This window comes from Drosophila nasuta, chromosome 3, assembly GCF_023558535.2.
Source record: "Drosophila nasuta strain 15112-1781.00 chromosome 3, ASM2355853v1, whole genome shotgun sequence".
NCBI classification, from domain to species: Eukaryota; Metazoa; Arthropoda; class Insecta; order Diptera; family Drosophilidae; genus Drosophila; species Drosophila nasuta.
The window spans coordinates 14,402,464-14,963,385 of record NC_083457.1 but is presented as its reverse complement, the minus strand read 5'-3'; the positions used below and the strand labels follow the sequence as shown (position 1 = coordinate 14,963,385).

Below are 560,922 nucleotides of genomic sequence, written 5' to 3'. Positions count from 1 at the left end.
CAGTAATCTGGCTCAAGGTGCGCACACACATTCGATGATGATGATGATGATAACAAAAGCGCAGTCACAATGAAAGCACTTGCATTCAAACTTACACTCACTTCTAATCGTGCTTCTTTTGTTATGTAAGCGAATATCAGACACATAAATTAACAAATTCTGGCAAATGTTTGCACTTTAATAAACGCGTTATACGCGCTTGGCAAACATCCATAACCAAATAACAACAGGTGAGAGCAGCATGCTAATTAAGAGGCTTTGGCTGAAAAATACCCTGCATTATATAGAATTTGTGTAGCGAGCTAACAACAACCACTTAATGTACTATTAGATATCGCACTTTAAAGCTATTTTTATTTTTAAATTTTGTTGAAGTTTACAGAGCATGAACTACTATAAATAATAGTAAATATGGCAGTTCTTTTAACAGTTCTAATATCAAGGCTTAACATTCAATAAGGAGAGGAATAAATCGGCTATAAATTGATCAGTAAATAAAGCTAAATTATGATACTAAAAATAAACGAATATGCCCATAATAGTAATCTTTTATCAACCCGCTTTTCGTGTATCTAGTATCTAAACAGTATTGTTAATTATAAAAAGATTAGAAGCTAAATACTAAATATCTTACTAATTAATCAGTAGCTGATCAGAATCTAATAAATTTGAACATAGTATCAAAGAAATTATTCAAAAGATTTTAGACTAACCTAACTACTAATGGCTTTATAATAATAATAATAGATTTCCCTTTGTGATTCCCTGCAAATTATTAAAAAGATTTTACACTAACCTATAACTAACGGCTTTATAATAATAATAATAGATTCGCCTTTCAAAATTAGTTACTTTGTGATTCCCTGTTGAAGTTTTAATTTAAAGTTTGATTTATGGGTATTTCCAACTTAACCGGATCTCTCCATTTTCTTTCCAATTATAACGATCTATCTAGTTAGATTTGCATGTAAAAGTGCACTTTCATCATTTGCCAGCAAGTTGTATAATTGTTTGCAATAAATGCATTTATTTATGGAAATACCAGCATTGCCTTTCAACTTTTGAATTGTTTTGCATTAAAAGTATTTATTTAGTTGCCATGCGTAACTGCTGATATTTGCTAAACTGTTTTCTTCCCATGCCTTCCGAGTAATTAAGCCAACTGAAATATTTGCCTTGTGTCTGACATTTTTGGAAGAAGAGAAGTGTCTTCTCCTTCCATCACTGTCAGACGTGAATACACACACGAATAATGCCAACTGCCACAGCTACAAATTCAGTTAGTTGAATAAGATGTTGAATGAGTGAGTAAGAAGCTACAACGAGAAGCTGACACAGTTAATGTCTTTGGGATGACGTCGGGAATCCCAGTTTAACTTTATGTGAAACAGATACATTTTGCATCTTCCAGATGCAATCGTAATTCACACAACTTGAAGGGTTTGGCTACTGCAAACACAGAGAGAGATCAGGTCTCAATCAACCCCTTGTGTGAAGCTGTCGATCGTTGCACGTAAATCTTGCAAAACATATTCTGGTAATCAGATAAATTGTTGTTGTGTGTTGTTACGTGAGTTGTTTGTGTTGTTTACTTTTGTTTACCTGCTGCGCACACCCTGTATACAGGTCAAGCAAGTCTGCCCGGCCATAACAATTGTCAAATCCCAAGAAGACAGAGAGAGAGAGAGAGAGATAGAGACAGAGAGGAACTTTTCTGTTTCGTGGACAGGGGCATTGTTGTAGCTGCTAATGAGCCACAAATTGTGCTCTTGGCCACGCTGAGTAACTAGTTTCCATATGTGAAAAGCAACGCGACGCGACGTGTGTGTTGACTTTTGAGTGAATTACGTCTTAACTTGGTCGGAGACATTTAATTTGCCTGGCGCTGGCCAACAACAACAACAACGACAACAAATGCTAATGTGTATACAAGCGAGAATGTGCTTTACTACTATTTCTATTAGTGTGTGTGTTTATGTGTTCATTTGTATGTGCGTCAGACGATCACATCATCATTTAGGCAGCCAAAAAGCCAATCTAAGATTTGTTTTGGTTGACTTGCAGTTGGAAAAGTGCAGTCAGCGAGGAGTTGAGCAGTTGACAGCTAGCGCTCATTACGTATACGTAGCGTGGAACCCGTTATTACTGTCAAATGCATTAAATATGAGCAATCGCCAAGTAAATGCCAGCACAACAACAACCTCTCTCTTTCTCTCCGCCTCTTGATAAGTCTGGAATGTAACAGACATACATAGTTTTTGGCTTTGCTCAGTGACAACTTTGACTGGCCATCAAGGCGAAGGAGAAGCAAGCGTTGTTATTGCTGTGCTTCTTTTTCTTGCTCTTGTTGTTGCTTTAGTTATCTTTATATCCGCTAAGCGTTGGGTAGAAGGGTATTATAACTGCAGGAAACAGCCGAGCTATAGCTAAGTATGTCTGCCTGTCTGAAAGTCTGTCTGTCTGTCTGTCTGCCTACTGCAATTGGATCTAAGCTTCTTTGGCCGACAATCTGGTATATTTTGTACTCTATGGTATATTTTGAATGTAGTACTTTGTCCTCTAGTGCATATATTCATTGTATATATACTGTATATACCAAATAGAGCCTTTAATATATTTTAGTATTTTTGCGGTATACAAATTTGGTACTCTACAGCATACCAAATATAGCCTTCAGTATATTTATGTTTTTTTGCGGTACACAAATTTGGTACTCCAAATATTCCCTTCGGTATATTTGAGTGTTTTTGGCGGTATATAAATTTGGTACTCTTTGGTATATTTTAAATGTAGTACTTTATCAATATACCAAATATAGCCGTCGGTATATGTTAGTATTTTTGCGGTATACAAATTTGGTACTCTACAGTATATTTTGAATGAAGTACATATTACCTTCGGTATTTGTGAATGTCTTGGCGGTATAAAAATTTGGATCTCTTTGGTATATTTTGAATTTCGTATTTTATCTATATACCAAATATAGCCAACGGTATATTTTAGTATTCTACAGAACATAAATTTGGCATTCTGTGGTATATTTTGAGCGCAGTATTATATCAATATGCCAAGTATCGCACATCTGTTTTTTAATATTTAAATACTATATCAATATATCAAATATAGCCTTCGGTTTCTTAAAAGTACTTTTCCGGTACTCAAATTTGCACGTAGTACTACATCAATATGCCAAATATAGCCATCTATCTATCTATATTTTAGTATTTTCGTATAGCCATATTTAGTATTTTTGTACTATACAGATTTGCTTTTCTACAAAATGCGCAGCGGGTATCTCCCAGTCGAGCACACTCGAGTAGCTTTTTTAGTTGTTCTGATTGTTATTGCAGTAGTTGCTTCTATTGTTGCTGATGTTGACATGCTACAGTCAATTATAAGTAAGTACGAGCAGCATTTACTCGCACTGCATGCCATGTTTTTAGCTGTGCTTTGTTCTCCTTCAGCTGCTCAACGGAGTTTTATCGACTTGTGTGCATATGGTAATTGCTATTTGTCTAATTGATTAGTAAATTAGCTTCAAAGTAGTTCAACTATGTAAACAAAGCCGTAAATAATACGCTGCTCATAAACTAAGCTCGCTTGCAAAGTGAGCAAAGTATCTGCTGCGTCGATCAGACTCGTTTTTTGAGTGCTTGGAGTTCAGCCAACTTTGATGCGGGTTGTCGCATTTTGGCTGAGCTTTGTTTACGCTACACGCTCAATCCGCCAAACTGTTGCATAATCAATGCGAAACATTTTCGCCCACATGCCACGACTCGAGCCAAGGGCTGCCAAGGACTCCACGATGTCGTGTGCCACATACTCGTACATCGAATCGCATCGCATGTATGGCTCCGAGGTACAAAACATACATACAAACATATCTCATATAGAAGTGTACCTTTAATATGCCTCGAACTGCGCTTGGCACGATTCACGGCTAAAAGCATGGGCATTACGTATACGTACCCGAGACTGGAGTATATTCGCATTAGTTGGCATTGTCCTTAGCTTTTTGATCTCGGCCCTCGGCCCAAAAAACAACAAACAAGCGAAAAAACATAACGAAAACCAAAAACAACAGACGACGAAGAATATGAAGGAAAAGAAACACGTAAGAACATTTTTGTGGCAAATGACAATGGCAAGTTTCAGTACCAGTCAGAGCAAAAGTTCGATTTGTTTTCCAAGAGAATATATAGTATATATCTTTAGAGTATTCGACGCTTAACGCCAACCGTCAGCCATATAATTTCTTTGTTGTTTTTTGTGTTTTTTGTTGTTTTATTATTGTTACTGCCGTTCTGTTTATATTTATTTTGAATGCGTCATTCGTCGCGCTTTGTGGGCTCGGTTCGCTGCGCCGTTGGCTCTTCACATTGCCAGATTCAAGCTCGAAAACAATCTGTGAATTACGTATACTGGCTTATTACACGTCTCTCTCTATCTCTCTCTATCTGTCGATGAACTGGCCCAAAAGCCAGACCCATCATCGTCGCAACGTTGTGGGCAACGGGGACATTTTAAATTGCTGCAATTTGTGAGCATTTAAATAAGGTCTAATCGGTTGCCTGTTAAACAAATTGCAGTCATATCTAGTCCACATTTATATACTGAAGTTTGTGTAAAATGCGTATACTTAATATACTGCACATAGTTGCGACTTTGCAATGCAATTATTCGCTAATTGAATCATACTTTAAATTAAAACCATTTCAGTTTTGCCAAAGCCAACCAATAATTGGTCATGACACATATAAATAATTGAATAGCTGACCGCAATTAAATTGAGCTTTTTCAAAGGATTTCTTTCAAAAATTAATTTAAATATTGCGCGACAGCAAACGAAGTGTCAATTGTCAGAAATTCAATTAACTTGTTGAAAATACAAATAAATAATTTATTCAGTTTAAATCGCTTACGATATTAAAAGCATATCAAATTAGTGTGCACTTTTTGCATTATGATTCATTGCATTTCGCTTTATTTTATGTAAGCTAACTGCAAAAACAAGCGTTTGTAAATATTGTGAATTTCAGAAATGTTTTTAAATATTGCTAAATGAAAAATAAAGGTATTTAAATTCTTGGAACTATTGATAGTTTTAGTATAGCTATAGCTATTAAATCTTAGCTCATCATTTGCTTGATTTTTAATATTTACTAAAAAAACGTTTACAGAATATTTTGTTTATTTTGTTCATGACAAAGACTCTGACTAATTTACATATTAATTAAAAACTGCAGTTTGCCCTATTCGGAATAGTAGTCATTAGAAAAATAAACATTTACAGAATAGTATTTATATTTGTCTTATGAAAAGTTGCACGTTGCACTTCTCAAAATTACTACCAAAAGGAATTTAAAGATTACTTTATATATTCGACCTCTAAACAAAAACTAATCTTTTCGTCTTTACAAAATAAATAAAGAAAACTGCAGTTGCAATTTTCTATAAAAGAAATAAACACATTAAGATAATATTTTGTATATTTTGCTTGTGAATTTAAACATTTATCATACAAATAAATTTCAAAACTATCTTTAGCCTTTATCCAAATAAAACTGTCTACATAAAATGTGAATATAAAATTATATATTTATGTGTAATTAACTAATGAATTTAAGCTCATCACTTGAATTATGAAATGAATTAAAAACTGACCTTTTTCAAACAAAATTTAGTAAGTGAAGACAACTCCAAATTGATTGCAAACAATTCATAGACGATGTAAGATATTCAAATATATGAATATAATTTGCATTTAGCGATAATTGATGGAAAATGGGACCGCCATGCATTCCATATTAACGAAAACATTATGATAATAAATTTTATTGGGCGTGCACAGTGGACACCTTGGACATAGGAAATACATATGAATGTATGTATTTATGTATATACGATAACAATTAAACGATAATCAAGGAAATGCCTAGCCCACCCTTTTGGGTTCCACTGTGCCGAATAAAACAAATAAACAAATGGACTTTTGCTAATGGAGTTATTAACGTGTGTATCTATCTATCAGCACAGAGCACAGCGAATGCTGGACGCAAGGAATATCCTGTAAAAAGGTGGCTACTAGCAATTACTGGAGATCTGCCAGTTAAAAGCAGATTAAAAGCATTGAATCAAGTGGTTCATATAGTAGTTTATATAGAAGTGCCTCGATACACACACTTGGTAATAATGGGTATACAATGCACGTATGTGTGTGTGTGTGCACAGTGCACAGGGCACAGTGTAATGGGGACAGTGGCGGAGGAGGTGGGGGCAAAGGTGAAGCTTGTCTCATGCTGACAGTTAATCAGTCCCTTGCTGGGAGTTGTCTGTGTCTGTGTGTGTGTGTGTTTGTGGGTGTTGTGCACTTTGCAGTTTGCCCTGAACACAAGCACCTGGGCATTTACAAATTGAATACGATATGACGAAGGCATGTATTCTAAGCACATACCTATGTACATACATACATATGTATGTTTGTATGTATGTTTGTTATGTACTTTGTACATACTTGTATTTTGCAGCTTGCAGTTGCTTTTGGCTTTTGACTTTTGACTTATGCACAGCACAGCACATTGTTTTAGCTCAACTAACAAACGTCAAAAGTTGACTTTAATACTATAGCAACAACTTGCAATTATTTATTGATGTGTGCACACCAACAACTCTCATATTCAGACTCATACATATGCAGACATTCACATACTCGTTTTCATTTGAATTTCTAATGCATTTTGGTGCTGCTGCTGCTGCTGCAGCTGCGATACGCATACAAGCAAACAAGGCATAGCATAGCATAGCATACAAGAAATAAACCCCCCTCCCCACACTTTGGGCACCCACAACCTCATTTCGCATACTCAATACATTGCTCACACTCAATTATTACGTTTTCAAATGGCTTCCACTTACAGTTAGTTTGTGTTGTTTTTGCTACTTTTTCTGTTGTTGCCCTCTCTCTCTGACTATTTGATGCTGCTGATTTGTATATTTCTGCTGCTGCTGCTGCTGTTGCTGTTGCGGTTGCAGAGTTTCGACAGCAAAACGTTGCACAAGCTTTGAAGGTTACTTTTTGATACGTTACCAACACAGATATGTATGTGTATGTGTGTGTGTGTGTGAGTTTGAGTCTCTCAGTACTTTAAATGTATGTTTGCGTGTGAGCGGGCGTGTGTGTGTGTTACTCTCACAGCTTAAGTTAAGAACGCTTTGGCTATTTGCCTATTGAGCCAAACACACCAAATTGGTATTGTATAACTGGAATTAAAGCACAGCTGGCTGATATAAATGTTTGCTATATAGTTCTATAGCAGTGGGTTGGCAGTTGGCTAGTTATATTTTCTTTTTTTTTTTATCTAATATTACATTTATCAACTTGGCTAGAATTTCGAAACTTCACGCACGACGACAACGACAACGACTTTGGCGACTTTTATTTTTGTGTTCTCCTTCAAAATGAAAACACACCAAACGAAAGCCCAGCACCATCAAAAATTCACGCACACACCTACACACTCACTCACACACCCACAAAAACATACATATACGCGTACAAACGTAAGTGGTGTGGAGTGGTGAAGGGGGGGTGGGTTGTCGACTGGAGTAAAAAGAAAATGCGGTAGTCGGTGATAGGCGCGTTGTGTGTCAGGTAACTCTACTAACGTGTGTCAGTATGTATGTATATGTGTATGCGAGTATACGTGTGTATGTGTGTGTGTGTGGAAATGAAAACTTGAATGCTTTTTGGCTTTTTTACGCACTTTTCTCAATGAATCCAATTTGAATTTTAATTTACGCACTCACAAGCACTTAATGCCTATTCGCTTAATTATTTGCTCGTTGTGTCACACTTTATAATTACCGTTTTTTTTTCACTCTTAATCACTTTAACTTTGCTTTGTGCACTTTGCTGAATTTTGTGTTGATGTGTGTTTGTGTTTTTATGTGTGTGTGTGTTGCAAGTTAACTGGCTCTGCAAGCTCGTCGCTACTGCCCACCGCTCGTCACGAATCCACGTTCGACACTAAACGAAAGCTCGCTGCTTCAGAGCTTAAGCTAGAGCTGAAAACGATTTGTCTTCAAATCGATTTAAATCGATTCTTTTATTTTGGAAAATAAATCGATACTTTTCATTGCAGATTAATCTTTATACTTTCCATTGAAAATTGAGGCAAGCTTAATTAAAGTAATTCGTTAAAGTCAGTTTGGTATAAAAAACCGAATGGACAATTTCAAACGGTGAACGGTCACCTTGGAATATCAATTTATAAAATATACCTATGCTGGTATATTTTCAAGATGCAACTCCAGTTTTCAGTGTAAATATTTTCTAAATAATTGTTCCACCTAAAAAAATATTATTCAAAAAAATTGGAAATCAACAGCTCGAATCGCATATAAGCTCTAAAAAAAATAACCACTGTGTGGAGTGTGGCGTTTTTTCCAATTAAGCGAATGCGGCAGCCTAATTTGTCGACGTGCTGCGTGACAAAAGCTAAGTGCTCTAAGCGGCGCGTAAAAGCTTTCGTTAAATGAAAACATGGCGCCAAGTTTGAAATTTGAAAATACAAATAAATGTTTAAGGAAATAATGTGGCATTTCTTTTTTACTCATTACTTGCCAAATAATTAAACACGGTAGTAACTTGTCAATGAAGATATTTCCTTAACGCAATTTATACCAAAGCCTTCGATTCGAACGTGATTTAAGCACACCTGTTGCACATTGCCAAAAATATCTATGAACAAGCATCGTGTTTATAGCCAGTTTAAGCCGCAACAGCTTAATCAAAATGCATAAATCATAAATCATGCTAGCGGCAACAGAAGATTTGTCATATTTTATATTTACCCGCACTTATCAACACACACACACACACACAGTCAGCAACAGCCGGGTTCAACCTGAAGTCCATACACTTATGACACGGACATTAGCCATCGTCTCTCCAAAGGCAATATTATACAATATAAATGCGAGATAAAGGAAAACTTTGCGAATTAAATGCTGAGAGTGAAACCACAGGCGAAAGTTGACCAGCTAGTATCCAGTCTACCACAGATTGAATGAAGAAGATGCAGCCACAGATGCAGCTGCAACACCAAAAACAGTTGATCATAGAGTTGTCCAGCAGTTAAAAGTTGTTTGTTGTTGCTGTTGTTGCTGGTTGTCGACTCTGTCATAATCAGCAGATGTTTGCCCGAATGAAACAGAAAAATACCAATCGAAAAAAGAAGAAAAAAACAACAAAATTCGAAAGGAGGAAACACAAGCGTCAATGGCCAAGCGAAGGAGATTGTAAAAATTCGTAAAGTTGACCCCATGCGATGTTGTCCAGCAAAAGCCATCGAATTCATATCGATAAGGAAAGAAAAAGTCATTGTATTAATATTTGTGTTTTTTTGTATTTTTCGTTGGTTTTATACTTTTTAGGTATTTTTTGTTTGTTTTTATTGAAATTCCTTAGATCGCAAGAAGCGCACAGAAGTAATATGTATATGGTAAATTGTTGTTGTAGATACACATAATAATTAAGATTAATATTTATATAATGTAATAAGTATGTATATGTATGGTGTGTGTGTGTGGTGTAGTGTGTCATTGTGTATGTGTGTGTGTGTAGTTTCTTTGTGTATGCTGTGTGTGTGTGTGTGTTTTAATTGGATATACGTCGTACATACACATATAAGTAGTATTGTATATTTAGGCATAATTATAATATTATATACAAATCTCAATAGATTGTTGATTGATTTGATTTGATTTTTCTTCTTACTTTTTTTTGTTTGATTTCTTTATATTATGTATATATATATATATATGTAACTCTGTATCTGTATGGTTTTTGTTGTATAAATTTAAAATTACATGCTATGTTTTTGCAAAAAATGTCCACGCTTACAGACTATTCGCTCTATTTATCAGCTTCAATCATTCTCATCATTTTACCTATATAACTAGTAATATATATCCGATGTGCATATGTCTGCATATACATACATTATTTTTGTTGTGTTTCTCTTTTCTTTTTTGTAGTGTGTTCTATCAAAAAATATCAAGCAGCCAGTTGTGAGCAAAGTTTCAGAAGAATTACATCTTGGTTTGGAATACATCGAGGATATACATACACATACATACATATGTATATACACACATATACACAAAGCATTATAAACATTATTATGTCACAAATTTAAACTAAAGTTAATACAATACAAAAATTCAAACACAATTGCAGTTGCTTCCGAGTTGTTACAACTAAATTGAAAAGTACACAAAAGTAAAACGCCCAGAGTCGAGCTTACAGTACAGTAGACTGTTAACTACAGTTAATGTTACATTTACATTTACATTTACAGTTATAGTTACAGTTACAGTTACAGTTTACAGAGTTAACAGGAAACATAGATAATTTGTTGGTTGGACTTGCAGTTTGTCTTTCATTGATTAAACATACGTACATTTACAATTATCGAAAAATTTTGTTGTTTGTTTGTTGTTTTTTTGATTTTTTTTTTCGTTTTTCTTTTAAATATGATGTTCCGGAACTCTCCATCAATTCTTTGTTGTTTTTTTTGTTGGATTATAAATATATTTGTAGATAGATAGATAGTTAGATAGTTCGATAGATAGATAGATGTATATATGTATATATATATAATATGCGTTATATGTATATCAGTTGAATCATTCATAAATTATCACCCAGCAGTTTAAACAAACAAACGAACAATCAATCCCAAACTCCAGTCACTCACATTACATCACATCACATCAATCAATCAATCAATCATCATCATGTTGCTGCTGCTGTTAAACTTCACTAGATATAGTACAATATGTATTATTTTAGATATATCATTTCTTTTTTTGTTTTTGTTTTGTTTATCAACTACAGTTTACAGTTTTACACATTTAATTAGAAAACACTGAAAATTTGTTTATCAAACTTTATCCCCATTTTTTTTCTTCCTTCTCTCGGCAACTCTATAAAAATGTTTCAAGTAAAAAATTATACATATATATTTCTTTATGTTTTCTTGTTATTATCGTTTTGTTTTTGTTTTTATAGAGATTTTGATTTGTAAGTTTTGAATCTCGTTTTCCCGAATTTTCCATTGAGCAAAACGTCTTACGCTGAGATACATTTTGTGTTTAGAGAAAAGAAAAAAACAAAAAACTGCACTGTGAATTGCCGAATCTAATGATTGTACAGTTAGTTCTATAGAGTCCTTAAGAGTTCTTAAATCATATACAATATATATAAATACAGTTTTTTTCATCTTCATTGTTGTGGTTTCAACTCTCTCTCTCTCTTTTACTTTTACTTTTGTCAATTTCGACAGCTAAAATTTGACTAATGATATTATTGATTTATTTATTTACATTACGCATATGTCATAATTTCTGCACTTCTATCATCATCATCATCATCATCCGTATCATCATCATGATCATGCTTTTCTTTTTTTGTAGAAGTATTTTTTACGTTTTTTCTTCGTTAAATATATGTATTTTTTTTTGCTTTTTAGTATATTGGTATTTTTTTGTTTGTTATATATGTACGTAGATAGTTTGATTGGAATTTCTAGGCGACGGTTCAGAGGCCGCTTCACGCGCTTAAAGCAATACGAACAAATTCAGAGAGAAATTCTATAATTAAATATATGTTTTTTTGTGTTTTCTTTTCTTTTTTTCTTTTTTTGGAGGGATGCTAGGAGGTGTGTGTGTGTGTTGGATGAGCTGAAATTCGAGCAACAACAAATGAGAATAATGCAAGATTTGTTTTTTTTTCGTGTGTGCTTTTTTGCGCCGCAATTTTTTACGTTTTTTTCTTTTTTTTTATTACAAAATGAATAGTTGAGAGAATGTGTACGGGGAAGAGAGAAGAGGGGGGGAATGAAGGAGGTGTAGAATTAGAAATGAAGAAATTCAATGATAATCGTAATAAGGTTTTTCAGTAGTATACAAATTTCGAGTGTTTCTTTTTTTTCAATACAAGGAAATTTTTTTGAGCGGCGCAAAAATTGGAAAAATATTGGAAAATTAATTGTGAATGGCTTTTGTTGTTGTTATAAATTGTTGTAGAAATCTTGTTGAGATGGCTGCAAGTGCTTCCTGTTATGGTTGCTGCTGTTGTTGTGGCTGCTGGGCTTTGCTTTCCGTCTTCACTCTCTTCGCCCATCGATGTTGTTGTTGCCTCGTCTTTGTTGCTCTTCTTCTTCTTCTTCTAACAGCGGTCAGTTTATCATCAAAGTTGAACAACATCATCATCATCATCAGAAGGAACAACAGAGTTGAGTGTGAAGCTGTGTAAAGTTTTAAAGATTCGTGACATGCAAATACGAGTCCTTGCCAAGCAGCAACAAACTGGGCGACGAGCCATCGTGAGGATAAAAATATGCAAACTGTCCACTGTACGTGCCCAGCAGCTCCTGTTGTTGTTGTTGTTGCTGTTGTTGTTCTAGCTTGCTGTGATTGTGATGTTGCTGCTGCTGTAGTTGTTGCTGTTGCTGTTGTTTCAGACTGTAAACGGGCAAATTGCTAATCTGCTGCTGTGTCAACACCAAGCTGCCTGTGGCTGCCACATCGAGTGCTTCTCTATTGCTGTTGCTGCTGTTATTAATGTTGCTATTGCTGTTGCTCTTACTGTTGCTGTTGCTGTTGTTGCTATGGTTGTTGGTGGTCTCTTGTTGCTGTTGCTGTTGCTCTGGCTCTGGCTGTTGTTGTTGTTGCTGCTCCAATCACGTGCTCAACCAGGTGGAGTTGCACGTGCAAATGGTGCTGGGAATCACAGGTGCATAGTAGACGCCATTGGCATAGATGAGACCCGGCGGCCCCGCCTGTATCTGTATGGTCTGTGTTTGCGACGTCTCAGCAGCGGCTGCTACTGCTGCTACTGTTGCTGTTGTTGTGCCTGCCACTGTTGCTGCCGCTGCGGTTGCTGCTGCTGTTGGTGGCGCTGTGCTGCAACAGATGGTTGCACTGGCTGGCGCCGTCTGTTGCACATAGATCGTTTGCGTTTGCGGCGTTTGTGTTGGCGACGATGCGACCAATGCGAGCACCGGCGTCTGCCCCGCCTCCAGTTGCTGCTGCTGCTGTTGTTGCTGCTGCTGCTGTTGAAGGTATTGCTGTTGCTGGTGTTGTTGCTGCTGCTGCTGTTGATGATGATGTTGCTGTTGATGCTGTTGATGCTGCTGATGCTGTTGTTGCTGATGGTGATGCTGATGATGCTGTTGATGATGCTGCTGCTGTTGATGTTGCTGCTGCTGTTGTTGCTGATACTGATGCTCCTGGGCCTGCTTCACCTGGTTGGCCAGCGAATGGATGAGCAACAGGGTCTGGCGACGTTCGTGGCCCATCAGACAGACGGTGGACATCTCGACGACATTGTATAAATGCATCAGGTACTCGTATTGCAGCGGCTCCTCCTCGACGCCCCAGAAATGATTACGCAAATAGGCCTCGAGCTTTGTCGTCTGCGTATTGATGTCCGGAAAATCGATAAAGAACCGCGAGCACATGTAACGCTCCAGTGTCTTGATCAGCTGCGAATCGACAGCGGTGTAATTGCGCACCAGCAGATTGCAGTATTTGAGCAAACCGCCGCCGCGTATCTCCTCCGGCTGTCGTGTTGAGATCAATTTCTTTTGCAAATGATACAGTGCCTCCTGAAAGTCGCCGTACACCGATTCACCCACCACCGTCGGGTAGAAATTCTCCGATATGGGAAGTGCGGCACAATCGTAGAACAACAGCAACGAGTCCAAAACGATTTGGAATGAGTCCACCGAGAACTCGAATTGTCGTCGCATTGTGTCCACGAATTTGAGTTCGACATTCTTGTGACCCGGTGAATTGCCCAGCGAGATGAGGGACCAGCGATCGCCGTCGTTGTTGTTGTTCACCTTCACCATCTTGCCGACGTAGGCCTCCTTGAGGGAGCACGTGTAGATGCGACGCTTACAGACGCCCTCGGGCATCAGGTCGAGCAGTGTGTTCAGCACGGCGGTCTTGACGCGATCAAAGACACGCGGCGAGCTCAGCTCAATGGCAAATATCAGATCCAGATCATTGTACGGCTGATCCTCGTTGGCCAGCACATGACTAGCGGCGCCGCCATTCAAGCGTATATCCTTGACGAGCACCCCGGCACCGCCACTGTTCACATCCGCCTCCAGCTTGCGACGCACCAGATTCACCAGATCCTTCAGCGTCACCTCCAGCGTTGGGAAATTCCCACGTCCATGGATGGCCACCTTCTCGTCCATCACATTGTGCAGCTTGCGCACCTGTTCGAATGACAGCACAGCCAAGCGTTGTGTGCCTCCAGTGTCAACGCTCTCCAACGATCCATGGTCCGAGGTCGAGGCAATCGAGGAGCCCGAGCTAGGCGATGGCGGAGGGGGTTTCGGTGCCGCCATCCGAGTGGAAACCATCGTCGATCTGGTAGACGTCCATTCTGTTGTTGCGTTGCTGATGAAATAACGGTTCGGCGGCTCCGTCTAGTGTCCCGCACTGCAAGCAGACAGTGACCGAGAGACCGAGAGAGAGAGAGAGAGGGAGAGAAATGGAGAACAGAAATTGGACGTTAGTTTTCTTTAGTGGCAAAACGATTGTGCTGCAATTTTATTTATCACACATTTTTCGAACGAGTCGAAAAAAAAAGCAAAGCAAAGCAAAGCAGAGATGAGGTTGAGGCTGAGCTGAACAACAGCTTGCTTGGTGTATGTGTGTGTGTGAGTGTTGGGAAAATATAAAGTATGTGACAGTAAAATGACAAATAATGTGACCAAAAATTATAATATTAAACAGCATAAAGCTTGGTTAAAGCTATCAGCTAATTTTGAAAGTTTCTTCACTTCATAGATGAACTTTATTTGTAAGACTGAAGAGAAATATTAAACAGCTTAAAGCTTGGTTAAAGCTTTCAGCTACTTTGGAAGAAGAGGAGTATAAAGCAGCTTAAAGCTTTACTTTACTAATAAAGCTGTTTAAAGCTTCACTTTATTAATTAATCATGGAAGGACTAAAGACACTTTTAGCAGCTTTTGAAGTTTTCAACTACGATTAAGAGTAATTAATATACAGCTATAAAATAGATGAAATGGAATTACAAAGAATTGAACTACGTAAAGTGTGAGCTTGCTTTAAGATAAAAACTTTCTGCTATATTTGAGTTAAGTTAAGTTAAGTTCTTACAAAACTTTCAGCTGCTTTCAAAGTTACTAATTGTGATTAAGAATATATAGAATAGTGCATTTGACATAAAAATAATAAGAAATATGAGATCAAATATCAAAGACTTTGACAGCGTAAAGTTTAAACTTTCTTCAAGATCAAAGCTTTATGATAAACTCTTACGAAGTTTATCTTTCGAAGTTACGTATTGTGACTAAGAATATATAGAGCTGCGCATTTGACATAAAAATAATAAGAAATATGAGATCCCATTTTAAAAAGACTTTCAAAATCAAAGCTTTATGATAAGCCTTTACAAAACTTTCAGCTGCTTTCAAAGTTACTAATTGTGATTAATAATACATAGAACAGCGCATTTGATATTAAAATAACATGGAATATGATGAAATCAAATTTCAAAGAATTTAACCGCATAAAGCTTTATCCCATTGTAAGCTCTTATGAAACTTTCAGCTGCTTTCGAAGCTACTAATTATGATGTATGAGAAGAATGTTCAACAAATAATGTTTTCTTTAACTGAAGTGTAACCTAATCTTGGTGGCAACTTTCAGCTGCTTTAAAAAGCAACTTTTTACTATTTCACATCGTGTGGTAATAGAAAATGTCTGCAAATAGATTTTCTCAGCTGCAGGTAAGAACTTTTTATATTAATTCAAGCTTTTATAGTTTTGCGGCTTTCGAAAATCATTACTCGAGTAATATAAGTCACTTTTGATGCATCGTTACGCTCGAAGTGACAATAAAAGTCACATTTCTAATGGAAATATAGTAACAGCTGCTTCATTAAACTGTTTGTGCGACTGGCGAAGAGGAGAGCACATCATTATATTATATTATTTTGTTGCCGAGTGTAGTATTCTCTCATTTATTCATTTTATTTAGTTTTCGGCATTTTATTGCCACCAATGCCAACAAATTGCCGCCCGGGGTCTGCTGTTGGCTGTTGCTTTAATTAATTAATTTGCTTTAAATTTGCTCAATTTCGCATGAGGAAGAATCTCACTCTCCACTCTCCTCTCTCTTCCCACTCTCTCAATCTATCTTCCTCCCTCTTGCACTCATCATTCGCTCTATTCGGTTGTCGCACCGCCTACATATGCGTCTATATAATATGTTCTATAATTTTGTGGCGTTGTTTTTTTTTTTGTGTTCCCACATTTAATATGTTGTTGTTTATTTCCCTTCCTCTTTTTTCTCGTTGTTAATTTATTTGTTTATTATTAACGTTTAGAGCTCACCGTTCCACGTTTTTGTCTTTTGGGTCTTTGAGGAAGTTCTTTTCGTTTTCGGTTGCTCAAAACACACAAAATTAAATTTTTCAGTTCAGTTTGTCAAAAGCGACCAAAAACAGAAATTCTTGTTCAAAATATCCGCGTTGTTATCGAATGTCTCGATGTGTCGTCTCTCTTTCTCTTTCCACTCTCTGTCCTTTTCTTTTTTCAGATTGCTTCGCTACTGTTTTAGGGGTCTAGAGTGAGTCTATCAGCTTTGGCATCGACAACGACTTCAACAACATGTGGGTCTGGGTCTTGGCTATGCTTAGTTCTTTCTTCTTATCTCCTTTAGCGTTCTTAGGCTCGGCTCTATCTCACTTTAAGCATACCCTGTAGAGTGCAGAGTGCAGGTATTTTGATTCTTTGTTTGCTTGAGGCGAGTGTATTTTCTAGTGTCTCGAAGTTTTAGAGTTTTCTTAGCCGACTTTTATCTCAAAAGCTAGGTGATGAAAATGTTTGTGAAATATCATTTTACTATTATATTTTCTATTTAAAAAATAAATATTTGTATATTAAATTGATCTACTCTCATCTCGTTTCTATTTATTTTCTTTAAGAATTCTTCTTTCTTTATATGTGTTTATTTTATTGGTTGTTTTATTAAAAAATTCTTCTTTCTTTATAATTGTATTTTAAGAAATTAGCTTTCGTTATATATTTTATTTATTTATTTTAAGAATTCTTCCTTCATTTTTTCTTTTTTTTAATTAATCTATTATATTCCATCAACTCAATATGTTTTTGTACACATTGTTTTTATTTTTTTTAAAGAATTCTTCATTTTCATATTTGTTTATTTCATTTAATTTAGTTTTTTTTAAGAATACTTCTTTCTTTATATTTGTTTAATTTATTTTTATTTTCTTTTTCAAATTCTTGCTTTATATTTGCTTATTTTAATATAATTATATATTTTTTTTTAATTCTTCATTCTCTATTTTTGTTTATTTTCTTTATTTCTTAGAATTTTTTTTCTTTTCATTTGTATATTTTGTTTTATATCTAGATATAGTTTCTCTCTATGGTTTCTCAACCTAGGGTATTTTCGCGTTGCATTCATTTATTTTCTGTTTCTGCCACTGCGTGGCGTCTCTTGCATCGGTGTATGTGTGTGACTGTGTTTGTGTGTCGCCTACTTTATCATTTTGTTTGTGCGTTTCACAAACAAAAAAAAAACAATTGAATTTTTTCTGGCACAGAGGCGGCAAGCGAAATGTCTCGAGATATGTATGAACATACATAAATCTGTATCTGTATCTGTATATATATATTATATAGTATATAGCGTAGCTCGATGAGCATAGCGACTGAATGCGTGCAAATATTCCGAGAGCTATAAGCTAATTCAAATAGATTCTTGCGTGCCTCTAGCGATGCGAATGATTCACAGTCTGCGAGCTAACCTAAGTAGCGTCGTTTACACGATCCGCACTATTCACGATAACTATTTGTGTGTACGTATGTGTGTGTTGGGTAGTTATCTAGCTGTGTGTTTACACGCTATTCATTATGAGTTAGCTTTGCCTCGTTATCACACTGAGCGACAACAATCTACAATTAACCTGACAACAACAATAACAATAACAACCACAACAACAGCAATCACAAAACTAATTACTTTCTTTTTTTGCTCTAATACTGGCCTAATAAACATTGTGATAAATGCAAAAAGCGAAAGGATAAACACCAAAACGCAACGCAATAAAACTTGTGACTCATTGGCGAAAAAGTTAATTCACAAAAAACAGTGACAAAAGATAAAAACTAGATAAATCGCGAATAAATACGATTCCACAGAATTCCATAATAAATAAAACACTTTGTTCTCTGTGTTTAAGCCACGTGTAAACTCGAGCATAATTTACAACAAACGAGCCTGCAACAATTTTTCGTTGTGTGCTTAAATGATTTGTTGTTTTATTTATTATTTATTAATTGCCTTTGACGTGCTGTGTAATTGCAATTGTTTAGTGTTATAGTATTGCATTTTCATGAAGCAACACACATTTTCTTTTTTTTCTTTCCATTTTTCAACTACAATAATTGAGCGCACATTTCATCAATTTGCTGGCCAATATCTTTCGTAACTTTTCGTCACTCTGTCTATATATACGCTATGTACATCTGAATGTACGATAAATGTGTATTTGTGTCAGAGAGCTGGCAACAAATTGAAATTTGAAATTTGACTTTCTCCTGTCATAGCACAACAACAACAACAGCAACAACAAAAAAAACCCAAAATTATAACAATTTTAATTAAATTTACGCAGGCTTTCGATTGTAGTGTTGATAAGGCGAGTGTGTGCGAGAGAGAGGCAAGAAAGGGAGGAAGGGAGAGAGTGCCAAAGCGTGTTTGCACTTTCTTGTACCCTGTACTCGAGTTGAACAAGCTGTTTTTTAGTGTGAATAGTGTGAACCTTGAACAAAATGTGGCAAAGCATAAAGAATTTGAAGTCACAAGTTCACAAAGTACATCCATATACCCTGTAAAACTAAAGATAAAGGGTAAGTGCTAGTCAGGCATTTAGTTCGTTTGTTTTCTCATTAATTGGCTAGCGTTGTGATAAAATACTTTTTTTTTGCCATTTGCCATTTTTGCTACATTTATTTCAGTTTTTTCTTGTCGAATTTCACAATGTATTCGTTGAACCTCTACTCCCAGGTGTGTGCGTGTGTGTATGTGTGTGTGTGTTTGTGTGTTATTCGTGTGTACTTTTTCCACAAATAAAATAAATTAACGCTGCAATTTTCACCAATTTCATCTGAGCATTTATTTTGTTGCTCATACACAATGAGTAAACATCATTATGTATTCTCATGATGCTGTTGCTGATCATGATGATTATGTTGCAGTTGTTGCATAGCAACTCGCACACACACACACACATACAGAGGCGATACCAAGACACGCAAACAGGTGTATGGCGTGCTGGCCTAGACAGCAGACTGGTCTCAAATAAAAGTGAAAATCGTTGTTTTTTCTCCTTCTTCTTTGCTGCTGCTGCAGCAAAAATACAACAAAAAAAAAAGAGAAAAACGCAACAGCCACAACAACAACAACAAACGGTGGCAGAAAGTCTTTGCAAAGCAAAGCTCAAACAAGTGTAACTTAGCAGCTGTGTCTGTGCGATGTCCAAAACGCAAAAACAAATATGGATTCCGTATGAAGGTATGTAAGTATGTATGTAAGTGGCTTAGGGGGAGGGGCAGTATTACCGTTAAACTGGCGAAGACGACGCACCCGCGACTGCGACTGCGAATGTTGCTTTTGCTTTTTTATTTTTTATTTCTTATTTATTTGGCTCTTGGGCTCTTCGTTTTTTTTTTGTATTTTGTATTTTCTTCACTTTTTTTTTTTTTTTAGCACACTGCGTGTATCAATCGAGCAATTGAATTTCGTTTTAAAATTATATGCCGCGAGTATCTTATTATAATTTCACACAATTGGCCACACAGAAACAACAACGACGAACTAGATGCAGCCACACAACTCACGAAAAAACACAGACACACACACTTGATTATTATGCTTTTGAAATTTTGTTGTTTGAAAAGCTAATGGCGCCGCGCGTTCGTTCCGTTTGCTAGCGTCGTGTGTTGCGTTGCGTTGCGCGTTTGAAAACCAAATGAAATTGAAATGCTTATTAGAATATTCGCGAGTGAGCGCAGCGCAGCGCGGCGCTGCGCCGGCTCGCTGCCAGCAGAGCAGCACCGAAAGCTTTAGTCAGCTGACGTCACAACGCGCTGCCGTACACCGAAATGAGTGAGAGAGAGCGAGTGAGTGAGAGCGACGCGCAGTGGACTGAGTGAGTGAATGTGTCTTTTTTGAGTGAGTGAGCGTCGGAGAGTGACTTGAGCACAATTTTGAGCATGTTTGGCTGCCCCTATATACGCGTCTGTATGTGTGTGTTTTTTTAGAAGGGCAAGCATAAGCATAGTTGCAGGTAATTCTGACGGTCGCTCGGTTAGTCGGTCGCACAGTTCGTCGTCGTACATTCAGTTCGTCGATCTGTCCGTTTGTCGGTCGACTGCTGCAATGCGGGCGCTGCTTGCTCGCTCGCTCGCTCAGCTGATAAAGCGATCATGCACATTTCTGTTGATGTATGCAAGTGTGTGCGTGTGTGCATGTGTGCATGTGTGCGTGTCTCATGTCTGTGTGTTTTTTAGCTGAGCCGATTTTATGCCTTATTCGTAATGCATTTTTGCTGCTTGGCCAGTTTTCGATTTCATTATTTCTTGTAGTCGTTTTAGTTTTTTCATTTATTAAATTTCGTTTTTTTTTGTTTCTTCTATCTTGCTATTTAGCTATTCTCATTGTTGTTGTTGGTTGTTGTGGTGGTGTTGCCGCAACGCAAATTACTTAAATACTTTACTTTTTTTTTTTTTTTTTGGTATTTTTGTTGTTGTTGTGTGCTAAGTTTGCTTTGCTACGTACGCTTTGCGGTGTCCAATCTATTTTTAGACTGCTTGCTTTGTTTTTTTTTTCTTTTACTAATTATCCGTCGCGTTGCCCCCACCCCACCCATCACTTAGTGGACAGTGCTGATAAGAGTGAAGAGCAAAGCGCGCTTAGTATAGGAAATAGCTCAAAAGCTCATTTGTCGCTGTTTCTGCACTTAATGAACCAAGGCGACAGAAGCAGCAAATGAGTTTCGTAGCAAAGAGCTGCTGTGTTTGTTTGCTGCACCTAATGAACCGAGGCAAAAGGAGCAGCAAATGAGTTTCGTAGCAAAGAGCTGCTGTGTTTGTTTGCTGCACCTAATGAAATGAGTTTCGTAGCAAACAGCTTCTGTGTTTGTTGATCTCGTTTTGGAGTCAATTATGTAATGATAAATGCCCCATTTGAAGCTTGAGCTTTTACGCAAAATGCGTCTAAAAATAGCACTCATAATTATATATTCAAGATAATTGCCATATTATTCATTTATTTTATTTGTGTCTGCGCCTGTGTCTGTGTATAGCGCATAATTTTGTTTGGCCTTTCAATGTGTGTTTTTTATATTTTTATTCGCAAATAGGCATAATCATAAACCAGAGAGCTTTATATATTTTACTTGCGGGCCAGCCACAGATACAGATACAGATACAGATACAATTATAGCGGCTACACAGCATTGTGCCGTTACTTTGGCATTTTGCATGGCACAGAACTCGCGATGCGATGATCGGGCATTTATTATTACCGCTGGCTTTCTGGCTGGCTGTGGCCTGTGGTTCAATGTTAATCAGCAGCTTAAATCGAAATACCAAAAAAAAACACGCACACAAACACACACACACCCATTATGTGTGTTGTACTCGAATGCAAGTAACGCAATTCGAGTGGCCAAAAAGATTAATGTTGTTTTTTAGCCTTTATGATGGTTGCCCCACCGTACAGCTAACGAACACAATAGCAACAACTACAGCTCAACTTCAGTTTCAACTTCAGTGCGCTAATGTATCTTGCAGATACACATGCACTGCAGCGAAAAAAAGGCCGCGACTTTTGCTGGTTTCTGACAGCTGTTCCCCTCCCACACTCATCTCCCCCCCTCCCTCATACACCAACACACCCCCTTTGCCTCCTTCTTTGTTGTTGTTGTTGTTATGAATGCCATGTATTGTAGCTGTATCTGTTACCATATAAATGTATCTGTATCTATAGCCACTTGTAGCTACGACTGATGATGATGATGATGCTGATGCTGGTGCTGTGTTGCCTTTGCGCTCTTTGGCAAGACTCGCGCTCAGTCGGTGCGACCCTGACCTAATAAGTATGCGCAAGCGCAAATTGTCTGTTTTGTTTTGTGGTGTTTTGTATCTTGTATCTTGTATCTTTCACGACTCTGCGTTCTGCACGTCATCTACATTTCGTATATAGTTTTAGGTGTGACCTTAATCAATATATATATTTTCGGTTTGCTGTTTGGAAAATGTCAAACGAAAGTGCGACACAAAGTTCCAATTCCAATTCCAAATCCAAAACCAAATCGAAATCCATTTTCGTTTCCAATTCCAATATGAATACCAAAATCAAATCAAATCGAATCGAATACCAAATTCTAGCGCGCCTTCAATGCAAATGAAGCTTAATTATTATGCCGGGCCGAGCACAGAGCGCCAAGTGCCAAATTGAAACCGGTTCGACCGACATTTCAAATACGTGTATAGCGGGCTATGCGACTACAATTCAATTATACAACAACTACGGAGACACAGAGAGACGGACGGACGGACGGACAGAAAGACGGTTAGACAGGCAGTCGAACCTTGCTTAGCCAGGCCAAAACACACACACAAACGAGATTCACTTGCGGTTTTTGGCATAGTTTCACATACCCCAAACTGAGGTCGCCAACTGAGGGAGAGAGAGGGAGACAGAGAAAGGGAACGAGACCGAAAATGAAAGTGCAGCGAGAATTTCCAGAGTCAGCTTTGATGATGATGACGGAAATGGTTTCCATTTGATAGCCGCAACAACAACAAAAGCATTTCTTTGGGCTTTCGGAACTGCAAGCAAAAGGGACTGAAGAGAAGTGGAGAGGGGGAAGAGGGGGGTAGTGTATACATAGTATGTCTGTATATTGATTGGCTTTCGTTTGACGTTAGCTTCGCCTCGCCTCACTTTGCTTTGCTTTGCTTTGGTTTTTGTTTATTTCATTTTCGGTTTCGGTTTCAGTTTTAGTTTCAGTTAATCTTGACCCGACGGTACAAAACGTGACCGAGCGAGACGGCAAGCACACTTGCCATCTCACTCTAACCAACAGCAGCAACGGCAATAAATCGAAAACCAAACTGACACGAGTCTCGACTCGAGGCCCATTGACGTTGAACGTTAAAAGGAAGCACGACACGAAAAATTTGAATAATTAAATTACTTTTCTTTCCCGTTGTCTTTCATTAGGCTTGCATTGTCTGCGTTGCTCTGTTCCCCTCCCCCTTCCCCTCTCTCTTTTCGAAAACCTATTTTTAACTTGCACAAAACAGTTATGTAACAATGAACAGACCAACAAAAAAGATATCAGCTAATTGGTCCACACTCAGCTATAGAATGATTTAGAATAATTATTTAGCACTGCGCTAAAAATTCATTTACCCAATTTAATTGCAGCCTCATTAAAACAGCGCACAGCAACAACAAAAACTAAATATAAAAACCCAAACAAAATTAGAAAGTTTGTGCTAAATAACAAATTGTCAACTATGATATTATCACATCATCATCATCATCATATGTTGGGTTCTGCTGCCCTAGAAGTATCTCATAGATACGCGACAGTAGACGCTCTCAATTGTGATCGCATTTGTGTAAATATTATTAAACATTAATATTTGAATGTGCCCATAAACTCAATGTGCAAGTGCCACATCTATGTTAGTTCTCTATTTGTCGAGGCAATTCAAATTCGAGTACATTACCAACAAACAGCTGCAGTCGTGGCACAACAAAAAGTATCTCGTGATTACAAGCGTTTATTTACCTACAACGAAAACGAATCGAAATGTGTTTATTAGTTAAATGTCAATTCGGTAATAAAAAACAAATAAATAATAGTTTTTATGCTATATATTAATATTTAGTGAAAAATACTATTTATACATAAAATATACTATATGTATAAATGGTATATTTTATGAATATCTAAAAATACAATTTATACATAAAATATACTATATTTATAAATGGTATACCATTCTATTATAAATAGTATTTTTTCATTTTTATTCAAGAATTTATATCTTTTATATTATTAATAAAAAAATACCATTTACCCATAAAATATACTATATGCATAAATGGTATATTTTATGTATAAATAGTACTTTTTAATTTTTATTAAAGAATTTATATCTTAAAAGTATATTATTAATAAGAAATACTATTTACAATACATATAGTATATTTTATGTATAAATAGTATTTTTTACTTTTTATCAAAGAATTTATATCTTAAAATTATATTATTAATGAAAATATTATTTATTCATAAAATATACTATATACGTACAAATATATTATATTCATATATTATATTATATGTGTAAATAGTATTTTATATAAATAATATACTATTTGTATATACATAAGTACTTTGATAAAAATTAACTTTCTCCATTTTTAAATTTTGAAATGAACGTTTCTATGCCATAAAAAACTATATTTATGGAATTAGAATAACAATTTATCACACATAGCTAACAAATATGAACTTGAAAATTAATAACAGACAATAAACTGTTAACAATAAGTATTTTCGTTCATTTAGCTAATCATTATCCATTTAGAATAGTTTTAGCAAAAATAATTTGACTTTTAATTCAAGGTAAAATAAATCGACTTTTTAGAAAAAATCAAACTAAACTTAACAAGCAAATAATCAAATATATGAATTCAAATAAGTTTAAATCTTTCGAAACTTAACCAGCAACTAAATAAATATATAAATTCATATAAGTTCATACCGAAGCAATAAACAAATCTGCATTGATGTTGTCAAAGCAAATAAATAAACTCGCCGCTCTCTTTGGCCTTTTATTGCAAACAAAAAAAAGCTATTAATATCAAATATAATTTATATAACTTGAAGTGTTGCTCTTATTCCAAATGGGATTTGCTTTTCAATGAGTTCTAATCGTTGCAGCAGATAAAATTAGAAATCACTTTTGCTTTCAATGCAAATGTCAAAACCTGAACTGAAACCCAAATTCAAATTCAAATTCAAATCAAGTCGGGCGTCTGCTTAACTGTTTATATAACAGAGTGATCACAATTTCGAGTTTTTAAAGTATTTAACAAAATAAATTGAACAATAGCGAACATGATTATCTACTGTGTAAACTTGACGTCTTGAGTCTAATCAAATCTGTCCACATTGCGAATGTTGAAACAGCTGTCTCAGTTATTATTTCGATTATTTGCCTATTTGCTGCCTCCTCCATCATAATTAGCATTTGCGAATTTTGAGCAAAAGAACAGCTGTTTGTGGGTTTCACTTTACGAAAAGAAAGAGAATATGGCGCAAACAATCTGGTTAATGGCGAAAAATAATTGTGTATGCGAGGAGTACATTACGTTGATTAGTTTGCCTGACGACGACGTCGACGACGACGACGACGTGCAGTCAACAAACAACTTGCGCTTATCACGATCAGCAGTTATCATGATACCATTTTATTAGGCTTTTTCACGAACTGAACAAGCGAACGTAACTCAAAGTCTACTATGGGAGATATTGCTTTGGTTACAATGTATCAAAACAGAATGAGAGACAGAGAGAGAGAGAGAATATACTCTAGTAAAGCTAAACACAACCAACACACACACAACGAACACTTGCGGATCATGTGTATTACCTGTCAAACTGCGACATTCTATTTGGTTGCGCCAAAGCAGATGTGTTCTCAGGAAGCAATTGATAGCGCCGCACAACATTTGTGGCACGAAATCATTTGTCAATTTTAATTACAATTCCCATGACAGCAACAACAACAACAACTCACAACTCGCGTTCTCAAGGGGCATATGTGACCAAAAAAAAAAGATATAAACATAGAAAGAACTAAAAATATACACGACTTTAAGTTACTCTATAAAAGATCAATATTTCATAACTTGTTTTTATACTACAATCTGATATAATTTGTTCTCTATATAGGTATATTTCAGTATTTTTGCGGTATATTTGATAACAACATACCAAGAACTAAACATGAAACGATTTCAAGTTATCAAAATCAACGATATAAAATTGGTACATTGTGGTATATTTTGTACCAATACCAATATACTAAATATAGCTTTCGGTATATATTAGTATTTTTGTGGTATATTAATTAAATATAAACATATCAAGAACTATAAATAAATATATACTATATTAATGGGTAATAGGTTTTGTTTTTTACTTCAAGCTGGTATATTTTGTAAATATACTAAATACTTAGGCATATTTCAGTATTTTTGCGGTATATTTATTAGATATACCATAACCAAAACAACAACAAAAGTATAAAATATTAAAATTAATGTATTTATTTTATTTAACAGTTATTGCCAGCAATTTAGCGATGTCGAGGCCAGCAGGGCGTATACTTAATATGTGCTAAATAATAATAAAATAGGCTAAACAACTATTAAATTGTATCATGAACATATTTGTTATATGCTACTTTGAAGTTTTCAAACATTCGGAGGTCAACTGGGCGTATACTTAATATGCCACTGGGCGTATACTTAATATGAAAATGATATTACAATTAACCAATTTTCATAGGCAATTGATTTTCAATGCCATTTTCGGTATACAAATTCTGTAAAATGTTATTAAAAATATAACGTATACGTAATATGACGTATACGTAATGTAAGCCACAATCAATAGAATTGCAACAAAACAAAGGGTATTTCGCAAGCACACTTCAACATACCCTTTATTGATCACTTAATGTATTTAGTAAACATAACGACTGATTTTTATTTTTTGTTTTTTTGCCTTTCCAAATACGAACTGAGCTCAGCTGAGCTGAGCTGAGCGAGATCCCAAGGTCTGTTGCTGTTGCTGTTGCCGTAATCAAAACGCATAATATAAACGCTTTTAATTGATTTCAATAGCAGAATTATTATTAAGCTCCACAATAAAGCACAATCTGCAGATACAAATGTATCTTAAAGCTGATCATTGTTATACAGCTACAGATACAGATACTTATAGCTGTAATTACAAGTTGTATTGCATGATTTTACGTCAAGTCACGCTAAAATGAAAAAAATAAAACAATGAAAAACACACACAACGTGGCATCCATTTCAACACAACGCAGAACAGAATAGAATAGCGCAGAACGGAACTGAACCGCACATCAAAATAATATCAATACCAACACACAATTAAAGTTTGCACATACGACGACAAAAAAAATAGACTAAAGCAACACAGCACAGCAAATAAAGCGAACAAAATAAATAAATAAATAGTAAAAAGTTTTCGCAATATAATCACTTAATTGTATTTAGTTGATACGCAAATGGATTAACTTGAATTCGCAATAAAAAATAAAGTAGCTAGAGCCAAGCACGTGTCGCCAGACAGACAGAATCTATTTATAAAGATACTTAAAAAAGTGGACGCAAAACAGATATAAAGATACTCGAGTAGAGAACCTTTTGATGTGGCGCCTTTTTTTGTTGGTTTGACAACGCAACAGGTAGACAAAGACTATCGAAAAGGAATACCAAGCGAACGCTAGATCCTATATATAAATATATTTTAAAAATATATAAGAAAAACCTTTTTTACTTTTGAGTTTTGCAGTGCGATGAAAGAAAAACAACTTGCGTCTCAGCTATTTTTAGTTGCCAAAGAAAAACCTTTTGATGTGGCGCCTTTTTGCTCAACAGTTTTGTGGTTTCGCCAAGAAAAACAGGATACAAGCCAGATGTTTTTTGATAGCTATTTATTGGCTTAAATATTTAACTAAATATTTGTAGTTTTTCATCAAAAGAGACCAAATTTATTTAAAAAAGATATAGATTAAGAAATATTCTGAACTTGACCAAATTAAAGAAAAACAAGTGCAAAAGATATCAATCAAAGTTATTCGTAACTCTAAAATATGAATTTAAAACAAATGTAAAAAGCATTGATAAAAGATATTCTTAAATCAACAACTTAAGTCATTTATACTTGGAAAGTCTGTTAAATCGATCAACATTTTTAATTTTGTTGTAAAGATATAAATAAATGTTCGATTTCATACTATTGATAGCTTTCGCATTGCGTTCCGAATAAAATGGAATGCTAGTTCAGCTTTACACAAAGAAAAAACTGTCAGCTGTATTGGTAAACATCGAAAAAAAGAACGCAGTTGTGTCAACAAATTCGGAACGAGCATGTTCTAGATTCTAGATTCTGTTGCGGATTATAATCACATTAAATAATGGTTGTATTATACATTTATATATCATATACTTTATCATGTAGTCAGGTGTTTTGCGCTGCTAACGAAGATCAAAGCTTAGAGAGATGGAAAATGCAGATAATTGTAAATAAAATATATTTAAGTTCGCTATTTTTATGCAGATGAAATATGTATTGGACACGAATTAAAGAATTCATTTTAGAGAAAGAATTTAAAGTTTAAATTTTTATTCATATAAGCAGTTGCAATATGAATTCAACTCAAATTTGAAGACTTAATTTTAAAGAAAGAATTTAAAGTCACTTTCATTCTATATTTCTAAAATTTAGAAATGTTTTCTAATAACTTGTTCAAGCTACTTCAAAGTCTAAATTCCAATTCACTTTCATTCTATATTTCTAAAATTTAGAAATGTTTTCTAATAACTTCTTCAAGCTGCTTCAAAGGCTGTCTCTCAGCTGTCATCTGCCTTGCCTAGATCTTTTGCTTCATGTGCTGAATAATTTTGCACTTTGAGGTGTTGGAATTCCGTCTCGATGTGTCAGCCACATACGATCCGAAAATGACACTGACGTTTGCAATTTCATTTCCTACACTCAGAGCTGCGATCTATAATTGAGTTGCCCACGCGATCCGATTCGATCCGATGCGATGTGCGATGCTTGGGATGTGTTCTTTGGTATGTGGCTGAGATCTATCTATAAATATATATTTGCAGAATGCGAGTGTGTTTTTCTTAGCTATTAATAAGCAAACACAAGTCGAAGCGAAGCGACAGGTGACTAATGCCACAAAATCTGGGGATTGCCGCTTGCCACACATCGCATCTGTAATTGTATCTGTATCTGTATCTGTAAAAGTATCTTTGCGTGTGCATCTCTGTGTGATTTATGTCTGCTAAGTGCCTCTGAAATTGTGTTAAGTGGTTTGTCAGAGATCTGTTTAGGAGGTCTTTTACTTTTTTTTGTTACTTTGCAATTGTGCCATCATCTCTGTGCGAATTATTTATTGTAAAGCGTTGCGCGATTTTAAATAAATTGTTGAAATTTCATTTTTTATTATTTAATTTTTGCCTTTGCTCTCTGCTTCTTCTTCGTCTTTCTTTCTTTCTTTCTTTTGACTTGTCAGCGCGAATGTCAAGACGCGACGCGAGTTTAATGCACTCAAAGAGCGTGAATGAAAGAGGGAGATGCAGCTAGACAGCAACAGCTTTCAAATATTGTATATACATATTTTGTGGACGAAGAGACGAAGGCAAAGTGCTGGCGCAAACAATTTTCATAATACAAATTTAGCTGCTATATAGAGTTTATAATGTATGCTACTATATAGTATAGCGATGATTCTGAAATCTGTCGAGCTTATCGTCATCAATCACCCCGGCGAACAGAGCTTCAACGCTTGAATCTTGCGTCGCACGTGCAAAGTTTTGAGCGACACGTTCAACGGCCCCCAATCTACAATTTATATTAATAGTGTGTACTCTATGCACCCTACAAACTACATGCTATATATACTAAGTATTTTATATATATATAGTCCACTCGACAGACAGACACTTTTCATTCACATTTCTAATCAGTCGCCGCGGCGGGTCAAAATGCCAGGCCAGACCTTTGGTATTGAGAAAGACGTGCTTGAATTTCGTGATTGTACAACTTGAATGAACTGCATTATAATTCGATTTCGATACCCACTGACCATTGGCTAGAAGGGTATAATAGCTTAATATCGAGCGTATTACATGAAATATAAATTTGTTTATCGAGTTTATAAAAATTTCAAAGATTGTAAGATATAAATCTATCAAAATTGGTTTCGATTCCTAAACAATTTGATAACGATTTCTCTATCAACTCTGAAGCAGTATGTATTTTATTACTTGTCTTTATACCCATAAAGTAGAAAAGGAGGAAATGTACCTATTTACCCCATAAAGTACAAACATCTATGGTATATTTTGTACTCAATGGTATATATTCCGGTATATTCCACATACTATGGTATAATTTCTGGTATATTTTGTACCTTATGGTATATTTTGAATGTAATAATATACCAAAAATAGTCCTCGGTATATTTTTTGTATTTTTGCAATGTATTAATTCGGTATATTTTAAGAATAATACGGCACTGTATGAAAGAGTCAGAAGATAGGATGCATCTCCTACCCCATAAAGTTTATATATGATATATTTTGTACTAGAAGGTATATTTTCTGGTATATTTTTTTACTCTTTTTTTAACTGAGCTATATTTTAAATGTAATACTATATCAATATACCCGCCATATAATTCGGTATACTTTAGTATTTTTGGTATATTTAAAAAACTGATTTTAATCAAAATGCTGGTATCTCGCAGTCGTGCACACTAGACTACAGCTTTCTTACTTGTTTTTTTTTATTTAATTTATTATCATAATTGCGACAGTGTTTCGTACACTCTCTGGGATTTATATTTGTAACTATGCCACAACAGCGCTATGAATTTTGTAATTTCACTTTCTTCGACGTGCCAGCGTTTGGCTACGTGCCATTAAAAAAAAATTGGCTATGGCCATCAACTTGTAACGTTCGTTCATTACGCAATCGCCGGCGACGACAATAAGTGCATCTAATTATATTACCAACTTCATGGATTTCCATTTACAATCGTCTATTTTTAATGCCAACAACTTACAAGTGGTGACACAACTGCACAGCAAGAATAACTTAATAAGTTATATCTTGGCTTATTAATTACAGATTTAAAAAAAATAATGATTCAAAATAATCCATTAATTCTATTTCAAAACAAGTAAGAAAGGTAAAGAGTCGAGTGTTACCATATTCTGAAAATACATATATACCAAATGAATATACCGAAAACTACTAATATATACCAAAGTCTATATTCAATATAACTATATACTACTATAAAAATATACGATCAATGACAAAATATGCCAGAAAATATACCACAGGGTAAAAAATATACCATATATATGGGGTCGGAAATGCCTCCTTCTGCCTGTTACATACATTTGCATTTGAATATTGTATGAAAGACTATTAAAAATATACCATAGAGTACAAAATATACCATATATTTATATAAAGCAACTAAAACCCCATTACAGTAGCCAATTTACTATACAATTCAGTTAGTTTAGCAAATCCCACAACTGGAACTCTGCTATAAATTACGTTCGGGTAGAAATGTCAACTATTGTTCCACATCGATGTGCTTGATTAAATGATAGTTGCAGATTAAATTCGCTTGGCAACACTGGCGAAGATAAACGACCGCGAAGTTTGCTCTATTTGCTGGATCTGATCATAACTAAAAATATATATAGAAATAGTTAAGTAGGAATTCGCTTTGGGCTATCGCTCAAATCTTGACCATAATGTCAACTACTAATGGATTGTGCAAAAAAAAAAAGATGAGCAAAAACTAAAACCAATTAACATAAATCACATTTGAAATGTACTCTAGAATGGCTGAAGATGCTTCCGTTTGAAGAAGTTTGTGTTTATAATTAGAAGACAAAAAACCAGCAGCCAAGCGAACATCGCATAAAAGGTAGAATCGAATCGAAAATGAAATCGAAATTGAAACACATTTAAAGAAGAGAAGCGCAAAATAAAATAAACAAAAGCACAAACATATAATACAAAAAAAAAAACAAGAGACAGACAAAAGAAGCGGAGCAAATAAACAACAAAACTGAGATTTCAATAGCACTCGAGACAAGAGCGAGCGATTACGTAATGCTCAACGCAAAAAAAAACAAAAAATAAACAAAAAATAAAACAAAAATCAAATCAAAATCAAATACAGCGAAGAAGCCACAAAATTTGCGCATTCTGAAGTGTAACAAAGTGATGAAGCTGCTGCTGCGAGAGTTTAATTCGAGTTCGTGTTCGAGTTGAGACTGTTTCCCTAAGTTTTCGATAGATTGCTGTCCACTTAAAGATTCGCCAAAAAAATCGCTGGCCATTAACTTAACTGAATTGATGAGTATTGAATATTGAGTGGGCTGCTGTTGATGCTGTTGTTGCCATCTAATCTGCTTAACTTGTGATTATAAATAGAAACACAATTTCAATTATAGTTCTGCGAGTTGAGTGCGACTTTTCAAGTGCTTCCAGAGTGTCTGTGTGGGCGAAGAGTGTGCACAACAAGCGTATACGCAACCATATTACGCATACGCCAGGTACGACAAACACTTCCTTTTTGCCCAATTGCATAAGAATGTCTAACCCAGCTTGCCACAAGCTAAACTTTATTCCTGCCCCATTTTGCCACGTTGCCACGTTCTGCTTTGCTTCGCTACGCTTGCCAACAACAAAAGCTGAGAAGCGAGTTCATTCAACGCAACGCTTCTTCGACTTTTCGTCGTCGTCATCGGCTTTGCTCGGCTTTTGGCTTCGTTATCGTTTTCGGTTTCGTTGCGCTTTACTTGGTCTGTGTGTCAGTGGCACACAGATTGCTTGTGTATGTGTGTGTGTCAATGTGGCAAACATTCTACACACACAAATGCAACAGGCAGCAGCAGCAACTGCGCTTCGTTTGCGCTTGCCACAAAGTGAAAGGAGTTTTTGTCTCAAACGTTTCGATTTGTGTTTTATTCAATACATTTTTTTCATTATTTCTTGATTTTTTTATTATTATTATTGGGGGGATTATTTATTGCTTTATGCCGAATAATTGGCATTAAATGCAAGGCAAGTTGAATAAGTTTTTTTTAAGCGCGCGCAACTTCCTTGACGACGATGTCGAAAACGTGCCTTGGCCAATTTGAGGGCGAGTTTTTTATTATTGGGTGAAAGGCAACAAAAAGAAATATATAAAATCACAAAATTATAGAGAAATAACGAAATAAATTTAATGAGCACTCCCCCCCACACACACAAAAAAACAACACTCATTAATTCAGACAAACGAAAAGATCGATATTACAGTGCAGAAAAAAAAAAATGAGAATGATACCGAAGGGGAAAGAGAGAGGGAGAGCTGATATAGGGAGTTAGGCGATGGCAATGGCGTGTCGTATCAGAGGAGCTATTAACGTTGCTGCTGCTGATGATGATGATGATGATGCACATGCAAAAAGCATGTTGAACCTTTGCGATAACGGCAGCTGGTGAAAATTACTGTCCACAGCGAAAACAAAAAAAAAAAAGAAAAAACAACGATGCGAGTTACAGCAATAAATGAACAGCGCTTTTCACTTAGCAAACAAACAAACAACAACAACAACAACAACAACAACAACAACAACAACAATAATGCAAGCAATGCCCAACCCAAAAGCAACTTTAAAACTCAGCCACAAAAGTCGCTGCAGCAGTTGCAGTTAAAGTTGTTGTTGCTGTTGTTGTGGCAATTGAATGCCTCTTGACAAGCAAAGCAAAAAAAAAAACAAAAACTATGAGCATGCCTCATATGTGTGTGTGTGTGTGTGTGTGTGTTACAATGCCCCCAAGTCATGCACATGCACATGCCAAACCATTGCGCCACAATCAAAAGCAAAACCAAAAGCAAAAGCAACTTGCAGCAGCCGCTGCTGCCACAGCAACCACAACAGCAACAAGCACCTGAACAGCGGCGCTGCAATTGCCACAGCAAAGGCAATTGCAACAATAGCTCGTGAGATTCCAGAGACTTTGTGGCATTTATTATAGGCCAGAAACAACAACAACAACAGCAGAAAAAAAAAAACACGAGAAGCACTTGTGCGATCAAAGTCGATATCAGCATGAAATGCGATATTCAGATTCATTACGCAGTAATGCGATGCGAGCACACTTGGCCAGAATCGTTTGCAAATTATAATCGAGCAATCTGCTCTGAAAGTCTAGACGCTAGACAATTGTTTTCAACAAAAAGTGCAACAGACTTTTGCTTTGTTGCTGTTTCCAATTAAAAACAAGTGAGAAACCTACAGTCGAGTGTGCGTAGAGAGCAAAAAAAGTAGTGTATTTAATATACCAAATTAATAGACCGTAAAAATACTGAAATATACCGAAATGTATATGAAGTATATTGATATAATAAATAACTTCTGCTTCGCTTGTAATTCCAAGTAAGAAAGCTGCATACAAGTGTGCAGTATTTAAATATACCAAATTCAAATACCGAAAAAATACTGAAATTTAACGAAATGTAAAAAAGTAAAAAAGCTACAGTAGAGAGTGTACAAAGTGAGTAAAACAGAGCGGTATTTAAATATACCAAATTAATATACCGAACTTTATATTTATATAACAAATGTTGTCAATCAAAAACATAGCTCTATTTTTTCATAAAGAGGGGATGGATGCCTATCTCTGCCGTTTCTTGTCGTCGGGTAAGTAGCGTTTTTAATTGAAATTTATTTAAAATTATTATTCAAAACCTCAACATTTTAATTAAAAACAATTTCATATTTCATTTCCAAAACAATTGCATATTAAAAACAACGCTGTCACCAAACTTTGGTAACTCTAGCTTTAACAATCGCTGAGATCGCAGCGCTTTTTCCATCAGACAGACAGAAAGACGGACAGATGGACAGACGAAGCAATCGTAAAATGCATCCCTGGTTCATGTGCGACGACAAGTATGCGGATGACACTGAACGATCTTGTGTCGGCATTTGCATTAGCGTCTCTTTGTTGTTTTACGGCGTGAAAGTGAAATCTTTGGAAACGCGCTTTTCCTTGCCACCGCCGCTGCCGCCGCTGCTGCTGCCAAACATTTTACAGCAGCCACAAAATGAAAAGAGATACAGCCATAAACAGACAGACGGACGGACAGACAGACAGACCGAGAGAGTGACCAAGAGATGAAGACGGAGACACAAACTGTTTGCGGTCATCAAAGCAGCAAGTTTTGTTTTGCTTTTTTTTTTTTATGTGTGTTTTTTTTCGCCAAACGAAAACAATATTTACAAATGCTAAAGAGTTGTTTACTCGATTTTGTTTACTTACAAGTGCAATTGAATAACAGTCGAATGATTCAAGTGTTTCAAATGATTCAACAGCGAATTGGCTTACCTGCAAATAGAAAACAAGTGGAGAGGGAAAAGAATCAATAAACAGTTGCATATAAATCAAAATTGCGTTAAAAGTCAACAAGATTTGAATTTAAAGAGAAAAGCAACCTATAAATAAATTTAATTTAAAACAAATTTGGAATGCATAAAAGTATATTTATTATAAAGTATAAATATTATGATTCTTGAAAGATTCAAAATCTCTCGAAGAAAACTGAAAAGAATCATTAAAACATTATAATGTTAAAAGTCAAAAATAGTTGAATTTCAAATTAAGGAATAGATCTCCAAATAGCCTTTAAATAAATGTAATTTAAATTGAAATTAAGTAGTGTAAAATTAGTTTGCATAAAAGAATCTTTATTCTAAAGCATAAATATGACAAGATGATGAATCTGGCGGAAGATTGATGAGCTCATTTCAATCTAAATATACCCTGTAAGCCCCATTAAAAACGTGGCGTCACAAGCTGCCATAAATCGTGATCGTCACTCATGTAAAAGTCAAATTAGCAAAAGAATCAACAACCAAGAAAACGAAAAAAGCAAAACAAGTGTGGAAAATTAAAATAAATTTATTCACGCGGCAACTTGAATGTGAAATGCTATTTAAAAATATACACAACAACAACAACTTGAGCAACAACAATAATAATAATAATAATAATAATAAGATCAATAAGAGCAGCAACAATACGTTCGTTGGGGGGATTAAAATAAAAATCTTGAGCGCTTGACAACAGTTCGAATTGAAGTGGACAGCGTGAATTCTGAATTTCTGGCAAAAGCGGGGAAAGATGTAAGAAAACAACAACAACAATAAAAACAACAACAACAAGAGCAACAAATTTAATATAAATTCGCAAATTTTTTTGATGCTCAAGGCGAGCGAGCAGCAACAACAAATAAAAAGTTGTTTTAAATTAATTTTGATTTTGTTTTCATACGTCAAAAAAAAAGAGACGACGAAGAAATAAAAGATATTTGTCGCATTTTATATGGTCTTTATTTTGTTATTTTTATTGTGTTTATTTTCGTTTTATTTATTTTAGATTCTTGTTTTGGGCATCAATTCAGTTGACTTTTGGGACACAACAAAAAACTTGTGCTCTACTCTAGTTAATTGAACAATTGTGCATACTCTGTCTTCGCCTCTGTCACTTCTAGTTTTCTTTTTTTTAGTAAATTTTAAGTAATGCGTTTTATTTACACAGTTGTCGCAGCTGTTTCCGTGGCTCATTTGCGAGTTACCGAGTTCATCGCAACTATAAATGGAGCACAGCTCGAATGCACTAAAAAAAACAGTTGCTAGTTTTGTCTGTTAATATCTGCTATTGTATTTTTAACATATTGTTTGTTGACACAATATTTTTGTGGCATATTCTATTTGCTCAGCATTTCCCAAAAATAACAGAGATACCCAAAAAAAAAACAAAGAAAGAAAGAAAGAATGAAACTGTCGCTAAGTAAACATTAACCCTGCCCTTTGCCTGCAGGCGAGGCAGAAGATACAAATGTATCTGCTGGTTACTTCTATTTTCAACTTCTCTATATCTGTCTCTTGCTTTATACCCGCTACCCATAGGGTAGAAGAGTATGATAAGGTTGTGCTTGTGGGAAAAGTATGTAGCAGGCTGAAGAAGGTTGCGATCGGATGAAAATTGTAAGAAATAATTTTGAATGGCAAAAGTTTTTTTTTCTGGTAATGTGGTATATTGGGTACTGTGTGGTATGAATTGAATGTAGTCAATATATCAAATATAATATATATAAAAACTATTATTTTATACGGCAATAGTTTCTTTGGATGATAATTTGGTATTTTGGTATATTTGAAAATTACTTTTATACTGAAAATGTTTCCTTGGATGATAATCTGGTATATTGGGTATATTTTGAATATATTATCATATCAATATATCAAATATAGCCAACACTTTGGTATATTTCAGTATTTTGTAGCATATTAATTTAGTATATTCGACGAATAATACATTACTGTTTTGCTATTGTTGAAAATGGGGAGCAGGGATATTTTCCTCTGAATAGTATTTTTGGAATATAGTCTCATATTAATATACCAAAAATACCCTCTGATATATTTTAGTATTTTAGTATATCACTTTTGTATATTTTACGAACATTACAGTACTATTTTGCTATTATTAAAAATGGGTAGCATGGATATTTTATTCTCAATAGTATTTTTAGATTGTAAAAATAGTATATTTGGTATATGTTAGTATTTTAGTATATTAATTTGGTATATTTTAGGAATAGTACCGCACTGTTTTGGTATTATTGAAAATGGGTAGCGCCTATTTCAAAGTTGAGCACACTCTACTAAAGCTTTCTTGCTTGTTTCTCTTGTCCAAGTATCTCAACTTAGCCTTGTGCTGTGAACCGTCTTCTTCTGTCTTTTATTGTTGCTTCTCTTTTTCTGACCATTTTTTCTGTGTGTGCGTCTCTTCTGACTTGTTTGCGCGCTTGTCTTAATTAAATTAGCATTTGCTTTTCATTGTGCTCTTGTCCTTAACTGCCGCATTGGCTTCTGCATACAAACACAGACTATACACTACACAAAAACTGCGCCCATTTTTAATTAGAACGCAACAATGCAAATTTGCTGACTCGTCGTCGACTGCTGCTGCTCGGCTATAATGTAATCAAAGTCAAATCGCGCTACATATGTTAATGCCACAGCCCAATGCATTCAGCTGACAACACACACACACTCACACGCACACATAGATGTGTGTGTATCTACGAGTTTAGCTCACAGCTATTTAGCTATTTAGTTTGTGCATGAAAAATACCCGACGGACAACGCACTTGGCGACCTTCGCCGTGTACGCCGCGGCACATACGTAGCTCAAGGTTTACAATCAATAACAACAACAACAAGACTAGCAACAACACTGACAACAACAACAATAAAAGCGACGTCAACAACAGTAGCTAACAACAATAAGATAAAAGCGCATTAACTAGAGCAAAAGCTGCATTGATATGCGGCTTAGAAAAACAAAACCAAACGAAGCAACTCAAAATATGTCCAAGTCCCCAAGTGGGCGGCTAGCTTGTGGGCGTGTCAAATCCGCTTAAAAATGAAACACTCAAAGAGAAGCTCAAACTGTCGCTTTTCAGCATTATTAACTCAAATTGAACTCCAATTAAGTTTATTAACATTTCACAAATCTATTTCCTTCTTCTTTGTCTCAGCAGGTTGCCTAACCCAAAAAAAACAAAAACTTAAAACTTTGCCACAACACTTGCAACTTGCAACCGCATTGTTTGTCTTGGTGTTGGTATGAGTATGGCCAAAAAAAAAAAAAAAAAAAAACGAAGAAAATAAGAAAAACTTAATTGCATATTGCCCCAACCAGCAAAGCAGTCTGCGTGCGGTGTGATTTTGTACTCGTAATTTTCATTTTAGGCTTCGTGACTTGTAAATCGCACAGCCAGAGAAACAACTAGTAAGAAAGCCACACTAGAGTGTGCTCGACTGTGGAATACCTAGAATATACCAAATAAATATAATGTGAAAACGTATGTACATAGTGTACTACATCAAAATATACCAAATAAATATAACGCGAAATTACTAAAATATACATCAATAAGTCACTACATTTAAATTATACCACAGACACCATACTTTATAAGAGACACCTCTTTCATTTTGTATTTAACATTCAGTGCAGCATTATTTTTAAAATATACCAAATTAATACACTACAAAATTCTAAGATATACCGAGTCTTACATTTGGTATATTTATATGTATTTAAAATATATCATAAAGATTAACACCCCAGATCGGGTCGGTATGATTCTTTAAATATACCAAATTATTAAGCAGAAAAAATATTAAAATATACCTAATGTTTTGTTCGGTATATTTATATAGTATATAGATATATAACTACATTGAAAATATACCATAGAGTATAAAATATACCAGATCGGGTTGGTATGATTCTTTAAATATACCAAATTAGTATGCTGAAAAATATTAAAATATACCTAATGTTAAATTTGGTATATTTATATAGTATATTTTGAAAATATACCAGATTATCAGACAAAGCATCTTAAATACCTTCTGAAATTTCAATCTGATCGTCCTTCTGCCTCTTAGATGCATTTCCAGCAAGCACAAAGTTATCATACTCTTCTACCCTATGGATGGCAAATATAAAAACCTCTCTTAGCAAAGTCCCCAAAAAAAAAGCAAACAAAGTCGGCACTTTAATGGCTCACCAGTCAGTTATGCAGTTATGTAGCTTTGTGTCTTGCTGCGTGTTAATAGTTCTGCTCAGCGATCTCAACTGACAGACAGCTTCAGCTCAGTGTCTGTCGCTGTCCAGCTGCTAAAAACTCCTTTGCCGCACATTATGCAAGAGATCTATTATCTCTGAGCAGTTTCATATTATTATTATGATTACGAGCTATATACGAATGTGTGTACACCTCGTAAATTGCTTTCATTTACATACGAAAAATTTCGTGTATTTATCAACGCGTTCCACATTCTGTTTTCCTTCTTCCCCCCACTGCGAATAAATTTACATATATTTCGAAGCGTGGGAGGGGGGAGGAAAATGTATATTGAATGAGTTTACCCATTTGCACATTTGCCAGTTTTCAACTTATCAGCTAATTTGGCACAATTACTTATCTCAACCAAATGCAAATTCAATTTTCTGTTACAAATTTCCACACACAATAGTGAAAGAGTGCGATAATTTTATGGAAATATTTATAACAGACGCGCAAGAAAATCGTAAAATATATATATTTTGTTAATCAGCTTTAACAGTTGAGCGAGCTTTATGATCTGTTTGTTTGTCTGCATAAATTATGCGAGACCACAAAACTCTAGAACAATATTTCATGTTCTAGGTATTTACGAATTTTGTCACGTATATTATGGCATAAAACTTAATCTATATCCTGATCTACAGCACGCTTTGCTAACACCCACGGCTTTAGCTTTGTTCTACCTGCTGCTTATTTAGCTTTAACTTCATGCTGAATGATAAAACAATGAGTAGGCCATTTACCTATCGCGCATCCACATAACATAGATGTAAGTCCAACTAGCCCCGGGGGGCAAGCGAGTCAAGATTATTTATTTGCCATGTGCCACAAGCTTAAAGACTTTTGTATATAACTCTTGAATGGGGTCAGAAGCCAACAAACATCGTAACGGAGCGTGTGGCAGAGTCAAACAGACAGACAGACATCGAGTCAGAAATACACATTCATCAAAGTTTTTTTTTTTTTTTATATACTTCAGGTAGAAGCTGCTGTTGTCGATTGGCTAATTTTGAATGCGGGTTATTAACCTTTTGCCAAGAAGCCAAACGAATCAACAACAGCAACAACGACGACGTCAGCAAAGACAATAGCCAGATCATATATTAATCGAGCAATCCATAAGATACAGAGAGTTGAATTTGCATTACAACTGCACTTCACAACATCTGTTACTATAATAGTTTGTCGTTTCATAAGATCTCCAATATGTATTTTCTATATTGTGCATTCTTTATATTTACAGTTTGCATGTTTGCAAGACGTTTGCTCCAAATAAACTTGTTCGAGACTCGTCGTTTGTTTTCCGTTTTGTAATTCGTAACTTGTGGCAACGAGACAATAAATAAACACTAGACAAATAATAGTCCCCCCCGACACAATCGATATTATCAATTGATAAAAAAAAATGCTGAACAACGACAACAACAGCAATAAAAGAACATAACTAGACAATAAAGCACGAGTACTCGAAAGCAAACTATGAGTATAAATTGTTTACATCATCTGTGCCTCGTTTCTATGATAATGCAAGCGTGTGATCAAACAACAACCATGTATGATCTAATTGACTTGGAAATTAGTTGGGAAATCTGCTCATTTAGTGCTATAATTGTGTAGCACGATCACTTGAAAAATCTATGAAATTATTCAAAACGTTATCTCATAAAATATCTGAGCTATGCAGATCATGCTCTCATTTAATTTCAGTGCTAAGCAAACTTTACTATTTCTATAAATAAAATAGTGAAAAAGAAATTATTTATGTTATTCTAATCACAAAACTCATTTGATTCACTCAATTTCTAAGCAATATTTATTATTCCTATAAATAAAATAGTGAAAAAAAATGCTTTTATGTTATTTTAATCACAAAAGTCATATGATTCATAATGGAATTTAAAAGTCAGTATATAAATATACTGAAAGAATCGGACAAGAAAGCTACCCTTTTTTAATGAAGGCAAAATGGTGCGGTATTGATTTTAAAATACACCGAATTAATATACCACAAAAATACTAAAATGATATATATGGTATATTAGTACATACTGAATAAATAACCAAAGATTAAGGTATTTTTAAAATATTACCTAAAAAGGTTTCTTATTATTATATTTATAAATAAAAAAGATCTAAGAGAATCAGAAAAGTCGATACTCAAACTGTTATCAGTATATATTTATACTGAATAAATGCAAAAAGATTAAGGTGTTGTTAATGTGTAACTTAAAAAGGTTTCAATAAAATTTCAGTCTTCTAACATCTTTTTAAAAGCATAGTTTGCATATCAAGCGATATCTCAAATGCACCTTAGATGCCATATCAGTGGGGTTATAAATAAAAAACTACTTAAAACTGTATCTCAAATGCGTGTTTTGTGGCTCAAACATTTTGAAGATGAACATATTTGCATAAGCTGCTTAAAGATGTATCGCAAATGTAGTTCAGATACAATATCTATAGATATGCAGAGATGCACTTGTGTGAATTCAAATATATTTTATGCATCTATAGTCGTGTTATATATGCATGTTATATCGTAGTATATCGTAGTGGGCCCCATTTGATAGTCCAATTGAGCTGCGCGTTTGGCAACGTGCGTTGACTGCACAACGAGGCAAACACACAAAAATAATAACAAACACACTGAGCAGCGACGCGACATCGACCACAAAATAGGTGCAACTATTGTGCCAAGTGTTATGCACACACACACACATATACAGTTATAGATATATATAGACATATATATCGACTTGGACAACGTACAACGTACGGTACAGAGAGCAATGTAATGTAATGTAATGTAATTAGTGAGGGTTTGCAGCAGCGTCAAAATGTAATTTGCGCTTGTGAAATGTGACGGACCTGGGTCTGGGCCTCACACGTGACCCCCTCCCAAATGCCTATGCCTCCCCTCTCCTCACCCCTCCAAACACCTGCTGCTGCCGCCTCTCGATGTCTTTCAGCTGTCTGCCGTTTTGTTTGCCCAAAAGCCAAAACGTCGAAATGCAAAAACTGACCAAGTCATTAGGTTTCACTGCGCCCCTCGCTAATGAACCCGGATATGCTCTACGTACATATCTGTCTGCGGATATACTATATATGTACATATATACATTTTGGTATATTTGTGCGTATATAAGCATGCACAGAAGTGTATATAAATTAAACATGTACATATATTTGTGACACGCATTTCGTATCGCAGCCAAATGGAATTTCAATTTCATACACTGAACCAAAAATTATCAGTTTATTTCAGAAAGATTTGCAAAACAATCAAAAAATACTCTTTTCAGTATTTTTCTGTTTATGTTTTATTAGCACTGCAATTCTTAGATTTTTTATTATAAATGAGTTATAGTACCTAAAGAAAATGTTAAAGAATTTTCATTTATTTTAATTCAATTTAGAAAAGTACTAAAAAAATCTTCAATCTTTGAAACAGTATTAAAAATAACGTGTTTGGTATTTTTCTGTAATATATGTATACCTAAAATAATTCCAATCAAGTCAAAATATTTTTATTTGACTGAAAAAAAAATTGTAAATCTTTTTTTAAACATTTCTATTATTAATGTAAGACCAAATTGAGAATTGTAATTTTGATACAAAAAATTGTAATTTTACATATAAAATAACTATTTTGTATTATTAATATTCTAAGAAAAAAACAATTCTCACATCAAATTTTTTCGCCTTTTATCATATTGCAATTTTTTGCACAGTGTACTCTTATTTATTGAATTGAAATAGAAATTGAAATTGGAATTCAATTCAATTGTCTTGCCCACTATCAGTTGTCATTGTAGTTGTAGTTTTTGCTGTTTTGTAACTACGTTTTTTTCCTTTTTAATAGTTAGATGAGAGAATTCTTCTCACTTAATGAGCCACAACCAACAGCAGCAAAAGAGAAGAAATACCATAAACGCACTTCAAGCCACATAAAAGAATAAATAATTGTGAAACGCAAGAAGCAAAAAAAAAATGCGATGCCGTAAAAACAGCAAAAACATTTTTAACGAGCGACTTTTCAGCGCCATATGCTACAATGGCAAATGGGTTGCGTGTGTGTGTCTATGTGTGTGTGTGTGTATTGTGCGAGAGTAAGAGTGTAAGTATGTGTGGGTGTGGCTGCCACTGTTTTTGGGGGGGTAGATGGGCCGTATCGTGGGCGTGACATTTACCTTAGCATTGTACCCTGTTGCCGTTGCTGTCGAAGCTGTTGCTTTTGCAGATGTTGTTGGTGTTGGTGATGATGATGTTGCTGCTACTGTTGCGGCTGCTGCTGCTGCTGAGGATGATGATGATGTTGATGCTGATGACGATTCAAGCCAATTTTCCGGTTTCATATGAATGCTGTTGTGGGCGGCAGGATCCGCACAAAATGTTGCACTGCAGAAGTTTTTAGAAGAGATTGCGCGAGAGTGCACTTCAATGTTAAGGCTGCGCTGCGGCAGAGTTACGGGGGCGGGGGCGGCGGGCAAGCAGCTGTGACAACTTTTCAATTGCACTTCTTGCACTCACGAAAGCTTCAGCTTCCTCTCGACGTTGTCTACTTGAATTATATGTATGTATGTATATTGTTGTTATTCTTATTTTCTCATTTGTTTTGTCACTCAATTGTTTTCGCACTGCACTAGACCACACAAAATACGGTATCACACGAAATGACGAAAAAGACACGAAAATGCAAAATACTTCTTCTTCTTTTTATACTTCTCAATTACTTTTACTTCTTTTGGCACACACACGCACACAAGCAGCTGCACTTCAGTACGACGTAAAAGCAAAAGGAGGAGGAGGAGAGCGGCCTCTGGCGGCTTAACATATGTTAGGAAGCTTCAGGTTGAAGTTGTTGTTGTCGTCGCAAAATTGCTGAATGCTGCAAACATATGTTTGAATGCCCTGGCACGTACGCAACTCTTCAAAGTGCGAAGGGTGGGTGGCTGTCGTCGTCGTCGTCCGTCTAGCGTCGTGACGAAAGCTGGCGAACACGCAAAATAAAACAGGTGCCAGGAGGTGCTTGAGAGTGAGTAAGTAGGAGAGAGAGCGAGCGCAGGAGTGATTTTGCAAAGCTGACTGCTATATGTACAGAATGTTCTCGACTTTTTTGGTTTTTGAGCGTTGATTGTTGCTTTTGACTGCCTTTGATTGCTGCTTTGCGCTGCTGTGGCCTCTTTTTCATATGCGTCGTCTATGATTACTTTATTTTTTTGCACACAAATTTCGCTTTTATTTTTGGTTTTCGATATGGTGCATATCGTTTGCTCTATTGCGTGTCTCTCTTTCTCTCTATAACAAGTACATATGTTTGAATGCTAGTATATGCTGTACATATATTTCTCACTCTGTGTTGTGTTCGTTCGTTCGGGTGTATTTAATAATTATTATTTATTTGGTATTTTGTTTTATTTTTTTGTTGTTTAAATTTTGTTTGTGCGGCTCCGCTGTGGGCTTGTTGGGGCTTTCGTGCGCGGTCACTCTCGTTGAACGACTGAATTCAACGGCAATCGTTGGTGGCATGAAACTTGACTACGCGGCCGCAAGCAAACAGCAATTGAGTGAAAACAAAGCAGCAGCAGCAGCAACAGCACCAACGGCTGCCGCAGCAACAGCAAAGCTCTCAAAAAAAGCACAAGCGACTCCAAATTGAGTGAAAAGCACTACGAAAACTAAAATACAAAAAAGCAACAGAAAGAAAAACAGAAACAAAAAAGAAAAAAAAAACTTGTCAAGCATTACAGTTGCTGCTGCTGTTGCTGTTGCTGATCCCATTCGAAAGTTTAATTATATTTGCGCCACCGACACTAGTTGCTATGCTGATGTTGTTGTTGTTGCTGTTGTTGTTGTTGTTGCTTTCGGATTTTCGAAACCGGCAGAAGCTAGCAGCAACAGCGACGCTGACAGAGCTCGCAACGGCAGCAGCAGCTGCGAAGCGTCGATGATCAGCAAAAGAAGCACAGGCGACTGCGACTGCGACTGCGACGGCAGCAGAATTACGTCAGAAATGCTCGCACTCGCAGCACACAGACACAAACAAACACATACAAAGTCACACATAGGCGACAAAGCTTTTGCACTAAAAGTTTTCTTATACGAATTTCGTGCGCCGTTCTTTTTTTTCAATTCATGCGCGACCCAAACACACATACACACAAATATACAACAAGCGTCGCGGCAGCCCCCACACACCAACACAAACACACACACACATGGCAAAAAGCTGCACCGGCGACATAAAAAAAATATACAAAAAGAAACGAGCGAAAACAAAAATTAAATTAATTAGAAATAAATATTGTGCACAATCACACATACACACTCACACACACAATGCTTCATAGGCATGTGTGCGTAATTAATGCAATTCACTTTTGAAGCGTATTTAAATGACATCCACATAAACAAGCAACAACAAACTGAACGAAAAAGCTTAGCGCCCCATACAAAAAGCAACTGTAAAAAATTGCCAATTGAAAACATTTGATGAGTTTTTATTTCGCTTTATTTTCATTTCGGCTTGTTTATTTTACTCACTTTTGTCGCCTGCACACATTTATTGTAGATTGAAAATTGTTGTTGCTGTTATTTCTGGCATCGATTGCATTAAGTTAACTATTTTTATTTGTTTTCAGAGATGCGAAAATGTTTTCATTTATATTTTTACGAAAAATCTCTTCAATTATTTATTGTAAACATCTAGCTCTTGCACAGTGGTTCAAACCTCATTTGATCTACAGCAAATATCACTAGCTAAAGAAATGATTTCACATTTCAAAGTGTTTTAAGTTTGCTGCACTTATAATAATCTAATCAAGTACTTTTCGCAATTTGTTTATTTATTTCAACAGCAGACAACTCTAAATTCCAGAAAAACTGTCAGCATTACTTGCGAGTATTTGTGTGAGTGATATACCAAATAATTCACTATAATTAAATACAAATTATTACAATGACTACAATCAACAATGAAAAATCAAAGTCAATGCCACCAGAACAACAACAAATATTTTCAACAAATACCGAAGACACCAATTTTGCAATTACCGTGTGCGTTCAGCAGTTAAAATTGATTGTTAATGATTGATTGCACCGACTAACTGCGAATCTTTTCAAAATTCGAAATGAATCTACAATTATTTAATAGGATTATTTACTATTCTATTGCAAATGTTTAAGTTAAGTATTATGTTCAAATAATGATTAATAGAAAAAAGTGATTAAGTAGAGGATTAAACAAAAATCTTGTTGATCAATCATAAATAATTCAATACATATTTATAATCACATTTTATTTTATAGAAATCAATGTTCTATGAAATTTGATTGATATACCCCACAAGCGATTAGATTTAAGCAGCTTCTATAGCATTCAACTTATGATGTAAGTTGAGAAGGAAGATAAAAGTGCACTGAACCCAATTACAATCTATTACGAGCATACATATATGTATGTATGTATGTATGTACGTTCAGGTATTATATTTCAATTGCAGATGTTATTCGTTGCTGTTGCAGTAGCTGCTTTTGTGCTTTGATTTTTGCTCTTATCAGCAGCACACAATAAAATGGAATAGAAAAGAAAGAAGAAAAGAATAACAACGAAAACGAAAAAGAAAAGAAAACAAGCAAACAGGATGCATTTTCAGTTATATTTATGAGGTGGGGGAGCTGCCCCAGCTCCGGCTCTGCTTATCGAAGTTTGTTGAACGTCGCCCTTGACAACCAATGTGAGAATTGTTGTTGTTATTCTTTTTGTTGTTATTGTTGTCCACTGTTGTTGGACGACTACTTGGGGGGCGCTCAGCTAATTGCAATTAGGCCACCTGATGACGTCGACGACATTGCATTGCATTGACACGACACGTGCCTAAGCGATAAAGCCGAAGATACTCGCATAGAGCGCAAGAAAACAAGAGAAACGAAAATAGAAACAGAAGTGCAGCAATGCAAACAAACAAAACTTGCAGATAGATGAATGTGTGAGGGTGACAGAGAATACAGCTATACTGAATACTGTAAAAACCTTAAATTGACGGCCTAGTGAAAAGTAAAATTTAAAAAATTTTAATCAAATTTCATATATAATAACAAATTTAACAGGAATATTAAGAAAAAGATTTATTAGGATAATAAATAACAATTTTAAAACATAACAGATCAATTTTTAGTATATTATTATACTAAAAATCACTTTAATGTTCAATACTAAAAGAAAAAAACTAGAATTAATAAGAAATTTAAAAGAAATAATTTATATTCTTTTTATTAAAGTATATACAACAAATTTAAAAGAATAATAAATTCAAACAATATATTAACAAATTAATATTTACTTTGTTATTATATTAATAATCACTTTTATTTTTAATAATAAGAACTATAACAAGAATTACAAATAATCAGAAATTTAAAAGAAATATTTTATGTTCTTTTTATTAAAGTATATACAACAAATTTAAAAGAATAATCGATTCAAACAATGTATTTATAGATTAATTTTTAGTATATTATTCTACTAAAAATTACTTTAATTCTCAATATTAAGAGAAAAAAAACTATAAAAACGACAGCATTAAATATTATATTAATTATAAATTTACATAAAATAGTTGCAAGTTATTGAAGTGTGAAATAACAAATTTAGAAAGAATATTAAAAAAGAAGCAATTATTTCATACGTTGTATTTTGAGATTCGTTTTCAGTATATTGTTATACTAAAAAAATCCTTTGATTTTTAATACCAAGTAACACTTTTACAATTAAGTATTCATAATACATTTAAAAGAAATACTTGCAAGTTATTGAAGTGTTAAATATATATGGAATGTCAAACTTCGAAATAGTATTAAATAATAAGTTAAAAACAATGTAGATTAATTTTTGGTATATTATTATACTTAAAGTTATTTTGCTTTTTAATAACAAGAAAATCTAGAAAAACTACATAAATTTCTAAGAAATACTTGCAAGTTATTGAAGTGTGAAATACATATACAGTTTTTCCAATAAATTATATGCTTAACTGCAATTCGAATACATAAATTGAGTTGCTACTGTATTCGCACTTGTTGTTTGTCTTTCGTAAAAATAGTTGTATCTAATTTGTTTTTATTTTCGTAGCTTTTAAAGCCAAACAAACGCTATAGATTCCTTGGGTTCGTGTGTTTGACGCATGTGACTGGGGCGTTAACTAAATATTTTTATAAATTACGTTCTAAACTAAAAGTGGAGCTTAAAGAACAGCAACAGCAACAAAGAAACTGGCCACAGAATTTGTCTGTCTGCGTTGTTGTTGTTATAGCTGTTGTTGCTCTTTGTTGTTGTTCTTGCGCTTGTCTGCGTGTTTGCGCAGAAAAAAGACCTTGCTTTCGATTTTCAAAAACGCACATACACACACAGTCACACTCAGGCGCACACACACCGACACACACACAGTCACATTCGCATAGCAAGAAACGTTTAAATTGCTATTTTATGCACTGAAATCTGACGATGGAATACCAACAACCAAACAACCAGCAACCAGCAACCAAAATCATAGCAGCAATAGCAACAACGAAAAAAATGTTATTTAAAAAATATAATAAAAAATTAAATACAGCAGCAGCGGCAGCAGCAGAACGACATCCAACCATATGCAGCGACTTTGACTTCGACGCTGAGCGCTGAGCACTTTTTGATAGATACAAAGCAAAGTCATTTATAAATTGTATCAATGGTTTTTATATTTCTGTTTTTTTTTTCTTTTCATTTCTTGCCCCGTTATACCATCCATCTGTCACAGTTCCCCTCCCCCCTTGCAATCACTCTTCGAACATATTCATCTCCTGTCCGCTCTCTCTCATGCCATAAAACAATCAACGTCACGCCTCAGCCTCCCCCATCCTTTGGGCACTCCTCACTCGCTCTCTTTCTCTTTGGCTCCCTCCTTCAAGAGTGCTCTCTTCTACCTACCTCCCTCTCTCATTCTCTTTCTGCTATAGTCCAAGCCCAAGTCAAACCAAAAAGCACAACAACAACAACAGCAGTGGCAGCAGCGACGTCAGCGTCGACAGCGGCGTCTCTCGATAGCAGCACGCCTGAATGCGTTGACGGCGCTGTCGGCAGAAAACGTCAGCATCGACAGCAATCATCGACGTCGTCGTCGCCGTTGTCGATGCTGTTGTTGTTGTTGTTGTCGTTATTGCTTGTAGAACTCGTTGGCCAAAATGTTTCAGCTCTTTCGTTCGTTCAATTATACCCTGCAAAATCTGGAGTCCTGTGAGCATTCATGATTTAGTTATGCAGATGGTATCTTTTTAGAAGACTGCCGATATTATATATTATCGATATACATTAGCTGAACAATTCGTTATATTAAGCAAAGTCATTTTCGATTAAATTATAAATACATTGCTTCAAATTATTATTATATTTCTATTTTCAATCAATCTATGAAATAAATTCTTATTAAATACCACAATTTATTATTAAATAGCACAAGTTATTATTAAATATCACAACTTATTATTAAATACCACAAATGAATTTCACAGAAAACAAAATTACAAACTTTTGAAAACATATGTTACTGGATATCCTTATATTTAGCAATCTTTTTTGATATTTATTTGATTATTTTAAATTAATTTCTGATCAGCACAATTTAGTAAATATTGCTAAAATTTTAAATATAAAATATTGATAATTTAAATATTATAAAATTCTAAACAGATTTTAAAAAAGATGTAAGTATATTTTTATTAATCTTCCTAACCAAAATATTAGAAAATTTGGCTGTTTAATTCATATTTAAACAATATTTGATTAAAATGTTTGGTTTAAATATTAATATTGCTGTTTAATTAATATTTCCACAATATTTGATTAATATTTTTTGTTTAAATATTAATATTACTGTTTAATTAATATTTAAACAACATTTCTAATATTTTGGTAGTGACTTGGGATATTTTTTATAGAACTTCTTTCATTGAAATTCGAAAAATGTACAAGAATATGTTTAAGCTAATCATTAACAAAAATTATGATATTTAGCTACACCATATGGACTTGAAATAAAGTCCTTGCAGGGTATCTACTAGTTGCGTGTTGTAATCTTAATGCTGTTCTGTATTTGTTTATTTTAAATTGTCGACTTGGCTGCGTTTTTGTTGTGCTTTGCTTTGACTTGACTTGACTTGGCTTGGAACTGAAGCTGCTGTTGCTCGGCTGCCCTGCTCAGCCTATGCCAGGTTAAAAAAAAGACACCTTTCAAGACTGGTTTAGTTACAGACTCACACACACAGAGAGTCGTTATTGTTGTTGTTGTCAGTCTTTGACTGGCTTCTTGTTACAGCTCATTTGATAGCGACGACTTCTAAAAGCCAACAACTAATTCTCAAATATGTTACGTAGCGAGTGTTTCGAGTCTTTAGTTGGGTGTTGGCTGTGCTGCCAGCTGTTCTTGTTGTCTTAGTTGATGTTGTTGTTGTTGTTGTTGCTACAGTTTGTAATTGGCAACAACTTAGAAGAATGTTGTTTACTGTTGACCGAATGCAAAGTGAATTGCCAGCAGGGAGTGTAACTAGGCTGCTGCAGGGTGTGGTCTAGAAGTCTTGAGTCTCCAATCGAAGCTCATCTCACAAGAACCCACAAAAAACAAAAAGGTTTCCTTGCAGCTGTTTCAAATGTTTGTCTGTCTCATTGTTCAAAGCATTGAATTATGTAAGACATGTTAATTACATTGGCTTTATGCAAGAATTTCAATTGCAAAAAGTGAAAGTCAACACACCAAGACACACACATGTGCCTCATATACATATATTAAGTATACGCCACGTTGCTGTTGCTTCGGCTTCGGCTGCTGCTGCTGCTGAGCTGAGTCGTGAACTGCTCGCTGCTGTGTTTCGATGTTGCTGTGTTGGCTTCTTGGCTTCTACTTTGACTGTAGCGATAAGGCGCATCCTAAATTCCAGGCACGTTGCCACAAATTTACGACCCAAGAACGAAAGGCCACAAACGTGAACGCCAGAAACAGCAACGGCATCAGCAAAAGCAGCAACAGAAACGACCTTAATTCTGTACCAGCAACAACAACAACAACAACAACAACAGATAGAGTGCAACATCGTCATGAAACAACTCCAAGGGCAGCGACAATGTGCCATGCACTCGACTTATAAGCTACATATCTTAAATGTACCTACTGCTCTTGTCTCTCTACATACATATATACATACTTACTGATATGTAACTAAGCTACACTTGAAGAACAAGCAGCATCATTGTCTCACAATTTACCATAAACACATCTCTAGTTATTCTTTACTAACATTTTCAAGTATCTAACTCAAAATTGATTTCAAATTTCCAGCAACGTAACATTGATTGCGAATATTGCATCAGTTTCCTAGGAAAACCCTATCCATACATATATCAAAGACATCAACAATGTGCCAAATTGTTGCAGAAATAGCAACTCAGATTGACTTCCCAGAAGTTCAGATACAATCTAGATCAAACTACAAAATGTAACTCAAAGATGACAAGCAGAAGAATCTAAGAGAAAAATAGTCTTTAGAGCGTAGTCTTTTGAGAAATCTCAAGCAAACTAACAAGGTTATAACTCAATGTATCTCAAAGATAGAAGCACAATTATTTATTTTATAAGATTCAAACTTTGCAGCCCAAAATTTAAATAAAACTTGCTAAAATATAGCTTAAGGCACCTGAAATATAGTACTTCAATTATCATTTTCTTATAAAAGAAACTTAACTTAAAAGCTTATTAAGATGAACATTATTAAATGCATTTCAAAATAATATAGTATACTAAATTTACTATATATTTATACTAAAAATATTGATGAATTTAATTAAATCTATTACAAAGATACAAAACTAATATGTATTTTATATGAAAGAAACTTTGGAGCACAAATTGAAATCAAATCAACTTCAATAGAAATAGAATTACCTATTTTTTATAAAAGCAACTTCACTGAAAATTGAATATTACTATAATTGTATCTCAATGACAGAAATAAAATTATATAAAAAACTTTTTATACAGAGCAGACAATTGAAATCACCTGAATGAAGCTCAATGTAACGCAAACATCTGTAAATGTATATACTAAATATTAACTATATACTAAATATACCATATTTTTATACTAAGAATTGTATCCCAATATTTCCCAATTTCGTTGAGTATATGTAACTCAAAAATGTATAAATGTAAATACGAAATATTCTCTATATACTATTATATACTAAATATACTATATTTTTATACTAAAAATTGCATTCTAATACTTTTCAATTTTGTTGAGTATATGTAACTCATACATTTATAATAGTAAATATCAAATATATACTAAATATACTGTATATATATGTACTATAAATGTTATCCTAGTACTTAGTACTCAAATATATACTAATATATAATAAATATACTGTATATATATATATACTATAAATGTTATCCTAGTACTTCCCAATTTTGTTGAGTAAATGTAACTCAAACATCTATAAATGTAAATCCTAAAGATTTACTAATATGTACTAAATATACTATATGTTTATACTAAAAATGTTATCTTAAAACTTCCCAATTTGGTTGAGTGTATCTCTCTTGTATGTGCTGACAGTTTAGTGCACAGCAAACGCTCACTTTGCAGGCGCATTAGAATGGAACTGGTTGCAGCTGCCACAGTGCCACTGTCGCTGCTGCTGCTGTTGCTGCTGCTGCTGCTCATGTTGTTGCTGCTGCTGCTGCATTTGCCGTCTGAATTGTGTCCTAACACTTGGCGCAACGCCTCCGTGGCATGCAGCCTCCGTTAGGCGGCGTTAACGAGCTCGTGCTGTTGCTGTTGCTGTTGCCACAACGCACCAGCATTGCCATGAACCAATTTGATAATACACACACACACACACAAACACACGCACAACAATTATTTTGCAGCACGAGCTGCAAAATTGAAAGTTGCCTTCAACGTTATTTTTTTTTCTTTGTGGCACATTTGAAAATCTTGGTTGGCCAACGTAAAATATTATATAGTATATATGTATTGTTAGGGAGAAGAGAATGAAACGCGACGCCGCTAAATGCTGCCAAATATCCTACAATTTCCACAAAACGCCCACGCCTACTTCCCCTCTAACCAATCCCCCCCTCTGTTCCATCGTGCAACCAAATGACCGTGAAATTGATGTCCTGTCGTGTGCCTGACGCCAACGTAAAGACAGACCCCAAAAGAAAATTGTGGCGAGGCCAAAAAGTGGAACAAAGACAACAATTAGATATGCTGTAAAATTTAGAGGAAAATACTGAACTATTGAGCATATTACATCTGCGGTATTTTGCGGTATTTTAAAAATAAAATACTACTTTTACACTACGGGGAGATAATTAGAATATTACATTTGCAGTATTTTTAAGAAATATATACTAAATTTATAGTATGGGGAGCTCATTAGAATATAAAACTTGCAGTATTTTGTGGTATCCTCAAGAAATATAATAATATATACTAATAAATAAATAAATAATAATACATATAATAATGTATACTATAGTATATACTATAATATATACTAAAGTATAGAGAAATAATTAGAATATTAAATTTGCAATATGTTGTGGTATTCTAAATAAATATACACTAAATTTGTAGAATGGGGAGAATTATACGACTATTTTAAATAAAACTTTGAACACTTCAAAAAATCAATACTTTTTTAAAAGTGAGAGTAATAGAATATGAAATATATGTATTTGAAAGCATTCCACAAATAGTCGACTAAATTTATACTTTAGGTATAATTAAGTGAGTATTCAGTATTTAAATTGAATTCGAATAGTTATTGGAGAAGGTGTTTGAAAACAGTCTACCAAATTATAGCTATATTTTGTAGTCGTCATACATCACACAAAACAGCTTAGTGATTTGTTTTGAGCTACTAGCTCTGCATACCCCAAAACCTAATACCACTTACAGAGTAAAAGTGTTGTAAAAAATACCAACTCGTGAGCTGAAAATCACGGCAACAATTTCCTGTCTGCATTTGTGTGGGCCGCTTGCAAATTGTTGATAAGCATTTAATGTTTATCAGCATGAAACACAAAGTACGCGCACACAGCAAACACCATATAGACATTTATATATAATATATAGTATATACTATATATTGTATATGGTATACTAGTAGACACACGTAGACTGTCAGCACGCACACACACTTGACTTCACTTGATTGAGAGGGTGCTCCTTATTGCCAGTCTATTTACAAATTGCCAGCTAAAAATAGAATCCCGTCTAAACTTGCCGCATGCATTTTCGCCAGCTTCTATTATTTTTTTTTTCTGTTACTGTTGGTTGTATTTTTGGCGTGGGCAGCGCGAATATGGCCAAAAGGGAAATGCGCCAAAATGTGCGCGATAAGAGTAAAAGAGCGAGAGAGAGAGAGAGAGAGAGAGAGAAATGGCAAACAAGAAAATGGAAAGTCAAGCGTGTTGCCAAGCAAACTAAAATGACCAAAGAATATTGAATGCTCTATCGAATATAATATGGAATATATGGAATAATATAAAAAGTCATTATTACTCTCTTTTATTTTTCGTAATTAGAACGCGAAATTTCAAATACTGCTTCATTAGTGAAATACAAAAAAAGGTAGATAAGCAAGTTACGAGCAATTTGATTGTGTAATTAATGCAAATATAGCAAACAGCTTTTCCAGCTAATCACACGATTTCCATTCAACTCGCTAATATTATAATGGCCCAACACGTTAGGCCGAAATGCATTAGCCATAAATCACAATTTACATATTCAGTTTACATTTCGTTGTTGTTCAAGTTGATATTTGCATATTGCATTAAACAACAAACCAAAGAAAAAACCCCCGAAATATCAGTAAACTAAATAGTTAAGTAAACCTGATTTTCATTATACACCGATTTCATAATCCAAACACCACACACAACACAACAAAAGGTCACATTTTTCTTGCACCTTGGAAAAAGTGTGGAAACCAAAGTCAATGGAAAGGGTATTCAACATAGTTTTGTTTCGAGTCGAGAGATGAGATATAGCCGACAGCTTCTTAAGCCTGATGACGCCAGCTCAACAGCTTGACAGGACTTCAATGATGCTTGCCCTAATGAAAAATCGATGAGCTGACAACAAACGTTGCCACTACACTCAACTGCCATCTGCCATTTCTCCGGCTCCATTTCCCCAGCTCCAGCTTGGACTTTTGGCTCAATGGCTTGAGTGCGATTATGGGACACAGCTGCTGCTGTTGTTGCTGCTGTTGCCACCGCAAAATGGCAAAATGGCAAACTGGCAACTGGCAATGGACAATCAACGGGGACAGCCAAGCGGCGCCCAAGGCTCAAGCCCGCACCCAACAAGTAAGAATGTAACAAGTGTGTGTGCTCGACTTATGGGATACCATCCACGCAAAACTTATTTAACAATCATTTGGGGGCTATAATTGTTTTTAACAAAAATTGATGTTTATGTTATACACTTCCAGTAAAATTTGTTTAATATTTATTATTTCAATGATAATAATAATAATACTTTAAATATTATCTTTTTCATTTTGTTTTCTTGTTCATTAGACGCACTTAAGCTTTTAAATTTTTTTATAAAAATAAGGTAATTTTTTTTAAATTAAAATTTTTAATTGTTGTGAATATTTGCTTGATTAGATTTGCCACTAAAAATTAACATCACAAAAAATGGTGTTTATATGTCGTATAATCTTTGAGATATAGATGTTTAAACATGCGGACAGACGGACAGACAGATTACTTGGCTATTATTATTATTATTATTCAATTTTACTGTAATCTAAATTCAAACGGATTTGCGTACAGCTCAAAGAAATAATATTGTACAAATTGGTGTTTATACTTCCTATAGTATATATATAGTATTTGAGATCTATGTGTTTTAACTTGTGGACAAACAGACAGACAGATTACTTGGCTCTATTCTAACGGTACATAGCGAACACCTAAGTATAAACTGATATGTGTACAACTCAGGAGAACAATATACCAATAATTGGTATTGATAGTTCTTATAGTCTTCGATATATAGGTGTTTAAAGATATGGACAGACAGGCAGACAGATAACATAGGTCTATTCTATCGATACATAGCGCAACCCTAAAACCAAAGTGATCAGCGTGCATCATTGTGGAATAATATCACCAAAATTGGTGTATTTAAGCATGCCGACAAACAGATGACAAAGCTTAATTCTTTGGCTTGTTTAACTACATTTCAGTTAGTTAGAAATACCCGCTGACCATTTCCGTTAGTGGTATAAAAAAGCGCTGTTGTGGTAAGGATATTGAACGCACACGGGAGTGAGATGCACATGTGGCATATGCGTCGCCGACTGCAGACTGTCGACTGGCGCCTCTCAATGGGCGTGGCATGTAGTGTATGTGGCGCCCATGGCGTCGTGGGCGTGCGCATGACCGCCACCGGAAACATAGCGTTCAATTAAGCGCAATTTAAGTTCAACTACGCCAAGCATGTTACGTAAGGACAACACGCTGAGCTCACAAGGGAAGTAAGGAGAAGGGAAGTGAAGAGAAGTGGAGAAGTGGAAGCCGGCAATTGACACCAACATTTTACCGTTGCCAGGCGATTGATTCATAGCATGTGAAGGCAATCTTATCTATCAATATTTGTATTTTTCTCATTCATTTTTATTTTGCCAGATAAATCGAGTAATATAATCCAAAAGGATTTGCAATCAACGTACATATGCCGCTTACGCTATGCAATGCGGTTGTGATGCCCACGCCCACGCAAACACACACACACACGCACACACAGACTTACAGAAACACACCGAGTTCACAAATTACGCATGCTGACGTCATTGTGAATGACTCGCGAAGCTTCCACAAGCCGCAAACCTGCGTCATTCATTCATTGGCGCTGTCGCCCAAAATCCACAACAAGAGCGAAAAGCAAAAAAAAAGAAGAAGAAAAAAGCAAACACGCACACAATTGTCGTAGGTTTGCATTGAGGGTGGAACGAAAGCGCCCTCTGTGTGTGCTGTGCTCTATACGCTTGCATGCATTTCATTCATAAAAATATGGTCAGAGCGAGACAGCATGCTCAGAAGAGCAACCAGCCAGAGAGAGCAAGAGTGGGAGTGAGAGTGAGAGCTTGAGAGTGAGGCGTGCGCGCAAAAGCTTTCTGTAGTCCTTTATTGACCTTTGTCAATGCGCAAGCCTCGAGTGTATTTTGCCGGTGGCGCGCATTGAGTGAAAGCTTTCTGCTCGAATTGCGCAGTACACGCAAGCCAAAGGGAACGAGAGAATGCGAGAACTAAAAGGAAGTGAGTGAGTGAGAGTTTGAGATGAGGGAGTTAATGAGAGTGAGTGTTTTAGGGTGCGAGTGAGTGAGTGGGAGCGAGTGGAGTGCTCATTCAGGTAGGTTGGCGTTGCAATGTCAAAGCCAAAATGTAGAAATGACCTTTAACCAAGCTCTGAAATTATACAAATAAATAGCACTTGAAGTCTTAAGACTTTGCTGTGATTTGGCCAGAGGGCGCCAGCAATGAAATTCAATTAAGCCATATTGTTGCATCGGTAATCAGCTCATCAAGTGCTCAATTTATGAACTGGCTAAGACGACGGCTTAACAAGACAAGCAGCAGCAGCATCAGCAACAGCAGCTCGCATTTGATTTCAAGGTTGAGTCGAAATGTCAAAATTGCAGATGCGCCGCCAAATGCGAATCAAGTTTGCACCTTGGTTCGAAAACGAGACGAAACGAAACGAGTTCCCAAAGAGCGTTAGAACAAACAGACAGAGACGGACAAATAAACGATCACATATAGAATACACATATGTATCTGTATGTATGTATGTCGGGTATTATATCGAGTATATGCATGATAATATTAATGACAATAATGATGATGCGCAGGCATCGTGGGGCATTCCAGCAAACCTTTCGATACAGTGACTTGACTGACAAACCCGTATTATAATTTATTGTGTAATGACTGCAATGACTACCACAACAACAAACATGAGCGACAAAATGAAGCAAGAATGCTGAATATGAGACAATAGAAATGAAAGCACCGACTTGCAAATACCCACAAATACATTTTTTGAGTTAAAATCAAATATTCTATAAAATATAGATATAAATAAATATTAGTATGAAAGAGATTTAAGAGTAGGCATTTTTAAAATACACTTAAAAAAGGAAAACTTTTTCAAATATTTTCAAATTAATCACATTCCTATTTTAAATTGAATTTCTCGACACACTAAAAGTTAATCAAAATATCCATCAAATAAGACATTTCCATTTCTTTCACTGTCTGTTACACACAAGCTCATACATACGTCGCGCATACCCCTCGCCTGTTTAAGCTGTTTGTACCGTATAACGATGGTTGCGGTTCAATGCAATAAGCAAAGCATGCAAAAACAAATACAAATACAAATGCAAACGCAAATGAAATCGACAACGACAACAAATAAGAAGAAAAAGAATAACACCAACAACAATGATATGTACATAAATGCAAATACAATGTACCGTTGCTTTTCAAAAAGAACAACAAAAACAAGAGAAGCAGCAACAAGCAGGCGCAGCAGCCGCTGGCGAATATTACTTTCGAATAAAACAAAAACAAATTTTGAAGCAGTCGAAATACAAAAGCAGCAACAACAACAACAACAACAACAACAACAACAACCACAACAACTGCGCCTGCAATAGCACTTGAAAGCATCGCGCACATTTAAGAGCTTAGAGATTGGAAGCTTTTGTGCTTAAGCTTCAAGCTGCTGTGGCGGCTGTCTGCACTTTCCCAACTGTTTGAGCATGAATATGTGCATGTTTGTGTGTGTGTGTGTCTGTGCATTGCTGACAATACTAGGGCTAGATCCCCATGTGTTTGTGTGTGTTGGTTTTTTCGGGCCCAGGGCTGGTCCAGTTTTATCTTATGCAAATTTTGTGAGTGTGTGTGTGTGTTGACTGCACACAAGTCACAACCTGTTGTCGTAGTCTGAGAAGAGTGAGGTGGTGATGGTGATGGTGGTGCATGGGAGGGGGGAAAGAGGCCGATTAGTTGCCCATGCGCTGCTCTCGTGGTCCACAAAGCATTCGAACGGCATTAAATGCAGCTCAGTATGCCAGTCAGTCAGTCAGTCAAAGAGTGAGTGAGTGAGCGTGTGTGTGTGTGTGTGAGTGAGTGAGTTGAGCTAGTCGTCAGTCAGCATTCGAGTTGTGCATTCGTATTGGTGGTTCTATGCACTCTACACGTCGTCGTCGTCGTCGTATCTCGAAAAGTGAATGTCCACAGAAAGTCCTTGAAACCTGAAACCGATCTTTCCAGTTTACGAGCTGAGTGCAGTCAGTTGCCATCGCTGCTGCTGCTGCTGTTGCTGCTGCTGTTGCTGCTGCTGCAACTTGCCAAACAACGAACTCAAAACTTGGACTTGCTGCTGCGCAGCCAAGAAGCTGATGCTATTGCTTTTGCTTCTGCGTCTGCTTCTGCTTCTGCTTCGGCTGCCCAGACCATTCCAATCCAATCCAATTCAATTCAATCCAATCGAATTTAATCGAATTCTATTCGTATAGCACATACGACTTTACTATAATCCTTCTGCAGCGAGCACCTGAACAAATTTCAAGTGTTACACAGCGAGCAAAAAAAATGAGAATATATTTTTCAAAATGAAAATTCAATGAAAAGAATTCTCGATATAGAAAAAGTTTAACTTAATATATTATTAATCTTTAATGGCTGATTTTTGATCCATAATGGATTGTTATATTAAAAATTTTACATCCTTATTAGACATTCATTTGAAAATTTTGATTTAAATATACCAAATTTAAAATGAGTGTTCAACGAAAAGCATTCTTGATATAAAACAAGTTTATTTTGATATGTGATTGATATTTAATGAATGATTTGCTTTAAAGGATTGTTATATTACAAATTTTACATCCCTACAAATTTCATTTTAAATATACCGAAAAAATACTAAAATGTACCATACGTTAGAGATGGTATATTGATATACATTTAAAATATACCATAAAGTACAAAATGTCAATGGTATATTCATATACTCCTACATTTAAAATATACCAAAGAGTACAAAACATACCAGATTATCAACAACAGATTAAACAAAATTGATATACCAAAAAAAGTTGGAACTTTAAAGATCTTCTTACAAACACCCTTACTTTTCTTGCAGTGCAACAACTTGTCAAGAATTTGGGTTACTTTTGGGTGCGGTTCGCGTACGCGAATAAAAAGCAGAATGAATGTACAAAACAATATAAGAAGTACCCGAACAATATATAAAGATTACAGTGTTGACATGACATACATACATCCTTGCCAAAAGAACCGGATCTTCCCACCCAGAAAAAAATCAGAAATAAAACCCAAAAAAAAGCAAAAATGGTTGAAAACGAAAAAAACCCTAATTATAGATCGATTTACACGCACTGCAAACGGGGGAGCATTGGAGGCGCCAGAGGGGAAGGGGAGGCGGCAGATACAAACGGCGTCACACGTAGAACCTGACCACAAAAAACGAGTTGCAAATGCCCCCAAGCAAAGGCAAGAGAGCAAAAATCAAATATCAAAATCAACGTAATGCGATTACAAAACAGCCAAAAGCAAAGCGAAACAATTAACCGAACGAGTCTGCAGAGTTTTATTATTTTGCCTTTATTTTGTTGTTGTTGCTTTTTTTGTGTATATTGTATCTATAGAAAATGTTGTATCTGTATCTGAAACTGTAGCTTTAGCTGTTTCTGTGTATCTGTGTGTGTGTTCGTTTAACGAGCGTTACAGATAAATCAAAGCGCCAACGTTTTATTTTGTATTTGGTTTTTTTTTTCTTTTTGTATCTCTCTTTATTTTTGACCAAAAACCGAAAGCTGGGGCGCAGTCCGCAGCTCACCAGCCACCTGCATTGGATTGACATTGAAGTTGTTTGTTTATTGGACTTTATTGTTGTTGTTGTCGTTGTTGTTGTTGTTGTTGCTATGGCTCTTGTTTTCCTTTTTTTATACATTTTTTTTTTTCTTCAATTTTATATATTTTATAAGACCAAACCTACAAGTGTCTTGACTGCCTTTCATTTCTTGCAATTGCCGTTTCAATTTACGCTCGCTTGACGTCAAGTCAACTCAACTGCATGCATAGCTCAATATGCAGGCAAATTTAATCAGCTTATTTCATAAGTAAATGCGCAGAGTTCAATTAATTTAATACACCACTTCAGATAGCTGAAATCTCAAATCTGGAAATCTCAAAACTGAAAACTGAAATCTATTAAACACTCAAGCGTAATGCAATTGTAGATCAAGGGAAACGAATTCAGATTATTAAAATTAGTTAGCTGCCTTATATTAAGTAATTATGAATGTAAGTATATTAAGTTGTTAGATTTGTTTTTGCTGCTTGAACTCATTTAAGTAGTTCATATATCATATTTATGGCCCAACAAAAGTTCAGCTTAGCTTTACTCTCACTTTCAGAGCTATAATTTAAATCTATGAGAGGGTATTGTACTTTTCAGTTTTTATCGAGAAAGTGTTATCTAGATCACGAAGGTACTTCCAATTATAATTTCAGTCTTTATAATTCCAGAAAATTTTGTGGCGATCAGATAAACATTGTGGAAGCTATTCAAGAAATAATTGTATATGGCTTTATTGCTTTGGTTAATAATTTGGTATATTTTGTACTTTATGGTATATTTTAAATGTAGAAGCTATTCAAAAAAAATCATTTTATATGGTTTAATTGCTTTGATTGTACAATCTGGTATATTTTATAATCTATGGTATATTTTATACCTTACGATACATTTTAAATGTAGAAGCTATGCAATAAATAATTTTATATGATTTTATTACTTTGGTTGTACAATCTGGTATATTTTGTAATCTTTGGCACATTTGTAATGATAGAGTATACCATTTAGTATTTTATTCGGTATATTAATTCGGTATATTTTATAAATTGCAGTATTATTCTTATTGGCTTTATTGACAATGTGTAGCGGGTATCTCACATTTGAGCATACTCTACTATAGCTTTCTTACTTGCTTAAGTCAAAAGCAAAGCTGTTGAAAGTCAAGGGAAGTGACAGTCAAACTTATCTTCATCGTTCTCCGTACTGATTAAACAAATTAAAGTCAAATTCTTAACTGAAAGTCGCGCTTATCTTTAATTGAAACCAAAGCTACACTCTCACTCTTTAGATATTTCGATTAATTCCATGATTAACGACAGGATCATTCGATTTTACTTTCAATACACATAAAGTAGAGCTTTTATTTGCATTGAGGTCGTCCACTAAAGAGCTGTTATAATTTGGGGTAAAGAGTTGGTTCTCATGGTTTAGGTATTTACCTTTCGAAAAGAAATAACGTTATAAAAACCAATTAGAAGCCTGAAATGCCAACTTGCAAGGCACTTTACTCGTAAATACCCGTAATAAAGTAAACCTTAATTACTTGACGCTGCTTTGGCAAACAAAACAAAACAAAAAGCATAGAAAGAAGAAAAAATAAACACACTTAAAAGCAGGCGAACGGTTAACGTTGCTAGCAAGGAAAATACTCTTTTTGGTTTAAGATTGGGAATACTTGAAATATACCAAATGTGAGTTATGGTATAACAACTGCAAAGGTTTATCTAAAAATCTGTATTTTGTTTACATTTCGTCCGAGTTCAGCAACTACGAGAATATTTATATCAAAATTAAAATTTACGACTTGATTTGTTCTCATGATTAAAACTTAATGTTCGTAATTATAAAACTCAATTAAGTCAACTAAACAAAAATCTTGTTATTATTGGGAAAAACCCAATATTCATCTTTTAATTACACAGATAATCTCGTTATTTGTTAATGAAATCTTCCAGATATTGAAACCCATCTTTCCCAGCTTCATAGTTTACAGGGTATTGAAGATTGGTATGAGGTCTCCTAAAGGCGCATACCAAAGCAGCAAAGCGAACCACTTGAGCTGCCGTGTTGTTGTCGTTGTTGTTGTCTTTGTTGTTGTTGTGTGGTGTGTTGTAACCCTTCAAAATAACTCTATAAAACTTTGTGTGTAAATATGGCGTGTTTGGTGTTTTTGCGCATTAAGCCGAAAGAAAAAGCCGCCAAATGCCGCAAGGCAACGCAAAAATAAATAGATATAAACAATAAATTAATAATAACGCACACACACTTGCACACACACATACTATAGATATATATTACTAAAAAAGAGTGTATAAAATTACGAGGGAATTGTTGATCAGACGCTGTCAAGTGCCAACAACAAATACTTGCGATACTCGACAGTTATTGCAGTATAAGTGTAATTATAAGTATCTCTCTGTGTGTATGCCAAGTGTGTGTGTGTGTGTGTGTGTGCGGGGTATGTAGAACGACCTTGCCAAAGGCAGTCTTCCGAACTCTTTCAGCGCTTCCAAGCGCGCTTCCAATGGCAACAGCAACAGCAAACAGCAAAAGCAGTCGCAATAAAAGAATTAGCGGCGCTTAATGCGCAAGCGTAACAGAAAAATCGCCAACAAATTAAAAACAACAAGTAGGAAAGCTATTATCGAGTGTGCTTGACTTTGAGATACCCGCTACCCATTTTCAATAAAACCATATTCGAAAAATACACCAACTTAATATACCAAAAATATAAAAATATACCAATATAGTTATACATTCAATATATACCAAATTCATATTACGAAAAAATACTGAAATAAACCGGAAGCTAGATTTGATATATCTATAGAGCACTACCCTCAAAATATTCAAGTGCAAAATATACCAGATTGTCAAAGCAGCTACAATCGATTGTGCTCAACTGTAACATATCCGCTACGCATTTTAAATAAAACCATATTTTAAAAATATACCGAATTAATATATCACAAAAATACTAAAGTATACCGAATGCTATTTTTGGTATATCTACAGAGTTCTACATTATAATTGTATTATATAGTACAAACTAGAGTGCAAAATATACCAGAAAATATACCATATAGCATAAAATATACCATGTTGTCAGCCAAACAAACTTAGACCCAATTGCAGTGATCGCTTTTTGTTAGACAGCAGATGAGGCTGATTAAGAGAAATGAATCCTTCTGCCTGCAGCCTCAAAATTATAATACCCTTCTACCCGGGTATAAAAACATAAATCGACTAAAAAATACATTATTGTTGGTGTTTTTTTTTTTGTTTTTTCAATCATCACACACACTTGTAGTATATGTATATGTGTGGTTTTTCAATGGGAGACAACAATAGCGGAACAAGCTAAATGATTTGAAGTAAATGCGCCATTCATAAGTGGATGCCACACATGAATACGAGATACGAGCAAACTCCGAGATACTATATACTATACACTCTCGTACACATGCACACACGAGACACAGATACACTATCTCATAGTACTCGTTTCTCTATGTATTGTATTCACATTCGATGATCAAAACAATGTATTCAACATCCGCATTCTACGTGGCGCTCTAAATAGTTAAACAAAACACAAAAACCAGCAAGCAAAAGCCAACAAAAAACTAAAAAGACGAACGAAAAAAAATACAAAAATAATAATAAACTAAGCAAAAGATTTCTGATTAATAGTTTTGTTGGGCCAACTTGAAGTTTTATTTCAATGTTAATTGAAGACTCGTTCGCTGGTCGCAGTCGCAGTCGCAGCACGTGATTTCCCTTCCCTCCAGCGATGACTCAGTTATTATTTAGTTCGAATCGTTTAGTTCTAAATACTGGCTTCTAAAAGCGCCAACAACAATTAAAAAACCGCAATGTAATTATAATAAAAAGTCGACATGAAATTCTATTTCAATTGAAAATTGAAAATTGCTTCAGCTGACAGCCTGAAGTTGTATAGTTTGTTTTTGTATCTGTCAGATTGCAAATGTTGTTACGGATCTCTCGAACATCATCACACAGATGTCGCCAACTCATTCAAGTTTGAGTTGAGAATTGAGAATCTCGAGTTAAGTGATAAGTTGTATGTGTTTGTAAACTTCCCCTCACACAAAATCTAGTTTCTGTAGTTTAAGCTTTTAATCTGCGTAATGTGCTTTGCATTTTTAAGGATTATTATGATAATGAGAATATATTTTTTTACAAAAGTGTTAAGCTTAAGCTTAAAATCGACTTTCAGTATAAATTCTATTAACAATCTGAAGCTTTCTATCATAAAAGCTTTCTTCGTGGTTAAGCAGAAGGATAATCCTTTAAGCAGCTTTCCCAAGCTCATTTCCAGTAAGTTTTAATGAACTTTTGCTTGCAAAGCTTCACATGCGTAAATCAAATCGCATCATGTGTTTGTTTTTTTGCGAATGTGCGACACTTGCGTAAATAAAAGCTTTCAATTGACATTGAATATTGAGTGTCTGTTATCTCCGTCACAGAAAGTGAAACTTTCCACGTTAAATGTCAAGATATCACTGCAAATATGATAACAATCATCATCGCTGAATACCAGTTTAATTAAGAAATACACAAATTATGAATATTAATATGAAAATGCAAATTTCATTTGACATTATAATTGTACAACTCTTAAAGTGCAACAGTTAGAATCTCAGCTTCTTCTTCTCCTGCATACTTATTAAATCTTCAATCTGATATACAACTGAACTCTAGACCCTCTAAGTACAACAAACAGATTTTGCGATGAATAATAATGATATAATTTTGTCACATTTGCCATGTCATAATTGTTTTCAAATTGGCTTCAATTATATTTAAATATAGTGTTTACGAATTTCGCTCACATCGGGTTATTTTTTTTGCCGTTTCTGCAAGTCAGACTATCTAAAAATAAACAATAAGCTGGACACAGCTATTATTATTACTATTATTATTATTATATTGTTGTCGAAATATTCGATTTAACCTTTTGTTTAATTTGTTATTGTCGTCAGTAGGAAGAGACGCATAACAACGAAAAACTGACAAATTTGATAATTAGCGGAAGTAACTTGTTTTTTAATTTTTGCCGACAGATATAAACACAGCGAGAGAGAGAGGCCATGAAAGAGAGACGACAAATATGCGACATTTTTTTTGGTTGACAATTGATAAAGCGTAGAACTTTATCAGGTTTGTGTCGTCGTGTCGACTATTAGAAGCAATTTGGCAACACTTTTCGCTTTTCGCATCTATTTCCAAGCAGAGAACACGTTTCTTGGAAATTCGGTTAACAAATTACAGCTAAAACATTCCGAGTGCGCTAATTATGATATCAATTGGAACTTCTTTTAAAACTGCTATTTTGTTGTTTCTTTTTTTGTTGGACAGCAACAGCAACAGCAAGAAGCAGCAGACCAACTGCTGTCTCTGAAGCCCCAGTAGGCCTGATAAGAGCCATTGATAAGTCGCACAGCCAGAAAAACCACACAAACAATGCCACAAAGATAAAAAATAAAAATAAAAGTTAGAAGCAAACTAAATTGAAAACTATCAGCGTAGTGCAACTGTGAGAAAGGAAACGCCCTTGAAATACAAATTGATAAGTTGCCACCAATTTCGAATCTTCAAACGTGACCCGGACTTTGGCTTGAAGGTGCGACCCCAGACAACGTGTCAGCTGGCAATGATACTAGTTTCTAGACGGATACGAGCGACAGTTCAGCTTATGCTTAGGCCTCTTAATTCAGCTTTTTGCTGATTTATTAAATCTTTTATATGTATGACAATATGCGTGCACTTCAAACAAAGCTTTAAACGATTAATGCGCTTCACGAATTCTGCACTTTGCGGAAAGCTCTTTTATTATAGTACCTGCTATTGAAAACAATTTATGCTCAGCTATACTTATTAGAGCTGCTATATGTATGAAAATATGGAAGCTAAGCTATTAATGCGCTTCACAAGTTTTCCACTCTGTAAGTTTCTTCATAAAAGTAAGATTGTTAGATTAGTTAGATTAATTACAATTGAATTTATTCAGTTTTGTACCGTTGGGCTCAGTCTTAGGCTTCTTAATTGAGAGTTTAGCTGATTTATGCCTAACTATTCTAGTTTATAAAGCTTTGACGACTTTAAATTTAGATTTAAGCAATTAATGCTCTTCACAAGCGCGGCCCATCTTGAAAGCTCTCTTATTATAGAGGCTTCTTTATTGTGCCTAAAGCTGATTTATGCTCAGCAATAATTATTAAAAAGAGCTTTTATCTAATATGCTAATATGCATGCACTTCAAGCAAAGCTTTAAGCCATTAATGCGCTTCACAAGTTCTTCACTTGTTGAAAGCTCCATTATGCTAGTGCGTGTTATTGTGCTTCCAATTGAACAAGTTTCTTTATAAAACTCTTAGATAATTGCAATTGAATTTCTTCAGTTTCGTACTTCACCATTTTGGTTAAGCTTTCAAGCACGTCTATTCAGCACTAATGTGCTTGAACCACAACTTCAAGTGCCAAGTAGTATTCACTTGAGTCTCGCTTGCAACTCAAGTTCACCGAGCTCTTATCTCAATGGTATTAAGCTAGCTGCGAAGCAGAGAGTTAAAGCTCTAAAGCGAGTGCCAATAAAGCTCACTAATTCACATGTCTCGCCTGCATTAATCGCAATAATCTAATCCGTTTTTAGTGTCACTTAAAGAGCCAGTGTCATTGAGAGCCAGAGAGATAGATACGAGTGATGCTCGGGGCACTTGTTGTTTGGCTTAAATGTCAGCCTAGCCGGCAGCCGTGGATAAATGTTAAATGTCTTTTAAATACCAATCGAGGCGGCTCTTTTGCGGCTCGTGTTCGAGTATAAGAAGCGCCAGCCAGACAGACACTTCAATTTTGAAAGTTTGTGCATAATTATTAATCGTTTTATAGCCGTTAAGTAAGTATTATATGAAAAACAAGCTACAAAAAGAAACAAAAAACCAAAAACAAAAACTAAAAGCAAAACACACTTTAAACAATTTACCAATTTGCTTTTCAAAAAGACGCAAGCAAAAAAAAAAAAGGTAAAAATAATAAAATAAACGCGGCCTTCTCGCCTCTGCTTTGTGGCAACTTGCAACAGCGGCAACAACTACTTGCAACAACAACTGCAACAACAGCAACAAGACGATTGCAAGTCGAGCTCAGATTAGGCGAAAAAATTTGAAAGGTGCACACACGAATGCATTGCAAGCATTTTAAACAAAGAACTACAACAACGTCCGTCTGTCTGTCCGTCTGTCCGTCTGTCTTTTGGCTTGTACACAAACATAGACAAACAACAACAGCAACAACATGGCTGGCAACAACATTGTATACGGCATACCTTGCATACATTTGTAGCTATGCGATTAAATTGATTGTTCAAGTTAGTATTTACATCCTTATAGCGGACAAAACAAACCCATCGACAGCTTTATGGGAGAACTGAAAAGTCTTAATAGAAAAGTTTTCTTTATCTCCTTTCAGTTATCGAACATTCGCCCACACAGCAAGGAATTTATTGAGTTTTTATTCTTTGGTATTGGCTTTTTGCATTTTTTATATCTCTGCATTGACATTAAAATTGTATTATTTTCTATATTTTCAAGTTCCATTTCAATGGTAATCATAACTAAACTGCACACTTTACGGAGATACACAACAGCAGACAGTCGTCCACTCGAATTATATCACCTTTGAGAGGAAATAAGAGCACACACGAGATGCAATCAGCGTGGTTTGAATAAACAACAGAGATAAAGTCAAGTGTTTGTGAAGCATTCAAGCGCATTATATGCTATTGATAAACCACTTCAAAGAACTCAACTAAAAGAGAACCTCAATCAGCAGCTTATAGAAAAGTCTGTTGCAGGGATAGCTTATCAAAATGGTATAAAATGGTATTTATTTATTTATATAAAATATTGTATATATATGAAATACCTTAGCATTCACTCTTATCTAAGCGAATGTGAGCGTGTGTTACACCGCAAACATTTCAAGTGCTATCAGAAAGATTTTTGTCGTTGCATTTCTACATTTCTATTTGCTTATTATGATTTGATTATTTTATTTACCTAATATACAAATATTTATGTGTACTTATTTACTTGTCTTATCAGCGCACAAAAATGACTTAATTCGTGGCAACAACAATGTTGCCAACTCATGTCAACTCGGGTCAAACTGACTCAGACTTGTGTCTCTCGTCTTTGTCTTTTTCTTTGTCACATTGGTCTGGGGGGCTAATGGCGCTAATTGTGCTCTCATTGTTAGGACCGCACAATGCAAGTCTCTCAAATTACCGAAAGCTTCTAATTAGTTTTTGCTTCAATTTGGTCAAAGGTCAAACTCTGTTGCTATCTTCCATGTCAATACTCTACTCCCTCCACTACTCGTGTTGTCAAGACGCCAAGCGGTGTCGTAGCAGCGAGCTTTAAAGCAAAGCTTTCGCTTTTGTTACTTAACGCAATTACGTTGCATAGTTTTAGGCTTGGGATTTCATTAGGCTTACAATTAGCTGTAGATTATTTTGTAGCATACTTTTGTGCGTTTCGTCTTAAGTCCGCTTTAAATAAATCAGCGTAATAAATCGATGTTTGTCTATTATTAGTAAGAGGTTTGGTTGCCAAGTGGCACATTAATTGCGCTTAAAGATTTATCGTTCTTAATTAAAAGTTGAAAAATAAAATTCGAGAGTATCTGACATTCGCATCAAACTCGACAAACAACTTCTTGGTACATTGTTTAATTAAAGCTGTGCGTTTGCACCTTTTTTAAGACAACACACTGCCAACACTTTTTTTGCGACCGTTTGAATAACAAGTGATTGTACATATTTTTGTTTAAACAATAACAAAGACATTTTAACAGCTGCCCTGAAGAGTGTTTGTGTGTGTGTATGTGTGTGTGGCACTTTCTATGTGTTTCGTCTCTGAATGTTACACAGTCATTTTTGGCCAATTTAAAAATAAGCAAATATTTTTCAGTTTTGATTAAATATTTATTATATTTTGCACGGTTTTCATTCTTGATAAGCGATACGCAAGCATTCCGTCCGAGCTCAAAACACGTGATAACAAATCATCATTATCATTATCATTAGCATTATCAGAGTCTCCTCTTCAGTTGCTCTGTGCTGAATTCTAAAATTATCTGAATTCAACCCACACGACTGCATTATGGACATTACTTTTCGTCGATAAGTTATTGGGCCATGTTAGCATACAATTTTTACGACGCAAATTATACAAGAGAAGTGAGCAAAATTTACGACCGTCAAATAATCATACATCCCTTTTATTTATATATATTTGTGCAGGGTATACTCTGTTTAATTTGGCCCGAAAGTAATTAACGGAGCGGAAAAAGCTGGTAACAAAAACAAAACATGGCTGAATAAAATAATAAAGTCACACATCTGCGAGATCGGCACAAAATCATGAAAAGCAATCAACGCTGATGTCATGAACTCGACTTATAAAATACCGGAACATGAAACATTTTATAAACCACTAATATAATATAATAAATTTATGCACATATTTATATTTAAAGTCCGTCTGAGAAATACAACAACAAGTAGCTCAATTGTAGGATATACAAAAATATTGCATTTGTAATGATTTTTGACGGCTGTTTACATATGATAACAAATTATGTATTACAGATAGAAAAAACAAGTAAGAAAGCTGTAATTGAGTGTGCTCGACTGCTGATCATTTTCAGTAAAACCAAATTCTAAAAATATACCCAAAATATACCGCAAAATACTAAAATATACTGAAGGCTATATATATGGTATATCAGTATTGTACTGCTATCAAAATATACATTAGACTATAAAACATACCAGATTGTCAGCCAAGACAACTAAGACCTAAGATTGCAATTTTTATCTGATCGCAACCAAATTTTTGGGATTTATCAATGCTAGAGTTATTTACAGGGGCGGAAGTGGATGTGTCAAAAATTTGACAGAATAACAAGAAAGAAAGTGTGCCCGACTGTGATATACCTGCTACTCATTTTGAAAAAAAATCAAAACAGTGCGATATTCATTTTACAATATACCGAATTAATATACCAAAAATACTACAAATATACCAACAACAATTATATAAATAATATATATTGATACAGTACTACATTCAAAATATACCATGAAAATCAAAACAGTGCGATATTCATTTTAAAATATACCGAATTAATATACCAAAATTCTAAAAAATACCAAAAAAATATATTTGCTAAAATGATATGGTACTGCATTCAAAATATACCATAGCCAAAACAACTAAGTGTGGGCGTAGCAAAAATTCAAAATCTATAAAATCTCAGTGATTTAATCATATAGTATATTTCGTCAAACTTTTCTTTAAGTTACCTATTCAATCTCTATGAGAAAGAGAATTGCAATAAATAAATGGACAAGTGTTGTGACGCTCCATTTAAGACAGCTGGGAGGAGGCTTATTAAAGATTTGGAATTGTTTGTAATATGTTATGGTAATTTTGAAAGTCAAAGTAATTAGCTGAGTGTATGCAAATACTTGTATGTATAATGCAGTAAATACGTTTATAATATCGATTGGAGTCGCTTGCTTGACGCAAGCGCTTCGTTTTTACAATACAAATACAAATGTTTACAGTGCCTACCAGCGTCAGTCGGACAGACGAGCAGAAACAATTGTATTTAGCAATTTGTTTAATTTTGTATATTTATACTTTCCTCATTGTTTCGATGCGACGCTTTATGACGTGACGGATCGCAAGATAACGAGGCAGAGTAATAATAAGTGAAAGATTTCTATTCATAAGATCGTGGTAAAATCCCCGTCGATCGTTGAATACAAGAATAGCGCACACTTTAAGAGTTAATGCCAAGTATGATTTGGTATTTTGTATTATTTTTCATTATTTTGTATTTTTGGTTTTATGATGACAAGTGCCGTGCCTATCTTATCTACATGTCAGCGATTTCCGTTGCCCAGCAGCAACAGCAGCAACAGCAACAGCAATAGCTTGTTTTTTTGCCACGTGTTCTGACTACCTCGACCCACTGTGCCCCCCTTGCAGTGTTGTAAAATGAGATGAAGTGATTCACAAAGAATAAGAATAATAATATTAATAAGTGAATATGAATAACTGGTGTAGTTAGCCATTGAAAATGTGTGCTAAGATTGTTTGTAAAGCGCCTTTTTGAAGGTCAAGACTCTGATGTTTTTCTCTCCCTCTCTCAGCAAAGTCTTTTCTTCAGCCTAATAGTCTAGCAGTTGTTCAAACGTTCGGCCCCAAGTTTTTATCATATTGACATCTGTTTATCAGCCGCATTTGTGTAAAGCTGTCATTAAAATTTCGCTTTCTAAAACGAGCCCAAACCACAGACAACAGCACGCAATCAATTTGCATTCGATTCGTTTCGGATTCTATTTTGTTTTTATTTTGATTTCTTGGGTGATTTTTTTGTGTGTTGTTGTTTTGTGTTTCTAACGCGGCATTTATCAAAATATGTAGCCATGTCACCAATCAATACCAGTTTCCCTTTTCGCATACATTTAGAACTAGTTTCGTTGGTCTTAGTCTTAGTTATTGGCCATTTGAGATAGCCAGCCAGCCAGCACTGATGAACTGACGCACATGCTAATCGAAGCAATTTTGAATAAGGTTGATATACTCAATGGCCAATCAAGGGCATTATTATAATGAATTGGAAAACTATTGTATATATATTTCACTTGATATAGAAGACAGCTAAGAATATAGCTGTCAATTTTATAAAAACGAACTTTTTACTATTTCAATTTAATCAGCACAATCAAAATTCCCCCATAATGTAATGAACATCTCTGATCTACATTCAAATGAATATAATAGTAGTAATTAGTGTAGAGGGGAAATCCCATTTATATTGTGCATTTCAGATTCGCATCGTATGTTGTAGTCGAGCATACTCGACTGCTGATTTCTTGCTCTTGGGCAGACACAATTTTTCCACAACGATGTCTGCTTAAAATAACATCCATATGATTTGCATAAATAAAATATACTAGATTTTCTATTGCCTATTATGAGGTTCGTTTTCGATTTCGTTGTAGTCTTGGATTTTATTTAGATTTTATTTAATGTTAGTCTTCTTTTTTGTTTTGAACAACAGGCAAGCAGGCAGACAGGCAAAAAGCAATTCCAAGGTTTTTCACATTTCCGTAAAATCGATGTATAATAGAAAACAGGCTGACACACGCATATGTGTGTGTTCATACATATGTCGATCAATCTATCAAAATCAAATGAAATCGAATTTGAAACCCGAAACATGTTCAACAAGTCGTATACTTAATGCATGGCAAGCAAACATGTGAAGAAGCGAAGCGAAGGTGTCAACGGGGTAAGCTTAGAGTGCAAACAACAACATGCAAAGTGCAGCGATAACACAATGCCCAACTGCTAACTGATCAAATAAACATGCTTCTACGCTCGTAATACAATGGAAAGAGAACTAATTACACAGCAAGGGGAATACGGGGAATTTCCCGTTTCAACGGTGATAAACCCCACACTGTGTAACTTTCTCAAGTGTGATTGCGTTGCGACTACGCTTTACAGTCGCAACAATAAAATAAAATACGTAAGGTATTTCATTCTGTGATGCAATGTGCATCTCAAAATATATTCGATGACTAATGTCAAATATAACACCACAACAAAAACAACTCTATTTCTGCACAAATTTCATTCCCTAGTTTTCTGGTTTCCTCCCCCTATTTGTCACTCTCTCTTGCTCTCACTTTTACAGTGCCTTATCATATAACTGCTTTTTGCGCCATTAATTAGAACCGCTTCCTTAGGTGGCGTTGAGTGTGCTGATTAGAAAGAACTTCTCGAATCTTTATTGATATGAGTGTGTGTGTGTGTGTGTGTGTGAATGAATGTGTGCCACAGAAACTAACTAAGACAAATGGAAAGTTTCGAAAGATTACCCAGAAATTGCGATAGAATAATAGTTGCGAGAAGTGTTGTCTCTATTGGAAACGCGACTTATTATTATTGCAACATCTTGGAAAACAATCAAATTGTTGCATTTCAACTGAGTCATGAAGTGAACTAAAAATGTATTGCAAACTTATCTTGAACTTGTGCTCGTTGATTGCATAGAATATTGTATACACAAAATACTCACAACTTTGCACGCTTTTCGGGGAATTTTAGTTGGAGTTAAATATCCCAGATTAGACAATACAGAAAATACTCAACTTCGCTCGCTTTTCGGGCAATTCTAGTTGGAGTTAAATATCCCAGTTCAAAATATCCCAGATCAGAAAATACAGAAAATACTCACAACTTCGCACGCTTTTCGGGCAATTTTAGTTGGAGTCAAATATCCCAGATTCAAAATATCCCAGCTCAGACAATTAATCAGATAGGGGAAATACTTGCATGAGCAAATGTGTCATCAATTGTTTTAGGCAATTCTACTTAGCATGATCAATCTTTATATCCACTAGCTTAACTTATTATCAGTGTTGTAGCATTGGCGAAACTCACCTGCATTATGGGATAGGCGACACGTCCTTTGCCGAAACGTTCTATAATGGTCAGCTTGCTGGCACTGGCGATAACACCCGCAATGTTCGATGAGGAGAGCACGGGTTTCAGCGGCTGTACGATGGGCACAAAATCACGATTACGTTCAGCAAATGTGCGATCGAACGAATTGCGACGATCGCTCTGCGAACGTCTATAAGGCACATGATTGCTGCCGTTGCCACTGTTGTTGCTGTTGTTGTTGCTGTTGTTGCTGTTGCCAGCTGTCGATTTGTTTGCATACTGTGAAGCACCCATGTAGGATTTGGATTTGCGGTATTGTTTGCCCGTGTACACAACGGACGTATCCAGCTGCAATTGATCGCTGCCAATGCTGCTATAGCTGCTGCTGCTCATATCCGAACTGGCGCTGCTCGGCAGGGCCGATGAGGGCAACAGAGACGACAACATGGCTGGCTTCGAGCACTTGGCGCAGGGCACAGCTAAAGCGGCGGTCAACAAATCGGCGGGATTTACTTTAGTAACGGCATTCTCAGTATTGTTTGTGTTTGTGTTTGTAGTTGAGGTTGCTGTTGTTGTTGTTGCTATTACTGTTGCTGCCGTTTTATTGGAGCTTTTGCTGTTGGAGCTTTTGTTGCCAGCATCTTGTGTGGATGTTTGACGTTGCAGCGAATGTTGATTGCTGTTGTTGTTGTTGTTGTTGTTGCTATTACTGCGTGTTAATGGCTGTATGAAGAGCTGCTGTCTTTGGGGTCGGGCCTTTTTGCTGGCACGTTGATGTTGCTGTTGTTGTTGTTGCTGCTGCTGTGTTTGCTGTTGCTGTGATTTATTCTTTGGACGCGCTGCGTTATTATTATTTTTGTTGCCTGCATTTTTGGTCTTTTCTGTAGTTTTCATTTGATTGTTGTTGCTCTTGTTAGTTTGCAGCACCTGTTGCTGCTGCTGTGGTTGTTGTTGTGGTTGTTGTTGTTGTTGTTGCTGTGTCTGCGTCGCCGGTTTGTCCTTGTCCGCCTTCGCTTGCTTGCCATTGGATTTGTTTACCATTTTCACAACGGTAACGTCGTCGTTGTCTTCGTTGCTGTTAATTCACTTACTGCGTTCTTTCGATTGGCCCGATTATGTTTTTGTTAATTTGTTTTAAACCGTTTTTGTATTTTGTTTTTTTTTTTGTTTTGTCTTGTTTATTTAGTAATTTAAGTTTAGAGTCTTTTTATGCTCTTTATTTCGAACTTCTCTGCGCTTGAAAAAAGTGCTTCTGTGCTTGTTCTATGCGCAATTGGCTTTGTGGCCTCTGCTTCGCTTAACTACGCTGCTTATTTTGCTGCTGCCTATCGGCGTGCACACACACACACATATACGCACACGAAACGAACACACGAAACTCTCTCGTTCGAGCACTCAACGATACACACGGCACAATAGATTGGAGAGAGGTGTGAGCGAGTGAGAGCGCAACTTTGCCTGGCGCTTTAATATTTTTCGTTACGTTTCTTGCTCGCGTTTTGTTGTTGTTGCTGCACTTGTAGTTGTTGCCAAAGCTTTCTGTTTAGTTATTGCCACGTTTGTTGTTGTGCGTTATTTTGTTATATTTCTTTTTGTTTTGGGGTTTTGCCGTTGATTTTTTTTTATTTTTTGGTTTGTTTTATTAAATGAGCTTTTGTTGTACTACCTTTGAAATATTTATAATCACAAATTCATTTCTTTATGTTGTTTTCGTTTTCGTTGTTTTTATTTTTTAATTTTTTTTTTGTTTTTGCGGTTTGTTGCCTGTTTTCCGTTGGCTCACTGTCGTTTTATTTTGTGCAAATGCTCTTTCGCTTGTCTTCTCTTCTGAAAGTTTGCCCTGTAGTTTTTAGAAAAGAGAAAGAGAGAGTGAGAAAAATAATATAGTTGTTTGTATACATTAGCAAAACAGTTGTTGTTGCCTAAGCACATTTTTCTAGCTAAGCTCTGTTTGTTTATAAATTAATAAATTGTTTTTATAAATATTTGCTACACAATGCGCTCTCGCAGTCGCAGTCGCCATAACCCTTTCAAGCATTCGTCATTTATTTCTATACTTATTACCTTATGGCAAAAGAGTATTATATTTACGTGCCAATAAACGAACGTGGCATCTCCTGCCGGTTAATTTCATGGTCTAGTATATTCATCTTAATCTTAAGTACAATAAATGCAATTTAGTGACAAACTGCTTTAACAACAAACAATTGGTAGGAAGTATTTCAAAGTCGAATAAACTTGACTTTGTTTTGCACTTGTCTTTATGTTGTTTGCTTAGTGTCACTAAAAAGGAGCAAAACCTAACGGCAAAATAAGACATACTCTAGTTGTTTTTGTCGCTGTGCTGCTCACACCATCGCAAATTCAATTCCAACGCGCAATTTCTATTACTTTCGCGTCCACCAACACAAACAGCAATAACAACAACTACCGAAACATCGCTTGCCATTTTTGGCATTCTCCCATTCTCCGTTCTCTCTCTCTCTTGGTCACAATTGTGCTCTGGCGCTCTCTCTTGAACCCACGATAAGATGATGTAAGTTTTTTTAAATGCAAACTGTACGAAAATACGCACATACATACAGCCGTACATGTGTGTATGTAGGTGTATATAAGCGAACTTCTGTTTGTCTATATGTATTTTTGCATGTGTATATTTTTTGTGCGATGCAATCTTTTTCATTGCCCAACGAATATGTTTGTTTGTTAGTCACAATTGATTTTGTTATGGGTTATGGCAAAGCGCTTAATTAGTATGCCATTAAGAATTGAAATTTTGTATGCCATAAACTGCAATATTGTTTCACATTTACATACTTGCATTTAACCAACGTCTGTATTTGAAATTAACCCTCTATGTGCAAATGTGATCATGACATATAGTTACCGATTCTGAGAAATTGATAACTTTTGAATTTGTTTATGTAGAATTATTGGAAATACAAGCAAATCAACTAGATCCATTAAATCATTATGGATGGGTAATTCTACCTTGATAAATGACAAAGGAACATGAGGAGATATACAAGATTTATAACAACTTCAATTACTCATAGCATACAAAAATACATATGACAAAATTAGCAGCATGATTCACAAACTTGCCGTTAATTGTATAATCAATCTATATCAATTATCAAATTACGTCTGTTTCAAATTCAAATTCTACTGGAATTTGTAAAGCATATTTTCCGAATCATTTTTAAATTAAATAACATCAAAAGAAAGTCAATTACTATAATTATGCACATCTCTAAAAAGTATGCTACATCCTATTCTAGGGGAGTTTATGCTAATGTGAAATTCGGAACCTAACCTAAGATAAAGCTCAAAAACTCCAAATATACTTTAATAAGCAATAAAAAGTTGCAATAATTCGGGTTTAACATAAGAAAGAGAGAAATAGCCATTTATCAGGTTCAGCTCAGTAAAAACTAAATGATGTTCCTTACATTTTCAGAGTAATAATATACATAAGTAATCTTATTGTGAACTTAACGATTTATATACAATGAAATAAATAAGCCCCGATTCTAGTGTCAAACAGAATTTAAAAAAAAAAAAAAAGAAACGCATTTGAATTTTCTTCATGGCCGAAATTCTCAAGAAATGCCTGAAGGCGATATTATATGAAGCCGGAAATGCCACGAACACCGCGTGTAACACACAAACATATTGTAGTCGTACGTACTATATAAATTGATAGAGAAAGAGAGTGCATTTTGTGTTTTGTGCGACTTCTGGTGCGATTTTCTTCTTTGCAACCCGAAACCCGGCAATTTAGATTGCTGTTTGGTCACGTAGTCACAAAAACTGCAAGATCAATATTTTGATAGTCTTTTGTCATATTTACCTGAAACAATTGAGCGATAACTCGTGCTTAAACGGCCATAATCCAAAGTCACAGTTTACAAGAGCTCGCAATGCTAGCGAGATTCAACGTTTTGCTTTCTTTACCACACGTACAGACTGTGATGCACGACGAAAAGAGAGTGGCGACGAGAGCGAAAGATGGGGGAGAGTATTTGCTATTTGCTTGTACCACGGCCACGGCGAGGACAACAACGACGACGCCAAAATGTCAGAAGCGACGATAGGTCCGAAAGGGAAGTCAGCAAGTAAGATGGCGACAGCGAAAGCACGTAACAAAAACTGTCCGTTAAACCGTTTGTGTAAGTGCGTGCGAATAAGATGCACTGTCACTCAAAGAGGTGCTGATAGGTGGAAATAGGTGAGAGGTGAGAGACGCGGTAAACCAGTGCGACGCGACGCGTTACACGTTATTTGTTTCTCTGACGTTATTGGTTACGCTTACACGATTACAAAGTTTTGACAAGCCGACAATGTGTAAGTTATGTATATATTTATTGAGTGCACAAACACACAGACACGATCAATATGTTTGTATTAAAATAAATCAGCAAGAAGAATCGGCAAATTGATAGCGAGTGAAAAGAGAGCGCGGAAACAGTCCAAGCATTAATGGAAACCGTTTCAGGTGCAGTGTGCTCAATTGTAGGCTCTAGGACTTGAAATGTATCGATATTTATGTTGATCGTCAAACCGCCACAAAGCGCAAGATGGTAAATGCTTAATTTGTTTCGCTACAATTATATTACGTGAATGACCGAACGCACAGCAGGCTTTTTAATTTTTGTATTTTTTTTTTAATTATTTTTATTTTTTGTTTTCTTTTACACTATTGACGTGACATATAAAACCCTAATGGCTGGGTGTTTATTAATTATTTGATTTGATTTTGCTTTCCTTTTCAACACACGCATACGCAGACGCACACACACACGCGTGGACAAAAAGCACGTTGCTCAATATCCGCTGACAAAAGTTTCGAGAATGTTGTGGGGGCGACGACAAACGGAACGCGCGCGCGTTGGCAACTAATTAAATTGCCTTAAAAAACGTTCAAAACTCGTCAATACTTCGCACTTCCACTTCCAACGGTTTTAACAGCGTTTCAGATATGTCGTTTTCTTATTGGAATTCGCAGTGCTGTTGTTGTAGTTATTAGTTTAATGATAATGGTGGGTGGTGGATGGTAGATGGTCACAGAAAAGATCGTTTGTTCAATTTTCTGCAAGAATTTGAAATTTGAATTTTCTTGAGGTGTCTTCTCTCTACTTGAGTGTCGAACATGTGACGAGCAACTGATGGTCGTTGCTTAAGCAAAGGCGTATGTTTGTATAAATCGCGGCAGCTACGCGTCGCGGACGTCGACAACGCACTATGGTCTGAACGCGAATTCCATCGGGTAAAATTTATACGGTTATGTGGTGCAAAACTTATCGTTCGCTTTGCATTGAAATTTCGCAGCTTAATAAATATTGAAATTCATGTCGAAAAAGATTTTCTATTCTCTCTAATTATTACACTCGGACACTTTGTGACGTTGACGTGTGCTGACTAAATATGTATCGATAACGAATGTAACGATTGTTACATTGACTGTCAGCGGGAGTGTGCATCCCACAGTGCGACGGCGACAACAATTCTAGAGAGCAAAATTGAAAAACAAAAACAAAAAAGCTGAAATAAAAAGTGAGCAAAGAAAAGTTCACAAATAACTAAGTCGCCGGCGGCATACATTTGTATGTAACCATGTAGGTATGTATGTATGTAGGTTTGTGTGTTTGTACATGGCAACAAATACGACACATTTACATAAGCATATGTGGATACATATGTATGTGTTTATTGTATATGTACAATTTAAACATTTCCACATACTCATTTAATCGCTGCGAAATGAGCCAACAACAATTAGTAGATGATCTGAGCGTTGAACTAGAGAGAGAGCGCTTTTTTGACGTGTTCCATTCTCTCTATCTCTCTCATCACAGACAAACTTGCCATCTCATTTCTCACAGCAGTGGGTCAGGCGTCGATTGACTGGCTGACTGACCATTGTTTTGGCATCGTTTTCACTTTTAAGCCCAGTTTCTGCTAAAGCACCATGTGGCTGCCGCCTATTGCTCATTTTTGCTGGCAACTCCATAGAAACGTGCCCACAATATGTGAACACAGATAAACAGGCAGTGATTACCAGAGGGAGAAGGCATAGGCAAGGCAGAGGCGATAAAGAGAACGCAACGCAACGTAACGAAGAAGCTTTTTGTTAGCTTTTAAGTTTGAAGATTAGCCGTTGATTTGATTGTAATGTGAAATTGTTGTTGTTACAAGTCATAATGAAATACCGGCCGGCGTCGACATTGAAAGAGAGAGACAGAGAGAGCGAGCGAGAGAGGTGAATGAGCGAGCGATGTGGTTAGAGCGCGCAAGGCGAGAGAAAGCGCCGACCTTGCCTGCAATATTTGACTTTATGGCACTCATATGGCGTTTCATACCAAGGTGCAGTGGTGCCATTTGAATGCCAGTGCTGCCATTTTGTTTAGCTGCCAGAGCCAATAAGTGAGGTTAATCATAACATTTTCTCTTAGTTTTTAGTTTGGATATTCGCGCAATAAACATCCGATGGCACACGTGACAAAATACATACACACAAATGTTTGTATGTATGTAAAGAATTTTTTTAATTGTACATTAGAGCGGCATATTTCTGGCTGCGCACAATGCCGTAAATAAATAGAAATAAATAAAATTATAAATATATGTACATACATACATATGTATGTGTATGCTTGTGTGTATGTGAATACAACAGTTTAGATTGCCAAAATACGATGCGTAGTATTTAACAACACGCTAAAGAGTTATTTTAAATATGTATGTATGTATGTACGTGCGGGTGTCTGTAAGTTTCATCACATTTACATTTTAGTGTGTGGGTGTGTATGTTTGATTATGTGTGTGTTTCTTTGCCTAGAACTGTCAAAAGTGCGAGAGTTATCGATGTGTGGCTGCTAATCGTTATCGGCCGTTACAAATTCAAACAGCATGACATTGAATATATGTATTCATAAAAATTGTATTGAAAACAAATGAAAAATTAAAAAACTTATGCTAAGAAATATTGACAAAGGTTGTGGAAAATGTATGTTTATTTTTAACGAAAACGTCGCGCATAGATGGCGCCAGCAACGAGACAGCTGGCCAGCAGACTAAAGCTCAACGTCTTGTGCAGCAATCTGTCCTGCCATTGGCGATTGGCAATGCACTGACTGTACGGCATGCTGGAGAACGAGACGCTGTTGTAGAGCGGCACCCACTGACGAGGGAAGAGGCGGAACAACGTTGTGTCCAGCCACTTGCGACAGCGGAAGGACAAACGCTTGGTCAGGTCACGCATCTGCAGAAGAATAAAGATTACACAAAAGCTATAATAGGAAATGCTACAGTCGAGTGTATCCTAGTGTGAGATGATAGAAGCTACCCGAGCTTACGCTTTGATTAGGCTAATAATCAATTTTGTATATTAACTACTCATAGGGTAGGCGGGTATTACAACTGAGTGCCTGCATATTTCATTCTTTTTTCGATATATTAATTTGGTATAATTTTCGAATATGGTTTTATTTACGAGCCCACTCGTCGGTAGCTTTCTTAATTGCTCTAGAGCAATTGCGCCTCTTTTAGGAGTCATTAGACGGTCACAAAAGACTTTTCTCTACAATGAAAAATAGACATCCCTCTCTTTAATATCTTCGTGAATAACTTTTCAATTCTTTATCAATATCTTCGTGAATAACTTTCGACTTCTCTATCAGTTACTACAGTAATCAGCCTAGAAGGTACGCTCTTTCAAACATTTTGAATAGAATTTCTCCCAAAATAAAACTTGAATTTCATTTAGCATTAAGTAGCACTGATCCCAAATCTGGTAATTCTAACTCTTGTAGTCTCTAAAATAGGACTGCTTCAAGTAACGGACAGACAGACAGACAGACATATATTTTGAATATATCGACGCACCTCCACATAGTTGTACATGGCCAGATCACAAATGGCGAAGGCATCCTGCCAGCGTGACTCTGTGAACTTGGCCAGCGCCTCGTCCAGCGGCAGCTGCTCGTTAAGTATGGACGTGAGCAGAGTTACGTCCTCCATTCCTGCATTCATGCCCTGACCATAGTAGGGAACCATGGCATGTGCTGCATCTCCCAGAATAAGCGCCTTGTCCGCAAAATGATATGGCTTGCACTTGACGGACAGCAAATGCTGTGGACGTGTCTTGAAAAAGTCCTTGATCAACTGCTCCTCCCCAATCAGAGGCAGTGCATCCACATAGTGCTGGCGAAAGAAATCCAAAAGCTGTTGATGTGTCTTCAGTTGGGCAAACACCTCAAAGGGCATTGAAAGCGTGACCGTGAAAGATTTGTCCTGATTGGGCAGGGCGATCATCATGAAGGAGTCGCGTGGCCAAATGTGCAAATAATTGGGCGGCATCTGAAATTCACCATTCTTGGCGGGTATGCACAACTCCAGATACCCGGTAGCAATGTATTCCTGCGAGTAATTAAAGCCCGGAGTGCGCACCAACTGTTGACGCAACGAGCTAAAGGCGCCATCACAACCCACAACCAGATCAGCGCTGGCCGAGATTAGCTGCTCTTCGTGCGCAACCTTGAACTGCATTTGACCCTCTCTGATGTTGGCCGTGGTCAGTTTATGCTCGAAGTGGCAGCTGATGTTAGGGAATGCATCGCAGGCATTCAATAGCACCTCGTTGAGTTGCTTGCGTCCCACGGAGTAGAGACATTGCTTTGTGCAGGGATCGTAAAGTACAATGCTGGTCCGGCCACGCACATTGTGCAACATCCTGCCACGCATGGGTATCGCAGTGGCCAGCACCTGTTCCTCAAGTCCCATTGCAGCGAGCGCCTTGCGGCCACGTTGCGACAGCGCCAAGTTAATGCTGCGTCCTTGCACCAACTCTGCGGTGCGAATGTCCTCGCGATACTCATACAGATGCACATCGTTGCCCATGCGCGCAAAGTTCAGAGCTGCCAAGGATCCTACCTATAAAAGGAGATAAAGAACATCAATTTAATCAAACTTCTAAAAACTGAGTAATTGAGAACAAGAAAAATACTATCGAGTATGTGCTCGACTGGGAGATACAAAATATACCGAATTAATGTAAAAATTCTATAATATACAGAAAGTTATATAGGATGGGCCGAGCACGCTTCCATCACTTGTACATATGCATGTATATATAAATAGCCCTTAAACATTATATTAGGAAATCCTTTGAAAATAATTTTCCTTGCCAAAAGCCAAAGCAGCCAGTGCTGGTAAATCTACTCTAGGTTATAACTTAATGTATAATGTATGCATTATAATGAATAAATATATCTATATATATGTGTGGTATATAAATAAAGCACTACATTCAAATTATACCAAAGCTAATTCTTCAAACTTACGCGCTTATGGCGAGTATAAAAATATACAAAATTTGTATTAGACGTAAGGAAGGGTTGTCCGAAAATTTCCTTAGTTTAGATAGTATCGCACATGTATATGAACTTATATGTAGTCCATACATAAATAATACTAAAAACACATAATTTTTGGTCTTGTTTTTCTGTGCGGCGCCTGTTTGTTTATACCCAATAGGTACTACGCATTCAGAATGCGACAAGTATTTCAGCTGCCGCATACGAACGGGAAACGAATAAAAAAAAAAACACAAAAACACATTGTTGATGAGGTGCTCAAACGCTCGTGAATGAAAATGATATTGTATTTATGCGGTGCAGTAGTAGTTGCGGTGAACTGTTGCAGATCTCTGATATGTACATTAATGTTTGAAATTGATGCCATTGAGGGGAACCAAAGTTGTGTAGTTGAACCATCTAATTACATTTGAATTAGATTCTGAAGTAGTATTTTATAGGTAATTCTTTGGCGAAAAATGTCGCTTGCGACATTGTCTAAGTAATAATTAATATTGTATCTCTTGATTAGCACTTTAATTAGAGCTAAGAATCATTTTGGAATTATGTTTCTCTTTTAAGATATACTAAAATATTTTCCATTTTTAATAAAGATGAATCTTATAGCTCTTGAATAGTACTCAAATTGAAGCTAAGAATGATTTTGGATTTATGTTTCTGTTTCAAGATATTTGTAAAAAATCAATAAATTCGTACAAAAACCAAAAAAATTAATTTTTATATTTCCTAAATCAATGTAATCTGTAAATATAGTGCTAATCCAAAGCTATAAGAATAACCTTTACTTATTTGAAAATGGTTTCAGATTGTGTTTTTTTTTTCACTGTAAACAGTAGCACATGCAACAAATTCCGTCAGAGAATTATTCATAAAATGCATTCAATCTTGGTTTGAAGAAATACACCTGATCAAATTTAATTAAGAAAAAACCATTTCAGTTAACGATTTTTCACTTTTTTTACAGTAATGTATGGTTGTTTGAATAATTTATGATTTTTTTTAGGAATAGACATGATTGCACAAAATATATCTAGTTGCTATACCATAAACTAAGTACATAGTTAGGGTAATTTATTTTCCGCAAGCACAATATCACTGATCCCAAACGAATAACATTCTTTGCAAGGAATGTCTGAGCATCCAAATTCAAGCTCTTCAAGGGCCGTGTGCACACGCTTCGTGGTTTATTTAACACCAATCTTTCTTTTGGGATAATCCCAAAATATGCGCAGCATTCGTTGATTAGATAAAGAACACTTACCAGACCCGCTCCAATGATTGCCACCCTCCGTCGCTGCCCCTCGGCGGCTCCATTGACATCAGTCTGGATGTACTTGATGCTGCGTGACATTACTTTGAGTTAATGCTGTGTCCGTTCGCTTGGTGCGTTGCACGCGTAATGAGATTCAGTTTGAAGCAAACGTGCTTCATGCTGTCTACCAAGACAGTAAATGCCAACTATCTTCCCAAATGGTGGGGATAGTTCCGCGTGCACACACAGAGAAACAACTAAAGCGACACCGACTAAGGGAAACCCTTCAAATGCTGCAGCCGCAATTCCCGGTAGTAGGGCAACCGCCAAAGGTGTTTTCACTTTCGTACGGAATGACTATCAAAGGGCAATCCAATTTAAATCGTCAGTCTAAGACAGAGACTGTAGTCAGGTTTAATTGGCATTTTAATGAATTATTAATAAATGCGCAACCCATTATTATCTGATAATTTAATAAGCTAAAGCCTATATTAGAATACCAAGGCTACAATAACCAATTGCGAATGTATAAAAATGTAGACACTTTAAAATATTCCAGGAAAAGACATAACCCAATAAATCAAGTAAATGTAAATATTGTTTATTTTATTGGGTCACGCATAAACTAAGTTTTGAAAAAAAAGTGAGAGTAGAGTAGTGTCTCAACCAGTCCAATTTCAATTTTACGAATATGTAATTGAAAAATAGGAATTCCCATTGAATAAGTTTACCGATCTATTTTCTCCAACTTTTGCTTTCCACTTTATAGATTTGCATACTAAATATATGTATTTAGACGGTTGACAAACCCTTGACAAACCATATCAATTGCAAAAGCAGATGGACAACGACTTGTGAGGCCTAAAAAACAAAGAGAAATATTTCCACTGCATAAAAACGATTTAAGATATCTGATAACATACAATCATTTATTTAGTTAGCATTAAAAGGCAGACGACCTCACTATACCTCAAAACCTCAAAACTATAAAAATTCAGCTCAACGTAATTATCTTTTTTACTTTATTAATTAATATACACATTAAGTAATACATTAACTAAAACATAAAACTATTAATATAAGCTTACAATAAAACAAATTACGTTTTAAATGCTGAAACAATTTACAATTTACATATAACCATTGACATTCTGGTAGTACATCATAAAGCATAAAAGTACAACTATTCGGCGTGCGCAGGTCTTCCAGCTTCAAAAAGCCCGCCGCATAATGTGAAAAGCGAAAAGAACTTGCTGCTCGGTCACACTGTCAGCACGAACAGCTGTTCAGTCTGTGCGCGCAACCAGTGAATGGTCAGACGCCATTGTGTACAATAAGTGTGTCGCTGTCGCCAAAAAAAGTTTTATAAATTGCCAAAAAAAGGTCGTTGTCGTTGGTGTTTTATACATTTTTAGCTCCCAAGGAAATCGACCACAAAAGGCAAAACACAAAATGGTAATAAAACGCAAGAGTGTATATAAAATCAACGTAAATATTGAAAAAGCGCTGTGCGAAAATACGCAATTTTTTTATAGGTTTCTTCCAATTTTATTATTAACCTTATGTGAGAATCATTTTATATGATTGCTATTTTAAAAACACCTTTTCATAGTGATTTCACATTACATTTTCGTTTTTTCTGTATGTATTTGCAGGGAAATGAAACGTCTCTGCCTATGGAAATGTGCTCCAATTGTAAGTAAAAGAAAAAAAATTTACATACATTTGGTACACTTTGCATGCTACATATCTACAGTCAATGTCATTTGAATGGAATTCTCGACCAGCTGTTTTATATGAATATTCATATTGGAACACGTAGCCCATTATGTGAACACATATTGTCATTTACGAGCATTTTTACATGGCCTGCTATCTAAATTGTTTGTCCAGCAGCTCGACACGAGCTGCTTTGCAATTTATTTGCAATTGGAATATGTGAATTATGCGAGCATGACACTTGCTTGCTTGTGCTGCCAACGGCTATATGTTAGAGGGAGATAACAGTTGTGGGCTTAAAGCGTATTTGCTAGTTTACGGAACTAGTTCATCAGTAGTGAACCAGTTGCAGTTTACAATGTTTATTGTTAAAACAAGTGTCATTGCCAAATTAGCCAAAAACCAATTTCGTTGTCATCTCTGTGGGAGGCTAAAAATAAAAACACACATAAGCGAAGCACGTGCATCGAAATAATTAGCTTATGAAATCAGTTTGTTTGTGTATCCGATTGCACACTGTAACCAACGGTATTTGTTTGATTATTTTTGTATGCAGTCGACGCAGATGAGATACGTCGTCTGGGCAAACGTTTCCGCAAGCTGGATCTGGACAATTCGGGGGCGCTGAGTGTGGATGAGTTCATGTCATTGCCGGAGCTGCAACAGAATCCTTTGGTACAGCGTGTCATTGATATTTTCGATGCTGATGGCAATGGCGAGGTCGATTTCAAGGAATTCATTCAAGGCGTCTCGCAATTCAGTGTCAAGGGCGATAAATTGTCAAAGCTGCGCTTTGCATTTCGCATCTATGACATGGACAACGATGGCTACATTTCCAATGGCGAACTGTTCCAGGTGCGTATACGCAATATTTAAATTTTCATGCAATGCATATTAATTGAACTCTTTATAGGTATTGAAAATGATGGTGGGCAATAATTTGAAAGACACACAACTGCAGCAAATTGTGGACAAGACAATCGGTTTCGCGGACAAGGACGAGGATGGCAAAATCTCCTTCGATGAGTTCTGTTCGGTTGTGGGCAACACGGACATTCATAAGAAGATGGTGGTCGATGTTTAAAATGGAGATATTGTAGAACACTCACACACACTGCTGCATAGGTTTACGAGTAACGTGTACTTTTTTTTATATGCAATTAGCGCAAAAATATTTTTCACTAGTTACTATTTATTTTTTTATACACATATATATTATATATTGTTTGTTTTTTATCTCTCTTTACATTAATTTAATTATTTTGTTTAAATGAATGAATTGTTTTCGTCTTTGTTATCAAGCTGTGAGTCAAACGAAACGAAACGATGAAAAAAAAAGAAGAAAAATCTTAATATTTACACAGCCGTTAGTGAGCTACAAACATTTTTGAATCACTCGCTTTAAAACGCTCCTACGAATAATATATCACATTTTCTAAAAGAAAAACAACCACAATTTTTTAAAAAGTTGTATCTCTAAGTCGTAAAGTAATTGAAGAGCGAGAGAGAGAGAAAGAGTAATAATTGGAAACGCAATACTAGAAGAACAGATTCAGAGAGAGAAAGAGAGAATATAGTGAATATTGAAAATGTGCGCCTCCTACTTACATACTTCTTAACAATATATAGTCATAATTTATTATACAACAAATATACACGTAATGAAATGAAGCAAACAAATAACAACAACAAAATGCATCAAAAGCAAACTACGAATAATTCAAGTGAAAAAGCAAAAAAATAAAGCAACAAGTTGAGCGTTTTTCAACAACCAAAAAAAAAAAACACAAAACAAATATAAAAATAAAATCAAAACCAATTTAATACCGTTTCAAATTATAATTCAAATCAAAACTTAAACTTAAATTACAAACAAAAATGTTAAAGCACAATGAAAAATTGTGGAAATTTGCGTGTTCATAAGCTTTAAACTAACTCATACTTTTGTGTGAATGTGTGCGTGTGTGAGTGATTGTGTGTGTGTGTGAGTTTTATTTACACTTTCTCTTGACTAAACGAAAAAAGAAAAACAGAATATCTTAGCTTTTGTTAATTACTTCTAATTCTCCTGTGATTTGGCCAAAAACAAAATCTATACCACAAGTGTGCATGTCGATGAGAACTCCGTTAATCTATTTATACTTATATACTGATATATATACTTATATATACACACATATATATATATACTCTTAATGAAACTCTAATTTATAGAGCTTTTAACACACACACAAAAAGCGAAAGAAGCAAACAACAACAACAAAACAAACTGTGCTATGTTCTTAACTCTTTTTTACTAATATTTAATGCCAACTCAGCATAATTGTTTATGGGAAACAAATAAGATATATATTGATATATAATATATACATATATATATATATATGAATAACATTTTTCAATTATGTATATGAATATTGCATACATACTTACAACTAATTCTAATCAAGTTAACTTAGTAATTATTAAATGAAATGCAAATCAATACACAACAAAAACAACAACAAGAAATCGAATAATTATACATTAACGATGGTTGATTAACATAACAAAACTTTTATACTTAACTTAAAAAAAAAAACAAAGAAAAAGAATATTATTATTGAATAACAAAAAAAAGAAAACAAAAACGAAACTAGTTAAAGGAATTAACGAAATGCATGTTACAAATTTTTACAATTAGCAAATTTTTTGCACAATCGCCATTCAATTTGTTAGCTAATCCTAATCAATTTTTTCATAATGTTTATATACTTACTTATATTAACGAACGCAATTTGTAAAAGTCAGCCAAAGATACCGATGACAAGCATCAAGCATAAAAAAAGAAAAGAAAAGAAAAACGAATCACTCGAATGCTCTTTCCTCAGCTGCACCGCAACAACCAAGAAAAAAAAACAACAACGTAAGAAACAGAAAACAAAGGGAACTCAGTTAGGCGGCTCGATGAAGCAATAAATAAATAAATATATATATACTACTATATGCAAGTTTTATTTTTATTGATCGTTTAATAAATAGTAATAGAAATTTGTGGTTTAACGACGACAAACACAGACGGCCTTGTCACTGCAATATCCTCCTTTATAACGACGAGAGATGCAGTGCACCGCACAGGCGGAATGATTCACATTGAAGGCGCTCAGCAGATCGCAGGTGGCACGTTTCTGACGAAGATTCAATTCGCTGGCAGCATCCACTAATGTATCCGGAGTATCCACATCTGCAAGCTGCACCTCTTTGGTCTCATCGAGCACAGGCTGCGATTGTGCAAGAGCCAGGAAAAGGACAACGAAGCCAAGGCACACAATGGTCTTCATGATGATGATTTGCTTCTGAGAGTCTGTCAAACTGTTGATGATACTTTCCCATCAAGCTTGCAGCTTTTATAGGTTGACTGGCTGTGCTATTGATAAGCAGGCGGGACTCCCAGTAGGTGAATTTAATTAGGCTTCTTGGTATGCTTGATCGCAGCAGAGATCACGTACAAGGGGATTTTCTGGGCGACATCTGCTGCGGTTGATTAGTGTCTGGTAATTCCCTAAATTTTTCAATGGGTGGTCATTTGATGTAATGCTTCATTAAGCAGTTAAATTTTAATAAAAATGTACTATATTTTGCAAATTACAAATTAAACACAACTTTTCATTCTGATTTGCTTACTTACGAAATTTTCAGCTCTTTAATCTAGGTTTCAAAGTGGTTGCAACTGTTTACAACTAACTGATAATTTCATAAGTTATTGCAGATGCAATTAAATGATATGCAAGCAATTATTGAACTATATTAATTATAATCTATATATATTAATTAACAATATATTAAATCATAGTCTGTGTGAATTACTAAATTCAAAATCGCTTTAAATTGCATTTTAAACCATTTTGCACTTCCTTTAGCAATATTTGAAAATGGCGCCTTATTTTCGCATTTTGCAACCATATGGCAAGTAGTCGTAACGAGTCACAGCTGAATTTCACAATGCGCGGTAAATACGTTGCCAGCCCTGGTAATTATCAGCCTCAGAAGTAAACAAAATTGCTCTGCAGTCAATTCAAAGCTAAAGCATCGATTTAAAGTTAATTTTAAGCAATTTATGTGACTAAACAATAATTCAAAATGTCGACCATCGAGGGCATTTACTCGCTGCGTCTCGTCATTGCGGACTTTTACATGGAGAAGCCAATATTTGGACTGGATCCATGTTACTCCGAGTTGCGCGGCAAAGAAATCAAACGAGTAAGTAATTATGAATTGTATTATTTAAAAGAGAATACATTACAATTCATTATTAGGTGCCCATTGTTCGCATCTTTGGCGCTAATGCCAATGGTCAGAAGAGCTGCATGCATGTCCATGGCGTATTTCCATACTTTTATATACCCTACGATAAGCGAGACTTCGAGACGCTGGAACGCGGCATTCTCCAGATAGCGATGCATCTGGACAAAGCGTTGAATATATCACTGGGTCAGGGTAGCTCCGATGCGCAGCATGTGTTCAAAATACAGCTGGTAAAGGGAATGTGAGTATAATAAATAGACATATCAATATAATATAGTAAGGACTTCAACCAGTACTTATCAAGCAAGTTCTGGCTATTACTGAATTAGTTTAATTCTATATATTTTGTAGTCCCTTCTATGGCTATCATCGTGTGGAGCATCAGTTCTTGAAGATCTACATGTTCAATCCACGCTTTGTGCGTCGTGCTGCGAATCTGCTGCAAAGCGGCGCCATACTCAACAAGAACTTCAATCCCCACGAATCACATGTACCTTATATATTGCAATTTATGATCGACTTCAATCTGTATGGCATGAGTTATTTGCATGTGCCTCTCGAGGTGGTCAAGTTCCGGCGCAGCAATGAGGATGAGGGTAAGCAACAGCTTTAGCACTCAAAGATTAATCTTTATACGGTTTCTACCTTTCATCTAGTGTTGCCCTATGCAAATGTAAAGCCGCAGCAGCTGCTGGACTTGAGCAGTGCGAGAAAAGTGAGCTGCAGTACCTTGGAACTGGACATTAGCTCGAATTTCATACTCAACCGTTTTCAGTTGGTGGCCAAATCCAATGCCACGCACACGAATCCCGGCATTGAAGCCATCTGGCACGATGAACAAGTGCGTCGCCAGAAGTTAGCACAAAGTTTTGGCGCTGATGAACAAAAAGTCAATGCGGTATTAGATTTATTTTTATAAATTAGCTGACATATGAACTACAACTTTAATCTTGCTTTAAGATACCCATTTTGGAGGTGCCGCCCACACAAGAGCGTCCTAACATTGAGCTAGCGGAAAGCGATGTTTTCTATCGCACCGCCTTGGAGAGCAAGTTGTCGTCCTTGGAGCAAACATTAAGCGTGGATCAAACCCTCATGGAGCAGAGCCAAGTGAGCGCCGCTCATGTGACGCTGCAGACAAGCGTCAAGGAGCAACGTCGCACCTTCAATCTGCAAAAGTTGCTGGTCAATTTGGTGTATCCTGAGGAATGTTCACAAGAGGCCCAGCAGCAATTGGTGAATGCTTCATTTATACAGAATCATTTGTCGGGAAGCGGAAGTGGTCAGAGTTTTGTGCAGCTGGCGGAGCAAAGAGAAGACTCTGACTATTTGAATGATACGCTGGTGGATGAGCAGCTCCAGTTGCTCCAGTCGCAGGGACCAATGGCGCATGATGCCACCTGTAAAGTAAATGCTTTTGAAATTGAAATCAGCATTACTAATGCTTCGCTTTCACAGTACGCGATGAGGACTTGGAGTTGCTGGATGTGCTGCAGCAGCTGGAGGAGCTAAATGAAAATGAATCGCACATCGATTTGGACAGTTCGCTGGCGCCGCTTTCGCAACAGCACAAAAACTGTAAGAGAAAGCAGCAAATAATTTCAGAATGTTCTTAATTGATTTATGTTTCCTAAGTTGAGCTCACTCCTGAGCTGCTGGACAAGCAAACGGCAGCCGAAGCCGCCAAGCAACCGTTGTCAGAGCATGAAGACGACAGCTCAGATGAGGAGACGGCTGCTGGAAATATGCATGACTTTTCGGTGGCTTTAGATGACATCGATGAGTTGCTGCTCAAGCTAACGCAGAGTCAACCCAAATCTGACGCCGATAAGTCTGTTAAAATGCCACAAGTCGATGGCGCCGATGATCAACTGCCGCGTACGCCCAAGAAGACCAACGACAAAGGCAAAACACAGCGCAGTCCGCCACGCACGCCCACAACGCCCAAGAGTCGCATCAGCAGGCAACAACCGCGCACTCCCAAGTCCAGTGCGGCCAAGAAGTATGCTCCCTTGCCTCTGACCATAGTCAGCAAATCGGCGCAAAGTAAGTAAAGTTGGAGATTGGATTTGTTATACCCGATACCCATCGGTATATACATATAACAGTATAAAGTATCAACATCCGAGAAGATATAGCCTAGTCTGTCTGTCCGTCCTTATGAACACCTATTTATATCTCAGAAATTATAAGAGATAGAGATGTAATTTTTCTCGACAGCATTTGTTATTTTTGCACGCAAATCAAATTTGTTACGAATCCTCGTCGACTTCCGCCCTGCAAACCGGAAAACATTAAATACAAATTTTGAAGTAGAACTAGATTTTTGGTACATAAAGTTTTTATGATTCCTGAATTGCAGAAATTATTTAAGAAATTCTTTTGTATGACAAAAAACGCTGACTTAAATTGGGTTATAGTTGCTATGGCTGACAATCTCGTATATTTTCTACTTTATAATTTCAATATCAATATACCAAAATGTAGCTTTCAGTATATTTTAGTATTTGTGCAGTATAATAATTTGATATATTTTTATAATATGTTTTATTTAAATGGATCGCCGGTATCTCACAGTCGAGCACACTTTGTTGTAGCTTTCCTACTTATTTTTATAATTTTAGTGATCGTTTTATACCAAGAACTAATAAAATTTAATATTAACTACAATCTTATAAATTTAGAGAGCTCGACGGAATCACCTGGCGTGCCAATTCAGCTCAGCCAGCAGTTGGATACAGTTAAAAGGTGAGTGCAACTAAAACGCTTTGCATATTTGAATAATTCAGAAATTATCTTTAGTAATCCAGCGCTGACGTTGCGCAAGAAGCTGGCCATGACGGAACTGCGTCGCAAAACTATCTCGGCGCCGCCAGAGGCTCTGAAGGAGTCGACACGAGCAGTAGCAACAAAGCAACAGTAAGTTTAACCCCATTTATAATTTATTTATTCAAGGAATGCTTTCTTTTAGAACACCACTTCGTCGCAGTTTGCGAAATCGAGCTCAGGACTTAGATAAAACACACATCGTTTGCTCGCTAACGCCGCGTCAAAAGAATCCTAAAATGTCTGAAATTTTTATGGAGACAAAAGAAACCTCAGCGAGTTCAGAAGAAGAAAAAAAGCCACGCAGAAGTGCTCGCAACTGCAGCAAACAGGAAGCAAAGGAAGTTCCATCCGGAAGCAAAAAGACTATGAAATCAAAAGCTAAAGCACAAGTTGAGTCGGTTGAATTGATTAAAGGAAAAGAGACTGGAGATGCAGCAAGCGATCACAACTCTTTGCTGAGAGTGGTAACTTCAGATTCTCCTGATACTCAAAGAGTTGAAGCTGAGTTGGAAAAGCGATCTGCAGACACAGAGATATCAACAAAAGGTCAAAAGTCTGTAAGAGAAATTGAACCACCAACCACGCCAAGAATAGAAGAAGTTGATTTAGAAACTCGGCCAAATTTGGATATAAGAAAACCATCGGTTGAATCGCCAGCTGTTGCCAGCGAGGAAGATGAAACAATTGTATCCGATACAGAAAGCGATCGTTCACTGCCGAAGCTTAGAAAAACGCCGAATTTGCGACGTTTGCGAAGAAGTTTTCGGGACACATTGTTGGCGAAGAATGCGACGCCGACAAGTACTCGGTTAGCGAGTCCAATGGCAAAGCAGAAAGCACTTGAGATTAGTGACAATCCTTCAAGGAAAACTGCAGAGAATCAAACCACAGAAAGAGATACTTTATTCAGTAAAACACCAGTTAGTAGAACTCCTTTAAATAGGACTTCTTTTAGAAAGGTGCTGCCGGGTGACAGTCCAACCCCATTCGAAACTCAGTCATCAGCGTTGAAAGTTTCTGCTCGAACACCAATCCCTTCTCCAACGACCACACCAACTGTTGAACCCATGGAAGTTCTGACCACACCGCACTGCAGTCCGCATAGCCAAGAGGACAACACTCCCGAGTTGATGCGTAGTTTCTACGAACACTCGTTCATGATCAATAGTCCCTCTGTTGTCAGCGAGGACTTGAGCAGTCCACAAACCAATGCACAGCAGAAAACAGTTGCTCAGCCAAGCAACAACTCCACCAAATCCTCGTTTGTCATCACACCACTCGAGCTGCCGCCCAGCTACGACGAAGTGCTTCGTGGCTGTCGCAAACTCGATTATCCCGATTACACCTTTCAGCAGCCCTTCTACAGCAATCCCGCGGATGTGAGCAAAATGACCGAGGTGGGATTTCTGGTGCTGCGCATACCCGGCAACAAGCTCAACGATCTGGAGCCATTCGAGAGCTGTGTGCTGCCCAGCAATCGTGGCTTAGCTGCCTGGCGGCGAAAGCAACTGCTGCAGATTGGCGGACCTGCAATATTGCAACGATATAAGACTGCGGGCCAGATTCGCGAATACTTTAGCACCGAGAAGCGAATTGTGATTGAGCCAGCGTTTAGTGCGCCGAGCAGACAGGATGCCAAACTCTGGCTAAAGATACGCGAGCTGCACCAGCAGCGAAAGGGACATGGCGAAAGAGAGGAGGAGCGAAACGATGTGGATAGTCCCATCAAGATCAAGAGACAGAAGATTACCATGATGCTGAATGAGGGCGATGGTGCTGGGGCAGATGAGGATGGCGAACTTGATTGCAGTGGTATCAGTCTAACGCCCATGTCAGTGTCCTTGACACCAGCTTCAAGTCAGCGGCACGCTGTGAGCAACAAAGTGCGCTCTCGACGTGGCACAAAACTGCAGTTCCAGGCATCGTCTCAGGATGAACCCCAACCAAGCAGCAGTCAATCGAGTGAGCAGAGCGTGGCGAGCAGCGCTGCCTTGGATGCCTTGGAGCGCAGTTCGTTTGTGCGACAACTGGACAGCATGAGCGGGGGTCGCAACAGCCACGAGCTAAGTTTTGGACTCAATCAGGCGTCGCTGGACAACACGTTTGGCTTCAAGGTTAATCTAGAGAATCTGCAGCAAGCCAAGGCAGACATTGAGGTGAGTTGATGAATCGCAAACATGGGGTTAAACTCTTTTTATACTATAGGAAATGTATGTAAGAGTCAAAGGGAGGGAACTACGACCCTATAAAGTATATATATTCTTGATCATGGTCAGTAGCTGTGTCAGTCTGTCTGCCATTCTGTTCGTCTGCATGAACACCTAGATATTAGAGACTATAAGAGATAGAGATATTATTTTTTTCGACAGCACTTCTTATTTTTGCACGCAAATCAATTTTGAAATTGTGACCACGCCCACTTCCGCCCGCAAATCGATAAATATCAAATAAAGGAAAATTTGGAGCGAGATTCTCAATTGTTCGTACATACAATAATAATAACTACAGTTTTTATAGTTCCAGAAAATTTAGTTGCGAACTGATAAAAAGTATAGAGGTTATTAAAATAATACTTTTGTATGGACAATCTGATATATTTATATTTTGAATACCTAATGCATCATTTGGTGTATTTTAGTATTTTTGTGGTACATTAATTTGGTCTAATTTGAAATTAATACTGCACTATTTTGCTTTTATTCGAGCACACTCGACTGTAGTTTTCTTACTTTTTTATTTATTTATTTATGTACGTGTTTAAATATTATACAAAAATAATATAGTAACTAAAAGAAGGGAGTGTTAGCTATTAAGGCCATCGACTCATCTTACTTTTTTGTTGGTTGCAGTGCAACTATTTGACCATAATGACGTTAGAAGTATTTGTGGCGACGCGCGAGGACTTGCAACCTGATCCGATGCACGACGAGATTCGCTGTTTGTTCTATGCCATCGAGCACAGTTTGCCGCCCGCGACAGTCGGCGAAACGCTGCCCAGTAAAGCCTGTGGCTACATTATCGTCAGCGATGCCTCCGATCTGCTAAACGAAGGACGTCATCATGGCCTCGATGCGGATATTGAGCTGCAAGTGGTGCAGAGCGAAGCGCAAGCTTTTGAGGCATTGTTGGCGCTCTGCACACGCTGGGATGCGGACATCTATGCGGGCTACGAGATCGAGATGAGCTCCTGGGGCTATGTCATCGAGCGTGCCAAGCATTTGTGCTTCAACATTGCGCCGCTGTTGTCGCGTGTGCCCTCCCAGAAAGTGCGCGACTTTGTCGACGAGGATCGCGAACAGTTCACAGATCTCGATGTGGAGATGAAACTCTGCGGTCGTATCTTGCTGGATGTGTGGCGTCTGATGCGCTCCGAGATTGCGCTCACATCGTACACCTTTGAGAATGTCATGTATCACATCCTGCACAAGCGTTGTCCCTGTCACAGTCCCCGCATGCTCAGCGATTGGTTTGCCTCGCCATGCACTCGATGGATTGTCCTGGAGTATTACCTCGAACGTGTTCGCGGCACTCTGGCGCTGCTTGGGCAACTGGATCTCTTGGGACGCACCAGTGAAATGGCCAAGCTCATTGGCATACAATTCTACGAGGTGCTGTCGCGAGGATCTCAGTTTCGCGTGGAGAGCATGATGTTGCGGTAAGTAAGAAATATCTGAGTTTGTATAAAAGTAGAGTATATAATAGATTTACTAGAAATATATATAAGATCCATTATAACTATATCACACTAACTTATAACTAACTACCAAAGCTGTAAGGAAAGAAGTCTTGACACCTTTGCACAGAGTCCGTCTGTCCGCATGAACCCCTAGATCTCAGATATAATTTTTGACAGCACTTGTCTTGTATATTTTGTACTTTATGGTATATTTTGAATCTAACACTATATCAATATACTACTTATAGGCCTTGGTATAATTTTGTATTTTTGTAATGGTTTGGCTTTTATTCAAAAAGGGTAGCGGATATCTCCCACTCGAGCATTCTCAACTGTAGCTTTCTTTCTTGTTCTGTATGTTTCGCTTTTTGTATCACATCATTTCTTAACTGGAATACAAATAATTCAATAATTTATTTATATTTGATATCCTTAAAGTAATATCTTCCTTTGATTAATATTTCCTCCAAAACTTAAATATTATTTTACGTTAGTATATTATCTAGTATTTCAAAAAAAGCTAAAGAATCTCGCACAGTCGAAAGATGGGAGAGAGTTGTTTAATATTGTATTATCCTCTTATTTTGAAATTCTGTTTTGCAAATCATAATTTGAGTCTTTAATCTATTAATTATATTATCTTACCATAATCCATTTACTTTAGGTATTCATTATGCCAAAAAACATAATACATTGTCTACTACTACCTGGAAAGCTATATTAATCTTGAAATTGTTCCTCCCTTCAGCATTGCCAAGCCAAAGAACCTGGTGCCGTTGTCGCCGAGCGTGCAACAACGGGCCCACATGCGAGCACCCGAATATCTGGCGCTGATCATGGAACCCGAGTCGCGCTTCTATGCCGATCCGCTGATTGTGCTCGACTTTCAGAGTCTGTACCCCAGCATGATCATCGGCTACAACTACTGCTTCTCCACGTGCCTGGGACGCGTCGAGCATCTGGGCAGCAGCACGACCTTTGAGTTCGGGGCCTCACAGCTGCGTGTGTCACGTCAGCTGTTGCAGCAGCTGCTGGAGCGCAATCTGGTGACGGTTTCGCCCTGTGGCGTGGTCTTTGTGAAGCGAGAAGTACGCGAGGGAATTTTGCCACGCATGCTCAGCGAAATTCTGGACACCAGACAGATGGTCAAGCAGTCGATGAAGTTGCATAAGGATAGCTCCGCGTTACAGCGAGTGCTCCACTCTCGACAGTTGGGCCTGAAGCTGATGGCCAACGTCACCTATGGTTACACGGCAGCCAATTTCAGTGGACGCATGCCCGCCGTGGAAGTGGGTGACTCGGTGGTCTCCAAGGGACGGGAGACACTCGAACGTGCCATCAAGCTGGTGGAGATGAATGAGAAGTGGAAGGTGCGTGTCGTCTATGGCGATACGGATTCGATGTTCGTGCTGGTGCCAGGACGCAATCGAGCCGAGGCATTTCGCATTGGCGAAGAGATTGCCCAGGCGGTGACCGAGATGAATCCACATCCCGTTAAGCTCAAGCTCGAGAAGGTTTATCAGCCATGTCTGCTGCAGACCAAGAAGCGCTACGTCGGCTACATGTACGAGACGCCCGATCAAGAGCAACCCGTCTATGAGGCGAAGGGCATTGAGACGGTGCGTCGCGATGGCTGCCCGGCGGTGGCCAAAATGCTAGAGAAAGTGCTGCGACTGCTGTTCGAGACGGCTGATGTCAGCCAAATCAAGCAGTATGTGTGCCGGCAGTTTACGAAACTGCTGTCGGGACGGGCTAATTTGCAGGATCTCATATTCGCCAAGGAGTTTCGCGGACTCAACGGTTATAAGCCAACGGCTTGTGTACCAGCGCTGGAGTTGACTCGGTAAGCAGCTAGTTTTTATAGGGATTACACTATCACTAAAGTGTTTCTGATTCCTGAAAATTTGATTGCTATCAGATAAAAATTGGAGAAGTTATTTTAAAAATGCAAAAAACGCCTGCTGAAATCGGGCCCTTTGGTATATTTTGGAATTCGTAAGGAATTTAGTAATTTAGAGAACTTTTGTTATATCCCCTACTCATACTATTCTCCCCTTAAAGTATATATTCTTGATCAGCGTCAACAGCCAAGACGAAATAGCCATCTCCACTTTTCTGTCTGTCCGTCCATTCATATGATCTTAGAGAAAGAATTATAAATTTGTTCGACACCACTTTCGCCCCTGCAAATCGAATAAGCATAATTTTGAGCTACAGTCACTAATTTTGGTACATACAATAGAAACTTTAGTTTTTGTGTTTGCTACAAAATTAGTTAGGATCAGATAAAAATTTTAAAAATTATTTAAGAAATATTATTGTTTGGGACTAAAAACCTTCTGCAATGGGTTCTTAGTTCTTAGCTAACAATATAGTATAATTTGTAGTCTATGGTATATTTTGAATTATATAGAACTATAAATATATCAAATATATATATATTTTTATTAAAAGTGGGTATCACACAGTTGAGCACATTCGATGGTAGCTTTCTTTCTTGCTTAATTTAAAATTGATCAAAGCTCTTAACATAGTATATTGTGAACTGAAACCAATCTAACGATCTTCACGAAACAGTTTCGAAAATGGAGAATGGGACATCTCAAAATACAATTTGTATACGAATACTATAATACTCCCAGTTTTTCTTTAACTAGTTTCAAATATTAACAAACCAATAGACTACATTCTTAACTGCTTTCTATATGAAACCCTCTCCCTTTTTTAATTTCCCCAGAAAATGGATGCAAAAGGATCCACGACGTGTGCCGCGCCGTGGAGAGCGTGTGCCCTTCTGCATTATCAACGGACCGCCTGGCATGCAGCTGATACGCCTTGTGCGTCATCCGCACGAGGTGCTGGCCAACGAGGGATACAAGATCAATGCCATCTACTACATCACCAAGGCCATTATACCGCCGCTGAATCGCTGCCTGTTGCTCATTGGCGCCGATGTGAATGAATGGTAAGCAAAGGGAAAAATGCTACTACAAAGCAATCCATTAAATTCCTCTTTTCTTGTAGGTTCAGCAATCTGCCACGCAAACTGCTGATGACGCCAGCGATGTCCACAGCCGGAGAGTTGATGAATCGCGGCAGCGCCAAGTCCACCATATCGCAGTATTTCTCGACAACCAACTGCATCATCGATTGTGGCCGCCAGACGAAGGCGGGCATCTGTTCGGATTGTGCACGAAATCCAAGTAAATGTGTGGTCACATTGCATGCTCGGCTGGCACAGCTGGAGCGTGGCTATCGACTGTCGCAGCAGATCTGTCAGGCGTGTTGTGGACGACTTGGTGACTTGCAATGTGGTTCGTTGGATTGTCCTGTGCTCTATGTGCTGGAGGTGAAGCGGAGGGAGCTGCAACAAATGCCACATATTCGGCAACAGATCGAGCAACGATTTTGATGTTTCTGTATATATAGGGTGTATATATATTTTGTAACTTTTTATTCGACTAAAAAAGTTAAAATGCCACAAGTTCATTGTCTGCAGCACAGTTCATGTATATGTATATCGCTTATACGCTACGTATGCCGATGTGGTGTGGTGTTAATGTTAAATGTATGTTTTTGTGTGTTATCTTGATGTATATGCTTTGTTAACTATTGATATTTTTGTTTTATTGAGAGCTGTGTTTTACATTAATTTATATATATTTTATGTGGGTGTGTGTGTGTATATGTATGTGTATATTAATCGCATGAGGATGTGCACTTTACAAATAATCTAAAAGTTACTTATGTACGTTGCTTTTAACAATTTCCAATGAGTTTTAACCAAATTAAATAACAATCATCAATTAATAATATATTTTATATATGTATGTATATATAACCATGTACATAAGATTTTATGTGTTCCTGCTCTGTTCTTTTGTTTTCATTCAATTTTTGATCTTTTGATTCTTTTTTTTTTGTGGTTTTTGCCCTGATTGCACCTAAACAATTTGCAATTGTATATGGTTATTTTTAAATTGAGCGAGTGTCTTAACATTTATTCAAAAAAAGAGAAAAAACAATATGAAACTCTCAAAAAAGCCATTAGTACAATAAAAAGTGGTTTCAAAAAATTGAAAACATGCCTCCAAAACTTTCATTTTTGTTACTTTGTAGTTGAGTTCTTACATCTCATCATCATCATCGTCTTCATCCATTTCAAACATCATTGCGTTCTTAGCGTCTGCCTCGTTTCGTTTGTTCTCCTCTTCGTTGTAATTCTTGTTGCACTTAGTTGAGGAAACTCCACCAGTCAAGTCGAGGCCGCTGTCATGGAAGGCATGCTTCTTGTTATCCTTGCCATGACGATGATTCTGCTGCTTGAAATACTGTGCGTTGCCAGCAGTCTATAAAAAAATGTAAATAACAAATTAGATATGTCAATAAAGTATTAATTACACCAACTTTTTAAAAAAGCGTGCCCCTCAAAGATGCTAATATTGTTTCTGTCAAAGCTAAACAAATACTTTTTTTCAATTTCCAATAAACAGTCTGAGAATTTTGATTGATTTTTAAAGCGTTTATTGAGTAAATAAACAATTCAAGCGACGTCGCAAATAAATGACCACAATATAAATGACAAATACAACAAACGGAGTGACAATTCCGTTACTAAGTACACTTTTTATGCAATGAACTCCATGATCTACAAAGAAATAATAATACCTATGCATATAGGTTAAAATTAATTCAGCAATCACAAGATTGTCAACAATGTTAAATTGAATACACAAGATAGCTATTTATGACATTTAAGTAAATACCAAAATATAACTGAAATGCAACAAAAAGAACTGAAATGTTATTAATTGAAATTGTAAATTGTCAAAAAAAAAAAAAAAACAATTTTGCTATTTTAAGGCATACTTTTATAATGGATTGGCTTTAAATAGACAACCAATTTATGATATCTTGTAGATCAGCAATAGAAATTATTAGATAATGCGAAGTCTAACAAGTTATTAAATTTATTTCATATTTATATGAATAAGAAATAATAAGAAGGCAAGCTTGGAACTTTCGCTCGTACAAAATTAAATCAATTAACAATATTAATTCAAATTGTGAATTATAAAAAAAAAATGGTTTTATTTTTTTAATAAATACTTCAATAATCCATTGGCTTTGCTTTAAATATATAACCAATCAATGATTACTAAGTCTTAGCAGAAAACCCTAACAAGTTGTAAAATTAATTTCAAATATGAAAAAAGAAAGTTGGAAACTTCTGTTCGTATTTGTGCATTTGAAATATTACAACATTGTCATGCTTTAACAACTTGAACTGCGCACTCAGAAACTAAAGCGCAGCGATTATCTCATCTGACTTGATATCATATGACCTTCAATTGATCGTTGAGAGTGCTAGCTAAGGGGGGGAGGGTCAGAACTTATTCTTTGTTAGTTTTTGCTACACATTTGTAATTGACACGCGGCAAGCCGGAACGAAGTGGTTCACGGTTTGCTTAAGGTGCACAATTGTTGATGCTATTTCGGGCACAATTCGCACAATTACTAAATGGAGAACAAACAATCATCTAATCAACACCCTCGCACAAGCACACGTCTAGCATTGACAATGGAGAATCTAACACTATGACTAGATAATCAATATTTGCGTCTGCCCAATTACTGTTATGGCATTTCGCATTTCGCCAGCTTGCACTAATTTAATTATGATAAATGCCAGGCAAACACAGAAGCACAGAAGCTTACCTTGTGAACGGATTGCTGCTGCTGGCCAGTGACGACGCTGTCTTCGTAATCCGCTGAATCGCCTTCGCTGAGGCGACGCTGCTGTGCCCGCAATTTGCAATCGCGACGCTTTTGATTCTTCTTCCGTTGCCCCAAAATGCTCGAATCGAGTCTACAAAAAGGAAAAAGATTGAGTTCAATTTAGGTGAATTGGTTTAAAGTGCGATGACTATTTTGAGACTCACCTAAACACTTGCTTCATGATGTGATCATTAAATCTAACAGTCTTCTTGCAGCTCTCCGAGAGACCTGCGTCATCTCCCCCGACACGTTCCTCGGGTATGCCGCCAAATGATTGAGAGAAACCAGCGCCAGCTGCATCTACCGAGCACGAATACGATGAGGAGTAGTCATCAATGGACGAGCAGCTGTCCGACATGGAGGGGCGTGGTCCATAGCGGCTGAAACGCTTGAGGATGCCGCGATGATGCACACTGCTGCCTCCGCTGCTGTCGTTGCACTCGGAGAAGCTGCGTTGCTTACGCTGCGGCAGCTTCAACGTTGCCATCGGCTGCGTCGCCACTTGCTCTGGAGTCGAGTGCTTCATTTGCTGCCGCTCCGGTTGCTGCTTCTGCTGGGCGTGGTGTTGCTCCTCAGCCTTGAGATCCTCGCAAGCAGACTCGGATAGCGAACGCTTGTTGCGCTTGCGCTGCTTCTTGTTAGGCTTCTTGTGCTGATGCAGCTGCTCGTGCTCCTCTTCCACCTCCGCTTGGGGATGTGGCTCACCACCAGCACCCTTATCCTTGACATCAATGCTGTCGGGCGGTGCTATTGTCACCTCCACAGCCTGCTCCAGCTCATTGTGATCCATGCTCACCTGCAGCGACGGTTTGCATTCCAACTCTTCGTCATCGCTGTCCTTGTGATGGCCCAACGCATACTCTTTGAGATCATTGCTATCGGATCCAGCCAGATAGCTTGGCATAGTCTCGCAACTAGCGCTCATATACAGCCTCAACACCACATTCTCATCAGAGGCATCGGCCTCGACATGATCGATGAGCAGTTGGGAATCAACCTCCTCGCTGAGCTGCATGAACAGAGCGTAGTGTGTGGGATAGTAGCCGCTGCCCATGGATGCAAACTGCAGATGCAGACTGCGTGGCAGCTGCAGCGTCTGTATGGAATCTGGTTGCACGTTCGGCACGTGCAGCACAAAGGCCATCACATTGTCCAGCACATTGCAATCGAACTTGGCGGGCAGCTGGTAATGCAGATGGTGTTTTAGGAACGAGCGGGGCGACACATCGGCAGTGGGTGGGACTAAAAGATGGAAGGGGGGAGAAATGTGTTAGAAGAAATTGTGGAAATTCACGATAAATAATACATTAGGAGAACTGATGGAAATTTGTCAACATTCAGTGGAAATTGCAACCATCTGTTACGACAAATGGCAATTAACTGTAAGAGGTTTAATTTGCATATGCAAAGTTTCATAAGAACGTATTAATGGTAATGTCAAGTGAGAAAACCTTCGCTAGAAAAGTTTAGACAACTAATTTAAAAACTAATTTAAAGGTTTTCTTTGTAATTTGGATATGCGCAATACTCTGTAAAAAATATCGCGAGCGACTCTATCTAAAGTAAAACAAGTAAGAAAGCTACAGTCGAGTGTACTCGACTGTGAGATACCCGCTACCCATTTTGAATAAAAGCAATATATTTTGGGGTATTATTCTCAAAATATACCGAATATACTGCAAAAATACTAAAAATATACCAAATGGTATATGTGGTATATCGATATAGTACCGCATTCAAAATATACCATAGACGGCACAATATACCAGATTGTCAGCCAAAGCAACTCAGACCCTAGTAAGTAGGCGTTTTTGACCATACAAAAGAATTTCTTTAATTACTTCCACAATTTTTTTCTGATCGCAACCAAATTTTCAAGGATCATACCTACTATAGTTATTACTGTATATACCAAAATTCGTAACTCTAGCTTTAAAATTACGCTTGTTATTCGATTTTTTTGATTTGCAGGGGCGGATGTGGGCGTGGCAAAAATTTGAAACAAACTTGATCTGCGTGCAAACATAACAAATGCTGTCGAAAAAAAATTATTGCTCTATCTCTTATAGTCTCTGAGATCTAGGTGTTCATACGGACAGACGGACGGACGGACAGACGGACATGGCTATATCGTCTCGGCTGTTGACGCTGATCAAGAATATATATACTTTATAGGGTCGGAGATGCCTCCTTCTACCTGTTACATACATTTCCTGTCGGCACAAAGTTATAATACCCTTCTACCCTATGGGTAGCGGGTAATTGCGATCAGATAAAAATTGTGGAAGTTATTAAAGAAATACTTTTGTATGGGCAAAAACGCCTACTTACTAGGGCTTATAGTTGTTTTGGGCGACAATCTGGTACATTGTGCCGTCTGTGGTATATTTTGAATGGTGTCCTGTATCGATATACCAAACATATCATTTGGTATATTTTTAGTATTTTTTAGTATTTTCGGTATATTTTGAAAATAATTCCGCAATATTTGGCCCTTATTAAAAATGGGTAGCGGGTATCTCACAGTCGAGCACACTCGACTGTAACTTTCTTACTTGTTTTCACTGTAAATAGTTTCTCACGCTAGAAATTCTTTCAACACTAGCAAATCAAATCAAATAAATGAAATATTACAAATTTCACCAAAATGAAAAATAAAAATGTTTGACAAATTTGTTAAACTAAATAATTTAAATGTGTAAAATAGCATGCAAGTATGGTACTTTACTATTATTGGAATTATACTATTTTCAACAAAAATTAGTTATAATAATATTCATCTGAAAACCTAGAGTTATAGTTGTTCTTTCTGTCCTGTAGCTTAAGTTTTCAAAGTAAAGCATACATAATGGAAAATATTCAAGTATTTTTTGAAGACACCTAAACATTAAAGTTCTATATTCATTGTCTTCTACTTACATGCATCGGTAGCTGGGGATTGTTCCACGATGGCATCGCTGGTCTCAGCTGCGCCTTCGCCTTCGACTTCTGTCTCCTCCTCCTCGGCGGGCGACTCGCTGTGCTCGCTGTGGGAACTCAGCTCCACGCCACTGTCCTCACGACTCAGCAGACGCACAGAGTCATGCATTTGGCGCTGTTGCCGAGCGGTGCAACGCACCACAGGCAACGTGATGCACAGACGCCGCAGCTCGGTGTCGAAGCGTGCATTGCCAGCCTTGTCATCCACCTTGTAGGGCAGATCCAGCTTTAGGCGATACTTGGCACCATGACGCTCGCTCAGCAAGTAGACAGACTTCTCTGTCACATCCAGCTGGCAGTCTGCCGTGGAGCTGAGCAGCGGCAGTTCGATCTCGACAACTAGGGAACTGGGCACAGTGGCCTGCAGCTTGGCGTCCAGTTCGTCCGTGTACTCGGAGAGATCCACAGCGTGGCTTTGCTTGATGCTGTACTTGGGCACCGTGAATTTGGGTGCTGCGGTGATCTTGGTCTTCATGGGCAGCACTTTGGGCAATGGATTCTCAGTGTCTGGCTTCTTGGGGTACATATGCTCCAGGGGATGCGGTTCGCGATCCTCTTCGCTGGCATTCTTGGCCAGCTTGCGTATCACAGTGGGGCGTGCAATGCCCTTGTAGTCGAGCTTGGGGAACTTGAGATTCGCCCGATCCAGTTTCACATTATACTCACGCTCCACGCCATCCAGGGCGGTGTCCAACAGGCATTGGCGAAACTGTGCATTGCGTTTGCCCAGATGCAGTGCATCCGGATGAAATACCACATCGTAGACTTTGCACAACTTCTGCTTGGCATCCACATCGTCATGCGGCGGCCCTTGTGCCATGGGAATGGACCAGCTGAGACCACGTTCCCCGGTGTCCGGGTTAACCATCCTCTCGTTGTTGGGTCTGGCCACCTCCACTGAGGAGGCAATGTTGATGAAACACTTGATTTCGCCATCGATGGTCGTTTTAACGACAAAGCCCGGCTTTGGGTGTATGAACGTGATGTCAACGCCACGCTCCTTCTCTAGCTGTGCAATCTCCTGTTCGTAGAGCTTGCGATTCTCTGGATCTTGTATTTCGTCGACGTAATCGAAGAACAATTTACGGAACTCTTCGTTGTCGAGAGCTTTGCGAATGCGCTCGAACTCGTCCTTGTCTATGTCGAGCTTCGTATTGCCATGCTTGGAGTGTTTATTACGTGTGGAAGCGGACATAGCTTATCACAAATCACTCACGCACTCGTCTCTTTTTCACTCACGTACTCTATCGATCTCTCTCTATGTTTTGCACTTTACTATAATTTTAAATTCACTTGTTGCACTATAAGATTTATTATTAGTTATTAGTTAAGGAACACGTAGCCGTAGAAATGCGATTAAACGTTGTGTTGTTGTTCTTGATTTCTTCTAGTTGGTTCTGCAATATAGAAAGAGATAAAAACAATTAGTGAAGGTAAAACAGTAAAGCATTGATAGCTGATGCAGTGTTGACAACTTGGCTATTTAGCTATTTTCTGTATAATATTGCTAAATTTTAGATTTTTTCTTCACATTGCTTTTTAAGATAGAAATGATCTAATTTTCATTTTACTTTACTTTTCTTTTATTGTCATATTTCTAGATATCAAAACTCATTTCGTCATTTCGCGATTTTCACATTTTTGTATTAACCGTATTCAACTACACAGTAAATTCTTGCTTTTTTTATAGACTCAGCTGCAATAACACAAATAATTACATGCAAAAGTTGGATATCAGTATCAATTACTTAGCTGCAAATAGAATGTTGAATAATGAAATTGAATGCACTGGTTATTTTTTTAATATAAAAACAAAACAACAGAACTCTTCAGCAAAGTTGCGGAAAATTTAGCTTTTTTTATTTGGCTATTTAATTTCAAACAGAAGGTTTTAGAACTGACAACACTGGCCAGCTGATGCAATATTTGAAACTGATTTGATTTTTAGCAAAAGTCGTAGTCTGACGTAGACAATTATCGTAGGTTTCAATCGATGACTTATCATCAAGTATAGAAAGAAGCATTTATATGACTATTTTAGCAAAATTCATAATCAATGACGACTCTTCTCCCTGTCTCTCTCTCTCCATCTGTACATATTTTAATAGCTCTCTCAGTTGTGCGATCTTTGTTCTCTCTCTTTTGTTAGCGGAATTTGCCGGTCATTTTATTTTGGCAATTAAAGCGATATTTATAATTACAATGTCTTATGTAAGGTGTATATATTATATTATATGTGGGACCATGCGGTATTTGTTATTGAAACGCAAAGGAAAAACAAAAACATACTGCGTAGTTTTGCTGTTTTGTTTTGGCCGCTGTTTCGTCTCTGAATATGATTGCATGTGTGCGTGTGCCGATGTTTGCGCTGCGAGCGAACTTTTACGAATGAATTTGTAGAAACACCGGCAAAATGCTTTCGGCAAATGAGCAGCCAACGACAACTGGGAGAGGGAGCGGGCGAGGATGGAGGCCGGTTGATAAGCAAAAACAACAACTAACCAACCAACCACTTGCCCTCAATTGTTTGCCTCTGCCTTCTATTATTGTTGTTTATTAGCGACGTTCTATATCAGCAGCACACATTCACAAACATATGTAAGCAATGCGTATGCGTGTGTTGCGCAGCCCAGACGAGATGGGATGTGAAAAGTCAGTGTATACACACTACGTACATACTTTATGTGTGTACCCACAAACCTCAGAGGACAATAATCTAGATAACACAGAAAAAGGGACAACGCTGAGATATCGATAAAGAGAAGACATAACTAGCAACCAAACACATGTTTAGCGCCCTCGTTTGTGTGTGTGTATTTGTGTTTGTTTTGCGTACACGCGCAAAAGAAAATGTTGGGAAAATTGTTCAAGTTACGTGACTAAAGGGAGCACATGTCTCGGTTTGATCAATATCGATGGCTTATTGATTTCCTATAGGCATAAAGCGTCGCTAACAAGGAGAAAACTGGTTGGAGTAAACTTTAGGCTTCTCCTCTTCTTAGTTGACGCCCTCTTCTGGAAAATTGCAACAGTAGAGCTGACAATTTAATGGCTTCTTAGCTTACATATATAATGAAGAAAGTCAATCGTCGGATAATCTGGTTTTGCAGCTATCACGAATAGAATAACAACAGTGAAACACAACGGGTTGCCTAAAAAAAAATAAACTGATTTTCTAGTAGTCTAAGACCAACACACACAACACACACGAACATGCACATGCAGAGGTCAAACTTACCTCAAAAAATATGTAAGCACGTTGTTATTTTTCTTTAACTTATTTAGTAAATGCACGTATTATTTTCAATAAATTGATTTTTTAGTTATTACTTTTGCAAATTGTCTTTGACGTTTTATTTAGATTTTCTAGAAACGTTTTTTTCAGCTGATCAATTTTTTCCAGGCGAAGCTGAGGACCGGCTCAGTGTGACCTAAACGAATTGTGGACGACTGCCTTAAATAGCGTAACTCCAAACTGCGGTGATACTTTGGTATTTTTGTTATATGGTCAACCTAACATATAATATGTGCTGACCAACCACGTTCTCGTTATATCAACAAGCGATTGTTCATATCAAACTGTACAGTTTAAGAGCCCATTTTAAATATCGGATGCAATTTAAAAAACAAAACTAAAATTTCTTTTGAACACAAAGCAAAAAAAAATAAATTATTTGATCTATTTAAATTCAGAAGCTGGCCCAATAAGCAAGCAATTTTCCTAACCACTTGACTTTGCATTTAAATTTGGTTCACGATTCCAAATTTTTAAGAACTTTTTTATATGGGGGATTTGCTTTATTATCATTGTAGTAAGGACATACTAAGGGACTTACATATATTTACCATTCATCATTTAAGACGTTAAATGTTTTCTAGGTGGCTCCACATTTAATTCGGCCACATTCGGCAAAATTTTAAAGACAATTTCTAATGCTTGTAGTCCTTTATTTTCTTAATCTTTAATAATTATTTGATATTTAATTTCAACTCGCGGACAGTTATTTGTGAGGGAATAATATCGATGTTTTGCCAAAAGAAATCGATGTTTTAAAACGTTTTGAAAACATCGTTACACCGATAGTGCCATCAATGTTTCTCCACCTCTAATTGATACAACTCTACAATCAATGGAGTCCAATTTATTTTTAGTTTTTCTGTTGTCATTTTTTTCTGTATAAAAATGCAAAAAGGTGCGTTACCGTGTATTTACAAGTGCAACACAATATCCATCAATCATTAGAATGCATTTTGGCAAAAGCATGACCAGTTTCCAGTGCGGCAAATTAGGCTGAAAAAGATGCTAATGCCTCTTACTGTGTTTGTTTGTGTGCGTTTGGGGCCCACAATTTGTTTTCATATGCTACTGTTCTGAGCAATTGCGCCGCGTACGATGTGAAAATTGTGACAAAACTGCTTATTAGGCAATTAACAATTGTGAAAACAGCGAGTTAACTCGCATATTCTGATTATATAAACACATTACCAATGCCTATGTGAGCGACCGAAGCATAAAGAAGTGCATCTTATAATCAGTATACTCACACACACATGTGCTTTATTTGTGTATACACAAAAAAGGTTATTGTGTATGTGCTGTGTGTGCTGCGCGTTGAGTGTATTTCTGTCAGTTTTAAATGTGTGACTGCTACTTACTTCCTTTTTTTGCTGCTGCTGTTTGCTCTTTTAGCTGAAATCAGTGGACTGTTACATGATGATCAACAGGAAGTAGACATGGAATTGCCACCAAATATAAATGGAAAAGCGATGCCAGCAATACCGCAAAACTCTGTGCTAACACATCCCAGGTAATTAATTGTTAACTAATTATATGCATTTTATTGAAGATCTTATCGATCACGAGCATTAGCATTGAAATATGAATAGTGATTATTTTCCTATTGCGTTTAATCGCTGCAATATCGATGCAATGTGTTTACATAAAGTTGTTACATGAGTGCATGTGTGTTTATCGATAAGTAATAGAATCGATATTGCAGCGAACACTTATCGCTACCACCCCCCTTAAACCCGCTAACTGTTTACTACTACTTGCTCCCTCCCACACTTCACACGCTGCACTTGCACTTAGGAGGCATGTTAAGAGTAAGCGACGCATGAAGAGAAGGTAACACTGACAGTCATATCTCCATTAACTCTACAATGTAGTGTAGAGTCTAGACCATTACAATACTTATTATTTATTTATAGATATTTATTTTATGAATCATACATACACATATTAAATATTATCTTGTTGTATGCACAGATTAAAGTGTTATGCCTGTGAGCCGCCTTGTCTCGATCGCAATGAACACGCCCACACATGCCAGAATGCCATACAGGTAAGTGATAAATTCTCCACTATTCCAATGAATATTCTAATTCCTTGTATTCCCCCATTTTTGCACCCAGTGTTGGAAATCACGCACACGTGACGCCGTTGGCAAGGAGCAAGTGTCACGAGGTTGCACCACGTCGCCGGATCAAGTGCAGTTGATTTGCAATCAAAATGCGCTCAACACTGAGAAATTCATCAATGTCGCCTGCTGTGCCAGCGATTATTGCAACGGTGGCGATTTTCCCAAACTGCCGCCGTTCGTCAGCGAAAGTGGCGACGTGACCGTGATTACCGCTGATAGCAGCAACATTAGCAAAATGACAGCAGCGATTTTGGGGCCATTTTTGGTGATAACGCTTGTCGGCTTTGTAGCCGTCTTTTTTATGCGTCGCAGCCATCGCAAGCGGCTGGCGGCAACTCGCACCAAACAAGATCCCGAATCCTATGTGGTCAACGATGGCCTATTGCGTGCCACTAGCGCAGGAGATAGCACACTCCGCGAATATTTGCAGCATTCAGTTACTTCGGGTTCGGGCAGCGGTTTGCCGCTTTTGGTACAACGCACATTGGCCAAACAGGTGACGCTTATCGAGTGCATTGGGCGCGGCAAATACGGCGAGGTGTGGCGTGGTCACTGGCATGGCGAGAGCATTGCCGTCAAGATATTCTTCAGTCGCGATGAAGAGTCGTGGAAACGTGAAACCGAGATATACAGGTAACACTTTTATTTGACCTTCTATAATCTTTGTTTAATCAATTTTTGTATGTTTTTAGTACTGTTCTGCTGCGGCATGAGAATATTCTTGGCTTTATTGGCTCCGACATGACGTCGCGCAACTCTTGCACACAGCTTTGGCTTATGACACACTACTATCCCCTCGGCTCGTTGTTTGATCACTTAAATCGTAATGCTCTCAGTCACAATGACATGATCTGGATTTGTTTGTCGATTGCTAATGGCTTGGTACATCTGCACACGGAAATCTTTGGCACCGAGGGCAAGCCTGCAATGGCGCATCGCGACTTGAAGTCGAAGAACATATTGGTTACATCAAATGGTACTTGTGTTATTGCTGATTTTGGTTTGGCCGTTACACACTCGCATGTTACTGGACGCCTCGACATGGGCAACAATCCGAAAGTGGGCACCAAACGCTACATGGCACCGGAAGTCTTGGATGAGAGGTAAATGGGTAGAGAATAGAATTAATTTTGAGAAGCAGTTACCATAATCTGAAATGTATTTATTGCAGTATTGATCTGGATTGTTTTGAGGCCTTGCGCCGCACGGATATCTATGCATTTGGACTGGTGCTATGGGAGGTGTGTCGTCGCACCATTTCTTGTGGCATTGCTGAGGAATACAAGGTGCCATTTTACGATGTGGTGCCCATGGATCCCAGCTTTGAGGATATGCGCAAAGTTGTCTGCATTGACAACTATCGTCCATCGATACCCAATCGCTGGAGCTCAGACTCGGTGAGTTTTAATTCATAGATCGTTCAAATTGAGAGAGACTTACGTTTTGCTTTCTCTTCATTCGTTAGCTACTCGCTGGCATGTCCAAGCTGATGAAGGAGTGCTGGCATCAAAACCCCAATGTGCGTCTGCCGGCGTTGCGTATTAAAAAGACTATACATAAATTAGCTTCCGCTGATGAGAAAATACGTTTAGACTTCGATGAGGTATGCGTTTAGTAGCTTTTAGTTGTAGTTTACAGCCTAAGTTAATATTAATTAGATTTAAGTGACATTAGTTGAGGTTCATTTTGTTAGCATTTAAGTTTCCATCAATTCAACTTATTATTAATTCTTTGTTCTTTTCATTAGTCTGTAATTTCATTACATACACACACCACACACAACCAGAGACAGAGAAGTGAATTTAGTTTTGTGCCTTTGAAATTGCCTTAAACGTAATTCGAACTTGACTATTGAAGTATCAACTTTCACATATTTCATTATCATTTATTATTTTTGAAGTGCCATTACAATTACGAATTGTAAAACATTATTACACACTAAATTTAAGCTCACTTTTTACACAAAACACCCCAAAACAATTCGGATCTATCATTATCATCCACAGAGCTATTGAGCTGCTATATAAAAAACATACAATTCATATAGATTTCCTTTTCCTTATCAAGCTATGATAGTTATAGAGAATGTAAGCAATTTGGCGACTCACATTTATTTAAGAGCATATTGTATGTACATGAATAGTTCCCAACTTTATATATATATAAATATATATATATATATGCATATATATTGATATGCCTAGAAATATACAATACTTACCCGAGTATTCTTTGTATATTGTACAAATGCGCGATAATTAAGTTGTAAATGACTAAGATTACCGACAAGAAATAAAATACACTTTGTAATTGTTAAGCATAAACGATAAACGAATTTTTAATGATGTATGTGAATGAAACTTGTAACATTTAAAAGACGTATGCGATGTGTTCTGTGATGGTTAAGTCAATTATTTATTGTCCATCTGCGGTCAGCAGACGGAAGCTCTCGCTGTTCTGTTCGTCAAGGAAGAGCAGCTTAAAGATGTCGTTAAAGAACTCTGGGTAATAGTCACAAGCACGTTTGCAATCCGGTGTCCAGTTAATCTCCAACAACTTTGGCTGCATGCTCTTCTGCTTCTCCTCGCCCGTCCAGTCCAGCATAATGTCTGCGGCGTAAAGTGCACGAGATTGGGCACAAGGTGCCAGGCCACAAGGAGGCGCCGCCTTGCTGGCACACTGCAACACCTCGTACAGCATGCTGCAGATTTGTTGCTCGACAGCAGACCAATTGTGTTTGGGATACTGCTGTTGCCATAGCTCTAGGAAATCATCGCACTTGATGTGATGTAGTTGCGCCTGCTCCTGATAATTCATCACCGTGTAATGCTTCTCATAGTCATCAAAGTGATCCAGCGAATATGGACGATTGGCGAAGCGCAAGAAGAATTTGCGATGCACATACGCCTGGAGTGGCTTCACACTCTTCAAGAGGATCACATAGCGTACATCGAACTTCACCTGAGCCTTAAGTTCATCGCGATGAAACAACACCGGATGTTCGATGTACTTTTGGGCAATCTTCGGTCCCGTTGCGGGCAAGCGAACAATTTGCTTGATATTGTCTGTGATGTGTGTGTCTAGACCGCGTGCCAAGTTCCAGGGTTTGATGATCCAATGATTGTCCAATCCCTTGGCGGCACGCTGTTGATAGTAGGCGACAAATTGACGCAGCTCCGTCGACAGATTGTAAGTGGTGGGCAACCAAGCCGGATACGTTTCCAACGTTGCGGCATTGTGATGTTCGGGCGCTGCACGACGACCCACAATGCTCAGCAGATCTTTTATGGTGATGACATATTCGAAGGGGAACTGATTGATGTATTTGTGTGGCGTCTCAACAGCGAGTTCCGCAAAGTTCTTGTAGTGTGTGGTGAGCCACAGCACATCCGCCTCCTCTTTGTTGTCCACGAGCACAAATTCGGGTGCTGATAGATGTGCACACACGACATCGTACTCGGCATACACCTTGAGGGGATCACATCGAACAGGGGTCTCCTCGACTGTTGGTTGATCTGCCGTTGGATACGTTTCGGGAATGTGACCGCTGGCAAAGTAATCAGCACTAGGTTCCACTTGCAAAAAGCTCTCCGTGCTCAGATCAGTCTCGCTCCAGGGCAGCAAGAGCGCCGAACGCTGTGGCGCATCCTTGGACACATATTCCACAAAGTCGCGTGTCACTCCACTGCCTTGCTCGCAATCCCGTATGGGAAACAGCAAGCTGTACGTGGTCTGTGTGCTCAGATGCAGCAGTGGTACTAAGCGGAAACTTGGTGTATCCGAATGATTGACCGCGGAACCAACTTCATCCATCACATACCAGATGGGCATACGCTCCTCATCAGAAAGGCCATCACTGGACAGCGAGTAGGCATGACAGTACTTCCACAGACGCCGCAGTATCTTGTCAATGCGCTGCTCATGCTCGAGATCCACGCCTGTGATGGCGGACAAACGATCCGCCAGCTGCGGATATTGCTCCAGCTGCTGTCGTGCACTATTCAGGCGAAATGTCCAGGCATGATCTATTAAATAAATAGCCTGTGGATCACTTGCCTTGATGCCTTGCTCCCGTGCCACTTCCAGGGCAAAAACAGGCCGCGCACTGCTGTCATCATCGGGATCAGTTTCCATCTCTTCGTCGTCATCGTCGTAATCGATTAACAGCAGTTGCAGCGCCTCCCCGGCATCAAAGCAATCCGTGCTCAATTTGCGATAAAGCGCTGGCCAGAGATGCACTGGAACCGCCGATGATTCCAGTTGTGGCTTGTGCAGAGCCACAAATTCATTGTACTTGTTAATGCCATCCATGTCGCGTGCCAAAAAGAACGATTGAGAAGGAGGGAGGTGCAGGTCCAATGTTCCCCGGCAAGTTCACATGGTTGGTATTTTTAGGATGGCCGCAATTCAAATATACTAAACACAATGCAGGTATTCGGTGTGCGCACAGTATGATATTCTATAAGCAGCAAAAAATTAAAAATATTCAACTATGTAAAAAACAATAAATTTTATTTTTAATTTAATTCACATTTGAATTCAAATTTCTTGCGCTTTCAGCCAGTATCTCAATTTGGTATATTTAAAAAGGTGTGTCTGCCTTTTGTTTGTTTACAGAAATTTGTTTACAATAATACCAAAAACTCAAACATATGACAGTAGTGATGCTAGGTCAGCCTTTTCAAGTCGACTTGACTTTAAAAAGTCAAAGATCAAAAACTTTTCTTCATTAAATATTAATATAAATAATGTGAGGAATTTAAAATGCAACTAATGACTCACTTAATTTATGAATAATAGTAAGCATAATGTATTTTTGTACTCTGCCTTTTATTGTTTTGGCTTTTTTTTAAAAGCAAACTAGCTTTTTTATTCCACAAATGGTTGGCAACACTCCATGGCAGGGCTGCGAGAGGGTCAAACAGCTGTTGCTCTATGCTGCCAGCCACTGCTTATAAATATAATGACAACAATACACTATTTCACCATTAGAAACGATAACACACAATAGACAGACGGCACTCAAACTATTGCTGCTGCTTCGGTTGTCCAGTCTTATAACAAAAAGCTCATAGTCATCACAACTCGACACGAATCGAAAGGGGTATTCAAGCTTATGCGAGTCTGACGAAATTCGCGCAAATGGTGCAAACGTTCTAGCAATTCTCTACGAAATATCACTCACTCTCTTGGCAAGCAACCAAAAAAAAAAAACCAAAAAAATAATAAATCGAAGAAAAACATTAACTAAATGAGCGGCACATTGACATTGCCAAACGCTGATGGCGTTGTAAACGCTGCTGCTACTGTCGAGCCACAGAGCATGGACATTGTTGAGGTAAGCATTTCGAGGATGATTCCTTAACCCTTTTCTTTTTTTACGCAAAATAGTATACAAAAGTTGTTGTTGTTCTTGTGCTCTGCGACATAATGATGATTTTGCTATTGCGCAGTTTCGCTAGATCGCTTTTCATTAGATAATCTCCGCCCAGCCTGGAGACACTTCCGGGGTTTGTTTGTTACACTTGAGTACAACAAAAATATTTGTAAACAAAATAGATCAATTACTTGCTTGGTTTACAAGAGGTGCAAAGGGCGTTTTTTCACAATGATCGCCTATTATCGCTTATCGATATCGAAAGAGTTGGCGCTCGTTTCAAATAGAAGTCCCAGAAAATATGTGGCAAACAATAATATGTAGTTTTTAACAATGTGTTTATATGTCATGGCCCTTTTTTTAAATATTAGTTTTAAATCAATTTGCAGCTTCCGAAAAATAACGGTTTCTGGCAATGCCTTTTTAACTGGACATCCTCATCACCAACAATGCTGCGCGCCGTCGAAAAAAAGATACTTTCGTATCTGAAGCTGCCGTATCGCGGCTACTTCGTGGACATCGGCCCGGCCGTGGGCGATACCGATAAAATCTGGACGGTGAGCATGAACACAGACTCTAAGGAGGTGCCGCTGGTGTTGCTGCACGGCCTTGGCGCCGGCGTGGCACTGTGGGTGATGAATCTGGATAGCTTTGCCAAAGATCGTCCCGTCCATGCCATGGATGTGCTCGGCTTTGGTCGCAGCTCGCGACCTGCCTTTGGCAAGGATGCACTGGTGTGCGAGAAACAGTTTGTCAAATCTGTGGAAGAATGGCGACGCGAGATGAACATCAACGATATGATACTGTTGGGCCATTCCATGGGCGGTTTCATTGCCTCCAGCTATGCGCTCAGCTATCCAGAACGTGTGCGCCATCTGATACTCGCCGATCCCTGGGGCTTCCCCGAGAAGCCACCCGACTCACAGACCACCAAACAGATTCCCCTGTGGCTGCGTGCCATTGCACGTGTTCTAACCCCGCTGAATCCGCTGTGGGCACTGCGTGCAGCTGGTCCATTTGGTCAGTGGGTGGTGCAAAAGACACGGCCGGACATAATGCGTAAATTCCAGAGCACCATTGAGGAGGATATCAATCTGCTGCCACAGTATATTCATCAGTGCAATGCCCAGCAGCCGTCGGGTGAATCCGCGTTCCACAGCATGATGCAATCGTTTGGCTGGGCCAAGCATCCGATGATCCATCGCATCAAGGATGTGCGCAGCGATATACCCATCACATTCATCTATGGATCACGCAGCTGGATTGATTCGTCGTCGGGCGAGAAGATCAAATCGCAGCGTGACACAAATATGGTCGATATCAAAATTGTAACCGGTGCCGGTCATCATGTGTATGCCGATAAGCCGGACGTATTTAATCGCTACGTGAACGAGACCTGTGATATCTACAAACTCAGTGGCGGCCATCTGCCATCGCCCAAGCCAGCGAGATCATCATCACCATCGGTGCACATTATAAGGGAAGCCACCGAATCGGATGATGAGCACGAGTTGCCCAATTTGAATACAGCGGAATCGGTGGAGATTAAAGCCGAAGCACCCGAAAGTGCGACGACCACGACAACAGTGCATCGCAGCGAAGAGGAGACGCCAGTGACTCCAACGGTTCAGCTGGCGGATGGCAAACGAAAATGATTTGCAAAGTCCCCAATTTTAAACGGCCCTCTAAATTATCTATATATTTATAGCACCATATTTAGAGCACACTGCTAACTAATATTGTTTTTGCCTAGTATTAAATGTTGTCTTTATCTATAATTATGTCTAGTTGATATTCTTTGCGCTTGTTAGCACTCAATTAAGAATGTTCTGTGGCTGCGTGATTCACAGTCAACCAAAGGGGTCCAAAGTGCGTCTTGATAAATTCAATTGTGCAACGTCATATGGTGAATGGAGAATGACGCCTAAAAGATCGCTATGTGTGTACATTTTCACCCTGATCGAATTGGATCATCATCAGAGAGGCGAGTGCTGACGTCTATCGACCACACGCGGAAGTTATTGACCTTACCCAGTGGCCTATTATATGTTTTGCTCCTAGTTTTTAGCTTAGCTAATCGCAATTAATCATAAATAGCAAAAATACGAAACGAGCAAAGAATTGTTCGGTTGTTCATGGCAACGCTGTCAGTATCAATTATACAAATATAGTATTCCTAATCTAATCCCTTATGTGTACTAAACATTCATTTGCAACTTTTTAGTAAAATCTGTTAGAAAAAGCTCAGTTCTTTGTAGTCTGGTGTATAAAATAATAATATATTTTTAAAAGCTGTCTTTTTGCTATCAACAAAGCTTATTTTACCATATACAGTGCAAACTCGAGAATGTAAGATAATACAAAACTGGAATGTTGGTGTCTTGACCTAATTTATATGTACTATATATGTAAGAAGAATTGTATCAGTGTCGAAACTATGGTTATTTTTATACAAATATAATTTGTTTAAAGTACATGCTTGCTTATATACCATTATTTTAAAAAAGTAGAAAAAAACTAAAAGAAAATTATATCACACACAATTTTTGTATTTATTTTAATTAAGTAAAGAAGTAAAAAGTTCGTTTAAAATACTATATTTCATGTTTCTTCGTATTTTGTTCCATATCAATAACAGCACTTTATTTGCCATGGAATACCATTATTTTTGAAGCGTTCACACAATCGAATGTTCACTGTACTTGTTTTGTTTATCAATTTTCAGATTGCCGGACACGCCAATGCGAGTTGGAACTGAGTTTGGCCTCTGTGTTGAGCTGATTATTGGTAAACAAAGAAAGCAGCGACCTTATCGGAGTTGAAAAAGTAAAAGCAAAATAAAAAGCTGTCCGCCTGATAAGCAAATTGTTCGTGACTAACAATAACAAAGCATAATATATGTAGTCTACAATAATTATTGCTTTTATTTAATTCTCAATTTGCAAGTGGAGAAAAAAAAGTCTGTCGAATTGCAAAAATTGTTCACATTGTATATAATATAATATTAGCGGTCTAATTGTTTTTGGTTAATACGCCTTTACTTAGCATTAGCGAATCCAACACGATCGTTGCCCATGTCGAACTCAGTGTAGTACTTTCCAATGAAGACATCGCCCAAAATCCAAAGTGGACCATTTGGTGCCGGAATGTCCATGCCCATGAAGCCCGAGAGGCAAATTGTTTTGCCCATTTGAGCGACGCGCAGAATGTAATCCTTGCCCTCCAGCTCAAAGGTCTTGCCGGCAAACACAAATTTGATCACTGGCAAATTGGGAATGAGATCACATGACACCACATACTGCAAAAACAAAAGAACAATGGAAGTGATTACTATGCGAAAATTGTTGTATATTTCAATAAATATTATTTACCTGACCGCCCACAATGGGTGTGCCACCAATGGCCTGATTGATGCTCGTGGCCTCCTCGACTGGCGCGGCAATTAGCGAAGTTCCAGTGTCGGCAATCACCTGGCAGCCACCTTGACAGAAGGCCTTATCATTCAACTGGGCCGAGTCCATTTTGATTTGCCAATAGGTTTTGCGAGTGACCGGCAAATATGTGAAATCCCCGGTATAATGATTGGGATCAGAGCCACCAAAGATGATCTCACCACCCTCCGGTGCCGCGGGATCGCGATTCAAGTAGAATGAGAAGACGGGCTGAGAGATCAATCCCTGCTCGTACATGGCATAGAACGGTGGCTTGACACCATCAACCGAAATGGAGCTGTACGCCAGACCCAAGATGCCATCGAATTTAGCGGCCACAAAGACAAGACCTGGTTCGCTCAATGCCTCGGCAAATGTTTGCTGCTTAATATCGAGACCGGCAATGTTCACAGTATCGGTGGATAAGTAACCGGACAAGCTGCCCGATCCGTAGTGAATGGCGAATTCAGTGCCATTCTTGGTGTACGTCGACGACTTGGTGGCATCGTATTTGTTGTGCATGAGGCAAGCAATGTTGGTCAGATGGCATTTCTTCGAGGGCACCCACAAATTTGAGGAGCCTGTGTCAAAGACCACCTTGAAATTCTGAGGTGGCGAACCAATGGAAATCGGGCCGTAGTATTGGGCATCGAGATAGTTGGATAACGGTTCCGGTGACACGCCATCGACGACGCCATATTTGATGCGCAATTGCTGCAGCTCGGTGCCGACATCAGCGAAATGCCGGCGAGCCGATTGGAACTTACTTAGCGGAACTCGCAGCAATTGTTGCTGGGGATGCGATGATGCAGCCCAGGCCAAGGCCAGGCAGATGGCCACCAAGAGCAGTGACTTTTGCATAATCACTTCACTGTCAGAACTTATTAACTGCTGAAAATTAACTTAACTGTTTGCTGGGCTGAGTCGGTTTGAGGCAATTGAAAATTGCAGCGCTACGAAAATGATTCAGCAAACAAGATAATGTGCTAAAATTTGCCATAATCAGTGTTGTCAATTTAGCTATTTGCAGCTCAGATCTGGCTATATTAAAAAATATTTTTGTAATGCAACGTGAAGCTTTTGCACTTATTGCAAATTTTAACATTATAATAATTACATACAGATATAGGATATGGATTAAGAAAAGGGAATATATTTTTTGTTTGTAAGCATGAAAGCTTTTTTTCATAGCAAGTTTCATTTAGCAACAACCGAAGCCTACAAGTTGGCAGCACTAGTAGTAAGTGCTTTTCTAGGGCTGTCGCGAATCAAAGGCGCTTTCACCTATTAAAGCTCGTATAATGAACTAGTTCTTTTTAGATGCGTTGTGTTCAATATAGATAGGAAAACATCGTATGCAGATAAATTTCTTTTTGTTATGATCCTCACCACATTCATGTTACGATCATTGAGTGTAGTTTATTTAATAGTACATTAATTTATATTATGCGGCTAATTGCCTTTAAAAAATGTAAAACCATTTAATAAAATAGTTGTAAATTTGAAAAAAGAATTAGCTGTATAAGCTCACAATTGGTACAATTTGATTTAAAAGGCTTGGGTATTTGTATATTTCGCAAATCATTAAAATTAGGATTTTATAATTAAAATTATCGGAAAATAAGAACCATAGCATTTGATCTAACATTACTATTTTGAAAGTGTGTGCATAGTAATTGATTTACAACAAATGTTTATGTTATTACAACAAGTAAGCAACCATCATTGCATCGTTTCCAACATTAATAATTTCGCTTTATGATGAAGAATGTGTGTACCATTTTTAAAAATGCATTTCAATTGCTTAAAGTACTCAGTAGTTCAGATTACAATTATGTTATGTTTGTTTTGTTCTTTCCTCAATCTCAGTACTTATAACGATAAATAGCAACACCAGCAACACCAATTAAAATGGAACCCATCAGGAAACCCAGAAGTTTTAGCTGCAATAAAAGAGATATTACAATTAATTTTTGTAAATTTGGATTACTTAAGTGTTTGCATTACCTTGGAATTGTCCACCAACGGAGTTTTTTGCCTAACAGCAGTTGTTTGCTCCATTTTCTTGGCCTGTCCCAACATTTTTTGATACATCTCCTTTTCGTTGTGCTCCTCGCGACGTGCCTTAATAAAAAGACGAGCCAAATCCGATTGAACTGCACGATTATCGGGCTCCAAAGTGGCCACCTTCTGCAACAGCTTGATGGCGCCCTGTGTGTCAGCCTTGCCCTCTAGCACCTAAAAGCGATAACAAAAGTAATTAACCATTGAAATATTATTTGTTTGTGTGCGATACTCACCCTGCCCTTGCGGTACAATGCCTTGGGATTGTTGGGCTGACACCGCAGCACATGTTCTACGGACTGCAGCGCAGCATCGAATGCACCAATTTTGATTTGAGCCATCGCCAGATTATTATACACAATCAATCGATCCTCCAACAGACTCTGCGAATCACTGTTCGACAGCTGTAATTTATAATTAGTAAGAATCATCATCAAGTGCTATGATATATTTCTTCAGTTACCTCCAAGTCTTCTTTGCCAAACTCTGCATCCGGGTCACCATCGCGATTGTCCAAGTAATCCAAAGCACGTCTGTACAGATGGATAGCATTATTGTATTCCACCCGCTTGTAAAAGTAATTTGCACGCTCCTTTTTTCTAGCACTGTAAATACAATTTAAGCCATATTAGTTTGTCAACAGGATTGATAAGATTCACATGGAACTCACCCATATTTGCGCAGCACTTCAAATGTCTTCAGATCCGCAAAGTCTTCGTACTTCGCATCTATGAGCTCTACTTCATAGATAAGCTGAAATAGGGAATGAGCTGAGTATAAGATAGATTAATCAAATAATTATTTTGAGTTACATGCGCATTTGGTGCCACAATCACTTCCGTTGAATTCTCCTTCTTAAGGCCCAGAGTACCATAGCCGAAACGTGGATCAACTGTAATCTCGGCCTGTTCGCCCACATGCATCATGGGCAGAACCATGTCCAGACCCTGCACCACCTCGTAGTCGCCTACATGGCACTGGAAGCGTTCCTCCTTCTCCACAACGGTGCCATCTTCCAGTTTGCCAGTAAATGTTATAGTGACCAAATCACCGCGATTCGGACGCTTTTCACTCGATGGTGCCTTCTTGATGATGCGCTTCAACAGCTGCTTATTTCCCAAAATATCACACACGTCCTCTTCGTTGTCTCCCCCCTCCCCATCACCAGCACTCTCTTCATCATTGGCTGTTTGCGTCTTTGCATTGTCATCGTTATCGTTGTCAACTTGAGCTGCCAATGTTTCGGCTACACTTGCAGCGACCTGCGCTGCTCGAATGTCCTTTGTGTCCTCGGCATTGGTAAGGTCTTCGAAAGAGCTGCTACTTGATTTTTCCACGTCCATTATTTTTTTAATTCCACCTGCATGTGTGTGGCAAGCAAACATTGAAACATGGAACAAAGGGCATCAAAAATGAGGCGATACTTTTTGAGTTGCAGTCGCGAGGCGAATGTTTTAATTGTATTTCTTGACTTACGTTTTATTCACAAAGTGCTTGAATGGTTACACGTTTGAAGGTTTAAGACGGCTCAAACACCGTTTCAATTTAATAATTTTTTGTTTTCTATTTTTGGGAAACAAACAACTTATTTGAACAAATAAAGTTAAATTAAGAGTAAAAAATGAATACTTTCACAAGTACATTTGACATTTCACGGACAGGGTTGTCGAGCAGCTTGACCGCAAGTTGAATTTTTAAAATATACTATTTTAGGTCAGCACATATACTAAACATCGGCACTATCACATTAATTATATGTAATTCATTTAATTGTCTTTGCGGTTAGTTTCTAATAATGCGAGTAAATGCTGAAATAGTAACTTTCTAGAAAATATTGCAGAAATTATATGTTCATTTTTTTTTTTTAATCTGATTAAAATTACAGTATTTTTCCCGGCATCTCGGTATTTTAAGAGACGACGTTGCAAAAATATTAGTATCATAACAAAAATAGATTTTATAGTAAATATTAATTACAATTTTATAATTCCCTTAAATAATTGAATTTTCAAAATAATAAATTTCATAAAAGTAAAAATAATTGCATTGTTAGTGCTAAGTTTCTGCTGGGTGGCAACGCCAAACAGCTGTTGAATTGTTTGCAAATGAACAGTGTTGTTGTTTCTGTTATTTCTTGCGGTTCGTGCTAAAATTGATAGACGAAGTAATGGGAAAAAGAAAAAATAGATTCAAAAAGAGAGAAATAAAACGTAAACTTCGACAGCAGAATAAAAAGCGCATCATTTCGCCGCGCAAATTGAGCAAACCACATACTCTTGCTACAGCTGCAAACACGTGTCAGTCCACTGGGTTCGCAAAGCCTGCTGCGACTTCAACGCAAGTTTCCGGTGTCATTTGTTTGGCGCCCAACATCAATAACGTAAGTACAAAGTTAATTGCATATGTGTGTTGTCCTTAAATATGTTGTCCGTTTATGTTTGATGGGTTGGGGGATGGTGCGGGGTTGGTTGCAACTGCGCAGACGCCAAATTTCCCCCCAAACCTAAAACGAAAAAAGTTGTGAAAATTTGTGGCGAGCTTCCAGACAGACACAAATTTCCAGCCAATCGAGTCATCGCGAATTTCTAGTTGCCAAACAAGAAAAGTGTAGTTAACTAAGCCCACCAAAAACCAAAGTGTGTTAAATAAAATATATAGAAATGGAGCAAATCTGGCGAAATGTGTGCGCTCACTATGAAGTGCCCGAGGATGTGACCAATGCTTGGTACGCACGCATCGAGCAGCATCTGAGCGTCGACAGTCCGACGCGCGCTTATCACAACTGGCAGGAGATGATGCAGCGTAAGCATTCGCATCTCTCGGACTGTTCGCCTAGCATTGCGTTGGCTGCCTTCTTCCAGTACTATCACTTTGATGGCAATCGCAGCTGCGTCGAGGAGAACTGCGAGGTTTTCGAGGAGTTTTGTCGTGATGCCAACATCGAGGATGTGAGTAGAGCAGCAAACTATGCGCATATTGTCGTGGTTATAATAAGACTATCTTAGGATCATGCAAAGTCGCTGGTTTGCAATTTATTGGGACGCAAGTCGCCCGACAATGAGCTCACCTGGTCCAATGATGACGAGGCCAATTTGCTGCAGGACGTCGATCTGGTTGTCCTTGCGTATGTTAAATTACATAAACCTCACATATAGAAATGCTTATTCATATAAATAAATGTTTAGAGCACCGCCAGAGGAGTACAAGCATTACACAGAGCTGTTGAGGCATGAATATGCCAATCTGGATGATGACACCTATAAGATGATGCGCATCAAGGTGTTGGAGACTCTATTGATTATACCATGCATATTCTCCACTTCGGAATATCATGAGAAGTACGAGGAATTGGCACGCACCAATATACGCAATGAGATTCGAGAGCTTAAAAAGTAAATGATGATGATAATGGACCCAATTCCAATTGCAGTAATTTGACTAGTGCTCCGACTACTGAACTCATAAATGGCTATAATTAATTATCCAAACATTTTATATAAACATTGTAAGAAACAAAACGATTTATATATGTATATGATAATGATCTTATGATAATCCTGTTTTTTTGTTGTTTTGGTTTATAAGTGATTTCCATCACATACATAATATAATATTCGTTTTGATTCAACTCCAGATCGATGGACAGCTAAATGAGTGATATACTACATAGAGATGACTTTAGCTAGCCAAAAAAAAAAAGTAAAAAAATCAAAAAAACAATCAAATTGCCATCGATCGAGATTTAGTTAATTGCCGTTTCTTAATTCAATTAAATGTCTAGCCATAGTGGAAATTTAGGTATAACCAAATGTAATCGAAAATTGCAAAACAGCTTTTATATAAGATATATACTAACATATATACATAACATTAATATACGTAAGCGAAATGAGCCTGTCAACACTGCAAATCAATATTAATAAAATCGATGTGTATATATAAATAAACTAGAACACATTTGTTTTACTCTAAAGAACTATAAAAGCATCCATAAACGACAAATCTATAAAAACACAGTAAGTACAAAGGAGAAATGACAAATAATCAGTTGCAAATAATACATTTTTCTTTATTTTTTTTCTAATTAGCCTATAATAAATACACAGAAGGATTCAACGATGGCGCCGCATCAACATCAGTTCAAGAAATTCAAGGATAACGTTGTTATCGTAAGTTTCTTTATGATGTATGTGTTTTCACTAGTTAATTTATGTATTTTAGAAACCAGTAAAGCGCCTAAATAATAATAAAAAGAAAGGTGACACCAGTTACTCACAGAAGTTGGTAAACTCTTTGAAACGCCGCGCATTAAATTCAAAGAATAATCCACAACGGAATGGAATTAAACGTAAGTTGGATTTTAAGAATTCAACCGAGCTGTCGAAGCGGCAGTTGCCGAAGCCAAAGTTTTACGTCACCAAAAAGGTAAGATGTTTTTCAATTGGTTTCTCCGCACAATAATTTCATTGTTCACTCAATTGCAGCAGGCTCGAGGTTCCAAGGCGCGTTTGAACAAAACTATTGAAGAAGGGGAAATTATTGAAGAGATTGAGAGTAGCGATGACGATGACTGCATTCTAATCACTCCAGTTGTGGATAAAGTCATTATTGAGTGTGATGAATCTGCCGAATCACAACACGTATCAAATGCGGACATTCCCAGCTGCAGTTTTGTTGTCGACAAAACCGGCGACTACCAAAAGCCGTTGCCTTCTAATAATGGTTTTATGTATCCCACCAATTCAATGGATGCTTCGCTTATCGCAATAGATGATAGCCTCGATTCGGTGAGCAGCGAAGAAAGCGAAGAAGAAATTACCGATCGCAAAACAAACCTAGTCAAGACTGAGCCAAATACATCGGTCAATGATAGTGTAATATTTGTTAAAGAAACGATGGCGACTGAGGATTTTATACCGTTACCAGCTGATGAGAAATCTAGTCCAAGACGTGGCAAGAAACGTAAAATTAACACAGTTAATGGTACGCCTAAGGTGATTAAGCGTATGAATGAAAGTTTATTTACCACGACGGAGCGCAAGAAATTGGCCGATTACAATAGCAACACCTATAATCCGGGCACCACAGTCAGCACAGCGGATTCCAAAAAGCGGCCCATTATTATTGATGGCAGCAATGTGGCATTTGCGTAATTATTTTCCATATATACAAATCATATTTAACGCATATTGTAATTGAATTTCCAATTCCACAGACATGGTTGCTCTAATGTATTTTCTGCGGAGGGCGTAAAATATTGTATAGAGTATTTCCTGAAAATGGGACATGATGTAAAGGCCGTCATTCCACAGTTTCGCCGCAATCAGCACAAATCCTCAAATCCCGCGTTGCTCGATCAACTCCATAAGGATAACAAAATTGTGTTTACACCTTGCAAAAATTTACCCAATCAACAGAGCATTAGCTACGACGATCGGTAGGTTATTCAGAATAATTTATAATATTTTGAAATTATAGTTATAATTTGTATTATTTGCAGTTTCATTTTGCAGTTGGCTTACGAAAAGAACGCAGCGATTGTTTCAAATGATAACTATCGTGATCTGATACATGAGAATGCGGCATTTAAAAAGATAATTGAGAATCGCGTCATTGGCTATTCGTGGTGCGATGATATTTTAATATTACCAAAAGATCCGTATGGAAGATTTGGACCTCCTTTGGATGAAATCTTACGTTGTTAAGATTATGAATGGAACTCGAACTCGAAGAGTTACAAAATTGGTTACTGTTTAAGTTAATAGTTTATTTGTTTAAAGTTTAATTTAGTAAAACAACTTGAATGTCATTTCTTTAGATTTGGGGCATCGCAGCTGGACCGCTGACCACAACCGTTGGCGTTGTTGTTGTCGTTGTAGTGGCACATGCCGCAGGCTCAACATAATCGGGAGGCGGCTCATTAAAAGCTGCCAGATTTGCGTTGCTGCACCCCAGATCGGTGGTTATAGTTAACGTGGAAGCTCCAAGGCTACCCGTTTGCTTCACGTTCGTGCTGTATGTTAATTCATCGTAGCTGGGAGGTAAATCCATTCCCTTGGGCAAGATGGACACGTCGTTTTCAGTCTCAATGGAAACGCTACCATTGCCACCGCCAGTATTTGTATTATTGTTGGTGATACTAATCTCCATTTGTCGACGAGCTGTTGGGCAAGAGAAAAGAAGTCATAAAATATTCTGTCCAGTTTATAGCATTTTGAGTGCAACGTTCGAAATGAATTACAAATTGAACATCAGTGAAATTGATTCTCAACTATAAAAAACTTTTGAATATTGGATTTTTAGCATTTAAGAAATGTTTATATAAAATCATTTAAGGAACTGAAAACTTTAAAATATTATATTATATATGCAAAAATTAGTGCATAAGAAATACTAAGTTATAAAATGTAAATAATTGCAAATAAAATATATAACAAGGAAAGCATTTTTATTCAAGAAATTCACCAATTATTCCAGATTTTGGAAGAAATAACCATTTTTTTTATTAATGCTGCAAATAATTGAACAATTTCGCAACCGATAGAATAAACGTGATAACAGATCCCAATAAATGACAAATTTTTGTTTATTTTAGCAACAACTATCTCTTATCAGACATTTATCTAATAATGATTTTTGCATACATTTTTTCGCTGATAACGAGGCGAATACAAATTTAGCACTGCCATGGTTTTCAATTTGTCATTTGAACTAAGCCTGGTGTAACGGAAATATCAAATCGATTAAATTGCCAGCACCGCTATCGATAACTCTTATCGCTGCCGGGCAGTGCGCAACACACGAGCAGCGTACGTGCCGCGAACAGCTGACTACATTCATTCAGTAGCGCGCGACTGGCCGTCGGCCACAGGTTTAAAGTTGTATTTATTAATTTAGTGTAAGTGTAAGTGTAAGTGTAAACGGTAGCTATTAACAAAGCATGTGCATATGTTAGTCTAGGCTTACGCACGCACACAATCGTGGTATAAGTGAAACTGTTTGCACAAGAACCATTAAGAGCCAAGAGATGAATGGACATCAAGGTTTTTTATGTAATGAAACCACCGTGCTGACGTAGTTGGGTCAATGGATGGTGAAAGTGATGTTACAAATGTAAACTAAGCAAATGCAACAGGTTTTTGTGTCATTGGTCAATGTATTGGAATGAACAACGTGCACAGTTCAATAAATTAGTTACTTTGTCTGCATGTTGGAATTTTGCCTTGCAAACACTAAAGTTTTTATTTTTTTGGCAAATCCGCTGAGTAAGTGAAAGTTAGTTGCGAAAAGGGCCAAAGTGCTAAATTCCAACAGCAAGCTCATTATGAGTAGGTACACATACAGTACATAAATTAATTGTTATCGGTTTTCCTATAAAATAAAACCCGCTTCTAATGCAAATGGGGTTAAAGGTTAAGTGACACTAAAGCTGTGTGACAACCTGTTGACTTAACGGTTCACTGCCTCTTTTAACATTTGCTGTGCTAGCAAAACTAATTTAGTTCTACTTTCTCACCCGTGCAGTGCACAATATAGATGCTGAGACGCGTGCTTGCATTTGGAGCCCTTGGAGCAGGCGTCGTCAGCACTGCGCTGAGTCTCCACACCAACGACTATGACCTCAACTCGTTGGGCATTGTGCGCTTGTCGCGTTCCGCTTGCGCGGTCGTCGATGTGGCGTTGACCTACAAGCAAGAGCTCTACTACAGGGAATGGGATAAGACGACGCCCGAATACAAGGCGGAGAAGAGTCGAGTGCACAAGATTGCAGCGGATAAGTTGCTGCAATTGATATGCATCAACAAGGGTGTGTATATCAAGGTGGGTCAACACATTGGTGCCTTGGAGTATCTGCTGCCCAAGGAGTTTGTGCAGACGATGAAGGTGCTGCATTCGGATGCACCACAGAACCCCATCGAGGATCTGTATAAAGTGATACGACAGGATTTGAAGCGTGAACCAACGGAATTGTTTGAGAGCTTTGAACCCGAACCGCTGGGCACTGCATCATTGGCTCAGGTGCACAAAGCGCGTCTGAAGACGGGCGAAGTTGTAGCCGTTAAAGTGCAGCATCCATATGTCAAGGGCAATTCGCGGGTGGACATGAAGACCATGGAGATGGCAGTACGGATACTGGGGCGCATATTTCCCGACTTTAAGATACAATGGCTGGTCGAGGAGTCCAAGAAGGTGAGCTAGCTGAATTTCATATTAGAGAATTACAAATTGTGAGCCCATATTCCCCCCTCTTTGCTCCACAGAATTTGCCTGTTGAACTGGACTTTTTGAACGAGGGCAAGAATGCGGAGAAGGTTGCTGGCCAGTTCAAGAAATACAGTTGGTTGCGTGTGCCCAAAATCTACTGGGAGCTAAGCACGCCACGTGTGCTGGTCATGGAATATCTGGAGGGTGGCCATGTCACTGATTTGGATTACATTAAACGCAACAAAATCGACGCTTTTGAGGTGGCCAACAAAATTGGCAGACTCTACTCGGAAATGATCTTTTCCACGGGCTTTGTGCACAGCGATCCGCATCCAGGGAACATTCTCGTTCGTCAGACGCCCAAAAATGATTTGGAAATTGTACTGCTCGATCATGGACTGTATGCCAATTTGACCGACAAGTTCCGCTATGAATATTCCAAGCTCTGGCTGAGCATCATGAAGATTGATCGCAAGGCAATGCGCAAGCACAGCGAACAGTTGGGCATTACACGGGATCTGTATGGTTTGTTTGCGTGCATGGTGACAGGTCGACCCTGGGAGACACTGATGCAGGGCATCACCAAAGTCAAATATTCCAAAGAAGAGGTGAGGACACAATAGCTACAATACATAGATATTTTTAAATGGCAATCTCTTCCTTTTGGATTTGCAGAAGAATACGCTGCAGAGCAACACGTCGCAGGTGTTGCCGCACATCTCGGATGTGCTGGAGCAGGTGGATCGTCAGATGCTGCTCATATTGAAGACGAACGATCTGATACGCAGCATTGAGTCAACGTTGCGTACACAGAATCGCATGACTGCCTTCTGGGCCATGACCAAGTGCTGTGTGCAATCCACATACGCAGAGCAGCGGGCACAAGAGACAACGAAGTCGAAGCGTTGGCGCTTGGAGCTGAGCGAACGATGGGAGTTGTTCAAACTGAATGTCTACTACCTCTTTTTGGGGCTGAAGGCTGCACTCAAGCAGGTGCTCTAGTCAGGATGACGAATGTGGATGATGAAGATTGATTAAAGTACAAATTTGTGGGAAATTTACCTCGTTGCCTCTGTTCAATTAGACGGCGTGCCTGCTCCTGGCGTTTGCGTTGTAAAGCGCTCTTTTTTAAATAGATTAATCAAACATTAGTTGCATGCAAATGATTGAATAATCGGGTAGCAAACATATTACCATTATTATCGCAAATGGAAGTAAAATGATGAAGAACACCACGAGCACAATGTAGAACGCATAACCGGAATAGAAGTACACATCCGGGTCGGGTTGCACCCAATTGGGATTATCGTAATCGGAGTAAAATGGCGTTGTACTAGCTGTTGTATAGTAACTATAAGTTATCGTCGATGTTGAGTTGGTGCTCTGCAAAATGCTGCTTGTCGTGATGGCCGTTGTGGCCGTGGTGGCATTTACTTCTATAGCGGGAGCCATATTCGTTTGATGCAAGGAGCAAGTAGCAAAAAGCAAGGAGCTGCCGATAATATTACGAAATTGGTTAACGCGTCTCGATTCGTTCAAAGTATTCGCTCAAACTGAATTGAAAGCCAGAAATTGATGAGGACTGCGTCCACTCATCCATGCACACGGGTCACAAACACTCACTCAAGGCACAGTTCGCATATTTGCTTTGTAATCATTAGCTGATAAAACTGACAAAAACCACAGCACAGCCTAGGCTTAAGTTCCGTATCTACTTGGTGCCTCCCCCACATATCGGGGCAAGGTGTGCCTATCCAATTGCCATCGCCGTCTTTATCTAATGTGTTTCTCTGATAAATTTGTGCAAAATGTCGCACAAACTACGTACACATGTCCATGTATTTTTGATAGTGATTTATGGCGAGTTTTCTATTCCGAATACAAAATTTCTACCTTATCGTTCATGGCTTATAGAGATGGTCTTCCGTTTTTTTTTATTTTAAGCCAGCTCGATACAGAAAATGCAATTAGCAAAATTGTATTTGCAAATGCATTTTAGCAAATATTTGCAGTCGATAAACATAAATGTAAATGGCTAAAACTGATTTTTTTTAAACTTATTAAAATAGTAAGAAATGCTTTACGTTTTCTTAGACGATTTTTAACATTTTGGGAAATATTTTTTTATTTGTTTTCTTTCCATAATTTCCATAATTTTTTTGAAAATATTCGTTAAAACAAAATTGTGCATCTCTAATGTTGTTTTAATATGGTTTGAATTACCCATGTTTAAAAACTCAGCTTTGTGTTGAAATCTTTTTATTATTGCTAATGAATGACTCAGGCTAATCGAGATCTTCAAGTAAGTTAAAGTTACAATAGGATTTATGTGGGCAGTATAATTCTGTATTTGAGCCGAGTAATCTGTTGCTTAATTTAAATTTAAAAAACTCCAATAAAGCTTTTAATATGTTTAAAATTAAGACATATAATATATTTGTTGTCAATGAGCTAATCTTATCGCTGTACTGACCTTTTAATGCATTGCATTATTGCAAAAAAAAAGATGATAAAGAGTTGAGTAGTTTATGTTATAATGTAATGATTATCTCTGCTATGAAAGCTTTTATTGGTCTGCTTTCTGATATAAAAAGATACATTTAAGAGTTTGGAGTGTACTCGACTGTGAGTTGCCTGATATTCATTTTTAATAAAACCATATTCTAAAAATACACTAAATGTATAGACCGAAAAAAAACTAAAATAATCAGAAGGCTTTATTTGGTATATCGATAAGTTGCTACATTGAAAATATACTATAGACTACAAAATATACCAAATAAGCTAAAGAAAGATGCAGTTGAAGTTTTTGTCATAAAAAAGTATTTTTTCAGAAATTCTATAATTTTTATTTGATCGCAGCCAAATTTTGAGGAGTTTTTGTATTTATGTATGTTATATTTGGGTAATTCCAAAACGGAATTTGTCCCGTGCGAGACTCCTTACATTGAAAATAATATAAACTGAAACAATTTTAAAAATAAGAAAAGTTTATTTTTATAGCTCTAGATAAGCACTTTAATTAGAGCTAAGAATGGTTTTGGAATTTTCTTTCTGTTTTGTTTTCTGTTGTCATAATTGCAAAAATTAACCAATTCGTACGCAAAACTAAAAAATTAACGAAATTATATATTTTATCGGAAAACAAATCAAGCTCCTAAAATCAATCTTAGCTCTAAATATAGTGCTTATCTAGAGCTTTAAGAATAACATTCACTTATTTTTGAAATTGTTTCAGTTTATGTTATTTTCACTGCAGTGCACTGTAAAAAGTCTCGCACGGGACAAATTCCGTCATGGAATTACCCATATATACTTTATTTCCTGCACTCTCAAAGTTAAAATAATCTTCCACCTTAGCGGGTATAAAAACACGGTTAAACAGTCCATCTCTAGTTGAGTTGGTCAAGTACTAAAGAAACTAGTGTAAATATTTGCGTTTATGTTTGCTCACCTTGTTCGATGTGAGCCGCCTCCTTGAGTTGTCTAAGCATAAAGAAGCGATAGGCAATCATAAGTGTCTGCAATTGAATGTCAAAGTATTAGCAACATATGTATATTTGTTGTACAAACATTCGAACGCAACATAAATAACAAAATACAATACTCACACGCAGAATGAAGAGGCAAAAGCATATTATGGCCAAGGCAATTAGCAGAGGGCCCGAATCCATTTTAAGCTCGTTTTGTTTATGTTTGTTTTTACAATTATAGTAAAATGCAAACTTAGTTTCTTTATGTTGTATCTATGTAAACGTATTTTGTACTTTTTGTTGCGTTGCGATGATTCACTTTAAGCCTTCGCGCATGTTCCGCGATAAGATATGAATGGATATTTTCGTAAATGTGAATGTTTATAATATTCACCCAAAATGGCATTGATTACATTTTAATCAGTTAACAAATTACGCGTTCAACCATTTCACCATTTCTTTGTAAAGCAAACTCTTTTTGTTTAAACTTTTTTGAAGTCCGAGCTAAGTCGCCGACAGAATGCGAATGGACCTCAATATCTCTGCTTATTATTATAGGCTCTACCCAACCTAGAGTGTTGCATATATGGGTATCATAACTCTTAGAAAAGGTATGTAACAGGCTTACTGTTGTTAAGATCTTTATCTTTATTTACTTTATATTATGATGTTTTAAGAAATAAAAAGAATATTTTTTATTCAACTTTTATTCATTATTCATTAGTACTTGTTTTACTCAAATTTATTCAATTAGAACCTAAATTAAAACCTAAAAAGTAAAAGTCGCTGAGCTTTAATTTCATTAGTTTACAAGACTTTATTTTGTAATAAATTATAGGTAGAAGTAAATTATATTTAGAAAAGAATAAAAATATTTAAATAACTCAGTTACATTTCGTTAAAAGTGTGCAACGTTTTGTGCCTTAAATTTACTTCTTTAAAATGTAATGTACACAGTAAAAAAAAACTTCTAAAGTGAAGATTTTGGTCTCAGTACTAAGAATTTTAGTTCGAAAATGGCGTCAAGATCATGAAAATCTTAATGTTAGAAAACTCATCTTGATTTCAAGAATATTTAATATAAGACCCAAGTTCGTATTAAGAAAAAAGTCTTATTATAAGATCGAAAGATTATAATTGTTATATATTTTACATTGCATTTTTTTACTATGTATTTATGTGATTATTATTTTACCATTTTATTTATTATTTTCATTTCGCATTCAGTTATTTGTTCGGAGCAGCATTTGAAACCAGGATTTAGACTTTAATAGTCCTCGACAGCTCAACTAACTGAGTTATGAACGAAAACACTTAAGGACAGATAAAAACTTTATAGGAATTTGAATGGATTACCAAATTTTGTATTTAGTATTTTTGATCTAATTTTGAGAATTTGATATTCTTAGTTATAAGAATGTGTTTTTGAAGTGGTCTCATTTTAAGAACACAATGTGAAAGACAAATATTATTGATTTTAGAAATGGGTAAATTTCTTGCTGTGTAGACAAAGAAAACTTGACGCTCACTTTTGTAATTAAAAACGAAGTCAACGCTTATCGGAACTACTAAATTTTCTCGACATGTCTCTGGCATTTCTTACTATTTCAATAGCGTGCTGTGAAGAGCGTTTTTCAGTCGTTAGGAGTCTCTGGTGTTCAGCTATTTCGTTATCGCTGCTGCTTCGGCTCTCCACTTCAATTCAGCCAGATTGCATTTTAGTCGCTTGTTTATGACTGCGGTTATCACTGTGCAAACCCGCCAACAAGCGAGACGTTCTGTCTTGTTTGCCTCTGCTTTCCGCTAATAGGTCGCCCACAGAGGCGACGCCGCTTCCACCTCCAGCAGAGGGCCCGAAGCAGTCGTTAACCGTTAATTAAAGTGAATGGCCGCTTGGCTTTTTCTGTGAGTGTCAGTGTCAGCGTGTTGAATCTGCGCAATTCTTGCGTGTGCATCTTGACCCCATCCAAACTTTACAAATACATACATATATGCTCACACATATACATCACTCACACACACACACACACTTTTGTTCATTTGCATAAAGTGTGGTCCCAGCATGAAATATGAAATATGTTGAGCGAGATGGAATATGACGTGTAAATCCCTTTGTTGTCTTTACACACACATGAAATAGTCGCGGTGTGGCTGATTGTCCATATGTGTGCTATTTCACTGCTTTGTGGTTTCTTTGTGTGTCAAACAGAATGACATAATTAAAAGCTGAAGCTGACAGTCTAACACACGGCGTGCTGCTCTCTTTCTCTCGCTATTACTCTCATTGTCTAAATTTCATTTGTTAATATATAAATTAGGTTTAATCAATTGTTTCCTGAAATAGTTTACATACGTCATTATACCCGCCATAGGCAGGAAGGGTATTTTATTCTGTCTGTCTGTCCGTTCATCCGTTTGAACACCTAGTTTGTTAACTTCAAGTTAAAAATCCATATCTTAATTTTAACCAAGATTAAGCTATTAAACTATTCGCTAAAGATTTTTAAATTTGTTTTGTGGCAATTTGATGTTACTAATTTACAAGTGTTATACTGTGCGTATACTTAATATTAAAATATGTTGACGTTATTACTTCATTTTTTCGTAGATATGGAGAGGAGTCTTTTTTGATTATTATATTCGGATATCAGCAATAATGAAACACTGTTTATATAGATATCAATTTAAATATTGAGCTGTTATTGGTTTCTTTAACCTGATTTCATTTCATATTATTTTCGAGAAGCTTCCTCATCTTAAATTAAAGAACTAAGGTTGATTGATCTTTTTAATTTGTTTAATTAAAAGATATTTCCCAAATTTTCGTTGTTGATTTTCAAACCTACCAATTTTATACTGTGCGTATACTTAATATTGCACCAAGATTTGTATGAGGATGTCATATCTTCAGATATCACACAATAATGAAAAACTGTTTATATTGTTTTCAATTTCAATAAAGAGTTTTAATATAGATTTCTTTAAACAGATTTTATTTGTGGGCGAAATATTTTGATAAATGTTTCCTCATCATAATTTTTAAAGCTCAGCGATTGAGTTTGCTCACGAATTTCGATAATTAAAGGATATTTTCTAACCAATAATAAAACAAATTCACATTGTTGGATATCAAACTTACAAAAGTGCGTATACTTAATATTGCAATAACGTATGCGGATGTTATATCACACAATAATGAAAGAATGTTTGTATAGATTTCAATTTCATTTTCAATATTGAGTTAGAAATGTTGTACCGTGCGTATACTTAATATTGTAATAACGTATGCAATTGGTATATTTTCCTATTTTTTGCACTCCTTCCGTTTGAAGTTTTATTGAATTCTTTAACAAGATTTTATTTTGTGGGAGAAATATATTCCACCATTAATGAGAGAACTCAGCAATTGAGTTTGCTTGATTAATTTCATAAATTAAAGAGTATTTCCCAGCCAAAAATAAAACACACTTGGTTGTTGGTTTTCAAACATATATTTTTGATTTGAAATCAATTGAAATGAATCAAAAGCACCAGACACGAAATAAATTCTTAATTCCAATAAGTACAACAAATGGAAATGCTCACAATAAAAGGTATTACTAACATCGAAATTGTTAATTGTTAATTACCATACATTTTGTTTATATGTAAGTATATATTTTTTATGATATTACACACTAAATGGTTGCTACACAGCTTTGTAACGTTTTAAACATTTCTCTAAGTTTTATAATTTGGCACAGGCTTTGGTTTTTAGTTTTGTGAAAAATAGTTAAAAATAAATTTTAATTTCAATAGGGAACGTATACTTTTTACTACGAACACGCTTCATATTTGTTTGATTGAATTGCGATTTCTTTTTAATTAATATAGGATTTTTTTGAGTAATGTTTCAAGTTGTCCTTTTTGTGGATGTTACAAGAGGAATGAAAACTTTGTATTATTTAAAGTTCTTTCAGTTTATTATAATTATATTTGATGTAGCAGAATGTTTTGAATATTGAATGATTATTCTTCAAATTTAGTATTATTTTCAGATGGGAGAAGAAATAAGAACTCGGTAAGGAAGCGAATTAAAATCTTCGGTATACCAAAGCATATGAAATTTTTGGTTGTATGTTGTTTTCATTTCCGCGTACATTTATCTATATGTTTATAAAGCTGCTTCATTCACTGACAGTTGCCTTTGGCCGTGTTGCAATTTAATTGAAATCGAAATGAAAAGTTGTCTATAGAATAAATAGTGTATGCGTTTACTGTTTGCACGCACTGTTTGTGTGTGGGTGTCACATACAATTAACATGCTTTATTCAATTTAAATTTAATTAGCTGCTGCGTTTTGTTGACGTGTTGTTTACCTTTGCATTATTCAGTTGATTTTCCTCATCATTATCATCGTCGTCATCATTATCATCAACTGCGAATGGAAAATAGTGATAAGGTTTTTGTTATTATCTATAAAAATCGTATTTACTACTGTGTATAATAAAATTGTGCATATTTATTTACTTCTTACACTGTCATAATCGTTTATTTAAATTTAAAAAATTTCAATAGCTTTTTTGCTGAAACATTGTCATACACATACTACAGAACACAGAAGAGGCATCGCTGTCGGTTTTGGGCTCATAAAAAATTCATATGCCTTAAATCATGGCTGCCTGACTGCGTCTAGGCTAAAGAGCTTTTGGCGAAACATTTATTTTATTTTTAGTTTCCAGCACTTGCATAATTTACGTTCTACGCAAGATAGACACATATGCCACACATTTGAGCACATAATATTTCTCATCCATTTCCATATTTAAATTATACTTAAATGCTTAAAGCTCCTTTCCCAAGCACTTTTAAAAATAAGTGAATATTCTACACTTTAAGTAATTGTGGAGATGCCAAATAATTAAAGAATATGATTAGGAGAGACAAATATATACTAATTAAATTAATAAATTTTTTTTAAATTTGTCTTCTAAATTTATTTTGAATTCTTTTCAAGAAGAAAGAAATCTCTTAATTAGTAATCATATTTAGAAAATGGATGAAGAATAAAAGTAATACTTTTTTGACAATTTCAAAAGTTTTCAACTTCTTTTAAATTTATATTATATGTATTCATTTCTAAACAAATCAATTTATTAGTATTAATATTTAGAAAATGGATAATAAATATTTATTAACATTTTCAACACTTTTTTTTAATAAAGACCACACTGTTTATGATTTCAAAAGTCCTCAACTTCTTTTAAATTTATAATTCATTCTCTTCTAAATAAATATCTTTTTTTAGTATTCATATTTATAAAATAAATAATAAATATTTATTATTAATGTTGAACAATTCTTATTTTATGAAAGGCCACACTTTATTTGATGACTCCAAAAGTCCTCAACTGAGTGAGGAAATAAATATACCCAAGGAACAGAAAAGAGTAACGGAGTAACGAAACGCAAATAAGCATAACAAAATTGTTGGTTTATAGTTTTGCCAAACAATCCAAGAACCACAATAATAAGAATAATAAAAACAGTTATTTCGAAAATTTGCAAAGAGAGAGTGAGAGAGAGCGATAGAGAGAGAGTAAGACAGCCAGAGAAGAGAAAGGCAAAAAAGATATTCAGAAGCAAGAATTGTTTTTTGGTTGGCAAAAGATAAAGCCAAGTGACATTTTAATTAATTTAAATGAATATTTCTTGTTAATAGTTGCGTGTTGATTTTCCAGTTTACAATGTAAACTAAAATGTCAAACATATAAGACCTTTGTCAAATGCGCAGGCACACACACACACACAAAAGTACACACACACGCACAGGGAGAGTAAGATTTGTAAGGTAAACTGCATGAATTGAAAGAGAAACACGAGACACAAATCAATTTGCATAAGGAAAGAAAACTTTGTAACTTGCCGCAACGAAACTTTGTTTTTCTTCTTCTTCTTGTTTTCAGTGCGTGCGAGTGTGTGTGTGTGAGTTTCAGGGTGTCTGCTCTGTGCTTGTGTGTGTGTGTTGGGATTTGTGGGGACTATTATTCAAGGTCTTCAGCAATGTGTGTGAGTATTAAATTTGAAATTCAAATTTATGAAACTGCAGTAGTCGTAGTTCGCAGATTTTAGCCAGATATGAGCACTCCCTGACACACACACACACACACTGCATACATATATAGAGAGTAGCTAGTAGGTTTTTATACGCACAAATTTGTGGCATTCGCTTGATGCCTTAACAATTATATAGCATACTTTTTGGGGACCGCTCTCATAAGCACACAAACACACACACTCGCAGAGAGGCACACACATGTGCGTGCAACGTGTTAAGCAGACGTAATAAAAACCTTTTTTGGGTCCCGCTTTTATGTGGTGCAAATTTTTGGCCTGACTCGGAGACTTTGCGGCCAATCGCTCGTTGAAAGTCGTTCAGCTGGAATCAAGTTGTTAGCACAATTAGTGTGGGCGTGTCCCCTGCCCCTGCCTCTGCTGTCCGCCTCCTCATTCAACAGCAGCAGCAGAGGCAGCATCAGCAGTGTGTCAGTTGTGGCATTGGCAGTGTCTGGGCGTTGCTATTACGGCTGCGGCTTTCATTATCGGCTACGTGCCTCATTTTGTCCATGAATGTTAAGTAAAATTAATTGCGTAGCCGCTGGCGCAAAAGTGTGCGAATTGTTGCCGCTTTGTTTGCTTATTTTGATAACAGCAACAGAAACAGCAACAGAAACAACAACAACACAAATAACATAACGACAACAGCAGCATCAGAAAAGTTTTTTGAATAATTTCATTAATATATCTGAGAAATTCGTTGGAGTGTAAGAAATGCAAGTAATTTTCACACACACACACACACCTATACACACACATTGCGGCTGCTTATTAGAATTTATAATTAGCTTAAAAATGATTACAACAAAATCACATTGTTTGTTCTTTGCCACTGTTTACAAGTCATTCTGTGTGTACAGTCATCACCCGCAAAGATGAAAGGCACATTTTATTTGCCAAAGGTTATTTTGAGTCCCAGAAAATTATAATTGTTATTTTACACTGAAGTGATTTCGTGATTCGAAAGAGATTTATTTTAAGAAAGGTAAAGAAAAAGTTATATTTTTTAATTGGGATTAAAATTTGATTGTATTTTATTAAAATGTTAAGAAATGTTTAAACATTTGATGCATTTTAGTTGTGTATTGTTATTTCATATTAAAATTGTTTTTTAATTATAAGAGACCCAGTAAATTTAATTAATTCAAATAAATAATTGTAGCTTTGAATATAAACATAAATTAAGTGAATACTGCGTTACTAATTTAATAAATTATTATAATGTACTAAATTAAATAAAGAATCAAATCAAATTCCAAGACACTTCCCATATCTTTAAATGTTAATTTTTTGCTTAATTTGCAGGACATTTCTTATTAAAATCAAACATTAAAATAATCAAAAGCATTGCTTTTTAAGGGTAGGGCCATGCTCGCTTTAAATTATGCTGTTTAACAGAGTGGAGAGGAAAATTTTTAATTATACTTTTAGGATATTGATAAAAATAAAAAGTTTTCACTGGCGGTTTTTTTGTGTGTTGTTTATGTGTTGAGGGCATGGGGAGGACGAAACGTTCCAGTTGTGGCTAAAGCCCTAAAGCAGGTCAACGAAAATGGTGTACAATAAACTTTAATGAATTACAATTTGCCGTGGACAGACAGGCGGACACATGGACAACGTAAGAGGGATAGATATAGATGGAGAGAGAGAGAGAGACAGAAAGAGTCTAGAGGCTGGTAAATCGTTGGGCAAACAGGAACGGGGCAAAAAGGAAAGGAAACGAATGTAAAAGGAAATGAAAATATGTCGACGGAAATGAGGATTGACGCCGTTCTCTGTTGCTGGTCACTGCGAATTGAGAATTGCGGATTGGGGCATTCAAGATTGGAGAGCATTGGCTGTGGGACTTGCTTCTGGTCGGGACTGGTCTGGTCAATGGCTGCTTGGCGTTGATTTTTCCTTCGATTGGGAGTGGCTGGAACATTAATTTGCCGTTTCATCATTGTCAACAGTCGCAGTCAGAAACAATAAATATTGTAAACAATTTGTTGTATTCCTTATGCTTGTGTGTTTGCGAATGCTGCGAAGCAATACTAGAAATGCCAGTGCAAATATTTGAACATGCTCCGTCGAGGAAAATAAGTCTCCAGCGCGAAATCCGCAAACCCTTCGGCCCATAAATTATCATCATCAGCAACAGTAAATGGTTGCGGCTCTTAACGCTACCGCGTTTACAATTTCCAATTGTCGCATTCCCAAACCTTTCGTTTCGCGTCGTATCGTTTCGCTTCGTTTTGCCATCGCCCTAAACCAATCACCAATCCCAAGTGGCGTCCACGTGGCCAATGTGGCATTAATTAAATCAAGCATCATTAAGCGAATGTGGCAATGGCATCAGCTTTCAACGTGGACACTGCGTGGGCGTGCTCCGCACTGCATTATCTGTATTTGCAGTCAAGTGCACACTGTGCTCACGGCTATCGTTCACTTGAATCAGTTCCATTCGTTTTTTTTCTGCATGCTTCGATGGACTTGATCGTTAATCGATAACTTTCATTCTTAAATACTTATCTATTTCGCTTTTGGTAAATTTTCTAAATAGCTGGTATAATTTTATATCGATAATCGATAACTCCCAAGTGCAAGTACTTATGTATGTAGCTTTTGGTACATTTGTGAAGTGGTTGGTATAATTTTGATCGATAATCGATAACTCCCAAGTGCAAGTACTTATATGTGTCGCTTTTGGTACATTTATGAAATGGCTGGTATAATTTGGTACATTTTTTACAAAACAAACGAAATGCTTTTTATTAATATGAAGTTGTTGTGCTTATTTTATTATTGGTATATTGGTTTATTTTTGCATGTAAAAATGGTGCACTCATTAAAAATAAACATGTGTAGCTGCATAATATTCATTTCATGGACTCTCCCACAAAAGCACAAATTACTTATATGTATGTATATAGTTACATTGTTTTTATGTTTTCATTTGTTGAAATTATTTGCTGCATTTATGCACACAAATATGAAAAATATGCACAAATTACATTTCTTATTGTGTAAATTGATTTTGTAATGCGCATTCTATTGTGTTTTTGTAAACTTGCTGCGTATTCAAGGCTGTTGTGGTCTCGTTCACACGACGCGTCATTTAATCTCATGTTGCGCTTATTTTGTTGGTCTCCCTTTTGTGCTCGATATCGATGTTCGTTTTAAATTATGTGATTTTGTTGTTGTTCTTGTTTTATACATAACAAAGCTCCTAATGAGAGTAATCCGCAAAAAGCAAAGCAAGAATAATTCGCGCAAAGCTTAAATGCGAAATTTCAGACAGCGATATGTACACAAAAATTATGTTTATTCTTAATTTAAATTATCACATTGAAGCTTTAATTTGGAGCATGAAAATATATTGTTGGCTACAATCTGACAAGGTATAAACATAAATCAAATAATATTTCAATAAAAATAACGAACAATCGATAAGAAAAACATAAAGTTACAACTTTTTCAACTGGAAACACACATATTGTATATCTTTGATTTGCATTATCATTATTATACATTTTTAAGTCAATATTTACAAACAGAATCGAGAAAAAACGAGAAAACTGTTTTTTTGCACCACAGTGCCATCGAGTAATTGAAATCCCCCCAATTGCTGGGCGTTAAATTTCATTTGGTGAAGTGTAATTTTATCGCATTGCCTTTTGGTTTTACTTGAATTCGTTTCTAACGGTTACTTAAAGTGCGTGTTAAGTGCTCAATTGGTGTTAAAAAAAAGCAAGCGGACGCCAACGCCATCGTTATTCATTCTGTCTTAAACATCTGTTGAAAGATCTCGTGTTTTTATTTTAATTTAATTTATGCAATCGAGAGAAATGAGCTGTTACAATGTTGTCAGTTTAAATATCTAAATATGTACGTAACTTGTAACTTTCTTTCTGACCTTTTAACTTGATAAAACCGAGTAAAAGAACGACTTCCGGAAGGCGTACATTTGAGAGGCGGGGAGAATAAAAATTATAGTATAAGAAAAGAATTTGATTACATTCTTGCATTATGTGTTTTATACGCAAGTGCATTTTTCTTCTTTTTGTATGTTTCGTTCTCTTCCTTTTTTTTTGGCAATTGCTTTGTCTTTCTGCTTGCCTGGCAGCAGGCCAAGTCCAGAAAAGACAAAAGTCGACCCCAGCGGAAGCAAGGACGAACCAGGGTCCTTGCAGCAAGTGAAATGGAAGAGATGCGCCAGATGTGCTTGTTGGTTTAAACAACAGTAAATGCACTTCGACGAGGTCCACACACACACACACACACACACATACATACACACATACTTGGTAACAGGCAGGGACTCACACATATTGTGCATTGAGTCGCCTCCCCTATAGAATTTCTTGGGCTTAAATGGGCTTTACGAACACAGCGTCTATTTATTGCCTCGCTTGTAGAGGCCATTTTTCACTAGCGAGGATTTTGCGCGAACGCTTGAAATTTCATTTGCTAAATGTAATTCGATTTAAGTTTAAGGCATTCGCCATTTGCTTTCTGTTACTTGCTATTTGCCATTGCCATTTGCCATTTCCCATTGTGATGGCTATGAATTTTCCATTGCTGCCCTGGGGATTATAACTTAGGCGGGGTATATTAAATATATGCATATGAAAAATACGTAAAAATAAAATAAAATCTTATCTGTGCAGCATATTTCATAGTCGGTGGCCGCCTTTTTTCGAGTTTACTTTCGTTTGCTTCCCTTACTTTTATTCATTTCACAGAGCACTTAGCTCCTTGGGAAAAGCGTTGGGCCAAAAAAGCATAAATTTAAAATGCATTCTCTTCTGCCTCTTTCATTTCAATTTACAAATGCTCCACGAATTGTTTCCATTTTTCGGGTGCATTCGTTTATTTGTCCGTCTGTATGTGTGTAAGTGCGAATCGCATGCATTATGCAAGCAGTTTAATAAAATAATTAAAAATTCCATTCAGAGATGCAAGTACATGGCAACTTTTCAACAAGATTAAATGCAAATTTGTGGACAATAACGCTTTATGTTGCATTAAAGCATCAGGCGGATGTTTGTATTTTGTTTTTATATAATACTCTTTTGATAGCTGATTGTCAGCAAGTGATTGCGTGGACTTGTCTAATAAATATCGCTTATCATTTGGACAGCACATTGCAGCTTAAAGTGGGATTTAGTTTAATTTGTCAGCAGTTCAATTTAAGGCATAATAATTTCAAATTGGTTGTAATGTTATTTAATAAAATGCTTTGTTGCTTCTGAAGAATATAAAATGTAAAATGAATGCGTTTATTCGGGCAAATTCAATTTAAATGAAATAAATATTATTTATAATACAATAAAATAGTATTTAAAAATGACTCGCTACCCAAAGTGTGGAAGGGTGTTATAACCTTGTGACTCCAGGAATTTTATCTAATAGACAGAAGGAGTCAACTCTGATCCAATAAGGTATATAAATTCTTGATCAGTGTGAATTGTTAAGAAATTATTTTCTAGGAAAAAAACCCCTACGTAATCTTAGTTGACTTGGCTGACAATCTGGTATATTTTGGACTTTATGGTATATTTTAGATGTATTACTTTATCAATATGCCAAAAACATAGTCTTTGGTATATTTCGACATTGGTATCTCGACTGTAGCTTTCTTACTTGCTGGTATATACAATAATAATTAAAATTGTTGATGAGGTGAAAATTGTAGAAGTTATTAAAGAAATAATTTTGTATGGAAAAACGCCTACTGCAAGCAGGTCTAGTATATTTTGAATTCTATGGTATATTTTGCATGCAGTACAATATTGATATACCAAATATAGCAATTGGTATACATTTTAATATTTTACGGTATATTAATTCGGTATTCGGTGTAACGGGCAGTCGACCACACTCAACAGTAGCTTTCTTACTTATTTTAAACTTTGCTTAAATAAAATATTTACTATTTAATTACATAACAAATTTGTTTGGCAAATAATTACAAAACATTCGCAAATTAAATCTTTGAATTGCCATTGTTCAAACGTTGTTTAAATAAATAAAACAATATTCTTGCACCTTGAATGAATCTAATCTATATTTTGTTAACGCCAGCAGAATAAATTTCCAGATTGTTTCAATATTCGAATGAGTTTCTACATGCTGTAATTCATTCATTGAATTGGAGATTCAGCTTGTCTATGCCCGGTGAGACTCTGATTTGGTTGCTCTCAATTAAATTGAAAATTTGAAAATGCTTTTTGGTAAAGTGCACAACAGAACAGAACCGAACTGAACAGAACAGAACAGAAAACACAGCACAACTCGACACTTGTGGCCCTTGCACCACGAATACAAATACACCAAATTGTTTTGCATATTGCTTTGTGGCCCACTCACAAATATGGAAATTGCAGTTGTTGTTGTTGCCATTTTCTAGCTGCAAATGTTACTCTGTAAAATCAAATTTGTTGGTCTCGTTACGAACCAAAAATGTTGCGCCAGCGCATTCGTATTCGCATTCGTATACAACAATTGGCGTAGAACAACAACAACAATAACAATAATAACAACAACGCTGAACAGAAAGAGCGCAAAGCAACAGCACTTGGCCAAAAGCAATAAACTGGCCAAGTTGGGCAAGTGGTTGAACATTGGCACTGTTGTGGCGGTGCCACAAACCGCTGCCACACGCCACCTTCCCCTGTCTCTCTCTCTATGTAGCCAACGCCACAATGAGACGAACGCAGGAGTAAAGTGAAGTGAGGGACAGAGAAGGGAAGATGAGCTTTGCCAACTCAGCAGGCATTTAGTTTTGTGTAAAATGCAATTTGCTGCTTTTGCATAAAAATCCAATTGTTGTTGAATGGCCCTCGAGATACTCTGCAAAGTGTTTTAAGGGCATATGCATTTCGGAGCAACTCAAGTGCACTGTGCCATAAATGCTCAGCACATTAACATTGTCGAAAGTCCTTTTACTGATTTACAAAAAATATGCAAGAGATGTGCAAGAGCTTTTCAAGGGAAATTAAGCGAGAGTAATACTCTTAATTGCTTTGTATTTATTTCAGCAACTGCTCCAAAAGTGCGCTTTGAACTTTTAGTTTAAATGTTACAAAAGACAAAATGAAAAAGCAGCGTTTGTTTTATTAAAACTGTTTTACAATTTTCTAATTGATGACCAATTGTTTCATTATTTCGTTTGTCAAATTGTGTTACTATTTACTTAAACTTTTACTACAACTTACTTTTTAAGATAATTTAATGCAATAACAATTGTTTATGGTAAAGTACAATTTTCAATAGCAGTATTGACGTAGGAAAATATTTAAACGATTCTAGATTTGCATTTCTGACTAATATTTCAAAAATAATTGAAAATGTGCCTGACACGAATAATTCAATTTTTTCGTTATTGGTTCGGTAAAGAAATTAATACGAACAAATTCAATTCAATTTCTAAAAATATGACGTGACTTGTGCGGTAATTGAATATGGGAGAAAAATGTCCCATGCGATATTATTTTGAATGAAAAAAGAAATTAAGCTGAAGAATGTTTAAAAAATAAATAAAGGGTATTCTAATAGATCTTGATTAGCACTATATTTAAAGCTAAGATTGATTTTATACTCTGTTTAGACTGGGCTGTATAGAAATATGATCGTTGCAGAGCGAGTTACTTATTATGATGTAAAAGGGAAATAAATTGATTAAATTGGCGAATAATAAATAGAATTTATTTAAAGTTATACATTTAATGCCCTCTTTAAATTGCTATTTTTTTGTTTTATTTGTTTCTATTGCTTTTAATATTCTTCTGCCTGCTTGAGTTTGTACACCCCTAAACAGCTGTTTGTGTGATGCGGTTATGGTGTTAACTTTTGCATCATAGCACTGCAATATTGAAGCAGATGAACTTGATCAAAATAAAGAACTAGGAACTTTTTCTCTTTTATGATAAAATATATGTAATATTTTGTTACTAACAAAGGTGATATCTATCGGTATCATTAGTGGTCGGAAGTAGAGCAGCAGTCGTGAGAAGATTATCGGTGGTCAAAGTTAAACAGTATCAGCAGCAGTAGTTAGTTGCAACGAAGTCAGTCCACAGCAGAAAGCAGTATTATTTAAGTTTAATCAAACTGTATTATTACATATATTATTAAATATCCCACACATTAACTAATAAAAGTTTATCCTAAAACCAATTCTATGGCGAAATTTGGTGTGCGAGACTTTTTTACAGTGCATTGAAAATAACATAATTTGAAACAATTTTAAAAATAAGTGAATATTATTCTTAAAGCTCTAGATAAGCACTATATTTAGAGCTAAGATTGATTTTAGGAACTTGTTCTGTTTTACGATAAAATATATAATTTCATTAATTTTTTAGTTTTGCGTACGAATTGGTTAATTTTTGCAATTATGACAACATAAAACAAAACAGAAAGAAAATTCCAAAACCATTCTTAGCTCTAATTAAAGTGCTTATCTAGAGCTATAAAAATAAACTTTTCTTATTTTTAAAATTGTTTCAGTTTATATTATTTTCAATGTAAAGAGTCTCGCACGGGACAAATTCCGTCATGGAATTATCCATATACATATAATTTCTTTAATTGTTTTCGTTCTTACGAATTCGTCTATTTTTTGCAATTACCTTAAAACAATTCCAAAATCATTCTTAGCTCTAATGAATGTGCTTTAAGCTTTAAGATTTGTCTTTATTCAAAGTAAAAAAGTCTTTTGAACATGTATTTTTCACTTTATATAGTGTCGCCTTAGAATTTCCCATATATGTTATATATTTTATAAAAAAAATATATCGACTGTTTGGCGAATATTAATAAAATCGATTGGAAATTGTGAAAACCAATTAATAAAATTACATTTCACTACTATTCCAGTTCATTTTGAGTTATGACTTCGACCTCGCCATAGGAAATAGAGTATAAATCGTGGAATAAATTGAATCCAACTAAAATGTAGAACTACATAAGTATAGCTTATGGTATCATAAATCATTAAATTACGCCCATTTCTATGCAATTTAATAGGAGTTGCACCTACCTTTTGATTTACGTAAATGGTTCCACTTGTCGCTCGAGCAAACTTAAATCGTTGAATGTTGCGCAATTTTGCAGGACTTGACTGCTGGTTGCATTAATTAAATCAAAATCAATGGCCAGACGATGCTCAGACTTGGTTGCAGTGTTCGGCCCGCTCTCCGCCTCCACCTCCACCTCCGTCTCCCTCTCTTTCTCGTAGTCGTAGTCGGAGTCCGTTTGAAAAGTGCCTTCGTTGGTTTGGCCATCGTCACTTCTGATGCAATTCTGTTGGCAATCAACTGCATAACAAAGGTTCAGCTCTGCCGCCTGCAGCTGCTGCTGCTGTGGCTGTTGCTGATGGTGGAGTTGATGCTGGTCTGGTTGTGTCATGGCTGGTTGATTAGGGCCAGCATGATGAGCACTTGTCAACAATGACAACGCCTGCTGTTCGTGTTCCTGTTCCTGTTCATAGCCGTAGCCATGGTAGTCGTATTCATCATACTCGTCCATCAGTGATTGCTCCGAATAGCTTTCATCATCATCGTCGGCACAATCAAAGTAGCCACTCTGTGGATGAATTTTTGTGTGGCATCTGTTAGATTCTCTCTCTCTCTCTATCTCGATAGCAAATACGCACCTGACAATCCAAGCAACGGCAGTTATCACAGAGACTGCAGCTAAGTCCCAAAATGTCCGCGGCTTCTTGATATAACTCATAGCTGGATTTTGCAGTTTGTTTATTCATTTCCAGCTGCTGCTGCTGTTTGTAGTTGGTCAGCTTGTTGTTGCTGTCATTATGCATGCTCCAATTGTTCAATTTATTTTGCTGTTGCTCCGCTCCAGCTAGCTCCTCCCCAGTACTGTTGTTGTTATTTTGCTTGATGCCTGAGTGAGCCGCCAATGATGATGTGGCCGCCATGGCCGATGTTGTTCTGGACGCTGCGTAGGGCTCCGCCTCATTGCTGTTGTGTTTGGGCGGAGAGAAATGAAAAGTTGACTCTTATTTAGCTTTTGGTTGACTAAACTAAACGTTCAACGCTCAACGCCCCAGTGAACAGAGTGAACAGGGAAAAGGGCGCTCTGCTATGCAAATTGAAATAAAGTGTAGCATACTTTTCAGCATCAACTTTAATATGACAGTCCCCATGAAATGTAGTATGACAATTAATCGCATGGCACGCGCTAAATTCAACTCTCTATCTCTCTCTTTCTCTCTCTCACCATTTAGATGATATCAAAGAGAATTCAGGCCATTTAAAAAAAAGGCGCGTTGTATACCGTTTGCTCGTCAAGCCGCTTATCAGTTACGCAACGCAATGCAACTAGAGGAAAGCAAGGGAGGGAAGCAAGGGAGGGAAGCAGGAAAGTGAAGCTTGGCAAAAAATGCAAATAGTTGCAAAGTGCGCGACAAACTTTTTGCAAAAAATATTTCGCAAGTTATTTTGTCACACTTGAAGCGCCTTGATGGACTCGTCCTTTGCTGCCAACTTTAATTCCCCAGCAAAAAAAGGAAAAAAACTTGCTGAATGCGCACTGAAATTGCTCTTGTAATCAACTCAAAATAAAGAGAAAAAATTGCCAACTGCATTTCCCCTGGTTGACGGCTGAAGGTTTTCCTACTAATTAAAGTCGCTAATAAATCAAAGGGAACTGCGTCCGCCCAGTTGCAATTAATGAAATATTTAGCATTGCGCACTTTGACAGCATTATTTTGTAACAGAAAGCTTGATTTACACAAAGGGAGCAGAGAGAAAGGTAGAGGGGAAAGGAAGTAGCGTACTTCAACAAAGTTAACGAGAAAATGTTTTTGGGCCTTTTGTGTGATGGGCGCAGTTCTTCAGGATGGCGTGTGAATGTGCCAGCAAAATGCAACTTTGGCAACGTTTCCATCCATGTTTTTATACCCGCTACCCATATGGTAGAAGGGTATTATAACTTTATGACTGCAGGAAATGAATGTAACAGGCATAAGGACCTGTTAAGTATATATATTATTTAAAGTATATATTTTCTTGATCAGCGTCAACCGCCGAGACGATATTGCCATGTCTGTCTGTCCGTCTGTCTGTCCGTCCGTTCATATAAACTCCTAGCTCTCAGAAACTATAAGAGCTACAGATATAATTTTTTTCGACTGCACTTTTATGTTTGCAAGCAGATGTTGTGAGTTTTAAATTATTGCCACTCCCACTTACGCCTCCGCAAATCGATAAAAATCTAAAAACAAGCGTAATTTTGAAGCTAGTTTCGGAAATAATTACTAAAATTTGTATGATTCCTGAAAATTTTGTTGCAATGTTATTTAAAAAAAATTTTTTAGCAAAACACTTCTGAAGCAATTGGGTATATTTTGCACTATATCAAAATACCAACTGTTGCCTTTGGTATATTTGTAGTATTTCTGCGGCATATTAATTCGGTATATTTTAAAATGAATACCGCACAGTTTTTCTTTTATTCACAATGGGTAGCGGGTATCTCCAAGTCGAGCACACTTGACTGTAATTTTCTTCTTTGTTTTTTTTTGAATCGTAGTGGGAGTTGTGAAACACACACACACACACACACACACACACACACACACACACACACACACACACACACACACACACACACACACTTGAAAACTCGTGCAGTCACGCACACCAGCACGTTGAAGTCGTTAGCTATTGAAATATGATTATTGCACTTCAATATGTGTGGCAGCAACGGCGCTGTTGCCGCTTGTGGCATGCATTTTAATCAACTTTATGGCAACGCAAGAGGCAACAGTAACCAACACTTTCCGTTCACCCTTCCGCTCCCCTCTCTCTCTCTCTCTCTTTACAAGTTTACTGCCTGGGATGGGCCTTTTGGAGCTTTGAGCGCTTCACTGAATTCCTGTTAGCGCGTTAATTTTTCAATTTCGCAAATGGCTGCGCCAACAAAACGACTAACCGTAGTAGACATTGGCACAAAAGTTTGTCCGTGCTAAGCGCTCGGTGATCAAAACTTATGACTTCATGAACAATGCAAGAAACTTGCACAGCTCAACACAGAGAGAGAGAGAGAGGGAGGAAGAGAGTGAGATAGAGTACATTCAATGTCCTGGACAGCTAATTGAATGCGCTTAACAACCATTGGGCAGATAGGTTGGACAGACTTCTCCCGCTCTCGATTACCGCAAAACAAGTTCACGCCAACTTGAGCTCATTTTGTAGCTGTAGCTGTTTCTCATAAAGATGCGCCCAAAGCACGAAGACGTGTTGACCAGCTTCAAAGTAATAACTACGAGTTGAGCCACGTTAAGCGCTGTTCATAAATTGCTGGGCCAGCTATTAATATTTAAAGCCAATTTTGTGCTATCACCAGCATTGCTATTAACATCGAAAAGTGCTTTGAGTATTGTCAATAACACGAGCTTAAATCGCCAACCAAATAAGTTCAATTAGTTTTGATGTTTTCCGTGCTGATTATCGGATAATAGCATTAGCTAGAGGCAAACACTGATAATTACGATTTGATTTGAAATATGAAATATTCCAATATTTCGGCATAAATACCTATTTAATTTTCTTTTTCAATTTGGAAAAGCAATAAAGAGAATTGATGAAAATGCTAAATACATTTTCAAATGTGTACTAAAAATATAGAAACAATAATGAGAAATAATTTAACATTATTTATCATACCACTTGTGCTAATAAATGATTATGATAATTAGTTCAATTCATTTTAAAATGATTCAACTATTAAAATCAATATTAAATTATGTTCATTGTATCTCAGTCTAGCAACGACATTTCTATGTTAAATACTTATTCCATTTTGTATTAAAAATTCGAAAAAAAATAATGAGAAATAATGATTATTTACCATAACAATTTTGCTAATTAAATTTAAAAATTAAATTATTTTAAAATTTGCAATTGATGTATGCGACTTTTTTTTGGAAAAAATATTAAATTAAATAAATTTAATGGCAGTATCAGTAAGTAACTTCTATGCTGAATACCTTAATATTATTATAATATATACAAGAAATAATATTTCTGTTAACTTGGCAGTATACAAAAGACATTTCTATGTGACAACCTATATTTCAATGGCTAAAATAATATTAAATTATGATAATTTAACGTTAGTGTAACAAAGACATTTCTAGGCTAAATACCTCTTCAATTTTATGTTTATTTAATGTCAGTATACAAAAGACATTTCTACGCAAATACTAAATATCGATTGCCGATTAATACCTGATAAATACTAAACTATCGCTGCGAAAACTTTGGTGCTGCACGTTCTCGATATTAAACTATAGTATGCCGAAGATGACTCGTTTCATAGCCGTGTGGCAAACTTAATGACAAAGTTGTTGTCATGCCAGCGCATCCGCTGGGGCAACGTCAGCAAACATGGAGAAGAGCAGAAGAGGTGGAGAAGGGGGAATGAGAGGGAGAACGGAACTCACAAAATTCCGTTGTCCCAATAAACTTGTGGGCCATAAAAAGTTGCCCACAATTTTAGCACCGCAATATGCCTTATAACATTTATGTGAATTTATAAGTTTTTGCCTCCGCCAATAGTGTGGAGCCAAGAAGGGGAGGAGGAGAAGGGGGACGGGGGAAGGGAGTCACCTACCTGCTGGGCAAAAAGGCAAGTGGAGCACCACAGGCTTCCGCATCTTGTGCAGCCAGTTGGGCGATGTTGTTGCTGCTGCGCCATTTCTCTTCTTCGAGAAATTTCAAAAACTTTGTCTTCTTGGCAATAAGCGTTGATTTGACATTGGTGCATTTCTTCTTGTTGGCCATACTTGGCAGTGCACCTGCTCCAACTCCAACTCCAACTCCAACTCCCGCTGAGCCCTCGTGCGGATCACAGATGCTTCGGTGCGACGACGATGTCGCTGACAGGCAGCTATTGTTATGGCTCCCAGCTGGGCAATTGTTGTTGCTGCCGTTGCCGTTGTGGTTGCCCTGATGCTGCTGCTGTTGCTGCTGTTGTTGCTGCTGATGATGATTTCTGTGGCTGACATTTTGGCAGACGTTGCCACCGCCTCCGCCGCCGACGACGACATTGCAATTGAACAATTTCTGCAGCGCCGCCGTTGCCGGTGAACACATTGCTGCGGTTGACATTGATGTAGCGACCGGATTTACGTAGTTTGCTGTTATTGTTGTTGTGGTTGTTGCTGTTGGAGTTGCTGCTGTTGATGCTGTTGGTGTTGCTGTTGCTGCGATTATTGTGGTTGCCATTGTTGCTGCTGTTGTTGCTATTGCAGTTGCCGTTGCCGTTGCCGTTGCTGTTGCTGCACTTGATGGCATTGCTGACGAGTTGCCATTGCTGGCGGCTGCTGCTGCTGCCGTTGCTGCTGCTGTGCCAAAACTTTTGAATTTATGCTGCAAACTGCAGGCGGCACTCGAGCAACTTGCGCCAATTGAATTCCTTGTCCTTGTTGTCCTGCTGCCATTCATTTCACGCCCAGTTGCTGTCATCTGCGTGTGCATCGCATGTGTGCCAAAGTCCTGCACAAATGCCATCTACTTGAACAAACTTCCCAACTGCAGTAAAGATTGCACAAAACTTACCCCATACGATGGATTGTAACCGGCATTAAGCACGTAAATTGAGTTCTGATTGCTGCACTGATAAACCATGTCATCCATTTTTTGCCCTATTGAAGACGAAAGTTAATCACATTTAAAACAGGCATCTTTAACAGCATCGTAAATAGATAGTGGAGCAGGAGAACGAATAAATAACATTAAATTAAAATTAAAGAAGAATTTTCTTCATTAAACACAAATATCCAATCTTTTATTTTAATTTGAAGTACTAAACTCTCAATGACATCTTTAGTAACTTTAAAAAGAAACTGCTAGTAATTCTCATAACAAAATATAGAAGAAAATATCTTGAATCTCTTGTATTAAAAATATTGTTGCCTACTTTTAGGTTGCGGTCGCTTAATAAGCTTATTGCAAAGCAAGAGAATGAAAATGAATAAATTAGAATGACAGAGTATGCATTTCATTTTTAAGCAAATGGATTTTAAATTATTTTTGAATTAATAATCTTTTATCTTTAGTTCTATATCAGTTTTATATTATTTGTACTGAGCAATTCTTTGATGTTTTACATTTCCTGCGCGATACATTTTTAAACTCTTACTCAATTCATAATTTCTATATTAACTGTAAATAAAAAAAACTGCTATAATTTATTTCAACATAATATAGAGGAAAGCAAATCTTGAGGCAAAATTTTTTGGCTGTGGCCAATTTTGCTTTAATCTTTTGAATTATTAAAAATGGTGTTGCCTACTTTTAGGCTGCTGCTTAAGAAGCATACAAATAAAAAAAGCATACAAAGTTTGAATGGCAGAGAATTCTCCTGACATAAACCGCCTTTATATCATATAATTTTTTTAAAACTCTTTAACATATTCTATTATGGAAAGTAATTAATATTAAAATTATATAAATTTCTAATAAATCAACTGTAAATAGTATTTTAAGTAATTAGTAAATTTAAGGCATATTTTTATTTGATGGTGGCGACCTTTGCTTTAATATTTTTGCGCACATTTTTTAACATATTAAACTAATTCATTTTAAATTTAAAAAGTATCTGCTGGAACATTTTCAGAAAAAAACATATCAAAAATGTTCAGCCATATTTTGCTTAAATATCTTAAATTATTCAAAATACTGCTGCCTACTTTCAGGCTGCTGCCGTTTAATATGCGTACAAAATAATAAAAGTATGCAAATTCTCAAACATTGATTTTGATCTTGATTCTTGAAAATTATCGCTTTGCTGTTTTTAGTCTCATTTCAAGTTTTGTTGTGTGCCCAAGAAAACAGAAAAAAATAAAGAAAATTAATTTAAATTCTGATTGATGGAAATTCGCTGAACCGTCTGCTGTGATTTTTGTGTGTTGCGATTCGTATTCGAATTCGTATTTGTATATTGTGTGTGTGAGTGTGTGTGTGTGTTTGGTTGGCATTACCCGCTGAACTTTCAATGAATTTCGTTTCGTAAATCTGCGTTGAATTTCTCAAAAATCGGTGCTCTTCTTCCCCTCCGCTTGTCGTCTTTGTCAGCTTCAGCTTCAGCTGTTCGACGGAAAGTGTTGATTGAGCTTGAGCTGTTGATGCTGTTGCGCTGTGTAGTTTGTGTTCTCCTTGTTGCTGTTGCTGCTGGTTTTGGTAATAGCCGGATGGTGGCTCGTGTTGCTGGTAATCAAAGCTGCAATTACCGCTGTACACGTCCAATTGAAGCGGAAATTTATGCGGCTGTTGTAGCGTGTAAACGCCAGCATCGACAGCGTTCGCAATGTGGCGGCTCCTGTTGCTATTCCTGTTGCTGTTGCTGTAGCCCTTGTTGTTGTTGTAGCCAAACCAGCTCGTTAGCCACAAGGATTGTAAGTCTATAAAATGAAAGTAGAGAGACCAAAAAAAGAATGAGTGAGACAGCAACACAGAGAGAGAGAGAGAGAGAGAGAGAGAGAGTGAGTGAGAGAGTGGGAGTGGAAAAGTAAGCATATTGAGCAAAATAAGCAAGTTTTGCGGTTAACATGAAATGTAGCCCCAGATTTGTTTAATGCACAGGATGAGCATTTGTTCCATGTTCTCTAGATGTTGTTGTTTTGCTCGACACGCAGCAAGACTTTTTTGTTATTCATGTTGCTTTGCTAGGCATTCGACTGGGTTTTGCGAAGAGAACAACTTTTGCATACCCTGTGTCGAGTTGTCTTAGTAATATGCAAAAAGTTTTGCCAATTACTCCATAGGAATAAACTGCAAAACTATCATGAAACAGTTTGAAGTCTTTAATAATAATAAAACAAACAATTTGAATTAAAATACATTAAAAACTAAAAAACTATAAAGGTTTTGAATGGCTTCACGATTTTTATGAGCACTTAAACGCAAACTGTTTTATTTTTATAATAAGTTCATTAATTGTCTTTATTTAAATTATAAATATATCAGCGATTGAAAGCCAGAGAGACTGAAAGAGAGTGAGAGAGAGAAACCTTAAAAAACTTCGTGTTTTTATGTGGCCTTTTTTTTACAGTGAAGCTTATTATTCAATTGATCTTTCGATAAAGTTTTTGATATTGTTGGTTAACATAAAATAAAGAATTATTTTGTTATATTACAGACACTAACAATGTTACTCTACATTACACTTTAAAACCTTGATTTATTTTTGAAATTATAAAATAATGTTAGAAATTTAATTTACTTTATTTGTGTATTCAGTTCTTAAAATTCCAAAACGTTTCACTTGGAAATCAAATGCCAATTGAAACCCTCTTTTTTACATTTCAATTAATAATCAAGTAAAATCTTGGTTTGCACTAATCAAATGTCAATTGAAACCTTTTTTTTTACATTTCAATTAATATTTAATATCTTGGTTTGCACTATCATTAGAAATAATCCACCCATTCAAAGAGCAACCCGGCCTATAAAAGCCAAACAAGCTGAGCGGTCTCGTCTGTCTGGGCCATGATAAAATTACGCTTGAAAGGCAGTTCATTGAAATGAACAGCAGCAGCGGCGACGCTTCGTCGACGCTCATTCCCTGCTCCATTAAAATCCGCACTTAAGTACGACTCTTCGAGTATACTATATATATCTCTTCTAATTTTTTTTGTGCTCTCTATTTTTGGGGACTGACAATGCGTTTGCCAGTTTCAATGTTATCTCCACAATGGCCACAGCAACGAATTTGTTTTCAGGCACGCAAAATAATCAAAAATAATCCTTTTCCCTTTATTTTGTTGTTGTTGTTTTGTTCTCAACTTGCTTGTTATTTTTTTTATGTGTGCGTTTGTGTTGTTGTTATTTTTTGGGGTTAGAGCGGAGCTTAGTTATGGATGCCATTGTTGGTCAGCTCGAGCATTCGTCCAGTTTAGGCTAAGCTCGTTGATTGTTTTCATTCCAGTGACAAGCTAGAAAGCCACATTGCGTATACGCAATTTCTGTGTATATGTGTGCTTGGCTGACTTTATCGCAGTCAAATGAATACACTTCAATTGTTCGGCTGGGCAATTTGTATGCATTATAATTTATTATGCAAAATCATGTGTCAAAATTGCTGTGAGGCGGCGTCACACACGAATACAGTGAAGAGTGGAGAGAGTACACACACACACACACACTCACACACACATGTGTAGTATAGTAACTCATTTGGTTACTAAATCCGCAATGCGATGTAAGCCAGTGGCTCAGGATTCGCTCACGAATGATTCCATTCATCAAAATGTCACAACAGTTGCCCTCCAGGGTAAATCCGATAAAGCCAGCCAGCGAAATCTTTGTGATGTGCTGCCATTAATCGCAGCTAACCCTCCTCCAACATACGTGCATATGTGGATATGTATGTGGACAATTTGGAGGGGTCAGATGCTGGCAAAACTAATACGTGTTAAAGCCAAAAATAGGAAAAACCCACTGAGCGAAAGCTGACTGACGGTAGCAAAATGTAAATGTATTCGAATTGCCAAAGGAATCCATTTGCAGTCATGATCAATCTGTAGTTCGATAGTTCTCATCTATCAGGATGTGTGAATAACTTGATCTTCGAGACCAACAAAGCTTCGAAACAAATATGTTAAGTATACGACCTTTGGCCTTACTTTCAGTGTGCTTTCATTTTTCGAATTCCAATTCAGGTATTCAGAGATAAATTCAACTAAACAAGTTAGAGACTAAAAAAGGCAATTTCGCACAAAACATTTTATTATTTAGTAAAGTACTTGTAAGGCTTTTATGTTGCTAAGGATATAGCACTTCTAAAATTAAAAAGAAAAGTATTTAATATATACAGTTTAATGTCTACCAAACTTGTACTCAAAAGGTTACGTTAATAACAATGTCTTCTCAAATTAAAAATTAAATTTATGTTTTTTTTTTTTATGTTAATTTATGTCAGAAAACTTTTTAGATGTGCATTTAAAATCCGTAATAATTATCGACAATTACAATATTATAAAGCTGTGTTCTTTGAAAAAGCCGTGTTTTCTATCTACGCATTTAAAATTTAAAAAAATTTTATTATGCAACTTCGAGACAAAATTTAGTCATAACAGCTTAATGCTTTTATTTTTAAATCAATATTTCAGCAAATATGAATAATATAAAGAAATGCTGCTTTAAAATAGCAGTGGTAAAATCCAAATATAATAAAACTCAAAATAGCTTATAAATAATGACTTGATTACGTCCTAATATGTTATTGTATAGCCTTTATAGTAAACCTAGTTCAAAAAGTAATATAGTTTTTAATCTGTAATATTGTTTTTCATCTGTGGCACTGCTATTTTAAAGTACACAGCAGTGTATTATTAAATTTCTGGAATTTTACAATCTATGTTCATTTTAAGCCATTTTTATTATTACCAATTTTTTTAGTATTAAATTATATCTCAGTTGATTGGAAAAACAAAAAGGCTGGAAGGCTTATTTAATTGTATTAATTGTGGTTTGCATAATTATTATTGTACTTAGAATTCTGCGAAATACGACAGCTTTTATCTACAATATATAATATTAAACAATTCTTAGAACAAGTTATTAATGATGATTATATTACATTCTGTAAAGTCTAACGAAATGAAGTATTGTAAATATTTGTTTTTAATTATGGTAAATTTGTTTGAATGCCATTTTAAAAAGTAAAGTAAGTACTATAAAATACGATAAGATTTAGCCATATCTTTCAATGTCAACAGCATTATGTGGAACTAAATAATGATTATTTTTCATTATGAAAGGTCTAACGTAATGCACATTGTTTAAAACTTGTTTTATATTTAACTTTATAAACAACATTTTAACATCCTTTTCAGTAGAATGTGTTATTTTTATGGCTCGCATTTTCATAAAAAAGAATCGTAAGAATTGCTTAAAGAGTGAATATAGTTTGTCAATCAATAGGAAATCTTTTGTCAATCAATCTCTCAGTACTTCTATTCCCTAATACGCTTAAAGTGCCAACATTTTCTCGCAGTGTATTCGTAGTATTACACACATCAACGACAGAGCTATTAATGGAAGGTGTCATTGTTGCCAACTGCTGTTGTTGTTATTCTTGTTGTTGTTGTTGTGTCTGCATGTGTGTTGTTAGCTTCTCTTGTTCTTGTTGTTTTCCATTTTTTTTTTGCTTTCCTTTTTTTCCCAGCTATCCCAGCTGAAGGCGCTCGCTGTGAGCATTTCTAATGAGCGGCAATAAAGCAAATGTGGCAGGTGACATACATCAAACAATTTGCACATTATAATTGTTGACACGCTGTGCGACGTCCTTGTCGTCGACGTCCCAGACAATCCCTAAGCATGGTGCTCGGTTCTCGGTTCTCGACCTGGAGGAGTGTCATTAGTAGCCCCAAAAATGGGGGAACCTCCATCTCCACCTCCACTTCCACCTCCGTCTCTGTTCGTCCGTCCGTCTCTGGTTTCGGTTTTCTAACACAAAATGCCTGGCATTGGTTTATTTTATTTTATTTGTTTGGGGCGCGTCGTGTCCTGTGCATGCTAATAATAAAACTTGTATTTATTTTAGGATTTGCGTAAAATGCCCGACTTCGTCTCCATGTCTCGTCCTTAGCCCTGGTCATGGCCGTGGCCATAGGAAGTCAGCCACTGGCCACTGAGCGGCGAAAAGGCAAACAAGTCAAGCGAATCACAATAAGCGCTTTTCTGGGTCGACTTTCGGGTCGAATTGGGGCTCCCAAAATGCACACTCCTCCCCCCCATCCTCCTCCTCCTCTATTTACAACCATTCTGGCACGCCGCGGGGGAAGCATATCGCAGCCACTGAAGCGTGGCATATTTGTCATAATCAGCGCTTAGGCATACGACCATAGATTGGCACACACACACCCACACACACCCATACACACACTCCCCATAGACCCTGTCACTCCTCTTGCCCCTCTTCTCCTCCCGCTCTGTCATGCAGCTGCCAGTTCCACATTCGAGTGTGTGAATCCCTGACTATGACTGTGATTTGTGACTCAAACTGTTCACTTCAAGCTAACTGACGACCAGTCACAATGATATTTCTTTTCACTTGAGCTTAAAACTTTCTGCTTAAATAATTTAAGAACTCCATTCAAGAATGGTTTTACACTTTTTGTTGAGTAACTATGGAATAAAGTTGGGTTGTTCAATAATGATTTTCGAATTGTGCAAATTCAAAACTTGTTATAATATTTTACTGTGATGCAAAGTTTCAAAAACTTAAATGCTTTTGATTTATTCATTCAAAGCTTATTATAATTATTGATTTAATATAGAAGAATTCTTTAGTCTTCAATAACTTCAAATTTTAATTATCATTTAAAGAAAAGCATTATGAATATTATTGTTACAAAAATTAAAGACCAATTATGTAAACGATTAACTCTTTTTAGAGCTGCTTATCAAATTTTGTGGCTTTAACTGTTGTAGTAAGTATATTAATTAAACATTCAAGTCGTTATGTCTAATCTAAAATTGTTCTAGAATGTTTAATGTTGTTTTAAGATTTTGCTGTCTTGCTTAAAATTTGGGATTTTTCCGTTCTTTAAACAAGATTATAAACTTGAATTTTAAGAAGGGGCAAACTAGAATTTTTGTAGAATTTTAATCTTAAATTTAGATTTTACCTTCATCAATTTTGAATTTTTAAATCATATATTTAAATCATATATTTATTCCCGATTTAAGCACCTTTTGTTCTGTACAGATATTAAGACAAACAAGGTGGAAAAGTTGCTTAGAGAGAATAACATAATTATTTATAAATGTTCGGAGATGATTTGTTTTAAATGAATATACCAATCTTCACTTGATTTGCCGGGTATAATAACAGGCGCACAGGTTTGCCGCATCCTATATGACAATCTACAAATTCATTAACAGCGCCCAGTATTTTTTTTCATACTTTGCAATTTATGTGACAGCAAAGTATTATACGTAATTGGTAATGTGTGTAACAAGCAGCAGACGAAAAACGAAATTTGAGTGAGCAGCCAAAAGGAACAAGTTTAGTCTTAGACAAGTAAGAAAGTTACAATACTCATTTTTTAATGAAATTATTCCAAATTATTATTCCATTATTTCAAATTAATATACCGGAAACATTTTGAAAATACCAAAGGCTCTATTTGGTATATTGATATAGTACTACATTCAAAGTATACCATAGAGTACTAAAATATACCAGTTTTTCAGCTCTTTATCCTATGGATAGTGGGTATAAATATGTGGAGATAAAAAGATGCAGTTTGTTCTTGTGTATTGAGTTTTTAATTGGCAATATCTTACACAAGAACAACAATCTGTGTGGCAAGTGTTTTGCAGTCGAGCACGCTGCTCTGTAGCATTCGCATTTTGGTATATTTCTTGTTGGGTGTGAGACTTGAGCAAACGTTGGGGAAAACGCGTTATCGCCAGTTCCGGGAGGCAAATATTTGTCAGACAAATTTCGAGTGCTGTAGGCAAAATCCGATATCGAATTTAGACGCGGGAGTTAGAAGCCGAGCAGGCACAACCACAGTCAGACATGTCCATACCCAGACACATGTGAGAGAGAGAGAAGGAGGGAGTGAGAGAGAGAGAGAGATAGAAGAGGGAGCGATGAAAGAGATGGAGGGAGGCTTGCGACTGGTCATAAATTTGATGCGGGCATAAAAAATGTTTTCGATTTGCTTCGATGCTCACATAAATTGAAAGGTCACGTATTCGCAGGTGTCTTTCTCCAGCCAGATGAGAAGGAGAGATGAGATGAGTTGGGGAATACAGAAACAAATCAATATAAAACTTCGCTTTCAATGCTAAATGTTATTTTAATGCAGATGCGATGGTTTTTCATTTATTTATGGGCAAACTACAAAACAATATGTGGTCGCTCATGTTGTGTGCTATGCAATGCGAATTCGTTTGTTTGCTTTCGGCTTTTGTTTTGCTGAGTCCCATCATAAATCTAAAGCTGGAAATGCATATAAACCAATTTAATCCATATTTTTCGGCATGAGACAGACACATGCATCACAACAATATAATAACATAACATACAATAGATCCTGGCATTTGAAACTGACATAAAGGCAATAAATTAACATTTTATGCAAACAAATTCTCTGTGTGTTTGTATTTTGTATGCGTCGGGGATTTCCCCATTATGCACTTCTGTAAGCCTTTTATGGAGCGATTATCGAAATACATTTATACATATATATTTTGGCATTCCAATAAGCAGTTATTCAAAGCGGATTTCGATTGCTTGTTGCCATGGCCATTTGCCATAATGCCATTTGGTCAGTTGCTTTCGCTCTTGTTCGCGTTGTGTTTCGCTTGTTATTTCTGTTTTATTGCGTATACGTAATGCGCTGAAGCCGATAAGCGACGTTTGCATTTGCAATGTTAATCAACAAAAACAACGTGGTGAAGGAACTCTTCGCAGTTGGCACGTGTCTACAGGATATCAGGCAATAAGTTGTCCAACTTATGGCCGAAACTAGGTCTATAACTTTGAGGTTATGTTACCCAAAAAAATAAGGGAAAAAAAAACAAAATAAAATACCCGAAATATTTCACTTTGAAAGATCTGAAGGCTGGCAAAGTCACACACAGAGATTTTTACACACTTGTAATGAGAATCTAGCAAATAAATTCTCCAAGGGTCGCTTTAAATGCTGAGGCAATCAAAGAGGGTAACAAGGACAGTGGGGAGGGGGAAGAGAGGGAGCACTTGAAATGTGAGGCATTTATGTTTAAGGCCAGCTGGCACTCGAAAGGAGATAAACATTATTTAAGAAATATGCCAAGTGCGTGTTTATACAGCATCAAACACACACACACACACATACCGTCGACCACAAGCACACACACACACACCCGCACACTCATACTTACACACTTATTTTGCCAGTGGCAAAATTTACATGAAGCTAAGCAAATGTTTGCGCTGTCACATGTTTAATGTTGTTGTTGTTGTTGTTGATGCTGTGGCTCGTCGTGTCCTGTTTCATGTTATTGAAGAGCAGATATTAGTCGTAATTAATTAAAGCAAAACATTTGCGACTAATTGGAAGAAATGCCATAACATTTGCCTTCATACGACAAATATTTGATTTGCTTTTGTCCAGATCAAAAGTGAACAGCAGCAGCAGTAACAGCAGCATCAGGCCAGAGCGAGAGAAACAGCTAAAAACGCATATCAGCATTGCGCCAAATGCGAATTGAGAAGCAGAAGTCGTCGCCACCCACACGACAAGGACAACGGCAAACGACAACGGCAAACGACACGGGACTCAGAAGGACCTTGGAGACGTGGGGATGGTTCACTTTCAAGTCTTGCGGCACTTCAATTCTAATGGAAATGGCACATAAAACAGAAAACAGAAAACCAGAGAAAAAAACCACATAAAACAAAAAAAAAAAAAACAAGTAAGAGAGACAGCTACAGTGTGCTCGACTGTGAGATACCTAAACATATCAAACTGTGTGAAATTTGTTTTAAAATATACCAAATTAATATACTGCAAATATACCAAAATACCTAATGTTATATTAAGTATATTGATGTAGTACTACATTCAGAATATACCAGGATGAATTTGGTATATTGATATAGTGCAACATTCAAAATATACCATAGAGTGTAAAATATACCAGATTGTAAGCCAAATCAACAATGTTTCATAATAAGAAGCCTTTTTTTTGCCATACAAAAGTATTTCTAAAATAACTTCTATAATATCTGATCGCAACTAAATTTTTAGAAATCATAAATACTGTCGTTATTATTTTATGTACCAAAAAATGCGACTCTAGCTTAACAATTACGCTTGTTATTCGATTTTTATCGATTCGCGAGGGCGGAAGTGGGCGTGGCCAACATTTTAAATAAACTTGATCTGTTGTCGAAAAAAATTATAGTTCTTTCTCTTATAGTCTCTGAGATGTAGGTGTTCATAGGGACGGACAGACAGACGGACAGACGGACATGAATATATCGTCTCGGCTGTTAACGCTGTTCAAGAATAAATATACTTTATGGGATCGGAGGTTCTTCCTTTGCATGTTACAAAGTTATAATACCCTTCTATCCTATGGTTAGCAGGTATAAAAAAGCGAAGAAAAAACGACGTTGAGAGTTGTGAACTGAGAAGCGAAAACATCAGGACAAACGAGAGCAGCCAATTCAAACTGCCTGACCCCAGGACAACAGGAGGCAAGGGCAGCAGTAGGAGTAGTAGGAGTTGGGAGTGTGCGTTGTCGGCAGCTGGCAGGACATGAAGACAGCACGACTTTTGGACGACAGGACAGCAGGACACGGCGATGAAGTGTACAAAGAAAAAAAGAAGACAAGAAAAAACTTGAAGTACGTGGTAAAAATATTCGCTTTTTTTTTTTGTGTGTGTTTTTGCGAATTTCTTTGTTGGTTTGCTGCCAATGTAAACACATTAGATATCTTCTCAGTTCTATCTGGCAGTATCTATGCAGACGCATCTCCATTCTGGTTTGCGTTTTCCCTAGAACTTTCGCCGCTTGGTTTTGGCTCGTTTTGTTTCATTTCATTTTATTCGTAGTGTCACGACGCTCGACAAAATATTTGCTTAACAATAAAAGGCATCTGGCGAATGCCTTGAACACGCAACACACAATCACTCATTGCCGGTGTGTTGAGCACACTTACTTTGCATTTATTCGCTTTTCACTTTGCCGATTGAGATAAGCACAACAACTCAGCAGCAATTGAAGAGAGAGAGATGGAGAGAGCGAGAGAGTGAGAAGATATCTCAGACTGAGGCAATGAGATAGACAGTTTGTCTTCAAGCTGAAATCCAAATGTCATTTGCATTTTTTCAGATACTCGTACATTTGATTTTCTGCGCTTTCATCTTTTTTTTCAGTTCTCCCCCTAAAAGTCGACTGCAATAATTTCTCATTTCTCCAGCACTTTCAACCGCTTGGCGCGTGCCCAAATACCACTCACACACACACCCACACACACACAGAGAGAGGCGGAGACTGTCTCACTAAATATTCACTAAATGCAACCAAATTTTGTCATTTGTTTCAGACGTGCTTTGATTACACAAAGACTCTTTCAGTGTCCACATTTTGCTTTTGGCTTTGGCTAGAATTAGCACGAAAGTGAAACGAGCAGAAAACACTAAAGTTTCCAAGTCGAAAAAAAAACATTTTTAATATGCAGAGAGCTTTGCTTGCTGCGAATCTTAAGTTTAGATTTCAAGACTGAAGTTTGGACTACTCATTGAACTGCCCTCGTTTGCTGAAGTGTGAGCATCAGTTTCAGGCTAAAGCAAGTGACAGAACTTTCATTTTGATTTCAGTTTGGTAGTTCGTAGAGTTTGCTTTCACTTCCGAATTGATGGGACACGTGGTGCACCTGCTTTGCACTTCACTTTTTGCTAGAAGTAAATACGTGTGTGAGTGTATGTGTGTGTGAGTTTTCATTATGGTTTTTGTGCTGTTTTGCCAAGTCTCCTCTATTATAAATAGTTGAGTCACTTAAGGGGATTAATGCTGAAATTAGTTTATGCCGCAGTCGCAGTCGCAGTCACAGTTGGCGTTGGCGTTGAGGACAAATCAGTTGGGACTAGCAACAGAAACACATGCTGAATATTAGATTTGAAACACACACACACACACACACACATTTGCTCATTAATTTGAATTAATATGTATGCATAGAAGAAGTCTATCCGCATGTCAATTTTACTTTGACATCGAATTTAATCAATGCAAATGAATAGCATAACTGTAACTCGACCGAGATAACTCTCATTTCATTCTCATTCTCGTTGAAAATGAATTAACAAACACAATACATAAATGGATAAAATTGTGGGAGACATTCAAATGGCTTCCATTGACAATGACAAATGTTCATAATATTTGGAATGTTTATCAGAGATGCACACAAAGATGTTTTCATTCTGTGGTATTTTTGGCAACCAGCATTATTATTTGAAGAATATTTCTTTGTCCATTTGATTTTTAATTTTTGTCATTTGTTGTAAGTTGAAATAAACGTAACTTTTCTTTACTTCTAACAAACCATTTCTGGCTTGTTTACTTCTCTCTATAGTTCAATAAATTATTGCAAAGTTCTCTTTGTCAAATTCAAAATAAAGAATCATTTTGTATTTTTGTAAACTGTAATAGTTCATATGTTATTTATTGAAAGTGCTTAGTATATTTGTTTGTGGTTAAGACTTGTACAATTTAGCTTTGCAGACATTTTATGAAGTAACTATTTCGTTTGAATTTGAAATAGTTTTTACCATCTATTGATTTCAAATGTAGACTCAGGCAATTCACTGCAAATGGCTAAAGATCTTTCCACCACAATCAAGCAGTTGCACTGCTTGCACGTTATGCGCTATACCTGCAAGCAGATTAAAGCGCAGATTCCATACAAGCAGTGCTTTCATACTACGCCTCTTTTTACTACAGCTTATATTTAAACTGCAGTTGTGTGATACGAAGAAACATTTGCTAATGTAATTATTATTTTTAGTCAGCTTTTATGATTTTGTGAAGTACATTTATTATCGATACGTGTACGAATTAGGGATGCGACCTTTGCATTGATAATATATTATGGTAAATACTCCACTTATTTTTCTATTTTTATCGTATTAACTATTATGTATTGTGCCATGTACCCAACTATGATGAAATGCAACTGACCAAGAGAGCGAGTGAGAGATAATGTTTCAAAATAGAGTTGATCGCCCACATTGACATTGGTAATCCTTTCCTTATCTAACTTACAGAGAGCTTTTTATGTAGTTTTAGGCAGTGATCTCATTTTATAAATTGCGTTTCGTTTAACATCATGTATTTTATTAATTGTTTCAGTAAATAAATGTTTTTTTCTTACATGCGCTCGCTACTTTGCATGTCAAACATTTGTTTTCGTGCTCTCTTTTAATATAGTATATCACGTGCTCGCTCTCTCTATTTTAACCAAGGCAAGCATAACAGCAGCTGGCGCTCTCGCGCTCTCTGGCTCCCACTCAACGACGCTCTCTCGCTCATTGTATAAATACAATTGTGTGTAGAGTGCATATATATTTGGGGAGAGTAATCAGCTGGTTTTTCAGTGGCATTTTACCGGTCGGTGAAGTAAGACGATAAAGAGCAGTGACTTTATCGTGTGTTGTGTCGATTCTATTGTGTGTATTTCACCCCGCTCGCCACCGTCACCCCTCTTTTGACGACCATGGCGCTCGTGGAATTGTTTTTGCTGCTCGCGATTATTGGCGTGTTGCTGTACAAATGGACGGTTTCGAGTTTCGGCTTCTTTAGAGGTCGGGGCGTGGCACATTTGCCGCCTAAGCCGCTGCTTGGAAATACACCGCTGTCAGTGCTAATGGGAAATGGTTCCTATCTGAAGCATAGCCTGGAATTGCATCAGCAGCTGAAGCAGAACAAAATCTACGGTGTCTACAATCTAAGCGAGCCGCTTTACTATCTCGCTGATCCAGAACTGATACGACAGGTGGGCATCAAGCATTTCGATAACTTTACAAATCACCGCAAAGGCATTACGGATGAGAATGCCACCGGCAACGATTCGGTTATATCGAAATCTTTGCTCTCCCTGAGAGATCGTCGCTGGAAGCATATGCGTCAGACATTGACGCCCGCATTCACTGGCGTCAAGATTCGCCTTATGTTTGAATTGATCAATGCCTGCAATGTGGAAGCTGTGAACTATGTGGAGCGCCAACTGAAGCAGGAGAACAACGAGGGCGTGGAACTGGAGATGAAGGAGTTCTTCACGCGCTACACCAACGATGTGATTGCCACAGCCGCCTTTGGCATCAAGGTCAATAGTTTTGTGGATCAGCAGAACGAGTTCTTTACCCTGGGACAACGCGTCTTGCAGTTCAGCTTTTGGGGTGGTCTCAAGGTCATGCTCTACATTCTGCTCCCACGTTTGATGAAGGTAAGTGAATATATCTTGAGATATTCAGTATAGTGTAAGCATCGATAAATTTACTGAGCATATTGGTGCGTTCTGATCAAAATTGAGTAAATTAGGCCTGCTTAATGTTCCTTTGATTTTGTTCCATGTGTTTTTCTTGGTGTTGTTTATCGTTCAGATTTATTAGATATTCGTTTGATTAATGTTTTAACGAAAATCAAGAATCTATTATATTTATACAATTTCACTAACTCAAATGGTATTACATTGTTTAGTTTTTTTTTTCGTTTTTACATGTGTTACATGTATAACATGTATTGCACACTTTTTCAATAATATGAAGTTGAACTTATTCAGTTTTTCTGATTATGTTACAATAACTAAACTACCCGTCTGTCTTACTGACTATCCAGAAAATTGCTACGATCTCTGAGACTATTAGAACTACAGCTATAAAATTTGTGAATAATACTTCTCAATATTTTACGCAGAGAAACCTTTTTTTTTTTTAGAATTTGGCCACGTATTTCCAACGTAATACGTAAAAATAAATTGAAATAGTTTGTGTAGCTCTTATACTTCTATAAATATCTTTCTCATCGAGTTTTTTTATTCTTTTTAGGCGCTGCGAGTACAAGTTATGGACATGAACAATGTGGCTTACTTTAAGAGTCTGGTATTTGGCGCCATGAAGGAACGCAAAGAGCGGAATATTGTGCGTCCGGATATGATACAACAGCTAATGGAGGCACAGCGTTTGTTCAAGGAACAGGAGGCGAGGCCAGAGGGAATACAAGCCGATGCAGCTGAGTTCAATGATGAGGATGTGTTGGCACAGTGCCTGTTATTCTTTTCGGCTGGCTTCGAGACTGTCTCCACCTGCTTGTGCTTCACCACCTACGAGCTTTTGATGAATCCCGAAGTGCAGCAGAAGCTGTACGAGGAGATCGAGGAAGTGCAGCAGAAGCTGGGTGGCAAACCTCTTGACTATGACAGTCTGATGGGCATGAAGTATTTGGACTGTGTGATCTCAGAGTCGCTGCGCAAGTGGCCACCAGCCATCGTTGTTGATCGCATGTGTGGTGCGGACTTTGAACTGCGTGACGAGCAGGACGAGCTGATGGTGAAGCTGCGTAAGGACGAACTGGTGCACATACCCATTGTGGCACTGCATCACGATCCGGATAACTTTGAAGAGCCCGAAGAGTTTCGCCCAGAGCGATTCGATGATGAGCACAAGCATGAGATTCGCCCATTTACGTATCTGCCCTTTGGCATTGGTCAACGCAGTTGCATTGGCAATCGCATGGCTCTAATGGAAGTGAAATCGCTCATTTACCAGCTGGTGCTCAGGTTTCAGCTGCTTCCAGGAGAACGCACAACGCAGGACATGTTGAGCAGCATTGTTGGCTTTCGATTAGAGCCTCGTGAGCTGTTCTGGTGTCGCTTTGAGCCAAGGAAAGCTGCTGACAGCCAAACTAAGTAAATTAATTAGCCATAGTTTCTCGGCTGCCTATGAACTCAATGCTAATGACACAAGCTTAGAGTGTGGCAAGCTATCAGCTTACTATATGTATAATAGTTACTTTATAATACAATTAATTGCGCTTATTCCTGATTGTTTCTTAATTGTTTAATAAAAATAAAATTATAAAATGAATATGCATTCTTTTTATTATATATTCTCTACGATTCAATCTTATTAGAAATCTTAAATTGCTTTTGAAGCTAATGAAGCCTAAATAGCCTCATATTAAACTTTAATCAGTTCGTATCAAAAGTATGCAAAATATATAAATGATGAAAGAGAATATTATGAAAAAATGATTTACGCTTTTGGGCATTCCATTTTTGAGCTGTTTTCAAAAAGGTGTTTGAAGCCTTAATGTGCTGGCAAAAGCTAGTGTCATTCAACTGTAATCAGCTCGTATAAAATTATGCAAAATAATGGCGAGCGAATGAAAAAATGAAACGTGAAAAAACAAAAGGCGAAAAAAATCGTGCAATTTATATTGTTGTTGGTCCGCATTCGCGATGCGATGCGATGCGATGAAAAGCTGACAAATTTGCCATGGCAATTTCTCTACTTTGTTGTAGGTGGCAGCCACGTCATAACACTGTCACAACATGATGGCCACAGCAACGCCAACAACAGCAACACCAACAACAGCAAACGAATATATTTATGACTGGGCGAATGTGGTTACAGCGACAACAACAGCAAAGCAGCCACAACAGACGTGTTAAACGAAATCACACACGAGCCAACAACATACGACGACTACAATATAGTATAATATACACCATATATATACAAACACACACACACACACACAGTGCATAGATACACCTACATATGTGCGGTCGAAGGAGTCGGAGTGTGCTCTGTGTGTGGTGGCAGGACATGGCGCACAAAGGCACATTAAGGATTATTTATTGGACCTTATTTTTCAGGCGGCATTAAAATTTTTGTACATTATGAATTACATTTCACTTGTGTCATAAACCGCGTAAAAAATGTTTCTTCGCGAGCTGTAGAAAGGCGCAAAGAGAGAGAACACAAAATTTGGGCAAAAATAACGAAATTGTGCCAAGAATTTAGTTGAAATAATTTAAACAGTTATCGAAAAGACAAAAACTATAAGTGATAGGGAAATAAGCTGAACTTTTGTGATTTGCTTTACGACATTGTTAAAACTTTAAAATTAGATTCAGATTGGTGTTTTTATACCCGATAACCATAGGGAAGAAGGGTATAACAACTTTATGCCTGTTCGTCTGCCTGCACGAGCTATGTATCGATATACTAAATGTAGGCTTCGGTATATTTTTAGTATTAGTCGCTATTATTTTTAAATATGGGTTTTATATACCAACATATACTCTTTCGTATATTTAAGTATTTTTAGGTATATTAAGTTGGTGTATTTATTTTGAATTTAATTTATATCAAATATACTTCTAAGACATTCTTCAGTATTTTCTTCGGTATAATAAGTTGGTATATTTTTAGAATACGGGTTTTTATATCAAAGTCTTCAGCATATTTTGGTATTTATGGAGTTTATTAATTTAGTATAATTTTAGAATATGGTTTTATATATATTATATATTTTAGTATTTTTTCGAATATATTTTTATGTTTTATTTAAAATGAGTAGCGGGTATTTCACAATCGAGCACACTCGACAGTAGTTTTCTTCTCTTCTTTTAATTGTGCATCACTAAATTTCCGCAACACGCATGAAACATGGAACAGCGCAAAAAGTGTTGTGTCTGCTTTTAATAGTTTTTCACACATTTTCCCAACGGGGAACGAAATACTCCCAAATCAGAATTCATAAAGCTCGGCATTGACTTGGGATTCGATGGAATAAAGTGCTGGTGCGTATGGCCATTAAAGAGTTGTTCAGCGCGATAAAAAATGCAATTAACCCTGGCAGATAGACTAAGCGAAAGCGAGAGCGAGTGAGATGGCAAGTTATGGAATGAAAGAGATGGCAGCACATACTTCCTATTATTCACACACAAAGTTACAGGCGTAATTAGCCGCAATATTTAACTTTGGCCTGTGGTTCATAAAACTTTCAACGTGGGTCAAATTAGTGGCAGGTTTTTTATTGGCTACATTTTCAAGTTGTTTGTTGTTTAATAGCCAACAGCGGTCTCAACAAGAACAATAAAAACAACAGTCATAACAACAACAAAAACATGTGCATGTTAATGTCCTTTGGGGTCAAGTATACGAGCTGTGGCCTCCACTCCTCTGCGGGGGGAATCGGATGAGCTAGGGTCAGTCAACACATGTGGAACTTGCAACGCAAAGACAAAATGTTGCATGCAGCCAATGGAAGGATGAAACCAAAGTGGTTTCCCACTTTGCTTTTTATGTGCAAAGTTAATGCCTGATTTTTGCAGCTTTAGTCGAACGTGGCGTATGCGTAATCTCTTAAAATGTAAGCGTAAACAACATAAAATTCAGCACAGACACAGAGAGGAGAGAGAAGACAACAAACCGCAAAACGAGTGCCATCGTCTCTCGACTCCCGACTCTGTTTTCCAGTGTTCACGAAAAGCTTATCAATCAATTCTGGCTGCCAGCAATTGGGTCTGGAAGGGAGCTTCGACTATCTGACAGAGGTCATAAAGAAAACTTTGGCGCCGCGACCGCTAGACGCCAATGACGACGCCAGCAAAACGCCCTCAACTCGTCCTCCTTCGCCCGCATGCTGCTGGTTGCTGGTTGTTGGTTGCTGGCTGCAGCATGGCCAAAAAAACAAGAACTCGGGTTTAGCTACAACAATAAAAATTGCCACAGTCAGCCAAAGAGAAGTCGAAGTGAGGGATGAGGAGACGTGGAGAGTGTGCAGGAGTCGAGGCAAGGACGATACAATGATAATGCCAAGCATAATAACAGCAAAACGGCGTCATCACAATAACAACAACGATGGCAAGAGCGAGAAGGAAGAAGGACGAAGGACTGCGAAGACGCAGCGAAGGAGGCAAAAGCCAAAGCGAAAAAAGCTAAGAGAAGCGCTCAGCACTCAGCACTCGACACTAACAATTTTGGCACAATGGAAAACTGTCGCAGATTCCTTTGGCTCCTTCGTCCTTCTTCCTTCGTCTTCGTTTTCGTGCTGGCGCGATGCGTTCGCGATAAACACGAAGTGATAACATTTACCATACATATGTGTGTCGATTTGTTTATGAGTGTGTGTGTTTCTGTGTGTGTTTTTGTCATGCTTGTGTATTGGGTCGTGCTGAAGTAAGGAGATGCGAGCATGTTCCTTAGCTCAAGTTGTGAATTGTGCGTGCCTAAAAATAGGCGACTAATCAAAATAGATTCCAATTTCCAAATATTGCCGAGCACACATATGAATATGTATTAAGCTTTGTTTGAAATGAAAAATCATCAGAATTGCTTCCTTTTGCTATTGTATTAAAGCAATGCTTGAAGCGATTTAAGAGAAGCAAGCAAATTTGATTTCTCATTGTTGCATTTTGCTTGCCAATCAATTTGAGAATGGAAATTCTCGATTGTACATTTTTTTTGCTTAGCATTTTTTATGGCAGCAGTAAAAAACTTTATTCCAAAAGTGCAGCTCAAGTATTAGCTTCAATTGTAGTTGTGTAAGAGATGTACAACAAAACTATTTGGGAAACATTAAGTATTTCAATTGCGCAGGAGACTTTGCTGGAACTTTCTTTATTATTTGGCAGATTAAATTTGTAATAAAAATAACGATTCAATAATAATAATGCATCACGATTATGATGCAATGCATAAAACTACTTGATGTTGCGTTCGCTGAACTTTAAACAAGCTCAAACAAGAGTTGTAAGCATGTTGCTGCTCTGCCCTGAAAAGTATGCTACATTTTTGTGGCTTTCATTTGGCAGTGAAGCGAGAGTTCAGTTTCAGTTTACGATTAATGCTGCCATCTCTCGTGTACCAACAGCTGTCTCACTTTTACATGTTTACAATGTTTTTCATTTTCATTTTATTTTTATGTTGTATGTTGTATGCGTTGCTTTAAGCAATTTCTTCTTTATTCTTGTTTTTTTTCTGAGCTTAAAGAAAACTTGTCTCGCGTCGCTGTTGGTTTTGCTGGCTGCTTGAATAAATTGTTTGTGTGTGTGTGTGTGTGTGTGTGTGTTTCTTTCTTTGGGGCGCATTTCTCTTGAAATTCAAGATTCAATAAGTACGCGAACTACACAAGTATAGAAATAAACTTATATGAAACGAGAAGGAGCCCAACAAGGAGCATAATTTCAAGTATGCTTCAAGTACAAGTTTCCTCACAAGTTTCGTGTTTACCTCCTGCCTTTGCCGTAGCAACCAAATAAACATAATTTTATTCTTCAATGCGGCTCTTATTATTATTCTCTTCATCTTTTTTTCTTTATACACATTCTTTTTTTTTAATATACTCGTATAATATTGAAAATGTTGCCAAGCTTGCAAAGAGATTGTGGTGTTGTGGGATTTTGGTTCAACTTTAGAGCAAAAGCTGACAAACTTCTTTTGGTTTAGGTTTTTTTATTTTGTGCATAATTCCCATTGAGTACTTTGTGCTTTATGTCGGCTATAACTATTATTGTCTAATGCACACTAAGAGAAAGAGAGAGAGCTGGCCAAGCGGAAATTCGTGTGTGTTTGTGTGTTGTCATTGTCAGAGCTGAAAGAGCGATGCATCTCACCAACACACACACACACATGAATCCATTTGAGGCAACCAGCATGATGAGGGCTTGAATTGTGATACTTTTTAGTTGAGCCAGGTGGATGAGGTGGGAAGCGTTGTGTGCGGCGTGAATGTGCCACATATTTGTGTGACATTTTTTGCTTTTGGTTGTATGGTCACAGTCACGGTACGCGGAGCATGTGGCATGTGGCAGCCAGCAGCCAGCAGCGAACAGTGAACAGCCAACAGCCAACGGCAGCAACTTTTAATATTTTCCATTTTAGCAGCCCTAAGCTGCCTTAATGCCACCTGCAGCAGCTGTGTTGTGCCCGCACATTTATGCATCAACTACTGCTGCTGCTGCTGCTGCTGCTTGGCCAACTGTGTGTGGCATGTGGTATGCGACATGTCGTTGAAAGGGGAGAAGGGATGAGGAGTGAGAGCGGGCGAATGCCGTGTGATTTGTGTGAGCCCGCGGCAATTTGTCAGCCAAAGCGGCGCAAACAGGCAAACTGCATTTGGTTGGCTTCGCTTTCGCTAACGGCGCAGCCGCAAAATATGCTACAAAACGCCAGCGAATGTATTTTAATCTACGTGCAACCACGCGGCGCATGAGTAACGGCCAAAACGACAGTCCAAATAGAACACAATATTATTCATAAAGCATTCAATTCTCTGGATTTGCAGGCAAACAAAGAACGTTTGTTGAAGCGTTTGGCATTAAATTGGCATTAAATTTTTTTATGCATTTATATTCAGCACAAATTTAACACATAATTTGAATGGTTGAAAGCACAAATCAATTGCAAAAGAGTAAAAAGAATGGTATAAAAGGAAGCAAATTTAAGTAAGCAAGTTTCGAAAAGTAAAATAATAAATAATATAAATGCAAGTCTTTAGCTATAGTCGAATAATATTTAAAGTCCTGCTGAACAATTTTCTATTAGTTTTTATTGCCGCATAATTATTAATTTTATAATATAATTCCAGTATGAACATGAAGATGTAAACCTAAAGCTAAATAAATACATCGCCATATATATTTATTCACATCTCATAAAAACACTGGACAACTTAGATAATATTTTAAAAATGTAGCCCACGCTGTGACGTGTTAATTTCAAATACCCAAAAATATATTCCACGCAAACTGCGTTGTGACAAGATAATTTTAACTACTTGAGAATGCAATTGAGGATGTGAATTGTTCATGTGTTGTATCACATAAATAGAAGTAAAAAAAAGACTTAATAAAAGTCCTTGGATTTTAAGAATTAAATGTCTGTTCTTAAAAGAATTCACCCGAGTGTTCACTACTCTTAAAACTTTATATTGTGCATACATTATTTTTCATGTATTCAAACTTAAGTAAAACAATCTGCAATTTTTTCTCTTTATCAATTTTTGATAATCCAATTATCTAAAAAATACAGGTACCAAAGTAAATTAAATGTATGACCTTTACTAAATAGTCATTTTAGTAAATTTCTGGTTATTTTTGCAAAAGTATTATAAATATGAGTGTGAGATTCAATTGTTTGTTTAATCGACATTAGGTTATTTTTCTAAGTGGGAGATTCAATTGTTTTTTACAACGATTTTAAGTTAGTTTTGCAAATTTTTTCAAAGCATGATTTTTATATTATTAAAGTTATTTCAAACAATTTCAATTTAGTTTTTAAAGAACAAAGTATATCTAAGTTTTGCAAAATTCAAGACGATTTTATCATAATTTCAATAATTGAATAATATATTTTGTTATTTTAATCAATTATAGACTATAATTTATTCAAAAGGAAAAAATGGGCATAAAATTTTCCTGTTATTGTAACCAATTTAAATTTTGTTTTTATTTTCGCTTATCAAAATATGCAAAGAAATTCGTATTATTTCGCGAATTTTATCGCAATTCTAATTATTCACTACCATGGAAAAACACCGTCTTGAATCGATAGAAAAGTAGTTTTGTGGCTTAAGTTCATTTTCTAGCTGCTTACGAACTCTTCGCATAATATAAGATAAATTAATTTTGTGTTTTTGCTTATAGAAGGGAAGGGGAAAGCGTTCGCTACATACTTTGCTTAACGTACAGCAAATTGCAATAATGTCTGGCATTTAAGGGAATTCGGAATTGGAATGAGAATGAGAGCGAGAGCGAGTGAATGGGCTGAGTGAACAGCGAAATTTCAGGAATTTACTGAGCTCGAACTCAACGCTCAACACTTGGCACATCCGGCACAACGGTCAACGTCAACTCGCTTGCCGGAAGTCACCTAGTTGACTTCTTTCTTCTTGTTTTTGTTGGTGTTGTTGTTGCTGTTGCCGCCAGCTGGCGTCGGTTTTTAACATCATCCAACAACAGGCCGCGCATTGGGCGGCGTTAATGAACAGCAGCCTGTGGCAGGTGAAAGAAGAAGGTGGAAACAAAAAAACAACGAAACTTGGCAAGAGGAAATCACCTGGCCAAGAGCCAGAAGTGGATGAGGGAGGAGATGGGAGAGGGGAGAGGGGGCAGGGGGGAGTCGAGTGCTCAACTTACTTTTTAGCAAATCCGCCAGTGTCGTAAAGTCGTTTATTTCAACTGTGGCGAGACGTAAATGAAGTTAATGTCGACGTCGTTTTACGGTTGTCCTTGCTACTGCCACAGCATCAACATCAGCTACAGCGACAGCTTCTTGTCCTGCTACCGATTGTCCTCGGGGCCAGCGTCACTGCTTGAGGTGATGTCCTTCAGTTGGCTGTCTTGTGTCCTTATCGTTTCTCACTTTGCATTGCGCCAGTCGAGTTGTTGTTTTTTGTGAATGTTCTTTTCTCTTCGTTTTTCTTTTGCTTTAGCTTTGACAATTGCTTTCTCTTCTCTCTGTGTGTGTGTGTGTGTGTGCGTGCGTCTGTGTGAGGCACGACAGGTGTGATAATAAGTATAATGACTCTGCGGCAGCTGAGTTCTGTTCGCATTTCGGTTTAACTACGCAAATTCTATGGCACTTTGCATTCGCTTTTTATGCTCTTAATACGCCTTTGTCAACCCCCAAAAGTAATTGGATTAAAGCTCAAACTGATGCTGAAACTGAAACTGAAGCTAAAGGATAATGCTTTAATGAGCTTTTTCAAAAATGAAGCTTCGCGAATGATATTCACATTTGCTTGGGCACAATTAATATTGTCTCGTGAGTGACATTTTCGGCTGGCTTTTAGGGTCCAAAAGTCGCGTCGAGTCAGTCAGATAATTATGGGGCTAAAACACAGAGCGAGAGAGAGAGAGAGAGAGAGTGGCTAACTGCTATCGCCTCACTATCCCAACGCAGCTTTATTAAATCTAATGGCCGCTCTGCTACAGCCAACGAAAGTGGTTGAAAGTGGCATGTGGGGCAAGCCAGGAGGTGTTATGGCTGCCGATGCTGCCTTCGCTGCCTTCGCTGCTGTTGCTTTTGCTTTTGCTGCTGTGGCATTACAATAAATAACAAACAGAGCCAAGGAACATGCAGCCCACTTAATAGTTGCTTTGCGCACCATTATATAAACATGACTCCGGCTTCGGGATCTGACTCTGACTCTGACTCCGACTCTAACTGGCGGCGTCTCCCAGTGCCCGATTTGAGTTTAGTTGTTGGTTCCACAGCGCAAATTTTTTCCTTTCTTTTTTTTTTGGCACAGATAATCAGGCAGTCAGCCAGCCAACTGAATGTTTATACATGTGTCTGTCTGTCTAACTGCGTGTGTGTGCATGTGTGTGTGTGTGTGTATACACACATTGTATCAGTTTGGCCACATTGTCAATATATACACACGCTTTTGCTGGCACTGAAGCTAAGCTCAACAACAACAGCAACAGCAACAGCAACAACATCAAAGCCGCCCGCCAGTCGCCAAGGACTTCATGATGGGCCCAAAGGAAGGAGATAGGGATGAGAGAGACAGAGAGAGAGAGAGAGAGAGAGAGAGAGAGAGCAAGAGGCACAAGCAGAGATTTGCGAGAAGGGCGCACGAATGCGTATAAACGTTGAATATTTAATAAATGGAAAAAGGGATAATATAAAAAACGTGAAATGCGCCCAGTGAAATCAAAACAAAACTAACTTAAACGAAAGCTGAGATACCCTGTAACTAGAGATATGAATATGGATGCAATCAAAACATAGTAAAAACCAATGACAATACTTTATCTTATAAAAGAAACCCTTAGAAATTGAATATTTTCTAAGTAAAATTAAATTTAAATTATGTAGACGCAACCAAGACAATTGATAATGCAAAATTATATAAAAAGCAAATTCTAAATGAAATAGATTTTCATATTCACATAATATATAATAATCATTGTTGAAAATCGTACATATATAAATTTAAAAAAATGTATTGATCTAAATATGCACTTATGTTTGCAATCAAAGAAAGTTAATTGATTAAACTAAATTATATGCAACCAGGAGCTGAATTGAATAACCTTTATACAAAAGATTTAAAATTTCATTAAAAATCAAACACTAATTTAATTCATGAATACTATTTAGAAAATACAAAATAACTATAAATACATATGATATATTCAACAAAAGACATAAATATGCATTAAATCAAAAAAAAAGCCAATAATAATAAATTATATAAATAAATAGCCTAATTCATATAATTTTTCATATTGTATTATATTATTAATATAACGATTAATAACATGACATATTATTAATAACTCAGTTCTTACTTAAAAGGAACAAATAATATTTCAAATCAAACACAATTTTAATTCAGAAAAAATGTCATAAAAAATAACAATTATTAATTAACTAAATTAAATTTATAATAAATAAATTCCTAAAATATCAACGGACCACAATGTTTTTATTTAGGAATCACATTAAGTTATAAATCATATTTGTGTTAAAACAAGCTAATTAAAATTTTTTTTAAATGCCATCAAATTTGAGAAACAATAGTTTGTTAATCTCTTGAAATAGTTGCATTAAAATAATTTCTTTTAAAGCAACGCATATTTCCAAATTCGAATGCAATTGCAAAATAAATTGAAGAAACTTGATAAACTTGTTTCGATTGTTGAATGCGCTCGTTAAAAGCACAGTTCAATTTGAAGCTGCTATAAGTGATTTTTAATTGGTTTTAAGATCTGCATAGCAATGTGGTAATAAATTCAAATGCAGTGCACACGTTTCACGTTTCCCCCAAAAGATAAGAGAAAGATGAAGAGCGAGAAAGAATTTGTTTTCTTTTGCTAAATTTCTTTGTTTTTCTTGCATTTTTATCGTGATGATAAAAACGTGGCAACGTTAAGGAGACATCATGGCCATAGCGAGAGCGTTTTAGTTGCAGACTTTTTGGCCAAAATGCTTTTGATATTTTATTCATGGACTGCGGCGCCCGATGCTGCTGCTGATGATGCTCTGTTTTGTATGTCGATGGTGTTTTTGGTGCTGCTGTCAATTGGCATTAAGCCATTATAATTTATTGATAAACAACAAGCGAAGTAACTAAGCGGCTTTGCATATTACAAAATCAGACGAAAATTTAACAAGTCCAATTATTTGATGGACACCAAGAGAAGCGAGAGGGGGAAGCAGCAGCAAAGGCAGAGGAAGGTGTAAGGTAAATACTAAAGGCGCGCAATTAACGTGGCCTAAAGCTAACCACGCTCACTTTGAGGCTAATGCGTTTACCCCACACAGAGTCAAACACACACACACACACAAACACACTCACAAAGCACACAAAATTATATTCGCGTATCGAGAGGACGTAAGAACGTAAACTATTTGTACCGTTAACCGTGATGAAGCGTTAAGCGTGACGTAAGCATAACGTGCGCTGCCTTTGGCGTGCTGCCTTCAACTGATTGCCGAGAATTATGAATCTGGATGCTGGCACACACCATGAACTGCCTCAATTTTCATTTTCGGACTAACACACAAACTTTTCCTCCTTTTTGTTGTTGTTGTTTTTGTTTCGGAGTCACGTCTCGTTTCGTTGCATGCAACTCGTGGCACTGGGGCACTGGCACAACTGCCTCCTGCGCATGCCTCGTGAGAGTGTTACTCATAATATCTGATTCTGAATTAGAAGTCGAGGCTGGAGAAGTAGGTTGCCTTACACTTATATATCCATTGATATAGTAGTATTATAATATAATGCAAATTGCTTGTAAATATTTGCCTGACTGCGTCTATTAAACTAAAACAGCTTCACTTATGAATGCCCTCTAAGTGATCCTTTTTTTTGAGCAGCTTTTTTTGCTATGTTGCCCACTGTGCGTTGCTTGTATGCAAGCTGTGCCCATTTCGGAGTAAACAACAACCAGGGCTGCCTTATTTACCCACACACTCATCCCACACACACTCGACACACACACACACTAACACTGCGACTCACTTGGAAATCGTCATAAAACTGTCGTTGAATTTTGCGCTCAGTTTGAATTGTGTTTGGTTTAAAAACGCATCAAATGTGACATTTAGAATGCCAATTGCTCGCCCAACAATGTGAACTACTCGTTGTCGCAAAGCTAGTCATCAATTTCAATGGCAAAGAGTTGCTCAAATACTGCTCCTAAAGCCAACGCTCTTAAAAAACAAATACCAAAGTTATAGCTTAGTATATTCAATTGCTTTGAAATCGCTGCACTATAAAATGCCGAATTTTATATTCACGCATTTCTTTGCTATAATTGAAATTTTCTTAAGGCACTGAAGATAAATGAATTCCCTTTGAATTGAGTGTGTATAATGCTGACAATTAGAATAGATATACTATTCAGAATTGGTCTATAAAGTAAAGAAAGAGCCATTTAATAATAATAATAATAATAATAATAATATTCTTAAATTCTTCTATAAACATAAGAGTGACAGTCTTTGCAATGCATTGGAATAATAAACTTCAAGCTATGCCTCTTCGTAAACTTGAATTTGCATTCCATTGTCTCGCTGCGTTTCTTGCGAACAGAAAAGATAATTTCATGGAGATCAACTCAGATATTTTATCTATGTGGTATTCTACTTTTTGGCTATAATTTTGAAAACGAATTTATGGCCTCTTCAAGTTGACGTCCAAAAAGAAGTAAAGCAGCAGAGCTTTATGCTATGTGATATCCATCGTAATCGCAATAATTGCGAAACTGACATCAGGCATTAATAATTGGCGTTCTTTATACTGTCATCGAAAATTTATTTATGCGCATTCCCCAGTCGCGACAAGCTCGTAAATCTCACCAGATGTCCTGGCTTGCTTGGTTGGTATATTGGTGTCCTTCCTTCCTTCCTTACGTCCTCGTCCTGCCAACGTTTCTTCATTGGCCACTTTCTGTAGCAGCGTATTTACGACTATTGGCCCCACAGTATTAAAAAGTTTATTATTATTATTAATATTGCCTTTCATTTGCGCACAATTGACTGAACTCAAACAGTGAATAGCATTTGTTTACAGTCGATTTCTGTATTCAATTAAATTGCATATGCTCGTAGTTAAATATTTGTTGATGCGACAAAGGCAAATATGTTTCTGTGTGTGTTTGTGTGTGTGTGTATGCTGACGATAGCTTTTCTGTGAAATAATCCTTTACGTAAGGAGCTGTGCACAATTAATGCTGAAGAGCAGAAAGGATCAAAGGAAAGAGAAAGCAATTATTGAAAAACACAATTCTGATATATTCAACTTGGTATCTGGGGATAAACAATTTTGTGCTTATTTCCGACATTAAAGCTTCGCAGTTTCTTGACCTAAAACCCACTCTGTCATTTTATCAAGCAGATCATTATTCCAACGTTTGTGCTTTCGCGTTGTTTTCGGAGCAGTTGTAGTTGTTGTTCCATCCAGATCTGCATCTTCTAGATTGTGATCTTTGATGAGAGCACAGTCACCATATCGTTCAGTTTTGACACATAAGTTCTTGAACTTCTTATCCGCACCACATTGACATTTATCGCCAGGCACTTTACCCAAAGCATAAGTCATTTGATTGTCCTGCTGGTGGCAGCCATATAAACAAATCATCAACTGAATGCGCCACGAACCTTCGGGATATTTGAGAATTGCGCAGCCCACGCGATCATTCAAGCCAGTCACCAGTTGTTTGAAGTGGCCAATCTCCTGGCTAATACAAATTATAGTTAAAAATATGTATTATTAAAAAAAAATAAGAAAGGTACAGTCGAGTGTGCAAAAGATACAAATTTAGTGCACTAAAAAATACTAAAATGTATAAAAATCGATATTTCGTATATGAATATACTACTTCATTCAAAACATACCATTCGAATACCATTTAAAATAAAATACTCACCCAGCTGCTGATTTATTAGTGCGAAGTCCCTGGACGTTAACATATTTGTTCTGATTGAACCAAGACTTTATCTGTGAGCTTGCGATCTTCAATTCATCCTGAGGAAGGCTCTCGGGATATTTATTATAGGCTGCATTGTAGCCTGGCTTTGAGGCATTCGTTGTTGGATAGATCAGATCATTGGGTATGCTTAGATTGCACTTTCTTATCGCCTGACTGGCCACATAAGCCAGATTCTCATCCCATTTGATTTTGAGCATTCGTGCCGCAATTGGAATCAGCGTAAAGGTACCCTTTGCCACCATGTTGCGGTACGTATTGTGTTGTCTTATTATATTCCATTTCATCCGATCCGTTATGTCCGAAAGCTCAGCAGTCGATTTACCACACTTGATGTCACCTTGCTGCAATTCGTAATTATAATAGAAGTAAATGTATATGCATTATTGCATCACTTACTTTGGGATTGCAGGCCACGTGTTTTTCACCCCACTGTTCACAATAATTGGGTGCGGATTCTTCAACAATCTTCTGACAGACATTTGACTGACTTTGCACACCGAGGAGGCCAATAATGACAATCGATGCAGCAAACAGTTTGCGGCTACAACTTTTCATTGCTAGTGTTTCTATTCAACTAAAGTTAATGTACCATCATTCGTTTAATTTTCAATCCTAAGTTCAATTGATACGCAACGAATTCATTCGATAGGGTCTAAATGAAATAATAATATAATATAACCACGTAAGTAATAGTCTGTATTTATTAAAACCAAGATTTATTGCTTCAGAATAGTTTACGAGGTAGAAACTAATATCATAGCTTAAATAGCTGTTTCATAGAGACTTTGTTACTAATGACCCAAATTAAATAGCTAAACAGTAGCATATTGAAAATTCGTTTGCGTTCATATTTAATAATGATTAATTATATACAAACTATGCCAACACAGTTAGCTTATGGTAACAAATTCATGAATTATGTATGAGCTTCTGATAACTTTAGCTGCTGTACTAATCATATTGATCTGCTTACTGAGTATTTTTATTTGGTAAAAAAAATCGACTGCACCTGTGCACTGATTTCCTTGGATGAAAATCTGGTATATTTTAATATATCTATGATTGGTTTTAAAGGTAATATTATATCAATATACAAAGTATTCCAAGTACTCAGTATTTTATTGGTATTAATTCATTTGGTTGACAATATGGTATATTTTGGTATTTCTATGGTAAACTTAGAATATAATAGTATATCGTTATACGAAATATACCGTAAGCTACATTCAGTATTTAATTGATATTCAGTATATTATTGCTCTAAGCTGTTTTAGTTGCAAATCTAGTATATTTTGGTAGATCCAGGAAAATTTTTAATATACCGAAAGCTATATTCAGTATTTAATTGGTATATTTGAGAAATAATTCCTCTCTGTTTTCCTTTTATTGATTGATTATAGCTTTCAATACACTAGCTTTCTTACTTGCTTTGTTATGCGAAAGAAATATAACTTTAACCAAATTTGTCATTTGCAATCGGATATTAAAGGCAACCTCTTATATATTTTGATAAATAAAAGTAAATTTTTCCTGCATTTAAATTCGATGAGCAAATTCAATTCAATTTCGCAAATAATGCCAACAATAATGCAATTGCAAATGGTATTATGAATAAAGCTTCTAAGTATTATTGTTTGGACTGAATGTTGATAGCAAATGAGGAGAAACAACGTTATATATAGTATTTAGCTAATGAGCTTTCATACCATTTTCTTTTATGACTAACTGGCATAAACACTAAACTGATTAAGCATGGAGCTTAGCAATTTCACTGTTTACAATTTGAACTGAATATCTAGAAGAGCTAGTCTATAAAAATGAATTCGCCGCGTAGTCATCGCAGGTGAAGAGATAAGCAAGTGGCATAGATAAGCCACAATTTCCAATAGTGTTTTTCGATAGAATAGTCAGTTTGATTTATAAAATGTATTTAAGTTATATAGTCTACAAAACTAACACAGACTTAGGTAATATAAGTTAAAGAGCTTAATGTACGTTCTCCTGGCGATTGGGTTCGATGGTGACTCGGGCATAAGGACTGCCTGCTCCAACCTTGCGTCGCATTGTGACACCTCGATGTGGTCGCAGTCCCATGACAATCAGATAGACGCCAGCGGCACAAAGGGCAATCAGTCCGAGTATGATAATGCCATAGATCCAACGTGGCCACTTTTCACAGCTGAACTCGTCACGGCGCACCGAGGAGATGAGCATGCCACGGACTCTGGCTGGAAGCAGACAACGTCCGTTGGTCTGGATGTCCAGATTCTTGAGCCACTCTAGCTTGCAGTCGCAATGAAGCGGCACACCGTTGAGGTCCAGTTCGGTGAGTTTGCTAAGAACCGGCGACAAACTGGCATTAAAACTGCGCACCAAAGTGCCGCGAAATATGATCGATTTCAAAGGCGGCAGGGTTTGATTTCCACTCTCCGAAACGAAGGCATCGCCATCGATATAGTTGAGACTGCGTGTGTTCTGGAAACTCATTGATTCCACCGCATGAAGCGAGGCCAGCGAATGGGCATCGATGCTGCGTAGCTGTGGCATGTCCTCCACGAAGAGTTGACGAATCTGGGACAGATGACGCGTATCCTCCGGCTGCAAATGCTGCAGACGATTCTCACTGATGTCAAGACTGTGCAGCGATGCGGGCAGCTGGCTGGGCACACGCTCGAATTGATTGCGACGCAGCGAGAGCTCGATCAATGGCGCCGTTCTGGGGAGTTGAAGTTCCTGCAGATTGCACGCATCCAGCTGGAGTTTCTGCAACTTCTGATTGATGCCAAAGGTGGTGTAGACATCCTGGCCAATGCTTTGATTCAGCTGGCGATTCCACGACAACTCCAGCGTGGCCAGCACGAGTAGCGGGGAAAAGATTTGCGATGGTAGTGTGTGCAGATTGTTGTGCTCCAGACTGAGCACCGTCAGATGGGGCAAACTCTGAAACGCTTGTGCGTCCAGCTGTTGAATGCTGTTCCAGCTCAAGTATAACTCACGCAGACTCGTCAAGCTGCCAAAGTTGTTGGCCGCAATCGAGCTGATGTTGTTGTGCATCAAGTTGAGCAGACGCAGACTATCGCTGGTAAACACTGGAGCACGATCCAAAGCATTCCACGACAGATCCAAGGTATCAATGTAGAGTGGCAGCAGACCTGTTAAATCCTCCGCTTTGAAGTCCTTGTAGCTGCAATCGATGTGTAACGCACGCATGCCCCATGGTGCGGCACTCACATTGCTGCACTCACAGGAGAGTCGTGTGTTCTTGTACTTGGCGGGATAACAGAAGCGATCCACTTCCTCATCATTAGCATCGATTTGCTCCGTTTGTGTGCCATCCAACAGCAGCAGCAGCAGCAGCAACAGCAATCCACTTATGAATTTTGGTGCAAAGTTCAGTCTTTTTGTGGTGGCGGCTCTCGTCATCGTCATGGAGTTTGGGAGTTCTTTCTGGGAACGTGTTGACTACCACACTGCACAGTTAGCTGACAAATCGCTGTTGAATTTCTTTGCTGCGACACTTCCACAGATATCAAGTACAATATCTTATCGCAAGCACACAGAAAAGCTCGTGGCTTGTGCTCCACTTAGAGAGGGGCGCGTGAGTGAAACTATCGAAAGGTTGCAGAGAATGATTGATGGGAAAATACAAGTTATATTATCGAATTAGTATATCATAGAAAATATATAAAGTTCTTGCTTTTTATTTTGAAAAATAACTCAAATTCTTTATTCTTTATATCAGTTGTAAAGTTTGATAAATCGAAATTGAAATTAATATATACCTTTGGTTTGCAGAATTAAAAAAATGGATAAATTAAATATCTAATAATCATTTTTTTATTTTATGCCGTTGATTAATCAAACTTAAATTATTTTAAATATATTAAATTATCAAATAACAAATTGTTGTTATTTAAGCTATTCTTAATTATATTAAATGCATATATTGACTGATCACAAAACAAAAAGATTCTAAATGTCATCAAATTAAAAATAAATTTTAATCTATAAATATCCATTTGAGATGAATACTTACAAAACAATACCGAATACTTACTTTCTATACCAACATTAATTCAGTTCCGTCCTTTCTTATGCCTCTTCTTCTTGCACTTCCTGTTAATTCCAAGTTCCATCTGCTCAATTCCTAAATTGTTCAACATATGCTCACAATAAAATTCACTTCCTCTCATCGCCCCCATTAATGTGGTTAGTCATGAGTGCTGTTTTAGGAAAGGTGTGCATTCAAATGTTATGATAAGATAAGAGCAAAGCTTTTTTCTCGATGTCCAATTCAGTATTTCTCCCTCTCTCTCTCTTATTGTGTATTGCTGTCTCAGTCACAGTCCCATATTATTTATCTAGTTCATTAATCATGGTTAGTTTTGGGACTAAGCTCTGCCGTAAACAAAACAAAAGACAATTTTGTTGCTGTCGTTGAAAAGAAGTGAGATTCGCTTTATTTCTATAATATAATACAACAGTTTTAGTTTCCATTGCATTCGTTGGCTTACATAGAATATTGATGAAAATTGGCCGCTGTTCTGTTGAGCCTTACCAGCCAAAAAAAACTCGATACTTTTCTTTCATTCTGTTTTTTAATACCACTCAAAAGTTACGCTTAATCCCAGACAGCGTTTTACACGCTGACTTGCCACAGCGCCTTATCCAAGGGGATTTGTGAGGCTTTCCACAGCACCAAAATGAACACAAAATCAACTTAATTTCTAATTACAGACACTGCTGGTAGAGATTTGGGACGAAAGCCAACTTTCAAGTTGCAAACGAGTATTTTTTGATGATGCTTAGGCAGAAATGTAGACGAAGCAAATACCTCTTAAAATTAACTAGGATTAATAAGAGATGTGAATTCAAAATTTAAAAAAATTCACTTATTTGGAATTGTGAGTCTTGTTTCCCTTTTTCTGCAGTCTATTTTAACTAAATTTTGTTTTAGACAGATTAGTTTCTGTGATCTATCTTCTTCAATTATTATTACTATACAATAAAATGTTTTTTTTGATATTTACAATTTAAAAATTAAATTCATTTTAATTATCAGTTTTGCTTACATTTTACTATAAAATTTTCCAGTTATTATTGCTTTTACTTTTTAATTTAATCGATTGTTAACTCTGGTTTTTTGCTCTCGAATTTTCCTATCAATTTTGTTGAATGCGGTTTGATTGGTTTCCATTTGGCATGGTCTGTTTGCCACAAGAAAGAAACTCTAGTTTATAGCCTCTATAGTGAGGTTTTTTTTTTGTAGATTTTTCCCATTATTTGGTGAAAATTTGAGCTGATTTTCATTTGGTTGGTTTGTGTCGGAAATGTACTTAAATACGAGTTCGTGTACGAAATTTTCTTTGTGTCAATGGAAAATTGATGAGGCTCGCAGGCATAAGTACTCACACACATATACACATACACTTACACTCACACACACGTACACACAATGAATCATATGGCATAACACCCACACACATACACATACACATACACTCACGCAAAATTTGCATAAATTAAAGACTTTCATGGAAAACTGTTTGCCGCTCTTGACTTTTGAGCGGAGACAGAGCATCAAATTACATGTGAAGAGCTAAAGGCATCAAGAGGAGGGAGGTGAAGAGGAGTCAAGTTGAGAGGCAGAAAGAGGAGATCTCATGTAAAGCATTTAATGAGCTCTGTTGCCAGCTGTCATGTGTGTGTGTGTGTGAGTGAGCGTATGCATGTGTGTGAATATGTTGTTGTGTACTGAAATTTTTGAAAATGCCAGGCACATGCTTCAGCCCCTCTTCCCTTTCCAGGCTCTACCATCGTCATGTCATTATTACAGGAAAATTTATTTTCAACTAAAAACTCATTAATTACATTGAAAGCTGATTACGTGAGTGTGTGTGTGTGTGCGCGTACTTAACAATAATTATGCACAATTTAATTAAAACTCAATTTGACGACCAATTCGATGTGCGCTCTAATGAAATTGTTAATTAATATGCCAAATTAGAGTACACACACACAGTTCTCTCTCTCTTTCACACACGCGAACTTCTCAATTTCCGGTAGTTTTGTGGTAAGCACAAGCGCAAAACAGAAAAAAATCCAATTGAAAAATAACATGTAAGACAGCTACACCCAAGTGTGCTCGACTTTAAGTTACCTGCTGCCCAATTTGAATAAGCGGAAAAGAATGCGGAATTAATTTTAAAATATACCAAACCAATATACTGTAAAATAATAAAAATATACCAAGACTATTATTTAGTATATTTATATAGTAAAGCATTCAGAACACGCCATATAAATATACCGCAAAAATACTAAAAAAATATATCGAAAACTGTATTTGGTATATTGATGTACATATCAAATATACTATATTAATATTCTTCAAAATTATAATTATATTATCTAAGTCTATATTTGGTATATTGATATAGTACTACACTTCAAATATACCACAGAGTATTAAAGATTATATGGTATAATCAGCCAAAGAAGTTAAGATCCCTTCAATTTTCTTCGATTTACTTGGAGATACCAGCGACCCTTTTTGAATAAGGGTAATATAGTACGATATTATTCTTAAAATATACCAAATTAAAATACTGCAATATACTAATATATACCGAGGGCTATATTTGGTATATTGATATAGTACTACATTGAGTACTAAACATACCAAATTATCAGCAACAATTTTTATCTGATCGCAACCAAATTTTCTTACAATATTTTTGTTAGTTATTGGTGGACTAAAAATCGCTACTCTAGCTTCAAAATGACGGTAGTTATTCGAATTTATGTTACATACATTTCCTGCAAGCACAAAGTTATGACACCCTCTTACCCTATGAGTAGCGGGTATAAATATGCGCGCTAAACGTGCAGCGATGGAAACACACACTCAAACACACACACACTCGCACACGCACACACTTGCAAACACAGTCAAGCTGTGCGCCGAAACGTGCTGAATATTTATGAAAATTTTAATATTAAATTGTGCTACTAGTTGCGAGACTGAAGAGAAAAGTGGGTCAGACAGACAGGCGGTCAGTCGGATAAGGCTTAAATGCGTCAGCGAAATGATCACATGCAGCATCAGTGGCTGTTGCATGCCACAAATAGTTGCAGCAGCAGCAGCTGGAATGGGGGCAAAATGCAAATGCAAATCGAAAACACAATGGAAAATCATTAAAAGCGCGTTCGTTATCCTGCAATTGACTTTAATGACGTCTGATTGCCTGCCAGTGTTGTGTAACGCCCACACACACACACACACATACTAAGAGACACTCTCACACCCAAACACTCAGTCAGCGCACGCATCAGTTGACATCAATTGTTGTGCGACTTGAGCTAATTGAATCACTTGTCATGCATTTTGTCTAATAATAGCGCATTAAATTGCAATTTACGCTAATGCATTTGCCTGTTGGCTGCAACAGCAGCCGGAAGCGGTGAGCGGAGAGCGGAGAATGAGTGAGAAGGCTGCTTTGCTGCGAAATGCAACCACATCCGTTAGCCGGAAGTGGCTTTAGTCAGCCAGCCAACCAGACTCGGTCTCTTTGCATTATGACGACACACAAGTACAAGTCCTTCAGTGCATACGTAGCGTATGCGTAATATTTTTCTAAATGCTCAAAAGTATGCAACACAAAACAGATAAAACACAGACAACGAGAGCGTATTTAATTGACTTTGAAATTGTGGCTGGGCAGAGAACAACGCACAAACATTTGAAAGTCTGTGTGAGTGTGTGTCGGTTAGTTGAGCACGGGAACAGCTTAAAAGGAATGCCAAATGAGCTCAGCGAACAATCAAAAAGGGCAAAGCGCACACACTACTATGTGGGTAGCAATCTTTTAGTACGCACTGTACTAAGAATTAAACTTAAATTGCGTTTGCAATATTTGAAAGGGTATTAAATGTTCGGCCAGCTGCCGTTGGCTGTTCTGTTTATTTACTGCGCTCAATTAAATATCAAATTTAAAGAAAATGATTTCGTCTAATGGCAAAACGTGCCACAAAACGACCTCGTTTCCTACTTCAATGTGCCTCGTAATGCCTTAACTAAACAATAGAGAAAACAACTCGAATACATGTGCGTTTCTATTTGTTTATGCGTGTGTCTGTGTGTGTGTGTGTGTGTGTGTGTGTGTGGCAGACAAGACGAACAATTTAATACATTCATTTGATTGAAATGATAAAAGCCAAAGAGAAAGTTAACTCTCACACACACACAAAGAGGTTGAGTCTAATGAATGAGCATTGATAACGCATCTTTAACTCATATCAAACACACACGCGTGGAATTTACTGCCTTGTGATGAATATTCATACTTAATTGATATAATTGGTTAAGAAATCATATACTATTTGTGTGCCTGATTGCTTCAGGCGTGTCTAACGCAGTTAAAGCCAATAATGTAATTTGTTAGTGCTTTGTTGTTGCAAGTCAGTGAATTAATTCCAAAAGTTATGTTTGTTGCAAGTCACAAAAGTAATTCAAAAGTTGAAGCAACATAAAGACTGAGAGTTTTAAGCATTAGTTACGAACAATTGCTCAATATTTAAAATTGAAGTGATATCTAAAACAATCAAATATTAAACAAGTAAGAAAGTAGAGTGTAAAATTGATTGCCAGATTGTCAGCCAAAGGAACTAAGAATCATAGTAAGTGGGCGTTTTTGTCCGTACAAAAGTATTTCTTACTTAATTTCTATCTAATCGCAACCAAATTCAGGAATCATAAAAAACTTTAGTTATTATTGTATGTACCAAAATGACTCTGGCTTCAAAATTACGCTTGTTATTCGATTTTTGTTAATTTGCGAGGGCCGAAGTGGGCGTGGTAAAAAAAAACAAACTGAAACAAACTTCATCTTCGTACCAACATAACAAAAGCTGTCGAAAACGAATTATATCCACCTCTCTTACATTTTATGAGATATAGGTATTCATATGGATGGACGGACAGACAGACAAGTGGACAGACGGATACACAAAGGACAGACGAATATGACTCGGTGTTCTCGGTTGTTGACGCTGATGAAGTATATGTATACTTTATAGGGTCGGATATGAATGCTTTTGCCTGTTACATACATTTCCTGCAGGCACAAAAATATTCAAAAATAGTTATTGTTTATTAATATTTTTAGTTTTCAAAAAAATAGATCTTAAACTGCGACGGAGTAGAAAATGTTATGGATGATGTTTAATTTATTTTCAACTACAATATTTCGCAATATTTATTCATATTTTAATTTGTTTTTTAGCAAGCTTGAATACACTCTAATATAAGCACATTATAATAAAGCATGATGCGTAAAATGACTCTCCTTAGGTCAAAGTACTCAAATAATAATCACATTAAATACATTTTTTATGCAGACGCGTCAGCTTGTTGAACACATTTTATTTAATAGACGCTTTATGCTCTTCCAGAGTACAGCAAGCATAAAATTTTTAATAATGCATAGGGCCATTCACCAGTTGATTTCATTTGCTGCTACACTTTGATGGCGAAATGTGATAAAATTGTCAAAGCGAAGTTGTGAAAATTCAGTCAAAATGCCATTTAGATGAAGTCTGCAACTTTTATAATTTTCGAAAACACATTTAAATTGAAAGATGAAATATAAAGTGCAATTGCAAGAACAAGTCAAATAAAATATTTATACTATATATCTCACATGCGATATAATAAAAGTTAAAAGAGCAAACAAAGACATGTTGTGTTAGAAAAACGGACATTAAATGTATCTTGCTAACGTTTTACCTCAGTTGTTTGCATATCAACATATATAAAAGATAGTTGAAATACTTCTGTGTATATATGCGACTTTGTTCATTTGCGAAACATCTGGCGCTGCATTTTAAGTGCATTGCTGCTCTTGAAGCGGAATGAAATTTAGAAACCTTTGACGGCTTTTGTGGTATAAGTGAAATGTAAATACTGGTAATACACACACGCACACTCACACACGCACACGCAGTCACACACACATAAGACTAAATTGTGAAAGATTTACCAACGATATAAATCTCACAAGCAGCTTGACTGTGTGTGTGTGTCTATGTGAAGGCCAAATATGTATTTAGAGCTACCTCTAAAATGTGCTGACGCTTAAATAACTGAGTGTGCCCCACGGCGTATGAGCAACCATATTACGTATACGCATTTAATTAAACAGTTTTCTTTAACTTTCAAATCGCAGTGTCGGTGCTTTTAACTAATCGTTTTGCCGATGACTTGTTGCAACTTGCAAACGAACTTTAACTAATTGAATTTGCACTCAAAGTGCTTCGAATACTCTAAAGTTACAATACGCACTGAAGTTTGCTTTAATTGCAAAGCAGTGCATATAATTAATTCCAGGATATTGCTGCGTCAGTCTACAGATGATTCGCACTCACTTCTTATTGCAATTTTTCACATGAAAGGCAATTTGCTTGCGACAACATCAACCACTTTTTTTTGCCCCTCATTCAACGATTGCATTTCAGTTCTGTTGTGTTCGGTTGTTTTGTGTTGTGTTGTGGCCATTGACGCCTTCACATTGGGCAAAATGAGAATGAGAATGAGAATTCAGTTTCATTTGCAAATGTTGTTCGACTGTCTGCTGGTTGGGTTTGCCAGTCAGCTTTTCACTTGTTTTTCTTTTCCGAAAAACTCTCACTTCCTGCTGCTGTTGCTGTTGGACAGGCCAAAAGTTGAGAGTGCCTTTCATTTGCAATCGTTGTTGTTTGTCGTTGTTCTTCTCGTTGTTGTTGCAGCTTCAGTTCGCAGTATAATTTGATTTGTTTTGGTCCATTCTACTGTTTGCTCTGGCAATTGTTGCACCACTTTTTCTGACCTTTCACTCGACTGTTGCACGAAATGTCGAACTGAGTTTTTCTCAGTTGCTGTTGCACTAATTAATTTTGCTGCTTCTCGGTACTTTTGTGGTGGCTCTGCTCCTGCTGTTGCATGCTGCATTGATTGAGACTCAATTTGTTGAGGCAACTAGCCATAAATGTGGAGGAGGGGAACTAAAATCGGGCACACTGCGCATGTCCTTCGCAGCCAAGAAGATTTATTGCCTTTGGCCTGCTAAGCTCGAAATTAATGTACTTCACAGTTGAGTTTAGCAGCTGCCAAAAACGAACCTTAAGATTAGCGTAGGCCCAACAATAAGCTCTCTGTATGTCTGTGTGTGTGTGTGTGTGTGAGTGTGCTTGTGTGTGTATGTATGTGTGTGTGGGACAGACTGTTTGTGCTTGGACCCTAATGAAGTTGTTTTGGGGGCGTGCGGATCGTCGTGCTTATTGGAGAAGACGAAGTACCGAAGTACTCGCTTGCACTTATGCTTACACCCAAAATACACACGAAAATCTAATAAGACGCTTATGTCTCTGTTTTCACTAAGTGCGTGTGCGTGTGCCAGAGTGTGTTGGATGTTTCGTGGGTGTTTGCTGCTCGCCCATGGATTTCACACCCTTTCAAGTGGCCTGTCAGCCTGTGGCGCCACCACACTCGAAACGGGAAAGAGAATGGGAATGGGAATGGGAACGGGAATGGCAATGACGCTGACCATTAGCCGGTGACAGGCAGCAGGATACAGCACACGGCACATAGAGGATACGGTGTGCAGGAGATACACAACAACAGCGACCAAAGTAATTCATTGAGTCCAAAGGGGAAGTGGCAGTCATCTGCTTCAGTTCATCTGCTTTATGTTCTGCTTGTTCCTCGCCTTTCTCTAAATTTTATTGCGCTGTTTTTCTGTTTCAATAACCGGATTGAAATGGCAATGATGATAGACGGAAAAGGATATGCTCTATTAAATAAATTAAATAAAATAGAAGAACCGATTATAGCAGTCCAATAAATAGAGTATGGGTAATTCGCTTGAAATAAAAAACCACTTACCAAAACATATTTTTATTTTAAATAAAGATTTATCTTATAACTCTTGATAAGCACTTAAATTAAAGCTAAGTGTTATTTGGGAATTATTTGTCCGTTTTAAAATAATCGGAAAATTTATCAAGTTGAAATTAAATAGAAACGAAAACGTTAATAAACGAAACGAAAAACAAAATATGAAAGAATTTATATATTTTATCTCATAACAGAAAAAGTTCCTAAAATCAATCTTAGCTCTGAATTTACTTATTTTTAGTAAAGAGAAAAAAAGTTCCTAAAGCACATCTTAACTCTAACCTAAGAGAAAAAGTTCTAAGCTAAGATTAATTTTAGGAACATTTTCTTTTTTAGTATAAAATATCTTTAATTTTTTGTTTTTCATTTCTTTGCTTTTCCTATAAGAATAAACTTTATTTATTTTTAAAATTGTTTTAGTTTATGGTAAATAGTAAATATGTATGTCAATAATATCGCATTGATTTGAGAGTAAACAATTTTTATGAAAATTTACTTTCTCATCAATAGTTTCAACCTGATGATGATGAAACTATTGATTATTGTTATTATTATTAAAATTCGCAATTGCAATGTCATAGCTTAGCATATTCCACTCGCTTATCAATTCAAAAACCTCTAAGAGCAATTACATTTTCCAAAAAAATATATTTATTTCTTTAAAGGAATAATCATATCGAATATGAAAATCAATGGAACAATTCTTCTGCCATCAGAATTTCATATGAAACGATCTGAGATCAAAATGGCAATGTAATAATAAAAAGTTAAATAGTATATAAAACTTATTTGTGATGACAATTTATAACTTTACATTCAATTAAATAATTATATTTAATATCTGTACAATGGGTATTTGCAAGTCGGTCAACGTCAAACGCTGCTTTCTCATAAGCTTTATTTTTTTTGCGTTTATGCGTTGGCCGAAATGTCCATTTGTAGTTTGGGACTTAAGAGTTTTGGTTTGCGCTTTCCCGTGGGCTGTGACTCCATTTTTCGCTGGGACAGCGTTTATTTTTATGTCCACGCTTGATTGGATCGTAAAAGTTCTGTGTGTGCAGTTGCTGGTGCTTAACTCGGCACTAGCTTGAAGTAGCTAATCATGCACACACACGTCCGCATGAATAACTCTAACTTGTGACTAAGAAGAGCATCGTGAGTAGAGCTTAATTCCCCATGATTTATTGCATCTGCATCTTTAAACTGAGACTGCCATCAGCTTACTTTTCATCTATTTATTGTTTGCTGTTGCATTAATTGAAATGCTTGAATAATATCATTTGAGACAGAGAGGCAGAGAGAGAGAGCAAAGATTAAAAGCACATTTCTCTTGTAGTTATCATATTTCTGCACAATTATCAGAAGACTTGTTGTTGCCTGGCAATTAAATGCCAAGCCCGAGGCATGCATCAGTTGCATTTATCCTGTTGGAATTAAATTACCGCTAACGAGCGCAAGAGGAGGCACAATTGGAAGGTGGAGAAGAGAACAAGAACGTTGGGGGGGAAGGTGACAGAGTTTAAGCCAGGCCAACTTGAAATTGGCTTAAATGACATCATTGCATTTTGTATTTTGCATACCATTGAGTAGGAGGCAAGTGAGGCGAGTGAGGCAAGTGACAAGCGGCAATCGGAAAGCGGAAAGCGGAAAGAGGAAAACGGAAAACGGAACGAGGCAAGCGGATGCTGCAAATGAATTAATTTTTCATTTATTTATGCTGAAGCAAGGTTGCCACACCGACGACCGTTGCCGCGTTGAGAGCGGGCGCTTAATTAGGTAAGTGAAAGTGGCGCCAATGCCAAACAATTGAAGCTGTCAGACGCCAGGCGAAGTGGGTCAATTGCCATGGGCAAACGATACTCGACTAGGTCTGCTCTGGTCTGTTCCTCTTCGCTTGCTCGCTGGGCGTGCTCGAGCATATTTTAAAAGAGAAACAATGCGGCAAGTGCCACCACCATGGAGAGCAATGCATTTGACATCCACATCCACATCCAAGTCGCCAACGAAGACAAAGAGCGGACAGAGAGGCAGAGAGGAAGAGAGCAAGCTAGAGCTCTGATAAGTGCAGTCTAATTTAATTATGTGCTCAAATTCTGACAGCCGCCCATCAAAGTGTAATAACAAAAGATGCAGCTGCCTCTGGGAATCACTTCAGCTCCAGGCACTCACTCGGTTCACTCAAGTCTCTTCCTCTCGGTCTGAGCTTCCAGCTTCAGCTTCGATGCGAGGACTCGACAGAGGTTTAAGAGGCGGATGTGTGTAATTGACAACGCTAAGCTCACTTCACAACAGAGCCATACACAAGCACACACACACACACACGTGCTATACTCTGACATGTTAGATACACACACGCACTCACACACACACGAAGTGATGCCTAGAAGTAGGCTTCACTTTTTCTCTGTGCGAACAAAATTGTGAATTTTCATTAACTGCAATAAAACAAGCTGAAGCAGCAGATTTGGAAAAATAAATCAAATCAATCAAATCATAAAATATTGTAATTTAAATAATGCTTAAGAATGCTGGATAATTTAATTACCAGTTGTTACTTCTGAATTGCACTTTTCAATAACTGTTTAATTGATTGTAATAGATTGTAAAGTTGTTGTAATCTATAGTATCATTATAAATTTAAATAATCATATTCTACAGTACCGTAAAAAATAAACGATGACAAGTTTTGTCTTTAAAAATAAACATCTTTATCACAATTCATTCATTACATTTTCAAGTTTTTTGAATTCCTAATCATTGAGGCAGATAAACTTTTATATTTCATTAACGAGTACGACTTTTCACTTTTGAACTTAGCATTTCAATCTCAATTTAATTGATTGTCTAACTTATTTATTAATCTTACAGTAAGTTATTTTGATAGCTGAAAGAAAAATATAGATAAGTATATAATAATCCATTTTATTTTTCTATGCTAGATAGTAAAAACGATTGCTAAAGCACACTTTTTAATCACAATTGAGTATAAGTTAATATAAATCCTAATTTTAAGTTATTAATCTTAGAATGATTAATTTTTTTTATATTTTTCTCTCACCACTTTTACAAAAAATCATAATCCTTTTTTTTTTTTTTGCTACTATCCATTTTTGCTAAAATATTGAGTTACCCACAATTAACACATTGTTGAATTATTTAAAAATAAATACATTAAGCTGTTATAACTAATTTTTTCTCAAAACTATTATTTTTCAATTTAAAACGCGTAAGTCGTAAGCACTGCTATTTCAAGGTTCACATCTATATATATAGTATATATTTTACTTTTTTATAATCGAAAAGAGATTACAAGTTTTTCATTTAAAATTGCACTTCTTAAATCGCAATTATGTAAATGCCTAAATTGACTGCTGGTTAAATAGATTTCGAAATACGAGTCTATGAAATAATAAAGAAATAAATTTACAAAATTTTTCTTCACTGAATTGAAATTATATTTAAATTTAAAGCAGTTGACGTTTAAGAATTACCAAATAAAAAAATATAGGTTTTAAAAAAGTACGAATTTATTAAAATGTTCTTCAGATATAAAATATTTAATGATTTATGTATAATGATATACATAATCATTTAATCATTTTATGCTGCTGTCATTGCAGCTCGCAGATTGCAGATGAAGCATAAAGCGAGTACGTGCAACGTTTTTGCAAATTAAATTTAAATGTCAGCGCTGCAGGATGCACTTGAATCTTAATTGTATTTATGACATTTCACTCAGCTTTTCTCCCTCCCTCCCTCTCTGTCTGTCTGCCTGTCTGCTGCCTCGCTTGATCGCATTGTGTGTTTTTGCAATTTGGCATAATTGAAATTTTATGGTCGCTCCAGGAGCTGCACTTAATTTGGGCACAACAAATCTTATCAATGGGCCATAGAAATGAGAAACAGAACTCAACTTTGACTTTGAGCTGGCTCACTGGCTAGAAAAGAATGGCTAAGAAAGTAGGAGCACCTTGTCATTTGATCTAGATGTAGTCGTAAAGCCCCGAAACTGTCAATAAAAGTAACATGAGCCAGTCGACTTACTCGTAATTTATGTATCAGAATTTCGTTGGGTTTCTTTATTTGGAGCACAGAGAAGAAAGAGAGAGAGAGATGAGATTTGGCGTCTGTCTGGGAGCATATAATGTATTATGTATAATGTATAATGCACACACACATGACTATTTGAAGTGCTCCGAGGGGTGGCGCGTTTACAAGTTCAAGGACCAAGGACATGACTGCGCTACGTCTGCCAAAACATCGCCGACGTGAACGAAACACATTAGCCAACTTTTGTGGGCGCCAAATGCGATGAGATGCGTCTTGTAAACATCGTATGTATTCATAGAAACAGGTGAGTCTAGGCCAGAGGCAGGTGGGGCAGGTGAGAGGCAGTCAGAGAGGTGGCTAGATTTATGCACTTGGTTTATTGAAAGTCGCTTGCCTGTTTAGGCACTCATAAATATTTTTACGCGTTTTTATACTAGCACCATGTTTGAAGTGATGGGGTATGATAGACAGCAGTTGAACTCAGTGGAGGGTTAAATAAAAGTATTTTTTATTTCCTTACACTTTACACTCTTGAAGAAATAATTCTCTTTAATTACAAGTTTTTAAATCGTATTTTTGTTTTTAAATTTAACTTTAAAAATAAATATAACACGCAATCTATTTTTTGTTTTCCCTTAAACAATCTACAATTAAGATTGTTTGAACTTGATTTAGGATTTTGTCTTCTTAGTTAAATTTTGCGATTTCTATCTTCATTTAAGAATAAACGTTTTTGGTTCAATTTTGACGTTATAAAATCTTCATTCAAGATTTTCTTCTTGATTTTAGCACGTTTTTTGTGTGCATTCTTTGCTCATTGTTTTTATTTTAAGAATTTTTTCAAAATGATCTTTAAGTTCAATTATTTTAATAGTGCAAAGGGCTTTGTCATTAGGGAATCAATTTGATAAAGAATAACTTCAACAGTTGTTTTAATTTGAATAATAAAGTGATTTGATTTATTTCATTTATCCGTTTTTAGAATTTATTTATTGTACTTTTGCAGAAGTCTTTGTCTTAAGAAAATGAATTTGAAAAGAAAAATTTGTTGATCTGTTCTTTTAATTTCTACTCATATCCATTCTTATAATTTAATATAGTATAATCAAGTCGAGCAACCAATTCTTCAGCGATCTTCAGCTTGTGCTTTGTAGCATTTTTATTGTCGCCGACAGTTCTGGATAAATCTCCCGCTGTTTAAGCGTCAAATGTATTTTGTGATTTGCTAGTTTCGTTATTTTTGTCTTGCACCTGACAGCTTCAAGTGCTCAAGTCGCTATCGTTGTCATAAGATAGAGAACAACATATACACAGTCATAAATATGTGCGAGCAAAGTGCTCAGCAAGAGGACATGAGCAAGAGAGGGAGGAGGATGAGGAGAAGGAGGAGGAGTTTGTGCATAAATCGTGGCATATGCTCGTACATCATAAATGTAGGCGATGCCTAAAACAAGTTTTCAAATTGCACATGGAAAAAGTTTTTTATGATGCATTTAAAACTTCTTGATTACGCGATGCGCAGCTATCTAAAGCTATGCAGATATTACATACACATACAAATATATATTCGTATGTGTGTGTGTGTGTGTGTGTGTGTGTGTGTGTGTTTGACTGACAAACCACTTGAATGCTACAAGCATGTAACTTATTTCATTTCCCTGCAAGCAGAGTTAATTTAAAGTTGCGCATACATGCCAACAAAAAAAAAAAGAAGTGAGAAAGAAACAATCAAGTATGCTCGACTGTGAGGTACCTGTTACCCATTTTCGGAAAATATACAAAATTGGTATACCGAAAAATACCGAAATATACCTCAGGCTTTATTCGGTATGTAAATATAATACTACAATTTAAATATACCATAAAATATACCAGATTGCCATATAAAGCAACCAAGACCCGATTAAAGTAGACATTTTTTGCCATACAAAAATATTTCTTCAATAACTTCTACAATTTGTATCTGATCGCAACCAAACTTTCATTAATCATCAAGACTATATTATTGTGAGTCGAAAGCCCCAACAGCCAGTATTCTCTTTTCTAATAAATGTAGTATTAAATACTAGATTTAGTATAATAAATAAATAAAAAAAATATTATTGTATGTACCAAAAACTTGTTATTCGATTTTTATCGATTTTCGGGGGCGGAAGTGAGCGTGTCAAAAATCGAAAACAATCTTGAATTGCGTGCAAAAATTATAAACGCTGTTGAAAAAGAATTTTATGTCTATCTCGTATAGTTTCTGAGATCCAGTGTTTCATACGGACAGACGGACAGACAGACGGGCATGGTTATATCGTATCGACTGTTGACGTTGATCCAGAATATATATATTTTATTTTGTCTGTTACATACTCGTATAGTTCCTGAAGGCACAAAGTTATAATACCCTTCTGCCCTATGGGTACCGGATATAAATAGAAGACAAGTATCTAAAGCATAAGTTGTGAATTCCTGTAGCACGACGTAATGATATCCTTTGCTTTTGGCGTTGCAAGTAGCCAAAGTTAGGCAGCAGTAGCAGTCAAGGCTTTCGGCACTCGTAAATTTGACAGTCACTTGCCACTCGTGCCTCTGGCAGCAACCGCTGTGCAAGCATCTTGTATCTACAGCTAAATGTAGTTGTATCTGTATCTGCAGATGTAGTTGTAGTTATAGTTGTACTTGTAGTGGCAGTTGTAGGCGCAGTTGTAGCTGAAGTCGCTGCTGTAGTTGTACTCGCATCTGCAGCTGTATTTGTATCTCTATCTGTATCTGAATCTGTCGTCTAATTGGCCTTTTTATGCACACGAGCACACACTCGACATCATTTCTATTTCCAGGGCCATTTCCGTGCCAAAGCAGTTTATCACTAACTATGCACATTCAGTCTCGTCCTCATCCTCATCCGCGTCCTTTGCTCGTTTGCCAGCAATTGAATATTACGTATACGTAGCGTGCGCCGCTTTAGCCCGCAGCAGCTGCTGCTGCAACTGCCTGCCACTGCATGGGGCCGTGCCACAGCCGCTGGCTAACGACGCTGCTTGACAAAACGTGCCGCACAGTCACAAAGCACAAGTCCAGCCTACAAACAGCAGCTGGAGAAGCAGCAGCGGCAACGGCACCCGCATCCGACAGAGCTTTTGACTCTGGTGTGGCATGGGAGTGACATCAAGTGGAGTCCGTCTCTCCCGAACCGGGTTTCCTGATGCTAATGGGCAACGCACAGCACAGCACAACGCGAAGCGCGGAGAGACGCGGCATCCTTGCCGCATCCTGCCAATCCTGCCATATGCGACGCGCTTAACTTGTCGGCTTTAAGTGTCAGCGTTGAGCGTCGTTCAGCTTTTCAGTGCGAGAAAGCTGATTGCAGAGTTCCCTCCTCCCTCACTACCCCCTCCCTCACTCTCCCCAGTCTCTTACTCTTTTTTGATCTCCCTCTTTTTATGCTGCAGTACTCTGTGGTGCGTAAAGCGAATGGCGTTTCATTAGTTCCATCAGCTCAGGCTTCAGACATTTGACGGCTCTCTTCTTATGAGATGTTCCACAACTTTTTTGCATTCAATGCAAATTGGCTTAATTGGTAGTTCTAGCTGGCTTAATGTCCCAAAGAAGTGACAACTTGCCAAAGTATTCATTTCATTTAATAAGAGTGAATAAAGCGAATAATAGATGATATAATGAAATTGATTTCGACAATTGGTAAAAGTAGTTTTTAAGTAGGAAGGCATTTAATAACAAATTTAACATACTTGTTATGCTTTATTGAAATGCATAAACATAATTTAATATTCTATATATATTGTCATTCATATAATATATTCATTTAATTTAATAATACGTTATTTCTTAGAGTGAGTAATAAGAAATATTATATAAGGGAATGACTATTTATTTGGTTATTTGGCTTCTTTGTGTAATGAAATTTTCTATTCAATATTCAACTTAATTGTAGGCAGCTTTGTATTAATTATAATGGCATACTAAACTCAATTTAATGTTTCATTTAAAGTATTATTTTAATATAATAATATGAAATTTCTTTAAATGAATGAATGAATAAACACAATCACATACAATAGCTTTTTATGTATTTAAAAAGTAAAGCAAATATACTTAATTTGATGAGATTTTGTATTCCAAATTGCACAGAACTGTGTGCAATATTTAATTACACCGTCAACATAATTTAATATCTCATTTGAAGTGTGCATTTAATTTAATAATGTGTAACTGCTTAGAGTAAATAAAGGGAATCACAGACAATAAAATATGGTAAATGTGGTTAATTCATAAAACAAAACTATTTTGTGTAATGAGATTTTCAATTCTTAATTCAACCTAATTATATGCTATATTTCATTGCATAGTCAGCATAATTTAATATCTCATTGAAATTTAATATAAATAACTACAATAAAATATAATTGTATTCTATAAATTTAATTGCATATTCAACACAATTATATATTGCATTGAAATTTCATATATTTAATTACAGTAAGCAAAGTATTAAAAGGGGGGAGTAAAAAGGCAGATATAAATAATATTTATAAATTAGTATAGTTGAGCTTTAGTTTCATATAGCTTTGTAATTAAATAATTTATCTATATTTGTGTAATTTAATATTGACCCTAATTCTTGTCTAATTCATCTCTCTACCCTTTAATGAAATACCTTTTGCAAACAATATTCAAATTGATTGTCAATTAAAAAAGAGAACAATACAAAATGTCATAATATTTACAGACAACAAAAATACAGCTTAACAATTAAGTATGAAACATTCATAATTGACAGACATGTGATTGCAATTGTGCATTATGAACTATTTCTGTGATGGCATTCATAACAATAATAATAAACAAGAAGAAAAAAAGCAATGATTGCTCTTCTTTTATAAACAGGAAATGACAGCTTCGTTAAAGAAATAAGTTTTCTATCTCTACGTTATATCAAGCTTGATGTATTGTCTTGAAACGAGCCTACAACTTAATGATGTGTCAAGAAAAACAAGTAAGAATGCTAGAGTCGAGTGTGCTCGACTGTGAGATACCCATTTCGTATAAAAGCAAAACTGTAAAAGCAAAAACAAGTATTATACTTGAAAAATATACGGAACGTCATATTTGGTATATCACTGAAGTATTGCATTCGAAATATACCATAGAGGTATAAAATATATCAGATTTTCAGCCAAAGTAACTAAGACCGATGACAGTAGGCGTAATTTTCCATTCAGAAGTATTTCTTTTCTACCAAATAAAATACCGCATAAATATGAAAACATACTGAAGGCCATTTTTGGTATATCGGTGAAGTACTACATTCGAAATATACCATAGAGGTAAAAATAAACCATCTTTTCCTGATGACAGTCATACAAAAGTATTTCTTTCTTGTAGGCACAAAGTTATAATATCCTTTTAACCTATGGATGGCGGGTATAAGATGAAAGAAGCTGCTGCTGCTTCAGGTGCCATTTATAAATGAAAAAATCGATAGCAGAATTGTGTGTGATAAATTGCAAGTGACAGTTTCACTGAGGGAAATGACTTTGGCTTTAATGTGTGTGGGAGACAGAAAAGTGCAATTGTCTTTGTCCCATCATTAAATATGCAATTGGCTTGAGGCTAAATACCAACTCATGTTATTTCACTATTTGCCCAAATAAACTTGGAAGCTGTGTTAGTGCTGAATATTAGAAATTCTTCAGGCTGCCCAAGCACAATTGAACACAATAAGGCGACAGCCTCATTAAATGCTGTTGTCGATGACAACAACAACAACAGCAGCAATAACAACAACAACAATAACATAAACAAGAGCAAAGCAAGAAGAAAGGCCAAAAACTTGAGCGCCTGCTCATGTTCATTGTTCGACAATAAAAAGGCTGTTGTTCATTTTTTATGGAGTAACGCCTTCTTGTGGTGCTCAGGATGCCAAGCGATGTCACAAGCATGCTGCTAGACAGAGGAGAGGGGAAAGCGCTGTTCAAGACGCCATTGTTGGCCATACACCGAAAAACAATGGCAACAACGAGCAAGCGAGAGAGAGAGCAACAACAATAAGCACTTGTTGTCGTTTAGCTCAGCCGCAAACACACACAGTCAGAGAGTCAGAGAGTCAAAGTCGGAGCTTGAGGCAAAGCCACAGCAACGCACACAGCTTCAGTTTGTGGAAGGAGGAAGGGGAGGCGGAGGCGGAGGCAGAGTTGAGTGTGTGACGCACATAATGAGTGGCAGTCCTGCTGCCTTGCCTCGCACTTCGTCTGCTCTCAAGCTGAGAGCATAAAAAGTTTATGAATATGATGGAATAATTAAAACTTGGCGCCAATTTGAAGGGGCACGCGCCCATTTTGGCGTCGCGTCGCTGCGTAGGTGGCACAATGTCAACTTCAAGCCAAGCGGCAGCAACAACAGCAGCAACAACAACAAGAAACAACTACTTTAACATCGCGACACGTGCCACGCCTACACCTGCTTTGTTCGCCTCTTTGCGTTTGGGCACTTTTGTGGCCTTTGGTTTTGGCCTTTGGCTTTGAGAGCCCCTATTTTTCGGGGCCTTTGGGCCTTTTTATTTTGGGACTCCTATGAGCACCTACAAATTTTTCTTTCGTATAAGCTCGCTTCTTATTTTTCTGTTTTTGTTTTTGTTTATTTCTTCAACTTGTTTTGTTTTTGTTGTTGTTTTCCTTTTTTTTATGTAGATGCTTAGCAAAGTTTTTGTTTTACTTTGCTTTCGCTTTGCTTTATTCGTACCCTTTACTTATTTTTTGTTTGTTGTAGTTGTTGTGTTGTAGTTGCTTGTCTGGTTTTTAATTATGCAACATTAATTAAGACATGGATCGGCCCTTAAGGCAGCTTCTGCTGCTTCTGCTGCTGCTGCTTTAAGGCTCTGCAAACACAACTGAATAAGACGTCGTCGCGTGTGTTTGCTCAAGCGCATTTGCCATCCTCTTCTATCTCTCTATTCAGGTGAGTAGTGTCTCCAGCTTACACACACACACAAACACATATGCTCTTTGGCTGAGCGCATTCAAAGGATAATTATGTGCACATTTATCATGGCCCCAGACTGGGCCAAGTCTCTGGGTGGCCACTCAAAGTGCATTGGCGCAGCGTCATGTCAACAGCAACGGCAACGGCAACAGAAGCACCAACAACAACTAACAACAACAGCGACAACAACAACAACAACAAGATGAGGGTGAAAGTTTATTTGCTGCTAAGCAGCCTCAGAGTCAAACGCAAACACGGAAATGCGCTCAGCATTTGGTTCAATGAACCTCAATGGGCCACAGAAAGCCAAAAGAGATGTGCAAGCTGAGACGCACAGTGGAGAGCAAACTGCTCCGCACAGTGGGGTGCGCAAACCAAAAAAAAAAACAAATATAATAGAAAATGGAAAAATGGAAAAAGTTTTTGTCAGTTATAAAACATTTATGGCTAAGGATAAACAGCAGAAAAAACAAATAGTTAAGCAAAGTTAAACCAAACTAATGCCAGACTTGGGAATGCAGCAGAGACTGCAAAAAACAATTTGCAAAGCGCCAACCAAATAATTAAATAAAATAATGTCGAATATTAGAAAAAGCAGAGCTTAGAGAAGTAAAATTGAATAATTTAAGACTTTATTTAATTTAATAAGCAAATACTGACATTGCTGGATTTGAAGAATGAAATAAAATGCAATTCAAGCAAACAACAATTCAATTACCAAAAATAAGTACTTACATATGTATTATAAATAATATATTTTGATACTCATAATGAATTTTTAAGAATAACAAAGACCGTTTTATTATAATCGCAATTAGTCTTATAATCATAGTAAAATTTTTCTGGGTAAATACTTTTCATTTAATGAATCATAATGAATTTTTAAGAATAACAAAGACCGTTTTATTATAATCGCAATTAGTCTTATAATCATAGTACAATTTTTCTGGGTAAATACTTTTCATTTAATGAATCATAAATTGCGATGTCAATTAAATAAAAATTAAATTTTCAATTCAAAATATTTAGTAATGAAACTAATTACGGAAAAATTCTCAGAAAATAATTATCAATGAATTTAAGTGAAATTGAGATACAGAAATTGAAAACATGTACGATTAAGCTTTCTTAATTCTCCACTGTAAGATACTTGCTATTCATTTTTAATGAAAACAAAACAGTTCTTATTCTTAAAATACATTAAATCAATATATCGCAAAAATACTAAAATACAGATATATCAATATATTTGGTATATTGCAAAAGTGTCATATTCAAAATATACTTAAATGTTCCAGACGAACGTACTAAAATATACCAGATTGTCAGGCAAAGCATACAAAAGTATTTCTTAAAAAACTTATACATTTTTTATCTGATCGAAAACAAACTTTCAGGAATTATAAAGATTATAGTTATTATATTCTATGTACCAAAAAGGCTATCATGAGTTAAAACTCATAAAATTCAGGTTGAAAAAGATAGTTATAAAAACAAATAATCATTATACATACATATTATATTATATTATATTAATATTAAAAAATGTAATATAAGAAAAAAGGAATTTTAAATTATTCTTTCAACTAAAGAAACTGAAATTCAGATGCCAACTAAACAAAAATACAGTTTGAAAAATAGTAAAAAAAAATGTTTAAAGTAGATAAAAACTTTAACATAAATATCAACCATAAATCGCTCGGCACTTTATTCAGCCATAAAATGCAATCGTTGGAAAAGCAATAATTTTGATGCATTGCACTTTGGATGGCATTTGCTTGATTTCGCTCAGTGTACGCTTTTCTTAGCTTAGCTGAGTTGCAATCTGAGGCTTCCAATTTGCCAGTTGGCAGTCTGAAGACCGAAGACGAAGAAGTCTGAAGCGCTTTAAGTTTCAGCATCATGTTTTAACTGTCTGTTGCTCTTTGTAGCCGTAAAAAAAAAAAGGACGACAAGCAGATGCCGTCAAGAGTTACGACAACGACCTGGCCTGCTGCCGTGGCTGTCTTGACTGTCTTGACTTGGCCAAAGGATAGCATACGGGAGCAAAAGAATGCGAGATGCGAATGCGAGTGCGAGTATAATATATTTCTCAGGGCATACGGCAGCATATGGCAAGTAGTTTATTTAAGGTGAGCCCCAAGCTCACACACACAAACACCGCCACCACCTTCGTCTCCGCCATCATCTTCGCCTCCATCTCCGCCCTCGCCTTGAACGAACCACATGGACTTATAAATTTGGGAAACTTGAAACTCGAATTTGTTTTATTTGTTGCGTGAGCTACGCAACTGAAAAGTTTACAACATAATCCAAAGTCCACAAAAGAGTAAAAATAATAAAAAAAGAAAGAAGCTGGCCAAAAACTTGTGTGTAGCCACTCATCACCTCTCGCTCCGTCCTCGATCTAGCTGCTGTCTAGAGTGCGTCTCGTGTGTAGGTGTAGCAATAAGTTTTATGTTGCAAGTCCTTTTTTTTTTATACTTTTCGCATGTGTGGGAGAAGGCATGACGAATGGGCAAATGGACAAGTTTCTGCCTCTTGACATTGCCACAGCCTGGAGCACACAAAAGTGTGGCGCACAAAGTTAGAATTGCAGCCAGCAAATGCTTGGCTCACTTGCTTGGCAAAGTCAAAGTGGCGCCGACATCAAAACATGTCAATTTTCAGACGAATGCATCGACAATCGTTTGTGTGTTTGTGTGTGTGTGGAGTCTTGTCCTTTGACAGCGCGCTGAAAAGCCAAAGATTTTCATCCAATTTGCAAAAGTGGCGCGTCGCGTTACCCATACGCCACGTTGCCCTTGCCATCCATTCTATTGCCTCCCTCTCTCGCGCTGACTTGACTCGCTGCGACATGTGAACACACCGAACCTGGGCGGGAGTTGGAGATTCGTTTGGAAACTGGCGATGGCTCACGTGCCCGTTGGCAAGTCAAACATTACAACATTACGCGCTTTCCAATTCACCTGTGAAAATCATTTTCTTTTTTTTATTCTTGTTCTTCTTGTTTCTTGCTGCTGTTGTTGTGCTGGCAATGTGTGGATTTTCTTTTTTATTGTGTTCAATACCCTTTGTCTAAGCTCTTAAATTGGGTTGTATTTGATTATTGTTTGCAGGTGATGTTCACTATTAAAGCTGCTATATTTTGTAATTGGTAATTTAATGTTATTTTTGAATTCTAGACTTTAACCAAATTTGTATGTAATAAACACCTTTTTGGATCTCAATTGAGTACAGGGTATCTTGTAGTTGTTAGCTGAATACACCTCTGCAACCGCTGTTGTATGCGTTTGTCGCGCTCTCTTTTGTTTTTATACTCTTACGTGAAGTTTTATTGACTGGACATATCATGTTTAAGACACTGAAGTAAGACATCGAAATAAATGCTTCAGAAAACATATTTGTTGATTTCTAATTAGGAAGCTTACCATTGTTGATGATTATCAAATTATGTTATACATATATATATCTTAATTTTTGGCTTATTCTACGGGCAAGTTTTAAATTTTTATTTTTTTAATGTGATATTTAATGGAAGTGAGAGTAATTTGTCTAACATTTAGCTAGCCAAAAATGATAATAAACATTTTAATCAATAAATAAACATACAAAATTCTACACACAGATATAAATTCTAAATCGAAAAGGGGATTACAAATCAGAAATTTAATTCGGGCTTAATTCTATTTAGTTTCTAATTACCCATTTTTGTTAAAATGCCCTAAATAAACCATTAAGCGAATATTTATACCAGTTACCCATAGAGCAGAAGGGTATTATATGTTATAATACTTTTGTCCCTCCAGGAAATGCATATAATAGGTAGAAGGACACTATAAAGTAAAGATATATATTCTTGATCAGCGTCAACAGCTATGTTCGTCTGACCTAAAACTCAGAGACTATAAGAGAAAGAGATATCATCCTTTTTCGAATAACAAATAAAGCTAGAGTGGCAATTTTTGTTACTCACAATAATAACTGTTGTATTTAAGATCCCTGAGATTTTGGTTGCGATTATGTACAAATTGTATATTTAGGAAGTACCTTTGTATAGCAAATAAAGCCCACTGCAATCGGGTTTCAAGAAGAATCTCAATTTTAGCTGCTTTGAATGACAATCTGGTATATTTTGAATTCTTTGGTGTATTTAAAATGTAATACATAATCGACATACTAAATATAGCCTTAGGAATATTTAAGTATTTTTGCGGAGTATTATTGGTATATTTGTAGAATCTTGTTTTATTGAAAATGGGTAGCGGGAATCTCGAGTACATTCGACTGTAGCCTTCTTACTTTTTTAATTGCTTTGATGCTTTTAAAATATGCGTGTTCTTATGTTAAGAATATTTATTTGATATTTTACGATTGACGGATCAAAACACATTAGTTTATATCACTTAATAGAAAACTAACTAATTAACTTTATACTTATTATATATGTACGTGTTCTTAACAATATTCTTAAGTGCTTAAGAATATTTATTTTGTATTTTACGATTAATATATATTTAAATGAAAACACATCAGTTTTATATTTATATCACTAACTAATGTGTTTTCTTGTATACTACTGTGGGCAAAAAGTAAGGTGAATTTGTTTGTAAAATTAAAAATCTTTATTTATTCTTCTAAATCAATATCATTCCCTTCAAAGTGATCCCCTCCCGATAAAATACACTTATGCACACTTTTTTTCCTATCCTCGAAATATGCCAAATAGTCCCTTTTCGGTATAGCCATCAGTGCCTTCTTCGATTTAGCTTTTATCTCCTCAATCGACTCGAAACGCATTCCCCGAAGTGGTCTCTTCAGTTTTGGGAATAGTCAGAAGTCACACGGAGCCAAATCAGGCGAATACAGTGGTCTTGGAACGATATGCGTCGAATTTTTTGCGAAATGGTCAAGAAAAACGTGTACAGAAATTGGTCGTTTTGGTACCAAACGAGATTTGACTTTTCGTAGGCCCAAATGGTCTTTCAAAATGGTTTTCACAGATCTTTCTGATATTCCGATCATATCAGTAAGGTCTCTAATAGTCAACCGACGATTTTTGCCTCCACTTTGTTGACGTGTTGGTCATGTGTTGACGTCGATTGTCGTCCGGAGCGCTCCAAGTCATCAACACGTTCTCGACCCTCTTTGATGGCTTTGTACCACTTAAAAACATTTTTTTTGTGACATGGTAGAATCACCAAAGGTCTTCCGCAACATACTCGGCGTTTCCGCAGCCGAAATTTCATTCAGCAAACAAAATTTGATGGCACTTCTCATTCAGACATTGTAAAAAATCGAAAAATGCACTCTTGGTCGTTTGGAAAACACAAGCGTAAATATATTTCTGATAATGACATTCAAATGAAATTTGGCCCAGATGTCATTAACAGTCTTGCCAACTTAAGAAAAAAAGAATTAGGCCGAATTGTTAGGCCCGCGAAGTTTAAATTGAAAATTCACCTTACTTTTTGCCCACAGTAGTATATCCACACTTTATATAATAATATTATATTTATATTAAAGGACATTCAGTCTTCGCCTGGTACAAGAAGATGGCAATTCGTTTTTGTTCTTTCTTTTTCGGTATGTTGAATTTGCCTTGTCAAACGTTGAAGCAAACGTGACAAGCATTAGCTACAGAAGCTGCCTACAGAAATGCCAGCATGTCCTTATACTTATATACGCACATATAAAACTGTGAAGGGGGGGAGATCTGGGAACTGAGAACTGGTAACGCGTAACTCGTAACTGGGAACTGGGAACCGTGTGGAACCATCAACGTGCGTAGTTTGGCATATCAGTTGGTTGCCAATTTGAAAATCGTTGATACAAACTCAGGATGAGACATCGACGGAGTCACGTTGAAGGGGTGACATGTTAAGCTCACCCAAATACAAATACAAATACGAATTTATATATATATATATATAGTATATGGATCGTAATCCAATGTAATATGGCGAAATATACGCGAACAATAAGATATACAAGGAAACTGTTTATGTACAGTTTGTAAAGAGTTTTAGCACAAAACTTTCGAGCATGCATCAAAAGTGGCAAATGGGGAAAACAAAGGCGAACCGAAACGAAACGAATTTTGCCATTTTGCATTAGAATTCATATGGCAAAAAGTCACATAACATATTGTGCAAATAGTTGATGCCTAGAGCATAATATGCAAATGCGAAAAGGGAAATGGGAAAATGGAAAGATGGGAAACTGGCAAAATGGGAAATCGCAATCGAAATTAAATGGCATTTGCTTATTGTGCAATCAAGAATTACTACAAGTAAACTAGTTGTAACAATTGTGTCGCATTTAAATTTCATTGAATAAATTGCATCAAATGCTCTCGACAAGAGTCTCTCTCTCTCTCTCTTACTCGAATATAACTACGAGTGCGAGTTGCGTCCTGAGTGAGTGAGTGAATGTGAGTGTGTGTTTGTGAGTACTTGAATACTGTAAATAAATGCCATAACATTTGCCCCCTTTTGCGCTTGAGAAAGCTTTTGCCATTTTCTAAAAGTTGTTGACTGTAGAAATCACATAAAAATTCACCCACACACACACACACACACAGACACAGCATATGGTGTGTGTGTGTTGCAGACAATGCGAAACAAAAACGTCGCATTTTCGATTTTACTTACTTAAATTGTTTTTCCTTTTCATTCCAACGAGCTCAATTTCCAAATTTGCCCAGCAAATGAGTTCGAGTTGTTCTCATTGTTGTTGTTGTTGTTGCAACTGAAAATTTGTTGTGGCAATTGAGCCAACTTATTATTAGCATTATCACCTTTCCGATGCCAACCTGTGCCAGCCTCTCTCTCTCTCTCTCTGTCTCTCTCTGTCCATGGGATGAGCTGTAAAAATTGCCAACGTCTCGTGTAAGGACAATAAAAGCAAATAAAAAATGCAAATTACTCTCGACGCATTCAAGCGAAAATGGCGATGAAATTGAAAACCGAAATGGCTGCGACTAGCGTGTGGCGCTATGAATACAGATAGCTACATATATATGCACTACATACATACAGTACACAAACACACACGCACACTCACACACACACTCACACAAAGCACTATGAGCACTATTATATGTGCGTATGCACAAGTAAACTACACTATAATGGACAAAAATGTGTTTGCTAGCAGTGGAAAAGAGATTCAATAGCATAAATGCAAACTGTTATACGCACAAGGCATCAAAGTGAGTGTACTACTAGCATGTTATATAGTTTAATGGACTATCAACACAGCTGAACGAGCTGTTATACTTGACTGCAAATTTTACTATAAAATCAAACGATGAATTTTATGACATTGAATTGTTGATATGCAAGTTTAATTGACTTAAGGAATGTATTTGTATATTATGATATATAGTATATCATGATAACTATTAAAATTTAGAATATGTATACGTTATACAATAAATGTGTTTGCTAGCAGTGGCGAAAAGAGCCAATAATATAAATGTTGAAGCGAGAGTACTAACATGTTATACAGTGTACTTAAATCGCAGATGAACCTACTGTTATACTTGATTGAAAATTTGACTATAAAATCTAACGAATTGTTATTATGCAAGTTTAATTTGCATGCTATAATTTAAAAAATATATTTGTGATATATGTACATATATTATGATAACTATTACAATTTGAACTGTGTATCCGTTATACAATAAATCTATTTAAATGTGTTTGCTAGCAATGGGAGTTAAGGGAGTTAATAGCATAAATGCAAACTGTGTATGAAGACTATTATAAATTCGACTGCGTTTCAGTTATTCAACAAAACTATTTCAATTTCGCATTCAAAATATGACAGGCATTGAGTGAGTGTACTACTAGCATGTTATACAGTTTAACGCAAATAATCAAGTTCAAGCTCTAAAAATACATAAGATTAGTATTATACTAGTTAAAATTAAATTAACATACTAAAATTTAAGGAATATATGAGTATATGATTATTATTATAGCCTTGAATGCGTATCAGTTACACGATAAAACTATTTAAATTCCTGCCCACTAGATAATATAATTTGCAATTTTCATACTATTCGTATAGTTGAAATCTTCCTTATTTTACTGCAAATTTAAGGGTAAAATATTAACGCTGAAATTTGCTGAAAAATATAACGAATCTTAAACAGTTTATACTGTATTAAATTCTTATTACGTTAGTTTAATTAGAGATTATTAGAGTACAGACTTTGAATCAGATATACATTAAAACCATATCAGTTTCTGCAGCTCACTTGAAAGTGTCACATCGAAATTCTGTAAGTACAGCTGTGAACTTTGAAATAGCAGTGCAACGGAAACAAAACTACACAACGGTTTTTTTGCATATTCCTTTTTGTCATTATAAAATGGAACATAAATACTAAATTAATTACTTACCAGAACTATATCACAACCTTTTTTCCTAAATATAAGTTTTACAGAAGTAATCCGTAATGTAAATCTTTTAAACCACAAAATTGAATCAATAACGCAGCACACATTTTGAGTTTGTCAACAAGAATTCGCACTGTAGCAGTATATCTCTATAGAGTCACAGGTAAGTGTATTATTGTGCAAATGCCAAAAAAGTGGCAACAAAAATCAAGTGTTCATATCCAGGTCGAGTGCAAACTTTCACAAGAGCAGATCCTTTTGGTTACACGATTTTGAGTGGTTCATTCAGTTTGGGCTTTTTAAAATTGCAACACCCGTAACTTTCGGCAAGTCATAAAATATGTATCCAAGCAGGTGGATGGTTAACGGTAAAGCTACGCCCATTTAGCCAAAATCCGAAGGCAAAAAAAAAAAGGTAGCGTAAATTACTGAAATATGCATGCGATTCACAAAGACGACAGCCAAAGGGAAATGGAAAATAGGAAATGGGCAACGGGCAACGGGCAATGGTCATTGCCATTCCATTATCAAGGCGTGGCATGTGTCCAGGAGTGAGAGAGAGAGAGCTGCTTCTATACGGTACGGCAAACTACGTGTTTGGCATGCGAAAGTTAACCAAAAGCAGTTCACATTGCTCTGCAGACAGTGCGTGAGCCAATGGGCAATGGGCAATGGACATTTGGGTCTCTGTTCGGTTTCTGGGTTTTGTGGTTTTTGAAATTGCACGCATTTGATTGCGTTATTGAAATTGACTGTGGCTTCATTACTATAATGCCTTGCTTTTTGGGCGGGAAATCCGGGCAGTCAGGCAGGCATTCAGACTGGCAGGCCGTCAGTCAGTCAGTCAGTCAGTCAGGCGATTGTGCGTACTCGTATTAAGGAATTCAATTATAAATGCCCCCAAACTGCTTACATACTAAGGCATAAGGCACAAGGCATCGAGAATATTCTGAGGTCCGCACAGCTGTGGGCTGAGACTGAGACCGAGTCTGAGCTTATGAATATAAATCTGCTACCTGTGTGCGGTTTCACTGGGTCTACACAATTTAGTTTAATTGCCACGTGGGGGTTTGAGATCAACGGTCCTAGTTGAGTGGCATCAAATGGCTGCCTGCACACACTTGGCTAGTGGGTCTGGGATTTGAGATTAGTGCCGTCTGGTTGATAAATGTTGACTTTCGGCCTACGGGGCGTATGCGCTATGTGCCAGGCCTGCTCGCCCGCCTGCTGTGCTTTTAATTAACTGCCGAGGCTTAAGTGCCGTCTAATGCATTTTACGTTCAACTTAAGTATATGCAAAATAGCATTAACGACTTATGAAAATCAATATTATTCATGTAAGTTGATAATTTTCGTAAATTTCTGTTAATTTATTTTCTCTTCCAAAGCGATAGCTCATATCGATATAACACATACAATCGATATATTGCTTGCGATCTGCAATAACCGGTTCGTGAGGGCAACAGCTGTTTTTGATAAAGCGGCAATCGATAATCACAACACTTTGTGCCGAGCAGCTGAAGAGTAAAGTGCATTTATTGGATAGAATTAATTAACGAGAAAAATGGCTTTACGACGCTGTCACTTGAACCCGAAGAAAACACTTTTCCTGCTGTGCGACATACAGGAAAAGTTCCGTCCCGGAATGCCGCTCTTCGATAAAATGGTCAAGAATGCGGACAAATTGGCAAGTGAACTTTGAAAGCTGCTTATCGAAGATTGAGATTAAGACAGATTAAGCATGTTCGATTTGCAGACGAGGGCGGGCAAAGCGTTGGATGTGCCCTTGATAGTCACCGAACATTATCCCGAGAAACTGGGCAAAACAGTTGCTGATCTCGATGTGTCGCATGCCAAGATCGTGCTGGGTAAAACCTATTTCAGCATGATGACGCCACAGGTAAAGAGTGTGATCAAGGACATCTTCGGCGAGAAGCCGCAGGATGTGGTACTCTACGGCCTGGAGGTAAGTAACCCTTATGTAACACCTTTAACCCCTCTATTAATACTCATCTCTTACTGCACAGTCTCACATCTGTGTGGAGCAGACTGCAATTGATTTGCGGGAACAGGACATTAATGTCTACATCGTGGCCGATTGTTGCTGCTCGCGTCTCAACCAGGATAGGGATTTGGCCCTGGAACGTTTACGCCAGGCTGGCTGTGTGATTACCACCAGCGAGAGCGTCATCTTTGATCTGGTGCGTGACAAGAACAATCCCAAATTCGATGCCATTCGTCGACTGGTGAATACCACCTCAGTGGACATGGAGCTGACACGCAATCCCGCAAAGTTGTAAGACATCATTTGTGTATTTGTGTCTCGATTCCAAAACAGAATTGTGTAATAGAATTAATATGAAGTTTTACATGGAAGTCGATTCAATTGGGACAAAAGCAACGTAAGAATGGCTTCTGCGTTAAAGATGCTTTTGGAATCACATTAAGTTGTCGCTTCCGTAACATGCTGAAATGGCTCCCATTTCAGGGATGTACAATGGACTCGTCGCATTTGAATTTAACATTTACAATGGCCTCTCAATGGCCATCATCCCATCCGGCTGCCTTTCCCTTTCCTCCCTCCATCCTGCTTAATATGACAATGCGTATTTTATGGACTTGCTTTGCTACACACACACACACAGAAGGGTTAGGGTTAGAGTTAGGGTTTCTCACTCTCCCAAGCAGTCGCTTTGCATTGAAATTTGTGTGGAAATCTTGCGTCGTAAAGTTTTATTTTTATGTTCAACTGATGGAGACGCATCCAATTGCAATTGAATGTGCGAGAAATGGGGAAATGGCTGCAAATGGAGCTGAAGCTGAAGCTAGCCAGCCACCTAATGCCTGCCATGTCCATGTGGAAGCTGTGGCAGTGGCTCCTTACGTGGATGCGCCTCAATGTAGGCCAACGCCTTCAGAATGGCCTCAGGTGTGGGCGGGGGTGTGGGCAACGAGTCGCCATGTGGATGATAACCGTTCTCGTCGGCCGTGTAGGACACCTCAATGGGCAGACCCTCCTTCGACACGAAATGGAACTGGCCATGCACATTGTTGTGTTCATCGCCCTCCTCCTCAGCACCGATGCCGTTGGTGATGTCGAACTTATAAGCGAAGTTGCCGTGGCCATCCTCCTTTTTGGACTCGTGCGCCTGAGCATGTGCATCATCGTCGTGGGCACAGCTCACTGCGATCAGCAGCATCACAACGAAGACCTACAACAACACCGAGGGGGCGTGGCAATTAAGTAGGCAACGGCTGCTTGAAGGCAACTTACGTGTTTGTACATGATGAGTTGGGTAAGGCAACTGTTGGTGGGTCAGTGTCAGGCTCAAGGTATTTATACCGATCCCAACTGAACCAGTTGTATGTATTAGCACGTCAATATTAATAATTTTACCTGTATTTTACAGGCATATTAATATGCCGATCGGTACTTAATTGAAGGCTTGCAACCTCATAATTTAGAGCCTCCCGAAAAATAAATTGTGGCGCATTTAGTTGTTGTTATTGCTGCTGTTGCTGTTCAATTTCAGTATTTTATTGTTTATAAACAAGATTGTTAATTACAATTACGCTTCGTGCACATCGGCATGGAAACCCGAGGCATCAGCTCTGTAGGTGACACGTACGGGAGGCTCGCCATCTCGGCCAGGCAATAAGTATTCACCCTTGATGCCATTCACATCACCCTCGGAACTCTGACTGATGCCATTGGTCACTTCCACCTGGCTCTTGAAGAGTCCCGCTCCATTCAGATTCTGCTCGTTGACCTCCTTGATCAGCGTGGCTTCCGGTTCCTCGACAGCATTCACGTTGGCCAGGAGCACCGCAAGCAGCAGGCCAGAGATGCAGACGAAGAGTTTCTGTTCGAGTATAGAAATGTATTAAATTCAATTTGCAGAGAGGTCTGAGTACGCTTCAACACTCACATGATTCAACATTTTTTTCTTTTTGTTCTACGAATTTCAACAAATATCAGAGGGGCATCCGCTTTTTATACCCCAGAGCTGCAAAAGTCGCTGCTCCGGTTCACAAAACGAGTTTTAATTAATCGTTGCTAATGATTTGCTTAACCAATTGATATATCAATTTGCATAGTTTAATCCAAGTTGCTCTTAGCCATGGCTTAATGCCGACCACTCTTCACACTCCGTCTCGCCGCTGTCTGGCGCTGAAGGGCTCGACAATTTATTACCAAAAATAGATTTTACGTATATTTGTTTTAAATTTTATTTTTTTAGCGTAAACAAGTTCAGTTTAATTTCGGTAATTTATAGTCCGTCGCAATTGATTTTAAGCGAGTGTTAAATTTTTGTTTAAATGGTTTCAGGTGACTTTTTAATAAGCTTCTTTTCGACAAGGCTCTTTTAGCTGTTTGTAAGCAAGAATACTGTGTAATTGTTTGCCTACCATTTCCACTTTCGTAATGCTTTCTTTAGCAACATCCAAGTCATGCAAAAATTCATTTGGACATCTCTGTTGGATATGAATTCGCGCAGTCAGTGCTGCATTTGAAATTAGACTAATAAACAAACGTCACACTCACATGATTCATCAAATTTGTGTAACAAATACAAACTTGTTTTAATTAATCAGTTCGCTAATCAATTTGAATATGTATGCAGGACTCAATTTACACAAACAAGAACTAAACTCAAAATATGCACAACATCTATTATAGTGTCTTGGGATGCTCAGCTGTCAGGGGTTTTTTGGACTCCTGTGACTTGACCTTCCCCATTAGCTCCCGGTTGGTCAGAAGCTTGGCAATGCCGCTAAGAAACTTGGCTTCCTTATGAACGGCTGGCTCAAGTGATTCTTTCTTTTCATCCTTTTCGGTTTGTTGATTGCTTGCACTGGGAATAACTGAAGGATATAACTGAGCCACTTGTCTGTCAATATCGGCACTTTCTTCAACCTGCTGACCATTCGATACTTGTTGACTGCGTTTATTGTAAAACTGTTCATAGAACTTGGATGCTTCGTTGCGCACTGATGTCTTCAGTTTATCCATGTCCCAACCAACGCCCAGTTTGGATTTGATTTTATCCGAGATGCCTGCAATGTCGCTTGAGGCGAAGAGTGAGCGAAACATTTCACCAAGATCGTTGCCATTTTCGTTAGTTCCCGACATTCTTTTAGCCTTCTTGCCCAGGTCCTCGCGGAACATATCAAAATCTATTTGTGGAGCTTTCAGGTATCCGCGATTCCTAAGATACACAATGGGTGAATTCCAATTTGTTATCAAGTCCTTGACAATCTCTTTCACAGAGCTTTGGTATTTGAGCGTTTTAATGTTTCTATTAGACTTCTCTACGTGATTCCCACTGGGCAACGAGGCACATGCGCCCAGCAGTGCAATAAATAGCAACACAGTAAACATACAAGAGTTCATTTTTCTACAAAGAATTTGCAATTACATTTATAAAAATGGTTATATATTTTCTATTTTTTGAATCTTGCGCTGACATTTACAGCTATCGATAGCAAATGAAAGTATCGAATAAGCGAGCTATCATAGTTGTCAATCGCGATGGCGTCAAACGGTTATGACAATCGATAGCTCGATAGCACGATAGGGAAACAGCTGTTGTATAGCTGGAAACGAGATTTTTTTGTCTCGTAAAACCTAACAATTTGCGTATTTGTTTCAAATTTAAGCCTTGAAGCTACGGGCGGCACAACTGCAACGCAATGGTCATCACAAGCAACACAACGCTGCCCGAGGAATCGGAGCTGAACGTGCAGGAGCTAAACTTATCATCGGCCGCACTCCGAGCTGGCTCTTTCCACTTAGGCAAGCAATGCGAGAATGCCAATAATGTTAGTATACCGCTTAATATAAATAGAAAATAACTTAACTCTAGTTCAGCCAAGGACAGTGGTACATCACAAGTGTGTTTAATTCATTTATGAACAAAGTTTGCGGCTAAAATTCAGCTAGAGTCAGTTATATAACCTAACCTCAAAACCGATGTTCAATTTGTTTTGTTTACGTTTTACTTTGGTGCACTTTGTGTGTGTGTGTGTTGCAGGAGTTTATGCTATGTCGCCAGGAGTTGGACGATCCACGTGCCTGCCTGGGTGAGGGACGCGCTGTCACCAGCTGTGCCCTAGACTTCTTCCGCAAAGTCAAGAAATCCTGTCACGAGGAATTCATGCAATACGCCACTTGTCTGGACAAGAGCAGCGGCACAATGGCCTTCAGCCAGTAAGTAGCATCGATTCTTAATCTAAGTGGTTACCATGCTCATGCTTAACTTGGTTTCAGTTGCCGCAAGACTCAGGGTGTCTTCGACAAGTGCATGAAGGATAACTTTGACTGGGATCGTCCCTCCTACGGTTACTTTGCACGCGCCAAGGTGAGTCTAAAGAAAACTATTTGAAATCGTCAAATACTATATGGAATTTATGCTTCACAGGTCCACAAAACGGCCCGCGAGGAACCAAAGAAGGAGGAAATCGCGGTATATCCCGATGCCACACCCGGACTGCCAGCCGATTATCCAACGCCACCAGCCAAGTATGGTTCACGCTTCTTCTGGCTGGAATAGATGCGATGCGTTACGATGCGGTCTGCTTAGAGTAATTGGAGTGGCTGATTGCCCGACTTGTAATTTACAACATGCATAAAATCTTGTTTCCATTAGTAATTCAATGCATTTTATTCACATAGTTCTCAATAACTTTTTAGCATTGCTCACCCCCGTAAAAATACAACTGCTGTTGTAAAATTTTTTATATCTTTAATTAGTAATCTACAATAACAGAGGAAGGAAGCCTAATCCTTGTACCACTTGGTGCGCTTGGGTTTCTTCACTTTGCCGCTGCTGCCCGTGATACCGCCACCGCCTTCGTTGCCACTAATCATATCCTTGTAACGGTTTATCAGTGGTCGCAACTCGTCCTTCTCCTTCTTGCGTCCCTGTTTGGGTCGATTGTTTGCCTTGCGCTCGGCCAGATGTGTTTCCCGGATCTTCTTGTTCTTCTGTTTGCGTTTCTCTGTCTTCACACGCTTCATGTGCTCCTGCGCCTGCTCCATGATCTTCTTCTTAGATCTCATGCGCAACGATGTGCCTGGCTTAGCAGCTGTGCCCACATAATCCCCCTCGACGTCGCTGCGCTGTTTCTCCTGCTTTTGCAGCTTGCCTTCTGCCTTGGCTGCTCGCGCCGTCTCCAGCTTCTTGATGTGCTTCTGCAGCTTAACCTTGTTATCGTCTTGCGGCGTTATGGTCGTTGATGTAGGCTTTTGTCCCTTACGTTTCTCTTCACGTCGCTGCTTACGTTGCTCCAGCTTCGTTTTGTAAGTGGGATTGTTTTGCTTCGAGCGTTCGTTGCGTTTCTCTTTTATTCTGTGCACAGCTCGATCCTCAATACTGAAGGCCACAATTGGTCGCTGTTGGAGGAAATTGAAATGTCAAATTTTAAACTTTACTGCGAGAATTCATAACTTACGTGTTGAGCTCCAAATATAGAGGGATTATTGTTGAGCTTACGCAGCGCTGTCAATGCACGTTGATGCGTATCGAAAGATAGGAAACCAAAGCCCTTGGATTTGCCTTGTGGATGCTCCGGTGTCACTTTTTGCTCGCGCATCACGCGACACTCATGTGGCCGAAATCCCGTGTAGGTCAATGCCATATGCTTCAGCTTCTCGTTGTCATAGTTCATTGGCAGATTGTGGATAGAAAGTCGATTGCGCGAAACGAAGCTGTAAGTTAAATAAACGATTCAATTAAATATTATTGACATTATTGAATGCAATGCTCACCGATTCAGATTCTTTAGCACTTGAGTTTTCACCTGCTCCAGCTCGTGACGCCTGGCCATGTCCGAGGCCGAAACACCATCGGCAGCCTTTGAGTTGGCCATGATGAGACCTTCTCTGGCGAGATATAGATTACGCGAATCCTTGCCTTCATCCTTGGACTTCTCCGAATGCTTTGATTTGATTTCATCGCGACTAAGCGCAGGATGCGGATCCAACACCTCGTCGTTCAACTTGAACTCAGTACCCGCTTGTAAACAGAGATCAGCCGATTCTTTAGCCTTGAACTTGACAAATGCCGTGCCTTTGGAGTGTCCAGATACCGATTCACGATTAATGATGGCATAATGCACCAGTCCAAACTTGCGGCACACTTTGCGCAGATCGTTATCCTCCGCATCGAAGGGGACATTCTTGATGAAGACTGTACAGCCTTGTTGCACATCATTTGAAATGTGTTTCTCGCGCTTTACGTTCTCGATATCCGATTTGATATCTTTCTTGTCCTCATCCTCGTCCTCATCTTCATCTCCGTCCTCTACATCGTCATCGTCATCATCATGCCCTTCGTTATCCTCTGCTTCCGCATCTCCTTCTGATTCCTCATCACCCACATCATTTTCGTTCTCACTTTCGACGCCTTCATCTTCGTTGTCACTCTCCTTTTTGACCTCTACCTTGGGCTTCTTCTCCGCAGGCTCTTCCTTCGGATGCTTGGCCGAATATTCATCCTTGCCGATGGCCCAATCCACAAACACTTTGCGTCCCAGCAGCTCTTTGCCGTTTGCCATCATTATGGCCTTCGTAGCCTGGTTGATAGTCTCATATTGCACGAATGCGCAGCCTACAAGCTTGCCGTCGCCTCGCTTCAAAATGTGCACATCCTCCAACGTGCCCCATTGCCCAAAGTGTTCCCGCAACGCATCGTCTGTTGATTTGTAGCTAATGTTGCGAACGATTAGACGAGCGCGTTTCTTTTGTCGCCGCTCCTTCTCTTCCTTTAAGCGTTGTGTGTTGAAAGGGTTGCGTCGCTTGGGCGGCTTAATCTCCTCCACATTCTCCTCTTTTTCCGGCTCCGTGTCTAACAGTGGTTTCATTTTTTTTAAGCTCCATTCCTGTCGCATTTGTTTGTTTGCAACGCACGTGTTGTAGTCGGCAACAGTGTGACCAACAATTACGTATTTAAAATATACCGAAAACTAGTATACCGGCAGCCAAAAGGACGTAAAGTGGGGCACACTAACGATGTATTCAAATAGTGCATCAAAAACTAACTTAATATTTTTTAAAACAATAAACACACCAGTAATTAATAAATCAACTTTATACATATACAAACAAATAAGTTATTCTTCATTCTCCTCGAATAGCTTTTGAAATTCAGCAGGATTCTTAAAGTAGTCAACCAAAAGTAACGACGATCGCTGGCCTAGTTTGAACATAACATGACTCCAAGGATTCAGCACATTCTTGTACTCCGCAATCTCTCCGCGGCTGAAGTAGTTTTTTAATAGTCCCGAACGGCAATTGTGAACCATATACCGCAACATATCTGCAAGAGAACAATTTATTATTGGAATTGCCGGGATTAGTTGAATCTGCTTTTACTTGTCGGAACTTTTGTAGATTCTTAAAGGATACATAGCAACAAATGCACGTATTGCCAAGTTGATGAGCACAAATCCCACAGTAAAATAATACAAGTCACTCTCATTCGACATCAGAATTGAAATATCAATCTGTCTGGTCATGTCCAACATGTTGGAGGTTGTGGCGAACTGATAACCGGCCAAGAGACCAATTATGCTCACAGTGGCAGTGGATACATTCTTGGACCATGCTACATAGTTCTCCATAGGCGCTCGATAAATCAACTGATAATGATTGGGCAGATTATCATCGTTTAGTAATTTGCGTTCCACATCAACGGAAGCCGACTTGCGCCAATTACAACATAATGCACTTGCGCTGAAATAAATATTAAATAATTCATCTTTTCTTTTGTAATTGTCACTTAAAAGTATTCACCAGATGTTTCTGCTTGTAAGCGCCGATGGGTTTATTCTCAAATTTATGCATTTAATGCTGTTTCGTAAAAGTGCCGCACACATTTTATTATTGTTATGTTCTTGCTGACGAACAGTATGCTGGTCGCAAACAAAAGCTATTAGTAAATGAAATAAAAATATTTATAATATTTATTATTTAGTACTAAACTAATTATATTTATAATATCCATTTGATTAGCATTAGTAATTTTAGTAAAATTTTTGTTTTTATGCACGTTATATATTGCCATCAAACACAAATATTATTAACAGCATACCTGGCCTAGAACATATGTCATTTTGTATGAGTGTGTTGGTGTTGTCTCAGTGAACAGCTGTGTGTTTAGGCGTTGCCACACAGTCAGCAACATAACACAGTAACAATTTTCGTTATCAAGCTGATATTTTGTTTGAAATCGTGTTTTCAAAGCAATTATTTTGAAATTGCATAAAATCTTCAATTGTCTTTCATTCATTGGAATAGCATGAATATGGATATTAAACGCGCATCACATAAAACGGGCTTGGGAGATGGTCCGGAAGCAAAGCGCGCCATGGAAGAGCAACAACAACAAGAAGATCAGGAGCAGGATAAGGAAACAAATTATATGCAGCTACACGCAGACTGTGATAGCCTCCACGCTGATCGGGGCAGCGTCACCCTGTCGCCCAGCAACCATGTAGCGCCTTTCACCGGCAATGGCTGTGAGCCTTCACTGGAATCTTTTATGTTTCACCAGACGCCTGCAGGCAGTCAGCTGTGCTCATGGATGTCGAACGCCGACTCAAGAACTTTGGGCAACGATTCTGTACCACCATCAGAAGTTGATAAAGATAGTAAAACAGTGGAAAAGTGTAAGAGACCATAATTTCCAATATAAAGCAAGTACAATGTATTTTAAATATTTCTATTTAGCTGCCAAACTTAATCGCAAGGAACAATCAGAGATGCGTCGTCAGAATGCGCTGCGTGCATTGGCCTTAGAGCGTGAGCTGTCCACGAAAGTACCACAGACACCAACATTGATCATACGCTTTCCGGATCCCAAGATAAATGTCGCCATAGTCAGTGAATTCTCACAATCTATACGGGATGTAGTCTTCCCGACGAATGTGGCAGAACGCTATTGTCTGGTGCATCTAAAACCAGGCGCGAACATCGAACAGGCAATAAAGGAGATAAATCGTATACGTTTTGGCAATGGACATTTGCATGCTGAGGTTAAGACTTTTACCGATGCGGAGCAGGCCGACTGCATTGATCCTTGCTCGCTATATGTGAGCAATATACCCTTCAATATGAATGCCGCTGATATTAAAGCATTTGTGAATTCAACGCGCGTGGACATTGGCGTCATGAAACGCCAAAAACGCGCACGCTTCGCATTTGTACGCTATTCCAGCGCTGAGACGGCAATGGAGGCATTCAAGGATCTAGTGCGCCGCACTGTCAACAATCGTGTCCTCACCGTGCGCTATAGACGCCAACGCAAGCGCCTGCCACAAGTAGCGCCTTCTTCGCTGTGCGGCGCCTCCAATTTGACCATCAACACAATTCCTTCAGATGATGAGACAGCTGAATGCCGCGTTATATCACCGCCACCTGTGGAATCGATTACCATTATTGACAGCGATGACAATGGCTCCGATTCGAGCCAAAGTAGGAGTCCGCAGGCTAAGAAAAAGCGTGAAACCAAATTAAGCGCCAGTGATAAAGAGATTGAAAAGCTGAAAATGAAAATGGCTCAACACGAAGCGATCATAAAGAGTTTACAGATGAGACAGAACAGCGTAGGTGAGTATTGCTAAATTGATATTACTTCAACAAATAACGGATCAAATTTTCAGTCAATACCGCGATTAAAGTGGAACCACAATCGGAACGAACCACAGACTTGTCCTCATTGATGCAACACTCCCTTTCCCCCTGTTCCAGCTACGATATCAAAATGGAAAATGAATATTTAGGCATTGCTCAGAGCACGCCAGATCCGGAACACGAATCAATGCCCGAGGCCGACAATCAATTGTCTCCACCCTATAGGCCAACTACTTGCGCAATTGACGGCAGCGAGGATCCAATCAAGTGTAAAAATCAATAATTTTTCATTATTCATTTTAGTGTTTATTATTACCACTATCTTACTTAGCATCCAATTGTTTTGGCTGGTTGATTACAGGTCTCGGACGCCGCAAAAGTACAAAATCTGTAACGCACTCGATAAATATAAATTCAGGAAATCAGGGTCCAAAGGACGCCAATTTGGAAGGGCTTTATGCGCAGCTTGAGAAAGATTTGGATACATAAGAATAGGACATAGGACATTTGTATAAGCAAAGTGTTGTTCCTCAAAATTGTGCGTATGAAGCTACAAAGGTGTAAATTTCTTTTTTACATTTAGTATTTATTTTTATTTAATGTTTTTCGATCACTTTTAGAGTACAATTTTATAAAATTGTTACAATAATAATACGTAAATTAAATACAATAATAATAATATTTCGGTTTTAAATATTAAACCCGAACAAATATCGCTTTAAGAACTTACAATCTTACATACACTTAGACTTATATAATAATCAAATGTATTTTAATGATCAATTTTTTTGTAGTCTTAATATTCTAAATTTTTTAAAAAACATCTATAGTTCGTATTGTAAGTGGCACTAACTAAACAGTTTCCAATTCGCTCTTTTAGTCAGTGTAAGAACTCGAACTAAACTAAATTACATTTTAATTGCTTAATCGTTTTTTTTCCGTTTTACATATTGTTTTTATGGCTCGTAATAGTTAATATCGCAAATTGTCATATTTAACATGTTCTGTTTTTTAATTTCATAACATACTTGAAGTTTCGGTTATGATATGATTCCTGATTTCTGATATCATGTTCATGTTCAGTATTGTTGTTTTTTTTGTATTATTTTTTTCTCAGTTTCTTTTATGGAATGTTAAAAACTATTTTAAGTTTAACTATACTTAATGCTGAGTTTTTGTTTGTATTTACACAACAACGAATTTAAGGCACCTGTTTCACATGATATTTGTAAGGACTTCATTCTTTTCATTATCGTTAAAATTATTTATCATTATTCGAATACACAAATCCAATATGTTGGTAGCCCACAAATTAAGCAACGTGCGGTAAAATTTTACAAACTTTACTTGGGTTGTTTTTATTGCCCTGTGAGTTTTGAGTTCTCAATGCGCGCAACATTAAAAGTATTTTAGCTAATTATGAATTTGGAAATGCAACACAGCAGGAATGTGCTGATCAGTACGCTGGCTGCTGAGTTGCTGGTCAGCTGGGATATAGACATCGCACCAGATCCAGTACGTTCCGCAACCTCGGGCTCAGCGGGTTCATCATTAGTTTGGTGATCGCCGACAGCTATTTTTTTTTAAATAGAAATAAGTTTTAAAATTCATTAGATAAAAGTCGCACAAAATATTTTTAAATTCTTAAATCAACAACTATGTAAATACATATTTAAGTGCATAACTATTAAGAGATTTTCATTATAAAAAAAATATATAAAAAAAATTTCATTTAATTTGACTGCCAAAAATGTAAAACTAAACTAAATTGGAAACAAAAAAATCATAAAAATATATGTATAAAAATAATTATTGCAACATACTGTTCCACTTTTTGAGTACAAATGGCGATTCTTGGTTTGTTTTCTGGGCGTTTGTTCAATGGCGATTCGGCAGCAGCGTAGGCTTATTGGGCGTGGCATTATTGTGACATTATTTTCAGACAGAGATCACTCAAGCAGGCATATGTATGTAGTATATATATGCATATGTTTTCATATGTATGTGTAAAGACAAATTACAAATTAGGGCGCGCGATTTAAATCGAATACGAATACAAAAATTAATACAGTTGACATGTTGCTGGTGGACAGAACACACACGAAGGAACTGGTTGCTCTCTAAAAGTATCTGTTCGTTAGACTCCACATCCAGCCGGGCAGAAGACCCGTGCCCGTGCCCGTACTTGGAACCAGATTCGTATTGACAACTGGAGTTTGCGGTACTGTTTGATCAATATTCGTGATCACACACCCAAAATAAATGAAATGAAAGATATGTAATAAAGAAAATTGGGGGGAAAAAATCATAATCGCATAAATAACAATTCAGCAAAGACGATAATTTGAAGCGGTTTCATCACTACGTAGTGCATCATCTACTGTGGGGGTGTGTGCGTGTTGTAACGTAACTACATGATTGAATTTGCAATACGATAGCAAGCGATAACATAAACGATAGCTACTAATCGGTACAATCAACTACATACACATACACATAAGTACAAAGAGCCAAGCACACGCACACACCGACTTGGGGGTGGCTTTTTGTGTCATAGCGGTAGACAGAGCGTGAGCGAGAGAGTAAGAAAGGGGCGAAAGTAAGTGGGAGGAAGAATAAAAAGAAGCAGAAGCAGCAGAAGTTCATTGCCAGCAGCGGGTGTGGTAAAGCTTTCGATTTGCTTATTGCGATATGCGCGCGTTACTTTGTTTTTGGTTTTTCGTTTTTGTGTGTTCGTTGTTATTGCTTTTCTTTTCGTTTTATTATGTTTTGAGTGTGGCGGGTTGTTGTTGTTAATTGTTCTGTTTCGTTTCATTTTATCCGCGTCTCTTATTAAAGCCTGCAAGAAATACATACAACGTACATACAGATACAGATATACAAATTGAAGTTCAGCTCAGTTTATGTAAATTGAACGGGCGGGTGTTATGAGGGAACAACAAGCACGTGCATGCAGTGTTAAGTATTCAAATTGGCCGACCGACCGTTGAGTCGTGCAATCTGGGTCATAACATAACGGGTGTGGACCACCACAGTCACACATACATTCTACATACATACAAACATAAGGTGGATAACTTATGTGTGTGCGCGCGTGTGTCGAGTGTGTGATTGTGTATGTGTGCTAAAATGGCAGAAAGGAAAAAAAGGGTACAAGGTGGGAGAAAAGGGAGCATGCAAATTGTGAATTTTAGTATTATTGATAAAACATGCAATTAAAAATACTGTTTACATGTGTAAGTGCTGCACACACGTACACAGAATGTGTATATGTAGATTAGAGATTCTTCAAAGAAAGCGCAACCCAAGAAAGCCTTTTGCCACATTTGAATTTGGTGCCACAGGTGCCAAGAGGGAAACAGTTTTTGTTTTTTAAATTTCAATTCGAATTTCGAACGCATAAAGTGTTGGGAAATGCCATAATAATAACTACAGTTTATACATAGGTTTTTAGTCTTTGAGGGGTGGAGTGGGGATTCACATAATATTAATAATACCATAGAACTACATTAAATAAATATACATACTTAGTTGGGGTGCTTATACTTAGGATTGCAAATACTACATTTAAACCAAGATATTAAGATATTGTTTTGAGGGTGGTATAGTACTACAAAGTTAAGGGGTGGAACTTGCTGGATCACTTGTGGTGTTTAACAAATAGTGTTGTAAAAGTGTTGTTGCATAGATAGTAGTGTTGTAGTGTTGTTTTTAAGCATAGTGTAGCATAAAGTAATTATCAGTAGTTTTTTTTTATACATAGTTAGATATTTTTAGTAACTTCTTGTACCAAACTCTATAGTTATATTAAATAGTTATCTACTTAGTTAGGTGATAATGCATGCCGAGTATCTAGTGCATGTTGTGGGGACCTTAATACTAATTTGATGGTTATGGTTTATTGCCTGGAACCGCCCCAAGTGGGAAGCGGGAGGTAAGTTAGTGAGACCGACTGACCAGTAGTTTGTTTTTTGTTTTTCTTTTGATTTTTACACTGTAAGCAAGATATTATATAAATATTATATTATCATTAATTGCTGGCCCTATATTTCAATTTAAAATGTTCCTTACATTTTGTAAATTTGTTTTTGTTTTTTTTGTACATGGTATGCTAAATTGAGTTTGTTAGTGAGAAAAGAAGTTAGAATAGATCCAAAACCAAAATAAGCCAAAACCCTTTGTTAATTATACAAAGAGTTTAAAGTTATTAACTTAAATAAAAATATTGAAAAACATTGTTAGATAAAAAACTGAAAAATAATCCATATCCTAAATAAATAAAAACGTCTGTTAGTAATAATAAATAATAAATTATTATTCGCATAATAAATAGTGAAATCATGGTAGAAATTGAAGATAAAATAAAGTTAGATTTTAGAAACTAATAGGTTAAAAAGTGTATTGGAAAGTGTTGAGTGGAAAGTGTAGCCTGAAGACGGTTCAGTTTGAGAACACTGAAACAAACTAAAGTAAAACACCACAAAATAGATAAATATATAAATCATAATATGTAAATAAATGCTACAGAAATTACAAATAATATACAAGAACTAAGAGGAAGAAATTCGACATACACATTTCGAGAATTAGTTTTCAATAAAAATAATAATGTATTTAATCATTTCTTTCTTTCATTGTTGTTTTTTTTTCAGACGGGTATTCGTTAGGGTAATAGAACAAAACAGACATTGAGTTCAGTAATAGAATTGACTACAGTACGAATACGAGTACGATACATACATATAATAATGATAAACTTAATTAAACATACCATATATAATATTTGTATAAATTCATTCTTTCTCTAACTCAATCTAAGATGGAGTAAGAGTTCTTAAGGATTTCTGTTGTAAACATTTCTTTAAGTTTGTATGTTAAGTAACAACTCATACACGTTTTATGAGATCTTTTTGACTTTGATTGATTCGATATATTTCGCTATAACTGTCGATTATCCAATGGATTCAAACAAAACTACCGCCGAGTCGATCCCACTCACCTGCGTCCAGGTCAAGATCACCATTACCATCCGTATCGGTATGAAGCTGCGAATGCTGCTCCGATTCGACCTGCTCGTCTTCGACAATATTACCTGTAGACGATGGCGTATTCTTGCAGCCGAACCACCAATGTGCCGTTGGTCTTGGGAATGCCGGTGTGGCCGTATCCACCTGCATAGAGATAATCGATAATCGATAACATTAGTTTCCAGTTGTGATCGCTTATCGCACTCGCGCAAACTTACCGCAAATCGTGCATCGTGGAAGCGATAGTATTTATCGCCCTTGAAGAAGTATGTGTAACCGTTGGTGTAACGCAGTGCTGCATCCAAATTGTTTGGCACACCCTCCCAGTTCGAGATGGGCTTGGGATAGCTGGCCTTCACTGGCGGCCGCTTGGCGGGATCGAAGCGCCAGAATTTGCTGCCCTTGAAGAAGTAGATCTTGCCATTGCCGCCCCACACCATCGCTGCGTCCAGATGATCGGGAATGCCTGTGAAACCTTCGCTGATCTCCTTGGGGTAATCACCATCCATTTGGCTGCCCTGGTAACGCCAGTACTGTGTGCCCTTGAAGAAGTACGTCTTGCCATTCTTGTACGTGAAGGCGGCATCAATGTTGCCCGGCAATCCTGGCCAGCCCTTCGAGATGAGCTGTGGATAACCCTCCTCAACAGCATCCGTGGTCAGCTTGTAGTATTTGTCACCCTTGAAGGCATAGGTATCACCGTGCGCCGAGTTGAACAACGTGTCGATCTTGGAGTCTTTGCAGATGGAATCGTCCAGTGGCACCTTGGGTGGCGTGAACGAGGGACGCTGTGTGCTTGGTGCCGGATAGGTGTTGGTGGGTGTGTACTGGTTGGTCTTGCGTCCATATAGCGATTGGATGGCCGCCTTGTCATCCTCGTCCAACTTGAAGACGGGCTCAAAGCCGCGATAGAAGGGCGCCATCAAAGCGGAGCTCTGATCGGAGTGCGACAAACCAAGCGAGTGACCGAATTCATGGGCAGCCACCTGGAAGAGATTGGTGCCGCGTGGTGAGCCAATGGTCCAGAGCTCGGCATCATCGAAATGCGCATCGCCGCCAAAGACGGGGAAGAAGGCGTGAGCCAAAGTGCCGCCTTGACCATCGAAGGCATCGCCATCACCGTGCTCGCTCTCCACGAATCTGCAATGGGGAGGTAAAGTGATTAATAAAAAAAGGAGTTGAAGGTATGACTTTAAAACTATGTTGAATCAAGGTTTAATTCAAGACCTAAACTGTTTAAATGAGTTAATAAATTTGGAATGTTGACTCTTAATAATAGAAATTATGTTGTCTTTATGTATCGAAAACAATTTGGAATCTATTTATAATTATTGAGATTTGTATTTCTATTCATACTCTATTCCATTTAAGTAGTTCCTTTACCTACTTTTATTCTATTGTCGAGTTGTGCTTTAGACTTCATTGTAATTCAGATAATTTAAGACCCAGATAGATAATATACAACATACTATAAATAGGTAAACAATATACATTGTTGATTATTGGTAAACAAATTCATGTTGACTTCAGGTATCTAAAGCAATTCGACCTCTATTTTGAGTTGTATGACATTTTCGTATTAAATTATTTTTAAGTTTTTCTTTGCATTGATTATTTCACACAAATAGAAGAATAATAAATAACTTTTTATATGGGTTATCAAATAGTTTGAAGTAGTTAACGGATGAAATTCTAAATAACATAAATTGAGGTGCACATATTATTATTATTATATTTTACGAAGTCTATAAATAGTATGTCTTTATTAAGTATAATAACTTAATTAGGACATACTATTTATAGACTTCATAAAAACCTTATTACAAATAATTTAACATAAAACTTATTGTTTCCCCAACTCTTTGCAAAAATGAACTTCTGCTACTTACTTATCGTAATCTAATTTCGTAGTTCTCGCCAAATTAAACTTCTGCAACTTACTTGATTTCAATATGCACTGGTCCCGATGTCTTCCTGGTGAAAGTTAGATCCGTATCCTCGCTCCATACGGCAAAGGCGCGCGCAATCTCTGCATCGACATCGTTGCGCTTCAAACGCTTGGGATACTTGGAGATGCGATAGGTGAGACTCTTGACACGCCAGCGACTGCCCTGGAGGGCATAACGCTTGGAGCGACTGTCGCCGGTGCCGACACGATCTCTCACACCACAACGTGGCAGCGACATCAATTTCATAGTCTCCTCATCCAGTTCGCCGGTGATATTGAGGCCGGCAAAGTTCTGGAACTCTTGTATGGCACTGACCCAGGTGTGCTTGTCCTGGAGTCCACTGTTGGCCGGATTACGTGCCGAGGCGGGCAAATAGCCGAACTGCGACAAGTAGATCTGCAAAAATTGAAAGCCAACCGACAGACAGGTGAGTGAGAATGATTGATATGAATAGAAGAGGCAACTAAAGAATGAAGAGGGGAGGAGCTGACGATCAAATGGAATGTTTTTGCCACCAGCTGGAGCTGCTGGTTGGCAATTGATTTATGGTGATCCGATAAAAGGTGTTTTGCTTGCATTGTAAGTGTAATTGTCCTGCGGCGCAATCCCTCAACTTGGCCAACTACAACTTGTCCCCTTTCTCTGCTGCTCTCGTCACAGTGTGTGCAAAAATATATTTGCCGCATGCAAAAGTCAAAGTCAGCAACAAAAAAAAAGCGACAGAAATAAAACTATCTGACTTGCATAATTTATGACCAAGTGCTTGGCATGGCAATGTTTTATAATTTTTTTGTGAGAAAGAGAGAGATATCCCCCCTCCCCCACACATCTCCTCTCACCACTCCCCTTACGGCTATGCGGCGTATACTCAATACCCAATACCAATGCACATTACGTATACGTACAAAGCAGAGCGAGTCACAGTTACGTGACTTTAATTATGCGATTTAGGTGTGAAAAATGCTGAGTTCTATTGGAGAGTTGAGGAAGTGTTTCGCATTTGTTTTTTATTTTTATGGCGATTTCAGCTGAAGTCGAATTAAATTGTAACGCGAATCGAGCGATTAATTGACTAAGCATTGACTACACTTTCTCCTTCCCATTCCCCCATTCCTCCACTCTAGTGGAAGAGGAAGTGCAGTCAGTGCGAGGTTAGTTGGCTGGGAGATTCGCCTAACGGTAAGCCCAAAAAACAATTATAAAGAAACATTGTCTAATTGCCGCAAGTCGCAAGACTTTAGCTTTAACTGCTTGCACTAATTGCAGCAATTACTTGTTAGTATATATACAAATATATATATATATATGTTTATATGTAGTTTGTATGCTTTATTTTGCCAAGTCCACTGTTGAGCGTAGTTGGGCGTTTGGCATGTGAAACATGTGCCGCGGCTCGATGTGTCGCACATTTTAATGGGCTGAGAATAGCATATGGCATACATGTTCATCAGAATCAACACGTATGTGGCACACACACACACAGACACACTCGCAACTGTAGTTGTACTGCCAAAAATAAGACAAGAAGATGCCGAAACAGCGCTTGCATAATGCGGAGTACACGAGAGTCGGCTCAGCTGACTGTTAAGTTTTCTTGTTTTATTTATTTTATACTCGTCGTAGTATATTGACAATCTTTTATGAGTATTTTATTTTATTTTATTTTATTTCATTTGATTTCAGCGAGGAAGTAAACATTTTGTGTTCGCATTTTAGTATTCATCCTAAGTACTTAATAATCTGGGTGGTTTACTCTGTGTGTGTGTATGTGTGTGTGTTTTACCTTTTTGGCGTGTGGTAAATTCGATTGATCATCAGCCTGAGGGGGTGGAGAGTGGGCGAGGGCCTTAGACTCGCCTTAAAGGTAAATGAACTCACGACGTTTTTTCTGTTTTATTTTTTGTTTTGCTTTTCCTGTAAACATGACGCTGTCAATCTGACAGTAAAGAGAGTGAGAATCGGTCACAAAAGCGACTGACGAGATATGCAAATCATTTGCAATTTGCGTTTCGCTTTGCTGTCAAAAATATTACACAATAAAATTAATCTGCGTCGCTCTTCAGCGGCCGCAACGTTTCCTCTTCTGTTGCGATAGCCTTGTCAACTTTGCCGATGCCGATGCCGATGCTGGGGTATAATGACATTGTAATACATATGAAGTAGAGTTTCCTTTGCCACAGATCATTCTTAGCTGCAGTAAATCATGTTGAATACTTTTCCATAGCATTGGCATTGTGTCAAAAGTGGCTGCAGCATTTCAAGTGCCACTTGAGAGCGTTTTGGGCAACACACAGAGCGACCTTGTTTGGCAAGATGGGGCAGCAAGTTAATTGCGCATTCCAGTCGCTGCTCAACTTGTGCAATTAACATAATTACTGCATTTCAAATGCAACAAATTAAATGAGGAGAGCTACTGCTAAAGCAAAAGCAACTGCAACTGCAACTGCAACTCGTGGGAACTACATGAAAGTTGCCGCTGGCCATTGAAATTCCAATGCAATGTCGACCATGATGTGCACGTAGCACAAGCTTATGACATGGGCTAATAAATCTTAGCATTGCTTGTCACAACATAGCAAGCTGCCAATAAGCTTGGCCCACTCGCAGTCACAGTCGCAGTCAGAGGTCGTCATAATTGTGAATGCGATAAGATACGTAGAGAACGTTGCAAACTTATCAGTTTGACTCGTCAATGAATCACTTTGAGGTGTTGACGAACCTTTTTGTATAACCGAAACTGAACAGAATGAAATGCGTCACAAAACAACAAGCGGGAGGATTAAAGCACAACACGAAAAAAAAACGGAAGTGCGAAGCGGAAATGCTGCGATAAACTGTCAGATACACGTACTCAAAGATACACAACAAGTATACTAGAATCGATGAATCTGCAATCGCATTACACAAAACTGTGCAAAATTATGGAAATTATAATGCATGTTCGGTTCACGTTTCGGCGCTCACTCAAATTGCACTTCAATTTGCAGCAGAAGGAGAACGCACCAGAGAGACATTGACATCAATTTGCGCCGCAGCACACACAAAACTAATAACAAATGTGCCACAATGTTTTCAATGTTAGAAATGCAAAACAAATGGGTAGTAAAATGTCAACAGCCCCTGCTGCAACTTGGCCACTTGAACTGAACTACGAACAGTGCAGAGTGAACAGCACTCTGCAGTTTGTCTATCGCTGACCTCTTTGCCTACTTTGCCAGCTCACTAGCTGCCTAGGCCTTGTCCTGCCTTGCTTTGGCCTGGCCTAAAGGGTTTTACATGCTTGCAAGTATAACAAATTTAAGCAAAAACATGAAAGAAAGCTATAATCGAGCTCACTCGACTGTGGGATACCCGATACCCATTTTGAGTAAAAGCAAAACAGTGCGGTTTTTTTTTCTTAAAATATACCGAATTAATGCCACAAAAATACTAAAATATACCAACATATATTGATATAGTACTACATTCACATATTAAAAATATATCATATAATGCAAAATATACTGCATTCAAAATATACCATATAGTCCAAAATATACCAAAAATAGCAAAATATGAAGAAATATATCTACTTCATTCAAAATAAACCATATAGTGCAAAATATACTACATTCAAAATATACCATGTAGTGTAAAATATACCGAAATATAGCAAAATACAAAAAATTATATCTCTTTGTCTTATAGTCTCTGAGATCCAGTGTTTCATATGGTCAGACGGACAGACAGACAGACAAAAAGACGGACATTGCTATATTGTCTTGGCTGTTGATGCTGATCAAGGCGATGTCTCCAAACAATTCGTGGAGACACAAAGTTAAAGTACCCTTCCACCCTATGTGGCAACTTTAAGCGTGTTTCCTGATCCTGAATCTGAATCCGAATCTGTTTGCGCATATTATTCTGCTCCTTTTGAATGCCAAGCGAAGCCTGCGCAATTAGACCAATTGCAGAGTTGGCTTTGGTCAGTCATTGACCCCGAGTCGAAAATTGTGCTGTAAATTGTGTTAGTTGGCGTGTTTTGACCCTTGAAAGGCGGTGCCAGAGTCCGTTTATTTCCGGCCAAACAAGACCAGGACATGCATAAATTATAAACAAGCGGCGCTCGTTTAGTTCTCTCGCTTTACTTTTTTCGCCTGCGCGCTACATTTTACTTGACCGGAAATTGATGAGAAAATTGTATTTGCCCTGACTGACTGAGAGGGTGGCTTGAAGTGTGCGAGTGTTACTATACTATACTATATAATATATATGTGTCTAGGTCTAGGTATCGTTAGTATAAGGGTGCGTTTGCTGCTGACGCTTTAAATTTTCAGTATTTGGGTCAAACATCGCTGGGGTCATTGACTGCTCGGCAGGAGCAACTTCTTTAAGCCTAGACCCCAATTCAAAGAGAGAAAGACAGAGACACGCTGGGAAAGTGATTGCAGCCAAACTGCTGACACACACACACACACTATAAACCATCTATCTATCTATCACTAACGAGCTGCAACCTGTTTGGCTTGTTTCTCCTCTTAATGATTACATCACTTTTTTTTCTTTGTGTGTGAAAAGCGAAATGCGAGCCATATTGAAGCTGGTCTTTAAATGGTCATAAAACGTGCAAGAAGCGACGAGACGGACGGGGGGCGGAGGGGGCGGCTAATGAAAAACTGGGCCAAATCAGCCTCCAAAAGGTGCCGAAAGTTGCGCAACTTCCATAATCAGGCTAATGTAAGCAAGCAGGCCAAAAATGCTGGCTTAAATGGCAAAAGCGGCAAATCGTAAAGCAGGACCCCAAAGGAGGTGGCCAATAATTTTGTCAGCTGCGAAATTCCCATAAAAAAATTTGACATTTAACCCCGCAGGTAAAAAGGTGCCTTTTGGCTCGCTTTTTGCTCCTCGTTAATTTACGAGGCGATAAATAAACTGCAGATGTTAAGATAACGAAACGTGTTGTATGCAAAACTCCAAGAACTCACAGAAACTCCCTCAAAACGGTTTAACTGGGCAACAAATAAAGGATACAATCTCAAGTTTACTTTTTATAAAGGCACTTTTATACGCTAAGAGTGCTAAATAAATTGGAAATCTTAAAATGGAAGTTCTCGACTAAATAAATGTAATTTAGAATATTGTGGTCTGTTTTATTGTAGGGAATAATAATTTAAATAGATTTATTTTATTAGCTTTATGATTATTGTCATCTAAAATTTAATATTTGCTCAATAAAAAGAATCTTTCAGAGAAGTAAATTTTAAATAAAAACTTCGTAAAAGCATAAAAAGACTTTCAAATTTTTTTGGGAAAACATATTTAGAAGTCATAGCGATTGCTTTGTTTATATGCTAAGCTCTGTTTGCATGTTGTATATGGTAATGCCTGAAGCATTTCAGGATATATTTGAATCTATTGCACCTAGAGGGTATCCATAAACAGCGCATTTTTGAGCGTGCTTTTCTTTTTTATTATGGCGCTGTGACCTTAGGATACAAAATATCATTTGTTTGAGCTGCTAACATTTGCTTTCTACTTTTTGCATACGATGCTTTGCTTTGCTTTAGCTTTTTCAAAATGGCAAGGTTATCCTGTTCAGCTGTTCAGTTGTTCAGTTGCTCAGTTGTTTACCTGTCTGCCTATCTAGCTGTTTACCTGTTTGCCCGTTTGGTTGTTTGGTTGTTTGCCCGCTTGGCATCCTTTTGTTAACACCTCGTGAAGGTCGCGCACAAAAAAACGCAACGTGACTTTCAGTTTTTTTTCCCAGTTTCAGTTGGGTTTTCCAGCTTTGCATTTGGCTGCCCAAATCAATCAAGCAACACTCTCACAACTTCCCATCGTACTCGCATGTATATGTTTTTTTTAGTTAGTTTAACTTATTGATTAGCTGGACGCCAAGTCTCGGAACTGTTTCTGTTTCTCTAGCTGTTGCTGCTGCTGCTGTTGTTGTTTTTCCTGCTGTTTTTCTTGGCGCTGCGTGACGCACGCGAAAATTTGCGGTTAATACGCATGGAACTTTTCTTTAGGGGGCTCCAACTTTTGCCCAGTTGGTTAACGATTATAATTAGCCAAATACGTCATTATTGAAAGTAACTTTTGGGCTGCCAGTTGTGACCAGTTGTACATCGAGTGCCTTCTCTTTCACTCTCACACACATTGGGTGCTCTTTTAATTAAGCTGGAAACAAAAGCAAGTCAGTCGGAGACAGCACAACTGCTGCCTGAGCTCATTCCAATAGACTGCTGCAATTAACCTTTGACTTGGCTTCGATTAAGCATACGCAGCGGATGACGCGTCGCAGTTCTCGAATTGGAACGTGGATGACATAAAGCGTGATTATTGAAGGTGGGTTGCATTATGTCTTAATCACAATAATGCTGCGATGCCTCCACTGACTCAGTGTCATTGTATGTTTGCTTTTGTTTAAAGCAAATTGCTGACAATTTGTAGAGATTCCAATCTATGTCAATGTAAGGTAGACAATCATAAACTATGCACATATGTAGATTTATATATCTATGTTCTAAGTGAGTCACATTTATTAATGAAAGCAAAGCAGAGATAAAGAGCTAAATCAATCAAATCATGCATTACAAATGCAGTTGGGGGGAAAACAACAAATAAATGAACAAACGATTTAAATGTTGTTAAAGACTTTACTGCAAGTGCAGACAGAGCTGACTAGCCATTGCCATGACTCGCAGTGTCTTCGATCTACACTGAAAAAATTAACAATTTCTAAAATCAAGAACATTTGTCTTAACAATTTTGTTCTTAAAATAATTTAAGAACTAATTCCTAAAACTATGAAAACTATGAGTTTGCCAATTCTCATGCCAAAATATAACCAAAAATACTAGATTTAGATTACTAAATTGTGAAATTCATGGAATTTCCAATAAAGGTTTTATTTTGGTGAGTGCTAATCGATGATAAGTATTTCCTAAGTGGAGTGATTAACATTCAACTGATTGAATACAAATAAGAAAATGTTAAAATAATAGATAAATGGTCATATGTTTATGATCTTAGCTTTAGTAAGATTTTTTTCTTAAAACTATATATGAAATGTTCCTTTTATTAATAAGAACCTGAGTCTTATATTAACATAAATGTTCTTAAAATCAATAGATGTTTTCCAACATTAAGGTTTTCATGTTTTTGGTATATACATTGAAATTCTTTGTACTCAGACCAAAATCTTGATATTAGTACTATTTTTGATCAGTGTAAGTCTTGCGAAATCCGACAAAATTTATTGGAGAGTAGCAAAGACTTAGAACAGTGGGAGTACGCCGATTGTTTTTTTTTTTTGTACTGTAGTCTGACATTGAAGTGAGACAAACATGGGCTGCGCAATGTTGACGTATGCCTATTCAACGATCGTCGATCAACGATCAACGTTCATCATTACCGTCGTCATTATCATTATCGTTTTGGGCGACTGGCCAGCCCAATGGCCATGCAGGTTCCGCGCCAAGTTGCTGGCAACGCGCTCAACATATCAATTAGCCGATAGTTGAACAAAGACAACAGCAGCAGCAGCAACAATAGCTTCGGTTTTTGTTCTAAGCACGCATCGCTCATAGCGCGTGCTCAAAGTGATCGAATTGATCGATAATTGCTATCGATAAACTTGCACTCGTTACATATTTCACTCGACATAAATGGGCAAACAGGAACACACTTTTAACAGGCTCATACTCAGAGGTGTGGCTGGAAGTCTGACTCTCAAACTGAAACCGAATCTAGCTCGGATTCCACCTGCTAATACTGATGCTGCTGCTTTATTAATTTATGCAGATTGCAATCGTGCAACAAGAGAAAACACTTTGTGCCGCAAAACGTGACAACCTTGTCGCCAGCAGCAGCAACAGGAGAATCATGAGAATTATAAAGACTTCAACTCCCCCGATGCCCCCGTCACGTGCCAATTGCAATTTATATAGCGATTTGTCTGCTGTTTTTGTGGGATCATCGCTGCGATTTTGCAAGCTGCACACAAAACGATAAGCATGACAACAATTTGGCTGGCATTAGGCGCTGATAATCAGCTCAGCAGCAGCCAAAGTCGCCCTCATCCTCCCTCTTTCTATCTCTTTCCAGCTACTACATATTAATGACATGAAAGCGCAGCTTTAACTTAGGCATTAGCAGTCATTAATAGCAGTCATTATTAAGTTTATGCAAACGGAAAACTATTGATTTAATCGTACATTGATGTGCCTGAACTGAACATGACGACGATGCGGAGTTGTCGTCTAACAAACATCGAGTTAAAATTGCAAATGTAGACAATAATAAAAGCTGAATTCATTTCAGAGACTAACAAATAGCTTATTTCGCATTGAGTAAATGAATATAAATTAATAAAAAGTTAACGTCTAAATACTTTTGATAGAAAATGAAAATAATGTTCAAGTTCTATTTCAGGTCGAGTCAAATTATATTTGAATTTATTTTATCAAAAAATAAATTTTTAAAATTATTATCAAGTTGAACTTCTATGGTTTGGGAACTGAAACTAAAGACTATTAAAAAGGTAATTTCTTGCAAAAGGACATTTTTAGGATAGGCGAATTTCTTAGAAAAGGAATTTGTCAAGTTCAATTTCTTGTACGATATGGAAAAGGGAATTTCTTGAAAAATGGAAATTTCTAGGAAAAGGAAATTTCTTAGAAAGGGGAATACAAGTTATTATTATTATTACAAATTGAATGAATTTCATTTAATTGAGCGACAAAATTACAGGGAAAAAATAAAAATACAAATTCTCAATAAAGATAGCTCTGCTTTTTATCTACATTTCGATCAATCAATAAATCAATCAAGAGTTATTATAAAACGCAACTTAAATTGAAAATATTGTTGACAAGCGCTAGAGATCAAACTTGCTCACAAAAAAAAAAAAATTCAGTCACATTCAGTTTTGTTGATGTCTTATCTAGCAGATTATTTAGCTGGCAAATGTGCTGCAATAAAAGTTAATTGGACCATGGTGACGGTTGAGCTTGCATGTGGCACAGCTGCCATGTGACAATGGCAATGTCATGACCAGATCGACACCAAAACCAGCAATTAATACAGTCACATGGAGCAGGGAATCAATGAGAAAGGGAAGCTCGGGGAGACTGTCCTCAAAATTACTGCCAGCCAGGCAAAAAGACCCCCAAAAGGGGGAACTAAGGTCAGTTAACAGTGGCGTCGGCGATTTGTGCGATATAAACTGAATGCATTGCGTGCAGATGTGAGTGGAATAATTGCCAATGTTGCATGTGTTGCAGCCACTGACTGACTAACTAACCATAAGCAAGCCTGTAAACAATATACAATATATATAGTATTGATGCATGTTTGCTATACTAAATATTAAATGCAATTATTTATGGCGACCACAGCTTAGCTGCAGCTGTTGAATACATGAATGCTTCACTTTTATGACAGCGATTTGTCATGTTCATCGGAAGTGAATAAAGTAATATTCAAGAAATAAAATGTAAATGTGTAACAAGTTAATAAGATTGGTAAAATAAAAGAGTAGCAATCGAAGTTCTTTTCACATAACTTTATTACAAGCAAAGAGTTTCCTTATTTATTTTGAAGTAAAGAAAGTAATTTTAAAGAAAATAAAAGTATAAATAACTAGTTAATATGAAATTCAAAAGTGTTGCAATCGAAGTTCATTCATTAATACAGCTGTAAATCAAAGTCATTATCTTCTTTCATCACCCCATATTTTTTCCAATATTTAATGCACCATTTAATAACTTTATAACAAGCGAATAGTTCCCTTATTTATTGTGTGTGCTCGTTGTTGTAATTTAACAAATTACACGCTCGCAATTATGTGATTAACATTGGCATGCTGAGGCTGTAATTTGATTTGGATTCAATTCGAATTCATTTTACAAACGGTTATTAAATTACTTGCAATTTTAATTTCGATTCGCTTGCCATTTTTTTTCTCTCTACTTTTCATTCACCCTTATCATGTTCTTTTTTTTTTTGCTGGTCAGTCGAGATAACTGAATTGTTTGCTCAATTAGTTGTCAAACACTTTGGCTCAAGTTTGGTCTGTTGGTTTTTTGATAGATATTCTGGCAATTTTCATTGAGTCACCGAACACCGAGCCACTTGTCGTCGTCCATTGTCATTTTAAGATATCAGTGTAGTTCTTTCTATACTATATACTATTTTTATACCCTATAGGTAGAAGGGTATTATTACTTTGTGCTGGCAGGAAATGTACATATGTAACTGGCAGAAAGAGGCATCTTCGATACTATAAATAGTATATATATTTTTGATCAGCGTCACTATCTGAGACGATATAGCCATGTTTGTCCGTCTGTCTATCTGTCCGTTTAAAATTGTAGAATAAGAAATACTTCTGTACAACAAATTGCGCCTACTGCAAACGGATCTTAGCCGCTTTGGCTGACAATCTGGTATATTTTGACCTCTATGGTATATTCTGAATAGGAGTTCATCGATATACCAAATATGACTTTTGGTGTATTTTATTTTTGCAGTATTTTATGAATAATGCTGGACTGTTTAGCTTTCTTTAAAAGTGGGTAGCGGGTATCTAGTCGAGCACACTCTGTTTCTAGATTTCTTAGTTGTTTTATTTAACTTACCTCGGCCTGTGTTGTCGTTGAAACTGGGACACTTTGTGCTGCCATCAGTATGGACAGCAATGTGCCCATCACTATGAACACGGATGCGTAGCTTTGGCAGGTGTTGGACATGTTGTAGCTGTTGTTGTTTGTTGGTGTTGTTGTTATTATTGTAGATAATGTAGATGCAGATACGATTGTTGTCTGTCGATGTTGTTGTGTCTAGGGCGCACTTTGAACTTCAAGTCGTGACTGAAGTTGTAATAACAACTGCGCACTGCAAATAGAAAATAGAAAAATAGAAAATAGAATTGCAAAAAGGTCAATTAATATTTCATACAGGTCCCAGGTAGTCGTGTGCTGTACACATGCATATTGTAGGACAGGTGCAATAAAAAAAAAGGAGAGAAGAAAAAAGTAAAAGAAGAAATTGAAGCCGCCGACAAACAATCAACAATCAGAGCAGGCCAAGTGCAAAAGGGCGAACGGAAGCAGTTGGCCCATTTGCTGTGCCAAAGAAAAAGTGCCAACAGGTTGACTGCGGAGCTAAATAGCACACATTTTGGATGCCTGCAACGACGGAACGGAAGTGCTGGCGTACTACGTCGAGTTATAGCCGAGTCGCGTCGAGTCGCGAGTTGTAGCCAAGTGTGGCGTAGTAAAAATTGGTAGTAACTGCCTTCTGACGCCACTTCTGACGTGTCAGCTGCCTTCTTCTTCTTTTTCTGTTGTTAGTTTGTTGTTGATTGCAGCCGCAGCAGTCATGTGGCTGTCTTGCATTTGTTGTCTACACTTGAACTTAAATCTCGACTAAATTTAGACCTTATTATAATTTAATTTTAGACTGTAAATATGCACAAGCATTGTGGCTTCCTCTTTGTCTCTAATGATAGCCCTAAAAATAGCCAACTTAATGATATGACTTTGCCCCAACACTATTATATGACAAGTGTAACGTATACGCCATGTACAACGCCACTAACTGTGTTTGCTTTTATGAACTCTATAAAGCCAAAGACGCTTGGCAACTGCAGTATTAAAAAAAGATGCAACTTGGAAATTATTACATTTTATTTGCTGTTTATTTTACATGATGTTTAATGTGTAACACCCTTTAACACCCTTTTAGTAGCCATAAATTTGGCGCAGTGCATTTGGTCTGGCTGTGACATCAGCAACGTGAGCGATAAGTGATATCAAGTATACGACAAGTGGCGGGCACTTTTCAACGCCACAGAGCCCAAAACAAAGAATATGGCAAAAGAGAGCAAGCAGCAAAGTCTCAAAATGTTTTTTTTTTCTTTTCTTTCTGCCTTTGGGTGTGTCGTCCACAAAAAAAAAGAGACAATATTTGCTGTTGATACGCGTAAGTCTGCATTTTGTGTTGTCTTTGTTTTTGCTTTTGGTTTTTTGTTGCCATTGACTAATCACTGGGGATTTCAATGTGGACACTAGAATCATATTTCTATATACTTCTGCGCCTACTCTAGGTGCCTGTGTCTCACACAATTGGTTCACGTTCACAGTGTGATTATTTACGTATATGTACTAAACATGTATATTTGGGTGAATATTTAGATACGGCAAATGATAAACAGTTAAATTTCTATGTGTGTATTTGTGTGTGTTGTTCATGCGGGGGAGAAGTGGCAATTAGACAGCGGGTTGAAGGTCGTCGCTTTGTGGGTTTAAGGTTAAAGAGCTGGGCACCTGTTTGGCACTCCGCTTCGCTTGGTTACTCTCCACCACTCTGCACCCTCTGCCCTCTTTCCCTGCCCTAGATGCTGCCTCAGTTAGTCGCTATAACGATGAAAGCTTTTGCATTGTTGTTTAATCAATACGCGCAATTCTGCGGCAAACGAAAATAAACAACAACAATCAATAGCTTATTGCATTTTAGGTTTGAAGTGTTTGCCTGCTTTTGGCCTGCTATTTTTATCAACATGTTACGTATACGTAATGTGGGACATTAAGGAACACACGCTTGCAAGCAACCCAGAAACCTATGCTACATCTTAATACGATTTCTATATTTCTATTTGCGACTAAATGTGATTCACTTGCATAAATTGATTTGATATTCACAACATACCGAAAATTTGTTTATCGCTTTTTCGTTTGCTAATTTGTTGATAGAATTCTTATTAACCAGTTTAGCACCGGTTTTAGAATCTCTAAGCTACACAGCGGGAATTATTCATGTTCTGAATGAAAAAGATATAATAAATAAAATTAGAGAGGGAATGGAAGCATCTAACTTATTTATTTAAGCCAATCTATGACACATAGCAAATATTGATGTTATTAACTTGGCCCGCTTTCTTGCAGTGTATTTGTGACGTTCGCATTCTTTTAGTTTGTTCTTTTGAAAAGCTGGATTGCCCAATGTTTCTAGCAGCTTATCAGCAGCGATATTTTCCCCGCCCTTTTACCGAAGACGTGTTCATGAATTTACGCATCGATAAGATATGAGAGTCGATTTATGCTTCAGGGCTGTGAATTACCAAATATTTTGAATAGCCAGTGGACTTGTGAGTCAATATATTATTGGTTTAGAACTTGACCTTAGAGATATGCGGCAGCTGTGTGCTAGGCTCGATCGGATGAATCAACTGCAGTCGATTGAATGAAATTGAATGAGGTGTGCCACCTCAATACCCTTTTTGATTAGTTTTTGCCGATGCTTACATGTAAATTGTGACTGTGCGTTGAGAGACGTAGTAGATCAATGAACTGCAACAACCGCAATTGCTTGAATTGTTGTTGTTATTATTGTTGCTTTCTTTGTTCCTCTTGTGCTTGTCGTCGCATGCAACACTTCAACAAATTGATTAATTAGCTCGGCGCATAAATTAAACGAGTGCGTGTGGGCGATCGCGATGCGTTTCGTTGCGTTGAGTTGAGTTATTAATTGATTCTTTGATATTCACACTGTTGACGCGATCCTTTTGTTTCATTTAATTCATTACAAAAATTCGTTGGCACTAACTGTACTCTCTCTCGCTTTCTTTCTTTTTTTCGGGTACTCGCTTTTCCGCAAATTTCCGCAAAATGTAAACTCGGCTATAACGGCACAAATTTAGTTAAGTTCACTTTGCAATTGCTTGCAACTGTTATGTTATGTGTATGTGTGTGCGCTTAATGATTAATGTTATTGGTATTTTGTTCGTATTCGTTACTCGCCGCTAAACACAACCGCACAGAGCAGCGCGCAAATTTCAACTGATCCCAACGCACAGCAAACTTCGAGGCGCTGCCTCGCCGATGATCGCTGCGCGGCCGAAAGCTTTCGCAGTTGCGCACACAAAAGCTTTCGCACGCACACGCAACAGCTGACGTCAACGTTGGCAGAGCGCAACTGTAGTTAACAGCACGAGCGCTTAACAGTGGGGATTCCATTGCTGTCAAACCTGTTGCTGCTGTTAATATTAACTTAAAGCTGCGCTCAGTGTGTGAGCGCGAAGGGAATCGCTGTATGTGACTAATGCGAATTTCTTGGAATCCACAACATGTGTCATACCACTATTAGCAGAGCCACAGCAGCAGCGGTAAAAAAAGCTATCGCAGCGGCAGCGCTTTTGTCAACTGTTTAGCGCACGCTTTGTTGTCGCACAACTAATTTGCATTTTTACATTTTACCAGTTTACAGATCTCATTTGACACTTTATAGCCCCGGCTGCTGCTGCTGCTGTTTTCTCGCAAATTTCGTGCAATTTCCGTTGAATTTCTGTTGGCTGACTGTGCGGGTGTGCCAGCCAGGTCTAATGGGAAATCACTTGAACTCGATACACAAATTTATGAATGAATTTCAACTTGAATTTTCGTTTCGAATTTTGCTTTCGTTTTGGTGGTTTCTTATTGCTCAATGAATATTACTCATGAGTAATCTCAGCGCTTGCGTGTGTGTGTATGTGTGTATGTTTATTATGTGTTTACAAATAAGGTAGTATGAGACAATTAACACTTTGGTGGCACACGCCTTCCTGCTTGATTTCATGGCAGACTCATAGAGAGACTGCGTGCTGCGTTCTAACTGTTCTCCTATACGTAATTTCTAGTTTGTGGAATTATTAATGATGCTAGTATTAGATTTTTCCACTGATCTTGGGTATTTTAAATTTATGAATTGCACGAACGATTCTGTGAAGACACTTTTATTTTAATGATATGTTTTATACGGTAGAAATATTACTCAAACTTAATTCTTATTCAAAATTATCAATTCAATAAAATATTATATTAGCTACTTTTAATTAAGATCTTCTCTTTAATATAAAATATATTCTTCTTTTTTAATATTGTTTTTTTTCTAACTTAACTTTCAAAAATTGTATAATTTCAAATTAATAGATCTGATATAGTTTCATTTTATAAATCTAATTTTGCGTAGAGTATTTAAATTTTGGGTTGCAGAAACTTATAGCTTAAAGAATTTTTGTTTAATATTTGACTAAGAAATTTCCATGGAACTTGAATGATGCTAATGAAAGTGTATTGCAGATCTCTAGAAAAATCATTGTTGATAGAAATTATTAACTGAAGATCAGTCAATGCAATTTCAAGAGAAATATAATGTTTTTTGTTAGTCACTAATAATTGTAGGGTATACATAGGCTTTTCATATTGATACTTTTAAGAGGAGATGCTGCTGTCTAATGAAATCCGTAATTGCAGGGTATTTAATTGAATGACTTTGCATTGTTTTTTTTGTTCTTATGCTTGTCAAGAAACAAAGTTCATAGATATGTACACAAATTTAGTCATGATTTGTTTAGCATTCATATTAAACAGATCTCTGGGTGTGAGTGTGAGTGTTTGGCTTTTGCCCCATTGGCCATTAGCATCAATTGTGCACAAAGATATTAATGTCTGGGTTAATAGCTAGGCTGAATCAAAGTGTGAGTCAACGACTGTACCCCCCTGCCTGCACTCCCCTTGTCTATTTTCTGGTGGAAAAATCGCCGCTAGTTATACGAAGGCACAGATGCTGGGCACGTGAAGTAAATTGCCCAACAGTCGCTGCAAATTATATGTGCATATGTGAGAGAGTACAGAATATATCAACGATATATACTCGGAATAGTGGAAAACTGTACAGCAGCAAAAGTTGAGTGTTGAGTGTTGAGTGTGTAAATAAATGAAATGCCACATGTGTGAAATTTTATGTCAATCTGGAAGATTGCATTTCGAATGCTGCAAATGGAAAACAGAAGTTCGAACAAAAGCCCAACACAGAACTGTCGACCTCCCGCCTCTTTTTATGGCAATGACAACTTGCAGTTGTCAGTGTTGTTCCCAGTCGCAGTTCTCAGTTGCAGTCCCATTCCGAATGCCATCCAACTTGCAGCTTCCCTGACTGCAACTGCGTCTCTCTTTCGCCTCCCCTCTCTCTCTCGATACATGCAACTCATCTCATCTCTCGTCTTGTGTCTGTGACAAGAACAATGAAATATTTATGAGTCTCTCTCTCTTATTGTGCCTTTTGTTGTCAACTATTTATCGTACAAGCGTATTCTCGTATTTATAGATTCGTGTTCCGTTTTATAGAGCTGCCCAAGCCCCAACGGTTCATTGCCATTGGCAGAGTCCAGAGAAATGAATTGAACCTTAGTTGTGAGAGAGAACTTTGCGAAAAGCGAAACAAATCGCAAAATAATAACCATATTTTCTGATCGTAATGATATAATCGTAATTGTTGTTCAAAAACTGATTTCAAACGCAATCACGTCACGGTCAGTTCGGCCATTCACATATGAATACGAATATAAATACGAATGCCTAACGAATACTCGTAATTCAAATTGTTTGTTATTGGCATTTGAATTAGAATTAGAATTTGAATTTAAGTTTGAATTAGAATTAGAATTCGAATTTCCACAATATGCCTACGTGATGCATTTGTTAATGTTTAAAGAACAATTGGCAGCCAAATGCAAAATGCAATCAAAACTGCAGCACACACAAATGGATGCACATTAGTCGTGATATTTACGAGCATTGCCATGATTAGATCAAGCAGGAAATACGACATTAAAAGTTGAAAAGAGTTTTTACTAACTAATTTGATGGGCTACAAATTCAATGCAATTTCAGCTTACAACTTTGATTTGAGCAAAGACAAACAGAGTTGTCATTTAATCGATTTCAACTTTTGACAACCAATGTGTTTACCTGCGTAATGTAAATAAATTGAGTTGGCTTCCAGGTGGTAATCAATTTGAGCTGTCAGTTGTTCACTCTAAATTTAGATATATACTAAGTGTCATAAGTAATCAATTAAATTGCAGAATAATATCTTGATATACCCAAACTTTAACTGCAAGATTCTTAGTAGAAAAAACAACTTTGAATTACCTATATGAAACGTATATTATAGATATTAATATTGTTTGCTCATGTCAAGTTGAATATCAATTAATCATAGAAAAATTTAATTTTGGTTAGAGTTTGTCAATACTGTGGAAGTTTCCTCAGGCAAACTTATTTCTCATTATTAAAACTCATCTGGAAAGAGACCGCATATAGGATATTTAATTTTACAACTCTACAACTATTCATCATAAAGTGTTTATCATGAAATTTAGTCATGATTTGAAGTCGTTGTAATTTGGATGGTGAAATAGATCATAATAACTATAAGTATTATGACATTCAGCTGTCTATAAAGCGTGGAGGCATCAACCTCAAGCCGCCTAAACTTTCAACTAGATATTTACATATATGCTTCTGAGTCACATTTTGTGGGCAATTTTAAATAATCATTTTGGGGGATGGGAATGACTCATCATAATGGCTGAACTTAGCCCGTGGGCAACCAAAACTATCCAAAGTTAAGTGAAACTTACCACAGAATGCTGAATGCGGAATACAGAATACAGAATACGGAATGTTGAATATTGCAGCGATGATTTGTAATAATTATGGAATAATGTGGTCTATTGACTGATGATAAGAATCAGCGCAAATATTGCACACACGCTTTGTCCGGGTCGTTTGGATCTTATCAGTCGAAACTCACAAACACACACACATACGGAAACAAGATTGGCCAGTGGCTGATTAGATGCGAAGTCGACGCAATTCTCGAGTGAGTTACTGTTGTTGATAAGTCTTGAATTAGGCAGCAGCTGGCACAAGGTTAACTCTCGCCAAGAGTCTTAATTAACTAATGAACTAGACTAACTAAATTGTCGTGAGGTTCACGTATATTGAGTAATATGGATATGCTGGCAGTATATAACTTTAGATCACTTTGTTATGAGAATACTACTATGCGAATATTATACGAATACTACGAGGGCTCTACTCTCAGGTGGGTTGAGCAACAAATCGAATCAAATCAAATGAAGCGACGTCGTTGGATTACGCGAACCGTTTCATAGCACGTTCCGTGTGCGACTCCCGTTTGTTGTTTTGCCACTGCCACGGCGATGCCTCTGTGTTGTTTCTCCTTCCCACTCTCACTCCCGCTCTCTCTCTCTCTCTCTCTCTCTCTCTCTCTCTCTTTCTCGCGCTCAGCCGCTTGGGCTTGGGCTTGGGCTCTGTTGCTGATTCGTGGTGGCCTGTTGGCCAAGCTAAATTACTTCGTATATGCGCTGTTAACTTGTCTTTATGGCGTTTCTTTGGCGCGACAATGCCGGCGACGCTCGTCTCTCACTACTACTACTACTACATACTACATCATGTATATGTATGTGTGATATGAATTCTAATACTATGAGTATTACCTATTACCTGTCCCAGCTACACACACATATCTTGCTTATGTGCCCGCATTTGGCGTCGTTGCTTCGAATCATCTTTTCAAGAAGTTTATGCACTTTTGCAGTGGATTCGCAACACTTGAGTGTGATTATAGAAAACTTAAGATATATTCTATATAGAACACTTGTATTTTGTTTAACCAGATGGTTATTAATAGAGAAATTCAGATTGTAAATACTAAACATGTTTTAAAAGAATAAAGAACCATTTTTTCTATTTTTGGAAAAATAAAATTTCGTTACAACAAAAGCATTTAATAAAGCTACAGTCGAGTTGGCTCGACAGTGAGATTCTCGCTATCCACTTTTAAACCCCATATTCTAAAATTATACTAAATTAATATACCAAAAAATACAAAAATATACCTAATGATATATTTGGCATATTTGGCTTCAATAAAACTATGTTAAAAAATATAACAAAAAAAATACTAAAATATTTCCAAGGATCTATTTGGTATATCGGTATACATTAAAAATATAACATATAATACAAAATATACCAGATTGTCACCCAAAGCATTGCATTATGCGGTTTTTGCTATATGAGTAACTTTTACGATTTTTAGCCGGTTGCAACAAAATGATAAATAATGTAGTTATAATTGTAATTGTAAACAGAATTGTTGCAACTAATATTATTTCATTACAAGATGAGTTTAAAAGTTCCCAGAAATTTCCATTATTTATCTGACTTAAGCCAATGACAAAGACAATAATAAAGGAAGATTTGTAATATAAAGATATAGGCAAGAACTGGGTAACATCAATAAAAGTTATTCAATGGCAATGATAAGGAAAGGATTTTAGTACCAAGATCTGGATGTGAACTAGGTAACTGGGTAACGCAACATCAATAAAAGTTATTCAATGGTTGAATAACTTTGGCACTTTCATAATAATAACCTATTATATATTGTAGATTAAAAGATGTGATACACGTGGGATCATCTAATTATAGCTCTCTAAGTTTGTAGAGGATTTAAAACTTGTACTAGACATCTAATCAAATTAAATGATATGCCCATGACACAATTCTATTATTATGTCTTCTGTTTATTGTACATTACATTATGAATATTATTATATGCTTATATCTTTTGCGCAACAGAAGGTAGAGTATGCCAAGTTTGCCATTGTCAAATTGACTTCATTGTTGTTCTATTTATGATTATAGTCCACAGGCTGCATTTGGAGCGGGCTAGGCGCGAGCTAGGCGTCGTCCGTCGTCGCTTGTCGAGTCACGCGACTAACAATAAACATAAAAAAACTCACACACACAGTATACCATAGAAAACACATAGATGAAAGAGAGCGAGACCCGAAGTGGTTGCTTTTCATAGAAAAATAGCCAGAGAATAATTTCCTGCCACTTTTGTGTGGTCAAATTGGCCGCAAGCATAGAAAAAGTTGTTGCCATTGTTGCCCTGGACTCGGGACTCGAGCAACAGGCCATAACAAATGTTGTAAAGGATTCGTGCCATTCGAAAAAAGAATAACAGTATGAGTGCGATTATGAGTGCGAGTACTTGTACTTACCACAAACTTTTCAAACGCTATTCAAATGCGAGCGCAAGTCCTATTCAATTTGTGTTTGTTAACAGTCAACTGTTACCAAGCGACTGTTAAGTTAGCAGTCTGTAAACACGCTGTTAGCAGTCTGTTGCTTCGATGATTCACGATACACCTGAGGCAGCAACAGCTCTCTAATGAATAACAAAGTTGTTTCGGCTTCTTATTTATTTATCTTATTTATTTTGATTCGTTTTTTTTTTTTATTTTGTATTTGCTGCCGGAAACGACGGCCACACACTCCACAATTATTTCACTTTTAGCACTCGCTTAGCACTTTTATGTTTTATGTGTTAATAGATTGATTTTATTGCTGTTCTCACTCTCTTAATGCATATATTTTTTTATGTTTATCGGGGGAGCCTTAATTTCTCAAGCTGCGCGCACTGCACCTCAAAAAAGTGTCGAGTATCAGATTTCAGTTTCAGTTTCACGAGTTTGCAACTAGACTGAACCTGACGCCGCTGCGCTTAGATACTTTTATATGGCTCTGAGCTGAGCTCAGATCGGTTCGGCTGACTGATTGGCTGACTGACTGACTGACTGACTGTCGTTGTCACTGTCACTGTCGATGTCGACGTCCTTCCCTGTCAGACGGATTCCTCAATGTGTGTAGCGCTTCTTCCTCATTTGTTTTGGGAAGTATGCAAAACAACAACACAACAATAAAAACAAATGCAAACAATACCCGATACGATGCGATCCCATCCGATCCGTTTCGATCCGAGACAAAAACAATTGCGATTAGCCTTAGGCCTGTTTGCGTTTTTTTATCTGCTGCAGAATACGTCTCTTGAGTGACTCATTCGATTCATCTTCTGCATCCATGGTGGGGCATTCAAGTGACGCACTTGTCGATAAGAACTCAATCTCGAACTCGAACTTGATCTGGAATTGGACTTGGATACAAAACCGCAACAAATTACGCGAGATTCTCTTGCTTTCTCTCTTTCATTCGCCACGATTGAAGTTCAAGAGCTGAATCATTTGATATGCATTCAGCTGGATGTATCTGTTGTGTATTGTCGCTGGTAAATTTCATTCTTTATATTGTTCTTATGTTTTGATTTATACACAGTCAAACGTGCAGGAATGCATCGTTCTTCCTTGTCTCGTTTAATGCCGCCTTTGTATTGCATTTATAAGCAAATTCTATATTATATTGACAACACCAAGAAATAAACCATGCATTTTAGTTGAAAAGAATATGGCCAGGAAGTGCTGCCTGAAGAGACACGCCTTAAGTCACATCAATCGGACTTTAGGAAATGCCGGAGGTAAACAAACTGAACAAATTTATTTGAATTCTCTTACTTTCAAGCTTAATTTGTAGCACGCTTTTTGGCGTTTAACTCATTTAATAATTAAATAATTATAATGATGACTTATTTCAGATAAGATTTCAGGTTAATATTTTATGTTTAATTACACTTTTGTTCCGCACAATTGACTTTTAAGTGCTCTAACCGTATTTTAAATATTGCTTCATCAGTTTTTATTGAGCTGCGCTCAAAATGAGATCGTTGACTTGGCTGCCGTTTGCCACATTACTTTTCTGCACCAGTGTAATCGTAGTTAACCCTAATGGTCTAAAGAAAGTCCAAATTAATGCTGTGCCTATTTACAGGTGTTGGCCAGCTTCGAAATTACCAGCATTCAATTCGCAATCAAGGATCACAAATATGCAATAATGGAAAAGTGTCATCTGAGAGCCGTGAATCGCAGTATCAAATTATTCGACTTGCGCATCAAACTGCTGAAATTACCCATAACAAATGTCTTGGTAATATGCATAAAATTACTTCAAATTTAACATTTTTATATAACTGATTATTTAATTTAGGTGAAGTGGTCTTTGCTTAAGCTAAGCAACGGATATTTGCCCTTCAATCACAACTATACGCTGGATGGCTGCAAGTTTTTAAGGCACAGCAATCATCTGATCAATAATTTCGTATATGGCATATTTAAGGATTATACAAACCTAAATCATACTTGTCCTTACAATGTATGTTGCACATTCGATAACCCTTCCATCCATATTAACGTTATTTCTGCGTAATTTCAGCATGATGTCATCGTAGACAGTTTTCCCTCACGTTCCTCTAAAGATTTAGACCTCATGTTCCTTGCAAAGGGAGACTATGCCATTGATACTGCTTGGTATACGGATGGCATATTGCGGGCTGACGGTAGAATAAAGTTTACATTTGCCTAATCATTAAACCGAAATCTATTGTGTACATTAAAAATCTCGACTTTGAGATACCCGCAACCCATTTTCAATAAAAGCAAAACAGTGCGGTTTTATTCTTAAATTATACCGAATTTATATACCGAAGGCTACATTTAGTATATCGTATAATATTGCTTTCGAAATATACCACAATGTCTAAAAACAACACAGTGGTATATAAAATATAACAATTTAATATACCAAATATATACTGACTCTATTTTAAAAACTACGTTTGCTATTTGCGCATGGCTCTATGATTTCGGTTGTTGACGCTGATCAAGAATACGTATAATTTATGGGGTCGGAGATGCTTCCTTCTCATACTTATCATATTTCCTAATATTATTTATTAGGTTATGCAAGTTCCACTTGAAAGTAGTTATTCTTTACTTGCAGAATATTATTATTCAATATAATATATTTTCGATTGAAATTCGGTTTTACTCTCTAATTTCTTTTCGATATATATGTTAAATGTGTGGATCAATATCTTCACTTAATGATACGCACAATTGACTTTGAGCCGCATTAACTAAATGTATTAGCCATAATGCATCAGCTGCTATTACTGAGCTGATGTCTACACTAGAATGTTGACATGACAAGTTTTTTTGTTTCATAAATATTATATATTTTATTGAACTGTGCAAATGCGATGTCATAATTCCTGGTAATACGTTGAGCAAGTTCTCACAAAAAGCTTTCAAGCATTGGTTGGCCTCAGAAGTTGCAAATATTCAAATTGCAGAAAGAAAATTGTGAAAGCATTGAATATTTTTTTATTTTCCTTTTTAATTCAAATTTTGTTCGACAGTAGAGAAGATTTTAGAGCAACATTTTATATATACATCAATGAATACTTGCTAGAGAAGCGAAACTATATGAAAAGTCAATTCTTAAGGAAAAGCCAGATACTTTAGAATATTTAATTTGGTAATTATGCCATTGATGCCTGTTTATAAAGATGAAGTGAAGTCAAAGCCTATTTAACATTCTTTAAGCTGCAATTTATTTTTTGGGTAATGTCACAGCTCTACAGTTAGTAAAGAATTAATGGAGTTGATTCACTTGTTTACCTATTTAGTGAGTTGACCTTGATCAGCAGCAGGCGTCGCTGCCAATTAATGACATACAAATAAAGGTGTCTCTCTCGGGTAGAAGAGAGTGTGGCTTATAGGTGAAGCAGCTTAACCTTGACTCCACCTTTGTCTCGGAGCGGAGACGTGTTGTGGTCGTAGGACACGCATCGATGCATCATGGGACAACACTTGTTTATAAGTTATGAGTCTACGAGCACAATAGCGGACCCTTATGCATATGAACCACAAATAATCGTAATTCATATGGTACAAAAACAACAGAAGGCGAGTGACAATCGCCCCCGCATTCCAAGAAATGGATTGAGTAATGCTTTCGCCGAATCCGCAAAAGAGAGGGAGAAAGAGTGAATGAAACCAGACGACAAATGAATAAACAAATTTTTATATTTTTGGGAAATTAATAAAACATCGAAGCCAGTTGCTGGTTTTTCACTCAAGTTGCGATAATATGAGACACTCATTGGATGGGGGAATCACTTCTTCTTGGACTAGGGAGATGACTCGATGGTTGATTGACAGGCGAGCAGATAGACAGACAGCGGGCAGACAGACTTGAATGTGCACAGCATTGAAGCGCAGCCAAATTGACTTGACAGCGAGCTTAAAACAGACGCGAAATCCATGTCGATGTCGCTGTCAATGTTGATGTTGACCCTCCACGGCGACCAGAGCTGTCACTTAGCACCAAATACAAACAAAAATACAAATTCAAATTCGCTAGCTGTTAAATAATTTGAGAAACTCACTCACGCAAATTCTGAATGCATTCAGCATTCATGCAAGTCACGTGGTGAGAGGGCAACAACAACAACAACAATGATGTATATTTGCAACTTTGATCCCTGTCTCTAACGCAGCATCATCGTCCTACGTCAATTATTCAAATGCTGAATGAATACTTTACGAGCTCTCGCTTATTCGTTTAGCTTTCATCACACTCCGTTCTGTCTGATGGCTGATAACGCCACGCCAGCTAAGCCAATTGGCCAATTAGCCAAGTTACTTATGCAGTTGTTCGCTTTGCCAACTTTGCCAACACGTCCGCGTATTTTTCGCTTTTTCATTTAAATGACTCGAACCGTTAATAGTTCATTGGAATTGTTAAACAATTCCGATCGTGTTTGTCAATTTATTAACTTTGATTATTAATTACGCTGTAGGCATTGTTTTTTTTTTTAGCTACACGAGTTGCTTTTTCCCCTTTTTTCACCAATTGAAAGGGAAATTGTACTACGTACTTAACGTATACTTAATATAGGCATTGTTTGTAGATATATGAAGATAAGCGCGACAGTTTTATATTTGTTTTTTCCTTGTGCACGTTATCTTAACTAAAATATTTCGCTAAAAAGAAAAAAAATTTGTTTGTTTCCACATGCAATTGCTTAATATAATAGAGCACTGCGGCTTTTTTTTTAAGTTGGTACCAAAAATATGACTCTTCACCTAAGTGATTTAAGAATTTGGCTTATAGCAATCAATATTTGTTGTCTTATCCAAATGGCAGTTGTAATTTTAAAGTTCACTTTTTAAAGCTACTTCTCAATCCAAATTTTAGTATTTCCGCGGTTTATTAATTTGATATATTTTAAAATGAATAATGCACTGTTTTGCTTTTATTCAAAATGGATACTTGTTATTTTTACCCTTGAATTAACTTATCAAAGTACATCAATTTATATAAATTATGTACTTATATTTAATGAACAATTTGTTTAGTTTTTTCTTGGTCAATTTTTCAATTTTAGTTTACTATTTAAAGCATAACAAAAAACAGAAAATAATCGTAATTATGTTAACAAAAGCACTTACATACCTGGACTAATTTGACAATTTTCCTACAACAAAAAATCACTTCAAAATTAAAATCCACTTAATTGTGATTTTTTTGGCCACTAGAAAATGTTTTGGCGCTAAAAGGGCAATTTTGATTATGCATTTGATGGCCTTATAAATATGAATTAATAATTTACTTGATTTGGAGTGTGATTTTGGAATTGCAATCACGTTTGCTGGGCCAATGAACGCGCATGAGCAAAAGGTGCTGTTCGGTTTGCTGTTGTCTTTTAGTTGATTGTAAAATTTGCGTTGGCAATCAAAACATATCAAAAATTTTTGACTAAATGGGGAGAAGCATAGCGAGGGGGGACAAATTTGACTCACGCGTTGAATCCGAAACAGAATTCGAAGCGTTGGAAATAAACATAAACAGAAATGCGAATTGCAGATGTGGCATAACAAAAACAGAACCAAAATCAAGAGGATAGAGAGAGAGGAGAGGGGAAACCACATGCCACATGCTATTTGCATTTGTCAAACAAACTCTTAAATGGATGTTGGTAGTAAAAATTGTTGAAACACTCACACACACACACACACGCACACAACATGCGAGTATAATGAATGCGAGCTGCAGTTTTTCGAGTTAGATGAACTTTTATTTGATTATTATCCCAAAAGAGAAGGTTTTTGAACTTCCCTCGTTGGCTGCACACCTGCCCAATTTCACATGACGCTCTCTCTCTCTTTCTCTCTCTCTCTCTCTGTGCTGGACGCTTGGACATTATTTTGATAGCATTTGCTAGCACATTTCTCTTTCTCTCTCTGTCTTTGTTTGTGGTGCGATGGAATGATTGATGGAGTTGCAAACTGTTGAAATGATGCTGCGCCCTTTTTGGGGGCCATAACTTTCGGTTGTTGTTTAAGCACTTTTTTCCTGGTTCAATGCGTTCGTCGTTTAAATGTTCAAGTTAAATGTTTATTTTGGCCATATACGAGTATATTTTATTTAATTGCCTCCCTGCACTGCTGCTGCTGTTGCTGTTGCTGTGGTTGCTGCTGCTTCTGTTGGCAATAACAGAGAAAGATATTGCGCATACGCCGCGTACTGCAAGTGCCATCATCATTTTTGTTGTTCATTGTTGTTTGTGTTATTTGACTTGCTTTGCATCTGCTCTTCTGTGTTTCTTTTTTTTCGGGGCTGGTTCTTCTTGACTTCTACTTCTCGCTTCTGTTCAGTTTGCATGCCCGTCACGTCTCCGACGCCGCAGCACGTATTAATGAGCAATGCCCCAGCCCCGGTCTCAGTCTCAGTCTTAGTCTCAGCAACTCTCTGTCCCGCCCTCAATCCATAAACTCCGCTGTGTTCCTGTGTTGCAGAAATCATCATACTTACATACGCTTATATTTCGCTCAGGTCGTTGTGTAGACAACAGTTATGGCATTTAATGGCTGAAACATGCAGCAGTCAGCGGAATACCCTGTAAAAGTGCACATCGTTTGGGCATATTTGACGAAGCACCTAGGGAAAGAAGTTTCCCACACTATTTTTCATTAAAATTGACCGATATTTTAACAAAAGCTTTGCCTGTATGCTGAATCTGAAGCTGCTGCAATTCAAGCTTATTAGTCTAATATACATTTACCTCTTTTATTGAACTTCAAGTTTGTTTTTCATTGAAGAATATATATTTCTATTAAGCGTAAACTTCTAAGCTGTATAAAGTTTCAGCAAATAAAGTTCAATAGTTTAGTATTCAGCTAACTTTTTTACAAATATCTAGACATTATTTTTTTGTAGGGTATTTCTTTGTAAAGCATCTTTCTAGTTCTCTGCAGCGACTGCAAGAAAACGAAACTTTCTTCTATATCAATAACCGAGTAAATTTCGTCTCTAATGTTCTGTATGCAAAATTTACTAATATTTATAGTTCTTAAATCTTAGGAGAGTCATTGACCAAGTTTTAATGAAATCCAAAATTTAAATGTTCTTCAATTTAAGCGATATTCTTTAAAATTCTCTCTTGCATTTGAAGTGATTTTCATAGGATAAATTTCAGTTAAGTTTCTCTAACTCCTAAAATGTTAACAGTAGCTCTGCTCTACTCAAGATTAAATTATCTAAAATTCAAAACTCTCAAGTCTCTGCAATTAGTAGTGGTAAATAAATAAATATCTCTGTTCTACTCAAGATTATATTCTCTAAGATTTGAAGCTCTCAAATCTCTATTAATAAATAAAGTTAAGTTGATTCAATTAAGAACTTCTTTCATTTCAATAAATTTTCCTAGGGTACACCCCAGTCCAGCATCTTCTGAAACTCCTTAAAAGTTACTGTAGTTGCCTTTGTGGCTTCGCGGGATGCGCTGGAAGCAAACAAACCAACAATCAAATTCAAGTGCGACATGCACTTAACTGGCTCCATTGTCTGTTGAGAGCGTTTTGCGTGGGCGAATCGCCACCGTCTCAAGCCTCAAGGGTGTTCCGACTTCCGCCTGAGCTGCTCTGTAGTGAGCTGCTCTGCCACACCCACAATCGCACACACTCCTACGGGAGTATAGGCAAATACAAGTTTATTAATTGCAAATACTACTGCAGCAACTGCAGCATGACTCTTTAAGCTAGTACTTGAAACATGAGTTGTTCGCTTGTGTGAAAACCGCTTGATTAAATGCACGTTGATTGTCCCCAATGGAACCTGACGACAGCTGCTGGCTGTGTGTTCGCGATCCCATCAGTAGCCGAAAAAGTTGAAGCCACAGAGCAGCTTGTCCGGTCGACGTATACGTAATATGCCAAACTGGAAGACGGACATATCATCGGCCACATTCATGTCCAGCGCCATCAGTTTCTCGGCTGCCAAGGGATGCCACGAGCCAAAAGTGCAGGCGGAGTTCATCTGAAAAAAAAGTGACAGACAGAAGTGTGAAGTATGATTAAATTAAAAAAGTATGAAAAATTCAGTAGAGAGTGCTCTACTATGAGATATCCGACACCCATTTTAAATAAAAGCAAAACAGTGATCGGTATGAATTTGAATTTTAATATACCAAGTAAATATACCGCAAAATATTACAAATATACTAAATTCATATTTGGTATATTTCTACAGTACTGCATTTAAAAATACCATATATTGTAAAATATACCAGTTTGTCAGCCATAGCAGCTAAAATCCAATTGCAGTTGGCGTCTTTCCCTACACAAAAGTTAATATACTATACAGTATTTCTGATTCCCGAAAATTTAAAATTTTTAGAAGTTATTTAAAATATATTTTAAATAATAAATAAATTAGGCTTGTTATTCGATTTTTATTGATTTACGGATGGTGGGAGTGGGCGTGGCAAAAATTTGAAACAAACTTGATCTACGTGAAAACATAACAAGTGTTGTCTCAAAGAAATAATACTTCTCTTCTCTTATAGTCTCTGATATCTAGGTATTCATACGGACAGACGGACAGACTGACAGATGGACATGGCTATATCATCTCTGCTGTTGATGCTAATCAAGAATAAATAAACTTTGTGAGGTCAGAGTTGCTTCCTTTAGCCTATTACATTCATTTCCTGCAGTTACAAAGTTATAATACCCTTTTACCTTATAGGTACCGGGTATAAAAAGCTGCTCCAGTTCACTCACCTCTTTGCTGTAGTAGTGACAACGTCCGTTGAGTCGCGTCGAGGGCACATATTCGACAAAGTCCACCTGGGGGCAATGAGGCAACAGCAGCGCCAAGCCTTGTCAATGGTGTGATAATAAATTAAATTATGCAATTGCTGCCGCTTGATAAAAAGTTTTGCTTGCAGTTAGTCACCTATGAACCCGGAACTGGGCGGATTACGACGAATGACGCGATTCCCGGCAAACATTTGCAGACTCTGCCAGAGACGCCACACCGAATGCGGATCGATGAGGAAGGCGCGTGATTTGGGATATCGACGGCGATAGATCTCATAGTTGGTGAACAGATCGTAGTCGGCACTCGTCAGCCAATCCTCGAGGGTGCCATTGTAACGACCAGGATCCCAGGCGGCGATGGTCACGTTGCGAAAGATGGGCGCATGCGCAAAGTCAAACTCGGGCTTGGTAACCACCTGGAAACAAATGTGTTGTTGATTGACGATTGGGGATTAGCGGAACTGCAGTTAAATGCAGTTGGCAACCTACTTGGGAATTCACAACACGTATTGTGGTTTTGCTGCCAACATCCACCTCGTGTCCTCGGGTTGGCGCGTGATTGAATCTCATCACGATGTCGTGCGTATCTAGTGTAATGTAATTGGAGTAGACAAGTGAATCGATTATTGATGATTTACAGCTCTTCCTAGTCGCACTCTCTCTCTCTCTCTCTTTCTCTCTCTTTCTCTCCCTTCCTCACCTATGAATCGTCCCAGCTTAGAGCCGGCCAGTGAGCCAGCACTTGACACAATTGCACAGCTCTTGATGTTCTTGGCATCGCGAAAGAGTTTCTGACGCGGAAACAGGCGACCAAAGGGCAGCTTATTAAAGGGCTTATCCTTGCGTCGCAGCACACGAACTCCCGCCTCCATAACTAAACACGTGGAGGGATAATACTGCTCCTCAAAGCTGTCGCCAAACACTGGCTTATAGTCCACATTGTAATGATTGGATTCGTTGAGATTCTCCTTCATCGAACGTTCAAAGACCTGCACAATGCGTTGCCTGAAAGCAGCTGTTTTATTGTGACACTGCTCCGCATACTTGTCGTGGCATAGATACAGCTTTGGACTAAGCGTTAGCTTTGTGTTCTTCGACACCTTTAGACGCGGAGGAGGCGCCAATTTCGAGGAGTTAATCGCCGGACTCTCGCGGCTCTCCACAATAAACTTCTCATTGGGATTCCAGCGCACATGGAAAACGCTGCGAGGCAAACGTTGCACTGTATCATTTGCTGGAATTTCATAGTGGAATGGCAAAGTTAAGGGTGATAAACACGTATACTAAGATATGCATTTATAGTATACCAAGTATGCATATAAATTTAAAATCAAATTTGAAGTTCTTCTTTTAAAATAACAGCACTAAAGCTTTGACAATTTATACAAAATGTAATATTCTTGATTATTGTATTTACAAATATTTAAGTTTCTATATTATATGTAGTAGATATATTTATGGTTCAATTCCTAACATTATAGTACATTTTAACTGTTCAACCATGAACATGCCACAGTGCACTGAGTTAGCCTAAGACTAAATAAATATATCGCCATATGGTGTTATGTATATCTCAAGATAAGATGCCAAAAATGTATCTCACGCGCACGTTGCGTTGTGACATGATATTTTAAACTACTTGACAATTCGGATGAGGATGTCAAATGCTCATATCACATAAAGGTACAAATAGAAAAGGGTTCCTATATGCTGGAATGGTCCCTTAAAGATAAGAAAATTTGTTAGCTAAGATTTTAGGAAGTCAACTTCAGTGCAATAACAGAATTCATCCGATTCGTTGTGTCTAATAAAATAAGCAATATGTTACATTACCAATAATTACACCTTCATTTTTCTGCATTTTTTTTTCTTCATATAAATCGGTTTTGCTTTTTAATTTGTGTTTACAATTTTTATAAGATTGTATGTTATTTATTCAAAATTTTGCCTTGGATTTATTTCTACCCATAAATCACTTTTGCTTTTATAATTTGTGTTTACAATAATAAGATATTGTAAATAATTTCCTATAAGATTTTAATTTTCTCTAAGATAGTACGTAATAAGTTTCAATCAGTATTTTGAACTGAGTTTCTTGCCTTTGATGAATTTATTATGCTTTTTAATTTGAATGCACAATTTCTACAAGATTGTACTTAATAACATAAGTTTCATTCAACAATTTGCCTTGCGATTCTCTTTTTTCATAAATCTGATTTGCTTACCAATTTACATGCACAATTTTTAACAAGATTGTGCGTACTAAGCTTAATTCACCTCTCCACCAATCCACAAACAAAACATTTGCCTAGGCTTACATACGTATACTCACCACTGCGCGTCTCGACTGATGCGTTATTCACCACAACGCGGTCCGCCTCAGCGTTGGGTTCGTGAACTGGCTGAGCTTTATTCGCCGCATTCGGTTGTGGCTGAGGCGGCGGCGACGTTGCTTGTTGATGTTGTTCTTGCGTTTGAATTATTAATGCAGCGAAAATAAGAGTGCTGATTAACGTTGCTGCCGCTGGCAACGTTGCCCGGTTGCCCCGTTTTGCTGTTTGCAACATTTTTAAATCATTTCATTTTCTGCGTTTCTCTTTTTTTTTAAGTAATTTTAGTCACGTTTCCTCCTCGCATTACATTTATATCTGCGAATGAGTTTTCAAACATGCGTTGGTATGTGTGTATGTCTGTGGGTGTGTATGTGTGAGTGCTGTAGAGTTAATGGCCAGCAATTTGTCAGAATCTGTTAAATATATTAATGAATTGCACAACGTTTAACGGCGAGTTGCTTTAAATATATTGCGGTACTTCTTCAGTTATTTTCCATAGATTTATCGATTGGAAACGTGCCAAGATTATCTAGATAATATAGAAATATGAACGCTAGAGTGCTTATTTTCTTTAGACTGTTCAATAATGAGGTTGGACTTATATTTATTGCTGGAGAATTTTCTTTTGGATTACGTCATTTGTTGTCCTAAAGAACTTTCTAAGGATTATTTTTAAGTTATATGCTATACTATCATATATTACACTTTATTATACTTTACTACACAATATTATAGTATAATAACGAGGTAGGTCTAATATTTATTACCAGATAACTATCTTTAATATTACGTTATTTATTGTCCTTAAGAACTTTTTGAAGATTATTTTTAAGGTATATGCTATACTATGCTCTACTATACTTAATATATTAACTATATTTTATTATACTACACTATACTATACTATACTATACTATACTATACTATACTATACTATACTATACTATACTATACTATACTATACTATACTATACTACTATAGTATACTATACTTTGCTATACTACACAATACTATACTATATATTATAATATACTCTACTATACTCTACATGTATAGTACATATATAAACTTAATGATTCAAAGAATTAGTCAACAATCAATGCCTAGGCTGCACATTTTTGAGAGAATTCAGCATGGAAAACTAAATCAAAACTAACATCCGATTTCATATTAGATTTTCCTTGTTAGCCAATAAACTATTCCCCAAATTATAATTATCATTAAAGTCATGTATCTTTCCATCAATATCTTTTAGCTGTATTTGACAGTAAATCTTACTAAAGTTGAGCTGCATCTAAGTATTAAAAAAATTGCTGTTTCGAACAATTAGTAAAAGCTATAAATTCACTCCGTGTGCATGGTTAAATTTAAAAAACAGTTTAAATGTTTTCACTTGAAAATAACTCTGAACTGAACTTTTAAACTATACTCAACTCGGAATGTTTATATTAAGTTTCAGAACAAATACCTACAACGTGTAGCAGCAGCACTTGAAAAGTTTTTCAAAGTTTCACCGTTGCGACTTTTGCGATATGTTTATACTCGACTTTAAGTTGAGCTTAGTAAATTGATTTTAAATCCAATCAAAAAAGATTAGCATACAACTTATGGCGACAATGTTCGACTGAGGAGGAGACAAAAACCAAATAAAAGAGTTTCGTTTCACACATTATTTGAGTGTGTGTCAATTTCCATTAAATTTGACCTTTTGGCCCTGGGGTCTATGATTATGCGCGACGCTCTCTGAAATAAACAGTCGAAATGAAGTACAAAGTCGTGTTGGCTGTCAATTGATGCTGTTGGCCATAATTAGGTTGCATAGCATAGCGATGAGCTGACATGGCTAAAACGTTGTCATGTAATTTGTAATTAGTTTCCGCACACGTATTTTGCTTGTTTTCATTTCGTTTTTTTGTTGCTGTTGTTGCTGTTGTTGTTGTTGTTGGTAAACACACACAAACACATACAAAATATACCTTTGTTGATGGGCGCCTAAAAGTATGCAAAACAAACCGCAAAATTTCAAGCCGTAAACTGTGCTGTGGAAAAAACTGTGCAGCAGCTTGACCGTCAGCTCGTTAACGTTAACGTTAACGTTTATCCGTGTTGCCTGTGCAAATATTTGAACAGCACACAACAGAACACAAAACACAGCAGAACACAACACGACACACTCGTGGAATGCGTACGCGAATACTCGCACTTGGACTTGGTTTCGAGGCACGCAATTGTGGCAGGTTGTAAGTGGCAAGTGGCAAGTGGCAAGTGGCAGTTGACTAGCGGCCAGTGGCAAGCAGCGAACAGGCAGGCGGCAGCAGCTTCATCCGCTGCTCGAACTTTCCCTTTCGCGAGTTGAAACGAATCTGAAACAGCGGCACACTGACAGCCGCCTCGACACCTGAAGGAGGCCACTTCGGCAACCAGCAAGCAGCAACGACTTCGGCCACCCGCCCGACCAAACGACAAACCGTCCGACCGACCGACCGACATCGGACCTTGCCTCCGAGGCTCATTTGGCTCCTTTTGGCTCCTCCTGAGTCGCCCCCCCTTCCGCACCAAGTAGTTCAGCCATTTTCCTACTTCTACTACGAAAAAAGTGAAAGTTGCTAATTCGCAAGCGAATCGCGTAATGTTCACGCAAAGTTGGCGTTGCCAATGCGGGTCAAAGCGCCTTTTATAGCCCAATGACACTAGCTGCTAAGTGGGAGGATTAATCCTGCAGAGAGTTGAAATGAAGCCAGTCGATTTTCTCATATATATATGTATATATATTATTTGTTTTTTTGGGATTTTTTTTGTGGATTTTTTTTTTGCTTGTGGTTTTTCGTTTTTCGAACAATAATTATTATTTGTAATCATTTATTATTCATCGTCATAATCATAATAATTTTCTATACAAATACATTCAATAACAACAATTTATTTTTATTATTTTCACTTTTTTTCACGTTTACGTCATTGTTTAATTATTTTACAATTACCATAATTATGCCAGTTGTTTCATATTATTATTATTATATTATTATTAATATTATTACATAGTATTACTATTACATTATCTGCTCTCAATTGTAGATACGATTTACCTTCATTTCTCTTTTGCATTTCATTTTAGACTTAAATCGTTTAACTGCTGCTTAGAATGTTTTTTTTCTTTTTTCTTTTTTTTTTGTGGGGGATGGGAGGGGAGGGTGGTAATTCCTCTTTCATTTTATGTTTTGTTTTTGTCTAGGGATTTTTAGGGAACTCTTTACGAAAGTATCTCCTTAGGCGTCTCAGTTGAATTCGGTTTATAGTTTGTTTAAATTTATTATTCATTTTGTTTCTTTCTCTATGTGGCATTTTGTTGTTGTTAATTAACAAGTACAGAAGATTTCAGTTGAGTTTAACTTAGTTTTGTTTTTTGGTTTTTTTTTCAATTGTGTTTTTCCTTTACTTTTTCATTTCTTTTAATATCTCGTTACTTTTCTCCGTTTTTTTAGGTTTTAGTTTTATTTAAAGTTCTTAGCTGTTCTCTTAATAATTTCTCATGTATTATTATAAGTATTATTATTATTATTTTTATTATTTGAACTAACAACAAACTGTTAGTTGGCATCTCGAGAGAGAGAGTGAGAGTTTACAGTGTTTTTTGGGTGGGGTGGGGTGGGTTGGGTGTTGGTGTTGGTGTTGGGAGAGAGTAGGGGGGGGGGAGGCAGTGCACACACGCTTTGAAATACTTGTTTTAATCGAGTATTTTAAATCGTCTGCATGCGCTCATTCGCATTCGCTTTAAAGTTTATGTTTGCATTTAATTAAATTTGACATGAGTTTTTTTTTTGTGTGTTTTTCTTTTCATCTTTTTTTTTTTGTTTGTTTTTTCTCTTTTAGTTTTGTTTTGTTTTTGTTTTTTTTTTTGTATTTATTTATAAGTACTTTTTTGTGTGTGCTCGCTTTGGTGATGATATCAAATACGATACATAGAATAATTTCTCGCTTGGCACATAAATTATGTAATTTCGTTTTGTTTGTGGCCTAAAAAGAATTTTGGTTTTTGCGTTTCCCTCTTTTTAAAATTTTCCGTACTCATTTTTATTTTTTCTTTACATACATTAAATAGGTATTTTTTATTTGTGTTTTTTTTTTGTTTCGATTTTTTGGGTTTTTGTAAAAAATAATTGCTACCTTGACATAACATTTCATTTGTGTTTTATCTTAACTTTTCCAGCTGCTTCTTCTTGTTGTTCTTGAGTTGTTGTTGTTGTTTTAGCAGCTGTTGATCGCTTATAAAATTATTGTATATATTTTGTTTTAATTTATTTATTTATATAATGTTTTCTCTTTCGTGTGCTAATTATTTTTCATAATGTTTTCTTTTATTTTATTGATTTCGATTTCGATTCGGTTTCGGTTTTCGGTTTCAAGTGTTTTTTCTTGGTTTTTTGGTTTTACTTTGAAATGAGTTTAACATTACGAGTATGAAATGTCCAAAATGATGCAATGGCATTCGCTCAATTGATACTATTTGTACACAAAACTTGAATATAAATGTTTGCTGTAAAGTAATTTAATTAACAATCCGCATACTGAATTGCTTTATTCCGTCTTCGTTTTCGTTTCCGTTTCCGTATCCGTATTCTGTTTTCGTTTCAATCATCGTTAGCAATATTTATAACATCGTCATCGTCATCATCGTCATCGTATCATTAGCATTCAACTAGTTTATGTGGATACTATCATCAACTTTTTGAATCGAATGCATTCATTGGAGAAATGTTGCATTCGCAAAAAATCGATTCGCCAACTCCAAACATTTTGCTAATGTTTCGGATTTTTTTTTTGGGGGGGGGGGGGAGGTTTTGCATTTTGTTTTGTTTATTGTTTACATTTAAATAAATTAACATTTAATTTATTATTTAGGCATCTATTCATGTTAACTATATTATATATATCAAAAAGTTTTACAAAAGTACACAATAATTCATAACAATTTGCATATGCGCGCAATTTGTGCCAGCGGCTCTCGCTTTGAAATGTTTTTCGCCTCAAAACGTGTGTTTTCCTCATTTTCTTCGTTTGTTTTTAATATATGTTTCTATACTTTGTGGTTTTTTTTTTCTTTTTTTGTTTGTTAAATTTGTTCATACTCCCAGTTAATTAGAAATACACAAACACACACAATTATTTGAGGTCGAGAACATGTTCGGTGTTTTTCATTTCATTTATGTTTTGTAAATTCTCATATCTCAAATTCAGAAATCAACAAATAAGCAAAGAACTCTCATAAATTAATCAGAAATTCAAACAGAATTCGAAATTGAAATTGAAATGCATTGCATACTTTTTATATCCAACGAGTTTTTCTGGCTTCCTTTATTTGTATGTGTATGTGTATGTTTATGTATGAGTGTGATGTGTATGTGTATGCGTGTACGTGTATGTGTATTTACAAAGGCAAATAGCAGGTTGTCTGTTGCATTGAGTAATTGATATGGAAATGAGGAGCAAAAGCTGTTCAGCTCAGGTGGGAACAAGGAGCTTGAGTTTCATCAAGAATTTAAGCATAGTTAGTAGTAGTTCATCTCTTTATAAATGTTGTTCAATGATACTCACTGAAGTTGGCTTATATTAAGTAGAGAAAGAAGAATCGAATTCAGCTGTGACAGAAAAGTTTTCTTGGGAAGTTTGATAGAGTGCAAGATTAATCTGCTACATAAGTAAGTGCCATTTTTTTTTGCAGCTGCTGTCATTAATTACGTTTACAGTTTGTTATCTACAACAACACCTAACATAACACACAAATAATGTGCGCTGCTCCACCATCAAAAAAACACGAGAGAGAATTTCTTTGTTTGTCCTTTTTTTAAAGTAATGCGTCAGTTTGGTGAGAAGAAAAAAACAGAGATCTTTCTTAAAATCGGGTTCTTAGTACTGCCTGCAGTGCCTTAACCTCTTCGAAAATGAAGCTACACACAGAGAAAGAGAACGTGATAAAGACAGTGAGAGAGAGAAAAGGTAAGAGAGTGTGTGAGAGCGTAGTTGTGGAAAGGAAGAACAGTAACGAAAGCAAAGTGCCGAAAAAACTCTCAAACAGTTGTGCGAGTAGATCGAGACTTGGAAAGGTGAATTGTGTGAAATATGTGAATAACGAGAGGTGTGAGGTGAGTTTCGAGAATTGAGAGTTGAGTTCAGTTGAGTTGAGTTGAGTTGAGTTGAGTTGAGTTGAGTTGAGTCATGTTGGTGGTACATGCTTAATTCAATAGGCAATTAGTTAATACCAAATACATCGTTTTATCGTTTTATTTTCAATTAGTAACTAATTATTCTCATATAATACTTATATACCATAATGTTATATCATCGTCAATTTTCTTTACTATTATTTTGTTTTTCTTTTGTTTTCTTCTTTATTGTTTGCCTATAGTTTCAAGTTTTGGTTTTTGTTTTGTTTTTGCTGCAAGTATGTACGATAAATTATTAATTATAAATATATATAATATATATATTTATGTTGTTGTTTTGTCATTTATGTATATGTACGCTACATAGAGTTAACTTTATTACAAAAATTTTCATTATTTATTTTATTATTATTATTTGTATGCACTATTTATTTTTAGTAGGTATGTTGTTGTTGTTTTTGTTTTTGTTTTGTTGTTGTTGTTGCTGCTGTTGCTACATCTGCGTTGCACGTTGCACGTTGTGTTACCTGTGTATACCTAAGCTATACTTTACTTTACTTTACTTTTTACTTTTTTTTAGATCCCCCTTTTCTAATCTCGTATATAATCGTATGCATATGCTTCATCTGCTTTTTCTTCGTCGTCATCTGCTTCTTCCTTTTACTCCTCATCTACTTCTTCTTCTTCTTCTTCGTCATCTTCGTCATTATTTTTCGCTTCTATGTTGTCAATGAACCTTATAAGATAAGTTTACTGTGCGCTTTATATTGTTTTTTTCTTTTGGTTATACAAAGTTCATTTTTTTAAAACTAAATAAAGACAATCTTAGACACATTTTTGGTTGTTACTTCTCCCATCTCCTCCTCTAATTCTTTTTCAATTATATTTGCTTTATGTTTTTTTTTTTTTGTTTTGGTTTTCCTCTTCTATCAAATCGATTCCTTTTGTGACTATGTTATAATATTTGATTTGTTTAAAACTAATTTATGCAATAAGTAAAGTTTCTCATGTTTCATATTTGGTTTTCATTTCATTTATTCTTTCATTTCTTAAATGCTGTATGTTCTTTTGAAAATGGTTTCGATAAGCGGCCTATTTCAGTTTTGTATTGAGTCTATTGTGATTGTATGGTTGTGTGTGTGAGTGGCTGAGTATGCAGGTATGTGTATGTGTATTAGTGTCTGATTTTTTATTATTAATTTACTTTGAATTTGATTTGACTAATTGTTTTATTCATTTGGTATGCAGCGAATTTTGTAAGTATGCGTTTTTTTATTGGAATTTCATTAGTCTAGTTGTAAATATTATTTCAAGTTTATCCATTTTGTCTTTCATTTTGTTTTTGTTTTAGCTAACCTAAAATTTGCTCGTTTTTTATCTGTTCCTTCTTTTCATTTTCTTTTTTGTTTTTGTTTTGCTTTGCCGTTATTTAAGTTTATAACTATGTATATTAATGTATCGTTTTTTGGTTTTTTGGATTTTTGTATATACTTTTTTGTTAAATGTTTGTTTTTTTGTTTCGCTTTGTTTTTGTTTGTGGTTTTGGTTTATCTTTCTGGTTTTGTTTAATGTTTACCTAAAAAACCTATTTTTGTGGCAGTTGTTTTTTGTTTAATTAAATATTAATATATTCTTTGTTTCTAGTTGTAATAAAATATGCTATTTTTTGTTTAGGTTTTAATAGAGATTTATAATTTTTGTTTTACTTTTTTTTCATATTTGGTTTCTTTTTTTTTGTTCTTTTTTGGTTTTGTTATTCATTTATATTTCACTTGAAAGAGGACCATAAATATTTAAAGTGTTATTCTTTTTCATTTTCATTTCATTACATACGCATTTTCCATTTTTTTTCCCCCTCCATTCATTTCAGGCTGAAGGACCCGCACTTTTCTGTCATTATTATAATTAATATTATGTATATATATATAATCATTTTTAATTTGTTGTTCTTTTTCTTTATGTTCTTTACACTCAACTGACAATTTCCAGTTGATGTTCATTTTTGTGTTGTATTTTATTTGGTTTTTTTGTTTTTTGTTTTGGGGTTCGTTTCGTTTTAATTAGCTAGCATTACGAGTAATTTTCTAGAGTACGAAATACAATTAATGACATTATATAACTTCAATCTGCAATGTGGGGCAGTCTGCAGGTGACCGCATACTAATTGCATGCACTATAAGGCGCCAATAGCGATGGTTCCTTTAACGAACCACTTCCATCTTCGCCACCAATCGTTAATGTTGTAGTTGTAGTAGTAGAAGTAACGATAATTTCTAGCGTTTCTATTCCTATCGCTGCACTTGATTCGTATTAGTTGTTGTAAGTCTCTATAGTTAATTATACAACTATCTCTAGACCTCATTTCGCCATCGCCATCGCCATCGCGTATGCGTTCGATTTTTAATTTACTCCTGCTGCCGCCCCTAAAATATCGCACTTTCCTACACATTACTTTATAAGTATTCACCGGCCACACCCACACCCACACCCACACCCACAGCCATGCCCCTAAACATGACCACGCCCAGTTCGTTGGCGACGCCCACGCCCACGCCCATGCCCAGGCCCAGGCTTGCAGGCTGGCAGTGAAGCTTCTTGCACTTCCGTTTCCTTTCATGCTGCCGTCTCGACAGCGCCTTGGACTGTCGCCACGTTCCCGCTCCCGCTCCATCGCCCGCTCCCCGCTGGACATCGATGAACTGGCCAACAGCTCGTGACAGCTGGCCGCACAGTCGACACGTCCAGTGGCTGAACTGCTGCTGCTGCGGGAACGTGCACAGCGCTGCCTCGCTGCCCCACAGCTGCTCAGCAGACCGAGCAGAGCGCTCAGCCAGACGAGCAGCTGCGTTGGCGGCGACGGCGCCACACCGGATGCATAGTAGGGTATCTCACAGCGGCTGCTCACCGATGGCACCGCGGCACAGCCGTCAGATAGTGCCACCTCAGGCATAACGCTGCCCTCATCGTCGTCGTCGTCGTAATAGTAGATGCTCTCATGCCGTGCATAGTAGGGCAATCTCTCCAACAGCTCCCCGCCGGCCATCTTCTCGGCCCCACTCACGTTGCGCAGCGCCACCGAGACGCTCGCCGCACGTGCATGCTCCCCGGCCGGAGAGCTCATCGTCAGTGTTATGTTGTGCACACGATGTCCGCTCGCATTCGAACTGGAATTCGACTTGGAGTTGGAGTTGGAGTTGGCTGTGGTGGACATCGTGGGCATCGCAAAGTCCTGGCAGATGGTGCAGATGCCCGCTGTGGGTCCGTTGCAGTAACTGTAGCAGCAGTCGTTGGGTCCGTAGCTGGATTTCTTCAGCTGCTCGCCGGTCTCGGGTATATTTTGATCTGCAAGCGAACAAAGGTATGAGTATCAAAGCTTTACTTACTACCTTCTAATATAAAATGTATATTAATAATTTTAATTTGTATTCTAATCTGGATAAATCTAATCTTACAACAAACTTATTTCTAATATAAAATATACATACATTAAAAATTGCATTTTTTTTAATCACTTATTTCTAATATAAAGCATAAATTAATAATTTCAATTTATATTCTAATCACTTCTGGTCTTATAACAACTTAAAATGTATATTAATAATTTAATTTTCTATTCTAATCAGTATATTTAACCTTATAACAACTTATTTCTAATATAAAATATATATTAATTATTTCATTTTCTATTCTAATCAATATAAATCTAATCTTATAACAAACTTATTTCTAATAGAAAACATAAATTAATAATTTCAATTTCTATTCTAATCACTTCTGGTCTTATAACAACTTATATCTAATATCCAAAGCTCTACTTACTACTTTCAAATATAAAATGAATATTAATAATTTCATTTTCTATTCTTATAACCTTATAACAACTTATTTCTAATATAAAATTCCATCTTTTTTTCTAATCAGTATTAAAAACTTATTTCAATTCCGTCTACATGTCTTATTATTAAAGCTGTTCTAACATTTTAGAAACACTTTATATAAAAACGTCGTCTATTCATTTATTTATTCAAAGTGAATTACAATCTGTCGATATAAATTAAGTTAATATTGTAAAAAGAACTTCAAAGAATCTTATTAAATCACAGACTGTAATATTCAAACAATTTAAATTATTAATGAAAGTTTAATCTCATTCAATGATTTCTGAGACATGTCGGAAGTATATTAAATTATTCCATAATTTTTAGCATCTGCAGTGGCCTTTGCTTCAATCGTTTCATTTTCAATTTACTGAGATTATATTTACGTAATAAACTAATCACATGTGCTCAGTACAACCAAGATTGTTATTTTGCAAGTAGCCAAATATAATTTATCCATTTATGCAAATCTAATTTAATTGATTGATACAAGTGTGCAAGTTGTAGAGAGAAGAAACAAGAGTGCATTCCAACTTTGGCATTGTTGTCGAACGAAAAATGATTTAAGAAAAAATAAAAGGCAGTTTGGTTTTCTATTTTATTTATTTTCTAATTTCTAAAGGATTTTTTTTTTAATTTGTAAATGTGTACAACAAATTTACTGAAAACCTTTATAATATTTAAATACAAACAAATAAATAACCGAATCTTCCTACAAGTTTTAAAGTTTTCTTTATTGAATTTTAATAAACTCTGCACTTTCCATTACTAAGACAGTCCATCAGTGAGTAATTTAGCCATAGAGTTTGACTGACGATTCAAAACTATAATATATTATATGTAACTGTATCGATATTCCAAACAGAGCATTCGGTATTTTTTTTAGTATTTTTCAGTATATTTTAAATATAATAGTATATCGATATACCAAATATATAATTCGGTATATATTCTATTTTCTATTTCAATATATCAATATTTTACATGTAATAATATAAACATGTCAAATATAACATTTGGTATATTTTAGTATTTTTTCAGTATTTTAATTTGGTATATTTTAATAATAATACCGAATGATTTGCATTATCTTTTCCACTTGTTAATTATCAGATAAGATCTAAATTCTCAAGAAGTTAACTTTCTTCGAGCAATACGATATTATTTGGTTTCATTTTCTTTATCACTCACCTAGGCATACGAATGTCGGCTCGCCGGCATATTGGGTGGGCAGCGCGGGGGCGCGATCGGCGGGCAGCAGATAGGGGCACTTTTGTTCCACGGTTTGGCAAACGCTGAGGCAGGGTCGAATGCGTCGGCGCTTACGGAACTCTGCCTTGCGTGTTGATCTATGCGGAAGTAAGTGACATATTATTTGCATAAGTGCTGCAGATTAACTTCTTTAATTAAATATTGTACTTACCTCTTTTGTAGTTTTGATATCACTGGATCCGCTGCGCTGGGATCCGCATTATTGGCAGTCGATATGAAATTATTGAATTGTTGTTGTCCGGCCTTGGCTGCTCTGCTGTTGTTGTCCTTGCGCTTGTTATCCTGCGACTGTGGCTGCAACTGTGACTGTGACTGCGGCGCAGTCTGTGGCTGTGGTTGTGGTTGTTGTCGCTTCTGGGCCTGCGATTGATGCTGGCCAATGCCAACAACATTGTAGAATGCCTGTGCCACACTCTCGCTCTCTCGCTCGCTCTCATCGTTGTCCCTTTCGCTCTCTACCGTCGCCGTCGCCGTCGCTTTCTGCTGGAGCTCAATGTCCTCATCATGCTGTTGATTAATCTGACGCTCGTTCATGTTATTGCCGTTATTTGATTTATTGTTATTGCTGATTAATTTCTGAGATTTATGCTTGATGCCATTGATGCCATCGCTCCCACCAAAACCAACACCAACAACAACAACGGCAGCACCTTGAACGCCTGCACTTCTCGCAGCTCGCTTGCTCTTCACACCCGCTGCCATTGGCCCCCCGATTCGCCAGGTCATCGGCTGGTGTTGTTGTTTGTTGTTGTGTTTTCGGCTTTGTTGTTGTTGGCGGTGGCGGTGCTGCATCAACATCCTGGGGCTCGGCAAAATACGGCACAAGCGTGCTGCAAACCCAGCGACGATAGGCTTCCTGCAAATACATATTATAGAAAAAAAAAGATTAGACTACTTAGTTCGATTATACGCAAGCTGGAAATTGAACTTGAATCGAACTTTAACTAGAAATTCTCGCTTTAATTCGCTTTCGTCTTAGCTCAAAGCGCGTTTTGTTATTTTGCAGTTGAGTTACGACATTTCATTTATCATGGAACTGCAATTTCAGCCTCTGGCTTTGACCAAACAACAATTAAATTTGCTGCATGCGCAGCATTACAAGGCGTATACGTGATAAATGTGTCAGTAGCTCTCGCTCTCTCTCTCTCTCTCTCTCTCTCTCTCTCTCTCTCTCTCTCTTACTTTGTGGCAACGCATTGCGGATATTTTTGAAGGCTGCCCCGCAGGCAAAAGCAATATATATGGAACTTGAGGTGCAGAGAGTGTTGGGTTTTAGGGCAAGTTTAAATGCAATTATGGCCGTATTTGCGTTCGCATTTGCATTTCTGTTTGTACTCGAATTCACATATAAATAATTGCCATAATTGATTTAGACAATCAAGGTTGCAAATGCAAAATATTGCCTCATTTTGTGTGTGCAACTAACTTCTTCTTGTTGCACTTTGCTGGCCAATCAACTCACTGCACAAATATTTACCCAATGCAGTTTTCCATCAATTATCATCACATCTGGCTCTGACCCCAATTTTGAAGTCACCGAAAACTATTGCAAAATTTAAACTCATTGAAAAGTGTTTTGTAGTCAAGTGTGCAAATATGCAAATCCAATTGAATGCAGAACTCAGAGAGCACACAACACCTAGAGAGTACATGTTTCATAGACCCATATAAAATTCATAAAAATGACACACACACAAATTCCGAATTTTCAATAAATGCATGAGCCTCAAAGTTGCTACAATTCAGTGTGCATACATTGAAATATCCCTTGAAAGGCAAAACGAAAGCGAGAGATAGAACAACACATGAGTATAAATTGCAGATTCAAATTGTTTAGCTTTAAATAAAAGCAATATATCGGAAATTCGAGTTTGTCCTTGATTGTGTTTAGAGACAAGTTCAGAAAGGGATAAATGCAAAAATATGTAACATACATTCATGCTTGCTTATTAAATTTAAGTGAGAAATATCTACAATTCTATAAGAGCAAATTCTCATTTAGATTCCTACACAGTTTTGCAGTTGATTGTATAATCTGAGGGTTGATCTTGAATATTCTAAGTAGTTTAATTTTAACAAGAAAAAAATATTTGAAGATTTCCAAATTTAATATAATTAAATACGTAAAGAATTTTTTAGGCTCAATTTCTAAAAGAGAAAATTTCTCTTGCAAAGAATCAAATTATTTTAATCTCAATTTATAAATGAAATAAAAATCTGCAAGAAATCTACAGTCGAGTGTGCCCAACTGTGAGATACTCGCTATCCATTATGAATAAAAGCAAAACTCTGTGGTATTCATTTTAAAATATACCGAATTAATATACCACAAAATACTAAGAAACGACTATATTTGGTATATTAATATAGAACTGCATTCAAAATATACCGTAAATGCAATATATACCAGATTGTAAGCCAAAGCAACTAAAACCCTACATATGTAGAAGTTTTTTCCCATACAAAAGTACTTATCTTCTTTCAACCAAATTTTCAGGTATTATAATTGTATTTACCAAAAATCTAGCTACAAAATTACGCTTGTTATCCAATTTTTATTAATTTGCGTGAGCAAAAGTGGGCGTGATAAAATTTTGAAGCAAACTTGATCTGCGGGTAAGCATAACAAGTGCCTTCGAAAAAAAATTAAAGCTCTATCTCATTTAGTCTCTGCGATCTACATAGGTGTCCATAAGGACGGACGGACAGACAGACGGACGGACATGGGGATATCGGCTCTGATGTTAACGCTGATCAAAAGTATACATACTTTACAGGGTCGGAGATGCCTCCTTCTGTCTATTACATAGATTTTCTGCAGGCACCAAGTTATAATGCCTTTCTACCCTATGAGTAGCGGGTATAAATTCTATATTCTAAACAGTGTATATTGAATTTCTAGTTCAAAAGTTAGCTGAAATTCTCATTCGTATAAATAATGAATTACAGCTCACGGTAAATTTAGTTTTCCACTACAATTTCTTTATAAAATCATGCGATTCTAATAAGTTATTCTCTTTGTTAAAGCGGCAATTAAGAAAAGCTCGAATACCAGAAATTTCTTCTTTATTGCGCAAAACTTTGAGAGCTGAGAAACTCCAACGACATGCGAATTTTGTATCTCTATCCTTTTTGACAAGCGCTTTGCTTTTTTCTTCATTCTTTTAATGCAGCAAACTCGTATGTAAATCAGTTGCCACATTTTTGGGACAGCGTATTCTATCATTTTATGGACACATACGAGCATAACCCAAAATGCTGAAGCAACAAGAACTAGGCACGAGACATACATAAATCTGGCAAGTCTATGTGTATAAGTGGGCGTGGCAGCAGCTGAGTTTTTGCTCCTCTTTTTCCCTTGGTTTCGCTTTGCCGCAGCTGGCAAAGAGAAGGAAGAGAGAAGGACAGCAAAGAAGTTCGTTATCTTGACATGCTCATAAAGAGGCAAGGTACAAAATTATTATTTAATTACAAAAAGTATTTTTCATTAATGGGCAACTGTCGCGGTGTCTGCATTTTTCTTTTGCCCAACAGATAGAGAAAAAGCAGAGAAGAGAACGAGCAGCAAAAGAGCGCTCAACTTGAACCTGGGGCCACTGTGCACGAACCAAGTGCAATGCTTGAGGTAAAAAGTTGCAAGACGCAACTCAATTAGCGGCAAGCAGGCAGGCAGGCAGCAGGCAGCTACGCAGTCATCTTAATTAGAGGCAGGTGAGAAATACAGGTAAACAAATCACAGGAATGTAAAATGCAGGCGAAACTTCATTTAACATTTACGCGAATTTAAATGAGATCTCCTCACGCAACACGCAACAGCCAAACGCACAACTGCAAATCACATTTAAGGATTTTACATGTCCTAAAACGAGCCCAAGGCGGCATCGAGTTGATAGCACCCACACCACACACACAAACACACACACACAGAGACACACACACATAACTTTATCCTGCATACAGCTCTCGCCTGTTTAACCCTCAGATGCCGTAAGGCAACTGCCAAATCCATTTAAGCTGCGCCTTCATTTAAATGCCAGGCGCAAAAGTCATTCACTCGCCACTCGACAGTCACCAGTTACCAGTTACCAGTCAGCAGTCACTGATACCGCACAGCCCACAAAACAGACAACCTCCTCCTAGTTGGATGCCTTGATGTAGATGTGAATGTTGATGTCGACGTTGATGTCGATGTCGATGTGGATATTGCATGGCATTTCTACGTATGCCCGAATTTCGTTTTCGTCCATTACTTTGACATGCACATGCAGAACGAAATGGACAGACGGAACGGACAGAGACCAAGGCCTGGAATCGGGACACCAAGCTATGCGGTGTGCTGATGCGAATCCGTAACTCATTCGCCCCCCTTCCTTCCTTCGTCCCACATCTCTCGTACGCAGCGCACAAAAGCTTGTCAGTGTGCGTTTGATTGGCCGTGTGGATTTTGCACGCTTTGCGACTCAGAGAAACTGAGAAAGGGGAGCTGCAAAATATTGCGAAATTCAATATTTGGGTAATGATGCGTGTGGCGACTCTTGCGTGCCAACAATTTTGGCAGCCAACGTGCAAGCCGTGACGCGAATCGCAATTGAAACGATTTTTCAATTATGCAATTAATCTGCAGCTTTTCCTTTGTCTTGCGAACATAAAGCAACAAATTCGCAGAATCTTTGTATGTCGCAGCAATAAATAAGTTTAAGCCGTTTTAAAATTAATCATAAAAACGCTGCATACTTTCAGGCTGTGTTAGAAATTGAACTGAATCTTCTTTATACAAATTTACTGCATACTTTCAGACGGGGCTAGAAAATTAACTGAATCTTCTTGTACAATATTTGCTGCATACTTTTAGGCTGCGTTGCAAATTAAACTCCATCATTATTAAAATTGTTACTCTCACTTATTGTTTGACATGACTTTTGGCAGTGAAAAGGTCTTTACTCACATAAACTGTGTAATGGGTTTAAGTTCAGTTTAAGGTCAGCCAAAGAGACGACAACAAAGAACGAGCAAAATATTTGCACTGCCCACTGTCAATGACCGTTTGCAGTGCCAGGAGCGTCAAATAATTGAATTTCTTTTTATTACGATATACTCTAGATATATATATGTATATGTATTTAGTTCTCCCCATTTATATATGTGTTATATATGTATATATTTTTTTTGAAAACACACTCACACATAAAAGTTAATGGACGGCAAGAAGAATTGCTTTTATATTTGGCAAATCAAGCAGACATTGTGGCTGGGAGATTTACGAGTTCAACTATCATAATTTCATGTGCCATTGAACTGCGCCTAAGACAAACAAAGAAAACACAAACGCACACAAAACTGCCCCAAGTTAGAATGTGAGCACATTCGTATAGTAAAAAAAGAATATAAATAATTTGTTTCTACGCATAACCCTGGGGACCATTTACAGTTGATTTTCGTCTGGGAATAAGGAGCACACAAAAAACACATTTGCAAAGGAATGTGTGAAGAAATAAGACAGAGAAGTTGTCTTTAATAGAGTTGAACATCCACCGATAAAGTCGAAATATATTTAAGCAGAGAAAAAAAAAAAAGTTAAGCTAATATTAATGTAGTATATTATTTAAGAAATTTGTTGTGACTATTTAGGCAAATCAACTTTTTAAATGTTATCAAGACTTCATTACAATACCTTCAACATATTTCCTTTGTCTAGTCATCAGAGTTTTGTACTTAAAATTAACCTGCATTTGAGACGTAAAAAATAATTGTGTACTTTGTCGAGATTCGATCGAAAACTCATTTGCATATCGTCAGCATTTCACAGTGGCTGCTGTTAATTAGTGTACTCATACATGGCAATTTTGGCTAGGTGCATTGTTGAGCACTGGCCAAATGTCCAGTGAACATAATAAACTTTGTTTACTTGGCGTGGGAACAGCAAGAACTCTTCACATCAAGTTCTTGGCAGCAAAAGGTCTCACTTAAGAGAGAGAGAAAGTGAGTGAATGAGTTGATGCTTCAAGCATTGGCCTTCAATTGGACTGGACGAGAAGCATAAATATTTTATGGATTTCTAAGCGCACACGCTGCTACAATTTTGCTTTAGTTTCTTTGTGCAATAGAACACACACACACTGAGAAAGAGAGCAATAGAGTGTATGAAGAGGGCAGTCAAATGTATACACCATTACCATTCGCTATGGCAAACCCAATCTCAATCCCGACAAAAACACATGACGGCAAAATGAGCCACCGTAAAGTGGCCACAGTTACGAGTAGAAGTTGTCGTAAGCTAGACGAGAGCAGGAGGAGGAGAAAGAGCTCGAATATACGAGCATTTTAATACACTTTCACTTTGGGTCCAGCAACGCGTTATGGAAACATGACCGAATTGGTCAAAGATTTGCCGCACTATACAAACACCATATGCAGTAGTCGTAACGTATCATGGCGAGTATGTAATGTAATTGATATGGCACACACACACACTAGCACACTAGTCGTATGTATGCAAATCAGTTATGATTTGATTTGTACCATTGCAGTAAATTTTGTAACAACGAAGCTGGGCTTGCAAACATTTCGGGACAGTTGTTACGCTCCCCCTCCCTCTCTCTCTCTATGTGTGTATACATACAATATATATTTTTGTAAGCAATTTGCATAATGGTGTGTGCTCTCTCTCTCTCACTCTCTCACTCTCTTTCTCTGTGTGTGCTCACATGTATAATAAAAGCGAATTTCGCACGCCTAGTGGCCATAGAGCGCAGACACACGCTGTGGCTTTGGCTTTTGCAGTGCTTGTGGCTGCCCATAAAAGTATGCTATGCTATATACTGTGTTTTGTTGTTGTTGCTGTTGTTGGCATGCCGTGTACTCAACCGTGGTGCAGTGCATAAATAATAAACAATAATAAACGTTCCTTTTTAAATATGTTAAAAATTAATTCAAAATTGATGCAGCTGACGATTTTTAATGGCTCTCGCCTGTCGCTTGTTAACTTTTTTAAAGCGAGGCAGTTAGTTGTACTTTTAAATATATAGTATCATAATTGTATGTTAATGAATTCGTTGAAAATATCTAGAATTTGATTGTTCAACTGTCCTAAATACATAATCTTCTTATTATTTGATAAACATACTTGATTTTAATTAAACGATTGCTCTACACACTCTTTTTTCTCTCTCTCTTTCGCTCGTAATTTGTCAAACATTGTGTGTACACAGTTTCACACATCATAATGTCCAACGTATCTATCTCTCTGTCTCTCGGTAATGAGTGCTATCTAATGTGTTTGCCCTGAACTAATTGTGGACAGTGTAAGTGTTAAGCAGCAACTCATTTTGTGGCGATTTTCAACACAAAATGCAAATGAAAATCCAAATGCAAATGCTTTATGTGTTTGCGCATTTGCATACATCATCGTGCTATCTTTTTAGAAGTAAGTGTAGAGACAGGTAGAGAGAGGATTGTCCCTCCCACTCCCACTCCCACTCCCACTCTCTCTCACACTCTCTTTTTGTGTGGCACACATTAATTCCAACACTTGCCGGTCTACATATCCGTCATAAACACAAACTGCAAACTGGGGACAAACATGCTCGTGCAACGTTAAATTTTCACTTAAAAATGCAAATTTGACCAAGCGCGCGTTATAAAAACACAAAAAACCCCAACAACACCAAGAGGAGGGGGGTAATGGAGGGGGAGAGAGGAGGGAAGTTTGTGGGTAGGACAACAAAGCATAGCATATAAAATAAAACATAAGTAGAGCAGTGGGGCAGAGGGGCAGAGAGGAGGGCCTCGTTTTCCGGTTGACATTTCAACTGCTTTTTGTGTTTGTTGTTTTTTGTTGCATACTTTGGGGCGGCCACTGAAAAATTACTTCTAAAATGAAAGTCGTATCTCAAAACTGGCTGCAATTATGATGAGCTTGGCCAATTAAAATGTTGCTGACCAATTTGCTTGCTCGTTGTGTTTGCTTTAGCATGAATTAAATTCCTTCGAATTAATTCATTGTCTGCACTTTGTGCGGTTGCTTGTGCTGTGTTTGTGCTCTGTTTGTGCTCTGTTTGTACTCTGTGTTTGCTGCCGCTCTTTGTTTGTCTTCTGCTGCAGAGTGCAATGTTAAAGTGCGAAGAGCTTAACAAGTTGGCATTTGTGTGAGCGGGGATTTGGTGACTTTTAAATTTGTGCAGCGAACGCGACCGAGTTGCACTCGAGTGCACGTACTTTACGATGACGATGAAGGAGAAGGAGGCGGAGGAGGAGGAGGAGAGCAGGCAAGTGGCCTTATGCACAGCAGCAGCACTCGACAAAGAAGACGAAGGTAACACGTGACCGTGTGCAAACAAAACAAACGAGGCAATGAACCACAGTTCCCACTCTCTGTTGCCTTTTGCAACGCGTTGCAGCACAGCAAAAAGAAAGCAACACACAAGAAATAACAGCAAAAAAAGAAAGAAAAAAGTAACAGCTGAACGAAAGAAAATACTAACACACACACAGAGACATAGATGTGGTATAAAAGTTTATCCTTGTACCAAAAGCATTACTTTACTCTCTCTATGACTATGTGTATGTGTGTGTGTATTGGCTTTTGCCTGTGCTTATTGCCACAGCCAATGCGACAACACGTGCCACAGTTGGTCAAGTGCGTTGCACACGTGTGCGTGTGAGTGCTAACACACACACACACACTCACACACACACCAGCACACTCAAAGGGATACTCTCACGCACAGCAAACCAAAAAAAAAAAAAGAAAAGAAAGCAACGCATCAAAGTCGCTTCGTGCCGTAATTGTAGAGCTTGAAAGCATCAAATTGCAGCTTGCACATCGAAACTCGGCTCTTTGGCTTGTCTTGACTTAAAATCCGCAATTACATTACGGACTAAAGCGTAACCCGAACATTTCCCTTATTACAGACTGTGTCACACAGTTCTAGAGCGAAATTGGGCCATCTAGTTAGAAAGAGAGAGTCAGCTGCTTAGGTAAACGTGCCAAGAGTTTAATGCCACAAATTGGGCTGCAGTTTGTTCCATTCTCTAATTTAAAGGTGATAACAATAACGGCTAAAGTTTGACAGACAGCTCATCCAGATGTGCTTAGAAAATTTAACAAACTATTAGCAAATTTAACTCATAATAACTAAAGTGTTTCTGTCTGTAAGATATCTACTATCCATGTTTAATAAAAGCAAAACAGTAAGCTATTCCCATTCAAAAATACCGAGAATATACCAAAAGCTATATTTTGTACATCGATATACTACAATACAATACAATATAAAATATACCAAAAAATACTAAAATATATAAGCAGCTATATTTCATATATCGATATACTACTTAATTCAAAATATACCATAGTACAAAATATACCGAAATATACTAGAATATTTTAACAGCTATATATCGTATATAGATATACCACGTCTTTCAGAATACCTCATGATATCCAAATGATCAAATACCAATAATATACATTCGTACATTAAAATATACCATTGAAATGGTCTTAATTAAATTAAAACCCGACATCTGATTCGAAAAAATAATAAAAAAAAAATTTATTCATACACCAATATACTAATTCATTCAAAATATACAATATAATACAAAATAAACTACAAAATTCTAGAGCTATATTTACTTAATTCGAAATATACCATAAAATACGAAATATACAAAAAAGTACTAGAATATGTTCAAAGCTTTATATGTTTCGTATATCGATATACTACTTCTTTCAAAATATACTACAAAATATAAGGCAATTAAAGACTGATAGCTGATTTGAGTAACTTTTGAAAAAGACAGCATGGATATACTACGAATCATCAAGCTATATGGAAAACAATGAGGAAAACTTCATATATACGCTTAATTAAATGATAATTTCATAAAGCCATTAATTAATTAATTCATTCATAAATGAATTAACCCATAAAAAACCCACAACTCTGCCAATAAAAGACAAATGAATTGGCATAACAATAAAAAAATAACAAATAAAATGAACGCTGTAAAACATATAAAAACCAATTTCATATCAAACTCAATAACCATTTTCAGCTTGCTATTGCAGCTAAATTGTTAAAAAGAGCTAACAACTAAAAATTGGCTATGGCTTTCAATATCTGATTAAACTTTTGGCAGACGATCTAGGTATCTTTTTTTTGCCAAGTTTAAAGCAAAATACCTCTGTCAAGTTTATAATATAAAAACAACTTTGTGCTGGTGTTGGGCAACAATTAAATTTGTGCAACAACTTTGTCCACACACTTGCATTAAAGAGAAGCCCATAAAAGTAGGAAAGTGTTGCATCAACATTGTCTGTGTGTAATGCCAAAAAGGCAGCAGCAGCAGCCATTGGCACAGATTCTGCAAAAGAACCATTAACTGAAGACCCCTCCTCCCCCCCGCTTGCACTTCGTCCAGTGCACTCTTTTAATAGGATAGAAGAGAATATGATGTTAGCTGCTGTCGTTTGAGGCACGTTGCAAATTGCCACCTGATATGCTCAGGCACTGTTTTCATTTGCAAGTGCAATTACAAGAGGTAGGCAAAGCAGAGAAGTGATGAGAAGGGGAGGCCATGTCGGAGGGGTTATCAGAGATCGGATTACGAGTCATATGGCCTAGCATGCAAATCAGGCAGAAAAACTTTGATAAGCCAATTCAATTGCGTTTGGCAACATGAAGAGAGAGAGAGAGAGAGTGGAGTAAAGCGTCAGTCAAGTGCAATTGATTTGCATTTAATGTGCGGCAAGTGGTAAATGGCAAGTGGCATGCCGCATGCCTCATGCCGCATGGCATGTTGCAAGTGCCCGCAATAAATGTAACTACACTGCTGCAAATTTTAATTAAAGTTCGCCTCGAGTGAAGAAAGCCGCTTAAATATTCTCTGGCTGCATAATTGAAATGCCAAAAGATATGCCACACAAGCAGCCAAGAAGAAGTGTGGATGGTGGTGAGCAGGGAGCTGGGGTGGCAACATATGTGCTCCAATGTGGCGGCGCGCACTGAATGCTGTTTACAGCTGGGCGCCATTCTCGAGTCACACACACACACACATCGCACATTGTCAAATCGTGGACGCCTTGCTCCGTCAGCCGTCGCATGCCTCGGTTGCACAATGCCACAACGAGTGGCAAATGCGCAGACAAACAAGCAGTTGTCACCCTCTCTCCCACCTCCCTCCATTCCGCCCGGGGGAGTAGAGGCGAGGGAGGAGAGACTATCAGCAGCGCCTGACTGATTCAGACAACCGGACGGAAACTGCAAAATAAACTAAACACTGCATTTATGCAAATAAATACAAATGTGCAGGATATCGTGTATACAACGTGTATGTCTATGGCCTGACAATGGGCAAATATCCAAACGCAAAGCACTGACGGAGGACACACACACACACACACACACACACACAGGCAGCGATTGTGGCAGCTAAAGAAAGGCATCGCCAACAGGATGTGTGCGGCAGATTAATCAAACGATTATGACAGCGAAAATAGAATAGCATTTATAAGTCGCACAACTGCTGCATCATCATCGTGGTCGTTGGTATTGAAATGCTACAACAAATACCCTGTAATACAATTTTACTCTGATAGATTAAAGTAAACAGTATTGCTTTTGTAGCGTACTTATAATGGAGCTTCTTAACATGCATCTCGATACAATACTTTTTATTGGGTATTCCATATTATGTGAAAAGCATAAAATAAAGAAGCAACTTCCACAATTTTGATATATATGTAATATTCATATTAATATATATGTAATGATTGGGAAATTAAGATATACATAGTTTTGATAATAAATATTTTTATTCAATCATATTTATTTTTGTAGTTATATAAAATACCACAGTAAACAGTAGTAAGACACAATTATAAAAAAAATTAAAATAAATACTTATGAAAATACAATTTTTTAGAAATATGTATAAATATAAATCATTTGAATAAAACAATTTTTATATTCAAATGGAAAATGATTATAAAAATATCGTATAGGAATTTGGTTAAATTGAACGACGCAAAGCTTTAAATTTTAATGCTAGTAATGAAATGAAATTTTAGTAACTCTCTGGAGGAATTTGTCGCCTTTAACTCTATTTACAATGAAAAAATAAGCAAAAAAAAAAAACAATTTTAATTAGAAGTTATTATTATTTATTATTTATTCCTATAGCTCCCGATTAGCACTATATTTAGAACTAAGATTGATTTAAGGACCATTTTCTGTTTTACGATAAAATATATATACATATGTTAATTTTTGCTATTATATTAAAACAGAAAAATAATTCAAAAATCTTTCTTAGCTCTAATTAAAGTCCAAATCAAGAGCTATAAGATTCATCTTTACTTCAAATAAAAAAAAATGTTTCGGTATGTGTTTCATTTTAGTTTAGATAGTGTAACACGCAACATTTTCGCCAGAAAATGGCCGAAATCTATTTTTTTTTATGTAATTAAATACAAACGGAGTCTTTACAACACTTAATTTCTGCACTCCAATGAAATTGAATAGATATAGTATTTGTGCTTTTCAAGAAGCTTTTTAAAACATTATGAAAATTAAATATAGAAAAATTGTGAAGTTTTCAGAATCACTATGATACATTGATATTATTTAAATATAAAGAAACTTTAATATTTGAATAATATTTAATTTTTTAATATTATTATTTTAAATAATATTTCAATATTTCTTATCGTACTACCAAATTCATGCAGTTCCCCAAATTATTTCTGGAAATTTTGCAACTAATAAAATCGATGAAGCAGAAATCTAATTTAGTTCTTCTTAGTATAAGCTCACTCAAAGGTTATAAATTCTGGGAACAATTTCACATCTTATAACAAACTTCAATTAATTAATCAATTCTCTACTGCAGCTGACACTTTATATATTTTATATTAAAAGAGAGAGAGAGAGACATTGAAGCGATATCAATTGCCTTCAAGTTAAAAACACGTCAATTCATTAAGAGACTGAGTCATTCACAACTCATTACATGCACTCACAGACACAGACATAGACAAACTCACACTCGCACTCACACTCGCATATTCGCACTCACACTCACACACTCGGATGTTGACAACTAAAAGTATGAATGACACTAATACGCAGCTACAGTTACACTCACACATGCTCGCACACTCAGACGATATAGACACGTATGACGTCAACTTATGCATAGGAGAGACCACAAAAAACAACAACAACAACAACGAGAAGAAGTGTAACAAGAAGAGCAGTAAAACGACAGCATTCAAACTTCAAGTGAGACAACAAAAACAAGAACAACAACAATGAATGAAGACAACGAGTGAGACAATCGCCGACACTTGAGTGTTTCGCAGTAATTCGTTTGCTTTGTTGCTCTCTCTCTCTCTCTCTCTCTCTCTCTCTCTCTTTCTCATTCTCTCTGACTCTACTCCCTGTTACCAGTTTCTCCCCCACTGCTTCTTCTTCTTCTGCACCCCACAATTTATCCATTTTGGGTTCATTCCGGTTTGTTCTGGTTCAGTTTGGTTTGGTTTTCACTTTTCTAACTGTATGCTCTCTAGCTTTGTCCTTTTGTCTGCTTGATACGCGCCTGTCATTATACCCATAGAGACAGAGCGAGAGCGAGATAGAGAGAGTGAGAGTGAGAGGGAGAGCTGTGTGGGGAGTGCAAATTTAAATAAATGCTTTGAAGCACACTAAAAGCGATTTATCTTTGTCGATTGTGGATTACGAACATGTTTTCCAAAACATTTTTCATATTGTCCCGACTGGTGTGTGTGTGTGTGTGTCCGTCTGCATATGTGTGTGTGATTGCGCTGCTGCTGATGCTGCGTTGACTGACAAGTCTTTGTGCAAACACCAGCAGCACTAGTAGAAGTTCGAGGACTGCGAAGGGAGCAAGGGAGAAAGCGAGTTGGGAGCAGGCGACGACGGCAGCTGGGCTGCGACCCTTTTGCCCAGTTACCCAGCTGGAAATTTAATCATGAAAATCACACTGAGCAGCGCATGCCCTTTCCTCTCTTTCTCTCTTTCTCGCTCCCCCTTATGGGCCATGAGCACTGCACTTTTTTCAATGCAGCTGATTTCGCACCGATAAAAAAAACCAAAACCAGGAAAAAAAGAAGAAAACTATTGTCCGTTGTACAATCTGGACAAACAATTCAATATTTCCTGCTGGGCTGTTGTCCCTTTTGTCCTTATTGTCCTTATTGTCCTTTTTGTCCATCTACACACACACACACACACACACACACATAGTCTTTGCTCATCAGGTTTCGTTTTATTGATTAATCGTCTGCTGTGGCTGTGTCCCGCCTCCCGCCTCCCGCACTTTATGTCTCTACCTCAACCTCTGTCTTTGGCCTCACATTAGCCGCATTCGCTGCACTGCGCCATAACTAACAATGTCTTTTGTCCATTCTCTGCCCTCCCTCACTCTAATTCCCATTTTCTTCTTCGCTCTCGTATTCGCATTCGCATTCGCATTCGCATTTTCATTTGCATGCGCCCGCGGCCCACGCAATTTAGCTCCTTGTCGCCTGCCTTGTCGAACAGATCTGACGACGTTCCTTTTTCCATTTCCATTGCCATTCCCATTCCCATTCCCCATTCTCCATTCCCCCATTCCTCAATCTTCAGTCCCATTCTCATTCCCACTTCCCATTCAGTAAACGTGCCGCGCGTCGCCCACGCAAAAGTCGATAAATTATTAGATTGTAAATAAAGCGAAACTGGCTGCAAAAAAAAAAAAACAACAACAATAAAGTATAAGGCGGTTGCCAAAAGGTAGCACCAACTGCTGATGTTGATGGCACAAAAAACTGGCGAAGAGCGCAAGATTATTGGTAAGCAGAGCAAAGTTTTCTTTGCACATGTGTCCAAAAAACCACAAGACAAAAAAAAAAAACAAACACGAGAAGCACAAAAAGTAGCAGCAGTTGAAGTAAAAGCAGCAGAGGGCAAAGAAGTGTTGGGCACACAAAAAAAAAACCTTATATGGAGATGGAGATAGAGATGAAGAAGAAGAAGAAAAAGGCAAAGGCAAAGGAGCTTTACAAAACGGCAATAGTTGTGTATGTGTCAGCTGTCGCCTTGTTCTGAACTCCAACAACAACAACCACATTTGCCTCTACGTATGTGTGTGTGTGTGTGTGCACATAAGTGAGAATGCGTGTAAAGTGTGTGTAATCAATCATTTATGAAATTACGCTACTTCCGCTTTTGACAATTTTCTTTCAACGCCTCCCCCCAATAGCTACTCTGACGATGACGTAAGAGTCTCTGTGATATCTTTTGCCTCTCACACACACACACACAGCTAATACTTCCATATGAGCCTCTGTATGTGTGTTTGTGGATAACTGTAAAATGCAAATTTACACACATTCCAAGTATGTGTGTGTGTGTGTGTCGAAATCTTCGATGGGGAATAGATTATGATGATGCCCCAGCAACAGAATGCGATAAAAAAGAGCTTTGCTTAAAAACCGAACCAAAGCAACACAAAAAAAAAAACGAGAACTCGAAACTCAAACTCAAACTCAACAACTGAAGCGTGTGTACAAATTGCGTATAACCTTGAACCCCGGTCGCAATGAACTCTGACCGCAGCTGCGATTTAACACAACATTTTGTGAAACAAAAAAATATGGTAAAAATGCAGAGCATTGAAGAATTATCCACAAATATGAGTGAGCTGCTTTTTAGTGTACACAAATTCCACGAAATTGTGTGGTTTTTATTCATTTGTAGTGCCTGAAAGTATGCTATCAAATATTTTGCGTAAACATAAAGCAAAGCAAATGAATGAAATGGCAGAAAAATAAATAGAAACAACCTGCGAACTTAATTTTTTGTAGAACAAACTAAATGAAAAGAATGTTTTTAAAAGTTATAGGTAACACATTTTTAATAAAAATAATAACGCAAATGAAGTATTTAAAAAAAATGTACAAAATCGCATGAATAAAAAACTTTTAAAAAGAAAAATATAAATCAAAATAAAGCAAGAACAAATATTTGCGAACTGAAATGAGGCAAATGAAAAGCAAAATATAGAAGTTAAATCAAAAATAGAATTTAAATCAAATTAAATATAAATTGATTTCAAAACCAATAAAACTAGTCTTTAAAAAATTTGAAAAGGTCGAAAAACTTTTTAAAATAAAAATGAATTAAAAACAAAGCAAAAATCCAAGCAGGATATAGAATCAATATTTTTAAATGAACTTTAATAAGTACATCAAATGTTAATAAGTAAATCTAAATTTATTTTGATGATGTAAAAGTCGCTTGAGTGAAAAACTTTTCAAAATACTAAATAAAATAATAAAAATACAAGGCATCCAAATACAGCAAAAACAAATATTTACGAATTGAAATGAAATGAAATAAAAGGAAAATATAATTCACAATTTTTCAATTACATAAAATTTTAATAAATAAGTAAAAAATTGAAATCAATTTTCAAAGCCAACAAAATACTCAAATCTATCAAATACATGGGAAAAGTCGAATAATTGAAAAACTTTTAAATATAATCAAAATACAAAAAATTAAAATAAAACATACGCAAATATTCACGAACTGAAGTAAAGAATAATATAAGTATCGACATTTTCAAGTTAAGTGAAGCAACTTCAAAAAATTTATCTATTAAAAATAGCCGAAGGCCTATTAATAATTTTAATAGTATGCAACCATTTTTAAATAAGTAAATATCCATAAAAATAAATACAAATTGATTTAAAAACGAATAAGATTTGAGTCCTTAAAAATATATAAAACGTCAAACGAGTGAAAATTTGTAAAAAATAATAAAAATACAAGCCATCAAAGTAAAGTAAAGCCAAATATTTACAAGCTGAAATGATGGAAGTGAAAAACAAAATATATAGAATCGACTTTTTAAATATCATTGAAACAAATATAACAAAAGTGTTTAAAAAATAAAAGGGAATTTAAATAAAAGCAATGGCAAATATTTACAAACTGAAATGATGCAAACGCAAAGCAAAATTGGGAAACGAAAATAGAAAGTGCTCTCTGCATACAATAGTTGCAGTTATTTTTATAAATAAATAAATCATAAATGTCAATAGAACTAGTTTAAATCGATTATATTGCAAATATACAAAAATATGCTAATCCCTCAACAGTTTCAACTTCAGCTTCAGCTTTTATATTTGATTTTAAGGTCTTAAAACTAGAGCAATATATGAAAATGGGATTTGCCAACAAAACCAAAAAAGAAGAGGAAATATATTTCATTTACGAAAGTTGTGTCTATCATAATAAATAGTTAAAGCATTCTTGTGTAGGAATTTGACATTGAAATGAAAAACAAAGTAACTTTCATGTATGTGTGTGTGTGTTTGCCCAAAAATAGTTTTTAGATGTTGGAGAACCTGGAATATGAAATAAATAGCTGCCTTTGTCTTGAGTGGGCCATCAACTAATTTTACGTTTATTTGACCATCAAAAGGCTCGTAACCCATAAATGAAAATGGGATTGGCATGTGAGACGAGTGTGTGTGTGTGTGTGTGTGTGAGGTGTGCATGTGAGTGTGTGAAGAGAAAATGATCAGCGCGCCCTTTCTTTTGGTAGTTTTGGCTTGGGTCCTTGCGGTTGGCCGCAATGTCAAGCGAGAGTCCTTTTGACTAATTAGACGACTTGCGGTGAACGTAATCATAAATACACAGAGCAATTATAATATTGTAGTATGTTTTCTGAAGGGGGAGGGAGGGACGGACACAACATCGATAAGCAGCAGGCATTAGTCGTCGCATAAGACAGAGGCCCGAGCTGAGCTGTCGAGTTAATTAATTTAAAGCTGGCCAACAAACTCAGAGCCAGCCAGAGACTGAGTCCTCTCCAAGGAGTCCGTCACATCGTTCGTCGTCGTCTGTCCATGTGAGCCGAAGAACTCAAATTCGCAACTCGCAACTCGAAGTCGGAGTCGCGACTCGGGGAAAAAAAAGTGACTGGAAACCAATGCGAGCCTTTACTTTTTTTCATTTTTCTTTTTCTTTCGTTTTTTTTTTTGCTTTACATTTGTTTCTTTTTGCCTTTTCCTTTTCTAATTTTTCTTTTTTCCGTTCGCTTTTTTTTCATTCTTTTTTCGTTTTCGGCAATTGGAAGCTGTGTGTGCCGCTGAATGTGGAGCAGCGGCGCAGCGCGCGCAGTTAACAATTCAAATGTGGCAACTGGAAGTGGCAAGGCAAAACTTTTGGCTAAAGCCTAAAGAAAATCCTAAATCAAATATGATGATAGTGAAAAGTGAAAAGTAAAAAGCGAAAAGCTGAAAAGCTGTGTAACACAGCAGCAATTCAAAGTAATCGCATTTTATGGCACAACCTCTGCAGCGAACTTTGCGCACCAGCAACTACACAACACAACAAAAAAAACAAGAAGAAGGAAAATGTTGCGAGGCCGAGTGAAAAGATGCGTTGAAAACTTATATAAACTGCGGAAAAATTGCAGAGCAGCCAAAAGGTTCGTGTCATGTGAGAGAGAGAGCAGACGCTGAATACGAGAGAGAGACAGAAGAGAGAAGCCAGACAGAGAGAGAGAGAGAGTGAGCAGCTGACTAGAACTGTGCGCTCTCTTTTGACTCGCTCTCTCTCGCAGTCTCTCTCTCTCTCTCTCTCTTTGGTGGCATCACCTGATTTCCACAGCAGCCGCGTTTCGAACTAGAAGCATGTTAAAGACTCCCCCGAAGGGTGGCAATAGAAAGAGGGGAAGGGAAAAGGGGGAGTGTTGTATGCTCCACCCGTTTACGATAGTTTAACTCTGTTGTTCTGCTGCTGCTGGTGCTCTGCAGTCATTTAACATAAATGTGTGCCAGCGTCGCACCGGGCGTATGCGTAATTTAAATTTAAATTTCTCAATGCCAGTTGTTGTTGTTGTTTTTGTTGTTACTGCTGTTGTTGCTTAGAATTTGACTCAAGTTTTTCTTAATCAGCAGCGCAATTCACATGCTCGTTGTTGTTGTTGTTGGGCCATTCAGTCGAGCTTTTCAGCTGCCTTTGCCAGGCAGCGCTCATTAGCGGTCACATTGTCGCCCGCCCCGCTGCCTCGCTTTGCACTGCCGCCAACCCCGCAACCTCCAACCACTGACATCATTAGAGAATGAGAGAGAGCGAGTGTGTTGCAGGGAAAGCAAAACTGCTGCTGCTGCTGGTCAGTTGGTTGCTGGCCAAGTTGTTTAAAGGCTTGCAACAAATAATTGCCAATTACACGCAGTAACAGCAAAAGGGTAGCAAAAAGGGAGAGAGAGAGAGGGGGAAGAATGGAGGGGGAGCGTGGCCATCAAATATGCAGTCAAATGTTTGCACAGACACTGAAAAATGTGGCACAAACAGCTTCAGCTTGGCCGCCAGTTGGCAGTTGCCGACCTCTAAGTGCCACAAATTAACCGCAACGCGTTGCTGCCACTGCCGCGGCTGTCATTGCTGCTGCTGCTACTCTCAACGTTGATAATTACGAGCAGAAATATAAAACCGAGAGGCAGAGAAAGAAAGAGGCGAACACACAGCGAGAAGAAGTGTGAGAGAGATGAGACTGACTGCTGAGCGCGGATTTCTGAAGTGGGCTGCTGGACACGAGTTGTCAGAGAAAAGGAAATAGAAGAAGAAGAAGGGGGACGACTTCAATAATTAATGAGCAGCTAAAAATGTCACGCAGCGCGGAAGTGTTGGGCCCTGTGCAGGATTTTGCTTTGCTCTGGTTGGTAATGCCAAATGTTGCTGCTGGCAAGCTTAAGCTTGTTATACCCAACAAAAAAAGAAATCGAGTGTAGTTTAGCTGACTTAAAAGTACTGAATGACAGCTACAGGGTATTGCCTAGTTCAGCTCTTACATTCGAAGCCAGTTTAGCTTGTTTTCATTTGTCTTAAAAGGTTGTGGGTGTGGATAGGGGGTCGGGGGCTTGGCATATTTTGGGGTTAACGGGCTGAATTTAAATGAGTTCCAGTCCAGAGTTTTTTTTTTTTTTGCTGGCCGCTTCCTGAACCCGTTCAGCATTTAATTAAAACATGATGTAATGCAGACGCACAAGTTGTGTATATAATAGATATACTAAAAAGAAAGAGAGATGTGTTGTGCTCTCCTACTCACCTTGCAGTCATCGCACTGATTGATCAGCGAATACACCTGACGACAGTCGAAGCGAAAGAGTATTTCGGCCAGCTCGCAGGTGATGCGATTGGACAACGCATCCACTTCAAGTAGATCGCTCAGCAGTCGCACACACTCGTTGCGATCCGTCAGCGTGGCATTCAACGCCAGCGTATGCAGAGCACTGAACACGCTCCGCTCGCAGCAATGCCGCAAACGCAATGAGCGCAGACGCGCCAGCAGCTGACCAGGCGATCGCAGTCCGCACAAATGCTGTGGACTTGTCTCGGCGGCATCGCCCAGGTAATCAAGGCACTGTTGTTGTTGCTGCTGTGGTTGTTGCTGTTGCTGTTGTTGCTGTTGTTGCTGTTGTTGCTCATTTGCGCTGAGTTGCTCGTGCGTCTGCAGATGACTGTAGAGCAATGTGGGCATCGATTGCTCATCCAGCTCATCCGCATTGCTGCTGCTACTTGTGGCTGCCAGCGTGGATGCCTCTAACTCCTCCTCCATGTCCAGCTCAAGTTCCTGTTCGCGTTCTGTTGTTGTTGATGCCATCTCTGTGGCTGCATCGTTGGCTCCCTCCAGTTGCCATTCTCTTTCACGACGCATTCGCGACATGGCTTTATTGTTATTGTTGCTGCTGCTGCTGCTGCTGCTGTGGCTTAAACGCGACTTATAGTTAATCGTATTGGCATTTCTGAAGTACTTGACTTTATTATCAGCAGCGTGACTTGCACTCGCACTCGAACTCGCGCTGCTGTCCGTTGGCTGTTGCTCAGCACAGGATCGCGGACAGATTGGCGGGCCAGGTCCTTCATCGACCCAGGCCATGGGCAGTGTACCAGCTGAGCACTGACCCTGCAAAGGCAAACAGCAAACAATTAATTAGTCCAAAATCAACACAAGAATAATTGTAAGAATTTAAGAATTATATTTGGTTTTTCTCTCTTCTTTTATTTACTATCTGTCTGTTTAAGCAATAAGTAAATTGTATAATTAGTATTAAATTTACAGAAATAGCAGTTTTCCAATGAACTCTGCTATTATATATTATATAACATCATTTCAGTTGCTTGGACTTAACTATCGGGGAGATCGAATTTGTGGTATCCTTTCAGTTTTTTTACTGCTAAATTGTTGTCTACTAGACTTAAGCCCAAATTATATAAATTATGAAATATATAATTTATTTTATCCAACCCTTTTAAAGTCAAGAATATATAAGATTTGCGGGCAAGAATTTAATAGAACTATTAACAATAAAAACTCTATCGAGTTTAATAAAAGCAAAACTCGAAATTTAAAGCATTTTTAATAAAAGCAAAACAGTGTGGTGTTAATTTTAAAATTTACCCTATAAATATACCGTAAGAATACTAAAAGTGTGTCAAAGGCTTCATTTGGTATATTTACATATTACTACATTTAAAATATACCATATATTGCTAAAATATACCAGATTGGAATGCATTTCTTATATAACTTCTACAAACAATAGTCATTATTGTCTGTACCAAAATTCTTTAAATTTACGCGTATTAATTGGTTTTTATCGATTTGTCGTTGAAATTAACACACAAAATTGATCCCATTTTATGCTATTCATCACATACTAAAAACCAATCTACAGCACCTTAAATAATATAAATACAACATTAATTAAGAAGGAGAGAATTGTCAAACAACCCAACACAATAATAATATTTTTAATAAATAATATTAAATTTGTAAGTCTGACAAAACGTACAGAATTTAATATATTTTTAGTTTACCCCGCACTTATGAAGGAAAAGAATCCAGTCGGGAAGGAGAAACTCGCTACCATAATAATTTTTCAATAAGCACGAAAGCTGTATAAAAGTTGAAATATACATACAACAACAAAATACATATAAAATATACTGAAATCAACATTTAGTATATAAATATACCATTGCCCGCTACCCATTTTCAAGAAGTGTGACCGCGCAATTCGACTTGAAATATACCGAGAAAAAAATTCTAAAATGTATCAAAAGCTATATTTAGTATATTAATATACCATTCCGATCGAAATAAGACACAAAGTACAAAACAGGCCAGACTATTAACAGACCAAACGAAGCAAATAAAGCACGAAAGATGCGACATAATTTTGACCCGCTGATTAGGAACATATATGAGGTCGCAGATGAATTCTTTTTGCCTATTAAATATCCACACAAAGTTAAAATAGCCTACTACCGAATGAATAACGAGTAAACAATGCACTTAAAGAATCAGAGAGTTGACGAAGATTAAACATACAACAAATTAAAAATTACATTATCTTTGACAGCATCTTTGACTATTAGAAAAAAGAATATTTTCAAGTTAATCTCCAAAATATTGTCATAAATACTCCACAACATTATTCTCTTCAATAAAAGAGCCAGAAGCCAAGACTAATAATATTAAATTTATGTATTAAATATGTTTAAAAGAGCTCAATTTATTTTGTTAGCTTTGGCATGCAAATGCCTCAAAATAAGTTTTAAGCTACACAAAATTTTGTTGTTATAATTAGAAAGTTGCAAATACTTCAAACAATTAGTAACTTTTAAATACGAAGAACTATTAGTGTTTTCTAGTGTATGACCATTAACTATTTTTTTAGGTACAATGCAGAGATTTTAAACGAGGACATGGAAAATAGTTAAGAGGTGCAAGCTTAGAGTGACTTCCTGTGAACGAAAACTTTGACTGATAATTGCAAATGTGTGGAAATGATATAATTTATTTAAAAATTAAACTGGTTAGTGGCAAACACAGTGCACACATAGGTTTATAAAGAGATGGAGAGTAAAGAGAATGCGAGAGGAGGCGAGGAGAAGAAGCAACGGGGTAGAAAACAAAAAGTACTCTCGCATATTGAAAAAGGTTTTTGCAGCTAGTACAACAAATGCAGCTACAACAACAGTGAAAGTCATAAAATAAAACAACAACAAGAACAATAACATGAAGAAGAGCAAGTAAAATAGAAGCGAAACAAGGAAACGAACAGCAAAACCAACAACAACAACAATAGCAAGAACTATAGCGTCATAAGAGTGCATAAAGAGCTGATGTTTTTCGTTATTAAAATGACCGCACTTCGTTGGAATTTTCCACTTTTCCACATGCCCCGGCATTAAACTCAAGTCGCGCGCACACACACACACACTCACAAGAACAACAACAACAAAATCAGAACACACAAAGAACAAAAAAATGGAAAAGGAAAACAAATATTTTACGGAACAAAATTATCGTAGCATACTTTATGGCGCCGCCGATATCAACGCGAAGCAAGCGAAGCGAACTCGTTAAGACCACTCACATGTGGACCGAAGAACAAGCGAAATTGATTACCAAGTGTAACAGACTCCCAAAAAAAAAACAAAATAAAGAAGGGTAACAGCTTCAAAAGATATCGCAAAGTCAGCAGAAGTAAGTGTTGAAATTGCATTGCAGGTAGTATTAATATTGCAGCAGCAGCAGCAACAGAGAGATATGTGCAGCAATCAACGACGCATAAAAACTCAATTGCCTGAGCCCCTGCTTTACTCCACTTTTTTTACTCTTTTTACCTTTTCCCAGGATAATAGCAATAAGTTGGATTCTCACTCGATGCAGCACGCACACCAAATATAAGTCAGTTTAGAGAAAAAGAGAATGCGAATGCGAAAGAGAATACGAGAGAGACAAATGAAAAGCCATACAATGGTCAACGGACACATAAAGGGATTAACTAAGCTCAGACTGTAAAATACCCTCGAAGCGTGAGTCGCCAGCAAATTGAATCGCATTTCTCCATGCACCAAAAATTTAAGCAACACAAAATTTACCATGACGTCTAAGCTGCACTAAAGTGTTTGGCAATTATGGGTTATAACAATTATGAGAAAGTGTCTTGCATAAGTTCATTCATAATCTGCACTTAAACGTTTGCCATCAAATTAGGCATTATCTGCGATAATGTTTAATTGCCATAACAATCGACGATTGACCTTTCGATGTGATGTGCAAAGCGAATCTCTGCCAAAATTATTCTAATCAACTTAAACTTGAACTGAGCTGCATGAAATGTATTATTTACAACTTACATAAGGTTGAAGAACACAGCTCTGACTACTCAAATATTTCATAGTTTAAAGTTCATTTTAAATGCTAGCCTCAAGTTGCTTTTAATTCTACACTCCTTAGAAATAAACTATTTTAATACATTTTCTAAGAAAACGCTGGAGGATAAATAGAATTTGATACTGTGTTATTTATTGGAAAACTTATAGGTTTTAGCTTTTATAAATAAATCAAGATATAAATTTGTTTTCTACAAATCTAATATATCACAATATAAACTGGAAAACCTCAAATGGGCCTTTACTGATTTTTCTGATTTATAAATTACATTTTGAAATGTAAATATTAAAAAAAATTAATGAAATTTGGTCAGGTAGATATTTTCATTGCGAAACTTTTGATATACAACTTGTCATTATACGCGCAAAACTCTAGTTGTCCATACATGGGGAACACGTGAAAATTTGAAAGTTCCAAAAATATTTTTTCGATTATCGATTACAAATTTTTTTCAAATATTTTCTTCTGATCAAAGAGACAACTATGTATATTCATTATTATTATAACTGTTCAAGGTATAAAAACATACAATACACAAGAGTTGAATTGCGTAACATATAATAAAATCAATCTTTTTTAAGGTTAAGTTGTTCAACTTTAAAATCTTTAAAATATGTTTTGTTAAGTTATGTCCTCTTTCTTTAACCGATACTTCTTTTAGAATCGTTCTACAAATATCTAAGAGTATTTAATTTTAGGTAAAGTTACCCTTGCCACACTATTTTGTGTGCAGTCTTTTGTATAAGAACCACCAAATAAAATATTTTCAATAAAATATAGTGAATATTTACTTCATTTTCTCCTTATGCTCTTAGTGATTTCACTTACTTAATTCTAATATTATCAATATATACTATTTTAGATTGCTTAAGTCGCCATAAAATGAAGCTTATTTGAAGAAATGTCTTGAAAATATTAAAAAATATTTTTTATGATAGCCACCAAATGAAATATTCTCATTAAAATATGCTGAATTTATACTTGAATTTCTCAAATATTGTATAATGATCTGAGTTATATTTATTATAATAAAAGTTTCATTATATATATAAAGATTTCATTTCAAAAATTGCTGAATAATTAAGAAATTTTTAAAATGAAACTTTTATTAAGCAAAGCTTTCCATATTTAAAAATATAAAAATTGTATTACTCTTGTTGCAAGCTGGTATCCACGCATTTCGATTAAAATTTGCAGGGTATGCGAGTACAATAAATACAATAGAGTACACAGCACACAGATACACACATATAAAACACACACACTCGCACACACACGGTTAGAGAAGCACGTGTACACGCCGCCATTGTTGATTTAATGGCAGACCAGCTGCGGCCCAATGCACAACAATGCGACCCAGGATTGTGTCGGAGATTGCTTAAGAGGAGGCGGTGGACGAGGGTTGTCGTAACCCCGCGACCCGTTGACCGAGTGGACAAAGGGGAGAAGAGAGGGGAGAGCGGGTTAACGGAACGGAAAAGCAGCGCACGGACAATACAAGACAGCAATAAGATAAATTCTTCAATGCGCAACAGCGAAATAAGAAATTACAGAATGAACTGACATTACAATTTGTTAGACCTTTGCCTCCCCTCTCCCCCCTGTCCCCCTGTCTCTGCCCTGACCCAAGCCTTCCCATTGACCCTGGGCCACCTTTGCCCTCCACTCGTCCCCCTCCGCCATGTTTCTTGCCGTCGGCGCTGATTAGTTGCTTCCCATTTCAGTCCGATGGTTGTTCAAACAGTTTGAAAATGCAAAATGCAAAGTTTTGCAAAAGTTTCGCGAGTTTTGGTTAATGCAAAATTCAAGGGAAAATATGAAAAGTTTGCGCTTGACGTGAGTGCTGAAGCTGAAGCTGAATCTCAATCTCAATCTGAGTAACAAGAGCTGGCAAACCGGATACTAAAGTCCTGATGTTATGGCTGCGATACAAACTCAAACTCAAACACACACACACATACACAGGCTCTTACTTAAATGAAGTGGCCAAGTTGCAAGCCAACTGCCAACTGCCAACTGTTACTCAAGCTGGCTAACACTTAATTATGCCGAATTGTTTTTTTATGGCCAAAAATGTGAAGTTTGAAACGGTTTTACCTGCAGGCCAAAGAGACTCAGCAGGCCAAAGAGACTCAACACACAAAAACCTTAACTATTAATTATAAAGTAGCTTAAATGAGCTTCAAGAATGCCCCTGTGCGATGGCAAATTAAGGACACACAGAGCCAAAATATATATATTTAAATATTACTACAGGGAAGCACAATTTAAGAGCGAGTAATTATCTTCTTTGACAGCGTAAATTGTGCACGAATAATTTGCACACACACACACACACACACACAAAATGGCTTTAACTATTCACAGTCTAATCCATAAATATGCCACAATAATTGCATTGAAATGCGGCAATGTTGATTTGCCGACAGCCGAATGCAGAATGACAAAATGCAGAGTGCAAAATAAAAAAAAAATAAACTATTGGCAATTATGAGAATGTCAATGGGCAGACAACCCAATAATTTGCCAGCATTGAAAATGCATGTCACATGCATATTACGCATACGAGCCGTTGGACAAGCAGTTTTCGTATTTTAAGCCAGCAGAACAAACTGAGAGAGAGAAAAAGAGATAGAAAGAGGGAGAGAGATAGAGAAAAACGAGATGAAATTCGAAAATGTTTGGCATGAAATATTCATCATCGTAGCTGTGGATAATTGAAATTGCAACAGCTGCCGTTGTTGTTGTTCTTCTTGCTGTTGTTGTTGTTGTTGTTGCAGCAAAGAGCTGCCCCAGACACGTGGCCAATAGCTAAAACATTCATGTGCCTGTCGACTGCGGACAGCTTCACAACGAGCTCTGTGTTTGTCGTCTCGCTTTCACACTCATTCTCTCCCTCTCTGTATCTCTCGGTTTTTTATACCCGATACACATAGGGTAGAAGGGTATTGTAACTTTGTGCCTGCAAAAGAAGGTATCACCGACCCTATAAAGTATATATGTATATATTCATAATCTGCGTCGATATAGTCATGTCCGTCTGTCTGTCTGTCTGTCTGTCCGTCTGTCTGTCTGTCCGTCTATCCATATGAACACCTAGATCTCAGAGACTATAAGAGATAGAAATACAATTTTTTTTCGTCTGCACTTGTCATGTTTGAACGCATATTAAATTTTATTCACTCCCCTTTCTGCCTCTCCAAATCGATTAAAATTTAACAAATAGATTATATTTGAAGTTAGAGCACATACAAAAATAGCTATAGTCCTTAAGATTTCTGAAAATTTGGTTGCGATCAGATAAAAATTGTACAATATTTTTAAAAAAATACTTTTGTATGGACCTTAGTAGATTTTGGTGGCAATCTGGTATATTTTGCACTGTATGGTATATTTTGAATGTAGTTCTACATATATCAATATACAAATTCTAACCTGAGGTATTTTTGTTTTATATTAATTTGGTTTATTTTTAGAATAATACTGCACTGTTTTGCTTTTATTTCAAATAATGGTAACGGGTATATCGCAGTCGACCACACTCGTCCATAGTTTTCTTACTTGTTTTGTGATGTGTGTGTGTGTGTTTGTGTGTCTTATGCAAGTGGCGACTGACCAACAGACTAACTGACGAGCCTAAGCTCTTTATTGTTGCAACAACAAGTTGTCTCTATCTCGCTATTCTCTTTTTCTCTCTAATCAACGAGGCACAAAAAAACCTTAAACAAAGCACTGGCATAATGGAGTGTATGCATTATGGCTAATAGCAGGCATACACACACACACACACACATACACACACAACTAGTGGCAAGCTAGTTAAATGTCCTTTGTGTGTTGTTGGCTTTGCCAGTTGAAAGGCTTTCGTCTAATAAGCCTCTACAGGCAGACAATGTATCCCAGCTCATTCCCCCTCCCCCTACACCTCTTCCCCTCCCTCGACAACAACAGACACAATGAGTTTGCTGTGGATTGGACGCTGTCCACCGCCAGAGGGCGCACTTGACCCAGCACAATTTTGTGACAAGTGTTGATAGATGCAACTTCTCTTTATCTCTCTCTCTCTCTCTATCTCTCTCTCTCTCTCTCTCTCTGTTTCTGTCTTTTGTCTTACTCTATTTGATGAACATCAATGCATATGAATATTCATATTCAATTAGTCAGTTTCGAGTCGCACAAAATTTGAGTTAATCTTCTGCTGCTTTTGTCGAGAGCCTCGCTCTCTGCAAATATTTGGAAAAACAATTAAAATGCTGCTGCAAAGAAAACTAAGCACAAAGCATGCAGTATGTGCGTGTGTGTGGCATGGGGCAGCTGTCAGCGCCAAAGAGGAAGCAACCAAAAGTGCACTTGAGCTAAACACCAACAGCAGCAACAACAACGGCAGCGGCAACGGAACCGACAACACTTTAAATGTTACAGCTTAACCTCGACAGGCAATTCAAACAATGCACACACACACACTCGCTGTGTTTGTATATGTGTGTGTGTGTGTCAAATTTCAACGCTTGTCAACAATGGTGCAAGAAAAATGCAAGTGCAAAACAGCTACAGCTACAGCTACAGCAGCAACAACAGCAACAGCAGCAGCAACGTCAACAACAGCAACAGCAGCAGCGACTGTGGCAGGCAGGGCGTTAGAAGCGGCAGGGCTGCAACATGTCGCAAGCAGCACTCAAATTTCCAAATGCAATATGTGAGTGTGTGTGTGTGTGTGATGCGTGTCTGTGTGTTTGCCTGGCAGCAACGTAAAAAAGTGACAGCCACACACGCACACAGATAGACAGCAAGCTCACAGCGCTCGCTAGGGACGATGGCACATGGATGGAAAAGAAAGAGAGGAGACAAGAGAAGTGGGCAAAGAAGAGAGAGGATTGTAGAGAAGGCAACAGAGAGGTTAGGCAGCGCGAGTGGCAGCCCAAGAAGGGTCGCTGTTAGATGTTGGCAGCAGCAGCAACAGCAACAGCAACGCAAGGGCAGCGACTGCATATAATTGTTTGTCACTTGACGGGCCGCGATATACACAGAGAGAGAGAGTCATGAGTAGCAGCGCCCCTCTCCGCCATTGCCTCCTCTAGTTGCCACAACAACTGGCACGACAACGACAACAATAACAACTGTCATTTCACCTTGATGCTGGTCACATTTTGTTGCCGACGCCGCCGCCACCGCCGTCGCTTACTTTGTTGTCAAAATCATAAACATCCACTTCTCTGGCTGCTGTTGGCTTTTTCAGCTACTTCGCTTCTCTTTTTGCACTTCGTCTGCTGGTTACGCGGTCGGTCATTTGCCATTGTTTTTGGCATCGCTTGCTACTTTCAATTTAGCGCAGCTGCCACACACAACAACACAACGTAACACAACACAACAGAGACAACAACGCCATGAATTATGCAATCATTTTGCTGATAATACAGATTCATTTGCAACAGAACACTGTGTTGCATAATGTGGAAGAGGCAGCAAGCGCAAGCTTTTAATGCACTTGACAGCAATTAAGCTCATTAAAAGCTCTCTGAGCTTGTCTGATTGTTCCACCTGTCGAATCGCGCTTGTAAATGCAAAACACACTGTCTCTCTCTCTCTCTCTGCTGTCTCTGCTATCTCTTTCAAGTGTACGTCAAATTAGCATGCGTAAAGCACAAATCACGAAACATCGAGCAGAGCTTTTTGCTGCGTTGTGCCGTATTTCGTGCTATATTCCGTGTTATAATACCATGCCATGCCGTGCAGGGCCAGGACAATTACAGTGTGCTGTGTGCATAATTCAGCGAGTGCTCCCCAAGGCGCAGTAAACCTCCAAATGGGACAAATCATTTCAATGTTTCCGCCACTCCACTCCACTCCGCAAACCCAAAATACTCCAACCACACAGACGTATATAAAGAGACGAAGGCAAATAAACATACAGAGAAAGACAGATGGATGGACAGAGACGAAATGTCAAGAATGGTGCAGATTTGTTTCCTACGATAAAGCATTAGTAAATTTAATTATTAATAAGTGAGAAAAGAAAAAGATTAATCTTTGTAATAGGAACTATCTTTTATTAGATTATAGAGCTAGCTTTTAAGATTTATGTTGGCACTGAATTAAATTGTAACTATTCAAGGATTAATATAATTCCTCCATTTTTCTCAAATTCATTTAGATAGATCCTAATTCAGAACAAGTAAGAAAGTCGCAGTCGAGTGTGTTCGATAGTGGAATACTCGCTATGCTTTTTGCATAAAAGCAGAAGAAACAAAACATAATTAATATGTCAAAAAATACTAATTCATACAACATACCGAAATTTATATTTGGTATATCGATATACAGTAAACTGCATTCATAATATTCTATAGAGTGCGAAATGTATAATAGATTATTATCTGGTTTTTATTTCTTAAATTAATTATAAGATTTTTTAATCCTCAAAAAAAAAATACTGATATACAATTTATCGAAATTTATATTTGGTATATCTATACAATAAACTACTTTCTTTTATTCTGTCATTCGATTTTTTCTTCTTAAATAAATTTTGAATCACAAAAATTTGACGGTTTTTATTTGGCAGAAATCTTGTTCTGGAATTCCCAATTAGAAATAACTATTAAAATATTAGATAAAAATAATTTATATTGACAAAAATTGTTTTCAAGAGTACTTGAAGTATTTATAAACACCTGTATCGATTATAAAAGTTTTATTGGAAATGCATGCAAACTTCTTGATGTCACTTCGAAGTGATTATAAGGCCAAGCGTTTGATGTATTGTATAGCTGCGAAGCTTAAATATAATAATGAAAATTATCTAAAAACTTTCTTTAAGCATTTTGAAAGTTCAACTTTTTGGTAGTTTTCAAAGAACTTTTAATCGTTGCTGTTGTTTAGAGAAAGCTTTCATATTATGTCAGAGTTCAGACATATTGGGGAAGAGAGAGGGAGACAAAACACAAGCAAAGTGCTAGAAAGAGAGAGCGAGCGTTAATGCAATAATGTGGAATTTATGTATCGAAAGCCATCCATCAAATATGTATGTATAGGAGGAAGGGGAATTTCGTTGGCACTTGGGAGCATTATTTTAATCATATTTAAACAGCGCGTGTATTTATTACTCATTATTTATGCATATATCAATCTAGATGGCCGTAAGCCCCATTAACGGGCAAACAAAAGGACGCCAGACCGGAAACCGCGCCCAAAAATCGAATCGCACGGAATTAGGCAATGTGCCAAAGTCCCAAGCTTGAGTCCGAGTGTGAGTAAGTGTGTGTGAGTGTATGCGAGTGTGCGTGCAAGGTGTGGGCGTGTGTAAGTGTGAGTGTGAGTGTGGGTGTGTCAGTTAACAACGCACCTGTCTATCAACGTGAATGATACTCATACAAGTGAGTGTATTCGCATTGTTTGCTCTTCGCACAGCGTTAAATTGAAAGGTTCAACAACAACAAGAACAACGCGAGAACAAGGAACAGAAGGAAACGCCTATCGTTATGCCACACAATTTTATCAACATTAATTTGTCAAACATTCGCCGGTACTTTGCATACTATACACACACATAACAACACAACACAACACAACATACGAGTAGGCAACGAGTATTTGTTGTCGTGTCTCTAATGACAACACAATGGCATTAATTTCATCAAATGAGCTGTAAACAGTTGTGGACAGCATTGTGGCTTCCCACTTACTATACTATGTTAGGTACTGATAGAAGGAGGTGGACTGGACATGTCACTCTGTTTATGGTTTCAATGGCTTCAATGCATTATCAATATTTGCCGATAATCCGGTTGTTAACTTCGTCCAACTGATACGAATTGAAACCACTTTCAAATCTCTGAGAAAGAGAAAATATGGTGAATAGATTTCGTGCGTCCTATGACACTCGTCAACTTTACTCGCTACAGTATGTAAACTGAAATGGAAAATATATTTGTACTCGCTATTGCAAGTTGTCATTACAACTCGTTACTTTCCAATCGCTGAAAAGATGTTTTAAATTTTTTGAGCCGCTTTTTTACTTTGCAATTACAGCACTATATTCGCCACTGTCACTCGCTAGTCGTTACTCGTTACAATATGTACGTTTGCTACTTTTTCCTCGCTACAAAGAAAGGATATTTTAAGTTGACATTGCAACTCGTTACTTTCCAATCGCTAAAAAGATTTATTACATTCTTTGAATAGCTTTTTTACATTGCAATTGCTTCACTCGCTGGTCATTACTCGTTGTAAAAAGGCTACAACTAATCACAAGGTATTTTACCAGTAATGTAAAAAGTTATAGAAAAATATGTTAACTCGTTATTCTAACTCGTTAATGTCCAATCTCTAAAAAGTGGAATTAAATATTGCCAAAAGTTTAAAGAGCGAAAGGAACAATATCCAACTCGTCACTTTCACTCGCCACTCGCTGCTAGCATATCAACAAAGCCATCGTTAATATGTTGTGTTCGATGGCTTCGAGGCCTGATTTGCTATTCCGCACACCTTACTGCGAACCTCGTCATCACTCGCTGCTTCTCCTCTATTCACTGTGCACTACAATTCCCTATTTGTTTTTTTCCTGCTGAACTCGTAATGAAATTCTTCAGTTGAATTTCATTTGCAACTTTTCAACAATGCTCATTGAATAATTTACGCTCTGCTCTGCACCGCCGAGCGTTGAGCTCTGCGCTCAGGCGAAAATGGGAGCAAAACGAAAAAAACACACCCACACACACAGACTACAAAAAAAAGGAAACCAAAACGGCAAACGAATGTGGCTTCAGCTTCAGATCCGTGAGGACTCGACGAGGGGCACGACAGAGGATGTCGCTCCACTTAAGCCGGTCCCACGGCAATTTACGTGCCGCAGCAGCAGCAGCAGCGAGTAGCGAGAAGCAACTCCAAACCTCCAATCTGCTGGCCGAAACGCCCCTCATATAATTGCATTAAATTGCACAGTGGGCGTGGTCCGTGCATGGACTGAGTCCGATTTGCAATTGTTGCAAAAGGCTACCAAAATGTCTTAATCAATGCAATGCATGCTAGACAGAGAATCGTTCACTCAATCAGACTGTCATGAATGCGAGATGCCTTCAGTTTGTTGTCGCCTGCTGTTGGCAAAATCGTGACCAAACGCCATTTGCATCTCCCCAAGAAAGTTAGCTGGCTGGCTGGCTGGCTGGCTGGCTTAAGCCAAGAAGGCAACTGTCGGCTGACAGCCTCATGCAAATTGCACTGCAAATTGTCGGTAATTAACGGATGTGGCCGCAGCGAAGGTTGCCGGATTGAAGCACCTTAAGGGAGGGTAGAGGGGAGGATGAGGGTGACAGGCAACACGACGCGTTGCAAAGCGGCTGCTAAGCCAGGCTAATTAGGCTGGTAACTAATTGAACTTCGTGTTCATCGCAGCCAGTTGACGCTGACAATTTAAGGGCAAGAAGAGCGAGTTGAGGGGAAAACTGTTCAGATGCAGATATGTTTGAATTAACTGCCTGCTGCCTGCCTGCCGGCAGAGAATTGAAATTATAATTATGCTTAATATGCTATTATTATTTAAGTCGAAGCTAAGATACAACAGGAAGTTGATGCCATTTAATCAGCTAGAATATTTAACAAAGCAGCTTTAGTTGGCTCGCATATGCGATTGCAATTTCTTTACAGATTGTGATATTTGCTGGCAAATTTAATTTCAATTTTGTTGTGGGGAGGAGGCGGTCCATAACCTTAATCAATGTTGTTTGCAAACTACAATCTACAATCGACAATCTGCAATCTGTTTGGCAGCGCAATGAATTGCCATTCAGACACAATGGTCGTAAAGCAGCTTCAATTGCCGCAAGTCGACAGTGAGAAGGATATGCCTATGAATTTCTTATGCCCAACCTGAAGCACTTTACTTACGAATCTGTGAGTCTCTCTCTATCTTTCTCTCTCTTTCTCACTCTCTTTTGTGGCACCAACAAGGACAACGGAAATGCCAATAACTGAACGATGTGTGCGAGTGTGTTTGTGTGTGGATCAGTCCCTGCTGGATGGCAGGAAACAGCAAAAGCAACAGCAACAGAAACAGAGTTGCCCAGTTGCCCAGCTTTTTGCTGTGGCCCGGCGGCGAGGCGCATTCAATCAGTGTTATTGCAGGCTGTCCAAATCCCTGGCGGCCACAAGTTTCATTGCTCGCAACGATTTGCCATTCAAGGGAAGAGTGAGAAGCAAGCGAGCGAACGGGAGACGCCTTTAGCCTTTAGCTACTGCAGCTCGTTGTCGAAGGAGCGGAAATTTATGACGGCGCTCGCATTCAACTGCAATTTGGCTTGTCAGTCTGTCTGACTGTCTGACTGTCTTGGCATTGGGTTTGAAGCTGCCGTTGCTATTGTTGTTATTGCCACAACTGTGAGCTGGCAGTGAAAATGATGTAATCATATTGCACATGGCATCGACAACGACAACGAGCGGGAGCAGTTTCAGTTGCCACTGTGCGTTTGCCTGCTTACAAAATAATTGATTTTGTGTGCACATCCTTGACACAAATAAACACTCGCACAGCGCACTCACAAACTACTCTCTCTCTCTCTCTCTCATACACACTCTCTCGCACTCTCTCTTTCACACGCGCAAGTTTAACAAACTGACTGACTGACTGACTGACTGAGTCAACTGGAAGCTCTATGAAATTTTGAATTTAATGCAACAAAGCAATGGCTTTTAATTGAATTTGCAACGGCAGAGCGCACCCCTTTGACTGCTTGCAAATGGCCAGCATCATATTTTTGCAACTATTGAATAAATCCAATAGCAATACCAAATGCCGGACTACAATTTCTATAATATCGTAGCACTTGAATAAAGCTTCGATTTGTTTGCCAACACAGTCACTTGCCACTCGCCACCCGCTTGATTTTCGTCCGTTGTTTGCTGTATTTCAGTTTCCACTCGACTATGCAACGTGCAAAACTGGAAATAGAAACCAAAGTTAAAAAGCAACCAACAAGCAAGCCCTTGAGTGTGTATGTACTCACTGCAAGTTACCCGGCACACGCAAACTGAGAATATTATACAGAAACAAGCATAAAAGCTACAGTCGAGTGTGTTCAATTGTGAGATACACGTGAATAAAAGCAAAACAGTACGGTATTCATTTCAAAATATAATAAATTAATCAAAAATACTACACATATATCAAAACTTATAATTGGTATAATTATATATAATAGTATTACTTTCAAAATACACCTTAGAGTGCAAAATATACCAAATTGTTAGCCAAGCCAACTTAGATCTGTAGTAAGTTTTAGCCCATACAAAAGTAACAATTTTAATGACAATTTTTATCCAATGGGAACCAAATTCTCAGAAATCATATATACTATAGTTTTTATTGGATGTACCTAAAACCCTAACTTCGCAATTACGATGTTTCAATTGTTTCCAATTGCGAGGGTGAAAGTGGGCATTAATTTGAAACATACTTGTTGAAAATAATGCATATCTCTATCTCTTCTAGTCTCTGAGATCTAGGTGTTCATACGGAAGGACGGACAGACGGACATGCCTATATAATATCGTCTATTAACGCTGATCAATAATATATACAGTTTATAGGATCGGAGTTCCCCTCTTCTGCCTGATACATACATTTCCTGCAGGTGCAAAGTTATAATACCCTTTTACCCTATGGATAACAGGTAAACAAATTATAATAAAACAAAGCCTGCAGCTTCGATTCAATTTCAAACGTCATAAAAAGCAAAAATCTATACGGCATGCACTAAAGATTTAAAATTGCGCACGTAATACTTTCGTTTAACGGATTTAAGGCGTGGCAAGTTGCCGAAATAACTTGCCAACAAATTTATTGGCTCCAATCCGAAGACATTAAGTCAACCTTTTTAACGTGGTTTCGTTTCAGCTGTCGAATAAGTTATCGGCAGACAGACAGGCTTTGCCACTAAGCTGATATACCCTTGAACTGATTGTGTTGCCGAGTATTAAAACAGAGCATAACGCACAACAGAAAAATCAAAAAGGCCACGACACGCAGATGGAGAAGCAGACGCATCGAAAACGGAGGCAGAGACGGAGACGGAGGCGAAGGTTGCCACTGAGGCGCACTTGACAGGCACTCATGACATGCGCTGAGTGCATGCATATGTAGCAGAGGCAGCAGCAGCAGCAGCAGCCATAGCAGTCAGCTATGCAACATAAACCATGTGCACAATAACCCACCTAGCACTTGACAACAGGCAATGGCAACTCGGCAATGGGTCGAGGAGCAGCAACAGCAGCAACCACAACGCAAAGCATCAACACATCAACAGGCCGCGACTGCAGTCTCAACCTCTGTCGATGTCGATGTGGATGTCGCTGTCGATGCCAGAGCCAGAGCCGAGCTTGTTGCCGATGAGAGAAGAAGAACGAGGCCTCATCAGAAATTCCGCACTCGCACTTGTATTCCCAATGAGCTGACAGCTGGCATTTGTATGTCTGTCTGCGGCAGCTCGACACACACGCAAGCAAAAAGAGCAAAAAAGGTCCTGTCCTCTTCACTTGCTACGCCCATTGGTCACATACATACATACATCGTAGAGCTACTCGTACACGTCGGGAGAATGTTTACTAATTTGGCATCAAAATCGCTGGTTATGGCTAATTGAAACTGGGCCATTTTGTGCGCTCACAAGATTGTCAACTTAAATTGCGCTGTCAGCTGCACAAAGGCAAAGCAAAAGCAACCGTCGATGACTTGCCAAAAGGTTTGGAAAACTTTGGCTTTGGCTTTGCTTTTGTCCGTCAGGGCAACATGACGATGGCAAGGACTACGCAACTCTCTCGCAGCATCCAGCTTCCAGCTCGCCAGCTCATTTGGTATTTTAATTAAAGTTGCCACAATTTGTTGCACAAATACGAATATGAATATGACAATCAGAGCATGCATAAATGCAAACCAAATAAACCAGCAGCCAGCAGCTAGCAGCATGCCTGTAAACGGCCATGTAAATCAGTATTTACGAGGGTTACCCAAAACTGTACACAAACTACAAATTATTTACCATTGGCGCCCAACGTGCGACCGTCTGTTCGGGAGCTTGAATTTAATTTTAATAAAGATATTTCGCATAGCAGTTAAGTTAAATCGTATAAAAGATTTAAATAGGTGTTTAAGCGAAGCATTAGCACTCTTTGAAATCTTTAAATTGGCGTCCAACGTATGTAATTCCATTAAGCACTTATCTACTCAATAAAAGAAGGTTAAAATGTCTTTAACTTGTAGTAATATTATCACTAATATTTAATCATTATAATTTTTCTTCATTTTCTTTTAGCATTGAGCGAAATTATCCTATTTGGCGCCCAACGTAAGGTAATGAAAGTTGGCGCAACAATTTTGAGGGTAGTTTACAATTAAAACTTCTGCAAACGAACTCCCTATCTGGCAATCTGCTTTAATATGTTGTAAAATTATGAAAAATGCTTCATGAATATTTAATGAAATGTAATTTTTGCGCCACCCTCGCGGGCGTTATTTAAGCTTCACCTCGGAAACATTTTACAGGCCATGACAGCCGCTGAAGTTAAATGCATTTAAATGGATTGATTGACTTGATTGTTTAATTGCCACTGGCCGCAAATAACTAACCAAAGGGAGAAGTTACACACAGATTCAACCGACTCGAGAGCGTGTTTTTCCGGATACACGTGGATGGGTGAGCATTGATTGAAAATCGATAAGCGTGCGCGTGTGCTGCTCAAATGTAATTGAAAGGCTCAAGTAATGGCCAAGTAACAGCTATTAATTGGCATTGAAAGTCACTGTCCATCTGTCAGTGAAATAAAAGAGCAGACACAGCCAAATGGAAACTTTCATGTCACTTTCTGCTTAAAGATCTAATTGTATTTAGTCGAGAATGAGAGCGCTCGAAAGTTGACCAGGGAACGGAAAGCAGAACAAAACAAACAACAATAATGGCAATGGTCAAACTCAAATGCCAATGCAATCGCAATCAAAAGGCCATTGAGCAATGCCGCGAAATTGAATTAGATTTGCATAGGAAAACAGGCAAAACGACGAAGCCACCAACAGCAACCACGATGTCGACGACGGCGACGACGACGACGCTGTTAATAAATATTAAAATTTGAATTATACTTGGCAACCCAATGAGAATTTTATGCGCGCTGATAAAAAAAAAAGGCCACCCAAGGCATTTCATTTTGTGGTCGAACTGAAACTGGAGCTAAAGATGGCAGACAGAGGCGGGTTGAGGGGAAAACTGGAGAAGTGGGAGACATCTTTAGGTGTGGTCGGGCATTTTGGCAACGTTTCAAATGCCGGCCTGTGATTTCAAGAGTGCGCACAAAGCCAAGGGCTAAAAAAACACAAAAATACATCCACATATATATACTTGTGCATATATATATTTATGTGAAAAGAGGAGAATGTAATGAAAATGCAAAAAGTGACGACGAATTGAAAGTTTTCAACGTCTTTATCTTCCTTTTTTTCTTGCTCAGTCGCTGGCACAATTACCAAAGCCATTTTCGTTGATTTGTAACACATTGCAGATGATCATCACGCTTATGATGATGATGACGATGAGGGGGCGATGATGATGGCGTACAACTTGGCTGTCGTGAAAGTAGAAACTTGAGTGGCCCAAGATGTGGCGCAATTGTCACACAAACACTTTGCATGCACAATCAGAGCAGCGCCATAAGCAGCAGCATACAGCAGGATGAATGAATGAATGAAGAAAAGAAAGCAACGAACGAACGAAGAACGAACCCCTCACGATTGAGTGCCCCATAATATTTGCTGCTACCGCACAATGCTGCTTTGCTGCTCAAGTTGAGTAGCGCACTAGTAATAAAAGTATATGGAAACTTGCTCGCTTGACACTGGCAAGTTTTTTGGCCAATTTGTTGCCAAAGAAATGTTTCGAGTGAAACAACAGCTGCTGCATTTTGTGTTTGCTGTTTAATTACGTTTAAAGGAAACAATTGTTGAAAAATTGCACATTCACTATTTGCACAATTGGCCATCGGCGAATTGTAAATGTCGATGAAGCGAAACGAATGTGGCATAAATTAACAAATATTATTCATTGCATGCTTGCCTACCTCACAAAATGGGGTATATATAGCAATTGAAAAGAGTGCCCATAAATTTAAAACTTTGTTTACTCTTCTTATAAAAGAAAGAGAAATTTGAATGAATTACTTATTAAAAAACGAACATATACGTAAAACAAGCTGAACTCTTATTTGGTAGGTATCTCATAGTCAGAGTGCCAGCTGATGGCTTTTTTCGATAACATTGTATGGCAATAAGCCCCCAGAGAGATTCATTTAAAATGCACAATGGCTGGCCGCCAATAAATTTCACATGCCGTGACGTTGTCTGTGCATTGCATATGGTTAATTACAATGTTGCCAAAATCAGTTTTCATATTTTTTTCCTGTGTTTTGTTCAATTGAAAACAGAACGAAAATGACTAACAGAGCAACCGAAAGCTGCTTGTGTGTCTGGCAACACAAAAAGAGCTGCAATAAAACGTATAGATCTGTATTTATGTGGCCAGTTTTCAATAAACGAGAATTGCAAACTATTTGTACACATTTAATCTGTGCTTTGTTCTGACAAGAAAAGTGCCGAATATATTGAAACTGGGAGAGTCACCGAATTTTTAATGCACTGTGCAGACTTTAGAATGATTAGAGAGCAAAATACGTATACGTAATATTTGAAGTTTATTGCAAATATTTTCTTTAAAACCCGATTGAATTATCAAGCAAATTTATAGAATACTTTTTAATGCTGAATATATGAAAATGGAAGAGAAAAATGATTAAATTGATACAATTTAATAAACCAGGTATCAGATAAATAGTGTTAAAATTGTGTTTACACACACTCCTACAAATTGCATACAAATAGCAAACTTTTCAGAGCAGCAATATACACAATAAATTCTAGAGAAATTCACAAAATTAATATAATTTAATAAACAAGCTTTCGTTTAAAGTACACTAAAATGGTACTCATATTAATTGTATAGCATAATTTTTAGAGCATTCAACAATATAATGGAAATTATGAATTATTGAATACGTATACGTAATACTGCAATCTTTGAAATTCACTTTAAAAATTGTGTTTAAAATCGGAATTGTCAAGCATACAACAATATTCCAGGGTAACCTGATTAAATTTATATAACTTATTTAGTGAACTAACGCTTCAAGTCCTTTAAAATACTGTCGACGACTTATGAAAATTTCTTAGCATACTTTTCAGAGAATTCAACTCCATAATATTACGTATACGTAATATTGCAATGAACTGCGAAAAATTGTGTATACTTAATATTTGAAATTCACTGGAAATAATTGTGTTTAAAAGATGATTTAATTATTAAGAAATACTTTTTAGCGACGAATACACAAAGATTTTTGAGAAACCCGATTAAGTTGATATAAATTGGTAAGCAGCTAACACTGAAAATATTTTAAATTTCTTAGCATACTTTTCAGAGAATTCAATGGAAATTCTGTGATACGTATACGTAATATTGCAATGTACTACGAAAAATTATGTATACTTAATATTCGAAGTTAGGAAGATTCTTGAGAAATCCTATTCAATTGCTATAATTTAGTAAGCAAGCTAAAGCTAAAAATAATGTTAACAACTTATGAAAAATTCATAGCAATTATTAAGAGCAGACAATAAAATTATAGAAATTTATTGCAAGCCTGTGTATACTTAATACTCGAAATTTCTTAATAGAATTGAGAATTTAATTAAATTATCAAGCAAATCCTTTAATTTAGTTTTCCTACATTTTACTGTAGTCAGCTGCTACTCTGATTAGAAACTTTTACTACAGGCTAAGGCTGAAAATGGTTTATAAAAATTGCATAGCATATTTTTGAGAAATTCTCAGCTCTTATGCGTAATATTGCATTGAGTTGCAATATTCGTTGGACAACTATGCGAATTATATGTAAGAGTAAAATGGGAAACGAATCCTGGCCATTGTCAGTGGCTTTATGTTCGCGACTTGCGCGTGGCCTCCACTCCGCATTCGCCTTGGCACAATACACGTAATTATGTGCATGTGGCCAATATGGCTTCGCTCAGTTGTCGATTCTCAACAGACTGTTCAGCAATTGTTTTGCGTTCTGTGAATGCGCCTTGCGTCTGTCTTGTGCTCTTAGCCACGCTCAAGGTCGCCAGCCAGAGATATTGCACACATTTAATTGTGTCACAATCAATAAGCAACTCGTTGTTGTTGTGGGATACGAGAGTGGGTGTTTGACACTCTTACTTACCTGCAAGTCGGTGCCAGTTGTGCCGGGCTGTGCCAGATCACAAGCTGATATCCAAGGATTAAGGCGTGTTATGGCGGTCGCAGTGCCGAGTATGGATTTCTTGAGGTCCACAGCAGGCTTTGATGCTGTTGTTGTTGTTGCTGGGTTTGGTGTTGTTGGTGTTGCAACATCGGCCGCCAAAGTGCCACCGTCCCTTTGGGCAATTGCAATCAGATGCGACGCATAAGCGTCGTTGCCCCTGCTCCGTTCCTCACCTGTCTCACGTTTGTTGTTGTTGCTGATGCTAATGCTTTCCTCCTCGGCGTGTTGCTCGTTGTGTTCCGCATGCAGCACGCTTTCATCGACTAATCGACTTTCGTCCTGTTGCTGCGACTCGGGCTCCGGCTCCGGCTCCGGCTCAGGCTCCGATTCCGGCTGCTCCAACTTTTGATCCGACTGTGGTTGCTGTTGCGGTTGTGTCAGGGAGAGATTGTAATCCTCCTCCTCGGCAGCAGCGGTTTCGGCGTCTTCGCTCAACTTGATCAAACGATCAAAGGACTCCTCCGACAGCAGATCGTCCTCAGCGACCAGCGCAAAGATGTCCTCGTCCGCAACCACGTCCGCGTCTGCCTCGGTATCAGTGTCTTCCTCTAAAGCACGCGACGAGGCGTACTGCACGGGCAGACCGCTGTTATCCTCCTCACGTTCACGCTCACGCTCCCGCTCCTGTTCCTGCTCCGTTTCAGGCTCAACGTCGTCGTTCTCGCTGATGAGCGTCGCCTCGCTGGACTCTGGCACAACCGCCGCCGACTCTGTGCCGCCTCCGCTGATGCTGCCGCTTCCGCCGCCACCCGTGCCCCGTCCGTCGATGTCTTGACCGCCCGCTTGCCGTGTGGCCTCGTCGACACTGCGGGCACGTCGCGTCGATGAGGCAAGCAACGATTCGTCGTCGTCGTCGTCGTTGGGTGCGTGCAGCGTTGGTCGGCGGTAGAAATCAAAATTGAGCGGCGGTCGATCGTCAGCGTGGTGGGCGTAACTGTGGATGGGCGTGTGCGTGTGTGGGCTGTGACTGTGGCTGTGTGTGTGGTGGCTGTTAGAATGGTCGGCGGTGTCGCTGCTGCTGGGACGGCCGCCGTCACCAGGGCTACCGTCGCGGAATGTTGGCAGCAGAAATGTGAAGCCGCCACCAGCGTTGAAGTTGAACGACTCGCTGCTGCCGCTGGCCGAGTCGTAGGTGGACGGTAACGTTGCTGCTGTCGCTGATAATGTTGCTGTCGTCGTTGTTATTGCTGGTGGTATTGTTGTTGCTCTGGTTCCTGTTTCTGTGGTTGAATCTGTGGATGTTCCTCCAGTTGTTGTTAGTAGTAACGAGCTGCTGCTGCTGCCGCTGCTGCTGCTGCTGGTGCTGGCACGCCGAGCCCCCGAAATAAACGCAAGCGCCATCACGACCAGCCCGGGTCCTGGCCGCATATTGACCTCGGGTTCGGCGGTGCTAGCATGGTGCAGGCCCGCTTGAGACGCGCTTGCGACTCCAATTCAATGCGAGTAATGATGGGCTCATGGCCCCATCATCATCATTAATATGTGGGTTTCGTTTCGATCTGTTGCTGCTGCTGCTGCTGCTGCACCCGCTGCTGTGCCCGCTGCTGCTGCTGCTGCGTCTCCTCCGCTGCCTTAAAGGCGGCTCCAAGCGTATCCTGGCAACTGCTTGGCTCGTCTCTTAACACTCCGGCTAGCGGCATGAATCCCCACGGTTCTGCAGTTACACTTGGAGCACAGGCACACACGCTATCAGCCAACAGATGGCACTCAATGCTCGATTTTACTTTCAATTTCAATTAACATGCACTGCAGTTTCTAGTCGTGGCTCGCACAGCTGATCGGCTCATTCTCTCTACACATGGCAGGCTCGGCAGCAAGCAGTTCAAAATGAAGTATAACGTAAGGGGAGGAGGGGAAGAAAACACACAACGCAACGTAACGTATCGAACGTAAGTGAATGCAACGCAACGTAACGTAACGCAACGAAACGAAAGTCCCGATTAATTGTAAGCTTGCGAACGATAAACGATTTTTATATGCCACTGATATCGATAACACAAAACATTTTGTAACACTTGCATTTGCAGGAATTTCTTCTTCTCTTTTTTAATTATTAAGAATATTTTATGTTATTATTGCTGTTGTTGTTGTTGGGGCCGAAGTTGCTGCTGCGTTTTTTTTTTTGGTGCTTGGTTACTATTTAATTTGCTGTTGATGATGTTATTATTATTCCTGCTGCTGCTTTTGTTGTATTAGTAGTTGATGTTGTTACTGCAGTTGTTGTTGTTGTTGTTGTTATTGCGACACTGCTGCACATTAACCTTGAAATTGAAATTCGTGTGTGTCGTGTGTGTTTTTTGCTTATTTTGTTGTTGTTGTTGCTGTTGCATACTTTTTGGACATTATTGCCTCACACGAAGGTCACATAGCAGCAATTTTGCTGGACTGCAAAACATTATCAATTACCATATATTACATTTACTATTATCATTTATTGTTTAATGAGTTTTTGTTTTTTTCGTTCATTATTTTTATTGGAAAACAAAAGACTTTTAAGGTTGCCGCAGAGCTCGTTGCGTTTTCGAAACAAAATTTTCGGTTTCGTTTTCGCTTCTTTCGCTCCTCCCCAACCCACCCCACCCCACCTCAAATCGACAAAACACCTCGCCCTGTATCGCACACGCTACTCAGCTCTCGCTCTCGCTGTCGCACTAGCAATCTCGCTCTCGCTCTCTGTTGGCATCTTTCTTGAAAACGCCAACGCAACGCAACGGACAACGGTAGCAGAGCTCGTTGTTATGCGCCCACGCTCCAAGCTAAGCTGCGCGCTCTCTTTTGTGTGTGACATCGTCAGCAAAACGGCAGCAGCATCGCTCTTTTTGCATTTAGAAATAGCATTACATGCGTTGAACGCTTTGAACGCAATCCAAAGCAATTGCAAGCACTTATAAAATGCAGTTTTATGACAGAGATTTATGAAACAAACAAAAAAGAAACTTGCATTTTGCATTGTCTGTGCACATGCAGAATGACAACAACAGCAATGGTGTGCAAGTGACACAGCAGCCAGCTTTAAGCGAGCCAATAAGCGAGTGTGACAGAACGAGAGAGAAAGCCTCTAGTGTGGGAGCAGCTCGACGACGAGCACATGACGAACACGAAGTAAAACGAAGCAGCCGCAGCAGCCACCGCACAAAGAAGAACGCCGAAAAAACGTCGCTAGCACACGCAGACACACTCTCGTACAGAGATACGAATTGTGAGACAGCAGCAGCACACACACACACACACATACAACGCAAAGAAATTTATATAATTCGCAGCAGCAGCCAGCGACCGACGCTGCCTATGATGCCTGGTGCTTCTGCTGCTGCTGCTGCCTTGCTGCTTTTGTTGTTGTTGTCGTTGTTGTTATTGCTGCAAACACAAAACAGCGGACGAGCCGTTCGTGGGTGGTGGTAAAGCAGTTGGTATAAGTGTATGCGCGTATGCCTGTATAAGTGGAAGTGTGTATGTGTGTGAGTAGTTACTTAGGGCAGCCAGGCAAGCACTCGGCGTGCCTTTTGTAGCAGCATGAAGTAGTCACCGTCTTCTTTGTCACTGTACGTGTGTTAGTGTTGGTGGTAAGTACGCATGTATGTAAGCATGGAAGTATGTATGTACATATATGTATTGTAGATATTATGCCAGCGCCAAAGACGACAGCGACTGCGGCGCCTGCATGTGGATTTGACTTGTGTATTGGTATTTGTGTTAGCTGCTGCTACTGCTGCTGTTTCTGCTACCGCTGATTGTCCAACAACAAATGCAAAATGTTCTTTTTGTTTCGAGCACGAAGAATCGTTTCAGATTTTTAATGTATGTGTACTTTTCATTTTCATATTTTTTTTGTAGATTTTCTTTCTTGTTGCTGCGTGCGTGTCACAAAAGAAGCTGCGCTTTTTAAAAATAATAATCATAAGTCGAGTGGATGAGAATGGAATGTTTTATTTCCATGGGCACTCTGGCCACACTGTGCGTGTGTATTTGTTAACTTTCACTTTTGTTTTATTTGCTGCTGCGTTGACACTGCGCACACACACACATACACTGTAGCACTCACACGGACACACACATAGACCCGCCATCGTACATGTATGTATAGGTATTTTCTCTTTTTTTTGTGGTGCGTTTGTGTGTGTGTGTGTGTACTACTTCGGGTTTGCTGTTTCTCTGTACGGCGGCTGCTTATATAAGCCCGGAACATGGCACAAGAAACTATTCGCAACGAACTTTGCGCTGTATATGTTTATTTCTAATTTTCTTTTCTCTCTTCTGTTTTTTGTTTGCCTGCAATTTCGTTTTGCGTTTGTTTATGCAACGTGGTCACACTTTCGTGACCAGTATCAAGCATTTTTCACATATTATATAACACTTTTGCAATTAACGTTTGGAGGGCTTAATGTGGTGGCAGTCGATACATCACTGTTATTCGATTCGCATGTACACATATTAGTTACAGATCTATCGATCGCGATTAATCGAAGACACGTTTGCAAAGCGCTTTCGCGTTACGTATAAAACTAACTAACTAAACGTGTGTACATAATTACAATGTATGCGAGTGTGTGTGTGCGTATGCGTTTGTCTGTCTGTCTCTCTATGTGTGTGTGGGTATTTCTTCCAAGAGCGCAGCATCAACTGCCGTAACGGTCGCGTGGGCGGAGGCTGAGGCTAAGGGAGAAGAGGTGCTGTGCTGGTTGCTTGGCAGTTGGTTGAGTTTATGGGGAAGGGGCGGTGAAGGCGCGATGTAGACAGTGGCCATTGAGAGTTATGCTTAGCAGCTTTTGATTAGTTGAACACCAACAAAAAATGGTAAAACGACAAAAATCGCTAAAATGACACCGCGTTCTTTTTGCTCAGCCACTCAGTATTTATCAACGATAACGATAAATTATCAATTGGCATTTGCTTGGGTTTTTCCTGCTCGATTGGCAACATTTCACTTTTTTTCTTTTTCGTTTGGTTTCTTTTTTTTGTAGGCGCTTGCGTTGTGTTGTTACTTGTATTACATTTTGTGCTAAGGCATTTTTAGTTATCGATTTGCATTGATTGGTTTTTTGATGGATGTTATTCTATGTATTTATAAAATTATTAATTTTTGCTTTTTTTGTTTCTTATAGATATTTTTTTTTTGGTTCTTTTGCTGCTTGACTCTTTTTTTGGACAAACAGTTGCGCGACGACGCAGGATATACCGTTACAATCCTGCTTCTTGCTGATGGCCCCAAACGGCACTGACTGTGCCACAAATTGCAGATGGCGCTTAACTGGAATATGCCAATGGCCCGAGCTGCCCATGGGGCAACACGAACACAACGGCCGCCTCGCGCTCAGGCGCTGACACGCACACGAAAAGAGAGCGAGAGCGAGAGAGCAGCGAACGAACGGAACGGAGAGTGTGCGAGAGAGAGTGTGCTTAATATGGCGCTCTTCAGCTCAGGCGCTCTCGCTTTGTGTGACAGTTCGAATGGAAGGATTTCCAGTGCTGTTAACTTAACAGCTTCGAAACGCGATTGCTTCTATGCGTGTATGTATGTTTGTGTGTGTGTGTGCGTCGCTGTTGAGATGAAGCAAGAAAAATTACTTGCTGCAGGGCACTTAATCACTAATGACAGCAACGTCAGCAGCGACTGCGACTGCGGCAGCAGCAGCGACGGCGACGGCAAAACGCGACTGCGGTGCCTGAACCTCAACTCACTCAAAGTGCGTTGGCGTTGGTGTTGGCGTTGGCTTGGTGGGTCTCCACTTGACTCGAGTCGAATTGACTCGACACTAGACTCGGATTACGTCCTTTTGCTTGAACTGAAACTTGGGCTTTTGCCTTTGCCTTTGCTCCTGCTTTATTCAGTCCCAGTTCTATTCTCTTCTGTTCTGTTCTGTCATTCTCCGTGCTTGTATGTGTCTGTGTGTAAGTTGCATGCTCGGCGCGTTTCGTTACGGCGTTTTGTTTCACTTGGCCTAAATGTCTAATACCCTATAATGTCGTTTAATCCCACTCAACGTGCTTTAGTTTCGCTTTGCAGCTTACAAAGGCATGTAAGGCGAATCCGTTGCAGTTGACAGTTCCAAATGAACTCATTCGATATGGAGAGAATAACACAACTGTCGCTCTCTCTCTCTCTCTCTCGCTCCCCACTATCTCTGTCCTTCGCTTTTTTTTGTACGAGCTTTAATTTCAATTGAAAATACTGTAGCATAACTTTGAGCGCAAGCTGTCAAACTTGCTAATCACAAACTAAACAGCATTCAAACAGAACTGAAACTGAAACTGAGAATGAGAATGAAACTCGGCCACAAAACTCACTCGACAGTTGATATCAGAGAACTTGCCACACAACAATCCAAGGACACACGACCTTCAGCAGCAGCAGCAACAGCAACAGCAGCAGTACTCGTAAAATAGACAGACAGTTGATGTTGATGCCGTGTTGATGCTGCCCTGAATAATTAACCTTTCTTAATTAGCTTAAGTAACTGTGCCACAAATCACATGCAAGTGGCAAGTGGCAGGCCCATTGCTTGCCACATTGCTATGATCGTAGACACCTCTCCCTATCTCCCTCTCTCTCTCTCTTTCTATCTCTCTTTTTCGTATCTCTAATGTGCTCGCCAATGTTAATCATCGAAATTAATCAATTTTGTCGAGTTTGTGCTTGGGGATTTTGTGATATTTGAAGTGACAATAAAAGTGGGTTTTGATTTCAATAAGTTTCTGGCTATGGACAGCACTGATTAGAATCCTCAACGTGGGGGATTTACAGTGATTTCCATGGTGGATTTTCACTTGGCCCATGGCCACACCCGACACCCTCGATGCTGATAAGGATAAGGAACAGTAAAAGTAAAAGTGAACGAGCGACAAAAGAAAACCAGTAAAAGAGCTGCACTTGAGTGTGCTCGACTGTGACATACCGAATGCTTAATATTGAGAATAAACCAAATTATTAACAGCTTGCATTTAATATAAATGATTTTACTTGCTCTTTATAAATAAATTATAAACACAATTCTACCAAGAAACAAAAATTATTCTGTTGAAGAGATTTGTGAAACTCAATTATTATTTTTAAGCTAAAATAATGGTTCATGATAAGGAACAATTAAACACAAGAAATAATAAAAACTGATTTTTGTTCCACATTATTATTTTTAAATGAAAGTAAAAGTTTATCAGTAAATTTTATAAATACATTTTGAGAAACCGCATCATTTAGTATTATTCTAAATTTTAAAATTTAACAAATTCTTAGCTGTACAAAATCCTAAATAAGTATTGTAGATGTTTGTGCATATATTTATTATGTTAAATTTATCAGGCTATATTAATAAAGTATTTATCAAATTTGGTTATTGTCTAAATGACAGATTGTAAATAAAACAAAAATTAAAAAAAAATATATTTATAAAGTACTAATATAACATATATTTTCTATATATATTGTGATATTAATAACAACTTTAGGTCTAATAGTCTCTGAGATAATGGAGTTCTTTCATCAAATCAAAATCAGAAATTCCTCCTCTTTACACTCTGTCATAATACCCAATTGTTGTAAGGATAGCGGGTATAGAAAAACTTAAAAACAGCGCGACACACACACACACACGCACACAAAAAAAGGGACGCAACGAAGAAGAATCCCACATAATTTGGCTTGGAAACCATTTTGCTTCAATTTATGCGCATTCCAATCAATAACTGTGACACATGCAACCAACCAACCAACAACCAACGAACCAGGCAAGGACATCAGCAGCAGCAGAAGCAGCAGCGGCAGCCACCAAGGAGAGTGAAAGTGCTAAGATATGCCCCAAGGCAGAGGCGCCCAAAGAGCCAAAGAGGAAGAGCAAGTGGCAGAGGAGCTTGGCCAGCTTCGTAGGAGACACAAACACAAATACAGACAAACACACACACACAGAGAGACAAGTACATGCTAACACACGCACAAGCGTACTCTGAGGGGGGTGTAGGGAACGGGGAGCAGAGAGAGAGGAATGGATATGAATGTGTCAAACTTATGCGGGCATAGAGCTGAATGTGTGTGCGTGCAGAAATTGATAAGAAACAAAATAACCCTGAAAGAAGAAATTTCTGAGAGCGACTCTGAGTTTGTCTCTGCACGTGTGCGTGTGTCTGTATATATATGTGTTGTGTGTGTGCGTGAGAGAAAATGGAAAACAAAACCAAAAGATGCCTGCACAAATAACAATACAACTGCTAACAACTACAACAACATCAATTCAATTCTGAGAAAATTCTATTACCAGTTCAACTATATGTACATCTCTTTTTTTTTTTTTTGTAAAGAAAATTTGCTTATGCTGATCAAAGAGTTTTGGCTTTTGCTGCACAGATTAATTGCTATCGATAACAAAGCCAGCAGCTAGTATAAAATGCTGATCCTGATGGTATTTTTAAGGTACTCAAAGCTGGTAAAGGTAATTTTATTTTTTATCAACATAACAAACATGGAATTGAAAACTCAACAGTTAACAGCAACAACAAATAATTTGCAGCTGCAGACAGCATCGTAATATCATCATAACATTTGACGGCAGTTGACAAGTCTGGCAGCGCTATCGGTTATCGCAATCGTAATCGAAATCAGCGTCTACCTTAGCGCACAGCGCACACACATACATAGACGACCACTGTACAGACATTGAGATAACCGTTACAAGGACGCGCCGCTGTCGCTGGCATCGCTGCTGCTGCTGTAACGAAACTGGGCAACGAAAGGAAGCGGCAAGGATTTTGCGCAGTTTAGCTGACAGTGTAAGTACATAAGTGGCGGACGGGCAGGCGAACGGGCGAAACAGCGACTTCTGCTCTTTTTGCACGCACAGCAACAACAGAAGCAACGACAAATAAGCAAAAGCAAAAAAAAGAAAATCAGGCAGCAGCAGGCAAAGCCAACGCAAGTTTTGTGAATGAAATTTCGCGCACAAACAATGCTAAGGTGGCACACACACCCATACACCCACACACATACACCATACACATACGCACTGGGTAAAGAGACAGATGCTCACTCACTCTCACTCACACACTCGCTCGCTCACGTTCTCTGACAAAGTCACGCGGCAGGCGTATGCAGCAAATAGGCAAAGGGAAGACGTGAAGGGGGAGAAGGGGAGCTCAGGAAACTGGAGGAGCCCCAAAAAGCAAAAGCAAACAATGCCGCGCTCTGTGTGTTTGGGTTCAAAGCTTCAACAAAAAATACAAAAATACAACAAAAACAAAAGCAAAAAAGAAACGAACGAAACGAAACGTAAGCAAAGCAAAGCGGAACGCTTGGAATGGGTTGGACTCTTCTTAATGGGGGAGGGGCGGGCGAAAGAGAGTTAGCAATAGGGTGATCCCAAAAGGGAATCGACATCTGCCGCCGGGCAGGCAAGCAGGCAGACTGTCGCTCTCGCGGGTGTGGTGACTTCCCTTTGCCTTTGCCTCTGCTTTCGTTGTGGGCGGGAAGTTTGAAGCTCTTGGAATGCTGCTGGAAGGCACAAGGCAACAACTAAACTAATGCTCAGCGTTTATCGATGATGACGGTACACGCAGCGTTTTGCGGCGTTTGACCCACAAATACTTCTATTGCTGTCGCTGCCGCCGCTGCTGCTGCTGCTGCTGCTTCGTCAATATAATTATGTTAACCTCTGGCCTCTGTCTGGCGAGCGCACATTGATAATCATGTTGATGGGCTGATGCTGCCGATAAGAAAGCTCAAAGCAGAATGCAATAGAAGTGAATGGAAGGGTTTATTGCTGGAATATGATCCTCAAGATAGCTAATCATAAACAAGTTTGTAAAATAGCATTTTTGAATTTAGTGAATTTATGTGCATATGTTATTCCCTAATTTTACATTTATATTTTTGTTTTTTGAAATAAAGTCTAAGTTTTATTTCCTAATTTTACATTTATATTTTTGTTTTTTCCCAATTTTTACATTGAATTTTTTAAATGAAATCCAAGTATGTGAACTGACATTAGTTGGTTGATATTGCTATTGTAATAATACCATTGTTTTTTTTTTGCACTTAGTTTTATTGTTTTCGAATATGAGCAACTTTTTCTCAAAGGATCATTTTCATGTAGATTTATATATATAAGTGAACAAATATTTACAAATGCTTACTCCATTAAAAATGCAATAAAATCAATTAAAATATATAATCATTATAGAATAAAAAGATTTTATTTAAAATTGTTGCTTTTAAATTTTGAATAGAGTTTTATAATACAATTTGTTAGGCAATTAGTTCCACGAAAAAAAATAATACCAAATGGTGGAGAAATTCTACAAGAAATTTAATGGCTTTTCAATCTAGCTTGAAGATTAATATAAAAATGTATATGTCAAATACATATTTAAAATAAATAAATTGGTTTGTCAAAATTGTCAGAAAATTGCAATTCGGTGTAAAAAATAAGTACACAATGGTGGAACAATTTCTCAAGAAATTCATACGTATTTACAAATAACATTAGATTAGATTAGATTAGAACGTGCCCTGAAGAAGAAGAAGAGATGAATTTTGTGATACGTACTATGTACATATATCTAACGTATGCTATCTATGTGTATGTGTGTGAGCGTGGTTGTTTGTGTGCGTTCACTTATTTATGTACATAGTTCACCTAAAAGTATGCAGTGGCTTTTATGCTCGTCGTAGCGCATTCGCTGGCCACACACACACACACACCGACACATGGAACATACTCCCACAATTTCACATGTAGAACACACACACGTGTAAAGCTGCACGTAAAATGTAAATTCATGTGTGTGTGTGTGTGTGTTGGGTGATAAAGCCATAGATATAGCTTGGCCTGCATGAGTGTGGATAATGGCGCGCCGAAAAGTCGAAACGCACACAACCAACACACACGCATACTCACTCACACCCACACCATACGCACTCACACATGTGCGCACATAATAAGGTGCGATTTGTCTCGCGCATAAAACGAAATTTCCTGCAAATACACACAGTATCACAGACACACTCGCACACACACACACACATGGGAATGTACAACAGCTCTACTTGGTAGCTGAATGGCTGGCCAACAATGGTCGCTTCTGCTGGCTGCGAGGTGGGTAGCAAGGTGTGGGGGTTAGATACGGTGGGGAAGGGAGGGGAGGGGGCAGTTTCGATTGCTTTGTTGCTTGTAGATGACAGCGTGCCGATGTCTCTCTGTACCACAGCAAGTGAGTGTGAGTGTGTGTGTGAGGGGATGAGTGGGTGGGGAATAGTGCGAGTGAGAGGTGCGGAGGTGTGGGGACATCTTCTTTGTAGGTTAAGGCTCGTGTCAAAGCAAGGCAAACTGTGCGACAAAAGGCGTAAGGCGTAAGGCGCTAGGCGTGGCAAACTCGTTTGCCATAATTATTGCTTTTGTTGGGCGCTCACTCGGTCGGTGGCTCGCCTGCAGCCGATACCCGACCCGCATTATTATTTTAACCGGAAACGTGTGTGTTGCCCCAGCCCAGTTCACACTACAAGCTATATGGCTGTGACACTCTGCGAGTGTGTGTCAGTGTGTGTTAGTGTGTGTGTGGTTGCCTGTGTTACGTGTATAAAATTTGTGAACTGGATGAACTTTTTTGTGCACGCTTTTGGCGGAAGCTTTCACTGTATGTCTCTGTGTGCGTGGTTACGTGTGTGTGTGCCGGCGACAACATTTAGCAAATTTTTTATGACAATGTCGCTTGGCATCTATCTATCGTGCTCTCTTTCTCTCTCTCTCGCTCGCCTGCTCTCTTGCGCTCTTGTTCTGTGTCGCCCCAAAAGCCAGCTGCTCTGCTCGGGAGTAACCTCAGCTGCTGACAGCGCCCACTTTTATGACAAATATTATGTTAAAGACCGAATATGCGCTACGCCATAAAAGTCAATCATTTTTCATTTCGCTTTGCGCGGCGTCGTCGTCGTTGTCGTTCTCGTTGTTGTCATTTCCTTCTACTTCTTCTTCTTTTTGTTGCCGCGCTGTCACTCTCACAGCCATTCACACAAAAAAGCAAGCTCCTCTCCTCTGCCCCCCACTCAGCCATCATTTTAATGCTGCTGCTCGCCTTTGGCTTCGCTGCCTCGCTCTACTTCTCTGTTCTGCTCTCCTCACCACTCTCATCTCATCACGTCTCTTTCTTTCTTGTGTCCGCTGGGGACATTTAATTTTTGGCGGTCATTCGTTGTGATTTTCCTTGATATGCGATATAGTATTTTATGTACAGTTCGTCTATATGTACAGTATGTCAAGAAACTCTTTACACACTGAAAAAAACACATATTTTTTGACTTTGCATGCAAAAATAACGCCTTTAGTTATTATTTTTCAATATTTTTTTAATGCAGATCTATTATTTAGCAAATTTCAAATTAGTATGTACAAAAATAAAAACAATACAACGAAAGGGAAAATTTTAAATCAACAAAATATGAGTTTACACATTTTTGACACTGTCAAGAAAGTGTTTACACACTTTAGTTTTCGATTCTCTTTTGTTCTATTTTTCGTAAAAACTGTACTTTATTGTTATCTATGCTTATGCACTATTCGCTATTTTTGCATTCCTTTTCATTAAATTGCGAAATCTTGCTACGCACTTGTCAAAAAGCCGATTTTTAAATTATTTGACATGCCTGGAGCTGGTTTGACTTTTGACGTTACCCAATCGACTTATTATAGTCACCAAATTGGAAAATCTGTAGCTTAGCTAGTGGAGCTTATTGGGGTATCGCAAAAAATAATTTATAATGCTCCAAATCGAGCCGAAAATTAAGACAAACTGCAAGCAAAGTGTGGAAATGGTCGAAAAATAAATATTGACGAGCGGGCAGACCGCCTTATTATGGGCATGGTTCGTAAAAACCCCAAATGTTGATCAGAACCCACGCCAAGGAGTTGGAAGAAGGGTGTGACACGGTCAATTCACATGAAACCGTCCGGCAACTAATTCTGCGGAGCAAATACTCTTCAACCGTTGCAACCGTTGCGCGTAAGAAGCCGCTGCTTTCGAAAGTAAATGTTGAAAACGCTTAAATTTTGGCTTTTAATATGAGAATTACGCCGGACAACTATTGGGATGACGTCGTATTCTATGTCCAAACCAAAAAAAATGCTATTCTACAATGATGGACCAACTAGAGTATGGCACAAGCCGTTAACAGCCTTACATCAGCGCAACATCATTCTGACAGTAAAATTGGGAAAATAGTGTTTGCTCCACAGAATTAGTTGCCGGACGGTTTCATGTGAATTGACCGTGTCACACCCTTCTTCCAACTCCTTGGCGTGGGTTCTGATCAACATTTGGGGTTTTTTACGAACCATGCCCATAATAAGGCGGTCTGCCCGCTCGTCAATATTTATTTTTCGACCATTTCCACACTTTGCTTGCAGTTTGTCTTAATTTTCGGCTCGATTTGGAGCATTATAAATTATTTTTTGCGATACCCCAATAAGCTCCACTAGCTAAGCTACAGATTTTCCAATTTGGTGACTATAATAAGTCGATTGGGTAACGTCAAAAGTCAAACCAGCTCCAGGCATGTCAAATAATTTAAAAATCAGCTTTTTGACAAGTGCGTAGCAAGATTTCGCAATTTAATGAAAAGGAATGCAAAAATAGCGAATAGTGCATAAGCATAGATAACAATAAAGTACAGTTTTTACGAAAAATAGAACAAAAGAGAATCGAAAACTAAAGTGTGTAAACACTTTCTTGACAGTGTCAAAAATGTGTAAACTCATATTTTGTTGATTTAAAATTTTCCCTTTCGTTGTATTGTTTTTATTTTTGTACATACTAATTTGAAATTTGCTAAATAATAGATCTGCATTAAAAAAATATTGAAAAATAATAACTAAAGGCGTTATTTTTGCATGCAAAGTCCAAAAATATGTGTTTTTTTTCAGTGTGTAAAGAGTTTCTTGACATACTGTATGTATAAGTATATGTGGTGTGGGTGTGAGTGTGTTTTTGTTTGTGTGCGTGTGTATTCATCGTTCTTCTTTACTGGCTTGGCTTGGCTAACCGTTCGTTTGTTGTTGATATTTGGCGCGGCTTGCTTCAATTTATGTTCTGTTTGCCTTTATTGTCGAGTTTTACTTGTTCTTGTTTTCCATTCTCTTTTTTCTCTCGATTCTTCTTTTTTTTACATTTTTAAAGGACCTTTTTTTGGGTGCGGAGCATTTACTGGATCACATTTTGTTGTTGTATTGATAAGTTCATTTAATGGGCACGGCCTGACATGCCCGCTTCCTGTACCCAAATACACCCATACATACATACAGTGCGTATATGTATGTGTGTGTGTATGACATACATACGTGTGTATGTGTTTGGCATTTGTTTGAGTGCGTTGCGCCTAATGAGTTTAATGCTTTGTTATCAGCGCTGTAATCTGCTTATGTAATATGCGGCCAAAACTTCAACATAATTGAATCACAAATTATGTCATTTTGTGTGTTATTCTTTTTATACACATACACACACACACACACTTACGCACATACAGAAGGCTCAACTTTAAACGCATTAATTGCCAGATTGCTGGCAAAGTAAGTGACTGGCAATTAAAAATTGCGCTGATAGCGGACTTTACGACACCCGCTTTGTGATTAAACGCATTAACGTTTAGCAAATGACTTTGTGATATATACAACCGGGACGGCAACATCCTACCAGTGATCTAGTCTGTTATTTGCAATTATTTGCATTTGTTTACATTTCGCTAGATAGTTGATTTACGATTAAGCATGTTTGCATATGGGTCAGAGCGAGACAACAGCATATTGCGAAAGATCAAAGCGGCCATTTACAATATTGACTTTGTTTACATTTGGTCACAGTGCTGCCAGATAGTTTAACTTTCGATTAAGCTTATAAACATGTCTGCCAGAGTGAGACAACATCATATTGTGAGAGATCGAAACAGCCATTTGCAATTATTGGGTTTGTTTGTAATTGGCTGCAGTTGATTTACGATTAAGCTTATTAACTTGTCTGCCAGAGTGAAACGGCAACATATACAAATGGGTCGAAGTGGCCATTTGTAATAGCTTTGTTTATTTCATTGCGTTCACTGCTGTCACATAGTTGAAATATAAACTAGAATTGTGAACCCCCAATTTCATTGTCTGCAGCAATCGTTTAACATAGCAACTGTCATAAAGCAATTATTATCAATAATGCCACACCTGAGATGGGGCTATATTTGTTTTTAGAGCAATTTTCAATACTGTAAGTACACATGCCCCGGGGGATAGGCCACCAACAATTCGCTCATTCTCTCGCTCTATATCTCCGTCTCTCTCTCGCTCTCTGTTGCTCCCTAGGATTCCTGTCAATGACGGAAGGCCACTTTCATTTTGTAGGAAAAGCAAATGAAACTTAACGGAAAAGAAAATTACATCATGCTCGTTTCAATGGGTCGACATAATATTATTTTCCTTGGTTTTTTCTTCTTCGTTCATTTTTTTTCTCTCTTTTTGCAACCCTGTCCCCCACCATAGCACCCAATGTATGGAGCCATATCCACGTGCACAACCATTCCTTGCTGTTGCTATGTGTGCGTGTTCGAGTGTGTGTGTGTCTGTGTGCTTCATCATCATCTTCCGGAGTGCGTCTCGAGGCTCCCGCTTTCTGTCGATTTTTTATTTATTTATTTTATGCCTACGCACATACGCGCCAAGCAGTTTGACAGGTGTCGCCGACTGAGTGGCTGACTAGCTGACTGCAGGGCATAGCTGGCTGAACAGAGGGCTGGAGAAGGGGGAGAGCGGAGCTTCGCGGGCGTGGCTGCCTCAAGAGGGGAGGTGAACGGAGGTAAGAAGAGAAGGAGAGTCGATGAAAAATGTGTCCCTATTATTCTTTGTATTGTTTTATGCGGCATTTATACGCTTATTTTTGTTGTCTTTTAATAGACGTGGCAAAGTGCGCCAAAAACAAAAGGCGACATCATTCGCTGGGGCTACTTTACGTACCACACCCAGCCACCTCACCGCCCTCCGCTTGTGGGGGCGCCTGTGTCTGTGTCTGCTGGCGTTTTATCATCATCCAATCAGTAGATAAATAACACATAAAATGAGGTGCTTAATCGGGTTTGAAGTGATGAAAGTGAAACTGTGCCGAATTTTGCTTGTGGTCGTCTCGTCTCGTCTCGTCTCTCAGTTTCTGTCTATCTGTGCGTGTCTGTGTGTGTGTGTCTGTGACAACGCCACAAGCGATGCGTTGCCTTTGTCTTTGTCTTTGGCGTAACAACTTTATATTTGGATATCTATTACATACACACACCTATACGGACACACGCACTACAGTAAATGTGCGTGCCGCATAGCGTTTTTCTTGGCAATACACCTAAGAGGCTGTCACTTGCGCGTGACAACATAATTCAAGATTAAATGCTACGCGTAGACAAGTAATTTGTCAACATTTATAAGCATTATCGGCAAATTACAGCCATTGACGTAAAAGCACACCAAGGAGCCTCAAATTTTGAATTTCCCGCACAATTCGTTGTGTGACTTATCGATAACTTAACGCACGCTACATTAAAGTAGTTGGCAACGCATGCACACATCGACTGCGTGGCGATTGTTATCGATTTGCAAGCAACAACGACAATCGAATAAATGTAATATCTTTTAAAACTGTATTAATACATTTATAGAATTTTTGTTATTGTTATTGCCATTATAAAGAAATAAAACTTGGGCTAAGATTAATATACTAAACAGTTTTCAGGTGCCACGACTGAACGATACTATCGGTTGACGATGTTTGCGTCGTTTAGTGTGTGGCCTACAAATGCAGACAGCTGTATGTTTTTTTTGTATTGCGAGTGAACGAAAATCGAACAAAACAGTATTATTCGGTCCGTGAAACATATTAACCATACAATATTAATTAGCAGTAAATTATTAAAAGAAAAGAGCATTGCGTAAGCTGCAATTTCCGAACAACTGCAATTGCAAAGTTATAACATAAAGGTACACAACCATATTTAACTAATGCAGCAGCCGCCCCCGAAGCTCAGCTTAACGATGTGGAAGGCGATAAAAGCCGCATAAATTAAATAGAAAACAACAAAGCAGCAAGCAATGCAAGGCAAATTGCAAGTGGGATTTTTTTTAAATATATATAGACTTCCTGCGAATCGTTTAATGTGTGCAATAAAGACTTGTTGATTGTGGTAAAAAATAATATAAAAAAATTAAAAACAAAGTGACTGACGCTGAAACATCGCATATTGATTTTGTTGCGTATTTGTATTGCATTTGTCGCCTTGCAATTGAAAATGGTATTTGTTTATTAAACAAAGCTGAATTTCCCTAATGATTATACGCATTAACTGGAGTTTTATCAGCTTATCAGCTACGTATTAGTTTTCAGTCTGACGCCGTGCGAACTGTTTTATTATCGGTCATTTATTGCTTGTGATTATTAATAAATAAACAAACAGAAAACGAGAGAGAAGTCGTTAAATTATTAAGTGCTGCGCATTGACGCTGAAGAGGCTCAAAGACGCTAATTGAGAAGATTGGCTGATAATCAAATTGGCTACGCGATTTGTGACTCAATCTCAATCAGAAGTACCTAAATTAAATCATCAAGTTGTTTACACTATAACGGCACTTAAAAAGAGAGTAATGAGAGTGTGCTCGACCGTCAGATACGCGTTAACAAATATCAAAAGTGATTAAGGCACATTATAAATAAGTTAATTAATTATTTGCAATCTTATGACCTGAATCTTATTAACACCTGGTCAAAAAGCCAGAATCGTGATAATATTTTTATATATAACTAGAAAATTAAACAGATCAATCATGAATTAAAAGATCCTTTATATGTCTTACAATTCTAATCACTTGCAACTTGCTTTTTATCTATTTGTGATTGCCGAAAGAGGCGTGGTTAACTACTAAATACAATTATAGTTATATGCAACACTACAAATTATTGTACCCAACTCTTGTAACTCTAGCTTTAAAAATATCTGAGAACGAAAGCGTCAAATGAACGGACAGACAGACAGACGGACATAGAAACTAGAATCTAGATACTGCCTCCTAGTGCGATATAAATACATGCCACCAAAAATCAATAAATGCAATGCCAATGGCTTTGTTTGCTTGACACGCGTTTGTTTCCATGCAACTGCAAAACATTTAACATATAGTATACTATATACATTCATATATTACAGCAATGTTTACCAACGGAGCCGTGGAAAACATCAGCTTTAATTCGCCATCGCCAACATGTAATTGAAAAACAGTCGGAAAAGTGTGTGAGTTGTGTTTTTCCAGCTCTAGATAAAACGCCAAACATGACACAGAAAAGTTGGCGGCATAAGCGCAAATAATTGTTCAACGCACTCGCAACTAAAGCGATAAAGCTAACAACAACAGTAACTTAACACACACCATAAAAGAGTATAAATAAATCGCATTGTAAGGTAACAATTAATATGCTGGGACGCACACAGAAGCTGCTGCTCGGCCTCACAATCCTCCTGCTCGTCAACATCCTTTGGGTGTCGTCCAGTGAATTAAGCAAGGTAAATTCAATTCTTAACTCAAATGTCATTGAATTCAACAAACTTTTAACAGTTTCTCTACGAGGATGACAAGTATGACAAGCCCTTCTTTTGCACATACTTCAAAACGTCGATGTTCAGTATTTATTTGCTCATCATTGGCATCATTGCGCCCTGGAAAGAGTCCTGTGAACGTCAGAATGGCAACTATGTGGTTTGTATATAGCTATTATCAGCAATTCATTCAGTGATCTAACTACTCCTTTGCTGTTGCAGATGATGGATCAGAATGGAGACGACGAGAACTACTATTCGAATCAAGCCGCCTTGGTAAACATTCCATATTTCATTGCAACGGAGCTAAGTTCTTAACTGTCTCATTATTTGCAGGGCGATCCCACCTTTGTGCCCATACGTGTGGCACATCCCATCAATGGCGTCATCTCGGGCACCGAAAGCGATGACTCCAGTGTGCGCACCGTGCGCTTCTGCAAAATGGCCGAGGTGCGCGAGATGTCGGCGCATGAGGCCACAGACGCCTTGATGGCACGTCTCTCTTATGCCGCCAGCATGCGCATTCGACGCCAGAAGTCGCATCACAAGACAGCCAAGACAGCGTTGCTCTTCAGTCTGCTGTGGGTCGCAGCCAATTGCTTTGCGCAATTGGCGCTGGACATGGACGAGCAGCCGATGATAACGCTTGTCAGGTGGGCTTAAGATCGCAACAGTTCGTAACAGTTGACAACAAATCTAATTATATTTTATCGTACAGATCAACCTCTGCCACGCTGTTTGTCGTTTTGCTGGCCGCCGTATTTCCCTCGGCAACGGGCGATAAATTGACCATCACAAAGGTCATAGCGGTGGCTATGAATATTGGCGGTATTGTGGCAACCAGTATCAACGATTTGCACGACTCCAAAACAACGCGAGGCATTCTATTGGCGCTATTCAGCGCCTTCTTCTACGCCTCGTACTTGGTGTTTGTTAAGCGAAAAAGCGACACCGAGGAGAAGGTGGACATCCCGCTGTTCTTTGGTTTGTGACATTTATTTATCCATTCATTGTATTCCTTTCTAAATTGTTGATTGCTTTCAGGCTTTGTTGGTCTTTGGAATCTGCTGCTGCTGTGGCCCATTTTCTTTATACTGCATTTCACCAAGATCGAAACATTCGAGCTGCCCAGCCAGGGACAGTTTGCCTTGCTCTTTCTCAATGGCTTCTTTTGCACCATGCTAGCGGTAGCTCTGTGGCTGTGGGGCTGCTTTCTCACTTCGTCTCTGATTGGCACACTGGCCATGTCATTGCAGATACCGCTAGCGATTGCCTTTGATATACTGTTGAGGGGCAAAGCATTTACATCGTTGCACTGGATGGGTTCGTTGGGCCTATTTTTGTCGCTACTACTCGTTGTGCTGCTGATGCGCAACGATGATTCAGATCCGCTAATGAAACTGTTTAAAGTTGTATATAGAAAAGTCTGCGGTTGCCATAAAGCGAGTATTGTGCGGTGAGTGAAATTCGTATTCTCTATTTTTGCTTTACTATTTGTGCGTTCTATTTTTGTGTAGAGTCACCGATGATGAACAACAGGAATCTCTGATTAATAGCAGTGATTAAAAGTCTGACAACGACAACAATGTGGCAGAAAGAACGCTTTTGAAAAACGCGCTTCTAAAATTCAAATTGCTCACTGCAATGCAAATCCAAAACTTGGCTGTTCACGACTTCGTTTCGAATCGTTCTTTAATCTATAGCGACAAAAGATATATATAGTACATATATGTGTGTATGTAGTTGTAGATGATATTCCGCACAACTTTCATATATTTACCATATATGCATATATATTGTATATGTTAGAAGTTGATCTTGATTTGCACTTTTACGTACTACTAAGATAATAATATATTTATTGCCTACCTATTGTATTTTTCTGTAAATAGCTTTAGTCCTAGTATGTATCTCTATGTGATAGGTCTTACATTTTGCTGAAGCTCATTTCAAAATTATTATTTCTCTTATACCTATGATAATTGTGCTAATTTTATGTTTATACTGTGCATAGCCTAATCTTTAATATAGTACTCGACTCTATAATGTACACAAACCATCGAGATGTTTAAGATGTCACCGTCTGATATTCCCTTCACATTTACAATAGCGCGGGTAACAAACATAGAATAAAATATACATTTTAAACTTAGATGTTTATAATGCAACCTGAAAACCTAATCGTATTCAAATGCACATAATTATATGTTAAATATAACACAATAAAAATAAATATTAAGTTGTAATTGTTTCGTGATTTTTAAGTTCCATATATATACATTTATTATGGCCTCAAAAAAAACGAAAATTAATTTGTTTTCAAAATTAGCTAGTTGTCTTAATATTGACTGTTTTTAAACAGCTAACTCAAGTTGGAAATAAATGTTAATCCACAATAAGATTATCCCATGCGTAATTAATAAAAAAAAACAATTATATTGGTATATAGTAACTTATGTGTTTTAATTTGCTATGTGAAATAAAAATACTAAACGTCATATCATTGATTTAAATCTAATGGCCCTTGTGTGTTGTTATCGATAACTGAAAATGTTATCGATCACATAAAGTGCATACCCAATAAAGGAAAATAACAAATTTTTCAATTTCTTAAGAACATAATACAAATGATAAATGTACTCTCCCAATTAATTGAATTGGGATATATTTACAATAATTATTAAAGTAATTTCCAATCCGAGTTGTATTTTTCGATAAATTGAATTGTGGTCACATTGAGCTGAGAAGAAAACAGTCGATAAAAACGATTTCAAATCGAATCGGTTCACAGCTCTCGCTGTCGAGCTGTGCGGTCGTCAAGCGGGTGTATTTGATTCGAAAGCAAAAACCTGATAAAAAATGAAGTTCCAACTGGCTCTGTGCCTGGTCGCCATTGCGGCCGGCATTGTGGTTGCTGATGAGAGCAAAGGACCCAAAGTGACTGACGAGGTAAGCAGGCATATCATCCCCCCTCTCACACATACATTCACAGCTCACACACACAACCATGCCTAATTGTATACCTACGTCACAGGGTAGACACAAACATATAAATCATTTGCGCTGTTCTTTTCAAAATGTTTTTCCTATGTGTATTTGTGTTTGCGTAGGTTTACTTTGACATCACTATTGGCGGCGATGCGGCAGGTCGCATTGTGATCGGTTTGTTTGGCAAAACCGTTGAGAAGACCGTGAGGAACTTCAAGGAGCTGGCTGAGAAACCACAGGGCGAAGGGTGAGTAGAGAGAATGCACCGCTAATTGGCGTATCAACACACAGTTATACACGAATCCACACAGACATAAACACTCTCACGCACACATTTGTAGGTTAGAGAACCACAGTAGTTCAGTTCATATCAATTACGTGGCGTTTAAGTGAGAATTAGTTAATCAAAGCAAATGATGAATGTAGCAAATTGAATCGTTACACTTTTTTTCTACAACAAATTGCGTTCTATGCTGCTTGCATTTACAGCTACAAGGGCAGCAAATTCCACCGCATCATCAAGGACTTCATGATCCAGGGTGGCGACTTCACCAAGGGTGACGGCACCGGTGGACGCTCCATCTATGGCGAACGCTTCGAGGATGAGAACTTCAAGCTGAAGCACTATGGCGCTGGATGGTTAAGCATGGCCAATGCTGGCAAGGACACCAATGGCTCCCAGTTCTTCATTACCACCAAGCAGACCAGCTGGCTGGATGGCCGTCATGTTGTTTTCGGCAAGATCCTGTCGGGCATGGATGTGGTCCGCAAGATTGAGGCTAGCAACACCGATGCTCGTGATCGTCCCGTCAAGGATGTGGTGATTGCCGACAGTGGCACCATCCCCGTTCCCGAGCCCTTCTCCGTTTCCAAGACTGATGCCACCGAGTAAACCGGGAACGCATAATACGCATTTTAATCCATCTCTTACAAACATAATCAATTCAATATCAATAATAGAGATTTTCTTTTCTTAAGTACATTGAAAAATTTATTATTTGTGTCTAAAACCATCGATTTTTGCCCCAATGTTGCAATTGGGATTTTGCATTTACTAAAAAAACTACTGCATATTGCAATTTAAATTGTCCTCTAAGCAAAAATACTCTGTGCTCAATTATTCACAAATTGTACTGTCAAGAAATGCATAAATAACTATGTGATAAAAACAAAACACCTTTTGCTTCCTTTTTCATTTCTTTTGGGTGTCTAAATGGGATTTCAGTTTTCTTGTTGCGGTTCATTGAACTGGTTTTTGGATGCCAAGTTACGACTGCTGGTGTGTGTGTGTGAGTCGATTACTGTGTCTGCCTACGTATCTGTCGATTACTGTATGTGTGTGTGTGCGTCGATTACTTTTTGTTGTTGGCTTTCTTTGTACTTCGCTAGTCTCCCTTAAACGGAACCGGTTTACAACGACAACAGTTTCATGCGATTCACTTGCTGACTTTTTACTATTTCGCAGATTTTTTCAACTTTTTGTTACTTGTTTCCTCTTTGCTACGCTGATTCTACATCAACTTTTATTTTGATTAAAAAAATTAAAAGCTGACACAGTTGCTTAATGCTTTCATAGAATCTTCTTGTTTGTGTCACGTTCTTGATTTTAGCGGCGACTCGACAATTTTTTGAGCACATATTAAAGCAACAGATTTCATTATTAGTCATTGACCGTTCCCATATGTCCAAGCTCAGCACCAACCTTGATATTATGCAAATGTTTATGGAGACTTCGCGTGGAGACTTTAAAAATAAATCCAATTAGCAATTGCAGCTTTGAATAATTCCTAAGGCTGATTGGAAATGTGATGAAAAGGAGCAAAGGAAACAGAATTTAAAAAATATGTTTGGTATCTGGTAATCGACTTCAGTTTGAGATGAAAAGTAATTAAAATGCTTCTGCATAAAGATCAAGCGGCCTTTGACTGCATTGCAGTTCAGCTATGCAATGTTTATCTGTACATACATCCATACATACATACAAGGTATCCCCATACACCATACGCATACTATGCAGACAGCTGCACAGAACGGAGAGCGAACTGAAACATTCGAGTAGCGTGAGAGAGGGAGAGATAGAGGATCGTTGTGAGGCATTACAAATTTGCCTGTGTCAGTGCAATTGTACCCCATTCGTTTAATGGAATACTATACACATAAACACACACATTCATGTATACGCATGAGAATGTGTTTGTGCCTATGGAGATTGTGTATGCATGTATTCTTATTGGCGGCAATCTCATGTGCCACATATGTTTCCAATACTCACTTCCAGATAGTGTATGGAATAACCACAGAATTTCTGGACGCTGTCGCACTTTTCTGATTATTATGTATTTGTTTTTCTGCTTCTGAGCAAACAGTGCGCTCGGCGAACAGCAAAAGGAAAGCCGCGAAATCAAAGCAGAATTATTTTCAAATTTGTTGCAAACATCAGAGAATTGCAAGCACCAAGAAGTGATTTAATATGGTAAGTTTTAGACACATTTTATTTAAGAGGAATCAAATGACAATCGACCTGGCGGCTTATAAATATTTAATTGATAAGCGCAGAGAGATTGTGAAAGTTTCCGCTGCTGATGTGTACCAATGAAATCTATCTTTGTATAAACATACACACACATAAACATGCATAAGTATAGTCTACTCTCCTATTGCAGCCTCCGCTGAAAGGAGCCGGTTTGCTGTGGCTGCTGTTGCTTCTGCTATGCGGCAATAGATGTCGCTCCTCAGAAATACTCGTAATTTTTCCGCATGCCAGCGAGAGTCATTTTGCAGTGTTGCGCACCTTGGTTAACGAGCTGGTCGATCGCAAGCACAATGTAAGTTTGTGAATACATTAAAGTGCAAAATTATAAACACTGATAAACTAACAAATAGGTAACTGTTTACGGTAGTCATGGATTGGGCGAACGCTTGGAAAACGTAACTGAGATTGTTACACCAGAATATGACTTCTGGAGCAAATGTAAATTGACTTTGAAAATTTCTTTTTAATCCACAACTAATAAATGCCATTTTACAGTGCAACAGCATGCTGCTCCCGGTGGCAACCTGGATGATTTGAGCCGCTTGGCGGACAGCAAGTTACGCAGTTCTTTGGCCCATGTCGGTGCCCAAGCTATGGATAATTTTCTCTCCCAGCAGCCGCTGCAGACTTTGCTGCAGCTGCCAACGGATCAGTTTAATTTCGATGTTATTATCGTGGATCTATTCTACACAGAGGCTCTGTTGGCACTTGGTCAGAAGCACAATAAGCCCACCATTGGCATCGTTAGCACTGACTTTGGCAGTTACATGAATGCTGTGCAGGAATCTTTGGTCCCAGTTGCCTGCTCACCGATTGATTTCGAGCAGTATACTGCTGATATTGGGTTTTCAACACGTTTGGGTAACATCCGCGATTGTATTGCAAGACGCAAACGTTTCCACAAGGATCATTATGAGGCTCAGGATCAAGTAATAACCAAGTATTTCAAAAGTATGTTTATTGTGAATGATCAAATGTTTTGCCAAGTCTGGCAACTCTGACTTCTGGCATCGTCGAACTTGACGAAAGCACTTCAATTCAAATTGCCCTTTTAACGAGTTTCTATTTTAATTGCAGCAACAAAAACAGTTGTGGAATTGCAAGCTCATCACTTGTCACTTCTGCTGCTGAATAATCACGTGCCCCTTTTGACTCCCCGACCATTGATACAGCAGATTGTGCCCGCCGGCGGTTTGCATATACGTGGGCCACGTGAGTTGCCCTGGAATATCAAACGTTTTATTGAAGAATCTCGACCAGGCGTTATCTACATCCAGCTAGGTAACGAACAGCTTTGCGGCAACCTGCCTAAACAAAAGTTGGCGACACTTTTTGAGTTTCTGGGCGCACGCAATGAGCGTGTGATTTGGACGTGCCACGATGTGAAGAAACTAGAGGGTCAACCAAAGAACTTGATGATTCAGCACGCAGTGCCTCAGATTGACATCTTGGCGCATCCTGGCGTGCGTGCCTTTATCATGAATGGAGATTTATTGAGCCTGCAAGAGGGTATTGTACGGCATGTGCCGATGCTGGGATTGCCAATATTTCAGAACGAACGCAAGAATATGCAGTTGGCAGTGAATTTAGGCATTGCATTGCAGTTGGATTCTACGAATATTACCACTGCAGCACTAAACTGGGCTCTGGACGAGCTGACGACACAGCAAAAGTATCAGTTGACCATTCGTGAAGTGTCCAGTGAGTTCCGGGATAGACCGCTGGGAGCAGTAGCTAGTGCCATGTTCTGGGTGAACTATATGGTGCGCCACAAGAGTGGCGCTGCGTTAAGAACACGAGGTATTGATATTGCCTCAAGTCATTTGCATCTATTCGACTTGTTCACATTTTATTTTGGTGTGGCGATTGCGTTTTGTGCACTTTTACTAGGAGGATATTTTGCCGTTGTTTTTGTTTTAAAAAGAAAACAAAATGAGGCAAAGTACTCGAAATTAAGTTAATTTTACATTTACAAACAAAAACTTATTAAAGCCAAAGTGAACTAATAAAGAATGAAACACATAAATAAACGATTGTATCGATTTGAATTTGCGCCATTAACACGGTTGCATTGACAACAAATATCGAACGACGAATACAACACTGGAAAAAAGTGCTGCCAAGTCGTGCGCAATCGACGGTGGCCATCTTCCTTTCTAAAGAATCGCGTTCGCACAGCAGACGTGTTTAAAACCTTTTCAAGTGTTTTAAAAGGTAATAATTGGTTTAAAATTGTCAAAAATGCATTTCAAACGTGTCAGGAATGAGTGAAGCCAGGTGCAAATGAATGCAAGCGTCCTGAAGCGTGTATAAACAAGTGTTGAGCGCAGCGTGTCACACGTGGAGTCTCGACTGGCTCAGTGATGGAGCACTGTATTGGCATTGAGGTTATGTTGTTATCGAGCACAAAACCGAAACAACAACGAATCATAAAGACTGTGACAACATACTATGATTTATGTGTGAAATGCCCGTTTAAATTTGCTTGTGATCTTTCGTGTCTTACAGCTCCGCCAATATGTCGACTGGTACAACTGCCACAATCCGCACCCGCAAGTTCATGACGAACCGTCTGCTTGCCCGCAAACAAATGGTGTGTGATGTGCTCCACCCCGGCCTCTCGTCGGTCAACAAGACGGAGATTCGTGAGAAGCTCGCTGCCATGTACAAGGTGACCCCCGATGTTGTGTTCGCCTTCGGTTTCCGCACAAACTTCGGCGGTGGCCGTTCCACAGGCTTTGCCCTCATCTACGACACCCTGGACTTTGCCAAGAAGTTCGAGCCCAAATACCGTTTGGCCCGTCATGGTCTCTTCGAGCAGAAGAAGCAGACACGCAAGCAGCGCAAGGAACGTCGCAACAGAATGAAGAAGGTCCGTGGTACCGCCAAGGCCAAGATTGGTACTGGCAAGAAGTAAATGAAGCCCTACTAGAGAAATCCAGATTGTGTGTGTGTGTTGCTGGTGGCGCGCACCAACAATTCCAAAAGCTACTGGTTTATGTGCTACGTTTTTTTGCTTTTATAAATTAAACGACAACACACAAATCGGTTGTTTACTTTTGGAGCGGCTTTTGTTTTGATATGCTTAAGAAAATAAAACTCTAAAAGTAAATGTAGCTATGCATTTTCACGGGGATGCTTGCAATAACATAGTCAATACAATATGTGTTGACAATTGGGATTAGAGGCAAATCGAATTAGACAATAAACAATGCGAAAACGGCGCTGTTGATTGCAAGCGCAGCAAGCGTTGCCATACTTTTCTAAACATAACGCACGCTTAATGGCAACACCCAAATTGTTGGGTCTGGCAATATTAGTTTGGGCATTTCAACCCTACTAGCAACGCCACAGAAATTTATTGCAAAAAAGCGAAACCGGAAAAGATTCATATACAGAAATTGTATAAAGTTTTGATTTTTAAATGTCAGTTGATACGCTTGTCAGCGTTGCCAAGGACTTCTCGTAGCAGCGCATAATAGAGTCAGCATCATATAGTCGCAAACGACCCGAGCTTCAAAATGTCCAATTGCGGGGGTGGTGGCGGCAGCGGCGGCGGCAGCATCAGCGTCTCGGCTGGCGATTGGATTTGCCCAGATATTGAGTGAGTGCGCGTAAAGCTTCAAAAGCGTAAAGCTTCCCACGCCAAGTGTACGATTCTACGTAGGATGTGTGTGAACGCATTATAATCCTCTTACACCCCACACCCCAACTCAACCCACCCAACAACTAACAGATCAAATACAATAAATTGTTGTTTTTGTTGCTCTTATTCTTCCTTCAATCCATTCGCTTGCCTTGGCGCGCGTCTTCTGTGTGTGTGTGTGTGTGTGTGTGTGTTTGCATGTTATGAATGCGTGTGTTGGTTATGCATTTGTTTGTGTTGCAGCTGTCGCCATTTGAACTTTGCGCGTCGCCTGCAATGCAATAAATGCAACCGTGATCGCGAAAGCAGCAGCATCAATGAAAAGCCGGATCGGGATCGGGACAGGGATCGAGATAGAGACCGAGACCGCGATCGTGATCGGGGAAGTGGCAGCAGCTCCAGCAAAAAGAAGCTGGGTACAGAAATTGGCAAAGTTGCGGCGGACAAGTCACGTGGTCTCTTCAGCGCCGAGGATTGGCAATGCAGCAAATGTGCCAATGTCAACTGGGCACGCCGCCAGACCTGCAACATGTGCAATGCGCCCAAATTTACTGATGTGGAGGAGCGCACAGGTTCGTTGAAATGACACAAGAACTATTTTAAGAAAGTAATATTATCTTTCGCTTTTACAGGCTTTGGTGGCGGTTATAATGATCGTGGCGTAGTCGAGTACAAGGAGCGCCAGGACTCCGATAGCGAATACGATGAGTTTGGTCGTCGCAAGAAACGCAAGACCAATGAACGCGGTAGCGAACGCAGCGATGAAGATGGACGTGGTCGAGACGATTCCAAGCGTGCCAGACGTAGTGATATTGAGGGTGAAGAAGACGACGACGATGATGAAGATGATGATGGCGATTTGTCCAAATACGATTTGTGGGGAGACAACGAGGTAACCTCAAGCAATGTTAAGAGTAAGGACTCAATGGACAATGGGAATGGCAGTAACAACAGCAAGGAGAAATCATCGTCAGCTGCAGTCAACAGTAAAAGAGCTTCTCGTGACTCCACATCTTCAACATCTTCGTCGTCCTCGTCAAGCTCATCCAGCTCTAGCGACACGTCATCAACCTCATCAACCAGCAACTCCAGCAGCAGCAGCAATGCATCCAACAGTAAGCGGGGAAAGAAACGTTCTAATACTCGATCGCGATCTGCCGAACGCACTGCAAGTGGACGTCGCTGAATCATTCATTTCATTTCATTTCACATCTCTACTTCGCTAAGGATGTCATGCGCTTTCATCAATTGTTTTTCATTATTGGAAAAGAATTGCTGTTTATTTATTATTCTAAGTCTACACACCCGACGCCACGCCCCATGACAACAATGACATGTAATGGAACTCCCGATGAGCATCAATAAATTCATATAACTTAAGAATCATTTAACGATTTTATTGCAAAAAAGGGGCGAAGCATTAATGGAAGGTATCATCCGATTGCTTGCGTGTCACAGCTGCTTCGGCATCACGCACTTCCTTCAACTTTGCCAGCTCCTTGCGTGCTTCATCAATTTGTTGTTCCGTTACAGTAACGGGAACATCGCAATCGATTTGCTCCTGACGCACAAATACCATCTTCTTAATGGCCTCCTCCAGATAGGGAATCTGTTGAGCCTGGAGCTCTTTGTGATACGCCTCCAGACGCTCTTCCTTAATGTTGTCGCAGTAAATGTCTGTCAACTTCTGCAGTGATTCCTTGCGTGTTATCCAATGGAAATGCGTCGGTGGCGGTTTGTAGACCAAGTCCAGTTTCTCGAGTATCCACTCGAAACGTGGATAGTCCCAGCGCCGCAAGTATTTCAGAAACTTTTTACGCTTCTCAATAAGCTCCTTTAGTCGTACTTTAATGACCCTGTCGCGAGGACTCTTTTCCATGTGCTCCTGATACCGGCGAATGAATGCCGTCATCTTGGCGACTATTAGAAGAATTACATCAATTATTGTATTTAAAGAACGTGACTTTAGTGTACTTACGTCTTGCCTCCATAGAGCCAAAGTCCTGTGCATGTCGCTGCACTTCTCGAACCATTTGGTCGCGATAATAACGTGTTGTTAAATGATTCCGATTATTGTTCAACTTGAAAAGTGATTTTACCGTTTCATCAGCACTAAAATAAGTAGATTAAATCATTAACATTATGCTACGAGTCGTAGTAAATGCATTTTTACTTTTGAAGTTCTTTGGAATCCTTGTACTCCGGCAATATTTCATTGGCATTCAACGGAGGCAGCTTGCCAAGATCGCCGCTCTTCTCCGGCCTAATGCTCGCAATCTTTTCAGGCCGCACCCATTTGATTTTCAGATCCGACTTGAACGCGTAGTCGCGTACAAACTGGCGCGGCACTGCCTGCGCTATATTTAATAACTTATTCATAAATATGAATTTTTTATGTTTATTCAATGTGTACGCGGCCCTCCAGGTTATATCATTTGGCAAGTGTATACACACCAAAAAAAACACGAAATCACTACAACAGCTGATCGTACGAAGTGTGACCATATTAAAATAAACTGCCATTGTTTGGAAAGTGTGTACACACCTACAAAAACGAGTTTCCAAAAAACAGCTGATTTTAAGCGGTGTGTACACACTGAAATACACACATTAAAATACGGCGCTGCAGCCACCAGTTGTTACTTTGTTTTCTGACGTCTCCGCGTGTGAACTGATAAACAGTGTTACAATTTGTGAAATTCACGAAACTAATTAATTTATTCGTATATTGTTAGTAAAAATTACAACAATGTCACATATGTCGCATATGCTACCGCAGGCATCGACGCCATCGGGCGTTTCGTCGGGCAGTTCATCGCGCACCATGTCATTAATGGAGAAGCAAAAGTACATCGAGGATTATGATTTTCCTTACTGTGATGAGAGTAGCAAATACGAGAAAGTCGCTAAAATAGGTCAAGGCACATTCGGGTAAGTCGCATTAACAGGTCTTTAATATCTAAATGCAGAAACTAAATGTGCAACTTACTTTTCAGCGAGGTGTTCAAGGCACGCGAAAAGAAGAGCAACAAAAAGTTTGTGGCCATGAAAAAGGTGCTCATGGACAATGAAAAAGAAGGCGTAAGTGTGCAAAGAAGTCTAAATTAATAATTCTTACTAATTAAATGCATATACAGTTTCCCATTACAGCGCTGCGCGAAATACGCATCTTGCAGTTGCTAAAGCACGAGAACGTCGTTAATCTCATTGAGATTTGTCGCACCAAGGCAACTGTACACAATGGCTACAGGTCAACCTTCTACCTGGTCTTTGATTTCTGCGAGCACGATTTGGCAGGTCTGCTGTCAAATATGAACGTCAAGTTTAGTCTGGGTGAGATTAAAAAGGTCATGCAGCAGCTGCTCAACGGTCTTTATTACATACACAGCAATAAGGTAATAATTATCTTGGAAATTCACAAATTCTTAGAAGGTACTCATTTATGATGGATTTATTGCAGATTCTTCACCGCGATATGAAGGCCGCGAATGTGCTGATCACAAAGCATGGCATCTTAAAACTGGCAGATTTTGGTTTGGCTCGTGCATTTAGTATTCCCAAAAATGATTGCAAAAATCGTTATACAAATCGAGTGGTCACTTTGTGGTATCGTCCACCAGAGTTACTGCTTGGTGATCGTAACTATGGCCCTCCAGTGGATATGTGGGGAGCTGGATGTATTATGGCTGAGATGTGGACTCGTTCACCCATCATGCAGGGCAATACGGAGCAACAACAGTTGACATTCATCTCTCAACTGTGTGGCTCATTTACGCCTGATGTTTGGCCCGGTGTCGAGGAACTGGAACTCTACAAATCTATTGAATTGCCAAAGAATCAAAAGCGACGTGTCAAGGAGCGACTGCGTCCATATGTTAAGGATCCTACTGGTTGCGATTTGCTAGACAAATTGCTAACACTGGATCCAAAGAAACGAATTGATGCTGATACTGCCCTAAATCATGATTTCTTTTGGACTGATCCCATGCCCAGCGATCTGAGCAAGATGTTGTCACAGCATCTGCAGAGTATGTTCGAGTACTTGGCTCAGCCGCGTCGCAGCAATCAGATGCGTAATTATCATCAGCAGTTGACAACCATGAATCAAAAGCCACAAGATAATAGCATGATTGATAGAGTCTGGTAGATATAAGCCTACGTGTATTCTTATGTTTAAGTTAGGTAAGGGCATATACTATTGGGACTGACTGTATATGCAGTAGTTTAGTTTATAAATCGTTTTGTATTTGTATTCTAAGTTGTTGGACCATGCCATGCATGGAACATCAAACATTTCCATCATAAACAATAAAAATCTCGTTTAAATGCATTTGTTTTGATCATTGATTCATTGTTAGTGTGACCGTTAAATTATACTATCCGATAAGCATGTATCTTTTAGTGATGTGTGCACACACTGTTCTGGTATTTTTATACCGCATTCCGTTAGCATGCAGCACGTTGAGCAAAAGGTAAACAAAGCCAAAAAAGGCGGATAAAAAGCAACGTCGCTGCCTGGCAATCATAAAATCTGACTGCAATGTATGTGCAAGTGATGTACCAACTCTATACCTGGCTGTGCTTAACGTAGGACTCAGCAATGGACTTACCGAGGAAACGCTACTTGCAACAGCTGCCAACACCGGCGGTCAAGTGTCGCAGGTATTGATGTTGCCATCGAAGTCTTACTGCTTTTTAGTGTGTGCCTCATTAAAGGATGCCGAGTTGGTGTATCGGGGAATGCACAATCTGGCGACTATCGGGCAGCAAGGCGCGGTGGCCTACCTGAGTTATGTGACACAATTGCCTAAGGAAACCGAGGAAAGCGGTTGGCAAAAAACAGCTGCCCAGTGGATTAATTTTATTGCCAAATTTTATTAGCGTTGAAGAGGAAGCAGTTCTGCTAAATGCTGTTGGTGATGGCGACGCTGGTTCTGTTCGTACGGAGGACACACTAAAGCATCGTCATGTTAAGCACTTTGGCTATGAATTCCTCTACGGAAGCAACAATGTGGATCCCATGCAACCTTTGCTGGAGCAGCCCATACCAAGTGCCTGTGATTTCTTGTGGCCTCGTTTGGACAACACTGAACTGCCAAAGATCTTGACACCAGATCAATTGACTGTGAATGCCTACGAGCCAGGACAGGGAATTCCACCACATGTGGACACGCATAGTGCATTTGTGGGGCCAATTCTATCGCTCTCCTTGCAATCCGATGTCGTCATGGACTTTCGACGCAATAATGAGCTGGTTCACGTTCTTCTGCCACGGCGCTCGCTGCTTGTTATGTCTGGCGAGTCACGATACGATTGGACACATGGGATCAAGCCCAAGCACATTGATGTGCTGGCCACAGCTTCGGGTAGTCTAACGACCCAGGCACGCAGCAAACGCACCTCGCTCACTTTTAGAAGGTTACGTCGCGGACCCTGTGACTGTCAATTCCCCACGCTCTGCGACACACGACAAACTGCAGTTCCACAGGCTCTAACTGAGGCGTTGATCACGCATGCTAGCTACTTGGAGCAGCAAAATGTGCACGAAGTGTACGACAAGATTGCCGATCACTTTAGCGACACACGGCACACGCCTTGGCCGCAAGTTGCTGACTTTCTCAATAGCTTCGAAGCGTCTTCAGTGGTTCTGGATGTTGGTTGTGGGAATGGCAAATATCTAGGATGCAATCCGCAGCTGCTGAGCATCGGCTGTGATCGTTCCATGGGTCTACTGGGTGTGAGTAATGGCAGAGGACAGAGCGTGTTTCGATGTGATTGCTTGCAGTTGCCGGTGCGCAGTGCCGGCATGGATGGCTGCATCTCCATTGCGGTTATCCATCATCTAGCTAGCACAGAGAGGCGTCTAACAGCGATACGTGAGATGGCACGCGTCTTGCGTCCTGGTGGTCGTGCTCTTATCTATGTCTGGGCCAAGGATCAGCGGAAAAACGACAGGAAATCTGCGTATTTGCGACAGAATAAAGCTGTCAACAAAGAGCGCACCACGGAGCAGGCGCAACGCCAGAAGCTGGCGCAGCAATTGGAAGGCATAGAGCTGGAGCAACAGCAGCAGGTGCAAGTGCCACTGCCTGTGCACACAAACCGCACAGAGTTCCAGCAACAAGATGTCTATGTCCCATGGAAAACAAAAGACGAGCAGCGTACAACTTTCCTACGATACTATCATGTCTTTGAGGAGCAGGAGTTGGAGCAATTGGTGTCTCAATTGCCTGAAGTTGTGCTGCTTCGTAGTTACTATGATCAGGGGAACCATTGTGTCATCTTTGAACGGAAATAGACTTGAATTTGTATATAGAAAATGAAATAAAGAATATTTACAGTAATTTTCCATTTACTATGGTATTAATGTCGAATATATAAGTTACCTATTAACTATAATAACTAAATTGCCTGAGAACTCGTTGAATGCTCATAAATTGGTTGTCCTGACCTTTTTTTTGTTTCTTGACCTCTATGGGGGCATAATAATATTTTATTAGCAATTGAATTGGACAACTATTAACATTCTTATCGGCTGATGGTTAATCATCCTACTGCCTCAGGATACTACTCTTCTACATCCTCCACTTAATGGCCAGACATTAAAGTAACTACTGCTGAAATATGACAGTTCAATAAAACATATTTAGATTATATAGACAGATTTCGTTTATTTGATTTCAAAAAATACACATCCACATATTTGTTTTTTTCGAATTGAACATAATCTAAGTATTACTTAGTTAAGCTTACTTTTGACCCATTTGAATGGTGTTTTTTATTGTAGCTTTGGACCATAAATTGACAATTCCTTTATAACAACATCTCGTGTTCCATTAGAGTACATACTCGTAGTAGAAATGGTATATTCATAGGCTGATGAGAGTCTATAGTGGGATTAGAATTTGTAGCATGTGCGGGTGTATTTACATAAGATTTGATTTGATTTCAACTGAAGTTATAGTTTTAAATAGTTGTTAGTATTTAGGATAAGTTGGGAATTACTTTGGGCAATTATTGCTGTGATAATTTGAGTAACATAACTAAAATATAATGACTACCTAAAGAGGAGAGAGCAAATGATTTCTGTGTGCTGCCATCAGTTCTATAATTTAAATGTATAATCTCTATTATCAAGGAATTCATATACCTAAGTACTCGTATCTATATTATAAGTATGTACATATGTAGGTACATCAAGTGAAACTGTTGTTAAAATGCATGCTTAAACACTACAAGGATACATGATGAGTTCGTACATACATATGTTTGGTATATATAATATATATAGTATATAGAATTATATATAGTATATATATTATTATTAAAAATTACAAACTACACGAAAACGTACAAGTACAAGTAGTTTTAAAAACACTTAGAACTCATCCTGGGCACTTTCTTATTTGACGTTAATTACAATATCATAGTAGGAATTTAAATTTATCGACTAGTTTACAGTTTCAACGTTTCGTTTTTGGTCGTGGGTTAATTGATATGTTAGCTATGTATATATATAAGTAACATTCTGATTCGGACTATATATTCATTGTGCCTAGAAGCCTATAAATGTAAATTTAGTATTGGGTGTATAGATAGGTGTACAGTTGTGAGAGTCAAAGGGATTATCTACCTCTAAGGTAATGCCTAAGTACACACATTTGTAGCAAGTGTATATGCTACCAATGAAAATATAAATATACATATAGTATGTATAGTTAAATTGATATAAGTTCTATAAGAGTGGTGTATAAATATGTGTGGTGCCCTAGTTTTGGCTATATATATATATAAATATCTATATTTGTTAGGTATATACTAATATAAGTGGTAAATGGTATTGGTATAGGGAGAACAATAACGAGAATAACTTGTTCAACAGGTTGTTGTTAGTTGGTCTGCCTATGACCAGAAATTCATCATAATATTAAAGCCTGATAGTTTACATGTTTTGTTGTTAAAGCTGATTTATCAGTTGTTTCTGTCTGTGTTAATGTGGTGTATACTACTATAGAACGCCTTATAAACGTCTAAAAGTTCATGTTCGTACATACATGTAACATATGTGTATACTTCAGTCGTTGTTCTTGAATATACAAAGCTTTCCTGCATGGCAATGCCCTTTTATTTTTAACTTTTTGGTACAATAACTACAGCTATTCCTATTCCTATTGCTACTCCTACGCCTACGCCTACACCTATTCCTAGTTCTAGTTCTACTTCCTGCAGCAGAGTAGAATTCAATCTCTCTAGCTTCACCGAAACACTTATTTGAGCAGCTGGCATACTTTACTATCCACTTTCTTCCATATCTGAGATTCTGTGTGGGTCGTGCAAGTGCTAGTTGGGTTCTTCTGTGTTCTCTGTGTCTTCGTGTATGGTTGGTGTCTGGTGCTGGTCTGGGTTGTGGGTCGTGGGAACAGGGACTAGGTCTGGGGTGTCCAGATGCCGTGAGTGAGCGCGCTTAGATAAATGTTTCGGCTGCCATTTGTTACAAACACTCCGCCAGCGGCGGTTTCTCAATGGGCGGCGATGGACCGGACACTGACACCATTGGCACGGCATTAATCTTGGGCTTCACAATCTTTAGGCCGAGTCCCAAACTCTTGGGACTGTTGTGCGGCGATGAAGACGCCGTCGAGGAGCGTTGATGCACCAGTACACGTGGCTTCGCCTCGATGGCAATGCTGGGCGATGAGGCGGCCGAAACCGATGCTGTGGCTGTTTGACTTGCCAGCAGTGGCACATGTACCAGCTCCTCCACGGTTTCCGCCGAATCCTGTGAGTCATGCACAATGGCAGCGGCATCGCTGTGAATCAACGCCGATATTGAGTGTGTGTCATCATCCTGCATATATGGTGGAGGTGCCTCCAATGAAATGCTGCCCACAATCACATTGGCCGTGGTAATGGCCGAGGAGCGGGCCAATAGACTGGTTGTCGCTGTGGGCGATTGCTTGGCGTCATGGAGCACAGGCAGCGTGAGTAATTCGCCAGCGGTGTTGCCGCACTCCCTTAGCTCGATGTCCTGGGAGGAGTCTTGCTGTTGGTGCTGCTGCTGTTGGACGGAGTCATCGTCGGTGCGCCAAGGTCGCAAACTCTTCTGTAAATTCCAAAGTAAATATTTGTGTAATAATTGCTATAATCTCGTGCACTTACCCGGCGTCCATTGTCTGTGATATTCTCGGCACTTTTGGCCTTGCGGCAAAGGACACTCTGTGAGCCGTGGCGTCGCAGGAACTCAATGGAATCGAAGCCGCGACCCTCCGACGAGACGAATATGGCCGAATTGATGCGACTGCGTGTGCAGCGCTCCGATATCGATGTGGAACGCTCCTCCGCCAGCATGTGGATGTGCTGCAAAACAAACAAGATTAGCAGTGTAATCGACTAGTGGGAACAAATATTTTGCAATCTGCGATGATTTCTCTTACGCGGCTATTGCAGTGCAACGGTGGGTGAGCAAAGGTGCCGCCACAATCACTGCTGTCGAACTGTAATCTCATTGCAATTGGTAAAATGTTTAGAGAGAGAAAGAGAGAGAGAGAGGGAAGAGAGAGAGAACAGATAAAGAGAGAGCGCCACACGGAGCAGGTGATTGAAATGTCACACACACATACACACGCACAAGCGCACACACACACACTATTTGTACACATGGAACCCTAAAGATCCCACAACGATTACACTAAGGAAAAGCATCCTCAACAGGCGATCAACAAGCAAGCGAAAGCGTAACCTGCACAAGACTCTACAAAAGCGATACGATAACTGTGTGTGGAGATTGTTTTGCTGTTGTGATATTTGAGTTGTCCTGCGATTGGCGATTGTGTTTTTTCTATTTGCTGTGCTCTTGTGAAGCGCGAGTCAATAATGACCACTGTACAGGGTGTTGATTGAAAAAGGTGTGAGTGTTGGGTGTGGAGGTGGAGTGCGATTTATATTTTTTGTGCTCTTAAACTCAACGCCTCAAACGCTGCAAAAAACGGCGGGCGGTCGAACAAATTGGCAAACGGTTAAAACGGTTAAAGATAAACGATTAACGTGCCCAAGTACAACACGAGAGAAGTGCATGGCGATGGTGCATTTATCGATATCGATAAGCGAGCGAATCAAACGAACGAACGAACGAACAAACGAACGAGTGAACGAACACACGAACTGGTTCCGAATTTGAATTCGGTTTTGTTGTTTGTTCTGTTTGTTTTTTGGTTTTGTGTTTGTCGTAATCGTGATCGTGAAGCACTTACGCTGGCCGGCTCACTGTAGTTGCTGTGATTGAGCATTGACGATTCGGTGTGTATGGTATCGCTGGCGACCATGCTGTGGTATTTCTGCAGCTGCAGCGATGAGGAGCCGCGACTCTCGCGTGATCCATCACGACTGCGATCGGCGCACGAATACTGACGCCGGTACTGTCGACGCCGTCGTCCAGCATTGGCCGCAGTGACGGCTCCCATGCCCATGCCGCCTGCTGCTGCTGCTGCTGGCATGTTGCCAATGTGGACGCCGTAGCCGACGCCGACAGTGCCTGGCATGCCCGTTGGGCCGTAATCAGCGTATGCCAGCGGTCTAGACGGCAGCGGAGGCGGGCGAAAGTAACTGGGATCATAGCTAAACTGTCGCCGTCGCCACTGATCGTACTGCCGGTAATGGCTGAAGAGGCGCCGTCGGCGCAATATCAATTGCTTTTTGGCCTCGAGCACCTCATTCTCCTCGACAAAGGTGCGCTCCTGTGAGTTCTTTAGTATGCTGCGCTGTTGGGCAAATCGGCGTTGCTTCGTTGCATGACTGTTGACCGACAGCGGTAGCAGACGCTGTGGTGCCGCCTCCCGTTGCAACAACTGCTGATCCTCAGCAGCTGACTGGCAGCCACTCGCCCTGCCCTCTGCATCCGCATCCCCATCTGCGTCATCCGCATCCGCATCTGCATCGTGTCTATCGAGTGCAGCACTGTCTATGCTCTGCTGCCCGTGACCGTGCCCGTGCTCCAGCAGCGCATTGCCACCGACAATCGACTGATTGTCGACACTCGGACCCCGCACGTAGGTGTTGGTGGGCGTGCCATGGGCATGATTGTGATTGGCGACGGCAACAACACTCTGCACAGCCGTTTCGCGATGCACTGGTTGCTAGCTCTCCACATCCGCCTTGTGCAGCAACGCAAACTGACAGCCGCAATCGCGCTCCAGTTCCCTGCGCGGATACTGAAAGCAACGATCGAAGATTCCGCAACCCTCGCAGCGGGGCAAACACTGATTTGGATCGCAAAAATATGTAGAGAAAGAGGAAAAGAAAGAGAGAGAGAGAGAGAAAGAGGAGCAGCAGCAGCGGCAGCAGCAGCAGTAGGCAAGAGCGAGCCAAATTGTTGGATTTTTTTCGGTTGTTTTTTTTTTTTTTTTTGGGTGGAAGTAAGGAAACTTTGTCAGTGATTTCATTGAAAGCTCGAACCTCAACAAAGCTCAACAAAAAGCTCAAAACCAAAACTAACTAACTAATTAACGAGTATATAGTAGTATATGGTATTGAAAACTATGTATAGGAAATGCAAATTGGGGGACACTTGGATAGAGTGTTTCCATGCTCGCATCCATTTAAGCATTTAACAAACATGTTTTAAGTTTTATGAATCTATGGATCTGGTTCATTAGGTAAACCGCCTGGGTGCAGCTCTAATAGTGTCTATATGTATGTTGTATAATTTGAAATTGTATTGGAAAAAAGTTGAAGCACGTTTCTAAGTATAAGATTAAAACCATCTTCGGCATGCCAAAGTGTTTGCATCATTTAAAACCTCCATAAATTGGGTGTATTTTAAATGGTACACTACTATTAAAATCTACAACAAAATATAGAAGAGAAGAAAGAAAATAAAAGTAAACTAGCAAAAGCTTTAGAGTTTTTAGCAAATCATAATAAAAATTGTAGTAAGGATTTAATGAGGGAATTATGTTTTTCATTTTATGACAGACAATGACATTTTTCAGTTTTTAGTTCACTCAAGGACTTTTTATCGAATCATAATATTAACTTAATAGGAAGATTTTTTTATTGGTATTTCCTTTCCCATTTCAATTACTTCTTATAATGCATTCGTTTCTCATTTCTGTACTCGATCATCATTCATATAGCATTACAATCATACAAGAGTCAAAGATAAAAAATATACAGTTCCTAGTTGTAGAACAAGCATTCGCAATTCTCTTGAGAACTTTGAGAAGGGCATTTGAAAGATAAATAGAGAGAGAGCGAGAGAGAGAAAGAGCAATAGGGCGAGACGGGGGCGGATCTGTGTGCACTAGAGAAAAAGTAAATTGTGCACATTTTGTAGTAAGTAAGTAAATATCTTAATAATATTCAAATAGTATTTACTTGACTTGATGCAAAAGCTAATTAAATGCAAAAAGTATTGTTGCAGTAATTAATTTAAAAATGAAATATGTTGAATACCTTGACAAAGAAATCGGGGTGTAGGTTCTATAAATAAAGCATAACAAAAACAGAGGAAACATAGGTAAGTTACGTTATACGCGCTCATACGACAAAAGTCGATACTTATGTTAAAGTTGCCCTGCTTAATTCCCCCCATTTCCCCATTCCCTCCCACCCGCAAGTATTATTATCCCCGGCCAGCATGAAGACCACACCCATAATGCCTTCCACATCGCTGTGTACAATGCATACCTGATGCGAGTGCTGACCATTGCAGCCGCTGGCGCTGCACACGCCTGTTCCTGGCACCTTGAGCTGCTCGTGCTTGTAATCCGGCTGATACGGCAGCAGCATGCGTATCTTGCCCCAACGATTAAAGAACAGTGCAATGGCACCGGCCCACACCATCAGCACGATGAGCACAATGCCAATTTCCACACCGCGTATCTAAGGAGAGAAAGAAAGAGAGAGAGAGTAATAGAGAGTGGGAAAGTGGATGTGGGAGTGTTCGGGTTGCAATCAATCAATCGCATTTGTAATTAGTCCAACGCACAGTTGGGGATTTGACTTGGAAATCCTATTTGATGCTACCTCTTCTATTAATAGTAAATGAGACAAGCGTACTCGACTGTGGAGATACTCGCAACTTTTTTTTTAAGTAATTAAGTTTTGTTTCTTTTTTTTTGCAGAGCGAAAAAGGGTTTGAATGAATTCTCAATTAAGTGTGATCTTTAAAACACAGCAAACAGAAGTAAAAACATGTCATAGATCTTCAATATTGTAAATGCTAGATAATAGTATAATAATAATTATAATCAACATGAAATATCTATCTTATAATTATGCCAATACATTTTCTTATTGTTCTGAGGAAGATTTTAAAATAAGGTTATTTAATTTTAAGATTGCAAATTTTTTTGAATTTCTTTCTAAAATAAGATTGAAATTTTCTGTAGTTTCTTTCTAAAAATAATTGTCATATGCAATTTTCTTTCGGCTGAAAAAGGGCTTGAAAAAATTCTCAATAGAAATTAATGTAAACTGAAGTAAGAAAACTAAAGAAAACATATCCAAGAACTGTCATAAATAATCGCTTACTACACCTTATTTATAATATTGTAAATAAATTGGCTTGCTATGATCAAAATTATTCTTAAAGAGAGTTAATCAGTTAGCAGATATAGGAAGCAGTTTCACCATTTTTGGTAACACTGTTTAGTATTTTATAGGGTCGGTATTTTAGTATTTTTGTATTCATTTGAACGGACATACAAAATCAGACTGATTAAGTATATGTATTGTTTTATCATACGCCATTTACATACGACAAAGTTATAATATTTTGTTACCCAATATGTTGTTGTATTAAAGTATTTTTTCGTATTAAAGTCTTTTCACATATTAAAAATGTTATTCTATCTTTCAATCGAATAAGTTGCTGTTATAAAAGTCTTTTCACATATTTACTTAATCTTAAAATCCATTTACATTTCAATAAGTTGCATACTAAGTTAATATATCTTCAATCTTTCAATAAGTTGCTTTCATAAATACCAATTCAGATTCCACTAACTTATTATGCCCTTCTTCCCAAAATGTTTGAGGGTACAAAAGTCTATTTACCGTTGGCAGCTCGCGCGTTGTGCTGTGCGTCAATGTGTTGGTGGCTGTGGAGGTGACGTCGTCGCCAAAGATGCTGCCATTGCCGGACCCATTGCGGCCATAGATGCCCGGCGGAAAGTCCTGCTGTGATGTGTTCTTGGGCAAATCTACGAGTATAATTGGCCAGTGATTTTCAGATGCGTCTCCCTAATTGCTTGTTGATGATGATGATGGTGATGGTGATGGGGATGTTGAGGGGAATAATGATGGAGATGGTGATGGAGATGATGATGATGCTTACCCAAGGTGCGAAATTTGATCTGACCCCGGCTGCGATACTTTTTGCCCATCCAGATGGCGGTGACCGACAGCGAATACTGGGTGCTGGGCAATAAACGGTCCAGGACAATGGCCTCACTGCTGCCGGCGACATCCTGTACAACCCTGTAACTTAAATTAATTCAATTACCACTCTCGAACGGCAACTAAGTGTGACAATGTGTGCGTACAGATTGTGTGTGTGTTGGTGTCGATGTGTGTGGGTGTCGATGTGTGTTGGTGTGTATGTAGCTAATTGCTGAAACTACAATAAATAGTCGAGGCAGAAGCAGCGTGTGAAATATGAGGCCGAGAGTCGTGCTCGTAATTACAGCATGGCTCCAATATTTCACTTTGTCACTTTTGCCGGGCAGTTACCCAAACATGTCCTAGATTTTACCAATTGAGCTCGTGTTACCCTCCGCATATACATATAGTAAACTACATATTAAGTATACGTATATCCCATATCTATCTATGTGTGTGTGTGTGTGTGTGAGCTTAGAAGTGCGTGTGTAGGCTGAGCTGTGCCCCTAGCCTAGACTTCTGGCCCCTGTGTGCAATGGCTCTTGTTACAGCAGCGAGCGCGCTACAACAGCCTGGCAAATGATTCATTATTCATATACAAGCTACACACAGACACACACACACACACACTCGTTGACACACACTCACACAGAGTCGGAGACGGTGAAGCAAAGCAATGGCCCCCCATGGAATCGTCGAACAGAAGCAACAGCAGATACAAAACAAACGCTCGCAGCCATAACACAAAAACCCAACAACAACAACGACAACAACGAACAACAAACAACGCGGCAACAAAATAGCGCCAAGTGAGCAAACACTTTGGGGCAACACGACTGACAAAATACCCTGTAAAAAATTGCCATAAGGCCAAGGCAAATACACAGAGTACGAAGCCTAAGGGGAATCCTCATGAAATATTCATTATTCAACTGCAAAGGCAGCTGTACACATTATGGATTTAACCCAGCCAGCAATTACACACGAATATCAATTAAGTATCCGAAATTTAAGAATTGTGTGCCTGTGTATAGAGTAGTACATGTAATTAGAATTCAACTAATTATAAGCCAAGCAAGCATGGAGCGGGCATATCAATTACAGGCAATCTTCAAATCCGAGCCGAAGGTCATGAGGAGGCAAGCCGGCAACAACAACAACAACAACAATAACATAAGTACCGCTTTGAAGGTTACCTTACAAATATTATATGTACTATATAGTAGTATAGTACTTGTAAGTATCTCAGTTTTCACAAAAGTTTTCCATCTGTTTGCTCAACTTTTCATTGCCGTTGATGTGCCAAATTTACATAACAAAAGTTGCGCAAATTAAATAAATATAAGCTCAAGCTTGAGCTCGACTGTTGTCCTATCTACGCAGTGAGAAAAAAGACCAAGTTTAAATCTAGATTCAACATGAAAAGTGTTGATTCCGCTATGCGCAGATTGTTATGATTTAAATTCAGTTTGCTTATGTGCTCAAAATATTTTCTATTTTTTTTTCTAATCCAAGTTTTTTGTTTAGCTTATTATTTTTTTTATAATTTCGATTTGGATTGTTTATGTGTTGTTGTTACTTTCTATTTTTGTTGTTAATCTTAATCTTGTTTACTATATGTATTTTTCTTTTTGTTTGTCAGTGTTTGTCAGTCGTAGTGTTGTCAAGCATTGCTTTTATGTTTAAATGGAATATATTTCTTTAATTATATTATTTAATTATTATTAATATTTTAGTTCTTTATCTATTTATAGATTTTTAAGATTCGCATTCGTTTGGCTTTAGTTTTCTATTCATTTTGTTAATCCAAATTTGTCTTTCGTTTTTTTGTATTGCCAATCGAAGTGTTGGCAGTCTATATATTTTGCTGTTATTATTTGCTTATCTAAATCTAAATATGAGTAATTCTCTGCTAAAAATGTCGCGTGCAACATTTTCTAAAGTGAAAAAAAAAACATATACCAAAACACTTTTTTATTTTGACAAAAATAGAATCTTATAGCTCTTGATTAGCACTTTAATTAGAGATAAGAATTATTTAGGAACTTTTTTTGCGTTATAAGATAATTGCAAAAATTAACGAACTCATATTCATATTCTAAAAGTAAACATAAAAAGTTCCTGAAACCAATCTTAGCTCTAAAAATAGTGATATTCCACAGCTATAAGAAAAACTTTTACTTATTTTTAAATTTGTTCCGATTTCGAACGTGACAAATTCGATCAAAGAATTATCCTTATATATTTCTTTTAATTGTAAATTGCAAACATTTCAATTAAAATGTCAAAATTTCCAATTCAAACAAAAAAAAAACGAGTTAATGAAATGAAAAGAAGAAATTAGTAAAAATATCGACTCAAATAATATTGTTGTACTAATTTGTTCGTTTTATTTCATTAACAGCATTTTTTCTGTTTGAATTTTTACGTTCGCTTTAATTAATTGCTTTAATAAATATATATTATGCTTCCAATTATAAGTTTAATACTTTTTAATTGAAAGTTTGCCAGTATTTTATTCCGCATTTCGAATACTTTGAATTGCTATACACATTTTTCTCAGAGTGTACGCTAATATGCCCCAGTGCAGTGCTTAAGTGTCTCACACCAAGTTTGTTTATGCAAAAGTTTTTGGTAGCCAAGCAGCAAGACAAAGCAGCCGGTGGAGCAACACATGTGAAGAGAAGAGCCCAAAGTTTTCGGCTTATTAAAGTTAACGTCAAATGTCGCCTGGGGGGCCAAATCAAATGCACTGTGACGACTACAAACTGAACTGGACCAAGTCGCGGCTTGTTTCGTTTGCCAAACATTTGCTCAAAGTCCGCAAATTTGCACGCACGCCATCGTCATCCAATTGTGGTTCGACATGGGTTGGTTTACTGGCCTTTCTCTGAAAGCGGAGAGTGTGGAGGAGGGGTAGGGGAAGCGGTCCGATTGTAGTCGCATTGGCATTATAAATGCAGATGAATTTAGCGCTGGGGAATTGAGTTTTGGTTCATATGTGCACACAATGCAAACAGCGGATCGAGTAAGAGAAACTGCTTAATGCCTCAGCAATTTTCTTACTCATATTTGATTTTTGTACTTTCACCCACCCCCACCCGGCTTTGCCACTCCCACCTTTGATGACCCCTTTTGTTTTTACTGGCGAGTAGTTTGCAGCTCACTGGATTTCCGGTTGTGTTGAATAAACAATCAGCCAACAAAGCCGCGCGCATGCCTTCCAATTGGGCCTTTAAAAAAATGTGTCCATTACTCAAACTCTAAATTGAAAATTCAACCTAAATACAGGCACATCCACACACACACACACATACATACATACATATTTGTGTATAGGTGCAGTTAGTGGAAAAACATTTTGCTTCGTATTTTTAATAACTTATGATGGACATTGTGCGGCTTTTTTGGCTTCTGGCTTTTGGCTTTTCTGGTTTTTTTGGTCACATACACGTAAGCTGACAAATTTTCATATTTTCCAAACATTTTCTGACAGCTGACGTACAATTTCTATGGGGTTAACAACTACAACGACAGAACAGAGCAGAGCACCTACACAACTATACAACTTTACTAAGCGTACACGTGACATTCACTTCAGCGCACGGCAGAATGGAAACTTGTGGATATATTTTGATGTCATGTGCACACGCACTCACACACACCCACACACCCACACACATACATATATATAGTTTAGTAGTGTCAAGTTTTGTCTGCGCCACAAACTTCTGACAACGCATCTCGCATCGCTCTGCAAGCTTTATTGTCTCGATTAGAGAATTTACAGGCGATGTTTATGCTCAAATTTATATTACGAGTGCTATTTTACAGCTTAAAAATGATAGTAAAACCAGAAGAAAAGAGAGAGAGATGGAGAGAAAGAGATAGTCGGATGGCTACAACTTGACCCTAAAGCGGCCACAGCTCGCCTTGGCATTCAACTTTATCCCAAAAGCAAAGTTCAACTCAAGTGCTCTCAAACTCCAGTCGAGTGTTTCACACTGAAGCACATTCTGTGCCTGATAAACAGGGTGTCCCTGAGTGTGTGTTTGTGTTTATACACGTGCGATTAGACGCTGTCGAGATGGTCTCTAATCAAACAAGCGAGCGCAACAATAAAATAAGTACAAAGTTAATAAACAAGTTTAGCTGAACTTTTTGTGATTGTAAATTGCTGGTGCCAAACTGTCAATCCGTTTCGACAATCTTTCTCCCCCAATTTACACAAAAGTAAATAAACAAGTTGAGCTCAACTTTACTGATTTAAATATTTCATTTCTCTTTTTTGCCCAAACGTTTGCAATTGTCCCTCCAATTATATAGATGAGCAGATTGTCTGCAGACTAACAAGGGAAGAAGAGAGACAATCAAGAGAAATATTACATCAACTTAAGTAAAACTTAAATATAAATATGCAAACTTTAACAATCAGTCAATATGCCACAGGTTTGCTAAATATCATTTGAAAACGCAGCTGTCTTTCTTTTCATTATGATTCATATAAAATTGTCGAAACTTTTGCGACTTCAATTCTTCAATTTTATCTTTGGTAAAACTTAAACTTAAACGCACAATTAGTTGCAATCATTTTCAGGTTGATTTTGTAAAAGTTGTGTCAGTTTAGCAGCAACGTACTTAGCTATAAAATGCAATTAAGTATACGTCATGTTGTACAGCACCCACAAAGAAAATTGCATACACATTCGAGTTAATTGGCTTGCCACAAAAGTCCCCCTCAAAAAAATTGATAATAACCAAACTAATTAGGCGATTGAAAAGCCAATCTTTCGGGTCGAAATAGAATATTGTAGTGAATAGAGAATGAGGGAGCGAGCAAGGGAGAGAGAGAGACAGAGAATGAAAAAAAGTGTAGCACACTTAAGTGGGCCATGACTTTTAGCCTTTTACATTCAATTATATAGTTCATCTGACAGCGAGGAAAATGCACGAAATATGTAAATAACTCGAAAAAGACAAGGTAATGCTGCACATTGAGAGCGAAAATAATTGCGAATGAGCGTGTGAGTGTGTGAGTGTATGTGTGTGTTCGTGAATATGAATGCGAGTGTACTCGACGATGTGAAGTGCACTTTCAACACAATTTAATCTAAATACATAATTCATATTGATTGGAAATTTCCCAAGTGCTTTACGCTGTGCAGCTGTCTGAGCGGACTTTAATTGTTATTAATTATTATTATTATTATTGATGGTCTTTCACATGCGGGTCGACTACACGAGTCCAATGAGTGACGATGTGAGTACTTCGTACTTCAATCGTTTGTAAATCCACTAGAAATTCATGCAGCTCCAGATATGTAATTTGAGTGAAGGGCATGGATAGTTTGGTGCCTCGCATTTACTCAGGCCCAGTTCTCGGAGTACAAGTATGAACTATATATGTATGTGTGTGTATTGTTCTGCGGGGCCCCTTTGGGGCGCACTCGAGGACCGTGAGTCCGCGAGTCATCGTCAACGTGTCTATGTACTAATCATACATTATTCAACGTCACAATTTTACTCGAAAAACGGCTGGAAGATACTCGAACAACCCTGTCTCTTCACCTGCTCCACACCGTAATGAGCGTCCAGTTTATTATACTATATATATATAGTATATAGTATATAGTATAGTAGTAGTAACGAACGCAGTAACACAAAAATCGATAGTAAAGAACACACACAAAAAGCACAAAAATTAAAAAACAAACTCAAACTGAAACTGACTTATAAATAATGGCGGGCTAAACGAAAACGATACGAAAATGAAAGAACTACACAAAAAACTAAACTAAACTGAACTCAACTGAACTGAACTGAAATGTAATAAAATTTTGATATAGGCGTGAACTTTATGAAACAAATACAATGGCAATGAAACTAAAAGACAAACACGCGCATGCAGTCGAAAACTTGGACCTCCACAAACACACACGCGACATCAGCTATTAAATTGAAAACACCTTGACCACAACAATAATAACAAAAGAGAGGCAGCACAGCACAGCAGCAGCAGCAGCAGCATTAGGTAGTGCAGCAATAGACGAAAATGTCAGAAAAGCCGAGCACTTAACTTATTACACGGCATTCCAACGTCCTTCAAAGTGACGTCTTGTTGCTGTTGCCAACGTTTCGTCGTCGCGTAAAAAGTAAAAGCCAAGCCAAAGCCAGAAGCCAAAAGCGGAAGTGCTTAGTTTGTAGTCGTTACTCGAAATATGCAACGCCACTTTGCTTTATATTCTATATATATATATATATACCCGGCATGTCTGCTGCACTAGTGTGTGCTCATTGCATGCAACGCGTTTGAAATATTATAAATATTCAGCACTCCTCAGCACTTTGCATGCTTTACATATTATTCGCTATGTTAATAGACCGTTCTGTCTTTCTGTCTGTCCATAGCTATCAGTAACAAGATCTCGAAGATTGATTCATCACATTTTGTGTAACAATAGTTAGCCATTGTCTCGAGCTTCAACTTTCAATGATACTGCAAAAGTTCGCAAGCAAATTGGATTACAAACGGAAGTTGCAAGTTGTGCCAGGGAAAACCGAAGAGAGTTAAGAGTCAAGCATGCTTGACTGTGCAATACCCATTAAGTTTTTGTATAGTATAAAAAAGTTCAGTATTTCTTTTTACTTCGAAGCAACGGAAGCGGAAGTTGCCAATTTATAAAACGAACATAATCTGCATTCATTTTACATAGCACAAAGTAACCATAGTTATGTCTATAAACTTGAATATTCTAGCTTTCTGAAATCAATGTGTTTCAGATTAAACTTTAAATATATTCCATTTAACTTCGATAGAAATGTGTAGAAAAAATACTTGCTAGAATAATAATACGTATATGCTTTTAAGTATAGTGTCATATATTATTTATAAACCATATGACAGAGCTTAAACAAAAACATGTAAGAAAGCTACTGTCGAGTATGCTCTACTGTGAGATACCCGCCACCCGTATACCACAATAATATACCGATAAATACTAAAATATATATAGCAAAAACTATATTTGGTATATCAATAGAGATCTGCATTGAAAATATACCATAAAGTACAAAATATATTAGACTTTCAAGGTGTCGTTTATCCCTTTATATATGTAGTTACATCTTCTTAGGTGGCGCTGATCAATAATAAATCGTTTACTGTCAGATCTTAATAACTTAAGTTATAAATTTTTTTAACTAACTTCACTTTTTTAAACAATGAAAAACTATAAATAGCTCTCTCAAAAATAAATAAAACTTTAATAAAAATAATAATCTTTAACTTAATATAATTTCTATATTACCAACTCAGAAAAATCATTGATTAAGAATACATTTTTGGTAATTGATATTTTCTACATTCTTATTACTTTAAAAAATATTTGAATAATGAAATAAGTTTTAGTTTATGATAATTTCCGCATAATAAACTCAAGAATAGAAACTTTTAAGATTAAAGTAAGATTTCTACTTACTACTTTCATATAATTAAGATTATTTAAAACTACATTTAATTTTTAAAGAAAATATTGTACTGGCTGCTGGTGCCTTCGACTTGGATATCAATAAGATAAGTCAATGTAAAATGCTTGTTGGGTAGTGCAGAGTCGATTCCACTTAACTGTCACGATACCATTTGATTTTGCTGGCTGTTAGCTTTCTTTTCTTCGACAAGAGAGAAATTGCAAACATAGTGCACAAGCAATAGAAGAGGAGAAGGGGAAAGCGGAGGCAAAGAGGAAGCGGCTTCACATAGAGCAACCGCAGCAGGCGGCCAGCTGAGATATTACAATTACAAGCATGTTTTGTTCTGCTCTCTCTCTACTCCCTCTCTGGTTTCACCCTTCGTTATCTTGCCTTTGTTCTTAGTTTCTCTTGCTATGCAGCAGTTTACACGCTTTAGCTAACGACTGCCGTACACTGAAAGAAATTGTGCACCATCATCTGAAGTGCATATTCCGCCCAATTGTTGATATTTTGCCATAGACTGTAAATAATTAATACTAATATTATTGACTTGGTGAACTTGGTCTTTTACTTGCAAAGTTACATACATGAAGTTTTCTTGCAGTGTAGAACAACTTTGAAAACTTCAAGTACACGCGGTGCTTGTTTTTATTTTTTCTTTTTCGGTCTTTACCATAGTCGCGGTCATTTTGGCTTCAACTTTGTATTTGCTGTTGCGGCTTGTTGTGTTCCGCCCCCTTGGCCTGCGTTCCACCATTTACTTCAGTTGTTATTTAGCTCATGGTCAGCTCACAAACACACACACACACAGAGACACAGTTATATTATTCCTATACAGTGGCAGAACATTGAGCTTGTCAATTGCACAAAAAAAATGTTGAAACCTGCTGCATAATTGCAACTACTTTTGTGTGTGTGTGAGAGTGTTGTGCGTGTGTGTGTTTAATATAGTCTGAGGTTCAAAACTATTGAAGTATTGCCTGAGGTACCTACCTGTCATCTGTGGGCTTATAGGTCACTATGTACTTCTCGATGGGATGCGCCTTGAGATCGATCTGCGTTTGCCACGAAACACGCACCGCGGTGGGCGTTAGAAATGTGACGGTTATGTTTTCCGGTGTAGCTGGAATTGCGGCCGGAATGGTGCCTGTCAAAAGGAATGAGTGTGTATGTGTGTATATTGGATGTATAATCGGCTCGCCTATAGGTTATATGATGTACTCACCAGCCAGACAGCCATTGACAAGCAGGACGGCAATAAACACAAACATTGCGCTTCAATAGTTTCACTTGCTCGATGTTGTTGTTGATGATGATGATGATGATGATGATGATGTCGGTAATGTTGATGGTGACAAGGATAACGTAGCTGCTGCTTCTGCTGCTGCTGCTGTTGATAATTGTGTTGTCCTGGAAGCGGATTTCCTAAGGTTTCCGCTTCGTTGTTCGTTGCGTTTCGTTTCGTTGGTGTTTGTGAAGTTCCGATTCTGATTTCAGGTCGTTTGTTCTGCTGCCAGGTTTATTTATAAGAGAATAAAGCTAACTAAAACATAAAAATCAGTCTTGCTTTTGTCGTTTTTTGCTACTGTTGCTTCCTCTACTTTCTTGTTTTGTTGTTCTTATTGTTCTCTACTTTCTATGGTCCTGGCCATTTATGCATGGCAATCGTTGTCCAATTATTCAAGCTTAAACTTGAAAATTAATTTACTCGTTTTTCTTTTTGTAGTTTTCTCTCTGCCTCTATTTCTTTCTGTCTAATATTTTTTTAACTAATTTATAAGTTTTTCATTTTTATAGCACACTTTTATGGGCTGTGCGTGTGTGCGTTGTTCTTGTCTTGAATCATCATGGGGCATTATGACTTGTGGCAGGCTGAAATAAATGTGAGTTATATGCCAACTCTTTCGCTATCTCACTCTCTCCCGAACGCTTGCTCTCTCACACTCGCTCGCTCGCTGTATTCAATATTGTTTTTGTTTCTGTATTTGTTTCTTATTGTTTCGTGATACGTTTGAGTAAAATTATTCACATTGCGTTCGAGTTTTGTTTTTCTTTTTTTTTTTATTTTCAGCGGCAAGCCGTAATGCTTTTCCTTTTCCTATTGTTCATTGCCATCTGCTGTGCTAGTTGTTATTATTGGCCGTAAATAAAATCAATAAAAAAAAGAGAAGTTTTGTGTCAACTTGTCGCAGTTCCCGCAGTCGACAATCGTTGATTTCTCGTGCGACGGCGGCGGAGGCAACAACAACTATTGTAAAGTTCTTTTCCAGTTTGTTTTTCAATTTTCGGTTTCTGTTTTTAAAGTAGGCAATTGCCTTTATGTTGTCTGTGTGCTGTGTGTTTTCGGCTCTTTTCACTTCGTTTTGCGCCTCGTGCCATTCACAAAGCCGAAATTAATTCAATACGACGGCGACGGCTCTGCTGGGGGCCAATCTGCCACCTGTCGTCGCCGTCCTCTGCGTCCGCACTTTAAATGTTTGCTTAGCTGTTGCTGTCGATGTTCCTCTTTTGCCTCTGGTTGCTGTTGTTGCTACTGTTGCTGTCGTAGTTGCTGCTCTTGTTGTTGTTGTTGTGATTGTTGTTGCTGTTCGTTGTTTAATTTTATGCATTGCGCATTTTGTTAACAATTTTTGGCTTAATTGCCAAAGCATTTAAGCAGTAATTTTCTCTGTCGTTTCACGTTCTCTTGTTGCGCTTTTTTTTTCTTTTTTTCCTTTTTTGCTGTTTGTTTTCGTTTCAAATTTTTGTGTTGTTGGTGTTTATTTTACTTTCGTTTCGTTTGGCTCGTCGTTGTTGTCGTTAATTATTGCCGCCACTACGAATATAAATCGTTGTTGTTTGTTTGTATTCTGCAATAAATCAAAGTTTTTTTTTCTCGCATTATAAATGTGTCTCCGCAGCGCAATTCGGAAGGTATTAGGCAAATGGTTTTGGCATTAACATTAATTATAATTAGCATTCAATCTGAGCGTTTTCAATAACAATTACTTACGTCCACACCCCCCGACATTATTACTCCCGGATACTAATTTCGAATTGTAATGTCGCAAGTTCACTATCATTTTCATTACTCAAATTGAATGTAAACAAAGTGCTGCATACTTTGAGGCTGGCATTGCGTATACGACACGCATAACCAGCCCAACTAATACACACACACACTCGCTTGCATCTACATTTTTAATGTGCTTTTTGTGTTATGTGTAGTCTGTATGTGTGTGTGTGTGTGTGTGTTACATATGTAATTCCATTTCATATTCATTTCACGCTCAAATTCAAACGCTTGCCTGCCTGCATTAACACGCAATAACATTTCCCTGTCATTCGATCATGCGTAAATATTTTCTCCGTATTCACTGTCCCTTGTGCTCTGGCATTAGTGAAACAGGTGAACAAGTATTTGTGCCCCACAAAATTCGGGTATTTGTATCTGTGTATGTGTTTGTGTGCTTTGTATCTGTGTTCACTCACATTCTTTTGTGTTTTACGCTTTTCCCGAAAAACATTTTCAATGCCTGTGGTTTTTCATTGTTAACCTGGCATTTGAAACATCTCTTTTATGTTTTTATCCATATCTCAGTTCCTTTTTCTGCTCTCACACTCCAAAATCAAAATGTCAATTAAATAAAAACAGCTTGAGTCTAATTTAATTTGGGTGATAAAGCTGTTGCGGAACAACAAGCTGTGAAAACATTCATGCATCTATTTTAAATTCCATTTTTGCCTGGCCCCAGACATATTGCCATAAAAAATAAATACGTAAACAACAATTTTAAATTAGTTGCAAAACAAATTATAAACAACCTGTCTGCGGGATGCCAAAACAAAAATACTACGGCGGCAGATTATCTATTTTTTCTACAAATGCCAAGCTATTAACGTTGAAAGGAAAACAAAGTCAAAGAATATGTTGCATATGTAATCAAAAGTTGTTCGGAAAGTTGTTTTTGAAATGAGTTTGAAAATGTATTTAGACATAAGATACAAAAAATCTATGATAACAGTTTAATACCCGCTATCCCTTTGGGTATTATAACTTTGAGCCTACGTCCTAAAGTATACCAAAATCCAAACAGTACCAAATCGGGTCTTCAGCTAATAATCTGGTGACGTTAGGTATATTTTAGAACGTGTTCGGTATATTAAGTTGGTATATTTTAACAGTAATAACGTTTTTGCAATGTTTTGCACTTATTTTTATGGTTTATTTTGAATGTAGTAGCATATTGATATACCAAATATAACTTCTGGTATATTTTAAAATGTGTTCGGTATTTAATTCAGTATATTTTGACAAAGTTATGCACATATTGCAATGGCTTAGTTTGAATGCCTTAGTATGTTGATAATCTAAATATGGTATATTTTGTTATATTATCTAATTTTTTCGGTATATTAGTTTGGTATATTTTGAAAGTAATACCGCTTTCACAATGCTTTTTTTGTTTTACTTTTTAAAAGGTATCACAAAATCGAGCACACTCGATTATAGCTTTCTAATTTTGTTTAAAAATATAATAAATAACTTTATATGAAATTTCTGATTTCTTTTCAAATATGAAATGGGTTGTTTCCTCAAAATATAATATGGACAACACTTTGCAACTATTAAATTACTCGCTACAAGCAACATTTTGTTGTGTACAAAGTTTCATTCAGATTATATTAAAACAAATGGATTAACGAGCAGACAAAGAGTTATTGACTCAACCCGCTGCAAAGTTCAGTACAGAATATTGACACTGAAAATTACCTATAGATTTCAATTAAAATTTGTTTGTACTAAATGTTGACCTGTGTGTGTTTTGCAGCCAAAGAGAAAAGTTTGTTTTTGTTTATAAGCTGCGGGCGTGGGCAACGGAAAAAGCGGAAAAGCAATGAAAAGCACAGAAAAACACGTTTACTTAAATGCTGAAATACATATGCTATCAAAAGAATTCTCGAATGGTTTAAGGCCAAACTAAGTCAGCTGCTGTTCATCGACTGACACAATTAGATTAGGAGAGAATATAGTATCATATGGTTTATGGGCATCAAAGATGCACATAACTGTGGTGCTATCCCAGTTGGGATTATGCGCATATCGTAAAACGATTGAATATTGATAGATTTAAGTTGGTTAAGTAGCTTAAATGCAGTGTAGTCTCTTTTGATTATACTCGAAGTCGCAGTCGCAGTCGCATTCGTAGTCCTTCTCGAATTACCTGTGAGTTTGAACGTGGCATCTTGGGAATTTACGAGCTCACGTAGCTTCCATATGACTGAGTTAATGTCTGTCTGTGTCTGTGGCTGTGCCTGTGATGGGATGTGTGTTGCCATGTGTGACTCTGTGTGTGACTGTGTTTAAGCGTACGTGGCGTCATTAAAGTGTCACACGGCGCATTGAAATCGTGCCCGAAAGGGCAAACTTAATTGATGCAATTGCAAATGAGTTTACTTTGGCTGACAAAATGATTTGACATCTGTCCAAACGGTCGCGCTTTCGCTTCAATTATGCAAGGAATTTTCGTTGAAATTGTTATTAAATATGAAATGTGAAATATGAAATGTGAGGCACACGCGTTGGCATGTCACAAAATTCAATTGAATGCGTAATGCGTAAGGCGCAAGGCAAGTGCGTCCCACACTCTTTTTGTTGTGTGTAATTTAAATGTTAATGTCCAAGGAAAATTTCATTTGACACTCGAAATAAAAAGCAAACTGTTAACTACGCTGCTGACGTGCTGTAAAAATATTTCCTACTCTGTGACGCACTGCGAGAATATTTCTTACTCCCAACGTGTGTGTGTGAGTGTGTTTGTTTGTTTCTCTGTGTTTATGTATGTAGTTATGTGTGTGTGTTGGTGAATGTATCGGCACATGCAGTCCGCATACATTGCTAGTAGCTAGAGGCAAGCAAGTAGGTGAAAGCAGTTATCGTAAAATTAAAATGGCGGCTAGTACGCGCTGTCGCCGCTGACGTCGTCGTCGTCGTTGTTGCTGTTGTTGTTGTCGTTGTCGTTGCCATTGCCGTCGTCGTTTTCGCCGCTGTTAATTATGGCGACAATACATGCACGCATACAAGCGCACGCTTCAGTCTTTCCCTCACACACACACACACACATAGCCCTTTGCTTGCATGTCATGCTGTCTGTGTGATTGTGTGTGTGTGTTTTGTTTCTTTTTATGTTTTTATTGCATACGTTGCGACTCCGGCTTATTGAGGACTTTTGGCATTTTGTTCGTCAAGTTTGTGTGTGTTGTCTTTGTTGTTTGTGTTTATAGTTTTTGCTGTCGTTGTTGTTCTTGTTGTTGTTGCTGTTGTTGTTCTCACTCAACTCGACTCACTCGTTCGCTTCGATTCTGTTCAGTTTGTTTGTGTATATTGTGCCAGTGTTTGCGGTAGCCAGCCAACAGACAATAAATCAATCAGCTGTGTTAACATCAAATTGCTCGCCGCAGACAATTCTACCTCTCTATAGTTCTGTGTGTGTGTGTGGGTGAGTATTAGTGAGCGCAAGCTGGCGTGCTATTAACAAAAAGGTCAGTTTAGCTAGCGGGCTAACACTCCAAAAGGCTTGATGTCCACCAACGACTAGGACTTTACTTCATTGAGCTGCTCACAGCTCTCTGCTCGCTGTTCGCTGCGTGAGTGCGTTATTCGCTCACTGAGCGAAACTGTGTGCGACCCTTGGAAACTCAATTAAAGTGTGGCAACTGCAGCTTCGCAGCAACTGAAAATGCTGGCCAATAAAAAACACCAACAAAGCTCTGAGGGTAAGTGTAAGTTGTAAAATACTGGCATTAAGGGCTTTGTTGCTGTGCTGAATTAATGATGAACTTTATCTCTTAATTGGATTGCCTGATGATTTAATTTTTGGAAAATGAAGTTAGCATTAAGGTCTCAGCACTGTGTGCACACACTTCTTTAGCTTATTCTTTTTGCTTTTGTGCATAATACATAAATTCTTTTCATTTTTATTTTTTTTTCTTGGTTTCTTTGCCTTTGTAGATGTTGTGAAAGGTTTATGCTTGAGTTTATCGCATTTTCTCACTGTGCATTGTTGTAAAATGGTGTAGAGAGCAAACACACATACAAACACACACACACATACAATGCTATTATTTGCTGGGCTGCTCGTAAAAACAAAAGCACTTGCTTCAATCCAGAGCCCAAAAGCGCGCTTTAGCTATGCGTCTATATGTATGTGTGTGTACTCCCAGACTGTATGTAAGTGCGTGTGAATGTGCGTGTTTGTATGCGTATGAATGTGTGTGTGTGTGTGCGTTGGCCGTGCACTTTAAGCTCCAGCTACTGCTGAAAATTTGTTAGTCTCGCTGTCCCCCTTCCTCTTTCCCACTCCATGTCACAAGCATTCCCTAACGGCAACTATGCGCCATATTCTTGCTCCCTCTCCCACACTCTTCGTTGGCTGCTGCTTGCTGCCAGCGCTGAGTGAGAGGACAGCCCTCTCCACCGTTCTCCTTGGAATTTCAAAAGTGTGTCGCCTAGCAGTGTGTACACACGTCCAAGCATACAGATATTCGCATTGTCATAGCTTCTACATACATGCATACACATGTATGTAGGTACATATTTACGACTCGGAATATACATGCAGTAATGTACACACACTCACTCACACATACTTCGAGCATATATTTATATTGGGAAAGTGAAGCGTGCTGGCAGCCTGAACTGATTTCGCTGCGTGCAATTCAGTTACCGCTGCCACAGGCCAAAAATAACAAAAATCGTATAAATAAATTGCCACATTTCAGCATTGCCACATGTGCAGCAAGCAACAACAAGCGGTAGCAGCAGCAGCAGCAGTTGCGGCAGAAAACACGCAACACGGCTGTGGCTGCGACGATGACAGGCGGCAAATTTATTTTAAATCGAGAAAAAATATATTTGTGCGGCCATTGCCACTTTTTTGCCATACGCATTTCAAATTCAATTTGAATGTGAATTTGAATTTGACCTGTTGTATGCAAGGGAGTGAGTGAGCGAGTAAGTGAGTGAGTGATTGATTGAGTGCGTGTGTGAAGGTGGGTACACACTGGCAGCTACTTTTGTTTATAAATACGAGTTTCGTGTTATTTTGGCGCGTTACGTTCGTCGTTGTACGTGATACGTGCTACGCTAAAGATGAAACAGATTTACAATCACAGCCACCCACACACACACATGAAGACAAACACACACAAACACACCCACGCTGAAGAATTAATTGTAAATTCGTATCAATTGTACTGTGTGTGTGTTTGCATAAATAGGGCATTAAAATGAGTTTTTCATTGCGACAGCTGCTGTTCATCGTCCCATCTACTTGTTCATTTTGTGCTTAATATTGCTATTGTTGTTATTGTTGGCATTCGGTCTTCCGTTCTGAGTCTTTTTGCCTGCCTGGCATGAAAGTGAAAACTAACAAAATCCATTAGCTGCTGTTCGTTTCGTTTCATTTCGTTTCGCTTTGTTTCGTTTCATTTCATTTACCGTTTTTAATTTTAATGCCTTTTATTGGCTTAACATGCAGCTCTCCAAGCCGCCATACAATAACAACAGCAACAACACCAGCAACCACAACAATAACAACAAAACCACTTACCAGAGTCAGGTTTGAAGCTCCACTGCGGGAGGCGGGACGTTAATTGAGAGAGGCGCGAAACGACGCAGCCACAGACAGGAACAAACACACCCACTCACAAACACACAAGCACAAGCACACCTACACACACACACAATTGCAGGTGTATGGACAGACGTTTAACAAAATGTGTTTATTTGTATTTGTGTATTGTGTAGCTTTTAAGTTGTTAATTTACTCTTGGTCTTTGTGGCCTTTTTGCCGCCGGCTCTGCAGGCACACGGCACGTCTCTTCACTCTTCACTCTATCACCGCACCGCGCCTGTCAACGTGACTATTCAAGTTGTCACTAGCGCCGTTGATAACAGCAGACTAAACACTGTCACTGTCACTGCCGCACTGTCTCTACTGTCCACTGACTGCGCTTAGCCTGTCTTCCTGCTGCTGTGTCTCCCTCTCTCTCTGTCACTCACTCTCTCACTGTGTCTTTAGTATTTTTCACTTTCAATCGTTTGGTATAAACACAGCTTTCACAGCGCACTGTTCGTAATGAATGCGTTGTGCTGCGACCGACGCGTAAACTACAACTGAATTCGACAGGCTAACTTCGCTACGCTTGGGCGCCAGAGGACGCTTTCGCTCTTTTGTGCGCCACGAAGCTCCCAACAACAGATGCACAGAGAGAGAGCAACCATACACTGAACAACATTTTACTGCACATAAAGTATACGTTTAGCGCGAGTAGCAAAGGCAAATGCAGTTACATTTTTGTAGCTGTGTAGCCTAGAGAGCTTTTTCTCTTTATTAGCATTGCTCTTTTCATTGCCAAAGAGCCAGTGGTAAGAGCTTTAGCGTTGTGTTAGGTCGCGGTCGCGGTCGGTGTCGCTTGGTAGCCGGAAAGTGAAATGGACTACATAAAAGTATTAAATGCGAGCGCTTTGTTTGACTTGCTTACTGAGTGTCCAACTGGCAAATTGACTGATTGACTGCAGAGACCGCCCGCTTCTTAAGCGCATTATTAGAGTTCAAGTACAAGTACGAGGGAGAGAAAGAGCTGCCAAGCGATAAACAGCAACAACGAGTGCCATTTTCATCGTTAATGCGCCTCGAGTGCGTCCTAGGAAATTAAAAGCATACTTAGTGGCGTTTAATTATTTATTCATGGCCTTTTGGCACTGTTTGATTACACGACCGCAAGCTTTTCGCGCGCTCAAAATAAAAATAAAAAGGACAACAAAAAAACTACTCTGTGCTCCCTGGGTACGGATGCCATGGAATTTGCTGTCAGGGCTCCCAAACAATTCCTTCGTTGTTTGATCGAAATTAGTTGAATGTGCTACGAGAGCTTAGGACGCGGCATCTTTCTTCCATTTACAAATTGCACCACAAGCACACATCAATTAAATACAAATCTATATATATTTTCTATACGCGATGGAGGACCAAAAGAGACCTTCGCTGGTTAACTCGGTGGTAATCCGACCCCGTCTCATCTATGGCCTGCGCACGGACGTTGTTGGTAACATACAATTCAATCTGAACAAGGAGGTCATGTATCCCGTGGAGGGTGTGTTGGCCTTCCACGACTTTGTGACCAACAAGCAGCGCTTCCTGCGCTTCCCGGAGGACACCAGACCTGAGATTATTGCGCTTAGTTCGCATCGCAAGCTTATGGCTGTGTTGGAGCGACACTCCAAAAAGTAAGATGGCGATGGTTGCTCTTGGTTTACCAGTTATTATGTCGTTATTTCCACAGTGGCCGGTATATATCTATTTATGAGCTGTCCACGTTGAAGAAGCGTCGTCATCTAGAGCTGCCCGGCAATCATCGCAATGCGGAGATCCAACAAATCATCTTTACTAACGATTCCCGTTCTGTCGCCTTGGTTACCAAGCCTCCTAATGAGATGATCTTTATGCTAGTGCTGGACAAGACGAGCACTGTGATTGAGGGTCGTGCCACAGTGCCGGGTTCCCATGGCGGTGCCGAGTGCATCGCTGGCAATCCCAGCGATTGTAGCTTCCTTGCTGTGGCTGGGGATCGCACTTTGCTGCTGATGAGCAAGTCAGAACGAGGATTCACCATTAGCAACAATTTAAAGGTCACATATCGTGTTACATCGATGGCTTTTCTGTCTATGGATCTGCTCATGGTGGGCACCGATCACGATCAATTGATCCTGGTGGAGAATGGTGAGCAGAAGCTTAGCCAGAAGGCCTCCGTGGCCGAAACAGTTGACCTGCTGATGGACCAGGAGATGTTCGACAAGGAACGCGAGGCACTCGATCAGCGTTTCGTCCACACCCAACAGTTATCCCTGCCCGATTTGCGGGTACTCTGCATGACGGCGTTTGCTCGCGGCTTTGCCTACATAATTTTCAATAAGGTGTTTGTCTTCGAGCGTGTTTCGAAGTTCAAATTCGAGCGCAAAACGGTGCTTACTGTGCCCATCACATTGTATGCAGAGCCGCTCTATCAGATCACCAATCTGGCCATCGACCACAAGCAGGAGACGGTTATTGTCACTTGTTCCCATGCTCAGATCTATGTTGGCATTCTCATTGTGCCGGAGACCCTGAAGACGAAACAATTGAAATTTGAGCCACTCGGCGTCATGATTCACATTGGCGAAGTTGTGGATTTATCTGTGTGCGCCTGGAAACCCATCATCATGACGGCCTGTATGTAAGCTTTCTTTCTAGGCGTTGCCTAGAGATCTTCTAAGTATATACAGTATTCTTAACTACCGGTTCTTGACCTATCTGTCTGATGTCCGTCTGAAATAGATCTCTGATACTTAAGGTTAAAGTTTAAGAAAACATTGTTCTATATACATTTTAAGTTGGTTTTGTCCAGACTTCCTTAAAAAAAGTAAGAGAATATAATGTATGATTGTATTCAGAATAATTTCAAAGAACCGATTATAAATTAAGAGTTTATTAGAAATAATTTTCTATTCAGGAGTTATTCAAGAAAAAATTTTCTTACCTTATCTTCAAAATTTTTAAAGATAATCTCGTAACTTTTCTCGGTCTTACTTTCAGCGCGAGATCAGACGATACGCATTTGGAACTATGAAACAGCCAAAGTGGAGCTGGTCCGCAAGTTCCAAGTGGATGTGAACATTGTAGAGCTGAATTCAACAGGTTTAATGGCAGCTATTGGTTTCTCCGATCAGCTGCGCATCACACAGATCTTCATGGATGAGTTAAACGTGAGATTCAGCTCTCAACAATTATAGTCCAACTTAATTCATCCCTCTCTTTCCCACAGATTGTTAAGACTTACAACTTCCCGCACTGCAACGATGTGCGCTACTCGAATCTGGGGCATCTCATGGCCGCTGCCTATGACAACAATATTGCAGTTACTTCGGTGTACAATCTGGAGGTTATCATCCACCTAAAGGGACACAATGGTACCGTGCTCTCGGTGGCCTGGACAAAGACGGATAAGTATCTAATCTCGGGAGGCGCCGAGGGTGCCATCTATCAGTGGGACATTGAGACGGGTGCACGACTTCAGGAAATTGTCCAAAAGGGCACCGAATACGTGACGATCTGCTGCAGTTTCAATGAACCCCTGACCATCTTTGCTGGCACCAATCACGGCACCATACGCGAATTCCAGCACTCGACACTACAGCGCGAGATTGCGCTGCCATCGCGCAACAAGGGTTCCGTCTCGGATCTATGCCTGGCACGGTCCGATCTCATTATGTTCATAGCGGATCATGAGGGCGGCTTGTTCAATATGCAGTTGCCCTTTTTGGAAGCTGGCGGAGGAACGTTTACCAATTTCCGCTTCTTTGATGGACCAGTGAATAAACTGCGATTCACCTACGATGGCTCCATGCTGGTGGCAATCTCCAAGCGTGGTACTGTGGCAGTGTGGTCCATGGAGAATATTGAGGAGAAGCTGGCGCCTATGGATCAGGATCTGATGAAGAGCCAAGAGGTGTTGATACCACGCACACAGCTCAGCGATAAAATCGAACAGATTACGAATCTGGAGCTGCGACTCAAGCAGCAGGCGGAGGAGTTCCAGTATCAGCTGAGTCAGAACGAGATCTTCGATGGCCAGCAGTTACAGGAGGTGCATCGGAGCTATTGCAGTGCACTCGAGGAGCTCAAGGAGCTGAACAACGAGATTGTGTCGCGGCATACAGAGGAAATGAATCTGATCACATTCCAGATTACCGACATCAAGCAGGAGCACCGTGGACAGATGGATGTACTAGCCAATCAATATTCGGAGCGCATGCTCATCGAGTACCAGAAGTTCACGAATCTGCGCGAGAACATGCTGGAGCTGCGCGAGAGCTACGAGGAGAAGCTAAAGAACTCGACGGGCACGCTGCAGGACACCATTGAGGCGCTGGAGAACGATTACAAGAAGCAGCTAGATGAACGCAAGGATCTCATACGTGAACTGATGAAGGAGATGCAGGACAAGAAGGATGAATTCATCAAGTATTGCCAGGAGGTGGAAATGGAGAACGATCGTAATATGATTGCCACGCAAACCGAATACGAAAATAAACTGACCACCGAACGAAACGAAACGCAGATGTGGCGCGGCAAGGCGGGTGTGCTGCAAAAGAAATACGAATCGCAGAGTCGTGAGATTGAGAATCTGCTGGAGGAGGTCGAAACTCTGAAGGAGGAGCACATCAAGTCGCAGCAGAAGATGGCCAAGCAGCTGCGCAACGTCGAGGATCTGCAGAAGGACATCTCCGATCGTGATTATGCTATTGGAGCGAAAGAGAAGCGTATCCAAGAGCTGCTGCACAAGAACCAAGAGCTGGACAAGTACAAGCAGGTGCTCAATCACAAGATAGCCGAGCTCAAGGCGCAGATAGAGCCACGCGAGTTCCAGATCAACGACAAACGCAAGCACATCATCGAAATGGAGCACGAACTTGAGGGTCTTAATCAGAATAACATTCAACTGGAGCTACAGCTCAAGGAGATGCGTGACAAGTACCTGAGTAATGTGAGCGAGTTGCGTACCGAGCGACATCGCGCCAAGGCGGCCAGGGAATGCCTCACAGCCATCTGCACGGATATTTATTATGTGGCTGGGGAGGTCAACACCTCGGAGGGTCTGAAGAAGGCCGTGAAGCAGCTGTTCCACAAGCATGCCAGTGATGATGAGCTGAAGCGTTTCGTCACCCTCGATGCCGAGGTGCGTGATGAGTTTCTGCGACAGCGCAAACAGATTGAGAATGTTTTGGCCAGATATAAACTGGTGGCAGAGGACAAAAGTGTACAGAAGAAGTACGACAAGCTCTTCCGCGAGAACGTTGTGCTACTTGATGAGGTGGAGAAGATGCGCGAGGAGAACAAGGGGCTGCGTGCTCGAGTAAAGGAGGACTTGCGGAAGACATCGAAGGGAAATAAGTTCTAGTTGTAGTTTTGTGAGAGATTTCAAAAGCTCTGTTCAGCAAATGCTCTTATAAAAAATATCGGACTTATATACACAGGATACATATACATACATACATAAAGCATTAAGATTAGTTAGTTTTAGGCCTCGACAAGCACTTTCTTTGCGTTGCTTGACGCTGTTTTCGTTGCTTTGGTTTGCTCCTTTTCCTCTTCATCGGCTTCCTCTTCAGCTGCCGCTGGCAACTCTTCGCTTGGCACGCTGGGCAAGTTCACAGCTTGCTCCTCGGCCTCGAGGGCATCCAGCTCGGCGAGTACGTCTTCCTCGTCCTCTGTGGTCAACACATCCGTCAATATGGCATCGATTTCTTGCTGCTTTTCGATTCCTTCGCGGGTCTCGTCCATGATCTTTTCCACCTCGTTGATGTCGAGCATGTCGTGCACCTTTTTCAGCGCTGCATTGCCTTGCTTCAGGCCATCCAGCACCTTCATCTCCACCTGGGCAAACTCGAGATCGGCGGCCAATTTTTCCAGGTTCTCAAGCTGCTTATCAGCATTTGTCAGCAAACTTTCCTGGTACTTCTTCTTGCGGAGTAACAGCTTGGCCCGACTAAAAGTGGAATTATTAAGTAAGCTAAGATCACGCATCTTATTATGTAAGCTACTCACTCTTTGCGGCCCTGCTGTAGACACTTCTTGGCCAGTTGTCTGTCATTCTCTAGCTGCAGCTCAATGCGTTTTTGATACTGCTTCAGTCGGTCCCGCTGTTGCTTCAGTTGCTACAGTTTATGAGGGTATTAGCTTATTAACATTATTCCGCTATGGCTTGGGTAAAGTTCCACCTACCAGTACGGCTTTGTCCTGCTCCGTAATTCGGCTTGGAGCCGTTTTTTTACTTGATTTTCCAAACAACGCACCCATTTGGAGTTACTTACGTCCAGTGTGACCGCAACTTGACTTTCAAAATATGCTAAGCATTCGCAGAAAATGAGTCATTTCTACAATGAACAGGGTGGGATGTGGTTCAACCGGTTCATTTGGCGCTGTTAAGTAACAGTCTATTCTAAGCTGTTAACAGAGTGAAGGAAAAATGCTGTCACCGAAAAGTGTTATTATTAACGGAAATCTCTTTTATTGCTTATATAAAAGTAAATGTATTACTTCAATTTGTTTAACATTTTTAAAACTAATTTATAATTTAATAAATTTTTTATTTAAAGTACCTACAAACATTTTTTTAGCTTAAGAGTATTGCAAATAAACCTATTTATATATACATAAATAAATTTGATGTTTTATTGCAAGTTATTTTAAGGCCTTCTGTGTAACTGGTTGATAAAGTCTTGGCAAGTTTTGGACCATTATAATTAGAGCTTTGCTCGCAATGCTTCATAGCAATCCGATTTGTATTTCTTGTACATGCTGCGCCAGAATTCCATGCGATCAGCATCCGGGTTGCGCTGCATCTTGCATTCCCGATCAATAAGCAGACAATCCAACTGAAATGGTTCGTTAGTATTCGGCTTGGAGACGGGTGTCCAGCTGTCCAGAGGTTTCCCATGACGTGCGAAATTCGCCCATAAGCGACATAACTGCTCAGAGAATTGGGCATCCTCTTGACTCGTCGGTGTCTCATCATTGGCCATTTGGAAGAGATAGAACAGCTCATCCGCATGTGAAGCGCCGTTCAGCTTCTGTGCCTGGAACATCACTTTGTACATATTGCGCTGACCCACGTAATCGAAGCGATAGAAGTACAATGGAGCAGTGCTCTGGCAACTGGCATGAATCTCTGCCGCGTGCTGCAGATCAATGTTGAAGTGATAGTCAGTGAAGACATCGACCAGATTGTTGAGACGCTCCTTAGTCAAAGCTTGTCCATTGAAGTAGAATTGACGTATATCGTTGGCGGCTTCCAGTGCCTCAGGTGCTTCGGGTTTCTCGACAAGATTGCGCGGTACAACGCGTGCCAGATCCTCATCATAGAGTTCCATTTTACGCCTAGCATTTACCAGCATTGCAATGCCTTCAGCTGAGTTGTAGCCCATCATTGTGGGCATGCCCTGCAATCGCTCTTTTTGATGCATCAAATCGAGAATGTTGCTGGTAATGAAGCTATCTGGACTGCTTTCGTCTTCCACTACGGGCTTGAAGGCCAACGGTAATTCCCGACGCCGCTCGTCGGGTGTCAACACATTCAATGTCCTAGATAAAATGCCATTGGGAGTCACTTGCTCCGACTGCAGAAACTTCAATAGTTGTTGATCCCCTTCGATGTTCTTGCCCTGCAGCAATTCGGCTAATCTGCGTGCTTTGTATTCGCTCTGCTTTTGGAAGACCCACTCCATATTGCCGGTTCCGCTTTGCATGATGGCCTTGTGGAACAGCTGGTTGGCATGGGCCGCATACGTGTGCAGATGCACTGAAGCCGCGCCAGCACTTTCGCCAAAGAGCGTCACATTCTGTGGATCGCCATTGAAGTTGGCAATGTTCTGCTGGATCCATTGCAGCGCTAGACGCTGATCCTTCAGACCAGCATTGCCATGGATGCCAGCTCCAGGCAGACTGAGAAAACCCAAAGCGCCCAGACGATAATTCAGCGTCACCACAATGATCTCCTCCTGCATCAGCTGAGACGGGAAAGTGCTGTAAGGTAAGAGTTAACAATAGCTCTGGTATTTGAATAAATTCTTGCACTCACTAGTCGCTGTTGCCGCTGCCAAACCAGAAGCCACCGCCATGAATCCACACCATCACAGGCAGCGGCGTCTTAGACTGGGAGCTGCTTTTGGGTGCGTAGACATTGAGGAACAAACAGTTTTCGGAGCCAATAACCTCTTGGGTGAATGGATCACGTTGATGTGACACATCGCGTTCCTTGCTGCAATCCAGCTCGGGCTCAGTGAAACGCTCTAGCGGCACAGGGCTCTGGGAGAAGTCAAAGATTAACATTTTAAATGCTCTCGAAATTCTATAAATCTCACCCGGTAGCGCAACTCTCCAAGTGGTGGCTGAGCATAGGGAACACCCAAGAATCGTTCGTATTGGCGTCCATTGGGCAACTGGTACTGCTCGCCCACAACAACACCTTGCTTCACTGGCACTTTCACCTGCAAACAGTTTATTTTATCAGCGTAAAATAATCACAATTGAGTTCTGCTAATGAACCGATTACCTTCATGTTGCTGTACAGTCTGATGAACTTATGAGAACGTCCACGAAGTTGACCAAAGTTTAGCCACATTATTGTTGTGACTGAGTGTACGTCTAAGCAGTAACAATGTCCAATTAATGAGTGCTGAAGACAAACCAGCTTTTTAACATGAACTTTAGACTTGCGTCGTCTGCCTCTAAAATGTAAACGCAAAATCAGCTGTTTCGTTAACCCATCAATAGGCGCTGGGTGTTTTTCATGCACATCTTAATTTTGTGGTGTAAACAAACTTATCGTGTAGCTGATTACCCTACAAGCTGAGTATTCTCATTATGTGGAACAACATGTAGAACGTTGTGCCTCAATAATTTAATTTATTGGGAAATATTTTTGAATGATCATTGCACGATAAACTGCTGCGTTTCTATCAGTGACTGTATATTTCATTTTATTTTTGCTAAGATATGTAGAGAGGACTTGAGAATGTTTTATTTTTTTTGGTATTTATATTTTTAGTTAAGAGTTATCATTTAACTTTAAATAAAAAAATATTGAACGCTAAAACTTAAATTAAATTTTTTTCTAATAAAAACTAATACATATTCAACTTTTTAATCTAATTAAGAATAACTTCGCATTCATGGAATCTGAGGTAATTTATCAACATTTATTTATAGTAATGAAAGAAATATTTGAAAATAAAATTCATATAGAGAGGGTAAATCTCTGGCAGGGTAGAGCATTAAATCTTCGGCATTAAAGTTTTTTCATTTCCTATCTGATTTTATTATTTGTAGTGCAATCTTTAGACGTCTGCGCCGATTTGCTGAGCTCACGACAACTCAGCACTTTCGCTATAGCCTGAGCATTAGATTAGTTCAAGGATATTTGTAGAATTTGTATTTATTTATTTTTATAGGGTATGATAACTAATAGTAGCTGAAAAATTTAACAGATAAATGTAGGTAAAGGAAGGGGTGAGTGAGTGACAGTACTCCTTTCGATCAAGATATATGATCGGTACTTAAGATTTTTTACTTGTTTCTTTCAGTTTATAAAGCACCCATTATCTTCTTGGCGTGACCCAAAATGAAACACATTCGATTACACATTTATAGTTACATTTAAAATGTTTCTAAGTTTTATTTGACTAGTTCCATTGCATAAACATTAATACAAGTTTCGAATTCAATATTTATGTTTTCAATATAATTTGTTTGTGGTTTTTTTTTTTGCTTGTTTTTGTCATGAAAGAGCTAACGTTTTTTGCTGTAACTATCGAGGTTCGGCATCATCAACAACAACGGTCGAGCTGGCAGTTTTGAAATCCGAAAGAATTGGTGTTTTAGTCAGTTAGAAACGAGGCAAGCCCCGAAACAACTTAAAAAAGGTTTGAGCTTCGATCGGTTTCAAACAGATGCAAACTCACCGTTGTTGTCATTGTTGTTTGTTTGATTTTGTTGTTGTGGTTTTGTCGTTTGTTGTGCGTCGCCAAAGGGCCAGCACATTAGATAAGGTAATAATAATGTTAATTAACTTTAGTTGTAGTTTCTTGTTTAAGCATAGGTTTTGTTGTTCACACCAAAAAATTGGAAACATTTACACTTATGTACATACATACATGCACACACATTGAACATACATACATTCAAACACTTAATAAACATTTATAATAGTAATAATAATCATAATCATAATAATAATAATAATCATCATATTTAAACTGTAGTAATAGGTAATAAGTATATAGCAAACATTGAGAACAATTTCGTCTTCGTCTACAAAGTATGCCATATCTATATTATTTATGTATATATATATATAAGTATTTATGTTCGAGACTCTTTTAGCCATGGTTTTGCATTGTTCATTTTTTTTTGTATTTTTTTTTTTTTTAATTTTTGTTATGGTTGCTTGCGATTCCTCCAGCATAATTATCATCGAGTTGTTGTTCTTGGTTTGCTTGGTTGCTTTTAAAATAAGGGTCACAAAATTCTTTTACAAATAGTAAATTGGTGTTTTGTTCTTCTTCATCCTCGTCATCATCGTTTCCGTTTTTTTTTGTTTTTCTTTTTCACTATAATCTAAAAACGTCGTAGCGCCAAAGTGCGCTTCAAATAGAGACAAACGGCTCGATGTATCAGCTCGTACTGCTCGGAATTTTGTACCATGCCACCGCGTTGCAGTCGCAGATTGCATACAATGCCCAAAATGTCCACAAAGATGTCTGGCATCTTTGGCAGCTTATCAAAACTGACACCCTCCGTCTGCTCCACAATGTGTCGTATGTGCAATATTGTGTTGCAGCTAAAACTGCTCTCCGTATCCGCATCGGCGGCATTCTGTGTAGCCTCTCGTGCCTCCGTCATGTCCGCCATGGTCAGCGTTTTGCTCAGCATTCCCGTCAACGAATATGCCAGCGATTGTCGCAGCTGACGCACAGCATTCATGATGGCCGTAAAGCAGCCGGTGCGTCCAATGCCCGCAGAGCAATGAATGATGGGCAACGGTTGCACAGCATTGAAAATATCCTGCTTGTAAATGTCCAAACGCTGGGCCATCAAATGTGCATTACACGTGCTACGCATCTCATCGTAGTTGTCGAACTCCGATTCGCATTTGCCCAAATTGAGCACATGCAAACAGGTGTCCAGCAGCGTATTGATATCGCGCGGCGAATGATGATCCGGCCAATCGGGATACCAATAGTGATAGCAGCAAATCTTTTGCAAATAATACTCCAATCGGCCAGCACTCTCTGGCACATTGATGCAGTACAGCAGCACCAACTTTCGCACCGAGTAACCATTGCGTCTCACAATGCCCACATTCTTGACTAAAAAGAAACTGCCATCCGGTGGCAGTGTGCGACGCAACGTCTCGTTCAGAGTCACCTTTGTCGAGTCCACGGAAATGTGCCAGCGTGTGCTTTGCTCACGATCCGCCTGCAGTTCACCCAACGCCACAGCACTCTCTGTCGTTGTTGCTGATGCGGGCAACAAATGCGGGTCAAAGTAATCACGTGCCAACGCGCTGATCTCAAACACCTCGCCCTTAGCGGCCACGGCGAATAGTTCATTCACCTCGATGGGAAAGTAAACGGCACACTTGTTGCGATTGCTCTCCGTGAAATTGGTGAGCATTACGATCTTTTGATAGTACTGCTGCAAGATGTGCGATTTGTCCATATGCGGACTGCTGCCGCCGTCCAAGCAGCGACGAATATAACGCTGTGTATTCTGATAGACCATAAGCCAGAACTCGAAGATTGTGTTGGGCAAGGGACCTTGCGAGGCCACATAGCACTTGGACACATAGTCTGGGCCCTGCAAAGAGATGTGTTATTTAAATCCACATTTAATAGTTATATTCGATGTAAGCTCACCTTAATGTAATTGGCATTTATGTAGGGCAAATCTTCGTTGGCCAATAGCGCCGCCTTGCTCAGCTCCTCGCCACTTCCTTGAAGCGATTGCGGCGGCATAAGGCCGCTCTGTTGATGCTGCTGCTTGAGATTCAACAGCTCGGTGGCCTCGCTCTCGAGAAGCACACGCGAATGCTCGTTGGGCAATATCGTTTTATAGCGATTCTTTGTCTGCGAACCAAATACCATCGGCTTCTCCTGATGATTGGGCGGCAGATCCCAAAACTCCTTGTGCAGATCACGAAAGATGCGCTTCTGTTCGTCCCCTTCCAGCTGCGGCAGCGAGGTGACAATGCTTTTCACCACCGCCTGATACATGGCCAGCAATTCGCTATCCTCCGAGGTGGGTGGCAATTGATTTGTGGGCGTGCCGCCTTCACCACGTCCCAACACCAACACTGGCGGCTGTTCCAGGTTCGCCTTGTAGCTGTGATCGAAGACATGATTCAGTTTGATCAGATCGAATTGATTGAGTGGATTCGAGGCACTCTGCAACATCTGTATGCTGGCCAAATAGCTCTTAAACTCCTCGCTGGTTGTCTGCGGCGACAGCGGCCGAGTCATAATGTTGCGTATGCCACCAGCGACGCCAGCACCGCCCACCACGCCTGTGGCACAACTGCAACTGCACAAGACAACACCCGTATCCGCATGGCCAGCTGGTGACTTCAGTTTCAAAGGTTCGCTTGGCTGCAAATCGGATGCGGAGCCGAAGCACAACGGTTGCTTGCTGTTGAAGTCCAAATACTGTGAACTGCTGCTGCCACGATTGCTGTTCAGATTCTCGGTGCTAAAGAACTTGCGTTGATGCGGCGCCTGGGCGCCAGCTGCTGCGCCGCAGCTACACACCGTTAGCTTCGGTTGCTCCAACTGCAGTTGCTGCAGCTGCAACTGCTCCTGGCCGCCTACCATGATTTGGCCGCTCATGTTGAGAGTAAGACTCTGATTGCTGCCGCGTCGCTCGAGCAGGCCACGCTTGGGCGTCTGATTGTTGGACATGGAGTTAAGCTCACCACACGAATTCGTGGTGTGACTCTTTAGCGTGATGCTGTGATTGGAGCCACGACGTCTAAATAATCCTTGACGCGTGCACTGCGCGCTGCCCGCAGCGACAGTTAATTGATTGTGTGGCTGCTGCTGCAGCAACTGTTGTTGCTGCTGCTCCAGATTGCAACTGGATTTCGAGTTGCTCACCGATCCCAAACTGTAGTTGGACACACTCAGCCCGCTGTTCATCAGATTGCCACACGAACTGTGCAGATTCAAGGTGAGACTATGATTCGAGCCGCGACGTTGCAGCAGATTCATCGAGCTTGCCATGCTCTTGGCCTGCATTCCCTGGCTGCCCGGCAGGTCCATGGACTTTTGCTTAAACGGCGACTCCACACTGGTGCTGGGCGTAAACTCCACCAGCGTCAGACACTCGGGCAGCGTCTTCAGATTGGTGCTCGACGAGTGCAACAAAGGATTCAATTTGTGGGCGCTGCGTGGAGCCAAATTGGCACCCAGGGAAAATTTACTACTGCTGCTGCCGCCGCTATCAACGCTGGACGCCGATTTCAATTCATCCTTGCGATGATACATCAAATAATCGCTGTTATTCACGCCCGGCGACCGACGACGCACGCTGGTGCGGCGACTGTGCAACGATTGTTGTGTGTCCAGCCTGGACAGAGAGGTGGAAAAGAGACTGGATGCGGTTGGTTGGATGAGCATATTGCCCTGACTGACATGACCGCTGCTGCTGCTGCTGCAGGGCGTGGAGATGTCATGAGATTCATTTATGTGGTGCACCACAATCGACAATTCTGTCTCGTTGGCCGCCGAGTCCAGAGATCGTGCCTTCTCCTTGGTGCTCTTAATGGTGGGAGTTTTGGGTTTGGCCAGCGATGATGGAGATGGCGATGGCTGCTGCATGGAGTGGCCACCCTTGTTGGCTGCCAGCTGCACATCGGTGATGCGTATGGTGAGATTGTTTTTATTCTTTCGATTCTTTCGCCCCGCCTCCTGTTGCACGACTGCAGCGGCATCGTGTGCTTGCTGTTGTTGATTGTCAGGCTCTTCAATAGTGGCTACGTTGGCAGCTGCTGGCGGCGCTACAGTTACTACATCCTGCACCACACGATCGATTTCGGGAAAACGAAAGAAATTGCCATTCTTATAGCCAGCCGAATTGATAATGTTAAGCGGCGATCCGGCGAGTGAATGATTCAGATTCAGATTGTTGATGGAGGCCAGAAGTTTGGGCGAATAGCTAAGGCGGCTGCTGGAATCATTGTTAAGGAGATTCGGTGTTGTTGTTGAGGTTGTTGTTGTCGTTGTCGAGCTCTCGTCTCTATAAAGGATTGTGGGTGAGTTATGTTCGCTTTTCGATAAATACAAACTGTCGCGATCGCGTTCGCGATCATGATCGTTCTCGTGATCGGTGCCACTCTTTTTTGGTATTGTGTTCTCTTTGTTGGCAAAGAAGGTACGTCCCGTGTCCTGTTGTGGCGAGCAGGACCGTCGATCGTACAATGAGAAGCGTTTGAATTTACGATTCAGCGTCGTCGGTGATTGCGGCAAAGGGGATTGGTGTTGATGCTGCTGCTGTTGTTGTTGCTTTGGATTGGCAATTGTAAATTGTTTCGGTGTATATTGTTGGGCATCCTCATCGACTACTCCTCCTCCTCCGACACCACCACCGCCTCCTCCTCGTGGCAGCGCTGCCTCATTAGTTGTTGTGGTGGGCGAGGGAAACTCAAAGGAGGTCTGCAGATAGTCCAGGGGTGTATAATATGGAGTGGGCGTGCTCTTGTTGCTCTCCACGTCCACATCGACATCAGCAGCGTTTGTATAGGGGCACTCAATTGATGCAATAACTGCATGTTCTTTGTTGTTGTTTTTTAACTTGTCCATTATATACACACACAAAACACACACAAAACGCGCTCCACTCCGCTCGCTCGCTCACTCGCTCGCACTGCTCGTTTGCTCCCTCAGTCTCTCTCGCTCTCACGCTCGCCTGCTCGCTCGCCCTTCACTTTGCTCGGCTGCGTTGCTGCTGTTTTGGCTAGACAAACGCTGCCATGCAGTTGGTGTAATGCCGTCAAACGGTTAACATTATTGGCTTGCACTTTGGCCACTTGCTGTTTGATTAACTAAATGAGCATTGCAATTCAATTACGTTTTTCACGCGACTCAACCAAAAAAAAGGAAAATAATCAACCTAAACACAACTAGTGTGACCAGGGCAATATACATACACAAAATACACATATCGATATGTGTATAAATACCTCCAGCTGTAGTTGGTATTTATACTTAAAATATACTTAAAGGAAAAATACGTTGGCAGTCCTATTTCGATAAGACCGTTGCATTTTAAAATCAATCTAATTGGAAATCGAATGTATGTATGTAAACTTTCTAGCAGGTTCATATGAATAAAGACTATTAAATTGATCATTGCGTTAGCGAGCCAATTTTATTTTGGCCGCATCATTTCAATGTGAATTTTGTTTTCGACAGGAATATATAACTTAGAACACACAATATAGCTAATTTAACTTTTAAAAATTTATGTATGTGAAATAGATATACTAGCTTATCAGTAGATCAGAGTTCATCCACAAGCGTAGCATTGTGCGATTTTGTGCCAAAAGTGCAGCTTCCTCCAGATTTTTAAAATGCTTGTCTTCAAATTGTGGTACCCTCATAGCCTCCGGCGATTGCAAGCATATTGCACAAACGTCTTGCTTATCGATAATCCTTTGCAATCGCTGCTGGTGAAAGCTGAAATAGCTGACAGAATCGGCGAATGCTGGTGACTCATTATTATTGCTATTATTTGCAATGCTCCTCTGCGCCTGCTTATCACATAATGAATTGCCCTTAAATACAACGGTTGCAGAACCTGCAGCATTACTGCATGCCAGTCGTTTGAGTTGCAATTTAAGCGCCTTGATATCAACATCGTTGCGAGTATTTGCAGTACTTGACGTTGCTTTCAAGGGCGATTTATTGTTTGGCTTTTTCGTTTTGGAGGAGTAGTTCTTCATTCTTAACCTTTGGTCACCATCGGATCGATACAATTTGGTATCAACGCGGACAATATGTGGCTTAGTGGGCTGCTCATCAAATATCCGAAACTTTGTGTCAACGGTTATCTTGTTGTTTGTTTTGCTCCCTTTATTCGGCTGTTGAACAACTGATTTGCTGGATGCGTTTGCTTTATTGAGACGAGGGGATATCATAACCTTTACACCTGCACCAGTCTGAACAGCGGCCGCATAGCTCATTCGCATGCCCTGTATAGAAGGAGACGGTGACGATGGCATCGACATTGACCCTTGCATTTGCATCGATATCGGCATCGATACACCGAGATTCATGTATTCCCCTAGAGGTTTGCGACGCACTGGAACAAATTGGCAGGGCTCCTTGCACAGACTATCGATAGTATCGTTGTGTTGTCTCCTTTTGGCATTGCGGTTCTTGCGTTTGATGAGCGCAGCCGCTGATTTCGATTTGGGTGCCGCCAGTTTCGTTTTCGTTTTGCGTCGTCCTTTTGTTACCAAGAATTGACTGTCTTTTTCGAACGGACGCATTTGCCAATTTCAATGAAAGCAAATAATTATGTTAATTTATGCGACAATAAATGTTGTCTTAAATAGTTACTTACCGATACCGGGATGTACTTTTCGCGGAGTTCTGTGATGTTTTTTGTTGCTGCTTTCATTTTATAAAATTTGAAACTTGTTCTACCTTTGCCTAACTTTCAAATAAATTTCAATGTGTTTTCACACTTCGTTCACAGCCAGAAAGTTTTCGATATCGCATCAAACAATCAAATAAATACTGAAAATAAGTAAAATGTTTCTAGCTCGTTTTTTTCAGCGTACACAAGCTTTTTATCCAAATTACGCGTAAGTTATTTAAATTTTCATAACGGTATTCCGTCTCTCTCTTTACTCCACTTCCTTTGCATTTGAAGACTATGCTCCAATAGATGCTACTCGGAGTCAAAGAGTAGCTTACCTAATGTCCTATTTTTGGGAGGAGGATTGGGAAAATTGCAAGGCGGCATAAAAGAAGAAGAATATTTTAGCTCAATTAATCAGGGACTTATGTGCAATATACGCAAGCATATTGAAAGCTCAAAGAATGCCGACTACATGCGCAAATGGGAGGAGTACCAGAAGACACTGGATCATGATGCCCTCTACAATACTACATGTCTCAACAAATACAAGGATGTTCACGAAGAAGCCTTCTTTTTAAATGAGGTGATTATGGTTTGTATTCTATGCTTTTCTTGTGTTAATTAATTATTACTAAATTAGAATACTGAGTGCTTAAAAATTATGATGAATCGTGCAAAAATCCATGATAACACTGGCGATGACGCTTGACTTGCAACAAATGACATTGAAATGCATAATTTGTTTTACGAAATTCGTTTTTCTTTTTGCACATACATATACGCCTAAGGTATACACGTTGTGAACACACGCAAAAAACACCAAGTTGTTATCAAAATGAAATAAATTGCATCTAGACCGTTAAAATCGTTTTTCGATTCTGTAACAAGTTGGCATCCCCGCGCATACTCATTGAAGGAAGAAGATGCTAATTTCACATTAGCTCGAAATACAGCGCACAAATAACTCGCTATATATAGTTAAAAAATATATAGTATATTAATTACCGGTATATAAATCAACATGTTTACATTGCGTCGCATTAGTCAACGTCTAAATCCAAAGCAAATCGAGTAAGTTCCATAGTGAAAAGTGCCAGAAACTTTGACGTCTTTTCGACTGCAACATTGCATAAGATTGCATATAAATAAAACGGTGCCCTAATTATATTTAATTTGCAGACAACTAAGAATGTCGCATGTCGGTGAACTGGGAAGTGGAGCAGGCAAAGGCGGTGGCGGTGGTGGATCCATTCGCGAAGCTGGAGGCTCTTTCGGCAAAATGGAAGCAGCACGCGAAGAAGAGTTCTTCTACAAGCAGGTAATCCGACTTAAATAAATACTGATTTATAAAAGACATCCTTTAAATACGTGTTTATAATCGCAGCAAAAGGAGCAGCTAAAGAACCTCAAGACCAAGACAGACACCAAACCAGATGCCAACAAGAAATAAGATTAACCAACAGCAATTTAGTTTCTGTAGATGTGTTTTTTATGGGTAAACAAACAAAAAAAGACTTGCCTTGTGAATGTCAACAGCAAACAGCTGACGACTTCATGTGGTTACTAACGAAATTGATTACAAATTATAAAAAATAAAAGTAAAAGAACTGAAAACTATTGAAACCTAATTCATGGGGGAGAGATCAACATTGACTTTTAAGTTCTGTCATTTGTTGTTTACGAATTTGCGGTGAGAGTCAGCTGTCGTTGATAATTGATAGCGAATGTTTGTTGTCGAGACTGATAAGCGCAAAGAGAGCGGTGCTGATTAAACAAAATCTGCCTAGAGGCTGAATTGGAAAGCAAATTAAAAACAGTTATCACCGGTTAAGACAAGAGTGTGCATTCCGATGGCGGCCTCCATACAAAACAGCCTGAAAGTTGCGCTGAGGAAGCGCATGAAGCAGCTGCTCAGTTGCATAACACCTGAAGCACGCCAGCAACAATCCCAAGCAGTGACCGCAAAGGTAAGCCTAGAAATAATGTCTTTAAATCCAGCTAAGCAGCTGATCTTTTGGCTTGACAGGTGCTGCAGAATGAGGCATTCCGTCAGGCGCAACGTGTCAGCATTTATTTGAGCACCAGCGATGAGCTGGACACCACTGCCATCATCTGTGAGATGTTTCGCCTGGAGAAGCTGGTCTTTGTGCCTAGCTATCAGGGCAGCAAAATGAAAATGGTGCGACTGCGTGACATGAACGAATACGAGAACTTGCCACTGACCAAGTGGAACATTAAGCAGCCAGACTTTAAGGAGGCACGCGAGGATGCCATGACAAATGGTAAGCTAGATTATATAGCTATAGTCAGCACTTTACTAAGCTAAGTATTTCAGGCCATGGCATTGATCTCTTCATTGTGCCCGGCGTGGCATTTACACGCAACGGCGATCGTCTGGGTCACGGTATGGGCTACTATGACAAATACTTGGCGCAACATGCCGACAAGTATCCACACAAGAAGACCATCATTATGGCGTTGGCACTCAACGAACAGATCGTTGGCAGTGAGGAGCTGCCCATGGATGATCATGATGTGCGTTTGCAATTTGTTGTTACAGAGAATTCTTAAGTTTTAATCACATTACGTACAAAATTTTATATAAATCGAATATAGTAAATATATAAACAATACACATTTCTAAATGCGCGTGCCTAGGAGATGCGGCTGCCTGGGAGTAGATGCTCTTGCTGATGATCCTAACGCAAGTAGGGGGGCCTGGAACGCAGTCCACGACCACGCGATCGACCGCTGTAATGTGGCGATGAGTAGTGGGACTCGCTGCTGCTGAAGTGCGACTCGGCATTGCTAGATCGATATGGTGTGCCAGTCGACTCTGACCAGCTGGAAGGCGAACCAATACGCATCAGCTTCTTTTGCCTGCAAATTCAACATTGACTTCAGTGATTAACAATTCTTTGGTATAACAAATTTCATGTTCTTACCTGTATGCGGCTGCCGCTGAGATGCGTGAGCCGCGATTGCGTCCCACACGAGAACCTCGCAGCATTGAAGGTATTTTGTTGTAGCCCGTTGGCCCAGTGGGCTGTGCACCGCATGTCTCCAGTGCCAGGAAATCGTCCACATGCAGCGAAGGGGGTCGCGATGTATTTGGCGGCCTGGAGCGGAACAAGTCGCCTCGCGATGGCGGCGGCCGTGCAAATCCGCGTCCACGTACTGCAGACACAAACATTTTCTTCTCTGGTCTCCCTGTAGCGGGCTCCACTTCAACACGTCGTGTGCGGAAACAGGGCGCTGTGGGTGTCATTTCGCGATTGGATTGCGGTGAACCCGACAGATGCAATACGCGCTTGCAGTCGCCCGTGAGATTCAGATCGGGATTCAGGCAAGCATTGGCCAAATCGGTCAAGTCGCAGGCAATGCGCTCATAAAGCGGCTCATTCATATCCTCAATAACCTCAATGGGCAGCGGCTCTAACCAGTATCGTGCAGTAAGCTGTGCGTTTTCAGCTGTTGCGCAGAAGCGTGTGAAAATGGGACGTGCCTCGTACTGAGTGACAATGCCCTCCGCTTGTGGCAGATATGGCTCCACATTGAGTGGCCCAGTGACAGCAGCATTGATGCTGCCCGCTGCATTTGCCTCGCCTTCGACAGGTGCATCTGCGACTGGCGCAGCGGCTGCTGGCGTTTCCTGCTCCTGCTTGGAAGCGTAGAGCATAATGAGTTGTTTTAAGTCACAAACGGCAGCTTCATTGGCCACCGCCTTGTGCTTCTCCAGCACTTTGAGTATGCGCTGCAAGACGGGCGGTTTGTCCAGCTCTACATCTTGGAACTCGAGCAGCTGCGCAAGTTCTGTTGCGCCTAGTTTGAGCGTGCGATGTGGCATTGATGACATGGTTGTGGGTGGCTCAATTTGTGTCAACGAGCGCAGAAGTAGTATCAATGATTCAATGTTTGCATTGAACTCGACCGTCTCGTTGTGCAGTATAACACGCTCCATCCAGGCCTGAAACTCACTAATCTTCTGTTTCAACAATTGCGCCAGGTGATAAAATGTGAAGCTGAAATGCAAAAAAGAAGAATCAGTAGACCATTACAAGCAAATGGGAAGTTGCAACTTACTCATGCTCAGTGAGTATGACGAGATTGCGCACTGCCAGAATGGATATGCCGTGTGTTACCTCCACGCTGGCCAGATTGCTAAACACCGCATCGATGATGCGTGGTATCAACTCTTTGGGTGGCAAAGCGGCTGACAAATTGAGCGCTGGCTGTGCTGTTGACTTATGCGAGATTAATGAGATACCCGAATCGAGAAAACTATCCAGTATGCGATGCACTGCCTCCTGGCAATTGGACACGGTTTCGTTGAACTCATTCAGTGACAATAGCGATTGAAAAAGTTCCCAGAATTTGCCCGATAGTATGGACAACATGGAGCTCTTCAGTGGCGCAAAAGCGCATAAACGCGTAGAGAAACGCAGCAGTCGCTCTAGATTTGTGGTGGGCATGCAGTTGGCAGTCTGATACTCAGTAACCAAGAGTTCCATAATCGTCTTGGCAATGAGTAGTGTCATATTCGGCGCCAGATCTGATAGTTGCATGCAAACACGCTGCAATAACTCGGAAAGTTGCGGAAAACTCGATGGGGCCAACGCCTCGACCAGTTTAGCAATCTGTCCGCTCTGTGGATGAAGATGAGCGGACCATAGTTTGCGCTCTGTGATCAGACGTTGCTTGTGCTGTGCCTTCAGTTGGTCGCACAATGGCTGTGCCATGGGCAGCGGGAGCGGCAAGAGTTCTGCCAACAACTTTAGACCGGGTATAAAATTAGCGGGACCATCAATGTTCTTGAGCACCTCGCGCACCATTTGTGTCCACAGCGATTTGTGCAACGACTCCTCGTCCTGCTCGTGAGGCTGTGTATAAGCCAGAAGTGTTTGCACCACCTCCAGTTTGCATTGTTCGACCTCCGCGCCAGCTTGACAGCGGGTGGGATAATAGTAGAGCAGGAAATAAACTTTTACGAGATGATCGATAGCCGTCAAGTCCTTGTAGGTGCCATCGCGACACAGTATGGCATAGGAAAGCAGTTCGCGAAGTATCTGCAGCGTGGGTAACATGATCTGACAGCAGTGCACGCCCTGTATGGTCATCAGGGCAGGTGAATGCATGCCTGGTTGCTCGAAATAGGTGCAGAGACGCTCCATGATCTGAATCATCAGCTGCACACCATCCGCTGCATATAGTTGAAGTGCAACAAAGCGGTGCTTCAGCTCCTCGGTGCCCAGGCGCTTAGATTGCTTAATGCCGGGCGGCGGCGTTGCCTTGGTGGTAACCAGATAACGTAGTATGCGCAGAGCCATGATTAAATCACCTGGAAATGTGGTCAAATAATCGAGAGAGCGTCCAATTACTTCCACTAGCGGCATTATGTCATCGTAGATGAACACATTGATGGCTTCCAAAGGTTTCATGTACACATACATCTCCTGCAACACAGCCGACACTGAGGGCTCAAAGGTTTCATGATTCTTGGCCAGCTCCAGGATGACAGCGCCATGCTCAATGAGATAATCAAGCTGTTCACAATAACGGACACATGCGTCGACCATGTCGACGGCATAGCTAAGCACGGGACTCTTGTACTTGGTGCCCGGAGAGCTCAATTGACGCTGCGATTGCAGACGCTGCTCCTTCTTGATGAGGTCCATGAATATCTTGAGATTATTGTTCAATCCCAGCACCTCAATGGTATGCTGACGTCCAGCGGGATCGCAGGTTTGTGAATAGAGAGCATGCATATGCGTGGCCAGTTTGATGGTGTCATATTCTGGTGCTGCTGCCGTGTACACAATAGCATCCAGATGGTAACGCGTCTCCACTTTGTAGGCCAATTCAATACCCAGGCGAGCCAAACGTGGCAAAACGGGACGCAGAATACGTCCAATTTGCTGGAAGACATTGCCCGCAAATACGGGATTTGATTCGGTTTGCACAGCCACATCGATGGCTACAGTTGAGACATCAGACTTTTCTTCACCTTCCTTTACCGAGCCATCTGAGGTATCCATCGGCTTATCCGTCTCTTCTTTCTTAACTGCTTAGAAGGAAATCAAATTACAATTTGATAGCTAATTAATTCCGTCTCTACTCACCTTCCTGTGCCTGTTCCATGCTTGTGTTATGGCTGGGATCTCTGGGCACCTCGTCCAGTCCGAGCAGTATAGCGACTATGAGTTGCGTCACTTCAAAAGCATCATCCACAAAGTAATCGATGCCCACATGCGACTTGAGCATGGCATGCATTAGATCCAATGTGCACAGGAATGTTGTGGCTGGCAATTCCTTCGAATTGCTTAAGATTAGCAGCAGCGATTCCGCCAGTGAAAGCTGTGAGAAGTACGCTTGCAGCGCATTGGCAAAGCTGCGCTGTGCACTGGGATCAGTGACCAGTTCAAACTTCTTGGAGACGGGCAGAAAGCGACGCGGTTGCTGAAAACTTAACTGATTGGCCAACAAAGCATCCATAAGCATCTCAAAGGCAAACTCTATTTGTTGATACACTTCCTGCGGCTGTCGTTCCATCTTACGCACAAAGAGCTGAGTGCAACTCTTTCTCACACTCTCCAATGCCTCGTAGAGATGCAGTTTCTTGATGATGGCCTGCAGAGCGTATTTGGTGCGGGTCAACTTAGCTGTCTTTATTGATTCGACTATCTGCTGATAGCCTTTGGTTTTTTCGGCCAGAAAGTGTTTAATGCCCGCCTGAGTATCCAGCATGGAGTACACAGCTTTCAGCAGCTGCAGTTTTATCGATAGAGCCATGTAGGGTTCATGATACAGACTAAAGATAGCTGCGAATGGATCAAAGTTGTGCTGCTCCAGAAGATCTTTGAACAGTGGCTCATAATTGCATAGCAACTCGGCCATGCGAGCTCCTAGTTTAATGTGTCGTATCTTAAAAGCGGGCTGAGGTTGCATGCAGGCCGCTTGGAAGCTTAGTGCTATCTGCAGCACATTGGCAGCCTGTCGCAGATGGGATTCATCGTTTTTGAAGAACTGTTGCAACACGAAGTTACGTCGCTTGTAGTGTTGCGTCAAGTAGCCCAGCTGATTGTTTAACTGCTCGCCAAGGTAGACAAACTGCTCACGTTCATCGACAGTCACGCCACCGTGCTCCTCATTGAATGCGCTCACATTGTCCCAACGAATCTGCAGTGATAGTTTTTTGAAGAGCAGTCGCAGTGTATCCAGCTCTTTGCTGAAGTGCGCCTGTAAATCGCCTTTGTAGTTCAACAAAGGACGCTGCCATGGCTCGAAGGCGTCTATAGCTGGCGGCGCTGCAGCTGCTGCTGCCTCAAGCTCTCTTTCATATTCCGCTGCAGCAGCTGCGTCGACGCCATCGTCCTCGTCTTCCTCGTCATCGCCTATAATCTCGTCATCACTCAATATGGGCTCAAATTGTTCTTGTGGTGTATCGGAACGTTCCCGTTCGCGTTCACGTTCCTCCTCCTCGCGTTCACGTGGCAGCGACTCTGAGGATCGTCGGTAGGTATGCGAACTCTGCAGCTTATAATGCGAACGAGTGTCGTCGTCATCATAATCCATGGTATCCGGTGAACGAGGTCTGGTGGGCGAATCAATGGATACGGGTGGCGTGCGTGGCCACTTGTGCTCGTCGGCATCAGAGCGTGAGCGTTCCGATCGCTTGCGCCGTGAACGGTGACTCGAGTACTCTGGCGAACGCGACCAATCTCGCGGAGCCTTGTCTCGAGAGCTACCATAAATGAGAAAGATTAATGAATGCTTATATTAGCAATATTTTCTATATTACCATCGCAGGTATTCCCTATCGTTGCTTTCCGAATGTGTGTGCGTGCGAAGTGGCGGCGGTGAATGATCCGTGGAATGCGTAGAACGTCGAAGGCGACGCAATTCTCGCTGCTCCTCGTCCGCATGCTGATGGTAGTGATCACGTGACATGCCGTACTCGATGTCATCGTGCTCGTAGTCGCTCACACTAACGCTGGCCTTGTGCGCCGTCGTCACAAGCATCTCATTAGGCTCAGACCAGCCATCTTTCAATCCATCGTCGGGCAGCAGAGCATTATGCGCAGCTTCGCCGCTTAGATTGCACATCTCGGGACCTACGATGGCCGGTTCGCATGGAAGTGTTGGGCTTGCAATAGGCTCCGTTACCGAATTCGTCAGAACGCCGTAGACAGCGAGGGTTATTGCACTGTACCAGCCACGCAGGACAAGACCATCGGTGGGAATCTTCTCCTGCGAACAGTCCAGATGTATGCAGTCGTTCTGATTGTAGCGCAGTAAGCCCAAAATCTCGAACGCCGATGCGCCCGGCATGCCTAAATCATTTACAAAGAATTCCAGGTCGAATTTCGAGGGATTCGTGGCGCCCAGACGGACGCCACCTGGAAAATCCGCTTGCACTCGGGCGCCAAGGGGAATAATGCGCACTTGTGTTATAAACACCGGTTTGGGGAACTGCACCAAGTCCAGATTGATGTCCTTTTAATGTCAAACAAATGGAAATACAATAATTAATTTTACATGTGTATTTAACTCTGTGAAAATGCAAATTGTGCACTTACAGTAACTTCTTCGTGCGAGAACGTGTCAAAGAACAATAGCTCAGCTCCATCGTCGGCGTCGGCCATTTTGGCTTAACACAATATTTTACAGCAGAGTTGTAAGAACGAATGTACTTTTCTTATATTAAGTAAATTTACTTTAACAAATAAACAAGCGTCCGTCGGCAATTTTTGTAAGAATTTGCTTAGTGTGACCGTTGTTGCATTATGTTAACAAGTAGGTAAACAGCGATGCCAGCAAACAGACTAGCGGCGTTGCCATTACTAAAAGTAGTACACTGCCTAAGTCAAAACAACAAGTGCATATCTAACAGGAACTAATTTAGTAATATTTAAGAATTATATTAAAAGAGGAAATAATTTAGAACTAATTTTTAAAATTTTGAATATTTATCTAATTATCGATATATTTATTAAAAGCAAATTGCAAAAGAGTGGCAATATTAAAAGCAACCGGCTTAAAGCTTCTGCCACACTGCCGCCATACAAGTTTCATACGCTGAAGAGTCAGGTAAGATTTTTGCGCCACAATAAAAATTCCGCAAGGTACAAATACATATGCGCATTTATACATAATTTTTTGTTTTCTTAATGTGCAAACAATAAACAAAAGCGCTAAATATATACACTCACATTTGGATACATACGGTTAACCACCTCAAGATATTCATGTATCTATTTATGCAGCTTTTCTTTGTTGTCTTTTTTCATTCGTCAACTGCAACGGGGCTTCATAGAACAAAATTCTTGCGGATCATTGTTACTTTATAAAATTTCTGTATTTTTCTTTGCAGTTTTCACAATTTTTATAACTAATTGATCAGAATGTTTGTAGTACGTCGTAGTTCCCGTTTGTACCCAGCAGGAGTGCAGTGAGTATATCTCATAGCTCTAATTAAATGCTAATTATCCGTCAGCTCTATACATACATGAGAAATTAACAGTTAAATTGTATTACAAAACTCTTTTTCTCACTAACACGCATGCTATACGTAACTTTCATAAAGTAAAATTACTACTGATAAGATATACTCAATTGGAAACCCGAAATTCATTTTCGTTTGACCCGGCATGTGTGAATGTGATTGTGTGCTTGTGTGTGTGCTTGCTGACTTCACTATTACATAACAAGTGCAGACAAATAAGCTGATATGTGTGATTTTTCCCCCCTCCCCATAGGCTGGCTAAGATGAGCGGTAGCCAAGTCGGCGACTTGGGTAGCGGCGCCGGCAAAGGCGGTGGCGGTGGTGGCTCCATTCGTGAGGCTGGCGGTGCCTTTGGAAAACTGGAGGCCGCCCGTGAGGAGGAATACTTCTACAAGAAGGTGAGTGAATCGAATTACCAGCTGTGCTAGACATAAATATTTACAGTTTATTTAAATAGCGTGAATTTTGTGTACATAAATATGTGCTTTTTTGCTAAGAATGATACGTTCAAGTTTTGCGAGAATATACTAAAAAATCTAGAACGATCGCGTGCATTGACCCAAAGTGGCAACACTGGCGGCGATTTGAAAGTCAAGCTTAGTGACAAGGCAAACCATGGAACAACTCATGAATGCCGCATTTTTGAATGCGGAAATTGATTTCCTTGTAGTTGAGTCCGGGACCGAAAGCCTTTTGCAATCGATTCGACATTGCCCAGAGTTCCTCCTTACCCTCGTGGTTTCGAACGATTTTCAGCCCGCTGACGAATTGCAATCGATGCTCGTCTTGAATGAGCAACACCAGGTTTTTACGAGTGTAGGGCTGCCGTATGTTCCAGGCCATAATACTGGATGGTTGCACCAGACCGCAGAGCAGCATGCCCGTCTCACTCATCGCTGTGCCCACACACTGGCTGCCTCGCTTGCCAAGCACCACAAACTGATCCAATGCAATGGTGACATCGTTTGGCTTCCAATTGTTGACATTCCACAGGCTAGCATTGTTGACCACTCGCAATGGAACAGCCATTTGGATGTCGCTGGACAACGAATGGAAATACAACATGCGTTCCGACTGCTCAGCCAGACCATGTGGAGTTAGAGTTAACGCTACGCTGCCATCCCAAAGCTCAAAACTTTCGCCCGCCACGGTGAAGGTGCCAAATTCCTGGACCGGAAAAGTGAACTTGTTCTCAATGCGCCAGGAGTTCTGCGTGGCCATGTCGTAAACCACAATGCCGTGGCCAATGGAGTCCGCCATATAGATGTGTCCGACATCACAGTTGTGGTCATCCAATTCGATGGTGATGGTAACAAAGCGACTCACGTTCATCTTGAATACACCTATGGGCAAGCGATAGTGATGCACCACGTTGCCGCTGGCCAAATCGATGGCATACACCTGAGGCGCACAATGCTGGACAAAATCAATCTCACCACTGTCCAAGATCCACATTCGTCCACACTCATCGATTTGTGTTCGGAATACCGAAGTGAGGCCATTGCAGTCGGCACCATGGGATTGATGCCATTCGTAGTTGGGATAGGCACGCAGTTCGGTGCCATTCGCTCGCACCTCGTTGGTCACGTAGGCCAGAGAGAAGGGCACACCTTTGCTAAATCTCGGAATGGTCACAAAAATCGAAGGCGTTTTGTCTCCGTCTGAAAGGCGGTATTATTGGGTCAATATATATCTGTTTATCTGTGTGTGAGATTATGCAGATTGCGGTTCTCTGATAAATTTTAACAACTTAATGCCGTTTAATTAGTGCAACCGGTTTCAAGTTTGAGTTACGACGGACAGAGCTGTCGTCAGCTTGGTGGGGACTTTTCTGACTTACGTGTGTAATAAACATCCACATCGAGGGGCACGACACTGTCCGGGATGTAGAGTCCTTCTCGAAGCACACGTTCGCGCTCGTGTTCCGTTGGAAATCCAAACTCAAGGTTGCGCGCCTGAAATACGCTCTCTAGCGCCTTGGAATCGTAACCACCGCCAGGACCCGTGCTGTATTGTCCTGTTGCAATGGCCAGACAGCAGCTGACTAGCGTTATGATCCTTATGCAATGGGTACGCTGCATCCTTTCACTTTCGCACGTTGTGCTCAATGTAACGCCTAAATGGTAACTGCGACTGCGTTGCCAGCAAACGGCGCATGTCTTTCTAATCTGCCAATCGGCACCAGCAGCTTCGGCGGCAGCAGGCAACGAGTAACCAACCAGACCTGGTCAATTGGGTCAGCTTGCTTGGCGTTAAACTGGTTTAAGTGCACATTAATAGCGTGCATTGAAATTCTCATTGTGGCGATTTGTTTGCGTCCACTCTCAATTAACAACAATAACAATATTAATCAGTTTAAAAACGAAAAAAAATACCTAAAACCTTATGAAAAACATAAAAAAAAATACAAAAAGTAAGCTGCGCAATTTGGTTGTCTAATTATGCACAACTTCCAGCGAACTTCCAGCCAGTTTCCAGCTTCCACATTGTGGTGCTGCACATTTGCATCAAAGTGGATTGGAGTCCATTGGCCTCTTACGTATTGCAAGCTTATTTATAAATCATATATACACTACTTTGTTGCTTTGCGGCTCGATCAGCATGTTAACACCTCGCTGTCTGTTCGTTTTACACGAGCTATAAAATGCATAGAAGAGTGTTATAATATACTGACGTTTTAGATAATTTTAAAATGGTGTCGATACAATCAAATAACATAATCTAATTAGTAATATTATTATTACATTCAACATTGAATTATGTATTTCATAAAGTTTTAAACACCAAACTCAGCTGGAGATTGCAATCATTAATTTATTATCAAGTCGCAAACAGATCAGTTTTTCGCAGAGCTAACTTTAGGAACGAGTTTTGAATACAGTTTTAAAGCTAACAAGTCTTCGTGTGTTCCAATCTATGTGACACTAAATTGCAAATGTTAAATAATGATTAATTGTTATGAGCATGAGGTGTCACGCAGTCGCATAGACTCAACTCTAGTTTTCTCACTTGCTTTTATGGCAAAATAAATGAGTTTCCTGTTTTGTGTACGTCTCTTTTCATTTCTTTTGGGAGAGTATTAGCGTTTCGCATTTGTTATACAACAATTAGATAAATTTATGTTTTCGCCGGATCCGGTTTTATTAGTTTTGGCTAACGAAATTCAATTTTGAATTCCCCGACTTCCACGTGTCCGTGAATCGTCTCTCTTCATCTGCTCTTCACAATGTCGCAGCATCTGCGATAAGACGAACTTGAACTTTGTAGCAAGATGATTTGCAACAAAATTTTATGGTCGAATTTGATAGCATGTTAATATTATGGTGTATTTTATTGATTCCATCCTATTGGGTTAACTAAATGCGATTAAAATGGTATAAAGACTAGAAACTAAGTGAAAATCAGACGATTGGTCAGATCATCATCGCTGGCAAAGAATACGCCGCTGTGAATATCATCAAGTGGGCGACGCAATATGCGGAAATTCACCTCGTTGGCATTTATTGTGCCGGCGGCAATTTTCTGGAAAAAAAAAATGAAATGAACTTGACATTGCAACAAGGTTAAAGAATTGAGCAGAGTTCACTCACCTGAAAACGATTGGAGAGCATCCAGAGCTCCTCCTGGCCGCCATTATTGCGCACAACTTTCATGCCGCTGACAAACTGCAACTCATCGGCCTTGGCTGGCAGATTGCCAAAATTTCGTGTGGTATACGGTGTGTTGACATTCCAAGCAAACAACTTGATTGGATTGAAGGCGACGCAGTACAGATTGCTGCGACTGTCGAAGGCTGAGGTGGCACATTCGCTCTTGCGCCTGCCCAGCAGCTTGAACTGATCGGCCATGGCATCGACACCGTTTGCCCAATTCGCGCGATTGTTTAGCACATCCAATGGCACAGAATACTCGCTGACACTGGCCAGCGGATGGAAGTAGAGATTACGCTTATCATTGTTTACCGTAAAGATGCCGTCCATCAGAATAAAGCTCTCGCCAGCAATGGTGTGCAGGCCATGATCGGGATCGGGATACATGAAACGGTGCTCGGCACGCCAAGCAGCGTTCGCACTGTGATCGTAGATAACGAGACCGTGATAGCTGACGTCCGGCACGTAGATCATGGTGCGTGCACAGTTGCCACGCGGTGGCGGATCTTGCACCAACAGATTGGGAGCAATGAAGAGCGAGGCTCCCGCTGTATATGTATCATTGGGGAAACGGAAACGATGCAGCAAAGTATCCGTATTCAAATCGAACTGCAGCAACTGTGGTGCACAAAGCTGCGAGCCACCAATGTTGCCCGAATCAATGACCCACATCTGATTGCACTCTGTGATCTGTAAAGTTATTCAAATTAAGTACAGCTACAGCAGCAGCGAATACTTGCGTGACTTACGGATACACGGAAAGCGGAGGTAATGCGATCGCAGTCATCGCCGTTGTTGTTGTGCCAGGCAAAGTTCGGATACGGCTGCAATTGCGGTCCATTATTAGCTTGCTCATCGGAAACGGTGGCCAAAGTGTATGGAATTCCTGTGACAAAGCGTGGAATGGTAACGAAGATGCGTGCCTGACCGTTGGGCAAATAATGGGGCTGCACATCAATGGGAGTGCCATTCTCCGGCACCAAATTGCCGGCGGCTTCGGCCTGCTGACGATCCTGCGGATTGGCAAAGCCGTACTCCAATTGCTGCCAACGGTTCACCGTCTCCACAGTGCGCACCGGACGCAGGCCACCAGGAGGACGTCCAGATCCCGGACGACGCGCATCAGTGTCAGCAGGAGATGCGAAGGTTGATGTGTAGCTTCGCCGTTGAGCCAGAGTTGGGTCAAAAAATAACCAGAACAGCGGCAAGAGCAGCAGCAAAGTATTGCGTAGTCGTATCATCTTCAATTGGTTGCTCAATTGTCAATGCTCGGTTGGGACGTTGTGAATGGTCAACGCGGCTTATCAACAGTTTTTATAGAATATTATTTATGTTTGTTTTGCTTTTTCGTTATTATTATTAATTTTATTTATTTTTGGTTTTGTTTCGCTTCTTTTTTTTCGGAACTGATAATTGTTTTATTCAAGGGTCTGGGTCTGTTCTCTGTGCCTCATTGAAGCTTGTTGACATTTAATTAGCTGTATTTGAGTTATGGACTACTCGCGTATTTGGCCAGTTGTATTAACAAATTCACCTTGAGTTCAAATTCTACTTTCTCAAAACAATTGATTTAAAGCAAGCACTCTTGGGTCACGTTTGCGACTCTTTGGCTGCCAATTAACAACTAAAACGGGCTCGGAAGCATCGCAGTCCAATAACCGATACAGAATCAGGTTCAGGTTAAGTTTCAGCTGAGGATGACAGGCAGATGCCTCAGTTTCAGTTTAACTCAACAAAACAACACTGCTGCGTGCTGCTGTTGACGATGTTTTTCCCGCAATTTATTAGCAGCTTGCTTTGTCGTCTCTTATTTGACTTTTATGCGTTCGCTCTCTCACCTTCTCGTTCTTGGCCAGATAATGATATGGCTAAATCGCATGAGCAACACGATTCCACTCGACTTGTCTCTTCGCTTGAATTTGGGAATTTTGTATTTGTTTGTATGTATTTTTACGTATGCGTGCTAAAATATTTTTTAACTTAATATTCTTATTCGTATTCGTGTCGTCGTTAGTCAGGCAATGGAAATTACGACCCATGGCTAAGCGACTTTATAATGCAGGGGAGGTTCTCAATTATCGGCAGGTTATAATTAGCTATTTGTGCATTTGTCAATATTGTCATTGTGCCATAAATTACATTTAAAATTTTGCATATTCATCACCACACAATACTAAATTTGTTTTGTATAATTGCGTTTTGCAGCAACGCGAGCAGCTAGATCGCTTGAAGAACGACCAAATCCATCAGGCTGAGTTCCATCATCAGCAGATCAAAGAGCACGAGGAGGCCATCCAGCGTCACAAGGAATTTCTCAACAATTTGCACAAGTGAACACATCACGACGGGGAGATGACAACTTAAAGCTTAACTTAAAGTCTAACAATCTATTTGCGAAACACTTTACATTTAAATGCATTTCTCTATGTTTACTAATATTTTATATTGTTGGTAAAACGATTCTATACACGACTCTAATTTCGGATTGTTCAGTGCTTAAATAAAAATCGTTTTTAATATCGGCTTGTTTTTGTATTTTGCGTAAAACTGGAAATTAATTGCTTGGGTAGCGTATTTAATTCCGTAATTTGTGTGTTAGGGTCGTCAACCGGTTTTTAATTTCCACAGGTATTTAAATTTCGTGTTGTTATTTTTTAGACTAACCCAGTCTATATAGTAGAAGTGTGAAAGTTTAGAAAGTGGCGTATTATTAGCGATACAATAGATCCTTCTATAGAGAATTGCAAATGCTTAAGAACTCTTAAACTGGTTTGATGTGTTTACATTATTAATCAACAACTTTTTTATGCGTATGTAAACGCCATTCATTAAAATATTTACGATTATTTGTATTTATTCACGCTCACCTGTAAATTAACGCTGATTGTTCTTTCTCACTTCGCTTACGGAAAGCTGTTGCTTTTCGATTATCGTCTTAAAAATAAGGAAACATTTAATTGTTACCTTATTACTGGAATTTTTTGTTTTATTAATTGATTGATATTACACAATTAACAATAACACGATATAATACTTGCATCACTTTTATATGTGACATCTTTTTATAGGTCAGTGCTAAGTTGCTCATCAGCCAGCTGCAATAACTGCTGCTCCTAAAAGCATGCAATACTTTTGAGTCGACGCTTTATAGGTCAGAGCAAAGTCGCTGCTCAGCTAGCTGCAGTTAAATGATTCGCCTGAAAGTAGGCAACACTTTTTGCTGTGCTTGCCGTACAGTAGCGTCCTCCGCTAAATAAAGTGTCTTACTCTGTTATCAGTTAAATTTGTTATTTAGAAAGTAAACAATTTCCTATTGTCACTTTCAGTTTTACAAAATATTAGTTTCTTATATATTTCGACTCTTTCATTTCAAAATTGATTTAAGTGCTTATAAATAATAAATTGCGGAGAATCGCAGAATGTCAAAGTTAATTCGAAAATTTCTAAGCCAAACCAAAGATCTTACAAATTGGTAAATTATTTAATGTACATTGCAAGTGATATGGTATTTAAATGTTTTCAACTTTAGGAAATACTTGATAAAAAGTAATTTTAATTTGGTCAACAGTCTGGATCTAAAATTGGAAGAGCTGCGTTTGGTAATAGAATATAAAAGGCGTAAGATAATATTGTATTAATATTGTTTTTATTGAGTAGGAACGTTCTCAGCTGGAAGCGCGCTCCAAGACGCTGTTACAAAAGCAGCGATCCACAGAATGCATGTTGACAGATTTAACGCGCAGCATCAAACAACTTGAATACGACATTGTACAAATGCAAAAACCAAAAGCACAAAATATTGCTTCTGCACCTGAGGAGGAGGAGATCAGAGAGTCACGACGCGCATCCAACAGTCAGCGAAAGGGATAGAAAGACTGAAAGAGATAGCTTCTAGTCGGGGATCTCACTGTGCTTATCAGCTATACATATGAACTTTTCAGAAATCACTTGCGGGACTTCACCGTTCCGAACTGAGGCATATATAGAGAGCTGCTGTTCGACTGTGCTTAGTAGTTCAACAAAGTGTTGCGGTAGAACAACATGAAATTCATTACAATCTGCAGTTTGCTGTTGGTGCTCTGTGCTGTGGTCGGTCTTGTGCCCACCGCCTTGGCCACGCCTTCGCGTGACAGTGGTGGCAACAGTTGGCGAGGTGGATCTCCTGGATCTGGACGCATACAAAATCGGCCTTTCATTTACGATGCGCCTATACGACGACCTGGTCAACCCGAGACTAGGTACGCCTAACTTTGAGGCGTGTTCTTAATTCGCGAACAAAAATATAATATTTGTATTTATGAAATAAACTTAATATACTTATAAAACAAAAAACGATTATCTGGTGTATCAATGTATCAAAATGTGTATCTCCTAATAAGTCAACAAAGGATCAATTAGTGCATCAGTGTATCAAAATGTTTATCTCTTAGTCGTTAGCCTTTCTTTACCTTTCAAATTTATATTGTTGTTCTTTTCAGAGCTTGTTAAATTCGTTTTCTAGTTTTACAAAATTTCTAAATTTACGGTTCGTCATAAAATGGCTCAGTTTATGCAAAAAGTATTTACAACCTATAGATTATTGCAGTCCCATCAACTGTGCTGTCAGCAAATGATTAAGTAAGTGTTTTGCTTATTTATTCGAAGGGTAATTAGTGATACAAATAACGACCTCTAGATACTCTGAAAAGATATTTAAATTGGCCACGGCACAAGATAATGTGAATTTCTTGAAATCGGTTGGTTTGCATTTTTCTGTGTATATTTCAGACACAATCGTTAATTGCAACTCGATTTCATTTAGCAACGCGAGAATCTAAAACAACTGCGAAATAAAATAATCAAGGAAAGGGTTTCGATAAAGGAGAAAATGAACCAATTGGATGAACAAATCGAGAATATCAAAAAGAAAAATAGTGGTCGAAATATGAAGGATGACGGATTAAAAAAATAATTGATATATGGATTTTGTGTTAATCATGGCAACAGTTGTTCTTCTTTTCTTTCTACTCTTTCTGCTGTCAGTTCGAATTTTCGAATTTAAATATTATTTGTACAACAGCTTTCATGAAAATTTCGGTGAACTAATGGAACGACTTCTAAATTCATTATGCAGAACTACTCCAAGAATACTGCAGCTGCAAAGAAGTCAGTTTCAGCAAAGTGTCAAGTGAGTTTTAAACAAATTTTCTGTTTATAAATTTATTTTCCAGTATGCTGCTCTTTAGGTATTATCGGATTAACGACGACAGGGCCGCTTTAAAGCAGGTTAGTAATGAATATTATCGCGAAATTTGTGCTATTTTGTGATTCTTTCTCAGATACAAAAACAACTTGGTTTTTTGAAGAGCAAAGCAATTGATGAGCGGCATCAACTTGATGCCAAAATTGCTGAATTACAAAAGCGGATCGAGCGCGTGAAGCGTAAGATGCGAAAAGTTGATAAGGAGTCCAAAAAGAGTAAAAAGTAAACTCGAAATTATTAAGGAAAGTTGAGAAAAAGAAAATCCGTTTCTCTTCAAGATTGCAGCTACAAAAATATTTAAAAAACATTAAAAATGTGCATCATAGATTGTATATTTTTCCCAATAATTTCTCTCATTTGGAAAGTTCAATAAATACAATATTGCATTTAATTTTGAGTTTTTCCGTTGGACATTTTAGTAACATGAATAATTTTCAACTGCACCCGAAAGTATGCTACAAAATATTAATTTTAACGCACAGAAGCTGCCCGAGTTGGAATTTATACTTGTGACGTTTATTTAGTTAATTCAAATTTGTTTCAACATATTAGCTTTTCAAAAATCTTCAAATTTTCGATGTTTTAATTTTTTTTATTTTGAATTATCTAATTTATTTTTTATCCCGCGTTTTGGGAACCTCAAAATTCACAGTAAATTGAAGCCATGAATCACATCGCCATGCAAATTTCCTCATTGTGTGCCAAAATTTTGCAACCACATCAAAATTTTGTTCAACACATTGTCAGGTGAGATATTTTGCTCATTGACTTAAAGGAATTTGAATGAATTTAAACGAATCTTAGGTACTCAAATAAAATCCGTGAAGCGGGAAAAGCCAAGGAAAATGTTCACTTTTTAAAACAGGTTTAAATCTTTATCGATTTGCATTGGAATTTTTAATAATTTATTTTCTATATAATTTTTAGCAGCGAGCGCAACTGAAGGAGTTACAAAAAAAGATAGCTCTCAAAAAAGATGAAATTAAAAAGAAAATAAATAACCTGGATTCACAAATTGAAGAAATTAAAAAGAAGAATAGACGGGAGAAGAAAAAAGAAGAAGATCAAAATTAATATATTAAATATGAGTTTATCATTTTTTTAAAAATAAAACCCAAAGTATGGGTCTTTAAATATTGTTTTGAAATTATAAAATATCGCATTATTTATTATGTTCCCGGATATCTTCGACAAAGCGAAAAAACATTTTACGGAAACCTACATTCAAATTGATAAACTACACAAACTTCTATTCTAGAAGTCTATGCATATATTCTCAAACCAGATATCATTTTAAAATTATAGTACTTTTCTGTCGATTTGGAAATACGCTTTTAATTTATCTCAAAATCGTCTTCGTTTTCGTCTCTTCAATATGATAAGTTCATTTGGCGTCCCACACCGAAGTGTTTTTACCCTATTGAAAAGGCCAGGAATCTGGAGTACACAACACTTTAAGTGAGTTCTTAACTGATGTATTAAGACAAATCGAATCTATTAACGATCGCTGCTTAGATATTATGCCAAGGAAATTTATGAGCGAGGCAAAGCTAGAGAGAATACGTACTTTCTTAAAATTGTTAGTATTTCAAAGTAAGACTCGCCATTTCAAAGCTAATAATCTTTAATATCAATAGCAATATGATCAGTTAATTAGACTAAAAAACAAATTTCTGAAAAGACGCGAGCAACTGGATAAAGCAATCGAAGAATTGACAAAGGCTGAAAAAGAACGTTGAAATACAAAGCTGCGACAAATTCTACTAAAGAATCAAACGATATTTATTTATATATCTTCTCAGTAATCCATGAAAATAATTTCTTACTTAACTTATTGAATTCGAATTTGGAACTTAGCTCAAAAGATATTTCTTATACAATTCTAAATTTGAATACTGCTGGAAGATGGAAAGTTTATTTGGATTTCGGTTTAAAAGTACTGACAACTTTTTGAAGCCACAGCGTTTATTCTATGGTCGCGAGTAAGTATAATGTAGTCTATGAACATTTCTTCCAATAACCAAGTCAATTACAGATACTCTAAGAAAATATATGAAAAAAGAATTGAAAACGATAATGTCTATTTTCTGAAATTGGTGAGTAGTGCATTTAGAGCCCAAACACCTAATAATACTCTCTTTATTCAAAAGCAATATGATCAATTGGTTGTATTGGTGAAGGCAAAATTCAGGGAACAAAAGAAACTCAAAAGGAAAATCAATAAATTGATCAGCCAAATCCAAACTGTTAAGGATAAAATTGATGAGCAAGAAAATAATTCTAGTGAAATCGATTTCTAAACCGTGCCGTTTTCGTTTCCTTGTCAATCCCAGTAGGCGCCTAAAAAAAGAAAAGAAAAAAACATTTGCTTTCTGCTTAACTTTCAGATGTAACCATTATTCGAAATTATAAACAAGTTTACGAATATCTAAGATTTTATTTTGTATTTGATTTGATTTTTTTTTGTCTGTCCAAATTCTAAGGATGCAGCCAGCTTTGCGATTGGTCAAGACTTTATTTTTTTCGAAAAACATCAGAATGTGCAGCATGCGCTCATATTGTAAGAAAATTCAACGATGATGGACACGATAGAGCTAGAGCCTTGGAAAATTCGCACTTTTGGAAAATTGTCAGTAGCGAAAGTGATATTTTATTAACATTAATATAAATACAACTTTATGCACTCTCAGCAAATTGAACAACTCAGACAACTGCGTTCGAGGATGGTTCAGAAAACAAGATCTGAGACAATGAAGGATGAGCAAAATCTGAATAGTCAAGATCAGCGAAAGCAAGTAACAAAGTAAACAATTGAATTCGTTTATGGTTGATGAAGTAAATGTGGACAAAATGTAGTAAGCATTGGCATTTTAAACAAAATTTTGCAACACAAAATTAAAGCACAAAATTTCAACAATGCTCAGCTGTATCAGGCTCAGATGTGTGGCAGCTCATCCCAGACACTGGGGAAATCGGTTTCCACAACAGCTGCGCCTGTTAACAGACGAGGAAAGTAACAAGAATCGCGATAAGAAGGTACACTAAGAATACATTTTATATTCCATATTTCCATTTATTTTCCTCTCTTTTAGTATGGAAAACTTTGGAATAAACAAATTGGGGAATTGGTTCGAGTAAGTAGTAAACAATTATCTCTAATCTTACAGTAATCTATGTTTTATAGAAGCGCAACATGCTGGCGTTGATTGGCGAGTATGTTGAGCTGCAGGAGAAGTATGTGGACTCCAGGCTACGCAGCAATAAAATGCTAATCGAATTGGCCAAAGCTGTGTGGAGTTACGAAACCTTATCCCATGGAAAGAGCCAATGATATAGATAAAAAGAAAAAAACACTTTCGTAATCGAATCGATATATATTATTGTTGATTTTTTATTCAAAATAATTTGCATTTCTCATTTACAATCTGAAGCCAATAAACAAATTAAAATGCTGCTTCCAAAGATGCGTTGCTCTTTGATAATGTTTAAATATATGTATATATATGTATGTATATATAATATATATATATATTGTTCGTGTATACGCTTAACAACATTTGAAACAATAAATGTATGTGTGTGTGTGTGAAGATACATGGAAATTAATATGGCATTTACAGGAAAAGACATCGCGACATTAGAACTAGACAAAATAAATACAAATCAGCATTCAAATTTCGATCAAATAATAATAATAATAATAGTAATAGATATGCGTAATATAGTGTATTTGTGTGTGTGTCTGTGTGAGTAACTTAGAACTAAAATAAGATAAAAAGAATTGTGCATTTCGTTAGTCGAACTCAAGTCAAAAAATATATAAGTATAGGTATAAGTACATTTTAAAATACATTTGTGGTAAGTAGTTTTATGTCAAAGTGGTGTGTGTTTAAGTGTGTGTCTGTGTTTGTGTGTACATTTGAGCAACTTGGAGAAGAGAGTTACAAGTACAACTACAACTACAACTAGAACTAAGTACGAACTAAAAACTTGAATGCGGGCGCGGGGCGTATTCCAAATAAGAAAAAATCACTTGACTTGGTCAAGTGCCGAGCCTTTTACCCTCCCCCTTCCTCTCTCTCTCATCACCCACGCCACAGCTGTCTATGTGTTTGCGTGTGTGTGTGTTGTGTATTGTAAGTGTGTGAGGTAGGCTGTCTGCATGGCTGTGCGTGAGTGAGAAAGAGAGAGCGAGAGTCCTTTGCAACTTTAAAATAATATGGCATACTTTTGTGCGCCGCTGCAGCTGCAATTGAAACGAGCTGCCATCTGTTATTTATCTGGCTGATCTGATTACATATGTGTGTGTTTATATGAGTGTGTGTGTATGCTTCTAGCTTTTAAATACTGGTCAAAAAAACAATGCCAGGAATGTTGTGAATGCAGCTCAATTTGTAGCGTGTGTCTGTTGTGTGTGTATCTGTCTGTGTGTCTGTCTCTGGTTACAAAAATCGGTTTGCTTAGCCTAAACTTTAACTTTAGCTACGCCCTACGTGCTAGGTGCTAAGTGCTACAAAAGAGTTACAGCTAAACAACTAAAACAACGATCCAGAAAAAACGATGATGATAATCAAAGCAATTAACAAACGCCGCATCGCGTCTCTAACTGGGCAACCGCTTGCTAGCCAATTCTTGGAGCTTCTGCAGCGCCAGCGTCTTGTTAATCTCGACAAGATCACGACTATGCTTGGCTGCCTGCAATTGTACCTCGAGTATCTTCATGCGCATCATGTGCTCCTTGCTCTGCATCTCCATGAACATGCGCATCTCAAACGAATTGCCAGCTGAGGTGGCCACAACATTGCTGCCACTGCTGCTTGCCACAACGCTGCTGACTCCGCTGCGCTCCAGCGCTTGACTGTCAGCGGTCTGTGGCACACTTGTCGTCATCGGCAGCGATGACTGTTGCTGCTGCTGCTCGTCACCAACCAAGCTGCTGCTGCTCGTGCGCTGACGCTTGGCCAACGGTTTGGGCAGCTCATCGTCATCCTCGTTGTTATTGTTGTTGTTGTTATTATTGTTGTTGTTGTGCTGTTGCAAGGCGGCAGCCTGTGCTTGTGCCTGTGCCTGATGCTGTTGTATGGCAGCAGCTGCTGCGGCCGCAGCGCTTGGGAATTGGCCACTGCGCAGTGCATTGAGCGCCTCCAGTGTGGCGGATATGTTGTTCATGTTGAAGCTGGGCTGAAAGCCAGACATGTCGCTGCCACTGGGCGGCATAAAGCCACCGCCAACGGCACTCGTGTCCAGCGCTGAGCCAGCCGGACTCTCGGGTTCGTGGAGGCCATTGCGACTGTGATTGGGCGAGACGCTGAGACGTTCCCCATTGACAGTGATGTCATTGCTGTGATTGTTATAGGTTTCATTAAAGGTCTCATTAGTCTCCTCCTCCTTGATGTCCACATCGCAGAGCTCTTGAGGGGGTGTGCGACTGCTATAAAAGTTATAAAAACCAAAACAGTTTAATAAAGATACTCATCTTTCTTTTCACGTTTAACTTACTCGTCCATGTCATGCTCATCGGCATTGAATTTGTAGTCGTCGCGATACTCAAAGTCCTCCTCGAGCGCCAGCGGTATCTTGGAGTAGTCAATGCCATCGAGTGCCTCCGATTTGCAGGCCTTCTTCGCCTCCTGCATGAAGTCCCAGACCTCGAAGGTAAACGGCGATGGCTTCTTACGATCGGCAACCTCGGCGCCAAATCTAGCCAGGCGATTGTTATAGTCCAATATCTCATTGCGTGTGCAAGCTGAAGATGAAATTACATTCAGAAACTGTTCGCAGTTTAAATTTTTAAAGTAGACAAACCTTTCATGCGTCGCCATTGCTCTTTGAGGCGATTGCAGGTGCGATCGGTGCCAAATTGATTGGAGAACTTCTGGTGTATGATCTTCCAGGCCTTGTTCTTGACGGCAGTGAGACCAGCATCGAGCCGTTTGTTCTCAATGATGCGCATATCCTTGCGGCACAGATCCAGCAAGTATTTCTTCTCCTGATGATTCCAGTTCTGTGTGCGTTCGCGCTTCTTGTACATGTTCATCGACGGACTGTTCATGTACTGTGTCATCTCTGTGGGTGAAGAATTTATTGTTAAATATAATCAAAACAGGTAAGGAAGCTACAGTCGAGTCTGCTCGACTGTGGGATACCCGCTAGCCAGTTTGAATATATGCAAAACAGTGCGGTATTCTTCTTGAAATATACTCAATTAATATGCCATAAAAATACAAAAATATATCAAGACTTTAATTGTTATATTGATATAGTAATTCTTTAGAAATATACCATAGACAAATAGACAACCAGATTGTCAGCCAAAGTAGGTTTTTTCATACAACGGAATTTCTTAAAAACTTCTACATTTTTAATCTGATTCTAACCAAATTTCTGGAATAATAAGGACTACAGTTATTATTGTATGTACCAAAAATCACGACTATAGCTGCAAAAGTACGATTGTTGTTCGATTTTTGTCAATTTGCAGGGGCGAAAGTAGGCGTGGTAAAAATTTGAAACAAATTTGATCTGCGTGCAAACATAACAAGTGCTGTCGAAAAAAATGAAATCTCTATCTTTTATAGTCTTTGAGATTTAGGTGTTTATACGGACGGACGGACAGACAGACGGACATGGCTATATCGTCTCGCTACTTAATGGGATTTGCCTGTTTATTGCGGAACAAAGGTATAATACCCTATGGGTAGCGGGTATACAAATATTTTAGATGCTCAACTTACCTTGCTTTAAATCGACACCCTCCAGCAAATTGTGGTTGGTGCTTTGCCAGTTGGCGGCTATTTTCATGAAAGCCTCCAGATCGTTGGCTGTGTACTGTTTGTTCACCTGCAAGCAAAGAAAAGAATAGTTGTTGAGTTGGAGTTTGAATTGGAGTTTAATACTACGCATTATTCTCATTCTAATTCTCGCATCCTTATCCTTTACCTTTTCCCACTCCCATTTTTGGGTCTTAAATCTGAGTGTTTTGCGAGCTACTTTCGCATGCAAAACTTGTACGCTTTTGAGACTTTAAGACGCACTTGAAGATTCATTGAACCTAAGTTTCGACATCAATTCCACACATCAATAAACATTTACCAGCAATAAGAGTAAAAAAAAGAAACCCAAGACAAAAGGATTCAAATTTTGTTTCTCTTTCTCTCGCTCAGTTGTGTGTTTTTTAAAGCTTTTGTTTTTGTGGTTGAATTCTGACATCGACTGACATTGTCTGATATGGTGGCAATATGCGGCCACATTAATTGATTTTCAATTAGCCAACAGACAGCCAGCAGTTGCCCCTCCCTCTCTCCCGTTCCCCACTAAAGGGGAGCATTATAAATGTTTGCAGGCCATTTTGAAATGGGCTAAGGAATTGTGAATAACAATGGCTCGAATGCATTTGTATAAAATGAATAAAAAATTATGAAATTAAGAACACTCACAAACACACAGCTGCCGACATTTTGCTGCCTGCTCACTCTTCTATGTCTGTGTGAGTGCATGTATGTGTGTGTGTGTGTATCAGAGGGGCGATCAAACGTCGCACTGACAGCCAATTATATTAAGATCGCATACACTCGAATACACTCGTATAAATTCTTCATAATCGGGTACATATACTTTTGCACAAGCCTTTAAGCATGTATTTGTTCTCTGCACCTTGGTCTGAAGCATGCTGACAACTTAAATTAAAAGCATTGTCAATATTTAACAAGCTATATGCTAAAAATAGTAGAGTTTAATCATTGTGTATTATTTTGTTTTGCATTTCTGTGAAGTCAAAATCCTATTAACAAAGTTAATTTATTCCTTTAAATGTTGCTTGAAATCAATTTTGGTTAAAAACGTTTTTGTTTTATAAGAAATAAGTTCACGCAACAATTTCGAGAGAAAAGAAAACATTAAAATGTGATTTAGAGTCGTAATTTTGTTATCAGCAAGCGTACTAAAACTGCGCATTTCAATTGCCAAATATAAATTTAAAATTGTATTATAATTGTGATGCAATTCTGTGAAGTTCGAATTCCTTTATTATTATTATATTGCTTCATTACTATTGATTAAAATAATAAAAGAACTGAATAAAATATGGAGTACAGCATAAATCTCTTATCAGAAACTAACACAAACATTGCAGTTCTTATTAACTTTTTGGCATCATTTGTTTTCCATCTGATAAATGAGTTCGTTAACAATAAACTTTGCCACACTGTGAACGCTGCTGGCGCTGGCACAAATCGTCAATCTTTAAGTACGTTTTATTGTGCTTTATTTAATTTCATTTCATTTCGATTTTTCAGCTCGCTGCTCTGTCCCCCCTTCTACTTATCCATTTGCCCCTCCACGCCCCGTAGAGCCGACAACCCCTCCGGGCACCCAGAAACACCCGCGCACACAACACACAAAACTTCTCTCTTAACGCTGCTCCATCGCCATGTGTTCAATATTTTTATGCCGTATCTGATTTACAATTTGCATGTATGAAGGAATGTTTCAATGGATGTGTATGAGTATATTTAATGGGTATATATATACGAATACGAATACAAATACGAGCACAAGCAGTATAATGAATGTACTATATACATACTTGTACATTAGGGAGCGAAACTTAGTCATTGAACGAACGACGCTAAATTATTATGACGATTACGACAATAATAATAATGTGGATGATGATGACGATGATAATGATGATTATTATTATTTACTACATATATTTATTAACAGTTGGTAATTATTGTGCATAATATGGCAATACTTTAGTCAAGAATTGTGCTCTTTGAATCTCATTCCTGCGAGATTCATTTAAATGCATTTCAGAAATTGGGGCGTGGCTTAGACAATTGTTGAATAGGATCTGCGATAGGATTGATTGACAATTGACAAATTCAACTGAATGCTGAGCAAATGCAATCTTTATAAGAAAAGTCCTTTACACTTTTCATATAATAAAGTTTTTCGATTTTAGATATAACTGAAAATGTAGTCTTGAATAAAGCTGTAATCAATATTTTGAGAAAGATATCTAAAGCAGAAACTTTGTAAGTAAATGCATCCAGAAGATACTTTTTATATTCTAATATCAAAATTTGTGCATTAATTTATGATATATGAATATTTTAGTTAATATATCATTAAATTTGTAATTCAACTATTTCATTGTATACATATTCTTTGTTTATCTTTTCTCAATGTCGACTTTAAACTAATAAAAAATAAACATTGAAAGGAGTAACCTATTTATTACTAAACAAAATATTTCTTTATTTTCTAGTCGAGTCCTTTTAAGCTCTCTCTAAACATTATCTGTTGGTGTATTGTGCTATACAAGATTTTATTTTATTTTTCGGCATACTTTCTAAATAATATATCCGTGTAATATTTGTTGTAGTTCGACACTTGGAATATTTGGCAGTGAACACGCGGGCTCTCACGTCAATAACAACTCGAAATGAAACGTTTATTATAAAAATAATCATTCCAATCAATTGTGACCATTAAGCATTGAAATTAGACAACAACAGAAACTGGTTTATAGCAAGCATATAGTATTATTCCATGTTGTGGTTGTTTGTGCTGCCTTTTTAATATTAAAACCAAAAATAATTATTGCTAGTGCTTTACAATTTGTGTGTGGAACCTACACACACACACACACACACACACTCAATATGCGGCGACAAAATATGTGTGTTAACCTTGTGCCTTAAAATAAAGCACAGCATTGTGAGAGGGCCCACAACAAGCAGCAGCAGCAACCGAAAATCAGTTAGTAACTGTTTGAGTGTGTGTGTGAGAGTTGTGTGTGAGTGTGAGTCAAGAGTAATTACGACAAATTAACAAAGTTATTGTGTGTACATACACACATTTCTCAGTCCGACCGTCTGCTTAGTACAGTGAACTATTTTTTTGTCAAAGACGTGTTTAAAGCCCTGTTATAGTTGAGTTCAGGCTTGTTGAACATCTTTTTTTTTTATATACTATATTTTTGGGAAGTTTTATAGGGCCCCATATATAAGTACAGCTAGAGTGGCTAAGAGGGCAGCTGGCAGACACAGTCATCATGCATATATTTATTTAGGCACTAGAGTACGTGAACTGGAATCATTAAACTCTGTGCGGCACTTGAATAATGATCTTACAGATTCGAGGAAATTACTTCAGCCACAAAGAATTCGATACACATTACTTGAAGGGGGGGAGGAGAAAAAGGTTCCCGACTTACTAAAATTTAAATTTAACCTTCACTCGACTGCCATTAAAATGAATTACAACAAATTGTTACGGGGCAACTTTTTTTTTATTGGATTTTCTGTGCGTTTCTTTCTTCGACTGCCTGGCAGCATAAATTTATGTTTTATTATAATTACCACAAAAAAAGAAGAGAAGGAATACTAAAAAATCAAAAAACTGAAATGTCATCGAACGTTCAAGTGGGGTAAAAAGCCGTGGAAACCCAAAAAATCATACGCTACAATTGGAACGGAGATTGGAACTGAAATTGGGAATGCCGCAATGCTCTCTCTCTCTCTCTCTCTCTGTCTTTCTCCATATATTCGCTGTCTCTGTCTGGTTCTCTGGATGAATTCAAGTGGCATCGAGCATTGATTTGTATAGTGTTTATTGTTCTAACGTCGCAATATTCCCATTCCCATTTGCCTCTCGGCTTAAGTGGCAAAGAGTGCTGTGGCATGCCTCTGACTCTGCCTCTGTCTCTGCCTCTGCCTCTCTACCCTTTTTAAGTACTCCACACATACATTCTCTACTTAACATATGCATTTTTATTATTATTATTGTACACATTTCTATTCATATTCCCATATAGTATGTACTTTGTAAGTATAGCTCGAACAATTTTGTTATAATTTGGACAAAAGTCGACGACGTCGCAGCTGACGGAAATTGACTCATGGCTGGCGAATTATGCTCCAGGTGTGCATGACACTGGCGCTGCCAACAACAAATTTATTAGAAATTGCTCCAAACACACACACACACACACTCGCACACACTCATACAGGCGACTTATGCAAACAAATAAACTAATTTCATGACGCACACGCGCGCGCCTGCGCAGTTGGTTCAACTGTTGTCGTCGTCGTCGTCGTGTGCTACTTACAATTGTAACTAGCTAAAAAAAAAAATGAAATAAAAAAACAACTAAGATTTTTTTTTTTTACCAAACGTGCCTTTGTTTACTTCCCAGCTCAGACCTGGCCTACACCCAAAAAACAGAAAAAAATGCTGGAAAAAGCGTCGCGCGTCGCGAGTTCAGTGACATTTTTTTCTATTTCATTTTTGTTGTACTCTGCACAAGAGTCCTTTAGCTACACTAGTTAATGTGTTAAGACACTAATTTATATTGAATGCAATATTTGTTAAAAGGAAAACGGAACTAAAAGTTTATCTTTTTCAATATGGAATTTCACACTAATTATAAAAAAAGTTAAGGAATATTTAACATTCATTTTAAATAAATGATTACAAATATAAATAAATATATAGTACAAATAGTACATCATTTGTTTTGCATTGAACTGCATTTAAAAAAATTCTTAGAAAATACTTAATTTTGAATGCATTTTCAATGAACCATTAACCAATATTAATTGCTTGAAATTATTGTCATAAACTGACTAAAATGTTCTAGCAATTAAGTAATTGCGAGTAAATGGTAAAATGCTAATTAAATACTTTGCAATTATTTAAATTTCTCAATTAACTATGTCTAATGAAATTTTATATATGTAATTACAAATTGTGTCATTAGAAATAGTTAGAAAATATTTATTGTTTATTTTATTTTATCCAAGTTTCCTAAAGAAAATTTAGTAAACATTAGAAGGAATATTTTTTCAATAATAAAAAGATTATTTTTGAAAATGTTGGCAAAAAAATTGTTTCGTAATAAATACTATATATATTTTTCAGATTGATTCATTTTTGACCAACTATTTTTGGCAAACTTTAATATCCAACAAACTTTAATAATCCAACAAGTAGCGAAGCGGACGAAGTTTTTAATAATTATGCAAATATTATTATATTATATGTAAATCAATGTTTAACTATGATATTAATAAATCTGTTACTCTTATATGTCGATGATAACTACATATTTTTATAAGTATTAAAACCCCATTTTCCATTTATCGACCATCATTTGACTAATTTTTTTTGGCAAGCGTATTCAAAGTTCGCCTATGCACAAAATGCCTGCAACTTCTTTTTATGCGCCGTTGTTGTTGTTGTTGTTCGTTGTTCTTGTAATTCGTTTTTGTTGTCTGTGACAATTGTTGAGGCATCGACTGTAAAGTTGAACTGCGCATGCGTAGGTACAACTTACTAAATTATTGGGTTGTGTTTCATTAGTCAGCCCACATCGCGGGACGTGAGAAGGGGGGAGGGGGGAGATTTGGATGGGGAATCTGAATCTAAATCGGAGACGCGGAATTGGGCTGGGATTTTGGGTTCGGTTGCAGCTGGCAAAGAGTTGGCAAGAGTTTGGCCAAGTGTGCGCATACTTTTCAATCAGACTGTGCTGCGTTGTGTTGTTATTGTCTGTTGTTGTTGTTTGACTGTTGTTTTCTGTGGTGTCGCCGTGACAGCTGCAGAGATATCGGCAAGCCAAATGGATTACCTATGCCATGGAGTCCAAGTCGGAATCGAAGTTGTAGTCTAACTATATACATATGTGTGTTCCTATAGCTCACTCAATGACTGACTGACTATCGCCATCTCAATCGGCCTGGAAACAAATGGAGCAGCTCGCATTTGAATAGTCATTATGTGGTTAAGACTCGCATTCGTATTCGTATTCGTATTTGTACACTCATATCTTTATATCCATTGTACTTTTATGCGTACTCAGTCTATCTGTCTGACTGTCTGTCTGTCCGTGACTTTCTTTGGCCCGCTCACACACACCCTAAACATGGCTGACAAGTTCATTACACCGAACCCAGACGAGCTATGAGCTCGAAGCTCTCACAATTCAATGGTTCACCCTCCCCCCTCCTGCCTTCCATATATGGTTAAAGTCGATTGTTATTGTTTTACGAGTTCGTTGTGGGAGTTCACTAAGCATGGGAGGAGGAGTGTGCTGAGAGGGGGATAGGGGGAGGAGTGCCACCAAATGTTATATGCTAGTCATAACTAATTGGAAAGTCATCTGCAATTGATTTGCCCCATTCTAAATAAGCTATTAAATCAATCAACTGAATCACAGTTTGTCTTAAAGCTCTCAATTCAATTCGATTTGAATTTAAATTCTATGCTAAGAACTCTCAACTTGCAATTTTTGATGTGCAATTTATTTTATTTCATTTTGTGTGCAAGTTTTGTTTGGGAAATGTCCAGCGCACATTTGTGTGTGTTATCTCTTCTAGTTGAGAGTTTAGTTTTCATTGTGTGTGTTTTTGCGGAAAGTTGGTTTTTCGGACATTGGCAGGCTCATTGTCAGCTGCTTGTGCCGCCACCCACACAACAACATAACTCATTTCAGTCAACTCCCCCTTTGCATCTTTCCCCTTCCTCTCTGAAGCGGTTGCCTCCAATTGCTGACTGGCATTTGAACATTTTTCGTAGCTGCCACTTTTGAATTTCTATACAAAAGTTTCTTTAATTGTTTATAACTTGAGAGTGTGTCTGTCTCTGTGTCTGTGTGTGTGTGTGTGTGTGTTAAGTTGAGATATTTTTTGATGTGGGTTAACATTTCTTTAAGCATTTCACTTGGTCTCCAACTCTTACTCGAGACAATTCTAAGACCCAAAAGCAAACTCTACATACACACAACAATTTTCGTTAGTCATTTTTTCCAAAATTCATTTGAATATTGAGACTTATTGTTACTTGCCACAAACATACATAGATGTATGTGTGTATTGATGTGTGTGTGTGTATCTAATTTCTTTTTGTACTTGGCAGTTGCTGCTGTAGCATTTTATAATCGCATCAAGTCATGATTACGCTATGACTTTATGCTTCTTAGACTTTAAAGTAAATGTGTTGTGTATGTGTGTGTGAGCTGTCTCTATATGTGTGTGTGTGTGTAGCACTTGAAGGCGTTCAAATAATTTCTGGTTCCATTTAACTTGGACTTAAGAAACGAAAACTGAAACGCTTCAAACGACGAAACTACTTACAAATGAAATGAAAGAAAGCCTCAAATTCTTGTCCCCTCCTTCCTCCTCCTCCTCCTGCCCTGCTCTCAGCCATGTGGTTACAGATTTAAGTTATTTTTTTCAAGTTATTGTTATTGCTGGCTGTTCTTTACTTTTTTTTTTTCTTTTGGCATTAATTGTTCCATGCGCCGAATCTAAGATTGATTGAACGAGTTCAACGAACCCAATGTAAATCATTATGATTACTCCGAAGAACGAGTTAGAATGCAATGATTAAACGAGTGAACGAGAGAGTATCTTTTATCCAGAGTAGGTATATGTCGAATGAAATTGTGCCGCATTCTGAATACTGAATAATGAATACTCAACACTCATTTGAATTGGCCAGCCAATGCGATACTACTTCGACTATATATACTACTAATACACAACTGTGAATCGTATTGAATCGACTCGAGTCGAATCGAATCGAATCGAGTCGAGTCGAGTCGTAGCCACGCCCAGTGGCTGCCATGTCATGTCGCAATGCGCAATAATAATTACAAATGATCAGATGTCAATTTTTCGTGGCAATATTTGCTTTTTACAGCCACAGACACAGATACAAACACACACAGCTCCCGACTCTCAAGTAATCACTCCCTTCTCCCTCACTCCCTCGCTTCCCTTTTGGCGTTGTTTTTAAACAAATGAAATTTATTGTTAACGGTTAGTGACCCGAATTACACGTATCGCTTATTTATATCTATCTCTCAGAGACCAGAGACCAGAGCGCACAAAACTCTATAAAGCCAAAGCAGGCGATCAGCAACGTATCGACGATGACTTCGTTGCTATGTGTGTGTGTGTGGCATGTATCTTTAAGTAGCATACACACACAATCAACTGTATAACTGACTCAATGACTGACTGACTGACTGAATGTCTGACTTGCTGCTTAGCTTTAAGCGTTTTAATTGCGCCAAACGCCGCCTACAAAGCGAAGACGCAGCTCAGCTCAGTTCAGATAATGTATCTTTGTATCTGATCTTAATGTGCACACACACACACACAGCTTCTCACTCTACTGCTGTACAGCACACACAAATACAACAACAACAACAATCATGTATGTATGTTGATGTATCGCTTGTGTAGCAAGCCTACAGAGATCGAACAGCTTCAATTAGTTAGCACACCAAGTCACAAGCTCCGAACTTTGAATTACTTTTGCTTCACAGAGTATCCACTTAAAACTATACAAAGATAAATGCAGCACATTTTTAAAATAAACGAATATGTTTTTTAAATAAAATATTTAAGAAAACAATAAACTTTATACTGCATATGGAAATAAAACTCTTTTAAGATTGTCAACAATATTGTAAAATGAATAGATATGAAGACCTTCGTTTTTAGTGCTCTAATTACTTAAGTGAAATATTAAACAATGTTTTTTATAATATTTAAATTTACTAAATGCATTTTTAAAACAAAAATTTTAATAGAAAATGTTAAGCAATTTATTAATTAATATTCAGCTGCTTTTAAAACATGCAAAACTGAATGTTGAGCTTCTATTTTGTTTCATTCTTTAAAACACGAACAGTTCCAAGTACAAAACTTTCTTTAATATTAAAAACAGAATTCCTGAAAGCTTCCATTTCATTAATTTAAAATAAAAACCGTTTTAAGCACAGAATACTCTTTAATATAAAAAACAGAATATCTGAAAATTTAAATATTAATTTCCATTTAATTTATTCTTTAATAAACGAACTGTTCTAAGCACAGAAATTTCTGAAAATTAAAATTTCCATTTCATTCATTCTATAAAAACGAAAAATTCTAAACTCAGACTTAAGTCTTACTTTAAAAGCAGAGTTCCTGAAATTTCAAAGACATGACTATACAAAAAAAATACTGCCTATGTTCCTCGTTTCATAAAACTACTCTCAACTCAAATTCCTCAAAAAACTCAATAGTTGTCGATCAAGCAAATCTCTCAAGTATTTTTTTTATAGCTAATTGAATTTGTCAGAATTTGTTCTCAAATTTTCCTTTTCATGCGCAAAGAAGAAGAATGCATTTCCCCTGCGTAGAGTGCGTATCTTTTGTTGGGTCTTTAAAGTTATGCAATGCATTAATTGAAATGCAAGTTGAGTTTCATTTTAATGGAAAAGCAGACACGCATATTTGTTAGAGCCTCTCAGTCACTCACTCTCTCTCTCCTTTAACACCAATACCAATAAAACACACACGCACTCGCACACTCACGCATCAGATACAGAGTATCTTTGTATCTGTATCTTTTGGCCTTTGCATTGTTATTGTTATTGTTGTTGTTGTTGTTGTTGTACACAATTGCCGCTCACGTTGTTGCGCCCTGTGACAAACAGCGAACTGAGTTCTTTGCTGTTGTTGTTGATTTTGTGTTTTTCTTTATGACTTTGCACGTACGCATTTTGGCTTTTCCTTTTTGCTATTCAAATTTATAAAAAAAAAAGCAAAGAACAAAAATCGGCGAGTACAAAAATGCTGTTCAAATCCCGCTTTAGAGTTCTAATGCTCACTTCCCATGCAACGTCACATTGTGTCAAATCGTAGCAAATTTATAAATGCGGCAGCTGGCGACTTGTTGCACATTCTTCAACTGCTGCCGCGCTTATCGCCAATGTATTTCACAGATATTGTATCTACACATGTACATACGTATATATGAAATGAATGTAAGTATGTTGGAAGCAAGTATCTAGCTATGTTATACATATGTTCTGCTTTCGAGCTTTTGCAATCGCAATTTAAATGTTGATTTAGGCGTGTTTTTTAATGGCTTATCAGTCGTCGGCGTCGGGCGGCTAAAACCCAAAGAGAAATTAATTTAAATGCGCCCCTCAAATGGCATAAAATACTCGTTGAAATTGTTTAATTATGAGCCCAACACAACACATAACGACAATGCCAAAGCAAATGTGTTAACTAATTCTAGGCAATTGCCTCGAGTTGATAATCAACAAGAATAACAACAAAATAAAAGCTAAAAACAAACGCGCCCCTTTTGCCAATGTGACGCCTTTTGCTTTAGCTTCGTCTTCGTCTTCGGCTTCGGCTTCACAATTCTGACTCGATATCATGTCTCTTCTCTTATACCCTTTCCGAGTACTTTGCTTACTGCGTTCTGCTTGGGTAGCTCCATTTAACTGCCTTTAATTAACTCAAATATGCCATAAGCTCAGCTCATCGTCACACTCACACACACATACACACACACACACGATTGCTACAAATTTAATGCGTAAATTGTTTAAACATAAATTGTGCTAAGTTGTCAGCTTGTCAGTTGATAAAAGCGTAGCTTAACTGATACTGAAGAGGGCTATTGAAAAGTATTTACATTAGTAAAGAGAAACTAAAGGTAGCTTTCAAATAGTTTTAGAATATTTTGTATAGTTAAATTACTTCTCATTTGTATATTTTAAATACAATTTAAAATTGATTTGTAAGCTATAAAATTTTTAAAGGTTGTCACAGTTTTTGACAGACACTTTTGCAGCTCTTAAATTTCCAATTCGTAATTAAAGAAAACTATACTATTTCTATACTTTTAATTCATAAATCGAAAATGAGGATAATTCTATAGCTCTACGATTAAAGATTTGCAGAAGCCTTAGACAGATACCAATGCAGTATTTAAAGTTCTACGAAATTACACTGCTCAATCGCTAAATTAATTTAAAGACACTCAATGAAAATGAATTCCCAACAACACTTTCAAATTAAAGTAATTTTACATCAAATAAACACTTCATATTTCAAAATATGGCTGATTTTTAATATATAACATTTGGCAGATACTTCTGCAGCCGAAAACTGAATTGAAAAGATTCTATACAATGTAAGGCTCTAATCATAAGTTTTACATTAAAGTAATTAATTATTATTGAATCTTCCAATTCTTATTTCAGGCTGATTTCAAGGATATTGTTTGCAGAAGTCTTTATTCTTCAGTATTCAAAATATACTTCTCCAACTAAAAATTAATCTAAAATATACTTGTCAAACTCTGAATTGATGTCAAGAGATTATTTAAATGAATCAGTCCAAATTAACAACCTAGTGTAATTGATTATTATCATAAATTGACACTTTAACCAACACTGCCTTAAGTATCATTCAATTATATTACAACTTTCACCAAATTATCAAGTTTTTGCCGCTTGAATTTAAAGTCGAAATTCGATTCTAGATTCTATACTAAAGATAATTCCTAAGTTTCCAAACCTCTTTGAAGTATGATAAATTATTAATTCTGTGTAAATGTTCCCCAAATACTCAAGTTATCTATGCTTGAACATTAATACAAAGTATTGGGAAGAAATAAAAAGCATCTTTTAATTGATGACCTCGCCAAAAAATGTTCAGGTAACTAGAGCGGATGTGATGCATTTGCATTTAAATATATAAACAAGGTTTAAATTTTAATTAGCCGCAAGAATCAATGCAAACGTCTTGTTAAATAAATTTACACAAGTTCTTCTTTTTTTTCTTCCCCCGATTTCCGAGTATGGGAATGTGAGTGTGAGTGTGAGTGTGACTAGGTGTAGTCATATCTAGATAGCGTGTTATACAATAATTGTGTCGCTTATCGAACTAAATAAATATTAAATTGTAATTAAAGTCATGCGAGTGATTTTCGGTTTTTCATTCTCATTCTCATTCTGTGTGTGTGTGTGTGTGTGTTGCCAGTCAACAAATAAATAAAGTACCTGGGCCTGGTCGGTGGTAATTGCGTTTATCTACGATATTATGCGACGACTGTTGTTTCATTTGGTTGGGTTGGTAAAACGTAATTGACAAATAAGTCGAAAAGACTTTCCTAGCATTAGGTCAACGGGAATTTAATTGCTAATTGCATCGTTTATTGGTGTTAGGGAGCGAAGGCTTTAAACTCGACTAAAGAAAACTAAATAAGACCGTTGATAGATAGCCTTAATTAAGTTGTCATTACACAAACACAAACACAAATACAAACACACAAATGACACATTGAACAGTGCCTCAGATTTGAATCGATTTGACTGTGCCGCCGACAGTAGCTGCTAAAAACTATTGGCCCGATTCTTGAGACTTGTGACTTGCTGCGATTTGATTCTTGATTCCTTTCCAGGCTGACACACGGCATTGGCGCGCTCCGTTGGTCTGGAAACTCATATTTAAATTCGCAAAATATTTTTGCAAGCCAATAAAAGCAATAACAACAACCACAGCAACAGCAACAACAGCAACAAATAACTTAAACAACATGCAACAAATTGCGCGAGTTTTTGGGACACACAGCTTGCAACATTTTTGCGGTGCACACCTGGAGAGACACACACACACAAACACACAGCAAGAGTATCTAGAATCTAGCCGCAGTTGCAGTTGCAGTTGCAGTTGGAGTCACAATCACAGTCTGCGGCCTGGCAACAACAATGCCAACCAAGGGGCAACAAATCTGCAGATAGCAACAAAAAGTATAAAATAAAGACTTAGCTGACAACTGGGCAGCAGCCGGGCAACTGGCAACTGCCAAACAGCAGCAGCCAACAGCAACAGCAGCCAACAGCCAACGACGCCAACGCCAACATTGACTCTCTCTCTCTCTCTCTCTCTCTCTTCCGCTCCTCGCTCTTTTGTTCTCTCTTTTCGCCTTCATCTGCGTCTGCGCGCCTTTAGTTGCTCTCCTTCTTCCACGTGCCATTTTATTTGGCCTGTTGCCTGCTGTCTGCCTTTTGCTCTGCTTCCTCTACTTCTACTTGAACATTGGCCTTGCTTTGCAGCTCCTTTTGTTTTTAATACCCGGCAAAGTGTTGTTTAATCTCATATCTCAGCTTATCGAAAGGACCTCTGTTTAAATTTGTAGTACAACATCTTTTTTGAAAAGAGAAACAGCTGCAAGATTTCTTTTGATTTCAAATAAAGTCTATTTTAATCTCTTTACTTTGTATTTTTAATATGCCTGTGATTTAAATGTTTGCAAAATACGAGGAATTGTCATGGTCAGCAGCATTAAAACGATTTGCTGTCCAGCTTAAAATATCTTAAAGATGCAAAAGCTGATGAAAGCATTCAATATTTTAAAGATGATGTTAAACATCTGAATATTATACATGAATTTATGATTTTTAGCAAATTAAATTACGCTATTCCGATGTTATAATATATATTTCGAAATTTTATTTTGGTATTTTCATTATGAATTTCAATTATGTTGAAAGAAATATTTAATTTTTAATTTCGAATTTTGATTATATATGAATTTATGATCTTTAGCAAATTAAATTACTCTATTCCGATGTTATAATATATATTTCGAAATTTTATTATTATTTTCATTATGAATTCCATTTATGTTAAAATAAAAAATTTAATCTTAAATTTCGAATTTTGATTATACATGAATTTATGATTTCTAGCAAATTAAATGACGCCACTCCGATGTTATAATTTATATTTTGATTTTTTCATTATGAATCCCACTTATATTTAATTTTTAATTTCGAATTTTAATAATAGATTTAGTTTAATTTTATGCCATGTTCCACTTCTGTTAAAATACACTTTCCACTTTAATTTTGGCATTTTACTTTAATTTTATGATCATACAATTTTTTATAACTAATAAAACTGAAGATCAAAAGGCAGCTCTTTGTTGTCATAAACATAAATGTAAAAGAACAATGAATGCAAAGTTAAAAATAAAAAAAGATTTGCACACATTTAAATTTGTTTCCCTTTCTCAAGTATTTTATTTTATATTTAGGTTAATATAACTTTTGCCATGTCGAATGCAGTTCGGGTATTTGGCAGTCGCACAACTTTGCTGCACATTTTGTGAGTTAATTTTTCCGTTCTGGCTGTATTCGGTTTTTAGCCCTCTCCCAGCTATTATGCGCAAGTGTGACGCATGAATCATAGCAATTTATTTTGCTAGTTGTTGCTGCTGTTGTTGTTGTTATTATTTCTGTGCCATTTGCTCTGAAAGTCATGCGCTTTAAATTTTAATAAATTAATATTTTGTGTTCGTATGTATTTTGTTTGCTTGCTTTTGCTTTTTTCTCAGTCGTTGCTTGGGTGGGTGACTGATCAGGGGCGAAAAATGTTCAATGCCTTCACGATAATTGTATAGTTTTTAATTCTCTAATATGCATTTCGAATTTTCGCATTAAAAACAAACTAGGTAGCAAATGTTCTAGAAATAAGCAACCGAAATAGTTGACTGAATTTTTGGGTTTTTTTTTTCGGTTACCTAATCGAATACGAATACCCAAATCAACTGTCAAACGTTAAATTAGTGGATGAGTTGAGTTGAGTTCTGCATCTATTGTTGGGATTGTTTTATTAAGTCAATGCCAAATGATGTTCGTAGAGAGCGCGTTGCAAAAACGGAATTCAGCTTAAAAAATGCTGACGACATTTTTAATCCTAAAATTGAGACTAAAACGCTTCACAAAACAGCAACAACAATGAAAAGGGAAACGAAAAACGAAACGCAGATTTATGTGCAGTTCTCAAGGTGGGGGGAGTTGTTTTGCTTTGCTTTTGCTTTGCTTTGCTTTAGCTGAGATCTGACGAAATGCTTCTTCACATACCTGAGAGAAGAGTTCGTGCGATCGCAAAGCCAAAGCATATTAAAGATTCTCCCCCATACAGAAAACAACAACAACAACAACAAAAAAAATATATAAACTGTAACTGAAATCGTATATACAATAAGGTGACTCTGTATGTGTGTGTGTGTAATCAAGATTAGGTTTTAATAATTCAAAGTGAGTCGCACGAGGGATTAGCTGAGAAACGAGTCTAAATGTGCAGACGGAGACGTCGACGACGACGACGACTTCAAGTAAAAACAGAAATCATGTTACTTTTTTGACAAATTCGAAAGAAATTAAACACACTCAATGCCAGCCAGGGTGTGTGTGTGAGTGTGTATCTGTGAGATACGAAAGGAAGTGGCAATGCGCACGCGGCTCGTAGCGCTATTAAAATACAGAACACACCCAAAAATATTTTAACGACAGTCAAAGAAACAAAAACAAAACGAAAATAAAGACGCAGACAGAAGAGACAAGAGAGTGGAGAGAGGAGGGAGGACGGTATCAAAGTTTGTAGCTAGTTGGGGACTCTCTCGCATTGACTCCGATGGATGACTTGGATGATGGCGACGATGATGATGATGTTGCGATGATGACAATAAGGCAAGATTCGTCGTCGCCGGGTGACAGCGCGCGATTTATGCTTGAAATTGTACGCGTTGATGCATAAGTTATGCCCCAAAGAGGAAAGACAGAGAGAGAGAGAGAGAAAAATACATAAACGTATTAATCTTATGGATGCAGTCACTTTAATAACACACTTATTCATTCATCTCTCATTCGAAATTCCAAAAAGAATTATGACATTAGGTAAATTATGAAACCAGTTGTATCTTGAATCTTAAAATTTCCTTGATTAATCGAAAGACTAAAGCTTAGCAAGGATTCTATTCTAACTGCTATCCTTGCAGCTGTCATCATTTTCTTCAATTTCAATAACTGGTTAGAGCACAGACAAAAGGCGACAGATCAAAAGAACACAACAAAACGCAGTTGCTTAAAAATTCACACACCGAAAGAGACAGACATATGACCAAAAAGCAAGACAGAGAGAGAGCGAGCAACTATAAAATTGTTAATCCTATTTTATTAAATGCACGAAATCGCGTTGAATACAACCCCTACTTTATAGCCAGAGAGGTTGCCATGTGGCCAGCTGACTAACTGGATTCCATAATATATTGTCTGGCTGTGTGTGAGTGTGTGTAGCATGTCTCGCTTATGTGAATGTGTTTTATTATGATCCTGACATTGAATGCAATGCAAAAATATTTCATATTAATTGCTCAGTCAGGGTGAGAAACCTACAGATTGTCAGCTGTATCAATGTGTGCATGAAATATGGCATAAGTATCTGAGGAAAAACACAATAGAAATTAAGTGTTGAGCTGTTCTTTTATTATTCTTATAATTTGTAACAATTGCAGCAATTTAATTTACAGCAGAATTTGTGAACTTTTATAGTTACCTTTATTTTTAAATTCAGATAATAAGAACATAATATTCTTGAGAAAAATTTGCAAAGTAGAATTACAACAAGAATAGAAAAAAACCTATAGCTATTATAAGACTTAAAGCGAAAGAATCTGAAGGAACACACATTTTGTTTTTATTATTCTAATTTGTAATTATTTACAGAAGAATTTAAAAATGCATTTCTATTACCATGAAATTCGAAAAAGTTTCAAAAGACTTGCAAAAATAGAATTAAAATTTTTAAAGCAAGAATTATATTGTGCAAAAGTTTTCATTTTGTATTATTCTACAAATTTCTTATAATTATACCAGTTAAATTTAAAAAAGAACTTGAAAATATTATACGATTGCCATGAAATTCAAAATTTATGAATCTAAAATGTATTAAACTTCTAAATTTATAAAGTTATAGTCGAAAAACCAAGAGTTCTTTTTATGTACATATTTTATATCATATCAAATTAATGTTATATCCGTTTGGGTTATTAACGCAGCACTTTAAGATCTTTGAATTTCAATTCCTTATACACAACCTTTTCATATAATATTTGAATACTGTTGCTGCCCAGTTTTTTGAGTGTTTGATTAATAGTTCTGGCTGACTGCACATTCTGATTTGTCAAATCTTTTTGGTATGCGACTCGACAACAACTCGCGTTCTCTCTCTCTCTCTTTCTGTGTCTCTCTTTTCTGCTTAGGCATTCTCGGCGTTTGCCTTTTGGCGTCTTGTTCGCGCCCAAGTGCCGACAAGTTGGGGCGTTACCAGAGCAGCTAGCAGCTACCTGATGCGGGGGATCTGTGCCTGTGTTTTATAATTTATGATCGAGTACGAGACCAACGAGACATGCTAAGCAATTGAGAGCGCAACTAACGAGTGTGCTCGACTGTTAAGATACCTTGTAAGCAGTAAAGATAAGCCATGAGATCTTGAAGTTTCTACTTTAAATGGTTCATGGAATCTCTGCTTTCAATCTTCAATCATTCAATTCACATTGAACTAGCGAGTGTGCTCGACTGTTTGGACACCTTGTAAGCAGTCAAGAGTCAATATTTTAACGTTGTACTATAATAAGTTCAGCGAATCTCAGTTTTGAGTCTTTGTAAACATTCAACTTGCATTGAACTAGCGAGTGTGCTCGACCGTTTACACACCCTGTAAGCAGTCAGGATATCCCAGAACATTTTAATGTTGTAATATAATAAGTTCAGAGAATATCAATTTTGAGTATTTCTAAACATTCAACTCACATTCAACTAACGAGTATGCTCGACTGTTTGGACACCTTGTAGGCAGCTAAGACATCACAGAATATCTTACAATTTTGCTACAAATGCTTCAGTGAATCCCTGCTTTCAGTTTCTGCTCTCTCAACACTCTTTAAACTAGCGAGTGTGCTCAACTGCTATACACGCTGTACCTGCATTCTGCTTTAGTCCCTCCCTCCCTTTCAACTCTGCTTGCAGGGTACAGTAAACCCGATTTTGCTGCAATTACAGAATGTAATATTTGCTCTTCTTTTCGAGTTGGAGGGATGAATGCATTTTAATTTTCATTTTCATTCTCATTTCCATTTGTGACTAATTGCGATTGGTTTGTCGTCAATCGGTTTGCATGTTGCACATAAATAAATTAATGGGCTTTATGCGTTTTTGGCTATTTTTCGAATGAAAGAAAAGGGGGAATAACTTTTGGGACCCGCATCTGCAGCCAACTGTCGACGCAGAACGTCGGGCACATGAAAAGTAAACATTAGAAGCATATTTGTATAATGTGGAAAAATTGAACTCATCCCCCAGCTGGGTAATACTGTTTAAATGCGACTAAAGTGGCAACAGGAGCGGGTTAAAGCGGCGATCAATTGCCAATTGCCAGTTTTGATGGGCCGCGGGTGCCCGTAGAAAAATAGAGACAAACAACTCGCAGTTAGCATCGAGTCCCATATGTTTACTAATTAATTCATTGCTTAATTGTTGCTTTTATCAAATACAAATACAAATACAAATACAAATTCAAGTCGAGCCACAGAGGGAGATAGTGAATGAGTGAGAGGGAACGCTGTAGATCGCAAGTTTTAGTTGCGCCTTGAAAGAAATTTTCATTTCATAGTCGCTCATTGAAAATAATTAAAATTAATTAAGCCATTTTGCTGCTGCTGCTTCAGTTGCTGTTGCTGTTACTGCATTGGCTAACTGCTTGCTCTTTCTCCCTCCCCCCTCTATAGCCATGCATGTCTTCTCCACCGTATCTATAAATTTAAATCGCCTTTAATTGAGGCGACTTTTGGGTGACGGAGAGACTTTGTTGTAGAAATTGTCAGGAATTTTATGATGTACATGTTTTTTGTTATTGCTGTTTTGCGCAATGTTTTAATTAATATTTAATTACGTGGGGCTTAAACTGACTGATTTGTCCAGCACATTTATTGAGCGGCATAATCAAAAAATAAAAAAAAAAGCAACGAAAATTTCAAACGCAAAGATAAAGCGGCAAAAATGTAGAAATACAACACGTGCAATGATTGATTGTCAATTAATATTGTTATTATGGAACCCAACTTGGTATTTGGTTCTATTGTTGTCTCTGTCAAAGAAAGAGAGCGAGACAGAGGGTGAGAGTGAGGGAGAAAAAGGATGCCAATAGATGTGTGTGAGTCATGCTGTCGCAGCGATTGAATGACGGACTGAATGATGGACGGACTGATGGACTGACTGACACACATTGTCGACTGTAGACAATACATTGTCTATGGGCCAGTCTCACATTTCTTTACAATTTACATTTCACATTTAATTCGTTTCGTTTTTCTCCCGCTCTTGAAGTTGTCGGAAAATCAACTTACTTGAGTGATGGAACGAATTTGCATTCGACATTTTATGAGAGATAGAGACAGGCATATAAGAGAGAGAGAGAGAGAGAGAGAGGTAGGAGGAGAAAACTTATGTGTGGGTGGAATTGGTTGTCAGGTGATGAACATGCCACAAAATAGTTTTGTAACAACTAAATCCGTTAATTGCCATAGTAAAAACAAGCAAATTAAATGCTAAATATTGTCTTATAAATGCAAGTTTATATCAACACTGAAATATGCATTTTGAATTATGCAACTATAAAATTCAAATTATTCGTTACAGTATAAGACCAAATATAAATTTTAATGTCTTTATTTTGCCACGAGAAAAGCCAAAAGAAATCAGATGCCAAAACAGTTTGTAAATTCTTTTCTGAATATTCATTCACTATGACAATTTCCAATCCAATTTCAAATGCTGATTTGATATCCATTCGATAAGGAAAATAGAATGGAATAGATTGCACTCAGATCGCAGTCCCCAGTGACACAAAGAGATGTCGAGACAAACAGAGATTTATGTGTATTCAGATCAAAAGCCAATATATGAATATGTATTCATATGGCAATAACATATTCGTATTTATTTTTAATGTGCAATATGCTTGCCTCCCTCGTTCACACACTTGCGATCTCTTTCGCTACCTCTCTCGCTCTCTTTCTGAGTGACTACTTAATTTCCAAGTGCCATAAAAATGTGTGTTCGATTGCGATCAGTTTGAATGAGAATATCGAAAGAATATCGGGAATTGAAAGCCCAGCGTATTTGGCGTTGAAAACTAAGTTGGCTTATTTATTGTGGCCATGCTTATAAATATTTAAAAAGCCTCAAATGAAATAAACAATTAGTATATTTATTGACACATCCCTCCCATCCAGCAAATACTGAATAACTCATACAAATATATACAAAATATATATACATATATATGTACATATCTAACGATTTATAGAGGAAGTACTTATGTGCTTAGATCGTTGCCAAAGTGTTCATGCTGAAAGGTATTTTTCGCCCATTCGATTTGTTGTGACTTTGGCTCCCTTTACACTTTCGCATATTTGCGACTATGAATCAGTGTCGATGGGGTGTCATACTACTTGCATATTAATACCCGGTAGTGTCAAGATTAAGGGGTATTCTAATTGAGTGACTAATTCCCATATTAATAGAGCATTCTTTGTGTATAGTAATCATTATTAGTAATCAACATCCTGGAGCAATTTATTCGCTTTTGTCCATCCATCGTTCTGTCCGTCCATTAAAAAAAACTGCTAGATCTCAGCGATCATAAGAGTTATAGTTGTGAAATTTTATGATAATACTCCTTGGTGTTGCACCTTTTTGTTAGTATTCCAAAAAAATAAATCAGCATGGAAAATTTCTTTATTAGCCTCAACATTCTATAGCAATTAATTCGGTTTTTTCTGTCCTTCATTCTGTCTGTCCATTCGAAAAAACTGCTAGATCTCAGCCATCATTAGTTAGATTTATAAAATTTAATGGTAATACTCCTTGGTGTTGCATCTTTTTGTTAGTATTCCAAAAATGATTCAACACTGAAAATTTCAGAGTAATTTAAAGCTTAGACCGTGATTAGCTCTTAATTTGCTTATTATGCGCAAATTGTGCAATTTATTTATACCACTGCTGCAGCAGCAGCAACAAACATATGTTAAATATGGCAATTAATAAATAAAATGCGTCTATTTCACATCCTCCACTTCGCCTCGATCGCTTATGGCACTTTGAGTGGCCGTTGATTTAAAACATACATTGCGGCCTTTAATAGTGGCGCATTTTTGTCGAATCCGACGAAACATCGGCCACATTTCGTTTCCTTTTAATGAAAACAAATTCAATCAAATGGGGAAAAAAAATCAAGCGGGAAATGAGGAGGGAGCGGGGGGATTGCCAAGAAAATACCTAAAAACAAATCGAATAGCGAACAACTTGAAAGAGGAGCGCGCGCGCCCTGCAAAACCGGGAATGGAGGAGGAGGATGAGGAGAATGAAGAAGGGGGGAGGGAGGAATTATGAATTGGGCATGTATGAGTGATATTCAAATATATTCAAAACGGCGAGTACTCGCAATCCGTACAGAGAATTATGATTTGTGTAAAACGTTGCGCTGTTGCGTCTTTTTTGGCTGCCTGTGATTAAGCACTTTAAGTGTAATTCGGTGCTATAGTTGTTAGTGTGTTGTTGTAGGGAGGGTACAACACACACTCATACACACACACTTATAGACACACTTACAGAGGGACTATTTATAGATGGCAAGCAGATGATGTTGCCTAAACCATAACTAAAATCTTTATGGCTAAAGATATTTGTGAGAGATCTGCCATGGGGACCACAACCACAGCAACTGGCTGTGATTTCTATAACGATTCTGATTCCGATTCCGATTCTATCCCCCAATCCCATTCCCATTCGCATTCCCATTTATATTCATATTCATATTCACATTGCGCTGCGCCGCTGTGGCGGCTGTTTAAAGTCAATTTTTGAATAATTATGAATCGTTTTTCAGTTGTTTCTTTGGCTCTTTTGGCTCTTTGCGTTGTTCTCTAATTATAACAACATCATAATCATAATAATTTCAAATGAGTTTTTATTTTGGCTGCCTCTTCGTGTGTTCCCAATGTGCCAAATATATTTCTATCTAATATTTCTATTGAGCTAAAATTGCGAATATTTGTCCAACACACACACACACACATACACACATATCTATTGAAAGATATGCAATTGGCGCAGAGAGATTTATAAAGAATCGAAGAAAAATTCTTCTTTAGATGTTATGTGCATTTAAAAGATATGCATAAACTAAATGCTAAAGCAGCTGTAAAATCTATGCCATCAATATATCGATGGATATATGTATATACATATGTATCCATGTAGATTGAAATGTCAAATTGATTTTGTGACACTGTGAGCGGAAGTTCTTTGGACGTCACTTGCACTTAATTTATATATATTGAGAATCTGTACATGTTTGATGATGATGATAATAGTAAGTAGTATGCGAAATAAGTTAAATCACAGCTCCATCTATGGCAGTGGCTTAATCAAAATCGCCGGAAATTATAAGATGCCAATAATAAAAATTAATATGCAAGAGATTAAAACGATTTATATGTACGCCATGGCGTTGAATGCGTGCGACTGCGCCATAAAATTGTTTATAATATAGCACCACTATAAACACCACACTCACTCACACATACACAGACACAGAGACAGAAAGTAATACATATATAGTTTGGCTTGTTCAGTTAACACTTTGGTTTAATGACTAAGACTAAGGAGCGCCCCGCGTGTGCTCGAAAACATTTTTGTCAATAAAATAGAAATTAGCGACGCTGAATCACAAATTCTAGTTAGCCCCTCTTAGCCATGTTAGACAGACGTCGGTCGTCACACAATATGTAGATGATATAAGTAAGTAAAGTACTTGAGTGTGTAATTCCCTATTGGATAATTCTAGTTTGTTTTTTGGTATTTACCATTTTGGCAGCTTGTTTAATCCACGGTTGTAATCCCAGCAAGTATATTTGAATTTGCAAATTGTTTATAGACTCTTTTTATTTTTGTATAACTTCTTCACTTTTTAGCACATATTTCAAATGTTTGCACGTTGTAACTGTGATTGCAAGTTTGCAAATTCAATTTGATTTCTCGTTTATTTTATTATTTTTTGTGTATTTTAAGCACTGTTTCAAATTGTCTGTCCGTTTTCGCGCGTGCCGAATAATAATAAGTGTGATATCAAGAGTGTTGTGTACTAATTACATTTGACGATATATATCGAGAGCGTAATAGGAAAGTGTATTTTTATTATTATCTGAACTTATAATAATTTTTTTATTAGAGTAGTTGAGCAGAAGTGTAAAGCCGAAGCCGGAATGACGCTGCGCGCGTTCGTGTTCGCACTGCTGCACGTTTAGTCAATGACTAAAGGGCGGGCAATTCAAAATTTTTTAAAATTCATCAACGCTGCCAGCTGCGACTGCGACAGCGACGGCAGCAGCAACGTCAACGCCAGCGTCGACAGCAGCAAACACACAACAAAAACCAAAAACTAATAAAATCAATTACAAACGCACACAAATACATTCACACAAGCGTTTGCCGAAGACGGCGAACGACAACAACGACGACGACGACGCCGCAACCGAAGCAAAGAGCACGAACAAAGCCGACGCCGACGACGACACGACGTGCTATACCCGAAGTTCTCGTTCTCTGGAACAACAACAAGCATACGTAGCAGCAGCAATAGCAGCGGCAGCAGCAAAGGAAACGGAGCATGGAAATAGTGCTGAGAGCGTGTCTCGTGATTTTTACCCTATGCATTTGTTGGCAAACTTTTTGTACAGGCAAAATAACTATTTTTGTAATGAGAGATGATCGTTGCGCTTTTTATTGTCGTTAATCTGATGTACAATCTAGATTTAGTGTTTTGAAACATGTCATGTTATATGTGTGTTCCACATCAGAAATATCGAAAGGTGCGTCGTGCGTGGTTAATGCTCATCTCTGAAGGGAACTCAGAGCAACCGCGAAGAGAACATTTTTTCGCAAATGCGAAGGTGCTCTTTGCACGCTCTGAACTCGCTCTTGGCCGTTTTGAATGTGGGCCAAAAGTAATGACAATAGCGGCAATTGTTTGGCTTGGACATTTTCCACGTACTTTTTGCACTCCCGTCGCTTGGGTCGTTGCCAACAATTGGCTCTTTAGCTCTCTTTCGCTCTCGCACTTGGCCGCTTATCTGCGTGTGTGTGTGTTTGGATTGTTGCGCTCTCACAGGCGTCTGTGAGTATATATGAGAGAGCGTGCTTGTATTGCTTGCCAAATGAGCCAAGCAAAACAAAAAGGCAAAAATTGTACATGTGTATGTGCGTATGTATCCACGTGTGAATGTACGAGTAACAGCAACAACGTAAGCATTGCACCGACAGCAAAAGCTGTCGCCCCCACATACTACAGAAGAGAAATATGCAAACAATTTCTGCATTTATGGCGCGGCTATGACGTTTGTCTCTGTTTGTTGCTCTTGAAACGCCAAGAATTTTCGTGCTGATCTCGTTTTACATTATTTACTTGTGGGAATAGATTTTCAAAATCACAGCTGCCCCTAAGTAGATGATGCATGTGTGTTTGTGTGTGTGTGCGTAGCATAAGTTTAAGCGTTTTAAGTGCGGGCTTTATCAACACCCCTTGAATAGCGTTAGCACTTAGTTTCATTATACAGATGCTGACGTATCCTTTAAAGCATAATTCGCTGCTACAAAATGTCCTTTTTTAACTCACATTTCAATTGGCAAATGCATGTTGAGTAACCCTCATAAACTCAGGAACCGTTATATAGCTTCAGCTCTACAATCCATAATTACACAAGAGTCTAGCATATATCGCATTTAAGCCGCAGCGCAGCGCATAAATCGCAATTAATCAAGTGCAAGCCAATGCCGTTAGCTCCCTAACACCACTCCTCTCCCCGACCCTCTTAGTCTATCACCAAAACAGCAACCCTCCTTAGCTCAAAGCAACAACAACAACAACGAGAACAACAACGACAAAGTTCAACTGCTGCTTTGAGCTGAACAACAATTACAACTCATGCTCTCTCACTCCAACACATTTCGATTGCACTAGCTACCCGTCTCGCTCTCGATTGCGCGCTGCCACTACGCATAACGAGAGCTACTAAAAATGTAATCATTATGCTTTATCGTAATAATCAGCAGCCGCAGCCAGGGCAAGTTTTTCGCCCAACAGCCACCAGACGGCGCTCTTCACTTGTATATAGCTTACACACACACACACACACACACACGCATACACATACAGACAGAAGTACTACTACTACATACTAGCATAACAAACAGGCAAACAAACAAAACTAAATTACAACAATTCCAAAAATTTATAATTGTGCTGCGCACACAGTTAGAAATCTCAAACTACCACCAACAGAAGCAGCAGGAAGAGCAGGAGGCAAGAGCAGGAGTCGCTGTCGTTGCCACCCTTTCCACCAGAAAGTGCGCTTATCCCCCTGCCGCCCCATTCCCTTTTCATACTCAAACTCAAACTCATTCTCAAGCTTATACTCGGCCCTCAATCATCGTCCTCATCATCATCATCCTTTTGGCTTGCCTTCTTGCCTTATACAATTCTCCATGCTGCCGCAGTCGCTGTCGCTGCCTTCGGTCGACGTCGTCGTCGCAACTAGCACACACACACACACACATTGAAAACAAAAAAAGGCAGTTAAGTTAAAATGTACTTAGAGTTTAAGCGTAACCCCGAAATCCCGACCGAACCCAAACGAGATTGTGTGTTTTAAGCGTTTTAGTTGCCCACTGCTTGCACCCCTCGCGGCAAAGCGCTTTGCCAATGGCAGCGACGTCAACGTCAACGCCAACGGCAATTGTGACAGCGCAGTCTGCGCTGGCATCGCTGCTGCTGCTGCTCAACTTTGTCAGCAGCAGCAACAACAACAACGTGAGCAGAGGCAACAAGAAGAAGGCAGTCAGTCAGCCATCTTGTGCGGCGTTATTAAATTTTATACAAATACTAAAAATGAAATCAAAATTTTCTTATTACAATGACTATTTTCTCTTGAACAGCTGTGCGCTCAGCCCCAGCCCAAGTCCGACCCGAAAGCTGGGACCGACAATTGTTGTATGATGGTGTGTGTGTGTGTGTGGGAGGAGGAGAGGAGACAAGAGGGGAACTGGGTCCACCAACTCTCGAGTTTGTCTTGCTAGAATGGAGTTCAAATGGGAGGGAATGGAAATTACAAACTGACTGGAAAGTGAGGAAGGGGGGGACAGTCTTGAGTGGCACTCGTATTTTTGCCATCCCCCTCTCTCTCACTCTCTGTGCAGGCATGGCTTGTAAGTATGTTTGCCGAATGAATTGTACTTATGCCATACTTATCGACTGCATTGTAAGGAATCCAAAGTTTTTTGGGTGTTGGCCCTAAAAATCGTTTGCTGTTTGCTGACTGCTGTTGCCGTTTCCATTTCCATTGCTGTCCTGGAAGTCCTGCAAAATATTTTCTGCATTCATAATTTCTATGGAGTCCTAGCAAAATGGTCATAAATTCAATTATAAAATGCTCATAATTGTTGGCAGACTGAACACGTATTGCTTCCACTTCCTGCCATCCATCGTTGCTTCTGCCGCTGCTGCAGCAGCAGTCAAAACAACTAAATAAATGAATTCCCATTAAAATAGATTCTACCTGTTTTAGATAACAACCTCCTAGCAACCTCTATCGATCCCTGAACTACCTGAAAGACATACTTAAAATTTAAATTAAACATCGGCGGGAAACGAAAACGTGAACGTGTAAAAAAGAGCCTAAACAAATTCTGATAAGCACTGTGCAGATAGCCACAGGACAAGTGATGAATAATACCAATCACGTACCCACGACCAACTCCAAGTCCAAGGCGTAGTTCGGACCGAGGCCACCTCCATCGACATCGACATTTCGCTGCCTAATCAAAAGTGCATTGTAAACTAAACCAAGACACGACAAGACAAGGCAGCTCTCGAATTCTAAAGGATCTACTGGCGAGTTCGTAAAAACCAGTGCGAAGGAGAGAGTACGAGATATGTTAGGAAATACAACAAAAGTATGATAGACTAAGGAGCACCCTGTACTACAAGATTCAGTTATTTAAGAAAGTAAATAAGCTATTAAAAAAATAATAAAGGAGTCGTCACTAATTTAATTTATATGAATTTTTTTATTTTCTGTCATTTAGACAATAAGCAAATTTTATAACATTAAAATTTACAGGAATAGTAAGCTTTCGGTAAAGTTTACTATTATAATATATCAAATTGAAAGTCATAAAATGATGTATCATCGATCAAATAGGAGAGTTAAGTTATGTTTTATTGGATATTGTTGGAAAAATATAATAATGAGGTAAAAATTTAATAATAAAATAATTTTAAAATTAATTTAATTTTATAGAAAAATATTGAAAATTTGTTTTTATTTATTATCGATGAAAAAGAATTTGTAATGAGGTAAGAAATAAAATGAAATTAAAAACAATAATCATCAAAAATGATTTCAGTATTTTTTTTTTTATAATTAAATTAAGTTGTTTATTTAAAATGATAAAGTTAAGATTTATAATATTCGAATATGAATTTAAAATTATCAAAAATGTAGATTAAGTGTTAAATATAGCCTTTCTTGTTCTCAAGAACATTAGCGAATTGCAAAATTTTCGAAATTTTCATCATAGCCGATGTGCATTTTGTACAGGGTATAGATCAACTTAGTGCTGTGTCCGACCATATGGAAAATGCGTAATCTCACACCAACGCCGCAGACAAGAACAACAAATTAAGTGCCAATGCAAGACACACACACACACGCATACGCAGAGAGAGATCGAGGTATACAAATATCAATCTATAGGTATAGGTCTATCTATCTATGAAATGAAAACATTTTTCATGCGCATGCGCAAAGACTGACGAGAAACGAGACGAAACTCGCAAGACAGGCGGACAATTAGTTCAGACAGGCTTCCATCTCGGTGTTGGTCTTATGTTAAAAGGTCAGCATTGCGGCTAAGAGCCGAAGCCAGAGCCGGACCCTGTTCTTTGATAGCGTTGATCTATTGTGTGTGCATTGCTTTTTTACATTTTATACGCATGCTTCTCTCTGCTCTGCTCTGTCCTTCTTTTCTCTCTATTCTTTTCATCTCCAATCTTTTTAGTGCCCAACGACTAGGTTCGTCAAAATGATTGATTTGTAGGTGATGAATTACAACAACAGCAGTTCTTACAGTCTTAGGCCGGGTTAGTTAAGAGCATACATATCTTTGACTATACACTATACACTACATTTGTATGAGTGTGCGAGTGCGTGTGTGTGTGTGAAAGGTACGACATAGTGAGGATTAAATACGAAATTCCATTTAAAAATCTTTCATTGTTCGCTTATTGCTCTTTTTTTAGGGGTGCAGCTTACGAACATGTATAGAATTTTTACAGATAAAACTGATATCGAAGCTGGAAAATTAATTATCATAGCAAAGAATAGGACAACATTCGAAAGTCACATACAAATAGCGTAGCGATTCCGCAGGGTAGATGGATTTACTGCCACAAAATAGGTACAGTTTAGAATTCACAAAAAAAACAAGAGTGTGTGTGAAAAAAAAGTAAAACAAAATAAAAGATATTGCTGTGGATCGAGCAGAAACTGAAATAAAATATATTTAAATGAGAGGGAAGTAGAAGTAGAGACTATGACATCATCGACACATGTCAACAGCAATTGAGATCATCTAAGTACTCGCCGATTCCTAAGAATTTAGTTCAGTCAAGATAAACGACAAATTCGTCTAAATTGAATTGAGCTGACTAATCAGCGTGTTAGCTGAAACATCTGTGAAGAAATAATGTTCAAAGTGTTTTCATTATTTGTTTGTTAATAAGAAATAATGCAATATAACTATATACAAAACAAAATATATATTGTACATGTACTAAATATACTATAATAATATACTATATGTGCTGTGTATATACTATAATATACTGTATATTAAATATACTATAACAATATACTATATATAGTATATACTAAAATTATTATTCTGATTCTAATTAGATAAAAGTAAAGCTTATTATTCATATAAAAAATTCTAATTCTAATTCTAATTTACAAAATATTTGTAGCTCCCACATTTAATTCAATTTGAAAATGGAAAATATCTTCTCGGTTTTTTTTTTAATTCTTGGTAATTCTATCCTTCCGAAGTACATAAGAAACGAATTCGTGCGTAACGACATAATCTGGCAATATGATGATTTCCTTTTGGCATGTATATAACGCCCATTTTTCTGTAAAAGTGATTTGCACTTCCTTTTTGTCCAGGACTGTAATGCGACGTTCTTATGATTATGATGGAAAACTGAAGCCTGGACCAACCCCCGAGCCCACAGCAAAACAGGTCGAGGGTGCGCTTTAGGACAGCATCTAAATATGACTTAACGTATTGATAAGTCCAACTATAGCAGCGAGCAAGTTGAGGAGGAAAACGGGAAATGAAAAATGAAAAATGGAAAATGGAGTGAAAAGCGTGTGCGAACGCTGCACGAAGTTTCCATTGCCATATTGCCACAAAATGCGCAAAAGAATCAAAATGTAGACAATAAAAGCGAATCGCATCTATAAAACAATACGCGACACACAGACAAAAGGGCTCTGGCCCTTGGCCCCCTGCCCCTGCCCCTTTTGTGCAGACGTTTTCACCGAAATTTTTGAATTCAAATTCAAACTGAGAGTTCGGCTAATGGCTGCGTAATCAAAAACTTGCTCATTAATATTATTTTTGCCGCTGCTGCCGCCTCATTGTTAAAGGCAGAAGCGAGAGAGCTGCACACACACACACAAACACACAATTCAAATGTATCTGTATCTGTAAATGTATCTGTATCTGTATATTATGATTATTGCTTTGGCTATCCCTCAGCAGCAATGCCAGCAGCAAAAGTTCCCCCTTTAGCGGGTCGGCTTCGCTTCGCTTCGAGTCGCGTCGCGTCGCAGTTGACGTTACGTATTCCATATCTCAGGGTAAACATCTAAAGACCAGCCTCGACTCCACCCTGCCACCGTGCCACCACTGCCTGCGTCCTCTTCCCGTATCTCTGCCACTAAAAGTATCTTTCGAGCGTTTTTCTAAAATGTAAATACTTTTGCCTAACTTTAGAGCGGCTGTGCGATTTTGAAATCGCTCAATCGCTCAATCGTCGTCGTCGTCGTCGTCAAAGGCACAAAAGGGGGATATTTAAATACGTTGCTCTGCTTTCAACAGTTTGCGATTTGAATTTCAAATATTGTACAGTACTCGCACAGTTGCCGTTAATCTAGATACGGATAGCGCACATATTTGACTTGACATATTCTATGACGCCTTTCATAACTTGAACCTAGGCGCTGCCAATACATTCGTAGTACAACAGTAAAGAATAGAGAGTAGTGAGTAGAGTACTCCTTCAGTCTACCCTTTTCTTCCCTTGCAACTCGTTGAACACAATGCAAAACTTTTGTGCAGTCAAAAAGTGAATTCCGTTTTAGTTCAAGAGACATTTTAATTTGCTTCAGATCGCAAGGGTTGCTCAAAGAGTAGTATTATTCAAAAACTCTCTTCCTTTATTTACAATCTGTCTGTTAAAAAAATAAATAAATTGTATAATTCTTATTAAATTAACAGAACAGTTTTCCAATAAGCACTGCTATTATATATAACATCATATCAGTTGCTTGGATTTATCATATCTATCGGGGAGATCGAGTATGAAAAAAAAAAACATTTCAAATCTAGGTTTAATTGTCATAAAACTTGAACACAATTTTTTTTTATCATTATTACTACTATATTTAAAAGTATAGTATTTTACTCATAATTATAAAAATGTTCAATTCTTATGGAAGAGTTGAATATTTATATTATATAAAAGAGAATATTTATATTTATTTTTTTAAGATATTTATATTCAACTTATTTTGTATATACTTTATAAATTGTATTTTCCTGGAAAAATAAATTCGAACTTATAATTGATATAGTATTTGATCAATACAAAAGATTGGTTTGCATAATACCAAATATATTTAAAATTAAAATTAAAAATTCAACAAAATTAAATTTAAAAAAAAAATATTTTTTATATGCATTTCTTTAACATATTTTAAATATTTTCAATATAATTTATAAATGTCTTTTTTTTCCAAAAGTAAATATAAATTTGAACTAATTATTATTGATCTAATGAGGACTAACTCTTATAACAGCCCTCTTAGAACGCCGCACTTGAAAGTTAAACACTTCCCAGGGGGTTGCTTTATTAGTTGTCCAACTTTTGAATAGTCAGACATCGAGGGTGGCTCACCAAAACCCTGGAATCGTACAATCTCTCAAGTTCAGCACCTGTTTCGTTTTATTATGTTGAGTTTATATTTTTTTTTGCCAATCCTCTGGTGAAATTCGATCTGTTGGCGTGACAGAAATGTGTAGCTGAAACTAAAGTAATCCGCAAAGGACGACGATGACAACTAGACAGCCAGACAAAAGATGAGTTCGCAGAGTTTTGCATTTTTCATTCAACGGTGCACAGCTGTGTGTGTGTTGTGTGCATTTGCCCAAAAAGGAAAACCAAGAAGCAGCTTCTAAACATAGATAAAACACACATACATATGCATGCAGCTGCAGTTGTAGTTACATTTTACAGATACAAAAGGAATTTAGTTTTTCTTTTTCAAATTGTGTGTGCCATTTGTTTAGGCTGCGTGTTTAGCCTAGGATGAATCCTAGGATTGCTAGCAAGCAATGAAAACCAATTTCGGAATTCTCTTCTCCTCCTCCTCCTCATCCTTCGTTTTACTTCTATTCTATTCGACATTCGCATTAGCCGCTGTTATTATATGCGCCCTTTTTTGAAATGAAGAAAACCATTAAATATAAAAAAGGGATAACGTGTTCCTCCTAGGCATTGTTTGCACAAGACGCAAAAAATATCTACGACGTTACCAGCTGAAACTTCTTCAGGTAGTCAACGATTTGGTTTTAGTGAAAATTATTTTGCGTGTTGCGATGCTCTCAAGATTTTTCAATGATTTGCTAGTGTTCCTTCAATTTAGCTATCGGCATTTTGATTACAAATGTCATTTGATATGTTTGTCAGTCTGTCAGTGTCTCCATGAAAAATTACCTCAGGCGGAAGTCCCACGAAATCTCAACGGTGACTGTTTCAAAGTATTTTCAAGACTTTTACGATAAGCCAGAACAATTGCTAGTTAAGGGATTGAATCATTGATAAAATCGGGATCTAAAAAGACCCTTTCATTTTTTAAAAATTCATCTATGTTGCATAAAACTAAAATTTGAGAAGTTTACCAAATGTATGTGAATGTTATAGGATCTCTATTTTTCAAAATTTGAGAAGGAATCCACGAATTAATTTAATTTCTAAACATTATTGAAAATTTAAAAGGTAAATTGATTGAAAAGTGTTTTATTAATATATAGAATATCATGAATCGCTATAAATCAAACGATTCCATTCAAAAGTTCTAAAGTATTAAAATTATTATCTGACTAAATTTTGAATGCATGTGGTAAAATAAAAACATATTTTACATGAAAGTCAAAAATCTTAAAAATGTTTGTCATTCATTCTCTATTTTGGTAGTTATAATTTAGATTTAAATTTTGAATTCTAAATTACAACTTCTAAAGCTTTGACAAAATTAAATTTGCAATATATGAAAACTAACTTATTTTAAATGAAAGTCAGATATCTTTCTTTGTTCTCTTTTTCTTATAGTTAAAAATTGACAAGATAGTTAAATCTATCTCAAGTATTTTTATTTCCTTAGCCCATCTAAAAGTCAAAGTGCTTCAAGCTTCCTCTACCCTTCAATGTAAGTAGGCTGTAAACTAGCTGCTTTATAACTTCCTTTGCATACACTTCGTTTATGCAACGCGTTTCGCTTGCTTGTTTGTTCCTCGTTCAACATGTGTCACCAGTGCAGCCACAGACGGCGTTGCCAACTGTTGAGGCCAACATTGTGTTGTGTTTGTTGTTGTTATTGCTGTCGATGGTGTATTGCTGTGTTGCTGTTTTGCTGTTGCTCTTATCATCATCGTCATCGTCATCATCATGCGCATCGGCAGTAGGGCAATGTTGTTGTGACAAGCCACAACACCTAAGCCTCACCCTGCCTCACTGCCTGCCACTCCATTATGTTGCATATTTAGTGGCATTTAGCTTCCTCTTTCTCTCTCTCTTTCTGTCCTCTTTCAGTTCTTGTTCATTGTCCTGACCTATGACAGCATCGTTGTCCTGTTGTCGACCTCGAGCTGTGCACATGTTGCCAAATGTGTGCTGTATGTGAGTGTGTGTGTGTGTGTGTGCGAACAGCAAGAGAGCAACCAGAAACAGAACAACAACAAAACCAACAACAGCAAGGCTTCTCTGCCTGCCGAATGCCAGCCTAACAGCGTCGCTCTCTTCTCACCTTCTCACCTTGACAGCAGCATGTGTTTTGTGTTTGGCCTTGCTTTACTCTCTCTCTATCCTACCTCTCTCGCATTCTCTGTTTCGGTCGCTGTCGCTGCTCGCGCAACGCCGACTGCGGCTGTTGTCCTTTTGCAGGCGACGGCAGCAGCAGCAGCAGTGACGACGCGTGTCGATGTGTGCGTGTCTGTGCATGTGCGTTGCGTGTGTGCCCCTCAACAGGTGTCGGTCGACTGCCACTGCTGTTGTGTGCCACATGTGGCATGTGTCGGTGTCGATGTTGATGTTTTGACTGCGTGTCCTTGCCTTTGCCATTCATTCATACATTTGAGCCTCAAACTGCCTAAGACGCGATACAAAGCAAAAAAAAAATTCAGCAGAGCTTTTACTATTGCTTTTGCACTAACCAAACCCACGAGAGTATGTGTGATTGAGAGAGACAGAGAAAGGCAGCTTCATTAAAGTTTGCTGTGAGACCATTCATTGGTCTCACTCTTAAACGAGATTCATTTGTGACGACAGTAATTTTAGCTTGATATTATAAAAGCCAATGGAAAAGCACCAAAAACAGCAGCAACAACAATGAGAATGAGAACAACAAACTGAAATCAAAATGGGCGCAAGAATAATGGAATAAAATAACTGCTCAACAAGTCAGGCAGCTTTGAGGCTCTATGTACACACATACTTACACAAAGCTACTAATATAAGCCTGTTTATTTGTATGTGTGTATGTATGTATGTATGGCTATGTACATTTACATATTAAGTGCCATTGAAGTTCGGCAAGAGAATCGAAGAAGTGAAGCGAGAGAGCAAAGACAAATTGTTTTCAAACGTCGTAATCAAGAAATGATTTCTTAAAATATGCGTCTACTTTTTCAGTTCGGATTATTACAACAATAACAACAACAACAACAGCAATACAAGACGAGCAACAACAATAACAATGACGACAGTTGTTGGCATTTTCACCAATACCAACACATTCACTTACACAGCGAACACAAAAAGCAGCGCAAAAGGGATGCAAAAACTTGTGACTAGTGATGAGCCAGTGACACGATGTTAACGAGCAAGAGCACGACTTAGCTGAACTCTAGTTCAATCGAATCGTTCGCAATTAGTACGATTGAACTTACGATTTGAACCACGCTGCTAATTATCGATAATTGCACTACTTGCAGTTACTTGCAATTTTGAACACAGTTTAAAGCGGATTTATATTTTTAAATTGCGCGATTGAAAATAATTAATTGCATCACGCTCTCATCTCTAAGGCCTTATAATATAGTTTGTTTGATGAAATCGCTATGAAAAGGAGTTGAACTGATTCTATTTATTTGTAACTGTAACTGTGTGTGTGTGTCTGTGTGATACTTTTTGTCTGCTCAACAAATTCAGAGCGTACAGAGTGGTGGTAAGCGAGAGGGGGGCAGCAAAGTACAGTTGATGCAACCAACCGCAAAAGATACTTGAACCAAATTGAGGCGTCGCATTGTGTTTAGATAACTCGTCATTGCGACCGAACTCTAATGGAAATTAATAGAATAGCATACACAAAAATATATGTGTAAGCATTGGATGTGTATGGTTCACAAGTATACATAGATATTCATTTATAAATTTATGATTTGATTACATGCGCTCAAGTGTCGTCTGCTCACAGCGCATCTCCTCACTCTCTCTCTCTCACTCCACTCTTGGCTACACATTTGCTAATGGCAATTGTTTATTTGACGAAAGGGCAGCTGCTGCCTGATTGCTCGACTGACTATTTGACTGCCTGCAGATCGGATCGGATTGATTGGTATAATGTGCCTGCTGAGACCCGCTGCGATTGCTCAAAAAAAAAGAGTATAAAAAAAGACCGTTCAACGACTTGAAGCGCACTTGAAACAGCAACAAATTGTCACATTTCAATGGCTCTTCAATGTGCTCCATTTTTATGCGCGTATTAATACTTTTTGCCTTGCCTCACTTTGCCCCATCTGGGGCAGCGTGTTCAATTTCAGCACTCAAAACCAAAAACACGAAATCAAAAAACAGAAAAAAAAACAATACGGTTCACGCTTAAGACAATCAATGAATATGATACATTAATATCTAGGAGATTTTTTGTTTATTACAAACAAAAAAAAAAACTTGCTTCACCAATCGTTAATGAAAAGGGCGCATAAATATCAATGAATTCGTTGCTAAAGCATTTATGAATTTTCCATTCATTTAAACTACATGTGAACTCTAAATTTTAAAGCAAAGTCCAGTACTTTTTTTTATATGCAAATAAATTTTATGTAGAATTAAATTACAAAATTGGTAAATGGTTTCGCATATAAAAATAGTTTTAAAGCCAAAATCGAGCGTGCTCAAATTTTTGAACAGCGCTTAAATTTTTGAAACTTAATATGTATGCCATGTATGTATGAAATATACAGAGTGTTTCAAGTCTATAAGCAAGTTAAGAACTTAAACTTTACGAACTAGCTATACAGCTGTGAACTTTGAAATAGCAGTGCGACAGAAAGACAACTAAATAACGGATTTCTTACATATTCCTTTTTTGTTAGTTCATCCCTGGCACATTATTTTTGTAAAATGGAACATAGAGATAGGAACTGTGAACTTTGAAATAGCAGTGGGACGGTCAAAAAACTAAATAACGGAATTTTTATATTTTCCTTTTTGGCACATTTTTTTGTAAAATGGAACATAGAAATAGGAAACAAGCAAAAACCCCGTTAGATTTGTTTAGTTTTTCTGTACGTGGTAAATGTTTAAGATTCCCTATGAACCTAATTTGAATTGAAAACATTTATGTTATCGATGAGTGGAAGTTCTAAAAAAAATAATGAATCATACTCTAAATAGGAAAACAAAAATATTATTTCTGTATTAAACAGTTTTTATCTATGAGGTGGGTGAAAAATCAAAACTCAACTTACAAAACAAACAAAAATTGCGAAAAATACTAAAAAAAAAGGGAGAAAACAAATTCTAAAAAAAATGTTAATTCTAATCGTAAATAAATTTCCATTGACCCTAGAGAGCTTTAATTACCAGTTGCCAGTCCATTTTGATATATGATTGTTTCGTGAAATTTACTTCAAATACAATTCCACAAAAATATCGATAATACTAAAAGAGGGTAAAAATAATACATACATATGTATATTTCATGGTCCAATGCAAATGCTTATCGAGATTTTAAAACTAACTGGGCAGATCAAAGTTGAGAGCAATGGGGAAAAAAGGACCTTCTGCTTTTGGCATTTCCACAAAATTTTGCTACAAATTGTATGTAAATGTGCGTAGTATCATTAGCTGGATTTGTGCGACATGTGGGCGGGGACGGGGAGGCGGTGTGTGAGGCAACATTTATTTATGGTGTTGACAAGCAACAATGGACCGAAAAGGTCGATTCTTAGCTGGGCGTAATGGGCGCGTGAATGGGCGCAGTTGACAACCCTGCGCAGCCATGCCCAATTTATGGCCCAGCGAGCGACACTGATTAAGCTGTAGGCAACAAACACGAAGGGGGGAACTCAAGAATTCAAAGGGGGTGACGGAGACGGAGACGGAGAGAGAGACGGTGTCATGGGGTGGCATGAGGGTGTTAGAGCATTGCCGCAAGCTAAAAAGCGCGAATCAAAATGGTTTTTGTTTAACAAATATATGAAAAAATAACACACAAAAAGGCGGCAGCAACAACAACAAATACATTAAACAAATTATCAGACAGACTTGGGTGGAGCCAAAGACTAGGCATTGTGTATGTGTGTGAGTGTGTGTGTGTGTATATAACGTATGTGCTAACTGGTTTCTAAAGTAAACAACGCTTAAATTAGCGAATAAAAATGTATTATTAATGCGAAAACATGTTTATAAGAGCACACACACATACTTGTACACAACACACACGCACACAAACACACCCAGAACGAAACTGGCAAAAGAAGCAACGCGATGCGAGCAAGCGAGAAAAACGATTTCAATTGTTTTTGCTGTTCTTCGTATTCAGCTTGTTCTTGTTGTTGTTGTTGTTGTTATTTTAACAAATATAAAGAAGAAGCAGAGAAGAAAAAGTATTCGCCATGTCGCTTAAGGCGGAGCAAACTAAAACAAAACACAAAAAGAAAAAAAACAAATACAAAACACATTTACTGCTCGCATTTACTTATCTTAAATTAAATTAATAAATTAGAATTGAGAATTCGAATTGAAATTGCTGGTACGAATATAAACTGAAAACTTCCACGATAAATGTGGATTAAATGTGAATGGGTTGAATGTATGTGTGTGTGTGTGTAAAGACGACGATAACGTCTTTCTATTTAATGTTTATTTATTTTTATTTAATGGCTATATAATCACGTAGCTAAGTGCGGAGGCGCAAAGCAAACACACAAACTTACATACAAATATATTTTTATATTGACTCTATATAAATCGTATATTAGGCGAAACTCAAAGCCTGTGACTGCTCCGAAATTATACACAGCCAATATATATTTATATATATACGTATATGTATCACAAAAACAAGTTTTGGGGAGAGCTACAATTTTTATTTCAAGTGACGCACATAACATTTGCCTTTACCCAAGCACGTAGAGCCAAACAACAAATGTATCTCGCAGATACCAAAGACCCACGATGACAATAACAACCCAGCCGAATTTGTTGGCATTTTAATTAAGCTAAGACATATATAAATCGGAAGTTAAATCCTAATTGACTTCGAGAGTTGAAAGGCTGATTTTTTCAAGGAAAATCATTTACTATAGGAAAACATTCTCAGAAGATGATAAGGATTGAATGTTGTGAAAGTTTGTTTCTATAAACAAAAAGAAGCTGCATAAATTATAGATTTTCAGTAAAATCCATGGTATTTTTTAATTTTTTATTTTAGATTAAAAACATTAAAAAGTACTAATTACTCTATAGAAACGACAAATTCAATTTTAATTAACATTTATATTGCTAATTGACTTTATGGATTTAATTTCCTTATAAATTTGTTATTTTAAGAAGAATTATTACTCAGTTTATGAACAATTTGATTACAGTTTTTTGATTTGTAATGTATATGAATGGTTCAATTAATAATATGGTATTCCTAGGTATTCCTTCATTATTGTTTGTTTTCTTATATAATTAAACATGATATTTCGGTAAATAAAAAATAATAAAATAATATTATCGAGAGAAACATCTCTTTTATTTTTTTTTATTTTACACAGATATATGTAATATAGAATATTCAAAATAAGAAGAATTTAACATGAAATATAAGAAATGAAACTGTTTCGAAGGATCTGTAATTAGAACTCCAAACTCCCATATCTTGCTTAGAGTTCTAGTTACGGTTCCTTCAAAACAGTTTCATATATTGAATTTCCTGGGGAAATATATAGAATAGAAGGATTCAGCATTCGTAACTAGAACTCTAAGCTCCCATCATCTTTAGCTTTTTATTTTTAATATTCTATATTATATATTTCTTTGTCAAGAACAACATAATAGATATGTTTTTTGTACTTTGTAACAAATTCTTATCATATTGTTTTTTGGAAATCCAGTTTAATTTTATTGCTAAGAAAGCGACAAATTACCTTCCGAGCGTGTCAATTAATAAGCCATTTGTGCTGTACATTTTTCTTGCACGAAAGTTCAGCTGGGTAATTTGGACTTTTTAGTAGGTACTCGACACGCACAAACACACACACACACACATGCATGTGTGAGAAGCATAGCCACAGCAACAGCCAGAGCAAGAGCAAGAGCCACATAGCGGAGCGGCGACAACGTTGCGCATACTTAACGCAGTCAAGTGACAATAATTGAATTCATTATGGGCAAAAAACGATTGTGACAATAGCGAACCAGTTGTATAGTGTTGGATATTAGCTGATATGCTGGCTAGAGGATTAACAATGGCGGGTTAATTAACCCGATGGTTACGTTGGCCTTGAAGTTCAGCAAAATACTGCCAAATAGTCGAGAACACAAGACTTGACTCAAGAGGCCAAAAGAGACCACAACATAACATTCGGGCTTAACATACGAATTATTCGGCATAGTTTAAGTTCTGCTACCATTTTTATTTGGCTACGTGTGCGTTTTACTTATGAGGTAACCCCTTTCCTAGCATAGATATGTATATATATATATAGCTATAGCTAGTTCGCTTGTGTAGTTTGCGGCCATAAAATCTGGTTATATTGACATGATCTTCGCGTAAGTTGTTTGCCGCGCTTCGAACGCGTCTTGCAAAAATCTTTATCAACGCCATTCGCAGCGCAAAGGGTCAACAAACCCCTTCGGACGAGAGAGCTCCGTGTGACAGCGTTTGGTTTATCAGATAATGAGACAAATACGAGCACAACAACAACAATAACAACGTGTGTAACGTGTGTGTGACTCAAGACCCATAAAACTTGACGCTAACTTAACGGTATTATTGCCATTATAAAGCCATTGCCGAGGTTCTGATTTGACGGATAACTAAAATTTTGCAATTAGCTAAGACAAAAATGTTAAGACACATTTCTAAGTATAACCTGATGTCGTGATGAATTTTAAAACTCTATTTCTTTAACACTATCATTTTATTTGGGTTGTAGTTATAATAAAAAATATACATTTAATAATATAATATAGTACAATAATAAGCTAATCTCTTTTATTTATTAATGACAAATGATCAAATTGTTTGATTCTATAATCCAATGTTTGAACTTCACGTTATTGTCTATAAATTTATTTGGGTTGTAGTTATAATAAAGTTATATAATAATATAATATAATACAATAATAAACTAATCTCTTTCATTTCTTAAGTACAAAATCAAATTGTTTGATTTTATTTTACAATGTTTGAACTTCAAGTTATTTTACACAAAATATTCTACGAAATATTTTTTTTCAGGACTAATATTCCTCTAAAAACGTAGCATACTTATAAGAGTGAAGGACAGAGAATAAGAAAAGATTGTAAAAGAAAAATACATTTCCCATAACATGTAAAAATATTTGAAAAAAAAAGAAAATAAAAAAGATTCCACTGCAGTAAGTTGCTTATTTCATAAATTTAATTTTTAAAGGAATTATACTTTAAACATTTTAATAAAAAATAATAAATGATATAAATTTTGGCAAATATAATTGAATATCCTCAAAGTTCTCAAAAAAAAAAACGAAGCTTACTTTTAAAGGCAGTTTCAAGTTATTATTTAAAGTCAATTCAAAATAATTATGATTTCCTGATAACAAAAGTTCATAACAACATTATCGCCTGTAGTTTTTTTGTTCGTTTCCTGTACCTTATATATCAATATAATATTAATACTATACTTTGTATACTTTGCTTATCGAGAACTCACCATGTAAACAAAATGTGAAGTGAATAACTTTTCTGCTTAACAAATTAGCAATTTGCCGGGGATATTTGCGAAAAGTGTTAACCTTTATGTATTTGTTGATGCCACTAATAGTTGCACACACACACTCACACACTTACACACATACACTTGTAAGTCCAAATGGCCAAGAGCCAAACCAAGACGCGTCACAGATAAGAACGGAACATGAACACAACAGAACAGAACAAAACCGCAACAAGCACAACGACAACAACAACGCGACCGCTTGGAAAATAGAGCAATAAAAACAAATAAATAAAAGTGCAAACACGTGCGAAGAGTGAGAAAAAGTAAGCGATTGTGTGTGTGTGTGAGAATGACTAAGTATTTAGTTGAGGCGATTAAATGAAAATTGCGCGCTAGGACAACCTAACCAGAGGCGGCCGAAACTGCACTGACTCTGCGGCAACTTGGCCCCGACTCCGAGCCCATTAGCGAGACAGAGACGAAGACGGTGACGGAGACAGAGACGAAGACGGAGACGGTGACGGAGAGACGTGGACGTAGACGTAGACGGAGGCCGAGACCGAACTAGAGATTCTGATTCCGAGTGCTAAACAGAGCGAAAGGGAGCAAGAAAGAGAAAGAGAGCCACAGTCCCGGAATCGGAATCATCGGGCAATGAGCGGCAATTCACACACAGACACACAACAGTTACACACACTTGCATGCATGCATAAATAATAAATATTCACTTGCATATCGCAAATCAAAAAGCAACCGAAAACTTGGCTAAGCAAAGTGCATAAACAAAAGCGACAGCAGTGCTCTTTTTATTTTATATTTGTTTTTTATTTTTCTCTTTTTTTTTGGTATTTTTGTTTTGTTTTTTGCATTTGATGAAAATTTGCTGACAATTGCAATAGAATTTTGTGTGTTTTTTCTTTTTGTAATTTGTGTTGTGTTGTTTTGTCGCGCTGCTTTCGTTTGTTTTGTGCTTTATTTAGTTCTCATTTCGCGCTTAACTGTTGCTGCAATGCAGCGGGCAATGGGGACGAAGGGGACAGAGGAAGACAGGGCAGAGAAGACGCTAAGGCGAAGGCGGCATGTGGGTCTTATTTCAATTTACAACCAAGTGACGAAGTATCACAATTCAATGTTTAAAGTTTTTTATCACGTTGTGGACGCCAGCGCCACACACACACACAAACAAATACACACTAATACACCAACACATGCGCATCTCACTCATACTGCAGAGGATCCGTGAAGCATACTAACAAATAACAACGCTCTAATTAAGCAAAAGCTCAACGTTGCGCTACCCTGCAACGGTAATTTTAGTGCAAAGCGCAGTAAGTTTTGCCGAGCATAAAGTACATAGCATGCGTGTTCATCACACCCTGTTTTCCGAATTGCAGCACAGGGTGTTTCGCAGGCAAATGGAGCGTCTAGCGGTTTGGGGGCTCGCATTGGACATTGGGACAAACATGCAAAACGAAGTGCAAGTGTGTGTGTGTGTGTATATGGTTAATATGGCGCGACAGTCGTTGTTCGTTGGATCGTTCGCTTAGTCAGCCCGATCTGGCACTAACTATTTAGTAAGCAACTGAAATAGTAGCACCCGTGTTAGTATCGTTTAATGAAATACAACAACAGCAGCAAAGCATTCTACTGACATAAATACATACATACAAACAAACATACATATGTAAGTAGAGTTCTGCGCTTGTTGCGCTGCATTTGAACACGAGTATTGACTATGAGTGTGACTATGTGCGCTCATGAGTGTGTGCATGACTCCGAGAATGGGCATGCAAGAAGCAGCGCAGCAAACGACGTCAGCGTAAACTGATTACCCCCCGTCTCTTTGATCTACACTAATACATGTGTATTTGCATAGCGTTTACTTTGGATTTGCTGTCGTCGTCGTTGCTGTCGTCTATGGGAACGAACCTTCGTTTGGAAGTTTGGCTTACAACGTCATATTTTGAAACGACTCATTTCGCGAGTAGCACCAAGCTCATATTATTTACATACATACAAACATAATTCAGTAAATAGGAAGTCATAAGTTCAGTTTTGAATTACAGTATGAACAAATAAGTAAGTGCAATCGGTTTCCATATAAATTTAAAGTCGATTGCTTCATCGCTTGTTATCGCCGCTTATTAGTTGCCCATAATCGATTGCCGATAAACGTGGGAGTTGCCGTTTGCTGACGGCACAAGAGGATGCCTATTAATTGCTGCAGCAGCAACGATCTTTTATACGCTTAAAAAAACTTTTAATTATAAAATGGGTATGATCTCAGCCTATGACTCGCTGCAAATAGTCTTATCAATTGACGACATAACAAAATAGTGAGAATTTCTCTTATACAAATTGCACGTAGTCATAAATTGCTGTCATCAAACAACATACATATGTAATGTACATACACACGTACGTAAATATCACTCATATGTATGCGCTTTTCCAGACACAACACACACTCGCATAAAGCCAAAAATTCACATGTACGCAGATTACGAATTTTTGCACGAAAATGAACACGTGCTGCTGTGTAGAAGGAGTGCAAGAGCAAGAGCGAGAGTGAGAGTGAGTGAGGTAGCCTGCAGGCACAGCCGGCTGCCAAACACTTGGTCACCAAGGAGGGGGGCAAAACGTGTGCGTTATGCTTGCATACCAAGCGCAACAATAACAAAATGCACACTAAAGCATTACGTTGTATCTGTGACTCATGCTGCTCCAATGCATTTGCACTTGGCGCTCTCTTCGGCTTTAAGAGAGTGGGATAAGCAGGGAGGCAGTCAAACAGACACGAGCGAGAGAGCGTGCGACGAGTTGTGTGTAGTAAAGAGAGGGGACAAAACTTGCAATGTCTAACTTAGTTCGGCAGGAGTTGTTGGACTCTGCTCTGATGTGATTGTGGGGGCGAAGCACAGAGCAAAATTTGTGGTATCTGCAGCTGCGTTACGGGCTGCGGCGGGTTGCGTTCAAACTTTAGTAGCCCCGGCTAACTTTTAGCAAAAACTTTTGATTTGAGTACCTGCCACTAACTAAGCAGAGGCAATGGCATACGTATAGTACACACAGCCACAATTACACACACGCACATGATACAAAAAGTTGGCAATACGTACGAACGAACGAAGTAACCACACCACGCATAGAAATTGAACTATGAAATCACAAAAGTTTGCAGACAGAAATTTTCTAGGAAAATGCATTGGGCACAAAACAAGCGTCCAATCCACACTTACCGCACTGCTCGCCATTAGTCTTAATGTGTTGTCGTTGCTGTAATTGAACTTTCTCGTGCGCCAAACACTGCAGAAATTATGTCGTTAAAATCCAAAATGTTCTTGCACACACCAAAAACTCAGAAGCACTAGAAATAAATACAATAACAACGCGACCCGCAATGGTTTCAAAACAGCTGTAAATTTGAGCGCGCAATAAGACAGGGTCGTTTGACAAACAGCTGATTGGCGAATTTGCTATCGAAATCGGACAATTTTAAAGTTTATATCAGTGTGACCAACAGTCAACTGAAAAACAAATTCAAATTCTAAAAAACTGCCGCAGTTATAAGAAATATTAAAAAATGCTTCAAATTGCAATTAAGATAATATAATATATATTTATATAATACATTACAATGTAGGCGCAGACTGCACATAAAACATAGATACGACTTTAAAACATATTAAATTAAGGGGTGTGATAATTATGGATCTACTTTCGCCAGTATTGTGTGAAACGATGAATCTGCTCGACTAGCGCTGGCATCACAGCAGTAATGGAAATGTCCAGCAGGCTTTGCAAATGCTGCACGGCCTCCTCATCGGTAAGGCCCAGCTGCAGATTCTCCTCCACCTTCTTCACCGCCTTGTCCGGCTCCAGAGCAATATCGGGCACTGTGGCGTCCACCATCAAGGAGAACAAATTGAGCATGACATTGGCATGACGACGCAAATGCAAATACGCCGTATAGCATTGCTTGCGGAACTCGTGATGATGATCGGAACTAACTCCGCCCATTGCCTCGACCATTTCCTTGCTCAGTTTCATAGGCGGTGGCATGGGTTTGGGATCGCGACCCAATATGAAGCCGAAATCAATGTGGAACAGTTTGCCATTGCTGGTCAGCAGCAGATTATCCAAGTGTCGATCTCCCACACCTGTTAAAAAAGCATAAATATTACCATTCTAGTTTCATCTTACTTTATCATGAACAGCTAACTTACCCAGCAAATAGGTAATAACGCAGTAACCGGCACAGCTTTTAATGTAGGTGTCCATTACCTCAGAGGAGATGCCATAAGGACCGCCCTCGCAAGGATTGTGGCGTCTAAAGAAGTTCAAAATGCTGCCTTCGCGAGCCAAGACCTCGGCCACAGTGCAGGAATCGATGTACTGCAGAAATCCATGCTTCGAACTGGTGGCCAACACTTTGTATGGCGTCAACTTGAGATCAAGATTCTCGCGACGCAGCAACTTGTCCATCAGCGTAATCATTTGCAGAATGAGCTGATCCTGACGCAAATCATCGCCATGCTTGAAAATGGCCACATATTCGTGCTGAGCAATCGAAGTGACAAATGTGAGTCTGTAATGGGAGAGTGAAGAGTTAATTAAATACAGATATTTAAAGGTATTAAACTCCTTACTTGGCTGGCATGAGAGCGCTCTTGAAGAGCGATGTGCGAGAGGGCACAATCTTGGTGATGTAGACCTCGGGATCGAGGGGGAATGGAATCGGTTCAAAGTTGGTAAAATTCACCTTGAACGAATCTTGTTCAGAGAGCAGCTTTTGAAATTTTTCGGTCTTCTTGTTGCGATTGCCCGGCTCCTTGGCCACCATTTTAACCAGCTTCACCAGCTCATCGATAAAACGCTGCTGTTTGCGCAGATTATAGAAAATGCCACGCAAATGAAAGTTACCTGAAAAATAAGAATTGAGTAAATTATACACTTCATTATAGCAACTCTTATCAACTCACCATTCTCCAGCACCTTGAGGAAGATGTTGAGCACCATTTTGTACATGTCATGTGCCGGCTGATCCTGTTTGCGCACCGTCTCCCCATCCTCCACCTCAATGGACAGATACCAATACAAATAGTTGGCCAACGTCGCATTCTTGCAGGCTCGCTGTATGAGGAACGTGCACAAATTGTTCGCGACTCCTTGGCCCAGCATTGGTGTCTGCGATTGCGACTGCGAGGCCAAGGAGCCAGCACTGGCATCCGCCATGTCCAAGCGATCTGAACGCAATCCTGGCGTGCTCGATCTAATCGCTGGGGCACTGACACTGCTGGCCATGGTGGGTTTGTGGTCGCCCTTGATGGCAGCTATGGCGCTGGCAGCACGTTGATTAGCGGGTATCACACTGGCATGCAGTGCACTGCTGGTGCCGCTCAGATCCGAGATGGTGCTCTCACCCAGCAGCGAATCGTTGTCATCGAGCGAACAGACCACATCGCGCTCCTGCTCGGGTATGATGCGCTTGTTCAATTGAACAATGTTGCGGAAGTCCTCGTATTTCAGCGCCTGCACCAATTGCAGCAGATAGAGTAGGAGATCCTCGTCGGGTGCTTGGGCCAAACGACTGATGGCATATTTGCGCACCTCGGCGTGTGTGAAGCTTGGACTGAGCAGCTCAAGCGCATCCTCCACATCCATGGGCGCCCAGTTGGCCAGCATCCAGAGTGCTTGGGTTACCTCATCGTTTAGATTCCAATTGATGCACTTGAGAAACTTGGTGAGTGCCTTTTTATGCGATGACAGATAGAAACGGAACTTCCACACCAGATCTTGCTCATCGCTGTTCAGCGAATAGGTTGGCGGACAGCGATACACAATGTTATGCAACTGATCGCGTATCCTGAAAGAACAAATATTTAAATTGGTCCAACAACAAAATCTTTAACTTCGACTTACAAAGCTGTGGGTTTGGCATCACGATCCGAAATGCCAGAACGCTCCGAACGTGCCAGGCGATGGTGTTTACGCTCCACCAGATTGTCCTGCAGTGGAAAAGCGTTTAAAATTAAATGGAAATCACTCATTAAATCTCTGCTTACCATTTGAATCTCCGAGTCGGGCACCAAAACCAATTTGGGCTTTGCTGGCAATTTGTATTTGTTGTCCACCTCTGGCTCAAAGTATACAACGGAATACTACAAAGCATAGTAACTGATTAATATAGTTCCTGGTGTCACATCACTCTACTTACACTGAACATATCGTCCACCATGATGGTAGGAAACTCAATCATGAGAAACATGTAATCAGACATACGTTTCTCGCGTTCGTTTATCACCTCGATTTCGCGGAATGTCAAACGATCCAACCAATCAACCTTTTGCACCTGACCATTGCGATGCTTCTTGGCCAACTTGCCCAGTCGTTGCATCTGCGATTTCGACGATTCCTTGCCCTTGCCAGGAGTCTTGCTCGGAAAACTGCCATCGCCCTCAACCCCCAGCCAGACACGTAGATCATACATGCCCTGACGGAACATGCCATCCTTGCCGAACATGGAGATTGCTGTGCCGCCTATGACTGTCGTTTGACCGGCACCCGAGCAGTCAAGTATGGTCAGCACCAGCATAGCACTGCGTGGCAAGTCGGAGAATAGCAGAGGCAATGTTACCCATTCGTTCCAGCTCCAACGCTTACCAAATGCCTTGTAGGCACTGTTCACGGGGAGGCAATATGGCCGTCCGTCGTTGTATACCTGTAGTCGCACCTGGAACGAGGGATACTCCTCCGAGTAGAGACCCGAAAACCGCAATATGGGATCATCGAGCAGTTTTTCATAGTCTGGTTGACGTTTCTTGCCCTCAAGCGTGCCACTGTAATATTTGAATTGCTGACATTAATTGTAGTCTATAGATTAGTCTGTTGTACTTACACTTTAATTTGTACACGTTCGTGCAATGAGGAACTGTGTATATAGCGAAAATGATCGTCAGGTTGATCCATTGTATCTATTGAAAAATATTTACAATACACGAATCAGCTGATTAGTGACGAATTTTTTCACCATTCAACAGCTGTGTGAATATCGACAGTGAAATATCGATAGACCTATCGATGATGGTTATTATGTTAATTTAACCTGCGGTCACATTGCACCTACGCGTGTTTTGCATCAACTGACAGAGACAGCAACATCAGTGGGAAAACAATGTCAACAAATGCAATGATTGACTTGGCGCTGGATCGCGTCAACTGGAATGATTTGGCCGGCAACCAGGAGAAGCTGCCTCGCATATTTACGCCCGGCGAAGTGCTAATGCCAGAGTCGGGCTTTATGCGTGGACACGGTACATTCGTGGAGGATGAGAACATTGTCGCATCGGTGGCCGGTGTCATTGAAAAAGTGAATAAATTGATTTCGGTAAGGCCTCTAAAGAGTCGCTATGTGGGTGAGATTGGCGACGTCGTCGTGGCCCGCGTGCTGGACGTAGGACAGAAACGTTGGCGCGTGGACACTAATTCACGACTGGATTCAACGCTGCTGCTGTCGTCAGTGAATCTGCCAGGCGGAGAGCTGCGACGACGCTCAGCGGAAGATGAGCAGATGATGCGACGCTATCTGGATGAAGGTGACTTGATATCGGCCGAAGTGCAGGTATGTTTATGGTTTTGATTTGATTTGATAAACACCTGTTGATTAATATACTTTTGCCAGAACATCTTTGAGGAGGGCACATTGTCGCTCTACACGCGCAGTTTGAAATATGGCAAGCTGTCCCAGGGTATTCTGGTCAAAGTGTTCCCGGCACTGGTCAAGCGACGCAAGATGCATTTCCACAAGTTGGCATGCGGTGCTTCAGTAATATTAGGCAACAATGGCTACATTTGGATAGCGCCCACCAAAAGCGAAGAGCAGGAAGGCGGCGAGGGAGGCTTCGCTCAGAACTTAAATGAAGTGGTGCCGCGCAGCGAACGTGAAGTCATCGCCCGGCTGCGCAACTGCATCCTAGCACTGGCCAAATGCAAACTGATGCTGTACGACACGAGTATACAATATGCCTATGAGGAGTCGCTTAAATATGAACCGCGAGAGCTGCTGCAGCAACATATTATGTTCGATATTGGTCAACAGACGCAAGCTCGCCTGCGAGATATTGATCTTATGGACTGATTAATACAATTAATAAAGTACTCGTATCTTATTTTAATAATTTGTCTATTTTAAAAGTCGCGCGTTTTTTAGTACATTTTTTCTGCAGTTTCGGTGGTAACGCCTTGCGCTCAACTTTCTCGCGTCGCCTGAAACGTGGCAACGCCGTTTGTGGTTCGTGTATTGATGAAGCTGTGTGTTGTGTGTCCGTCTCTCTATTTGCAAAACTGAACAAAAGCATTTTAATTATTAATTACTTTGTTTCGCATTATTGTGTTCGCGACATTGCCAGTGAAGCGGTTTAAATTAACACAATGGCTGACATTGATAGTGTGCGCGAGGCGGAATTACGCGAAAAACAAATCTGCCGCTTCTGCTTGTCACAAGAAGACATGCTTGGTTCCATTTTTGTAGAGCACAAACGAATTAAAGCCACAGCCTCCTTGCCGCTGCAGATAATGGCTATTACATCCATTGAGGTAAGTCAAGACATGGTTCTAAATTGGCCTAAGTCCCAGTAAGAACTTGGCTACGATACTCGGCATCACTTCGGCTGTGTTGGTTGATGTCTAACTAAATATCTAGGTGCGTTGGCGTCTTCGCTAACTTCATTTAGTGCGCACTGCAAAACTTGCCCCACCGCGGCCCCATTTCCAAAATAATCCTTATTGGATGTATATTGACGTATTGAACAAAAATATACGCATGGCCAAATAATTGTGCTGAGCCACACAAAACAATTGTTTCAACAATATGGCGACAACTGTACACAACAAAAAGAAAGAAATTCACACACATGCAAACACACTCTCAGCTGGCGAAATGTTGCCAGATGGCGCGAAATCGCGCTGAGCGCACAATTTGAAACGCTTTCGTTTTGCTTCAGTCTGCACTTCATTTGTATTTGTTTGTTTAAGCATATATGTGTTTATCAAATATATATAAATGTGTGTAAATATGTTAATTCTAATTTATGCAAATGCATGATAATTGCGCTTAATGTATATGTGAAAAATCATAATGGAAGATGAATTTGGGATTTTTTGTTTGTTTCTACCCAAAACGTTGTGATATTAACAATTAAACTTAAAGTCAAATGGAATCCAGGCATTGAGGTCGAGGTGGTGTGATGGTGGGTGATTAGGTTAGAGGAATAGTTATAAATCCCTTATATGGTTAGCCCGCCTTGCTGCTTGAGGGTTTGTCCGTAAAGCGCAATATGCGAGTCAACATCGAGGTCACACACGGAATTTGCTTTTGACGATCCATCATCGGTGTCGATGGCACGTTCGATTCAAAGTCGACGGCAACACGTTGACTAACGAATGTGAGCAGTGTGAGTATGTTGTACTTTTTGCCATTCGCATTCAGCTCCTGGATGAGCGACTGAATATACCACGAGCCATTTGTAGTGTTTCTCCAGGAATAGTAACCTTGAAGAAGCAATCAACGAATTAGTCTAGTAAATAGATAGTTAATATTACAATTTACCTGGAATCGTAGAGTATGAGAATAGAAAGTCAGCGTGTATCGGAATTTTGTAGCTCATCGAGGATTCGCCATCCGTTTCCGTGACGCTCTTCTCTAGCATTATGCCCGAATCGAGACGATCGCCCTGGCACGCTTGAATGAAGAATAATTTCGGCTTGCCGGCAAGCGTAGGACAAATGTGCGAAGTGAAGTAATGCCAAATGTTATCCAGTTTATACTGCACGTCCTTGGCATAGATATAGCCGTGCTCGCCATGCGATAAGATCGCAATAGCAATGCAATCGTTATCGCTGTGATCCTGTCCAGCCGCCTTCTCAATGTGCTTGAGTATGTCGCGCAATTTGCAATCCTTGTGCACTGACACATCAAAGTCCAAACGCTTCAACGCTTTGCGCAACTCCTCGGCATCTACATTGGTGCCGGCCCGTGCTTTTAGCGAAGGTATATCAAAATATTCATGATTGAATATGAGGGCCAAACCACGATTCTTGTGATTCATATTGTACTCGCGGGCATAGCGATCTACCGGCATACGAGCTACATACTTATTCACCGTGCTAGAGATTGTATAAAGATTGGTATAATCAATAAATAACAATTGTTTCCGATATCCAGAATTGCTCTGCTTGAGCAAACATATATTCATATGTAGGTATAGAAAGATAAGCACAATCTGCGCAGTTTTATTGCCTTCGAAAATGTTCCAACGCAAATACAGAAAGTATGCATAAAAGGGAGACGAGAAAAATACAAAAAAAAAAAGATGAAGTTTTCAATGCACTTACTTTACGACGACGGCGGCGGCGTTAGCAGAGTTAGCAGCAGAGGCTGCACCACCAACAACTCCGGCTGAATTAGAGCTCGCTTCGCCCTGTGCATCAATGCTATCAGCATTGATGATGTTGTTGCTGTTGCTTGCTCTCAGAACACTGAATGTTCTTGTAATGCATTCGTCCGTCATTTTGCTCTCTTTCGCTCTCGCTCTCACACTCTCTTGTTTTCGTTTCTCCTTGTTACTGCCTGGCTGCCTGCCTGCCTTTTGTTCGCCTGCAATTGTTGCGCCCTTTCCACAGGTACCAATCACTTTTTATTCTTTTTCTTTAGTTTTTAACTAAACTAATTAGTCCACACGAACAGCTGTTTGTTTTAAAAAGTTGACACGTAAGCAACAAACATATTACATTTGCACGCAAATAGTTCCAAAATGTCCTTTTATGGTTAGTCGTGTTTAATCAATTAATTAACGGGAGCGGAGTAGAAAAAGCGTGCTCCATTCGCTCGCTCACAAAAACAAACTGTGCGATTGCATCTGTAGTTGTGCAGCGCTTGCCGCCAAATGAATGCGCGGACAGCGTTGCCACACTGCAGATATGTAAACTCTTTTTTGTGCTGCCATTGCGCAGGCGCAGAGTTGCCACATATGCACAACGGGAATATGAGCATTATCATGTTAACGTATTTTTTTGAATTTGAATTTCAGGTTAACAAAGGCGATGGCATGCCCGGTTACATTTGTTTGGATTGTCGTTTGCTCTTTGAGCACAGTTATCGCTTCAAACAGATGTGTAAGAAAGCCGAAACACTCTTGCGCCAATATCCACTTACGGGGACGTGGCCAAAGGCGCTGGATAAACCTCGAGCTCCGATGGTGGGCGCCAAGCGTGAAGCGCCAACTGAAATGCAACCGAAAAAACTGCTCAATACGATGGGCAATAAAGCAAACAACGTTACCATTGAAAATGTACAGATATTGAAAACTGCCACGCTTCGCGGCATTGCTCAGCGCGCCGCAGCTGGACCGCCCAAGCTACTCAACGTAGCTGCCGCCAGCTCAGCTGAACCAGCTGTTCCACCACGCGCCGCAATCAAGCGATCGTATCAGGTGAAGGTGGAGAATAGCCAGGAACTTTCCATGGACGATGTGCACAATTTGATCGCTGATATTGAAGGTCAATTGGATATGGACAAAACGGCAACATGTTCGCCAGGTAAATCGCCGATGCGACTGCTCAACAAGATTACCGAGGAGCCTGTGGAACCACGCATAGCACCGCCGCAGATAAAGCATTATGACGATGGTAATGTGGCATTGGTTACTGCTGTGCTCGATCCCAATGAGCTCGATGCTGCTGCTGATCCCACGAAGAATGCCGAGCGTGTGGCTACCAATGTGTTTCCCTGCACGCATTGTCATCGCTCGTTCCCACTGCAGCAGCTACTTGACATTCACATAGCAAATCATAAACGCGAACGCAGTTTCAAGTGCCCCGACTGCGATAAGAGCTTCTTTTCCAAATATGATTTAAAGAAACACAGCTTTCTGCACACCGGCGAACGCCCTTATAAGTGCGCCATCTGTAATTCCACCTTCAATCGGCGTGCGCTGCTCAATCGCCATGAACGCACACACACCGATGTGCCCAAGTACATTTGCGTCTACTGCGAGCTGCCCTTCATTTCGCGCGAAGAGATGGAGAAACATACACTGAAGCACACAAAGTATCGTCCCTTCCAGTGTGACTTCTGCCAAAAATCATTTAGTTTCAAGCAATCGCTGGAGCGTCATGAGGTGCGTAAATGTTTTACTAACTCGATTAATGCAAAATTTTCTTAGACCTCTAACTTTGGGAATAAGGGTCTATTAAATTTGTAAAGTATGAAATGTCAAATCAACTCTTTCAAGCACTAAGATCAATAAAGGGTGTTTCGCCAAAGTTATGGTTGAAAGAGTTGATTTGGCATTTCTTTAAGTCGGTACACAATGACCGCTAACAACGAAAAGTTGTGAAGCTAAATACAAATGTACAAATTTATGGGAAGTCCAAACCAGCAAAAGAAAGAAATTCTTTTAACTAATTTACTGTTTGCATGAATTGAGTTTCCTTTGTATTTATTTGATAATTGTAACCACAACTAATGATTTTTTCTTGCAGGTTTTGCACAGCACAAATTTGCCGTTCCCATGTCAATATTGCAGTCGCGGCTTTGTAACCGCTGGCAGATTGGCCAGTCATCTAAGAGCGCATGCTGGAAGACGTTCGTATCCCTGCAAGTACTGCAGGAAATCATTCCTGTTGTCGCACCATCTGTCGCGTCATATGCGAATGCATGACCTGGCCTCGACTACCACGTTCACCTGCTGCATTTGCAAGGAGTCGCACAACTCGTTTGCTAGTTTGCTCAAGCACTCATCGATCCATGCTAAGGAGTCGTTGATGTGTGCGTTGTGCAAGTCGAAATGCAGCAGTGAACACGAATTGGAATCGCATATGATGGCGCATAGACATAGCGATCGATTTGCGTGTGAATTTTGTGACTACATTTTCATCACGTACTCTGAACTGAAGAAGCACATTGATAAGGATCATGTGTTGGACATGGTGCCGTATCAGAATGTGGCCGACAAAGAAGTGAAGGAAGAGTCGGAGCTAATTGAAGAATTGCTGGCCGAAGAGCCATCAAATGAGTCTGTTGATAATGAATCAACATCGCCACCCAAGGCAAAAGTACGTAAATTGAGTGAAGAACCAAAACCGAAAGTGAAGCAAGAAGAGCTAGCAGATCAATCGGAGCAGGCATCGACCTCGACGCAGCGAGCCAGGAAATCGGGAAGCACTAGGAGCAGTGTGGGTGCCTCCGTTTCCCCCGAAGGCAAGTCCACAACACGCAAGCCACGAGCTGTCAAGACAAACAAAGCAGTTGCCAAAACAGAGGTGATTGAGGAGCCTGCTAATAAGTTGGGCAACAAGCTAAGGATTGGCAAAGTGACAAAGAAGTAATGATGGAATTTTTTAACTAACTATTACATGAAATTAGAAAAGAGAAATTGTATTTTGTAACAAATTAAAGATTGCACTAAACTGCACATGAACTAGTCTTTGTTTGGCCGGATGTTGATGATGCATCTTATCCATTGTTTAACATACTTATTTCGCCACTCTTTTATTCAGTTAAGCTTCGTCGTTCTTTTTTGTTGGATTGTGTGTGTATTTCTCCATATGGATTTCGGCTTACATTATTGTAAATACATAGAGTGTGTGATTTAGGTATTGGTTAAACCCAAACAAGCTGTGTAACACCTTCGCATTGCTTAATCCTCATAACCATCGGGCAGGGGGTTGACATGGGGGTTGTGGAACAGACTCTTGTTGCCCTCGCCCCAGGGGAAACGCTTCTCACGGCGACGCAGATAATCGTACTTGACAAACTCCTGGCGGGGATGACCGTGCTCCTCCTGATGCTTCAGGTAGGCGTTCAACATGCACAGACCCACAGCTGGGACGGCCACAAAGAAGGACAGGCGCTTCCAGACCTTGTAGCCACCTGGACAAGACAAAATGGAACAATGTTAAGTCGTTTGCTTTTGCAAAATTCTGGTCGATGACCAAATTACATAACCTTAACCTAACAATGGGACTTTTATAGCTTGTGGCGATAGTTACCAGAGTGTTCACCAGCAACGGCGGCAGTGCCGGACATGTTCCTGGCGGCAGTAGCGCCAATTTGGCGACGAATCGCATTGTTCAAAACGAACGACATAATTTATTTACGTATTACTTCGCTCGTCTTCTGAATAAAAATTGTCGTCGATTACAGTGTGACCGAAACCAACACTACAAAATCGGCATAGCAAAAAAGATCCACTATTAGTATAAAAAGTATATAACACAGAGCTGGTAACACTGTATCGTGCATAGAAAAGTAGTACTTGGCGGTTACACAAGTAACAGTTACAAAGTCATTGTATGAAAACAAATATTTGTTCAGTTGAATAAACGTAATTTGTGGCTTAATGACTTTTGAGTTTTTTGGGCTTAGAGGTAATTTAACGTTAAGCATAACAGAATTCGTAAACGATTTAACAATTAACTGCTACAATACAAATTCATTCAAAAACCGTTGCCTACTTTTAGGCGACGCAAGTGAACAAAAATGTTCTCTACTTCAGAAGTTTTATAATTTTTTTAATCGGTATAGTACTAAATAAAAAATTTATAAATAAACAATTGAATATTATACCTTCTAAATTTCAAGTGGAACGTCAACAAATTCGAAGACATATGCCGATTTTTAACAGAAACGTTGGTTGATTACGAAAACTTCTTAAAACATGAAACTGTGTTTCTATAGTAGGCTAAGTAACTGAAGTTCTTCTGGGAACCGTAACAAAGATGTATCGAGAATGCTGAAAATCAAGAAATTTTATTTGATATAGTTTAGTTTTAATTTACTGTACAATGCAACTTAATTTTCTCGTTGAGATTTGTGAACTACCGAGGAGCAAGATCACTTTCTTAGCCTTTCTTATATGTGACAGCTTTTCTCACTTTCTAATGTTTTCATTATTTCTGGTAGTGACCTGATACTCATCAAGAAATCAATTCGATGAATTTATTTATTTTCCGAGTATATGAAATGCTCAGATTATGGATACTTACGAGATGCATTGCGTATAGCTTTGTCACTTTTGTTAGTTCTGATTATGATATGGTCCCCACTTACTTAAACAAAGCACCAAACGTGTTGCCAGCATGTCTAATCTTAAAAGCTAAATTACTAAGTTTATCCAGTCTTAAGACTGCTTATCATGCAAATCTGGCTGGCTTTTTAAGGATATTTTTCACTTTATTGGGTGCTGTTGTATTTAATATAAGCTTATGCACCTTTGTTAGCTTTGCTTTGACCTAGGTAGCAAATTGGCCAACCTCAATGTGATTAGATAAAACACTTTATTATTTGTTCTCAGCATTAATAATACTCTATAATATTCTTAGATTATTAACCTGACTTATGTATTTATCTGCAATTTAAATTGGCAAATCTTCATAATACTATAAAAAGGAATAAACTTGTTTGCAGCAGATATTTAGATACAAGATATCGCAAATTGTTGCAAATTAAATCTAAGCAATGTAGTAAAGAACTTATAGAACATAAAATGTATACATATAAAATCATGATAAATATATGAAGTCGGTCTGAACACGTATAATCAGGATATCATAAAAGTTAAAGCCATTAATACTTGCGACATGGCTGCTATCATATTTATATAGTTTTAGTTATCTTAGCAATTTGCCCACGCCCCCTTTTTACACTATTTCAAAGCTAATAACTACTAAGTATAACAAGTAAAAAAGCTGCAGACAAGGCTGTGTTCGGCTGTGAGACACCCGTAATCTATTTTGAATAAAAACTAAATTGTGCGGTATAATTCATAAAATATACCAAATAATAATAATATATAATATAATAATAATACAGTACCTTTACTTAAATATACTAAAAGCTGTATTGAGTATATCAATCGAAGTATACCATAGAGATAAAGATCTACTATAGAGTGACAAATATAGCAGATGGTCAACCAAAGCAAGACTTCCATTACAATAGACGTTTTTCCCCATACAAAAGTATTTCTTTATTAATTTCTACAATTTTTATCCGATCACAACCAAATTTTTAGGAATCATATATAGTAAAAAGTTATTATTGTTTTTATTGACTCTAGCTTCAAAATTACGCATGTTATTAGATTTTTGTCGATTTGCGAGTGAGGCAACAATTTGGAACGAACTTAATATGCTTGCAAACATTAAAAGTGCTGTGCAGAATTGTAGCTCTATTTCTTATAGTCTCTGATATCTAGTGTCTCAGACGAACATACGGACAGACAGATGGACATGGCTATATAGTCTCGATTGTTAACGCTGTAGAGAATACATATACTTTATGTGGTCGGAGTTGCCTTCGTCTGTCTGATACATACATTTCCTGTAGGCACAAAGTTATAACACCCTTCTACCCATTGGGTAGCGGGTATAAACATTTTATTATAAGAATTTTTCTTAAAATGATATAACAAAGCTTGTTTGAAAGACATGATAATAAAATACATAAATTATAATGAACACTATATGAATAAAAGTAACAATTAACAATTTACGAACAATGAGCTTAAGTTATAAAATAGTTTTTTACTGAAGTTATATTTAATTCTTCAAATGAGAGAAGTTTGCACGAGAGTCTTAAACTCATTGCATTAGAAGAGTTAAGATAATTAAATCTATTTTTATGCGCATGAATATACGACTACACTAAAATATTTTACAAATTTGTAAAATTAGTGACAAATTGTTGTTTAAATATGCAAAACAGCTTAAACTTTAAATTACTTTTACATTCATTTTTTTCTTAAATATCCGTATCTTTAACAAAGCAAAAAGCTAAAAAAACTGAAATAAAGGCGTGCAAAACTATTTGCAGTATAATTACTCATGTAATCTGATAATATGACGTAAAAATAGAAAACAGATTGAAGTTCAGTTTTAGCTTGGGAATTTCTGTAAACAGAAAAATTACTTTGTTATTTTTGTTCTTAATTATGCAAATATGTTGTGGGGTATAATATATATAAACTGTAAAATATGTTATCTTATTCAAACACAATATATGATACCCCATTATACTACAGGCAGTAAAACGACAAAACCCAAAAAGCCAACCAGATTTATTCGCAGATGATAACTCAAAATGAGGCTGCCTAAACTCTAGTGATTTTAGGTAATCTAGCAGTTAAGATTAGACGCGTGGAGAGTGGTAACTCATATAAATACGTGGGAACGTGGTCTGCCCACACGTCAGTTCTAGAGAAGCTAACAAGAATGACGAAACTCTATGCAATCCTGCTGATACTCAGCACCGTGACAGCTGTCGCCTGGTCAGCTGCCTTCGATAGTAAGTACAGACATCTGAGGTCTTGGAATGGAAGAGATTCATTGTGATTCTTACAGTAACCGAAATACACAACCAGGACCAGCTGTTGGGTAGATCAACTGTCGCCCAAACACGTGACAGCATGGCTGGCTTTGATCCCAATTCGTTGGCCAAAAACAAGTATACGCCACCGGAGGAGAAGAATGCAGAGTTCTGGTATGATATTGCCAACGCGGAGATTGCCAAGCGATTGAAACTCCCTCAGCCAGACACACGCAAGGCCAAGAATCTGATCTTGTTCCTGGGCGATGGCATGTCTTTGACTACAGTGGCAGCTGCTCGCATCTTGAAGGGTCAGCTGAAGGGCAACACCGGTGAGGAGGATTCCCTCAGCTTCGAGAGCTTCCCGCACACTGGTCTGAGCAGGGTAAGTTAGCAGTCTTTAGTGTTTGCTCTCCTATTTCAATGGGAATTCGTTTCACTCTCCTCTAGACCTACTGCTCCAATGCCCAAGTGCCAGACTCTGCCTGCACAGCCACCGCGTATCTGTGTGGTGTGAAGACCAACATCGTTGCCTTGGGCATAACGGCAGCTGTGAACTTTAACAACTGCAGCGGCAGTGAGGATCCCACTAACCATGTGAGCTCAATTGCCGCCTGGGCACAGGCAGCTGGCAAGGCGAGTGGCATTGTGACAACGACTACCTTGACTCATGCCAGTCCATCCGGTGCTTATGCCCACACCACAAACCGATTCTTTGAGTCCGACACTGACATCGTCACCTACGGCGAGGGTGAGAATGATCCGGCCTACTGCACGGATATTGCCACACAGTTGATTACTCAGGAGCCCGGCAAGAACTTTGATGTCATGCTCGGTGGCGGCATGGGCAAATTCTTGCCGAACACAATTGAGGATAAGTTTGGCAAGCAGGGTGAGCGTTCGGATGGTGTCAACCTGTTGTCAAAGTGGCAATCTCTGCATCCCGATGGAGCTCTCGCCTACAATCGCAATCAGTTGTTGAGTGTGAATGGAACGAAGCTAAAGCGGCTGATTGGTCTCTTCAATTCTGGTGTCATGGACTTCCACAAGAGGGCAGATGCTGATCTGAAGCCTACTTTGGAGGAGATGACGGAGAAAGCCATCGAAGTGGCTAGCCAAAATGAAAATGGATACTTCTTGTTCATTGAGGGCGGTCTCATTGATTATGGCAATCATTACAATGTGCCCCAGCTGGGTCTTGATGAGGTGCACGAACTGTCCAAGGCTGTGCAGAAGGCTCTTGACATCACGGATCCCGAAGACACTCTTATTGTGGTTACCTCCGATCACGCTCATCCGCTTTCCATCTCCGGCTACCCTGGACGTGGTACTGATATTCTGGGTCTTAATCAACACGACACGGATGTGAATGGCGTGAAGTATGCGACATTGAACTATGCTGTTGGCATGGAACAGTATCTCGATGAGAATGGACAGCGCGTGGATCTGACCGAAAAGATTAAAGATCCATGTGAGTTCAATTTAGATAGCACGCTATCTTATCTTATCTAAACTATGCTAATCAAATCTCCTTATCTCGCTCAGCTTTCCTGTATCCCAGTTACATAAAGGGTGCCATAGGAGTGCACGCCGGTGACGATGTGGGCATCTTTGCTACCGGCCCACAGAGTCATCTCTTCTCTGGCATGATGCAGCAGCATACAATTCCTCATCTGATGGCCTACGCTGCCTGCATTGGCGATGGACCCACACTGTGTGACTAGACAACAAGCTATCTCTTAAGTACTTTTATTCATTTGTGTGTGAATAAATTGCTGCCAAGTGCAGAACAAACTGCAAAAATTATTTATGGCTCTGTAACTGTTATTGCTGCTGGGGTGTTAATGTAAATGTTAAGTTCAATGTTAACGCTGACAGAGTTTTATCGATTGTGCATTCAATTTGACAAGTTGCTAAATGATTTCTTACTATAATTCATTAAAATGAATATTTTTTTTTTAATCGAATGATATATGCGGGTCTAAGATTGTTTTTGTTTGCTTTTGAGAAATCAATAATTAAATTGACATTAGTCGTTTAATTTATTGCTGTTCCTATGTGTGCATGTCTATATGAATTCCTGTTCTCACTCAAAATGCAAATTTTTCATGAAACAAAAAAAAAAAAAAAAAAATTGATTTCAATTTAAAACGCATCAAACATATGTATGCGACTGTATTGAAATCGTCATGAGTGTGTGAATTAACTCGTGCGTGCTTGATATCCTGTATGAATGGGAGAAAAGGGTATGCTCTACTTGAACAGCTAAATTTGGTATAAAGAAGTGAATATAGTATTTGAAAATACTAATTCTGAACCTAACAAATGGTTACGCTTTGGTATAGTAGCACGAGTTTCAAATTTACTGACATTTATTAAAAATTGTTTACAAAAAGTGTGAAAGCTTTAAAAATATAACTATATTTAATATATATTATATACATTATTTTATTTTATTTATTTTTATTTCAGTTATACATATGTAAATGGTAGTATATTCCAGTACATACAAACATTAAGTTAAAGAGCTCTGCATTTTACTCGTATAAGCTCTGACATTTCTATCATTATATAAAATTTTCAACAATTCATATACAAAATTTGATAGTGATTTTTTCAAATAGTTTTATTTAAGTGTATTATACTAAATTAGTAACTTAACACTCCCGTTTTGTATTCCACAAAAATTAATAATTATTATTAATAGTGGACATTCCAGTCTGCTTGGAATCTCAGTCGATTACTGAGTATCTATTAGCTGCAATTTGCATGCTGATGCTATTCTTATTTGTTTCAATTGCCGCTTGACGATCGGCATCGATTTGGTATTACTTTGGACTTGGAGTGCTGACACTTAATGCATGTGAGTAGGGGTGTGCAATATGAGTGTGTGTATGTGTGTGTGTGTTTTTTTGATATACTGAATGTCAGGTTCAAGTATTGTCAGTGCGTCTGTCGCTGGCGGTCGCACAATTGTATCTGTATTTGTATCTATAGTAGTAGCTGAAGCTGTATCTGTATCTGATCGTGTATTGCTATCTGTATTTGTTTGGTTGCAACAGGCATCTGGCACCCACACAGGCAGCTCCTTCACTTGTTGTTGACTTTGACTTGTAATTGTATTCATTGTTGTCCGTTTTTTTAATTTTATTTTATTTTAACAATGTTTTTGACATGAACGAGACTGCGAGAGACAATAAACATCAATTTTCGACTTGTGCAAATATAAATACGACAATTAAGGATTGTGCTGTTGGTATCCAAGGCTGGGTCCTTGCCACTTGCCTCTGCCTCTGCCGTTTGCATTGCGTCATCCATTGTTGTTGGTTAATTGTTTACTCCGAGAGCAACCCAATTCTGAGCCTACACTTAGCCATTGCTCTTTTCTTTTAACTGTTTATTTGTCTTGTTTGCCATCGTCTTCCTCTTTTTAAATATTTGTTTGTATCTTTTGTTGTTCCCCCCATTTGCAATTCGACGCGTTCTCTTGTCAATATTTTCGATTGCTCAGCGAAAATCTGGAAGCTGGGCCTCTGTCGCTGCCACAGTCGCTGCCGCAGTCACTGCGACGGCTGCAGTCGCGGCGAACAAGCAGCTCCACATTTCAGAGTCTCCGATTCCGATGTCGAGTCTCAGTTTTAAATCTGTCGCGACAGCAAACGCGCGTTCCGCTTAAGCTTTTAATGCTAATTTTTCTTGATTGCAACTTGTGTGTGCGAGTGTTAGTGTGTGTGTGTGTCTGTGAATGTGCGTTAGTGTGCGCATGCGCAACTGTTTTTGAGGCAGACGGCGCTTGAGTTTCGTCACGTTCGCTTTTAAATCATTGAGAACATAACATTTAGTGCAACGGTAATTGGGAATTCAATTGTTTTTGACAGGTAAGTGTCAACGGCGGGTGCCAGAGGCTTTTATGCCACATTAAATTGTCTGATTTAGAATTATTTGCAATTATTAAGCTAATGGCGCCACTTGCCATAAATTGGGGAAGTCGAGTACTTAGTGGCTACTTTGTAATCGATAGGCAATTCGATTGTTATTGTTCTGCCGTTTAAAGCGCCGCCACATTCCATATATTGTTAATTTCAAGTACTAAAAGTGGGAGGCAGATCGATTTATCGATAGAGCTTGCGGATAAACGATTAACTAGTTCATTCACTTAATTAGGATTCTTTTTGTAAACTTAAATGAATTTTAAATTTTTAGTTTGAAAATTCAAATGCAAATTTAATTGGAATTTGCTGCGCAAGCAAATTGCATTTTCTCTACATGCAAAGTGTTTTGGTGCCGAGACACAGGTGTTAACATATTTGTTGCCAATAAAATGCGACTATTTGTGCGACAACAAGAATTGGATATTGAGTATTCGATGCGAGACGGGAAATCAGCATCAAGTATCGAATTTAATAAGACAGCTAGTGAATTTGATTGAGTTGCGGTTAACTCAGCAGACTGTACTTAAGAAAAAAAAAACACGTTAGGTGTTAGGTTTTATTTTTTATTAGCTAAGAGCTAGTTAACCACAAGCGCCAAGCAGGTGAAATATGCGAGCAACTGTCTTTATGTCTGTTTACTTTAGAGCTTTATAAGTAACGTGCTTATTTTTGATGGTTTGCTTACCAGTTTTACGATCGTCTCCATTTACCTTTTGGGATGAGCATGGAAAAGACCAGGGACAAGCGCACTCTAAATAGCTGTTTCAGTTTATTTTTTGATTTTGGAAAGTTTACTTTCGTTTGCTATTTATTTATCCCGATCCCGAAATCTACTCGCATTTTTCATAGAGCACACACTAGAAAGTAATATGCGAAAAGCGCCAGATTTGTGTTGCTGTGTGCAAGCTGCTTGTGCTACTTAAATTTTGTGGCTATCATGTTCCTGGTAAAAGCCAGCCTCAATTGCAGGCTGCTGCTGCTGCTGATGTTGCTGCTGTTGGGAAGATGAAAGATCTGGTCTGTATAAATGCTGCCAGCGCTTCGTGGGTGTAGATAAATTTAGCATGATAAAGCGACTTGAAACTGAGCCGAGTCACGGCAGCCAAGCATCTACCAGCTATTCAGCTATCCAGTCAGCCAGCTAGACAACACTCAAAATGTGGGCTAATACCTACACGATGCAATGAGCCAGAAATGCATCTCTCTCTCATAAAAATGAAGACACGAGGGCAATCCATCAGATACACTTCAGTCTATATTTATCAAAGCACTATTTGCATTAACGATTTTCGTTGTTATTATTTATCGCCGTGTTGTTAGCACATCTTGTGTGTGTGTGTGTGTGTGTGTGTTTCACGATGAAAAATTAAGACACAAGTGCAATCCATCAAAAATGAACTGAATTTATTTATGCAAATTCTATTTCTCATTCTATTGTGTATTATTGTTTATCCGCTTGTTAACACACACACATCACTTGATGTGCATTGTTTGAATTTCCATTTATTTGGCTTCACTTTGGCCATGAACTTGTGCGTTGCGAATTTGCCGCTTGCTCACAGCTATTTTCTAAATATTGATTAATCAATTAAGTGTATCAACAATTGAGAAATTGTGCGAAATTGTAATTTGAGACGAAGCCCCACTGTGCTGTCAGACTGTCGGAATGATTGTTCGGATTCGTTATTCTATCTAATCTAGTTGCTGGAGTGTCTCGAGTCTCGAGATTCGTCTGGTCTATTTGGCAAATAAGCCGCTGAGTTATGCCAAGTGCTAAATGTTGAAGTATTTTGGCTTATCTATTTTTGGGACAATTTACTTTATGGACAACCATAAAGTGTCTGCCGACTGCGAACATGTTTCATTTTTTTTTTTTTGCATAGATTTTGTTTATATAGATCCATATATAATCATAATAAACTGGATCACAAAACAAACAAAAAGTTTGAATCTTTATTAGATTCGATTTCCGTATTTATCCTGCAATGCACCTTTAATACGGCTGTGATTATTTATGCAAGGTGATTGAATGCATTCGGTGATTGAATAATCTTTCCATTTGGACTGCGCAAAATATGGTTTCAGTTTAGGAATAATAATAATCAAAAATTCACATGACAATAAACTGGCTACACAACAAAAATTAAGACATTTTGCTTTGGATTGTAAACATTTGAAATGTAAATAGCATGAGAGACCTGTCTTTGTCTATGGTTAAGGTTAACCAGATTTCGTTTACACGTCACCCAAAAACAGGAAAACCAATTTTTGCCCGAGCAAATTGTAACAATATTCAAAAGCCATATGCATATTCGAGTGCCGCGTGCTCAAACCGTTTGCCCATTAATCCCATAAATTAGTTGCTTGGTTTTTACATACACACATATTTGCTTTCTTGTTTTATTTAAACCAAACACTAAGCAAAACAAAACAAGACAAAACAAAGCAAAACACGCAATCAACGACGGTGCGTTGACGTTGCCCAGTTGACAGCCCAGTTCCGGCCCAAACGCCGCTGAACCCTCCCATTCCAATGCGAAGGTGAGTCGCTTTGTGATCATAACCGCGGCCTAACCTGGCGGCGACAGTGGCTACTGGTCTTGGTTTGCTCTTACCACCCGACTGATGAGCTGCTGCTGCTTTTGCTGCTGATGTCATCTCAGATGCTGATGGGTTATGCTGATGGCGATGATGGTTATGGTGATGGAGATGGCGTTGGTTAATGGGAGAGTTGAACTTTTTGTGTCTGTCATGGCATTCGCTAAACTACTTGATAAGCATTCAAAGTGCTTTTGTAATTTGTCGTCAGCAAACACTTAACAATTGCAGATTAGTGTTGGAGGCGTTTCCTAAACATAATATATCCACAAGCAGAGATCAATTAAGAGTTAGTTGGGCATTTTATAGTAGCACAACTTTTATGATTTTCACATATTTATTTGCTATTTTAGTTCCTAGTGCTATTAAAAATAAACATTTTAAAGAAGAGCAAATGTGATATTCTAAACAATTGATAAAGATTCAGTCAAGGGTGTTTGACTGTGAGATACCTGCTACCAGCTCTCAATAGAAGCAAAGCCATGCGGTATTATCATCAAAATATACCAAATTATTATACCGAAAAAATACTTAAATATTCGAAATGTATATTTGGTAGTTTCATATAACAAGACCATATAACTGTGGAGAAATTATTATTATTTAAATATACCAACTTATTTTACCGGAAAAATACTGAATTATATCGAAATGAATTTTTGATATATTCATATATATAGTGCTTTCAAAAATTAGAACTTCATCTTATATAATGAAATATACCAAAATGTATATTTAGTATATTAATATAACACTTGATGTCAAAAAGCAAGTAATAAGGCTACAATCAAGGAAAATAACCACTACTAGTTATCAGTAAAAGCAAATAAGTGCGGTATTATCATGTAAATATTCTAAATTAATATACCAAAAAATACTGATATTTAGTAAATTGATATAACAAGTGCTATCACAAGTTAAAACTCTATCTCATATAGTATACGAAGTATCTCTAGACATACAAACGGATATATGGATAGAGAAACGGATGTAACTAAATCGCCTCAAGTGCGGGAACAAAATTCAATTAAGTGAATCAAATATAGAGAAATCAACATTAGTTTATTTTTACCATTTTTATTACACAATACACATAACTTGCACACTTTGTAACATTGTGATCAACTTTAATTGCAAGGATCAACTCACTTTCAATTGAGTTCCAAAAGAGCTCAAGCCAATCCCCTTTTTATTGTTTGCTTTGACAACGTTTCGAGTCGTTTTTTTGGCATAGTCTTCAAATCAAGTTATCATATTACATTAGTCAGCCAGATTTGATTGTTGTTTTTCGTTATTAATGCGCCTCAATTGGGGCTCGGTATGAATATTAAAAGAGCGTGACGACATCATCAGGCAAAGCGCCATTGTCGAATGTGCTGTGTGTGATATTCAATATGCGGCAATTAAAATGTAAATTGCACAAATTGCGATTTGTTTTGCCTGTGGCGTGCCAGTTAAATATTGCAGCTCATAATCATACTAACAACAATAACAACAACAACAAATAAATACCCAGCATTCTAGCCATGCTGAGAATGTTACCAAGAGCAGTTGCATTGCTCATACGCAACGTTGGCTTAAGGTTAATGTCAAGCATTTAGAAGTCAGAAATTGACACGTTTTCGTAATTGATTCGTAGCGAGCATTATGTTTATTAATAATATTATTTTATTATTTGCATTTAAATCTGTCTGTTCACACCCAGACCTATTAAATTGGAATATTTTCGTGAAATTCCAGTTTCACAACGAGCATATTAAACAGTCAAGGATTGGTTCAACTCAAGCTAATGCATTTACCTTGTCTTCCTCATAGTCCAATCTGTGCACAGAGTGTCGCTTAACCTCTGGTCACACTGTACGCTCACAATACGCCCCCAAGCGAAGAGGCCTACGTGACGTATGCGAGAAAAGGAGATAAAATGCATTTATTGAATTGCATGCAATCGCATTCAATTCGCGCAATTGAAGTGCATGTAATTCTAAATACTTGTAGCAAATGCAATTAACTATCTCGTGTGCTGTCAACAAATCAGTAAATTGACTAATGACGTCACCGTTGTGTTGTCTCATGGCCTATTGAAAGTGCAAATAAATACGGTATGAGTACGGGTTGAAGTACTCGCACTTTTTGCCGGCTGACTAGACACTCAGGTATTTGTGAGTATACCCGTTTTATTTATTTGCCTCGTTGTTTTGCCATTGAGTGCATTGTTTAGTACTCTCTAATCACTCATACAAACACGGATCTCTCAAAAGCTCTCAACACACAAAACCAATTACCTTCGACTTGAACTAGTGACGTCACGTTCAGCTTGGATTAGAGCATCACATTTGCAGTTGCATATTACATCACAACTAGAGCTCAAATCTGAACCTGAACTCTGAGGTGTGATAGTGTCCAATTAGCAGATCACACCTCGCTGGAACCGTTAAAGCGGCGCTACATTTATGGGGAGTGTATGAAACTCAGCTAGAAGTGAGATTTTGTTGACTCTTCAATTATGCTCAGAGTGTTAATTGAATAACCCAGCGATAAAAACAAAACCATAAACATCTTTTCACTCTCACAGTGGGTGGGTAACTCGGCAGCGAAAAAATGTTGTTTAAGCTTTAATTGTTATTGACTTTTTTAAACTGGAACTATAACATTATTCTTTTGTAAATGTCAAGTACGCACTTTGAATTCACAGCATGCACAATTGTGATTGAATCTATTAATAAATAATAATTTAAAATTACATTCGAGATGCAACAAAGTATTTACAATGAAAGCTGACTAATATCAATATATCTTAAATACTACTTCAATGCATACATTCTTGTAAAGAAATAATGTTGCTCAAAAGTTGACTAATTCAATATTTCATGCATTTTACAAGAATTTATTGAATTAGTCAGCTCTATATTTCATTCGATGATGTCTCCTATAATGAGTTTTTTATGTCACTTGACGAGAGTGTGTTTAGACAGCCCCTCTGACAGATTAAACAGCGATGAATTGTATAATATACTCGGCACTGTAATTAATTAATGATGACACATGTTTATACAGCGCGATGACGAAAAGCGCCAAATTCAAACAAAATTTGTTTATGTGCACAATTGAATAATTAATCTATGGCTAACACATAAAAATGGCTCATTGATAATACTATAAATAAATAATAATAAGTATGATCTAATTATTATTTTCAGCTAAGGAATTTCGGAATGCGAACGAAGCCTTCTAGGCATTTTAGTTTTGTTTTCTTTTTTTTGTTATTTGAGGGAGGGAGGCGCGTCTTACCTGTATCATTATCTGGGGTTTACCATCGCTGAACAACATGTTTGTTTGTTTGCAAACCCATAGAGCATTTCCTATATCACTGACTGGGCAGATATTCGGAATTGCTTGTCATGCAGCGCAGATGTTGGCTCCGAGTGTCACTGACATCAGATGGGGCCACATAAACACATATGAGTGCTAGACTCACATATGAATACACTTGTGTATACTCGCCTTCATTCGTTGTCATTTGTAGACGACGACGACGACGACGAAATGATTCGCATTTGGCATTGACAATGACTTTTGGCCAAAATGCTTAAATAAATTGACACAAAAGCAGCGGTCAGACCCAAGAGAAAAAGAAATTAACAATAAACTTAGAGCAAGAACAGGCAGTTATAAAATGTACACTAACAGAAGGTTCCTTCAAACACTTTGTTACCTTGTGATAAATTACTGCTATTAATTTAAATGCCTCGTTAAAATCAAGAACGTATACTTAATATATTTTTAAGTAGTATCTTTACAGTATCCAGTTGTTTTTCGTTTTACAAAATCTATTTATTCCGAAATTATTATTTTTTATGTGTATTTAAAATGTGTCGCAATTGATTTAGTGTAGCTTTTGTAAGAGTATAACAAACAATCTCAGGGATCGTATACTTAATAAAATTAATTGACTGATAATAATATTTAAAAATATATAGATTATTCCGAAATTATTATCTTTAATGTGTCGCAAATTTCATAACTAATTTAAGTATCGTATACTTAATATATTTTTGAGTACTTCCTGTAAGTTATCCTGTTGATGTTTAAAAATCTATAAATAAATATCCAGAAATTCTTACCTAAAATGTGTCACAAATTCCACCACTAATTTAAAATACCCTCTTTTAGAGTATAGTAAACAATCACAGGGCTCTTTGCTCGATGAAAGCGAAGTGTTCTAATTCTGTAATGCTGTATTATAAATAAATTTGATTTCGTAAGCATAGCCAAGGTCTTAGATGTTTGCAGTTAGCACAACTTTCACATGAGATGAACGAAAACAAAATTGCCAAAAATTTAAAGGCAGCGCAAAGTGTTTGCAGATGGTTTCTAAAAATGAAAAAACATGTAAGTCTATCAATTTAATTACCGACAAGTGCAAATATTTGTGGTATTTATTAACAATTAAATGAAAATATATATAAGAGAGAATTAACATGTTCAGGTATATGGGACAGGGTTATTCACTAGACAAATTTGCGTCGTATCTGGCGACATACATTTTGCAAAGCCCTGGCTTAATGTTGAGATAATATTGAGTTTATCTTGAAGCAGCAGCAGATGGAATCTTCCGTTGGAATATTGTAATATCTTCGAGTTAATATACCCGCTAGCGTTGTGAAGCGCGGAGTAGTAAACAGTTTGTCAGGCATATCAAAATCCAAATCAAAATCAGAGCAGTTGCTATTTATATGAGTCGGACGCTATTTGTTTCGCAGACGCAATACGAGTACATTCCAAAATGATACGTAGGCTCATGTAGGTACATACAAATGTAATAATAAATAAAATAAATACAGGTATGGAGACATAGCCACAGACAGAGCTAGAGTCAGAGCCAAAGCCAGGGCTGTCAGCCCCCGGGGGAAGTGCGGATTTAAACGGCGAATGGCGAACGGCAAATGGCAAATGGCAAACAACAAGGCAGCAAACAGCAAGCGGCAAGCAAATGCTGGCCCAGTGGCCGATATAAAGGCGTTTAGCCGCAGCACTGTGGGCGTTACAAAATGGGACAGTCGGGTCGAAAAAGCATTTACATTTCCATCTGGCAGAGCTTTTGTTTAAACCAATGTGAATATAATTAAAACATTTGTCATGCTCGTCAAGCATTATAATTAACCAAATATGCGACTATAAATCTGTACGGTTATTTAATCACCTTTGTTTGAATGAATCAACTGCGGCGGTGAATGGCCTCAAATGATGGACTACTGACGAGTTGCCCAGATGCTTAGTCAAAGTACACGCATCTAAGGCTATTTCTGATGTAGTTCCGATATGAAATCTTTAATCTAAAATGTTCACTTTAAACAAAGAAAAGTAGCATAAAAGCATTTTTATTATGATCTCAACACTTAAGGGCGACAAAAATAACATAAGAAACAAGTGTGTAAGAGAGAAAGAGAGTGCGCATAGGCAGAACATTATCTTAACAGCAACAGGCGGCTGCTATTAGCAGCGCAGACTGCTGTTAACTCTTGCGGCTGCTTCGCTGTTATTATTAAAACTCTTGCTGCTTAGCAATTCACAAGTGGTTCTAGCGCAGCCAAATAGCAGAGACGTAAAGTTTCCACGCTCATTGCGAGAAGTGAGGATTGGGTTGATCTCGTGTTTATCATGCTTGAGGGTTCTGTTCGCCCAACAAACGTTACGACTTTACAGAACAGCCTTGAAAACATCTGATCTCGTCGCTATATTTGTTATATGAATAATTTTTCCCCCATATATTTTGTTGTTAAATTTGACGAAATGCATATTCGTTATGGTCAGGTGTCAATCGACGAGGACGTATTGTTATTGTCGTGCAGTTGAGCAAATTGTTATTAATTTTGATTGACAGCACACCTAATTTGGTCACATAACAAGTATTGCTCGCTTGGGTTCGTTCTATCTCTGCTGCTGTCAAGTTACCGATAATTACTACTAACTACGAGCCAAAAAAGCGTCTGATCTTTTTTTTTTGTTGTTGTTGCCCCGGGGGCGTTGAGTGCATTCAAGACGTCAAACATTTGAAATGTTCAAACACACAACACCTCATATATAGTAAGGGGGTATACGCTTGGTCTGGGATTGGGACTGCGTTGAAAAAAAAAGGTGCACTGCTCATATTCTCTCTCTAAAAATAGACACTTACGAATTGAAACTTGAAAATTGTTTCCAATAAACGCAAATTATGAATTATCATCAACAGTGGCCACTGAATACTAAAATCTATTTTGTTTTTTTGCTCTACGGGCACGACGAACACACAAACAATGGAGGCATGCGTAAATAATCGAGTGTGTGTATACAAAAATGTTTATGACGTTGTTATATCCACCCCAAAGGCCATGATCTTCCCAATGGCTTTATTTTTGTGCAAATTATTATAAACAGTATGATATGTGAAAATATCTGGAAATGACTTAAGCGTTTCTAGACATGGTATTTTCATTCAAAAACATCAAAGTAATACAGTCTGAACAGCTGTCAGATACCCTTTAATTGCTATTCCAACTAATCGGAATGGAATCTTCTCCTTTGTTTCTCGTTGATGAATGGTTTCACGCTTGCCGATGCATACAGCAATTTTCCTGGGTATCTCAAGCACACGTGACGAAGCACTTTAAAAATATTCTCTGTTCGCTTGCAGAAAACAATGCGGAATTTCTATAATAAATACAAACATTACCTGGACAAACATTGTCTTGGCATAGTCAACATGTTTATACTTAGAAATTGAGTAATCCTTCAATATTTTAAACGTTCGCTGTTTCCTCTTAATTATCTCAGCCAAAATGATGGCGCTAATTTTCCAATTAACAAAAACTGGTCTTCTTCGAACTTTTCCAGTGGGCCACAAATCAATGACGTCAAAAGCATTTGCCAATACTTTAAATATAGATCTCTTATCCGCATTTATTTATGCAGGTTTCTTGCTCCAGAACTCTGCACTAATCGTGCTCTATAAATTATGAAATAATTCGTTAAAAATAGTTTCGCTTTAGCTTATCATATAATCGGCTTATCAGCTGCCATGTAGAAAGTATTGAATATCAATTTACAAGATATTACCAGAGCGTTAAGTGTTAAATTGACGTATATGGGAATTAAATTGAAGTGCTTGAGTACCCGGAAATATTGATGACATATAAGGGAAAAGCCAAAAAGTCAAATTCCAACAATTTGTTATTGATCCCTTGAGGCATTCCTTCAGCTCATAAATGTCACAAATAATAATACATTACACATATCAACAATATCAACTCGTTGATTAAGTTCATTACCATTATTACTATGCATGTGTACATAACATATTTTATTCAAATAAATATAAATAACAAGCGTTCAATGCCAGACAGATCGACATAAAATAACGAAATAAAAATGTCATACCATTAAAAAAAAAACTGTTGAAAATCGCATAGCGTGCAGAATATGAAGATACAAGTAACACGAAGTGGTAGAGAGGGGTAAGAAGAGGGGGTTGGAGGAGCACGAACTTGCACTTGAAACCGCACAATTGAAATGGAAACGAATGGGCAATTTTAACAGATATTAACACACAAATATGCCAAAAAAAATATATATATTTTATTGAGCGGCCACAGACTAAGCATAAGCAGCTGACAAACGTTTGTTGCTGCCGCCAAATTGAAACACATACAATACCCTATAGAAAGTAGCGAGGGAGGGTATGTTAAACGGGTTACAAAATGCAAAACTTAATAAACTGATAAAGTGCTATACACTGATTAGTAAAAATACGCTTCCAAAAATGTTATACTTTTAAGAAGTTTACAAACTGCACTAAAAAAAATAATTGATTTTAACAGTACATATTGAATAAAGTAAAAAAGTATTTGTGTTGCAGGTTTTAATACGTGATACTTCTAATATAGTAATAGAATTGTAAGTTTTAAAAACGACACAAATAACTAAAATACCAAAAAGAATTGATTTTAGAAGTAGATATTCAATAAAGGGAAAAAGTAATATTTTTTTGTAAGTGATCAGTATTGCAGGTTTTAAAAAACAATTCTTGTAATATAGTAAAAGAATTTAAAATTAAAAAAAAATGCACAACTAAAATACCAATTCTTACAATAGAAATCCAAAATATGTAAATTTCATAGTGAAGAATCATCGAATATATATTGTACAACAAAAACATATTTACGTATTTCTAAGGTATCAACAAGTAAATAAACTGTGTTCAGTGTTTGTTTGTTGATTGTTTTTTGTTGAGCATTGTTAAATTGTCGTTGTCAAAATGGTCTAGAATTTAATTCAATTGAATTTGTGGTCACACTTCCACTTCGCACTGACGACTGCGATCAAAAGCCAATTCGATTTCGTCATAACTTGACGGTGTGGTGCGATAAAAGACCCTGAACACCCATTGATTTGAAACCAGGGAGTTCTGTTCTGGCTTCAAGTGTTGACTTTGCTGTTGCTCTTGCTGATGATGCGAATATCGCGTGCAAATGGCCCCAACCTTGAAGACATATTGATGCCATTAGACGTATACGCGATACGTTCTGTTGCACTTGCTAACTATGTACTAACAACAACCTCTGAGATCCAATCAATTGAATTTTGAACATTTTTGTGGAAGGCGTGAAAAGAATTTTGCATACCAAAGTGAAATTTCCGCGTAATGTTTGCCAATAGCCTTGATGATTCGTAAGAATTGCATTTAGCTTCTGACCGTGTAATAATCCAAGGTTCATTTTCGGACCATATTTACTAGCTGATTGACCTTAATACAATTAAGAAAAATTGCAGGAATGTCTTATCGGTTTCATATATTACACACAATACAATACATATTTAGTTAGATAAACGATAAAGAGCCGCGTAAATAAACATTGTACGCCCATGGAATTGATTATCAACAACATCGGAAATTTTAATGAGTTCAGTGTTCAGTGTAAGGTGTTAACATCTATTTTGCGTATTGCCCGATCGAATTCATTTATGTATTTATTTATTTTGTTTTTTATTGTAGCACGACGCGCAGTAAATGTCGTAGACAATATCATTTGAGTTAACAATCAACGAGAGTTTACAACCTGCCGTTAAGAAGTAGACGTTTGTGTATTTGCAAACTATACTCGAATGTATGTTTATATTATAGATATAGAATATCTACTTAAGATATGTTATGTATATCGTAATATTTCCATCAGCTGTGTGGTGGCAATGACCAACTTTTCAGACTTTTCCATGAATAGAGGCTAGGTGATGACGATTAATAAGCAAGTACGAAAGGTATAGACGAGTGTACTCGAGTGTGGAATACTCGTTACCCATTGTCAATAAAACTAAGACAGTGCGGTAATATTATTAAAAATATACTAAATTAATATACCAAACAAATTCTAACATATACTGTAGGCTATAATTAGTATATCGACATACTAATACATTAAAAATAAACCATAGAGACCAGATTGACAACCCCAAAGCAGTAAGTAATACAGGGTATGCTGTAGCAGTCCTTTTTTACCACATGCAATTCCTATAATTTATTGGCTGTTGAGGCTGATCATTAACTTTATGTAATCCGATATGCATTTTTCTACCTTTATTTTCCCTTAGGAACAGATTTATAAAACCCTTTCTAAAAATAATACAGTTGGTGGCATGCTCACTCAAAAGTTCAGCATACCCTGTACAGGGTATTACTTACGGCTTAGATAAGTCGAGCAATTGAAGAATTTTGTGTTCTTCACATAGTTTTGCCAAACAAAAACAGATTACTGTTCTACAATATTGTTTGGCCGCTGATGCAATCGCTCGAAACGCTTAATCCCAAGGCGCTTCATACGATAGTATTGATCGTCTATGCCCAAGTAGCCTAGCTGTCGATTAGTCCATATCATGACGCTTGGCATTCCACAATCACAACACACAATACAACGCCATAGACATCGAAGACAATATCGTGACGTGTGGACGTCTTGAAGTGGACAGCTTATGGGGCATTAACAAGAACAATGCCCAAGTTAATCAAACTAATTGATTACGTTTGCCCTTGAACTACATTTTCTATCACATACTATCTTCTGCTTGATAAGAGATTCCTCATTTCTCCATTTAAAGAGACAGCTTAAACCTGAAATTCACCGAACTTTTGTTTATGTTAAAGTGGCTAGAACCTGGTTTGAGGTGTTTGTTGCTGTGTTTGCCCAGCAGTTTATAAATATTTTATCACATGACTTAAATACATTGGAATGCCGTACTCTGTGTACGCTGTCTGGCAATAGCCGGAATATCAATAGCGTTCGGTGTGCGTGGAATTGGTAATAATAATCAGCCCGGTAAGTACCTAAATAGTGTGTATAAATGCCTGCTAATTGAATGCCTAATCATGGCTGTCAAACCAATTAAATTGTCAATATGGTCGAAATAAAAAGAATACCTCCGATGTGGCCAAGAAGCGTGCCAGATGCTTTCCATTCATAAACTATTCATCAAATGACGTCTCAATTACGTTGTTCATCGAAACATCAACAACACACTCATACATTGTAGACATGTTGTCATCAGCACTCAGATTAAAACAATTCATTTGTTTGCACTTGAAGCCGAATTCAAGTTCAGCAGCTCTTTTGTCTACTCTGCACTATTATTAGACAAGCATTGTCAAAAAGCTGACTCAATATATATGCGACGACATTTTGATAATTTCATTCATTCTCATTTCATTCATAATAGTCATTCACAATAGTCACTCCCACTCAACTTTCTAGAGCAACAAAGTATCGTCATAAAGTCTACTTATATATTAAGTATACGACTTAAAGGTTTCTTTGTTGTTTTTTGTTTCAGTTGCTAATAAGTTTTGCGGTTACCGGTCACAGTCATCCTTCAGTAGATAAATAACAAAAAAAAGTGTCAAAAACAGCGAATAATACGTACTACGGATGTGTGCTTTGTTATTCATTGAAAAAGTGCAACTGTATTTGCGATAAGATTGGAATGTCTGTTTATCATCTGTACGAAACTGAATGTCGTTTCGATTGGCACAAGAAGTCCAAAGTAAACGTGAATGAATATATTATATTCATCCTCCCACTATAGTTAAAATAAATTGTTAGTTAATAGGGCATTAATTTCGGTTTTGCTATTTCATCTCCGGTTTGTTGGCTTTGTTTGTCCACAAAATGATATTCATAATTTGGCATTACTCAGACAGAAATCGGTCATAAAATTTGCGTTTAATGCCATGCAAATGGCGACACTGGGCATTAGCAATGTCGACGTCTGATGGCTTTATTTCGGACGCCGCTTGATATGCTCTCCGGCTGGCAGTTATGGATATCAGCTTATGGATATGAGGGTTGTCTTTTGCTCATGGTTGGTCTTGCAACTTGTTTTTAATTAGCTTTCTTAATGTGTCGGCTTATTTTTCTTCGGTTTCAATGGGTTTTTTTTCTCCCTATGTTTTTGTTGTGTTTTTTGCCTTTCTGTTTTCTTGTTTGTTTATTCTCTCTGTCTCTCTTTTTGCCACATAAACATGATAAAATTTATTTGGCCATTTAAATTCAGATGATGTTTACACATCAACTTAATGACGAAGCGATCCAGATACTTTCAATTCCCTATATACTATTTCCTTTATTCTTAAATTCAGCTCAAAAGCTGATTTAAGTTTTGAGAGCATAAGGAAAGACGAGTTCCCCAAATAGATATTGCAGAAGCTGCACAAATCATATTCATTTATGGCTTCTATATGCAAATTCCTGCATTATGGGAATTATGTATGTGAAAAACAGAAACGATTCGCAACAAAATTAATGCCAAGTGAAATGACAGACAAAGAGTCTCAGATACGAATACGAGTTGAAGTATTACGTATCAGAGATACAGATCTTATCGATATGCGTCAGCTTATATGAACATTGCATGGTAAATACAGAAGCGTGAATCTCGAGATGTGAGAATTGAAATTAACAAGGTATTTAATTCAATTTCGCACACTTTTGGCAAAGCACTGATGAATAAACTTTCTTATACGCATGACACATAAACGTTAATAGTCTATACATATCTACAATGAATCTATTGTTTGATTTGTTTTGTGTAACCTTGAACTTAAATTGAGTGCAATTAAGTGCGTATGTATGTACACACATTTGAAAACATACCTACATTTGTTCTGTGTTATATTGTATCAATTTCGTTTGATAATAAATACAAACAAGCAAACAAACATTCGAAATATTCGTAAATTAAGTGCGCACAAAAAAACGCTCACGCCTTTGCCCCAGCCAAAGGTCTTGGCAAACAATTTAAGGAATTTTACCAAAACAAAAAAAAAGCTTATGTCTGTATTACATATCTCAGGTGAGAATCTTTTCAGCCAAACGTGCTACTAACGAGGAACGGCAATACATACAAACCTCGCCATGTGTGTGTGTGTGTGCATTTTAAAAGGAATCGCCATATAAAGCAATTATCATTGTGCATTGGGCACACACTAACAACAGCTGTTACTATGCAGACCCATTACAGCGATAGCGACGAACGTGAGTGCGCTCTTTCTCTTTCACAGTCAACACAATAACAGAGATAGCCCACGCTGTTAACTTAACAGCCAGATCGTGTGCCCTCGCTCTCTCGTTCAAGCCGCCACCTACACAATACTACAAAGAGCAAGCGGACGTAACAGCGTTGTTTAACAGAGAGAGCGTGAATGCGCTCTATTTGACTGCCACCTACACATACATACACACATGTAAGCGGTAATAACAACAGTAGCAATAGAGGAGGCCTTAACAGCGGCGACGGCTTTGCTTTGATGGTGGCCAAAATCTTTTATTGAATTCAGTCAACGGCTGGCCGCGATCGCGCAAACAACGTGTTAAGAAAAAGTCTGAGCAGAATTTGTTATTGGCTTAAGAACTTATTGGCTAGAAAGTGTTAAATTCTTCTACATATTATAATATACCATATTCGTACCACCGATAAATTGTGCAAGCTCATAAATGTTAGTATGCTCATAAAATTTATTGCAACGTTTAACGGTTTAACTATTTAAGTGCTTTTAAAAACAATGCAGTTAATAAAATCAATAAAAAATTGCCTTATAATTATTATGATTAATTTGACAAATATTTATAAATATTAACAAACATTCTTTTGTGTAAATGTGGAATCAGTGAATTAATATTTTTGCATTTCAAATCAAATTCGTTTCACTTTTATTTGTATATTAATTAGCAAAATTTAATTAGTTACTCAATTATTCAAATGTGCTTTTGAAAAGAATTAATCAAGAACAAAATGCAAACAAATTAATTTTTGCAAGTGATTTAATATTTTCTCTTTCGAAATAACTTGAATTTGTCTTTGTATATTTATCACAAAATTAATTAGTTAGTTATTCAAATGTGTTATAGAAAATATTTATCATTAACTAAATGCAATCAAGTTGGTTTTGCGACAACTAAAAGCATTTTAAATGAATTGGAATGAAATTAGTTAACAACGTGATTAGGGACAGCTATATGAAAAATATGTCAATTTGGCGCCAGTTTTGAATTTGGAATTCGGCAGTTACATCAATTAGTCTAGCCTATTGGGGAGGATGAGCCAGCTCATTAATATTTTCCAATCAATTAGCGAATCAAACTTTCAAATAAATTAGCACAAAATTATAAACGGGTTCAGCTTCAAGAAAGCAAAAACAAAAAAATCCAAAGCGCAAACAATGCGGATAAAGAAGAGTTGCGAACCTTAGACAAATGTTTGAAGACAGACCCCGCATGATTCAGATGCTATTTATGAATCCATTCGATAATTGAATACATTTCGTTGTAGCACTCAATAAAAACTAATCACTTTATAAGCATAAAACGTTGCGCTTGTAGCGCGAATCTTAAAACTCGAAGGCGAAACAGGAAAAATCTATTTGCCATTTGCATTTAAATAAATAATAAACCTTCTTTATTATTATTATTCTTGAATGTTTTTTTTTTTTTTTGATAAACGCGCATTCTGAAAGTCAAACAAGTTTAATGCTCTGTCATAACTCTCGCAAGTTCAAGTCCAAGTCCGGAACCCAAAGAAAAGGGGCGCTTCTACTTGGCTTAATGCCTCCTTTTTTGTTATTGTTGTAGTGTTATTTTTTTTTTGTTTTCTTTTTTGCAGTCTTGGCGTAAATTTGAATTCGGTGCTGAATCGAACCGAAGCCAAAAACTTTCGTGTTTAAAATGCTTTTTATAGTTGACGTCATCAGAATTTTTAAAAGTTTACTGTTATATGATTGCTGGCGTTTTGGTCACCGTTAATTGAATATCCGATAGGGTATATCAATTTATCGACTGGTCAGGTAACCCATTCAGCTCTTTAAAAAGCTATTGCTATTTCAATTGATTCGCAAATTGATCGTAAAAGTTTAATTTTCTGCAAACTTGTTGCTAGGTATCAACTTCTTGGTCAACTCTGATCTAAACTTAACATTTGATTTGTGAATTCATGCAATGAATTTTTGATGAGCGTGAAATTTTTTGAAAAGGGTTGTGAAGCGTGCTTTAAGAAAAGTCGTGTGCTCGCTGCCTTCTTCTCTCTATATGTAGTTTAAGCCCAGTTATTAATTACAAGAGACAACACAATGTGTGCTACGCAGTAGCTCGAAATTTAGGAAGCTAACAAAACGGGTTTGTTGTTTGCTTTGCGATTTAATAAAGTCGCAAACTTTGGCATGCATAATTGAAATTCATTGGCGATCTAATTAGGAGTTTAGTGTTTCACGGGGCGTATGCGTAATACGCGCATTCTTTTGCAAACATTCTTGCTGATAAGCAAATGGGGGACTTGAAAATTGATATTTGGTAAATTTTTTTTTTTTGGTAAATTGCAAAAACATTTATCTAATCACAGCATCGCAAAAAATGCAAAACAGCTGAGATAAGATAAATGAAAGTGAACTAAGCACACAACAGATTAAAACCTTTTTTTGTCTTGACGTCTTTTCAGTTGTTGCATTTTTGTGATATACCTAAATCGTAGCCATGGCTGTCAAATGCGCCCTGTTGGCGCTATCGATACTGCTGCTGCTCCTGGCACTGGCCACTGCCTATGATCACACACTTAAGCTGGACTTCCCGGGTCCGTATTGTGCGCGACAGAACACATGCTGCAAGGATCGGCGTGACGGCTGTTCGATGCCCATCTCAAGTGAGTATCCCCCAAACTATGACTCATTTTTGCGGTGACTAATTTACACTAATCGATCGATAGCTACACTTTGCTACTGTGATGAGTTCTGCGATCGCGATGACTCCGGCGACTGTTGTCCGGATTATCGCTCCTTCTGCTTCAATGAACCGGATCCGGTGTTGAGCTGCCTGCACAACGGCATCTACTTCCACAAGTACAACACCACATTCGATAACTGCAACGAGTGCCGTTGCCTCGATGGCGGCGTCGTTCAGTGCGACACTGATCTCTGTCTGACCGACGACGAGCTCGTCCACAGCGTCAACTCCATCCACGAACTCGGCTGGTCGGCACGCAAATACGACGAGTGGTGGGGACGCAAGTACAGCGAGGGATTGCGTCTGCGTCTGGGCACCAAGGAGCCCACTTATCGTGTGAAGGCCATGACCCGTTTGTCCAATCCGGCCAACGATTTGCCAAATCAATTCAATGCCGTCGAGAAGTGGTCCAGTTACATTTCCGATGTGCCCGATCAGGGTTGGTGCGGCTCCTCATGGGTGCTGTCCACCACCTCGGTGGCCTCCGATCGCTTTGCCATCCAGAGTCAGGGCAAGGAGATTGTTCAGCTGTCGCCGCAGAACATCCTGTCGTGCACACGTCGCCAGCAGGGCTGCGAGGGCGGACACCTGGATGCAGCCTGGCGTTATCTGCACAAGAAGGGCGTCGTCGATGAGCAGTGTTATCCCTACACACAGCAGCGCGGCAGCTGCAAGATTCGCCACAACAGCCGCTCGCTGAAGGCCAACGGCTGTCGGGCCGCCACGGGTGTGAATCGTGATAACTTCTACACCGTTGGCCCCGCCTACAGTCTGAGTCGGGAGGCTGACATCATGGCCGAGATCTATCACTCGGGACCCGTGCAGGCCACCATGCGCATCTACAGGGATTTCTTCTCGTACTCAGGTGGTGTCTATCACCAGACAGCCGCCAATCGTGGCGCACCCACTGGCTTCCACTCGGTGAAACTTGTGGGCTGGGGCGAGGAGCATGATGGTGTTAAGTACTGGGTAAGTTGATGCCTATCGATTCACTCTTTTCCTATTTTGACTCTCTTGGAAATTCGTACTTGCAGATCGCGGCCAATTCGTGGGGTCCTTGGTGGGGCGAACATGGCTATTTCCGCATTCAACGTGGCCGCAATGAGTGCGGCATCGAGGAGTATGTGCTGGCTTCGTGGCCAGATGTGTACAACTATTTCCGCACAAAGTCGGCATAAGTTGTTACCGAAGAAGAGAGCAAGAAATTAAGCTCACGTAATCTCTCGAGCTTTGCAGTGACGAACAATTTTTATCTCATGTTTCAAAATTTTCCATTTTGCTCCGGCACTGTAAGTGAATTAGGCGCTTCTAATTGTAAATTTATGCTAGATCTTAGGTACTAATAAAAAAAAAACAAAAACAATGATTAGCTTTAAGTCGCGACGCAAGCATTGTTAGCCCAAGCTGATCAGCTCCTTCTCAATCGCCATGCACCAAAAACACCAAAACAATCGCCACACCCCCAACGAATTCTTACTTTTATTTGTATTCCCTATCGTAATCAATTAATTTATAAAATTGCTATCTATGAAATCGTAACACGATACTGCCACATTAACTACCACACACCGCCGTCCTTCAAATAAAGTATCCAAAATCCAATACACCGCCAAAAACTTATCTCACATACAAACAACTGCCACAACAAATCGACAAAATAGCATACGAATTCTTCTAGTGAAACATTCGCGATGAGAAAAAGTGATTCCAAGTATGGCTTGAGACGATCTTTGTAGGAATCGAGAGTAGGGTTCACTTTACTTATGTATATGTTATGTATTGACGAATTACACCGCCTATGCTTATCTTACTCATGTATTGTATTGTAAATGAAAGTTAACTGATTCATAGACCGATTTAGCGTGTTCGGCTTATAATGTATGTATATTTTTAATAAAGGAAATGAATTTCATGTTAATCACTTTCGTTTTCTTTTTTATACACATTCTAAAAACAATTTGATCTTAACTTTATTTATCCACAATCAAAACCGTTGGAAATTGCATATATGTATACATAAAGGTTAATTCATATTGGTATGTATTATAATAGTTAATTCATTTAAGGGTTTGCTTTTATTTTATTTTTTTCAATTTGTTTAACAATATTTCACACGAGTGTTTATTTGTTTTGCAGGGATTAATGAATACAATAAAATAAAATACAATTTAATGATGTTGTTGTTGAGGATAATTACTTGTAATTATTAACTAAATACGCGAATAATATAATAAGGGAGGAAAAATCATCGAGAATGTTGATACTTTGCACTTAGAATTATATAATCGAAACCGAATTGGAAATCAAAATGTCATAAGCACTTTATCGGTAGTCCATGCTCCACTACCCTAAACAAATCTACAATTTATCATGGAATTTCGTTTCTTTAAGAAAACAGTTTTTTTTTGTTTGCTTGTTTGTTTGATCGTATCGCAATGCTCGGTCGCGTGGTTCTGCATTGTTCTAATTTGTCCAGCCTTTTAAAGAGTGGGTTAACTGTCTGTTGACTGATAAGTAGCGTTACAAAAATATGCATGATCAAGGGGGCGTGCTGTTTCACTAAATGAGGAGAGCTGTATCGCGATTAGTTACAATCTCGAGACAACTGTTTCAACTAATTGAGTGTGATGCCAGCAAAGGAGACTTCCAGTGTCGTGTCATTCGATTCCATGCGACTGCGTAAATGCGCCAACGTATTCTTGTAATGACTCTCGATCTGTTTGGTTTCCTCGCTCGGCTCCAGATTCGGCAGCTCCTCATTCACCTTAGCAATAAGCTGTGAAATGACAAGTGTAAAAACGGCAAATTCGAAACTGAGATAAACGTGTTACCTGATTCAGCATTGCCACTGTGATGAGTGAGTTGCCACGTTCAAAGTAGAAGAGATAGTGATTCAATAGCTCCACATACAACTGCACTTGCACTCCTGTGTCCAGGCACTGCGATGCAATGCGTGCGCCCTTCTTCAGGCAATCCAACGTTCGTTTCTCATCGCGCATTTCCTCACCATTTTGCCTAAGGAAGGAACAGTTTATGATAGTTAAAAGTTAACTAAGATTGTATTTGTTTCACTTACTTGCCACTCCAGAAGAGCGCCGCACAGGCCACAACTCCACGGCACTGATCGGGCTTCTTCAGCAGCTTGGACGCAGCCAGAGCGCAGTTCGTGCGCAGCGGCTCAGCATTTTCCTCGCCGAAGCAGGACATTTGCTCGAATGTGGACATTATGAGTGTGATTGCCGCCAGTTGTGCCTTCGAATCGGAAATCTCATCCTCATACAGCGAGAATGCCTGCGTCATGAACTCATACGCAACAGTTTCATGATTCGTGTAGCGTATTTCACCAATCACAAGGGCGCCTTGCAGATATAAACGTAGCGCCAAATCGGGTAAATCAGCTTTAGCCAATGCGCTGATAGTGCTATGGCAATACTGCACAATCTTCTGGCACTTTTTGTCCCAGTTCTCATCCTGCTCGGCAATGGCTTTGTATTTAAACGCCAGCTGATAGGCAGCAAACACAAGCGGCGGCAGCACATGCTTCAATCGCTGGCCACCGCCATTGCCCAAATGTTTACGCGCTGTTTGCAGCATTTTGTATTGCATATCCGGCTCATCTGATCTCAACAGATGTATGAAACTGTAAAGGAAATGCATATGAAACGATATTCATTTGATTAGACATTACAACTTACCGTGCCACAACGCCCTGCTCCTCAGCAAACTCTTCTGCGTCTGCACTATTAGTTGTAGCTGCTGTACTTGAGTCGTCATCCTTAATCAACGGGGTTATGATCGTCAATAAGCTGTCTGCTTGCTCTGCTGTCGGCACCTGCGTCTCATTCTCCAGTATATTCATGACCATATACAGAGCCAACGATTTGCGCGACGTGTAATCGAACTTTTCCAGCAGCGGACAGAAGTTAAGCAGTTGTATAATGGTCAACGCATTGTTATAGAAATCTATGCATATGCGCAGAAGACGAGACAGTTCCTGATTGACCGACAACAAATGCGAGATGCTGTAAGTACGAATATTATTAATTAGGATGCACAGAATAAACGATGGAAGAATTCAATTACTTGTTCATGTTCATGCGATCGAGTATTTGTGCAGTTGTGCCCAGCACTTTGTCCACGTAATCAACACGATCGGGATACACTTTCTGCGCCAGACTGAGTAAGGCCACTTGCAGCGAAATTGTGTCCTCCAGCGGCATGTCCGTGCGCGTCTGCACAATGTTTGCCACCTGCACGCTGAACACCTCGAACAGTTCCACTTCGGCGGGTATGATGGCATCAATGGCATTGCCACTGGTCTGCAAATAGATTCTCAATTAGCATATCTTTAATAAACATCCGTCAAAAATCGATGCACTCACCTTGCCACTGCGCTGATTGTAGGCAGCCAGGCGTTCAATCAACGATATAATAATGTTCTTAACATTTACACCCGTCTCCAGTTGGGCGCAGGACTTTAGGAACGGATCGAGCGTCTGCAGATGAAACTCATCGGGAAATACCTGTATAATACACTCCATCAGATACTCTTGAGCGATGGCATCCCGACAGCTGACCACCTGCTCCAGTATGCCCGGCAGTATCAGACGTTTGTACGTCTCCAGTGTGGCGGACTCTAGTTGCGACAATCGCACCAAATTCGTGCCCACCAAGATTTTCAGTTCCTCGCGCTCTTTCTCACGACGCGTCTTCTCACTTGAGTGACCCTGATGCTGCATGCGCACCCACAGCTTATTCATTTCGGCGAAATTTGTGAGCACAAAATCGATGGCATCATACACGTTGCCCTCATGCTCATTTTCAGCGACCAGGACATCGGGCAGTATATTGCGAGTGCATTGCAGTAGATAATTGCGCAGGAAAAGACCACGTAGTGGATGCTGAACACCGCGACACATCTCCACTAGATCTTTAAGAATGCTGCGCTTCAGCGTCGAGTCGTTCTTTATGTAAACAATGCCCACTGTGATCAGCAGATAGAGCCGTGGCGCTATCGTATGGGAGTATTGCACCAGTTCATAAAGATCCGTTTCTTTGTGGCTCTTCTCGCTGAGGTACAGTTCCAGGTGACACAGCTCATTGGTAACAGCCATGTCTAAAGTGGGAATGGAGAATTAAGATTGCTGATTGTGGTTGCAACTGGAAATATATACTTACACAGCTCGTAGTAGCTTTTGGGCGATAGCATTGAAGTGCGCAGCTCGCTTAGCATTGTGCTGGCACATTTGAGAGCATCCAGCATGCGTTCCTTGTCCAGAAAGTGATTCATTTGGAATGCCTGTTTGCGTGCCGCACCGACCGCCTCGGCGAGCAGCTTCTCCTGATCGTCCAAACCGTTCGGCATCGTCTGGAATGAAACATAACATACAGTGTTGGGTAAAGTGGGCCAATCATTTCCACTACGACGATTATACATTTTAAATATGTGAATAAATAATGACAACAATAACAACACAATTTATATATTGAGAGAAACACATAACACACATAATACGAAGAACATGAGATGAGAGATAAGCGTCACAGCAGCTCATTGGATTGCTTTTGGAAAGTTGTGGGAAGTGCTTAAACAATGATAACACAACAAACGAGAGCTGGAAATATATTTTTTTTGCCAAATTGCCGACTGCGCCCCAACCCCGAATTTGACAAAGATAGCAGGAAATGAAGTAAATTACATGGTAGTTTATTAGATAGTATTACGAGGGGTGGAGTGTGTGTTAATTTGTGTGTGTGGCGTATTTACCCTGCTTTGGCCACCGTTGGTCGCTTGACCGCTGTACGAGGACGAGCTCCAGGGATACATTCTAGGTGGTGGTGTCTTGGATGTGGATGTGGTTTATGGACTTATGTGGACTCCTTTTTGGTTTTATTTTTATTTTTGTGGTCACCCGCAGTTTGCAAGTTGAACTGAATTTGCCGCTAGCAAAGTGGGCGGCCGAGGGCGCAGTCAGCGTTTTTTTCTTTTCTTTTTCTCTTTTTGCATGCGCTTGATATGACACTTTTGCATACGTTGCAATCTCGGATTCCGGTAACGGGCGATTACGGTTCGATTTGGGCAGCACTTACCATTACAGCAGCGTTGAGTGGGCGGAGCAAGGATGCAAAAATTGTCTTAAATCAGTAATCTTTTTTCTCAATAATTTTGTACTAGAGGTGACAAAACGTCGATAACACTATTTATATATCGATGCTGTTGTGTGTTTTGAAGCATCGATTATTATTGCGACTCAATGTTTTTATTGCATCCAAATAATATAATTGTTAAAAATTATTAATTAAAAAAATAAAATATACTCAGGTCTTAATTTTTCAAACTAAAAAGGCATGTTATTGATTATAAATTTTTATTATTTCAAAATAACACGACTGCGCATCTACCGATACCAGGGCTTATATACATACTTTACAGTTTGATGTTGACTACGCTTTGAAAAAACGCGCCAGATTCAAGCAAAACGGTTTATTTGTCAGTGCTTAAATTGGAGGCGTTGTATAAGAAGTGACTATTTTTTCTCCTGCTGTTTCTTGCGCAGCTCTTTGCACATCGCGTCTTCACTACATGCCTCGGATGCTATGGGTTTACTCTGAGAAGCTTTCTCAGCAGCCTCGCGTTCCAACTTAGCGACACCATCGCGCACAACCTTTTCGATGTCGTTTAAAAGACCAGTGGTACCAAACCGAAAACGGTCTCGTGTTAGCCAACGATTGCCCAGTGTTTCATTGACCAACGTCATCCAAGCAATCGCATCACGAACTGTACGTATTCCTCCAGCCGGTTTGATGCCAACAATTTGGCAAGTGCGTCGCTTAAACTCCTGTATAGCAAAGATCATGACTAACCCCACTGAGAGGGTGGCATTTACTATTTCCATGCCGGTGGATGTCTTAAGGAAATCAGCGCCTGCCATCATGCACACCATGGCCGCCTTGTAGACCTTTTATCACAAGTGGATAACTTAGAGAAGTCAACCAACTATCCTTAGCAGACTACTTACATTCTCCATCGTTCCAAGCTCTCCGATGGCCAGAATAGTTTTTAACAATGCATGTTCACCGCAAGCGCTGCGCATCAGCACAACCTCGTTGTAGAGCGCCTTCCAATCGCCAAGAAGAGCCAGTTGGCGACTTATAACAACATCGATCTCTGTGGCACCCGCTAGAATAGCATGGCTAATTTCTTGCAGTCGCGTCTGCAGTCCATATTGACCAGTTGGAAATCCTGTGGTCACCGCCGAGATGGGCACATTATCCAATTGATTCAACTGCTCAAGGGTAGTGTAAGCATCTTTGACACGCGCAGGATAAACACAGACGGAGGCACAATGAATGTCTGGGAGCAGTGTGCGCTCAAAGTATTTGTCAAAGAGTTGTGGCTCGAAAGGAAAGCAGGCACGAACGCAAAGTCGACGCACATTCGCACGCGTATCATCGCCAGCTAGCGTGGTCAGATCCGTGAGCATGAGTGCTCTCAAGGCCCAGGCGATTTCATTCACGCCTGAGACCATGCAGCGCTTCGAAATGCTAATGGCAATCTCTTCCACCTGGCGCAGTGAAATGTTTACCATGAGCAGCGCAGGATCTGCAAGGATAACGTGAAGATGTTATAAAATCCTTATATATGGAAACTGCTTACCGAAAGGCAACGTTTTATTCACAACCAATGTCTTAGAATCCATGCTGTAAGTCCAATTTTTACTAAACCGTCTCTATAAAATAGATAATTTATGTATGTTTTGATTTTATACGAATCGTTATCAAATAATCGTCAGTTTACTGTGATTCTATTAATTCGACACACCTTCAAAGCAAGTGCAAACATTTCTCCGATAACGATTTGCATAATACATATTGTTGACTATGCAATCGACTGTGGCGACAGACAGATAAGAGCTAATTTAATTATAATCTCACGTAATATGAAAATACCAAAGGTGTTTTGTAAATTTGTGACGGGAAATTTAATTGTGCTAATGACATTATTGCTTTTAGTGGTTGGACTAGGAAGTGATCTACAGGTAGATCATCGATGTTTCGCCCATTGTTCCCAATATTCGCTCTTCTGCATTTCATATAATCTAGATATGGTTCGTTCAAAGGCAAACAGTTCCTCCTCTCCAGTAAATACACTCGATTTGGACGCGTGCTAAGAGTAGAAAAGATGCTGGGTGATATTATCTTTAAGAATACACTATTTACTTACCGATCCATGCGTAATTTTTAAGTCATCCATGAGGATACGGTCTGAATCGGATATTGGCGATGCATCGCCCAATTCAAAAAGATTATCCAGTGGCTTATCTGCCGATATGACAACACGCACTCTATTGTCGTACAGCGTATCTATTAGTGTGATGAATCGTCGCATTTGCGACTTGACATTAAGATTTAGCTGGGGAACATTTCGTATGAGGACCGTGTGAAAGAACTGGGCAATTTGCAGATAATCGCTGCCTGCCAATGGCTGTAATAAATATACGATAAGTAGTCGAAATATAATATTCATCAATAATAACTTACGCGATCGCATAGCTCATCGAAACTGCTGTCCAAGATCTGTCCGCAGGTGCGTTGGAATTTCAGATCGCGACCGAAGTGGGTGATTGTGCGGGGTCGAATGATGTCATTCTCCTCGGCGCATAAGATCTTAAACATGCGATTCATCTCAGAATCGGCATCTGTCTGACCTATCACAAAATAGTTGGTGTCACCCGACTGCGCAATGCGGCGGTAATCTATCGAGTCCAGCTTGGACAGCAGGCAGCGTTTCTGCAGCAATCCAATGAAGGGCAAGAAGTTGACGCGTTGTAAACCATTTTTGTACAAATCCTCGGGATGCCGATTGCTGGTGGCCACGATGACAACGCCCTTTTTGAAAAGATGCGTGAAAAGGCGCTTGAGTATCATGGCATCCGCAATGTCTGTCACTTGGAATTCGTCGAAGCAGATAAGCCATGATTTGCGTGCTATGTTCTCAGCAACCGGTTTCGTGGGATCGAATGGTGCGGGTTTCTCTGAGTTAAAGGCGCGATCGACGGGACCCTGTCGCTCCTTGGCGTCATGGATCTGAGCGTGAACATCCGTCATGAAGGCAGTGAAGTGCACACGTTGCTTGTGATTGATCTGTATACGGTGACATTGTTTTAGCTCAATGGAATTGTAATTATGCAGTAGAGAACTCACTTCACAGCAATCATAGAATAGATCCATGAGCGTGGTTTTGCCCACGCCAACGCTACCGTAGACATAGAGGCCTTGAGGGGCATGACTGCCCGCATTCAAGTCATCCTCAGCGTCTTCTTCGCTGGATTTGCTGCCAAAGAGACGGCTGAGGAATCCGCCCCCAGATGAGGGCTGGGTAGACGGCTGATAGCCCTTGATGCGTTTGTAGAGCAATTCCAGCTCCTTCATGGTATCCTTTTGCTTTTCATCGGCCATCAGTTGACCCGACTGGACACGCTTCTCGTATTCAGCCAGCGGGCACAAGTTGCGGAATTGATGAGTTGCTGCTCCAGGCAGCTGAACCCGCAGGAGGAATTTCACATGATTATGCATTGTGCCGCGCACTGCGGCGCCCACTTGGTAGGGAAACATTTTATGGCCTAAATATTGAATATGTTTATCACACGGTATTTGTACACTAAAAGAATATTTTGCTGGTCAGCTTAACATGTTACATAAAGCACAACAGCATTTCCGCGTCGTCGAAACGGTGACCGCGAATTTCGCACGTTGGCATTGGCCGAGAATTTCTACAACTGCTGGCCAAAATAAAAAAAAGCCATTCACAGCGAGCGAACAGCTGTTAGTTTGTTTTGTCATTCGCATGCCTAACAGCTGTCTTGCCTGTGTTCAAACGAATAGTTCGCAGTTCCAGTTCGCTGGAATTGGCAGTTACACTTATTGGTTCTTTTGAAATAAAACAACTGCAATTGATTTAAATTGAAAGTTTACACATTTATTATACACGCATTACACATATAGTTTTTTGTAATAGTAAATGGAGTATATTCGTCTCTCTCTGTCTTTGACATGCCATGCGGCTGATAACCGCAAGACACACTAATTATGGCTGACTTTTGCGATTCTACATAGCTTTATACAATCAATTTGTTGACCAGTTTGCTTCTGGCTATCTTGGCCATTGACAGTCCACGGCTCGAATTCATTTCGGTATATATTTAAGATTTATAAATGTTTTGGTATTGGTTTTTTTTTGAATGGACAAAAAAATACATCTAAATATTTTTACTAATAAATTCATAGACAAGTTATATATATATGTTTTGCACATCTTGCTGGATCATTTCAATTTGCAAATTTTACATTTATATTGTTTCATGTGTTACTCGTAGTTCAAAGTGAATTGGACGATGCCAATTGGTTTTGTATTATTACTTATTATTTTTAAATTCCATTGTGCTGCATTAGTTTTGATATACATACATACATATACACATCTATAGAATTGTAGCAAATGTAACATACTATAAATGTTTTATGCATTTACATGTATCTACAGATATTAATTGTGACATTGATAATTTTAAAATTGTTGTGCAGGACAATTCAAAATCTGATACAGACGGTCCATGTTACCAACATGAATATCTTAAATTTGGTTTTTGGTTTTGATTTTTCCGAATCTTCGTGTAAATCGCATTTAAAAACTAATGTTAAACACTTTCTGAGTCACCCGATTGGAGATAACTTATATTGTGTGTGGTAGCTCTATTCAATTTCGAAATGGTCCCGACTAATGTAAGAAACCTATAATGAGTGCCAATGCTATGCACATGGTTTCTGCGACAAAAATAATTTGTTTTGCATTCTTTCAAAAATTAGCAAATTACTTAACAACTACATAATGCAAATTGAATTTGAAAAATGCATACATACATATATTTTATATTTTTTTTGTTGTTTCTTATGATTTTTTTTGTTTATGAACATTAAATATTTAGTAATCGATTTGAACAATACGAATATTAGTGATTTTAAAATGCAATTCAATTAGCATTAGTTTCATAAATATAATTAATAATAAATAATATTCGGCAAACATTGGCCAAACATTCTAAAAATCAGTACAATTTATTCATATCTCATTTTGGGTTATAATTTAAATGTAATATAATTATTTTAAAAATTACAAAAATTATTGCTTTTGATTTGGTTTGCGTAATATTACTTGTCAGTAATTTAATTATATAATAATTAACTTTTCAAGCCCTGTAAACTAAGTTGAATTAATAACTATAGATAGATCTGAAATGTGTTCGAATTACGAAAAAAGAATTAAACAATTTTAAAGACATTTCGATTAATTCAAAAGAAAATAAAACACAGTGGAAAATTAAATTAAAAGTATATTTTATATTTGATAAATTGATTTGAATATGTACAAAATATAGAGTTTCGGTTTATACAAATAATATATAATTAAAGTACTAGATTATAGGTAAAAATAAATGATACGTACATATATATACAATACAGTATTCGTAATACAGCTATGAGTTATGAGTCTATTTTGTAGCTTGTACGTTTCAAAACTTAGGCGTATCGATTTTGTTTTCTTTTTTGGGAGCTTTTCATTATTATCGTCTATGTAAATAATCCTTGGGATTTTGTATGCACCGAATTTTGGGGTAACCAAAAATTTAAATGGGTAAAAAACTGAAAATGTCCCTCCATTTGAACCCTCCCCCGAACCCATTTCCCATCCCCAAATGGCCCCCCGTCAATTTCTGCCCATGCTCAGTCGTTGTGTGCGAGTGTTTGTTGGCGGCTCCTTTAGAGCACGTGCAGATTCTCGCAACTCTTCGATTTGGAATCGCGCGTCCAGACACGTCCAAGCAGCCCCTTGACCTTCAGGCTGGTCGAGGTACGCGAGCCGCGATATTTACGTGGACTGCAGAAAATGAGAAAAACAGAAACGGAAAAGTTTGTGTTGTAATTAACTGCCGGATGGAGATGGATGCAGACCAGCGACACTCACCTGCTGTGTGCACTGCCCGGCGGCGTACCAGCTGAATCTCCCAGCGCTGCTCCAAGCGGACCCAGCGGAGTGTTGGCATTGAGGCAGCCGGCGCTGAGCGGTGAGCATGCTCGACGCTTTGACTTGCGAATGGAACGCTTGCGAAACAGATCCCTAGGATAGAAGGAAGGAAAGGAAAATTTCAGCACATTGGCAAAGGAAAGAGTTTTTGCGAAAAGCTTACCTCGACTTTTCGGGATTCTCGAGCTTGAGGCGTATCTGGGACAACAGACCGACGAGCAGCTCATCCACATTGTGATTGATGCCCACCGACGTCTCAATGAATTTGCAATCATACGCTGTGGCCATGGCCTTGCCCTCTACAAGTGAAAACAAACAAACAAAAACACAACAATAAACAAGTTGGAAATTTTTAGTGTCACGATGAATCTCGGTTATGCGGCAAGTTAATCAAATCAAATTGCGTCGCTTAGTTAAACTCTTAGGTGGGTAATAAAAACCAAACTTGGACAATTTATATCTAAACACGTTGCCCATTAACCTATGCTCCTCTTCCTCTCTCTCTCTCTCTCTCCCACTCTTCCTAACCTGCATCAGCATGGCTTCAGTTTTCCATGTTGCCTGTCAGCTTTCTAGATTTCGTCACGTTTCCTGCGCCTGCTGTCGTTAAATCTGAAGCTATGAGTACAATAAGTAGCCAAGTGTGTGAGTGTGTGTGTGTATTTTTAGGCACTGTTCGGTTTTATGACACCCGAACATACACACACATAATGTACATAAATACACATACATTTTTATTAACGATGTGCGAAAAAAGTTGGCGTCATTTTATTAGATTTTGATAGGATGTTCTCATCTCTCTCCTAAAGCGTTACTAGAGTATTATGCTGCTTTTATTAAACATCCAGATGGTAGCAACAACAACAGCGGAAAAAGCAGAAATTTTAAAGCTGAGCTAGATGCGAAATATTTGCTAATTTCCACCCGCTCTCGCTCTTCCCGAGGGTGAGCTTAGCAAAAGTCAGTTGGGTTCTCCGACCGACGCTTAATTAAAAGCAAACAAAACACATAAACAATGGAAACTGCTTGGCAGCCAACTGGCCATTGCAAAACTGCATTTCAACAGCTTTAACAAAAGCTATATACTATATAGTATATGTATGCTGTAGCTATATATGAATGTTTCTTTTTTTCATTTCAATTGGTTTTTTTTTTTTTAATAATAAATGCTTGTAGGAGGTATGCGGGCATGATTTTGGGTCGAGTGTTGGGCCTTACAAAATGCTATAAATATTTTATGAAATTAAGGTCCCAGCATTTCCCCTCGACCGTCCTCTTTGCATTGACAACAATAGCAATGAGCTTATTTGAACGTAAGCCGCAGGAATGAAATGTAATCAATTTTGCGCTTAAACAATTTCCCGAGCATCAAGCAAACGCACTTGTTGCCACTTCCCCCCCCACTTGCCCGCTTTCGTATTTTGTCGCATGACCTAAATTTGCAGATTTCTTTTGTTGACGGAGACACTTCCGTAAGCGGCCATTAAAGACAAATGTAATTTGTAAAAATATTGAATATCTTAGATGAAAGCCATGCCCGCCGGATAGGCTATACATTTAATATAACCGTGAACAAATCTGTTGGCCATTTAAATGCACATCAAAATGTAATGGAATAGTCGAAGCGGAAATACCCTAAGCTTTCATTTGCTTGCAAAAGTTTTTTAGCAATTAAGATACCCGTATTAAAACATTTGTGTTCTATAACATAGCTTTAAGAGTATTTCTGTTAAGTCAGCTTTGTAGCTGGAGCAGCATTAAAAAAGTTCTGTTCTATAACATACCTTTAACAGCACTTCTGTTAAGTCAGCTCTGTAGCTTGGGCATCCCTTTCATGTTATGTTAATAGCATCAATATATTGTTCAGGAAGCATGTCATGTCATGTTAATAGCTATTGTATGCGTTAAAAGTAATGTGTTTCATTGCTTACACCCAAATCCAGTTAAAATATCTGTAAGCTTTTGAAGGGTATCTTAAGTGGATGTACTTGGAAATACATAAAAGGCAACGAGCGGCGAGCATGACAGGCGAGTGACCTTCAATTGCTTTAGATTTAACGACAGCCTGTAGTCCTCCATCTATATATTTATATATGTGTATATACAATGTCTCTATATATATATGCTAGCTATATTCATAACATATCTGTATGTGTGTGTGTGTGTTTGTGTGCTGGGCGTACCGCCAATCAACTTCCGCTTGATCAATTTTCATTGAGAAACCAAAATTAAAGCGACTGCAGCTGTCTGTGTTCGCTTTTATGCTGTCCTTTGCAGGGACACCCACCTAACCATACTGTAAAGAGATAAACGCTTTCGTTTTATCAAGCTATTTTTATAGATTTCAAAATGTGGGGGGTCGAGGAAGGTAGAAAAAGAATCCAATTGAGCGCATTTTGAAGTGTTAATGAAAATGCTGAAATCGTTTAGTGATGTGAGCATGTGACGCGCATTTATTTACCTTCGGATGTAACGAGTCGACTCCTGGCCAGGTCCGCTTTGTTTGACACCAGTATCACGGCTTTCTGTGCGATATTCTGATTGGTCCATAACACCTGAAGCACCTGCTCGGCAATGCTAAAGCTGCTGCGGTCCGCGGCAGAGTAGATGACGCAGTAACCATGTGGATCATAGTTGGTCAAGCATTCATTCGGCTGAGAAAGCAGAGCACAAAAAAACAAAACATACCACATAAAAAACTGACATTGAGTGAGGTTCAAGAGTGCTTTGCCTGGTGGCTGAGAGTAAAGGAGCTAAGCTCTGGCTATGTCTGCGTCTGTGTCCTGTATCCTGTGTGTATGAATGTGTTGATTGTGTATGTTAATGGCATTATGAAATGTCACAGATAAAGTATCTTTAAGGTTGAATGGTTAGACTTTTTTATTCGAGTGCTGAGTGGGGTGGATTGACCTTGCTTTAAATGACATTTCGCTAAAGTAGTGCCAAGTAAAAGGTCTTTTATGAATAAAACGTGAGATGAGATGAGAGGTGAATTGAGTTGAGTTACTTACCGTCATTTCGGTGTATCCATGATCTATGAAAATCAACTCGGATTCTTCGCCACTGAGTAATACTGATACGGCTTTTTCGCCCGATTCGTCATCTGTTTGCAGTAAAGTAAATAAATTAGTGAAATTTGTCCAGTTGCTTAATTATATTTTAAGTATATGAATAAATATTACGCAATAATAAGAATTGAAAAGAAATGTAAGCTACAAATGAAAGGTGCAAGAAACGTGAATTCATTCAGATAGTATTTACGAGTATTTACATAGTACGATATATTTACAATTGACATTTTAGTTGGTTTTTTTTTTAGATATGGTGTGGTGTGATCTGTTTGCAGGGACGCTATTATGATACTACATTTAAATACGTATAGAAAGGGAAGGGAAGTACAAAACAGCATCGAAATCTTGATGTTTTAAATGAAATCCCAAATTGGCGCCCGAAAGTATGCAATGAATTGTGAATCTGACTGTTTTAAGTGTGTGAGTGTGCGCCAACCTATACGTGTGTGCAGCCTATTTGTGTTTGTGTGTGCGTGTGTGTGTGTGAGAGAAAGAATATAGTACATTAACCGGACACTTTTGTGGCGTGGCGCATTTACTTGATTTTTATTAATTGCGCTGAAATAATTTATTGCTTTTAGAGCCTGAGCTGAACTCGCGCAGGCAAATTGATGATGCACATCTGGGTGACACTGCCTCCCATTTGGATTCACTCAATTGGCTGTGGCAAACGCATAAATTACCACAGTAATTGGCATATTCGAGTATTTATGGCGTATAGTATATGTATATATTTTTTTTCCATACATGTATGGAATTGCAGGGCAATTTATTTTGTTTGTGTTTTACATCTAGATGCAATTAAAGTGTTGTTCAAATGTCAGTCCTTGTACATCAGTGAAGGACACGCCCGATGCTTCAACTTCAGAGTCATAGTCATAGTCACATTCATCGCATATATCCATTTAATAACTAGGGAATTATCATAAATCACAACCTCTCGAACAAACAAAACAAAGCCGCATTTATTGGACAATCAATTGATTAAGCTGGTCAGCAGGGAGGAGCAGGAGCAGGAGGTGATTTCTGCGTGTCTGCGTGACTTTAAGTGTGCCGTATATAAGTATTTGTGTGGCAAAGAAAACTACTTTGGGCATAAGCCAGTGTCCTAATTGTTGAAGGCGTAACGTGTGTGTGTGTGGTGTAACGAGGGGCGTGGAGCGTGGGACGTGTAACGTGTGGCGTGTCCAGTGTATTTAGGATAAGACTTAAACTTAGGAGCTAGTTAAGTTAATTTAGTTAATTGGAATTCAATTGGAAACTCAACGCAAATGCAGCTCAAACGTTAAAAACAGGTGACAAAATAAATTTTATGGAAATAAATTTGTGTTATTATTATTATTTTTTTTTTTGGTTATTGTCGGCAAAGTTGATTAAAAATTTTGGAAAGCGTTTTAGTATATATGTAGGTTAGATAATGTAGTTTGGAATAAATATTATTAATAATAATTATTATTTTGGATAGAATTTTTTTTAGATTTAGTTGTTGTTGATGTTGTTGCTATTACCGTCGGCGGCTTTTTCAATATGTATGCGGATATCACAGTTGCCTAGATCTGAGTTAAGGGTTAAAGTTATTAACAATTTGATTTGATATTTTTTGTTGTTGTCATTTTGATTGTTGTTGATTTTGTTGTTATTGTAGTTTTTTTGATATTAATGTTGAATGAAACGTTTTTTTTTTGGTTACGGATGTTTTATGGCCGAAAGACGAGAGAGAACAGAACAAAATATCATTTGTATGATGTTAAAATATTGACAAATGCATTTTTACAATTATTTTAAGTGCTGGCATTGAATTTACAGCAAATGTTATTAAGGGAAATTGGAGCTTTTTATTCAAATTTCCCAATTAATCTGTCCTGTACCCATTGAAAATGTGGAGAGTGGAGTTTATTAAATTTTTGTGTGCTAACCCAACAAAACACGACTGTCAAGTACATAGCTTATCCGGGTGCGTATACGTGATGTGGGTACAGGATCTCGGTGGGTCGATGATTCAATTGCAATTTTTGGGTAAAAATATGTTGTTTGATTTTAATGTCTCCAAATTCCCGCATGTAAAAAGCACTTTTTCCGCACTGTACATCTGCAGGTCACTTTTTATTTTTGTTTTCCGCGCATTGCGACTTGTTAAAAAATTTCCAGCAAAATATATTTTTTTTTATGTTCGTTTATGCCAATTGTGCTATGAAATCTCAGTGCCCATATGTACAAGGCGGGTCGTAAAAGTCCACCAACATAAAAAAGAATTATATACGAATATCTGTATATTTATATATGTATATATCTGTTATATATAAATATAAATATGTTTTGTGAGATGGTCGTAAATATTTCGTAGTCAAGGGCAAAGCACAAGCGACACACAAAATTCAACAGATAAACAAACAAAATCAGAATCGGCAAAAACAAATACAAAGTCAGCGCAAAGTAAAAAGAGACGAATATTTAAGAAAAAGAAAAACAAGATGAAAAGTATAAATGTGAAGGCAAATGCCAAGGCAACAAACAAAAAACTAGAAAAGAAATCAAAAAAAAACAAAGGGCACAATAAAACTAGACATACACATTGAAGGGTCAAGGGTTGAGGACCAGACTGGCACAAGAACTGGACACACATACATATGCACAACACACATACACATACACATACACGCACACACACACACACAATGACAAAGCACTAATGTCCAAACCCAAAACATTAAAGCGAACTTTAAGCAGCATTCGCTGGAGGAGTTTTTAAGTGGCAAGAGGCACATAACATACATATATAGACAGCAGGATGAATGTGGGGTAGGGCGGGGGGAGAGTGTGGAATCTGTGTTTGTGTGTGTAGTCAACTCACCAATGCTCGTGTCATATGCATGCAAATACTCTGAGGTCATGAACTGCGAGACCAGCGAACTTTTGCCCACTGCCGGACCGCCAAGCATCAAAACTCTGCAAAAGGATTAGCTCAATTAAGTACCCGACTCTGCAGCAGCTTTTCGGCGGTCTGTGTGTGTGGCTTACCTGTAGGGACCATTGCCTGGATTTGATGTACTGCTCTCTCGACTCGATGCCAGTGATGTGCGTGCCGAGGCCGAACTTGGCGCTGGCAGCTGCTGTTGTCCATGTTGTTGTTGCTGCTGCTGCTGCTGTTGCTGGGCTGTCAAGTGCTCGGTGCTGGAGTTGGAGCTGGCAACGCTGTTGTTGGAGCGACTGCGTCGACTCTTTAGCGAATCTCCACGATTGACAACGCCTTTGCCCGTAATGGAAAAGTGTCGCAGTCTGTAGTATTCCTCCTCGACGCCAGTGTTGGGCATTGAAGCCACTCTGCAGACACAGACACAGAGAGAGAGAGAGAGAGAGCACAAAGCAAAGTTTATTAAGTCATTGTTATTAGAAAAGAGCTTTGCGTATCTGCGACACTCACCGAGATCGTTGCTGGGGCAGACACAGTTGATTGGGGCGTCCCGAGGCACGGCTGCCGGGCATTTTCACCGACTGCGAGCGACTGTGGTGTGGTGAGCCATAGCTGCAAATGTTTAGTGGCAACCATATTTAAATATAATTTGCATACAGCTTAGAGCTTAGAGCAGACAACGTGTAAAGCGAACTGTTGCAAGTCAATTTGCGATATAACCTTTTGTACCCGTCTATATTGAGACACAAACAAAATTCTAAGAATTGATACTGCAAACTTTTTGCAAAAATTCCTATTAAGAGCTGCTGTTGCTGCTGCTGCTGTTGACAAGCTTCGAATACTACAATATGGTATTTTCTGTATCAGTTGGTATGCAACACGGTTTGACCTTGGTTGCTGTTATTGAAACATCTTTGTATGCCATGTTGACCGCAAGTTGTTTCACAAGTTGTGCCACACAAATTGTCCAACAAGTTGTTTGACAACAGTTATGCAAACAATTCAATATGCAATAGGCTGACTTCGATTAGTTTTCACAGAAGAAACACAAACAAAATGCGTAACCGCAATTTCTATTCAATTTTGTGTAATATTTAAACAAAACAAATAGAATGTAAGCTTAAATTCAAAGTATTTTCTTGTATGCAATGAAATTTGCCGAATACCAGATTGATTTGGAATTCCCAACATATTGTTCGCAATTATGGCCTAGGAAATAAAAATTTAAACAACAAATAAAATGTAAGCTTGAAAGCAAAGAATGTTCAGGTTCAGCCCGAAAGTATGCAATGAGAATTACTCGAATGCCAAGTGATTTCCAATTACAATTTGGATATTAAACTATCAATATAGTGCAGTATTATGATCTTGTTAACTATTGAAATAAGATTCGGCAATTTCTATTGAATTTTGTGTAATATTTAAGTAAAACATGAAATGGACAAAGAGAACAAAAAGTTTTCATAGCCAGCCCGAAAGTAAGCAATGAAAATTTCTGAAATGAAATATTGATTTCGAATTATTGCAGTCTGTACAATTAAGTAACATACTATATTACAATATTATGGAGTTACTAAAAAGGGAAATAAAAATTTTGCTGCTTACTGCTTACATTGCAATCGTAATTCACGTTTATTATTGATTTTATTTGCTCACATGTAACTCTTGATCATTCGAAAACGTTTTGATAGCCTTTCGGCCATTGCGTTTTTATGAGATTCTATTTATTTTTTTGTTTAAGGGGAATTGCACCTATCAATCGGATAAATAAAGTCTGCAAAACCTTAATAGCCCCGGCGCCATATCAAATAATAAGATCTGCAATTTATGACCTACCGCATTTCAAAGTCACGCAGCTCCTCAATGGTAAGGGTATTTGTTACATCCAACAGCTGTCGCATGTTCTCGTCCCTCTTGTTGTGTGACTGTTGCTGCTGCTGCTGCTGTTGTTGCTGTTGCGGCGAGTAGCCATGTCCCTGCACCTGGTGATGATGATGGTGATGATGCAGCAGCTGAGCGGCATGCGGCGGATGTGCCAGCTGCTGTGAGTGTCGCTTTCGTGCGTTCAACTCCTTGCCCTGCTCCACGCTGATGAAATCGCCTTCATTTTTGATGAGCAGCGTCTCAACCGTGTTGTCCATGCTGAGTGAGGGCTGCATAAGTGCAAAGAGAAAGCACAAAAAAAGAATGAAAAATAAGGTAAGCGGATTGTTACAATTGAATGGTCTGCGTTGCCAACTTTCGAATCTGTGCGGCCTGCACTTTCTATTCAGACCTTGTTGAGTGGCTCAAGGCTATGCTCCACTTAACAGGAGTGGATTAGTGCACAATAACTTTCAGCCTTATCTCTACACCTTGAATAGGTGCCGCCTCGCTTCGCTTTGACTCGTTGTTGCAACATTCCTAATGCCACATCGCGTGCTGCCTGGTGGACAAGTGTACGAAGGCCAAGCGGTGCATTTTTGCAATTGGTGTCGAGGCAAAATACTTTCGAATACTTTAACTAGCAGCCAGACTATCCAGCAAATCAGTTGAGCAGAAATTCGCTGCCAAATTATATTCTAATGAGACGCAAGTCTTTGAAATGTATTTGAAGCTGAGATTGAGCTCCTTCTCTGCTAGGTGTTTGTTCCAAGAAATATATATGTTTGTAGCCCGCAGTCAAACTTGTGAAGGTGGCGCGAATAAACAAGCGAAACGCATAAATTGCAACAAATTGAAATTTTTCAACAAATTTACGCAAACGGCAAAAGTTTTGCCATAAATTACAGGCTACGTTAGGCATCGTCTCGCTACCTGTGTAAAGACGAAGGACTGACAGCCAGACACAAGTACACACACACACACATACATATACTCACTCGGCAAGTTGCCGTAAATATGTGAGTATTTATTCAGCAAATGGTGAAATTAATTTGTATATTTTATTGGCTGGCATGACAAAAAAAGAACTTTATCCAGCCTAATTAATAGCACATACATCTTGTCTGCTGGGTGAGAGTGTGTGCGTGTCTCTGTGCAATAGTGTGTGTGCGTGTTACACCTTTGATGAGTTGTTGCCACATGAGTTGTGTGCGGCATAAAAGTTATCCAAACGCTTCAAGTGGCCAACTTTGGACAAACACACACGAGGGAACAATTTTTGCTCGATGGGAGATCGCCCGCAGCGAGCAAATGTTGATGAAGACATCAAGTTTTATGATGACAATGCGGCGTATGAGTAATTGCCAGTATTGTGCAGTATGTGCTACACACATACACACACACACACATAACTGAAAGAGATAGCTGTGTTAACCACTGATAAGCAAACACCAGCTGTGCGGTCTACGAGTTATTCAACGCTTTTTCCCCGCAAAATTTCATTTTTCTATTTTTTCTTTTTTTTTTTTTGGTATCCTCATACGCCCCGTGGTACACCGGGAATGTGTTCACGTTCGCAGACACGTAGCAACACAAAAGCCTAAAAAATACAAATTTTTGCCTTGCCATGACCTGTAGATAAAAGGCTGTGTGTGGGGTATATACACACAATATGTGAAAGAGATTACATGGCCAATAAATCTTGCTTAGCGTATTGTCAATGAAATAATCTACTGTTAAGGACTAAAGCTCTTTAAGCCCCGAACTGAACTGATTTGCAGGGTATAAGTTAGCTGAATACTCACAATAATTAGAGCTTGTATTTGATTTGGTCTGTTTCGCATCATTTCCCAATTGGCCATTAACCAAAACGGGATGCAGAGTGCGAACGCTTTTTAAATAGACAAATTAAGGGAAAAAACTCAACCAAAAAATGAACTAATAAAACGAACCAAAAAGAGGTGTGAGAAATTGTGCTATCTTTTTCGAATTTGTATTTGTATTGTCAATTAGTGCGGGCCAACGGGGCGTATGAGTGCTGTGCGTATATTGAATTGCATTTGCAGCTTCAATATGTAAATACTTTGCACTCATCTATAATTTAAGCTGCTGTCCGTGATAAATTCAGCATTCAGTTTAGAGGTAAACCATAGCAGATATGTGCATAAATTTGCTCGCCGGCTGCGTCTGCCAGAGCTCATTTCACACCTCAATGTGTTCGCCTCTCTCTCGGCTAAACAACCCCTAGTTGTTGTATATTTTTTGCCATGCATAAGCGTATAACGATGTTTAAAAATACATTTAGTTTGCTTTCAATGTGTACGAAAATAAGCGCTCACACTTACGTGATGAAAATCACTTGTGTTTTCCATTAAATGGCGCTTCTCTGTGTTCAATCGCTTGTAAAATGCGAGCTAGCATTAAAAATAAAACCAATTTATAGAGCTCTAAACATTGCAGTTGCTTAGCAGAAAGAGGGAGAGAGAGTCTTTAGTTTGAATTTAAATGAATCGATATTTGAATATATATTGCTCTTAAACTGTTTTCATTTTGGGGGAGTGAGAAACGAGTTGTATGTTCAAATTTTAATTGAAAACCCAATGTTGACTTTGCGAATATTGTCTCCTTTGTTTCTATCCGCTTTATGAAAGCAATTTGCAATATTTTGCGATGATAGAAAAGTACTTTAGCTGAGCAGACAATTTCCATCTGTTATTTGTCTGCTTCGTTCTCTCATTATAATTCGCATATGGAAAACATATCAATAGATCATCTAATTATTGAGGCTGTGGTGTATTGGTATTTTTTCTTGTGTAGTAATTAGTCTAATTGTTATTGGTTTCGCACACAAACACACAAGCAGAAACTATCATTACATTCCAATGGCCCGCTGTGCAGTGTCTCTTCTGCCAGTTGATTACATTGCGGTTACATTGAATCATTAGGAACGCTGTGGGGGATTCTTATTTCTTTGGCCTGGCCACACGCCAGACGCATGTCTAAGGGTGCAAAGTCCGACCAAAACCGAGCAAAAGGTGTGGGTTTTATCTTGTTCTATCTCTCTCTCGACTATTCCAGCATTTTTCACTCATCTTCTTCAGCTGCAACTCAACTATTTGGGATACGCGTTGCTTGAACATTTCCGTGTGTTGCGGCTATTTACAGCTGCTGAACAATGGACAGCAAATGCATCTTGCAGCTTGCATCTTTTCTTTGGTTTATTTATAGCCTTGGTTTATTTTGTACAGCTGCAAAAAGTGCAGCTAATGCTGCGCTGCACGGCCAATGGGGTCAATGAAATCGAAACTGAGCGAAAACCAGAAAGAAAAGACTCACGACTCACGCTCAGGTGTTGCCACTCACACGAGGGGCTCTCGTTCAGGGATCACATAAATCAGTTAATTAATTGCAATTAAATGGCACGCAGAACACGCCAGTAACACACTGCCCCCAAGGAGAATGAACTGATGAACACGCATTAAATGTGTACAGGGATAATTGATACACATTTCGCAAACTACCCACAACAAAAAACTAAGCGCCAGCTGGGAACTGCTGCTACGTGTCAGCGTATACGCAACGACATTAAGTATACGCAATGTTTAAGTGGGAGGCCTGTGAACTTTTGCTTGTTAGTTGTATTTCTTTTTTGGTTTTTGGCAATGTCTAGATCTATAATTAGCGGTAATTCGTGTGCGTCCTTGACAACCGCACAACATGAAAAGAACACAGCAAAAAAAAAACCAACAACACAAAAAAACTGCAAAGCAAGTAAAAAATTGTTGTGGTGGGCCAAGTCAATAACCGCATTTAGCGAATTAATAACGAAATATGCTGCCATTTGTTAATATTAATGGCTTTCAATTATATAATTTGAACCCGTGAAATGAAAGTGTGACCCTTTGATTGTTAGATTGACCTTCGTCCGCATACGTTTTTGAGTTTTCATTTCAAATGTATTTGCGTAAGTATAATGAACCCAACTGCAGAAAAAAGTTCCATTTGTGTGCTGTTTAAATAATGTAGCACCTTTTTGCCTCTTTGGAGAGACCTAAATTTAAATATCCTCATTAAATATTCAATTAAGAGTTAGCCAAGAGGTTGCCGTTGTCTTTTGCGATTCTCTAGAGATTCAACAAATGGTCTCAAGTTGCAGCCATTAGGCAAGTCTTTTAGGCCACCTAAAACGGCAAATTGTAGAGGGGGGAAATCGTGCATGCATGATGGCCTTAAATGTTGCCTGCCTTTGACACCAAGGCCCAAATGAATGCATTTGCACGTTAACACTTTGTAGTGTTACGACCTCACCTCCTCCTCCTTGTTGCTTTCAATGCAAAATCAATAGCGGGAAACAACAACAACAACAACAACAACAACAACAGCAATAAATGCAGCAAAGCAAAAATGTTATTTGCATGCCTGTTTTTGATATTTCCAACGTGTGTTTTCCAAGGCGACGACTACGAGTCAAAACGGTGGGCGGAGGCAACAGGAAACTTGGCGCAAAGCATTTAGTTGTTTACATTCCACAAGAGGGGAGCAGACACAAAAGGAGGGCGGATGGTAGATAGTGACCACCAAGGTTGCAATCATAGCAGTTTGCAGCTGCTGCTGCTGTTGCTGTTGCTTGGCTAATGATTCACGTTCGACAGTTGCAAAATGTGCAACATGCAACGAGAACTCAGTAACTAATAGCTTGGAAAGCAAGCAAAGCAAAATGAAACAAAATTATCTCGTTGATTCTGACGACACGTATTTATATGGCCAATTCCGCGAAATATTCACGCCGGATATAATGAATGCCTCTTTTTTCTGCGTTGTTTTGGAAATGTTCTTTTTCATATTAAGGAAATGATAATGCTTAATAAATTAACAGTAGACAGAGGGCAGCTATAGAATATCTGCTTATATAGTATACTTTATATGCTGCAGACAGAAGTGCGCTTCTATATATGAGAATACTATATAAAATTATAGCTACTTATGACCTGTTTTTTGTTATTGTTACAAGGAAATGCGGCACTCCATATAAGAGTACTATACGCAGCAGCATCTCTCATTCCTGTTATTAAGTAGGAATAATGCATATTTATACTTTTTTCTGGGTATTTAAGATCGAACTACTCATTGCGCCTTACAATGAAATCGCACATAGTTCATAAATCAAAATGGGACGTGAGTGAGGGAGAAATAAAAAGGATTGTAGATAGTCGTCGTCGTCGTTGTCGTTGTCGTCAGGCGAATGGATTACAAATGCTTTATTTTTTTTGTTTTTTTTTTATTGTATTTTACAAGTAAATAAATACGTGCACAATATGTAAAATACGAGCGTGTATTCGCAACCTGACAACCTGCGATTGCGACTGCCTCTGGGACTGGGACTTGGACGGTGCCTTGGCATGATTTCGTTTTCATTTGTTGTTACTGCTAGTTTATTTTGACAGCTGTCATCACCCGGCATGAGATGTGGGGAGAAATCCATACATATCTCTATATAAATACTCAGATATATACATTTATCAACGCTCACACACAGATGACCAGTTACAAGCTTCCACAGACTGACAGTTGCAACATTTCAATTTTGAAAAACAAATGATATATATTGGCTAGAAAATGCTGAAGGCTTTAATTGCTGGAAATGTAAAGTCATTTAAAAGCAAAAGATTAAAAGGAAAAATGTTGAAACATATTTATGAAAAATTTGTAGTTAAACGCTATTGATTTACTATGACACAATTTCAGTTAAGAGCTACCGATTCATAAAGGAGAAATTTAAAGTGAACTAAATAAAATCATTTTCAAGAATGAAAATTATAAAATTTTAGAGTGCTAAGAGAAGTTAAAAGTGAACCAAATAAACACATTTTCAAGTATGTCAATTATAAAATTTAATCGTCCAAGTTTCATAATGGGAAAACTTTTCTGAACTATTTGAAGAAGCATTTAAAAAACTTGTTTTTAAGAAAACTGTTATATGATATCTGCTGGGAGTAAGTGAACTTATGCTCTGAATATTTAAAGTTCCTTTAAGGAAACCTCAAAGTTAGTTAGAAACAATTGCTTAAGGGATACTTCAAATTGTTTTTTTTTTTCGAACTTATCTATGCAAAACTCATCAATATCAACAATTATGGAAAAAACTTTCTGTACTTTCCCCTCACGGAGTTCAATGTGGTTAATTAATAAAATTCAGCGTCCTCGACTTCACTTTCACGGCCATTTACAATGAGATTACAATCGATCCCAGCGCTGGGGCCTCGAGAGTCATAATCTCGTAGTCTGGTGCCAGATTGTCAAATTGACGTCAGACAATAAATCGTCATAACGATATAGATATGTATGTGGCAATGGGAGGCCATAAACCGGCAACACTCATTGCCAAACCATGAACTGTTCAATTCGGTGCTTATCTTATCACCATTCTATGAATTAGTTTTTTTTTTTTTGGGACTTCACATACCTCCTTATAACGCTTGGAAAGGCTGCGGCAGATGCGTTTGTAGAAAGGCGCCATTGTGTATGCTTTGAATTATTATAATTTTATACTGATCACTTGAAGTTCTCGTTGAACGTTTAGTTCAAACTCTTTAGACACTTTAGTTGAATGTTACTGATCGTCATGGAATTGTACAGTTTACATGTCGAGCGCGGCACAATAAACACAGATGCGAATACTTTTTAATTAGATGCGGAATCTTTTTTTCTCATTCACTGCATGTACTTTTTTTTATGTCTCACAATAATGTGCTGTTTATATTGTTTATTATTGTTTGATTCAGTGATTTTCCAGTTAAGCACTGTTTCTTGTATTTTGCGCAGTGTTTTGTTTTCGTATTTGAATTTTTGTTCTGTGGCGTGTTGCTCTACGGCGGATCGTAAACATGCGAATGAATCGATCCGCCAGCGGCGCGAGGCTTTTTATGAGCTGCCCCACAAGGCACAACAAAGCGATGGAGAGAACAGAGAGATACAGAGAGAGAAAGTGTCGGAGAAAAGACGCGCGCGCAGCTAGAAACGGAAATGCCACACACAAAGCGAGAGATACAGAGCGAGAGAGAGAGGGAGAGTGGCAGAGAAAGAGAGAATAGCAGACAGAAAGGGGCAAAGTCATGCTGCACTTACTTGTTGGACCACGATGGTGGCACGTGGCTGCTTGCAGACGGCGGCTGCTTCCAAGGGATTCGCCGTCACATTGATGGAGCTGTTTCCACCGCCACCCGTTGCCTCCTCCAGCTCCAACTGCTGTTTCTGCTGCTGCTGCGTCTTGGACTTGGCTTTGCTCTTGAAGGATCGCTTGCGTGTGGCATCAGTGGGACTCAGCGAGGCGGATGCAAGGGACTCACTGCCTGGACTATGCATGTGCAGCAGATGCAGATTGAGGGTGGAGTTGGAGCCATGCTTGGGCGGAATCTGCTCGAATTTGCTGGCGATATCCTCGAATTTGTTGAGCTCGGCGTAGGAGTGATCGCTGGGCGAGGAGGAAGACTTGGCTTGCGGATAAAACGCGTCCGATTGCGGCACATACTGTTGATTCTCCCGTATGGTCGTGTGTATCACCGAATCGGGACGAATGCGCTTCGAATTCTTGCGCGAAGGCGGCCGCTCTCTATCGCGATCCCGATCTCGATCCCGATCGTGATGCTGCTGCTGTTCCTGCTGCGACAGGCGAGAGTACTGCTGAAAGATGTCGGTGCTCAGCTTTCGCTCGTAGACCGAGCAATGCTCCGCCTCATCGGAGTCGCTGCTGGTGCTGGCCGTGGCCGAGCTGGGTGCAAAGCATTCCCGCTGTATGCGCTCGTAGTCGAGCGCCTCGCGATCAAAGGGAAACATGGTGCCGCCGGCAGCTGCATCGCGGAGACAACGCTCGCTGCTGCCACTCGACGAGCTGGAGGAATACTTTCGCTGCTGTGCGCAGGACGAGGCAGAGGGAGAGAGCTGCTGTTGCTGCTGCTGCTGTTGGGATTGACGTTGCTTCTGACAGCTGCCAAAGAAGTTGCCCTCTTTCATCGTAGGCGGCGCCGAGTTGATCTTGGCTATGGCGCCCGTGGACACAGAGGGAGTGGTTCGCTTGCGTTCTCGCTTGGGACTGGTGCGACTGCTGGACGAGGGCGAGACGCTGGGCGAGATGCGATTGCGTGTGCCATTCATGGCATCGCGTTCCCTTGAGCGCAACTTCTTGCTGCGATTGCCAGGCAGACTCCTCTCGAGTGGCTCCAGTTCCGCTTTGGAATCCGCCTCGCCAGCAGCTGTGTCGCCATTGTAATGGGCGCTGCTCGCCCGACGGCCGGGCGCCTGCTGTGCGTCCTCCTTGAAGGTGAAGTGACTGCGCGCCTTCTCGCTGCTACGTGCGGATTTCGGTGACTGCGGCGGATCGAAGGTGAAGTGCTCACGTCCTCGTGTCGGCGGTGGCGCCGTGCTGGGCTGCCGTGACGACAGCAGCGGCGTTGTGGATGACGGTTCTCCCGTCAATATGGACAAACACGACTCCTGGCTCTGCGTATGCAAATGAGCGAGAGTTGAGATTGGGGAATGGAAAGAAGGGAGCGATGTGTGTGCGTGGAACTCACCTCGGTGCTATCCTGCAGATTCATGTCGTGGCGTGGGGGATAACGCGAGCAGCTCGTTAATTCCATCTCAGTGGCCATGCCCATGCCCATGCCACCGCCACCGCCACTTGTCTCGTGCTCCGAATCGATTTGGATAGCCGTCAGCAGAGGCTCCTCCAGCGAACTGAAGAGCGGCTCGCTGGGCCCCGAGTTGTCGCCTATTAACAAAGCACACCATAAGCGAAATGTAAACCAGTTTGATTTCGTTGATTAATTGGAATTGGTTTTCGCTTTGGAATAGCAAATCAATCAATCAATTAATTAGTCTCTGCCTACCCAGATCGAGCGAATCGCAGGTCTCCGAGGTGTCCGTGTGCGTCACATTCGTGATGAGCGTGCAGGCCGAGTCCGTGGACGTGTTGATGTTCGTGTCCGGAATGGATGCCGACGAGGCTCCCATCACCACCAGCTGAGCATGAAGAAGAGAGATGAGTGTGGAGTAGAGAAACAGTGGGAAACATTAGGATTCACTTGGAGATATCATTTTTAAATCAGTTACAACAATAAACAACAGGTGGACAATTTCATATAGTCGCACAGAATAAAAAATCTAAATAAAAGCTTTTCATACGTTGACAATAATTGAGCAGAATAATTGCTTGTTGAACAATTTATGGTTTTCAAAATATTTACAAAAAGAAAAACCATCAGTGTCAAAAGATAATTTTAGTGTGGCTCGTTTAATTTTAGAATATTGTGCAAGAATGTCTCTTACAAATGCATTTATTTTTAACCGCAACTAATTCAGATTTTGTTAAATTTAGTTTTAAGCATAAGACACATTTAATCATCATATTTATGTATATTTAATTACTATATGTAAATGTGAATTTGTATTTTTCCCGAGGTAGATTATCACATCATAAAAATAATATAAATCAAATCTAGAGAAACTAAAAGTTCTAGTTTTTATTTTTAATGGAAAATTTAAATAGAAAAGTTGCCTTGCATTATTTGGAAATTCCAATTATTTTTTATTTCTTTATTTTTTATGTATTTCTTCATAATTTTTTGAATATATTAAATATATAAAAAAGAGATGTAATTTTATTTGTATTTGAATTTTTTTGTATTTTTAATTGTCACGTTAGACATTTTCGGGGAATTGCTCATACTCAAATTTTTAAAATTCTTTTAGTTTGTCATTTGTGGAAATAGCAATAATGCTTGTGCAATAAAAAAAAATACATGTATCGAGACTAATAAAAAGAATATTAAATTTAAAATACAATAGCTAATTTCCTTTTAAAATTCGGTTTAATTAAGCGTTGCATTCCTATTTAAATTATTTTACAAAAAAATATATATGTACAATGTGAATTGTCTTTTAAAATTCATTTTAAATTTGTAATGAATTCCTATCAAAATTATTTAGAATTAAGAATCATAACAAATGTAGAGAAATGTTTCAAAGTAACAGTATTATATTAAAACATTTAAGTGGAAAGTTTTCGTTAATTGGAATTCCCTATGTGTGGCATAATAACTCACCTTGGGCACTCCGCCCACGCCCATGGAATGCATAGCTGTGGCACCGCTCACCGAGTTGTGATAGGCACTGGACACGGGATTCATGGGCAGGCTGTTGAGCGGGGCGGCGGTGGTGGATGAGTTGATCTTGTTCTTAATGCTGCGCCCGCTCTTGAAGTACAGACGACGCAGCGCCGTTGCCGTCGAGGAGCCGGAGGTGCTGAAGCCATCGTTGTCGCTGGAGCCACTCGAGTTGCTGCCACCGGAGAGAATGCCCATGCCGTTGAGCTGGGCAGCTGCACGTGCTGCCGTCGTGGGCGTGGTTGGCTTCGAAGTGCTGGACGTAGTTGTTGTGGCTGTGGCTGTGGGCGTGGTTGACTTGGAAGTGCTAGCTGTAGCTGTGGGCGTAGACGTGGGACGAACAGGAGTTGGCGCAGTTGAAACGTTTCTATTGTGAGTGCGTGGCGAGGCTGGCTTTGCTGTGCTTTGCTTCTCGTCTCTTGTCTGCTGGCCCAGGGCGAGTGCCATCATCGCTGCGGAGCGAGTGCTCATGTAGCAGGTGGGCAGCTGCTTGGCGGCGGAGGAGGTGTTGCTCTTGTTGTTGCTGGTAGCCGTTGCATTGCCGTGTGCTGCATGTGAAACGGAAATTGTCATAGCTAATGTGGGAAGAGTGAACAGAGAATGGGCATGATACAGATAAAGAGAGTGGAGAATGACAGTCAAGAGCACACATTAAGCTGCTATTAACTGGAATAAATAGTGGGGAATTGTGGCTATCAGTTGGCTGATCAACGAGTTCACCTCAACTGGAGTTGGGTTGGGCAAATCGCACGTTCTAAATCAGCAAATAAAATCGATAAATTCTAGCGTGACACACGCAGCTCATTCATCCGCACACCAAGCGAATACAAGAGGAGGAGATGGGGAGAGACAGCCCACATATACGCATTAAATGACTCAAGCACTATGGGGAAATTGTGGCTGGGATTGCTATCGGGGCGACGCTTTCCACTCGCACTCACACTCTCGATTACTCTCTGCTTTGGGTACTTCACCCGATTCGCGCACGGAAGCGCCGTCCACGCTGAATTTGGCACGTAAACAGAATTGAGATTTCGAGGAAAACAAAAGAGGAAAATGAAAACAAACCAAAGCAAGCACGCACACACACACACACACACTTTCTACTGAGCTGCAGATAATAAAAATAATAATAATAATATTCTCGCATCATCGGAATTCCGCAAATACTCGTAGTTTGCTTCTTAAGATGCGCGTCTAACGTGTGTCTGGCATCCTCTGGAAGAATACTCGACATATTCTCTGCCCATCTATGTCGATGTTGTTGTTGTTTACCTGTTGCTTTCAGCTCAATGAAATTTCTTAATAAGAGCTCCAAATAAGTTTTATTTGCTCGACCCGAAATAGCTGTTGGAAACAATAACAAGAAAACAACAACATTAACTCGCCAGAGGCCAACAGAGTCCCCCCTTTCCCTCCTTTCACATACACACTCCCCAACTATGTTGCAAAAATGTTGAAAATCTTTGACCCAAAAATATTCGCAACATGATGAATATATTTTCATATATCGCGCATACGCCCCGTGGCGCCAAAGCATTACGAGCCAACTTTGTAACATGTTCCCAGCTTTATTTACACAAATGTCACAGAAACTATGTCAACGGTTCGTTTCCCAAACATGTGCTCGCCGTCAGCCCAGGGATGGCAACGAATGGCGAGGGATGCATGACGATATTCTACGCAACAAAGTTGTATTTATTATTTGCACACTCTTTACCTTGACCACGACTCCGCGAAGTTGGAGAAACGCCCGTCGTCGTCGTCGTCGTTGTTGCTGCTGTCGTGGGCGGAACTGTTATAGGTGCTGTGGGCGTGGCATTGGGAGTGGGACTGCTATCGCGAAAGATGGGCGAACCAGGTACATAGCGTTCGGGCTGCAAACAAAAAGGAGAGAGAACGTAAAACAACATTAATTACAGTTCAAATAAAGTTGCGATTTATGTGTAAATAGTATAGAGAACTTATCAATCGTTCGAGTGATAAGATATCACTGCATTGTGTGTCACTTCAATCAATACATTAGACCGATTCAGATGTCAATAGCAAGCATCACTTGGAAGACAAAAGGTTGAGGCTTCGAGAAGATGCAGCAACTGTCAAAAGCTTTAAACACATTTCAATTTTACGTCACTTTGGCCGTCGTCTTAGCGTCTGCAGCCAACACAATTGGTGCGTACAAAACATACACATACATATATATTATTTACGAATATTTGTGAATATATGAGTAGTACTCATATTTGGCTGTCATAAGCAAATATAATATCTTAACATATACTCGCACTCAGCGTACTTATTTCAATTGAAGCGTATTCAATTTCCACTTAACTAAATTAGCTGTTTCATTGCGAAACTTGTCATCTCCGTGACAGACAGAGAGGAGAAGGAAAATTCAGGTAGCATTTGAAACGCTTCTTCTCTTGTATTGTATTGTTTTTGTTTTCATCTCGGCACGCTCTCCTCATAATTTTTCATTTCATTTTTGTTTTGCCTAATTCTACATGAGACCTCCACGCGATTCCAAGAACTTTGCTCTACTTACGTATTTTGAGATGTACTATAATACGTTTATATGTATAGGATATATTCGTGTATCTCTTATGAGTCTATTAACCATAACCGATCTCATGTTCAGCTGCTTATGCCACTCTCCAAATGACCGCATTTAATTTATTGATTGCTACACAAAAGATGATACAAATCATTTCTCAAAAAGATTTCGCTGCATAACGCAATATTTTTAGATCTTGTTGTGACCGTGAGGCCAAATCAATCAGTTGTTTAGATGAATAAGATGGATGTAAACTATAAACTAAAACGAAGGGGTCAACTAAGTGCATGAACTTTTGATTGGCACAATAGAAAAGTAGATTAATTACGTTTTATTTAAAGGGTAAATGTGACAAAGATTTCCTGAAGATAAGTTAACAATACTTGATTTTAATATACATAATTTCAGTATGGACTTTTGATTGACATAATAGAAAAGTAGATTTGATTAGTTTTATTGAATAGAAACAAGGATTTCTTAATATTTGATTTAAATTCCATTATTTGATTTCAATTTTATGAATAATAAAAAAACAGATTTGTTTAAAGTTTATTTAAAGGGTAAATATGAAATTCTGAGTTATTAAAAAATAACAGGTTTGGTTCAATAATGTTTAAAGATTGAATACAAAATTGACCTTTAAAATTTGTTATTTTAATGCTTTCTGCTTTAACATATTCTAATGCACAAAATCTTTACAATTTTGGCATACTTGTTGAACTTTGTGCCACTGTGCGTAGCGTTAATTTCAGTAATATATTTTCGCTGCTATAATTTCGCACGAATGAATGAGTGAGTGCTTCTTCACTGACTGATTCTCGAATACGCCGAAATGAAGCGTGCCCGTTGCCAATGGGTTCGACTACTCGATCAGCTTTTTATGAAGAAATTGCAGTGTAAATTGTTTAAAAATAAACAGGCACACACACATTTAGTGGATTACTCGTAATTTCTATCCACTGATTTTACGATGAAATTGTGGATCTGTAAAAGGCCTATTAAAAATCACAGTACAGCACAGCACAGTTCATTATTTTGATTGGCGATGATGCTGTCTCAGTTCTTCTTGCCAGCTGTTGGACAATCGAATGTTTTGCAGGGTCGTTTGGGGTCTGAGAACTGAGGCGAAAGATGATGTGCTGTGTAAAAATACACTATCAAAGGGGTATAGCAAGAAACTTAGGGAGTACATCAATGTGTATTTAATTAACAGAGATGTTATCTTTAAAGTAGCTAAAGCTCATTCACAATGTTAGTGAATGTTTGTACTCCCACTATCCATCTCTCACTTCTCTCTACAAACTTCTTCTCTAATTCACAAATTGATCAGATAGAGCATCGCATCTTTGCCTATCATCCTCTCGTTTTACGTGGCCCCAAGTCTCGTGTCATGAAACTGCTTACAGCAATCTTTAGCCATTGGCCTGTTGCTATTCTTGTTGCCGTCTATTGACGTCATTGTTATTACACAAATAAAAAAAGCAAGGCATATATTGAAAATACAGAAAATAGATAGATACATGTCGAGGACGCTGTCGTGCCACTTGGCAAATAGACAGAAAGTCTGTTGCCAAAATTCTCACTTTAATGCAATTAATTTGAATAAAATACAACAAAAGTAAACGAAAGTGTGTGTTTTATATAGATTTTCATGTTGTCGCACTGTTGCGCTTGTCTATAAATAAATTCTAAGAAAAGCACATCATGATCATCATCATTATTATCAAACATTATGATCGAGTGAAAACGAAAGGCAACGTCATGACCTCGTTCAATTATTGTGATATATTCTTATTTTTGTATTTTCGGTTTACAATATATTTGCTTGTAGAATAAGTATAAGTAAAATCAGTATTGTAGTTTTTTCACTTTCTCTGCATATACACATATATTTTTTGTATTTTTCTGGACTTGCAGCTCTCGAGTGCTACGTCTGCAGCTACACGTTGAGCCAGAGTGATGCCACCTGCCTCACGAATGCCACAGCCGGACGAGCCATCAACTGCAGCATGAAGTACTGTTTGACGGTGCGTCAAGAAATGATTGTGAGTAGTGCCACATTTGAGTATTTGAGTATTCCCAGCCATGCAACATCAAATGTTGCAGCCACTCACACACACACGTACACCAATCCAGTCATAATCTTGGCACATATTCCCAGCTGAACTCTTCACGTACTCGCACTAAGCCGCAGCTGGTTGAATACGCCACGACACAACAAAGTCGCACCTTCCACACGACTTTTTCCCTTTTCCCTTTTCGTTTTTCCTTTTTTCGTTTCCATCAATGAATGAATGGCCAGCAACTTTGTTGCGAAAAACTTTGACGTCTTTTTTTTTGTGTCAGCCAGCCAGCAAATTAGCGAGTTGCACGTAGCCAACGAGGCTATTAAACTAAACTCTTAAGCGCACAATGTAATTGAATATATTATGTGCGGCGGGTGCATGTGGCGTATGAGTAATGAGCGGCTGAAACTCGTATCTCCTAGAGTGTCATTTTAAAAGGACATTTCAAGCGCATTCGCGCTACAAGCTGCTCATATTTCCATTTACTATACTATATATATTATGCTCTACTACTCATACCCTGTACCTATAGGGAAGAAGAGTATTACCAGTTTGTAAAACATCTCCGACACCATAAAGTGTATATATTAATGATCACCGTCAACAGCCGAAACCATATAGACATGTCTGTCTGCCATTGTTGGGTTTTATTTGTTATTGTGGACAATATGGTATATTTTGAGCTTTATAGTATATTTTTAACTTTATAGTATATCTTGCATTTTATAGTATATATTGAAATTTATGGTATACTTTGAACGGTATAAATAAGTATTTTTTCGGTATATTAATTTGGTATATTTTAAGAATAAAACCGCTTTCTTTTGCCTTCTTTGAAAATGAGTAGCGGATATCTCACTGTCGAGCACTTTTATCTCAGTATCTCTCTGACTTGCTTCAATTCTAGTTGTGGCAAACACCAGACCAAAATACCCTAATTTGCTTGGCTTAGGGTAACCAAGAGTTGTGCTCTCGCTTTGCAGCATTGTCTCACATTTTTGAATTGCAAACTTATGCCATGGAAAATGTGGAGTAGCTGCTCTTAGTTGGCACAAAGGGCCCAAAGCTGCAATTTGCAATAAAAACTTGGCATGCAAATGGCAAAGTCAAGCGCTCAAAACGAGCAAGAGGGTCCAATAATTTCAACTCTAGCATAGAACTGTCTGTAGTCAACAGTCTGTAGTCTGGGACTGTAATCAGTCGATTGTTTTTATGCAGCAATGTAAATAAGCCGTGAGGAAGACGAAACCACGTCTGTTGACATTGAAGCTTTTGCCTGATTTAATTTCGCAGCAGACTCTTCGCGGCCCAAATGAATGTGGAGTGTATAAAAAATCCATTACCATAATTTAATGGAAAGCCAGAAAGGCGTATAAAACCACAAAAGCCGCTTGCTCACACAGGGTGCTGAGTGTACACTCAGTTGGCTTCACCTAGCCACATCCTCTTGTCCCTTGCCCCCTTTCTACTCTTAACGCTTTGGCTTCGGCTAGGCCAAAGAGAGAGAGTCAACGTCAACATCGACGTTAACTTTATCTTTGTCTGCTGCTGTCGTCACACTCCTCCAAATACGCTTTTCCATTCTTTTTTTTGTGCTGTTGTTGGGTAAACATTTGCCAGCGCTTCATTAGTCATGAAGCCTTGAACTCTTTGTTATTGAATTTGCCGGATCAAAAGAAGCTTTAAGCCAGCATGGAAATGAAAATGGAAACAAAAAGTGATGTATCTCAGACTCTCCTAGGCACAAAGACGCTGCTGTTCCTGTAGCTGTTGCTGCTGCATTGATGCTCGACATAATGCAATTAAAACTTTATCTGCTCTTCAGCTGCTGTTAACGAAAAAAAAAACAGACAGACACATAAAGGAGAAAATAAAGGAAGAAAAATCAACTAAACTCAGGCCCCAAGCTGAATGCATAATAGCCAGAGCAACAAGTACACAATTAAATGTACTCGTAGTCATATAAAACTCAATTAAATTTGATCATAAACAAGCTAAACGAGCGATGCATACTATACTTTTTAGTACATAGGAAATGTTCAGATTATTCTGTTGACTTTAAACATGTGCTGTGCTCATCTGGCAAACATCGAGTAGGAACAAGCGTAGGCAATCGATAGAAAATTGTGAAATATTTCAATAATGTTAATATTAACAGAAAGAAAAAGTTACGCCATTTTTTTTTGCTGATGTATCTTTTGCATGTTTTCCTCGCCGCGCCCCCTTTGGAACGCATTTCCTGTTTCCCGGTTCGTTTTGCCTGCAGCACAATGCGAACAAAGTCAATTCCTTTCTACGTGACTGTCAGGATAAGCCGCTTGTGAGTATCAGATCAACTTCTCTACATATTGGCCGTATATCAAAGATGCCTTACGCACTTTACAGATGCTCAACGGAGTCCAAACGGATCCCTCCTATCGCACCTACTATCGCTCCTGCCAGCAGAATCTCTGCAATGGCCACAACGGACGAGTGTACAATACCAGTGGGAATATTGCAGCTGGAGGAGGAGGTGGAGGAGGAGTCAGTGGAGCTGTTGCAAGTGGCAATCACAATGCCATTATAGCTGGCAAAAGCGGAAGCCCAAAGGCAAGGACGAGTTTGCGAGTTTGCTGGCTTCTTCTCATGTCGTTGTTGGTAACTGTAATTAGCGTTGAATGCATGCGATGAGATATGGCTAAAAGCACAAGACAAGACTCCTTCCCCCACTCGTAATATATGCCAACCTTAAAATAAAATGCCGCCAGCATCCAATTAAAACGCTTTTAGCCAAAGCCCGTAGAACGAAAAAGAGGGGAACATAAAGAAGAGGGTTACCATCAGGTGCCTAGCTGAAAGTTGACCCCGATTGCGAGGTTTTATTTTTACTTTTCGCCATTGTAACACATTTGTTGGCGAAGGAGTTCATCGAGGTCAGCCTTCAGCTTAGGACTTCCGTTACACGCCCCCACGTTATTGGGGCAGAAGCGGAGGCGGAGGCGGAGGCGAATGAGGCCTTCAATTGCCAGCTAATTAAAACAAATTAAATACGCGTTAAAAGCAAACATAAATTCCAGTGAATGGCACATTTCGCTCTCGTCTCGTCTCTTTTCTCGTCTGTCTAATGATTTGATGACATTTTTATGTGTGTAAATTTCTGGCATGCCAAAAGCAAACAACAACAATAAAGTCATGAATAAGAATTGCCATTTGAAAGTGCTCTCTCTCTCTCTCTCTCTCTCTCTCTCTCTCTTGAAATGACAAAAAACAAATACTAAGCATGGCCGCCAACTGCAGGTATATGTCCTTTTAATTGCCCTAATCTCCCCAACCCTATCGCAACTCTCTTTTGATTAAGATAAAGACAAACTCGAGACTCTGTTAGTTTATTTATTCAAGTTGTTGGCTGGCAAACACAGAGACAGAGAGAGAAAGATAAAGGAGCATGAACTACGACTTCAGGCCAAGGACTCGAGACTACTTAGGCTAAGCAAATACCTTGTTTGTCGCCCCCCTTCTTTCCCCATCACTTTGCCAGAGGCTAAGTACTTAAGTACGGCAATTGTAGTTAGTCATGCCTCATTATGGGCCGCACTAATCGTCCGAGTGTCTGTTAAAAGAGCTTGACGTCTATTTTCTTTTTGTACTCTCGACAGCTAATATCGATTAGGACGTTGGGGTGCCTCACTCGCTGGGTCATTTAAACTGGGGTGGGGTGATTCACTACTAATTTGAATATCTGTAAAATGAATCAATGCTTTTTGCTATCGCCGTAACGCGTGACATTCATTTACATACAGACAACAGAGTGTGCGTGCGCTTGTGTTTGTGTGTGTGTGTGTGTACAAGTCTGTTCTTGTTGGCTTCACGCATTAAACTAACAACAGCAACACACGTTTGACAGTTGCCGTTGTCGCTGACATTTTGATGTTGCCATTGTTGTTCTTGTTGTTGTTGTTGTTCGCTTTGCTTTTGGCTCCGGCTCCCTTGACATGCTTTTTGGCACTTTGGAAAAACACGAAAAATGTTTGCATGGCAAACAATTCGCTGTCACCCATCATGCCCCATTCCCCTCCCCATCCCCCTGCCTTTGCTGGCATCTAGAAACAAGAACAAAGTGAAGCAGAACAAAAAAAACTCACTCATGACACGCCTCACTCCAGTTTTTCTTGCATTTTGCATGGGTCAAAACAACAAATGGCATTTTGGGGTATTGGAAAATCGCCTCAGCAACGAACGCTTCATGTGACATTTAGCGAATTTCCATCAAAGAAGCTGACATTCATCGAAACCGAATGACATGTCATGACAAGACGCAGTACGACGCAGTAATAGAAACTCCAACAAGTTGCTAAGCTTTTGTCAATTGCAATTATATTAAATGTAACATGTGATCTGATGATGAAATAATTCTCTGATGATTGCCAATCAACATGTTGCAACTTGATGCTAAAGGTCAATCGATAGTTTTATAAGTACACGAATTATTCGGCTTAGTCTAGGGTATTTAAATTTCGACATTTTTATCTGTTTTCCTTATTTCTTATTTGCTCAGCAGAAAAGCTCCTTACAAACTTTGTTCGGCAACAAAAAGTTAAGCGCAAAGTTTAGGTTTTATTAATATTTTTTTTTTCGCTTCGTTTTGTGGGTGGCCTCATTACCTGGTTATGGTACACCTCAATGCTTACAAACAAGTTCTTCGAGTATTATGAGCAGCCCACAAAGTAGGCAAACAATTAATTTTAAATGGCAAATTACATTAAGTAAGATATACATAGTATCGCAGGTATATAAAGGTACTTAAAAGTGTATCTGGCATGAAGAATCTCTTTAATTTCATTGCGGAAACAATTCGCATTTACGTTTAACAAATATTGTCTTGTTCCCAATTGAAGTCGGGCGCGAAAGATAATGCGTCACTACGAATACATATGTATATGGGCGATGCCTGTGGAGATGTGCTGTTGAAATTTCTGACGCCTGGAATACTATATGTGAAACCACATTCACTTGACAGTAGCCACAGCAATCCACATGCCGCAATGACAATAAACAAATCGGTTGAAATTCAGGATAAAAGCGATTCTTATTAGTCGACTACAAAATACCCGTGCCTGAGGCTATAAGATTACTCTTGCAAGCCTATGAACTGACTTTAAATTTTTTTTCGTAAATAAAGAACAGTTAGTTGGAAACTTGCTGACCAACACTTCAACTAACAGCTATGCCTGATCAAGCCTATTATCATGGTAATCACTTCCATATTATTAGAACAACAAACGATAGCATTGTAGGCACTGTGCAAGAACGCATTCTCAATGGACTGATGGCTGAGGATGGACCCCTATCAGGTGGAACTAAGCTTCACTTGCGTCAGCAGCAGTGAAATCTACTTCTGCGGAGGCGTTTTCATTGATACTGAATGGTTGCTAGCCGCTGTTTAGTGAACAGCCGAAAAAGTAAGCCTAAGCTTAAGGAATATTTCAAGTTTGGTAATTAAATTGAAATCAATTGCTGCTGAGAGGACAATGCTCTCAAGGCTCATCTTCTATGACGCCACGTCACACACATCCGCCCCCCTGTATCAGCATATAAAACAATTCAAGTCTCCGGATTATTCATGTTCCTCTGATACCATTGCCCTCATCGATACTCCAGAGCTGATGACTACTTTAATGAGAGGGATCTACCTAGCAAAGACACTTACAGATCTTGGTCATCATCTGTGGCTACGTACGAAATGTGGAAATGTGGTAATGTAGTTGCTTCCCACAAGATGATATCTGTGGTCACAGCCAACAAGCGAACTGCTTGCAGAGCGGACTGTGGAGAATCGACCGGATTTAATTAAGGCTACCATCGGCAATTAATCTTAGAGTGAACTTTAAAATCATTCGATAATAGAAACTGTGATATAGGAAATAGATGCAATACGCTGATTTTTAATGTTTTAAATGTATTTATTTTTACTTTTCTTCGTATTTATATTAAGCAAAACTTTACAAATGATTCTGAAATATATTAAGTACAAGAAATATGTATAGTGTTCATTTCGGCTTTTGGTCAGATTGACATTTTTCTCTCTGTGTAGTTGAGTATACCTTATTGCACAAGTTCGGTGTAAGTATGTCAAGAAAAGTATACAAAAATATGGGACAGCAATTGTTCATCTGATGTACGAGTTATTTATTGTCGGTGTTGCCCAGCCCCCCTTTAATAAGGTGCCAGAAGGGAGCTGAGGAGGGGCAAAAGAAAGGCAAAACTCGGAGACTTTCGCTGTCTGCTTGTAAGGTGTGTGAGCCACATTATAAATTTACTTCGTTTGTCTTCTACCCCGATATAAATGACTGCGACTGACAGTTCTGTCTGCCGAGACATTAACCAACAGCAGGGGGTGGGGCAGCAAGTGGGGAGGAAGCCAAAGAGGAGGCGAAGGGATGCAGATGGCATTCAATGACTGCGTCGACATTATTTCCATTTAGTTGTCGCTGCGTGCACTAAACTTATCCATCGACGACCGCAAATTGCGGTCCTGCATGAACGGAAAGTGGTGGAGAAGGCGGGGGCAGGGGCTGAGGAGCCAGACTGACAATAGTTGGCTCTATTTAATGCCCAATTGGCATTACAATGGCTGCCCCCGCAATGGAATTTGCTGGCTGGCTGGCTGGCGCAGTGCACTGCATTGAACTTGCTCGTCCAGGGCGCAATTCGAATTCCTAGGCGACTCAGTTGTCTCTGTCTCAGTCTCCATCTTCGTCTCCCGATTCCCGACTGTCTTGTGGCGGGAACAAAAAAGCGTCGCGTCGCAACCGGAAACTATGCAGTCATTTTAAGGGCTATGTTGTAGACTGGTTGTCCCCTCTTGTCCGAGGCGACTTTGCGCCCCATTTGGCAATATGAAGTCATAGTCATTATTGTACACACCCCAAGAGTCGTTGTTAATAAACACAAACGCCGATCACCTTGTCTTGGTTATGAGAGATGCATTCATGTCCCATGCCGCCTTCCACTTTCAGTCGGGTTAAAAATAAATGCAATTTATTGTTACCCATTTGCCGAAAAAAAAAAAACCAAAACAATAAACAGAATTCGCCAAAAAATGAGAAAAAAAACAACGCAGGGAAGTCAAGTCGCAAATTGCACAATCGCAGTGCATGTGTTATAAATTTTAAAGAAAATATAAAAAAAGATGAACCATAATAATATGAGAAAATTAAAAATCGAGCATGTCGGCGACAGCAACAACAAAAGATAAAGGCAAATTCAAAGAAGGCGGAACATTCGACTAAAAGTCGCGTGATTTATGCCTTTGCAACCAGTTCACAGACGGAAAGGTAAAGGCGACAAGAAAAGAGATGCGAACAGAGAAGAGATCTGAGCTGAACAGAACTGAACAGAACAGACAGAATGCCGCCCCATTCCCCACCCCAGCCCCACCTCTGCCCGCCCCACTAGTGGAACTGGAACGCAGAAATGGTGGGCGTGGGCCGTATACCCAAGAGGCACGTCTGCAAATTTGCTCCAAAAAGTCAAGAAAGGTGAAATGAAACCAATAAATATCAGAGTACTTTAAATGCCATAAAATATTCAATTCTTTCCATATTACGTCTGACGAAATAATACAAAAAATGCAAATATATATATATTCCAAACTGACTAAACATATTCGATTGGAATACCCTTGAAAGTACTGTTTTTGTAAATCGGATTTTAGTGAAGTCTGAAGGATATGTTTTAATTGATTGCTCTGTCCATTTATTTTTATACATTCGCATCCATTCGTTTTCGACCTTTGTAAGATAATTAGACAGCTCACAAAACAGTCTATTTTAGATTTATGTATAGTGTAGGTGCCAATAATATTTCACTTAGCAGTTTCGCACAGTGTAATAATTATTGATGAATACTTTGGCCTATTTTAATAAGAAATAAAAATAAAAACGACACAACAACAACAACAACAGCAAGAGCAAGAAAATCAAAGTAGATTCGACAACGTCACTTCAGATGTTTGCCGCGTAAATTAAGCGTAAAATTTTGTTTGACAAACGGGCAATACGCCAGCAGACATTAAATCTTACGAAAGATCTGCTCCTCCTCCAACTCTTAGCACACCTTTCGATACCGACGCCGCAGAGGCGTCGTCCAGCGGCTGGCGGGGGAAGCACGAGTGCCACCCAACGAATGAGGGCGCCACTGTGCACATTTGGCAAACGTTGCGAGTTGATGACGTCAAACCCAAATAAGACTGCATATATACGGCAGACTTGGCGTCCACCTATTTTACCGTATTGTATTGTGTATACAGATTCACCATCGCACTTGGGCACACTTTTGGTCTATTTTAATAGACTCTGATTCGTAATCAGAATCTGAATTGAACACAGTCCCCGTTGGTCTGCGCGACATCCGTTGTGAGGGGCACACTTCCACTTCCACTACCATTTCCAGGAAATCCCAATGAATCACTTGACAAAACCGACAGGCCTAAAGTTGGGGGATTTGTTCGGCTCGTCCAATAGGACGGCTGTGTAAACAAAAGTCACTCAAATTTCATGGGCTTTACGCCGACTTATAATGCCTTGCGAACTGAATACGTAGTGACAATTGTCTGAGTGGAAAATATGCCTGGAATCTCTGAAATTTCAGATGCCACTTTAATCGATAACCGAGGTGTAAATGTAATTATAAGTTGATCGAAACGAAAGGATGGCAACACAATACACTTTCAATCACCCGATGAATATAGACTTAAGTGCATTGCGGATGTGAAGCATGAGTTTAATGCATTGAATTGTCAACAAAGATGCCAATGAATGGACTTACCCTACATACATATATGTACTTACACACACATTATTATTGTTTATTCAAGTATTTATATTTACCTACGAACCCTATATGAATGGGATATACTATATGTTTTCCCAGACTTGTAGTACATATGTATACATTTGCATTTATTCGCCTGCTGATGATGTTGACAACCAATTAATTTCAGATTGCCCACAACAAAAGCAAGTGTCGGACTTGGGTGGCGTCTGTGTTAATTGTTTTTAATGCAAATTGCATAAAAATAAATAAAATGCGATACATTAAAAATGGCTTAAAGTAGCCCAAGCCATTTCAATTTCAATTATGCCACAACTTTGCCATCATAGTGAAGTGCAAACGCGAGTCTCTCTGACTCTTCCAATCTCTGACGTCAGCACACATACTTCTATAGCACTATAGATGGTATCTGTGTGTTCTATGGATTCCAATATTATACCATGAGTCTGTCTGGTTAGCATCTCCATTCGTAGCCCACTGGGTGAAGCAATGCAGTGCACAGTTCATTGACATGACTATAAATTTTGTCGCCACGAAAATAGTTTTCTGTTTTTCACACTTTCCAACTGCGCTCTTTTCCAAGATGTTGCACAATTTTTGTGGTTTTCTTCTCATTTGTCTTATTATTCGAATAAGCAAAACTTCACTCCTGAATTGTATCTGATCGAATGGGAAATACTCTTGCAACTGTTCTTAAAAGCAACATTTTTATAGAATCAATTATCCCCCTACTTATTTATTCTAATGTACAACTCCTTAAGAAGTCCTACACTACTTTCTCTCATAAACAATATGACAATACGTTTTTCTAATTTTTAATTCCAATTTCACCAAAATGTTATCCATTCTGTTTACCCTTCTGCTGGTTAGTACGAAATTCCTTGATGAGAATTGCATTCCGACTATGCAATTAAGCTTTTGTCTTACTATTTTTGCAATAATGGAATTTATGCTTTTGTCTTAGTACTTTTTGAATAATAGTATTTAGCTCTGCCTGTTGTTTTAAATGTCACATAAATCGTGGTTACCAAAGCTTTTTTGGTATCATTCTGTTGTTGTCATAGCATTTCCCTGAGACACTGCAGCATATTGAAATACTTTGTTTGTGGGAAGCATTGTGCACAATTTCAATCTCTATATATATTGTGGCTAGTTAATTAAAATGTGCCCTCACTTGTGACAACAACAATGTGCCGCCGTAATTAAAACAAAAACAAATACGAAAGCGAACGTGAACGTGAAGTGTTCTCGACTCTGAGCTACTAACCAGCAAAACCACATAAAATAAATACATATTGAATAATAAACACTACATTATATCAAACCCCATCCAAAATATTCATAACTGTGTCCACTTAAATTTTAATTGGTAATTTGGCATTTTCGTTTGAATGAGGCAACTTTAAACTCGTACATTATATAATTATATTTATTTTTATATTTATCTTTAATAAATACAAGAAGATATTCATTCTGATCAAAAATGCATATCGTTTGGAAATTTTTATCTTTTAGTTATATACCTAAACATACGTTTGACACTGGCTTATTCCACTCTTTTGTCCCCATGAGTACCCGGTAAAACAATCCTCCAATCCCATCCCCAAGGATTGTCAACAAATTTGTACTATGTATCATATTTACTCAAAAAATATATGCACATGCATATAGCATGTATTTTGTCTATGGGTGTATGAAAGGAGGTTATCCAATTTGTTTCGGAAAAATGAAAAATGTTGCCTTTTTATTCAAGTGAATTTCCGTATTTCACTGGCACTCTCTGTATGTATCACAAATAGATATGCCGTCTGAATGCCCCCATATGTCTGTGCATTGCATTGCAGAATAATAATCACAATTTCATGCCACTGCATGTTGTATTTATTTTAAGACACTTTAAACTGAGTCAATGCAAAGCGTGGGCGGCAACAACTTAAATTGCAACAGCATTTTAATGAGCAGCACAACTAAAAATATAAAAACATATATTTTACATATCGAATGCGTACGTTGTATGTTGTCGTAAATAGGCGCAAATTATATGTGCTGTTTGCTGAGATATTATATTTGTGTCTATTTTCTATGCTGCTGACATGCGAAAAGATATGGAAATGGAAATGAACAAATCTTTGCAAAAATAAATGAATTGTGAATGGTCAGAATTTTGCTATATTTTTTTTTGTGTGTGCGTGCGTGGGCCGATGGCCAAACGTTGCAAGGAGTCAATGCGCTCATTAGGCAGGCCAAAGCACAATAAATCAACGGCAAGTAGAAAGTTGTCATAGCCAAAAGCGAATACTCAATTTGATGGCAATTGCAATTGGCAAACAATTGTAGTGACAATTGTCAGCCGAAGTTCAGGGGTGTCTAACCTCACACATTGATAAATAAACAACTTGAAGGAGACTACGCGAATCGTCTGTGGCTAATTGACGTCTCTGTCTTGCTTAATTTTCATTGAACACTTTCACTTGTCGCGGAAGTGGCCTAACTATAAAATACAAAACAACACTCAACACAACGCAACGCCCTCTTGCGCCCAGAGGCGAAAAATGTCGAGCAACCCTGAATATTGCCAATTGAGACAATTTGTCAAATTTGGCAAACGAAACTTGCTGATGATGATTTTGCCACGGGCAAGGACACATTATGACCAAGTCCATTAAACTCAAAAGCGTCGGCAACTGCGGTGGTAGTGGTCGTCACATTAATGCCAAAGCTTAAATAGCACTTTCTGATAACTAAAAGATAATAATGTACTGCATTAAAGTACACAAAGCGGGTTTTGTGCAGCAAATGGAAATTTGCAAAAGCTTTATTGCTGAGCTGCTTTTATTGCCAGCGAATTTATGGCGCGACGCACAAGCAATACACAATTTCCTATGCAATGCCAATTTTTTTCTCTTTTTTTACATTTTAAGCCCTCTTCAATTCAATTAGGTTGGCAACTCTTCGCTGAATCACTTTACATTTCCCCCCATGACGCTTGGCAACGCAGCTTGTTTATTCTGACAGTACTCAATGCTACAATATGCATATTTTTATTCGATAGAAGAACGGTTTAAAAAAAACTATTAGAAAAGTTAGACCGAATAAAATGGTTATGCTAAGCGTTTTTAATTTTGTTCAGGAATTTAAAGCATTCTGACCCAAAATGTGGCGTCAAATTACAAACGAAAACTCTTATAATTTGTGAAAATTTGTCATCAATGATTGCGCATTTTCCAACACTCTTTTTGGTAATGAGACTTGACAAACTGAGTAGGCTAGGTGTTATGCCAAAAGCGATGACTTGTTAAAAGGACCTCAGTTGTGACAAGTTATTCTTTCACAAATTTTCGCAGTGAGCAGAGCTCTTGAAAGTAGAAAATAAAAAAAAGTAAAAATTTAATTCCTCTCTTTGAGTCGTTGTGTCGAGCAATCTTTGGTTTTTCGCATTCCCATCTCCGCGCAAGTTGTTCCCATAGCAATAGAGTCTTAACTGTAACTGCTAGCCACAAGAAAGACACAAAGAATCGCAAATATGGTTCCAGTTACAAAACCGAACACCAAGGAGGTGCAGTGCCAGCTCACTGCATGTGATGAATCAAAGCTGCAACCTGAGGTCATGTTGACCCCGAAAAGCGGACGTGTTGGTATCTTCAATGCCGAGGACTTTTTGTCCCGTGCCCAGATGAATGACAAGATCAACAACATCTTGCGTTCGCCCACCAAGGCTCCCAATGGGGTTCGCCAGCGCTCTGTCTACACCAACAACAACCCATCGCCGGTAAGCGAGAAGGAGTCAACGAAAGTTTTGTGTGTAGCATTTCAATTCAATTTACAGCAGACTTCGATGCGCTTGTCTGGAACGGCTTCTTCGCTATCATCGCGCATGAGCAGCATGTCGCTGAACAGCGGCAGCGCAAGTGCAAGTGTGGGCACCAACACTGCCGTGTTGGCCAAGGAGTGTTCCAGCCAAACCAACGCTAGTTGTGGCGCTGGGTCGTATCGAGGTATTGGTATGCCCATGCATCAATCTCAACCAATGCTATCAGCCATTGCTCCCGACCTGGAGCCCATTGTCCATGGTGCCAAATCAATGACTGCTCGCTTTGCTCCCTTTGGGTATGAAAATGCCAGCCCATATTGTCCGGTAAGGTGTTCTATAGACCGTTCTCTTCTCTTAATTAATCCTGACTGTTACGTTCAGCCTCCGCAGCCACAAATTCACCATACACAACAGTTCCCATCGCCGATGCCTCCACCACCACATGCCTTGGGGCGCGTCACCTCGCGCACCTTTGACTTTGAAAATGCTCCACCACCACCACCACCCTGTCCTGGCTCTGGACCAATCGCCATGTCGAACGGCACCATTCAACTGCGTCTACGCGAGGGTGTCCGGTATAAAAAAGCACACAAAAATACCGCATAATTCGTTTTTAATTACTCAACTCTCCCTCAGCATTGATATGACCTTAGATAAGGCCGTCCGGGTTTTAAATCAGCGCAGCATGGTTGCTGTGTCTTTGTCCCGCAACGGCACCAATTCAGCTTTAATCCATCCCAATGGCCGGATTCTCCAGAGCGGCTCGAAAGTGGAAATTGTCACATACGACGGCATGAAGACCAACAATTTTGTGTAAGTAGAAATATAATACTTATTTATTGAAAAATTTAAATGCAATTTCTTTGAAGCCGATATGCCAAGATGTGGTACAAGGGTGTGAGCTTCACTAGCGAGTCGTGCGCTTTAATCTATCTGGTAGACACCGCTGGAACACGCACTACAACCGACACTTTCACTGACCTAACCAAAGACTACACTCTGGCAGTGTTTTATGAGTGAGTGTCTGGCTTTCCATTTGCATTTCTAATTACTGTTGTCATTCTTATTCAGCGACTCACGTCACGGTCCCTCCTTTGTGCCGGATGCACAGGAGGTGATTGCCAAATCTTCGTACAGTTGCGCCGATGACGGCACCGAAATGTACGACATCAATGGTTTTCGCATCATTCAGGCTGCCGACGGCCTGGTAAAGGTTACTCGTCAGCATAACAAAGGACTCATTCGCACCAGTCCCGGTAATGGATCCGTTACTCTGACTACTCTTGGCATTCATTGCACTGCCTCATTGGGAAAGACTTCGCATCTGTTTTTGCGGTAAAACTCATCAACGCAATAATGCCTATACCTATACCTATTTGGCTTTTATCTTGACTTTTTCGTTGCAGTCGCAATGAGAAGCGCATGCACTTCGATGGATCCAATTTCATAGTGCGCAATGCCGGACACTCGGCTGGATTTAATGAGAACAACCTTTTGATTGTCTACTAACTTGGAAAATCTCCTAACACAACAGCACACTTCGTGGACACACACATAAACACACAGATCCACTGCAGTTATTAGGGACCGTTACGCTGACCCAGCTATTGAGAGGGATAACATAGAAAAAATTGGATAAACCATAGAAAAAAAAAACATGAAACTAAAAATAAGGCTCGCAAAAAAGCGCGTGGAACGTATAAGACATCCTGACAACGAAAAACACAACACGTCTTGACAAATTGCAAATTGGAGGAAACGTGTTGAAAAACTTTACTATCGAATGTCAACCGAATGGTTGGGTGAATGATCATGGATGTGTTTCGTTACTCGACGTAAGCGCAACGCAACTAAAAAGGAATTCGTTTTTAGTTAAATTTTCATACTCGAACTTTTTGATATCCGTGAAAAAAATGGTATATAACTTTGGGACCCGTGTCCACTGCCCTGCCTACTACTTGAAAACGCTGGCTAAATTTGGCAAATGTAAAAGCGCTAGCGTTTTAATTTTTAAGGCTCATTTCAATAATTAAAAATCACGGAATCTTTTAATGCTAAAAAAACACATACCGAAAAGCCTTAAAAATCTTTTCAACATGCAATCAAAATTGAAAACACAAGCGATTTTCAACGCACAGCATGATAAAATGTGTGTGTGTGTGCAACAATTAGTAGGCAGTGGTCTTAAGAAATGGCTGTCTCCGTGATAAAGGGAAAGCGCCAGTAATATTTATCGTTAACAGTTAATGTTAAGATTAGTTTGTAGTTTAAGCAATCCAATCTGTTCATCCACACAAGAAAGTGAATATTGTTACATGCTGAATAGAAAATTCAAAGTGTATACAAAGTGAATTGCAAAGTTATAGAACACACGCAAAAGTGAGAATACCTTAAGCATTTAAGACAGAATACATACTATTATTTGAAAGCTGTCATGTTGTGAATTACATGCACATAAACACACATATAAATATAAATATCACCAACACGATGATAAGTAAAAACCTCTTACACAGCAAAACAACACCGTGCAATACAAAATAAACTTGGGCTTTTGTTCCAGTTATGCCCAAGCCTCTTGTTGTTATAGCCTTACGACAATCTCCAACACCCTAAATTCACGAGCATGTATGCAAAATTAATGTATGTATCTAAATCAATAAAAAAAAGTACTTATAATTATTAAAAATCTGTGTGAATTGTTATTTCTAGGCTTTTCGGGCTAGATTTAGATCGCAATCTTGAGTCAATTGGGATTACGTTGCTACAAAGGTTTCTGAACATAAGCTTATATTTGGCGAAATAGAAGAGAAATGTCTATAAAAAATTTGACTTTTTCTGAAAAAGACTTCAAAATTACCTTAAACCTAATGGTCAACATATTTAAAATTGACGTTAATGTTATTCACATTTAATAGAGTACAAACCGTTATTTAATAACTTTAATAGAGTAAATTCTTACAAATATATTTAGTAAGTGGCAACTCTTGAAAGGATATCGATATCGATCAAATACTCTAATCGATAACTATGAGTTTTCCAACACTGTCATGTCAAGTTTAACCAAGTAGGCAAAGTGACATGGCAAAAAGAGAACACAGACAACAAAAGGATAGCAGTTGTGGCAAGTCATTCTTTCAAAAAAAATTTACGCAGTGAGCAGGTCTCTTAAAGTTGAAAAAAGTTCAAATTAAATTCCAAGACCAGGTAACGAATATGGTCCCAGTTACAAAGCCGAACACCAAGGAGGTGCAATGCCAACTCGCGCCGTGTGATGAATCAAATCTGCGTGCAGATATAATTTTAACACCAAGTAGCGGACGCGTTGGTATCTTCAATGCCAAGGACTTTTTATCCCGTGCCCAGATGAATGACAAGATCAACAACATCTTGCGTTCGCCTACCAAGGCTCCCAATGGGGTTCGCCAACGCTCTGTGTACACCAACAACCCATCGCCGGTAAGTGGAGAAAAAAGACAACGAAAGTTTTATGTATAGCATTTCAATTAAATTTGCAGCAGACTTCGATGCGCTTGTCTGGAACGGCTTCTTCGCTATCATCGCGCATGAGCAGCATGTCGCTGAACAGCGGCAGCGCAAGTGCAAGTGTGGGCACCAACACTGCCGTGTTGGCCAAGGAGTGTTCCAGCCAAACCAACACTAACGTTGGTGGCCGTGGCTCGTACCGTCGACTAGGCTTATCCATGCACCAATCTCAGCCAATGCTGACAGCAATTGCTCCAGATCTCGAGCCCATTGTACATGGAGCCAAGGCGCTGACTGCTCGCTTTACTTCTTCAAGTGGCTATGAAAATGACCGTGCATATTGTGTGGTAAATACTTTATTAAAGCCTTTATTAACCTAGTGAAACTATGCATGATTTTAGCCACCGCAGCCGCAAGTACACCACACAAAGCAGTTTCCATCGCCGATGCCCCCACCACCTCATGCTTTAGGACGCATTTGTGCTCGCCCATTTGAATTTGCAAACAGCGCCCCACCACAACCGCCACCAGCCTGCCCTGGTTCAGGTCCAATAGCTATGTGCAACGGCACCATTCAGCTGCGTCTTCGCGAGGGAATTCGGTAATAAGCTCCATTTCAATTGCAAATTAGATTTCTAACTATCTATTTTGTCGCTCAGCATTGATATGACCCTAGATAAGGCCGTGCGCGTCTTGAATCAACGTAGCATGGTCGCAGTCTCTTTGTCGCGTAATGGCACCAATTCGGCTTTAATCCATCCCAATGGTCGCATTCTCCAGAGCGGTTCGAAGGTTGAAATTGTCACATTCGATGGCATGAAGACCAATAATTTTGTGTAAGTTCAAACATAATACTTATTTTTAGGTATATTCTATATTCAAATGTACTTCCTTTGCAGGCGATATGCCAAGATGTGGTACAAGGGTGTGAGCTTCACCAGCGAATCTTGTGCTTTGGTTTATTTGGTCGACACCGCTGGAACACGCACAACAACAGATACTTTTACTGACCTGACCAAGGATTACACTTTGGCAGTGTTTTATGAGTAATTAGAGATTTTCCCCACAACTTTCCTTCTTAATAATCTTTGTTATTAATAGCGACTCACGTCACGGTCCCTCTTTTATGGCGGATGCCCAAGAAGTTGTTTGCAAGTCGACATATACTTGCGCCGATGACGGCACCGAAATGTACGACATCAATGGTTTTCGCATCATCCAGGCTGCCGATGGCCTGGTGAAGGTTTCTCGTCAGCACAACAAAGGATTCATTCGCACCAGCCCCGGTAATGGATCCGTTACTCTGACTACTCTTGGAATACATTGCACTGCCTCGTTGGGAAAGACTTCGCATCTGTTTTTTGCGGTAAAACTCATCAACGTAATAATACCCAACCCTATTTGCCCTTTATCTTGACTTTTTTCATTGCAGTCGCAATGAGAAGCGCATGCACTTCGATGGATCCAATTTCATAGTGCGCAATGCCGGACACTCGGCTGGATTTAATGAGAACAACCTTTTGATTGTTTACTAACTTGGCCATCCTCATCACAACAGCACACTCATACAACACAAACACACAGATTGCAGTTATCTGAAACCATTCGTGAATGGCATATGGTTATGAAACTAAGAGAAACCTGCAAAATGCGTAGACAACGGACAAAACATGCTGATAACATTAATAACAATGCCTTCAGAATTATGGATATTTTGTAGCTCGGCGCAAGCGTTACACAACTTAAACATCTTTTATTTGTAGTCATGTTTTCATACTACAATATAAATTTTAATATCAGCATTCTAAAAAAAACAGAAGTTGCACATGTTCTATTCGGGGAACATGTGCAACAATTAGATACAGTGACATCTCTAATATAAAATGAAGTTAATAGACTTATAAAAAATAGCTTTAAACACAAAAACAGTGAAACATTGAATACCCAAGTGAGCACATATGAAAGTGAGAAGTTAAAGTAAGATACTCATAACCTACAGAATACACAAACACATCAGATAAAAAAGCATATTCGTGTACCAAGAAATCAATAAAAATAATTTTTTAAAAATTATGACTAAAAAAGAGATGAGTTTGTCGTTGCCGTCCGCTTTGATTGAACTGGTGATGAGGATGGATTATATTTTTTTATGTTGCAAAACTTTCAAGATGAAAGCCATATGCTTGTTCGGCCTGAGCACTGTGTCTTGTGTTTTGTGAGCCATAACCACGATGCGAGTAGCCAGGACAGAGGAGTCGTAAATTTTCAAGGAAATTGCTTCATGACACAGACACACACATACACATGCGCGGGGAACCACGCCCTGAGGACTAAAGTCTCCGAATGCATATTATGAAAGTTTGTTCACCACAAAATAAGCAATAAGACTGAAGATATTTTTATAAGCTTGCGTCTCTTTGCAGCCATTTTGTGCGTAATTGCAATTTCGTCTTCGGAGAACTGAGATTGTATGTAATTCTTAAAGGCGAATGTGTTAGTTGTAGCTTGGTTTACCTGTAGACAAATCCAAAAACATAGGGAGATGGGATCGGCTGTCATATAGACTAATGCTGTTGCAATGCTTTGCGTGGGAGCTGAGTTATGTTGAGGCTGATGATGTGGCAGCTGTTGAATTTGCGGCTGCGGTTGAGGTTGCGCTTGCTGTTGATAAAGTTTATTGGATAACGCTTTGCCAGTAATGTTCGAGTCTGTCATAAGAAGAGAGTTGGAACCAAAGTTAAATAGTCACGGAGGACCAAACAACAACACAGAGTCAAAGTCATTACCAACTAAAGAGACTTGGCTAGAACATACAATAAGTACATTGAGCAGAAGCATTAGTTGAGGTGAAAGGTGCGACAGCATTTATGGAATCAATACGAGTAGCAACAACAATTACGAATACACAAAAATGCCTAAATGATATTTAATTGTGACTAATTTGAGTATGAATAGATGAATCTTGTGTGTGCGTCTGACTGTGCAAGTAAGTGTGCGTTTGTGTGTTCTCATAATAAAGAGACAGAGTTCCGAAGGCAGTCAACCACATCGAACTGCATCAACTGCTTGCCGGTCGTAGTAAACCCAGTTGGCCTCCATATCACTTTGCCACATCTCGTTAAGGTCTATATATGTGCGGAATATACAATGCTCACGCTTGCGTGCCTCTCGTTACACATTGCGATAAAGGATAGGGGAGTCGGAGTCAGAGTCGAAGGAGAACTGTAGGATTTTGGGGCACGGGACGTGACTCCCACGCCTGTGTTCAACATCAAACGCTTTTCACACTTAATTGGGCATAAAATTAAATCAGAATTGATTAAAACACTTGAATGACAACGAAAAGAAACATCAACAGCAGCAACAGCAAAGGCAACTCAGAAACACCAACATCAACTCAAACAACGACAGCGGCTTTGACACTCTCCTCTCTTCTCTTCTATTCTCTGTAGCACTCCTTGGAGCTCCGGCTCCATGCTCGAAACTATGCGCAAAAGTTTATGGTTTTGGGTTTCCCAGCTGACGCATCGATATCGACCCCTTTTTGCCCGTCTAACTTTAGCTGACTTTAGTCAACTTGGGCCAAGCAATCTACGCCGTTGGAAAACAGGACAAGCCTTTGGGGCCAGCCCAACTTGCTGTTGCCTGCTGCCTACTGCCTGCAGCCTGTCGCCGCCTTGGGAGCCCACTAATTGCTCTCCTTGAAGGTCTGGCCAAAGTTTATGGAATTCAATTTCCGTTTTAAGTCACTGTACAAAAACAAAATTACGCGGCCTGGGGCCTCAAATCAATTTATGCATTACAATTTAATGTGCTATCAATTATCTCTGAACTCTGTTTCGATTATCATATTCTCGACATATTCCATACAATTTTAATTTATGACTATAAAACATGAGCGAAATCCATTTGCATGTCAAAGCACTTCAGAGCAAAGCAACGGTCAATGATCAGTATACAGTTCAATTTCCGGACATTTAGTGTGAAGTACTTAGTTTTCAGAAGTTTCCAGTTGCTGGCTAATGAAAGTCTTAAACAGCAAATTAAATGAATTTGATAGCTAATGCTTAGTTAAACTTTCACTACAAATTTGACTGTTTATACACGTACTCGCTAACCGTAGGGTAGAAGGGTATTACAACTTTGTGCCGGCGGGAAATACAAACATTTCGATCTCAGTAACTATAAGAGATAGATATATAATTTTTTCGACAGTACTCGTCAAGATTTTTTAACATTTTTGTTACGACTCCTTTCGTTCCCACAAATCGACAAAAACCTGATAGCATGCATAATTTTAAAGCTAGAGCTGCGATTTTTGTTGCATACAATATTAACTAAGAAATACTTTTGTATGGCTAACAGGTTAGTTGTTTTTGCTGACAGTCTGGTTTATTTTGTACTTTATAGTATATTTTGATTGAAGTAGTAGAATAAACCACACTGATTTGCCATTATTCAAATGGGTAGCGGATATCGCACAGTCGAGCACACTCGACAATAGCTTTCTAGCAAGTTTCTTCTCTCGAATTTATCGCCATCGCAGTATAAATATGTCACTATGAAATATGTGTCAAGGATTAACACAAACTATTATGCGAAATGATAAGAGCTGAGGTGCGATGCTTCAAATGTTGAGTGCTGTTTATGGCAGCTGTTCGGAAATGTGTTTAAACTTACATCACCTTGACTGCCAATCTGTGTGTAATTTCGAACTGAATGTGACATCCATAAGTACACCTTCTCAAAATATGTTGTTTCTTGTCAGACTTATGAGCAAAGCAAAACTGCCAAAGAGCCAACCACACTGTATACCTGTAAAGTTTGTGTTTACTCAACTTGTAACCCTCCTGCTGTGTGTTATAGGAGTGGGGAAGTCAAGTCTTGTGATAAAAGATGTCGGCATTTTGTGTTGCAACCGTCAATCAAATAAATCAAAGAGGTCCACGATTGTCGGTGACTCTGCGGCAACTTCAGCTGTAGCTCCTGCTGACAGTTGGTAATGTGCGTTTAAAGACATCGTGTTGGGGGAAAGTCGAGTTGGATCAAAGCAAGCTGTCAACGGTGAACGCTACTGTCGGAGGACTCACTGTTTACCCTTCGTAAAGATGGCAATTTAAGTTTACGTCCTCCATTACGGCAGATAACTTGTTTATGTTATTTGATCAGTTTCTCCTTCCTGCTTATGCGCCCTGATTTAGTGAGTACTTCTTTTTACCTCCTTTGGGTGACACATATGAGCAACAACAATAACAAGTGTAATTTGTGCAGTCGAGAGTTCAAAGGACGCCTCAGGGAATGTGTGAACACATTTATTTAGCAGTCAAGTAATACTACAGTTATTGGTACTTATTTAAGGCGTCTGTCAAGGTTGATTGTCGATGTCAAACAATCATAAATTATGCACAGACAGATTTATGAGGCACATCGATTCGCATTTTACCCACAGATGTTGACATATTGGAATATTGACAACGTTCTCAATTAGCTTAATTAAAATCCAGCCCCTATCAATTAAATCACTTCAAGGCGATAGCTAATCAAATTACAATTCCTTGCTGCGGAATTTCATCTTCAGCAGGTGCCATTGCACTAGTAATTACAATCAGAGCTATGCCATCACCATCGTATTCGCATCCTTGGGTAACCCCTGGTAAATTCCATTCACATTCAAAGTAGAACAAAATGCCAAATTCCAAAATCCAATTCCATTTGCCGCGCTTGGCAACGGCTGACGACAAAAGACCAATGCAGAGGAGACGTGACTCGAACCACAATAAATTTACAGCAAAATATTCATGATATTCTGCTTCTTTTTTTTATTAGTCCACAAATTTTATTTTTGTCAAGGAGTCTTGAACACAGTTGCGAACTGGAATTTTAATTGATTATTTATATTTTACTTTCGCTCAACCCTGTCGATTTTGTAAAGTTTGTCTGTTTTTTGTTTGAATGTAATTCATTAATATTGCTTAATATAAATTGCTTTTAATTATAGAGTTCTTAAATTGTCGCCTTCGAGCTGTGAATAAATAATACGAAATAAAACAAAGCACAAGCCTGGTTAAACAGCACAAGCAGCTGGTTCAACAGAAGCAGAGTGCTCAACTTGCAATCATTGGCAACAAACTCTCCAAAACTGTAGTTAGATTTTGTTCAAGATCCAACTTTTTATTTACTAAACTCATGCCAAGAAGAGCTTAAACGCACTTGGCAGAAATTGCAGCATACTTTTGCGGGCAATCCAAAGACCAAGAAGAATAAGTTGTATGTCGCAGTGTGCGTGTGTGTGTGTGTGTGTGTGTGTGTGTGTGTATTTGAGTGCTTTTAATGCATGGACAGTGGCTAAGGAGGTTTCTTTACTCTACATTGTGCTGACAACTTGGAAACTCTGCATATGGCACTTCAGAGTTCGTCTCATCGAACGATTCTCTTGTCTCTTGGCATCTTTGTGGCGACGCTTTAATTAAGTCGAAAATCCAACCTGTCACTGCAAAATAAACTCCTCGATGTCCCCCCTTCCCTTTTTTGAAGTGCTCTGTCTATTACAATGCATGAGTTTTGGGTGCTGTGGAGCGTAATTCTCATTACTTCTCATTAAAATTCATTAACATGTTATTTTTGGCGTTTAATATTCACGTGTTCCCACCTGTTCTCTCGCACCTATTCGGCTGTTGAACTGAAGTGTTGGTATGCTCCCTCACTTATCGTTATTATTTGGCTCGGCGATTCAATTAAGTCTAATGGTAAAATGCTGTTAAGCAATTAAATTGCTTTTGTTTCTGCCACTTTTTTGCCATTCAAATTGTAGTACGCAATATCTCCATCCCATATACATGTAAATAAAATTCGTCGCAAATCAAATTACAAAAGCATGAAAAATCCATGCTGTATATTGTTCTATAAAGTTTGCTGTAAAACTTTGCCACAACGATGGCTGCATACCCTGACAACATTGATAATAAAATAATAAATAATATGCATATATAGCTTTAAATTTGATTGCTTTTTATGTATAAGTTGTCCGATTACAATAAACTTATGCTGTTTAAACGTTGAACAAATTATAAGAATAGTTGAAGTCAACATTAAAATAAATTCATAAATGCTGCACACGTTTGTAATACCCATGACCAAATATATAAAAACAGTTGACTTAAAAGTTGTATTTATCAACTTAATATTTGTCAAAGCTTTACGCAAGCAAATCCTTTTATACTAATTGGATAAAATGGTGTTTGCAATGGGTTCCACAATTATTTGCATAGCATACTTTTAGGCATACACAATAAATTCCACAAAAATCTGCTGAATTAGACTTTATGCATTTGGATGAACATTGCAATGAGATGGATATAAATAATGAGCTGATTTTCTTTGTAGTAGTTTTCATTGCACAATTTGCAGTGGCTGCTGGCATATTTGGTATGTAGTAAGCGTGAAGTTATTCCAGTGCTTTTGATTGCTTGTTCAATTATACAAGAATTTGTTGCGCACTTGCCAGACTCAGAAGTGAGTGGTGGGAGGCAAGACTTACATAAATACGAAACCAATTGTAGGTATTAAGAAGCTTTAAGCCGAGATACATGCTACAGGAGCTACAAAGTAAGAACGATTAAATTGTACTCACATGGTGGGAAAGGCCATTGATGTGGTTGCCATCAGAAGCTGCTGCTGCTCTGCCTCTTGCTCTCGCCTTGTCTTCGTCAGCACCAGATCCTCCTCCGACTGTTGTCTTTGTGTATGGATGCGGCTGCTGTTGCTGATGCTGTGGTTGAGAATGTGTACCAATGAGTGGGCTAGTGGGCGGGAGCTGATGGTGTTGATGTTGGTGCTGGTGTTGGTGGGAGGCGGAGGTCGAGGTGCTGGTTGTATATCTGCCACTCGCGCTAGCGTTCGAGGGCGATGGCGAGGCGGGCGGAGTGGGTTGCGGTTGTGGAATTGAGGGGCCCGTTCTGTTGCGTAAACGGGCCAATGCACTCCGTAAGCCCTCCGTATTGTCTTTGTCGGGCCCCTTTCCAAATGAAATACATCCGCAGAGCACTTTGAGCCGCGATCCCTCACAACGTTGCGGTCTCCAAACTGCTCTCGCGGTTAACTCCCAAGTGTCTGTCTCTGCGCTATAAAATAACTCTTCAATTAAGAGTGCTTTCAAATCGTAGTCGGTTCATAATGTTGCTTGAATTCAAGCGCACAAGTAAATAAGAATTTTTTTTAGAAAAGTTAACTATCTTTTAGATTGCACTTTAACTTTAGTTTAGTTCATTGTCAAATATCTGAAACGAGAAGGAAAAGCACTTCATTAATAATGTAAACCAAGCTGATAATTGTTGCAGAAATCAAAGTCGTATTTTTTTTGGGGTATAAATTTAATTATCTACGTAAAGTTAATGCATTTAAAATCAACTTTTAACTTGCAACGGATACTTGTTGCAGCAAGCTAGTCAAAACTTTCGAGCCATGAAATGGACACCACAAATTTTTCTGAATAGTTCTATGGTCACTTACGCCCAATTATAAAATTCACAGAATTTCTAAAAGGCTGGCAAAATAAATTGCAATTAATGTTGTGGTTGCCAGCGGGCGGCAAGGCAAAGTCGTAAAAGTTGTGCTCTTCTTTTAAGTGAAGTAACAACTACTTTAATACGCAATTCACAATGGCCACAAGGAATGCAAAAAACACATGATGTTTGTTGTAGTTTTGCAAGTAGTAATTAAAAGTGCGCTTGTCAGGCATCATTGTGGTTCCCACAGGCGGCTCAAGGATTTGTGCAATGTGACAAAATGGTTTCTGTGAAACCGGGGCTAAAACGTGACGCAAAAATACCCTTTCAAAATGGAATAAAAATCTGCTGCTGCTGCTGCTGTTGTGTGTGGAGGGAAAAACTATTTAAACTAATTTGTATGCCGAATGAGTCAACTGAGAATTGGCTTCGGCAGGTCTGGTCTGCCAGGTATCTGAGGGCATGAAATATGCAAAGTGACAGCTGTTGTCTATGTGCAGCCGCAGGCAGGCAGCCAGGCAAACACACACAAGGACTGCGGAGGGAGGACGCAAAGCGACTGAGGTGGCAAGTGGTAAGCGGGCGAACACAAACAAGCTTGACAAATGTCTCATACTATATACCAGCTACACCTGTCACACACTAACACAACACACACACATACACACACACAGCGGCAACTGTCGCTCTCGTTTTTTACGACACTTTTTTGTGTTGCATGGCTGGCGGCAGGGAAAAGCTATAAAAACAGTTGCACGTTTTGTCTGACTGCCAAAAGGATGCTCTTATTACCGCCTGTTTAAAGTGAGCACATGAGCATGATCACACACAGATACCTTAGTACTTACACCCTTTGCCATGACCGAAGGCAATAACTACGACGAGTATGATATCTATTTGCAGAAACTTTTGAATTTAGGGAATTACGTTTGCCATATGCAAATGTCAGCTTATTCTTAAAACTGTTTGCATATGATTTATTGCCCTGGTAAATGCTTCAAGTTGCTCGTAGAAGCCATTTGGAGATTTTGCGGCTTGTTCTAGTTATTTGGCAAATGATTTAAAGCCAACTCAAGCGTAAGTCTTGCAGGTTAATGGCAATTTATTTATGAAATGAGCAAAGAAGCCGTCGGCCAAAAAACCAAAGTGAAAGACGAAACAACGTTAAATGAAATCATTTTGTGGATATTTTCTAAAATCTTTTTGCAAATTCATCATGGCCATTGTGTGTGTACAGGGGTGCGTGTTTTGTGTGTGTGTTTCAAAAGCAATTTACTCGCATTGTTGTCGCTGTTTGCTACGCAGCAATTATTTTCTCATATTACGTATACGCAGCGCGTGCCCAATTCACTGTTTACAGATTTACGACTCTTCCTCTGCCCATCATACACAAATTTCTATTAGAACTTTTCTTTTTTTTTTTTTGCTTCATAGAGAGAAAGAGGGAGGCGGAATGACTTTTCGTATTTAAGCCAGAGAAGCCAAAACAACGCCACAAATTGTTGGCCACAACTCGCGTGCGTCGTCCCACTCTCAAGTGCTTGGCCAGCAATATTATCATTATTTTTGGGTCTAAATCTAAGAGTTTTGTTGCTGCAACAAACTGTGCGTCAAATTAACTTTGCACCAGAAGCCAGACTCCCAAGTGATATGATGGCAAATTTGTAACGCCTCACTTGCCATCCTCGTCATCCTGCTTTGCCAATGGCCTGAAGGCAGGCGACGTCTCTTTCCGCCTTCTTGATTATGCATAATTTCTCATTTTCAGTTTTCAGCAAATTGTACGGCATTCAGCTGAACTTTAATTTGACACGCAGAATCACACGTTTATTTGCAGAGTTTATTAAAAAAGAAAGTTGGTAAATATTTTATCAAATGTGATTTTCCGCTTACGCGTGTGTGTGTAATAATATTCGTCATAGGTATAACTCATACGCAGCGTTGGACACAGACAGACAGACAGATGCCATGGATGAGTTATAACAATAACAATAATAATCATCAGCTCGTCATAAATTTATATTCATTTCATAGATTCGGGAGGAGAATCGATTATTATTATGATTATTATTTACAGCTTTCAACAATGCATATTTGATTGATGTTTGGCTCATTACTGGAATCCATTATGGGCCACATACGTTGATAAACAAATGGGTGCGTGTGTGTATGTGTCACCGACTGAAATTAAAATGCTGATTGCGAAAGTGGGCTGGCAGCAACCTGAAGCCAAGGTGCCCCTCATCGCAACGCTCGCTTTAGGCTCATAAATCAAAAATTAAGTTACGACAGCAAAGAAGCTAAACGAGTGCTACCGAGATATCAAAGTTATTTCTTTATTCTTTTCTTCCCCTTCATCGCTTCACCTGTTCTGTCGATGGCGATTCGGTCGAGTGGAAAGGCTCGTTAGGAATTCAAATACTCCTTATATAGAGGACGTCAAATACCCGTGCAGTTTTGATGGAATGAGTCGAACAGATGCAAAACCGAATGTGTAGCAAATCATTCAACACACATTTGCGTCTAAATTTAATTACACCAAATAAATGCAATTTTAATGAATTCAATTAGATGAGCTAAAGCTTAATTAGGACGGCGTCTATCGGCTGCCAATTAGTGGAGCTTAACTCGAGCACGAAAACACCGAATGCAAAATCCATAAAAACAAATATAAATTTAATTTTCAATTTGAAAATCAACATGATATTAATTGAAACGACTTAAACTACGCGCGAATCAAGTGCAAATTATATTGAATTGCCGTTAGCTATTGTTTTGCTATTTGCTATAGTAAATAATAATTATAATGAACGCAATAATCTTAAACTTAGTTAGCTTTTAGTACCCAATAAATGCCATTGTTTGGCGGTTTTTGTGTGTGACTTTCTTTTAAGTGGAATCCAATGAAATTAAG

The 560,922-nt window shown here is 38.3% G+C and overlaps 72 protein-coding genes across 120 annotated transcripts in view; 35 read left to right on the top strand and 37 right to left on the bottom strand.

Moving 5' to 3' along the window:
- Nucleotides 1-8,021, bottom strand: part of LOC132793741 (protein GDAP2 homolog) — a 23,767-nt gene extending 15,746 nt beyond the window's left edge. Inside the window, exon 1 of one of the 3 annotated variants that reach the window (XM_060803801.1) lies at nt 7,865-8,021. The gene's annotated coding sequence lies outside the window, so the exon portion shown is untranslated. Of the gene's footprint in view, nt 1-6,915; nt 7,226-7,864 lie in introns of those variants that run through there. The other 2 variants (XM_060803802.1, XM_060803803.1) reach the window with 2 other exon arrangements.
- A 2,443-nt stretch (nt 8,022-10,464) lies between these two features.
- Nucleotides 10,465-80,452, bottom strand: LOC132793015 (uncharacterized). The gene is given in 4 exon segments (XM_060802598.1): nt 10,465-14,408; nt 14,410-14,520; nt 75,285-77,127; nt 79,141-80,452. Coding segments are annotated over 3 exon segments (2,817 nt in total). The 5' UTR covers nt 76,329-77,127; nt 79,141-80,452; the 3' UTR covers nt 10,465-12,746.
- Nucleotides 80,453-82,191: 1,739 nt separating this feature from the next.
- LOC132793021 (kynurenine 3-monooxygenase) lies at nt 82,192-86,115 on the bottom strand. The gene is made up of 3 exons (XM_060802610.1): nt 85,926-86,115; nt 83,175-84,221; nt 82,192-82,551 (listed from the first exon to the last, which is right to left on the bottom strand). The coding sequence occupies exons 1-3, from the start codon at nt 86,013-86,015 to the stop codon at nt 82,309-82,311; spliced, it is 1,380 nt and encodes a 459-aa protein (XP_060658593.1). The 5' UTR covers nt 86,016-86,115; the 3' UTR covers nt 82,192-82,308.
- Nucleotides 86,116-87,217: 1,102 nt separating this feature from the next.
- On the top strand, nt 87,218-89,459 carry LOC132790302 (calcineurin subunit B type 2). The gene is made up of 4 exons (XM_060798790.1): nt 87,218-87,371; nt 87,572-87,611; nt 88,192-88,490; nt 88,549-89,459. The coding sequence occupies exons 1-4, from the start codon at nt 87,369-87,371 to the stop codon at nt 88,717-88,719; spliced, it is 513 nt and encodes a 170-aa protein (XP_060654773.1). The 5' UTR covers nt 87,218-87,368; the 3' UTR covers nt 88,720-89,459.
- A 1,149-nt stretch (nt 89,460-90,608) lies between these two features.
- On the bottom strand, nt 90,609-91,007 carry LOC132790303 (defensin). The gene has a single exon (XM_060798791.1). The coding sequence runs from the start codon at nt 90,953-90,955 to the stop codon at nt 90,674-90,676; it is 282 nt and encodes a 93-aa protein (XP_060654774.1). The 5' UTR covers nt 90,956-91,007; the 3' UTR covers nt 90,609-90,673.
- A 642-nt stretch (nt 91,008-91,649) lies between these two features.
- On the top strand, nt 91,650-101,843 carry LOC132788366 (DNA polymerase zeta catalytic subunit). 2 transcript variants are annotated; one of them, XM_060795737.1, is made up of 14 exons: nt 91,650-91,874; nt 91,931-92,160; nt 92,271-92,515; nt 92,576-92,817; nt 92,880-93,321; nt 93,378-93,497; nt 93,555-93,965; nt 94,604-94,667; nt 94,722-94,838; nt 94,891-96,904; nt 97,598-98,403; nt 99,173-100,267; nt 101,162-101,389; nt 101,449-101,843. In XM_060795737.1, the coding sequence occupies exons 1-14, from the start codon at nt 91,755-91,757 to the stop codon at nt 101,834-101,836; spliced, it is 6,522 nt and encodes a 2,173-aa protein (XP_060651720.1). In that variant the 5' UTR covers nt 91,650-91,754; the 3' UTR covers nt 101,837-101,843. The 2 variants fall into 2 exon arrangements, with proteins under 2 accessions (XP_060651720.1, XP_060651721.1); XM_060795738.1 differs by lacking the exons at nt 91,650-91,874; nt 91,931-92,160; nt 92,271-92,515; ... (2 more) ...; nt 93,378-93,497; nt 93,555-93,965 and having other exon boundaries at nt 94,610-94,667; nt 94,730-94,838.
- Nucleotides 101,844-101,861: 18 nt separating this feature from the next.
- LOC132788367 (protein kintoun) lies at nt 101,862-110,620 on the bottom strand. Of its 2 annotated transcripts, none has more exons than XM_060795739.1 (5): nt 110,420-110,620; nt 107,122-108,578; nt 104,367-105,444; nt 104,143-104,293; nt 101,862-102,773 (listed from the first exon to the last, which is right to left on the bottom strand). In XM_060795739.1, the coding sequence occupies exons 2-5, from the start codon at nt 108,374-108,376 to the stop codon at nt 102,552-102,554; spliced, it is 2,706 nt and encodes a 901-aa protein (XP_060651722.1). In that variant the 5' UTR covers nt 108,377-108,578; nt 110,420-110,620; the 3' UTR covers nt 101,862-102,551. The 2 variants fall into 2 exon arrangements, with proteins under 2 accessions (XP_060651722.1, XP_060651723.1); XM_060795740.1 differs by lacking the exon at nt 110,420-110,620 and adding an exon at nt 109,471-109,538.
- A 655-nt stretch (nt 110,621-111,275) lies between these two features.
- On the top strand, nt 111,276-114,884 carry LOC132793017 (activin receptor type-1). Of its 2 annotated transcripts, XM_060802600.1 has the most exons (7): nt 111,276-111,372; nt 111,871-111,989; nt 112,451-112,526; nt 112,597-113,237; nt 113,297-113,707; nt 113,776-114,001; nt 114,070-114,884. In XM_060802600.1, exons 2-7 carry the CDS (start codon nt 111,916-111,918, stop codon nt 114,217-114,219), a joined length of 1,578 nt encoding a protein of 525 aa, XP_060658583.1. In that variant the 5' UTR covers nt 111,276-111,372; nt 111,871-111,915; the 3' UTR covers nt 114,220-114,884. The 2 variants fall into 2 exon arrangements, with proteins under 2 accessions (XP_060658583.1, XP_060658584.1); XM_060802601.1 differs by lacking the exon at nt 111,276-111,372 and having other exon boundaries at nt 111,870-111,989.
- A 23-nt stretch (nt 114,885-114,907) lies between these two features.
- Nucleotides 114,908-117,264, bottom strand: LOC132793016 (tubulin--tyrosine ligase-like protein 12). The gene is made up of 2 exons (XM_060802599.1): nt 117,136-117,264; nt 114,908-117,063 (listed from the first exon to the last, which is right to left on the bottom strand). Exon 2 carries the CDS (start codon nt 116,913-116,915, stop codon nt 115,020-115,022), a length of 1,896 nt encoding a protein of 631 aa, XP_060658582.1. The 5' UTR covers nt 116,916-117,063; nt 117,136-117,264; the 3' UTR covers nt 114,908-115,019.
- Nucleotides 117,265-117,570: 306 nt separating this feature from the next.
- Nucleotides 117,571-119,762, top strand: LOC132793022 ((Lyso)-N-acylphosphatidylethanolamine lipase). The gene is made up of 2 exons (XM_060802611.1): nt 117,571-117,942; nt 118,371-119,762. The coding sequence occupies exons 1-2, from the start codon at nt 117,856-117,858 to the stop codon at nt 119,634-119,636; spliced, it is 1,353 nt and encodes a 450-aa protein (XP_060658594.1). The 5' UTR covers nt 117,571-117,855; the 3' UTR covers nt 119,637-119,762.
- A 1,118-nt stretch (nt 119,763-120,880) lies between these two features.
- Nucleotides 120,881-122,350, bottom strand: LOC132793024 (lysosomal aspartic protease). The gene is made up of 2 exons (XM_060802613.1): nt 121,353-122,350; nt 120,881-121,279 (listed from the first exon to the last, which is right to left on the bottom strand). Exons 1-2 carry the CDS (start codon nt 122,271-122,273, stop codon nt 121,019-121,021), a joined length of 1,182 nt encoding a protein of 393 aa, XP_060658596.1. The 5' UTR covers nt 122,274-122,350; the 3' UTR covers nt 120,881-121,018.
- A 428-nt stretch (nt 122,351-122,778) lies between these two features.
- Nucleotides 122,779-125,117, bottom strand: LOC132793023 (peptidyl-prolyl cis-trans isomerase FKBP8). The gene is made up of 7 exons (XM_060802612.1): nt 124,953-125,117; nt 124,289-124,836; nt 124,147-124,229; nt 123,940-124,081; nt 123,713-123,880; nt 123,420-123,650; nt 122,779-123,355 (listed from the first exon to the last, which is right to left on the bottom strand). The coding sequence occupies exons 2-7, from the start codon at nt 124,817-124,819 to the stop codon at nt 123,278-123,280; spliced, it is 1,233 nt and encodes a 410-aa protein (XP_060658595.1). The 5' UTR covers nt 124,820-124,836; nt 124,953-125,117; the 3' UTR covers nt 122,779-123,277.
- A 454-nt stretch (nt 125,118-125,571) lies between these two features.
- Nucleotides 125,572-129,181, top strand: LOC132793018 (NEDD4-binding protein 1). 3 transcript variants are annotated; one of them, XM_060802603.1, is made up of 6 exons: nt 125,572-125,856; nt 127,565-127,645; nt 127,698-127,901; nt 127,964-128,625; nt 128,692-128,913; nt 128,977-129,181. In XM_060802603.1, the coding sequence occupies exons 1-6, from the start codon at nt 125,644-125,646 to the stop codon at nt 129,179-129,181; spliced, it is 1,587 nt and encodes a 528-aa protein (XP_060658586.1). In that variant the 5' UTR covers nt 125,572-125,643. The 3 variants fall into 3 exon arrangements, with proteins under 3 accessions (XP_060658586.1, XP_060658585.1, XP_060658587.1); XM_060802602.1 differs by having other exon boundaries at nt 125,574-125,856; nt 127,961-128,625; XM_060802604.1 differs by lacking the exon at nt 125,572-125,856 and adding an exon at nt 127,419-127,492 and having other exon boundaries at nt 127,961-128,625.
- On the top strand, nt 125,930-127,406 carry LOC132793027 (uncharacterized). Its single transcript, XM_060802616.1, has 3 exons — nt 125,930-126,424; nt 126,482-126,600; nt 126,662-127,406. The coding sequence occupies exons 1-3, from the start codon at nt 126,137-126,139 to the stop codon at nt 126,870-126,872; spliced, it is 618 nt and encodes a 205-aa protein (XP_060658599.1). The 5' UTR covers nt 125,930-126,136; the 3' UTR covers nt 126,873-127,406.
- Nucleotides 129,182-129,290: 109 nt separating the features above from the next.
- Nucleotides 129,291-135,680, bottom strand: LOC132793025 (uncharacterized). Of its 2 annotated transcripts, none has more exons than XM_060802615.1 (3): nt 135,293-135,680; nt 135,136-135,202; nt 129,291-129,637 (listed from the first exon to the last, which is right to left on the bottom strand). In XM_060802615.1, the coding sequence occupies exons 1-3, from the start codon at nt 135,353-135,355 to the stop codon at nt 129,291-129,293; spliced, it is 477 nt and encodes a 158-aa protein (XP_060658598.1). In that variant the 5' UTR covers nt 135,356-135,680. The 2 variants fall into 2 exon arrangements, with proteins under 2 accessions (XP_060658598.1, XP_060658597.1); XM_060802614.1 differs by lacking the exons at nt 135,136-135,202; nt 135,293-135,680 and adding exons at nt 132,744-132,804; nt 132,876-133,288.
- Nucleotides 130,321-133,058, top strand: LOC132793020 (aarF domain-containing kinase 1). 4 transcript variants are annotated; one of them, XM_060802605.1, is made up of 4 exons: nt 130,321-130,374; nt 131,001-131,666; nt 131,738-132,289; nt 132,357-133,058. In XM_060802605.1, the coding sequence occupies exons 2-4, from the start codon at nt 131,013-131,015 to the stop codon at nt 132,681-132,683; spliced, it is 1,533 nt and encodes a 510-aa protein (XP_060658588.1). In that variant the 5' UTR covers nt 130,321-130,374; nt 131,001-131,012; the 3' UTR covers nt 132,684-133,058. The 4 variants fall into 4 exon arrangements, with proteins under 4 accessions (XP_060658588.1, XP_060658589.1, XP_060658591.1 ...); XM_060802606.1 differs by having other exon boundaries at nt 130,335-130,386; XM_060802608.1 differs by having other exon boundaries at nt 130,362-130,380.
- A 3,231-nt stretch (nt 135,681-138,911) lies between the features above and the next one.
- Nucleotides 138,912-157,863, bottom strand: LOC132793784 (homeobox protein prospero). Its single transcript, XM_060803868.1, has 7 exons — nt 157,812-157,863; nt 157,245-157,664; nt 155,821-155,906; nt 154,874-155,757; nt 150,891-151,215; nt 150,276-150,820; nt 138,912-139,571 (listed from the first exon to the last, which is right to left on the bottom strand). Exons 1-6 carry the CDS (start codon nt 157,861-157,863, stop codon nt 150,284-150,286), a joined length of 2,304 nt encoding a protein of 767 aa, XP_060659851.1. The 3' UTR covers nt 138,912-139,571; nt 150,276-150,283.
- An 11,505-nt stretch (nt 157,864-169,368) lies between these two features.
- On the top strand, nt 169,369-171,860 carry LOC132790724 (cytochrome P450 9c1). The gene is made up of 2 exons (XM_060799369.1): nt 169,369-170,221; nt 170,823-171,860. Exons 1-2 carry the CDS (start codon nt 169,493-169,495, stop codon nt 171,684-171,686), a joined length of 1,593 nt encoding a protein of 530 aa, XP_060655352.1. The 5' UTR covers nt 169,369-169,492; the 3' UTR covers nt 171,687-171,860.
- Nucleotides 171,861-184,013: 12,153 nt separating this feature from the next.
- On the bottom strand, nt 184,014-185,298 carry LOC132790427 (antigen 5 like allergen Cul n 1-like). Its single transcript, XM_060798940.1, has 3 exons — nt 185,132-185,298; nt 184,673-185,076; nt 184,014-184,483 (listed from the first exon to the last, which is right to left on the bottom strand). Exons 1-3 carry the CDS (start codon nt 185,288-185,290, stop codon nt 184,087-184,089), a joined length of 960 nt encoding a protein of 319 aa, XP_060654923.1. The 5' UTR covers nt 185,291-185,298; the 3' UTR covers nt 184,014-184,086.
- Nucleotides 185,299-186,646: 1,348 nt separating this feature from the next.
- LOC132792296 (leucine-rich repeat and immunoglobulin-like domain-containing nogo receptor-interacting protein 3) lies at nt 186,647-188,397 on the bottom strand. The gene has a single exon (XM_060801596.1). It carries the CDS (start codon nt 188,162-188,164, stop codon nt 186,722-186,724), a length of 1,443 nt encoding a protein of 480 aa, XP_060657579.1. The 5' UTR covers nt 188,165-188,397; the 3' UTR covers nt 186,647-186,721.
- A 29,215-nt stretch (nt 188,398-217,612) lies between these two features.
- Nucleotides 217,613-218,484, top strand: LOC132791094 (isochorismatase domain-containing protein 1). The gene is made up of 3 exons (XM_060799898.1): nt 217,613-217,802; nt 217,872-218,081; nt 218,143-218,484. Exons 1-3 carry the CDS (start codon nt 217,680-217,682, stop codon nt 218,413-218,415), a joined length of 606 nt encoding a protein of 201 aa, XP_060655881.1. The 5' UTR covers nt 217,613-217,679; the 3' UTR covers nt 218,416-218,484.
- A 335-nt stretch (nt 218,485-218,819) lies between these two features.
- On the bottom strand, nt 218,820-219,489 carry LOC132791098 (larval cuticle protein 4-like). Its single transcript, XM_060799901.1, has 2 exons — nt 219,390-219,489; nt 218,820-219,327 (listed from the first exon to the last, which is right to left on the bottom strand). Exons 1-2 carry the CDS (start codon nt 219,399-219,401, stop codon nt 218,953-218,955), a joined length of 387 nt encoding a protein of 128 aa, XP_060655884.1. The 5' UTR covers nt 219,402-219,489; the 3' UTR covers nt 218,820-218,952.
- A 142-nt stretch (nt 219,490-219,631) lies between these two features.
- Nucleotides 219,632-220,203, bottom strand: LOC132791099 (uncharacterized). The gene is made up of 2 exons (XM_060799902.1): nt 220,045-220,203; nt 219,632-219,978 (listed from the first exon to the last, which is right to left on the bottom strand). Exons 1-2 carry the CDS (start codon nt 220,054-220,056, stop codon nt 219,685-219,687), a joined length of 306 nt encoding a protein of 101 aa, XP_060655885.1. The 5' UTR covers nt 220,057-220,203; the 3' UTR covers nt 219,632-219,684.
- Nucleotides 220,204-220,330: 127 nt separating this feature from the next.
- LOC132791092 (uncharacterized) lies at nt 220,331-221,612 on the bottom strand. Its single transcript, XM_060799896.1, has one exon. It carries the CDS (start codon nt 221,508-221,510, stop codon nt 220,791-220,793), a length of 720 nt encoding a protein of 239 aa, XP_060655879.1. The 5' UTR covers nt 221,511-221,612; the 3' UTR covers nt 220,331-220,790.
- Nucleotides 221,613-221,674: 62 nt separating this feature from the next.
- Nucleotides 221,675-222,768, top strand: LOC132791095 (NADH dehydrogenase [ubiquinone] 1 alpha subcomplex subunit 8). Its single transcript, XM_060799899.1, has 4 exons — nt 221,675-221,938; nt 222,151-222,326; nt 222,387-222,477; nt 222,538-222,768. Exons 1-4 carry the CDS (start codon nt 221,810-221,812, stop codon nt 222,667-222,669), a joined length of 528 nt encoding a protein of 175 aa, XP_060655882.1. The 5' UTR covers nt 221,675-221,809; the 3' UTR covers nt 222,670-222,768.
- A 73-nt stretch (nt 222,769-222,841) lies between these two features.
- Nucleotides 222,842-225,057, bottom strand: LOC132791087 (RNA-binding protein 28). Its single transcript, XM_060799883.1, has 3 exons — nt 223,887-225,057; nt 223,571-223,826; nt 222,842-223,511 (listed from the first exon to the last, which is right to left on the bottom strand). The coding sequence occupies exons 1-3, from the start codon at nt 225,005-225,007 to the stop codon at nt 222,897-222,899; spliced, it is 1,992 nt and encodes a 663-aa protein (XP_060655866.1). The 5' UTR covers nt 225,008-225,057; the 3' UTR covers nt 222,842-222,896.
- Nucleotides 225,058-225,189: 132 nt separating this feature from the next.
- Nucleotides 225,190-226,095, bottom strand: LOC132791093 (uncharacterized). Its single transcript, XM_060799897.1, is given in 4 exon segments — nt 225,190-225,391; nt 225,393-225,435; nt 225,492-225,851; nt 225,912-226,095. Coding segments are annotated over 4 exon segments (648 nt in total). The 5' UTR covers nt 225,995-226,095; the 3' UTR covers nt 225,190-225,229.
- A 172-nt stretch (nt 226,096-226,267) lies between these two features.
- Nucleotides 226,268-229,140, top strand: LOC132791090 (protein painting of fourth). 2 transcript variants are annotated; one of them, XM_060799891.1, is made up of 4 exons: nt 226,268-226,786; nt 226,848-227,726; nt 227,780-228,019; nt 228,112-229,140. In XM_060799891.1, exons 1-4 carry the CDS (start codon nt 226,417-226,419, stop codon nt 228,237-228,239), a joined length of 1,617 nt encoding a protein of 538 aa, XP_060655874.1. In that variant the 5' UTR covers nt 226,268-226,416; the 3' UTR covers nt 228,240-229,140. The 2 variants fall into 2 exon arrangements, with proteins under 2 accessions (XP_060655874.1, XP_060655873.1); XM_060799890.1 differs by having other exon boundaries at nt 228,082-229,140.
- Nucleotides 228,836-254,834, bottom strand: LOC132791088 (matrix metalloproteinase-14). 8 transcript variants are annotated; one of them, XR_009632862.1, is made up of 7 exons: nt 248,013-248,542; nt 245,346-245,601; nt 234,719-235,122; nt 232,996-233,917; nt 232,750-232,921; nt 229,574-229,974; nt 229,191-229,323 (listed from the first exon to the last, which is right to left on the bottom strand). XR_009632862.1 is itself a non-coding variant. In XM_060799886.1 (6 exons), the coding sequence occupies exons 2-6, from the start codon at nt 245,454-245,456 to the stop codon at nt 229,160-229,162; spliced, it is 1,773 nt and encodes a 590-aa protein (XP_060655869.1). In that variant the 5' UTR covers nt 245,457-245,601; nt 254,627-254,834; the 3' UTR covers nt 228,836-229,159. The 8 variants fall into 8 exon arrangements, 6 of the variants coding, with proteins under 6 accessions (XP_060655869.1, XP_060655868.1, XP_060655867.1 ...); XR_009632863.1 differs by having other exon boundaries at nt 232,843-232,921; nt 248,013-248,541; XM_060799886.1 differs by lacking the exons at nt 229,574-229,974; nt 248,013-248,542 and adding an exon at nt 254,627-254,834 and having other exon boundaries at nt 228,836-229,323.
- A 770-nt stretch (nt 254,835-255,604) lies between these two features.
- LOC132791096 (uncharacterized) lies at nt 255,605-256,958 on the top strand. The gene is made up of 5 exons (XM_060799900.1): nt 255,605-255,690; nt 255,856-255,936; nt 256,287-256,442; nt 256,503-256,667; nt 256,728-256,958. Exons 2-5 carry the CDS (start codon nt 255,928-255,930, stop codon nt 256,875-256,877), a joined length of 480 nt encoding a protein of 159 aa, XP_060655883.1. The 5' UTR covers nt 255,605-255,690; nt 255,856-255,927; the 3' UTR covers nt 256,878-256,958.
- A 5,128-nt stretch (nt 256,959-262,086) lies between these two features.
- On the bottom strand, nt 262,087-268,209 carry LOC132791091 (beta-galactoside alpha-2,6-sialyltransferase 1). Of its 3 annotated transcripts, none has more exons than XM_060799895.1 (7): nt 267,268-268,209; nt 265,794-266,109; nt 264,162-264,695; nt 263,951-264,048; nt 263,598-263,877; nt 263,423-263,520; nt 262,087-262,676 (listed from the first exon to the last, which is right to left on the bottom strand). In XM_060799895.1, the coding sequence occupies exons 2-7, from the start codon at nt 266,026-266,028 to the stop codon at nt 262,512-262,514; spliced, it is 1,410 nt and encodes a 469-aa protein (XP_060655878.1). In that variant the 5' UTR covers nt 266,029-266,109; nt 267,268-268,209; the 3' UTR covers nt 262,087-262,511. The 3 variants fall into 3 exon arrangements, with proteins under 3 accessions (XP_060655878.1, XP_060655877.1, XP_060655875.1); XM_060799894.1 differs by having other exon boundaries at nt 265,794-266,151; nt 267,772-268,209; XM_060799892.1 differs by having other exon boundaries at nt 267,772-268,209.
- A 2,412-nt stretch (nt 268,210-270,621) lies between these two features.
- LOC132791100 (uncharacterized) lies at nt 270,622-323,988 on the bottom strand. The gene is given in 7 exon segments (XM_060799903.1): nt 270,622-275,298; nt 277,026-277,183; nt 277,258-277,700; nt 277,702-277,962; nt 297,237-298,094; nt 318,687-321,152; nt 323,759-323,988. Coding segments are annotated over 6 exon segments (4,338 nt in total). The 5' UTR covers nt 320,136-321,152; nt 323,759-323,988; the 3' UTR covers nt 270,622-274,129.
- Nucleotides 323,989-335,580: 11,592 nt separating this feature from the next.
- LOC132793491 (solute carrier family 35 member F5) lies at nt 335,581-339,760 on the top strand. The gene is made up of 8 exons (XM_060803440.1): nt 335,581-335,737; nt 336,958-337,311; nt 337,364-337,504; nt 337,567-337,620; nt 337,681-337,997; nt 338,063-338,328; nt 338,389-338,800; nt 338,862-339,760. The coding sequence occupies exons 2-8, from the start codon at nt 337,222-337,224 to the stop codon at nt 338,908-338,910; spliced, it is 1,329 nt and encodes a 442-aa protein (XP_060659423.1). The 5' UTR covers nt 335,581-335,737; nt 336,958-337,221; the 3' UTR covers nt 338,911-339,760.
- Nucleotides 339,761-340,126: 366 nt separating this feature from the next.
- LOC132793496 (peptidyl-prolyl cis-trans isomerase 5) lies at nt 340,127-341,508 on the top strand. Its single transcript, XM_060803444.1, has 3 exons — nt 340,127-340,293; nt 340,455-340,579; nt 340,822-341,508. The coding sequence occupies exons 1-3, from the start codon at nt 340,204-340,206 to the stop codon at nt 341,222-341,224; spliced, it is 618 nt and encodes a 205-aa protein (XP_060659427.1). The 5' UTR covers nt 340,127-340,203; the 3' UTR covers nt 341,225-341,508.
- A 359-nt stretch (nt 341,509-341,867) lies between these two features.
- LOC132793490 (UDP-glycosyltransferase UGT5) lies at nt 341,868-344,929 on the top strand. The gene is made up of 5 exons (XM_060803439.1): nt 341,868-342,805; nt 342,996-343,157; nt 343,216-343,303; nt 343,361-343,816; nt 343,943-344,929. Exons 1-5 carry the CDS (start codon nt 342,803-342,805, stop codon nt 344,824-344,826), a joined length of 1,593 nt encoding a protein of 530 aa, XP_060659422.1. The 5' UTR covers nt 341,868-342,802; the 3' UTR covers nt 344,827-344,929.
- A 14-nt stretch (nt 344,930-344,943) lies between these two features.
- LOC132793497 (small ribosomal subunit protein eS24) lies at nt 344,944-345,981 on the top strand. The gene is made up of 2 exons (XM_060803445.1): nt 344,944-345,079; nt 345,374-345,981. Exon 2 carries the CDS (start codon nt 345,384-345,386, stop codon nt 345,780-345,782), a length of 399 nt encoding a protein of 132 aa, XP_060659428.1. The 5' UTR covers nt 344,944-345,079; nt 345,374-345,383; the 3' UTR covers nt 345,783-345,981.
- A 153-nt stretch (nt 345,982-346,134) lies between these two features.
- LOC132793495 (zinc finger Ran-binding domain-containing protein 2) lies at nt 346,135-347,894 on the top strand. The gene is made up of 3 exons (XM_060803443.1): nt 346,135-346,469; nt 346,755-347,083; nt 347,144-347,894. Exons 1-3 carry the CDS (start codon nt 346,387-346,389, stop codon nt 347,695-347,697), a joined length of 966 nt encoding a protein of 321 aa, XP_060659426.1. The 5' UTR covers nt 346,135-346,386; the 3' UTR covers nt 347,698-347,894.
- Nucleotides 347,888-348,982, bottom strand: LOC132793493 (small ribosomal subunit protein uS15m). The gene is made up of 3 exons (XM_060803442.1): nt 348,685-348,982; nt 348,490-348,623; nt 347,888-348,431 (listed from the first exon to the last, which is right to left on the bottom strand). Exons 1-3 carry the CDS (start codon nt 348,888-348,890, stop codon nt 347,932-347,934), a joined length of 840 nt encoding a protein of 279 aa, XP_060659425.1. The 5' UTR covers nt 348,891-348,982; the 3' UTR covers nt 347,888-347,931.
- Nucleotides 348,983-349,120: 138 nt separating this feature from the next.
- On the top strand, nt 349,121-350,841 carry LOC132793492 (cyclin-dependent kinase 9). Its single transcript, XM_060803441.1, has 4 exons — nt 349,121-349,442; nt 349,508-349,592; nt 349,649-349,906; nt 349,972-350,841. Exons 1-4 carry the CDS (start codon nt 349,261-349,263, stop codon nt 350,656-350,658), a joined length of 1,212 nt encoding a protein of 403 aa, XP_060659424.1. The 5' UTR covers nt 349,121-349,260; the 3' UTR covers nt 350,659-350,841.
- Nucleotides 350,842-350,887: 46 nt separating this feature from the next.
- On the top strand, nt 350,888-352,842 carry LOC132793777 (alkylated DNA repair protein alkB homolog 8; the record flags this gene model as incomplete). The annotated part of the gene is given in 3 exon segments (XM_060803855.1): nt 350,888-350,995; nt 350,997-351,344; nt 351,346-352,842. Coding segments are annotated over 3 exon segments (1,920 nt in total), but the record flags the coding sequence as incomplete, so codon positions are not given.
- Nucleotides 352,843-353,178: 336 nt separating this feature from the next.
- LOC132790172 (fibronectin type III domain-containing protein 5) lies at nt 353,179-377,506 on the bottom strand. Of its 7 annotated transcripts, XM_060798624.1 has the most exons (10): nt 376,952-377,506; nt 369,586-371,209; nt 369,354-369,507; nt 360,847-360,995; nt 360,567-360,712; nt 359,196-359,390; nt 358,962-358,988; nt 355,946-356,005; nt 355,671-355,868; nt 353,179-355,614 (listed from the first exon to the last, which is right to left on the bottom strand). In XM_060798624.1, exons 2-10 carry the CDS (start codon nt 369,629-369,631, stop codon nt 355,003-355,005), a joined length of 1,587 nt encoding a protein of 528 aa, XP_060654607.1. In that variant the 5' UTR covers nt 369,632-371,209; nt 376,952-377,506; the 3' UTR covers nt 353,179-355,002. The 7 variants fall into 7 exon arrangements, with proteins under 7 accessions (XP_060654607.1, XP_060654610.1, XP_060654608.1 ...); XM_060798627.1 differs by lacking the exon at nt 355,946-356,005; XM_060798625.1 differs by lacking the exon at nt 358,962-358,988.
- A 705-nt stretch (nt 377,507-378,211) lies between these two features.
- LOC132788462 (cilia- and flagella-associated protein 57) lies at nt 378,212-382,340 on the top strand. The gene is made up of 4 exons (XM_060795892.1): nt 378,212-378,630; nt 378,687-379,612; nt 379,976-380,145; nt 380,205-382,340. Exons 1-4 carry the CDS (start codon nt 378,365-378,367, stop codon nt 382,338-382,340), a joined length of 3,498 nt encoding a protein of 1,165 aa, XP_060651875.1. The 5' UTR covers nt 378,212-378,364.
- A 119-nt stretch (nt 382,341-382,459) lies between these two features.
- LOC132788469 (charged multivesicular body protein 6-A) lies at nt 382,460-383,293 on the bottom strand. The gene is made up of 3 exons (XM_060795902.1): nt 383,165-383,293; nt 382,988-383,097; nt 382,460-382,928 (listed from the first exon to the last, which is right to left on the bottom strand). The coding sequence occupies exons 1-3, from the start codon at nt 383,237-383,239 to the stop codon at nt 382,460-382,462; spliced, it is 654 nt and encodes a 217-aa protein (XP_060651885.1). The 5' UTR covers nt 383,240-383,293.
- A 228-nt stretch (nt 383,294-383,521) lies between these two features.
- LOC132788463 (esterase B1) lies at nt 383,522-385,826 on the bottom strand. The gene is made up of 4 exons (XM_060795893.1): nt 385,494-385,826; nt 385,303-385,428; nt 385,020-385,246; nt 383,522-384,964 (listed from the first exon to the last, which is right to left on the bottom strand). The coding sequence occupies exons 1-4, from the start codon at nt 385,560-385,562 to the stop codon at nt 383,686-383,688; spliced, it is 1,701 nt and encodes a 566-aa protein (XP_060651876.1). The 5' UTR covers nt 385,563-385,826; the 3' UTR covers nt 383,522-383,685.
- An 833-nt stretch (nt 385,827-386,659) lies between these two features.
- Nucleotides 386,660-392,137, bottom strand: LOC132788461 (uncharacterized). Its single transcript, XM_060795891.1, has 2 exons — nt 388,858-392,137; nt 386,660-388,798 (listed from the first exon to the last, which is right to left on the bottom strand). Exons 1-2 carry the CDS (start codon nt 391,792-391,794, stop codon nt 387,557-387,559), a joined length of 4,179 nt encoding a protein of 1,392 aa, XP_060651874.1. The 5' UTR covers nt 391,795-392,137; the 3' UTR covers nt 386,660-387,556.
- A 199-nt stretch (nt 392,138-392,336) lies between these two features.
- Nucleotides 392,337-393,659, bottom strand: LOC132788468 (uncharacterized). Of its 2 annotated transcripts, none has more exons than XM_060795899.1 (2): nt 393,560-393,659; nt 392,337-393,466 (listed from the first exon to the last, which is right to left on the bottom strand). In XM_060795899.1, exon 2 carries the CDS (start codon nt 393,267-393,269, stop codon nt 392,478-392,480), a length of 792 nt encoding a protein of 263 aa, XP_060651882.1. In that variant the 5' UTR covers nt 393,270-393,466; nt 393,560-393,659; the 3' UTR covers nt 392,337-392,477. The 2 variants fall into 2 exon arrangements, with proteins under 2 accessions (XP_060651882.1, XP_060651884.1); XM_060795901.1 differs by having other exon boundaries at nt 392,337-393,462; nt 393,560-393,651.
- Nucleotides 393,660-393,693: 34 nt separating this feature from the next.
- Nucleotides 393,694-394,445, top strand: LOC132788471 (uncharacterized). The gene is made up of 3 exons (XM_060795904.1): nt 393,694-393,803; nt 393,872-394,163; nt 394,221-394,445. The coding sequence occupies exons 1-3, from the start codon at nt 393,751-393,753 to the stop codon at nt 394,287-394,289; spliced, it is 414 nt and encodes a 137-aa protein (XP_060651887.1). The 5' UTR covers nt 393,694-393,750; the 3' UTR covers nt 394,290-394,445.
- Nucleotides 394,446-394,496: 51 nt separating this feature from the next.
- LOC132788478 (ATPase inhibitor A, mitochondrial) lies at nt 394,497-395,100 on the top strand. The gene is made up of 3 exons (XM_060795913.1): nt 394,497-394,651; nt 394,760-394,898; nt 394,965-395,100. The coding sequence occupies exons 1-3, from the start codon at nt 394,602-394,604 to the stop codon at nt 395,028-395,030; spliced, it is 255 nt and encodes an 84-aa protein (XP_060651896.1). The 5' UTR covers nt 394,497-394,601; the 3' UTR covers nt 395,031-395,100.
- A 312-nt stretch (nt 395,101-395,412) lies between these two features.
- Nucleotides 395,413-396,233, top strand: LOC132788470 (5-formyltetrahydrofolate cyclo-ligase). The gene is made up of 3 exons (XM_060795903.1): nt 395,413-395,547; nt 395,607-395,862; nt 395,916-396,233. Exons 1-3 carry the CDS (start codon nt 395,431-395,433, stop codon nt 396,149-396,151), a joined length of 609 nt encoding a protein of 202 aa, XP_060651886.1. The 5' UTR covers nt 395,413-395,430; the 3' UTR covers nt 396,152-396,233.
- A 46-nt stretch (nt 396,234-396,279) lies between these two features.
- LOC132788460 (protein virilizer) lies at nt 396,280-402,434 on the bottom strand. Its single transcript, XM_060795890.1, has 6 exons — nt 402,157-402,434; nt 401,379-402,073; nt 399,700-401,321; nt 397,664-399,641; nt 396,526-397,602; nt 396,280-396,460 (listed from the first exon to the last, which is right to left on the bottom strand). The coding sequence occupies exons 1-6, from the start codon at nt 402,220-402,222 to the stop codon at nt 396,280-396,282; spliced, it is 5,619 nt and encodes a 1,872-aa protein (XP_060651873.1). The 5' UTR covers nt 402,223-402,434.
- Nucleotides 402,435-402,591: 157 nt separating this feature from the next.
- Nucleotides 402,592-409,251, top strand: LOC132788475 (ATPase inhibitor A, mitochondrial). The gene is made up of 4 exons (XM_060795908.1): nt 402,592-402,667; nt 402,951-403,028; nt 403,336-403,480; nt 408,938-409,251. The coding sequence occupies exons 2-4, from the start codon at nt 402,982-402,984 to the stop codon at nt 409,064-409,066; spliced, it is 321 nt and encodes a 106-aa protein (XP_060651891.1). The 5' UTR covers nt 402,592-402,667; nt 402,951-402,981; the 3' UTR covers nt 409,067-409,251.
- On the bottom strand, nt 403,492-405,231 carry LOC132788467 (protein yellow). The gene is made up of 2 exons (XM_060795898.1): nt 404,923-405,231; nt 403,492-404,743 (listed from the first exon to the last, which is right to left on the bottom strand). The coding sequence occupies exons 1-2, from the start codon at nt 405,161-405,163 to the stop codon at nt 403,680-403,682; spliced, it is 1,305 nt and encodes a 434-aa protein (XP_060651881.1). The 5' UTR covers nt 405,164-405,231; the 3' UTR covers nt 403,492-403,679.
- Nucleotides 406,395-408,750, bottom strand: LOC132788466 (major royal jelly protein 1). Its single transcript, XM_060795897.1, has 3 exons — nt 407,482-408,750; nt 406,673-407,422; nt 406,395-406,604 (listed from the first exon to the last, which is right to left on the bottom strand). The coding sequence occupies exons 1-3, from the start codon at nt 407,971-407,973 to the stop codon at nt 406,473-406,475; spliced, it is 1,374 nt and encodes a 457-aa protein (XP_060651880.1). The 5' UTR covers nt 407,974-408,750; the 3' UTR covers nt 406,395-406,472.
- A 791-nt stretch (nt 409,252-410,042) lies between the features above and the next one.
- Nucleotides 410,043-410,765, top strand: LOC132788473 (uncharacterized). Its single transcript, XM_060795907.1, has 3 exons — nt 410,043-410,204; nt 410,262-410,331; nt 410,390-410,765. The coding sequence occupies exons 1-3, from the start codon at nt 410,152-410,154 to the stop codon at nt 410,600-410,602; spliced, it is 336 nt and encodes a 111-aa protein (XP_060651890.1). The 5' UTR covers nt 410,043-410,151; the 3' UTR covers nt 410,603-410,765.
- A 422-nt stretch (nt 410,766-411,187) lies between these two features.
- LOC132788472 (uncharacterized) lies at nt 411,188-412,365 on the top strand. 2 transcript variants are annotated; one of them, XM_060795905.1, is made up of 5 exons: nt 411,188-411,349; nt 411,408-411,468; nt 411,534-411,899; nt 411,943-411,997; nt 412,051-412,365. In XM_060795905.1, exons 3-5 carry the CDS (start codon nt 411,691-411,693, stop codon nt 412,198-412,200), a joined length of 414 nt encoding a protein of 137 aa, XP_060651888.1. In that variant the 5' UTR covers nt 411,188-411,349; nt 411,408-411,468; nt 411,534-411,690; the 3' UTR covers nt 412,201-412,365. The 2 variants fall into 2 exon arrangements, with proteins under 2 accessions (XP_060651888.1, XP_060651889.1); XM_060795906.1 differs by having other exon boundaries at nt 411,195-411,349; nt 411,958-411,997.
- Nucleotides 412,366-412,538: 173 nt separating this feature from the next.
- On the top strand, nt 412,539-413,129 carry LOC132788477 (uncharacterized). 2 transcript variants are annotated; one of them, XM_060795912.1, is made up of 3 exons: nt 412,539-412,721; nt 412,779-412,839; nt 412,905-413,129. In XM_060795912.1, the coding sequence occupies exons 1-3, from the start codon at nt 412,639-412,641 to the stop codon at nt 413,046-413,048; spliced, it is 288 nt and encodes a 95-aa protein (XP_060651895.1). In that variant the 5' UTR covers nt 412,539-412,638; the 3' UTR covers nt 413,049-413,129. The 2 variants fall into 2 exon arrangements, with proteins under 2 accessions (XP_060651895.1, XP_060651894.1); XM_060795911.1 differs by having other exon boundaries at nt 412,550-412,721; nt 412,902-413,129.
- A 114-nt stretch (nt 413,130-413,243) lies between these two features.
- On the top strand, nt 413,244-415,438 carry LOC132788476 (uncharacterized). Of its 4 annotated transcripts, none has more exons than XR_009632629.1 (9): nt 413,244-413,432; nt 413,490-413,553; nt 413,612-413,956; nt 414,010-414,070; nt 414,125-414,603; nt 414,665-414,826; nt 414,899-415,010; nt 415,067-415,108; nt 415,159-415,438. XR_009632629.1 is itself a non-coding variant. In XM_060795909.1 (3 exons), exons 1-3 carry the CDS (start codon nt 414,891-414,893, stop codon nt 415,303-415,305), a joined length of 309 nt encoding a protein of 102 aa, XP_060651892.1. In that variant the 5' UTR covers nt 414,840-414,890; the 3' UTR covers nt 415,306-415,438. The 4 variants fall into 4 exon arrangements, 1 of the variants encoding a protein (XP_060651892.1); XR_009632628.1 differs by having other exon boundaries at nt 413,246-413,432; nt 414,665-414,829; XR_009632630.1 differs by lacking the exon at nt 414,899-415,010 and having other exon boundaries at nt 414,665-414,829.
- LOC132788464 (serine/threonine-protein kinase pakD) lies at nt 415,160-462,881 on the bottom strand. Of its 3 annotated transcripts, none has more exons than XM_060795894.1 (5): nt 462,744-462,881; nt 418,709-418,814; nt 417,780-418,040; nt 417,474-417,720; nt 415,160-417,405 (listed from the first exon to the last, which is right to left on the bottom strand). In XM_060795894.1, exons 1-5 carry the CDS (start codon nt 462,756-462,758, stop codon nt 416,577-416,579), a joined length of 1,458 nt encoding a protein of 485 aa, XP_060651877.1. In that variant the 5' UTR covers nt 462,759-462,881; the 3' UTR covers nt 415,160-416,576. The 3 variants fall into 3 exon arrangements, with proteins under 3 accessions (XP_060651877.1, XP_060651879.1, XP_060651878.1); XM_060795896.1 differs by lacking the exon at nt 462,744-462,881 and adding an exon at nt 459,499-459,914; XM_060795895.1 differs by lacking the exon at nt 462,744-462,881 and adding an exon at nt 441,552-441,987.
- Nucleotides 462,882-463,125: 244 nt separating this feature from the next.
- LOC132788441 (phosphatidylinositol 3-kinase catalytic subunit type 3) lies at nt 463,126-466,514 on the bottom strand. The gene is made up of 8 exons (XM_060795869.1): nt 466,403-466,514; nt 465,722-466,343; nt 465,570-465,665; nt 465,427-465,512; nt 464,487-465,370; nt 464,154-464,427; nt 463,731-464,092; nt 463,126-463,664 (listed from the first exon to the last, which is right to left on the bottom strand). The coding sequence occupies exons 1-8, from the start codon at nt 466,471-466,473 to the stop codon at nt 463,219-463,221; spliced, it is 2,841 nt and encodes a 946-aa protein (XP_060651852.1). The 5' UTR covers nt 466,474-466,514; the 3' UTR covers nt 463,126-463,218.
- A 110-nt stretch (nt 466,515-466,624) lies between these two features.
- Nucleotides 466,625-467,675, top strand: LOC132788444 (exosome complex component RRP4). The gene is made up of 2 exons (XM_060795872.1): nt 466,625-467,125; nt 467,186-467,675. The coding sequence occupies exons 1-2, from the start codon at nt 466,679-466,681 to the stop codon at nt 467,639-467,641; spliced, it is 903 nt and encodes a 300-aa protein (XP_060651855.1). The 5' UTR covers nt 466,625-466,678; the 3' UTR covers nt 467,642-467,675.
- Nucleotides 467,676-467,784: 109 nt separating this feature from the next.
- Nucleotides 467,785-472,976, top strand: LOC132788442 (zinc finger protein 91). Its single transcript, XM_060795870.1, has 3 exons — nt 467,785-468,099; nt 470,592-471,680; nt 472,045-472,976. Exons 1-3 carry the CDS (start codon nt 467,935-467,937, stop codon nt 472,888-472,890), a joined length of 2,100 nt encoding a protein of 699 aa, XP_060651853.1. The 5' UTR covers nt 467,785-467,934; the 3' UTR covers nt 472,891-472,976.
- LOC132788443 (caspase-1) lies at nt 468,491-470,419 on the bottom strand. The gene is made up of 3 exons (XM_060795871.1): nt 469,897-470,419; nt 469,112-469,668; nt 468,491-469,053 (listed from the first exon to the last, which is right to left on the bottom strand). The coding sequence occupies exons 1-3, from the start codon at nt 470,070-470,072 to the stop codon at nt 468,797-468,799; spliced, it is 990 nt and encodes a 329-aa protein (XP_060651854.1). The 5' UTR covers nt 470,073-470,419; the 3' UTR covers nt 468,491-468,796.
- Nucleotides 472,977-473,024: 48 nt separating the features above from the next.
- Nucleotides 473,025-473,713, bottom strand: LOC132788446 (cytochrome c oxidase subunit 6A, mitochondrial). Its single transcript, XM_060795873.1, has 2 exons — nt 473,554-473,713; nt 473,025-473,434 (listed from the first exon to the last, which is right to left on the bottom strand). The coding sequence occupies exons 1-2, from the start codon at nt 473,648-473,650 to the stop codon at nt 473,202-473,204; spliced, it is 330 nt and encodes a 109-aa protein (XP_060651856.1). The 5' UTR covers nt 473,651-473,713; the 3' UTR covers nt 473,025-473,201.
- A 3,024-nt stretch (nt 473,714-476,737) lies between these two features.
- On the top strand, nt 476,738-478,676 carry LOC132792654 (membrane-bound alkaline phosphatase). Its single transcript, XM_060802093.1, has 4 exons — nt 476,738-476,848; nt 476,905-477,254; nt 477,320-478,340; nt 478,415-478,676. Exons 1-4 carry the CDS (start codon nt 476,776-476,778, stop codon nt 478,591-478,593), a joined length of 1,623 nt encoding a protein of 540 aa, XP_060658076.1. The 5' UTR covers nt 476,738-476,775; the 3' UTR covers nt 478,594-478,676.
- Nucleotides 478,677-479,474: 798 nt separating this feature from the next.
- Nucleotides 479,475-500,080, top strand: LOC132788970 (tubulointerstitial nephritis antigen-like). 3 transcript variants are annotated; one of them, XM_060796674.1, is made up of 4 exons: nt 479,475-479,732; nt 498,409-498,609; nt 498,673-499,658; nt 499,724-500,080. In XM_060796674.1, the coding sequence occupies exons 2-4, from the start codon at nt 498,444-498,446 to the stop codon at nt 499,865-499,867; spliced, it is 1,296 nt and encodes a 431-aa protein (XP_060652657.1). In that variant the 5' UTR covers nt 479,475-479,732; nt 498,409-498,443; the 3' UTR covers nt 499,868-500,080. The 3 variants fall into 3 exon arrangements, with proteins under 3 accessions (XP_060652657.1, XP_060652658.1, XP_060652656.1); XM_060796675.1 differs by lacking the exon at nt 479,475-479,732 and adding an exon at nt 480,529-480,747; XM_060796673.1 differs by lacking the exon at nt 479,475-479,732 and adding an exon at nt 496,262-496,417.
- LOC132788969 (vacuolar protein sorting-associated protein 35) lies at nt 499,977-504,901 on the bottom strand. Of its 2 annotated transcripts, none has more exons than XM_060796672.1 (8): nt 504,780-504,901; nt 503,868-504,057; nt 503,072-503,805; nt 502,773-503,008; nt 502,385-502,711; nt 501,766-502,329; nt 501,521-501,704; nt 499,977-501,465 (listed from the first exon to the last, which is right to left on the bottom strand). In XM_060796672.1, exons 1-8 carry the CDS (start codon nt 504,780-504,782, stop codon nt 501,304-501,306), a joined length of 2,400 nt encoding a protein of 799 aa, XP_060652655.1. In that variant the 5' UTR covers nt 504,783-504,901; the 3' UTR covers nt 499,977-501,303. The 2 variants fall into 2 exon arrangements, with proteins under 2 accessions (XP_060652655.1, XP_060652654.1); XM_060796671.1 differs by lacking the exon at nt 504,780-504,901 and adding an exon at nt 504,457-504,761.
- Nucleotides 504,902-505,055: 154 nt separating this feature from the next.
- LOC132791031 (deoxyribose-phosphate aldolase-like) lies at nt 505,056-506,649 on the bottom strand. 2 transcript variants are annotated; one of them, XM_060799810.1, is made up of 4 exons: nt 506,512-506,649; nt 506,347-506,419; nt 505,709-506,292; nt 505,056-505,648 (listed from the first exon to the last, which is right to left on the bottom strand). In XM_060799810.1, exons 1-4 carry the CDS (start codon nt 506,551-506,553, stop codon nt 505,217-505,219), a joined length of 1,131 nt encoding a protein of 376 aa, XP_060655793.1. In that variant the 5' UTR covers nt 506,554-506,649; the 3' UTR covers nt 505,056-505,216. The 2 variants fall into 2 exon arrangements, with proteins under 2 accessions (XP_060655793.1, XP_060655794.1); XM_060799811.1 differs by lacking the exon at nt 506,512-506,649 and having other exon boundaries at nt 505,057-505,648; nt 506,347-506,492.
- LOC132791030 (putative ATPase N2B) lies at nt 506,648-508,508 on the bottom strand. The gene is made up of 4 exons (XM_060799809.1): nt 507,894-508,508; nt 507,231-507,833; nt 506,914-507,174; nt 506,648-506,856 (listed from the first exon to the last, which is right to left on the bottom strand). The coding sequence occupies exons 1-4, from the start codon at nt 508,302-508,304 to the stop codon at nt 506,734-506,736; spliced, it is 1,398 nt and encodes a 465-aa protein (XP_060655792.1). The 5' UTR covers nt 508,305-508,508; the 3' UTR covers nt 506,648-506,733.
- Nucleotides 508,509-510,097: 1,589 nt separating this feature from the next.
- Nucleotides 510,098-557,377, bottom strand: LOC132789752 (serine-rich adhesin for platelets). 8 transcript variants are annotated; one of them, XM_060797989.1, is made up of 16 exons: nt 552,019-552,083; nt 530,497-530,653; nt 528,717-529,351; nt 527,502-527,634; nt 527,187-527,383; nt 525,742-527,112; nt 518,590-518,906; nt 517,264-517,365; nt 516,861-517,163; nt 516,694-516,788; nt 515,351-515,398; nt 513,783-513,874; nt 513,233-513,425; nt 510,935-511,070; nt 510,712-510,864; nt 510,098-510,624 (listed from the first exon to the last, which is right to left on the bottom strand). In XM_060797989.1, the coding sequence occupies exons 1-16, from the start codon at nt 552,061-552,063 to the stop codon at nt 510,507-510,509; spliced, it is 4,095 nt and encodes a 1,364-aa protein (XP_060653972.1). In that variant the 5' UTR covers nt 552,064-552,083; the 3' UTR covers nt 510,098-510,506. The 8 variants fall into 8 exon arrangements, with proteins under 8 accessions (XP_060653972.1, XP_060653974.1, XP_060653975.1 ...); XM_060797991.1 differs by having other exon boundaries at nt 528,717-529,324; nt 552,019-552,082; XM_060797992.1 differs by lacking the exon at nt 515,351-515,398 and having other exon boundaries at nt 510,099-510,624; nt 552,019-552,078.
- Nucleotides 530,804-536,376, top strand: LOC132791482 (uncharacterized). Its single transcript, XM_060800418.1, has 4 exons — nt 530,804-530,948; nt 533,248-533,375; nt 535,663-535,716; nt 535,782-536,376. The coding sequence occupies exons 1-4, from the start codon at nt 530,864-530,866 to the stop codon at nt 536,064-536,066; spliced, it is 552 nt and encodes a 183-aa protein (XP_060656401.1). The 5' UTR covers nt 530,804-530,863; the 3' UTR covers nt 536,067-536,376.
- Nucleotides 545,528-548,707, top strand: LOC132791336 (uncharacterized). Of its 2 annotated transcripts, none has more exons than XM_060800206.1 (7): nt 545,528-545,976; nt 546,037-546,342; nt 546,400-546,593; nt 546,655-546,831; nt 546,888-547,034; nt 547,090-547,353; nt 547,425-548,707. In XM_060800206.1, exons 1-7 carry the CDS (start codon nt 545,731-545,733, stop codon nt 547,525-547,527), a joined length of 1,437 nt encoding a protein of 478 aa, XP_060656189.1. In that variant the 5' UTR covers nt 545,528-545,730; the 3' UTR covers nt 547,528-548,707. The 2 variants fall into 2 exon arrangements, with proteins under 2 accessions (XP_060656189.1, XP_060656188.1); XM_060800205.1 differs by having other exon boundaries at nt 546,034-546,342.
- Nucleotides 549,115-551,090, top strand: LOC132792454 (uncharacterized). 2 transcript variants are annotated; one of them, XM_060801850.1, is made up of 7 exons: nt 549,115-549,477; nt 549,540-549,851; nt 549,906-550,105; nt 550,164-550,340; nt 550,404-550,550; nt 550,606-550,885; nt 550,937-551,090. In XM_060801850.1, the coding sequence occupies exons 1-7, from the start codon at nt 549,235-549,237 to the stop codon at nt 550,943-550,945; spliced, it is 1,368 nt and encodes a 455-aa protein (XP_060657833.1). In that variant the 5' UTR covers nt 549,115-549,234; the 3' UTR covers nt 550,946-551,090. The 2 variants fall into 2 exon arrangements, with proteins under 2 accessions (XP_060657833.1, XP_060657832.1); XM_060801849.1 differs by having other exon boundaries at nt 549,119-549,477; nt 549,537-549,851.
- Nucleotides 557,378-560,922: the final 3,545 nt, after the last annotated feature.

Excerpts from the sequence above, each read along its gene's own strand:
- LOC132793021 (XM_060802610.1), bottom strand. The coding sequence starts at position 86,015 with ATGTCACGCAGCATCAAGTACATCCAGACTGATGTCAATGGAGCCGCC. Across the intron at positions 84,222-85,925 it reads CAATCATTGGAGCGGGTCTG|GTAGGATCCTTGGCAGCTCT; the intron begins GTAAGTGTTCTT and ends CTCCTTTTATAG. Across the intron at positions 82,552-83,174 it reads CCATGTACAACTATGTGGAG|ATGCGTGACCTGACCAAGCG; the intron begins GTGCGTCGATAT and ends ATTCTTCTGCAG.
- LOC132790302 (XM_060798790.1), top strand. Across the intron at positions 87,612-88,191 it reads TATGGAAATGTGCTCCAATT|TCGACGCAGATGAGATACGT; the intron begins GTAAGTAAAAGA and ends TTTTGTATGCAG. Across the intron at positions 88,491-88,548 it reads CCAATGGCGAACTGTTCCAG|GTATTGAAAATGATGGTGGG; the intron begins GTGCGTATACGC and ends AACTCTTTATAG.
- LOC132790303 (XM_060798791.1), bottom strand. The coding sequence starts at position 90,955 with ATGAAGACCATTGTGTGCCTTGGCTTCGTTGTCCTTTTCCTGGCTCTT.
- LOC132788366 (XM_060795737.1), top strand. The coding sequence starts at position 91,755 with ATGTCGACCATCGAGGGCATTTACTCGCTGCGTCTCGTCATTGCGGAC. Across the intron at positions 92,161-92,270 it reads ATACAGCTGGTAAAGGGAAT|TCCCTTCTATGGCTATCATC; the intron begins GTGAGTATAATA and ends TATATTTTGTAG. Across the intron at positions 93,322-93,377 it reads AATGGCGCATGATGCCACCT|TACGCGATGAGGACTTGGAG; the intron begins GTAAAGTAAATG and ends TCGCTTTCACAG.
- LOC132788367 (XM_060795739.1), bottom strand. The coding sequence starts at position 108,376 with ATGTCCGCTTCCACACGTAATAAACACTCCAAGCATGGCAATACGAAG. Across the intron at positions 105,445-107,121 it reads ATCCCCAGCTACCGATGCAT|TCCCACCCACTGCCGATGTG; the intron begins GTAAGTAGAAGA and ends TCCATCTTTTAG. Across the intron at positions 104,294-104,366 it reads ATCATGAAGCAAGTGTTTAG|ACTCGATTCGAGCATTTTGG; the intron begins GTGAGTCTCAAA and ends TCCTTTTTGTAG.
- LOC132793017 (XM_060802600.1), top strand. The coding sequence starts at position 111,916 with ATGGAATTGCCACCAAATATAAATGGAAAAGCGATGCCAGCAATACCG. Across the intron at positions 113,708-113,775 it reads CCGGAAGTCTTGGATGAGAG|TATTGATCTGGATTGTTTTG; the intron begins GTAAATGGGTAG and ends TATTTATTGCAG. Across the intron at positions 114,002-114,069 it reads ATCGCTGGAGCTCAGACTCG|CTACTCGCTGGCATGTCCAA; the intron begins GTGAGTTTTAAT and ends TTCATTCGTTAG.
- LOC132793016 (XM_060802599.1), bottom strand. The coding sequence starts at position 116,915 with ATGGATGGCATTAACAAGTACAATGAATTTGTGGCTCTGCACAAGCCA.
- LOC132793022 (XM_060802611.1), top strand. The coding sequence starts at position 117,856 with ATGAGCGGCACATTGACATTGCCAAACGCTGATGGCGTTGTAAACGCT. Across the intron at positions 117,943-118,370 it reads AGAGCATGGACATTGTTGAG|CTTCCGAAAAATAACGGTTT; the intron begins GTAAGCATTTCG and ends ATCAATTTGCAG.
- LOC132793024 (XM_060802613.1), bottom strand. The coding sequence starts at position 122,273 with ATGCAAAAGTCACTGCTCTTGGTGGCCATCTGCCTGGCCTTGGCCTGG. Across the intron at positions 121,280-121,352 it reads CACCCATTGTGGGCGGTCAG|TATGTGGTGTCATGTGATCT; the intron begins GTAAATAATATT and ends TTGTTTTTGCAG.
- LOC132793023 (XM_060802612.1), bottom strand. The coding sequence starts at position 124,819 with ATGGACGTGGAAAAATCAAGTAGCAGCTCTTTCGAAGACCTTACCAAT. Across the intron at positions 124,230-124,288 it reads TTGTGGCACCAAATGCGCAT|CTTATCTATGAAGTAGAGCT; the intron begins GTAACTCAAAAT and ends TCCCTATTTCAG. Across the intron at positions 124,082-124,146 it reads GAAGTGCTGCGCAAATATGG|TGCTAGAAAAAAGGAGCGTG; the intron begins GTGAGTTCCATG and ends TTGTATTTACAG.
- LOC132793018 (XM_060802602.1), top strand. The coding sequence starts at position 125,644 with ATGGGAAAAAGAAAAAATAGATTCAAAAAGAGAGAAATAAAACGTAAA. Across the intron at positions 127,902-127,960 it reads AGTTTTACGTCACCAAAAAG|CAGGCTCGAGGTTCCAAGGC; the intron begins GTAAGATGTTTT and ends ACTCAATTGCAG. Across the intron at positions 128,626-128,691 it reads GGCAGCAATGTGGCATTTGC|ACATGGTTGCTCTAATGTAT; the intron begins GTAATTATTTTC and ends CCAATTCCACAG.
- LOC132793027 (XM_060802616.1), top strand. The coding sequence starts at position 126,137 with ATGGAGCAAATCTGGCGAAATGTGTGCGCTCACTATGAAGTGCCCGAG. Across the intron at positions 126,425-126,481 it reads GTGATGCCAACATCGAGGAT|GATCATGCAAAGTCGCTGGT; the intron begins GTGAGTAGAGCA and ends AGACTATCTTAG. Across the intron at positions 126,601-126,661 it reads GTCGATCTGGTTGTCCTTGC|AGCACCGCCAGAGGAGTACA; the intron begins GTATGTTAAATT and ends ATAAATGTTTAG.
- LOC132793020 (XM_060802605.1), top strand. The coding sequence starts at position 131,013 with ATGCTGAGACGCGTGCTTGCATTTGGAGCCCTTGGAGCAGGCGTCGTC. Across the intron at positions 131,667-131,737 it reads TGGTCGAGGAGTCCAAGAAG|AATTTGCCTGTTGAACTGGA; the intron begins GTGAGCTAGCTG and ends TTTGCTCCACAG. Across the intron at positions 132,290-132,356 it reads TCAAATATTCCAAAGAAGAG|AAGAATACGCTGCAGAGCAA; the intron begins GTGAGGACACAA and ends TTGGATTTGCAG.
- LOC132793025 (XM_060802614.1), bottom strand. The coding sequence starts at position 133,133 with ATGGCTCCCGCTATAGAAGTAAATGCCACCACGGCCACAACGGCCATC. Across the intron at positions 132,805-132,875 it reads TTCCATTTGCGATAATAATG|AGCGCTTTACAACGCAAACG; the intron begins GTAATATGTTTG and ends TATTTAAAAAAG. Across the intron at positions 129,638-132,743 it reads AATTGAACAGAGGCAACGAG|CTCGTCGACAAATGGAGATT; the intron begins GTAAATTTCCCA and ends CTTGCCCAACAG.
- LOC132793784 (XM_060803868.1), bottom strand. The coding sequence starts at position 157,863 with ATGGAACAAATGCTCATCCTGTGCATTAAACAAATCTGGGGCTACATT. Across the intron at positions 155,907-157,244 it reads ATTCATTGAAAGTTCAGCGG|GGCAAAAAATGGATGACATG; the intron begins GTAATGCCAACC and ends CGTCTTCAATAG. Across the intron at positions 150,821-150,890 it reads GCCGTTGCTTGGATTGTCAG|AGTGGCTACTTTGATTGTGC; the intron begins GTGCGTATTTGC and ends ATTCATCCACAG.
- LOC132790724 (XM_060799369.1), top strand. The coding sequence starts at position 169,493 with ATGGCGCTCGTGGAATTGTTTTTGCTGCTCGCGATTATTGGCGTGTTG. Across the intron at positions 170,222-170,822 it reads TGCTCCCACGTTTGATGAAG|GCGCTGCGAGTACAAGTTAT; the intron begins GTAAGTGAATAT and ends TATTCTTTTTAG.
- LOC132790427 (XM_060798940.1), bottom strand. The coding sequence starts at position 185,290 with ATGAAAAGTTGTAGCCGCAAACTGTTTGCTGCATCGATTGTCATTATT. Across the intron at positions 185,077-185,131 it reads ACGTGGCCTGCAATCCCAAA|CAAGGTGACATCAAGTGTGG; the intron begins GTAAGTGATGCA and ends TACGAATTGCAG. Across the intron at positions 184,484-184,672 it reads ACTAATAAATCAGCAGCTGG|CCAGGAGATTGGCCACTTCA; the intron begins GTGAGTATTTTA and ends AATTTGTATTAG.
- LOC132792296 (XM_060801596.1), bottom strand. The coding sequence starts at position 188,164 with ATGACGATGACGAGAGCCGCCACCACAAAAAGACTGAACTTTGCACCA.
- LOC132791094 (XM_060799898.1), top strand. The coding sequence starts at position 217,680 with ATGGCTTTACGACGCTGTCACTTGAACCCGAAGAAAACACTTTTCCTG. Across the intron at positions 217,803-217,871 it reads TCAAGAATGCGGACAAATTG|ACGAGGGCGGGCAAAGCGTT; the intron begins GCAAGTGAACTT and ends TTCGATTTGCAG. Across the intron at positions 218,082-218,142 it reads TGGTACTCTACGGCCTGGAG|TCTCACATCTGTGTGGAGCA; the intron begins GTAAGTAACCCT and ends CTTACTGCACAG.
- LOC132791092 (XM_060799896.1), bottom strand. The coding sequence starts at position 221,510 with ATGAACTCTTGTATGTTTACTGTGTTGCTATTTATTGCACTGCTGGGC.
- LOC132791095 (XM_060799899.1), top strand. The coding sequence starts at position 221,810 with ATGGTCATCACAAGCAACACAACGCTGCCCGAGGAATCGGAGCTGAAC. Across the intron at positions 221,939-222,150 it reads AATGCGAGAATGCCAATAAT|GAGTTTATGCTATGTCGCCA; the intron begins GTTAGTATACCG and ends TGTGTGTTGCAG. Across the intron at positions 222,478-222,537 it reads GTTACTTTGCACGCGCCAAG|GTCCACAAAACGGCCCGCGA; the intron begins GTGAGTCTAAAG and ends TATGCTTCACAG.
- LOC132791087 (XM_060799883.1), bottom strand. The coding sequence starts at position 225,007 with ATGCGACAGGAATGGAGCTTAAAAAAAATGAAACCACTGTTAGACACG. Across the intron at positions 223,827-223,886 it reads GTGCTAAAGAATCTGAATCG|CTTCGTTTCGCGCAATCGAC; the intron begins GTGAGCATTGCA and ends TTTAACTTACAG. Across the intron at positions 223,512-223,570 it reads CTATATTTGGAGCTCAACAC|CGACCAATTGTGGCCTTCAG; the intron begins GTAAGTTATGAA and ends TTCCTCCAACAG.
- LOC132791090 (XM_060799890.1), top strand. The coding sequence starts at position 226,417 with ATGAATATGGATATTAAACGCGCATCACATAAAACGGGCTTGGGAGAT. Across the intron at positions 227,727-227,779 it reads GATGAGACAGAACAGCGTAG|TCAATACCGCGATTAAAGTG; the intron begins GTGAGTATTGCT and ends TCAAATTTTCAG. Across the intron at positions 228,020-228,081 it reads CAGCGAGGATCCAATCAAGT|CATCCAATTGTTTTGGCTGG; the intron begins GTAAAAATCAAT and ends TATCTTACTTAG.
- LOC132791088 (XM_060799886.1), bottom strand. The coding sequence starts at position 245,456 with ATGTCCAACACCTGCCAAAGCTACGCATCCGTGTTCATAGTGATGGGC. Across the intron at positions 235,123-245,345 it reads CAACGACAACACAGGCCGAG|ATCTACTTGTCGCAGTTCGG; the intron begins GTAAGTTAAATA and ends CAATTTTTGCAG. Across the intron at positions 233,918-234,718 it reads CCAGTGCATATTGAAATCAA|ATTCGTGGAGAGCGAGCACG; the intron begins GTAAGTTGCAGA and ends TCCCCATTGCAG.
- LOC132791096 (XM_060799900.1), top strand. Across the intron at positions 256,443-256,502 it reads TACCCATAACAAATGTCTTG|GTGAAGTGGTCTTTGCTTAA; the intron begins GTAATATGCATA and ends TATTTAATTTAG. Across the intron at positions 256,668-256,727 it reads ATCATACTTGTCCTTACAAT|CATGATGTCATCGTAGACAG; the intron begins GTATGTTGCACA and ends GCGTAATTTCAG.
- LOC132791091 (XM_060799895.1), bottom strand. The coding sequence starts at position 266,028 with ATGTTGCAAACAGCAAAACGGGGCAACCGGGCAACGTTGCCAGCGGCA. Across the intron at positions 264,049-264,161 it reads TAAGCTGGGACGATTCATAG|ATACGCACGACATCGTGATG; the intron begins GTGAGGAAGGGA and ends ACATTACACTAG. Across the intron at positions 263,878-263,950 it reads TACGTGTTGTGAATTCCCAA|GTGGTTACCAAGCCCGAGTT; the intron begins GTAGGTTGCCAA and ends ATTTGTTTCCAG.
- LOC132793491 (XM_060803440.1), top strand. The coding sequence starts at position 337,222 with ATGCTGGGACGCACACAGAAGCTGCTGCTCGGCCTCACAATCCTCCTG. Across the intron at positions 337,621-337,680 it reads ATTCGAATCAAGCCGCCTTG|GGCGATCCCACCTTTGTGCC; the intron begins GTAAACATTCCA and ends CATTATTTGCAG. Across the intron at positions 338,801-338,861 it reads CATAAAGCGAGTATTGTGCG|AGTCACCGATGATGAACAAC; the intron begins GTGAGTGAAATT and ends ATTTTTGTGTAG.
- LOC132793496 (XM_060803444.1), top strand. The coding sequence starts at position 340,204 with ATGAAGTTCCAACTGGCTCTGTGCCTGGTCGCCATTGCGGCCGGCATT. Across the intron at positions 340,294-340,454 it reads GACCCAAAGTGACTGACGAG|GTTTACTTTGACATCACTAT; the intron begins GTAAGCAGGCAT and ends GTGTTTGCGTAG. Across the intron at positions 340,580-340,821 it reads GAGAAACCACAGGGCGAAGG|CTACAAGGGCAGCAAATTCC; the intron begins GTGAGTAGAGAG and ends TTGCATTTACAG.
- LOC132793490 (XM_060803439.1), top strand. Across the intron at positions 343,158-343,215 it reads TGGTCGATCGCAAGCACAAT|GTAACTGTTTACGGTAGTCA; the intron begins GTAAGTTTGTGA and ends ACTAACAAATAG. Across the intron at positions 343,817-343,942 it reads AATAACCAAGTATTTCAAAA|CAACAAAAACAGTTGTGGAA; the intron begins GTATGTTTATTG and ends TTTTAATTGCAG.
- LOC132793497 (XM_060803445.1), top strand. The coding sequence starts at position 345,384 with ATGTCGACTGGTACAACTGCCACAATCCGCACCCGCAAGTTCATGACG.
- LOC132793495 (XM_060803443.1), top strand. The coding sequence starts at position 346,387 with ATGTCCAATTGCGGGGGTGGTGGCGGCAGCGGCGGCGGCAGCATCAGC. Across the intron at positions 346,470-346,754 it reads TGGATTTGCCCAGATATTGA|CTGTCGCCATTTGAACTTTG; the intron begins GTGAGTGCGCGT and ends TTTGTGTTGCAG. Across the intron at positions 347,084-347,143 it reads TGATGTGGAGGAGCGCACAG|GCTTTGGTGGCGGTTATAAT; the intron begins GTTCGTTGAAAT and ends TCGCTTTTACAG.
- LOC132793493 (XM_060803442.1), bottom strand. The coding sequence starts at position 348,890 with ATGAATAAGTTATTAAATATAGCGCAGGCAGTGCCGCGCCAGTTTGTA. Across the intron at positions 348,624-348,684 it reads GATTCCAAAGAACTTCAAAA|TGCTGATGAAACGGTAAAAT; the intron begins GTAAAAATGCAT and ends TACTTATTTTAG. Across the intron at positions 348,432-348,489 it reads TGGCTCTATGGAGGCAAGAC|TCGCCAAGATGACGGCATTC; the intron begins GTAAGTACACTA and ends TTCTTCTAATAG.
- LOC132793492 (XM_060803441.1), top strand. The coding sequence starts at position 349,261 with ATGTCACATATGTCGCATATGCTACCGCAGGCATCGACGCCATCGGGC. Across the intron at positions 349,593-349,648 it reads TGGACAATGAAAAAGAAGGC|TTTCCCATTACAGCGCTGCG; the intron begins GTAAGTGTGCAA and ends ATGCATATACAG. Across the intron at positions 349,907-349,971 it reads ATTACATACACAGCAATAAG|ATTCTTCACCGCGATATGAA; the intron begins GTAATAATTATC and ends GATTTATTGCAG.
- LOC132790172 (XM_060798624.1), bottom strand. The coding sequence starts at position 369,631 with ATGTTTGTGTTTATTGCCGTCCTGCTTGTCAATGGCTGTCTGGCTG. Across the intron at positions 355,869-355,945 it reads CGTTGCACTGCAATAGCCGC|CACATCCACATGCTGGCGGA; the intron begins GTAAGAGAAATC and ends TTTGTTTTGCAG. Across the intron at positions 355,615-355,670 it reads TCACAGACAATGGACGCCGG|AAGAGTTTGCGACCTTGGCG; the intron begins GTAAGTGCACGA and ends TGGAATTTACAG.
- LOC132788462 (XM_060795892.1), top strand. The coding sequence starts at position 378,365 with ATGGAGGACCAAAAGAGACCTTCGCTGGTTAACTCGGTGGTAATCCGA. Across the intron at positions 378,631-378,686 it reads TTGGAGCGACACTCCAAAAA|TGGCCGGTATATATCTATTT; the intron begins GTAAGATGGCGA and ends TTATTTCCACAG. Across the intron at positions 380,146-380,204 it reads TCTTCATGGATGAGTTAAAC|ATTGTTAAGACTTACAACTT; the intron begins GTGAGATTCAGC and ends TCTTTCCCACAG.
- LOC132788469 (XM_060795902.1), bottom strand. The coding sequence starts at position 383,239 with ATGGGTGCGTTGTTTGGAAAATCAAGTAAAAAAACGGCTCCAAGCCGA. Across the intron at positions 383,098-383,164 it reads AGCAGGACAAAGCCGTACTG|CAACTGAAGCAACAGCGGGA; the intron begins GTAGGTGGAACT and ends CATAAACTGTAG. Across the intron at positions 382,929-382,987 it reads CTACAGCAGGGCCGCAAAGA|TCGGGCCAAGCTGTTACTCC; the intron begins GTGAGTAGCTTA and ends TTCCACTTTTAG.
- LOC132788463 (XM_060795893.1), bottom strand. The coding sequence starts at position 385,562 with ATGTGGCTAAACTTTGGTCAACTTCGTGGACGTTCTCATAAGTTCATC. Across the intron at positions 385,429-385,493 it reads GACTGTACAGCAACATGAAG|GTGAAAGTGCCAGTGAAGCA; the intron begins GTAATCGGTTCA and ends AACTGTTTGCAG. Across the intron at positions 385,247-385,302 it reads TTGGAGAGTTGCGCTACCGG|AGCCCTGTGCCGCTAGAGCG; the intron begins GTGAGATTTATA and ends GACTTCTCCCAG.
- LOC132788461 (XM_060795891.1), bottom strand. The coding sequence starts at position 391,794 with ATGGACAAGTTAAAAAACAACAACAAAGAACATGCAGTTATTGCATCA. Across the intron at positions 388,799-388,857 it reads TAAATGCCAATTACATTAAG|GGCCCAGACTATGTGTCCAA; the intron begins GTGAGCTTACAT and ends ATCTCTTTGCAG.
- LOC132788468 (XM_060795899.1), bottom strand. The coding sequence starts at position 393,269 with ATGAATCTCGGTGTATCGATGCCGATATCGATGCAAATGCAAGGGTCA.
- LOC132788471 (XM_060795904.1), top strand. The coding sequence starts at position 393,751 with ATGTTTCTAGCTCGTTTTTTTCAGCGTACACAAGCTTTTTATCCAAAT. Across the intron at positions 393,804-393,871 it reads GCTTTTTATCCAAATTACGC|ACTATGCTCCAATAGATGCT; the intron begins GTAAGTTATTTA and ends TTGCATTTGAAG. Across the intron at positions 394,164-394,220 it reads AAGCCTTCTTTTTAAATGAG|AATACTGAGTGCTTAAAAAT; the intron begins GTGATTATGGTT and ends TTACTAAATTAG.
- LOC132788478 (XM_060795913.1), top strand. The coding sequence starts at position 394,602 with ATGTTTACATTGCGTCGCATTAGTCAACGTCTAAATCCAAAGCAAATC. Across the intron at positions 394,652-394,759 it reads CTAAATCCAAAGCAAATCGA|ACAACTAAGAATGTCGCATG; the intron begins GTAAGTTCCATA and ends TTTAATTTGCAG. Across the intron at positions 394,899-394,964 it reads AAGAGTTCTTCTACAAGCAG|CAAAAGGAGCAGCTAAAGAA; the intron begins GTAATCCGACTT and ends TTATAATCGCAG.
- LOC132788470 (XM_060795903.1), top strand. The coding sequence starts at position 395,431 with ATGGCGGCCTCCATACAAAACAGCCTGAAAGTTGCGCTGAGGAAGCGC. Across the intron at positions 395,548-395,606 it reads CCCAAGCAGTGACCGCAAAG|GTGCTGCAGAATGAGGCATT; the intron begins GTAAGCCTAGAA and ends TTGGCTTGACAG. Across the intron at positions 395,863-395,915 it reads CGAGGATGCCATGACAAATG|GCCATGGCATTGATCTCTTC; the intron begins GTAAGCTAGATT and ends TAAGTATTTCAG.
- LOC132788460 (XM_060795890.1), bottom strand. The coding sequence starts at position 402,222 with ATGGCCGACGCCGACGATGGAGCTGAGCTATTGTTCTTTGACACGTTC. Across the intron at positions 399,642-399,699 it reads CATGGAACAGGCACAGGAAG|TTAAGAAAGAAGAGACGGAT; the intron begins GTGAGTAGAGAC and ends CCTTCTAAGCAG. Across the intron at positions 397,603-397,663 it reads GTCATACTCACTGAGCATGA|CTTCACATTTTATCACCTGG; the intron begins GTAAGTTGCAAC and ends TTTGCATTTCAG.
- LOC132788475 (XM_060795908.1), top strand. The coding sequence starts at position 402,982 with ATGTTTGTAGTACGTCGTAGTTCCCGTTTGTACCCAGCAGGAGTGCA. Across the intron at positions 403,029-403,335 it reads TTGTACCCAGCAGGAGTGCA|GCTGGCTAAGATGAGCGGTA; the intron begins GTGAGTATATCT and ends CCCTCCCCATAG. Across the intron at positions 403,481-408,937 it reads AGGAATACTTCTACAAGAAG|CAACGCGAGCAGCTAGATCG; the intron begins GTGAGTGAATCG and ends TGCGTTTTGCAG.
- LOC132788467 (XM_060795898.1), bottom strand. The coding sequence starts at position 405,163 with ATGCAGCGTACCCATTGCATAAGGATCATAACGCTAGTCAGCTGCTGT. Across the intron at positions 404,744-404,922 it reads TGTGGATGTTTATTACACAC|ACGGAGACAAAACGCCTTCG; the intron begins GTAAGTCAGAAA and ends ACCGCCTTTCAG.
- LOC132788466 (XM_060795897.1), bottom strand. The coding sequence starts at position 407,973 with ATGATACGACTACGCAATACTTTGCTGCTGCTCTTGCCGCTGTTCTGG. Across the intron at positions 407,423-407,481 it reads CCTCCGCTTTCCGTGTATCC|ATCACAGAGTGCAATCAGAT; the intron begins GTAAGTCACGCA and ends ATAACTTTACAG. Across the intron at positions 406,605-406,672 it reads TGCTCTCCAATCGTTTTCAG|AAAATTGCCGCCGGCACAAT; the intron begins GTGAGTGAACTC and ends TTTTTTTTCCAG.
- LOC132788473 (XM_060795907.1), top strand. The coding sequence starts at position 410,152 with ATGTCAAAGTTAATTCGAAAATTTCTAAGCCAAACCAAAGATCTTACA. Across the intron at positions 410,205-410,261 it reads ACCAAAGATCTTACAAATTG|GAAATACTTGATAAAAAGTA; the intron begins GTAAATTATTTA and ends TTTCAACTTTAG. Across the intron at positions 410,332-410,389 it reads AATTGGAAGAGCTGCGTTTG|GAACGTTCTCAGCTGGAAGC; the intron begins GTAATAGAATAT and ends TTTATTGAGTAG.
- LOC132788472 (XM_060795905.1), top strand. The coding sequence starts at position 411,691 with ATGGATTTTGTGTTAATCATGGCAACAGTTGTTCTTCTTTTCTTTCTA. Across the intron at positions 411,900-411,942 it reads CAGTTTCAGCAAAGTGTCAA|TATGCTGCTCTTTAGGTATT; the intron begins GTGAGTTTTAAA and ends TTTATTTTCCAG. Across the intron at positions 411,998-412,050 it reads ACAGGGCCGCTTTAAAGCAG|ATACAAAAACAACTTGGTTT; the intron begins GTTAGTAATGAA and ends ATTCTTTCTCAG.
- LOC132788477 (XM_060795911.1), top strand. The coding sequence starts at position 412,639 with ATGAATCACATCGCCATGCAAATTTCCTCATTGTGTGCCAAAATTTTG. Across the intron at positions 412,722-412,778 it reads TTTGTTCAACACATTGTCAG|GTACTCAAATAAAATCCGTG; the intron begins GTGAGATATTTT and ends AACGAATCTTAG. Across the intron at positions 412,840-412,901 it reads ATGTTCACTTTTTAAAACAG|CAGCGAGCGCAACTGAAGGA; the intron begins GTTTAAATCTTT and ends TATAATTTTTAG.
- LOC132788476 (XM_060795909.1), top strand. The coding sequence starts at position 414,891 with ATGCTCAGCTGTATCAGGCTCAGATGTGTGGCAGCTCATCCCAGACAC. Across the intron at positions 415,011-415,066 it reads ACAAGAATCGCGATAAGAAG|TATGGAAAACTTTGGAATAA; the intron begins GTACACTAAGAA and ends CCTCTCTTTTAG. Across the intron at positions 415,109-415,158 it reads AAATTGGGGAATTGGTTCGA|AAGCGCAACATGCTGGCGTT; the intron begins GTAAGTAGTAAA and ends TATGTTTTATAG.
- LOC132788464 (XM_060795894.1), bottom strand. Across the intron at positions 418,041-418,708 it reads GGGTGTCGATTTAAAGCAAG|AGATGACACAGTACATGAAC; the intron begins GTAAGTTGAGCA and ends CTTCACCCACAG. Across the intron at positions 417,406-417,473 it reads GATGAGCATGACATGGACGA|CAGTCGCACACCCCCTCAAG; the intron begins GTAAGTTAAACG and ends TAACTTTTATAG.
- LOC132788441 (XM_060795869.1), bottom strand. The coding sequence starts at position 466,473 with ATGGATCAACCTGACGATCATTTTCGCTATATACACAGTTCCTCATTG. Across the intron at positions 465,666-465,721 it reads TGGTGGACGATATGTTCAGT|TATTCCGTTGTATACTTTGA; the intron begins GTAAGTAGAGTG and ends TATGCTTTGTAG. Across the intron at positions 464,428-464,486 it reads CCTCAAGGTGCTGGAGAATG|GTAACTTTCATTTGCGTGGC; the intron begins GTGAGTTGATAA and ends CTTATTTTTCAG.
- LOC132788444 (XM_060795872.1), top strand. The coding sequence starts at position 466,679 with ATGTCAACAAATGCAATGATTGACTTGGCGCTGGATCGCGTCAACTGG. Across the intron at positions 467,126-467,185 it reads TGATATCGGCCGAAGTGCAG|AACATCTTTGAGGAGGGCAC; the intron begins GTATGTTTATGG and ends TACTTTTGCCAG.
- LOC132788442 (XM_060795870.1), top strand. The coding sequence starts at position 467,935 with ATGGCTGACATTGATAGTGTGCGCGAGGCGGAATTACGCGAAAAACAA. Across the intron at positions 468,100-470,591 it reads TGGCTATTACATCCATTGAG|GTTAACAAAGGCGATGGCAT; the intron begins GTAAGTCAAGAC and ends TTTGAATTTCAG. Across the intron at positions 471,681-472,044 it reads AATCGCTGGAGCGTCATGAG|GTTTTGCACAGCACAAATTT; the intron begins GTGCGTAAATGT and ends TTTTTCTTGCAG.
- LOC132788443 (XM_060795871.1), bottom strand. The coding sequence starts at position 470,072 with ATGACGGACGAATGCATTACAAGAACATTCAGTGTTCTGAGAGCAAGC. Across the intron at positions 469,669-469,896 it reads GCCGCCGCCGTCGTCGTAAA|CACGGTGAATAAGTATGTAG; the intron begins GTAAGTGCATTG and ends TACAATCTCTAG. Across the intron at positions 469,054-469,111 it reads CTCATACTCTACGATTCCAG|GTTACTATTCCTGGAGAAAC; the intron begins GTAAATTGTAAT and ends TGCTTCTTCAAG.
- LOC132788446 (XM_060795873.1), bottom strand. The coding sequence starts at position 473,650 with ATGTCGTTCGTTTTGAACAATGCGATTCGTCGCCAAATTGGCGCTACT. Across the intron at positions 473,435-473,553 it reads CGTTGCTGGTGAACACTCTG|GTGGCTACAAGGTCTGGAAG; the intron begins GTAACTATCGCC and ends TGTCTTGTCCAG.
- LOC132792654 (XM_060802093.1), top strand. The coding sequence starts at position 476,776 with ATGACGAAACTCTATGCAATCCTGCTGATACTCAGCACCGTGACAGCT. Across the intron at positions 476,849-476,904 it reads CTGGTCAGCTGCCTTCGATA|TAACCGAAATACACAACCAG; the intron begins GTAAGTACAGAC and ends TGATTCTTACAG. Across the intron at positions 477,255-477,319 it reads CGCACACTGGTCTGAGCAGG|ACCTACTGCTCCAATGCCCA; the intron begins GTAAGTTAGCAG and ends ACTCTCCTCTAG.
- LOC132788970 (XM_060796674.1), top strand. The coding sequence starts at position 498,444 with ATGGCTGTCAAATGCGCCCTGTTGGCGCTATCGATACTGCTGCTGCTC. Across the intron at positions 498,610-498,672 it reads CTGTTCGATGCCCATCTCAA|CTACACTTTGCTACTGTGAT; the intron begins GTGAGTATCCCC and ends ATCGATCGATAG. Across the intron at positions 499,659-499,723 it reads ATGATGGTGTTAAGTACTGG|ATCGCGGCCAATTCGTGGGG; the intron begins GTAAGTTGATGC and ends TCGTACTTGCAG.
- LOC132788969 (XM_060796671.1), bottom strand. The coding sequence starts at position 504,516 with ATGTATCCCTGGAGCTCGTCCTCGTACAGCGGTCAAGCGACCAACGGT. Across the intron at positions 504,058-504,456 it reads CCAACGGTGGCCAAAGCAGG|ACGATGCCGAACGGTTTGGA; the intron begins GTAAATACGCCA and ends GTTTCATTCCAG. Across the intron at positions 501,705-501,765 it reads GCGCTCTTCTGGAGTGGCAA|GCAAAATGGTGAGGAAATGC; the intron begins GTAAGTGAAACA and ends TTCCTTCCTTAG.
- LOC132791031 (XM_060799810.1), bottom strand. The coding sequence starts at position 506,553 with ATGCAAATCGTTATCGGAGAAATGTTTGCACTTGCTTTGAAG. Across the intron at positions 506,293-506,346 it reads GAATAAAACGTTGCCTTTCG|ATCCTGCGCTGCTCATGGTA; the intron begins GTAAGCAGTTTC and ends TTATCCTTGCAG. Across the intron at positions 505,649-505,708 it reads AGCTTGGAACGATGGAGAAT|GTCTACAAGGCGGCCATGGT; the intron begins GTAAGTAGTCTG and ends TTGTGATAAAAG.
- LOC132791030 (XM_060799809.1), bottom strand. The coding sequence starts at position 508,304 with ATGTTTCCCTACCAAGTGGGCGCCGCAGTGCGCGGCACAATGCATAAT. Across the intron at positions 507,834-507,893 it reads TATTCTATGATTGCTGTGAA|ATCAATCACAAGCAACGTGT; the intron begins GTGAGTTCTCTA and ends CACCGTATACAG. Across the intron at positions 507,175-507,230 it reads TCGATGAGCTATGCGATCGC|CCATTGGCAGGCAGCGATTA; the intron begins GTAAGTTATTAT and ends TATTTATTACAG.
- LOC132791482 (XM_060800418.1), top strand. The coding sequence starts at position 530,864 with ATGCAGCAACTGTCAAAAGCTTTAAACACATTTCAATTTTACGTCACT. Across the intron at positions 530,949-533,247 it reads GTCTGCAGCCAACACAATTG|CTCTCGAGTGCTACGTCTGC; the intron begins GTGCGTACAAAA and ends CTGGACTTGCAG. Across the intron at positions 533,376-535,662 it reads CGGTGCGTCAAGAAATGATT|CACAATGCGAACAAAGTCAA; the intron begins GTGAGTAGTGCC and ends TTTTGCCTGCAG.
- LOC132791336 (XM_060800205.1), top strand. The coding sequence starts at position 545,731 with ATGGTTCCAGTTACAAAACCGAACACCAAGGAGGTGCAGTGCCAGCTC. Across the intron at positions 546,594-546,654 it reads CGTCTACGCGAGGGTGTCCG|CATTGATATGACCTTAGATA; the intron begins GTATAAAAAAGC and ends ACTCTCCCTCAG. Across the intron at positions 547,354-547,424 it reads ACTTCGCATCTGTTTTTGCG|TCGCAATGAGAAGCGCATGC; the intron begins GTAAAACTCATC and ends TTTTCGTTGCAG.
- LOC132792454 (XM_060801849.1), top strand. The coding sequence starts at position 549,235 with ATGGTCCCAGTTACAAAGCCGAACACCAAGGAGGTGCAATGCCAACTC. Across the intron at positions 549,852-549,905 it reads ATGACCGTGCATATTGTGTG|CCACCGCAGCCGCAAGTACA; the intron begins GTAAATACTTTA and ends GCATGATTTTAG. Across the intron at positions 550,551-550,605 it reads ACTTTGGCAGTGTTTTATGA|CGACTCACGTCACGGTCCCT; the intron begins GTAATTAGAGAT and ends TGTTATTAATAG.
- LOC132789752 (XM_060797989.1), bottom strand. The coding sequence starts at position 552,063 with ATGACAGCCGATCCCATCTCCCTATGTTTTTGGATTTGTCTACAG. Across the intron at positions 527,113-527,186 it reads ATCTGCAGGATAGCACCGAG|AGCCAGGAGTCGTGTTTGTC; the intron begins GTGAGTTCCACG and ends TTGCATACGCAG. Across the intron at positions 513,875-515,350 it reads TATTGAAAAAGCCGCCGACG|ATGACGAATCGGGCGAAAAA; the intron begins GTAATAGCAACA and ends TACTGCAAACAG.